The sequence below is a fragment of the Plenodomus lingam genome, assembly GCF_022343315.1.
Source record: "Plenodomus lingam strain CAN1 chromosome Unknown contig_19, whole genome shotgun sequence".
In the NCBI taxonomy this organism is placed as follows: Eukaryota; Fungi; Ascomycota; class Dothideomycetes; order Pleosporales; family Leptosphaeriaceae; genus Plenodomus; species Plenodomus lingam.
In genome coordinates, this window is record NW_027093936.1 from 1744294 (window position 1) to 2238921 (window position 494628).

The following is a 494628-nucleotide window of genomic DNA, read 5'->3' on the forward strand; positions in this document are numbered from 1 at the left end:
CTTATAAATAATTAACGCCTAGAATATATTAGGAATGTGTTAGGAATAGGTTGCAATATACCTACCACACTTCTTTATCTAGCTTAACTGTGGCTTAACTACAGAATATAAAGCAGGACTACTAGAAAGATTTAATATCTCCCTAGTTAGAAGACCTTATAGATATATAGAGTCTACCTCTAGTAGTACCTAACTAAAATAATATTTTTTCCTAGTAGCAGATATTAGGCTATAGTTCTAATAGCTAATATATAGTTAAGCCTATTCTATAATTTACTAACTTATTATTAACACGTTTTAAACATGTTTAAGTTTTGCTCCCTACCTAATTTACTATAGTCCTTATTATAGGATAACAAGACACCTAGTAGTCCTTACAAATCCTTAAAGAGAAGCGCTTAATAAGGCTATAATAATAGCTTCTTATTTATAGTTCTCTTTATAGAATTTTCTTAGGTACTGCACTTTTTAAGGTTTAGATCTAATTATATAATACGTTATTAACAACGTAATAAGAATACGTTTATAACGTGTTCTTAAGATACTTACACGCTTTTACCCTAGAGTATTAGTATTTATACTAGCTTGCTAGCTAGCTGTTAAAGAATAGTGAAGTTGTAGGCCTATTAAGATTGATAGACTAGTAGGAGTATTATACCTGCTAGAATTAGAATAATTTAAGAACGTGTTCTTAACGTGTTACCTATGTAGCCTGCATAAGCACCTCTTCTCTTGTTAGGTAAGAGCTATCTTTATATTGCTAAACTAGTATTATATACCTATACCCTTAGCTATATAATTAAGGGTATACTAGGAGAATAGCTGCATGCTTAATAATTGCTAGTGTAAGTAGTAGTCCTTAACTATTACTATAAGTAAGGTATACATTGTGCCCCTATAACGTGTTACTAACCTATTCTAAACTTGTTCTATTTACTTTTACTTACTTCCTTAACGCTACTACTACTATCCTCCTCTAGCACTTTATATAGTTACCTAAATTCATCTCTAATATTACTATCTAGTTTAGATACGTTATCTAGTACTACTATACTAAACTCTAGTATAGTATTTAGGAACGCCTATATATTATTAAGAATAGGTTTAGAACACGTTTAAAAAAGATAGTAACAAAAACTGCGTTTACTTACTTAAATTACCCTAATTTATACTTGACTATAGGCTAGTTTATATAACCATGAAAATTTGCTGCTATAACGTGGACTTGAACCTACAGGGATATTCTAACCACTTAGAGTAAAGCCTAAGTCGCCTAACGCTAAACCTATGGTTATATAACATGCCACCACACAACCCTTTACTATGTGGTGGCATGTTATATGACCATGGGTTTAGCGTTAGGCGACTTAGGCTTTACTCTAAGTGGTTAGAATATCCCTGTAGGTTTAAGTCCACGTTACAGCGGTAAATTTTTATAGTTATATAAACTAGCCTATAGTTAAGTATAAATTAGGGTAATTTAAGCAAGTAAATATAGTTTTTATTACTATCTTTTTTAAATGTGTTCTAAACCTATTCTTAATAATATATAGGTGTTCCTAAATACTATACTAGAGTTTAGTATAGTAGTACTAGATAATATATCTAAACTAGATAGTAATATTAGAGATAAATTTAGGTAACTATATAAAGTGCTAGAGGAGGATAGTAGTAGTAGTATTAAGGAAGTAAGTAAAAGTAAATAAAATAAGTTTAGAATAGGTTAGTAACACGTTATAGGGGCACAATATATACCTTACTTATAGTAATAGTTAAGGACTACTACTTATACTAGCAATTATTAAGTATATAGCTATTCTCCTAGCATACCCTTAATTATATAGCTAAGGGTATAGGTATATAATACTAGTTTAGCAATATAAAGATAGCTCTTACCTAATAAGAGAAGAGGTGCTTATATAGGCTATATAGGTAATATATTAAGAACACGTTCTTAAATTATTCTAATTCTAGTAGGTATAATACTCCTACTAGTCTATCTATCTTAATAGGCCTACAACTTTACTATTCTTTAATAGCTAGCTAGCAAGCTAGTATAAATACTAATACTCTAGGGTAAAAGTGTGTAAGTATCTTAAGAACATATTATAAATATATTCTTATTACGTTATTAATAATATATTATATAATTAGATCTAAACCTTAAAAAGTGTAGTACCTAAGAAAATTCTATAAAGAGAACTATAAATAAGAAGCTATTATTATAGCCTTATTAAGCGCTTCTCTTTAAGGATTTATAAGGACTACTAGGTGTCTTATTATCCTATAATAAGGACTATAGTAAATTAGGTAGGGAGTAAAACTTAAATATATTTAAAACGTGTTAATAATAAGTTAGTAAATTATAGAATAGGCTTACCTATATATTAGCTATTAGAACTATAGCCTAATATCTGCTACTAGGAAAAAATATTATTTTAGTTAGGTACTACTAGAGGTAGACTCTATATATCTATAAGGTCTTCTAACTAGGGAGATATTAAATCTTTCTAGTAGTCCTGCTTTATATTCTATAGTTAAGCTACAGTTAAGCTAGATAAAGAAGTGTGGTAGGTATATTGCAACCTATTCCTAACACATTCCTAATATATTCTAGGCGTTAATTATCTATAAGGGCAAGGATCTCTATTTAAAATCCTATATAAAGTTACCTTCTAAGTAATTATACTAATAGATATAGTAGTAATACCTTTTTTTACTATTATTTCTTTTACTATATATATATATATACCTCCTCCTCCCTTAATACTATCTAATAGTAATATTAAGGAAGTAGTAAAGGTATTATAGCCTATGCTTACTCTATAGCTTATATAATATAAGTTATTTGTAACCTATTATAAATATATTCCTAACTTATTATAGCCTAGTTCCTAAACTTAACCTAGCTCTAAACCTATCTCTAACTTAAAGGTTTCTATTCTATTAAAGAAATATATATTAGCTTTATAAATAAAGATAAAATCTTGCGTATTATAAAGCGTAAAAAGCTTCTATAGTTCCTATTTAAGAGTAGCCTTAGAGGAGTACACTATAAGTAGAGGATAAAGTATTAGAATCCTAAAACTATACGTAGTATAAGAGAACAGGTTTAGAACATGTTGCTAACACGTTACTATAGGCGTATATATAGCAAATCTTTATATTAAGCTTAGGTAACTTAATTATTTACCTTTTTAAAGAGTAGGTATTAATTCTATTAGATTAAGATATATTCTAGATAGATATATTATATAAGAGGTTATATAGGGTATAAGTAGAGATTCTAATAGTAATCTTCTACCTATAAGAAAAGAAGTGTACGTATTAAGAATAGGTTTATAATATGTTTCTAACACGTTATAGTTATTATACTTAGCTAAATTATTATAGATAAGGATATAACTAAGATATATTAAGTTACTATTACTAACTTCTTTTAGAAGTATAAAGTACTTATAAAAAGATAAGTGTTATAGAGGTATATTTACTTATAGGGATTCTATAGGACTACTATTAATATATATAATAAGTAGATAATAGGTAAGTTTTATAGCGCACTATAACCTATTTATAACATATTTCTAACTTGTTTCTAGGACTTAGGCGCTATCTCTAGTTAATTAATCCCTATAAGCGTAACTAGCGCTAGTAACTTTAATCTTGTATAAGATTTTATTAAGTATATCTATAAAGAAGTATTTATAAAGTATATAAAAGAGAGCTAGATAATACTACCTCTTTATATCTAAGTAAATTACTATAGGTATTAATAGTAGAGGAATACTTTTAGCTTGCTAACCTCCTCTTATATAAGTAAATATATTCTAAACCTATTCTAAACGTGTTCCTAACTTATTCTTATATAATTAGAACACAAACCCTCTAAAGATACCTAAAACTAGGTAATCTATAAGAAAAACCTAGTAATTACTACTAGGATTGTGCAATACTATAGTAAAATATTAAAAGAGGTATAGGAAAAACTAGAATCTTATTTAAATATAGCTAAGCAAGCAGGCTAGAAAGGATATAAAACTAGTAAGCATATAAGTATTCTTAAGGCCACTTAGAAGTAAGTTTATAACCTATTCTTAACCTATTAGAATTATATAAGTAATATTGTGTAGTGTACACTAGATAGATCTATAGGATATAAAAGAGTTTAAAGCCTAGAGCAAGTTTAGAATACGCTATAACTATAGAACTCCTAATAGGCTTAAGCAAAGGTACCTTAAAAAGCTTTAAAGGGGAGAAAGTAAGTCTTATACTAGTATTATATATATTTACTAATTAAAATATATTTAGAATATATTTAGAACGCGTCCTATAATAATAATAATACTCTAGATAATAATAAAGTAAGTCTTACTATATCTAACTTAACTAAATATATCTTAGTCCTAATAAGAAATAAAAGAGCACGCTTAAAAGCCTAAAGCTAGAGGGCAAGTAGTAGAGTAGTATTAGAAAGAAGTTTACTAGCCCCTTTTCTATCTTCTCTACTACTAGGCTCTTCTCCTCTACTAATAGTAACCTAAAGGTATACTTTACAAAACACGTTTATAATATATTCCTAACTTATTATTAGTCTATAACTATAAACTTTATAATAAAAGGCTCTTCTTAGTAATTAGGCTCTAAAGGAGAGAAAAGAAAAGCTAGAGGTAGATAAGGAAGAACTTATATAGAAAAAGGCACTATTTAAATTATAAAAGGCATAGTTTAAACTTAAGAAAGAGATAGCTACTTTTTATATAAGGTAGGGTTAGTCTATAAATATAGTAACTAGTTCCTAACTAGTTCTTAATATATTCTAGTCTATTATATAAGTATATATAAGTAGATAAATATATATTCTTTCTTCTTCTCTTTCTTCTTCTTTCTTCTTACACTCTATAAGAACTTTTTATATTTAAGAGTTTAATACTATTTTACTATCTATCTTTCCTAATATTATTAGATATAACTAGTTAATATAGTCTATAAAGATCTTTTAAAGTTAGTATATAATAGAATATATTAGGAATATATTATAAACTTATTCTAATACTAAGTAGGATTTATACTAGTAATATATTAAGCTTAAGTTACTTCTATCTAATACTAGGGTATTCTCTCCTATAATATCCTACCTAAATAATAAGTGTATAGTATTTCCTAGCAAGCTTTTCTACTAGGCTATTTAGGCTAGATTAGGGGTATAGGAACTTTGTAGAGTATATATACATGTAAGTTAGAACACGTTTATAATATATTAATAACTATTTTAGTATTGCTTCTCTAATAGAGGCAATCTTATCTACTACCTTAAGAGGTATTATCCTAAGGTTTAAATAGCCCTAGTAAACTATAGTAGAACTATAATATAAGGTATTATAGAAGCAAGGATCTTCTATAGGAGCTTAATAGTAAATACTTAAGAATATATTCTAAACACGTTAATAATACGTTCTCTACTAGTAGAGTAGACTATACTAAGTACCTCCTCTAAGGTTTAAGAACCCTCTAAGATAGCTAGTCTATAATAAGAAGTAGTAGCTAGAGTAGAGGCTAAAGAGGAAGTAGAGAGTAAAGAAGAGGAGTAAATAGTTACTCCCCTTTATACTATAAATAATATTTAGTAAAAGTAGTAAAAAGGAGATATAAGTCTAGTCTCTTAAAACATGTTTAGAATATATTAATAATATATTATAGCTAGACACCTATAAATACTAGATTCTTCTTTAATCTAAGGGACTACTAGAGCTTTATAATACCTATAAAAGTAAAAAGAAAAAGTTATATAGTATTAAAGGACCCTATAAAAGTAAATAGTACTTTACTTTTAGTAGATAGAAAAAAAAAGAGAAGAGTAGAGAGTTTATTTTAGTAATTACTACTACCCCTTTAGGTTATATGCTATTATATATTATTTATTAGAACTTATTCTTAATATATTCTTAATATATTCCTACTTATTACTATTATTATCTCCCTCCCCCTCTCTAGTATCTTCTCTATCCTCCCTATCCTCCCTAGGCTCTATAAAAGTATACTGCAAGTAGAACTAAGTAGTATTCTAGCAGGAATTAGCAAGGTCTATACTAGTATTAAAGTAATAGTCTTAAAATATATTAGGAATAGGTTAATAATATATTATAAATAACTTACTATAGCTAGGATAATTATAAGCATAGATAGTATAAGGAACCTAATAACCTTAAATCCTTAGTAGGGTAGATATAGTAATAAAGTTAAGCTATAACAAGTTAGTAACGTGTTTTTAATAGGTTCTTATAGGCTATACCTTATTACTATTATAGCTAGTATAAGTCTTCTTCTAAATTATATTTAGGAGGGTATTAGTATTTATAAGGGGGCCTATAGTAGCTACTAGCTAGGCTTAGAGAACTTCTATAAAATATATTAGTAATAAGTTTTAAATATATTCTAAATAACTTATAGTAAGGAGTGTTCTAGTAATTATATATAACCTTTATATAGAAGTCTATATATATTAGTATAATAAGTTAAGAATAGGTTAATAATATATTTACTCTTTGCCTTATAGACCTCTATTATAGAGGGCTAGCTAGTCTTCTTAACCTTACTAACCTTATAGTAGGCTATATTAAGCCTATAATCTTTTTTAGTATAAGTATATAAAGTGCCCCTAGTACCTAGAATAGCCTAAGAATATTAGAACCTATTCTTACTCTATATAAGGTGCCCTTATTATTAATCTTAGTATAGTAGTAGCGCTCTCTACTCTCTATCTTAACTACCCTATTAAGGCTAACTATAGGCTATGCCCTAATATTATCTAGGATATAGCTAAGGGTAAGGTACTATTAATAGTACTTCTATAACCTATTAAGAATATATTCTAAACATGTTTTAATCTACTTATATAGGATATAAGGGATATATTAGTAATAGGTATAGTAGTAGTAGCTTATAGTATTATTAGTATAGAATATATTTAGAATAGGTTTAGAACATGTTATAAAATCTTATAGCATAATATTTAGTTAACCTTGCTTAGCTAGCTAGTAGAGCTTGGCATGGCCTAACCCTATGCCAAATACGAGTTCACGCAGCGCTAATTCCATGGTCATATGAACTGCGCCCTCCCCCAGTGGCTTCTGACGGTCGATGCAAAGCGAAAGCTGCGTGACGATGCCATTCAGAAATATCTCGATGGCCAGAATTTGCGGTCTGAGGTCCGACATCGAGCCCCCGATGCGTAAGCGTAATTGACCACTGCACAGTCGGCCCATCTCAACGAGTTTGTGAAACGAAATGGCCATGTTGAGCATCTAGCAACGATCGATAGCGTGGGAGACGTCGTACAAGCCATTGCTTCGAGCGTGGTGACTGCGTCGCAGTTGCTACGCGCCTACATCCACCAGTATGCCCATCTTGGTAAAATTCAATAATCAAACCATTATCACGCCACATTTTTCAGCGCGATCGATGCTCACAAGCGGGTATGTTTTCCCTTCTACTGTACCTACCATTAAACTCCACCGATGGCCCAGGGGCTACAGATCGCTAACCCATGGATCCTAGACGAATTGACACGTACTATGCCCAATTGGATACTCGCGAAAATCCGTAGTATAGCTGAGGCTTCTATAGCTTCACAGAGATTCTCTTCGACCACGCAATCAAGCAGGCAAAAGAGCTTGACGAATATCATGCGAAAAGTGGCCGTCTAATAGGACCCTTGCATGGTGTTCCCATCACCCTGAAGGACCAATTCAATGTCAAAGGCTACGATAGCACCTTGAGCTATGTTGGACGCGCCTTTAAGCCTGCAGCACATGGTTCACTCATTGTGTCCATCCTCAAACGGATGGGTGCTATCCCTATCGCAAAATCAAATCTGCCGCAATGTATAATGGTAAGTCATTCAAGTACAGTTCAGTTAGTCTAGACTATACCTAGACCCTACAGAAATTTTAAAGATACACAAGCATTGATCGGAGCAGTGGTGTGAAACAGAGAGCCCCGTGTGGGGCCTCACCGTACATCCGAGGCGACCCGATTACACGGCTGGTGGATCAACGGGCGGAGAGGGAGCCATGTTCTCGTTAGGGGGTACCCTATGTGGTTGGGGCACCGACATTGGAGGCAGCATCCGCATACCCTCACACGTGAACGGCGTGTATGGTCTGAAACCAAGCGTACGCGTCTCACCGAGAGGAAGTTGGGGTCACGAATCCAGCTAATAGTAAGCAGAGCACACGACTCCCCTATCAAGGCGTTTCTGTCTCGACCGACGGTCAAGAGCATGTACCGTCGGTCATCGGACCCATGAGCCGAGATATCGACTCGCTCATAGTAGTTACCAAGGCGGTACTTGACGTAGAGCAGTGGTCCTTGGACCCAAAGTGTTCGCCAATACCATGGAGGGCTGAGTCATTTGAGGATGTACAATCACGGCCTCTGGTCATTGCCGTTCTGAGAGATGACGGCGTTGTCAGAGTCCATCCTCCAATCGAGCGAGTGTTAGAGGAGACACTGATACGGCTGCGTGACGCAGGCCACGAGATCATCTCCTGCAGGCCTGGTAGCCTACACTAAGAATGCATAGACATTATGGTATGCCAGGAGTGTTTTGCAGACAGTTCTCCACGCTAATAAATACAAAGGACCAGTACTACACAGCCGATGGCTGGGAGGACATTCGCAGGGACGTGGAAGCTGAGGGAGAACCCTACATCCCACATGTCGAAGCTCTCGTGAACAGAGGTAAAGCGATTTCAGTCTACCAATACTGGCAACTTAGCAAGCAAAAACTAGCGGCCCAGGAACGCTTCCTCAATCTTTGGAACTCCACAAAATCAAATCGCACTGGGAAGCAAATCGACATTCTCCTCACACCTGTGATGTCACATACTGCGGTGCCACATCGCAAATGCAGGTGGATGGGGTATACCCAAGGTCTTCAACATTGTGGACTACCCCGCCGTCGTTTTACCGGGGGGGCATGTGTCGAAAGAACTTGATAGCGAGGCTATTGAAAAGATGGGAGCGTACAAGCCGCGCAATGCACTGGACAAGTGAAACTGGGACTTGTTCGACATCGATGCCATGGATGGCTTACCGATCGGTCTGCAAGTCGTCTCTCGCAGATTGAACGAGGAGACTGCTCTGGGCGCCGCGAAATCTATTGACATGATACTGTAGAGCGTAAAAGAAAAATCTCCAAAGTAGCGTTGGGTATGACTCTACGGAAATATCTGCGAAATGGGGGGCGGTAGTTAGGATAAAGAGTAATGTGGCAGACGCCTAGGATGGAAATCCGACTAAACCTGCCAATGGTATCATGGCTATGGCTACCACATATTATCTCTAGCCTGCAACTCTCCATTTGGTATCTTACCCTGCTAGCTTGTATGTACTATCATACTTACTACTAAGTGTGTCGTATTATCTATAACACTTTTACAAGCTGGCGAGCCGTCGGCCAATGACGATCATTTAGATCCAAGCCCCCACCTTAGGTAGCTCTTATCCTGTGGCACAGCTTCAACGGATCCAACATGGGCGGGGTATCTAAGCTGTTTGCTACCGCAGTTTCAGTGCATATTACACTTCGAGGTGAGCTTTCTTGACTATCCATTCTTTGTTGGTTATTCATTCTCGTCGGACGATCTCGTGTAGCTCCCTTTTGTAGTGTAGAATAATTCCAATTGATCATCATGGGCAAGAAGAAGGTGCTGGTAAGCTATGGCGTAGTACGTTGATTAGAATTGTCCATTCCAATTCATTGATACTGAAGTCATAATCTAGGACATTGATGCTGTAGCAGGATGGCTTGGTTCATATGGCGGTGAAGACTCGACAAGTGACATTAGTAGAGGTACGCTTCACACACATATATTATAGCCTTGTCGCTAATCAAACCAAGGCCTATGGGCTGGTACGGTAGGAACGCAGCGTCTGCTGAGACTGTTTGACAAGTATAAGATTAAGGCTACATGGTTCATCCCTGGTACGCACTAGACTCACAGCCGGTGACCAGAACCTGATGGCTGATGTAGATTTTTAGGTCACTCTCTCGACACCTTTCCCGAAGACTGCGCCGCCGTTCGTGATGCAGGCCATGAAATTGGTCTACATGGATATTCGCACGAGAATCCTGTCGATATGTCCTTCGAGCAGCAACGGGACGTCCTTGACAAAACCTACAAGCAGCTCACCGAGTTCTGTGGCAAGCCTCCCCGCGGCTCCGTCGCCCCTTGGTGGGAAACCTCGAAAGAGGGATGCGATTTACTATTGAGCTATGGTATTGAGTACGACCACTCTATGTCGCATGAAGACCACAAGTGCTATTGGCTGCGAACGGGAGACGAGTGGACAAAAATTGACTACAAGAAGAAGGCGAGTGAGTGGATGAAGCCGTTAGTCAAGGGACAGATGACAGGTTTAGTCGAAATCCCTGGATCGTGGTACATTGATGGTGAGTTTCTTTGCCAGGACAGCAGCGATTACCCATAATTTGCCACTACTTACAGAATATGTGCAGACTTACCACCAATGATGTTCATTAAGAACAGCAAGAATTCGCATGGTTGGGTGAACCCAAGGGATGTGGAGCAGATATGGATGGATCACTTTGATTACTTCTACAGGGAGTATGATGAGTTTGTATTCCCTATGACGATTCACCCGGATGTCAGTGGGAGACCGCATGTGCTACTGATGCATGAGAGGTGCGTTAACTGTACACAGGCAGTAGTAGTGCCATTTGAGTTAACAAGCACAGGGTTATCGAACACATCAACAAGCACGAAGGTGTTGAGTGGGTAACGATGGAGCAGATGGCGAACGACTTTAAGAAGAATAACCCTGTACCACAAGGTGCTAAGATGCCAGCACCTCCTGGGGAGATTCTGAAATTGCAGAAGGAAGGCAAGGCGTATTCATTAGTGGATTACAATGGCCCAATACCTGCGTAGAGCTACTGGAATGACATTGTGACCTCTTCCACATATTCCATTGTCTGCAGATATAACATACAATTAATCTGAATGCCCCGCATAACGCATCTACGTGACAGAAACTCTTCTTCAGTAAAATACTTTTGGAAAGGAATCTCGGAGCTAAAGGGTGAAAGAAGTTGAACCATTCCCAGACCTCGGGGAATGATGCTGCGGGAGCTACCGGTAACTTACTAGTATGGTCTAGGTAGTAGTCAACCCCCTCATCTATGTAACACTACCACATCACACATCTCCCCCACTCTTGCATCTCAAGCACAAACAGCCTGCCAAAGCCAGCATACAGTACCATCTAGCTAACCAATCATACCGTCTCCCATTTTATCACTCGCATTCCGGGTATATCTCACTGCATAGCTAGGCGCGAAAACGCCACTGGATGCATCCGTTGCGTCAGGAGGCTGTCAATGGCTATTATGCGTCTTATGTTCAATAGGGGTTGGGGAATCTGGCAAGTGTGTATATGTGATGAGCCCATCACTGCATCTTTTCCTGTGCTTTTCTATGACCCGTATTGAGGATTATTAACTTAACACTTCTATTACTTCTGAACTTGGAAAATTGATAGTGTTGAAGGCGCAATACAGTGACATCATGGTGCCTCCTAAACCTCATATCATGCAGAAGCAGCACCGAGCTGCGTCGTGTCAGCTTGATGTAAGTCTCTTTTCTGAATCCTTTTGCTCGTTCCGCAACGAAGTCTAATAACCACAGGTTATAATAGTCGGCGCAGGTCTTGGTGGCCTAGCAGCAGCTATATCTATCCTACTTGCTGGCCATAATGTCCATATCCTAGAATCTACACCAGAGATCGGCGAGATTGGCGCTGGGATTCAATGTTTACCCAATGCCTCACGCGTACTGATATCATTGGGTCTAGAAGAACTTTTATCACAGCATGCTACGCAACCTCAACTGTGCAATATGTTGGGTTGGAAGGGTAACAAGATCAGTGACATGGATTTCCACGCTTACGAAAAAGAGTGTGGGACACCATTCTGGGACTTCCACAGGGCCAATTTGCATATGGGGCTACTCGAACGGGCAGTCGAACTAGGAGCGAAGTTGACGACAAAGGCAAAGGTGGTAGACGTGGACTACGAGAAAAGCCTGCAAATTGGCTCCACACTGGCCATAGCAGTATGCGCAGACGGAGCACGATACAAAGCAGACCTTGTTGTTGGTGCAGACGGCATCAATTCTAAATGTCGAGAGATTTTGCTGGGTCGCGACGACCCACCACTCCTCACAGGAGACCTAGCATACCGCCTATTACTCAACACCTCAGACATGCTTAAAGACCCCGACCTTCGTGGTTTCATCGAAGACCCTCAAGTCAACTATTGGATTGGTCCCGACGCACACGCCGTAAACTACGTTCTCCGCGGCGGCAAGCTCTTTAACATGGTCCTCCTAGTGCCCGACGACATGCCCGCCGGGGCCAACACTCTTGCGGGTAATGTAGAAGAAATGCGCGCCCTTTACAAAAACTGGGACCCCAGAATCTCCAAGCTCCTCGCACTCTGCCAATCTGTAGCAAAGTGGCGCCTCATGATTCGTCCAGGCCTGGATCCGACGTGGTCTCATGAAAGCGCAGCCTTCACCATCCTCGGGGACGCTGCACATGCTACACTACCGTACCTTGCATCAGGTGCTGGCATGAGTCTTGAAGATGGCCATATTCTGGGTCTTTGCCTCGCTCGCATCACGTCCAAATCCACGGCTGAGAAACGCCGCGCACTTACCGTATACGAGCGCTGTCGGCGCGAACGCACTGAGCGCGTTGTTAGTCGGGGAAATCGGCAACAGTACTTGTATCACCTTCATGACGGATCTGAGCAGCGGGAGCGCGACCGCATGCTACGTGCGTTTGGGGAATTCAATGGAAAGGGCAGGGTAAGTCCGGAGCAATATGAAGAAAAGGGGTTGAGGGTTGAAGAGGATCCGCTCGCATGGCGGTGGGGCGGGGTGGCAAATTGGCTTTTGACGTATGTTTGTGAAGAGGATGTTGAAATGAGGTGGATGGAAGTGGATGCAGAGGCACGAGCGCAGGAGCGCAAGGAAATGGCGAAGAAACCAGAGATTAGAGCTCTACTCTGAGAATATATAGGTGGTCGTCGAATGGATTGCACCGCGTGACGTAACAGATTCACAGTTCTCTTGACAGCATAGTCTGAATGTTCGGGTTACAAGATAATGGTAGGTCGCAAATATCATTTTTTCTCGAAGAGACAGGCAAGAAATTGTGGACACGCAATGTAAGCAGTCATTTTGCAATTAAAATGTCATACGCAACCTATTTCTTATGACCATAATTGGCTATCTTCGCAACTTGGCCTGAGCACATTCGATCCCTCAATTGCCTTCGCCAATGCATATTGATTATTAGAATTAGACTCCACAATAGGAGATTTACAAGTTTCCGCACAATCCAATACCCAGGCACAATGTGTAACTACGCTTGACATATAATTCATCTGTACGACTGCCTCAGTAACCATCAAGGTATCTGTTATATCTGCAGTCTTTTAAAGTGTCTAGTCTCTATACTATATCTCTACTGACATGTCTGCATAGCACCATCAATGCATCAAAGCCTACCAGGCAGTCACACAGAGCCAGTCTCCTGGTAGAAAGGGTAGTCAGTATACCCTTTCTGAGGCGGATTCGCACCGTAGAAGGTGTTGCGATCATACTGATTTAGCTCGAGACCCTCAGCCAGCCGTTTGGGTAGATCTGGATTTGCGATGAACCACCGACCAAAGACGATGAGATCCGCGTCACCAGATTCGACCTTGGGCGCAGCGTTTTCCCTGTTGAAGCCGCCTGCAGCCAAAAAACTCACACCGCCCTTCTGGAGAATCTTTCGGAAAATTGCAAGAGTGTTGCCCTCGCCTTTGACGGTCGCCTCGGCCTCGACGCCTTTGCCCCCTTTCAATGTGTACGCTGCAAGCGCGTCCATCTTAGCCTGCTCGTCTAGGACTTCGTCGAAACGTGGCTCAACCCTAGAGATTGTCAGCCCCAGTCATTTCGATAAATGAACTTGACTGACATATGTACATAGACAGGCCTCTCGTGCTCTGGTAACGACACGATCTTGTCGCAGAGGTATGCCCAATGTGCATTAGGATTACTATCCTTCGTATTCTGGAAGTAGTTGTATGGGCTCAGGCGAATACCAACACGATCACCTCCAATGGCTTTTGAGCATGCCTGGATGACCTCAAGAGGGAATCGACAACGGTTCTCGATCGAACCGCCATATTGATCCATTCTCGTATTCACATTGTCATGCAAGAACTGATCGAGAAGATAACCATTCGCTCCGTGAATTTCAATACCGTCAAAGCCAGCCTCAACTGCCTTCTTCGCTGCCTCGGCCCATGTCTTTGTCCAGTGCTGAATTTCTTCCACACTAAGAGGCTTGGGTGGGTGGTCCGCACAGGCAACGCCATCAAGCCACTTGCCTTCCATCGGAACGACGCTGGAGCTCACTGTTGGTGCACCAGCGCGGAAAGATGGTGGTGAGGCACGGCCGGTATGCCACAATTGGCAGAAAATATACCCACCTTTGGCATGGACGGCATCCGTCACCTTCTTCCAGTCCGCAATTTGCGACTTTGAGAACATGCCCGGTACTCCCGGGTAGCCGCTGGCCTGAATAAATGAGTCTTGGTTCACAGCAAGGTCCAAATAGACTCACATAATGGGCTATGTCGGTGGCTTCCGTGAGCTGCAGACCGCCCTTGGAGGCCCGCTGGCTGTAATACTCTCCGTGCAGTGCGTTCGGAACGAAGATACCATCACTTTCTTTGACCGCTCGCATCCGCGTCAAAGGTGCTTGAACAATACGATGCTCAAGATTCAGAGGTCCCAATTTAAGAGGTGAGAAGAGCGCAGTATCTTCAAGTGGCTGGAAGCCAGCATGGCTATCGGCTTTTAGCATAGTTGAGAATGTCCCTAGTATGATTGTAGGCTGGTCGTATTTAGGTGGAGGACCTCAGATCAAGACGACCTGTGCCAAAATGTCGATAAATAAAACATCTTGGGTCAGGATTTCTTGATGTATATGCACTGGTGCTAGCCCTGACCATAGTAGATTCCAAAAACTCCATGATCGTTTGTGAGAGGTGTTGTTTGTAAAGTGGGGGAGGGCCAGAACAAGGTTTGCATTAGTAACGCCTACCCTTGAACGCCCCGCCCATACCGGTAGTGCTTCTCTCTTCTCCGATCCAAAAGTGGGATGCCTGCTGCGGTAACACGATCCTGTGAGGCGAACTTGGAAATCATCATGTCTTGTGTCCAATCATCGATGGCATTACGTGAGGAAGCTCAGCATCATGACTGGTATTGAGGGGTCGGCTGTTAACCATTGCCGGTAACATCCCGAAACAAGAATATATTCAGCCTTGGAGCATTTTGTACCCGAAACTACAAAAGTTGTTGGAACCAGACAATCGTTGTCATGTCTCTTCCGATTCCTCCCAGTTCAGCGGCTTCGGGGCCACCCCGGCAGCTTTCCGCCGCCGAGGCACTTACTCCTCTTATCGAATCAACATACACGTCCCCGGACATCACATGCTATGTCAATGGGAAGAGGACAATCATCAGTAATCCGAATCCACACTGGACCTTGCTGGACTACATTCGTGCACAGCCAAATCTGAAAGGCACAAAATTAGGATGCGGAGAGGGCGGTTGCGGTGCTTGCACGGTTGTACTCCAAGTGCCAGATCTCGAGACCGAGAAGAGACGGATCAAGCATTTGTCAGTGAATGCATGCTTGTTCCCACTGGTTGGAGTCGATGGAAAGCATGTAATAACCACAGAGGGTTTGGGTAATGTGGCTCGACCGCATCCACTGCAAGAGAGGATAGCGAAACTGCATGGAAGTCAATGTGGCTTCTGCACACCAGGAATAGTCATGTCACTGTACGCAACGATACGGAATGCGTACGATCCAGATACCAGGAAGTTCCACTTGAGTGCTCGGGATATCGAAATGGAAGGCCATCTTGATGGAAACTTATGTCGTTGCACAGGTTATAAATCCATCCTCCAAGCTGCAAAGACATTTGTAACGGAAGACCTCAAAGGGCAGCTTGATGAGAAGGATGAGCCGACAACCATAGGCAATCAGCAGATTGAAAAAGAAATTATAGAATTCATTCAAGAAGGCTGTGCAGGCCCCTCCAAAGACTCTTGTGGACGGCCAGGGGGGTGCTGTCGTAATACGCCATCCGATAGTAGCTCGAGTGAGAGTCGATCGGACGCATCCTCACCACCAACAGAGCCATCGGCGGCGTTCGAGAATGAACACATTCCCACAATCATCGATGCGAAAAAGGAAAGTTACCCAGATTCGGAGTTCAGTGGGGCAGAATATTCTAAGCCACTGAAGAGTAAAGAGCATGATGCGGCGGCCGAAGTCAAGACTTCGACGTCCAACTCACAAGCACCAGCTGCATCATCAGTCAAGGGCGTACCAAAAGTCGAGTTTCAGGAGTACATTCCGGAGACAGAGTTGATTTTTCCTCCTGCGCTATGGAAATACGAGCCACAAGCATTATGCTATGGGGATGAGAAGAAAATTTGGTTCCGACCTACAAAGGTTGAGCATTTGGTAGAGCTGAAAGATGCTTATCCTTCCGCGAAACTCGTTAGCGGCGCTTCAGAAGTTCAAGTGGAAGTCCGTTTCAAAGATTCTAATTTTGCTGTCTGCGTCTATATTTCGGATATTGCAGAACTCAAGCAGACGAAGGTGCCTTCGGAGGCGGCCTTGGAAAGTGCAAAAGAATTGGTCATCGCAGCAAACACTCCCCTTACCGAGCTGGAACAGATTTGCAAGCAGGTCTATACAAAACTCGGTAAGCGAGCTATGGTTCTGGAGGCTCTCCGCAAACAGCTACGATACTTCGCCGGTCGACAAATTCGTAATGTGGCTTCTCTGGCTGGCAATATCGCAACAGCTTCACCAATATCAGATGCTAACCCCGTATTACTTGCGGCGGGGGCAATTCTGGAAGCGATAAGTAAGAAAGACGGGATCTTTCATATACCAATGTCGAAGTTCTTCGTCGCGTATCGGACAACTTCTTTACCGGTCGATGCTTCGCTATATCGTATTCGAATACCCCTCGCGCCATTTGGTTGTCGAGAGGTACTGAAAGCGTACAAACAAGCGAAACGAAAAGATGATGACATAGCTATCGTTACAGCTGCCTTCCGTGTGCGACTCACTACAGAAAATACGGCCGAAGAGGTGTCAATCGTGTTTGGAGGAATGGCGCCCATGACAAAAGAGTCTCCAAAGACCCAAAGTGCTCTGATAGGGAAGCCGTGGTTTCACTCAGAGACATTGGAGGCTGCAATCACAGCTCTCCTTGAAGACTATGACCTTTCTTATGGAGTACCTGGTGGTATGGCAGATTACCGCAAGACGCTCACACTTTCACTATTCTTCCGCTTCTGGCATGAGTCGGCCGCAGAGCTCGGTCTCGGTAATGTCGACAGACAGATAATTGATGAGATCCACCGAGAAATCTCTAATGGCGTCAGAGACGACTATAATCCTTACGAGCAGCGAGTGGTCGGAAAGCAAGTGGCGCACCTTTCAGCATTGAAGCAATGTACAGGTGAAGCGGAAGTATGCATTGTTTACTGAATTTTTGTAGAACATATACTGACCACCGAATAGTATATCGACGATATGCCAAAGTTGGATCGGGAGTTATTTGGAAGGTTGGTAATGTCCAAAAAGGCACACGCGAAGATATTGAACGTCGATTGGAAGCCCGCACTTCAAATGCCTGGAGTCGTCGGCTACATTGACAAAAACAGTATACCTGCGACCGTAAATATTTGGGGCTCTATTAAAAAAGACGAACCGTTCTTTGCCGAAGACAAGGTACTTTCGCATGGCCAAGTCATTGGCATGGTATATGCGGAGACCGCTTTGCAGGCGCAAGCAGCAGCAAGAGTAGTGAAGGTCGAATATGAAGAGCTCACTCCTATTCTCACCATCGACGAGGCCATCGCTGCCAATAGCTTCTACGCGCATGGAAAATTTCTTCGCAAAGGTCTCGCGATCGATGACAAAATGTCAGATGCTTTTGCCCAATGTGACAGAATTTTCGAGGGCGTGAGTAGGTTAGGTGGTCAAGAGCATTTTTACCTTGAGACAAATGCCGCGCTCTCGATACCCTCAGGCGAAGACGGCGCGATGGAGGTCTGGTCCTCAACGCAGAATACCATGGAAACACAAGAATTTGTCAGTGCAGTGCTCGGAGTACCCAGCAATCGCGTGAATGCTCGAGTCAAACGAATGGGTGGTGGCTTTGGCGGGAAAGAGTCTCGCAGTATACCCTTCGCAGTCTACACCGCAATCGCTGCGCGGAAGGAGAGACGACCAGTGCGGATCATGCTCAATCGCGATGAAGATATGATACTAAGTGGCCAGAGACATCCATTTCAAGCAAGATGGAAAGTCGGAGTATCAAAAGAAGGCAAGCTTATTGCTCTTGAGGCTGATGTGTATAACAATGCCGGCTTCTCTCAAGATATGAGTGGCGCGGTTATGGATCGTTGTCTTACCCACTTTGACAACTCCTACGAATGCCCGAATGTCTTCCTGCGTGGCCACGTCTGTCGAGCAAATATTCACAGTAATACTGCGTATCGAGGCTTTGGTGCACCACAGGGCATGTACTTCTCAGAAACAATCATGTACAACATCGCTGAAGGTCTGGGTATGGACGTCGACGAGCTACGATGGAAGAACCTCTATCAACCCGGAGAGCGCACACCCTTCTTCCAGCAGATTGATGATGATTGGCATATTCCCATGCTACTCCAGCAATTAAAAAAGTCTGCCGATTACGGTACGCGGAAAGCAGCGGTCGCGGAATTCAACTCACAGAACCGATGGCGTAAGCGTGGCATCTGTATCGTCCCATCGAAATTTGGACTGAGCTTCGCCACTGCATTGCATCTCAATCAAGCGGGGGCTTACATCAAGATTTATCACGATGGCAGTGTCTTATTACACCACGGAGGTACAGAAATGGGCCAAGGGCTCTACACCAAGATGTGTCAAATTGCTGCACAAGAACTAGGTACATCACTAGACGCTATATACACTCAGGACAGCCAGACGTACCAAGTCGCAAACGCATCACCAACAGCCGCATCCTCCGGCTCTGATCTCAACGGTATGGCGGTGAAGAACGCTTGCGATCAGATAAATGAACGGCTGAAGCCGTATCGTGAGAAGCTTGGACAAGATGCACCGCTCAAGGATCTCGCCCATGCAGCATACATCGATCGCGTTAATCTCGCTGCGAACGGGTTTTGGAAGATGCCCAGAATTGGGTACGTTTGGGGTAATACGAATCTGGAGACGGTAAAACCCATGTATTACTACTGGACACAAGGCGCATGCTGTTCTGAGGTAGAACTCGATCTCCTCACAGGCGACCACACTGTGTTACGCACAGACATCATGATGGTAATCAACTCCTTCTAATCTACTAATGTACACCCCTAACTGACCCAATCTTAGGACGTGGGTAACTCGATCAATCCCGCTATAGACTACGGCCAAATCGAAGGCGCCTTCATCCAAGGCCAAGGCATGTTCACAACCGAAGAATCCCTCTGGACACGCTCAGGCCAACTCTATACACGCGGCCCGGGAACCTACAAGATCCCCGGCTTCAGCGACATTCCGCAGGTCTTCAACGCCAGTCTTCTTCGCCACGACAATGAGGGTAATCCGCTGTCTTGGAACCACCTAAGAAGTGTACAGAGTAGCAAGGGTATTGGCGAGCCGCCGCTGTTCATGGGTAGTACGGTGTTCTTTGCGCTGAGGGAGGCAGTCAAAGCGGCAAGACTGATGAATGGGAAGAGTGTTACTGATGGGTGGGCATTGCATAGTCCGGCGACAAGCGAGAGGTTGAGATTGGCGGTTGGGGATGAGCTTGTGGAGCGCGCGAGAACGGTCAGGGAGGAGGGGGAGATGGGCTTCTTGATTGCTGTTGCATAAAGGGTGGAGTTGGAATCAGAGACACTGTATGAACTTTACATTGTTACAACTCTGTTACGAGGAATTTGCTCCCCCTGCGCCACTTATCTGGATTATAGCTGCAGTTTGGTTCGAATGTGTTGCGTTGCTATTAAATCTAAGTATTGTACAAGAGTGACAGTCTGTCTCATGCAGTCCTGAATTATGACTGATGATTGGGGTGTGGTGTGTCGAAACAAATGTCTGATAAGCTTCTATTCTAGATCTTACCGGTACATGCAAAACAATATGTACTCCCAACATCAAAGCATCCATACGGCACCTCTGTATACACTACAGTAAAAAATTGTTTACTGTAGAATGGTACGCTAGGGGTTTACTATACAGGTGTAAACTGCCCTTATATATACCTATAAATAGGTTTAAAGTAGTAGTTTACTTTTATTAAAGTAGTAGTTTACTTTTGTAGTAGGGGTTTAAATTAAGTATAAAAAGAAGTTTTATTTCTATTATACGCTATAATACTTAACTAAGACTAAAAGGGGTAGAGAAGATTAGCTTCACGCTATACGCACATATAACATAATAATGAGTTATAATATTTTTACTAATAGGAGGTGGTGATAGAGGTGGTGGAGGTAGTGGAGGTGGTGATAGAGGTGGTGGAGGTGGTAGAGATAGTGGTAGAGGTAGAGGTGGTGAAGAAGATTAAAGAAAGGAGGGGTAAAATACTTAAATAGTTAGTAGGAAACTAGTTAGTACTACGTAATACTAGTAGATTACTAGAAGTAGAAATAAAAGTAGAATATATAGTATAGTAAACCTAATTTAGGTTTACTTCTTCTACCTAAACCACTTCTTAGTCTACTTTAGATAAATATGGCTACTATAAACCGGTTTTGTACTGTAGTGATATGTCTACCATTTTCAATGGCCAACAAAACCCTCTGGTATTAGAATCAGGAGACGGACTTGGGCTTGGGACAAACGCTCTCAATAGCCACAAAAATAAGCTATTGTACACTGCTTGATAGCAACTCCATTCAGCTGCAGGAATATGTGTTATTCCGGATGATTTTTCTGCAGCTGATTACCGGTATGGCAAGCCGAAGGAATATCTGACCCCCACTCTTGAACTTCAACTCTAAATGCATCATTAGCGTATTCCCAACCCCGCTTCCTAGTGAAACATCTCAACGCCATACCCGGTGCGATAGTCGGATGCCTCAACTCTGATAAGCATGATTCAATCTGAAGCGGCAACCAGTGGGTCTCGATATGCCAGCCTTTGACATCCGGAAACCCCCATTTCATCGCAAGACACCCCCAACTTACCATTCTCATCGAAAACTATTGCCTGCGCTATGGCATCAAATGCAGCCCCTGATTCCGCAAGTGCAATGCCTCGACGAAGAAAGAGAAGGGATCTTAGCAGAAAGGGTGAGGCAAAGAGATTCGTTTGCTCAAATGATGGATGTGGACGGTCTTTTACGAGAGGAGAGCACTTGCAAAGGCATCTGTTGAATCATTCTACCGGTGATCATACATGTGATAGATGTCGCGCTCACTTCAAGAGGAGAGATCTTCTTGGTAAGATTGCATATTTCCTTGTCTCATGTGTATCTATCAATGCGCGTTGTGCGGAACTTCATTACAACTGAGCCGCCTGTGCTTTCACCACTCCTTTGGCTGAATATATGCAAAAAGGTGGATTGAAGCAATTAGTAAAATCGCTATTTCATGCATCAATGCATCTGTCATCGATCCCGTACGAATAACGGATTTGGTATCTGCAAGCTTCTTCTCTTAGGCAGCCAGCATGATCTTCTGCTATACATCTTCATAGGATACACATGATGTGTCTACCCCACTCATTGTATACTCTGTTTATTCTGCGAAAGCTGGAAGCAATTCCACGTGTCCATGGAATTATTATAGGGGCTTTTTAATGACTGGCTTTCTCGAACAGTGCCTAACTCGATGACCAGAAAGGCACATAATCCGTCACCGCGAAAAGGACGAAGAGGCCGGTGCTGAAGGTTTCGGCATCCTCAATACACGGAAACGAATGTGGAAGGATGCAGATGGCAAGGTCGTAACCAAGAAACCCACTCTTGTGGGCAACCGTCAGCGATCGCACTCTCTACCACAAGAGGATCACAATGATCCGCCGCAGCAGTTGCCAGATTTTGCCAACTTGTCGAGCTTTGGAAACAGTGCTCCAATATCGCCGCCCACCTCGAATAACGCCTCTTTATCGCAGTCCTGGAGCGATCATGACACTGGAATAACAGCGGGTTATCCTGCCACTACCCTGGACCCCACTGCTCTCCTTGCGCCAGAGACATATTCGTCCACAGATCACGGCTTTTGGTCGACCGATCTGACACGACCTCAACAACCTACTTTACCTGATCCTTTTGCCACGACCACAATCGCAGATACGCCTTTTGACGACATATTTCACCCTGACACGGCGAGCTCTTTCAACAACCCTTTTACGACAATGAGCAACTACAGTTGGCTCTTTGATATGGACTTGGTATGTGTAGAACTATTACACACTCTTCATGTCTATTACGGTCCATGTCTATTAAGGTCCACTTGTAACCCTCAGATGCCCTATACTCACAGAAAGTCCACAAATCTTCCCTTGGAAAGGCTATCTCAAGGACATTGCTGATCATTTGTCAGGCCCGTTCAGAGTCTATCCATCAGCCTGTAATACCCAATTCACTTGATGCCTATTCATTCAACAATAACGCGGTCCCTCAACTAGATCATGCGTCCGGGCTTCTACTTGATCATGTGGATACTGATAGCTCGATGTCGACAGTGGGAAAGCTTGGCTCATCAATGCGAAGAAACTCTCCACAGCAGCACTCTCGAACTAATACATTAGTCACGCCCCCTTTGAGTGATGGAAACTTGAATTCGACTGAATCGATTTCGACAACCCCACATGTTACAACCGAATGTGTACAGACACCTCAAATCGCACCGGCAAAGATAGTGGAAGCCAGCCTTAGCGTCGATACTCCATTCAACATTGAGCGACCCATGTCCTTGCTCCAGCCTTCGAGAAGCCTACCTATCATTGACGAGCTCGCGAGACAACAACTACTAGATTTAGTTGATATTATACAGCCGGCCGCACCGGATGGCAGCATAATCATGCGGGATGAACCTTTGCTATCTCTCACATGTATGCAGACATACTGCGACCTATTCTTCACTCGTTTCAACTCTGTCTACCCTCTCATTCATATGTCTACCTTTGATCCATCAGAAGTCGACACATTACTTCTAATATCAGTGCTGCTTCTCGGCGCCACATATGGCGAGAAGGATGCGCATCAGCTTGCAGTGAGTACTTCCTGTGGCCAGCGTGGGCCAGCTATTGACAGCAAATAGGTCTGCATACACGATGTACTTCGACCTCAGATCTTTGCGAACGCCGGATTCTCGGCACAACCGGAGCTTTGGGTACTGCAGACCATATTACTTGTTGAATGCTTTGGGAAAAGCCGAGCTGGACAGAAACAACATGACATGTCACACCTCTTTCACGGCCTGCTGATTAACTTGATTCGGCGGAGCGATTGCCAAAGCATTCGAACGCCCACCCTAGAGGAAGCTACAGATTATCTTGACGAAGACTGGCACATGTGGTGCGATGCGGAGCAGAAGAAACGGTAAACACTTTGCTTCCGCCATGAAGGTATTTACGCTGACATCTTCCAGACTGGCATTCCTGTGCTTCATGTGGGACACCCAACACGCAGTCCTCTTCTGCCAATCATTATGCATGTCCGCATTTGAGCTGCGCTCACACTTACCCTGCGATCAAGCGCTTTGGGAAGCAGAATCAGCAGAATCATGGCATCAACTACGCGAAAAGCAACCTACGCCGCCCCTCTTCCTCTCCTGTCTGAAAATGTATCTCCACCCAAACACGACTTCAGTACCCAAGCATCTAAACTTCTTCTCACGATCACTGCTACTCCACGGTCTCATGTCCATTGCATGGGATATGCAGCGCCGTGACCAGACCTCTCTCGGTACGTCGAACCCCCTTTACTGCCTCTCAAGAACCAGCACAAACACTAACTTCCACCAGGCGCCCTAACCACTCACCCCCTCACAGAATGGCCTGTCCTTCTCGCCCGCGCCTACAAAGCCTGGCACACAGATTACACCAACTTCGTCTCCACCCATCTCTCCCAGCTTTCCCAACAATCCCATATCCCCCAACAAAATCCCAAACCCACACCCACGCCCCCCAACCTGACCACAGAGTCCAAGACCTCCATCTCCGCAACCCTAGCCCTCTACCACGCCGCACACATTCTCCTCCACACCCCCTTCCTCGACCTACAAATCTACGCCGGTAGTCGGCACATCCTAGGCCGCCCCGTGGCGCGCAACGATTACGCCAGGGCGCAGCGTGTAGTGAGGGAGTGGGTTAGGCGGGACAAAGACGTAGTAAGAAGTACAATTTGGCATGCTGCAGCGCTTGTACGGGAGGGGCTGGGTGTGTTGGGATGGGAAGGTAGTGAGAAGGAAAGGCAGAAGAGCGACGATATTGGCAATGGAGCACGGTATTGGCATCTCCCTTGGACATTGTATCTAGGTACCTTGGTGGTGTGGGGTGTAAGTCATGCACGTGCGTATGCGGCGGCGAGATGTTGTTCTCTGGTTGCGTCTACGGTTGCTCATGGTTTACCGGTAACACCGGTATCAGCGGTACCATCATTGCAGGAACCATCACACGACCCAACTCATCCTCTCTCCCCCTCCTCCTCTGATGAAATCATCTGGGATCCCATCCTCACAACACAAAACCTGCTCACTACGATCCTCGCCGTCGACCTGCAGACCCACGTCCCCAACAGTGCACTTGACAGCACCGCAGTATTGGACAAAAAAGGGATTAACAGCCTAGCTGCAGTGGTGAGTCGGTGTCTGGGCCAGATTAGATGGGCGGTGGTGCATGATGGGATGGTTGTGCTAAGGGGGTTGGTGGAGTGGAGGGTTGTGGGTGGAGGGATGTGCTTGGGTGGGTGATTTGTTGAAGATGGTGGTTGTACGGGAGAAGTATTGATGTATATACATGACTGGGAGATGCGGACTATACCTGCATACATTTAAATCATGTAGACCAAGAAGTCAAGACGCTCACAATTCAATAAATATATATATCCAAGAAACGGAATCATCCGACCAATCCAACGTCGCAGACCAAACGTCCTCAATTTCGTGTATCTCGCCTTCACATCCAATTCATTCATTTCCATTGTCCACAGGTACCCTGCTCACACGATCACCGAGCGTAACCCTCCACCTTCCCTCTCCCACTTATCCATGATGGCTGCCAACCGCGCAAAACTAGCCGGCTTCATCATGTACACATCTGCGCCACTAACAAACGCCTCCTTCTGGTCTCTCACGCTCGCCAAGCCCGTTAGCGCCACGATCAAGGCGTGGATAGGTCGCGTTGGGGCATTACCATTACCATTACCATTACCATTACCGTACCCATTAACATTGAAACCGTTTCCCAATCCCGACCCCCTATTTTCCTTATAACCATCCCTATCCCCATCGCCCATGAAATCCGCCGCTCTTTTCCCAGAGTTTCCGTTTCCACTCGCCTTGAGTCTTGCGTTGTATTCGTCTTCCAGCCGCCTGATTTGCCGTGTTGCTTCGAAGCCATTGAGCACCGGCATACTAATGTCCATTAATATAATGTCTGGAGGAACAGGAGGTCGAGATTGTAGCTCGCGTCGGTATGCATCTACGGCTTGTTGGCCGTCGGGCGCAGTGAGGACGGAGGTGTAGTTTCGCTTCTTCATAAAGACTTGTAGGAGGCGGAGATTGATGGTGTTGTCATCTACGAGAAGCATGCGGGGCTGGCGAGGTTGGCGAGGCTGGTAGTATTGAGGTTTTGCTGGAGGAATGGGCGCAATTTTGGTGGTGGTGGTGGAAACATTTTTACGCTTGGGAGGAATTGGGGGAGGCTTTTTACGCGGTTTTGGTGTGTCTGAGGACTGATAGAGTGCTTTTTCCGCCGTCAGAGAGCTGCGACTGGGACTCCTTGGATCATCGTCGCTGTCTAGAAGAAAAGATCCCGATGGGACGGTGTTCAGAGTGACGGGATCTTCTGCCTGCACACTGGCCCTGTTCTTCGTAGCAATTCGACCATTGATAGAGCCATTCTGCATCGCAGCAATATGCGTCTCGATAATCTCGGATTCGGATGAAGTACAATTCTTCGGCGAGATGGAAATGTTGCCCAAAGCTGCTGACACGGCTTCGGCAAGCGTCATCGCCTTGGCTTCGCTTTGGTCACACATGACGAGATTCGCAGCTCCTCGACCATTCTTCTCGCCTTGTTCCAAATGCTCAAAGCAAGTCTTTAGAGCACGAGCAAACTTATGCGGTCCGACCGGGTAGCACAATTGCTGGAGGTTTTGGCTGCTGATGTTTGCTAGCTCCAGGTTCTGTGCTGTGACGGTATCGCAGAGCACCAAAACCATCGACTGGCTCACAGCTGTGAACAGTTGAGGAGCGGCAACCATCAAGTCTTGGACATTGGATTGTTCGGAGATGATGATATCAAAAAGGTCATGCTTGTTCCAAGGGCGAACCTTGAAACCACACCATTCACGCAGGTAAGTCTCCAAGCTTTTGCGCATCAGCACTATTGCCTCATGCTGAGATTTTGTGTTCCCTCTTCTTCCGTTCGAGTATATGGCGATAGATCGTTTCTTCACCTGCTTCTTTACCGCTTCAAGACTATCGTCCTTGACACGTTCGACAACACTGTTCGCATGATTCGTGGGCTCTCTGTGTCCGTTGCTACTGATAGCGCCCCGTGTCATGGGAAGCTCGACAGTGACCTTGGTACCCACTCCAACGCTGGACTCGACCCCGATTGTTCCATCAAGCATACGGACAATCGACTTGACAAGGGACAGTCCGAGACCGGTTCCAGGTGTCAGGCTTGATTCTTGTGCAAAAGGCGTGAAGAGTTTGTCCTTCATGTATGCTGCAGACATGCCTTGGCCTGAGTCGGTAACAGTCAATGTGACAGAATCGCCGAAAGTCGGATGTTCATAGTCTTCGTGTGCGTCAACCTTTACAAGAACAAAGCCTTGTTTTGTATACTTCAATGAATTGCCTACTAGATTCATGATGATACGCCTGAGTGCTCCGGGCTGACTCCAATAAGTCCAGTCTCTAGCAGGGATATCAATGATCAGTTCCACGTCTTTATTACCAGAGAGGTTCATCAGTAGTAGTGACGCTTTTGTGTCGTTGCACTTGCCATTTTGGGCCTGCGGAAGATCGCCATCCGGGGTATTCGGCATGCTGCTAAAGGTGTGCCCGGTAGCTACGCCGTCGACGACCTCTTCAGTTATAGCGGCAATGTCAACATGCTGGTAAACGCTCAAATCAGCCTGAAGAGTTCCTGATGGCGAATTTGTCCTTGGCGCTCCCTGCCGAGATCTTCTGGATTTCTTTTGCTTCTTCTCAAATGTATTGATATTGCTGTAATCAAGTACCATGTTGATGGTATCGAGTAAGGTTCTTGCACAACTGTCCGCTGTGCTAACCAGTGATCGCTGAAAAGTGCTGCATTCAGTTTCTCCCAGAAACTCGCAAGAAGCCAAGATTCCATGCAGAGGTGAACGCAATTCGTGCGATATTGACCCAATGAAGTCGCTCTTCTGCTGATCAGATTTGACAGCAGCAAGTCGTCCGATCTCAGTCATGACGCAATTAGTAAAAGTGATACAGTAAAGTAACTCTGCGTTTCGCGAGAAGTGCCGATACTCGGAGCAATTGTATACGAAGCAGGCAGACGACCGTGATGTTGTAGGATCCCACAAAGGTAGAAAGATAATCTGGCGAGCCATGGGGAAGTGGGCTCGCAAGGCTTTGACTTCGCTATGGCTTTTTGCTACTCGATGGCTCCTTTCGTTCGGCGAAGAGACGGTGTTCACTTTGTCGTCGTCTGTGCTGGACACGATATGACCTTCTTTGTCAAGTGTGAAAAGCTTTCCCCTCGGATATCGTTTGATTAGCTTGGAAAGAAGCTGCGGTGATAAAGCTGTGAATGGTCGGGCAATAAGTCTCGAAAAGTTTCGTTTGGGTACAGGGTAGGATGCGTGAGCCAAGACCTCAGTAAACATGTTGCTAGTACGCGAGTTTTGCGCTTGTGGGCGCCTATCAGGTGAGGATGGATGCTCCTTTGGTATGCTTCGTGAATATCGAACGCTCTCCTCTGGATCAGATTCTGGCCCACTCGACGTCTCGCTCTTATCAGTATCAGCCGCAAAGGGCTGGGATCTCCCAAGGGAAGTCACTGTATCCAGGAAGACCACACCGCCCCCACCTTCCTCCAGATCGAGAGCCTCTTTTAAGAGCTCGGCAGCTGGAGTGAAAACCTCATGGCATTCAGCTCCATCCATGGCATTATCGCTGTGATCTGATCTGAGGGTCGCCGAAGAGGCTTTAACTCCCACTGTCCGGCTAGGTGACTTCATGTGCCTCTGGCGTTGGAATTCAGGATCAACATAGGTTGATAAATATCTTTGCATATTGACCGTGCGTTGGTTGTCTCTCTTTTCTTTGTTCATTTCAAGGTGTTGAATGATATTGGTCGCCATGGTGCCGAGGAAGTGTCTCTCGTCTTTGGTGAGCGGTGGGCGAATCCTGCTATCTATTACGAATAAAGAACCAATATTGATGCCCTTCCGCGTGCGCAATGGGACTCCAACATAGTTTCTAAAGTGAGGCGTTCCTTTCACAAAATCCAGCTGATTGAAGCGCTCGTCCTTGGATAGATCAAGCACCTCAAAGCAGGCTGGTCCACCATCCGGCGGGGGCAGAGTCGCGAGAGTATGCTCGCATAGACGCCCTGCCATGGGGACGCGAACGCACTGATTGCATGGTAAGCCAACGGTGTCGAACCAGGTAGCCAGAACTTACGCCTGCCCATATCGCATCACATGGGTGATCGTGTTTGTTGTTGTCGTCGAGATGTAATGTCTTGGTACTTTCCGCAACAAAGTATTGTGTCTCCTCGTCGATCAATGTGATCATGGAGCGCTCAGCGTCGAGCCTCCAAGCCACGAGCTGTGCGTGCGCCGCAAGGACTGTATCCGGCAAACCACCGTCCACAGCCGGAGGACGAAAGTATTTGTAGAGCTCTCGTGCGCGAGCGTCATCGACGGAGGCATCGCGCTCCAGCGCCATGGCAGGCCGCCGTTCCGTCAACATGTCTCATGGAGTGAAAAGGATCGTACAATCGGAGACAGCAAATCGCAGAAAATGCCATGCTGTCAGGTACACCGTCGGCAATCCTGCTTGCATCGGATTCGGGTGGCAAATCCCTACCAGCCTTAGTGGGCCTGGCCAGGCCTGTCAGCTGCGGGCATACTCTGTTGTATTACGCCGCAACAGGCTTCAGTGAATGATGATGGGCAAGGTAAATGAGTGTAGGTATCACAGTATGGCTCCTGTTTGTGAGATTGTTCCGGCCTCTGCTGTACTTGGACGGATCGCATTATCTATGGTTGCGCTGACTAGTGGAATCCTTCACGATCTCCATGATGGTGGGGGGAACTGGGGAGGGTTCCAAGGATTGTCCTGCATAGTAGACCCACTGACTGATCTGGAATCCTGGGCATCGGCGTCGTAATGGCTGACCCATGATGGTGTATTCTTGGATGCTGTTTCAGTTGTTAACATTCACGATCACGTGCTCGTCACCAATCCCTCCCTCGAGGGCTCCAGGGATGTTGGGTGCCACTTCAGATCTTGGGCCATGTCAGGTTGGCAAAACGTTTGCACCAAGAGTTTGACAGCTACGCTACTGTGCCATAGCCCCATCATTTGCTTGTCGGGGTTAAGTCTCCATTCTGCCGTGGACAGTACCGGTAGTGGATTCAAAAGATTACTGCACGCTCAATGCAGTATCGGTACCTACCGGTAGCACCCTGGCTGTTGACTGAGGACTCTCGACTCCTGGCTTGTGAGATTGCAGATTTCATGATGTGGAGGTATGTACTTGCTTCTCGCTGTATTGTTCCCAAACATAGCCATATCCAGAGACGATGGAACTATAGTAGTTGATGATGGTTTTTGCAATGTCGGTGATCATGATCGGAAGCTTGATGACGTAAACGAGCGATCCATGAAGACGAAATTCTTTCGCCGCCTCAGCCTTTGCCTCACACCAGTGACCACATTCATCTGTCCACATAGCCTCCCCCCCGCTCAACCTCTGCAGGGAACTCGAGTCACTTCATCTTGTTTTTTTTTCAAAGCACCAGATCGAATTCATAGCCTCCCTCAATCCTATAAAAACCCACGATCATGCGGTCGATAGCGTCTCAAACCGCCCGTAGGATTCGCTCATGCCTCATATCCGAGTCGACCCCTTCACGATCACAGATAGCTCGGAGAGCAGCTCCATGCCTTCTCTGTCTTCATCGCACCTCGTCGCAGCCCTCTTACCGCCGATTTCAGTCCACACGCACGACTCCCAATGCGCGTGAAACGGCCTTGGACACGCAATCAGCGCAATCCACCTCTGCACCAAAGACACACTATGAATTCTTCCCAAAGTCATTACCACATGGCCCGCCGCCTGCGGGAACATTTGACATAGACTTGAGCGCCCTGAAGAAGGAATTTCTTCAACTCCAGGCCCGCGCCCACCCAGACATGCATGCGCAATCCGATAAGAAGCGCGCCGAAGCATTGTCCTCGACTATCAACACGGCATATAAAACCCTGCAGTCGCCGCTTCTTCGAGCGCAATACCTACTCTCACTCCGCGGCATCGAGACGGCTGAGGACGAGACGGCCAAAGTGGAGGACCCGGAGCTGTTGATGGAGGTATTGGAGGCACGGGAATTGATCGAGGAGGCTGAGAAAGAAGAGGATTTGGCAGGGTTAAGGGAGGAGAATGAGCAGAGGATAAAAGAAAGCGTAGCAAAATTAGGGGAAATGTTTAGTAAAGAGGACTGGGAGGGGGCTAGGGGAGAGGTGGTGCGGTTGAGGTATTGGAGCAATATCCAAGAGAGTATCGAGGGTTGGGAGAAGGGAAAGGGCGTCGTGTTGAATCATTGAAAAAGCAGGTTGACTAAATACGTCTGAATGTACATGTTACACTGCACTTCAGAGCCGCGCCAGTATGCTTCGCTCCATATCGAATCCGACTACCTACCTGGCTGGTCCTGTTCTGAGAGGCACGTGGAGATGTCTGACATGGATCTGCAGACGTGAGATGTGCAGTCGTTTGCCTGTCTATGTCGCAATCATCCTGAGCCACAACGTTGACCCCCTCCATTGACCGCTCATGTCTCATCGAAAAGAGTGCTCTATCTATGCCCACACGTACAGCTATCGTTGCCCTACGCTGTACGGGCCTCGAGAATTCCGCAGAAGCTGGGCAGCTGCTCGCCCAGTGATGTACAATCATACATGTTACGCGTCCTTCGTCGCATAAGCATTGAACCCTCTACGCTTCCTGAACTACCCTTCTTTCGGTCAATTGCTTAAGCTCTTAAGATTAAACGTGGGCAATATAGGCGATGAAGACAATTCATCAAGCCGTCTTCTGCATCCATCTACCCACCCCCAAAGAACACCAACATAAGCAACAAACACGGATTCGAAGACCGGCACAAGGAAATCAATCGAAGAGGCACGAAGATAGCGAACCACACCAGAATGATGTGGTAATCATTGTCATCGGAGTTGCCCGAACCTTCCTTTGAGAGTCGTAGCTCTGCCCCGCGGCGCGCCTCGGCTCATCGTCATTCACAAGCTATATGTAGATAGCCCCGCGACGCGCCGTGATTCCTCCCTTCCTCTTCCCCTCTCAACATGACCACACCTATTCCAAAATTCACCCCAGGAGAAGGTGTGAATGAAATAGATGGGCTGATCCACGGAGTCTCTGCTCAGGAGTTGCAGGCTCTGGGCGAAACATGCTTTGAGGCAAAGACGAAGGCTTATTGTACGTTCAGTCCATGTCCACGCCATTCTTCACTGTTCTCCTTACCCTAATACTCTATCTGGCATTGTTCTCTTTTCAAGCTTTTCACCTAAAACACCAAAGCTAATTCGTAACCTCCCCAGGCCCATACTCCCTTTTCCGCGTCGGCGCATCCCTCCTCATCAACCCCTCCGCCGCCCCCTCATCCACCTCCACCTCCCCCTCCCCAACCCCCCAAATCATAACCGGCGCCAATGTAGAAAACGCTTCGTACCCCGTCGGCACCTGCGCCGAACGCGTCGCCATGGCCACCGCCGTGCACGCTGGCCACCGCCTCGGCGCCTTCAAAGCCGTCGCCGTCACCACCGACATTGCCGACTTCTGCAGCCCGTGCGGCATGTGTCGCCAATTCCTGCGCGAGTTTTGCGCGCTCGAGATGCCCGTGTTCATGTTTAACAAGGAGGGCACGTTTATTGTGAGGACGATGGGCGAGCTGTTGCCCTTGAGCTTTGGGCCGGATGTTTTGCCGCCGCGGGAGAAGTTGAGGGGGAATCATGAGGGGGAGGAGGGGAAGGCGAAGACGGCATAGAGTGTATCCAGATAAGATCGGTGGCGTTGACTTTTGGCGGTGCATTTTGCAGTCGAGGGATGAGGTGAGGAGTAGTGCTATAGCGACACTTTGGCTTGCTTTGCGGCACGTGGTGTGTAGCGTGTGGTGTATAGAACGATGTACAATTCCGACACAATATAGCAAACAAAAATACCATCTACTCCACCACAAAACCATCTCCCACTCCATCTCATCTTAACACCTCCCTCTAGTACAGTCCACCCATCCCCCCACCCACGCTAAGCACAAAACCCAAAACCTCAACCTTGACATCGCCCCCACTAGCCCCATCCCGTATCTCCCTCGTCGATCCCCCCTAGCCCAAAAAACCAGGTTGCATGTACCAAAACCCGCTCTCCTTTTCCCTGTCTTAGATTTTCAAGAATATATACACTATAATTCAGAAATCTTTCCATAAGAAAATGGTTCTGTGGTCTAGTGGTATGATTCTCGCTTAGGGTTTTCCCAGAGCACATTTGCGAGAGGCCCCGCGTTCGAGTCGCGGCAGGACCCGTTCTTTTTGGGGTACCCTTTGCGAGGGAGGGGATGATAGGAGGGGTTTTTTTTGGGACGGTGGAAAGAAGATAGTGGTGTGTTGGCTGGGAGGTAGGGGGAAGAGAGAAGAGTCGTTTTTTTTTCTCTTAGGTTGGTGTATAGATAGAGTGTTAGAGTGGATGGAATGAATGTGCTTTTTGACCTGCAGTGTACGGTATGATAATAGAGAGACATTTGTTGTACGTGATGTATTTGTTAACTTTGCATCATTATTACACAAGAGACAATGTGAGCGCAACGAACAAATGTTCATGCAAACTGTAAAGTCTAGGACCAACTCCATTTATGCTCCTAGCTTGACCAAAGGTTTATTCACTGATAGTTGGTATATCCTCCCAACTCTCAAACAGTTAGCTATGATGAAGCCCCTTCCCCACCCGCCTCCTTCTCCACAACCACCCCAAACGTCGGTCCCCCGTTGTCCAGAAACTCTAGCTCCTCGGGCGTGCTCGTTCTCCCCATGGCCACATTACGATGCGGATATCGTCCAAATTTCTCCACAATGTCTCTATGCGTCATTGCCGCCTCGTGGAAGCGCTCCATAAGCGTCCTTGAGCCGTCCACATCCTGCATGCCTTCCCATTCTGCCCGGAACGACGCGACTTCTGCGGCGAGGAGGTCGTGGGCGGCGGGATCCTCACTGTGCATTAGCGGCATGAAGAACCACGACCTATGAGCAGCAGAGCGCGAGAAGAGCGGGTGTTTGTCTGGCCGGGGAAAAGGTAGAGAGGGAGTTGTAATCAGGGTTGAAGCAAGAGCATAAGACATCTTGTCGTAATGCATATACACACTTCTCAGGCCCTCGCCCGCGCGAAACAAGTTCCTGGGCATTTGGTCGAGCAGCAGGACGAGGGCTAGGGCGGTCCAGGCTACGTCTTCATCGTGCGTCGTGCACATGCCTGTTCCCTCGTTGTGTACGCGCGCCAACTCGTCGAGGAAGGGTTGGGCGGTTGGGTTGGGGAAGTGAGTGGGGCTGATGCTGGAGAGGGCCGGGGAGGCTATGACTCTGCATGCGTCGTCGAAACTGCGCTTTTCGTCTGGGCTGCCTGCGCCGAACCAGCGGTGCATCGTGTTGGTTTCGAAGGAGCGGCCGGTGGTGTCGACGCCGGAGAACCAGAAGTCGGCCATGCGTTTGTAGAAGTCGGCGTTGAAGATTGTGGGGTCGAGTTTGAAGCTTGGAGGGGTGGACATTATGGATAGGGCGCGGCGGGTTATGCGCGGTGCGGTGTGGTGGAGGATGAGGGTGGTGCTGCGTTGGAGGCGTAGGGGCGGGGGAAGGGCGAAGCGCAACAACGCCATGAATTGTTGTTCATATGATGGGAGAGGCCATGGTGACTGACTTTTCCCATGGCTTGACTAGTGGGAATCCGTCGGTTCCGGGGGTGGAATGAGTGAAGCTGCTGACAAATTACATGGGCGACGCTTTTTGTGGGCTACAAGAAGGACCCCATCAGATCAGACCAAAGAAGATCGATCTCCACAGTCTCTTCGCTTCTTGTAGGGAGGCCATGGAAGTCGATGACAAGAATCACTTTTGTGTTTGTGCTGGGGGAAATGGAAGTTTACCTCGTCGTGGAAAGCAAGGCCACTTCCGGTCTTCCCGCAATACCGGTACCGGTAGTAGACGAGCAATGGCCGGAGTCTTTGGGCAACGACGAGACGTTTTGTTGGAGAAATGGTGCATTATCTACACAGCATTACCTTTGGAGCCTGTTTGGGATGTGGCCGTGTCGTTCCCCGCAATCCCTTAGATTCAATGCGTGCGACAATGTGGGGAAGGGCAGCATCCTAGTCTTTCCCCAAAACTTTAATTACATGCCGATACTAGAACATCGATCCCCAGGGAATTAGTTATATGCAAATTCTATGCATCGTATCATACACAGCAGATAGGTCATCAGCCAAAACTTCGCACCTTTCTCTCATTGCTAGCGGTTTTCTGAAAGTTTCATTGGCATCTTCAAAAAGATAAAGGCTGGCCCACATGTACACTCTCGTCCTCGTCTTCTTCCTTCTCCTCGGCCTCCTATTCTATAACCGGTATAAGAACAAACCTCCTCCCGGCCTCAAACCCGCTCCAGGTCCCAAAGGTGTCCCAATCCTAGGCAATGCACACCAACTCGGCGCGCAGCCACACCGACAAATCACCGCATGGGCGCGGGAATACGGCGACCTGTACAAGATCCGACTCGGCTGGAACGACTGGTACATGATATGCTCGCCTGCTGCCTGCAAGGAGATTCTCGACAAGCAATCTGCACACACGTCTTCGCGGGCGCCGTTGCCAGTGGCCAGCGATGCCTTGTCGGGCGGGATGCGCTTCCTGTTTATGGAGTATGGGCCCGAGTGGAGGAAGTTGAGGGGAATCAGCCATAAGTTGTTGACGCCGGCGGTGAGCGCTACGTTCAAACCCAGCCAGGAGTATGAGGCCAAGATGCTGTGTGAGGAGATTCTCAATAATGGGGATGAGAAGGTTGGGAATGAAGTGAGTTACAAGGCGATCAGGAGGTATACTGTCAGTGTAATCATGACGAGTACGTATGGGAGGCGGATACCGGAGTGGGTGAGTTTGATCCTTTTCAGTCCCTCAATATACCTGTCAATGGTAAACTGACACGGTCATGGCAGGACTGTGAGGAAGTCCACCAAGTTTACTCCCTCATGGCCGACTTTAGCGTCATTGCGAAACCTGGGCACTATCTCGCCGATACTCTTCCTTTCCTGGGTGCCCTACCTCGACGTCTTCAATGGTGGCGCAAACCTCTTCAACCCTATTTTCAGAAGCAAGCCAACCTCTGGATGTCCTTTTTCAGCTCTCTCAAAACGCAAATGGAAACAAAATCTGCCCCCGAGTGTTTCGTCAAACAGCTCGTCGACAGCGACTATGCTTCTCAAGGTATATCCGAACTCCAAGCCGCCTTCCTCGCAGGCAGCATGATAGAAGCTGGCAGTGAAACCACCAGTGCAGCCCTCAACACCGCAATCCTCTACCTATCTGCACACCCAGACGTCCGAGCCAAAGCCCATGAGCAGCTTGACGCGGTCGTCGGAACCCAGCGCTCGCCCACATTCTCAGACGAGTCTTCACTGCCGTATATTCGCGCCATTGTCAAGGAAACTTTGCGTCTTCGCCCTGTAACCAACATCGGTACCCCACACTACACTACCGCGCCCATATCTTACAACAACATTTACATCCCTGCCCAATCCGTCGTTTGCCTCCAACAATACCCTATCCACTACAATCCGGAAATCTACCCCAACCCAGAGTCCTTCAACCCAGATCGCTTCCTCGGCTACACCTACGGCTCAGGCCACTACGCCGCAGGCCCCGCCGAGGCGCGAGATCATTGGGCCTTTGGTGCCGGCAGGCGAATTTGCAGCGGTGTCCACCTCGCAGAGAATAGCATGTTCATTGTCCTCGCGAAACTGTTATGGGCGTTTGATATTCTGCCGCCGCTTGGGGAAGACGGGAGGGAAGTAAAGGTTGATACTGGGGATGCGGCGTTTGATGCGGGGAGCACGACGATGGCGAAGACGTACAAGGTTAGGTGGGTGCCTAGAGGTGAATGGGCGAGGGAGATGGTGGCGAGCGAGGCGGAGGAGGCAAGGAGAGATGGATACGTGCTTCGCGGTGTCAAGGTGAATGAGGATGGTGTTGAGGTTTGATGTGGGTGTGGTGAGTTGGTTTGGAATGGAGTGTTGGCATCTGATGTGGAAATAGTATCTCACAGAAACACAATGGGAAATTATGTTCAAGTACACGATCCTTGCTCTTACCCTGATTCCGAGAAGTGGCGTTGTTGAGATTCGTGGTGGAGGGCGCGTGCATCCTCTTTCACCATCTTAGCATCGCACAGTGACGTCTTGCGCCTTCCCAAACAGCTTGCTGTGGCAACCAAGTCTCGATCTGACAGTTGTTTGTTCATTCGTTCTGTTCATGTACTCTTTTTACTTTGACCACGCTACAATCAGACCTACCCACTCATCCCGGCTCCAACAACAGCTGATTGCACTCCCGCAACAGGCCGTCGTTCACGATGCCTTCTACTCCAGCATCACCGAGAAAACCCTCTTCTTCTGCTGCTGCTTCGGAATCTCCAGTCTCTACACTGCTGAGCTCGTCGCGCAATGTGCGCAACGCTATAGACAGAATCTTGGGCGAATTGGATTCATCACCGTCAACTGCACCGACTACGCAGACTCTTGCACCTTCCCTCTCGCCATCACGACTGGAGGTTCGGGAAATTGTCACTCGAGGTTATGAATTGTTGGAGGGCAGTAGTGACGCTGGAAAAGAAGACGAGTGGCGATACGGTGAAGAGCAGTTTGATTATGGTGACGAGGCGAGCGATGGGTATGAGGATGAGGATAAGAGTATGACCTCAAGCGACGGGGAAGATGTGGATATCGAAGCGCAGCCAAAGGAACAAAAGGATGGGAACGAAGACCACGATAGCGGAGACTGTGAAAATCCGGACAAAACTGCAAGACCATCGAAGCCAGCGTTTAGCAAGTTATATGTGCAGCACTATCCAGCAGATATCAAGACACAGAAAACGAGTGGGAACGAAAAGATTCAAGAAGATACCATGGAAGAAGTCTTGAACACAACATACATGACCGGACGGACAGCGTCCAGCCAGTATACCAGCGGTGCCTGGCCGGGACCCGGTCTCATTCCAAAGAGTGAGCAGAATCGACGGGACAATCTTCGCACCCAGATCAACGAGGAACTCACGAAGAAATGGGAGCAAGAAAAGAGCCGCATTCCTCAAGCTGCAGCCGAAGAAGATCGGTATGATAGTGGCGATGCGGCGGAGTGGGTACTCGATGCTGAGAGCTCAGATGGTTCGGAAAAGGTATATTTTGAATATTCTACCAGTGCAGATGCACGTCGTCCACGATAGCTAATAAGAGAGCCAGGAACCTAGCATTCGTGTTGATGCGGACGACAGCATCAATCTGAGCCCCATGCCCACAACGTCTACAGTACTAAGTACACCACTACCCGGGTTCAGTAAAGCGAATGTATACTCCGAATCACCCACCAGGCGCCGCCATAAAGCCCCGGTCTCAAATGAATTTGCAAACATGGCTCGACCCGCTTACATGGACGATCTGGACGCTGAGGAGCGCGCGGAACTCCAAGAACTCGAGAAGTTCAGAGATGATGATCTTGCGCCGCTGGACGAAAGTCTGTCTTCTGACAATGAGAATGAGAGTAGTTTCGAATGTGGTACCCCTGTAAAAGACGCTTGGAAGCAGTATCTACGTGAAAGATTGCAGCCGAATAGTGAGGATGAGCAGGGAGGTGGGGAGGTTGAGGAGGAAGAAGATGATACGGTGGATATGAAACTTCCTGCAGCTATGATGTGGAGTGATGGAAAGGGGAAGCCATCGTGCAGTCCGCTTCTGTGCGATGGAGTTTTGTACAGTGATGGCGATGAAGACACCAGGTCGCAATATTCGGACTTGGGGGATGGCGCTCAGGAAGAGGCTGCGCCACATGGTGACGCTGATTTTATGTTGTTGTTTGGAGTGGGCCTGGTGTTCACGGTATTTGTGCGATTTTCATGGCGTGTTATTGTTGGAAGCTCTGGGGAAGGAGTGGTGACGTAGTTCTAAGTGTTTGCTGTGGTTGAATTGTTTTGTGATTGAAGAAGGGGTTAATGAATTCGGCAGTGAGGTACAAAGCAGAATGTTATCCCACTTCTTCATTTGGGACTTAGTATATGGATAATACAAATGCTTATACCTAGGTCGACCCTTCAAAGATACTAGGCCATCGCAACAACCGCCGTCTCCATGTCTTGCACTCAAGCTATCTCATCAAAAGGTATTCTTTCCCGCGCCGCAACCCGCATCTCATCATCCAACAAACCCATCAACACCGCATCTTCCCCCTTCTTCAACCACGACGAATCATGCGCCAGTGCAGTATGAAACCCAAAATCCCGCTCCAAGATCCGAATCTTCGCAATCGTGCTCCGAGCAGCCTCGACATCCGCATGCAGCGACAACATCTCATTCCCCGGGCCCTGAAACGACGCGATTTGGCACTGGCCGTCGAGAAGGGGTCTAATGGGGTCAGTCTTCTCTCACACGGGATGATATAATGAAACAGGTATACAGCAAACCTACCGCGAATGACAACCTATGCCCCCGCAAAAAAAAACTTCAGTCAGCATCACATCCCTCAAACCCCCCCACAAATCCCATCTTTTCCTACTTACAATCACTCCCCAACACCACCCACTCCCCACTCTGCAGCCGCGCCGCCGCCGCCAAGTTCCCGGGCATATGGCCCGGCGCCTGTAGGATCCAGAAACTGCCGTCGTGGAAGTAGTCGAGGGCTTTGGGGAAGGGGCCAAAGGGGATCCAGGGGCCGGTTAGTTCGCTGCTTTTTTCGGTTGCGTGGATGGGGTCGAAGAAACGGCCGTCGAATTGGTGGGAGGGGTTTTGGGTGTGGCCGGGGGTGCAGTGGGCGTAGGTGCCCGGGCCAAAGTGGGCGGTGGCGTGGGGGAAGAGGTCGCTGATGGGGCGGGAGTGGTCCCAGTGGGCATGGCTGGGGGGGTTAGTTGGGGTGGAGGGGTGGGTGAATGGGTGAAGGGGTAGAGCGTTGGAGGGTTGGAGGGTTGGAGGGTTGGAGTGGAGGGTTGGAGGGTTGGAGTGGAGGGTTGAAGGGGTGAAAGGTTGAAGTGTTGTAGAGTTGGAAGATTGAAGTGTTCGTGTTGAATCGTTGAGCGAACATGGAGAATGAAGACGTACCTAAATAGCACGGTGTCGATCTGATCAGCCGTCACGCCTCGTTCTGATAATTGCTGGACTATGCTTCGACGGGGACCGACGTGGTTGCAAATGTCGAGCATGTGCTTGTTGACCCATGGTGTGTAACAGCTGCGATCCTATAGATGAGTGTTTTTATAAGTATGGTAGCCAAATGGGTTGTTGATATCAGGGCGCATCAACACCACCACATACATACCTCATCTAACCCCAGATCCCAAAGGACATGTCTCCCTTTATGGGATATGTAAAATGCCCAGTTGTACATGCGGAACGTGCCAGATTCGCCCTCGTGCATGCGGCTGAGATCAGCTAGAAAGCTCCCGCCATCAAGCAGCGATAATTCCACAAACGCGTCGGTTTGCGGTACACTGCCCATTTCTGTAGTCTCGTCTTTGTTTTCATGGGTTGCCATATTTTTCGAATGTTCCTTGGTGCTGCACCAATTGACGGAATGGTAGGTACCGGTACCGTAGTGACATGAATCTGAAGCAAAACTCCAAGACACCCAGCTACTCACCCTCACAGTTACCGTAGCCACACGTGATGATTAATCTGCATGCCTAGAAAGCAGGCCTTAGACTCTAAATTTCCGGCATCCGATCATATGAAGCTGCCATACTATCCATGTTTTCCCCCACATCGCCTAAGACGGCCATCTACTCGGGGAGCACAACCTAAAGCTTCGCCCCACCACAGCTATCGACTTGGCGTGAAAGCGACGCGGGGTAAACGCCTTTCCCCACGCCTGACCTTTCCGCAACCTTCCTTACGATCTGCGGCAACAAGCCTGGATCCTTATTCGACAGGGGGGTGACGACTGTTCGGCATATACCATAGACAGGTAGGTAGACGAGTTCATAAACAAACCACAGACAACGACGAAAGTGAGAGGTAACTAAATTCCCGCAATTGCACCGAAATCTTCTTCAGAGCGAGCAAGAGACATGTCGGCCACGTTGAAGCACACGGAGCTGGGCGAGATACGGGGGAATAGTGTAGATGGTGTTGTACAGTTTCTCGGACTGCAGTATGGCGCGTTGAAGAACCGTTTTGCAAGGGCCGAGATGGTGGAGGGATATGGTCCGCAGACGAGGGATGCGACGAAATTCGGGTAAGATCTCCTTCACACCAATTCACAGTGAAGTCACTTCACGCATAACTGGAACCTACTAATATACCTACCTGCAAGACCACCGCCTATTTCTCCAATCGGCGCAATCAACAACGAGTTTGGCTATATCCAAAAGACGCTGCCGTTACCGGATGTGCCGCCACATTCCGATCTGGAAGGCTTGAACCTGAATGTCACTGTACCATCGAATGAGAATGGGGATATTGATCACAAGGCGAATTTGCCCGTTTATGTTTTTATTCATGGCGGAGGATTCGCCGTGGGATCAAGTTGGTACCCGCATTACGATCCAGCGCCGCTGATCAGGTTGTCAAAGGAGAAGAAGAAGCCCATGATTGGAATCACAATCAAGTGAGTGCCCTTGGCTTGTCATCTCAGCAAGCCTGCTAGCTAAAGACAAGCACAGTTATCGCCTAGGTGCTCCAGGGTTCCTGACCTCTGAAGAACTGCGCAAAGCGGGATATGAACCAAACAATGGCCTACGCGACCAGCGTCTTGCACTAAAGTGGGTCAAGAAGTTCGTTGGGGGATTTGGTGGAAATCCGGATGAGATTACGACGGTTGGAGAGAGTGCTGGTGGATGTAAGTGATAGTGCTCTAGAGTCGATTTCACGTGCTGATGATAATATGCAGTATCCGTAACAATGCACCTCTGCTCAAAGGAACCTCTGATGAAGCGATGTCTCAGCACCGGTGGAGCTGTGCTCCTCTTCCCTCCTATACCACAGGAGGTGACAGAGTCATCGTACAAACAAGTCGTCGAAGCACTAGAACTCGCAGACAAATCACCAGAAGAGCGTATAGAAGCCCTTCTAAAATGCCCTGTAGACGATCTCTGGCAGAAAGTCCCACCGGCTGCTCCCCTGATCCCTTCCATCGACGGAGACGTAGTCCCAGGCCTGCCCACGTTCAAAAATGTCTCCTCCAAGCAAGACAGCCCCGAATGGCCCATGCCAGGCAGAAAATGGTGCAAAGCCCTCATGATCGGCGAGTCAAAATTAGACGCCAATATCATCGCCTATATGGTACTTGACGCGCGCAAAGCAAACATTGCCCAAGCCTTCACAGACTCCATCACTAAATCTCTCTCGTCCCATCCCGAAGTCGCACAACAGCTCCTTTCTGCATACAAAATCACGCCCACCACCAGCGACGACGAAGCCGTGCTCACCATTCTTCGCTTCGCTTCCGAAATCGCCTTCTACGCCCCCGCCCGTGCCTTCGCACAGGGCTGGCCCAACACCCCCGAAAACAAATTCTTCCTGTATCACTTCAACGAGGGGATTCCCTGGGAAGGTCGCTTCCAAGGAGAGCCAGGCCACATTCTCGACGTCGCCTATCTGTTTCAAAACTTCAACGACACCCTTGGAGATGAGCAGCGCAAAGTTGCACGCGCCTACGCCGAGGACTTTATCAAGTTTGTCAATGGCGAGGATCCGTGGCCGCCGGTCAAGGACGGTGGATTTGCGGCGAGGGTGTATGGGCCGAGTAGTGAGGGAAATACGTGTAGGTGGACTGCAGAGGGGGACCCAAAGCATGTCGGGAGAGAGGAGAGGATTTTGCAGATTGGTGAGGCCGTCGGGTTTGATGCTGTCTTGACTGCTTTTCAGAATTTCTTGCAGGGGAGATGAGGGGATGTTGAGGTTAGGTAGGGGAATTTTAGTCACAATCACAAACTACTGCACACTTATAGTTTATGCAAAGAATCATTGCCATCCTATTCACCTGAAATGTCTCTTCTCATCTCACCAACTTTGTAACTTACAGCTAGGAAGCTCCAAAAAAAAACTAAATCTGTACCAGAAATTCCACCACCTATCTGAAAGCTATCACTCCCCAAACACCCACTCTCCCCCTTCCTTCCTCCCCAAATCCTCATACCCCTCCGGCAACACCCCCCCAACATGTAAATAAACACTACTCCCATCCCTCCCCCTACACCTCTCATCCACCGCCGCACGTTCCCAAACCGCCAACGCCGCCCTCGCCATCGTCGGCTCGACCCCAACCTCCGCCGCACTCCTAACCCCCAAATCCAAATCCTTGACCATCATCTCCGTCCGGAACCCCGGCCTATACCCACTGTTACTCGGCACCCAATACTGCGTCTGCACATTCGGAATCGGACACACGTGGTCGCACATCCACGACTGGCCCGTCGACGACTGAATCACGGCATACAGAGCGCGCGGATCGAGCCCGTGACGCGTACCGAGTGCCAGGGCTTCGGCGGTCGCGAGCAGGATTGTGCCGGAGAGGTAGTTGTTTGCGATTTTTGCGGTCAGGCCGGCACCGAGGGTGGATAGGTAGTGGAATTTTGAGGGGGGGCCGAGCATGTGGAGGGTTGGGGTAAGGAGATGGGGGTATGGGGTTGAGGGGGAGGGTTCGGAGGGGGGTGATGGGTAGCCGATGAGCATGGCTAGAGTGCCGGATTGGGCTGCTGGGACTCCGCCCTGTTTGTTTGTGTATGGCTTTGGTTAGAAGGGGAGGGGGTTTGACTTTGGGGGGGATTGGGAAAAGGACGTACGGATACGGGAGTGTCGATGTAGATTCCCCAACCTCCATCTCCCAATGTCTTGCCTACTTCCTTTGTCGTCTCGACATCAATCGTACTGCATTCCAGTATTAATCTATCTTTATCCTTGCGCGCGGCAATGACGCCCGTTTCGTGGTCCAGGTATACTTTCTTCACGTCGACGCCGGCTGGGACGATGGAAATCAGCACTTTGGCGTTGTCGGCTGCCTCGCGTGCAGTGGACAAGATTTCAATGGGGCCGAGAGTGCTGTACTCGTTTTGGAAGCGTGTGCAGGCTGCGGCATTGATGTCGTTGATGTAGAGGGTGGAAGACGCTGGCATCTTTCTACGGATGTTGGAGGCCATTGCGTAGCCCATGGCTCCCAGGCCTGATTTTCGTTCAGCATTGTATTGAGAATGGAAAGGTATAGTGAAAGTCTGTATACCTATAAAAGCGTAGTTTTCCGCCATATTGCTATACCCTACAACCTGCTGAAATTTGCTGAGCGATGATGGTACCGTGTATAATCAACTTGATGTATACTCAACTTGTATGTGGTTTTCCCCTCGTGACAACGCGTGTTTACTGCTCCCAATGATTCAATCAGTTAGTAACCAATGCCTAGAATTCGCTACCAGTATGTAGGTAGGTCAGCGGGGAATACGGTAGTCCCTGGCTGTGGTGTTCTGCCCCACATGCACCCCTCACCTCGACCATTTACCCCATAAATTACCCCAACCCATTCGCGCCTCGGTTGCATGGGTGCCGCTGGACCCCTTGCTGGATGCTTGTATGAAGGGTTGGAGACTGTCGCTTATGAGAAATCATGTGAATTTACATTCACCAGCATCGCCTCTGTACGCGCAACTTATCACGGCCTTTATACACTTGCTCCTCCAGCAAAGAAAAAATTGTCATCTTTGCCAAACCACCACCAAATCCTAAATCTAAACCCCCCCCCCCCCCAAAAAAAAACCATGTCCTCTGCACCCCTGCGCGTAGGTGTAATTGGCCCCGCAGGATTCGGCGGCTCCTATCTTTGTGTCGAATTGCTGAATAGAGGACACACTGTCATTGGTATCTCCCGGCACCCAGAAAACCTAGGGAAACATGAACGCTACATCCCACGATCTGTGGATATCGATGCCGTTTCTATTGAAGAATTGGCAAAGAGTTTCGAGGGGATTGATGTCTTAGTTTCGGAATATGGACCGCATACTGCGGGCGCAGGGGCACTTTTATACAGTGAGTTATACCCAGCAATTTGCGCCGTGATTCTTCCTGCGGGGGGAAGAAGAAGAAGAACCAGAAAAACAACAACTAACCAACCCAAAGTGCCCTTCCTCGAAACCGTCCGCAAGCTCATCCTAGCCTACAAACTCTCCCCAGCAACTTACTTCCTCTTCGTCGGCGGCGCCGGCTCCCTCCACGTCCCAGGCACCCAAACCCCCTGCGTCGACCACCCAGACTTCTTCCTCGCCTACCGCCGCGCAATCTCCACCTCACTCGCCCACATCGCCTACATGGAGCAACGCCTGGGCATCATGGGCACCGCACTCCGACGCTACCGCAGCGCGCGCCTCGCCGTGAGCAACGGCAGCGCCACTGACGCCGATCGCGCCGCGATACAAGAGTACGAAGACGAGATCCGGACGCAGGATATGGCGAGTGATTTTATCAAGGCGGGACGAACGGCGTTTATGTTTTTCGATGGGAATACGTCGTTTGAGTGGAGTTTTGTGTCGCCGGCGGCGCTGTACAGGCCGGGGAAGCGGACGGGGAGGTATGAGATTAGTGTGGATGATATGGTGTTGGTCGGGGAGCAGAAGGAGGGGGAGAGTGTGTTTGAGGGAAGACTGACGGGGATTAGTGTGGGGGATTTGGCGATTGCGATTGCGGATGAGGTGGAGGGGAGGAGGTTGGTGCATAAGCATTGGAGTGCGTGGGGTGATATTAGTGAGGATGTGCCTGGGGAGGCGTATGTGACGCTGGATCAGGTGGAGGGGGGGAGTAAGTAGAGTGAGGGAGGATGGGGGTGGGATTTGTGACAGTTGAGAGAAGTTTTGTCTAATTTTTTTTTGGGATGGTTGAGCAATGAATAAACACCTTTTACATGCGCCTATGCTGAAATCCCCAATATGCTATTCCTACCCTTGATCGAGACACGAACACTTCATCTGTACACATCGTACCGATTTCTCCAACATCACTTACAGACCTGTCACAACTCAAATACTCATCTCCTTCAAGTCCTCTGCAACCTTGAACGGCGCCTCCGTCTTACTCCTCACCTCTTCCACACTAACCCCCTTTGCCACCTCCTTCAGCGTCAATCCTTCCACCCGATCGACATCAAACACCGCTAGATCTGTGATAATCGTGCTGACGCACTTTTGGCCCGTGAGGGGGAAACTGCATTTGTTGAGGATCTTGGGGTTGCCCTTTTTGTCCACATGTTCCATGGTAATGACGACTTTGGTTTGCGTGGGGTTGGCGACGAGGTCCATGGCGCCGCCAATACCTTTGACTTTACCGGGGAGCATGAAGTTTGCTAGGTCTGGAGGGGTGTTAACGGGGTGAATGTTGGGTTTGGGTGGGTTGAAGAGGGATGGCGGAATGGATGGGGGAGAAGGGAGATGAACGTACCTCCGTATTGATTGACTTGCATGGCGCCGAGCATGGCGACATCGATGCGTCCTGATCTTATCATTCCGAAACTCTCATGGCTACCAAAGGTAGAGGCTCCTTTGATCAGCGTGACAGTCTCTTTGCCCGCGTTAATCAGGTCCGGGTCTGTGTAAACAACAGAGTCAGTAAAGTGTCAAGTTTGTAAACCATTGGTACATGGTTTTTGTTTCGGCATATCGTGCGTGTTCCTCACCTTCCTCGCCCGGCATGGGATACCGCCCCATCCCCAGAATCCCGTTCTCAGACTCCAACACAATCTCCGTGCCTTCTGGCAAAAATGCGGGAGCAGCGAGCGGCATCCCAATACCAAGATTGACATACATGCCATCCTTGAGTTCCTGCGCCGCACGCTTGATGATGCGTTCGCGTTTCTGCGCCGCTTCCGACGAGCCTGGCAGAGTTTCGTTAGCAAAAGAACTAAAGTTACACATACGTGCAGACAAGAAAGAACGCACCACCCTCAAGAATAGCCTTCTTCTGAGCCTCGGGATCCTTGTAATGCACTAGTCTCTCTATCGCTTTGCCCACGGTACTCTTAATCACCTTCTTGACGTAAATGCCCTGCAGATGAATATCCTCGGGTGCAATGGCGCCGTCCTCTACAATCTCGTCGGCCTCGACAATCGTCATCTTTGCATTCTTGCCCATGGCCTCGTTGAAATTGTTCTGCGCCTTGCGGAACTGGCAATTGCCCAGTCGATCTGCCTTGGCGACCTTGACGAAGGCGTAGTCGCCGTGGATGGCTTCTTCGAGGACGTATTGCTTGCCGTTGAATTCGCGGGTTTCTTTGGGCGGCGCCATGACGGCAATGGTACCGTCGGTGTTGTAGCGAACTGGCAGTTCACCCGTTTGTACTGTGAGAAATTTTGGATTAGCTTCTCGTGATTCTGGGTATATCGTGCGGAGGATTGTTACCTATAGTTCCATAAGCAGCTGGTGTGTAGAAAGCCGGCACACCCGCCGCACCCGCCGCGCACTTCTCCGCAATCGTGCCCTGGGGCGTCAATTGCAGACTCAATTGGCCCTTGAGATACATCTGCTCAAACACCTTGTTATCGCCGATATAACTTGCAATCATGGTGCCAATCTGCTTCGTCTCCAGTAACTGGCCTAGGCCCACACCCGGCATGCCCGCATTGTTACTGACGACTGTGAAATTGGTCAGGTCCTTGCGGTCTCGGAGTGCGTTGATGAGCGTGTTGGGCACGCCGGAGAAGCCGAAGCCACCGACGAGGACGGTGGTGCCGGGTTTCATGTCTTTGAGTGCTTCTTCGGCTGAGGAGACGATTTTGTTGATTGCGAGGCGGGAGGGCGTGCTGGAGAGGAAGCGGAGACCTGTTGGTGGGCCATGACGGCGGGCGCTGAAGAGGAATGATCTTTGCATCGTGGAGAATGTGGTTTTGGTTGTAATTGTGAGTTCTTTCCAAAGCCCTTGAGTGGTTACACTGCTACACCTCGACCAAGAAGTATGTGTGTAAGTAAGTACTTTCTGATCTTGCTTCTCTTCAGTAACTCGTGATGCGTTTCAATCGTGAACCACCGTAGACAACGTGAATGTGACTACCACACAAAATCTCCAAAATCTCAAATCTCAATAAACCACACAAGGTGAAAAAGAATCTCAAGAGAAACGACTTTCAGTGCGGAGTACCAGCTCCCCACACGACATAGCACATGCATCGTCACCCTAGAGGCTTGGGGGTACCTCCGACGCAAATGCCGGACCGATGCACGGCTAAGAAATGCGGGCGCGGATAAGGTCTCCACACTGTTTGTGGCGGGTGTGAACTTAGCCGGTGCAGGCCCGGAGGTGGTCGCGGAAATGCGGCCAACTTGCGCGATGATTGGCTGGGGTACGGAGGGCGAGAACACAAAGTTATTGATCGTGGACTTGTTTTCCTTGGACGCATTGCGGAGAGGATGGAGTGGTCCCTTTAGTTAGTAATCTTACGTATCTGAGTTTTTGCACCGTGTTCAATGGTGTAGAGATTCTTGAGATTGCTTCATTATGCTGTCTACCTACTACCGGTACCTGACTACTAGTTTCAATCTTAAAAATACAGTCTAGTAAAGATTGTGAACAATTTGCTTTACTACAGACACCTGTCAGTATCTGAACATGGAATGGAAAGGATCGGTGGCACTTACGGCTCTCGAAATCTTTATGGTCCTTGCTGTGGAGCGCTCGGATTGCAATCGCTTCTTCCTCGGCATTGCCCGTCGGCACATGATACTGGGCACAGCGCCGTTAGCATTCGAACCCTTTAGCAAGCGGTGGGAGGGCCTACAGCTGTCAAAGAAGTCTTGTGACCAAGTTGTTCTACCAGCCCTGCAATCGCGTCTGCAACAATGCGCGAGTCCTTTTCATCGCTGCCTGTGCTTTGCTTCCCAATGTACGGAATGATTCTGGCAATTTGCTTCGCTTCCTCAGGGTTGCTAGCTTTGAAGTGTACCGTGGGCGCTAAGCTCAAACAACTGGTTATGCCATGTGGGATACTGTAGGTTGCGCCTATCGCATGGCCAATGCTGTGACTGAGGCCAACGCCACCAGTGTACAGGAAAGGGAAGAGCGAAGAGTAACACGCAAGGAACAGTCTTGTGCGCACTTCGGCATTATCCGGCTCTGCTTTCGATTGGGGCAAGTAGGTGAAGAGGTCTTTGATGGCTTCCAGAGCCATGCGCTTTGTGGGAATCTCGGCAGCAAGTGGATGGTACATTAACTCGACTGCGTGATCTAACGATCGAATCTGCTCAATGTCAGTAATCATTATCTGTATGCCTTGGTGGTGCTTGGACATACTCCCGTACTAGTCCAAAGGTTCAATGGCGTATATAGTGCGATTTCACCATCATACACAACAGCTGAGTTACATTAATCGCGTCTCTGACGATGACGAGTTACTGTATCTCACCTTTAGGTACTAGCTCGGGATGGCTGACGGCAATCTTATGTTTCTCTTCTGTCGTGAAGCCAGCATTCTGCGTGGTCTCCGCCACGCTCAGTGTCGTAGGCACTGCGATACTAGGTATCCACTTTCCTGTCTCTTGATGTATATTGTATGCGATTGCCTTTGCGGAATCAATAGGAGATCCACCGCCTATTGCAATGAGGACATCGCATCCAGACTTTGACATCAACGCTGTGGCTTCGCGAATGTCTCCAATTGGCCTATTGTATGTCAGTTTTCGTATTCTGAGGTGCTGATTCTGTCTTACGCGTGCTGTCCGATTTTGCTGAAAGTACCACCATGTGCAGAACCCAGCGACTTCTCAATGTTCTTGATCACTGGTGTCTTCTCATACAATGATCGACCAGTAATGATAAAGGCCTTTGTTGCTCCAAGCTCAGCAATAACATCAGAGAGCTGGTTGCTTGTGCCTAAGATATTCAGTACCTAATATGATAAGAGTTGTGCAATGAATGCCTACCATTGCCATATATCATGAGCTTCACAGGTGACGCACGATATACACCCTTGACTGCCGAGTCAATGCTGCCATTCTGATACTTGTTTGGAAGCGCCATGGTGGAAAATGGTGTCCGTAGGATGATGGAATGATTCCAGTTCGTAAGTAATGGCCGAAGTAGTATGCGCATGCAGATGCTCCAGATGAATTCGGAACTCCCACGGGCGTACCTATTGAGTTGTGTTTCGTTGCGTCGTCATGGAGGGGTCCAATGGCGCCCCACACACAAGGGCTCCGCGCCCCGCCACTACACCCATCCACAGCCGTGAGGCGACAGGCCCTACCTTTTCCGGGTAACACCTGGGTGATAGTCTTGAATGATGCGTCGCCTACTGTGTATCTTCGGATCCTATCGTTACGAAACATGGCGACTTTTAGCAGAGTAGCAAAAAATGTGTTGCAAAAGAGTCCGAACGATGTTGTTCTACTCTCTGCCGTCAGGTCACCAATCAGTCGAAGCTTCAAGGGTGGATATAAAGACTGTCATCCCGAAGATATTTTGATGCCAGTAAGCTTGCCTAGTCAGTCAATGGGTGATGAATGGTATGGACTGATCTGGGCAGATCATGAAAGCAGCCGTCCAGCGTGCTCAGATTGAGGCCAAAGATGTCAACGACGCAATGATCGGGAATGTGCTGGCCGAGCTTGGATTCGCAAAGACAGGACGTATGGCGCTCAACCACGCTGGATTTCCCAATTCGACCACATTTCACACGGTCAACCGCCAGTGCTCAAGCAGTTTACAGGCCATCACTCATCTGTCACATGCCATCATGGTTGGCCAGATTGATGTAGGACTTGCCGGAGGTGTCGAAAGCATGTCGCGAAACTATGGCTCTCGAGGTGTCCCCACTGATGTGTCTCCCACGCTTTTGGGTTCAGACGTCAAAGATGCACGCGACTGTCTCATGTCCATGGGTATAACATCGGAGAATGTAGCGACGCGTTACAAGGTGGACCGCAAAGCGCAAGACGAGTATGCAGTAAGAAGTCACAGCCGTGCAAGTCGAGCCCAAACAGAAGGCCGTTTCGATTGGGAGATTGCTCCCATCACTGTCCCACGAATTGACGAGGCAACCGGACAGCTTGCAGGATTCGAAGTCACCAAAGACGACGGCATCAGACACGGCCTGACATTTGAGAAAGTATCATCGCTCAAACCCGTGTTTGGTGAAGATGGGAAAAGCACTGCCGGCAACTCGTACACGTCCCCCTTGGTGCCTTGGTCCTTAACATCAGGCTAACTATGTGATCAGATCTCAAATCTCAGATGGCGCATCGTCCACTATACTGGCGCGGAGGTCATGGGCAGAGGAACGTGGGCTGAAGCCACTTGGTCGCTTTGTGGGCACACAAGTCAAAGGTTGTGCACCTGACGAAATGGGTATCAGTCCGATCTATGCTATACCTGCGCTCCTGAAGTGGACGGGCGTGAAGTTGAAAGACGTAGACGTGATTGAGTTGAATGAGGCGTTTGCGAGCCAAACCATCGCGTGCATCCGCACATTGGGTCTGGACGAGGAAAAGGTCAATCCCAATGGAGGAGCGATTGCTCTTGGACATCCTACTGGAGCCACAGGCGCGCGCCAGACAGCAACACTGTTTGCAGAATTGCAAAGACAGGACAAGGAGATTGGCATGGTTAGCATGTGCGCGAGCACTGGACAGGGTGTTGCTTCGCTTTTCGTTCGCGAATGTTGAGCATTAGCATTGTATGCAGTAAATGTAATCTTGTTAGACACCAGATGATCATGCCAGTCTGGAATGCTAATAGAGGTGACATGTTGATGTGGTGATACAGCGATGCAGTGAATGTGTGTGATGATGGGCAAGTGGAGGAGCTTGACACGTGTGCCCCGCGCTACTGCCAAGCCCTCATCGAACACGTGAACACGTGACATCGATCCCTAACTACCGCGTCTGGGTTCAACGTCCAACAACCAACAAGGGTTCCACTGGCCGGCAATGCTCCCCACACGACACCACGCAGCCACACGAGAGGTCCCACACGTAGGCACACCGCCCGATAGCCGTGATGCGTCTTTGTATCGAATGTGGCGGCTATTTGGCCTCGCTTTCCCACTTCTTGTCTCCTGAGATTTCCTTATTCTGTTCTGTCCTGTCCTATTCTCTTACTGATAATGTTCCTCCTGCGTCGCGCCCCACTGCGTCTTGTCCCGCGTCTGGCCACTATCCGCTGTCAGCGACGTTCGTTGGGCAGTGTGAGTGCCATTGATTCTGTCATCTTCAGGACTCTTTTTGGAACAGAGGAAATTCGCAAGGTCTTCGACGACAAAGCCTACATTAATCGATGTGTTGATGCAGAAACGGCTTTGGCTAGAGCACAGTCCAAGTGCAATGTGATACCACCTCACATTGGCGATGTGGTGACCTCGAAAGCGAACGAGGTGGAACTGGACTACGACAAGCTGCGCACGGAAACCGAGATTGTCGGGTACCCCATCTTTCCCTTGGTACGACAATTATCTGCATCATGCGGCGACGAGGCTGGACGGTATGTGCATTGGGGCGCAACTACTCAAGATATCATGGATCTCGCCAGCATCTTGCAAATGAAGCAGGGCCTCGAGATTGTGGAGCGAACACTTCGCTCTGTCATCAAGAACCTCGAACACCTCTCCCGAAAGCACCGCGATACGCCAATGGCCGGACGCACCCACCTGCAACACGCCTTGCCAATTACCTTTGGGCATAAGTGTGCGATTTGGCTGTCCAGCTTCCAGCGTCATCTCGAGCGACTTGAGCAGCTCAAGCCGCGTGCGCTCATGGTGCAGTTTGGCGGAGCTGCAGGCTCCTTGGCCTCGCTGGGCTCTGGCGACGATGGCATTCGCGTGCGAAAGGAGATGGCAAAGGACCTTGGCTTGACTGATCCTCCCATCACCTGGCACGTTGCACGCGACGGAGTCGCTGAGATTACAAACTATCTTGCGCTCGTTGGCGGTACGCTCGGCAAATTGGCTCTCGACATCATCATCATGTCCTCAAATGAGCTCTCAGAAGTCTCGGAACCTTTTGTACCCCACCGTGGCGCCTCGTCTACGATGCCGCAGAAGCGAAATCCCATATCGAGCGAGGTCGTCTTAGCGGCATCAAAGATTCTGCGATCGAATGCTGGGCTCGTTTTGGACGGCATGGTATCAGATTTCGAGCGCGCATCAGGTCCTTGGCATCTTGAGTGGGTTGCGGTACCAGAGAGCTTCGTCATCGCAGTTGGTGCACTCTATCAAGCCGATTTCGCACTCTCTGGGCTGGTTGTGAATTCCAAGCAGATGTTGACGAATCTGTACTCGACACGCGGACTCATAGTGGCGGAAGCAGTAATGATGGGCCTTGCGCCGCACGTTGGTAGGTCCAAAGCACATGACATTGTGTATGCAGCATGCAAAGAGAGCATCGAGAATGACACCAGCCTTCTGGATGCTTTGCAAACCAAATCGGAGATCACAGACAAGATTTCCAGCGAACAGCTGGCTTCGTTGTGTGACGCGAAGAATTACCTTGGATCGTGTGGGCTCATGGTGGACGAGGTCCTCGCCGCGTCAAGATAAACATAACATGATCAAAATCGAAATAAGTTCCAATGCTATTTTCACATGGAAGGCATCCAAATCTACATCTTACGTACACAGTATTGAATGGCTCCAAGTTAGTCGGCCAGACTAAACTTTCGGCATGTGCAATTAAGAACCCCGCAATGAAACCCATGTGTTCGCCACTTGATGAGCCAGGAACATATGGGGTTGCAACACATTCATCACCCACGGCCCACTAACCCGGGTTAGACGTACATCCACTTGTTGTGGGCCTGTGAGAACGACCTTCGCCCACTTCCCGGCGCTGACACCCCCGCCGTACTGGGACCGGGCCCCGCCACCACATGATGCACAACCCTCACACCCTAGCAGCGGCAGATATGGCGCTAATAACTTGCAGTTGACCCTACTTTGATATAAACCTCCACTGATCACTGAACGCATGAACAAATACTGACCAGACATTCCGACCTTTTTCAAAACACCCCCATCATGCTAGACTTCAAGGAACGCCAGCTTGTCACGGACCCTCAGAAAGCATTCCATTTCACCGACCTCCAAAGACTGAAGCCGACACGTGCCAATGATCCATATAACTATCAAGCAGGATGGGGAAACCGACACCAGTCAGAAGTGATTCCGGGAACACTTCCTGTTGCCCAGAACAACCCTCAGGAAGTCCGCTTCGGTCTATACACAGAGGGCATCACATACTCAGCATTCGCTGCTCCACGTGCACACAACTATAGTACATACATGTATCGCTGCCGGCCTGCGGCTGCTCACAGTAAGTCAAGTGTGCCAAACGAAGTAGGCTCTTGACTAACCCATCTAGATGGTTATGTCCCTTTTGAATCAAAATCCAACATCCAGAACTGCTTCTTGTCTCTTAACCCCAAGGTTGCAACGCTACCAGAGCAAGCAGAATGGAGACCTTTTCCTTTGCCCAAGGAGGAAGAGAAGATTGACTTTGCGAATGGTTTACATACCCTTGCTGGTAGTGGTGACCCAAATATTCGCGAGGGTCTGGCCCTATATGTCTACATGATCAACTCGAGCATGGAGCGACGCGCATTCTGCAATGCCGATGGAGACTTCCTCATTTGCGCACAGCTCGGTACTCTGGACATTGTGACAGAGATGGGCAAGATCTTTTTGCAACCCGGCGAGATCTGTGTGATTCAGCGCGGCATTAGATTCTGCATGAACCTCGCACCAGATACCAAAGTTGCCCGAGGCTACATCACTGAAGTCTGGGGATCTATGTGGGAGCTTCCTGATCTAGGTCCTCTCGGAGGCCATGGTCTTGCAAACCCGCGCGACTTCTTGTATCCGGTCGCTGCTATAGACGACAACCTGCACGTCGACTGGCAGATTGTCAATAAGATCAATGGCGAATTGGTCGCGATACAGCAAGATCACAGTCCATTCGACCTCGTTGCATGGCACGGAAATGTGGTGCCCTACAAATACGACCTTACCAAGTTCTCTTCCCAGAACAGCACATCGATCGACCACACTGATCCTTCCATCTTCACAGTTTTGACTGCCAAGTCTCGTGACCCATTGACACCACTGGCCGATTTCCTCTGGTTTGGGCCTCGTTGGGATGTCGCAACCAACACTTTCCGATTGCCATACTTCCACCGCAACTCCGCATCCGAGTTCCTAGCCTGTTTGTATGGACAGGGTCTTGGGCGCAGTGACGATTTCCAGCCCGGTGGAGGAAGCTTCGAGGGCGGCCACACACCTCACGGTGGTTTCCACGAGGGCTACCAGCACGGCATGCGGATACACGAGAGCCAGCCTGAGAAAATTCTGACCGGTAAGTTTGCAGCTACTGTCTTTGCATATCGCGACATACTGAGACGCAACTCTAGAGCAACTCACCATCATGATTGAATCGAGTCGACTTTTCCTCTGGACCGAGTGGGCTCGCAAAGGGTGCGGCGTCATTGATGAGCACGGAACAAACTACAAAGTGTGGGAAGCTCTCCCGGTATGAAGATCCCAGGCGCTTTCTCCCTGTAGATACCTAATGGACTTTGCTAACATTTGCTCCCAGGACCGATTCTCCGCAAATAAGAGGGCACAAGAGCTTCTTGCTCGCACCAAGGAAGATGCCATTGCAGAGAAGCGACGACTTGCGCCCTACTACTTTGGCGGCTTTTCACATGGCGCCAATACGAGTGACACGTCTGGTGTTCACAGTGAGGAATTGGAACCCTACTTGCGCCACGATTCCAAGGTCAATGGTGCCAACGGTATGAAGAGCGCAGCTGCTTAGAACAGTGTCGTCGCCGGAATTTAGAGCCATTAGGTAGATTGCCGCCGTCGTTCGCTTTTTGGCTATACCATATCAAGCAAGCGTTTCATGATTTTGCCAGGACAACATGTACATACACGATAATTATCAATCCGTCGATTCTTCCAACGTCAACATAGCTCGCAATTTGCCCTATCAAAACTTGGGGAAAAAACAAAAAATTCCACAAAGAGCGTACCGGTACATCGTCTGTGCATACCGTGCCAAACAGAAGAACCCTGGACCCCACAAAGAGCATCATGTGGGGCGTCACTTCGCCAGAAACGCGACTACTGGGGGCTCTTTAATCTTTAACAATGACGTTGTTTTTTGCAATCATGGATCTAGTACCAGCGCAAATATGAATTCTCTGAGATCCCTAACACGACTGCCAACGCAATTGCAATTACGCGGCGCGGCTACATGCATACAAGCGCAGAAGAGGCCGAATAGTGTTTGCAGACGGTATCTGGCAACACAGCAGCATGTGGATAAGAAATTGGTTGAGAAGCAGCCGTTGGCTGGTATCAAGGTGTTGGATATGACAAGGGTGCTTGCAGGGGTGAGTTATATATATGGTCTTTTCTAAGGTTGGGAATCTAGTGGAAGCTGACAATTTGATAGCCATATTGTACGCAAATACTTGGGGATCTTGGGTATGTGGAAGTTCAAAGTATTACAGTGTTTAGCAGTGGAACTGACCTGCGTTTATAGTGCGGAAATTATCAAGATTGAACATCCTACGAGAGGCGACGATACGCGAGCATGGGGGCCACCAGATTTGCCTTATACTGATGGTGTTGAGCGGGCATTTCCGGGTGAGAGTGCATACTATCTCTCTGTACGTCCTTTTCACTGTCCCTTTACAATCCCCAGGAATTCGGTACTGATCAAAAGCCAGGTAAACCGCAACAAAAAGTCTGTTGGACTCGCCTTCAACACCCCGTCCGGAATCTCCCTTCTCCACTCACTCGTCCAACAATGCGACGTCCTAGTAGAAAACTATCTCCCAGGTAGCCTCGCCAAATACTCCCTCGACTATGCCACCCTCTCCGTGCTCAACCCCTCCCTCGTCTACGCCTCCGTCACGGGCTACGGCCAAACAGGCCCCTACAGCAACCGCGCCGGCTACGACGTCATGGTCGAAGCTGAAATGGGCCTCATGCACATCACCGGCGAGCGCAACGGACCGCCCGTAAAAGTCGGCGTCGCCGTAACCGACATCATGACGGGCATGTACACAGCCATTGGCATCCAAGCCGCGCTCTTCTCGCGCGCCACCACAGGACTCGGCCAACACATCGACGCCAGCCTCAGCGACGTACAAGTCGCCAGTCTCGCCAACATTGCCTCGAGCGCGCTCGTCACGGGCAAAGGCGACAGCGGCCGCTGGGGCACCGCCCACGCCACCGTCGTCCCCTACCGGGCCTACAAGACCAAAAACACAAACATTGCCGTCGGCGGCTGCAACGACCGCCTCTACCGCATCCTCTGCGAGAAACTCGGAAAACCAGAATGGGCCACCGATCCCCGCTTCCTCACAAACGCCCTGCGCGTCAAACACCGCGACACGCTCGACGCGCTCATCGAGGCGCGACTGCAGACGCAGACGACAGAGCACTGGCTCCGTGTGTTTGACGGCAGTGGAATGCCGTATGCGGCTGTCAACGATATCAAGGCGACCATGGAGCACGAACATGTGCTTGCGCGCGGCATGATTGAGGAGGTTGCGCATAAGGCGTGTGGGACGGTCAAGTTGGTGAATCACCCGGTCAAGTATTCGCGCGTGGAGCCGCGGATACGGAGTGCGCCGCCGTTGCTGGGCGAGCATACGGATGAGGTGTTGGGGGGCATGTTGGGGCTTGGGGAGGCGGAGATTGCGGGGTTGAGGGAGAAGGGGGTTGTTGCGTAGAGGGAGGGATTTTGGTGTGTTGGACAGTGTCGCATCCTCCTCCTCCTCCTCGCCATGGACTTTGTGTATTTTTATTCCAATGAGCTGGATAGATGAGAAGAAACCTACAATGCCATCCAACGCAACACCCACCACTGAAACGCGAAACACGTCCTCACGTCCTCACATGACCATCCCTTCACCCTCCCCTGCATCCACGATTCCCCCCACACTTCCACTAGCCCCACACCCCACTCCGTCCCACAAACCCAGCTGCTCGGCCACGCTAGCCCCACATCCGATGTCCGATCCTGCGCCCCACATCCATACCCTTTTTGACTCGAGCAAGCCCGAACGTGGCGCCTTCCCCCTTGCATAACCTGCATCCACGGGTCTCCGGGGTTGATGGGGGGAGGGGTGCGGTGCGGTGCCATGCGCCGATGTGAGTTGACAGGAGGGAGGGAGGGAGGGTGGCAAGGGGGTGTGGGTGAGTATGTGGTGGTGGAGAGAGGGGTGGTGTAATGCGGCAGTCGTGTATGTGGTTGTTGGGTTGTGGGTTGTGGTGGTGGATGGGAATTGGGAAATGATGAATGGCTTAGCGGGGTTCGTGTGGTTAGTATGAAGGTGGGCTTGTTGTTGATAGACGGTATTCAGTGAATTGAGCGGTTGATTCAAATCGTGTGGCCATCTATATTTTGGAAGTGTTGCGATATTTATTGTCTTGTTTGCTGTTGTTGAGTTTGGGTAGGTATGACGGATGATGGCAAGGCAAAGGCGTTGCCTTTTCGGTATCAGTTTGCTGCCGGTGCTGTTGCTGGTGTGTCGGAGATATTGTTGATGTGAGCTTATTTCAATTGTTTTTGTTTCGTTCAATGATTTAGCTGTTTGGAGACTTTGGGAGTTTTGCGTTTGGTCAAGTAACTTTGGAAGTCGATACTAAGAGTGTAGAACAGGTATCCTCTCGATGTAGTCAAGACGCGTATACAGCTTCAACATGGGACGGCTGTTGGCGGTGAGGGTTACACGGGTGTACTGGACTGTTTCCGCAAGATTATCAAGAATGAAGGGGCGTTGAGGTTATATCGTGGGATCACTGCGCCTGTACTCATGGAAGTCCCAAAAAGGTAAGATATAGATACATGAGCCGCAAAGCATCTTCACATTGCCTACACGAAATACTCCAGAACACCAATCCACCTAGGCAAGTTCAACTAACTCTCTTTCCAGAGCCATCAAATTCTCCGCCAACGACTCCTTCACCCCCTTTTACAAATCCCTCTTCTCCACCCCAACCCTCACCCAACCCCTCGCTATCCTCACCGGCGCCAGCGCAGGCGCGACCGAATCCCTCATCGTCGTCCCTTTCGAACTCCTAAAAATCCGACTACAGGACAAAACCTCCTCGTCCCGCTACACGGGGCTGCTCGACTGCCTCACCAAAGTAATCCGCCATGAAGGCCCCCTCGCCCTCTACAACGGCTTCGAAGCCACGCTCTGGCGTCACATCGTCTGGAACGCCGGCTACTTCGGCTGCATCTTCCAGGTGCGACAGCAACTGCCCTCGCCCAGCGAGACGCGGAATCCGCGGCGCCAGAAGACGGTGAATGATTTGAGCGCGGGATTTGTGGGCGGTGTGGTGGGCACGACGTTCAATACGCCGTTGGATGTGGTCAAGAGTCGGATTCAGAGTGTGGCGAGGGTGCAAGGGGTACAGGGCAAGTACGAGTGGGTGTGGCCTAGTTTGGGGGTTGTGTACAGGGAAGAAGGATTCCGGGCGCTGTATAAGGGGTATGTGGCTAAGATATTAAGGTTTGGGCCTGGAGGAGGCATACTGTTGGTTGTGTATTCTGCGGTCGTGGATTTGTTCGCTAGGGTTGCTTGAACGGTGAAGGGGGATACCTAGGAGTGGTTTTGTTGAGGACTGTTTATGAGTACAGACCATATACTTCTTACCCTTGATCGGTTTCATGAGCAGATGATGCAGATCTTTGGAGCAGAATTTTGCAAAGCTATAACCTGGGTTTTGCTCGTATTTTCAGCGTGAAAGTGCCTTTTCCTTCTTTCATCTTTTTCGAATCATCAAGTTATCAGGCGTGAATTGTAGAACATGCAGGCCAGAATCTGCAATGGAGTGAAATATGTATACGGCGTGTAGTCTGTACCATGCATGGTATCCAGAAGATCTGACTTGTCCACATCACGGAGCCGTGGCAAGTGGGTTAAACACCGTACATGACAACTGGTTCAATCCGTTCAAGGCGGATGATTCGAATCGTAACAAATTGACGAGAAGTTACTAACCCTCTGTATCATAGTCGGTCATCCTGTCGGTAGAAAGTTTCTTTTCAAGGGACGGCCTTGTTATTGCCTGGGCGCTTCTCGTAATTTTCAAATATTACGATCTGTTCGTATTCTGGGTCAGGAGATGACGAGCTGCATTACGTGCGCCCGCTGACACCTCCTGGACTGTGCTGTCGGTGCTTGCCAAGTAATACAATAACCAGTCCACATGTGCACATCTGTATGCCTGTATGCGATTGTGCATGCCTTGATGCCATTCCCAGAACCATAAATTGGTCTTGGCCACGTGAGGACTACCCGGATATCCGAGTGCACATGAAACGGCCATGGTGAAGGTACTGTACCCCGTTCCAAAGTAGGTTTGATTACAGATCTACATAGTGCGCTAGACTCAGCCAGATTGTCCTCTCTTAGATGAGACGAATGGAACACTCGATAATGAGAGCAAGGTCAGCATTCAGAACAGTGCCCCACTAGGGTAAGTCTCAACCTCCCAGCTAGCTTTCGGGGTTGGCACAGCACAAAAGTCTCGACCTTGTAGCAAAAGCGGTCACCTGGTCAGATCTTTTGGAGAGAAAAGAAAAAAAGTCTCGGCCGATTGTGCAGTCATCGAGGCTGTGTGAACAAAGATTAGCCGCGTCAGCCTGAACGACCGAGTTTGGAGCCCAGTTGTGGCTGGCTACATAGAACCATGGCCCTCATGTTGGCTGGTGGCAATGACAAGTAGGTAACGACAAGTAGAGTAGGTGGCCATCACGAACATCAATGGTCGAACAGACAAGGCCCGATATGCAGGCACCGCAATCTGAAGCGGAGCCTGACGGGTATAAATGCGTTCTCCAGATGAATGATTAAGTGTGAGAGCAAAGCAGCCTAGCCTATCACCGAGTCATGGTCGTACTCTCCCCCGCATCCGATCTTCTTGGCAACAAAGAAGCATGCCAGCAACCTCCGGTCCCGCGTCCGGTCACTCATTCACTCAACGACAATCTACGACCCTGCGACACCTGCCGAAGCACATTGGAGACGTCTTGCGCTGTGATCGCGATCCCTCCCCACCATGGCGTTGAAGCAGTGCAGCATGTGCGACCGGACCTTCACCAAGCTGGAGCACGTTCGTAACCCCCACGCGAACGCATCGCTCACAAATACTCCCACTGACACTTCTGTACTGTTTAGGTCAAGAGACACGAGAGGTCGCGTATGCTAATGATGGTATTGACGTTTGATGCCTGGACTGACGGTCATGCTAGACACACGTGAACGACCGTATGAATGCCCGACATGCAAGAAACATTTCTCTCGAAGGTAAGCAGACATCTCCCCGCTATCCTGCACCATCCGTTCCAACTTTCATCGCAGTGACGTTCTCTTTCGCCATTGCAAAGGACATGCACAAACCGCCTTGAACCGAGCGAGGAGCAACGAACAACAAAATCAAGAGCAGGACTACCACCACAACACCCTCGACGACTCTCAGGACTCTGGACCGGCACCTTCGCGCAAAGGAACAGGCCAGACCCCAGCAGGAACTCCGCAGATTCGGGAAGATACCCAGTTCTCGCCGATGGATCATAGAAGAGACTCTCAAGTCCCACAAATCAACGTTGCCGGCCAATATAATCCACACGCCTCTCCCGCTTCGCATACTCGCCAATCGTCCAAACTACAACCACCAACTCCTGGGGAAGATCGAATAGAAGCGCTCATCAACGCGGCGCAGCAACTCGAACCTTCGGACACGCCATGGCGCTCACCATCGCCTATGATCATTGGCCGTGCAGAGACACATCAGCCTGCGAACCGGCATAATCATGAGAATATGGGACCTCCCATTGATCCTACAATGGACGTATTGAATTTTTCGCCCGCTGGAATCGATCAGTGGGCATTTGAGCTGGTCCAAAGCAACAATCCTGTAGCAAATCGAACCCCAGCGGATGCCCTACAAACTTGGCTCTTCCCGCTGGAAGGCGATATGCAGACACCACATGGCGCGCAACATCTAGGAGTTGACGGTTTCTTCGACCCCAATTTCTCCCGTGCAGGACCGGAAAACGAGCCTAGCCCATCTGGAAGCAGCGTATCAATAGCAAGCAGAGTACCGCGAGAAAGGTTCCAGCGGGTACAAAGCTGCTGGCCGTCAAGGAGCCAGAAGACTTCGAAACTGATGCCGGATCTGTGGCAAAATCTGATCATGGCCGATTGCGCAAACATCCTGTCAGAGCTCCCCAGTAGGGCCTCAGAGGCACCGATGAGTGAAAAAGCACGGAAAAACTCGCGATGGGGGGTTGACGAGGAATGCAGGAGTGTGCTCCAAAGCGCAATGAACAACATACCGCAAATTCTACCAACGAGATCTGAATCTTACGGCGACACAGCTTCATCCAGTGGGGAAGCTGTGGGTAGTCCGAGCGCGGACGGAGTTCAATTCCCGCCAGCTGAAATATTAGACATTGCGCTAGAGATGTATCTCTACTACTTTCACCCTACTTTACCCATCATACACATTCCATCGTTCTCAGCGAAGAACGCTCCAAGATCACTATTGCTCTGCATGTGTCTAATCGGACTGAGCATATTGGGCACAGCCGGCGCAGCCAAATTTGTCGCACGGACATTCCCAGTAAGTAATTTTGACTTGAAATTGTGCCAATACTAATCATGAGCAGGCTGTACTCCAACTTGCGCTCACAGAGTTACAATCATTATCAGCAACAGATCATCCACCCCATCGACAAATGCGCATCATAGCTACGGGATTACTTGCTCTTAGCCTGGCATCCATCACAGGGGTAAGTCAGGACCGTAAAATTGTGCATGCTTTCGTTAATCCGTTGTAGCGCAAGAGTCGCATTGCACAGGCGGATAAGCTGTACGCAGAGCTAATGACGGTGGGTTCGCCAACGAGGCTTATTTGATGCTTCTGCTTACATATCTAGGTCGCGCAAACCCAAGGGCTACTGTCCGTCAACGAGACCACACAGATCGATACACTTCTAGATGAAATTATCGATATCGAAGCGAAATGGCGAGCCTGGTCGAAAATCGAATGTGCAAAACGGTAGGCGTTTTCCGTCGTCCGTATACACGTCGGCTGACCATTTATAGTATCATCTTCGGCATCGTCGAAGCCGACTGCTGGTGGGCGGGCTACCTGTCGACTTCCCCTATGATTCGCCCCGAAACTGTGCAGATACTACCCCCTTCGGACTACAGTCTCTATCATGTCAACTCTGCCACTAAATGGGCTCATCTCGTACACCGAGGCACACGCGTCTACTCTACCAAGATCACTCCATCATTCCATCCCACACCCGGTTTGAAGTTCGATCCGAGCAGCTTTCGCAGCCTACTAACACTCTTGTTACTACGAATCTACGAATCAAATGACAGACTCGCAAGTGCCACAGGCCCAGAAAAGCAGTTGGAGCCATGGCGAATATATGCTGAAGACGCGCGAAGCCGCGATATCCTACCACTCCTCGTCAACTTGTCGTCCTCGTCTATCGATGCACTAAGAACCGCCGATTTGAACTCGGCTGTCCTATGGCATGCATCCTGTATGTTCCTGGGAGCCAATATGCGATACTTTGAACTTGCAGCAGGCCGCGCTGGTCCTGAACCAGCTGTCAACGCTCTCGAAGATATCTCGTCATGGTCGCAAACGCCTTCTGCCCGTCGTGCCGTGCTCCACGCTGCACACATCTACAAACTACTTTTCGACCGCAAAGTCAGCGACATTGTGAACCCACATAGCGTCGTCGCTCTCTTCCATGCTGCCCTCGTCTTGGGCCTATACATCTTTACGCTCCCTCCATTATCACCTGATCTAACCAACGGTCATTCCAACGAACTCTGCCTTAACATGGCTGACACACCATGTGTCGAACTTCTCGATCTTGTCGACTGGATATCAGTTGGCCAGCAAGGTTTCACATCACATGCCGCTCCAACCTCACCCATCTACTCTTCCGCCGCCTGCTCATCTCCTGCCACTGCTGCAGTGCTTACATTCATCAATCGTGGAGGTAACTTCAGCATCACCGGCATCGCGCTTGAAGCAGGTTACCTCGCTGCTCGGCGTACCTTGTTGCACTGCGCGGACCTCATGGAGGGCATGGGACGCTGGAAGAGCAGGACTTTCAGTCAAATATTGCATATTATGAGCGATGATCTAACATATCATGACAATACAGGGGATGAGGAAGATGACAGTGGCGGGACGGGGGATGGTATGGAGGATGGAGGGTGACGGTACGAGTCCTCAGATATGAGGACGATCAGTATTACGCAGATGCGCGGACTTTGGAGAAGGGATTAAAGACTTGATGTGGTCTAGAGGGAATTTGGTGGCTTGGAGGCAGTCTGTCGGCGTTGGAAGAACGAGGAGATGACGCCGTCATGATGGATCACTGTGGTGTGGGCTTTTATTTGCTGTACAGGAATGCATTGGGCGGCGCAGAAGCGATTTGTTTGCCGTTTAACCCTCAGCGGAGATATCATTCTTAAACGAGTAATTATTGAGCCGCGAATGATAGCAAAGTGCCCTCTTCGCATCATCCAGTCTTGTTGGGCTTGAGATCTATGGCTGTTTTCCTGGTGACGTTGGCTCCTTCGATAGTGTATCAAAGGTAGTAGTGGCGAGGCTATTTTCAAACCGATACGATCAAACTACAGATAACACATCTCTCAAGGTTCTATCTAAAAACAAGCCAATTTTCCCCATGGGGATATTGAACTAGTCTTTCATTGAAGATTGTAAGCGTAATCAAGCATCGCCGCCCCGAACTTCACGCAGCTTAACACCTGAAGCACAACACTTGCCCATTCAGGCTGAACTCCCCACCAATCATACTTGATATGTCTCCACTAAACTTCCTTTACTCTCGCAGCCTGACCTCAAAAATTGGGGGTTGCGCATGCGCCTTGGGTATTGACTTGACATTCCTGTGCATTGGCTTTGCTTCAACCAAACAGCATCAAGCAACGGCTGTGGCTGGTACAACGTCCGGGATACGATGGTCGGATATAGCGTTCCTTATTGACGGGATCCCGATGTTCAACCGCATATACCACGAGATATGACGTGTAAGAAATGCAAGGCGACCCCGCGGATAGGATCTGCAGCGGGATTGACGGCTATTTAGATTGCTATAAGAGTGATTGGGAGCTGTGGAAGATTCACATGTGGCAAGAAAGTCATGTATACCTCACCGAGACTTCTACAGCCGTTGATTTGGGTGACAGGGGTGTTGGCTGTGTTTCCGGATTGCCAGAACGGGCCGTTGCAGACTGAAACGATATGCAATACATCAGCCTGTGAGTCCGCTTTTCGGGTTGAATTGAATAGAGCAAGACTGAGTTTATGTAGCACCACTTGATAGAGCAAAATCTCTCGTCGCCCTCTATACCCTGGAAGAAAAAATCAATGCGACATCCTCTGGGTCCCCGGGTGTTCCCCGTCTCGGAATCCCACCCTATCAATGGTGGTCAGAAGGACTCCACGGCATTGCAGGACCCTACACCAACTTTAGCACCTCAGGCATCGAATACAGCTATTCGACCTCCTTTCCTCAGCCTATCTTAATGGGTGCAGCTTTTGATGACCACCTCATCACCGATGTTGCGAAAGTCATTTCCACCGAAGCTCGAGCCTTCAACAATGCTAATAGAACTGGCCTCGACTTCTGGACCCCCAATATCAATCCCTTTCGAGACCCGAGATGGGGCCGGGGTCAGGAGACGCCGGGCGAAGATGCGTTTCATCTATCTTCGTATGTGAAAGCGCTGATTGCCGGGTTGCAGGGCGAGACCACAGATCCGTATAAGCGGGTTGTTGCGACTTGCAAGCACTTTGCCGGGTATGACATTGAAGACTGGAATGGGAACTTGCGGTACCAATTCGATGCGCAGATCTCGCAGCAGGATCTCGTGGAGTATTATTTACAGCCTTTCCAGGCGTGTGTGCAGGCTAACGTTGGCGCCTTCATGTGCTCGTATAGTAAGGGTTACCCCTTTTTCGCAATTGAGAAATACGATGTAGCTAATAGCGCATTGTAGATGCAGTAAATGGTGTACCAACATGTGCGGATCCTTATCTACTGCAGACAATTCTTCGCGAGCATTGGGGATGGACTAATGAAGAGCAATGGGTCACTTCTGACTGCGATGCGGTTCAGAATATCTATCTACCACACCAGTGGTCCGCGACTCGTGAGCAGGCTGTGGCTGATGCGCTGATTGCGGGTACCGATCTTGATTGTGGTACGTATATGCAGGAACATCTGCCTGGCGCTTTTGCGCAGGGTCTAGTGAATGAGAATGTGCTGGATCAGGCGTTGGTCCGACAGTACTCTTCGCTTGTTCGTCTGGGTTGGTTCGATGATGCGGCCGGTCAGCCGTATCGTCAGTTTGGGTGGGACTCGGTTGCTACGGATGCCGCACAGGCTCTGGCTCGTAGGGCTGCTGTGGAGGGTATCGTGCTGTTGAAGAACGATGGGGTATTGCCGCTTTCCATTGACTCATCCGTGAGTCTGGGTGTCTTTGGAGATTGGGCGAATGCTACTTCGCAGCTTCTCGGTATGTTTGCTATGTTTTCTTGCACTTCTATGCCCAGTCTAACCGCTCAGGTAACTACGCTGGTGTACCAACATATCTACACTCCCCATTATGGGCGCTTCAACAAGAAAACCTCACCATTAAATATGCAGGCGGTAATCCAGGTGGCCAAGGAGACCCAACCACCAACCGTTGGTCATCGCTCTCAGGTGCAATAGCCACAAGCGACATTCTGATATACATCGGCGGCATCGACAACAGCATCGAAGAAGAAGGCCACGACCGAACATCCCTAGCCTGGACAGGCGCCCAACTCGACGTCATCTTCCAACTCGCTGCCACCGGCAAACCAACCATCGTCGTCGTCATGGGCGGCGGCCAAATCGACAGCGCACCTCTCGCCAACAATGCCAACATCTCAGCCATACTATGGGCAGGCTACCCAGGCCAAGACGGCGGCCCAGCCATCGTCGACATCCTCACTGGAAAATCCCCACCAGCAGGACGTCTCCCACAAACCCAGTACCCAGCCTCTTACACCAGCCTCGTCCCCATGACAGACATGGGACTCCGACCCAGTGAAAACAACCCAGGACGTACGTATAAGTGGTACAACGGCACGGCAACCTACGAATTTGGCCATGGTTTGCACTACACCAACTTCAGCGCCACCGTCACCTCGCCCATGCAGCAAAGCTACCGCATTGCAGATCTAATGTCGACGTGCAAGAACACAACTAGTATCACGCTCGAGCGCTGCGCTTTCACCTCTGTGGATATCAGCGTTACTAATACCGGGGCCGTGGCGTCCGACTACGTTACCCTGTGCTACATATCCGGATCCCACGGTCCGGCGCCGCACCCCAAGAAGTCTCTGGTTGGGTATCAACGGCTCTTTGGAATTGCGGCTGGTGCGTCGGACACGGCGAGGATTGACTTGACGCTGGAGAGTTTGGCGAGGGTGGATGAGGTGGGGAATAAGGTGTTGTATCCTGGGGAGTATAGCTTGATGGTTGATAATGCGCCGTTGGCGGCGGTGGCGTTTCGTCTGACGGGCGAGGAAGAGGTTTTGGATTTCTGGCCGCAACCGGGGGGAAATAGGACGGGGAGCGGGGTAGAAGGGTTGGAGGGGTATTTTGAGGGTGGGTTTGGGAGTGGCCAGGTTGTTGTGTAGATTAGGGAGGTTGGGTTGTTAGACAGTGAGCTTAGGTATGGTGAATTGGCCTACTGCGGTATCGATTAGTGGGAATGAAATTAAGTGTAGACATATAGTGCATTATGTTTATACCTCCACTCTAAGAAATTCTGTTTGTGTAGATGACTGGATCTTGTCTATAGTTTACTAGCAAACCCAGCCACCTCCTTCGTAAACAACACCTTCATCGGCGCAGCGAGTAAATCCTCCTGCTTCATCGCCCGGCTAAGCGCCTTGTACGCTTCGCTCTTTCCATGCGTTTCGAGCGCGGCTTGGTTTGCATACCTTGAAACAGCGATGTCAGTTTGCACTTATCGTTTCTGCCATCCACTTTCCTCCCCAATAACCACGCCTCTAAAAACACAGCAACCAAAAACACCCAAAACCATAACAAAAACAATCAGAAGCCCAAGGCCCAAAAAAAAAGAGTGTTAAGAAAACACATACGTCTCCAACATGACAAATACCCCGTGCCCTTTGGTCTCGCGCTGTAAATGATACCTCAGCGTCCCCGGCTCATCCCTCTTCACGGCTTCCGCAGCCGTGCTCAGAAGTTCCTGGACCTTTTTGGCTTCTATTAGAACTATGCTAAAACTGTTTTGCAGGTGGTAGACTCTGCTGGCGGGGAAGACTGACTCTGTCGGCTTTACCGGGCTTGGGGGTGATGATGGCGATGACGTCGAAGGGAGAGGACATGGTGACGTAATGTGTTGGTTGAGAGGGCCAGGGAGGCAAAAGTGATTGTGCGAGGGGGTTTTTGTGGTAAATGTATGAGAGCAGGGCGCTGTGAGGTAGAAGGGATAGGGCACGATGAAGATTCCGGGAGTTGTTTTGTGGAGACGAGGTTGATACTGTGGATGTGCTGTGGTGTGGGTGAAAGTTACCGAGGCATGTTTTGGCGCGACTGGTTTGTTGGGTTAGCACTACTTTTCCTCTGCTTTTGGGGCGTTTTGCGCGCGAATTTGGGATTTTTGAGTGGATTCCGTGTGTTTTGAAGCTTGACGATTGATGGGGTTTGTGAGTATGTGCTGTTCATGATTTCTCTTTACTAGGTTAGGTGGGTACTGTAGACACGGATTGGTATCAGACGTGACTTCCTTGCATGTCTATATTCTAATTACGGTAAATTAGGTTGATTTGGGGCTCATAATTGTCCGTCCCTACTGGTTACTGTACTCACAACCACCGCCCGAAACGTTATTCCCCTTGTTCTATTTATACGTAGCGTCAGAAAATTATTGGTTTTGATGTTTTTTCACGTCCTAAATTATACGTGATAGCATTATCAACTGCCTCCTTCAAAGCTACAATAGGCATTTATGTTTAGCCGCACGGATAGTTACTATGCCTAGATTCAGATGTGCCATGTAACAGTCGAGCAAGCCAGTTTTCTGATCTAAATGATCATACTAGTTCCCTCTCTATACTCTCTATAAACCATCATTACAGGCTTGCAATTTGCAACGTTATCTCATAACACATAAGTACACAAATCGCACTTGGAAGCAGGATTGCACTCCATCCAGTTCCAACAACAACGACAGTACTTACTGACCACAGTTTCTTTCTTATGGCTCCTTGAGGGGAATCCTGTATTTGGGTCGACGATTCGTATTCCTTGCCCAATCGGTCCCACCGGTCACACGAGCCCGTGATTCCTCACACAGCCCTGAACCCTGCAGCTTCATTCAAGCAACTTCCGTGATACGCTGTAATCATACAAGTTGTCACCTAGCGGTACCAATGTAACTTCCAGGCGTTCATATGGGCCATCATTCAACGTGTCTGACACAACCCCAGGAATGGAATTATAAACGTTTCGCGCCTCATCCAAAATTTTCCTGGCTTCTCTTTTCAATCCTCGTGCCCCCGAATCTTCATCATATCCCATTTCAGCCATATGACTGCAAATCTTCCAATCCTCGGTGCAGGTTATTACGCAGTGGCCCATATGCCGTCTTGCGTCGTCGCTTAGGTCAATATCACGTCGCAGGTGAGCGGCGTTTTGGAGAAGAAATTTGTGTGCGACGACAGCTGATTCACTGTGAGAGAAGGGGAAAAAAGGAAATATGTGGTCGATGCGGGATACCAGAGGTTTCTGAGTGTGTTAGCTCCGACGCACAAGTCCCGTTTACCGGTAGATAGAGAACTTGTATCTTACCCCCCAGCAACCTTTGAAAGACTGTCTTAGCTCTTGCTTGAGTTGCTGAAGACTTACCGTCAGTTTCTCCGGCTCATCCATGTTCTTGAGATTTCCTTGATCGAATCTCTGAATAGCTTTGTCCCCTTTATTGCTTGCCAGAATCCATATTGTCCTGCTACAGTCAATGGGATTTTCATTCCTCCGGTCTCGGTGAACACCTACCATGAATCAGTGAGGACTAGATTGCAAAATTCCACTTTACTGACCTTCCGACATCAGCGTCAGCAATGCGTCGCATACCTTGGTTGAAGTTTTGTCAAATTCGTCTAAAAAGACGACAGAGAATCTTCCGTGATTCATTGCTAAGTGATTGTTCAGTAATGAGCCATCTTTGTAGCCATTATAGCCTTGATGAGGTCCTAGGATCTGAAAATCCGTTTCCATCTGTGAGCAGGGAACTACCACACTCTCCACGTTCAGTAGGTTACCTAGTTGTTGCGCTAGCTCGGTTTTGCCGTGTCCTGGAGGGCCAGCAAATACCATAACAAGAGATTGAGGGAAATCGAGATGGCCCAAAATGGTTTGCTGGAGATTTTGAATGATGGGAAGTTGGCCTATCATATAATAGGGCAACTTCAAAAGGCCTGAAGCTTTATGAATCTGTGCGAGTTGCGTTTCCCCCGCCGTCAAAGGCTTTCGGATACTTGCTTGATACAAATAGTACCTCTGGCTGACATTCAAGCCTTGCGCCAGTAATTGGTGAATCTTTTCGTCGCACCAAAGTGGCTTTATGCTTTTCTTCGTCTTGGGCCAGACTTCCTCCGGCTTCTCAACATATTTTCCCCACAGGTGTTTAGGGATAATCATGGGGTCAAAACCAGAAGCCAAAAGTATCCTTACCATCTCCGTAGTATCCAGTGACTGCAAATGTCCATGGATGACAGCAAATGCGAGCGGCGGCAGCATGCTATCTCCATCCTGCCGTTCATTCGGTCCTATTCCAGCTTCGATGAGTAATTTCAATAACTCTGGCGAGTTTCTTCCAATCGCATAGTACAATACCGGTGCCCCGAGTTGCATTATCTCTGCAAATTCTTCGGGATTTTGGCGAAAATGTTGAAGATACTTTTTAACCGAATCAATACTGCACCCACGAGAGATAGCGTGAGAGAGCGCCATCGTGTGAAAAGTGCATGCATTCGCCCTCATCATTTGTTCGATTTCGTGGTCAGGTGAACAGTCTTCGTTTATTTCAGCCGTTTCCGGCAAAAGGTGATTGTCCGTCAACGCAAATACAAAAGATACCATCCGGGGATGAAAGTTAGCCATCATTTTGTACGAAAAATTGGCTGATCTGACGAACGAACTCATGTCCTATATTCTTACTGGAACTTCGCAAGATATATTCAATCTCCCATGCAGTTTGATGGCATCGGAAAAACTAAGATATTGTTTGCACCTGGTCTCAGCAGTAGTTTGGCGACGTGAGGTAGACTAAGAGATTGTCTGTAAGGCTTCCCAATGGTAATTTGAACGCATTATCCAAACTATGAGATTGCGTGCAAGGTCTTCTAACAAGCTCCTGACCCTTTAAGGGATTGCGGACACATCTATCACATTTCTTGTGGCGTATGAGATCCCTTAAACCGCTCTAAAATCTTCTTTGACTGTACTGGTAGACTGCGGTCACAACGATGGGGAGAAGGCACCTTCTCGCATGGATTATCGATTAAGATCAACGGGCAGAAACTAACATGTGAATGGTCATCCAAATACATTCGGAGCTCAGTTGACTTCCTTGAACTACATAGTCTTGAATATACTGTAAAAACCTCCATTTCACCTCGCACTACTGCATCCAGCAAAGCCTGCAAGGTGTTTGATAACCCTCTTCGTGCTCGATGTGGCTCTTCTCTCGTTTGAAATCCCGCCAGCAATGTCGCATCCGGCGTGAAGTCATTGAACAAGGGATTGCTAGTGTTGACAGCTGAAGAGGTCACTTGAGGAGGAATCAGTTGCTGAATAGGAGACTTCTAATCAAAGTAGGCTTTTTGTTGTCTTTGGCAATATAGTTGCCCGTGGTGCGTTCGGTGATCTCAATGGACAGCAAACTAGAAATTCAGGGCAAGAAATCTCACTGTACGGCTCCTCATAGCTGAATCAGGCGGCTCGTTGGCCCACGATTGCTCTCCACACGAATCCTAAAAGGGCCAGCTGAAGGACATGGCACTTTCGATTTTGTACCTCACTCGATATGCTCCACAAAGAGAGACTTTTAAATAGAATTCTAATGGTGATGGCAATGCCAAATGAACCATCAGTCGAACCGATATTTAGATCGAACGTGGACAGCGTGTATTATGTAGATACCCAATGTTTCACACAAACAATCGAACATTGGCATTGCGTAAATATGCAATACAAAGGAAGCAGTTGTCCCAAGACATCTAATAGGGCTATTTTTAGCATCCTCGTTTTAGTAGTAGGCGATGCTGCAGATGACTCCACTTTTGCAATTGGCTTGTCGCGCAAACCCCACGCGAAGGACCCGTCATATCTGATCTCAAGGTAGTAGCTGCGAACTATCATTTGAATAAGGCGGGGGGAGACGTAGAAGGACCGCAGCGAAATATCAAAGACTCGCGAGTGCTGAACAGCTGTCAGAAGACATATCAACAGCACATTATTATAGCAAGAGCCTGTGTACTACGTCAAGTCAAGGGATAGGAAAAAATGTTTGAAATGTTGCTCTAATACCTAATCCGATGGTTGTGAAAATATGGCTTGCGCCTCTAGCTGGTTTGAGGAATGAATACCATACTTAACCAAGATAGAAAACACAAAGCTGGTTCGGAGACACAGGAATATCTTTGACCAGATGTCACACGTGAATGGCTCATGGGGATTGAAAGATTGGCAAACGGTTATGTTTACTATAACACTTTAAATTGCCTGCTCCTATCTCAAGTACTTACACTTAAGTACTGCTTTCAGTGCAAAATTCATACTTGCTCAGCAAATTTGCCTGCGTGCCCTTGCTGCTCATAGCAAGTAGTCCAATTCCCTTGCCATGCCCGAAAATTAGTCCCTTCTTGGAGATTATAGTTGCACATGCCGAAATCAAAGTTGCCGATGCCAGACATTGGCACTGCACCATCGCAGCATTGGTTTCCTACAAAAGTATCTTCGCGTACTATCATGTAATCCTTGAGTTGTTTTTCGTTATTGGAACTCCGAAAAACTCAAGTTATGTTCAGTAAGCCCCCTTAGAATATCAGAATACAAGTTTCTAGGATAAAAATAGGGAAAATTAGAGGCAAGGCTCGCGGGGAAGCAGACATGGGCCGAGTTGGCGAAGAATAGAAGGCAAACAGGGAAGAGAAGCCTCAGGGCTGACTTGAAAGATTGGGCAAGTTTCAATTGGAATGCAATGCTGGATGATATGCTTAACAAAGTAGGTTTGCGTAGATATGACAAAACTGGTGTTAGGGACGAAGACGTACCTATGGTATTCATATATGCAAGGCAAGATTTCCAAAGGGCATAATTTCGACGCCCAGTAACTCCTGGTGGTTCTGGTGACTGTCAAATCTATCAGCGGCAGTTGCTGTGTGAAATTCCCTCGAGACATCGGTCCTTCTAGTTTCAGCGTGTACTAGTAGATAATTGCGTTCGTAGCTGGATAATTCTACAATTCGCAAACGAGGTTCGCAATTATCATTGACCGATGTTTTTCTGTTGTTGATGGAGGATCAGATGGAACAATAATGCTATGCTCCCTTGATTGAGGAAATAACTACGGTAGTTGGAAGGCCTGGTTGGCACAAGCCTGCCACCACGCAAACCTGAGAGATACTTGTCTAAAACAAACACACTCTTTAATCATGCCAAGCAAGCCGCATGCAGTAATAGATGCCACTAAGAAACACTATTACTACGATTGTAGGCTATATGGTATATACCTACGTACAATCATACTATGTACATAGCATATGCCCGCCCTGTCGCTAGGGCACAGACCTTGACTCGTGCTCAAGAAAGCCTGCTACCCGCATAAATGCATAACTTATTCTCTACAATTTCTACAGTTCTCAAAGTGTAGAGGAAGGTAGAGAGACATTGTCTTACCGTAATGACGCGCAAGGGCGCATGTTGATAGTTCAGAAGACACGCATTCTTCAGCCGACAGAACCTGCCTGGTGCTACAAACTTACAGATTTTTAGCCTGGTAGCGGTGAATATTATATGTGGCACATATCAAGACAGGCAGTGATAACTGTAGAGTACAGTTGTAGATTTAGCGATAAACTTCAAATTAATGACAATGAACAATGCGTCTGCACGGAATTTGTTAGCAATGGACTTTATTTATAGGACAGATGCGCTAGTCCTTGCATAATAGGTGAGCCCTCTTACTAAAAAGGCAGTGCACAATGTACCCCTTGCTTGGTCACGTGTTTCACCCTACTTGAATAGTCTTACTTCTTTCAGCACCAACTGTATCTATCTAGGAATAATCTGTCCCTGCTTAGGTAAGGCCTTAATCAGATGCTGTAGAAACAACGTCCATTGACGGCGTTGTCCATTTCATGTTCAAATGACAAGAATTGACGCATGACCCAACCCAGTACAGTAAACGCAGACAGTAAGAACTAACTGAAGATCTGACAACTGATGGTTGATTTGATTGTCTGACGATCTGTGCGCCCACCCAGTGCAATGATTAATGCCGATGACTTCCGCCAACAACCATCGGTCCACCTTCCGCAAAAAGACTACACTTGAAAGGAGCATGTCAAACGCCCAAATAACACGACGATGGAGCGGAAGTCTTTGTGTTCATTTCAAGTACGGGAGTAGCGGTACCTATGCGTGTCGTTCCAGCATGCTGATATGCATTGAGGAACCGAATACGAAGTATTTGTCAGTCTGACGAGTTCTCCAGCACCGTCTCGGTAGTATTTTTGTCTCAGCCAAGACAGGCACCGTAAGCGCATGGCTGACACTAAGTTGATTTCCAACAAGGATGCTACCGGCCGTCTTTGATCTACATGGTGGCTTCAAGGCGCCATCAACAGCGCCAGACTGGACACGAACTCGGTGGCGGATGACACGGTAGTAGGACCAGACAAATGTTTTCGATAGTCTAGAGACATGGAGGCGCTCTGCTAGTCCATCAGCCGAGTACATAATGGTCATAGCAGGAACGAACGCCCACTGCAACCATCCAGAGACTTCTGGTAGGTACCGATAGGTATCTCCAGTGCTCACTCCCTCCTTATTCGTAACTGCGAGACCAAACTCACTTCACGCAAGGGTACTTTCGGCCCTGTACAACCTCGAGCCCCAGAGTTTTGGTACACTATGCCTTGCCGGCTCACAGTCCGCCCTTAGCGCCTATCGTATACTACGTCTGATAGGATCATCCTCCAGCGTTGCCCGTTTTTGGTCACAATGAGAGCCAGAATATGCTTACAGTGCACGCTTTGGCCGCTGCTCGAGCGGACAGATAGCTAGACAAGCCACCGTGACGCACATTCCAATTTGCCCTGATGGGCCGAAATGCTTCCCATTGCTTATACATAGACACCAGGATGCCGCACGCTCTGCGCCTGTTGTCCGTCGCGTCTTTGGCTTGTGGTCTCGTTCGTTTCGTCATACCCTCGGCCATGAGGGAGTAGGTTGATCAAACCGATCCAGTCTTCCTCCCAATAGTAGATTTCTTTGACTGCTGGCCAGCCTACCCAACGCCTGAGAGGACAACTGCATAAGTGTGTCAAGGGGAACAAAGATAGTGGATCATACAATGCCCCCAATAACGCTTTTGCCAAAGCTTGTAATTGTCACCCTCTTCCTAGCCGCCTGCTACCAAGTCTCAACCTACCAACCCGTTCCCTACATCAAGCAAGGCCTTCCTTCTGTCTTGACCGACCAAAATAACTCACAATGGTTCTCCGACGCCATCAAAGCACCCCACGGTGACTCAATAGACGACGAATATGATGACGACCCCTCGAGTCCAGCCCACTCCAAAAAACCGACAATCCCAGAACGCGATTACAGTCGAACGCACATATCTTACGGCCAAACACAATGCATGCCACACTTCAACGCGCAATGGAAACAAGCCGCACTCGACCGCAACGCTTCATGCACACAACACGCACCGTTCCCCACCCAAGAAACTCGCCGAGTAGGCTTCGCATCCATCACCACGGGCGCAAGTGTAGAGTCCTACCAGCGCGCCATCCTCACGCAAATGTTTCACGCCGCCGTACACGACACCTCAGCCCACGTGCTCTGCGAATCGCTGACGAGTGGGATGTGGAACAAAATCGCCTTTTTGCTGCACCTCGTCATGACGGAGCTGCTGAAGCCCGCGAGCCAGCGTCTTGAGTGGATGATGTGGATTGACCGCGATGCTATCGTGCTCGACGCCTGTCGCCCGCTCTCCTCGTTCTTGCCCCCGCAGGATCCGGCGTTTGATAAGATCGAACTCATTGTCAACGAAGACAATTATGGCCTCAACGCCGGCGTTTTCTTGTTTAAAGTCAGCACGTGGATGGTCGACTACCTCAGCGATGTGCTCGCGATTCGCCACTACCGGAATCCCGACACCTTGCCTTTCGCCGAGCAGTCAGGCATGGCTGCTCTGATGCAGGAGGAGAATGCCAAGGGCCGCTTTGCCAAGGTGCCCTGGTACTGGTTCAACGCGTACCCGGATGAAGAGGCCAGCGTGGAGAAGTACCGCCAGAATCTGGAGCCCGAGGATTTGGAGTTCTTCCGCGCACGCAAGGGGGATTTCATCGCGCATTTTGCAGGAGATGTGGACCGCGTGGTGAGGATGGGGCAGTGGGAGGATATGGTGGAGGAAGAGGGAAATGTGTGGGCTGGGGAGACGAAGCGCGATATCACTAGCGCTGTGGAGCAGTATTGGCAGGCGTGGAGGAGTGGGACGTTGACGATGAAACATATGACTGGCGAGGATGAGGAGGCTGCAGCGTTGAGAAAGGAAAAGGAGGCGGAGATGAGGGCGAAGAAAGAGGAAGAAGAGAAACAAGAAAAGGAGAAGGAAGAAAAAGAGAGAAAGGAAAAGGAGAAAGAGGAAGAAGAGAGAGAGAAGGAGAAGCAGAAAGAAGAAGTACGCCAAGACTTGGACCGGTGAAGAAGACGAACCGAAGTCTGCTCACGACGTCAGATCAGTCACACATACCATTCTCCCATGATACCTGTTTTTATAGATGTGTAATTTTCCGCGCATACCAATATAGATTTTTACTCGTTCATTCTTCTACAACTTTGACGCGACTTCGCCCTCATCCGCCACCTTGACCATAATCTTCCCTGTATTGCGTCCCTCAAAAAGGCCCACCAGCGCGTCGGCTGCCTTTTCAATGCCGCCCTGAACGATGGTTTCCTTGCGTTTCAGTTTGCCTTCGGAGAGCCATTGGGCGAGTTGTGCGCGCGCGGCGTGGTATTGCGAGGCGTAGTCGAAGACGATGAAACCTTGCATGCGGATGCGCATGGAGATTATCATCATGTAGTTCTATGGGGGTGGGATGTTAGCGGGGCTTGTGTGATGTCATGTAGGACAAGAGAGGAAATATAAAACATACCTTCAACCCCTGAGGCTTGCTTTTGTTATACTCACTAATCGCACCACACATGACAAACCGGGCAAACGGCTTGGCCCGACTAAGCGCCAAATCCAAAATCTCCCCACCCACATTATCGAAATAGACATCGACGAGATCCGGGGTGGCCGCACGAAATTTCTTAGCAAACTCGGGGTCTTTGTAGTTCAACGCCTCGTCAAAGCCCAACTCTTCCTTCAACCACGCAACCTTGCTGTCCTCGCCCGCAATCCCCAACACCGTTGCCCCCATGATCTTCGCAATCTGACCGACCACACTCCCCGTCGCCCCCGCCGCTCCACTGACAACCACAAAGTCACCTTTCTTGACCTTGCCGACATCCAAGATGCCAAAGTAGGCAGTCAAGCCCGTCATGCCCAACACGCCCAGCGCATCCGTGGGGACAGCGCCGGCGGGCAGATCCAAAGCCTCCACATGCTTGTCATCAAGTATGGCGTACTCGCTCCAGCCGCACATGCCCGTGGTGTAGGTGCCGACGGGGAAGCGGGGGGATGTGGAGGCGACGATGAGGCCGATGCCTGAGCCGCGCATCACGGCACCGATTTCGACGGGGGGAATATAGGAGCGTGTAGGGTTAAGCCAGCCGCGCATGGCGGGGTCGAGGGAGAGGTAGAGGGTGCGGAAGAGAACTTGGTTCGGTTTTAGGCTGGAGGCGGGCGGGATGGGGTGGTGTTGTGCGGTGAAGGTTTTGTTGGCCACAACGGCCGAGGTGGGGCGTTCTGCCAGGTGGATGGAGGTGTAAGTGGGCATGTTGAAGGTGGTTGTGAGGGTTGTGAGGGTGGCGTAAAGGGTGGTGTGTTGCAAGAAGAGGTTCGATGGTAGTTAGGTAGAGGTTAGGTGAAATGAGGGATTGGCTGCTTTCTCGTCGCTCGATACGATGACGCTGTCACAGAAACCAGAAAGATGACGTGAGAGAAGACAAAGTAAAGTCAAGGGCAAAAGTCAATTGGCAGCTTCTGGTTTTGTATCAGTTCCTTTCGTGTCGCACAGATTGCTTGTTGGCTGTGCCGTTTTCCAGGGAAGAGCTGTGGGGTTGAGGAAAGGCGGAGAGATACCTCGGTTCGGGCGGAGGTTTCCCAATCGGGCTTATTGCGACGAATCACTCGAGAAACGTCAGGGTTTGACGTTCTTGCAAAGTTATACGTTTCCCTTTGTAGAAAAGCCGAAGAGTTGGGGTCTGATCATTGGTGTGCAGTCTTCAAGTAAGAGCTATCGAGAACGTAGGTTTAGTATTGATCATAAAATATGCAGTTGATAGAATTGTCCTTGCAGCAAATATTGGACGAGGTAATATGAACGTACAATAAACAAGTGGCCGAACCCGAGCCCAGGTGTTCATCGCTCGTGCTCACACTGTAATCGAAATCGTCCACATAAGAGGTGTATTGTCATGACCCAAGAATTATCCCTCTGCGCCGTCCATTTCGACATCCCCTTCCTCGCCCTCTTCCTCCTGTTCGCCCCACCACAATGTCGGTCCCAGCCCAGCCTGGTTCATAGATCCCTGCATCGTATTAGCTTTTATTCATTCCATCGCATTACCTGAATCAACTCACAATAATCCTCCACGCCGTGCCTCTTTCCTCAATCACGTTACCATCTTCATCTTTCTGTACTATCGTCGGCCGCTGATCGATCCACTCTTCTTGTTCGACGCGAAACAGCACCGGCTCACCCTTGTCGAAGAAGAGCTCTGTACCGTCTGAGTTCCACACCCATACGCTTTCAGCCTGATCGAAGGATGAGTTCTCGAATAGGTTTTGGTAGGGAATGAAGATCTCAGAGGTGAAGTCAAGGTCGATGATGATGCCTTCTGGGGAGGATGACTTGATTCGACCGTAAATGATTTCACCGCGAAATGGGCGAAAGACTGCCATGCGAAATTCGACTGTTTTCTGGTCAGATCCTGCATGGTCTCAAGGGAAAAAGGCAGACGTACTGTTCACATTCACGAGTCCAGTACCATGGCCAATCAACCCTTCTGATGCAGACAGAAGATCCCACATGCATATACAGAGGCCAATGCCAGGGACGATTTTGTTGCTGTACTTGTCGTTGACGACATCTTTGATTGCTTGATCGCTCGGCTTCTTGAAGTCCTGAGGCGCGATCTGTATTAGGTCTTGAATCGTAGTCTAAGCTAAAGGTCAGCTGGCTACAGCAACCCATCTGTACATTTTCGCTGGCGAGAATTGCAACACTACATTTGTATCTTCTGGTGACATTGCGACGTGGTGAGTGCCCAAGTAGTAGCACAAATTTTCATTGAGACGGCATAGATGATGCCCAGAAATGGAAGACAAGTAGGGGACACTTACAAGTATGAACATGGCCGTAACTTCAGAGGCTTCATGGGTCTGGACAGTAAGAAGTGGTCACCGCGACATGATGGGTTTGGAGTGATAGTCCAATGGAGGCAGCTGAACGGAATGTATGCGACTTTAGCGTCACGCTAGCATACCTAATCGATAACGTTTTTTGTGAGCGCGTCGGACTGCGCGTCGCCTTATCCCATCGCCTTCATCATTGTGACATGCCGTATTCTATATCCTCTTCGACCTCGTGCCATAACGCTATTCGAATCGCATCCTACACGTGACCTATTGTCCAAATCAAGCGGACAACGACGCGAACATGTCGTCTTTCAAGTTTCCACCTCCACCTCCACCGCCGCCCAAGGCATCTTCAAACGATACAAAACACACATATGGCAGCCAGAGAGGCGGTTCTGGTCGAGGAGGCGGCGACAGAGGACGTGGAAGAGGGGGTAGTCAATCACGTGGCACGGGCATGCACAGCTCGGCAGGAAATAGCAGAGGTGGCTACAACCATGATCATATGCGTGGAGGCAGAGGCCGGGGAGGCCCAAGGGGAAGTTCGCAACATCAAAGGGGTGGTGGAAATCATAGAGGCAGCCAACATGCTGGACGTGCATCATCACAGAACTGGCAAGGCCCTCCAACGAATGCGCCACCAGCCCAAGCGTATATCAATCCTGCTTTTGTAAATCAATCGCAAGACCAGGGACAAGCGCAGTCCCAAGTCGACCCCAATGCGCTGGCACAAGTCATGTCGTACATGTCTACCCCAGCTGGGGTCCATTCAATGGCTGCTTTTGCCAGTCATATGACGAATGGTGGTAACACTCCGGTGCAAGGCTCGCCAACGTCACCGCCTAGAATCATACAAGTTTCGCCTCGTTACTCCCCGCAACAGCAAGCAGGCCAGAAACGGAAGCTAGGCGATTGCAACAAGAATACACAACCGCACACGCAACCTACATGGACCCAACAGAGTACGAGGCCACCGCGTGCAAAGGCTGCTGTACCCCCTCCCGTACCTAGCTTTGGCTTCTCTTTACCCATACCCTCCATCGCTCCACCCAGTGCAGCCTCGAATACCAAGAGTAAGAAGGAACAAAAAAAGCGCAAGCTCAACCTCGGACTATCAGACACTCGTCTCCCAGCCGAAGAGCCTACTAGCGACGGCGAAGCAGAAGAAGACGTCGACGAAGAAGCAGCATGTGCTCAAAAGCTCAAGGATGGTGGTTTTGCTTTCGAGTACCAAGGAGAGCAAATCACGATTCGTACAGCGGCAGAAGTGGCAGCCTGGGTAAGAGACCGACGCAAAAACTTTCCCACACAACAGCGGATTGCAGAAAAGGCACAGGAGCAAGCTAGGAAACGAGCGACCGAGATAGAATTTTTGCGTAAACTAAAGGGTCTTCCACCCAAGACGCACGACGAGACTAGACTCAACGAGAGCCCGACGAAAGCGCTGCAGCCTCCGAAACCCACAGACGACACCAGAGAGGCCGCGAAGCATGACAAGGGGCAAGAAGACCTAGCTGCCCTCCGGAAAAAACTCCATCAAAGCATGGTCGACAAGCAAAACAAGCCCCCACCTGTAAATCTAGGTCTAGGCTACGAATCCGACTCCTCCCTCGCCTCCGACGCCGAATCTTCCATCGTATCCTCCCTATCCCCATCCTCTGAAGACGAAAATGAAGAAGATGATGATGATGAAGCAGACAGCGATTCCTCCTCCAACGAACCCCCAGCCCCGACATCCTCCAAAATCCCGCCCCTACCCATCCATATCCCCCCACCAGGCCCCAAATCCAACCCAGAAAAATTGGCCGAGCAGCAAGGCAAGAAAACGTGTGAGACGTGGTTGCGGACCGGGCGCTGTAAATTCAGTAATAAATGCAGGTATGCGCATCCAGCGGCTGATAAGGGTGGGGAAGGGAGGACTGCTGGAGGGCTGGGTATGAGTTTGTATGAGAGGATGGTGGAGCAGGAGTTGGTCAAGCGGGAGGAGATGGGCTTGAGGGCGATTAAGTGGTTGGGTGCCAATGGGGTGTTGGGGTAAGGAAGTGGGCTACAGTAAGACGGCGTAACATAAGAGGGGTAGCGGATTCGAATATATTCTTTCTTAGCACTGTAGATGTTGGAAACCTTCTTCGAGTCTGATTCTTTTTGTGTTGATTTTTGACTTGTATTTTGATTTCGTTGGAAGTCTCATGCATATCAACTCTCCCCGATGACATACTCACACCCTTCTCCTCCCACCCATACTTCATGCACGCGCTCTGCATCGACATCCCACCTTGCGCCTGGCCCGATGGTTTCTTTCTTCGGCGCTGCGTCGTTGGGGTAGGTGTATGTTAGTGAGCCTTTGAGGATGAGGTGGGTTGTTGGACCGCTGTGTTGATGGGGTGCGTAGTGTGCGTTGCTGGTTGTGAAAAGGGGGGTATTGTCAGTGGCATTTGTTGTCGTGTCTTGGTGTTAGATGTAGGTGCGGCAGTGAGTGGGTGTGTGTGTGTGTGTGTGTGTGTGTGTGTAGGAGATGGTAATGTCACGTACGGATGGTCTGTCCATGTGAAGACGTGAGGATAGCCCCAGGAGCGGACGGAGGCTTCTGCTTCACGGCGTGATGGGGCCATTATGAATGGATTTTCTTGTACTGTGTGGGATTGTTTTTTTTTGGATGATGCGAATTCATACGCCCATTTCTTTTTGATGGGGGAAGCATGTAGACATTGGATGGATGGATGAATGGGTTGGACCCTGTGACGTCGATGTCTTGGCGAGGCTGTTGGAACTCGCACCTGCGCATGGATCTCACCACATGTCAGTCGCTCATTGTGTAGATTGCTCGCGCTTCCCTGCGAAGGAGAGTCGTCAATCATTGTTCATGCGTGTGTGTTTTTTTTTTTGGGAGATTCAAAGCAAGATGGCTGTTTGCGACAACATACGCGTGTGATGGATTGCGCTTGCTGGAATTGGAGGGGCGATCAAACAGTGATGCGGCAGGCAGCCAAGGCAGAGAGTGTGGGCTCGAGCGAGCTGTGTAGGTATGAGGCAGCTCCGCACCCACGTCTGACCTGCCTTTGAAGAGGACTCTGCTGCCACTTCACTGATCATACCTCAATCACATACCCTGAAACGAAAAGAACTCTGTTCTCCTGTGAGTATTACACCCTTCCCTCAGACGACGTGTTATAGTTTACACATGCACAGAGCAAATGCTTACAGCGATAGGTAAGGTAAGCAAAGCTGAGGTGTCAACCAAGCACAGCCTCAGGCATCCATCTACAAGCAACTATACGTAGGCACCGCACCGCCCACCAGCAACATCCTCGCTGCCCAGCAGGATCCTTTCCACCCTCTAATCCTTTGGTTCAGTACCCCTAGCAACATCACTGCACCCTCACCTTCATCTCCACAATGCCCGACCCCGCCAAAGACCCCAAACTGGGCACCCCCAAGCTTGACCACCCAGAACTCCAGGCCGGTGGAGGCATAGCTGCAGCCACAACCAAAGCTCGCAGCGTCGATAATCTATCTCCACAGCTGAGCCAGTACCTGAAGCTCGCCTATGATGAGATCAACGCGAAATACAACTTACAATCGAAGGAGGGCCGACTACGCTGGCTGGCACAGGAGCAATCAACGTCAGAGCGTGATGCCGAGCTGCTGCAAGATGGTTCCTTCGCCCACTTTGCCAACTACTTCATGTCCGATGTGGCGAGCGTAATGAAGCCTGCAGACCCTGTCGACGAGTCGTATCCCATCTCCAACTACTTCATCTCGTCGAGCCACAATACATATCTCACTGGCAATCAACTTTCCAGCGATTCGAGTGTTGATGCTTACAAGAACGTCCTGCTCAGAGGCTGTCGCTGTGTGGAGATTGATGTCTGGGACGGCGAGGAGCTCTCTGATTCTAGCTCTGACGAGGAGGCAGCGAAGGGTAATCCTGGGGTGATAGAGGGCAAAAAGGAGTCCAAGACAGGTCTGAGCCTTCGCAAGAGACTAGAGTTGCGGTTCAACAAGAAGGCCAAGGAGGAAGAAAAGGCCAAAGAGGAGACGGCAGCGCAACAGGACCAGGCACAAAGCGTGACACCCTGGCATTCCAATTCTTTGATTACTCGAGCCGAGCCAAGGGTCACCCATGGCTACACCTTGACCACGAACATGTCCTTCCGAGCAGTCTGCGCAACTATCAAAGAATACGCATTCAGGATTTCCAACCTACCGCTGATCGTCAGCCTTGAAGTACATGCCGGTGCCGAGCAACAGGAGATTATGGTCGAAATCATGAACGAATACTGGAAGGGCCTTCTTGTTGACCTTCCCCTCGATCCAAATCAGCCCTCTGATCAAATCAATCTCCCCACCCTCCAAGAGCTTGAAAACAAGATCCTCGTCAAAGTCAAGCGCGGGCACACCAAGACTGCTGCCGCTACGGCCAATCCAACAACTCTGCAAACCCCAGCCCCACCACTGGAGCAAACTGTTAGCCATGATTCTGTCGCTTCTAATGAGACAACATCATCTTCTGAAGCCCCCGATGGTGAGAAGCCTCCTGCTCCCAAGCCCAAGATCATCGACGCACTCTCCCGTCTGGGCGTCTACTTCGGCGGGTATTCTTTCAAGTCTCTTGATGCGCCAGAAGCCCAAATTCCCACGCATGTCTTCTCTCTTTCCGAAAAAGCTCTCATGGAAGTCCACTCGACCAATCCAGCTGGTCTCTTCACGCACAACAAGCACTTCTTCATGCGTGCCTACCCAAAGGGCCTCCGCATCACCTCATCCAACCTTAATCCCTCGGTCTTTTGGCGCGCAGGCGTACAAATTGTTGCCTTGAACTGGCAGCGATGGGATGGAGCCATGATGCAAAATGAGGCCATGTTCGCCGGTACTGGAGGCTGGGTGCTTAAACCACCGGGCTACCGCAGCGACAGTGGAGATGGTGCTGCAACACAGAAGACCGCCATTCAGCGTCATACCCTTGATCTGAGCATCGAATTCCTGGCAGGCCAAGACATCCCATTACCACCCGACGAGGATGATCCAGAGGACTTCAAGCCGTACGTCAAGGTGGAGTTGCATGTTGAGAAGCCTGAGGAGAGGGAGGGTGAGCCGGTTCCTGGAAACGGACGCAGTCAAAAGGGAGAGTACAAGGTCAAGACGAAGACGTATCGAACGACAAATCCTGATTTTGGAAGGGAAGTTGTGAGCTTCAAGGGGGTTGGGGGCGTGACTGAGGAGTTGACCTTTGTTAGGTGAGTCTTTCTCTTCTGTTTGTTTTGTCTACCTCTCTGCCCTCTCCCTTTTGCATTTCAGCTCGGCATTTTCTCGTTCGGCGCCATATCCTGGATCCACGTTTCTCATACGGATTCCCCGCGCATGCCAAGACCCACATTTTGCAAACATGGTTGGGACCATGGTACAGATCGCGATCTCCTTGCACCGAAACCCTGCGCAACGGTTCGCGGTCTGCTAGGAGCTGCCGTACCACGTTACCGAATTGGAAAGCAAGGCAGTTTTTGGCAATTATAGCCGGTCTACCGCTTGCGCAACCCGATCCTTGAAGCGCCTCATCGTTTTCTCAACTCCAAGTTCAGCTCTGCCACAACGGTCACAACAATGTACGCGCGAACCAGACTGAGACAATGCATGCTACTATGGAGTCTTGGCAGCGCGAAGATTTGGTGATACGCATGCATTTTAGTATCGAAGTGGAGCTTTGAGAGAGCAACTGCACGACGAGCAACCCGGCAAACAAAGCCAGCAGATGAGATCTTCTAAACGCGCTGTGGATACCACCACAATCGGCGTGTGTTATCGTCGCTGCTTGACCGCCGGAGGACTACCCGGTCCAGTGAGAGATGTATTCCCCGAACAGGCCTCGTTGTCGCTCCAGTACTACCCCATTCGGCCATGACGGCTCAACCGTACCGTCGTCGACTCTCACTGCATTCCCCATTTGTATTTCCTTTTTCCATCCGTTCCGAACGTCACACATCTGGCCTCACATTTTGCGCAAACTCTGCTTTTATCGCTCTCCGGCCCCCATGACACCTGCACAACCCACATCTCTCTGCTTTTACCCCCATGTCTGACTTTTCTCGGCAGGTTCAAAATCATGGACGACGAGCGTCTGAGCGACGACCTCGCGGCCTGGGCCTGTTTCCGCCTTGACCGATGCCAGCCTGGATTGCGGATAATGCATCTTTACGACGCGAATGGCGTGATTACAAAGGGGGTGTTGTTGGTGCGCATTAGCAAGACGGTTAGTGCTGAAGATGCGAAGTGAAGCCCTACACTTTTCCTTGTTGCTTTGGGAGTTTGCCTCCCCCTTTTCTTCTGGCTCCTTTGTGGTCTTGCACGGATGGAAGACGTATACCGATAGTATGTACGTGCGCGTAAAGGAGAGGTCGCCTAGCATCGTCTTTTTCCTTTGATTCATATCCCCAGACTCACACTTCTTGGCCACCACTTTGAGCGCGCTCTTGGTTGGCTTGCAGCAATATAAACATTATGGAATACCCTGACTTGCGCGGTTGATACAAGGTTGTGATTTGATGGCGCTTGGTTACGTTCCGAACCTTGCGTTTTTGTTTTGTTTTCTTTGACTGACTTGGAATTTTTTTGCCTGCGGTTTAGGTTTTTCCGGTTTGGCGTGGACGGAGGGTGGGGAGGGCAAGGCGTTTGCTTGTTTGAGGGGGTTTGGGGGAGGGGGGAGGGGGAGGGGGAGGAGGGGGTAGAGGAAGGGGGGGATGGATGGTAGGATAGGGGATGGAGGGGGATTGAGTAGCGATATATCACAACTACGCCGAAAGGAATATCAAAAGCAGGAATAGTGAAATTTGTATCTTGTGTTTCATGTACATTTGCCCGGTGGGCAGTTAAGATGGCTGATGGCTGGTGGCTGATGGCTGGGAGTAGTTTGTATGCGGGCTTGAGTGGCATTGGTGGAGGGGGGTTAGTGGTTTTTGGAGTTTGGGGGGGTTTTGGGGTTTTCGATGGTGGGATGGGAGGGGGAGGGGGGAGGGTTTTATAAAAGGGGTGGGAGTTGAAGAGGGGAGAGCGTTATCGTATACAAGTGACAATTGGTTTCTAAAAAGTTTCATACAGCGAGATCATCGTGCTTACAGCCTTCGTCAAGAGTTTACAATCAGCACATGAGAAACACAAGTAGTAAATCACTACCTCCTATACATTCACCTCTCTATTACCTTATCACGCCCAGCCATATAGACTCCTTTTGCATCTTGTCGAGTTTCCACAAAGCCCGGAATTCGGCCCATCTACCTTGATTCCTTGCCCGGCCTCCGGGCTTTGAAACCATGGGCTTTTCCTGTCCGTGTTTGGGTGGGTTGGGGGGTTTGGCGTGGTGAGATGGTGGTGGTGGCGTGGTGCACTGCGCGAGGCGGGGGGGATAGGGTGGTGGTTTGATGTGACGCCGAGTTTGAGATTGGCAGACAACTTGATATGAAATTCTTGAGAGGTTGAAGGCCTACCTACCAGGCAGATTTGATTCCTGGTGGAATGCTGGTGCCTTGCTTGTAGGTTCGCCGGGGTGCGAGGAAGGTGGGGGGTTGTTGGGTTGGGTTGGGTTACGGTGGGTAGGATGGGGTGCATGGCCTTTGCTTTGGGTATTCTTGAAACGGTTATCGGTCTGGTGATTTTCTCTGGGTTGTTGGAGAGCCGAGAGGAAGGTTGTATGATGCTGTGGGTATATGTAGGCAATCGAGTAGAGTATAGATAGGTGCGGGTTAGGTATTGATCTCTGTACTTTGTCGTAGTTTTGTGCATTTTTTTGACGGTGATTTTGACGTTACTGCTATGAGATTTGGTTGACGATTTGTCCTTCTTTGCTTGGTTGGTGTTTGCGCTGCTGACGTATGGTTATATTGTGAATGAGTTGCATGTGTATACGCTTACAAGTATAGATGGGATATTGACGCAGTCTAGATGTGAACTAGATGCCAATGGACTGTTTGGTTTTCAAAAATAGTAAGCTGATGGGCTTTGAACAGGCCCGTCTTTTACCTCATCTGTGACCCGCCATGCCATGCGCGCTAAAATCAATGCTGGACGAAATGCTGGACGATTTTGAATGAAGCCGAGAAAGACTTTGGTAACTGGTATGTATGTATACAAGACTTCATGATACGGAATTCTTGGATTTCGTGCTTTCTTCGCTGAATGCACATACTGTATCTGATGTGAGAGGAGCTTTGCGCTTACGTAATCCACATACTATACCTACCGAATAAACCAGGGAGCAACAATTGCGTCAAGATCGGACTGCCGTGAGCTTCGCTTTGCTTAGTGGCATCTAGGTACCTAAGCTTCGGCGCCTTGCTCCTTGGAGCAAAGTCCGTCAACCGCACTTTGGAGCAACTGTTGCTCGCTGCCATTACGCCATACGGGATAACCTTTGAATGATTGCATGTACCAGGATAGTTTAAAGCTTTTCACAGGCCGATTTCTAAGAAAATTAACATGGCGGTGGCGGAGCTTGTGTATAAAATGTCCACTATTTCCGCTTCCATGGGTTGAGTGCCACCACCACATCGAGTCACTGAGTCCATATCCATACACGCTCCTGCGAGATTCCTCGTCATTCGCCATTATGAAACTTCCTCTATGCCTTAAGATATGGCACTAAACTCGCATAGAGCAATACATAATATGATCATCTTCACACTCACAGACCTGGTGTATTAGGCATTTGTGCTACCCTACGGTGTATCTTCGATGTGGAATCTATTTTATATTGTTAACATTGTTAAGCTAGCAGAAGAATTTCTCCATGTCTTCGGCTTTGTTTGCTGTGAGTAGGGCTGCTATGGAGGAGCGAGATAGAGGGGAAGAAGAAGAGGTAGAAGAGAAATCTGTCTAGTCCTTGTTGGGTCCACGACTAACTCATTGCTAGGAGTAAGTAAGTGCCCATCAGCTTGTGTACCGTAGCCTTCAGAGGGCTTGATGACTAGTTTGAAAAGGACCAGGAATCAGTATGGGTATAGCGATCGTACTCATCCAAGTGACTCAGCATTACATAAAGCTTTATATGAATAGACTCCATCTTGGTAAGTTACAATATCTCAAGTTATTCCTTTGACAATCGGCTGTACCGGTATGCATGCACAAAGTCGTGGGGTGCGTAACGTTACTCAACATCACCCCATCGAATCGAAGCATGCCATGTCAGCGGATATGATCCCCGTCTGGCATATCCTCGAACTCGTATTCAAAAGGCTGGATCGTAGTGCGTCAACGGTACACATGGATACAGCCGCGTCTCCGAAGCGCACATAGCAGCGGTCAAAACGACCAACAAAACCGAACGGGCCTTTCAAGTTGGCGAATCCTTGCACCACTGTCTTTTTTCTGCTCTCCCAATCAGTGTGGAAGCTGTCTACAGCACAGCGCAGAGCACTTGGCCACGCACTCATCTTCCCACGCGCGCGTCTCGTGAAACAAGCGGACGCGGTTCCAGGGCCTCCTGTAGCCAGCGCGACAGCGGAGTCAGCTCCGGGGGATGGAGACTTGAATGTTATGGAGGTGGAGGAGTTGGGTAGGGACCGAGGGCTTGGGACGGATGATCTTGTAATCGATAGGCATGTCGATGAGTCGGTGAGCCATGATGCGTGGCTAGTTGCCTACGCCTTGGTGATGTGGTATTCGTCAATGTGGCAAACGGCTATCGTTCGAGGCGTACAAGCTCTTGTTCTCCTCGACCATTTGGTTGTCTTGTTGGTCTGCGCGACCAGAGGGAGTTGTGGAGCGCGGAGGCCTGTGTGGCCCTGTGGTGGATGTCGTACACATGCTGTGGACGGGTAAAGGTCGACTCTTTAGGGAATCTTGCGCCTCATGTGATCAGTCAGAATGGGATTCAGTGGCGGTAATATGTGATTCTTCCTGTGGCGAAACTCAAATGGACGGACGAGCTATGCTGTCTCGACAGTGCCAATCCAGCAACTGGGTAAGCTCGGAACTGCTCAAAAGATATCAGACAGCACAACGGTACCGGTACCATGCTTCCGACAGCTTCCTCCGAAGACGGACCATGTTTGCAATAATGGAAACTGTTTCACGCAAGAATAACCAGGTAATGCGTTGGACGCCGCCATGGGGTCGCAAGGCAACGTCTGTACCGGTATCCGCGATGACAATGGCTACATGTCGGCTAAATCCGTTACTCGACGCACAATGTCCAACTTTGTCGGTTGTGGGCAAGGCTCGCATCTTCTCTCCGTTATTACCTACCTACATGCCGCCAAATCGGGCTGGGGGCGGGACCGGCTGTTTCCTTCCTGCGGGAATTGGTGGGTGTGGACTGACTAGGTAGGTTGGCGACCCCCGTCACAGGGCGGAAACGATGAGGCAGATCGTGAAAGCTTGGTGTACTTGGGGGGCATCTTTCGTCTGTGCAAACTCTTGCCCCCGGTCCGGTTACATGGGCCGATCTTGGGGTCTGTTGTGCGCGCAGAAAGTTGGAGAGGCACAAATGATAACATGATAACATGCGCAGCGCTTCGTGATGGATTGCCTCACGCAAAGCCAGCGTCACTTGCTAGGCAAAAGGGGTATACGCATCCAAAGATCGTTTGTGAATTGAACAAAACCAATCGGTACCTTTGCTCATTTGAAGTTGGCGTGACGGGTACCAGTCAGTTTCCGTACCCGCACCCAGCTAGGTCCCAAAAAAGTAAAAGTGTCAAACCAAACACGATCGGCTTGCTTCCCAGATCATGGGGGACGATGCATATCCACGGCGGGGGATCACCTAAGTTAGAAAAACTACCTGGCGTTGCTAGCGTGCAGAACATTGGCGATGCGAGAAAGTGACGAGGCTCGACATCGTTTTCGTAGTGGATACTGCTCATCGTGAACCCGTCGGTTGTATGCAGGTGGTGGGACTGGGTAAAGCCGATGTAGGGTATAGTAGAGGTCCTCGATAGCATGCTATAGTAGCATGCCCTGCTGTTCCGTCCGTGCAATCACGTCCCAATGACCCTTGTGTGCACGCGATGCAGATGGGAAAAGTGATGATTTCCCCGTCTGTGAACGGTCGGGATGAAAGAGGGGCGGTATCGGTATGCGGCTCCTCGATCTGTGAAGCAAGATTGCTGTGATCCCTGTCCCTTTCGCGATCCCTCCAGTACCGGTATGCAACCTATCTAGTGAATCCACCAGGTAGTCCAAGAAGAAGAGGGGGCGAGTGTACTATACCACGTCTTTCGACACACTGCTCCATGTGCATGCCTCGAAGATCTCCCCAAGTCCGATATCTCGGATCCCAGATACTCAGCCAGCCTTCAAATTCCCCATTCCCTTTCCGTGGGATCGCAAGGATGTCGGGATTCCCTTCCGATCTGCCATGTCCAACGGTGCGGTGCGGTGCAGTGCGGGACGGGACACGGCGGCCGCATCCCCCTCGCTCCCCCCCCTTCCCCATGCTGCACAAGGGGCATGCTGCACAAGAGACATGCGAGCTGGATGGGTGTACCGTGTGTGCGAGTTTGAAAGCGAGTTCTCGAGACCGGGAGGGTGCAGTCTGGCGCTGGCGGCAGGCGCGGGCGCTACGTGAGCAAGATGTGTACGCAACAAAAAGCATACCAGTGTGAGGGATGGCCAGCTTGACAAATACAGTGTTCAAGTTGGTCGGCTCGTCCATAAAGTCTGTGGTGTTTCCCCCTTGGATGAGAGGAGGCAAAATCGAGGGACTCGTCTACTTTTCGTCTACTTTTCTTCGTTCTACTCCATACAACAGCGGCGCTGCTGTCCCGGTCGGTTCTTTAATCATATACACTCTTTGAATCGGTCTAGACTTTGGGTCTTCGCCGCTCTTTCCAGCCCTGATTTCTTCGCCGATTGCTCGTCGTTTTGCGTTCCTGTGGTTACCTGCACACGCTCCCATCCAACTTTACCCACCACCCACACTCCGCTTTCAAACACATCATGTGCCACCACTCCTCCGTCGACAAAATCGCCATTCCCTACAGCTACCTTAGCGACGTCGAGGGCATCACCACCATGCCGGTACATACCATCTTTCTCAACTGAACATAGCATGTCCACACTCGCTAACCACAGCCATTCATCTTAGGTCCCCGGCCGACGCTGCCCCGCCTGTCTCGAACGCGGCGACACCATCTGGGTCATCCCAGGCAAATGCTGTCCGCAGTGCGGCACGCCCGTGAACTGAAAAGCCAGAAAGTAAAAAGACGGGACAAGGAAAAGGGGGTGGTATGGTACGTTGTCGATCGAGTAGCATTTGCCGTCATCTCGGGTACCCGCCCACCACCTCCACACTCAAACTAACAAACAAGTATAGACACCAGACGACTTCCCAATCGACATTTCCATCAGCAGCGGTGTTTTATTTTCTTTGCCCCAAAGCGAGGGAGAAATGCGCACATCCTCCCGCGCTCAAAGGAGCCGTGTTTTTCTTTCATCTGCATTTATCGGAGTATGGCTATCGCATGTAACCATCAATCCTGCCATTCATCGCAATCTTTGGTGTATATTAGAAGGAAATTCTGGCGCAACTTGAACAACAATCGGGGTTTGCGTTTTGGTACAATTTGCTCTTTTGGTGGAAGAATAGGGAAGCGATTTTGTTAGATGGTGTTTGTGTGAGCGGAGTAGTAAAATAATTCGAATTCGAGATGTGTTTTACTCGTGCTTGTCTGCCATTCTTTTTGCTGATGTGGGTGATTGGGATAGGAGTGCATCTTTTTAGTAGTCCTTGTTTGGAGTGGGATTGCTGGGGTTGTACCGTAGTTGTTCATTCGGTAGTAGCTTGACAAAAGAGTCTACACCATTACTTTGCTGCGGACCTGGAGTGTATCTTCTAAACTAAAAGTCACAAGCAAGCAAGACGAAGTGAGAGTGAGCATAAGCTCCAATATATTACCCCTACCATTCCCATCACCCCTACCATTCCCATCACCCCTACCATTCCCATCACCCCTACCATTCCCATCACCCCTACCCCTGGCACTCCCATCCACCCACCCACGCCCGAAAACCCCCGTAGTCCCCAAGTCCATATCCATATCCCATACTCCCAAATCCTAATCAAGCATTTTATCCAACAAAGAAACAGAACACAAAAGTAAAAGCCTAATATTACAATGCCCCCAAAACCCTTGCAAGCCTGAAAAAGTTAATAAAAGAACAAGGGAGCATGGAGGTAGTTCTAAACAGTGAACTTTGCCTCGAGTTTTCTTCTCTCAGGGCTGACCCTCCCCCGTGTCCCGGCTCCGTGCTCTTCACACAACGCGTGTCGGGCATGCAATTGTTGCCAGTTTTCATGGCACGCATTTGCCCACTCATTCACGATACCAGAAGAAATGAAAAAGACCTAAACTCCGAGATGCCGTCATTGAACTTCGTTAAGCGGATAGATGATCCTCTAGGCAGACTGGCGATACAAGCGTCCCAACTAAGGAGCAGCGAGTTTCTTCTTCTGCGGTTTTGGCGTGCCTTGTTGAATTTGCGATTGCGATTGCGATTGCGATTGTGGCTGAGACTGAGACTGAGGTCTCGAACGCAGCGGCAATTGTTGTTCCTGGTCCCTCTCCTCCCCCCTCGTCTCCGTCTGGCGTTGCCGTTCAGACTGGGTGATGACCCATCTCATTTTATCCTTGAGCGCCTTGATTTCCTGCACCAGCTTCTCCGCCGCATTCTCTTTATCCGGCAAGAGGCTGCGCAGACATTCTGCCTCCTCCACCAAGCGCTGCATATCGCGCTGATGCTCCTCCTTGTAGCGCTGCATCAAATCCACCATCTTGCCTTCTGCACGTGCAGACCGCGACATCTCATGGTGTAGCTGCTCGACGACAACGGCCTGGCGTTTAATCTTATCCGCATCCTCCATCCGCTGGCGCCGCAGCTCATTCAGCTCTTCGTTGATGACTCGAACCTTCCTTTCGTACCCCTCCACCACGCGGCGGAACCCCTCGCGCGCAGTCTCGAGGTACGTCTCGGCCATGCCTTTCATCTCGTACGCCTGGCTGAGCTGGCGCTGTGTTTCAGAGCGGGTGTCGCCGAGCATTTTGAGGGCTTCCTCAGCCCGCTGTTCGGCGCTGCGGCGACGCTTGATTTCCGCATCGAGTGTCGTGCGTAGTTCTTCGAGTTTTCGGTCTTTGCGCTCGATGGCGCGGCCATTGGTGTCGGCGAGGACTTGGAGGTGTTGGAATTCGGCGCGGGAGTCTTCGGCGGCGGAGCGGGCGGCGGAGACGCGCTTGGATTCGTCTTCACGCAGCAGTTTTTCGGCGTGGAGTTCGCGGCGGAGTCGGTCGTTTTCAGAGGTGATTTTGTCAATGTATTGCGAGGTTTTGGAGTTGGGGATGCTGTGGGGGTTGGGCCGGTCCCAGGCGGTGTTTAGGGTGGATGATGAGGTCGAGGTGTCCGAGGCAGACATTGTGGGCGAGTCGACGGCAAGGGGGTGAGCGGTGCGTGGGGAGGTGTAGGGGGGCATCGTCGACGTGGATGTGGATGTCGAAGCCGTGGCAGGGTGTGAGCGCAGAGGCGTAGCGGAGGAGGGAGAGTTGGATGTCGACGTAGGGTTTGCTGTGGGCTGCTGAGGTGTCGTCGTGTGTGAAGGAGAAGGAGAAGACGGGTCTGCGGTCGAGATGGAGCCGGTCATGTCATCTTTCTCACTGTTCTGGAAGGCCGATCTGGGTATTTGCGGCGCTGATGTTGCTGCGGCTGCTGTTGTTTCTCAACCACGATCAATTAGCATCTACCGGTACTTGCTGGTCTGTGCATGCCAAAGTTTGTTCGATCGAATGGAGACTGTGTGTGTGTGTGTGTGTGTGTGTGTGTGTGTGGGGGGGGAGCTGTGGAAATAGAACCGGGTTCAAGCAATGGGTGGGTGAGTGGGGAGAGAGTGAATGGCATGTTTACACAGTACCTGAATGCAGTCAGTCTGCGCTACCGCTACCGCTACACTCCTCGCAGGCAATCGCTCATGCAGCTCGACGAGGGTCCGTGTTGGGCGTTGACCCGTGCAGGGGCCGGGTTGACTACACTTGGTTTCAACTTACCGGCTGGGGCCGCCTTCCTTCTGCCACCACCAAACAGAGCGGACCGAAGCCGGTTGTTGGCCGAGTTGTCTTTGTCTGCCATGGTCTGTTCTACTGTATGCAAGTGAGCGCCATGTTCGCATGTTGGTGAGAATGGTGGTGTTTCGAGCAACAACAGATACACGTGTACTGGTACCTCAAGGCTGAGACAGTCATTTCCATCGATATCGGCCTCCAGAGACATGTCTATGCCGTGCAAGTCTTCCTTTGTCGGTCGCAATTCAATATAGGATGACCTACCTCGTCACCGACTGGACACGTCCATCACCTTGAGAAGCGTTACCAATGCTGTTAGTAGTGTGGTCTCAGCAATCATGATCGTGTGTCTCCTCCTGCTGCTGTGCGTGTTGCAAGTCATTAAGCTTTGGACCCAAACAGTCCATCAAAAGCCTCTGCAATCGCAGGCAGAAGCTGCTCAGTCATGATCAACTGACAGTCCCTCCTCACGTTCACACAACCGCGCCTCCAATTCATCGTCCACCTGAAGACCATGCTGACCATTGCACCAATCAGCGTACTAGCTCAAATCCATTTCGGGACCTGCAGGAAAAGTGGGGCCCTTTTGCTCACTCACCACGGAACCACGGCAACCAGCTACACTATGACGTGTGAAGCATCATCACGCTTCGATCCCAAGACGATCTGGGAATCTTGTCTGTGGAGCGGATTCTTGTGCATGTCTTTTGGGTAGGAGGTGGTAGATTGTAATGGAGAGTACTGAGTCTGTTGATCTCATCACACCACTACCGGTACATCCAAAGTATCCCTCGTCTGCACGCCACACGCACACGCAAACACGTCCATGTTCCCCTCATTACGCACCCATAAAACAACATGCCTCCACCGTGTGCAACAGAGGGTGTTATCGTGATCATATTCAATCCATTCCAAGCACGTCTAGCAACCTCTCATGTCAAGGCCGCTGAGATACGACATACTTGAGTAGACTGGGGGAGGATCTAGAGCTCGATTATCCATCTCATAGAGCCCCTCGGCCAAACATCATTTCATGGTCTAGCCCGACGCTAGAGCAATGCAACTGGAGTACTAAAAAAAACTTTGAGCGTGATACAGCCTGAGATCACCAAGACAAGGCACAGTACACGTCAAGAAACCTACATCTTTGAATCCATCAATGCTCAGCTAAGCTAACAACTCTCTGATATATACACTTGCTCCAAACTTGCGCAACTCGTCTTGCCTGTCAATCGCCCTAGAACATATCCGGGGCTTTCTTCGCCCTCAACTTGCTAGCATCAAACGGCTGCTCAGACTTGATCTTGTTCTCCCTCAGCGCCTCAAGTTTGCGCTCATTGTCCTCGCGGGCAATCTTCTTGTACTTGTCAATCACTTGCTGCATGTCGACCTGGCTGCCGGCGGGGACATTGTATGGCGATCCGTTGTTCATGATCCTAAGGACTCGTTAGTCGTGTTTCCTCTGTTCAGCGTGTACATTGTCAATGCGTCCATGCATCATCACATCCCCTCTTCTTCCTCCTCTTCTCCTCCCCCTTTCTGCCTCTTAAACACAACAACAGACAAAAGAACAAACCCAACATACTCAGGAAACTTCATCTCCACATGCTGCACAGGCTGTGTGTTCTGAAACAACACCCGATCCTCACCCGCCTGCTCCAGCATCCGGACATGCAAATCGTTCTGCGCAGTCCACTGGCTATTCCAGCCCTCCGTCACCTTATTCATCATCCGCGTAAAGTACGGCTCGCCATCCTCGCTCTTGCGCGACACGCTGTAAAGCGCCCAGCCGGCGGGGACCAACGCTATCGTGCCGTAGAAACCCTTCTATTGCACCATAATCTCAAGTCAGCAACCTACTCGGCCATGTGCAAAAGTGAGGGTCAAGAAAGGGGGTGGAGCGGGCGCAATGGGCGCTGCGGGGAGGGGGGGCGGACGTACACCCATGGGTTCTTCGGCGGATGCGTGGGCGTGCCCGTGGGCGTGGTCGTCGTGCGCATGGCGGCGCGATTGGCGTGAGAGGTGGGTTCGGGGCGTGCGGGCGGCAGCCACTGCGGTTCGGCGGAGTGACTGCATGTTTGGTGGGTTGGGGCGGGGCGAGCGGGTTGGGTGGTGGTTGATGTCTATGATGGCAGGGCGATGATGGAGGTTCGAGGTGCGCGAGGGTGGATTGGGGTTAGTGGCTTGGCGATTCGATGCAAGATATCCATGTCTCGAGATAGGTTTGTCATCTACTACTCGTGAAATATAGCATCATTGTTTCTGATTAAATGCTGTTGAAATCCACGGTATCTTACTTGGCTATAGAATGCCTAGGTACGCCATGTTCACACTTAAGGGTGTGATCAAGTATCTTCTTCCCATGTCATTGAAACGTCTAGGTAAGTCCCTTCTACAACTCTTTGATTGGCCGACTGCCTACTACCGCTAGCAGCATATCAATCGATGATCTTCTCAGCATGACATTATATCGTCCGTCTTCTAAGCTGCTTGCTGTCATTCACTCTACTTACGTGTACATTCTACAACATATCAATTCTATGAGGCCATGATGCTGAACTCGATACAAGTTAGATCACATGGTCTACCTGGAATCTAGATACAACCACACTCAGTGATTCTGAAATCAAATATGAAGCGCTATCCTACGTGTGGCGCTCGTAGAATTAAGAATATCTGATCCAACGCAACGACCCTGTCTCGCACGTCCGCCATAATCTCTACTCAGCACTCCCGTATTTGGCTCGACGAGGCTCTCACAGACCTGTACTACCTATTTGGATTGATGCTATATCCATCAATCAAAAAGATGGGCAAGAGAAGAGAACACAAATCAAGCTGATGAGCGAGATCTACCATTGACGAGACGCCGCCAGAAGTAGAAACATGGCAGCTGATAGCAGAGACATATATCCATGGGATGATGGAGGGTGAGCTTGGTCTGATGGATGTCGAGGAGAGGGATATAGTGCTGGTGTAATTTACTTGTACATTGGTTATAAATGACAGACCAGAGCTCATACGACCTTGTATAAATAAGTGTCCATATGTACTACTACACTTGATCCTCACCATGCTACTTATCGTACGTATGAGGTTCTACCGTATTCACCGAGGTGCCAAGCACACAAAACGCTGTAGACTTGGGTTGACGTTAGCCCCGCTTGCACGTGATCAGAACTTCAGCAACGCCCCACCTCTGCCCTCCTCGCCCACTCACTCCATACACAATTGCAATCAGATAGAGGCATGTTATGCTACGCAACCTCGCCCGTACAATAACACGCACCATGGCCACGAACGAGCCTCCACGAGTCCCTATCCCTAAAAATGGCGCCGACTACCGTGGCAAAGTTGTTCTTGCGCCCATGGTGCGCTCCGGTGAATTGCCGTCTCGCCTTCTTGCGCTCAAGTACGGCGCAGACCTAGTATGGGGACCAGAAACCATTGATCGCGCCATCATTGGGACGACGAGACGGCTGAACCCACACACGTCGACGCTGGAGTGGTCGCGCCTGCCAACGTCGAAATTGAAGAACCCCACCCTCGACCCAGAACTGCGCGAGAGCGTCATATATCGGATACATCCAGAACTGGAAAAGGGAAAACTGATTTACCAAATGGGCACGGCAAACCCTGAGCTGGCTGTTCAGGCTGCCAAGATGGTAGCAGCCGATGTAGCTGGCATCGACGTCAACTCTGGCTGTCCCAAGCCATTCTCCACCGCCGGTGGCATGGGCGCCGCCCTCCTCAAAACGCCCGACCTTCTCTGCAGCATTCTTACCCGGCTCGTCGAAGAAGTAGGTAAACCCTTCGAAATCGGCATCAGCGTCAAGATCCGCATCCTCGAACTGCCAGAGGAAACGGAAGCCCTCGTCAAACGCCTAGTTCGAACAGGCATTACAGGCCTCACGGTTCACTGCCGCACAACCCCCATGAGGCCCAGGGAACGCGCCATTCGCGATCAACTCAAAATGGTGGGCGAAATCTGTCGCGAGGCGGGTGTTGCATGCGTCATGAACGGCGACGTGACCTCGCGCACCGAAGCCCTTCAACTCATGCAAGAATTCCATGTCGACGGCGCCATGATTGCCACGGAAGCCGAAAAGAATCCCAGTTGTTTCCGCGCCGATGCCGAAGGCGGGCCGCACGAGTGGCGTTCGCAGTGGAAGACGGTGGTCACAGAATATATGCGCTTTGCGCTCATGGTAGAGAACCGATGGGGCAACACAAAATACCTGCTTGGACAAATGATTCCGGGCAAGGAGAAGGCGTACGCGGCCATGAATAAGTCCAAGTGCTATACCGATGTTATTCAGGCGCTGGGCCTGGAGAACGTGGATGGCTTGATGGAGCATGCGAAGCAGGTGGACGCGCATTTGGGTATTCCCAATCAGGAAAGTCGCGCATCGAAACGGGCGAGGGTTAAAGAGGCGAATGCCACAGGAGAGGAGAAGATTAGGAAGAAGGAAGATGTCCCCCCATCAACTGATAAGCGGAAACATGCCGATGACGAGCCAAACGCAAAGCGCATCAAGCTTCCTGCCATGGAGACTGAGTCGCAGCATACAACTCTCGCCCAAGACATTCTATCTTCTTTGCAGGACAGCACGGCGCCTGCGACACTCAGTGTGTGAATGTTCAACTTTACTCGGCTCATGGGATTAAAAAAGACATGTAGATATACGACGGGTCGTTTTCTTCACAGGCGCTTATCAGCACTTTTAGGGTACGGTTGCATGGACGGGTGGGGATTTTTTCTTCACACACATACACACGTGGAACTTTTTTCGAGGACATGATCGCATTGGAGTGGAAAATCAAGTGTACGATGTGCATATGTGCATCCTAAGTCTTACACCGACGGTAGTCGCTGACTTTGATCGGGAATTTGAAATTCAGGAACAGCTCAAATGAAAAAGATATATGCATTGTTACTACCATTGAAAAGCAGAAATGAATGGTCTGGGCTGTGGCTGGTGGGATGGTGGATAGGCCGATTACAGTTGAGTTAATCACGTAGTCTGGTGAGTAGACCAGTAGGCAGGTCTATTGTTGTCGAAATAAGTCAGATCAGAGCATTACGGCACGTTGAGGATGAGATGGTAAGAAATCAACTGCGAACTCCCTCAGATGATGATACTTTATTCTCACGAGAAGGTGAGATCCTGTTGGTGTTCTAGATGAAGCTCCTGTGGAACCCGTACGTCCTACGGTGGGACAATGGCACTGCGAAGGGACAGGGTCGTCTGTAAACACTAATAAGATGACATTTTGCGACTTTCATGGTTGTGCATTCAATTGTCGAAGGGATGGAAATGGGAGACTCGGATCAGATGCTGGAGCAGACTCCGCCAAGCGGAGGAATGCTGGACTGATGGGGCCAATCATGCATAGTTGAATCATCTTGAACTGCACACTCCCGATATCCTCTGACACTCAGAAAGCTTTAATACAAGCCCAGACTCTATCTTGCATGTCAAACTGGCAGGACTGAGCAGATGTTCTGATACCCCCGGCTGAAAGCAAGTTATGTTACCATCGGTACCATGGTTACCGGTACGGTAGTTGGTTCTGGGTACTTCCGAGAAGCGTGGTACAACGGGTTCTCCCCCTCGCGCATTGCCCAGTTCCTGAAAGACTCAAGCTTTTCCCTTCTTCGGTGTCAAGGTTCAGGAATGACCACCGGGAGAGCGCAGTTTCGAATGGAGCGCTCTCCGTCACGCCCAACATATAATACAGCGAGTGGTGCAAGGCGGTACGGCATCGCACCGCTAATATCTGGGACATATCAGCCAACCATTTTCTCGAATTTCCTCTATTAACAATGTCAACATAGCTTAAAGTCAATCTCTTGTCCGCATTACCATTGCCCACCTGCTTTTCCTCGCTCTCATGGTTCCCCCATCCATCCACATTCGCTTCCCCCCCTCGCCAAATGTCGACTGTTAAATTCCAACCCTATATTCTGCGTCAGCAAAACAACCTATAATTTCCTTGAATAGCTTCCAGATAATCTTGGTTCATCTTACAACACATTCATCAGAACAAGATGCTGGCGCAAACCCCATTCTGGGTGCTCCTCACCGCAATAGCCTTCTGGCTCCAGGCCTCCCACGCGACAACCATATTGCTTTACACTACCACTTCCACCGCATACCTCCCGGACATCACGCTTGTCGCCCGAGCAGAAGCACAAGATGCTAACGCGTGCACTACCAACACAACAGTTACTGCTTCGCCAGTTACGACTATCGCAGGCGCCACGACGATTTCATGGCCGATCACGTCCGTTCAGGCAGAAACGGACGAACCAGAACTGTGTACCACGACTAGAACATTTCTGTGGCCACCCGTTGCCAGCATTGGGAACCCTACGACCTATTCATGGCCGACTTCATCCGTGCAAGCGGAGACACAGGATACAGGCCCTTGTACGACGAGTACAACAATCGTTTCTCCGGTGGTTATGAGTATTGGAAATCCCACGACCTATTCTTGGCCGACTTCAGCAGTGCAGGCAGAGACAGCGGGTTCAAACGCATGTACGACAACTACAACAAGTGTTGCTCCACTGGTTTTAAGTATTGGAAGCCCTACAACTTACTCGTGGCCGACTTCATCTGTGCAAGTAGAGACAGCCGGCGCAAACGCATGTACGACGAGCACAACAATCGTTTCCCCAGTAGTCATGAGCATTGGAAGCCCTACAACCTACTCATGGCCGACTTCATCCGTGCAAGCAGAAACAGAGGGCGCAGACGCATGTACTACGAGCACAACAGTCGTGGCTCCACTGGTTATGAGCATTGGAAACCCCACGACTATCTCAGGGCCATTTACATCTCCGGCAATCACACTCAGTGTACCCTCTGGCTTGACAATCATTCCAAGTTTGACCGCTAGCTTGCCCCAGGTGCGTCCCTATTTCTCATGCGTTACGTGCTCAAAAACAATGGTTCTGCAATCAATGAACAAGGTGAGTATGATCTTTGGTCAGTCTGGCAACCGTATGCGAATTCGAAGATGAATGATGGCCTTTTGTGGTGTATCTGCGGATCCCAACTTTGTCTGGAGTCCTGTCCGATGACGGTGAGTTTGACTGCATGTTAAAAGCTTAGTAAGTGCTCTGTTCCCCAGGATAGGGTTTGGAGGACTGTGATATTCCCGCCTGCATGAAAATTGCAGGTTGACATGACAGTGAGCTTACATTCTTTGCCCCATAAATCTCTCCGCGCGGTTTTATACGCAAGGCAATACGCATGTTTAGACCATGGAAGTATTGTGAGGTTATGAAGGAGATATTGATATTGCAAATTTACAAGTACTACAGGGAAAAGAGCTCTTTTCCGGTCCTTGTTTCGTCTGAGGAAGTCCTGATCTTGAACGATCCATCTTCCACAAGCGCAGCTGGTAGCAAAATGACAGCCATATGCCTACTCTATAGCTATCCATTGCACTACCGCATGATCCATGTCTGTATCTGCCCAGGTACCGAGCCTGCATACTAGTTCTTCCTTGTTCGGAGCTCTAGCAGAGCATTCAAACCGCAAATTGCGACTGGAGTTGAAGTCGGTCTCGCAGATTGCAACGAAAGTCTGCGGTTGCTTTGTGAAAGGTTGACCGTAAAATGGGCCCTTGTTCTCCATAGATCCTGGACTACGGTGGACGGTATTTCGTCCACTCTTGACTCGCTTCCCGTCCTCTTCGGCGGGGTAGGCGAGGTATTGCACTCGTACCTGTCGGTACGAACGATCCGCCCACGAGAGGACTTTCAACTTGAACCTATTAGCGGTGATCTGTTCGGCAACACAGGTGATGGACATGAATCCCTGGTTATGCCATTCGAATTCCTGGATCCAGACGGCAATCTTGGGCGGCGAGGCAAAGCTTTGGCTGAAGAATATGTCTTCTTCCCAGGCACCGCGGTTACCATTGCCGGTGTACAGCATGCCGGTTTCAAGATGGAGATCGTCTGGTAGCGTCATCCAGTTACAGTCGATTCGATAGCCATACGTGTTATTCCAAGCTGCTGCATGGACGCTGAATCCGCTGGCCGTCACCTCTGGGCCGGCCAGGGACAGGCAACGGGGCTTGCCGGACTCGCAATCTATGGCACTCAAACCGAACAGAAGCTTTGGAGGTGAAGGATAACTTTTGGAGAATGTGACGGCACAATTATGCCCAATGTTTTGGCCCCCTGGCCAACCTTTGTCCTTGGCGGAGAAAGAACCAGATTGAGCTTCCCAAACTGGTTTGCGGAGTCTCTCCAGTTCTGCAATCTTGCTGTCTCTGGTTGCGATATCTTGTCGTGTCTTGGCGAGCTGGTCTTCTGATGTGAGGATTGAGGAGCGGCTTTTCGCAAGTTGCTGATGATGTCAGTAGTAGATCTAGAGTTTCTTGAAAGGTGTGTTACCTGTTCAGTATTTTCGAGCCTTTGCTGGATCGCCTCAAGGGCCTTGTTTCCTGTCGTCTGATCCTTTTGAAGTAGCGCAAGATCATCGAGATCCACCACATCTTCAGCAGTCGTGAAATCAGCTTCAGCCTCTTCTGGTTTCAGATCGTCTAAGCGACACCAAATGACACCAAGACGGTAGATCTTGCCATCTCCGCTATCATCACTGCGACCGAAGAAACCCTTGATCGTTCCCGAGTTGAACGGCATATCCATGTACTGCACTTTGACCTCTTCGTAAATCACACCATCTCTGGTCACAAGGCCTTTATCAGTAGTGTCAGAATGCAGCGCCCGCGCAATCAAGCTGCGACCACGATTGGTGAAAAGGCGAAGCCCGAGTACTTGCTTTGGCATGTTCTCACCCTTGCGCTTACCATGCTCAATAGAGGCTGAATTGATTCTCTCGCCGGGGGCAAAAGGTCCAAATTTCTTGACGCGCGCTTTATCTTGAGACTACGCACTGTTAATTATAGGTCTTATGTCACTGGAAAAATTAATCACTTACTGCTCCCCTCTCTACAACAAGACCATTGCCATAGTGAACTGCCAAGAACACAAGTGCGCCGTTGGCCATCTCAGTACGGATAGATGTGATAACCCAGTCGGACTTGAGGAACTCAAGGTTATTGAATAACTTTCCGACAGCGTTGTCGCTCTCACCAACAGCACTGGATGCTCGGAAGTGCGCGCTGAGCGTAGGATTCTCGAGGAGAAGACTATCGAAGGATCTCACTTCATTGCCATCCACACCAGCTGTATACAATGGACCACCTTTGGCAAGTTCTGCTTCTGCTTCGAGTTGTGCCTTTTGCTCACTTTCGCTCAGGGTCTTTGTTGTGAGACTCTTGCCTGACAGAGGATTGCCTTTTACGCGCAGGCGCTCAGGCACGTCGACAGTCGGAAGACGAGCCTCGAAAGCCACGGGTGATTGGTAGGGCTCAACATGATCTTCGTCCGTCGCGAGCTTGGGGTTCTTCTCCATCAGATCGACTTCGTTGACGATACGGGCCATTTGGCGGCGTATGGCAGTTCGAGCGCTGCTCAGACCTGTGATGGAGGCTTCAAAGTATTTGTCTACATCTCTGTGTGGATAGAGTCCCGAAACCGGATCTTTGGTTCCCATCCGTGTCACGGCAGTGGAATATTCCTCGACGTTCTTCTGCTCTTCATCGGTCCAGGGTGTGATTTCTAACAGCTTGGTTTGGACTCCATAGATTTGCTCGCCCAATCGCTTATACAAAGACTTGTAGCTGACAAAGGAGTCGAGCAGTGTACTCGTATAGAGCTGAGCGTTCTCATACTGCAAGGCCGTGTATGATGCAGGCTTCCTAGCTACGAAGCTTCGTAGAGAGTCATATTTCGTCAAGATTGCGTAGGTGCGCTGAGGACAATCGGCAACAAGGTCTGGGAACCTTGCAGCAGCACTCATCAGACTGTGGATATCCCACTGCTGCTCCATGGGCTTGATATGCCCACCACCTGACCAGCTTACCTGAATCGTGGTCTCGGTATTTGTCTGGATATTGCTTCGTGCGATACCGAGATTGGCCTGTCCTGAAACGTCTACGGGACCCACGGTCAATGCGACTTTGGCCTCTGCCTGGATGTCCGACTTTTTCGCCTTGTTCAGGATTTTCATGCTGACTACGGCGTTGAATTCGCCACCTTCCACAAAGCCAGAGATGAAGGAATCCCCATAGACTTCCCGAAAGTTATCCTTGTCAATGTTTGACAACGGATTGTAAACCAGAGGATCCTTGAAGTTGATGGTCTGATTGACTACCTTCACGGAGATATAGAAGTTCAGGTCACTCTCCTTGAATTTATCGGAATCGACAAACGATCCCTTTCCAGAACCTCCAACCTTTCCGGCTTTGATGGAAAGTGATGCGGAAACACTCATATCCTCCGTAACATCACTGAGCCGATCAACAAATCGAGATGTATATGTGACATTCTGGCTAGGTCCTCGAGGCGCAGTGGGATCAAAATCGTACTTGGCCGACTGCTCCGCCATTCCGCTAAATCGTTCAACGAACTGATTTTGCGCGCGAATCTTCTCTAGATCCTGTAGACTGGTGGCTTGCAGATTGGCAGCGTTCTCAATGGCTTTACGAGCATCCTCGCGCCGTTTTGCATCCCATGCGCGTTTCTCTGCACGAATAGCGCGCTGCTCGTCGCGGTCTTCGGTGCGTCGATCCATCTCATCTTTGCGCTGCTGGAGCTGCAGTGCCTTCTGGTCCCGGCGGTGCTCTGCTAGGAGCTCTGCCTCCTCCGCCTGTCTACGAACCATCTCGGCCTCATCTTTGGCTGCCTTGGCTGCGTCTGTGAGACGCTTTCCAGTCAAGGCGGATCTGATTGCAGCACGATTGGGCGGGCCGGTAGGCAGAGCAGTTTGGCGTACACGGTCAGACGAGCTACTGCGTTGCGAGGGTTTCTTCTGGGGAGGAGGCTTTCCGGAATTCGCTTGAAGATTGGCTGCGACAAGGCCACGGTGCGCTTTGTCGGACTCGATCGCGTTGCCCTGGATGGTTTCTTCGATAGCCTTGGGATTCATTTCCATAGGATCTCCATTTGAATGAACTGGCTTACCCAAAAGCTTCTCGCTAGCAGGTTGCTCAGTCGCTGGCTTGGTAGCCTTGGTGTCCGCTACTGGCTCAGTAGAAGCTGCTCGACCGCGTGGTGTTTTAGCGACATCCGTGCTTGTTGGTATGTCCTCGGCTGCGGAATTTTCTATTTTATGTATCTTCGTAAGTTTCTCGCTGCCTGAAGCAGTTTTGTCGGAAGAGGATTGCGGTGTCATGGCTGTGCCCTCATCACTAGTAGCCAGATTTTCTTCAGGCGCTTCCTCATCCTCGGCCACATCTTTCGTAGAGCCAGATTCATCACTAGGAGCTTCGACAGATGGCTTTTCATCTTCGCCAGTGTGTTTCTGTGGTTTGGTAGCCTTTGGATTCTTTTCTGAGTTGGAAGCCTTCTGGTCGGCCTTTTGCTTGTCGACTTCTTCTTTTGATACGGAACTCTCGAGTGTTTCTATGCAAACTATTAGCTATATCGCCCGAAGCCTTCTGCAGTGATTGACATACTTTCAGCCGCTTCTTCAGCAATTTCTGCTTCAATGAATGCAACTTCCGCCTTTGCTTTCCTGGCGTTCTCCACAAGAATCGCAGTAGCAGGCTGGCCAACGATGACCTCCTTCTGCCGTGTCCAAGCACTGGGCTGAGCGCTCTTCTGTGCCATGATTCGCATAGTGGTACCATCATTGGTAACAACATTCTCGGGATGCTGCTCGTCAATCACAACGGCGTCATCAATACATATCTGTTGAGTGTAGGAATTGAAACTGGCAATCTGTTAGTTCTGCAAGGCATTCAAGACAAGAGTTAAGTACCCTTGACCAAGTCGCATAGCATGGTTGTAGGGGGCTAAGAGGAGCGACATCTTGACGAAATTATGTGGTTATCGTGACAGCTTGGACAACGAAACTCCAAGTAAAAAAATGCAGCAGCTGAAATGACAAACGAATTATGCAGGACATGTAGCATGCAAGAATGCGAGAGCTGGATGATAGTTGAATGGTATGGAACCTCGTCTTATATATACATGTTTTTTGATTTTTTTTTCTCTTCTACACGGAAGCGCCGTCTACAACATTATTGGAAACTCTTGGACGTGTTAAAGAAAGGGGGTTTGATTCACCGAAATTGAGAGGACATGTGAGCTCTCAGTCAAACATACTCAGCTGTGTCCAGACAATTGACTACCATGGTACACATTTGGGTTATTGTGGCTTATCCTAGTGGTTTCGGCGTTCCTGAAGAGGCTGAACAAGGTGGTTCGCTTATCTCGACATACTTAGACGAACGACAGAAAGAGGATGATACGTTCTCGAAAGAGGATGCTAACGATCTTGCATGCACAGTTCAGGCAAGCCTAGGTGCGAGTGTATGATCCAGACCAGCAATAGTGCGTAGCCGAGAGGAACTAGATGCGGGGAAGATCTCGTGTTGGTGAGGCTGAGCCATGCCTATCAGTACCGAAGCTGAAGGCGCTCCTGGTGGCTACCTGAAAGCTTGCAAACCACCACAATTTAGCCAATCAAAGAGACACAAGAACCACATGCGGTAAGTGTCGGGACGGGCTGGTCGGTCCGCGAATTATATCGGCACCACTGAACGATCGTGGGAGATGGTACAATGTGAACCGCGGGGCCAGTCTCAGCTGTGATGCTGGCTTAAAACTGGACCTGGGGGAAAAAGATCATGTGCGCACACATGAAATTAAAAGACACTGTCTTGGCCTTATACTTCGCTTGCGCACGCTCACAGATTACAGTACCGTACGCAGGTGGAGAAGAGAGGAGTGAAGACGATGTGAAGCCCTCATTCATTCATCATCTACCAAAACCATGACAGCTCCTGAAGACGCAGAGTATCTCGCTCGTCCAGAGGGTCCTCGCGATAGCGAAATCACTTTGCAGGCTCAACAAGGCCTGCCACTTGTTCTACCATGGGGTCATATTCCTGTTCGACTTGGAACCACTTTTCATTCCAATCGGCAATCGACAAACAATCCTTGGTCAGATGAAACACCCTTCGTACTCTCCGATCTACATATGATACCCAAGGAGCTGCACTTTGAGTATGGGACTACTTCAACGTTCAAAAAGGTCAAGACCACGACTGAGCGAGAGACGGCTGATCATCTGACATTGGGCTTTGGCGTTGGTGTTGGACTCCCCTTCCTTGCTTCAGCCAGTGTAAAGGGCACATTCGACAAGGATTTGCAAGAAAACACAGATGTGAGCATATATCTGTGTGGTTCGCTTCACATTTATAAGGCAAAACTACTGACACAACTCCCAGTCTGACAAGATATCCCTAAACGCATGCTTTAGAGCTGGAACGATCGAGTTCCAACGCCAGCCTCGATTGACCGAGGAGGCCATTATCGAGATCAAGTATGGTCAGGGTTACAAAGGACTTTGTGAGAGATACGGCGACTATTACCTCGCTGGCTACCGCCTCGGTGGCGATACAGGTATTATGATGAGTTCATCTGGCCACACGCGAAAAGAAACCGACACTTATGGAATCACTGCCAGTGTCACAGTTCTGTTCATAACAGCAAGCAAGCACTGGGACAAAGACTTCAAATCGTTCGTCGTTGGCCGCCAAATCCGCCTCTTAGGTTATGATACACTCGATGGCAAGACCTGGAAACGGGATAGCGCAGTTGGGTCAGATGTAGCTGAGGTGAAAGCTTGGGGGGCTTTTGATGAAGAGGCTGATATGAATACGCTGAGAGGAGATACGGAGGAAATTATGACAAGGTCGGAGAACGGACTAGAGCGTATTGTGAAGATATTGGATTGTCATGGCTACCGCAATGGAGAGAGTTTGACTTTTAGTCAATGTGAGGCTCTATTGACAGAAGGTGTAGTCGTAGAGTTGTTGCTAGAACCAATGTGGAGGTTACGCGACGTGGTAAGGTGGCGCATGGAGAATAATATCATCTAGCACTCTTCCGCACCTCTATCAATGGGTCGATTGTGCCTCCCCATCGTTGCATTTGAACAGCGAATTGACGTAATACCCCATGCTAGAAGACAGACGGTGTATGGTGGTAGGGTGTGATAATGTTGATAGACAACTCGCCCTGACTTGGCATTGAAACTCTCTTGCCACGGCAAAATCTTGGCAGTCTAAAGAGTCTTTAGCTTCCAACATACTGCACATTGTAGTAGGGTTCATCACATCATCAGGTGACGACGTAAACATAGAGGAGGACTGCGAGGTGCTTGCTGTGTAATGTCTTCAGCACAATCGGCTACCTCGACGCGCAAGTAACTCTGCTAATGGTGAAAAGATGCAATCACTCCGCGCGATTCGGCCCGGGTTAACAAGTACGTTACGCTAAATATTCAACCCCTCTGCAAGATGCCTCGGTCAACCTAGTCCAAACACCATGACGTTGGACAACTTCCGCGGCCCTTGAACATGGCTACTACACACACAGTTCTCTCGCGTTGCGCGAGGTACCAGAAACTATACAATCAACTTCGAGCTCTCGATAGCAATAAATGTGCATAGATTTCGCCTGACACAGCCATTCTACAATCCACACCGCAATCGCCTCACCATCAAAAAGGGAACATGACTTCGCCAGCGGAATTCCATGGTTGGATTGGCCACGACAAGACAGCTGCTGAAGGCAATATGACATGGTCGCCCTTTACGCCCAAGCCGTTCAACGATATTGATGTTGATATCAAAGTTTCCCATTGCGGCATCTGTGGCAGTGACATTCACACGCTAAGATCTGGCTGGGGCACGACACACTATCCAATCTGTGTAGGCCACGAAATTGCTGGCCATGTCGTTCGTGTTGGAGAGAAAGTGACGGGCCTGAAGCTGGGGGATAGGGTCGGGGTAGGAGCGCAAGCTTTTGCTTGTCTCAAGTGCGAGGAATGTCGCACTGGCATGGAGCCGTATTGTACAAAGATGGTGGGCACTTACAATGGGAAATATCCAGATGGCAGTTGGAGTATGGGCGGGTATGCAGACCACGTCCGTGTGCCTGGCCACTTCGCCATCAAGATCCCTGCTCGACTGAGATCGGAAGATGCTGCTCCTATGATGTGTGGTGGTATCACGGTTTATTCGCCTCTGAAGAAGAATGGTGCAGGACCAGGGAAGAGCGTTGGAGTCGTGGGACTGGGTGGATTGGGCCACTTTGGCGTGCTGTTCGCCAGCGCACTTGGCTGTGAAAAGGTTGTTGCGATTAGCAGACGGCGCAACAAAGTTGAAGACGCAAAAGCAATGGGCGCAACGGATTACATTGCTACCTCCGAGGACGAAAAGTGGGCGCGCAAGCACAGTCGAAGTCTCGACCTTATCATTAGCACGGTCAGCTCACCAGACATGCCGCTCGAATCCTACCTCCGTCTGCTCCGTACCGGCGGGCAGTTTATTCAAGTCGGTGCGCCAGAAGACAAGCTGCCACCAATTGCAGCGTTTGGTTTGATTGGCAAGGGCTGCAAGATCGGTGGTAGTCAGATTGGAAGCCCGAAGGAGATTGAAGAGATGCTGAATTTTGCAGCTGAGAAGGGTATCAAGCCTTGGGTGCAGAAAAGGAATATGAAGGATGCGAATAAGAGTGTTGTGGACATGGAGAACGGTGAGGCTAGGTATCGGTATGTGTTGGTCAATACAGATCACAGTGATAGGGCGAAGATTTAAACGGAGAATATACATGCACAACTTGATCAAATTCGTAACTATCCTCTCCTTACAATAGTTGAAGAGTACTTTGAGTACAAGGAATTCACCCTTGCATATTTTCGAATGGTGTGATATACTAATGGCACTCCACAGTACAACAATGCCCCAATCGCTAATCAATCCAAAAGTATATCAATTCAAACGTCTATGTACCCGATACGCAATACACTGCGTCTAGAGAAAAGGAACCATGATTTCTACCTGGAAAGACCTCACGCTTGGCTTCTTGATCTTTGTGAAACTCATTGCTTCCCTTCACGTCTGCTCAAGACGCGTGCTACGATTGCGCCCGCCTACTAGAATACTTTTCCAAGGTGCGCCTACGATCGTCTGTGAGAGCAACCGTGCGGTCTTTAAGTACAGGCAGACTCGGGGTAGGATCGTTTTCATCCTCGACTGCAAACTCTCGGCCGGGGATATCGCGAACGGCCACCTGCTTCGAGAACCTAGTAGTACTAGCAGTCCTGCTCGTACTCGGCGTACCCAAAGTCAAGAACCTTCGAATACTCACACGATCTGCAAGTCTCTGCGGTTGCCCATTCCACAACGACTCATCTTGCATAGCGCTCTGGAGTTCGTTATCTAGTCGCTCGAGCAAAGATATGATAGTCTCATAGTTTTCGGCAATCAACGGCCAGTACTTCTTCGCCGCTGTTTTCCAGCCCAGTGCGAACGGTCTCGACATACGGTTGCACGTCTTGACCTTGCCACTCATGGAAACCTCCGTGTCAGAAAGCTCGTCTAACCACGGGGCATTGGAATCTCGCACACGATCGATGAGATCGATGAGTTGGTGCTTGATCTGCACATGACGCTCTTGTATGCTTGTCAACAATGCAAGAGAAGTGCTGAAGTCCTCTGAACGAAGTAGATTTTGTATATCAGATATCTGGAGCCTCAGCAACTGTTTGTACGTTTTGCAAACATCGATTAGCACCTCACAGACATCGCGCGTCAGGCGCATGCCGGCGACCTCTGTGCTGGCTGGCTTCTTCTGAAAGAGGAACATGTTGAACTTGTGTATTTGTTCCAGGGTTGAAATGGAAAATTTAAGATCGCTGGTGGAGCGCAATTTGTATGTGAGGAGAGGATGGTACGAGTACGCAGTGTTTGCTCGACAACCACAAGCAGAGAGTGAACACTGTCGGTGCACAAAAGACGAGGGTGAAAGTCCATAACGGCTTCTCACCGCATAGCCCGATCATCGTAAAAACTGGGTTCTAGCCTCTTTTAGATACAAAAACGCAGTGAATGTGGTCAAAGTCATGTATTGACCATGTTACGACTCTGCGATGCTTACCAGTTTTGGAGCTACGATGTAAACGCACAGTTCAACAAGAGTAATATCTGTGGCGCACAGAGTAAGTTTATAACTATCAATTGCATCATAATTTGACTTTATAATTACGAGAGTGAATGTAAGATCAATTGTATGCACGCAGGGTTCCACATGGGTGTAAAAGATACATTAGCGCGCTGGCATGGGAGTGTTTGCGCCAGCGAAGCCCATGCAGAAAAGACGTGAAAATTGAATGAATGACACCACTCGGGAGAAGAGTCCCCAGCTCAGCTTTATAGCGACTGGTTACAAACTGTTCCGAATTTATTTAGATCGAGCAATTCTCAGGTGAAAGCAGCACTTTGGGCAAACACTCTAAGCAAAGGAGAAGTTCCTTTGTGTCTTGATTGGATTGGTGCAACCTAGGTTTGCAAACGAATCTGATGTACGGATTTCATATTGTTTTCTGCGTCTGGTTTTATACGTGTAGGGCTGCACGTGACACGCTCGATTGTGCTGTTTGAAATCTAGTTTCCTATGCAAAATCATCGTGAAACAGGTCCCATTATCAGGCAATGAAGCGAGATGATGCTTTCAACTATGACTTGTTTTTCAAAGAATATCCCACGGAAATGGGATCATCATGTACTGCCATTCGATCCAGTCGTGAATGCAGAGCAAGGAAGGGTGAGGGGCGATGTTATCTTGCAACACCGAGTATGCGGATAAAATCATCCCATCTTTTTATTCATACAAGGAGATGAAATTGAAGACTTCTTCTCTAGTAGAATATTGGTCAAGTCAAGAGCCTCCAATTGCTCAAAAAATACATTGATCTTGTTGTTGGTGTACGGCATATGGTGTGGCAAAATGATTGCACTTCTGTCCGCATGTTTTTTAGCTAGTGAGTGGGCAAATACAAGGGCTATGCACAGTAGTAGTGGGACAGGAAGGTAGTATGGTAGAAGCTTAGACAAAGCCATTGATCAAGGAGATGGAAAAGATCCACCGCTGGTACCCAACATGGTATACATGAAGGCGTCTCGGCGTTGTATCTGACAGTCTTATTATTTTCCTTCTCCTCGAGCGTAGAGAATTGACCATATAAACGGTCAGCAATATGGAACGCTTCATCGACCCAAAAGACATGCCTGCTTTATGGACAATGTCATCTATAAGAATGTACAAACTTTGAAGATCGCCATGTCCAAGCCAATGATGTCGGAAATGACTGTTCTAGATCGTATCGGGGATGTTTCGTACGAGATTGTAGTTTGTTTCACAACCCCGCGTTCCCGCTTTGTGTAATTACTGTAATTAGCGACGATGCTCCCTTTTTTAAGAAATGATAAGATAGCATTCGCAACCTACCATCACTTGCATTGTATGAAGTGTTGATCTTTACCTGACCTTCCTTAAGTGTGCTATTTCTTCACTACTAAAAGTAGTACTTACATTCGTTTACCCGCCATGTTGACCAACACTCTTTACTTCTTGGCGCTAGTCGCACCTATCCTAGCGACACCTGCGCCGCAGGGAGTTACGCTCTCAGACACTGTTAAGCAGAAACCTATTCAGATGTGCGGCAAAGCGCAAAACGTTGTCTTGACTGACACTCCGTGGATCGTGTACAACATGTTTTACAATCAAGCACAAACCAAGGGCAGCATGTGCACGGGTTACGACTCCGTTTCGACTGGCACGAACGGGAACAAGAACATCAAATGGAGTGCTGTTACCGATATTGACTATGTCAAGGCGACGTGAGTCCACACAGAAGTTGTAAATCTGTCAGTACGCTGGGCTGGGCTAACGATACTATAGGGACAACGTGCCGAAAGGCTACACATTTGTAGGACTTACCCAGGGTCTAGAGGTTAGACTTTCAGCCATCAAGTCCATCCCTGCAACGTATGACTGGAAGCGCACCAACAGCACTGCCTACAAGGGAAATATTTGCTTCGACATCATGACGTCCGACACAAAGGGTGACTCGACTTCTAGCCAAGCCCAGGAGCTTATGCTCTGGCTGGAGTACACAGGTGGCCAATTGCCCATTGGCTGGGTCGAGGGCCCGATAGCCACGATACAGAACTTGTACGGAACAAGTTGGAAGCTGTATCAGGGCAAGAACGAAGATACCGGTATCACTGTGTCGAGCCTGCTTCCTGACAAGCAATTCTCTGGAACTTTCTCTGGAGATATCAAGGAATGGCTGCAGGAGCTTGTGAAGGTGGGCGTGTTCAGCCAGGAAACGTTTGTGAATGTTGGTAATGCTGGAACGGAGCCATTTTTTGGAAAGGCAACTGTGGAGGCGACCCTGGGGCTGCAGATCAACTTGTAGAGCGGCGAATTGGTGTGTTTTCAACTTGGTTCCACAGTTTGTGCATGCATGTGCATACCTGAGCATTCGTTGTCTTGGTGGCTGCAGATTCCTACAGTTGAGAGTGGCATCCTAGCATCCCTTAGCATTGCTTCTGAGTTGTTCATTCAATCGTCACCTGAGCGGGCATCCGATCAATGATCATCTTCCATGATTTGCTTTCTTGCAATGTCTACAATTTCTACCCTCACTCTGTGAACCTTGACTCGATATTGGTAGTGGTAAGTCACCTGGGAAGTACCTGTATGTCCAGAGGCTTCCATACTAGACTACCTAGGTTGGCGGGTGGCGTTTGATGCGCGGCTGGTGATTGATGGCCAGTGTCGGTTTATTACAAGGCCTGGGCCCCTACAGACTGGTCGATTGACTAGGTATTCCAGACTCCAGAGTACCTTAGTGACTAGGCATGCACTAGGTAGGCTTTCGCTTAACGGCCCGTACACTTGCATGTTCTGCTGTCTAGCATTCGCATGCGGGGAGCGGGGTTACATGGCAACACTCGCCCTACTGGGAACTAGATTACCGCCATACGCGCACTGAAATTCGGTTACCTAATCTCGTCTCGAAATTGGATGTGAAATCCCATGTCCTATCCTTCATTTGTCTTTCTCTGCTAATCACTGAACAAAGTACAGTTCATGCTAGGTTTAAAATGACTGTTGAGATTACATAGATTGAATCCCAGCTCGTCAGTAGCTCACTTGATAATCCCCATATTCATGACGGATCGTGCCACACTCAGGAATTGAGGCCAAAGTGAACACTTCTACCCCACCGCATTTGTGGGATACATATATAGTTAGATATCGATATTGCTGCAAATCACGTACCGTCAAAAACTCGCGATGTCAAGGTCGCAGCAGATGTTACAACGCAGTCGTGTTCGAGTACATGGGCCAACAAGCGGTATACGGCACTGGGAGCTGTTCCATGGTGTACTTCTTGCAAAGATCCAGCATCTAGATTCTGCCTCTTCAAGTACTCACGTTGAGTTGTGCATCAGCTGGTTTTCCGATGCAGTCTGAGTGGTAGCTCTTGAAACTAGTCTTGGCCTGGTTACAGCAATGGACAAACTTGGAATCATACTGATTGTGTGAAGTGTCCAAGAGCATAGGTATTGATTGCAACGTGGCACAGGAGCTGCAGGGCATGAATGTTTGCACTTCAAGGGAATTGTTTTTCGATTTTGGTATCTTTCGCGAATCTACTTCTTAAACTTCTCCCACATTAGGTTCCCACGCTGACCATCACTTGCGCTCGGCACGGACGTTCTTGATGAGCTGGCGCAGTTCGTCGTCGCTCATAGGCGTTACACCTAATAGCTTGTTGTCCTCTTGTTGGTTCCAGGCTGGCTGAGGTACTTGTGTCGACCACCGGATCATATCGCCAATGACGCCCATGTCGACTTTGCCGGCCATCATGTTCTCCGTGGCGGCCTTGAGCCTCTCATCCATATTTTGATGCTCCTCTTGCCATCCATCACTTCCTAGGACCTCCTTGGCTAGGTTTGCCACATCACTCTGAGTCTTGATGATGGAAGATATGTAGAGGTTACGGTTCTTGGTCTCCTCGTGCTTGATGAGTGCGTTTGCAACAGCAGTTCCAACGTCTGCAAGCATGGTCCAGGCTAGCTTTGTGTTGCCTTCGTTCAAGTACTTGATCTTCTTCTCGAAGATGTCGATGTTGATGAAGCCTGAGCGCAGGTTCCAGTCTAAGAAAGCACCGTTTGAAATCGTGGTCCATGTGATCTTGCCTTCAGCCGCAAGCTTTTCCAGCTGCTGAAGCGCCAGGTTCTTTCCATGGAAGACCAAGGGTTTGCGAGCCTCCGTATTCCGAGGGTCAACACTGAACTCGCCGGCAATCATGCGATAGACTCCGGCAGCGGCTGCTGCCTCGACAAACCGTCCTGGAAGGCCGGGGTCGGGACCAGATGACGCGTCAACAAAGGCATCCTGACCGCGCAGAGCTTCTGTGATTGATTCGACAGAGTTTGTGTCGACAACTTTGGCGGTTACACCACTGGGAACCTCTTGACCTTCCTTACGAGTAAGGACCGTAACTTTGAACTTTCCGCAATCCACAAGAGCTTTCAGAATGGGGGCTCCGACGTTACCCGTGGGCTAGGAAGTACATGTTAGCGCCAAAACCATAACCGTTGGAGCAAACGTACACCTGAGAGAGCGACGTTGGTGATGGTGGGTGCCATGATGATATGATTTTGGGAGATGATGGTTTTGGGACTGGAACTTTTATAAATAGCAGATCAGACAAAGCGGAGAGAGGTTGTGATTAGATGAAAGAGCTTGAACTAGACATCTTTATAGACGGTCGAAACAACAGAATTGGGCCCAGATTAACAATCATCGATTTGTAAGACCAAGTCGTTAAGGTAGGGAACTTCACAGTCCGGCCGCCGCATGTGTGCATAGCAGATGAGACTGGCTAAGCATCATCATCAAGCGCCATAGGAGAAGTATGTTACCGGATGCGGTCACAGACTTACAAATGTGTGGATTGCTTGCCTCAGTGTACGGCACCTTGGTGTCCCTGGAACCTTCTTTGGCGGATCGACCCCACCATCAACAGTGCAACACCACGACGACAAGCAAGTGCACTAAGCCACCATGGGTATAAAAAGCTATACACTACAGCAGACTTGAGACTTGGAGGCCTACTTTGCATGAAAAGTCGGTCTGAGCGCCTCGTTCATGGCGTGACGGACCGGCCATTCCATGGTACCGACGTCCGGCGCCAATGGCCGAGGCCGGGGTGCATTCTGAGAGATTCGCCAATTGCAGGGAGCGGAGAGGTGACAGTGCCAAGACCAAGATGATACCTAGTGTATGGTAGGCATAGTCCAAAGTGATGAGTGAGTGGAGGCCAGGGTGAAGGACCGAACCATTCGTTGAGCCTGGGAATTGAAAGTCTGGAATGGATACGCTTGGCGAGCCCCGAAACCTTACATAAGCAGGATTACATAAGGTCAGTGGTATCTAAGAGTCGCGATTGGTTAAAATCAACTTCAGGCTTCCTCCTGGACCATCTGCCACACCACGGCAGTTGGAGAGCCTCTCAGAGGGTCGGCGGACTAACCTGACCCTAAGGGGACAGTTACCCGGCTCGGTAAGGACTAACAACCCAAGATTCTGCCACGACGCAAAATGGAGGACGAAAGTTGGTCCGACCAGCGAGGTCAGGCAGGCGACGATTCCACGCGAGTTCTATGTTAAATGAATGCGAAGGGTTCATGCTCAACATCATGGTACAGCTGAAGAACTTGCGATACTCTACTCTGAACCCCCCGAGCATCCAGTCTGTGGTAACCAAACAGATCCGCACACCAAAGTTGTCTAGCGTAAGCTTAGTTTGTTCCACGACAGTAAGTCGATTGCAGACGCATTGCCATTAAGGGCCAAACGCGGCGGTATTTAGACAAAGCACTAACATGGCGTATGTATACAGTGTGCTCAAAAACAGCTCATGACTGAACGCTAACGTCACTAGCAACGGCCACGGCGCAAACGGCACGACCAAATACTACGATTTGGGAAAATACCAAAGAACATGCCGTACAGATTCCACCGAAGCTCTAAAGTGGGTGAATCGGGGCCTGGTATGGTCATACTCATTCAACCATGAAGCCGCACTAAGGTGTTTCGAACAAGCTGCCCAAGATGATAAGAAGTGTGCAATGGCATATTGGGGGCAGGCTTATGCAATCAGCCCGAATTACAACAAACCTTGGTGGCTCTTCACGGCTGATGAACGCGAGATTGCCATTAAAAAAGCACTGGAGGTATTCGCGCTTGCGGAAGAAAATGTCACAGACTTCGAGCCTATGGAGCGTGCCCTGCTCACAGCACTTGCCACTCGATTCCCACCCGATGTCAACACGCCTGGGGAGAAGATGTCAGCATTTGATTATGCATACGCCGAAGCCATGAAAAAAGTCTACGAGGAATATGGCGATGATCCCGACGTTGCAACTCTATACGCAGACTCGGTGATGTGCACACGACCGCGCCAACTATGGAACCTCGACACCGGAGAGCCGACAGGCGACGATGTAGTAGCTGCAAGACATGCACTCGAGAAAGCAATGGCAAGTGCTAGTGGTCGAGAAAACCCTGGTACTTGTCACTTGTACATCCACATGATGGAGATGACACTGACACCCGAATTGGCACTACCCGCCGCGAATCGATTGCGACGTCTCGTGCCTGATGGCTCACACATGCAGCACATGGCGACCCACATAGATGTTGCTTGTGGTGACTATGGCCGTGCGATCGACAGTGGTCTCAACGCCATAATCTCAGATGACGTGTATTTCTCGAGGGAGAAAGTTGATTCCTTCATATACAATGCGTATCGAGCGCACAACGTGCATGCCATGTCATATGCTGCGATGATGGCTGGTAGACGCGAAGAGGCCTTGTACGGTGCGAAACGGCTCGGCGAGATCTTGACTGAGGAATACATGACCTCGAAGCCGCGCATGGCCGACTGGACTGAGTGGCAGGCTGTAACAATGCCGCATGTTCTCATCCGCTTTGGGCAATGGGAGGATATCCTCGATCTTCAACCGCCAAAAAATCCCAAGCTTTCTGTCATAGCAACGACGATCAAATACGCCAAAGGAATCGCACTTGCCGTTCTCGGAAGGATCGAGGAAGCTCAAATCGCACAGGCGGAATTTGAGGAAGCCCGCCGAGCCTTGCCAGAAGATCGACTATATGGGCCAAGCTCGAAAGCAGCACCAGTCTTTGCTATAGCGTCAGCTATGCTTGAGGGTGAACTGCAATATCGCCAAGGCAACTACACTGAAGCCTTTGCTTCTCTACGCCATGGTATTGAATTGGAGGGCCAAATTGCGTACGCCGACCCACCACTCTGGATGCAACCAGTCCGTCATGCTTTGGGCGCCCTCCTCCTTGAGCAAGGGCAAACTGTTGAATCAGAGAAGGTATACTTGGAGGACCTTGGACTTAGCAAGACCCTCTCTCGCCGAAAGGCGCGTCTTAACAATGTTTGGGCCTTGCATGGCCTGTACGAGTGCCTGATTGCTAACAACAAGCATGAGGAAGCTCAGAGGCTACGAATACATCGTGATATAGCTCTGGCGTCTGCTGATATTCCGATAGGGGCATCTTGCTTTTGTCGTCTGAAAGTGAAGGCAAAGACTTGCAAAGCTTGCTGAAAGTCGCGCAGTAGCTGTCTCTTTAAGGCACATAAAAAAAACCCTCCATGCTTTCAATCGATGAAACACTGTTGTGAAATTTGAATGCTACTTGCACAAGTGGCTTCTATGGCTTCTGGTTGAGATACTCCAACTCTTCCTTCGTCGAAACGCGACCTAGCCGCTCGTTGCGATAAGGGTAACGGCCAAAAGACCGGATCTGGTGCATGTGACTATCGCAAATACCCTGTATTGTACCCTTGAACCTCTCATAACTCTCTCGTCTCTTGTTGAACGCCGCACAATATTGCGCCAATTCTTTGTTTGCTTCACCCTCGGGACTCTCGATCAGGTTGTCAATCTCCCCCCACATGTTAGCGTGCTCATTGCTCAGCTTTTCCTGGATCTTCAGCTCTTCCGAATGCTCCAATGGCATGCAAAACCAGAACTTGTACGCGAGCCGGAAGCGAACAGCTGGATCGTTTGGTATACCGCGTTCAATTGCTTGTAACGAGATAGCCAGTGCGAGAGGATCGAAGAAGCTATACGCAATACCAACTCCAGGGCCTCTATAGCAGTTGCGAGGAAGTTGGTCCAAGAGAATGATCAAGCTCATCCAATGCAGAGCGGTGGCAGGATTTGCAGTGGCGAGAATCTCATCAGCACTCGGTTTGGTTGTTTTGATAGTATCCAGGACTGGACCAAACTTCTCGCTGGTGATGTTGTTAGGATATCTCTTTGCGACGGTGGAAAGACGCATAGTCCCAATCATACGTACATGCATTCCTTGTCGAAATCCTCAGTGGCGGAAAACCACGGCCCCGCATCTGCTACATCTGGGGCGATGATGCTGTCGGGGTCTGGCATGTGACGAAACCAGAATGAGTTAACCTCGTCGAGAAGGGCATGCGTCAACATTTCATTGAGTGGAGCCATGGTTCTGATTGATAATCGCAATAGTGGTGAGTGTCCTGATTTTGCAACTGGCAGCCCTAGGAGCTAGGAAATTGTAATATATATCGCTAGAGGTGAAAAAACTTTGGGGTTCCATGCAGGCTGCAGAACACTCTGATTAACAATCATTGCGCAAGCTTGGCTTCACCTTGGTCCGATCGGGGACGAATGGAAGTTCCAGAGGGCAACCATGCATACATACTAGGTGACGGCCAACTGCAAAGGACGTAGATATGCAGGAGCCATGGTGATAGGCGCAATGTATCGGGAAAAATTCTTGACCGATACTGCATACTACCGGGATGAACCGGCCTCCACGGGTGCCTGCACCAAACCACGTATTACTGCCAGACGAAAGCTCGAGTATTATACATTGCTGAGAAATGCGGTAATCAATCCGAGGGAGCAGGTACTGTACAAACAGACCTATGGTGAAGTGTAGGTAGATTCTAGACTGCGCTACATGCGAATGTTCAGCCTGCTCGGGTGCTGATGCTCCGAACCCCCAAGACATTACAATCTCAGACGACTACCCCTGCATGAGTTCACGCTGCTGATTGATATGAATTCTCTGCACAATGCCATGCATTGTTGATGTCCCGTACAACATCCCGCCAGCTTACACAGCAATACCTCCTATCCCGCGAATCAGGCGTAGTCATGATGCAGGATCCTCTGCCGACGCTAAACTCAGATATACGCGTAGTCTCGAGTATTGCTCATACCTGCCCCTCCTCCGCCCAAATAGACCCTCTCTCTAGGTTATAGGGAGAGTATAGAGGTAAGCAGAGATAGACAAAAAAGACTATAGTGAAGAAACGGCATGGCAGACGTGAATAAAGTGAGTGATAGGAGAGATATGGATAGAGTACAGATAATCTTGGTAACGTGTTACATCTGATTCATCACTAGCTAACAGTCGCGCCTAAATGACGCAGGCTAAGATTAATCTCTTCTTGTCTATAGTCCTTTGTCATGAGAAGATTGTTTTGTTGTGACTTATCCTGCTGTCCCTTCATGCTAGGACCTAGGGTATGTTGTGGCCAGAGACTACCGGTAAGCTTAGAGTCTCGCTTTATTCTTGAGCAATGGAGTGACTGCGCAACTCTCCCCTGACGCCACAGTATTGATCCGGGTCACAGCTCGACTAAATCATCGATGGAGGACATCTCTTCAGTACAAGCCTTGCCTTCTAAGCATTTATCCCTTCAGTCAGTGCGTAGCACAAGCCCGCCGTATGCACGTTAACAGTTATTCGAAAGCTAGAGAACCCAGCCCCGACTACTCAAATTATTTCTACACTGCCATACAGTCTCCTTGATGAAACGATAGACGAAAAAATATTCACCTCTTAAGCGAAATCGCGTAGATCGTAACAGAGGTGGGAGGACAATTGATAGAAAGTTTTTCGCGCTCTGTCAAAGCTCCGTAAAAGGTATTCCTTATTGATTTATGGCAGCTCCTGTCAAAGCCGGAATCCTGACAATTCACCAATTATCTTGGTCTTTCTTATGCCAGGCTGTGAAGTCGGCATGGCGCCCGAGTTGATAGTTTTGCACAGTACTTGAGTCTAACATCATCACACGTCAAGATTAGGGATCTGAGAGCGCCTCCGATAAGAATCATGTAAGTAAGGCGACTACTTGGGCAGCCCCTTTTTTATAAGAATTGCTTTGGAAAGACATGGATACAACAGAAAATTAGAAACATCGTCGGACTCTGTGTGATTGAGTTCATAACGGCTAAGTATTGATTCAGTGCATGTTATGCATAGTGACACAATGCGTAACGAATGAAAGCGAGATCAGGATCGTTCGCTCAATAAAAAGAACGCCAACTAACTATTCCCAAGAATTGTTCTCGCAGTAGTTCTACTCGATATTCAAGAGCTATAAGACCATAAGTTGGATTTGTCAAGAAATCGACACAAAAGGTAACACTTGTTTACGCGACTCGATGTTTCCGGTCTGATTACTTGATGAGGCCCATTTTCATGGCCAGCGTGTCCGCGATATCTTGTGCAAAGCCTTCATCGTTGATATCTCGATCATCCTCTACAATACGCACTCCACTACCCGCTAGTCCATGGATAACAGCATCACGAAGGGCTGCATCTGCATCTCCATCTGCGAACGGTTGGCCGTGTGTGGCGATTGCGCTTACGCCGCCTTTTGGTAACCACACTTCTATCGCATTGGGGTCTTTCGCGTGATTTCGAATCTTGCCAGCAATGAACAAGCCGATTTCGCGCGACTCCTCTTTCGAAGTCCTCATGAGAGTAATGACTGGGTTGTGCTCGTAGAGTTTGCGGCCTTGATATCGCTCTGGCACCGTGCTAATGGGACCGAAATTTGACATGTCAGTCGCTCCAACGGATATGATGTTGGGTATTCCCGCTTCGGCTGCAGCTTCTAATCGGTGCGGTCCGGCGCTCATGATTCCCCCAGTTAAGTGGTCACAAATTTCGGTCGTGGTCAGATCTAATACCGCATCGATAGCCCCTTCACGGACAAGTCGCTCCATAGCTTTACCGCCATGACCAGTCGCGTGAAACACGTACGCTTCGATTTTGTAGTTTGACTCAAGATGTTTGCGAATGGTATCCACAGCAGGTGTTGTGACGCCGAACATTGTCACGCCTACTCGCTTCTTGCTTGAAGATTCTGGCGGTTGTACTCTTGATGCATACGCTTGTGCCATGCCAGCAATAGCTGCCCCTGCATTACTGAGAATATTACGTAGTACTTGATTTAGTCCCGCCACATCCACAACACTATACATGAGTGTTATGTCCGTCTCTTGTATGATAGGGCCTGTGTCCCCGCTGGCGATAGTGGAGACGATTAATTTGGGGAATCCAACAGGCAATGCATCTCTCATAACCTGTGCAGCCAGGGAAGTGCCACCAGATCCACCGGCCGCGATGATTGCGTGAACACCACCTTCTTCAAACATGGAATGAACTGCGGCTGTGGCACATCTAGCCATGAATTTGATGACCTCTCCTCGTGGGAGTTGAGCCAAGTCTTCCTTGCTGCCATGCTGCTTTACCAGTTCTTCTTGGCTCAGAGATATCGCATCGCTTTTGATGGGTTTTTGACCGACATCTATCAAGGTGACATTGACGTTGTGCATTAATATCTCGTCGCGCAAGAAGAGCAACTCTTCAAGCTTGGTATCGCACGTGCCAAGTATGGCAATGTTCGGAATCATCTCAGATTCTGTTTTCATATCTGCGTCCTATGTTGATACTGTGACGAAGAAGAGCAATGTCGTTGATGGTATAGGCTGTTCTGGAGTTGATCTTGAATGTGATCTTGGTCGTGCTCCGTTCGCTTCAAGTTGGTTACGTCATCAGGCGTTCGTTCCTTCTACCGGTACCGGTACGCTTCAAAAGCTTCCGATCGTCCAATGCAACCCATACCATCGTCATCCGATCAAGTTCGATCCTGATCATGTCTCCACCAAGTGATAGGAATGTTATCCTTGAAAATCTTCGCAGGACAATTGAGGAAGGAAGGATCATTGTCGGCGCAGGCGCTGGGATTGGATTATCGGCAAAGTTCATCGAGCAAGGCGGAGGTGATCTGATCATCATCTATAACAGTGGTCGTTACCGAATGGCAGGCCGAGGTTCGTTGGCAGGCTTGATGCCTTATGGTAATGCAAATGACGTGGTGTTGGAAATGGTATAACGGTCCCAAGGTGATATTATGGACCTAATCAACTAACTAAACTAAGGCTGGAGAAGTTCTGCCAATCGTCAAGTCGACTCCAGTGCTCGCCGGTGTCTGCGCAACTGACCCTTTTCGCGACATGTCTCGATTCTTGAAACAACTCAAAGACTTGGGCTTTGCCGGCATTCAAAACTTCCCTACTGTTGGCTTGATCGACGGCACCTTTCGACAGAACCTTGAGGAAACGGGCATGAGCTACGACGCAGAGGTTGAGGTGATCCGCCAAGCTCGGGCTATGGACCTCCTTACCACACCTTACGTTTTCAGCGTGGAAGAAGCACAGAAGATGTCGCACGCAGGCGCAGACATTCTAGTGGCTCACATGGGACTCACCACTAGTGGGAGTATTGGTGCAAATAGCGGAAAGACACTGGACGAATGCGTCAAACTAATTCAGGAGATTCGAGATGCCGCTATAGCAATTAAGGAAGACATTATCGTGCTATGTCATGGCGGTCCGATTGCCAGGCCAGAAGACGCAGAGTATGTTATCAGCCGCACTAAGGGAGTTCATGGTTTCTATGGAGCGAGTAGTATGGAGCGACTTCCCGTTGAAGACGCAATCACCAACATCACGAAAACTTTCAAAAACTTGAATTTTGGTAAAAAATGACCAGGAATTCTCCTACTTCACCTCTTTCAATCATAACGCGCCCTTCATAGTATCTTGATAACATGTATGCTAGCTGAACAGTCATTAGTTAGGTTAGTGTTCAGATACTTGTCTAGAGGTAAATTAGCACTAGGGTTCATCACAGGATTCCGGTGACAATTATCTTGGCTTCCTCCCATATGTTAGTTACGTAACTGAACTTCCCAGGCAAAGATCAATAACATTTGCATATCACTGTAGATTTGTCATCAACGTTCCACCTAGCAGCTATTGAAGTACGAATACCATGCGCATTGTCAGTTGATATTTGTCTCCCGATTAATCGAGAATAGATGTCATTCAAGGCTTCACTTCCCTTTTCGCATAATAAACAACGTTGTGCAACACATTCTAACTCTAATTATATTTCCGAAAAAGAGAAAAGGGAAGGAAATTCAGCAACGAGTATAAAACATTTCGACACAAAGGCAAACCTCCAGAGCACTCAAAAGGAGCTGAAGAAACTAGAATGATTGGCTTGTCACTCCTTTCGCCCCCACTTTCCAGTTCCCATCGCACACTATGAACATGGCCGCGATGGCCTCCTAATTGTGCAGAAGTTAATTTCTACCCAACGTGCAGCTGCGCTTTACGATGATTTTGTCGTAGAAGGGAGAATTTTGTGGACTGGCCTGACCCTAAGAAGTAGATGCAGTGAGTATTAATGATCAAATAAGTGTCTCAAGGTGTCTTATGTAGTACACAGGCCTTCCTTTAACTTACATATATTGGCTACAGTGAGTCTATTAGTAGCTTATAGTAAAGATCTGACCACTGCTTGTGTTATTTTCAATTGTATTTGGCTGCTTCTTCATTTAGAATGCGTCTTTCGATCAACTTAAAGCTTAAGCTAGCTTGGGCAAAGGTCAAGCTTGTAACTTTTTAACAAGCAGTACCATTCAGTCCTTCCCCCTTTATCCTCGTATGATTCTAGTCTGGGTATCTTGTATAGCTTTGCGATGCTTCGCAACAAATTCTCGTGCACCGTAACAAACCAAGCCCCGCAAGAAGATTTTAGCGTAGTACTTTTGATAAACTAAATAACCCATAATCTAGGTTTTGGGGAACGACCCTTAGTAGGTGGTCCAGTTAACACTTAAATATCAAGTAGCAGATGCAGATTTTCACTAGGGTCAGGAACTATAACCATTAGAGACTCTGAAGCAATATTAGTGCAACTACTGCGAAGTAAAGGATCTAAAGAAAAATCTTTGTGGTTGATCTTGTTATAGAACCAGTGGTGATTAATCTTATCATGATTCTGCCCAAAGCCCAAAGCACTTGAAACACTAGGCGACTAACAAGCGCTCCATAGCTATGCCGTTACATTGTGTCATATTCACAAAAATCTTGCTTTGCTTTTAGAAGACATGTCTTTAATGTTCCTGCTTAGCTATATATTCATGTTTCTACTAAATCAGGAGCCATTCATATTTCGTAGCAGGCACTGTGCATTTGCATATGGTTCTTAGGGTGTATGGTGTTAAATTGGTACAGTTACCACCTCTATCGCTCTTTGGTAGGATAGTAAACCTTATTACTTCACTTCACTTCCCGCACCTATATAACAGCCTTACTTGCAGCGATTGGTGCCTAGAGCAGAGAATACGCTATTACCCGCACACGGAAGAGTATCCATAGATCTTTTTTATAATTAAGTATAGTATAATATGTGGAGGGTTTTGGATGATGAGTCAATACAAGGCAGAGCCTAATGCTAGAAGCGTGCACGTACTAGTAACCTACGTACATGTCTCATTCTACGTACCTTAACTCGTATTTCCATAAATTGTAAGTTCTTTTTTGGTTTTAGGCTTTTAGGGTAATGGGGGAGCGGACGTCCGTCCTAAGTTCTGGATGTCAAATTAGTAAGATGTTAAGGTAGGCACACATGTAGAGAACATTATCTCACGATCAAATTATGGCCTATTATAGACTCGCGCCACCATGATTCTGCTCTAGCAGCCGTGCTATACAATGCGGCTTATCTTGCCGCGTTGAACTTGATATGAAACTTTCCTGATATCGTCGGTGGCTCGTGGGTACTGAAAACCTGCTCTCCTATCATGTACCTACAGTCCCCTCCAGGACATGGACCACCAAGATGAAGATTCCATCATTCTTCTGTTGTGGAGACACCGCCAGTATCTGGCATTATTTGAGGCATCATTGATCTTAACGGTACGTGCAAGTAATGGTAATTGTGTCAGGTCATTTCTCACCAATGAGGCTTATGTACAGCAGGCGGCGCTGGCTTGCTAGCGATTCGCTTCCCTTGTTCCTCTTTTGAGAGCGTTTCCCATTCAGCAACGTTCTTGTCCTATATAAAGTTAGCTAAACTCTTCTGTATGGCGGTTTGGTGAATGAACTCACCCATTCAGCGACGCATTCTGGCTTCCAATTGCATTGTTCCACTTCGCCATACATTGGATGATTGTGCCTCGGATGACGAGACGGCCAACCGGAGGCATGATAGTGATGCTTGACCAAAGCTCCCCGAGAGTCATGATTGCCAGAATCGGAATGTCCCTGGCCAGCAGCAAAAGCTTCAACGTCCAATACTAATATGCCGCTCACGAGTTTCGACTCGGCGAGGTCGTGGAAGGCATCCCAAGTGACTTCCTGGCCTTGGTTTTGAGCAGTCATTTGCTCCAACACCGCTTTTGTGAAAGCCGAGGGGCCGGTCCCACTGATGACCTCGTTGAAATCCAACTCGAGCTCTGATACTGGTACACTCTTTTCGTTCGAGAGATCGTGGATCCAGTCCTGGATGTTCTCAATCAGCCTCATCATGACAGGCAGTCGAGGTTTGGCGGCGAAAGTCCATTGGCAAAATGATGAGCACTTGGATCCGAGCACAGGATGATTGATAAATGCAGGTTCATCTATCTCGACGCCGATTATCATGTCCACGTCTTCCTCCTTATATCGGTCAGGTATGAATCGGTTGATAGGACGCAGGCATTCCACGTCAATGTCCGCATATACGCCGCCTTCTGCGTACATTACGAGATACCGCAACAGATCGGCTTTGATAATCGTAATGTTGAGCTCGCGATAGAGCTCCACAATGTCAGGGCGGTTGAATCCCTGGGGCCCATAGTGCCAGTCAAGATATTCAAGGGCGTTGTCATCTGTCAAAACCTCATAGCGATATCCAGGGTTCTTCGCCAGCCAAGTCTTTGCAGAGTCAGAATCACGTTGCTCAAAGAAAACCGATCCAACTTTCCACGTTTGCCAGATTTTCCTTGGAATGACGGAAGTTGACGGCTGTAGTAGCTGTTGGTATCTGAGCTCTCGTCGGTATCTGTGGGCAGCACGAATTGGAGTCGTGAAGAAATGGGTGTTTGTGAAGAAGAGGAAGAAGAACACGATGGCAAGATATGCTGGTAGGACCCTTCTGACTTGACTTGTGAGTTTTCCTGAGAAGTGCGACGCGATTGGGGAGTGAGGAGGCATTCTGGTGTCCAAGCGAAGCTTTGGCGGAGGTGGCATTGATCGTGTGCGCATACTGATGTTATCACAGCATTGTAGCACCCGCTGCACCTTTTGCTAATCTCGCCTAAGCTCTAAATGTCCACACATACCGGTACGTAGATCCAGATGCCAAAGCCTCTTGACCCTTTTAGGTTTTCGTTCCGGTAGAGCCAATCATTTTCCCTGGACGATCCTCGGTATCTTGGTACCTAGAGGGATGACGGGGAATGATTAGGGTGCGACAGGAAATCGAGAAGCACACTGCATGCTTGTCATGAGGTCGTTGCGACACATCGATCTGCGGAGCTAAGAAGGTTAAACTAAGGCGGCTAAGTCGAAAGCTTATACGAGCACTCGCCGCCATCCCTTCGGCTGAAACAACCTTTTTGGCACCAGATCCACAATTGTCAATACACAGTGCCACTACATTGCATGAGCCTGCAAGGGCCATGGCCCTATCAAGCCAGGAACAGAGGTCAAGTACATGGATCGAGCAACCTTGTTTACCATGCATGCGCCAACCTCCCGCTCATACATACTGTAGTGTGTGTGATCCAAATCCCCGCAAGTAAGGTATTGAGTTCAGAAATTGTCCAATGATAGTAGGTAGAGCTCTTCACGGGCCTCGGTATGCATGAACTGCGTGTGAGCGCATGTGCCACTCTTCCGCTATGGAACTACCCGTCTAATAGCCCAGGCACCAACAGTAGGTTTGATTACATCTAGCCTGGAACGCTACAGTGAAAGCAGAACGTCGCGAGCAAGACAGATATTGAACATACAGTCGACAACGAAACTTGCAGGTCTCCTATGCAATGCCTTCCAAACTCAATGGACTCCTAGACCACTGTCAGATGGAAGAGGTCAGCCTACACCCCGCAACATGGAAGCCTACTCGATGTGGGAGATGGAACCTCGACATTTTACGCCCCGAATTCCTCTCACTACGACCCAGCAGCCCAAGGACCAGCTCTCTTCGCCCTACGGCTTGGCTTGACGGTTTGCGTGGCTTTTCCGCCTTTCTGGTCTATCTTCACCACAATCAACTGTGGGCCCACGGCATGAAGGGAAACATCGTATTCGAAAACTCGTTTGGCTATCAAGACAAACATTACTTTGCTGCTCTGCCTTTTGTACGAACTGCATTCTCTGGTGGCCATTTCGCCGTGACGATATTTTTCGTCATTTCTGGATATGTCCTTTCCGTCAAATCAATGGGCCTTGTTCACAAGGGACAGACAGAAAGCATTATGGATGTCATCGGGTCTGCTCTCTTTCGTCGTTGGCTGCGACTATATATTCCCATCATGGCTGTCACTTTCCTCTGGCTTTGTATGCGACATGCAACTGGCGTTTGGATGAACATCCACGACATGAGTGGCTCATTTCGCGAAGATGCCAGGCACTGGTACGAAACATTTAAGAGCTATAGCTTCATATTTTCAGCCAGCCAGCTGGAATTCTCGCAGTCTTACCATCCGCATACATGGACAATTCCACTGGAGTTCCAAGGCTCGATTGTAGTTTATACTGCCCTACCCGCGTTTGCTCGATGTACCAGAAATGCGCGACTCTGGTGTGAAGTAGCCTTGATCTTTTACTTCCTATACATCGTTGATGGCTATCATTGTGCGCTTTTTATGGCTGGTATGCTACTTTGCGATTTGGATCTCTTGGCACAGGCGGAGAAGCTGCCAAAGTTTCTATCGGTACTGGCGGGCTTCAAGGAATTCTTATTTTTCCACTTGTTCATCGTGGCGATGTATCTTGGTGGTGTGCCATCATTTGACACTACGGAATTCGATCGGTATACACTCCTAACCGAATCGCCAGGCTGGAGATGGCTATCTCACCTCAAACCACAAGCAGTGTTCGACGCAAAGTGGTTCTACCTGTTTTGGGCGGCTCTCTTCACAGTCGCGTCAGTACCACGACTACCTTGGTTGAAGCGCTCTTTCGAAAGTCGGACCTGTCAATACCTTGCACGTATTTCATTTGCTCTGTACCTTATTCATGGGCCAGTCATATGGGTGATTGCTGATCGCATATACGCGGCTGTGGGATTAAGCAGAGCAGAGCATGAAGCTGGTATTCCAGGATGGGTAAACAAGTTCCCGCTGTCAAAGAAAGGTCCAATGGGTCTCGAGCCAGCTTTCTGGTTATCTCAGATCGTCATTTTCCCGGTCACGCTCTACGCAGCTGAGGTCGTAACGAAGCTGATTGATGAGCCGAGTGTGAAAGTATCGACTTGGCTCTACAAGAAAATGTTGGCAGAACCACAATCATCGCGGCGATAGACGAGGCTCTTTGGATCGCGAATCCATGTTTACTTGGCCCAGCAGGGAAGCTCATTGCCTCTGAGCCTTGGGTAGCAAATTGGCCCACATCTATGGTATCTGTAGCAATTTCAGTGGCTTCAGCGATCCTTCCGATGGCTTCGATCCTGATCATACCAGCTCTGATCACAGAAGTAATCGAACGGATCTCAACCAAACAAGTTCGTAATAATGGAATATGTCCATGAGCGCTTTATTTCTGGAATTGGCATCCAGAGGCTACCTATCATGAACATAATTCACATGGCGTGAATTTGCTTCCAATTCATTCTGGGTTTTTTACGCGACAAGTGCTTTCCTCGATCAGAGGATGCTCTCCTCGGTATCGTGTGGACTTCACCAAGATTTTTCAATTGAATGCCACATGCATCGCTACTGCAGGTGTGTAAACTGCAAGTGAGTAAGAACATGGGGAACGTCGAGGTAGGCTTGCCGTGCATAGATCACCCAATGCGGCGTTTGCTCCGGCGCTAGGTACCGTAAGCACCCCACGGGGAACAGTCTCAGAACTCAACCGCTTGTCCTTGCTCCAACGTTGATCATTGCCAATACTTCGGCATGTATTTACCAGCCTTCAGACTTTACAGTCCAAATTACCGAACATGTGAAATGGGAACATACACAGCTCCATCATCGGGCGCAGTGCCTACCACAATCAGCAATTTCGAGCTCCAGTCTATGCCAACCCCCCCCCCCCCCCCCCCGCATTGTGCGCCCTGAGTCGCACGTGAGGTCTGGCATATCCCGAATGAATTTGGAGAAAGGGATCCCTCCGACTCCTCAATCACAAATGGACAGCGAACATGAAGAGACGACAGAACGTGGCGTTTTCAACACTATTGATCCTTGGCATCATATTGCTATGCGCACGAGACCGAGAGCTTGCGCTTGAAGTGCCTCGATCGAAAAAGGCAATAACAAAAAACGCAAAGGCAAAATCGGACTACACAGTGCTAATAAAGGTTCCTGATGGCCAAGCAAAAGGCGGACATGGAGACGGCGTGGCACTAACACCACTGGCGCCACCCGTAGTCGAAGCTTCCGTACAACCACTTGGAGAATCTGGGGTACCGGACGCAGGCCACGCATTGCCATTGGTAACAGAGAATGAGCAAGAACTCTCTTTGCAACTACCACCGCCATCAGGATCTGGAGCCTTGGAGCACAACCCTAATCTTCCATTCCAGCAAGACTTAGATTTGGAACTACCCCTTACCATCCTCCAAGACTTTGCAACGCGTGCGCCACATAACTACAACCCCAATGGACCCACAACATATGCCTACGCTACTTTTATGGCAACGAGAAATCCATCCATCCATGACCCTTACTTTCTCGCTATCCATTCGCTAATCCACCGCGTTCTCTGGTCCCCGCGTTCGCGCACCTCAAAATACCCCTTCGTCGTATTCGTAAGCGACTACGTAACGGAAGAGCAACGCACGCTGCTCTCCGGCGCAGGCGCAATAGTGCGTGAGCTTGCCCCCGTGATATGGACTCCCAATGTGCCCGGCGTGGAGAAGCGCTGGAAAGACCTGTTTGCGAAGCTCAACATGTGGCGAGAAACCGAATTCGAGCGTATCTTATTCCTAGACGCGGATGCGTTCCCACTTACGAACATCGATGGCATGTTTGACGTTGCACCCGTGCAGCAGTGCGTAGAGGGGAAGTTGCAGGCTGATGATGTGCTAGCGGATGGCACGTCTGTGTGCGAACCGTTTGTCTTTGCGGGTGTAGCGCAGGATCCGTGGAGTGGGACGAGCACAGATGTTAATGTTGGGTCTATGGTTTTTACACCCTCGTTGCGCATGCATGAGCGCTTGTTGCAAAACTATGTTAAGACGGATAAGTACGATTGTCTGATGGCTGAGCAGGCATTTCTCAATTGGCAGTTCAGCAAAGCGGGTCCGTTTCCAGCGACGACGCTGGAGCGGACGTGGGGTGGTGTTTTTCCCAAGGAAGACGAGGACGGGAGCTTGAATGTTGTTCATGAGAAGATTTGGGTGGCGGAGAGTGGGTGGCAGAAGAGGGGGTGGGTGGAGACGTGGGTGGAGATGGTTAAGTATTATGAGAGTGAAGAGTTTGCGACAATGAGGGGGTGGGATGGTCTGGCTGGATCTCAGCTTCCTTCACTGTGAAGCGTTGGAACGGACTGTGTAGATTTTGTTAGGATGTAAGTCACGATAAGAATGCGATTGTATTCATTTCATGTCACTTGTCGTACCGATACAAGTATTGAGTCGTGAATCACATGCGGCAAGTTCTACTATACGATGAAGCTCGACTGCGTTCCAATCTAGCATATCCTGACCCTCAATATGCCGAGTACTCATACCTAGCTCCGCAAACACTACACCAGAGTCCAGCTGTACACTCAATATTTCACATCACATGATCAAAATCAAACGATCACCAAACAACAACAACGTTACAACATAGCCATTCAACCATTTACATCTACACACAGACCCACCACATGCCCTCTCGCCTACCCTAACTCTGCACTCCCCCTTTCTAAAACGCAGTAGGAACCGCCATAACCTTTGCAGGCGCGGTGGCAACACACGCACACACTGCACTGCCACTAGCCTGAACCTCCAAGGCGCCAGGGATACCACAGTTGCCAATCACGCAGTTGATGGCTGAAGACTGGATGGCATCGGAGCTGGTGCAGCGGCAGCGGTAGTCGCCGTCTGTACAGCCGACGGCGGAGGCGGCGGAGGATATGCAGGGGAGCTTTGGGGTGGTTAGGTGGGTATTAGGCGGGAGTGGGAGAGTTGGAGAAGATTGGTGTGAGGGGAGGAATTGGGTTGAAGGTGTTGAGGGTTTTGAGGGATAGTTTGAACAAAGAGGTTGTTGTCAGATGGGAGGAGAAGGGGGCGGACGTACACCGCAGGTGGGAATTGCAGAGGCCGCGGGGTCACAGGCTGTTTGGGCGAGGACGCTGGTTGCGAGGAGGGTGATTGTGGTGATGGTGTTTGTGAACTTCATGGTGAGTTTCTGTGGGGGATCGAATCTGAATTTGAGATGGAAGTGATTATGGTATGAGATCGTGGACTCATTCGCTGGGGAGTTTAAACAGTGATTTCATGAGACTCTTATATGCAGATTTTTGAGGGTGATATCTTTCTCCTTGCGTATAGTGATTGCGTGCATTTCCCCTCACTCTGTATGTTAGATTTTTGCAAGGGATTCCCCTTCTTTGCAGGTGTGGGCATGTTCCATGGATCAACGCCTTGTTCTGCCAAAAGCATGTTCAATGCGAGCTACGGAGGCATATCAGCATTTGGAAGGTAGTCATTGAAAAGGTCGGACGAGTTTTCGACGAGTGGTCCCAAAGCTGGGATAAGTTGCATGAGTTTCCTCGCATCTCCAGCATTACCCCTGTATTGACGTTTATTGAGATGCGGGGAAATGAGGTTCCCCAGGATCAGCTGGGGAGGTGTTCGCTTGTGGACTAACTTGGATCAGGACCATGTAGAAATAATCCGAGGCTTGAGATCCCTTTGCTCGCGAATGCATGTGAAGTGTTCCAAGTTCAAGGGCATGCGTCGAAGTAACGGTGGAGTGTAACGGGTCATTACGGGAGGCAAAGACTGCCAATGTGTGGGTAGGGAGTCCATAACGCGACCGGGAATCGAGCTTGATAATATGGTATATCACTGGTTGAATTAGCTATGCTGTACATCTATGGTACCACATCATAGTTCGGTTCTCGAAACAAGTCGATTACTTGAAGCCTCTGCCCATAGCCATTAGGCCTGCTTCGGACATTATGGCGGCGCGACTGGAATAAATCCACACTTAGATACCGGTAATAGCTGAGGGATAGAACATCGAATTCCACAGGCACAGATGATTGGCCACGGCCTTCTCGGGTACCGGTACGAATGGACGAAGTCTTGCTGTTGCTGTTGAACAAGAACAGTTGCAATTTCGACAGCCTGAATAGCGATGTAGTTGTCAAGACAAGCACTGGCAGAATGATAGCGAGGCTGAACTGGACTGCCGGACTCGAAGTCGGCCCGCGATATCGGAGTTCGGGATTACAAACCACTCTCTGTTACAAACTACCCTATGGCGGGGCAGTGAGAACCCCGCTCCTGTTCATCCTTCGTAGTACTTACGTAGATAATCACACACGTTTCTTCGCGTCTGCTTCCCACCTGTCATGATAACGTGCTGTTTGATCCCACTGAATCTTTCTCTGCCTAGATACCAAGTCGCGCAACATCACCAGTTTTGCAAGCGGGAGCAGGAACACTGTAACCGCCTTGCTAGATAGGCAACCTTTGCCATGGCGACAACACAAATCAGTGGGCGCGGTATCCGCATTGCGATAGATGTATGTGTTCTCGTGGAGCTTTGGAGCCGAATCTGACCACTCAGCGCGGCGGAACATTCACAGACTGTGTCGGGAATCCGGGTACAGGTCGGATGGAAGATGATGTGATTATCAAACTTCTCTCTGTCGACCCCTCCAACTATGATGATGCGCCACTCGAAGGTATCAGGCGTCTGTTATCCAAGTTCACTGGCACTGAAATCCGCCGCGGCCAGCCGCTTGATACGTCCAAAATCGAGAGTATACGCATGGGCACCACGGTGGCTACCAACGCCCTACTTGAGCGCAAGGGTGAAAACATCGCCATGGTCGTGACCAAGGGATTCAAAGACTGTCTGGAGATTGGAAACCAGAGTCGACCAAACATCTTTGCGCTGGATATACGGAAGCCAGAGGTCCTGTACAAGCGCGTCGTTGAAATCGATGAGAGGGTTACACTGGAGGACTACGCCGAGGATCCAGAGAGAACATCGACAGATGCGAAGACGATTGAAGAGGCTGGCCCAGACGCTGAGTTGGTAAGAGGCCTTTCTGGAGAGACAGTCAGGATATTACAAAGACCGCAAGAGGAGGCGATAAGGAGGCAACTGCAAGACGTCTATGACAGCGGCTTAAGAAGCATCGCCGTGTGCTTGATGCATGGATACACGTACCCCAACCACGAAGCCTTGGTTGGGAAGATAGCCAGAGAAATTGGCTTCGAGCATGTCAGTTTGAGTCACGAGCTCATGCCCATGATCAAATTGGTGCCACGAGCAACATCAGCCTGCGCCGACGCATATCTCACACCCGCCATTCGCAAATACATTGATGGCTTCTCTAAAGGATTTGAAGGTGGTCTTGGATCTAAGAGTGTCAAGAAAGAGCAGGGCTCCAAGGGTGCGCGATGCGAATTCATGCAGTCGGATGGTGGGCTAGTCGACGTCGACATTTTCTCTGGACTGAAAGCCATTCTTTCGGGGCCGGCTGGAGGTGTTGTGGGATACGCACTCACATCATATGATTCAGAGACGAAGATCCCTGTCATCGGCTTCGACATGGGCGGGACCAGTACAGACGTGAGCAGATATGGTTCCGGGCGGTACGATCATGTTTTCGAGACAACCACTGCAGGTGTTACTATTCAGTCGCCTCAGCTAGATATCAACACCGTCGCAGCCGGAGGTGGATCACGGCTTTTCTGGAAGAATGGATTGTTTGTAGTTGGGCCTGAGTCTGCTAGCGCACATCCCGGACCAGCATGTTACCGTAAAGGCGGCCCTTTGACCATCACAGACGCCAACCTCTTTCTCGGTCGTCTCTTACCCGACTTCTTCCCCAAAATCTTTGGCAAGAATGAAGATGAGGGCCTGGATGCTACAGCCAGCGAAAAGCTTTTTAAGGAGCTGGCACAACAAATCAATCAGGAAGTAGCTGGCGGTAATAAAGAAAAAGAAATGTCTCTGGACGAGATCGCAAATGGTTTCATCAAGATCGCCAACGAAACGATGACTCGACCTATCCGCAGCTTGACTGAAGCGCGTGGACACGACACTTCCAAACACAGGCTTGCTACTTTCGGTGGCGCAGGAGGACAACATGCGGTTGCTATTGCGGAAGCCCTTGGAATCTCACAGATCCTGATACATCGATACTCGTCTGTGCTATCTGCATACGGCATGGCCCTAGCCGACGTTGTAGACGAACGACAAGAACCTGAGTCTAAAGTCTGGTCCGACCAGAAAGACGTGAGAGAATATCTGCAGAACAAAATGGCCGACTTAAAGAGCAAATCCACCGCCACGCTGAAAGAGCAGGGATTCCGAGAAGAGAACATTCAATTCGAAGAGTATCTCAACTTGAGGTATCGTGGCACAGAGTCTGCTCTTATGATCGTCAAGCCAACAAAGGAAGAAGCGGAGAAAGAGTATGACGGCGATGAGTGGGCGTTTGGCAAAGCTTTTGTCAAGCAGCATGATCAGGAGTTTGGTTTCACGCTACCGGATCGTGATATCATCGTTGACGACGTGCGTGCCCGTGGTATTGGAAAATCATTCCAAGGTCTTGAGAAGAGTGTTGATAAACAGCTCAAGGAAATCACACCGAAGGACCTACCCCGCGATGCAAAGCGATACGATAGTCGTAAAGTCTTCTTCGAGGGTGGTCGTCAAGACACCTCTATTTACAAACTCGAAGATCTGGATGTAGGCGACAGAGTCAGAGGCCCAGCCATCATTGCAGATGGCACACAAACGATTGTTGTAACACCTAGCGCTACTGCGCTTGTTCTTAATACACATGTTGTGATCAACATTGGGGAGAGTGATGGCATGGAGAAGCCAATCGACACAAAAGAGGTAGATCCCATCCTACTCAGCATATTCGCCCATCGCTTCATGGCAATCGCAGAGCAGATGGGTCGGGCACTGCAGAAAACTAGTGTGTCTACCAATGTAAAAGAGCGGTTAGACTATTCTTGTGCACTCTTCGATGAGAATGGCGGGCTAGTTGCAAACGGTAAGTCTTTGCAGTCGTCAAAAAAGTACATAGCTAAAGCTCTGCAGCTCCCCATTTGCCGGTTCACCTGGGCAGTATGTCTACTTGTGTTCGCAAGCAAGCCGCCATATGGAAGGGAAAGCTAAAGAAGGGCGACGTCGTCATGTCCAATCACCCCATGTTTGGCGGAACGCATCTACCTGACATCACGGTCATTACACCTGCCTTTTCTGGAGACAAAATTCTCTTTTATGTTGCTTCACGTGCTCATCATGCAGACATTGGTGGTATCCTACCTGGCTCCATGCCTCCGGCTTCCAAGGAGCTCTACCAGGAGGGCGCTGCCATCAAGTCGGAAAAACTTGTCTCAGAGGGACATTTCAACGAAAAGAGGGTAGTTGAGTTGTTGTTTGATGAACCCGGCCAGTACCCAGGATGTTCAGGAACGCGGTGCTTAAGCGACAACATCAACGATCTCAAAGCACAGGTCGCTGCAAATCAGAAAGGTATCAATTTGATCAGCACACTCATGTCAGATTACGGCGAACAAGTTGTAAAGTTTTACATGACCTCCATCCAAGCCAATGCGGAACAATCCGTGCGCTCTTTACTCAAGGACGTTTACAAACGCTTCGAGGGCCAGGACCTCTCCGCAGAAGAGTTCATGGACGATGGTAGCCCTATTCGTCTGAAAGTTACTATCGACCCAGAGAAGGGCGAGGCCGTTTTTGACTTCACTGGCACTGGGCCAGAAGTCTACGGCAACATCAATGCACCCGAAGCTGTCACGTACTCTGCAATCATCTACTGTCTCCGCTGCCTGATCAGCGAAGATATTCCACTTAACCAGGGCTGTCTCGCTCCAATCCACGTCAAGATTCCCCCACGCTCATTCCTCAGCCCGAGCGCCACTGCAGCTGTTGTGGGCGGCAACGTCATGACATCTCAGCGTGTGACGGATGTAGTACTCAAAGCCTTCAAAGCCTGCGCCGCATCTCAAGGCGACACGAATAACCTTACCTTCGGGTTTGGTGGCACTACCTTGTCCGAGCCAGGCAATGCGGGCTCAAGGAAAGAAACCAAAGGATTCGGATACTACGAAACCATTGCTGGCGGATCTGGCGCAGGGCCAACTTGGAACGGCACGAATGGCGTCCACACGCACATGACAAACACGCGCATCACAGACAGCGAGGTGTTCGAGCGCCGGTACCCCGTCATCCTCCGAGAATTCTCGTTAAGACAAGATAGTGCGGGAATCGGTATGCACAAGGGCGGTGAAGGCGTGATTCGCGACATTGAATTCCGCATCCCGGTCCAGGTCAGTATTCTTAGCGAACGCCGCGTGTACCATCCCTACGGTATGGAAGGAGGTGGAGACGCAGCTTGTGGTCTCAATATCTGGGTAAGAAAGACGAATCGCGGGGTTACGAATGGTGATGCGGCGAAGGGACAGGAAGCGAAGAAGGAAGAGGAGGAGTTTCAGCGTATCAACATGGGCGCGAAGAATACAGCAGCCATGCAGCCTGGAGAGAGAATCATTATACATACACCCGGTGGTGGTGGCTGGGGGAAGAAGGGCGAGCAGAGTCAGTTAGTAGACAAAGTGGACCCGAGGGGCGCGTGGAAGGGTGGGAGTATCGCGGGACGACAGAGTACAGCGGAGGCCAGTGTGTGAAAGAAGGTGATGTATAGTGTGTAAGCTTACATCGTAAGAAGAATTCAACATCGTTATTGTGTATGCTAGGAACAGTAAATCAGCTAGTACGTTTTTCTGAAACAGGTTGTGGGAGTTTCGTTGGAGATCGAAATCTTACTTAGCTGGCGTGATCTGCTGACCAGAAAGCAGCTATCATCCCAGCCATGCTCATTCTCCCTATTACAACCCACGCAGCAACAAGATTTTACAATACAATCACGGATAGCCCTAATGCCCTGGAGAAATTCACCGCACCCACACTTACACCCGTGGCTGACTCCTATACTCTCCAGTCTTTCTCAGATTATGATGCTTCGACAGATCCTTTGCAGCCAGATCCTTTGCAGCCGCTTGGCTTAACGCCAGGCGTTCCGAACTCTATCAACAATCCTCAATAGAGAGGCTGTACATATCGTAAATGATAGTTTCATAACACTAATAAAGACGAAACTTTCAACCGTAGCCAATCTCCAAGCCTCCATCACCTTTCAGCCCATCGCCAAGGATATAGTCTCTCACACTCTCAGAACAGAAGGAAATCCACAAGATGTCGATATATCACGGGCCCATCTTGCCTGGATATTCGAAAATAGGAATGGACCGATGTTGCAGACGATACGAGAGTTCACGCAGCAGCAGATAGCGGATATACAGGACCTTGTTCCATCGAAATTCTACGACGCTAAGTATTTGTACATGAATGATGCCGGTGAGGAATTGCTCATGTTTTACAGCTATCCTGATGCGAAATTCAGGAGGATGAAGGCTATACATAACAAATATCATCCTCCTGGGGTGTACACACACTTGTTGTCTAAAGGGTGGAAGACTGCTGATGCGTGATGGGAAATTTGGTGCACATGTGTTAAGTATCTTAGTACTTCAAGGCATGATCTTCATGAAAGCATGATCATTTCATAGCCTTAACAAGATAATCCACTCTAGCACGCTGTAAAAAGCTAGATTGAAGAGAGATTTACCAAAATTTAAGCGCCTAAGGCTGGCCTTTCGACATATTCGGTAGCCATTTCATACACCATTTCGCCTTCGAACCACGTATTTGTAATCTTTGCATTTGCAAAGTCTCCCTTTGTCAAATCCCTATCCACGGCAATAAAATTGGCCTTCTTTCCCACGCTAATGGAACCAGATACCTATACGCAAAGAGGTCAGAACACTTTACCAAGCACATGTTTTAAAGGGGTGATACAACATACCTTGTCTTTGCCCACTGACGTTGCTCCGTTGATTGTCAGCATTTCCAGTAGGCTCTCCGCGCCAATGATGTCAACGAGGTGTGCGATTGAAGGTAACAGGGGTAGGAACATGCCAAAAGCCCAATCACTGCCGATGGTCATGCGGGTATTTTTTGCTTTGAAGCCGGGGAAATCGTAGACGATTTGGTCTTTGACGTAATCGAACCCGTTGGCGAAGAACATGGCAGGAGACATTTCGGCTGTAACATTGAGGTCCTTGAATCTTCCAAGGTCGTCTGGGCGATAATTTTAGTACCAAATCTTTGTTTCGCAAGAAGCCTGAATATCCCATACCTTTGTGAACCATGCAAGAGTGCGCGACCTCATGGATCGGTCCATTGGGGTTTTGCTTCCTTGCTGCAGCAACGGCATCGAGAGCGAGCCGTGCACCTCCCTCACCCATGGCATGTACCTTACACGTCATGCCTCTCTGATCACATCGAGACAAGAGCTCTGGGAGATCAGGCTGGAGAATGTTAGCCATATCTGGTTTGCCGTCTTTATCCAACCCGGCCTGCTGCAGCACCGCGGGTCCTCCAGGCCCGCCGTCCATCATAAACTTGACAAAACGGGTGTTGACATGCTTGCTGAGGTAGCGTTCTGCGCTCTTGATCAGCTCCTCGGGATCGGCCAATATCTCGCCTGAGAGCCATTCGTTCTTATACAAGATGTGAGTGGAGTAATCCACTTTGAGCTGCCCATCGATGTCAAGTTCGTTGAGTACTTTGAGCATTACAGAGTTTGTTGCGGCTTCCTGGCATGAGGTTACACCGTTGCGATGTAATTCTTTCATCGCACGCTTGAGAGCCTTCTTGAGGTGAGGGATTGATGGTTTTGGAATGGCCATACTGGCGCGTCCCAGTGCTGCTTGACCTCCAATAGTACCAGTTAAGCTGCCGTCTGGTCTACGTTGGTATATCGAGCTCGGGGCATCTGGCTCGTTTTGTACATCGAATCCCGCCTTTTCAAGTGCGGCTGTGTTGAGATATTTCATATGGCCTCCGTATGCATGAATAAACACTGGCCTATCTGGCCATTCTTCGTCTAAGATGGAGCGGTCGTAGTTCTCGATTTCGAGCAAGACACCTATGATCCAGTCCGAAGGACCCGCGTGGTGAGAGCAGCCGCCACAGCCATTTTTCAATTTAGCCACCATCTGGTCGCCGGTGTTGGTAGTAGCAAGGTCCATGAGTATATCGCCGACGAGGTGGAGCCCTGAAACGAACGAGTGCACATGGCTGTCGTGAATTCCTGGCATAATGAATGTGCCGCCCAAGTCGCGGATCACCAAGCCCTGGGCTTGCGCGTTGGCCTTGATCTCTTCACTGCTTCCTACGGCGGCAAATACGCCTTGGGGAGACACGACAAAACCACCAGCTCTTGGTTGGGCTTTATCAACGGTATATATGTTACCATTGACGTAGGCAATGCTGCCCTCTGGATATGCGGATGCCGCCATGGTAATTAATCGATCAGAGTGGTCCGTGTGTTGCAAATGAGAGTGGTACAAAGTCGAATGTACAATTAAGACTGTCTTTGTGACTTTCTGATGGGGATATATATATACACGAGTCAAGGAGCACTGGACATGGCATCGTCCACGGTATGCAGTAGCAATGTCTCCTTCCGAAACTTCCCACCGATTTGGCCGCGATAACATAAACAGGCCGGAAGGCGGGGTAAGAAGACCACGTGTGCGATAGGGGAGGGGGCTCTTCATTGATCAAAAGGAAGAGGCCTGCGTCTTTTGCGTGTTGTTTACTCATCTACGCCATTCACGTCCCGGCGATGGGCGATGGTGTTGCCGTTCCTGGCAACCATTACCCGACCAGGCTTCACTCGCGACGTTGGTACACACCTTTGATCAGTAAACCACTTCTCACGACTGATATTAGCATCCACAACGACCCAGACTTTATGCAATGTACCTAGAGGCTCATCAGACCACATGCTGCTTCATGGCAAGATCTGGGTACGCAGAATCTCCTATCACGTAAAGAGGGGGGAGAAAGGCGGAGTGCCGCCAATCACCGTACCGTTATGTTTCGTCCATGAAGCGGGATGCTAGTCACGTCCTTGGAGCACGGTGATGGCAAGTGGATTTCAACTGTAGGGTACCATAGGTAGTTAGAAGCCACGGTTTGAATAATCACTCAACGAGACATGGACTCTTAGCTATCTACCAATGGATATACTACACCGCACGTGCTCTCCCGTATGTCGTGCATAGTTATTCACCGACTCCGCGTATGTTGCGGTGGTTGACGAGGTTACTAATGTCCGACTCCGCAAAGATCAAGCAATGGAACGGGCTGTTGATTGCCGACTCTGCCTGCCGCCATAACCTGATTCGGCCCGTTTCTGTGCGCTACAATCTCCACTGGTACAGGTTATTTGTCTCCGATTTCGAGTTGCAGACTGAGATACTCAAAAGCGAGCGGTACCGGTAAGATTCATATTTGCTGGGCCCTTGGTCAGAAAGTTATTCGAGGTAGAATCATCGTGCTCCACCATGTTCACATCTATTAATCAGCTTGTCTTGATGGATCTAGTTCTTTCATGCCGCCCGGCACGGATTTGCAACTTACCCGGCATGGACAGTGTTGTTAAGAAGTCAGATTTCCTGCAACGAAGGCTGCAAACAATCATCGAGCTTCGCATATCCCTCACTGCATTCTCAAATCTTCTATCATGGCTTCCAAAACACTCAAACTCGCAGCAGTGCAAGCGTCACCAGTCTTCATGGACCTCACAGGTTCCACTAAGAAAGCTTGCGACTTGATCCGACAGGCTGGCGCGGAGGGTGCCGATGTCATTGGATTCCCCGAGTCATTCATCCCCGGCTACCCTGGCTGGAACCCATTTCTGAGCGACCATAACCCACTCAAGACCGAGCTTTATCTCAGAATGTTCAATAATTCCATGGTGGTGCCTGGGCCGGAAGTGGAAGCGTTGCAGGCTGCCTGCAAAGAGGGCAATATCAATGCTGTTGTAGGCCTTACCGAACGCCATGCCCACTCAAACGCGACACTGTACAATACCCAACTGTTCATCGGCCGCGACGGAACCCTTCTTCAAAAGCACCAGAAATTGGTAGCTACGGTTGGAGAGCGGCTGATTCACGCACCCGGTACTACGGGAACCGCTACGGCTGCACAGACGGATTTCGGTGGACTGAGCGGGCTTATCTGTGGGGAGAATATGAATCCGCTCGCGCAATGGTCTTCCTCACTTAGCTATCCCGTTGTGCATGTGGCGTCCTGGCCTGCATTCATGACTATTGGCTACGAGCTGGATAATATCATCAATGCCGCAGGGGGCGCGCTTTCGTTCTCTATAGGTTCTTTCTTGATTGCCTCCGTCGCCATTGTGGGCGACGACGAGATTGAGGCATACGGTCAGGAACCCGAGCTCCGAGCCTGGCTCAAGGGCGAGCAGAAGAGACACAGGGCTAGGATCTTTGGCCCTGGAGCACAATTGCTTGCACAGGGGTCTGACGATGTTGATGAGGAGCTTGTGTATGCCACTGTTGACCCTGAGCATCTCAAGGCATTCAAGCAGATCTTTGATTGGGCGGGTCATTATCAACGACCTGAGCTCTTTGCGCCTTTGTTCAAGAAACACATTGATTACATGAACGGGGAAAGAAAGGGGACGTCTTGAGTTTCATACTCTTCAACATCCCAGCTGCATGTATCTCAGCCACAGTGAAACCAGAATGCAAATTACCACATTTTAGATGCCCAATCCAAGACATGTATTATGGCTTGCGACGTGCAACTTCGCTATAATCTCATCACCGTGTCGTTTAGAAGTGATGACTAGGACTATTGATGACAAGTCGCAGCGACGGAGGCTACAGGTAGGTAATGGAGCTGTGCCAAGCTGTATATCTCAGATCCCACATGTACATCAAAGGCCACACACTACGTCGTCTTCTTTTCTGCGTATGTAAAGGACGGGGAATAGTCCAAGTACTAAGTTGCAGGATGTCTCGCTTGACACTGAGTCTCAAGCAGATCTGTTTCTGCACGGGAAGTCTAATCTACTTTGCTTTGTGTTGTATGATCATAGTTATCCATCAGACGTTTGGCCCCTTTCTACCAGGACACAAAACACGATAATCCCATACCGGTAGCTGCCGGCCTCTACCAATTTTCTACCGGCTCAAGGTATGAGACGGGTATCATGATCCACTGACAGCGAGTGTCCGTTCCGCAGCCCCGGATATTTCATCGGCGCGGCCCGACTTATACAAGTGCAACAGTGATGAGAGTTGGGATGTCGTGAGGCTTCTGCCATTGGGTCGATTTGTGAATCCACATTGCTCTCTCTCAGTGCAATACGGCCGAGGGCGGCCGTTGATGACAGAGAACAATGGTACTATCCTCAAGCTCACTTCACCAACAACCAATTTAGTTTATACATGCTTCAGACTCCTTGCAAGCCGTACCGTACACTGACCTACTCAACTGCTCAACTGCACATGGCCATCAGCTCACGCCCCAGGATACGCCAAGGGTTGGCGTTGCCCCTTGTCGGCGTCCAGAGACAACGTCGAATTAGTGCCCAACCGGCAATGACGTCTACAGGCGTCGGCTAACGCGCGCTGTTCACTTGCTGAACTTGCGGTCAGCAAATGCCATGTCCGCCATGATGGCTGCGCGACATTTCAAGCAATCACCGGCCTTTTCTATCCTGCACGGCCGATCTCCAGAAACACCCTGTACCGGTACTGCTCGAAACACAGTTGCGTCATCCTCCTCTACGTCCAAGGGCCGGCGGGGCTTTTGCTGCCATGGAGCGTTCACCTTGCGTTCACCAACGGTTCTACTTTGACAGGTGAACTCTCCCAAGGAAAACTAGCAATTCTGGTCACGCTTTTCTGCCTATCCACTTCCATTGTACTTTCGCAGGCGCAAACGTGTTGCCTCCATTCCTCTTTGAAGCGTATCGAGTCTGCGATCAGTCTTTTGCAGTTGGCTTGCTGTGAGCGCGTGCTCACGTACACACCGTGAAGATGAATTACGCATCATGGATTGAGGAGAAGAAGCTCAAGGTAAAGAGCGCAACCCTCATGGTCTCCCTCTAGATACGCGACTAATCGATGGTCAAGCAAACCTTCATCATGGCCACACTAGCTTCAACCCTCGTCGGCACTTTTACGGCCTCCATGGGCCTCTGGGAACGAGTGCATGACCGACGCCAAGCGCACAAGCAGAAGATTCGCGACACAAAACAGGACAGCGAGATCAAGCAACTGCGCGACCAATTCGAGAGAGCGCAGCACGAAGCAGACGGACGTCAACAGGAGATTGACAGACTGAAGAACGGGGGCGGCCGCGATGACCCTGGGAGGAACTTTGAGAGAGACGGCATGATGATTCAACGCATGTATGACGAGGCCTATGGAAGAATGGGGAACCGATTTGCACAGGGCGATGGTATGTTGTGCCTGATTTTCTGCAGAGTGCGAGCAGCTTGTACTCGTGTACTGACTGTATCCTTCCAGCCATTGTCGAGAACCAACTCCAGGCACAGATCATTTCTCTCCAACAAACCGTCATCAACGTCCTCCAAGACGCCCTCTACAACGACCGGCAACTCACCCATGCCGACATGTCAAAACTAGTCGCCGCTTCGAATTTCGCGCGGGACGAATCCCTAGAAGCGATGAGACAAGCCCAACAACGACTCGGATCCAACCACGGCTCCATCCGCTCCTCTTCCCCCCCACACTCCCTCGCCTTACCCCCCAAGCGCACATCAACCGTCCTCGTCAACGGCCCAGACCACCTCTTCTGCCGCTACAGCCTCGAACTCCAATACCTCCCCAACAAGCCCCTCGCGTCGACCTTTGCCCCCGCCGGATCCTGCCAATGCCCCGCCTGCGGCCTCCGCCTCGACGTCACAGCCGAAGACTTCTGGATGATCGGCAAGCGCACGCCCATGACCATCCTCGACCAGGGCTACGAGACGGAAATCACAGAGACGCGCGAGTTTCGCCTCGGGCAGCGATTCGTGCTCAAGTGCCACACGCCCGAGGGCGAGTATGCGTGCACGATTTGCAATAAGCACCGCGACGTGGATGCGATTTGTCGGACGGTCGAGAGCTTGGTTAAGCATGTGGGGACGTTTCATGGGGTCGAGGAGTTGGAGGCGGAAGGGGATCTGAGGGAGGTCAAGGTAGATACAAGAAGGCTGAGTTTGCCGGCGCCCCGGGCACACAGTCCGTCGACGTTTAGGGCGAGGGAACTGGTGGACGAGTATCGGTAGAAGGGTAGGGTATACTTTGTTTCTGGCACGAGGGGGGGGTGGGATTTTGAATGTCGATTGTAATCACGGGCGGGAGTTTCATTGTAAGGCGCTAGGTGGTGCGGTGTCTTCAAGATACATGATGAAGATGTACGAATGACGAAATAACGATTCAATTCCGAATATAGTTTCCAGAGATCACTAAAGTATCATCATTAAACTCCTTGCTCCAATCTCGCAAATCATCCCCCTTCAACACAAATTCTCGCAACATACGGTAGGCATCGAGCACCACCCACCCCCAAAATCCCCACTCATCCCCCCTCTAACCCTCTTCCCTTGATAAATCCCTCCCCCCCAACACCACACAACAGTTACCCACAAACCCGCCCCCGTCCCCATCTGCACAAGCCCACCACACCCCCAAACCTCAACCAAACCCCTCTCCCACACCCCCACACCCATCCCCATTCAAATCACAGTGCCGATACCCCGGAAAAAAACATACTGCATCATGCCGGCATGGCTACAAGGGGAAAGTGGGGTGGGGGACAGAGGATTTCCGGGGTGGGGTGGGAAGATCCGATACGTCATTACCAGCTAACAAACGCCGGACATACAAGACATAAAACAGCACAGCCAAACATAAAGGACGCTGGATTTAGGAAGGGACATGTTGGTGGGGTGGGGATGTTGGTGGGGTTGTTGTGGGAGGTAGTGGTGTGGTTGGGGCCATGTTATCACATGTAGCTACCAACTTGTGTGCTTTTTGAAAGTATGCGTATGCATGTGTGTGTGTGATATTAAAGAATGGGGTTATTTCATGGATACAATGTTTTTTATTGTCATGTTCGTATTTAAGCTTCAGCTCCATCTCCATTTCCATCGTCCTCAACACATCCCTATCCGATACAAACCCCGGCATTATAAATCCCGTGTTTCCGTCTTCTCTGCTCAGAAAACCACACCACCGGTATACATCTCACATCCGTTCTCCTCGTACATTAAATCCTCATGATGTGATAAAACATAATCATTGATATACCACAAACTTCCATTTTCACCCTGCTCTGAACAAGTCTACGCCCCACCGTCCCCTCTCCCCCCCGCTCCCACCTCTCCAGTAGCATTCTCCTGCCCAGCACCGCCCTTGTGCCCAGCACGATACACCACACTGCTCTTGGGCACAACCTTCCACTCCCTCGTATCCACCGCCCGATCCAGCCCGCAACTCCTGCCCTGCCAGCCGGTCCCCCTTAGCCCCCTCGCCACGTTCCAAGCGCCCGTGATACAATCATTGACGCCGACGCCATTGACCTGGTTGCCCACGAGTCTGAGCTTGCCCTTGAATTCCTGGGATAGGGTGTGCGCGAGGTCAGCCAGGCGGTCGGCGTAGCCGAGGGTGTACTGGGGGATGCAGTCTCTTGACAGATTGGCAATGTGGGTGACGGGCTCTTCGGTGATGCCGAGGTGGCGTTGCAGCAGGGCGCGGGCATTTTCCACGCCTTCTTCTGCCGTGGGGAAGTCGGGCCAGCCGTCCCACCAGTGGCCGCCCATCATGACGGTGAGTTTGGTGCCCGGGGCGCTGTCCTGGCCTGAGACGCCGTAGCTGTCGAAGATGACGCCGAGGGCGCGCTCTGGGTTCTGCTCAAAGGGAATGGATTGCGGGATTAGGTAGCCGAAGCCTTGGACAGGGAGGAGAGAGGCGGGGGGTGTGGCGAAGTAGAGATTTACGGTTTGGACCGTGACGTAGGGAGTCAGGCCGGGATCGCGGAGGGTGGAGATGGCGAGGTCAAAATTTTGTGTTGTTTGGGAGTCAGGGGGCTATAGAATGGGTGTTAGCGGCGTGGTTTGGTTTGGGAGAGGATTTGTCGTGGGAGATGGCATGCAAAGAGGGAGGTAAACGTACACCAGAAGTCACTTGTACACCCATACCCCCTTTGACAGGTTTAAAGTCTTGAATTGGTGCTTCAGTCCTAATCTCGACATTCCCCTTGCTCGTCACCGCATCCTTCAGACTCTCCACCAACATCTGCAAGCCACCTTTGAACGTAAACATGGCTGCATTGTTCAGATTCTTTGCAAACTGCTCGTCGAGGTCAATTTCCTCCTTCAGCGCTTGCGCCACCTCATAGTCAGTAGGATGCACAATGCTCATAGTTTCAGGTGCACTATTCTGCATCTTCATGAACCCGGCAATGGCACTACCATAGCGTGCCTCGAGCGCCCAAGGTACGCCAAATAGTGTGCGCGCCGAAAGTTGATGCACGTCGCCAGCATAGATGCCATGGAGGCCAGCAGATACCAGATTGTCTGCCAGTCTCTTATCGAAGCGGCGGGCAATGAAGTGGCCAATCGTTTCGTCGGTCATACTGGAAGGACGTGGCTCCAGCATGGGATCATTGAGTAGACCCGAGATACCAGCCATGATACCTGTCCGCCACAACGAGAAGACCTCGCTGAAAGAAGGTATTCCAGTAGGAAGGCGATTGAGGCAGTCGGGATAGTATATGTAACGATTCCTTGCGCCGGGCTGATCTTTGGTCGTGTACGTGACTTGGTCAATGAGACCGAGTTCTTGAATGAGCGATGCGGTGGCTGTCGAGTTGCGTAGGGTTCGAGGACCCTGCTCGAAAACGACATCCTGGCCATTGCCCAAGTCCACCCGTTTGGTCTTGATCCATCCGCCAATCTCTTTGCCTGCTTCGAAGACGGTGATTTTGGCGTCTGGGAATTCCTTGCTGATGAAGTATGCACTGGACAGTCCTGCGATGCCACCACCAAAAACGGCTATGCTCTCAGGTGATGATGAACTTGTCTCGACAGAGCTGTAATTCCGTTGTTGGATACAGGGCGCATACAGCGCTGTTGAACGTGGTTGGAGGAGGGGTGATTGCCGTGGCTGTTGTGGCTGCAGCGGCAGTGTGGAGAGTCGTGTGTGCGGGCGGGCGGCTGCAAAGGGTCGACCACCAGCAACGAGTCGACGTGTCAATGTCGACGGCGCATGGCTGCTCTTGAGTAGCATTGCCGTAGCTGTGCGGCAATGGCTGGTGCGTGGACAATTGCGCGTCGTCGTGTCGAGCAATGGTGGGCGGGTTGGTGTCTCGACAAGTCCGAGCTCGCGCCGCTATGTGTGGCGTCATCGACTGTGAGCTCTCAGCTCTCGGCCCTGTTTCATCTTCAACCCCCAAGATCTTCATATTCCAGTGAAGCAATTTCTTCGATGCTGTACATAGTACTAGGTAGCATGCATTCGGGTGGGGATGCAAGAACATGACGCCAATCAACATCATGTCCTGTCTGCTGCAATAGACCCAGTAAGCACATGGAAAAGAGTGGCATCACAGTGGCACAAGACAATCGTGTTACAAGAGATAGCAGCCCATCAGCCGCAAAAGAGACCAAATATTCGATTTTCCGAAACAGGAAATGCCTCCTCGTCGTCAGTAGGCCATGTCGATACGCATCTTCCCTACACATCCCATGGCAACCCATATCCAGAACCTATAGTACATACGCCCTTCTTCTTTTGCTTCCCTTTTTCATCCCAGGTCCATAATATCCTCCCCTGAATGGCCTCTCCTCTATGATCCTACCGCCGCCGGCTCCCCGCCCTGGACCTGATTCTGATTCTCATTCTCAGTCTGGTTCTGGCCAGGAATGATGAGCTCCTCCTGTTGGTTCTCATCTATAAACTTCCTCTCGCTGACGTGCTCGCCCTCTTTGGGAGCGACCCATACGTTCGTACTGTTCTTCTTCTGCCCGGGCGCATGTTTATACGGACAGCGTACATTCAGACAGGGGTTAAACTTGCACATGACGGTGCTGTGGCCGAATGTGCAGCCCTCGACGGTGCAGTCGGCTCCGTTCCTGCAAGGGGCCTTGGTAGGATGCTTATAAGGGCAAGACGAAGGATCGCGGCAGTTGGGCCAAAAGGCACATTCTTGCTCCGACTGGAACTTTTGTCGCTGTGCTGGTGAAGGATGCTTTCCAACACACTTCTTGTTCTTGCACGCGGCGCCATAGTCGCACGTGTCCTTCATGTCGACAGGTGTTCCGGGAATGGCGGCAGGCGATTGGTGAACAAAGGCGCAGTCTGGGTTGGAGCATCGGAGGTTGAACTTGCACATGGTGGCTGAAGGTTCTGGCCGCGTGTGCTCAATCTCCATACCATCGCCATTCTCTGCTGCGGGCCCTTCACCCATGGTTTCATCTTGACCGTCCTTCTTGACAAAGGCCTTTGCATTTGGGTTCATGCCTCTGCCGCCCTGGGGCCGGTCCATGCGCTGATGCAGTGGCTTCTTGGATGCGTTGCGGTGGTTTCCACCATTGAAGTTGGGGTTGACAAAAGCCGTGGGGTTGCCGCCAGAGAAGATTTGCTGCATCATTTGCGCTTGCTGCTCATACATTTGCATCAGGGCCATTTGTTGTTGCGGGTTCAACATGCCAGGCACTGGCTGACCATTGGGAGGCATCCCAGGCATTGGAGGCATACCGCCCATGTTCATATTGTTCATGCCGCCCATGTTCATGTTCGCGTTAGCCATGCCTCGACCGTTGGCCATGGCCTCGATACCGCGACCAAGGTTCTGGCCACGGGGGCCCTTGGGTGGGTCGCGAGCATGTGAGTTAATCCGACCGACACCTCCGCCGGCGCCGCGCACGCGATGCAAGGCCGAGTCGTCATGGCGGTTCATGTTCTTGTTCATCTGGTTGAGCATGTTGCGCCCACCGCGCGCCGGTCGTGATGGTTGTGCGTTGCTGCCGTTGCGCATTGCTTTTGGACCAGTGGGGCTGCGGCCGTGGTTAGTCGTTGCAAGGAGCGAAAGAGCGGGCGGTGAACATACATGGTGCCCTGTGAATCGTTGCCTTCCATCTCCATGTCTCCGCCGCTCGCCTCAGCCTCTTGGGGGGCCTCCATCTGGGTCTCGACACTTTGCGCAACCGGTGCCTCACCAGCGCTCAACTGCCGCTTCAGAATCTCAATCTGCTCGAATAGCCACTGCGCAAACTGCTGCGTCTCTGTGTTCTCGGGACCCAAGTCGAGCAGATCGTTGGAGAGCTCGGCAGCGACCTGTGCCTCATTCTTGTCGTTAGCAAGCATGAGCAGGATGTACTCGAACAGCGTCGTGTCGTCGCCGCCCGTAGTCCAGCCAAACTCGGCGAGCTTGGGCTGCACCAGGTTCTGCAGCTGGACGGCCAGCGGCGACTCGTTGGAGAAGTCGACTGCCATGGTGGCGGGTGGTGACGGTGTGGTGCGGCGAGTTTTTTTGTCGCGCGAACGCGGGCTGCGGGTGTGAAGAGAGATCTGGCTGAACAAAGGGAGTCAGTCAGTCACAAGAGGTGACGCGACTTCCTGCAGCAGATGATTATCGCGCTCTTGCTATCGGACGGTTGCCTGAGATCGGAGACCTGTGGTGTTGGAAAGAAGGCGCGTTTGGGGGGTGGGTAAAGGGTGTAAGGGTGTGGTTGGTTGGTGGGTTGGTTGACTTTGGTTGTCTTTGAAGGCTTCTGCAAGTGTTTGGCGAGCGCTGGTTTCAAGCTCTGCTTGGCAATCAGCGTTCGATACTTGCGGCTCCGGCACATTTGCCTTGGGTCCGTACAGACTCTACACCCTCGGCCACCATACCGGCGGTACCAGTTCGCCATACTACTGAGTGTGTCTGACGGAGATATTGCTAGGTCTGTTTACTAAACGATGATGTTGTTACCTTGGGCATATTGTGTATCAAGTACACTGTCATCCAATCAGAGGAAATCCCCCCTTATTTTTTTTCATTCGGCTCGAGTACTGTTGGAAGGATATTTACATTTCTCAAGGCTATGCCATCTATCGTTCATGTTCATGATAATCAGCAGCCTGTATGAGCGACCTATAGAGGACGAACTACAAGGGGACTGGATCTAGTACATGGACTGGAGTATTATGTGGATGCCTCACTGGATCAACATGTTATCGCTCGCTGTGAACACAGTACCTACGAATCACAGAAAGTTGACATGTTTGTACTGGTATGGTATTGTGTGTATACATATATAGGTATAAATCCATGTATTTGTATGGCCAACCCCCCAACCTACCGCAGTCTTCCAGAAGCTTCAGCCACTCTGCCGCACTCACATTGGAGAGCGCGCAGTCGCACGACATGGCTCTGCAAGCTTGGAAAGACGACAGCTTCGAACATCGTGACATGGCTTTTGTAGACAATCAAAAGACAAATCCTTGAATCGCAGCAGCTCTTCACAACGAAGACAGCACTGTACTAGACTGTTCAAACACAGCGTTTGTACATGGCCGGGCCACGACAGTCGCCGTCGATGCGTGCGAAGATGTTGCCAAGACATGGCCCCTGCGCAATTTCTCCCATGGCTTTTTGTCCGCTTGCACTCTGCCCTCACCAAAATCAACACAAGCTCAACACCACCACCACCACCACCACCACCACCGCCATCATCTCCACCACCCCGTCGACCTGACTTGTCTCGACTAATACGCTTACTCCCGCGCTTCCCTATACCCAGCACACCTCTCCCCACTAGTATACATCATGTCTCGCGGCGGCGGCACCACGCTCTACGTCACCGGCTTTGGCCACGGCACCCGCGCGCGCGACCTTGCGTACGAGTTCGAACGGTACGTCCTATAGATCCCACGCCCATGTCCACCCCGACCTCAACCCTCCCCTCCTCCACCCGTTCCCCATAATCCGTCGCATTCTGCTGCGATGACGTTCATCAAGCACGAGATTGCTCGGCCCGCGCCTTCCCTTAGCACTCGCGCGCCTCCCGCACGCGCTCAGGCAACCGCTGCTCCCTCGTCCGATCCCTCGACACACCATCTTGAAGTAAACGACCGTATCTAATAACGTTCAAGTTATGGCCGCCTTGTCCGCTGCGACATTCCCGCCCCTCGCTCGGCGTCCAGTAGGCTGTGAGTTCGCCTTGTCCGACGTGGGGAGCCAGGCTCTAACAGACCAGCAGCTTCGCCTTCGTCGAGTACGAGTCGCGCCGTGATGCCGACGATGCGTACCACGAGATGCATAACAAGCGTATCGGCCGCGACGACTTGTTGAAGATCGAGGTCTGTCGACGTGTTTCCTGCTTCCACAGGTCTCTAGCTAACGAAGCATAGTGGGCTCGTACTCCTCCATCCGCCTCGTGGCGATTCGACTCTGGCCGCGATGCTCCCCGTGGCGGACGTGGCTCTGAGCGTGGCGGTGACCGTGGCGATCGGTCTGACCGTGGTGATCGCGGCGTCCGCTCTCCACGTCGCCGCAGCACCTCCCCTCGTCGGGAGCGTGGCGCTTCTCCCCGCAAGGACGACCGTCGTGAGCGCGACTATGACCGCCGTGACCGTGATAGGACTAGGAGCCCCGTTGATGGCGACCGCGAGATGAAGGACGTCCGCGATCGTGAGGATGACCGTGGCGACCGCGAGCGCGTCGAGCGCGAGCGTGACGACAGGCGTGACCGTGAGCGTGAGCCCGGCGCCGAAGTCGAACCCGCCCGTAAGAGTGAGATACCCATGCACGTCAAAGGCGAACTCTTCTGATCAGCGACACAGTCGACTCCCCTCCCCCACCACCTGCGCACGAGGATCTGGACGTGGCTGAGTAGAGGGAACTACTGCGTTTTGCGCAGACAGTTTCCGGACTACGGCTGCTGTTCATCTAACAGATTGGGAGCGAGAGGTGAATAAATTGGTACAGCATGGAGGCTTTGGAAGCGGAGAGTCGGGTGGTTGGGGTTGATATTTACTTCTCGAGTGGAGGCTAGAGTAACCTCTACGTCCTGCCACGGCGTTAATCAGATCAGCAGTCGAGACGCTCGATTCGAATCTTCTCTTGCGAACGACTTCGGCGAACTATATGCGATTCGGTTTCTTCCACGTACTCTTCGGTCGAACGGTCGATATCGATGCGATTCCTTTTACGTGTACAATATCCGACCGAAATTTGAGTCGTCGACCACTTTGTCTCCCCCTCCCCCCAACCTACCCCCGTCGTTGCCCTTCGGTTGCCCCCCCGTCCATCTCCCCGATGCTCCACGACGCCCTCATTCCCGATGCGATGTTCACTTGCTCCGAGGTTTGTATATTTCCCATCCTGTTCCCCTAGCTATTCGCCGTGCCCCGTGATGCCGCTTCGTCGATTGCCCCAGTTCATTTATGTAATCAGCATTTGAGCAGATATCCAATGAAAACTCGATGCATAAACATGAGGATGCGTGCCACGTCAACTTTTCTGATGTGCATTTGTATACTTTATAAATAAATGGGTCACACGGCCACGAGACAGACTGATGATTCATCTGTTGAACTGTGCTATTATTCCCCTTTCTGGCTCATTTGCAGTCTTGGGTAGACGCGCGAGCCCTCTCGCTCCCACAACGGGCATAGCCCGCATTGCGCGTCCGCCACTTGTTTTTTCGACTCAGCCACGCTGCGCTGCGACACGAACGGTACGAGAAGGTAAAGGGACGGACGCGCCTTCTGCTTGATTATTCCTGCACTCGCTCTTCCTCTCTTCCCCTCTCCCTCGACAATTGACAATTGAACAAACAAAAACTTACATTGTGATCTTTTTGCCCCCTTTTCATCAACCTGATTCCCAGCTTTTCGCAGCTTTGGCAGCTTTCACAGCTTGACCACTGTTCATCTGACCAGGGCCCTGACGCCCTCTTCGGGAAAAGCGAAAAGTGATTGGGACCTTGGCCGACGCCGACGACAACGTACGACGACCCCCCCCCCCCCCTCCCAGCGGCAAACGGCAACGGCGCAACACAGGCTATTTGAGCGAGAGCGGCGCTATTGATCGCGTCTTGTGCTAGCACGGTCTTGGGCCAACGTCAGCTGCAAACGATTGTAATTAGTTTGGACCTTGTTTGGCTTGGTTGTTGAGTTAGTGGTTTACAAGAGAGAGAGAGAGAGAGAGAGAGAGTGCGTGTCGTTCTTGCATCCATCGTCACTGTACTGCTTGCTTGCTCGCTCGTCAAAGGCCTCTTCGCTTTTCTCTTGGGTTATTTGTGTATCTGGGATATAGGAGGCAGAGAGTGTAATCATGGGACAATACGTAAGTTTGTTTTTATCCTTTTCTTCGCGCGCGTATCGTGGAGGTGGTCGCGTCAGGCAGACAACAGTCGCATTGCTTGCGCAACACTTTTCTCCTCTGCTTCCTGCTACTTCCACCATACCCACCCTCACACACTCAACCCACACTCACTAACCCCCCCTCCCACAGGACCAATCCGGCCCACCCCCCTCCTATCCCCAGCCCCCACCCCAAATCCACCAAGACGCCGGCCCAGCCCCACAAAACGGGTACTACAACAACCCCAACGGCGACCCCTCATACTACAACGGCAGCCCGAACCCCTACCAGCAACAGCAACAACAAGTCGCGCCCTATCAGCAGGGCGGCGCCGCGTACGGTCCGCCACAGGGCTACCAGGGCCAGCAGCAGGGCTACTACGGTCAGCAGCAGCCGATGCAGTATCAGCAGGGACCGCCGCCGCCGCAGGGTGGGTATTATGCGGATGGGAGGGGCAAGGGGAGCGGGAGTGGGGGATTGTTTGCAGGGTTGTGTGCTGGGTTGGCGTGTTGTTGTTGTTTGGATTGTTTGTTTTAGGGGGGTGGATGTGGATGTGCTGGTGGGAGGGTGGGAGGAGAAGAAGAGCGGATTTGGAAGACGAGGGAAATGAGGATTTGGAAACGAGGGGCGCGGAAATCTTACAAACCGATTCACCTAGCCTGGATTCCTCGTATCTAATCCTGACCTGGCCTCGTCCTCTTTCGACGTGGGACGCCAGATGTGATTCTTTTTTGTTTGTTCCTTCGGTCTGACTGCTTCTTGCGTCTGGTCCCGTTTGTTTTCCTTTTTCCCCTTGTACCCCAGTTTCCGTCGACCTTTTTCTTTTCTTCCCTTTGATCTGGTTTGCACGCGTGTTCAACCATGTACTTGTTCTCCTTCTTCTTCTTCTTTGTTGAGTTTGCAGGTTGCAGTTTGGATGCAGTTTGCAGTTTAAATAGGACTTGGAATTGGGATCGTTGATGGGTTTGCGTTTGTGTGTGTGTGTGTGTGTGTGTGAGAGAGAGAGAGAGAGAGAGAGAGAGAGAGAGACAGACATACGAATGGAAATTCAGACAGCTTGAACGCATAAAATATCCTACCAACCTTGCTCATCACCAGCACCCTACCGTGTCCACACACCATGCATGCTTTCTGTCTCGTGGAGGGTCTTTTTTTCCTTTGCTCTTTCGTGCGTTGGTATGTGAGGGGCTGGGGACGAGGCTGTCCGTGGAGTCTTGGGATTGCAGAGGTTGGTGGGTGGGATTCTTTGTTCAGGAGGGTTGGTGGGTCATACGTACCGTACTTTGGTCTGCCTGGCTTGGGGGGATTGTACGTCTGCTGATCTGACAGTAACTTCCACATGCCCGACTACACAAGTCACAACCGCTTGTCTGCATACTCTAGAGTACGCTCTTTCTTTTCTTTTCTTGCCATTAGAGTACATACACAACTGTGCATACTTTCCATGCCAGGGACGAGGTCGTACAAGGAGGTTTTTCGGCAAAAAAAAAAAAAAAAAGGTTCATCTCTTGTTTGGGGCTTGGTGGGTGGATACGTCCGTCGTTTGTGCTTGTCTGGTGGTTGGGTTGACCCCGCATCCTGCCGGCCTCTTCAGCCGCACGGGCTGGGGGGGGGGCACGGATAGAAATGACCTCAGCCTGCTCGGCTCGGCTCTGCTCTGCTCAACCCTCTGTCCTTGATGACGACGACGTCTACTTTAAAACCCAACCCAACCTCCACACAACTGGACGCGTGGTTGGACTTTGACAGGCAGTTGTATAGGAATCCAATAGCTTGCCTGCTCGCTGTACCCCGTGCCTCTAGAGTACCTCTGCCTCTACCTCTGCACAGCCCTCCCACCAACAAACCTATTCCCGCCCCACAACCTGACCACCCAACACCTCACTCTGGGGAACAAAGAAGCACAACCCGGCGCAGAATCGATAAATTGTTGCTACAGGGACAAAGTGCATCCTCTGCGTCCAATTGCCCGAACCGCAACTCTATCCTTCCGTTGGGGACTAGAGGACGGAACGTGCTTTTTCTTTGTCCGACGCTCCACCACAGCCTGCTTTCGGTCCACCGATTGGGAAAAAGTGGGATTGCAAACGTACGTCGACGTGCAGGTTCGCGGGCTATTTTTACAGACGGTGTGTTTGTTGTGCTTGGGAATATAAGCAAAGCGGTTCGGCAAGAGAAGAGCAGATTGACGGCCGACTTTACAATCACTCGACGACCCGCTCTTGTCGCATTGTTTAGCATCGACATCCAAATCCCCCCATCATCAAAATGAAGTTGGCCAGCGCATCCCTCGCTGTTTGCCTCGCAGTACTGCCTACCGCCTGGTCGTTACCGAACAATCTCTCGATCCACCAGTTCAAACTCCCAACGTGCGCAGCAGTAAGTTGGCTTCGTCCGCGGTCATCGCCAACGAGGCTAATGGATCCCAGGCCTCCTGTCTAAAGTCCACAAACGGCCTGTTCGATGGCTGCCCGCCTTCAGATCTCGCATGTCTATGCCGTCTCGAGCAAACCGAAATCGCCCGCTACGTGAGCACCGTGCAGACGTGCATTGACGGCGACGAGGGCAAAGCCGCATGCACAGAGGGTGCGCGATACCGTAAGAAGCCCGCCTGCCTTGTCACAAGGACCATGTGAAGAAGCGCCAGCACTGACACTTCCATAGAATACAAGTCCGTTCTCAAGACCGTTTGCGCCAACGAACAATTTGGCAACAAAACTGTCAACTTTGCACAAGTCACTCCCCCTGCTTGATATACCAACGGCCATGAACCCTTTATGACAGTACGGAGAATTGTTTGAATGCATTTACGAAAAGCGCATAGACGGCATAACCATAATCAATAATACACTCCTTTGGGCTTCGGCCTCTCCCCCATTCACACTTTGTTGTTGCCCTCTCCTGCTGACCTTGATTTCTCGGCTCTAGATGGTCTCGTATACTCACTTTTGGCGTCTGTGACTAGGTTGAACGTTTGATTGAATGAGATTGCTGTCAATGTGAGCTCTGGGGAGTAATCGGCACAATTCACAATTGTCTCTCTGGCACGAAATCCTGCATAGTCCTTTCCACGACCCAGGAGAAGCATCTCGCACACCAACCCCAAACATTCTCCCAGCTTCATCAACTAACCTCCTCTTAAGCATCCACCCCCGCCACAACACACACATCTCAAAACACATCGCTACCCTCAACACCACCAAACCCATGTCTACCTCCCTCATCCCTCAACACGCAACCGCATCCGCGCTGCCCTGCGAGGTACGTCCATCCCCCACCTCTCCCTCCCCCCCCCCCCCGTAAACCGCACCTTGCCAATCCTCCTCCTCTGACCCCTTTATCTAGATCTCCATGGCCTGCCAAAACGCCATGCGCAAACAACTTCCCGACGGCCAAGGGTATAGGGAGTTGGACTGCCATCACAATCTCCGGTACTTTGCTTGCCTCTGCAGCAAGACGAATAGTTTGGGCGCGAATGCTTACTTTGATGCGCATTGTTTGTTTGGCGAGTGTGCGAAGGAGGGGGAGAGATTGGGTAGGTTGGTCTTTTGTTGTGTTTTTTCTGGGGGTTTTTCAAGGGGGGTCGTGTGTTGTATGGTCATGGAGTCTTGGAGTCATGCAGACTTGGAGTCATGTTGTCCTACAGACACGTTTATACGCAAGGGGTCCGGGTGCTTTGGCTAACGCAGTGCATTCTAGCCTTCATAACGGCCTATCGAGAGGCGTGTGAGCGGTCTGGCACAAGCCTGGTAGATGTGCCGGAGGAGTGGAGGCCGTTTGGAGGGGATTTACCTTTACTGGGTGAGAGTGCGAGCCGCGTGCTTTCATCGGGCTTTGCTGCTTCGACTCTCGCCTCTCCCTCCACCAACCTCGTTGCCTCCATCATAGCAACACCTTCTACACCCACAAGGTCGACAACTATGGCCTCTTCTCCCACTACCCAGAGCCTTGTCCGCTTGTCTCGCACTGCTACTTTGACGGCGTCTGTGCGTCCTGGTGCTACGTATGATGCTGGCTTTCAGTTTCCGGTTTGTAATGTAGGTGTACATTCTGGAATGTGTATATATCTACATGTATCTGAAAAGAGAAAATCAGCTCTACTAACAGCCAACAGATTGGCCCGAAATGCATGAAAAAGGGGCCGGACAAGGCAAAGTGCAGACACCAGGATTTCCAATGTATTTGCCTGGCTAGTAATTCGTTGGCCGATAATACGCAGTTTGACCAGCAGTGCGTGCTGGATGACTGCATGGGGGATATTGCAAAGGAAGGTATGCTTGCACTCACTTTGCTCTTGCTTTTGTCACCACCCTTGATCCTTCTCCCCAACCCCCACAAATCCCAACCCACAAATTCCCCCCATCACAACTAACCCAACCCCCAGAATTCCTCGACTACCTAACCTACCAATGCTCCCTCGGCAACCGCTCCCTCCTCGACATACCCAAACAATGGCAACCCTACCTCCCCACCTCCCTCCTACCCTCCCCCATCTCCACCCCCTTCCCTTCCTCCCCCATCTCCATCTCCCCTTCCTCCCCTCTCCCACCCCCAACCCCAATCCCAATCCCAATCCCCCACCTCTCCCCCGGCGCAAAAGCAGGCATAGCACTCAGCATCCTCGCCACCCTCGCCGGCTTCACAGCCCTCGGCTTCACGTTTTTGCGCGCGAGGAGGAAGGTCCGGGTTGTGTTGAAGCGGAATGCGGAGTTGGTGGATCGGCAGAGTGGGGAGGGGGTTTCGGCGTATATTAGGGGGTTGGTTGGGGGGAGTGAGGAGGGGTTTGGGGTGGGTGAAGGGGATGGGGGGGATGGGGGGAGGGATGAGAGGGGGAGGGATAAGGAGATGGGGAGGAGGGAGGGGGGATGAGATGGGGAGAATGGGGAGGAGAGAAGGGATAGATTGGGTGTACGGGGGCTAGAGCTGGTGGGGTGGGGGAGATGGGGGTTTGATGGGGGCGGTGTTGGGTCTGGTAGTACTGGTCTTAATGTTGGTGTTGGTGTTGGTGTTGGTGTCTCGTCGGGTTGACATTCATACTAATATGATGCAGATTTCGCCCTAGGGGCTCTGATATGCGATGTCTTAGAGGCTTGAGCAATGCTTGAGCTCACCCAAACGCTCACCCATATCCTCAACTGTCATCATCATTTCCAACCACATTCTCATACTCTATAGCTAACCTACCCTTCCACCACGCATGCACACGCTGCCCACACTGCCCGCACGTACACGTGTAACTCGAGTAGTCCAAGTCTACCCAGTCCCCCCCTCCAGTCGCACAACGCAAATTACAATTATTAAACTGCGCCACTGCGTCCCATTGTATTGGTATCTGTTTGCTTGTCTGTGTGTTTGTGTCCACGTCCTTGTCTGTGCCTGTGTCTGTGCCTGTGTCTGTGCCTCTGGCTGTTTCCGTACTTGTACCGATATTTTGTGCTGGGGCTGGGGGGGTTTGGATCTGCTGGTTTGGGAAGGAGCAAACCTTTTTTTTCCGGTCAAGATGTTTTTTGGGAGCGGGTGGGGGGCGGGAGGAAGTTGGTTTGTTTTGGGTGTGAGTGAGTTGGGATTGAGGTGGTCAGTTGAGGTTGAGGGTGACGATGAGGGTGAGGTCAAGCTCGCTTGTTCAACGCCTGCGTACGACGCCTTTGGTACTGGTTCAGGAGTGAGTGGAATTTGGGTCGTGTGAGAAGGCTGGCTGGATGACGGTGAGAGTGAGTCTGCGGGGAGAGGTTACAAATACGGCGACGAGTGCGAGGACGTGTATGCGTTGGGTGGACGGTTTGATTGGATTCGAGTATCGACCAGCAACGGTCCTGGTACCGTACACCACCAACCACGATCAAGACACTGCCACTCACACTCCCCGTCCTCTTGCTATCGTGCCTCACAATCGCCCTGCGCAGTCTCTTCTGCAACGGCTGCAGGATACCTGGACTGCCCTTTTGCATCGTCAGTCCCACTCCCACTCCCACTCCCACTCCTTTCTTCTCCCCCTTCTTACCACGCCACACGAGCTCACCCCCGCCATCCAGGACACCTGTCTTGGCGGCCATATTCACGCCGCCACCTCTCCCGACTCACCCACAGAAATCGGCATACTTGGGAAAATCGGCATCTACTTTGGGGAGTTTGGCCGGTGTTTGCTTGCCATGTGCACGGAGGGTGGGACGAGGAGTCGTAAGTTGCAACGGCGGATTTTATAGTCTGGGGCATGCTGATAGTAACTCGTTGTAGGCTTCTTGGAGCTGCTGAAGAGTAATTGCAAGGCGGTGAGTTCGGATACCGCGTCCTTTGCTAGGAACATGCCCAGAGGGATCTGGGAGGCGGCCATGGTGAGGAGTTTGGCGAAGAGTGCTACTATGACGAGTACAAGGAATGAGGAGCCTATGCCGGTGTCGGGTGATGAGACAAGCGTGATTAGTACAGCCATTGCTCCATTGCCCACTAGGACTTCCTCTCGTACGGCAACTTCACCGCGTACCTCCACTACGGCATCTGACGATATGACATCTGAATTTTCGTATCCTACACCGACGGCAACGACTGCTACAGATACCACCACCTCGATCTCGTCCAACCACGGGCCACCTCAAACTACCCTCCTCTCTACTACTACCACAGTCATAAGCACCGCCCCACTCCCCTCCACCTCCACACCACTTATACCCTCGACCGCAGCCGCACCATCCCCCCCTCTCTCCACTGCCGCAATCTCTGGAACCGCAGCAGGCGGCACATGTTTCCTCCTCCTCACGCTCAGCCTCGTCTACTGGCTTCTCCGCCGCAAACGCAAGAGGGAGAAACAAGACTTTATAGCGTCGGCTGCGGATTACTGGAGTCCAGATCGGGAGTCTGGCCGGTTTGGGATGAGTCAGAGGGGGAGGGAAGTCGGGGTGAATTTGGATGAGCCGGGGAGGTATCGAGGTGTTACGACAGAAAAGGGGGGAATGGGAATGGGAACGGGGATCGGGGGAGGAGGAGAAGAAGTAGAAGGTTATCACCACGCCCACTCAAACTCAACCGCAAACCTCTCCATGGCCACAACCTCGAACGGAAACGCAGCGACAATATATCCCGCGTACGCACCTCCCCCTCACACCAACGCCATCCACCACATCTCCGAACTCGAAAACACATCCCCGATCCCCAAATCCCCACCCTCACACTCACACTCACACCCAAACTCCTACATCTCCCCCCTCCCCTCCCCCTCCCCCCAAAACTCCTACATCCCACCCCATCTCCACCCCAAATTCCCAGCCAGCCAAAATGCCAACTCCACGAACCCCCAACCCACATGCTACGAACTCGCAGCCCGTGTTGCAGGTGAACGTGCCAGTACCGGTAGCACTGGTACCAAGACTGCGGGCTATATAGCGTATACACCTCCTGCGTCTGGCGAAATGTATGGGAGTGGTGCTGGTATGGCGATGCGGTCCAGGGGTTCTGGAGGGCGGGGTGGGTATGGGTTTGGATTTGGGGACGAGCTTGCAAGGGGGGAGGGGGTGGTGCATGAGCTTGATGGTGGGGGTGGGGGTGGGCAGGGTGATGGCGAAGGAGATGTTGGGAAGTTGAGTGTTCCTGATCGTTTGGAGATTGAGACTGATGGCAAGGTTGATACCGGTACTAAAATCGACACCGGTACCGATGACAACGCTAACACTACTATCACCACCCCAAACCAAACACCTACTCCTTTCCCTCTTCCTCCTCCTCCTCCTCCTCCTCCTCCGCAGCAGCAAAGTCCAACTCCACACCCAGCCCCTCAGCACAGCGATCTCCAAATCCCCCGTTTCGGAAGACTTTGGGATCGGGCTGGAGTTGTTGGTGGGGCTGGAGCTGGGGCTGGGGAGGCGGGGGATGGAGAAGGAGGGGTACAACAAGAACAAGGACAAGGGAAAGAAAAAGACGGGCTTCGGGGGAACGGAGAGAAGGAAGAAGCCGGCGAAGATGAAGTTGATGCGGTTGAGGGGGGAGTGGAGGGAGATGGAAGTCGAGATGGGAGAGGCAGAGAAGAGGGCGACGGAGAAGATACAAAGAGCCATGGAAGACGTGGTGTTGAGTAATATAATCCTAATTTGAACCTAGGACAGTGCCACTGGTTTAAATAAGGTCGATAGTCTGCAATAATGATGACACTGCCAGGCATTGCAATACCAGGATGCCGATTTCCAACTCTTACCATTCACCCACTCATCCACCCACCACCACCCATTTAAACAATACAAATACCAAGCCGTTACCCTAATACCCCCCTATATCTTTCCTTTTCTTGCTTGTCCTCTCCTCCCCGCTCATTTCCTAAACTACACCCTCCCTCTCTAGATGCCCGCATCATCAAAATTCTACCGGTACTTACGTTGCATGCTTCCTGCGTATATTGTACATCTTATATCGCATGCTATTAGACTCGCATGATACCAAGATGCATGATACCAAGATGCATGATACCAAGATGCATGATACCAAGATGCATGATACCAAGATGCATGATACCAAGATGCAAGATACCAAGATGCAAGATCAAAACATCAAAAGACCATGCTCGCAATCCAGCAAGATCAAAGAACAAAAGATCAAGAAAAGAAAGCAGACAAGATATTCAAATGTCGAAATTGAAATGGAGACAGAGGTGGGGGGCCTGAAAAAGGGAAATACAGACAGAAAGGGGAAGAGAGATGGGGCACTGGGAAAAAACGGGCAAAAAAGAAAGAGCAGATTTCCCCTCCAATCCTTCACGTCGAGTGAAAAAGCCCGGATAGAGAGAGGAGGAAGGAGAAGAAAAGAGAAACCGCAGCACACATCAAGATAATATAGACGTTTACTTTTCTAGTCCATACACCCCTCTCTAGACAAACAAACAAACCCCACAAAAAAAAACCCCTTCCAAAACAGCACCATGCACAAACACCCAAATCACCTCCCCATCCCCCTCAAATACGCCTCCCACCCCCCCTCCACCAACCTCCCATCCTTCCCCAAAACCTCCCTCTCATTCCCCCGCATCCACGCCCCCAACCGCTCGCGGATCTGCAAATCCTCAGCCCCAAGAATTCTCACCGCCAGCAGCACAGCATTCACACTATTATTAATACCAACGGTAGCCACGGGCTCGCCGCGCGGCATCTGCGTCATACTGACCAGACTGTCCCAGCCGTCCATGTGCGAGGCCTTGATGGGCAGGCCGACGACGGGTAGTGTCGTCCACGAGGCGCACATACCGGGGAGATGGGCGGCGCCGCCGGCGGCGCCGACGATGACTTTGAGCGAGGTTGAGGCTGCGGTTTGGGAGAAGGTGCGGAGCCAGTCTGGGGTGCGGTGGGCGGAGGTGATGCGGACGGTGAAGGGGATGGAGAGGGTGGTGAGGAGTTCGAGGCCTGGGCGGAGGATTGGGAGGTCTGAGTCTGAGCCCATGATTATGGCGACGAGGGGGTCTTGTTTGGATGGGGAGGGGATGGGGGTGGGGAGGCCCTTTTGGGCGTCGACAAAGGCGATGAGGGGTTGGATTTCGTGTTCGGCGGCGGCGAGGGTGGGTGCGGTGAGGGTGATGTGGCCCATTTTGCGGCCGGGGCGGGCGTCGCCTTTGCCGTAAAGGTGGACGCTTGCGTTGGGAGATTCGAGGGCTTTGTGGGCGACTTGGACGTGGGAGTCTGGGGTGGAGCCGCCGAGGATGTTGAGCATGATAGCCGGTTCTTTGAGTCTCAGGCTGGCCTGGGTGATGGGGAGATCGAGGATGGCTCGCAGGTGAGCATCGTACTGGCTAATGGGGCATGCCTCGATGGTGTAGTGGCCTGAGTTGTGAGGGCGGGGGGCAATCTCGTTGATGAGCAGGCGGTCGTCTTTGAGGAGGAACATTTCCACGCCGAAGACGCCCTTGCCTTCAAATGCACCAATGGCCTTCTTCGCAAGATCTTGAGCCTGTCCGCAGATGTTCCGGGACACATTACGAGGAGGCGCGTATGTGAGCTTGCAGATGCTGTCCTCGTGTACCGTCTCAACAGTGGGAAAGGTTAGTACACCGTCCTTGGTCTTGACCACCATGACCGCCAGCTCCATCCTAAACTCGGCCCACCGCTCCGCATACAACGGCCTCTTCCCCAGCGCCTCAAATGCCTTTTCAATATCGCCCTCGTTCTTGACAACAAAGTTTCCCTTGCCATCATACGCCTCTGTCTTGCTCTTCAGCATATACGGATATCCATACTGCCTCCCCACCTCTTTCAAGCCCTCCACGCCCTTGCCCTCAAGATCAACCGAATCCGCAACATCCACACCATGCTCTTTCAAATACGCCTTTTGCGCAAACTTGTCCTTGATGATTCGTAGCGTCTTCCAACTCGGCTCGACTACAACCTGTCCAGCCACCTCCTCGAGCATCTGCGTGTCCACGTGCTCAATTTCTACGGTGACGACATCGCATGATTGCGCCAGTTGCTTGACAGCTCCAGCTTCTTTGAAGGATCCTTCAATGTGGCCGGAATGTGCAGAGATTTGCTTGGCTGGGGTTGCTGCTGCGTCTAGCACATTGACTTGAATGTTGAGTCGGTTGGCGGCTTCGATGAGCATGCGGCCCAGTTGGCCCCCACCAAGCACGCCCACTTTGCGACGGTCGACCATGTTGCAATGTCGTGGCAGTAATGTCACCTTTACCGTGATTGTCCAGTGGTGTAGTCACTTCTTTTGGAGGTTCGCAGGTCAAAATGGCTAGTCACTTTCTGGTTGGTCGAATGTGGGGAAGTGGCAGAAAATTCAGTCTCAAGAAAAGTTCAACCATGGAAACCGCCGATTGCGCGTCCCAAAGCGGACACTCCCACCAACGTGCATCGTTCACTGGACAGTCAAAGAGATTCATTCGTCACATGTGCATTTTTCAGAGAAGATCATTTCATGAGTTGACCTCATGAGCTCGGGAGAGCACATGGGCTTGCTTCCATTGCATAATTGCATACTGAGTATCCTTTTGCAGACCCTTGATAAGCCCGTGCCAGTCATGATGCACGCTTCGTAAGTAAATTCCCATGACCATGACCACGCCGACAACCCAAAGAAACAGCGACTGCGCCTTTTGCAGCACACGCTTACACCTTGAAACCACGCGACCTTCTGCGTCCACGAGCGCGCTCAAATTTGCGGCCCTTGCTCTCGACGTATGGCTTCTTGTTGGAGTGGGGTCCAAAGCCGAAGTGCTTGACGGCCTCACGGGCGTTCTTGGGGCCACGGAGGAGGAGGGTGTTGGATCCGGTGGGGAAGCGAGTGGCAACCTCATCGATGGTGAGGGTCTCACCGCCGGCCTTCAGGATGCGTGCGCGAGCAGAGGCAGTGAAGCGGAGAGCGGCAATGGAGAGCTTGGGGAGCTCGAGAAGACGGTTGTCGTCGGTAACGGTGCCGACCTAATCTCATGTGTTAGCAGGGCTTTCTGTAGTTCATCTTGCTCGGGATGTCGCATACAATGACGATCGTCTTGCCCTCGTGTGCCTTGGCGGATCCCTTGTTGGCAGCAGTCGCGATGATGCGGGACAGGCTGACGGCTGTAGCAGAGTTAGTCACTCGATTGGTGTTTTTGCCTAGTCGGTTGGCTTACGAGGGCGGTTGATCTTGGACATCATGAGACGTCGCAGAACGGTCTTGTTGAAGGGGGCATCGGTACGGCCTGTCGGCGGTCAGCTTTCACACAATGGCGCACTCATGAGTGGGCGTGACTTACGAGCCAAAAACTTGTACAGACGCACCAACAGCTTGACGTAGGGGTTGGTGGACTTGGCTACCTCTGTATACTTGGTCAATCCTCTCGCTCTTCAAGGTTCATGTTGCGTCTAGAAGACTGCAGTCGCCAGCGCATTGCTGCGCCGACTCGACGGGGTTTCACGTACTGCGGTGCCCGTCTCGAACATGGTGCTTGTCGAGATCGATACCCATTTTGACTGATTTTGAGCGGCGACGGGTGCTGTGGGTTAGTAACGAGTCTGGGAGGTCGAAGTTCGCAGTCTGAGAAAGGAATTTGGACGTTCGCTAAGCAAGTGTGAGCTAGCGCTCGAAGTGGTTAGGGCTGCGTTAGTCCCGTTCTGGAGCACCACCAATCCAATCCCATGTGGGGACAATATAGAATATCAATAGAATTGGTGTTTTGCGAAGCTTGGAACCAATTATGCATGAAGTTTAGGCTCTTGAACCTTGCACATAGCCACCGTTCGCATAATTGCGAGACACGAACTCTATCATCTAAATAAGATGGTGTCAAAAACTGGATGCGCTTACAGTCTACTGTTACTGGCTAAGAGGTACATAATAGATAGTATATATACCAGTGCGTGGCCTCGAGCCAACCGCGGCATCTATATATGGCTCAACGTGTACTATAATCATACCCCCGTCGTTACTCCCTAGACATGCTATCGAAACAAATCCAAGACATTCCCAAATCGCTTGGTCTTGAAGAAAACGCCCGGGCATAAAAGAGCCCACCTATCTATGCGAACAAACCCTAGTGACCATCCACCCCAAGCCGCTTGAAAAAAAATGATACAAGACAACAAAGAAGTAGAAAACACGAGACTGCCTCGTAAAAAATCACCTAGGCTGGTGCTGATTTCGCTGGCCTTTTACAGCACAAGTCTACTGCCCAGAACTCGATGCATCGCTCAGTTGCCCTTTTCACCAATAATCTTGCCAATACCGTCGTAGACCCTTCCAGTCTGCTCGGGGGCATAGCGGGGTCCAAGAGAGCCCAAAACCATGAACACGGAGATGATGACTGCGGTGAAGATCATCAACTTACGGAGCACAGGCCTGGTGTGGCCAAGCTCCTGCCACTTCATACTGCCCTGTCCAAGGTATTCCTTGAGCTTCTCTCCACCGAGCTTGTAGTAGATGAGACCACCGAGCGCGATACTGTAGCCGAATGCCTGGAGCAGCGAGACAGGGTCCTTGAAGAGGAACATGGAGGCGAAGACAAGGAGAATGTCCTTCAGTACACCAGAGAGGGTAAGGACGAGGGATGAAGTCTTGCCAATCTACGTGGCGTTAGCAAAGGTTCAACGATTGCACGGACAAAGACGTACCAGGAAAACGACCGAAACGTTGAGCAAGAAAGCGACACTAGCATTGGCAACGAGCGTAGTCATACCAACGCGATCAATGTCGACCATGGACATTCTTGGCAGCTCCGTAATCATAAGGACGCAGCCGTTGATGATGGCACAGGCCGGGGCATAGTAGTAGAGCGAAACGAGCGGGTCCATCTTAAAGTCGGAGCCGCTAAGCAGACGCTGGACCATGACGAGACGAACAGCCTCGAAGACAATACCGGCGACTTGGAACATGAAGCCGATCATTACGAATTTAATTTCACCGAGCGAAGCAATGACGACACCGATGACGATGAAAGAAACATTGCCGAGAGTCTTCATGTTGACCGGGGAGACACCGAGGCCCCACGTAGCGAGGAGAACCGCAACGGGGGTCGTAGCCTAGTAATGTTACTATCGAGTTCCACGTCTCCCAGCATTCTATGACCTACCTTGAGCATCTGAATGAAAGCGACACTGAGGTAGAGGTAGGCCTGGTTACCGCAGATCAGACTGGCGCTGAAGAACAGGCCAATGGGCACAATGGCGCGCAGGTAGACACGGCCCGTCATGGGCACCTTCTTTCTCGAGTCAAGGATCGTAGTGAAGCGGGCGAGGATCTGGGTCATGACGGTTGCGAAAACGAGATGCCATGTTGTGAGGAAGATTGGGAATTCTGTAGAGAAGCCATGTCAGAGGTGATTGTGAGCGAGGGAGGGGGAATGTTGTTTGTTGGAGTGACCACGTACGGAATTTGGCCGTGTCGAGGATGTACTTGTTGAAAACGATGGTGCTGGAACTGAGAGAGATCCATGTTCTGCGGACGTCTTAGCTACTTCATTGCTTCTCGCACAAGTTGTCGCCGTTGGCGGGGTTCTACGTACGCGATGTAGACAGCAGGGTGGAAGGAGGCTGACTCTGGCGCAGACTTCTGCGCCTCAGGGTTCACGGTTGGTAGTACGGGCTGGGCAGGGTCGCGAGCAGCGTCCACCGAGGACCTGACCTTTTCGTCGGACATGGCGACGTGCGGTAATCAACGAGCGACTCTGGCAGGGCGTGGGAAGAAGAGAAGGGCGCGCGTGGTCGTGGTGGTTGTGATGGTTGTGGTGGTGACGCAGCGGGTGGTGGGCAAAGACGGAGAAGGAGGCGAGGTGGTCAAATGGGGGGGGGGGGGGGTTTGTCGCACAAGTGGTGCCGGGTGAGGGATGATTAAGAGCGGATGAAACCGTCTCGCTTGGGCAGGGCAAAAGAGGAAGGAACACGAAGCAACAATGAAGAGCTGTGTCGGCGCACACAAGCAAGAGGTGAATCGTGTGATTCGAGATGAATGAGGGCGCAGAGAAGTTTGTTGGGAGGGCTGGTAAAAGAGCACGAGTAATTTGCGCTAGAATTGGGGTAGTAGGGGACTAGGGGAGGGGACTAGGGGGGGGGGGATGGGCTGGATGGAGAAGGGCGGAGCGGAATGGCTGAGAGGCATAAGATAGCAGTGGAGCCCACGACGCCAAACCTAGCCGTTCCCACATGAAGATGATCCGGGAAACTGTCCAGGTGAAACAAGACGGTAAGAGATTTGCGAGCGACGCGCAAGCATCCGCCCGCCATTCTTGCCTGCGCTTGTGGAAAGACAGTGTGCCTCACCTCCCTGAAATGGCGTTTGTTTCATGTGCAGCGATTCATTCCCCAGACTGCACTGGCTCATCTACTATGTGTGCGACAGGCCTACCCACCGAATCCACAGTGCCTTCATATGAGTAAAATGACGTGATAGGATGGAGAGATGGTGATGTACATTGCACATTAGCTAGAGACGGGGCAATCATTGCCACGGCAGATAGTACTCTTAGCTACCTAGATACACATTTACACACATGCATACCTACCCACATACCCACCATGTGCTGACGTGGATGTGGTATGTGGTAGTAGTATATATGCTATGCACAAGGCATCGTTGGCTATATGGGTTTATGCATCCTGCCCTGTCTGTGACTCTGTGGTGTCGAAGGAGAGTGTGTACTTGGATACTACCATAGTACCGACATGGTGTGTCCATAGCCAGAGCTAGAGTAGGATGGACCTCTCTTCAAGAGACTGCCTGCGTCATCAGGTACCGTTACCGTGAAGCGTACAATGCCATGCATGTGCTATGTAGGTACTGTCCTACCATGTGCGTGCTCACTGCTGGAGAAGAAACAATTGCGCGCCAGGGTTACGCGTGCGTAATACGTGGATTAGCCCATGACACACTGGAAGAGTCAACATTCACCCCCTCCAGTGTTGTCGTCACGGCGCAGGCAGCCAATCAGCACACCCATGCTGGCACGAGCAGCTCATCTTCCTCATACACACTACTACATTGCGCATCCTACATGCCTACCTAGTATGGGTACTGGACACGGAAGCAAAAAAATCAAAATTGGCGTCCCCACCAGTTTGTTTCTCCCCCTTGACACCGGTCTACCTGTACATGTGTATGTACTTACTACCTACCTACCCACCACCACAACAACAACACATATCGTGTGTAGCATCATCTACTCTACGCACTGCCTGATCCTCCGAAGCCTGTCACCTGTTTCTGCACCGTGCATCCAAAAAGCGCCTCTCTCTTTCTCCTTCTCTCTCCCTCTCTCTGACTTCTCTCCTTCTCTTCTGCCCTTTCTTCTCTGCCCTTTCTTCTCTGCCCCTTCTTCTCTGCCCCTTCTTCTCTGCCCCTTCTTCTCTGCCCGTCGCCAGCAAAAAGCATTGGCTGCACACCATCTCGGCTAGATAGCATACAGTAGGTGAACAAACCCTTGCCCTGCCCCGGCCCTGCCCTGATCTGTCGCTTGGCGCGCTTGCCTCTCTTGGCCTGTTCATTCGCCGCCCGCTATAATTCTACGCTGTACCGCTGCCCCCATCGACTGTCTGTTGGCCACCGGCAGCTCTCTGCTCTGCTCTGCTCTGCTCTGCTCTGCTCTGCTCTGCTCTGCTCTGCTCTGCTCTGCTCTGCTCTGCCGCAAAGTTTTCTAGCCTCTGCTCGCCTCTCGCCTTTACATGTTGAATCTTGCCCGCCAAACACTAAAGAAAGTTCCTAGTTTCCAAGAACTGCTGCAAGGAAAGATGGGATCCGCCAAGCAAGAAATGTACGCTTTCACCGCCCTGACCGCAATTCCCTCCCACCACGCTCGAGCTGACCTTGGGTGAAGCCATGTCGACGTCCTCGTCATCGGTGCTGGGCCAACTGGCCTGGGTGCTGCAAAACGCCTCAATCAGATTGTAGGACCCCTTTTTTCATTCGACCTCCCGTTACACAAGTTCTTGGTAACTAACTCGTCTCCCAGAATGGCCCCTCATGGCTCATTGTAGACTCAAACGAGATCCCCGGTGGGCTGGCCTCGACAGACAAGACTCCAGAAGGCTTTGTAAGTTTCCTCCTGGCCAATTGGCCGCTCCACCTGTCTGACCCATCTTCAGCTATACGATGTCGGTGGCCATGTCATTTTCTCCCACTACAAATACTTCGATGACTGCATCGACGAGGCCCTCCCCAGCGAGGACGACTGGTTCACCCACCAGCGCATTTCCTACGTCCGCTGCAAGCGCCAATGGGTTCCTTACCCCTTCCAGAACAACCTGTCCATGTTGGGCAAGGACGATCAGGCCAAATGCGTCGATGGCTTGATTGACGCTGCACTCGAGGCCCGCGTGGCCAACACAAAGCCAAAGGACTTTGATGAGTGGATCTTGCGACAGATGGGTGTCGGGATCGCCGACCTCTTCATGAGGCCCTACAACTTCAAGGTCTGGGCTGTGCCTACCACTAAGATGCAGTGCCAGTGGCTTGGAGAGCGTGTAGCTGCACCCAACGTCAAGGGTGTCATCAACAACATCATCTACAACAAGACCGCAGGAAACTGGGGGCCAAATGCCACCTTCCGCTTCCCCGCAAGGGACGGCACTGGTGGCATCTGGATCGCCGTCTCCAACACTCTGCCAGACTCGAGGAAGCGATATGGCGAGAGCGGCACAGTCACCAAGGTCGATGCGAGCGGACACAAGGTTCACCTCAAAGACGGCACCGTGGTCAACTACAAGAAGCTGGTCAACACCATGGCTGTCGATGCGCTCGTCGAGTCCATGGGCGACAAGGAGCTGATCAATCTCAGCAAGGATCTCTTCTACTCGAGCACACACGTCATCGGCGTTGGTATCCGAGGCGAGCGACCAGAACGCATTGGCGATAAGTGCTGGCTCTACTTCCCCGAAGATGACTGCCCATTCTACCGTGCAACCATCTTCTCCAACTACTCGCCATACAACCAGCCCCAAAAGGATGCGAAGCTTCCTACACAGCAGCTCGCAGATGGCTCCAAGCCCAGCTCGACTGAGCCAAAGGAGGGCCCTTACTGGTCCATCATGTTGGAGGTCTCCGAGTCTAGCATGAAGCCTGTCGATAATAAGAACCTGCTGAGGGACTGCATTCAAGGTCTCATCAACACAGAGATGATCAAGTCCGACGACGAGATTGTCTCAACCTACCACCGCCGCTTCGACCACGGATACCCCACTCCCTCGTTGGAGCGAGAGGGTGTCCTGACGAAGCTCCTGCCAGCTCTCCAGGCTCAGGATATTTGGTCTCGTGGTCGCTTCGGATCCTGGCGCTACGAAGTCGGCAACCAAGACCACTCGTTCATGTTGGGCGTGGAAGCTGTAGACAACATCGTCAACGGTGCCGTCGAGCTCACTCTCAATTACCCCGACTTTGTGAACGGTCGCAAGAATGAGGAGCGTCGTCTCAAAGACGGTGCTCAGATCTTTGCCGAGGCTTCCCTCGCTCTGAGAAACAAGGGCGTCGAGTAAGCGCTCGACTGTTCAGGAAGAGGATACCCGAACGGGTAGTAGATATGACTGGATACCACGGAACGATTTATATGATCTGGATTGGATGCATACGAATGGGGAGTCTTGACGGCTGCTGTACCTCGGCTGCTATGGGTAGATAGATGCATTTGTCTGGCCCTTTTGGGATGTCGATATAGTTATCGCAATATAGACATATATATTACTAGAATATGTCGTGTCCAAGTCGTCTTTGTGAATGGTCTTGGTCCCAGAGCAGGACTGTTGCTATGTTGAGATCACAGGCGACAATCTTCCGTTGTGATTGGCGTAACATGTACTACGCCAACGGATGCAGGTATCCCTTTGGAAGCGGGAGGGGAGCAGTGTTGATTCACGACTAGAGATTGTATATAGCCAATTGTGAGACGGTAATGCGTTGGCCACTGTGAAGGTGATGGCTTGGGTAGCAGAGCGAAGGGCGTACGACTAGCCGAATTCGATTAGTATGCTTTCCCTTCACGAACATTGTCAAACCCCGCGACTTCGGAGCGACAAGTCATAATAAGTTCCAACTCTATAACATCATGTCTCTAACAAATGCAACGCCGCTTGAAGTGGCACAAGCTGCCCGATTGGGATCACGAAAACTTGCCATCTTATCGACCGAAGAGCGTAATGCATCTTTGACGGCTATCCACGCAGCACTTGCTGCAGGAAAAGAGGAGGTATTGGCAGCCAATGTGAAGGATTTGGAATCTGCCAACAAAGCAGCCGCAGGGGGAACGCTGAGCGCAAGTTTGGTGAAGAGATTGGACCTGTCGAAACCTGGAAAATATGAAGACATGCTGCAAGGCATTCTGGATGTGCGAGACCTCGAGGATCCCATCAACAAGACGGTTTCACGCACGCTACTGGACGATGGCCTACTCTTGAGCAGGATCACGTGTCCGATTGGGGTACTTTTGATCATCTTCGAAGCCCGTCCAGAAGTCATTGCCAACATCAGTGCTCTTGCGATCAAATCCGGAAATGCTGCCATTCTTAAGGGAGGACGAGAGTCCAGTCACAGTTTCGCGGCCATAGCTTCCCTCATCTCAAAAGCACTGGCAGGTACAGCAGTGCCGAGTGATTGCCTGCAGCTTGTCCAGACACACGACGTTATTGCCGATTTGTTGAAACAGGATACATACATTGACCTGTGCATTCCAAGAGGAGGCAATAAACTCGTCCGTTATGTAAAAGACAGCACCACCATTCCTGTTCTCGGCCATGCGGACGGAATCTGCTCAACATATCTCTGCGCAGACTACCCTGCCGACAAAGCCACACGCATCATCCTCGACGCAAAGACAAGTTACCCAGCTGGCTGCAACGCCCTCGAGCAACTCCTCGTCGAAGAATCCGCACTCACAGCCACCCTCCCCACCATCGCAGACGCCCTCCTCAAGAAAGGCGTCTCTCTCCGCTGCGACCCCGCCTCGCTCGCGGCCCTCTCCCAAACCCTAGATGCCCACTCCGCCGTCCTCCTCCAACCCGCAGAACCAAAAGACTACAGCACCGAATTCCTCGACCTCATCCTCGCCCTCAAAACAGTCCCAGACGTCTCCCACGCAATCCAACACATCAACTCCCACGGCTCCCACCACACAGACGCCATCCTCACCCTTGACGCCCCAACCGCTGAATCCTTCCTCGCCGCCGTCGACAGCAGCAGCGTCTACTGGAACACGTCGACCCGCATGGCCGACGGCCAGCGCTACGGCTTCGGCACCGAGGTCGGCATCAGCACGAACAAAATTCATAGCAGGGGTCCTGTGGGCTTGGAGGGTTTGACGATATATAAGTGGGTGATCAAGGGTGACGGCCAGGTTAGCGCGGATTATGGGGCTGGGGCGAAGGCGTGGAAACATGAGGTGCTGCTGGATGAGGGGGTGGCGCGGAATGAGGAGGAGAGGGAGGTGTTGAGGCGGTTTAGGGCGGGGAGGTAGGGAACAGGGGATGGTGGAAGGTAGGTGTGATGGATGAAATGGAGCGTGTGGTGCTTTTATTGAAGTAGATGTTATGTTACTTTGCCTTTATGGTAAGACGTTACATCTGAAAATAATTTTAACCTGGCCCTCAACTCTCCGTGGCTTTTCTCCCTCTTTTGCCTCCTTTGCCTCCTTTCCACTCCACACCAAACAACCCCACCCACCCAACCAACAAATCAAAACATTACTCCAACGCCCAACCGAATAACAATTCATAATTTCATTACTTGTCCTGAATGGGTCTGGTGTATACATCTTGCCCTCCCCCTTTCACACCCCACTTCAACCCCCATTCCCTCACCCTCCCCTCCTCTTCCATCTCCTTCCCTCTTAAAAAACCCCTTGGTCCCACACAACACCCACACAACAGACACCCATCCTCCCAGCCCAAAATCACAATCACCAGACCAAAATCGCCTTGATCGTCTCCCCAGAATGCGTTTCCTTGAGCGCTGTCGTGTAGTCGTCGGACTGGGTTTGCGATGTTAGTTTGGGGCATAGGGAGAGAGAGGGATCAGGTAAGAGAAATAGGAAGATGAGAGGAGGAAGAGACTTCACACTCACAGAATAAATTTTCGTCAGTTTTTCAATCGGGCTATGGGATAAGCATTAGTTTATGTTTTGAATCGCGTTTAGCTGTTGTGTGGAGGGAGACGTACAATTTGCCTTGGCGGTACCATTCGATCATTTTAGGGACAAACTATGTTGAAATATGAGGTTAGTGGGGGGTTTTGAAGGGGGTGGAGAGGGATGTTGGAGTGGCGTACCTTGTTTGGTTGGGCGTTGCCTTCGACGCAGCCGCGGATGTTGTGGCCGAACTGGAGGGGTGTTGTTAGATTGGAATTGGAGATTTTTTTGGGAGCGAAGGGGACTTTGAGTATATAGTGAGTGCGACGTTGGTGCTATCCACAAAGCACATAGACATACTCCCCTGGATACAAAATCCGAACAGGGAAAAGAAAGAACAAAACTCACACTCATCAAACTCCCCAAATCTATATTCATGCCCCCCTCTACAATACCAATCAACACCATTTGCCCCTTTGCCCCCAACGCCTGACACCCAGCATCGATGATCGGCTTGACGCCCGTGGTGTCAAATGTTGCGTTTGTGCCACCCGGTGCAATGGCGCGGATGGCGGCGACGAGGTCGTTTGTGAGCGAGGGGAGGGTAGAGGTGTCGATGACGTGAGTGGCACCGAGTTCGAGGGCGAGGGAGAGGCGTGAGGGGATGCGGTCTACGGCGATGATCGTGTGGGCGTTGCGTATTTTGGCGGCGAGGAGGGCGGACATGCCTACGCCGCCTAGACCGAAGATCTGGGGGAGGGGATGTTAGTGGGTTTGTGGGGGGTTTTGCTGTTTTCTTGTTGATTCTTTTGTTTTTTTCAATGGGTGAAGTTGGCCTGGGAAATGCGTCCCTCTCTTGCCTTCTTTTCTTAAGGATGCATAGAGGACTTACAGCAACAGCATCACCACTCTTCACATCAGCCAATTCCGTCACCGCACCAGCACCGGTCTGATACCCACACCCCATTGGTGCAAACAATCTCAACTCCTCCACATCCTTAACTAACCCCTCTACATTCAACGTACTCGAGCCCTTTGCAATGGCAAGCTGCGAAAAGCTACTCTGCCCAAAAAACAACCCGCTCACAGCATCATCCCCACCCTCAGTCCGATACACATCCGGCGCACTAAAAAGATTCCGGCCGTGGAATTCGCTGCAATACCCTGGCGTTTCCTCTGCACAACCCCTGCACGAGGCCTGGCCGCAGTAGTCAAAGGACAAGAGCACCTTGTCCCCGGGTTTCGTGTGCGTGATTCCTGATCCTACTTTTTCTACTATTCCGGCGCCCTCGTGGCCGACGACTTTGGGGTATGGGGAGAAGCCTGGGGCGTCTGGGGGAGTGAGTGAGAGCACGACGTCGGTGTGGCAGATGCCGGAGGCGACGATGCGGACAAGGACTTCGTCTTCCAGCGGGTCGCGGATGTTAACCGAGGTTTTACGCCATTGGACAGAACCGTTTTGGGGGGCATGGCTGAGGATGGCGGTGGTTGGGTTGGGGTATGCCATTGTCGTGGTGGGTATCTTGACTTGGGTGGAGGGGGTCGGCGGTCGGAGAGTCAGTCGATTCGAATGATGTTCGATGGCAGTGAATGTGTGGGTTATGAGTATTTCCACTTCAGTTTATGCTGTTCTTTGTTCCAGATATTTGCACTGCCAAAGGAGGTAGGAATTAGAAACGAGAAGCTATTCAAGCGATTCAACACAGGGACAATTCTATACCAACACAGACCTCGATCCGAGGGGCAACCTGGTCATTCAGACACCACATCATGTGCAGTCCACGCCAGGTACCCCATTCTCAGCGCGTTGTAGTGGGGTTGTTTCCGCTAGCAACCGGACACATGGACCTAACTTATCTTGGTGTTGGTTTGGCTTACTTGAGTCAGCTTCTGTCAGCTTTTCACTATGGCAGATATTATAGCAACTGTAGCCTCAGTAACAGCGCGTCATGACTGAGGGCAATCACGTCAACGAAGATCTCCTCCAGTAACCCCTCTTTGACGCTCGAAGAGGGACTTCACAATTGCCACATCTTTCATACTTCCAGCAATTATTCCAAGACATTGTGGGCAGGAGGCACTCGATGAAACGGAGCTGCCACCAGTGGCTGGCTCTTATGCGGCGAGACTCCACGTTTGGACACTGTGGAGGTTTGGATGTGGGGTTTTTGCGGGGAGTTGGAGATAGATTTCTTTCGTTTGGCGTTGGTTCGGTACTTTGGTCGGCATCGGGAGATGGATTTGGCGGCTCGAGGGGTTGAGGCTGCTCACGTGCCGAGTCCGCTTTGGGGTTGGTGATGTCGGCCAACCAAGATACTTTCGCCGGCTTATCACATGGCAGTGACATCACTGAGAGTACTTCTTTTACTGTTGCAGGGCTGGATGCTGGTATATGATGGAACCCAGACTGTGCGCATGGAAGTGGACGTTGTGACTTGTTTGACTAGATCATTTGGTGGTCGGTGGTATCGCTCCGTCCGACTTAACCCAATCAACTCTCATCTGTCAGACGATCAGAGCTGGGATTGAAGGCTCCATACCTCAGTGACTGTAGCCTGATTCTACCTAGCATGTAGACATCTTTGACTTCACAAGAAACAAGTCAGCAATGGTAATGTTTCGCGTCCATGTGATGTACCAACAACAACAAAGAAATTGCGAAGCTACCGGTACACGCTCCAATTAAGCACGCCGCTCACCATCGGACGACAATATTAAACAAACCACTGGCCACTCTCTTGATTATGCACTCTACATGAGCAAGACCTCAACTGCCATGTCCCTTCCCAGTTTTCTATTTTGTCTTAGGCCATGCTCATTTCTGTCAAATCGACAGAGCATACATTGGATTTTGGTCGTCTTCCAAAAAGGATTGCACAATACAAATGAGACACGAACCAGAAAGGATCGGGGTGTCCTTGTAATCACACCAGGTTAAGAAGAGGCCAACGCTCTTGGAAAAATGCAAAGGAGAGTAAAATGAGCAAAGCGAATCAAGAAGTTCTTTGGCTTGGGCATACGAACATCAGGGCGAGAGAATATCGACCCATGTCCTCGTATCTACAGTGTTGTGGTGCAAGGAGAAGAATGGACAAGCAATTGCACGTGTGGACGAGCCTCAGGGCATGCATAAGGCTTGAATGCAGAAGTGTGATTTGGGTTTTGACGAGTATGCGGCTGGCTATATTTTAGCCCTGCCTACACATCTGACTTTAAACTTAACACAGCGGACATTCTTACGCTATGCGGCGGATCAACCGGAGACATCCATTACACATATCGTGTACCGAAAGATGCCCAAACAGTGTCTCACCTTGTCCCATGTTTAGACGCATAAATATTGGTGCTTGCTCCCAGCCAAAAAGTTACATCATACCCTTAGACGAAGGCATAATACTTCACTCAAGCGGCCTTCCTAGTATACCTTGCTCACCCAAAAGCCTTCCCTGCTTCCCCTCTTGAAAAGTAAATAACCAACATTCTTTCTCTGTCTGAGATTATTCTCAAACCCCGTCACTCGTAAACGCGGCACCAAATTCTACGCTCTCTCAACTATGTCGGTGTGCAAATAAGGTTGCAGTTTGAGACATGGATTTGCACATGTCACTTTTCGCTGCCCTAATACTTGGCTTCCAAAACATGGATATTATCTCGACAGATCACGCCCTCGTCATTATCCGACAGTGTATCTATTTACAGCAACGATCTACACACTCACAACAAAGTCCACCATAACGCGTTCCAGTTACTCCTGTGAAAACGTGACCAGAGCACACTTTCATGGCGTGTAATTATTGAAGAACCAAGATGAGAGCGGCCACATGTCCTTCCTCATCAACATCCTTTGATATCCGCAGATGAATTAGGAAGGTAAGCAGTCTGAGCCTGGTGGGCAAAGAGGTTTTTTATACACAACACATGATACATAACACAAGCTACCTCTTCCAGCGCGCAGCAAAAAGCATGCACTTTCTATTTTCTCCCTTGGAAAGGGAGAGCCGTTTCATCAAGAGGTATCTCCAAATCTTTGACATAATTCCGCTGTAGACGCGGAAGAGTGTTCGAAGGACGGTGATGAACGTGTGGAGATTGATCAAGGCGGTTTATATATATACAGTGTTCTTCTGATGAACTCTGAGACACGAATTTATCGAACCAATGTTTTGATATGTTTTGTAAAAAAGGCTTTCATCGATTGGAATTATCGTTGATTGAGATCGTCGCCTGATTAGTATACGGCTTTTAAGACTCTAGGTAAAGTGAGTGAAGGGCAATAGGATCAAAAGGATGAAGAAACAATATATATATCGTATCCAACCACCATTCTTACTAGTTATGGTGGCTGATAAAAGTTTAAATAACTGGACTTTGGGGCCACTTGCTTAGCTATGTCAGCTGTTTGTTATATCCTGTGGTTGTTTCCAAGAGCAACAGGAAAGGACATTCTGGAAGGCAGACATTTGTTGAGGAATGGCCACTTTTGAGAGGATAGTATAACTATCCTAAGGGGCAAAAGCACACATGAATATCTTAATTCTAACCTTTGATTAAAGTCTTGTGCGGCTAAGCTAAGGCCGAATACTAACGCGTCCGCTCCTTGATCTCTGGTGTATTTACTTGTTTCTCAAAAATCTTTAATTAATACCTTATAGGCGTGGTGCATGTCTGCAAAGGTATTAGACTAGCGAGAAAGGGTTGCAGGACAGTCCCACCAAGACTATCCACGTGTCTCTGCGTTGCACATCGGTGTGAATGATTTGTACCGAGACTTTGGGGTGTTTGAGTACGAGCATGAAGCAAAAAAAAACAAAAACATACAACAGCGGGGATTCGCTAGTGGTCACCCACCTAACTACTAATCCGCCGGTACACTGCTTATATATGGCTGAGCGGACGGGAAGCCTAGTTTTCAGTGTCCTATGGTCGTATGTATTCTCCTTATCAAATTCATTGAATATATTCTTCATAGCCTTTGTGCCAAGCTACGAGCGCCTATGTCAAGAGAGACATGTACTTCTTTCCAAGCATTTAAGTTTAGCAAGTTTTTTAACGCCTTGCATCGTGATGTCTTGTATACCGTGATAAAGGCAGGGATAGAACATCAAAACTGTAGTCCATGATTCTTTTATCGAAATATGGGGTGATGACTAAGCGGGATAATGCTGTGGACTAAAGTCATGGCGAGATGGTCGGGACGTCTTTTGGTCCATGAACATGGTGGTGGCCACAATACTCATAGAAGGTTCGTTGGATGCTTTTGGACTGAAGACATGGCCCAAGTCTGATGGATATTTTAATGCTGAGAGATACTTGTACAGTGGAGAGTTCGGTTCTCGACAATGGCGGAAGCAATGAGATCATGCGAAGCTTGATGCTCAGTTTGCAAGTCACGAACATCTAGGTGTTTGGGGATTTTAGGCAAATTGAAGAAAAGGTAGGCCACGCAGAGGGGCTTTATAAAGTATATGGGTACTCTAGTCTGCACAATCTGCCACGAGCACGATATTGGGACTGGCAGAGCTAGGAAACCATGATCAGTTTCACCATGTGTTGTCTTCACACATGTGTCAAGTGCAGGTTGAATTTCGAAATATTCTCATGCGCACGTGACGGACAGCTATACGACAATGCGACAGCCCTCGGCAGCACTCAGATAGTGTAGCGCGTGGCAAATTGTTTACGGCACTGAGACTATTGTATGTCTAACGATGTCTCTTTTCGGGTGGTGAGATCTCGTAACGGCCATGGACAAAGTCTTTGTGGTTAGACGGGCACTGAGTTGGGGCGTCACATTTCATTCAGGGTCCTGTGTGATTGGCGAGATGGCTGCACGATGGGCCGCCGGATGTCGTACTACAAGTACCGTACCTACTAGTAAGTTCCGGTAGGTGAGGTGTCTAAAAATAGTCCGGGTGAGATCTTTTTTCGACAACCGCCTGATCGAAACAAGGCGAAGATGGAGTCGCGTGATTGCGCCGTAAAGTATTGAGCCGAATGCTCTCGACCGGTGTGGATGTTGTCAGAATGGTGGGAACGAGGCATACAGAGACACTCCCTGGCGATTCACCCTCTGTAGAAGATAGACGCAGAGACGCGCAATGCAAGAGAATCAAGCTTTTGGCTGTAGTAATATCGAGCAATATCGAGTGATATCGGGTAATACAACAGGAAGTGCGAGTGCGTCATGTTGGAGATTGTCGCTGCCCTTGGATTCGGTGGGTAGGCTGTGAGGACTCAAAGAGGACTAGCGCGAGGCTGGGCCCAACCACCTCGGCCGCGTATCCAGACCAGCCTCTGGAATAACCATCCACTCTGCGTCTAGCAAACATCGCGCTATTGCTCCTGGGCCGTCTGGCCATGACATGGCACCGGCTACTTCACGTACGTCCCAGCGCGAGATGGCTGGAGGAGGCTACAAATACAATTGCATGGGCGGGCTGCCGGACCTGCATTACACCATCACCCACTCACGTACTCACGCACTCACTCCACATTCCACATTCCTCTCTTTGTCCTCTCAAGTGCTGAGTTGACACCCCCCCCCCCCCATTTCACTCTTCAAATCACTTGTCACACGCACACACACAGACACACAGACACACAGGCACATACCCTCCTACCTATCCACTCATACAAAAACACAAACTTGCACATTGCTCACGCGCTACTTGCCAGTATTCATTTCACTTTGCAACATCTCAACGACAGCTTATACCACCAAAAAGTACTGCACTATCGTTGACCCTCTACCGCTACGAACGCTCTTGATTCCAGTCGGTAGCACAACTCACACAAGATGCGCTCAACAATAAGAGCACTCGCCGCAATGGCCACGACTGCTCTCCTCTCTCCAGTCGCTGCACAAACCTGGTCCAACTGCAATCCGACATTGCGAACCGACTGCCCACCTGACTCTGCCCTTGGCCGTACCGTCAACATTGACTTGAAGTCTCCTTCAGACAGCTTCACGCCACAGGGCAACCCCACATACGACTCGGATGGCGTTTCCTTCACCGTCGCCAAGTCGGGCGACTCGCCTCAACTCACTTCCAAGTGGTACATCATGTTTGGCAAGGTCGACATAGAAGTCCAGGCCGCACCTGGAGCTGGCATAGTTAGCAGCTTTGTCCTGCAGTCCGACACCCTGGATGAAATCGACTGGGAATGGCTCGGTGCCGACCCTGACCAAGTACAGACCAACTACTTTGGCAAAGGTCAAACGACAACCTACAATCGCGGCGCCTTCCACGCCGACCCTGGCAGCCAGAGAGGATTCAAAAAGTACACTATCGAATGGACCCCAGAGCAGATTGTCTGGCAGATTGATGGCGTCACTGTCCGAACCCTCGAGCCCGCCAACGCCCAGAACCAATATCCTCAATCGCCTATGCAGGTCAAGTTCGGCGCCTGGAGTGGAGGGGACCCAGCCAACAGTCCCGGTACGATCCAGTGGTCCCGAGGCCCAACCGACTACTCCAACGGCCCTTACACGATGAAGGTTCGTTCCCTACAGGTCCAGGACTACTCCACAGGCACCCAATACGTCTACACTGATCAATCCGGAACCTGGGGCTCCATCAGATCCGTTGGTGGTACCATATTCTCGGGCGGCAACGCTCCAGTCCAAAACGCGCCTGAAGTCACTGCCACCGCCAGCGGCCAACCGATTCCTTTTACCCCCAGCCAAACCTCCAATGTCGATCGCCCCAGCGTCTTCCCCTGGATCCCCAACCCATCAGCCTCGCAGCCCCCACAGTCCACCTTCTCCAACTATCCCGGGCTACCAGCCGGGTGGACCGTTTCCGATACAGGCAAAGTGGTTCCACCCAGCTCAGCCACTGTCAGTAAGACTCTTTTCCTTGTTGTTCCATATCACGATAGATCCCGTTTGCTAACTCACCTTGCTCCAGCCCTTCCCTCAAGATTCTTATTCCTCACCGCCGCCGGCTTCGCCTACGGCTTCGGCTTCATCCACCGTCTCTGAACCCATCGTCTCGCCCGGATATGACGACAAAGGCTTCAGCACGGTCTTCACCCTCTCTCCCACCGCCACAGCCACCACTCCTCCCAGCCTGCAAAACGCAGCCGCTAGTGCGGTCCCCGCTGCCCCCGCAAGCAACGGTGCCATCTCGTCCGTGGCGATTCCATCTTGTCTCGCCCTTGTCCTTGGCCTCGTCTACGCCATCTTCCCAGCCCAGTGGCAACTTCTCTAGGCGGAGGTTGTGCGTTATTCCACGCAGCTGGGTGTCGCCGTCGTTCCGGCGCTGCTATTCCTGTTGAGGAATTTCGTGGGCTTCAAGGTGTCGATCAAGGTTTGGTTGTTGCCGTGGCCGCGCTGGAGTAGTAAGTGGGATTACAAGTATGGCAAGTGTGGGAAGAAGAGTTGAGCCGGTTAATAGGTGCCGGGTTTGATTTATTGCTGTTTTTTGTTTGTTTGACGTCTCCCCTCCCGTCTTGCTTTATGAGGGACCGCTTGCTCTTTTGGTAGAGTATGGCATTGCATAGCATTAGCGCGGCGTTATATTTTTTCGGGTGGGTTTCGACCCTTTTTTGGTTTTCTCGCTCATGATGGAATGGGATGGGATGGGATGTAGATATGACAGGACGAGAGAACGAGATGTGTGATTAAAGTAGACGATAATGACAACGACGTCATGGTAATAGCAACGCCAAACCCTCTATAATAACAACAACAACAAACAACAACAAAGCAGAAATTACCCTGCTCCACGTATTCACCTCTCCCCCTCCTGACCTCGTTATCCTGATCTTGAACCACAGCTCCAGTCGAGGTGGGAGGCAGGAGATGATGTTTTTGCATGAGATGGCTGGGTCAGGTCGTTGTTCGCTGTTACATTGTCTTTTATACCCTGTGTGATTATCAATCGATGTTGTGTGGGATGAAGGGGAAAGAGGGTGGAGGGATTATATAGGTGATGGTTGTGGGGTTTAGTGGAGGCTACATTGGTGGAGTATGTTGGTGGATTGGAAGGATTCATTCAGACTAGGAAGACGGGAGGATCAGAGGATTAAAAGGATGGAATAGAAGGTTCATACAAGCTCTGTGCTTCCCAACTCCAAACCCTTACTCTTACAAAAACAAGGGTAGGTATATCTCACATTCCTGCTAATACATCATAAGCCGCGTTTTATTTTTCTCCTCGTTGGTTTTAGTGGTGCCGATGTGTTGGAGTGGAGCCGTTTGTCGAGGATGATATGATATAGATTTATTGGATTTCCGTCTCTGTTGGTAATATATCGCTCACTCGCTGATTCATGCATTTGAGCAAAAAAAAAAAAAACTTGCCGAATTCACAGCGCACCTTGATCCTTTTGAGAGTTTGAACCATTTCTTCAAGGCGTCTCCCCAAGACGCACATATCGAGCCGCCTTTGTCACTCTAACCATGCACTCTTCCGGCGAGCAAATGGACATGCTGCGGATGCGAGTACTAGGATGCTCATTCCAAGTCCCACTAAACAAAATCTCCACGCGCAACCCCTTTTCCTTCAACGCAATGAGGTCCCGCACAAGCAGTAGTAGAAATGCAGCGTCCTCTGCGGAAAACTGCTCGTCGCTGCTTGCGCCGTCGAGAAGATGTCGGGCGAGATCGAATTGCACGACCACCTCTGTGCGCGCGTTTTGTATGGCTGCGAGCGCCGAGATGGCCTGGCGGCATTTTGCTTGCTCCTTTGCGTCGTGCTTGGGCGAACGCTGTGCATGTGCGAATGGGCGGAGCTGAATGTGCAGCCGTCTTGCGTAGATGACTGGTAGTCGTCCGAGGCCAAAGACGTCAGTGCCTAGGAAGGCGGTTAGGAGGTCGAGTTCACGATGGGAGAACTTGAAGACGCGTGTCCAATAGTAGGCTTCCAGCATTTCGCGCGCAGTGGCCGTCGTCATGCGTTCAGAGCTAATCAGGGAGGCGGTTGGGTCCTCGACCCAGAGATAGGAGTGCGGGCCCGAGGATTCTCGGACCAGAAAGTCAAAGGCATTGCGGCTATGGAGGGATCGCCGGATTATGACTTCGTCGTCGTAAGGGCCTTGTACGCAGTAGGTGTAGACGCGGTTGCGGAGTTCGAGGGGCAGTCGAGTGTATATTTTGGAGGCTAGGGCTCTGGCATCTGAGCGGTTGGGGCTCGAGCAGTCGTAACTTGAGGTTGGCTTGTTAGCGTCAGATCCCGTAGGTAGTTGGTAATTGGTAGTTAGTAGTTGGTAGCTGGTAGTTGGCAGTTGGTAGGTGGTAAGTGGTGGGTGGTAGGTACATGTCATCGGTCAGCATCACCAACTCACATTGATTCCCGCGTCTGCAATGCCCCATCACCTCCATGATGATCCCACGATAATACCATCTCTCTCCCACTTGTTGGCCACCTCGGAGTTAGTGCCTACTTTCCTTGCCAGACCAGCGAAACTCAAGACTATATAGCAGCCTTCACTGCCACAAAGTATTCCACGGCGTCTTGCTTGCTGTCTTACCGCCAAAGCTCTGTCGGCCTCATGGAATATGCAACGGCTCCTCCATGCACGTGAGTGACTACTCTACAAGCAAACCCCTTTCGCGAGATGTCCTTTGAAGTCTGGCCGAGTTGCTTGCGGGTTGGCTGGGCACTGTCGCACGGCTTGCCAGGCCAGGTTCCGCTTTGGGAAGGCAATGCGACACGTGACCTTAGCGGGTTGGATAGGCCCGCGCCGTCCAGCACCGCGCTCAGACTGCTGGTGGGTTCCTCTATCTTGGTACCATGAGACATTCTCGTATGTGTCCCGGGTATGTACCTGACTGACACGTTTTTGGCGGGGGGGGGCCACTTTGACATGTTTGTGTAGCCGGCCCGAAACTTACTTACATACCACCGTACATTTCCCAATGGAGCATAGGTAAGTGTACACCTGAGGCTGACGGCATGCCGCGAGGATGGGATGACGGGCGAAGATGTGTGTGTGCGTGGGCGTGCTTGGTTGTGGGCCCCTTGTCAACCCGGTATTTGGGTCATGCCGTGGTGGACCTGAGATCTTTTGGTCTTGGTCTTTCGTCTTACCCGGCTGATCTTCCGGGACCTCGATCTTTTGCGAGGCACGCCATCGAACATAGAGTACCCACAGTGAAACGAACGGTCCATCATCTTGGGATTCACACATGCCAATAGCACGGCCTCGGAGTTGATTTCATGATGTCCAGGATCTGTTTGGATCGTATGCCCCTATCTCGTTGGAAGAAACCTTGCGGCAGTCAAAAAAAGATGTAGAAATAAGGATGACAACAAACGTGCTCTTGATACACTGTCTTGCCAATCCTCAAGGATCGCCGTCGGACAAACAAGGCGAGATTTTTGCTACGATAAAGCAACTTAAAGGCATTGTTGAATCGCGCAGACTTCCCAATCAGTGCCTTGTACTGACGACCTGAATCATGATGCAGAACCCTGCTATGCTGCTCCGCGGACACCAAAGACATCACTTGACAACCTCTTTGGGCTTACGAGAACATGTCCACGCCGCAACCATGCGTTGGAATAAACATCCAGGATACCCACGCAGAAGTTCTTTCCACTCCCTGTTCAGCCTTGTCGGCCTTTTCTGGTTCTCTCCCACCAGGCCAGCCCGAATGAGAGCACCTCGATATGCCAATATGAGTGAACCGTGTTAGGCGACTGAGAGCAGCTTGATGGGGAGCTGGACTAGTGTGGCTCAGCCTACCCAAGAATTCAGGCAGCGACCGTACATCCTACGATAATCTTACAAACATGCCTGACAATGACACAAAATGTTAAGACTCAGCCCTTGGAGCTATATCTACTCCCCGCTCGTCGATCGCCTTTGTGAATCTGACATCTCTCCGGTGAACGAGTAGGGAAAATGTATCCGCGCCATGATCTATTCACGGCACTCTCGACTCAAGGCACCTAGGCTCGCTAGTGAGATCTTGGATAATCACATCTTGTGCAACGTCATGCGGCTGAAAATCCTCCCTCTCGAGTCTCGATAAAATTCGAGTTGTGCGTGGAACCCTTGGTATCGGTTGTCTAAGCAGGTACCCGTCGAGGACTTCACATCCGAACTGGAACCACAATATCCTCGTGCAAGGCCAACACGTAAACATTCGCACCAACATGATCATGACCTCGACATTTGCATTTGATGGCACTTCCTCGGCACAAGCTTTACCACACTGCTCAAGGCAGGAACTGGACCTACGCGGTACCAACACGAGCTGGAATGGCTTCCTACCGTCCAGTATAATGCGTCCTGATCATATGGTGTTATGGATGTTATGGATCCTGCTGTATGTAGATATCCTCTACTTCACACTAGTCTGCGAATGTTGGAGTGTTTGGGGCATATCGTGGCCTACTGATACTCCAAGAGCCAGCATTGGGTTGTTATCCGTTTGTCCACAATTCCGCTATTGGAAACCGCGTGCATCTTTCTTTGAACTGCCAATGCCATCCTGCGAACCACAATGATTCCTGTCTATGCATCCTCCCTTCGGACCGTTGAGCCTAGATACCTTAGCAACAACGTCTCCCCCAATAATCCTTTGGAAGTTCCATGAGCATACCGTGATTCCTTCAAGTCATTGGTCAATGAATCAAGAGGTCTGGTTGGTATGTGGCTTACGGGGCGAGCATTCTCGCTCACCGTGTTGCTTGGATTCACTTAGGCAGTGGGGGGCGAGACATCAGTCTACAGTAGCATAATGGTCTATGCATGGCGCAGCATCACACAATGCCTCGTATTTTCACCCAGCACTGTGTGTGTTCGTTCACACTGCTACGCAGGGACCTCATGTGCTTTCACTCTCCGTTTGCACTCCCTCCTTCTATATGTAGCCCGTCACCACCACCACCGCTATCGTCGCCGCTCAACCCGCATGAGCCTCACATCATTCAACCACTGCCCAACAGTTCGTGAGCTCTCTATCGATTCCCTGCACTTTTCAAGATATCAAATTGACAAGTACACTATTGTACGGTCGTGCCTTCAGTGACAACACTGAGCTACTTCCACTTTCACCGACCGCACTCTCACCGACCGACTGGTACAAACGCGAGACGCGCCCACAACGCGAGCCTCTACGCTTGAACTCTCTCAATCGCAACTCTTGCTGTCTGGTTCACGGATAAATCATAAACAGACATCATGAATTCGATCTTCATCACAGGCTTGGCCACTGCCTATCCTCCCCACACTGTCAAACAGGACGACTTTGAAGGTCTGCTCAACCGACTGTATCCCGACCGAATTACTGAGCCAGGGTAAGTATCTTGTATTCATTTTGAAAAGCTGTGCGTAGTGAAGAAGCTAACTCTTTTGACTATCAGATTGCAAAAGTTGATTCACTTCAACCGTAGGACAAAAATCAAGGCACGCCCCATAATCTTCGACCCATCGACATGGACAAAAGAGGATGCAGCCCCTCCAAGCATTCAAGAGCTATCATCCATCTATCAAGACGTTGGTGTGGCGCTCTCAGCTCAGGCGTGCAGCAAGGCTATGCTCGAAGCTCAAGTATCAGCCTCGGAAATCACACACATTGTTGCCGTCACTTGCACCACTCAGAGCAACCCCGGCTACGATCTCTTTGTGTGTCAGAAACTTAGCCTCGATCCAAGTGTGCAACGCGTTCTGCTACACGGCGTGGGTTGCGCAGGCGGCCTGTCAGCGCTACGAGCAGCTGCGAATCTGGCAGCTGCTGCCTCATCGCGAGGACAGCCAGCACGAATTCTTGTGATTGCCTGCGAGTTGTGTAGTCTATTTCTCCGAGCGGAATTGCAGGCCTGCCTCCAAGATCAAGAGCTTCATATCGCGCCCGCACTGTTCTCGGATGCTGCCGCCGCAGTGGTCGTCACGAACGGATTGGCACTTGACCGGGCATCAGGACAGCGTCCAGTCTATGAACTGCATCAATGGGGTAGTATGCTTGTGCCTGGTACGGCGGACCAAATGTCCTACAACATGGAGGAACATGGTAAGTTATCGAGTCCATATGCATTACATATATGTTTTAGCGGTGGATCACAAACTAACATTGACACTCCACTAGGTATGATCGCCAACATCACTAAACACGTGCCAAAGACCGCCGTCAGCGCCATCCTTCCCATGCTCGCACACCTACACAAATCAAACTCCCCGCCTACCTCTCACCTCACCCCTTCAGAGTTCGACTGGGCCTTGCACCCTGGCGGCGCCTCCATCCTCCAAGGTGCAACCGACAACCTCGGTCTCTCCCAAGACCACATCCGCGCCTCCCTTGCCGTCTACGAAAACTACGGAAACTCTTCGAGCCCCACCGTTCTCATCGTACTGAATGGCTTGCGCAAATTGGGGCCGGGTAGGGACCATGTCGTGGCCGCGAGCTTTGGGCCCGGTATAGCGATTGAGATGTTCCTGATGCAGCGTTGCCGCGAGATTGGAGTCAAGAATGGAATTGAGGAGATGTTGCGTGGTTCGGTTGGTGGAAAACGGGAAAAGATGGTATCGGTATTGAGGGGATGGGTTGGCAAGGTTGGAGAGAAGGGAACGGGAAAGAAGTGGGCTGCCCTTATTGAGTAGGATCTCGGTCTTACTGCTGGGAGTTTCCTTTGGCGTTACCGGTAGAGGTTCGGGATAGAGGATTTGTGCTCATCTGCCTAGTCGCGGCTCATGCCATTGATATTAGGCCATGAAGTTCTATGAGCAGGAGCGAAAACGCCGCGCACATGTTGTTCAGTATGAATAACGACGACACGCTGTTCTCTCCCTCATAGAAACTAATTATTGGCACTCTTGCTGTGCAAAATATACAAGATTTCTCAATACTTTCAAACGACTGACTCACTTGGTGCCTTTCTCTCTCTCTTGTACTTGACTCCAGATTTTCTTCTCATCGAGTCACAATAACTATCTCTGAACAGTTTCCTCGGAACATCAAATACTGCATTTAAACGCCATTCTCTCGACTACTGTATTCTACTCTATCCCATCCCCCATCACCTCCACACACTCCCTTTCACCACGATTTCACCACCACTCCCCCCTCACTACCTCGCAGCCCAAAACATAAATCCCGTCCTGGATGTCTGTGGAAAGTCCAAACATATCCAACAACGCATCCCACCCAAACGCCACCCCATCCCACAACCCAAAACCACAACCCAACACACCTACTCACACAGCCAGCCCAATTCCCATGTATAAACACCGCGTATCCAGAGCCACCAACAAAACGGCCCCCCTTCAACCCCCAAATCACGTACACCTGTCCCCGCTCTCCTCCCAGAAAAAAGCAGACTGGGTTCCTGCGTGGCACGCGCAGGTGAAGGGAGAGCAGCGTATTACATGCGTAGTACATCTTTCCCATATTTGCACACTTTGAAGTTTTTCGTGCGCGAATGGGTAGGGTAAACGGTATCGACGTATGCTGGCTGTGAGGCTTGAGCGTGGGATGTGAAGGGCGTATATTGACATAAACATCGATATCACGGCACACAGGGGTACAGAGTGGCGGTTGGAATAGTATAGATTGTGTTTTTTTTCTTGCTGGAGGTGGGGGATACAGCTACACATGGTGTATATTGAGAGCAGACTTTCTGGACACGGGCATAAGGCTGCGGTGCGGATTTTGTAGGATGTGGGGGGGAGATTGTACGGTTATTTGGGTATGGTGGGTTGATGGGTTGGTGGGTGTTGAGGAGTTTGAGGGGTTTGAGAGAGATGGCTGGACGTGTGTGTGATCATGATGGGTGGGCTTGTGGGTGTCTGTGATAGGGGTGGGGTGGGGTTTGAGCTAGGGGTGCTTGATTGCGTGAGAGTGATTGCGTGTATGGTCGTAGTGTTCTTTCAGTAGGGTGGTTTTGGGCATGGTCATGTTGTGGAGTAATTCCCCCGATATAGTTGTTTGGGGTTAAAAATTTAGAATTGAGAGTGCAATTGTCGTTTTTGTTCGAGGTAATTTGTTCAAGCGGAAATGCACCGTCGCTATCATTATATTGTCATGGATTTTTTGTTTTCGGGGGGCACAGGGGACATAGTACGGTCTATGTATCCTTTATGAGACATTGCCTTCGAGATTTTCATTCGGTAGAGTGAGAACAAAGTGCAGGGCGGGAAACTAGCACACCGTGCACGTGAGATCTTAATCACGCAGGAATCTATCATCTTCTCTCTAGCAAATCACTTTTGCTTGCAAAACAGCAGGATGAGTCAATACACCATGAGCGCTTTCACAGGGGCTTTTATTCGAGGTTCGCCAGTGCGATTATGAACATTCACTGAAATTCTCTTGGGCGGAAACATGTCAAGGATTTCTTTGCCATATCCGAGACATACCACTGCGGGAGGTATGTTTTGATAAATTGAGGTAGGTCTGGGCGGTGTGAAGTGTCATGCGGTGCTGAGTATTTTTATGCTTGATAGTTATACGAGTTTGTTGTTCAGGTCAAAGTGCTGTCCACTGCTTCAAACATCACGGAAATTATGTCTCTCACTAATACACGCAGGCATCTACAGCAAAATCCCAATCTCCAAAGACATTAAAAGAAGAATTCTGACTTTTTAACCAGTCCTTCCCACCATGAACGCAAAAGAAGCGACTCGAAGCATGGGGAAGTAAGATGCTGTATTGTATGTCAAGTGTAGAGGTATTTAAACCCGTTCCACACACACACACACACACACGTACGGTACAGAAGACGTCCGATCCCCAAACACATGATATTCCAAGCTTTAATTTTTAAACACCCGTTCTCCGCATGATCCCCAGGCCACGGAGTTCTCCAACAAACAGCCCTTGTCCCCATCTGCGCATACCACGCAGGTTTCAACAACCACGCCTTCTCATCTGTACAAAAGATTGTCGTTTTTTCACCATCTTTCGCGAACTGTTGAACGCGTGGAAGGTGCGTGTTTCTAATGATCCAGAAGGCTATATATATACGCACGCTTACTAAGACGCGGACTTGCCACGCAATCACCTTGTCGGACTGTATACAATCGTTGTATGGATGGAAGACATGGAAAGAAACTGTATAGACTCTGAATCTGTCGAAGCGGAGTTGGCTTCTCAGTTTTGGGGTGTGGATTATGGTTGTGGCATATACCTAGGAGGTAGGGATACAGGACACAAGACGTAGAAAACCACAATCACGACTACCACGGCAAAGTTAAGCAAGCGAGACGGTGTTACATTAAAGACATAGTATTTCCAGCCTTGATATTTCCAGACTCCAAGAGAGAAAGAATAAAATCCCATAAAATACAGGAGAAGAGGGGAGGAGAGCGGGGGAAAGGGGAGAAGCGGGGTGGAACAAGAGACATTAATGAAAAACTCCTCCAAAGCCATGTGTGAACGACGCATCCTTTTTCGTCCATGCATCTCCAGCCAGCTAGCCATCTCTGTTCACATCACCCATCTCCTCATCCCCGATTTCCCATCCATTCTGATCTCCATCCATATCACTTTTCTCGCCGACCATGACCCTTCATATCCACATTCCTCCACACCAAAAGCCACATACATATGACCAAAGAAAGAACTCCCCCCACAAAAATTCAGCAACTCTACACCCTAAGCACCCCTTCCGCCCCCATAAGGCTGATGTCTGTAGTTCTGACCCCTCCCACCGCCCCTATAATTCGCACCCGGCTTGCCCGCATTCTTAGGTCCTGTGGGCGCATTAATTGGCGCCTGACCGGGCGTAACAGGCGGCTGGCTACTACCCTGTCTGGAGCGACTCCCACCCTTGTTGAATCCCCCGCTGCTACCGCCGCCACCACGACCAGGTCCAGACGGGATATGCGGCTGGGGCGCATCGTCGTACATGCCCTCCCAGGCCGTGGGACCGCCGGTGGCATGGTAGCCCGAGGAACGTTGCTGGGTGCGCGCAAGTTGCTGCTCGAGTTTCTGCTGCTCAAACTTGAGTTGGTCTTGTGCATTGAATGCGGGGCCGTGTTGGGGGATTCCTACATTACCACCTCCTCCAGCGGCTCCACCATTGCCTGCGTTGTTTCCTCCGCCGCCGCCTTGCTGCATGGCTTGCATGGCTTGCATTTGCTGCATTTGTTGCATGGCCATTGGGTTCATGCCGCCTTGGCCCATCATTTGGGGATTGGGAGAGCCCGTGTTGCGGTTCATGCCGCCGCCTTGCATCATCTGTTGTTGCATTTGTTGCATGGCCATTGGGTTCATACCGCCTGGCATGCCGCCCATGGGGTTGGCCATCGGGCCTTGTTGTTGCTGGGCGAGAGATTGCTGCATGGTCTGAAAGTACTGTTGCATGCGTTGCCAGTACTGGGCCATCATGGCGGGGCTCATGCCGCTGGCGCCAGCTTGACCTTGGTTCTGCTGGTTGTCATAGCCGCCGTTGTTGTTATTGTTGTGATGGTTGTTATGACCATTGTCGCGATTGTTAAACTTGTTGCGGCCGAACTTCTTGTTGTCACCGCCATCGTCGTCGCGCATGTTGCCGCGGGGCTGGGCGCGTTTCACTTCGATGGGTTTACCAAGAATTTGAAGAGGTCCTTTAAGGGTGGCGTCAACTGCTGCGTCGCCGTCGAAGGTGACGAAACCAAAGCCACGGGGTCTTCCTGTCTCCTTGTCCATCATCAGTGTAGCATCAACGACACGACCGAACTGCTTGAAGAAAGCGGTAAAGTCTTCCTCTGTAGCCTCCTGGCTGACACCTCCAACGAAAATCTTACTCGTCCTTTCCTGCTCCTCTCTGGGAATAGCTCGCTTGGGATCAATCTGGCCATTGTCAGTGCATGATTGGTTGGATGATGAATGTAATCATACAATCTTGCCATCGAGATAGTGCTCCTTGACCATGACGATGTTGACGCACTTGGGATCCCGGAAGGTGAGGAAACCAAAGCCTCGTGAGCGGCCAGTGGCGGAATCGCGCATGACAGTGCACTCGCTGACCTCGCCGAACTGTGTAAAGTAGCCCTTGAGGGAATCTGTGTAATGGCATTATTAGGTGACTTGACTCGTGAATGTTGGTGCTATCTGTCTTTTCCCATAGTCACGTACCTTCTGTTGTCTCCCAGTTTAACCCGCCAATGAACATTTTTCTACATTGAGAATTAGCATTGACTTGATTCAGAGGCACATGGTTGTAAGCAAAGCATTTTTCAACATGGGAGCGCATCAGGTTGGCGGGGATGGAGATATTCTATGTATCTCTTAGTGGTCATAGCTGGAAGCTGGCGGTTGGGCGTGTCGCATGTCATGATTTCTTGGTAATCGCCCTGGAAGAACGATCCATGGTCCTGTATTCTCCAGGCTGAGAGGAGAAACATTGTCTTTTTTCCATAGGGCTATTGCAAATGTTGTTGGGACTGTATGCTTCTTCCAGATATATCGGCGTCTGAACAAGTCTTGGTGGTGGCCACTAGTCGCAGATGTGGTTGCCGATGCAGACTGTGATTGGCCAATGGAGTTGAAAAGCTACCAAATGAACAACAATTGTCTGATGCATTGTACGGCCGACTGTACATGCCATTGAGGTGATCGTGGTGTGGTTGTTGATGGGACTGCGAATGCCATCCTCTGTAGAGAAGCCGTGGTCCCACTCCCCGGACGTGTAAGCGAAGCTCGAGTTTCGTGCCACTTCTCTTCAAAATCGTCGACCTGGTGGCGATCGCCAAATCAGGTTTGGCAGGCGGCATCAACCCAGGTGTTCAGAAATCCACCATGTGATCCATGTTCAAGAGAGAGCAGCCTGGCAACAGGCACAGTATGTTCGGTTGAAGCGTCTGTGTTCTGCTATGAAGTCGAGCGTGGTTTGTCTACCAGACTATCCTACGACTCGAAGGCTATGCTCAGCTTGCGTTGATGGTACGCGCTATCAAGTACCTAGGTATATATCGACATATTGCGCTACCAAAGCTTGTGGAAAAGCGCGATGATCCTCGAGCGAGGTGTGTTGAAGGATGGCCTAAGATAGCAGAGCCGTTGAGTGTTCATGCCCAGCGTCTTCCCTCAGTCACTGCTTGCAGCGCACCGTCTCCTATCATGATCAATTCGCCAGTATAGCGATGCATATCCCAAGTTCTTTCGACCACATGTGCAGCCTCTGAGCTAGGTTGTGGATCTCTGTGCCAAGCATGGACCTTTGCGAATTCTTGCTCGCCGACCTTATGGGCAGACCGCACACTTGCACCACAGGGCCATCCTGCCTGCCAACTGCAACGCTTTGAGTACGTGCCAACCTAGTAGTACATCTCTTTATAGTCGATCCAGGATCAAGTATCCATTGAATACGCCTTGTTGAGTACTCACTATTTTCGTATATACTTTTACCTTATGATGCGCTCCTCTGATAGAAGTAATGAATGTACATGATGCAAAACTTACCCGTCTTCCTTGACGTTGATAGGCCCGTAGTTATCATCCTCTACGGGTGCATTGTCATAGGACTGGTTGTTATTATTATTGCCGCCTCCCTTATAGCCGGATGAGTCCATGATTTGGTCTTGGTTTGCAGCAGGCTGGTTTTGCCACGAAGGAGCCGCATCGTGAGCGTCGTTCTGAGCAGTCTCTGCTGGGGGTGCACTGGCTGGCTCAGCTTGTGTAGGCTCTGGCTCAGCTTGGGGAGCTGGTGCGGCAGCAGCCGGCGCAGAGGATTGCGCTGCTGGCTCCTCATCGTAACTGACAAAATTAGTCGGTGACCTTAGGAGCTATTGGGCAGCGCCAGGGCTGAAGCATAGCATGGCGCAGTCCGAAGCAGGCTTACAGATCGTCGAAGATGTCGTCCTCGAAGTTTTCGTCGGCCATTGTGGGCGCGGTGAGCTTGAAGAGTGGCTCAACAACTGATGAAAGTTGAATCAAGGGCGACGCGCACTGTGCGCAATGATCTGGAGCTGAGAGGTGAGCTTGGTGTGGGTGATAAGAGAGCCCCAAAAAGGACTGTTAACACGACCGGTGAGCTGGCAAAGGGGCTGTGGCAGCCAGTCGACGCAGCGATGGACGTAGAATAGGCGGTTTGATGGCTAGTAGCGAAGTGGTGAGGTGAAAAGCAAAAGCTGACAACGGGCGACGGAGAGGAGAACGGAGAAGAGAGAGAGTGTGTGTGTGTGAGGACTGAGACTGAGACCGAGAGCCCAAAATCGCGCTAGAGTTGGCTAGCGTCGGAACAGCCTTGGCGGGGCAGGCGCGACTTAGGCAAAGGTTGGTGGTAGGTTAGGTAGCTGTAGCTATTGTACCTGCCCCGTTGCCCTACTGCTGGCTGTGTAGAGTATTCTATCGTACTAGTGCTCTTACTACAAAGTCATTCTCAAACAGTGAAACTACCTACCACCACCACCACCACCACTACCGTACCATAGCGTTGTGTCGGTGCGGGCGTCGTGCTACCACAACTAGCAGTGGGGGCTCTCTTCTGGACTCTCTCGCTCTCTCTAGGTAATCTCTCATAAAGACACGACCTTCATCATGGCCTCTAAAAAGCAACAGCAGCAGGTGTGTCTCTTTCTTTCTCTCTCCCCCTCTTTATATGGTCGCCACATGCGCCAGCAGAGGGCTGCATCATGTGACTTTGCCTTTTGCTAACCACACCTGATCGCGCAGGAAATGGTCCAGGTCGGTTCGTGCCCTTTCTCTCAGCAACAGCCAAGGCGTCATGTCATGGTGAGGGGTGAATGGCAGCGCTAACATTGTCGCCTTTCCGACATACAGACCACTCTGGGTAGGTCATTGGCCTGGTCACAGGAGGAATGGATTGCTTGTTCCTTGGCTAACTTCTACTCTCTCTTTCTCTCTCACACAGCTCTGCGTCTCCCTTTTGGCGCACCTCGTCCAATCCCTCGAGTCCTCCAAGCAAAAGGGTCATTGGCGCATCCTATTCACACGCCGACATACTCAACTTCAGCTCCTTGTACAGTCCCCTCCGCGCCCTCCGCGCTCCAGACATAATAGAAGTGCGACATGCTGACGTCCCAAGGAGCGTCTCAGGATCCAATTCACGTCCACGTACCCCACCTTCAGCGACACACAGTCGCGAGTCGAGCATAGCGCCCAGCCGAACAAGCAACACCACTTCTCCCCGCCCGGCGCGAGCTACCTACAGCCACTTTCTCCGTGAAACGCATCAAGATTGGAACTATGGCGATGACGAGGATGGTGACATCATGTTCGAAGACGATGAGGACGAGTTCGGTCTCCCAAGTATTGCAAACATGCGAAGAAAAGGGCGGCGGAAACAGCCTCCACAGACCAAAGATCCAGGAGGGACGCTGAGCAGGACGAGTACAGGCTCATCGGCAGCATGGAGGGGCATAGATAGTGGCGACATTGCCGAAGAACGCGGTATACCCAATTACCCCACGGCGAAGAAGATCGAGGGGAAGATCCTACGGCCACAGTACCAAGAAATCCTGCGAGACCCTGCAAACTCACTCCACCTCATATCGCATCCTAGTCTTCCGGCGAATGCAACGGCCAAGCAAATCGAGGAATTTTCGTCGCGGACAACGAGAATCAACAAGTTCAAGCGCATATTGCAGGCAAGCACAATCTCACTCTCTGATCTACGCGACTCGGCCTGGTCAGGGGTGCCATCAGAGGTTCGCGCCATGACCTGGCAGGTCCTCCTCGGCTACCTGCCTACCAGCAGCGAGCGACGGGTCGCGACCTTGGAGAGAAAGCGAAAGGAATACTTGGAGGGCGTCCGTCAAGCTTTCGAACGCGGTACTGCGGGCAGTGCCGGCGCTGTGGCTTCTGCCATAGCAGGACCATCTTCGCAAACATCCTCGAATCGTGGCCGGGGGCGTGGCTTAGACGAAGCGATATGGCATCAAATCAGCATAGATGTACCCCGAACGAATCCACATTTGGAGCTCTACAGTTACGAAGCAACCCAAAGATCGCTCGAGCGCATCTTGTACCTCTGGGCAATCCGGCATCCCGCGTCAGGTTATGTCCAAGGCATCAATGACCTCGTCACTCCTTTCTGGCAGGTCTTCCTTGGTGCATACATCTCAGATCCCGATATCGAGTTTGGAATGGATCCTGGGCAGCTACCAAAGCAAGTATTGGATGCAGTTGAGGCCGACTCGTTTTGGTGTCTCACCAAGCTCTTGGACGGTATACAAGACAATTACATTGCACAGCAGCCAGGTATCCAACGGCAGGTTGTCCGTCTGAGGGATCTCACAACACGTATAGATGCAAGCTTGGCCAAGCACCTAGAAAATGAGGGCGTCGAGTTCATCCAGTTCAGCTTCCGGTGGATGAATTGTCTACTTATGCGTGAAATATCTGTCAAGAATACAATAAGGATGTGGGACACGTACCTGGTGCGTACATTGTCCGAGTCTGAAAACTTTACTGACTGTTCAACAGGCCGAGGAAGATGGGTTCTCGTCCTTTCATCTCTACGTCTGCGCCGCGTTTCTTGTCAAGTGGTCCGATCAGCTGAGGAAAATGGACTTTCAGGAGACCATGATGTTCCTACAATCGCTGCCCACCCGCAATTGGACTGAGAAAGACATTGAATTGCTACTTAGCGAAGCCTTCATCTGGCAGAGTCTCTTCAAAGGCAGCGGTGCCCATCTGAAGAACACAAGTTCTCGTGGAGGCGGTGTAGGCATGGGCCCCGACTTTTGAGCGCATCGCTGATGTTGTATATAGCATGAATGAAACGACGTCATGACAAACGATTACCTATATCTTGCGAAACGTTGAATTACTGACTAGATCACCGAGATGGGATCTCCCAGTTGTGTTATCTTCCAGCTTAGCGAACGGGACAATTTGTCTCAACATGATACGGCAGCCCCGCCCTTACCCCACCCTACGTCACAAAACTACCCCGACGCCCGAACACACATATACTGTGAATTGGGTTTATAAAAATCTGCAACAATCTCCTCGGCCTCACGATACCAAAACTTTCTAAAACTATCGAATTTCTCCAACATGTCTAGTCCTACCCCACGCCCACCATTCAGCGCTCTCCCTCTCGATAAAAACGGTCCTCCATTAAACGCATGGGGACTCTATGGCCCCTCAGATGAATTGGGCGCCCTCAACACGCTCACGCCCGCCACCACACTCCTCGCCACCAGTGAAATCCAAACCGGCGAACGCATTTCCCTCGACTGGACACTGAACCTACCATCCCACCCCTCCTTCAACCGGCCCCCATTCTCCCACACTATAACGCGTAAATCCCATCCAGATGGCACCAAGCGCACTGTCAACGACGATCATTTGAACATGAATACGCAGGGCAGTAGCCAATGGGACGGCTTCCGTCACTACGGATATCAAAAAGCACAACTGTACTACGGTGGGCGCACGCAACAAGATCTGGAGAGCGGGGATGTGATTGGGATCAATAGAGTTGTTGAGCGCGGGGGTATAGTGGGACGAGGCGTTGTGCTTGATTATCCGCGGTATTTGGAGAGCAAGGGGAGGGGGGAGGTGTATGCGCTGCAGGCTGTCAGTATCAAAATTGAGGAATTGGAGGAGATGTTGAGTGAGACGGGAGTGGAGGTTAGGGAAGGTGATATTCTGTTGCTTCGGACGGGGTTTACGAGAGATTATATAAAGTTGGGCGTGCAGGAGCGGAGGAAATTGGCAGAGAAGCCGCCGGCTTTTATTGGGGTGGAGGTATGTTATGGTTTCTTCCTCAACTGCTTCTTGTTCCCTTTCATGCTTATCATGCCTACCTGTTATCTCCCTTTCCCATATGCATCCCTCTATGATTCCTGAATATCCTTTCCCTCCCCAAACCCCCCAACTAATAGCGCGACCACAGTCCTCCCCCCGCACTCTGTCCTTCCTTTGGAGCCACCCCTTCGCCGCCGTCGCCTCCGACAGCCCTTCCTTCGAAATGTCCCCTCTCGTCGGCCCCCACACTGCCCCTGGTGGTCTCTGGGCAGGTGAACCCTGGGAACTAGATTTGCAAGGCGGGGGGCTACTGCATCAGGTGCTGCTTGCAGGGTGGGGGGTTATGATTGGTGAGATGTGGGATTTGGAGGCAGTCTGTGAGAGATGTGCTGGGGAGGGAGCGGGTGGTGGAAAAGGGCGGAAGAGGAGAAGTACGTGTTGGGTTGGTAGCATGCCTTTGAAGGTAAGTGTAGTTTCTTTGGTTTGGAGTCTTGCGGAATCGAAGTTGGATGGGGTGGAAGGGGGAGGGAAGAGGGCGGAGATTGCGCAAGAGAAGACATCGAGATTGAGAGGAGTAATGCTACTACGCAGACATCGCTGACAACATCTGTAGGTACCAGGCGGCGTGGCCAGCCCACCAAATGCTGTTGCTATATTCTAGCTCCGATGACTGGGGTGGGACAGGGGTAGGAATGGACAGGCAATGGAGGGGACGAGTACGTCTTCATCTGGAAGTGTGTCATTGAAGGTGATTTCTGCTTTTCTGCTTGATGACTTGCGGGGTGGAAGGGTAAGGGAGGTGGGCGGAGATTGCTGCGGTAGAGAGGGGCAACCAACACTTCAAAATCGAGAGGAACAATTTTCCCATGCTGAGATCGCTGACGACGTGTCCTAGGGACCAGGCAGCCCACCGAATTCCGTTGCTATATCTTGGCTCCGATGAGTTTGTATGGTACCACGGCCCACCCACTGCAACATTCCGCACGCCGCGAGCTCGATCACGAGCATCCATACGTACTACCGAGCTCGTATCGACAGCGACATGCCGTACCAACACCCCATATTCTATCCAAGTTTGTATCCCCCACAGTTCTGGTTGGTCAGTTGTTCAGATGTTCAGTTAGACCACTTCACCCGCGTTACACGAATATAAAGCGTTAGAGTATGCCAAGATGCACCTATATCCTGCTCATGGAAGGCGGAATGTGAACGCGGACAGCCAAACAGCCATAGGCTAAGCTCCGCTCCACTCGGAGAGGGTGTGTCTTTGGTAATGGAAAGCTTGCCAAGTGAGATTTTGGAAGAGGGAGCGAGAGGTAGATGCTGTGTCTTGGCATCCCTTGAATGCGAGGGATGAGGTGGGGAGTGGTGGTATAAAGTGTTAAGTACGTCCTGTTTCGTTTGTCTACACTACTCTCTAGTAGGATCGTGCTGTACTGGCTTCCTGTCTGAGTTGAGCTACATCATCTTACACCTTACCATACCTTAGCATATCTTACCAATATCCCTATCCCGAACCTACCTCCAATATCCCTAACACAAGAAAAAAAATAGCCACCTTTCATCATGCATTTCCCAACCACCACTAGCGTTGCACTCCTCCTCTCCCTCTCCGCCACCACTCTAGCTTCCCCCCACCCCCAATACCATACGAAGGAGTACAAGCCTGACTACAAGACCGACTACGAGGTCGACTATAAGACCGAATACAAGCAGGAATACAAGCCCGACCCTAAGCACGAATACAAGGCTGAGTACCCAGAGCACAAGGCCGAGTACAAGACCGACGAGTACAAGCATGAGGACCCGAAGCATAAGCACGAATACAAGACCAACGAGTACAAGACTGGATACAAGCGCGACTACCCTGAGTACGAGACCAAGGAGTACAAGCACGAGGACCCGAAGCACAAGCACGAGTACCACGAGGACAAGTACCCGGAGCACAAGCACGAGTACAAGACTACAGAGTACAAGACTGAATACAAGCGCGATTACCCTGCTAAGGACCCTGGGTACGAGACCAACGGCTACGAGACCCACGGTGGATACGAAACCAACGGTGGTTATGAGACCAATGGTGGTTATGAGACCCACGGTGGATACGAAACCAACGGTGACTACCCTACCGACGACTACCACCACGGGTATGAGACCAATGGTGGCTACCCTACCGACGACTACCACCACGGGTATGAACCTGAGTACCCTTGGGACTATTCAGAGTACTACCCTTATTACCGTGCGAACAACCAGGATCCTACTACCCTGACCACGCCTGAGGTTGCTCCCGAGGTCGCTCCTGAAGTCGCCCCAGAGGTCGCCCCTGAAGTCGCTCCTGAAGTTGCCCCTGAAGTCGCCCCAGAGGTCGCCCCTGAAGTTGCTCCTGAAGTCGCTCCTGAAGTTGCCCCTGAAGTCGCCCCAGAGGTTGCTCCAGAGGTCGCTCCTGAAATCCTTCCCGAGTTTCTCCCAGAAGTCAGCCCCGAGATCCTCCCAGAGGTCACTCCTGAAATCCTCCCCGAATTTCTCCCAGAAGTCAGCCCTGAGATCCTCCCAGAGATCCTCCCAGAGGTCGCCCCGGAATCTACCTCTGAGCCCGCCCCGGAATCCACCTCTGAGCCCGCCCCCGAAACAACCTCTGAGCCCGCCCCCGAAACAACCTCTGAGCCCGCCCCCGTCCCAACCCCCCAGCTGCCAGTCATGTGCGCCAGGATGTGCTCGCCTGCACCCATGACGTGCGGTGAGGGATGGAGCAACTGGAGGAGTGGAGTAAGTTTACTTTCCTTCTTAATTCCTTCATGAAGAAGGGAAGATGAACACAAATGCTAACGTCTACAACAGTCGTGCTGGATGTGCTGTAAGTAAGCGCATAACTACAGAATAAAACGATACGAGGTACATGTCAAGTAGCTGCGTGGATGATTCGGTTCGCAGTCGGCTTTTAGCTTGGTTAGTTTATGATTTGATGATGTTATGGATAGTTGGAGGGACTGAGTCGTGAGTTCGTAGATGGCAGACCCTGGCCAAGGGACAAGATTGACATTGATATTGACTATTTAATATGGTAAATTGGAAAACAAATAAAAGGGTAATGATGAGGTCACTTTAGTTATGGTAATTTAGCTTATTTTTTCTCTCAAAATATTGAACTTCTGCTGAGTGAAGTTGGAAGTTTGTCCAAGAAAGGGGGTCTTTTTGCTGCGGCAGGTATGCAGGTGGCTCTCTGTTCCTCTTATTCTTTTCCCTTCGGCAAAGACAAACAACAACAAAAATAGGCAAATATAAGCATCGTATTTCAGCTGTAATACTGTTTGATATACACATACCATGCCTGTGTAGATAATTAAGTACGCAATCCAACCGATACACTACACCACATCACCCCTCTCCTACCAAGGCGCGATAAACCCCCACACCAGAACGAGCTAGGTAAAGCCGCACAAGGTGTAGAAATACAGAATACTATGTATCCACACGCCTTGCACGTAAATGACGTTTTTCGGAAGCCATGACTCTCACCCCCCCCCCCCCCCGGCTTTGTTCTCAGCAATCCCACTCGCCGCCAAAACGACATACTGAGTGAGAATATTTACCGTTTTTTTGGAAAGCACCAGCCACCATCGATAAGATTTTCTGTGGTTTCAGAAACGCACATAACTTTGCGTTATCCCAGGTTTGAATATCTATATGAGGAGAGCTGTGGTATGGAGAAGATAAGGAAAGGCTGGGGGGAGGGCTTTATAGTTGTGGTTGTTCCACCGGGTCGTACGTCATTGTACATGTTATGTGAAAGTGCATGAAGCATTGAGCAGTATGGCAGGCCTGAAAGACATGATCGTAAAAGTGTAAAGCTTTTGGCATGCAGCATAGAGTGTATATATATTCCAGTGTCGATCGACTAGCGGGAACATGGCTTGTTTGGGGTGAGGTTTAAGCCTCCCATTACTCTCAGCCTCAACAGCACATTGTAATTGGCGAATATGGGTGATAGTTGGGAATACTTCACGATATCGACTGGAAAATGTGGGTTGAAGAGGAATTTGAGGAAAGCTCCGGGTTTGTACACACGCGCGCGCGTTGGACAGTAAAGTTGACAATTGCAAACAATATCGACGAAACATATATCTCATACTCCGTTTTCACACACATCACCCGTGCGTTCCACTCGTAGGGTTTCAGGTGCACAGCAAGTGTGTAGCAAGAGGTTGGGAAACCGGAACTTGAGGTATAATTTATCCAAGCAACGGCGTTAAACTTGTCTCGTGATACGCAAAGCTCAAGCCGCAGATAAATTGTAACTAGTACAATTATTTACGCAGTCTTGACTGCCCGGATAAGTAGTCTCATTGAAGCATAGGATCATGTGTTTCCAGGTTTTCGCTATCCTACAACGAAGAGATGGCACAAGAGAAACTGCTCCAGCTGCAGGACATGGTCGGGGTCCCAAAAGTTTCTGGAGTGAAATGTACAAAATTCTCAACAGAGCAGCAAACCCACGTTTGATAGTTGTGGCCTACGGTTGATTTTCAAAAAAAAAGACATAGATCACTAGCCCGACTGTTTTGGGAACCAACCAAAGAGGTGATTTGTAGGAAGAAGGCGCAGGCTCAAGATCAGGGAGTTTATATACCCATACGGAACGCGCTGTATCTATAAATACATGGGCGATCAGTTTTCCTTTTTTTTTCAAGTTGTCGGCGAGGAAAAAGTGCGTTGGTGCACATCAGATGATGCCTATGATTTGTAGTTCTGTTTCCCCCCCCTCGTTTTCGCGTAATTTTGTGGACTTTATCAACAGTTTACATGCGTTTTTTTAAGTGGAAGGTAGCTCGAGAGGGGGATAGGGTAATTTACGAAGATGTATGAATCCTTTTTGACCTTGTGCTCGCCGAGATACGTTACTGTGGTATGTAAGTGGGAAAAGTGCGGGCGCTTGGGACGCAACGGAATGTTATGGGAAGTCGGGTCTTGGGGGAGGAGGGTGATCATGGTGGTACGTAGGTAGGATGGGTGTAACAAGTGAATTAGATATTGATTGGACAGCCGGCTTGCGCCTCCTTGTTACCGTACCATGCCAGACATATCCACCCATCCTCTCAATCGCGCATATACATTGATGGCAGCCCGAAGTCTCCCAGGAAGATATTTACAATGCTATTGTCCGATTACTGCGAGGCGAATAAAGCGTATTTACGACCCCCTTCTATTTACTCTTCTTCGGCACCATCTGGAGTAAGGTATCCTTATCCCTAATACCAGCCAACTGACCCTGCTGCACCCTCTTAACAGTAAGTGCGGCAATCAACGCCGCACCGACGCCTGAGCCATCCTCTGCCGGCAGTACTTCAATAGGATCGCCTTTGCCCTTGCCATATTGGGCCGGCCAGTCCATAATCTCCTTGAGCGCTTGCGCTTGTCGGACTTTGAAATGCGGGTACTTTGTAAAGACACTACCGTCAGCTCCGACGTGTACTTGATCCCATTTCTTGTGCTTGCAAATGGCAGATACACCACAGGCAGTCAGACGGGCAGCACGTGTGCCGATGAGTTCGGCAAGACGCCTGATCAACTCTAGCTCAGGTTTCGTGCAGCGGATACCGAGCTTTTCGCTGAACAGGTCGCTGGTATCTTGAAGGTTCTCGAAACGATCTTCTTCGATTTGCGCGAGGAAACCGGCGTCGAGAGAGTATGGCTTGGTTAGCTTGCTGACGTTTTGGCCCTCGAAGATGGTGCATTCATTGCCCTTGTGTAAATCTAGCAAGACTAGTCGGAAGATCTCACCCAAGTATAATCCAGCAACCATCTTCTCAAAAGACTGCTGGCCCGGCCGCGGTGATTCCTTGTCAATGATGATATCGTAGGGGGTACGTGGGAGAACTTGGTGCTCATTGTCAAATGCGCCCCATTCGCAGTTGATGGCCATGGGCAGCGAGGGGTCAAGGTTCATGTGCTCCAGCTTGGGGATGGAACCACAGTCCTCCATATATGCAGCGTTGCAGCCGGTGCCGAAGATGCAGCCAATCTTGATGCTTGTGTTGGTGTACGCTGAGGCGATCATCGTGCCGGTGGTGTCGTTGACCAGGGCTGCGAGCTTGATTGGGACCCCACGCTCCTCTAGGGCCTTCTTGAATGGAGGTACAACATCCACTCCCTCGACGCCTTGTACATCAAACCCCTTTGTCCATCGTTGTAGCACACCGTGGTCGATGGCATCCTGCGACACAGGATACGAGAATGTGAAGCCCAGTGGTAGGTGGTCGAGTTCTTCATTCTCGTGATGGTAATCAATGAACTGCTGCAAGCAATCTGCGACATAACCCCAAAGTTCGTCGGCAGTGCCCGTCTTCAGCTCCTCGGGCATGCGGTACTTTGACTGTATAATCTCGAACTCGCCCTTTTCTTCCGTCAAAGTGACCTCGCAAACGCGCAAGTTGGTACCGCCCATGTCGAGCGCTAGGAAGCGGCCGGTTTCGTTGCCATCGGGAAAGGCCATGCACCAGGTTGGTATCATAGGCTACTTGGTGTCAGCTGGTGCGCGCAGAGTCTCGGATTGTCACATACGATGGAACCGCCTTCCTTGGTCAGCCCCTTCTTGAGTTCCTTGACGAAGTGATCTGAGATCTCCTTCAACTTAGGCGTAGATACGACGAACAGCTCTTCAAGCTTGTCGATTTGCTCCTTCAGATCTCCAGGCATGTCCGCCATGGAGCCTAGTATACCTTGTTAATTTACGGGCGAATACAAAGTCAATCGGAGAGCTTACCCTTCCGAGAGGGTGTTTTTCTTGCGCCCAAGACCATCCTTTCGGTATTCACCCGGTAAGCTTCTGTTTGCTGGTATGGAGTGTTTCCGATGTTTCCCCTGTTAGGAATGCAAACCTTGACAAAGCTATCGGGAGTACAGTAATGAGCAAGCTGTCGCAAAAGCAGTGAACAACGAAAGAAGAAGCGCAATCCCACAGGCAAGGTTCTGATCACGAAGGAACTGTGCCCAGACTCTTTCCGCGATTCCGGATTGCTTTTACATGGGATACCTATGGGGGGCTGAAGCTTACCAAGGCTGCTATGTGATAACACGACCCCGCCTGCAAAACTGCGCCACTATACTGGGCGATAACTGGCTCGTTGAGTAGGCGGTAGGACTCTCGGCGAGATGGGCAGAAAAGTCAAAGGATATACTATCTAATTGCTGTCATCGTGAAGGAATGTCAAGGAAATTACGAAAGGCATGCGCAAAGGAATCTCGCATCCCTGCCGTTGAAGCCCCGCATCGCATCCCACGCCGTAGGGGCGAGATCTTCGAGAACAAGCGCGATGACGCACGCCGCATCTGAAATATTAGCGCTCGGCTATAACTACCTTCCTTGGCTGCCAAACGCGTCCTTCTACGATACCACCACCTCACACGCATCAATGCTCAGTACATCAACATTACCTCCGCCATCCTCGTCTACACCAGCTTTGTCATGGATAGGGATTGCACACAGCAGCGCAAATCCCCATGTGGAAACTAAATCGCACGATGACCTGTGAGCACATCTATCGCTCGCCCCCCAACCACACTCACTACCTCAACGCTGAGTTGTTGTCCTTGAACATCAGAGATGTCGACTGGTCCCCACTATAGTCTGAGTAATCATATGCGATTTAACCATGGTGCTACAACTATTACACAGTCTACTAACTGAATATCAAGCTTCCAACATCACCTGTCGCCATGATCACTCTCAAGCCAAATCTCCACGATGACACCCTCAGGACTGGAATATCAGGCGAGCTTGCTGCAACATGAAAAATCCATGATGCTGGAGTCTCTGCAACCAAGGCGGGCCCCTCATAGGACTGTCAAGACTAAATGCGTGAACCATCTCAGTGGCTCTACGAACCTCATGTTCATGCTGCGATGCTAGTGATGCACTGTTCAGTGAATGATATTTCGACGACACTCAAAGACCTTCGATCTTGAAGCTCATTCACTGTTTTCCCTTATGAAAACCTATGGGAGTCATACCCGCTTTTCCAAGTGAAGATAGGATTTCGACTCGAAGCGCCTAGAGTTCGTTTCATTCACTGCACGGTACCCCCTACTGTGCTCACATGTCATCTGCACAATACATGGCCGCCTATATTGTCTACACATGTCCGTCATTGTGATATTAAACAATGATATAAAGCTAGCCAGCAGTCTGGTATTGCTGTGGCCTGTACGATTTGGGTCATACGATGTCTATTCACCATGGGTTGCACTCCCTCAGGACGCCAAGTCACGCTCCTTCCTCCTCAAGGCTGTTGCCTGGATATATTCGACGTGAATACCGTTTACCCTCTTGCTATTGTGACAGCATATTTTCAAGCACGCCTTGCTGGTATATATAATATAAAGCTGTCATCGTGCTCGATTTTGCACCATAACCTCAACATCAACAATCTCGACCACAACAGCTTGCAGACACGCACACACCACACTACTAGCCATCTCTTCTACCTGGTACCCTTACTGACAATACTACTATCAGACTAGTCAAGATTCCATTTGTTGCCCTTAGCCGCTTCAAATAAGCCCTGGGTGAGTTTGACGTTTTGACAGCGCAGGTATACAACACTAACAAGATATCAGACTGAAGCAAATTACTTCAAGCGTACGAAATCCACAATGAGTTTCTCCAACAACAACACTGACAACGGCTCTGATGGACGGGCCCGAAGCTATTCCATGCCCACAGGTTTGCCTGGCAGGAGCAGTGGCTCTGGCACTCAGCCACGCCGATCTGCTTTGAGCGAGGCCATCGCAGAAGAGCGAAAGCGGAGGCCAGAGGCAGGCCCATTAGGCACTGCCAGTGTCCCCAATGAATACAATACTGCTGAGGGTCGTCCCAGGTCTGGCTCGAAGCCAATTAACATTTCGAACTCTGCAGAATTCCCAGAAACCAGACTCTCTGCTGGAATGGCCCGCGGCAACGAGGACTTCCGCAACTGGACCACTGGCTACCCTCCCAAGAAGTCTTTCCTTCGCGGTGATGCAGATACCCCTGATCGCTTCAAGATGCCGCGCCGCTCCACTCTCGCTGACAAGGTCGAGCTCGACGTCCTGCTCAAGGCAGCCATGATCGACTACGAGGACCGCAGATACTTCCCTCTCACCGCCGCCACCGTCCACGATCTCTCCCCCTTCTGGAAGGGATCAAAGCCAGTTTCCGAAGTTGGCATCTTCAACCGCATCATGATTGACAAGGAAGTCAATGCCATTCACGCCGATCACGTCGTTGCCGCGCTCAAGCGCATCGGTGAGCATTGCCACCACCTCGTCATTCTGGCACCAATTCAGACTTCGGAGCTGGGCAATGTCTTTGCCCGTGAAGAAGGCAACATCTATCCCGGAAACGACTGGGACCACCTTCTCCGCTTCTTCCCCGCCCTCACACACCTCGTCTTCATCCACCCCAAGCACATCCCCTTTGGCCTCTCCATCAACTCCCTCGACTCCCTCCGAGCCGCTGTCGCTCGCCGCCAGGCTGTCCGCGCTTTCAAGGAGGTGTCCATCAGGGTACCTTCTGCTCTCCTCGCCGCGACCGCCCACAGTGGTTGAGATCTGCCCGCTGTCCTCTTCAGCAACCATGGCCTCTGAAGATCGGGGTGGATGCCTTCGGGCTGACCCATGACGGATGGGATCAGGTTGCAAAGTCCTCTGCATGAGGCAAAACGAATTTTCCTCTTATTGGGAAGGCGTTGGGGCTGGGTTTGTCCCCTGGGCGTCTGGTTTTGGGTGCGGGATTTGATTTTTGTAGGATACCCAAGATTTAGTAAAATGAAGTATGACTGCAACTTTGTGATTCACAACGTGAGAATTGTAATAGAATAATGATGCAATGTCGCCTCCCACTCCCCAACACCAGCCCTCAAACCCATACCTAGATTTAAATTTCCATAGCACCCCCCTCTTCCCTCAATACTTGGGCTTAAACGGCACCATCCCCAACTGCACCGCCGGATCACCCTCGACCCCAAGCACACCATACAACCACCTCAAGACCACAAAAAAGCTCTCCGGCTCACCCATGTGCATCCCACCCTGAACAAACCGCACCTCCTTGGGCGCCCCCCTCTGCACACACAGCAAATAATCATCAATGGGAAACACCTCATCCAGGGTCCCATTCACAAGCAGCAACCGCGCGCATGCCATCCGATCCAACGTGCCATCCTCCAGTAAACTAAACTTTGCTTGCGCCTCGCGCTTAAACGCCGCCACGGATGCGTACCCGAATTTCTGCGCCAGCGTCTCGGCAAGGTCGAATGGGTATTCGAGCTCGTTGACGCGGTCGAGCCAGCGGGGTGAAAACATGTAGTGTGCGCCACCCCCGAGGGCGGCGACGCCGGCTAGATGGTGTGCGTGCGTGTGGGCGACGCGGATGCCGTAGTAGGCGCCTGTGCTGAAGGCCCAGAGGGCGATTTTGTCCTGGGCGAGACGGGGTTGGTGGGCGGTCCAGGCGAAGAGGCTGGAGTAGAGGCGGTCTGGGGAGGTCGGGTCTGAGGGGTCGGCGGGACAGTCTGCAGTGCCTGGGATTTCGAGGACGATGGTGGCGATGCCGAGGTTGAGGAAGGAGGACATCCAGACGCAGAGTTCGGTGCGGTAGCCGTCGAGGCCGGTGAAGATGATGAGGGTGGGGCAGGGGGAGGTTGGGGAGGCGGTTGGGGGGACGAGGTGGTAGATGGGTATGTTGGGGCCTTCGTTGGGGAGGCGGTGGATGTGGGGGATGTTGATTTCTTGGACGGCGTGAGGGAGGAGGCCGAGGCCTTTTATACACATCTTCTTCCCGAGCTCCCATGCTTCCTTTTGCACGGGGCTGCGGGGCGCAGGGAAGCGCGCGATGCGGTATACGGCGCTGGAACGGAGGTAGTATTCTGAAGCCTTTTCGCGTTCACCATTGGCTTCAGCGGCAGCGGCGATGGAGGCGAGGTTCTGGGCTTGGGGGAAGAAGGTGGAGGCGTAGGCGTCCCAGTCGTATGGTTCTTTGAAGTTTTTGGCAACGAGTTGGTCGACGACGGGTTGGAAGTCGGTGGCAGTGCTGAACATGAAGGGATATACGCCCATTTCTGCCTGGTTGATGTTAGGGCTGGATCTGCAAAGACAAGAACTCACAAAGGCTGTGATGAAACATGGTCGAGCTTTTAGATTGGAGAAGAGTGGACGAGATCAACGTACAGGTTTCTTCCACTTCGTCTCCCACAACTGCTCAAACGATTCATGGTGCTTCGCCTTGATCCCCAACTTATCCTCGATAAAGAACTTGCCATCTGTTGCTGCCATATTGTCCCTGCTACACTGTGCCCTTTTCAGATGGCCAACTCTTTTACCTCTTATCACCAGTAACCTCCCTTATGCACGTTCAGAGGCCAATAATGGAACCTGATCCGTGCCCACACTTGGATACCACTAAATTGCGATTCAAAAATCCAAGTTCACTGACAACAATTCGATGTCTTGAGTATCAAGGAACCGATTAGAAAAAACAAAGTCAGCCAAACTATTGTTGCGCGTCACCACAACAACCTCCCAGTGGAATTTATATGCATGATCAGTGATCACCTTGAACGTTTCCCGGCACTTGATTGCCGATTGGTAGTACACAATGTCCGCTGTTCCAGGGCGATCGCGCAGGGTCGAGCGGGGAGCCGAACCGAGCTACTACAAGCGCGCAGGAATAGGTGCGTTATATGCATGACATTGGATATTAGGCGCAAGCGCGTACTCTATCGGCATAATGGTTCTCAAATTAGATTTGTGGAGAGGTCAGGTGGATTGTGATGTATGAAATCACTGTGGCTCTAAGGCTGCAGTTCAAGTCGTCCAAACATGGCTTGTCAAACCATCATAAAGCGTGTATAGATTTATCTTTTAGGCAATCACAGATGACGCGATGAGCTCACCTGTACCCGGATTGTTCTCGTATACCGGGAAGTGGCAGGATCATGTCTCATTAATCCCGTAATCCCATGAGCCTACATGCTACACTACGGCTATTTGTGTGCTAAACAAAGTTAGCAATGGTAGTGCAGATGACTATAAAAACTTACGGATACCCTCTACTGGCTTGGGTGTCACACCGACGACCTCAGCAGCAGTCTGCTTCTTGTCCTCGACCACATCTTTCATGAATGGGAAGGTGAGGACCTCCTTGATGCTGTAGTGGTCTGTCAAGAACATGACAAGACGGTCAATTCCCATACCCCAACCACCAGTCGGTGGTAGGCCGTACTCTAGCGCTTGACAGAAGGTCTCGTCGATAAGCTGTGCCTCGTCGTCACCCTGTGACTTCTGGTTGGCTTGCTCTTCCTGTTATCTGTTAGTGCAGTCATTCGATCGTCATCGGAAGACTCACGAATCGTAGACGCTGGTCAAATGGGTCGTTCAACTCAGTGTAGGCATTGCAAATCTCCTTCTTGCAGACGAATGCCTCGAAGCGCTCGCAAAGACCGGGGATATCGCGGTGGTACTTGGCAAGTGGCGACATGACCTCGGGATGACCGACAATAAAAGTAGGGTTAATTGCAGTCTCCTCGATGAATTCGCCGACAAGCTTGTCAATCATCCTCGCGTTTGTACGTGGTTCTGAGCAGTCCACGTTGACCTTCTTCAGCACGCGCTTGAGGAATTCATTCGTCTCGGTAGTGTGTAGCTCGTTTGCCGGGGGGAACTTCTCTCCAGTAGCCTCTTCGAGAGCTGGAATCATCTGGACTCGTCTCCATGGCCGCGCCCAGTTGACGTTGTATGTCTCGCCAGACTGTGTGTGGTATACTGTCTCGTAGCCTCCAGTGACCTCCTTGACCAAGCCACTAACGAGCTCCTCTGTCATATCCAGAACATCGTTGTAGTCGGCATACGCCATATAGAACTCGCAAGTGGTGAACTCTGGGTTGTGAGTGAGATCGATACCCTCATTTCGGAACTGGCGACCAATCTCGTAGACCTTCTCCAAACCACCGACGACCAATTGCTTGAGGTATAGCTCAGGTGCGATACGCATAAACAGTTCCATATCAAGCTCATTGTGGTATGTCTTGAATGGCCGCGCAGTTGCTCCTCCTGCAATCTTGTTCATCATGGGTGTCTGCACTTCAAGGAAATCGCGCTCGTCGAGATACTTGCGAACGTACTTGACAATCTTAGAACGGGTGATGAAAGTATCGCGGGTCGTGTCGTTCATGATGAGGTCGAGGAACCGGTTACGGTGACGCTGTTCTTGATCCTTGTAGCCGCTACATATTGTTAGTGTGAAAGAAGTGCCAGTTGGAATGAGACCTTACAAGTGCTCTGTCGGCAACATCCTCAAGCAAGGCGTGAGGAGAATGACCTCGCGCGCGAAGATACTCAGTTCTCCCTCACCACCCTTCTTCGGGTTTGTTCGCCCAGGGAAACCGATGACGCCGATAATGTCTCCACGTTGAATGTTCTCGTGCTGCTTCTCAAAGGGCACATCTGCCTTGCACTCCTGAAGTTGGCACATGACTTGGATGGTGACACCTTCTGCCTTGCCTATAGGGGGTCAGCGCATGGCAAGTACTCGAGATGTCTATACGTACAAACGTAGAAGTGCAGCGAGCTCGAGGCGGATCGCTGTGTAATGACGCGAAGACCCATGCGGATCTCCTTGTCTGGCTCTGTCTCGCCCTTCTTGAGATGCGAGTAGTCGCGGACATAGTCGGCAATTGCGTAGTTGGTGTGGAACTTGTGGGGATATGGGTTGGGTTGCTTGGAAGTGCGAAGGGCGTTGATCTTGTTGGAGCGAATCTCAAAGTATTGCTGAGATGCGTTAGCAGCATGCCAGAAAATTCATGAAATAGGAAAAAGCATACATTGGGGTTCAATTCCTCAACATCGTCCTTCTTCTCCTTCTTGGGCCTTGCAGGCAATGACGCCTCCTTCTCCTTCTTCTTCTCGTCCTTTTCGCGCTGCTTCTGGCGACGCTTGAGCTCGCTCTTGCTGATCTTCTCACCGGTCACGGGATCAGTGTGCAAGTTCTCCGAGGACTCGGCCTGAGGCTGCGCAGGCGGCTGTTCGTTTGCCATGTTTGCGATTAATTGGCGTTATTTGAGTCGTGTGGCTTCACGGCGAAATACATGGCGGGGAACTTTTTGAGTCACCCCGCCATCGACGCGTTGCGGATCAAGGTTTCTCCGGGCTCCCTTTCTTTGACTCAACCCCACGAGTTGCTGTCTTTTTGGTTGGACTGGATCTTTGTACGGTTCAAATATATTCCATATTTGATCGAACGATAGTGTTTGTATTACACTTTAAATTGTCATCAAAGTACACGTCAGGGACTATCCCTCTATAATTACAGATAATTTTCAAGGATACAATCATGTCAGCTAGCATGCCTCATAATTTTTAGAGATCTTTCGTAGATATCAGATATTGTTACTGTGGCACAGAGACCATTCTAAGTTTCGTCCATATGTCTTTCATCAAAACGCACGAAGTGAAACTCCACCATTTTGGCCATGTAGTTTACAGAATTTCACTCAGTTTTGCTCGAGTTTAAATCACTGTATTCTCTTAATATACACAACAGCCCTCAGCCGACCCCTAGTTGAAGCAAAGAAGTTCTTCCAACCTTAGATATGTCTACCTTTATAATTCCCAATAGCCCTGTAACCCCCTCCTCTGATTTAGTGCATTGTCCATTTCAATTTCCTTCAAACGAAAGCTCTCCTCATCCTTCTTCCACCGACATATAGATATCCATGACCAGTCTACTTACCCAAGGTAGAAAATCTGTTGCATACCGTATCATCACAATATCTGGCTAAAGTACAACTTGCACCAACAACCCAATAATTTCTTTACATCTGCTAAATGCCATATAATACCACTCACTCGTAATCCCCTCAAAAAAACCCTACTTAAACACAACACTACTTGAATACCACAGCCATGCAGCAGACAATACGCCCACGTGACACCAACACCATGATCACGCTACCTACAGTACAGCCCAAGACCGACCTCTTCTGCAACCACCCCCCCTCTGACCCAACCACACGCCAGATGTACTTGCTTTATGCGCCTGGACCTACAGCGTGCAGATAACAACAGCCTTGATGTAGGCAGAGGGTGCGCTAATGCAGGTACTCTGTTTGTCAAGTGTGTTCCTGCATTTCCAGGAGTTGCTGTCGCAGGCGCAGGCGCAGGCGTAGGTGTAGGCGTAGGCGTAGGCGCAGGCGTACGGTAATTAATACGCGATCACATCGAGTGTCGTCACTCTAATAAGATATTAGGGTACAAGCTTAGTGCTAGAATTAGCGCATATAACAAATTTCTCGTAGTTCAAATATTTGAATCCCAGGATTCTAAGGCCTACACATGGACTGCAGTGGCTTCTACAGACAACCCGTGCCTACAGACTCGAGGCAAGTGGCAGCATCATGCATTTCACGCGCAGCATACAAAAGCCGCCAAAATACCACTCTCGACAACGCCAAGGCCAGGATATCATAAACATGTGCGCGTCATGCTGACATGGCGTGGTCGGGTCAAGTCAAGTGCACCTTTTGATCAGGATACTCTACGCTACCGCCATGGGGGCTTGCCGCTGCCGCTGCGTGTTACCTACCGCTGCGGCTACCCACGTGAAACTGGAGCGTGACACGGCGTGTACGTTGATAGTTGACGTGTGGCATTTATTAATAGAGGGTTTGTTTACGGAGAGCGCGCATGTATGGCTGCGGGTGGAGACTTGGGCAATGTGTTACCTTGGCGGGTCCGTCTGGAGTCGCACGCAATGGGGGGGTTTAGAAGGTTGGGGCTACGTGTGTAGTGTTGGTGGTGGTGGTGGTGGTGGTGGTGGGTGAAGGACTACTGGAGGTTGGTGCGTCATGGGGTTGAGATGTGATTGGTTAGTTGGGTCACACGGGTAGGCGCAGGCGAGGGCAGATAGAAGGTACCAGTCGCGGGCTTGATGGTGCGATTACAGGAGATTTGCGGAGCTGTGATGTTTCAGTGATGAAGCGGCGATGGAATTTAATTCAATTCGGATGCGTGCGATGAGGGTGTGGAAGCGCGGGTGGATTCGAGAGGTGGAGGTGTGTGACCTAAACAAACGAAATCATCATAACAATAACAATAACAACACATCACATCACAACAAATAACAACAACAACAACAACAACAACAACAGAGACATGACGCATGTCCAGGACGGGCCGCGATGGCTAGGGACCTAGGTAGTGGTAGGCTAAGGGCAGGCCCATCCGATGCGGAATGACCCCGTAAGGCTGTTGATTAGATTGACGGGTGCCCGAATGGAGATCACAAGGGGGGTGCCGAAGGCCTACCCAAGGCCACACACACCACACACAGCGGTGGTGCATGGTTTTCAGGGCCAGTGTGGGCTCACGAGGACAGCAGCAGACCAGCAACAGGCCCTTTCACAAGAGAATGCTGCCTGTTCACGATTATCGATAGCTTGCCACATGTCCCCTCTCAGCATGGGGCAGTCGAGGGCACATTGGCCCACTTGGGCTGACTGATGGGACGGGAAGCCACATAATCGATAGCAAGTAGCGAGGGGAAGGCTTGAAGGGTCCTGGTCCTGGCCAAAGCAGAATGAGGATCAGAGGACTGTGGACTCTGTGTGGAGAGCCAAGCCACGAGCGAGAAGAGAGACCGAGCCCTAGAAAGAGAGAGAGAGAGAGGGAGGGAGAGAGCGCAGAGAGGGTTCCGAGGTTCCAATGTTCCAAGGTTCCAAGGTTCCAATTCTGCTGCCACTGCCGGGAACGAGCGGCCCGCCAGACTCTCTGGCCTGGGCGAAGGGGCGTGGGGACAGTGCAAGCCCCTTTTTCTCCCAGCGTGTTTGGAGTGATTGGCATGAATGAGGTAAGATTACCTCATTTGGGGGGGGGGGGGGTTCTGCCTAGGCGGAAGAGGCGAAAAGGAGCATCCCCGTACATGCTATGTTAGTGCACCCTTAGTGCTCTAGCGTTGGACGATAGCACGTCCCGTTTGATAGGAGCGTGGATGGGGAATACCGTAGTAGTTGGTTGGTATTTGTTATTTGCTGGGCTCGAAAGCTGGACGCTGGACGCTGGACGCTGGACGCTGGACGCTGGACGGGTGCTGGTGGCGAAACAGAGGTAAACAAACAAAGCCTTCTTTCTGGCTGTCAACAAACCAAGGTAAACAAGCCAGCCGCCACACGTAGGCAGCAGACAGGCGGCTCTGATGAATGCATGCTCCATGCATCAATGCACCGGAGAACAGAACAGCTGGAGGGCGTTGGAAAAGTGTGCGTGTAGAGCACCACAATGAGCGTGTTCAGACTCCAGTCTCGACTGCTCGACTGCTCGACTGCTCCACTGCACACGGCAGCTGCTTCATTCTGTCCCTGGTGAGGGCACATTGAGTGGCCAGGCACAGCTAACGGCCGTCGTTACATGGGGACCTTGCAGGGTGGGAGGGCGCCTCGGGAAAGGGGGGCACGGGCCAGTCCTGCGACCACCAGTAGAGTTCCAGTCCAGTCCAGTAGGTACGGTAGATGCCCGCAAAGAAACACACCCAGCACCCGTGGACAGCCCCAGCGCCAGCCCACCGTCGCGAACGCGTCGTCCAGCTCCTCGCCCAAATACACAACCCACACACACACACACACACACACACCCCCAGTTCGCTCAGCAGTATACTACTACACACCCATCCCCAACCCATCGGCCCCCCTCCCATCAAGTCCACAAAGAGGGTCTCTCGTCCATCGTTCGATCGATTGCTCTTGCACCTCGTCGCCCGCATTGCATCATCACTCACTCTATCCTGCCAACCAACCAACTCAACTCACTCACTCACTACTCGACTCTACTCTACTCTACTCTACTCCACTCTACTCCACTTCTACTTCTACTTCTCTCCCCCTTCTTCTACTCCCCCAGCCCCTCACTCTCAGAGTGCTGCGCGCCCCCTCCACGTCAAGTTGCGACTGCCTTCAGGCTCAAGTGCGCCTGCCGCGCGCCCTTGGTGTCGTGTTTACTCCCGCTGCACCCACGCGCATTCCTGCCATTCGCTTGCGCACCACCCTCCGCACCCCAGCCTATAGGTCGCGACCACGCCAACAACATCCAACTGACCCTCTCCACCTCTTCGCATCCCAACCCCCACCCTCATCGTCACCCGTCTCCATCTGCAATCATCACCACCAGGACCTGTATGGAGTTCCGACACCCGTCCGCTGTTGCTTGTTGAGGTGGAACCCACGCCACCCACGTCCCTCCACGCCACCACGTGAAGAAGACGGACTGCGGCGCGCTATCATCCACACACCCACACCACAACACATCACAACATCCCACCCCACCCCACACAGCCGCCATTCGCACAGCGACATCCCCTCGCACACTCACAGTCACAATCACAATCACACAAACACTCGCCTTTTCAGCGTGCCAGAATACAACATCAGAGCCGGATCTCTCCTCCCATGTACGCTGCATAGGTCTGACTTGCACCCTCCCCGCTGCAAGACACCCTCGCGCCCGTGCAGTCTGACCAAGAAGACGGCCCCAGCCACCGTCATCTCACATTCACTTTCACCGACGCCGCCATGGACTACGGCTTCTCCCCTGTTCGCGAGTGCGGAACACTGCACTTCCCCTCTCCCACACACCCCCACAGCTACCGTCTGGACGGCAACCACTTCTCCCATCTCCAGCAGCTGCGCCGCTCGCTCTCTCGCTCGCCTTCGAAGCCGTCGCGCTTTCAGTTGCGCAACGCCGACTCGCCTCGTTCGCCCATCTCACCACTGGCTCTTGCGCGCGCCTTCAGCCCACAGCAGCGCAAACCCACGTCGCCCACGGCCGCCTACCCAGAGTCGCCGCTTGGCGCCTCGACTGCGCCGGCGAAGAAGAAGTTCTCGCTGCGCCGCTCCCAACAGCCTTTCCGCTCCTCCCCGCGCACGCGCAACAGCAACTCCAAGAGCCCGCGCCGCCGTGCCCTGGGCGAGTCTACCGACATTGGCAACTCGGGCACTTCTACGCCCTTCATGCCGCGGCCAGCCGTCGGCCAGGAAAACGCGCCTGCGACCGCGCCTGTACGTCGGCTCAGTGCAGACTCTCCCGACACCATGGACATGGACAAGCGACTCGGAGTCAACGACAAGCCCATTAAGTTTGAGTTTGCGCGCCGTCCCGAATTGTCGCCTGCGGCCCCCGCCAAATCGAGCCCGCTCAAGCGCAACGACGGCTTCATGAATCTGGGTGGCAGCTCAGGCAGCAGCCCAATGGCGAAGCGCAGGAGTCTGCACAGCGTGGCCAGCCTAGGCAACGACTTTGAGAGCATCTTCGACCCAACTCCGGCCTCGCGCGAGGTCACGGAGGATTCGTCGCGTCAGGGTCCCGACTTCAACGCGGCCTTCTCCTTCAGCTCTCCCGTGTCAAACACCGTTTCCCCAATACGCCGCAACCCATCGTTACGCAAGTCGACCTTGTCACAGCGCACAAACACGCCCCGCGCAAAGCCTACGTATGACGGCGAGTTTGTGCTACCTGGCCCCGCCGCATCCAAGACGCGAAACCGCATGTCTTTAGATGGCTCCATCGGCTCGCATGCAGGTACAACAACCCCACAAGCCTCTACGCCGTTTCGCAAGTCGACTTTTGACGCTGGTCGCATGGGCCCTCCCCAGCCTCGCACCAGTTTTGGAGCCTCCCAACCACACCCACTCTCCTACGCACATACGCCATCTACAGCCAAGTCAAGCGTCAGCAATGATACACCCATGGCCCCGCCACGAGCTCCAGCCTGGAACGCTCCACCTTGTGTGCTTCCCCCGACACCTGTACCTGGGAACCCACTCTTCTCCCGATCTCTGCCCATTGGTATTGGTCGTCCCCACGCGTCCGATTCGGACGAGTCATCCCAGGACTCGTTTGACACTCCCTTCAAGGTCGCACCGCCCGCGCCCGTCGCATTCTCTACCGGTCTGCTGTCCAAGAAGAATCGCAATGTGGACGAACCAGTAGGTGCTGGCATCTACGTCATGCCCGATACCCCATCCAAGCGCCAGTCGTTTCCTCCGGCTGCAGCAGATCGTAGCATCAATCTTGACACACCACTCGTCAAGCGATCTGGCAGCTTATTTGGAGAGGCTGCCCGGCCTCAGCACCAGTTTGGCACCCCAAGCACCCCATTCAGTGCCAACGTGTCCAAGGTCACCACAGAGTCTTTTGGCAGTCGCCCCAGCATCTTCGGTGGCTTTGGCAACTCGCATCAGCGTCGGGGAAGCTTCATCAGCATTGATGGTGATGACGATGCCCAACCGGACAATCAATCGCCAACCGCCAACCGAATGACGGACAGCCAGTCCAGTATCGATGAAATGCCACCTACGCCTACTAAGCCTAGTGGTGGTTCAAGCCGTCGATCCAAGGAAAGCAGCCTTCGGCGCAAGACGTTCCGGTCACGCCCTTCGATCGGCAATGACACTTTTGCGGTCCCCTTGGACAACGACGGTCGCCCAACGAGTAAGTGCCTCTCCATCTCAACAGAAGCAACCCCGCGCATCGACAGCTCTTCATTCGAGTACAAAAAGTCCAATTCTACCAAAACGCGCAAATCTCCTTCTACCCAATGCACGCGGAAACGAACATGGCAGACCAGCCAAGCTGGTCGCCCATCTCCGTGTTCGCGGCGTAACATTCGTACAACTTTTCATTCCTCTGTTCCTCCGTATCTTGCTGACCAATCGACAGCTGCTGGAAGCCTATTCGGTTCCTCTTCGCCGCAAACTCCGAATGAGTCGTTTGGCGCACCAGATGCGAGTAAGCTATCGATTACTGGGAACAGGCGTGGGTCACTTCCCTTCAACAACAGCTTCGGTAGCAGCTTCGGCCCAGCGACCCCCACGACTCCCAGAGACTCTTCAGCCTTCTTCAGTAGTGTGCAGGGCGCTATTCCCATTGGTCTCACGAAGAACGATGTGGACGAGGCTCTGAGCTCCCGCTTCCACGAGATCAAGCCTCTTGATGGTGGCGAGGGTGAGTTTTCTACAGTATACCGAGTGAGCAAGCCTGTCAAGACTTCACCCGGAAGGTCGCCTGCAGGCAGCCAGGTCTGGGTCGTGAAGAAGTCAAGGAAACCGTATACTGGTGCCGGTGATCGCCAGCGAAAGATGCGCGAGGTCGAGATACTGTATGCCCTTCAAGGCAACGAACACGTGATGGGCATCAAGACTCATTGGGAGTTTGATTCCCATCTCTACATCCAGACGGAGTACTGCGAGGGTGGCAATCTGAGACGCTACCTCGACACCGTTGGCTTCAACAGTCGCCTCGACGACTTCAGGATCTGGAAGATTCTCCTGGAGCTGTTGATGGTAAGTTTTATCTTATCGTTATCACTATCGATACTGACAAATGACGTAGGGTCTCAAGTTCATCCATGAGTCAGGATACATCCACCTCGACTTGAAGCCAGCCAACATCCTCATCGACTTTGAAGGTGGTCTCAAGATTGCTGACTTTGGTCTTGCAAGCCAATGGCCAGCACCCAAGCACATTGATGGTGAAGGCGACCGTCACTATCTTGCACCCGAAGCCCTCAGCGGCCGCTTCGACAAGCCTGCTGATATTTTTGCTCTGGGCATGATGCTCGCCGAGATTGCCGGCAACTGCGTGATTCCAGAGAATGGCGTGTATTGGCAAAAGCTCCGATCTGGCGAATTCCAGAACGTTTTGCCGAGCTTGACCTGGAGTGCCGCCAGCAGCACTCTCACTCGAGACTCGCACGGTGATCCAATTACCGAGGATTCCCGACCTTCTATGGATGGCTTCCTCATGTCGGACGCGGATGAAGATCCGATGGCTTCCATTTCGGTCAACCCAGCCTCTAATCCCGCCGAGGAACTCGCGCGCGCTCCTCGTTTTATGGTGGAGCGGGATGACCCAAGCTCCATGGATACTGTTGTACACGCCATGCTCAACCAAGACCCTGATCAGCGACCAACCGCCGAGCAAATCCTTCAATGCTACGGCTGTCAGTGGGTTGACTTGCGAAGGCGTTCTGGTGCTACCGTGTACGAGGGCAACTTTGGCCCAAGTGACGAGGTTCTCGCCACCTACACCACCAAGGACCAGGATCAGGTTCACAGTGATGACATGATGGATATGAGCTAGAGGAAACTGACACTGCATCACCATCTCTTTGACCATGGACTCATGATCATCACTTCTTTTGCCCGCTCGCTTTTTTGCGCATGACGGGGCTTTCTGCTTTGTACGAATCCGGATCTGCTGTCATCTGTTCGCAGTTTTTGCAGTAGGATGCTCCGGTATTGTTCGCTTGTACATTTGGGTATCTTTTTCATTGTTTTGTCCAGGCGTTTACACGAAAGAAACGGGATTCAAAAAAAGCACTTTTGGTTGCTTCGCTTCTACGACGACTCTCATCTTGTGGGGGTTAACCCATGTCTTTACCACCACCACTTTGTTCTTTTACGATACTCTCCGAATTCTTTTGACGGCCACTTGTGTTTTTGGTTTTTGGTTTTGGTAAATGGGGTTTTGGCACTGGCTGGGTCGTCTACTTTTCCTTCGTCTTTGGTATTCGGGCGAGTTTTTCGCCTAGCTGGTGGGCGTTGTATGCGTTGCATATGCATCCCCCCACACGAGGATACCTTCGCAGCTGGAATAGCGCGAATGGGGATTGGCGTTTATGCTACTCTTTGTTTTTCTCTTTTTCTTTTCTCTTCTCCTTACTCGACGCGGTGACGAATAGGTCTCCGGCTTCCCTTGCTCTCTGCTAAGGGATCACGTTTTTGCGGCTGGATTTGTTTTGTCTAGTCGTTATTTGACGAGAGGGGTTTTTGTGCTGGAAACCGGGGTTTGGCGTTTGGATTTGCGGGCGAGAGGGGAGGGGGTTGGGTTTGATCTTGTTATGTCTCGAGAGAGAAAAGGAGGATTCAGTATCCTTGATACTCGCTCGCTCGCTCGCTTACAGGCCTCGTTTCCAGGCATGGTGTCCGTTTGGGCGTAGCATTGCATGTCGGATTATAGATGTGCGCCCCCCTCAATGCCTTGTTTTCTGTGGTGCATAGGGATGGCACAGGGCGGGTCCGGGGGGGGGGGGTTTTTTGGAGGTCGTGTTGATAGTGGCGGATCATTATCACTCTTGAATGATATGTTTCATGACCATGATGGGCGGTTTTGTGCTGTGCTGTGCTGTGCTTTGTTGTGATGGAATGGGATGGGATGTGCTCGTGTAGTGTGAGGTACTATGGTATAACTTGTCCATTTGTTATGTCTGTCTTTCTCCCTCTCCCCATCCAACTCCCCTACCATTTTAAAGTCAACACATGAAATCGGAATACAGTCTCTAATCTCTAGTCTCTACTGTCTAGACCCAACCTCAACCCCAACCCCAAACCCCAGCTGCGTAAACATCGTTTCCAAACACGCAAACACACGATCCCAGCGCTATGTGCAGGATTCTGGCTAGTTCAGGCACGTTCAAAGTAAAATATCTCTGCATACTCTAGGTACACGCTCGTTGTATAATTGGCTGCATGTCGGGAAGAGGAAGCTGGTGTGGTGGGTAAGATGATGTCGGATGGACAAGGGGGGAATGGAGGTTATGGGACGGTTTTGCGGGGCGTTTGGTGGTTTCACAAAAGCGGTATATCGGTTGTACTTGGGCGGGAGGGGATGCGTTGGGTTAGGTTGGGGTTGGTGGGGTTTGCTGTGTGTAATGAACGGTTGAAGTCACACGCATTCCTTTGAGTTGCAACGAGATACTTTGAAAGAGTCGATAGTATACAAGGGGATACCCAGCAAAACACTGCTCCACGCCTCCTTTCAATCCCAAAAAATATACCCATCTATCTCCATGTACTCTTTCCAGCAAACTCCCACTTTTTCAAACACTGGGTTCTGTTGTGCATGTCTGGAAGCTTACAGCGCCGCTTAGGGCATCAAACCCAGGGAGGGATGTGAGGGCGGTGCGTAAGTGGCAGTTTGCGTATAAATATGTATGCTATCTTTGTTACTTTTTTGTTGCGTGGAGGCTTGTGTATATTTGAATGCTTTTGCAGCTAGAATCGTGGACAGCGAGCATATATGGTTTTCCGTTTGGAAGTAAGAGAGGGTGGATGATGCTGTATGTCTTTACTCTGGGGAAGGAAGAAAGGGTGACATGCTTGTGTGACATCGGACCCAGTTCACGCACATGTTATGCCGGTTGGCAGAGGCGGCGCCATATATCATGGGTGTGGAAATTGAAGTTGGTGTGTCGATGGGGTGATGGAGTTTTGTAGGGATTGAGATTATGGTGAGGGGTTTTCGGGGGTTTAGGTGTGGAAATGGCATGTTGGGTAAGTCTTGTCGAATGACGGCGTATAGACTTACCGTATATCACATGTCCTCTATCACATGTCCTCTATCACATGTCCTCTATCACATGTCCTCTATCACATATCCTCTATCTCCCATCCTTCCCATCACCCCCATCCCTCCCCCAAACCCCCCAACCACCATATAAACCCCCACCTCCACCCCCTCCCCTACCCAAACCCTCACCCAACAAACTCCACATCCACGCATGAAAACCAAAAAGATGAAGACTTGTCGGCCATGCGACCCGCTTTTCGAATCAAATCCCCCTGTCCGTTAACTTGACTTGACTGGCTCATGTGCCTCGATCAATGTCTTTGCATAACTTGTACGCACTGGAAGAAGACATTGAGCTGGAGATGATGTTTCCGCGGATAGTGTTTCACTGCGATTACTCAATAATGTAGGGCTTGGTAAACATCTGGAAAGAGTGCGTGGGGAATAAGTCATGATGAAAATTCGTCTACGCACCTTGCTTACTTGCTCGAATCCGGGATGTCTGTGCTCTTTGTGTTTCTGTTTCCAAACGCAAATGTAAAAAAATCATGTGAAGATGCGAATGTGCGGCAGTGTTAGGGTGCGGCGCTATTGGAGCCGGGACCTGGGAAATTCATGGATATGATTGATGAATAAGACTGGAGGACGTTTTGTGGTTGATGGGGGTTTGATAGAGAAAAGGAGGAGCGACTGTGGGTTGTTTATAGGATGCATGATTATCACGAGTCCAAGTAAAGACAGCCGTTGGGGTACAATATCATAACAAGCGTGCACAAGATCTCTGTAAACAGCAGTGCACATCATGCCAAACCCCTCACTCAAACACCTTCCCTCTAACCCCCCTCTCATCCACCGCATCCCCAACCCCCTTCTTAATCCTCCCCACCGCCCCCTCCCACACCCCCTCAACCTCCAGATCCTCAACCACAAACTCCACCCATCGTACCACCCCCACTGCCTTTGCCAAATCCCTCTCCTCCACCACAACCTTGCTCAAATACTTGACCAGCGCGCCAACATCCTCGCCATACGGTCCTTCATCTGCAAACTCCTGAATCCACTCCTTGACCGCGCTTCTAAGATCTTGTTCCCGCGAGAGGCGTTGCGTGGTAAATGTCGGTTTCCTGGGTCGAGGGAGTTTAATCGTTTGGGCGGGCCGTGGAGGGGGTGGTACGGCAGCAGCCATTGTTTTTGCCTTGCGGGTGACGGAGAGGCGGAAGGCTTGGAGTTTCTTGCGTTTGTGCTCTGCGATGATTTCTTTGCGGATCTCGTCGGGGAGGGCGGCGAGGAAGTCATGGTCAAGTTCTTCTTCGTTGTGGTTGGAGCGTGGCCGTTTGGGACTGGCGGTAATAGCGGCAATAGGTACGGTGTCATGCTCTTCGTCGGTGATGACGGGTTCAAGTGATCGTTCTCTGCTGATGCTCTCACGGGCAGGGTTTTTCAGAGAGATGAAGTTTGCTTGGGTGAGCCTTTTGCCGTCATGGCTGACTGCTGTGGCTTGGGCAGCTGCGGCGAGCATGGCTGATTTTGGGGGACGACCTCGCCCGCGCTTGACGGGGACCATGGGTTTCTTTGCCGGTATGCCTATGATCCTGTTTTTGCGGGGAGATTGGGGTAGTAAGGTCTGATCAGCGTGCCTCGGACGTCGCGAGGGCGAAGAGGCTACCGAGTTGGCGGCATATTGAGCCAGAACTTCAGCCCGTACGTCCTCTGGAAGTGCGGCCAGAATTTCTGGATCGAGCTGAGACTGAGCAGGGAGTGCTGTCATTACAAAAGGTGGCGCTTTTGTTGGCGTGGCTGGGTCGTCTTGATAGCCATTTTGTGATGAAGGTGTGGGAGACTTGTTCTTGGTCTGACGCAGTAGTTTTGAACGAATGTCTTCTGGCAACTCGGCCAGGACTCCGGGGTCAACTTGGCTAGGCATGATAAATTGCGTCCCCAGAGTATTCAGCGGCCGCCGAGATGGGGTAGACTGATTGAGTTGCTGGGCACCAAAAGAAACGTGCTCGTCCTCCAAGGCTGTTTTCGATTTCCTCGGTGTCTCAGGGTCATCTTGTATTGGGTCTTGTTTTACGAACTTGGGCAGCTGGCGAGATGTTGGAGGTTTCGTGGCAGAGATGGTTGGCTTGGCATCACCGGTTTTGAACTGTAGCCTGCGTTGTGATCCCTCCAGACTGCCATCAGTAGCGCTCCTCATCGGCTCCAGCTTTGTCATCTGGATACCAATTCCTCGTAGTTCCCCGGGCGTGAAGCCAAATCCTCGCAGGATGCCCAAGGCCTCTTTAGTGAGGATTTCCTTTGAGTTCGTAGCGACCCCAAGCACTAAGCTCTTGTTGTGAGTATCGCACTTGCCATGGCCGAGGTGTTTTGGTGGATCTAAAGGAGCATCGGGCGAACGTCGCATAATTTTCATGGTGAATTGCTTGCCTTTGACCTTCTCTTTTAGCAGCCGCTTCTGCAACTCACCACACAAGCTCGCAATGAACTCATCCGCCTGTTGCTGAGTCGCAAACCGAACACCCCAGTTGACTTCTGCCGAAACAGATTTCCGCACAACCTGCTCGCCAACCTCCTGGCGATCGATTCCTCGTGCATACTCGTACAACTTCTCGCCAGTCTTAGGACCCAGCGTTTGAACAAGTCTTTCTTTAGTGAGCTCTCGAACATCCTTGACGTATTTCATACCCAGCTCTTCAAGCTTACCGCCAATCGAAGACGCGACTCCCGGAAGATCCTGAACTTGCAACTCACCAACAAAATGTAGCACCTCCTCTGGCTTTATCTGATGCTGCCCAGCAGGTTTAGCCTTTCGCAGTGCTACCTTGGCTAACAGAATGTTGCTGCCAATACCCACAGACACGTTGCAACCAGTTTTGGCGTAGACTTCCTCCCTGAGATCCCGGGCGATTTCATCCGCCTTTGACTGCTCGCGATAGGTACTGCCTTCAGACTGTCGTCGACCATCACTGCCACCAGCGGCGATACAGAGGTTCGAAACATCAATCAGCGCCTCATCCACGCTTACACTCTGAACCAGCCCGCCAGTAGCAAGAATGGCATCATAAAAAGCACGGCTGGCTTCTTCATACGCGGGAAAGTCATATGGAAGGATCTTCACATCCGGGTAAAGCTCCAGAGCCCGTTTCATCCACATGCCGTTCCTAATACCATATTTTCGTGCTGGGTAGTTGCAACTGGCGATTTCAGAGCCACTTCCTTGCCCATGTGCGACTACTGCTGGCTTGTCTCTGTATTCAGGGTTCTTCTTCAAGCTGACTGCAGCAAAAAAGCTGTCAAAGTCTACATGTAAAACGTAACGGCGGGCGCCTGGTGGCCGCTTCTGTTTGCTTTGTTGCGATGAGCTCTTTTCGCTTGCCAGCGCCTGGAGCTGAGACTTGAGATCAGCCTTCCAAGTCGACAAATGGTGCAATCTTGATTCACGATAGTATTGTTCCAAAAAGTGGGGATCGACGACGGTCGATTTGCGAATCTTAGGGTCACTGAGAAGAATAGCATTGTGTTCCTCGGCGGTCAAGGGCCTCCCTTTTGGGTCAGGTGAATTCTTTCTAGTAGTTCGTGATTCTTCATTATTGGTGGCATCAGCATCGGGGTCCCTGTGTCGTGTATGGCGTGTGGTAGGGTTAGCGTAAAGGCTATCATCAAGGCCGTCAAGTTCATTGTGATAATCTAAAGGGTTTCCAGGCTGTTGTTGTGCGGCAACGAGAGGGCTTGTCTTGGGAGGTGTGACCAGCTTTCCTACTTTGCTCGATCCACCAGCTTTGCGGTGCAGACGATCAGAGGCCGACAGACGAGAAGCTGGCTGGTCCTCGATTTCATCCTCTGGCGTGGGAAGTCGTTGCTTCGAGAAGCGAGATCGCACGTGGTTCAGGGGTGTTGGTGTACTGGAAGGCCCGGCCTGTGTACCCTGGAGCTGACCAGTATACCAACTAGCCTCTGTTTGATCGCGATATCCCCTAGTCTTGACGTTGGAGCGGCTCGTGACCTTGCCTTGGTCGAAACCTAGCACATTCTGTTTGTCGCCTTCATCCACAACGCGATATTCGTTCCACGGAAGTAACTTTCCCGCCTGGATGCTGTCCACTACCCAGGCTGGCTTGACGATACGGTACCTTTGAAATTCGACCACTTTCTTGGGAGTGAGATTACTAGCGATGATGTGAGTGACGGTGGTCTTGCCGTCCAGATACTGCATGAAGCCACCGCCATACTGCACGATGAGTGTGTGCAGATCGTTGAGTGACGGCTGGGTATAGCCATTGACATGCGCGACGACTCCTTTGAAAATGGGCGGCCTGTCACCGGCCTGCGATCGGATGTCGGCGTCCAGGTTTTGAAGTTTTATCTTCTTCCGCCGAAAGTAGTCGGTGAAACCGCCAAAGGCAGACCCTTTGTACTCCTCGCCATCTTCGCCGTCAAAGGTGTGTTTGGCGATGCGTTTACGGACCGAGTCGGAGTTCTTCTCTAGGCGCGAGCCCATGGTGGCGATGGTCGAGATTGTTCAGCCACAGCAGGTGCAGAGCGTGCATTCATGATCCGGCAGTTATGCGGGGCATGTCCTAGGTAGACTGCAGCATAAGGGTGCGATGCAAGTAAGTGTGCATGGTGGTGGTGGTTTGTTTGTAGGTGTCCGTAACTGTGGGGTACCGTATGAAAGGGCCCTTCACTGGTGGGGAGAGAGCTCATTCATGTTCCTGTTCACGCAGACACGCGTTGACGTGTTTGGCCGGAGATGGAGCGTGACAAGGACTAAGCTTCTAACGCTCTTGAAGCGGGCCTTGTGGCTTGCCGGCCGGTTGTTCTGCCGAGCGGTGAGCCAGCCGCTAGAGAAGAACGCCAACTTTTTTCGACCCATTGGTCTTTCGAACCTTTCGTCTGCTGTTCAACTTCTTTTCTTCCACAACCACCCACTTTTCTTCCTCTCTCAATCACCGTGCCCGAGCATAGACTTGCACAGAATAGTCGCCTTTGGAAGTCTAGCTACCCTATATACAGGAATCCCTCCAACAATCCCCACACAACCTCAAGATGGTCTCTGTTCCTGCAGGCGTCTATGGACGCCGGATACCTGCAGGCGGTATCCCCATTCTCGCAGCTATCGACCCTTCTGCTGCTGTAAGTCTCTGCTGTCGCATAAGCTGGCTCTATGGTCTTATGGCTCCGGTCGTCGGGTTCCTGCTACAACCCTTTTTCCTTCACCTATATCCAGACATTCATGCGCACTGCTATCTCTGGCGCATCAGCTACTGACCATGCCTGCCTAGTTCCGCATCACCATGGCTGCTATTGACCCTACCGCCGCGGCTCAGATTGACGAGGAGAACCAAACTCTTCGCGCCACTCTGAAGCTCATCCGTGTTCCCATGGACTTCGACGAGGAGTATGAGGACGATGAGGACATGGACATTGACGACAGCGACATTGAGGCTATCGCTGCTCGTCTGCGCGCAGCTGGCGCACTTCCTGAAGCCGACTCAGACATGTCTGATGACAGCGAAAGCGAGGCCAACGGCGCCGGCCCAAGTGACCCGGTCAAGTCGAAGAAGGCCAAGCAGGCTGCCATCAAGAAGAAGCTACAGGAGGAGCTTGATGACCAAATGGACCTTGACGCCAAGAAGCCAAATGGAGTCAATGGCAAGGGTAAAGCCAAGGTTACAGACGAGGACATCAGCGACGAGGACGATTCCGAAGATGACGAGGACGACGAGCCTGAAGAATTTGTCTTGTGCACCCTCAACCCCGATAGCGTAAGTCTTCTACAGGCGCTTTCCAGCAGAATAACTTGAAGTAACCTTCCTCTAGCACTACCAACAGCCGCTCGACATTACCATCCGTGAGGGTGAGGAGGTCTACCTCTCCGTCTCTGGAACCCACGACGTTTACGTCACTGGTAACTACATTGCCTTCCAAGATGAGGAAGACGACAGTGAGGATGATGAGGATGACGGCCTAGAGCAGCTTGGATACGATATTGGCTCTGACGAGGATGAGCTGGATGTTGACGAGCTCGATGAGTCTGAAGAGGACGAGCTCGACGGTCTTGAAGACCCAAGAATCACCGAGGTTGAATCCGAGGATGAGGCTCCCAAGCTTGTCGACGCCGGCAAGAAGAACAAGAAGCGCGCTGCCGAGTCCGAGGACGATGCCACTCTTGATGACTTGATGAGCAAGGCCAACGGCGATGCGAAGCTCAGCAAGAAGGCCGCCAAAAAGTTGAAGAAGAACGATGGTCAAGCTGTCGCCGGCGCTGAGCCCGTGAAAGCGGACAAGAACGAGGCGCCCAACAGCGACAAGAAGAAGGTTCAGTTCGCCAAGAACCTTGAACAGGGCCCGACTGGCTCGCCCAAGGTGGATGCGCCCAAGCCAGAGGCCAAGAAGGAGGCTACCAAGGGCCCTCGCGTCGTCAGTGGTGTTACCATCGAAGATAAGAAGGAGGGCAAGGGCAAGGCTGCAAAGAAGGGTGATCGTGTCGAGATGCGCTACATTGGCAAACTGAAGAACGGAAAGGTGTTTGACTGTAAGTTCTGACCTATCTATCCCAAACAATGTCCTATGCTAACGATGACACAGCCAATAAGAAGGGCAAGCCTTTCTCGTTCAAGCTCGGTGTCGGTCAAGTCATCAAGGGCTGGGACGTCGGCGTTGCTGGTATGACACCCGGAGCAGAGCGTCGTCTCACCATTCCCGCTGCGCTCGCCTATGGCAAGAAGGGTGCGCCCCCGGATATTCCTCCAAACTCTGACTTGATCTTCGACATCAAGTGTATTTCCGTTGGTTAGAGAGGCCATGCCTGGTATCTGTCCTATGGGACAGACCCTGGCCCCTCGGCTCCCGTACATGCTGGCATCCGTCTCCACTGGTGCAGCGTGTATGGACAGTGAACCTAATGGTCGCGCTAGTTTTCGTCCGTTGTCCGTCTGTTTTGTTGCTGCATAAAGAGGTGTACGAGATATCCGACTTGCGTTCTCTGAGGCTTCACTTTAGATTTGTGCAAGGAGGAGGGATCTCTTTTATGCGTTGCTCTGTATGTACAGCCATGTGTTTACAATGTAGCGAGGCGATGTAGTCAAGAAAAGACAGGTACTCGCTGAGGAAGCTATTTGAAAAGTTTACGGAGTCAAGGCAAGGTTTCTTTCTTTTTTTTCTTTTAAGACTATGTAGTAGCAATGCATGTGTACTTTTGATATGCTGTACTCACTGTGTAGAATGAGAAAACATTAGCCAGACATGGGAAACTTGGAGCCGCGAATCAAATGTCGTGAAAGGATTGCGGCGGAGTTGTCTCCTCTTTGCTGACGTTTGCCGAGGCGGGTGGGCGCGCTTGCAGAATGTTCTCGCGCTAGTGGATGGTCCGTGCGTGTCTTCTCCGCTTCAGGCTGGCGTAGTCATATAACTCCACTCCAACTCCTCACGGCCTGCGCCTCTCCAACGTCTATCCATCAAACGTTTGTCAGCTCAGGACCCCCTCGCCCCCCAAGTCAACAACACAACGCCCACCAAGCCCTCTTTGCTTCTAACTTCCCGTCTACTTAGACATATCCTCTCTCGATATCCGACGCAAGATAGCATCACGCAATCCGCCGGAAGTGAAATCTCCGACGGTTCGTCTTCGACTCAACATCAACAACAACAACAGCCCTACTCAAGGACAACACAACGGCGCAGTTGTAGCTATGGCGTTAAGAACCAGTAGTAGTCTTAGTAGTAGTAATAGTAGCATCCACTCCAATGCTTCTTCCCGCGCAAACATTCGCGCCAGCTGCTATGCCGTAAACGCGTCGACTGCGAGCCTTCAGGGCTTCCACTACTCCACTACGGGGGTTGCCGGGGCCGAGTGGTGTTCCTGAGGTCAGCTCGGTATGTACTTTGAAACTACGACATACAACGCTGCGACGCACTTCTAACCTGCACCAGGGAATACCATCACCCCCTTCAAGTCCGCCCCTCGCCGCCAGACACTCATCCATCATCAAGGGTGGGTTGGCGCGCAGGGGGGCGGCTGCATACACTATTACGGAAGAGTGTGAGAGACTTTTCTGCGAGACACTACGGTCTGTTTTCCTGGGTGAGGGGAACCAGTGCCGCCAGGACTCGCTTGTAATGGGTATGCATAATAGCATCATGCCAATATACGACAACGACTACGGCGTCGCCGTTCGCCGATATTCCAACGCCAGCTCCGAGTGCTCCATGGTCTCCTCCTCTCTCGAGGCGGAAGAAAAGGGGTATTTTAAGAGCAAGGGTGCCATCACAAATTGGATTGAGATGTGGGATTACGTGGGTGGAATTCGCTTCCGTGGTTTCGTGGCGGACAAGAATGGTGAAAAGGCCATGTTTGTGTTCTTTGATCAGTCTGTCATCATGGGAGACTTGAAGGCTGGGTAAGCATGCGCTTGTAAAACGTCGTTTCACATCAATCACTAAACCTGACACAGGCTCACGGCCCTCCTCGAACTTTGCGAAGTCGACTATTTCTCCTGCAGCCGCCTCGTTGTCTGTATCGACCGTCACACTGAGCCGACGGCTAGGAATACCTTAACAAAGGATCTTGGCTGGATCGGTTTCAGCCTGAATACTCTGAACGAGTTTGCAGACGGCGGTGAGCTGTTGAGTGACAAGTGGCTGTTCATGGACATGGAGACTTGATTGTCAGCCATCGCCTTGCTTAGGATGTCGAAGTGCTAGACGGCACTTGACACATACATCAGTGTCTTTGATTCGTATAGTGCATACTGTGCACAAGGTCTTTACTAGCTTGCTTGGAAATTGTTCGGCGCTTGGGATATCTTGTTTTTCTTGCACACTAGTTACTTGCCAATCAATATATCTACTTCCTTTTCTTCTCCTTCCTGTTTCGATGGCTTGCAAATCAAGTATAATGCTGACTCGCTTGGTTTGCCTATCTAAATGTGACTGTGATAATGGTAGTGGTGATGGCGGTGGTATTGCCACTGTCTCAGTACACTGTATGAGTGTACTCTAGTGTCTTGTCTGACCGGTCTTGTCAGGGAACCCTTAAGGACGTCGGGCCACAAATTGTTAGAGGTGGTATACACATTTATAAAGAGGACTGACTAAAAGATGAGAAGAAAGAAGTAAGATAGCATACACAATCCTTCCCTCTCTCAAAAGCACTGTATATATTCCTGCCAATCTACTCGCTCAATGATACATCTGCTCAACCACACCCAACAACCCTAGCGTCCCTTTTCCATTTACGCCAAATTCTAGTTCATTCACGCCAAATCCGCCATCGCAGCATCCAAATCCGCCCCGCCAAACTCATCATCCACCTCCATCCTCTCCACCTCCGCCCGCCCCTCCGCCTTCCTCATATCCGGATTCTCAGTGCCCGCAATTCCATGCAACGCCATCTTCCTCTGATGAGCCTCGAGATCCTCCAGACTCCAACTCGAGTGGCCCTCCTGCTCCGCCCGACTCCACGGCACACTCATATCGCGGAGAAAGGCCTTTGCGGTGCTGACGGCCTGGTCGATGGAGAGTTTTGTCGACTTTGCGTCGAGGCCGTGTTGGATCCATTTGGGGAGTTGAGATTGTTTCTTGTTGAAGCGTTTGTCTGCGAGGACCATGATGCCATAGTCGTCTTTGCCGCGGATGACGCGGCCGAGACACTGTGCTGCATGACGCATGGCGTCAAAGGAAAGAAAGTCTGCTTCCTTGATGCGATAGGTTTCTCGCAGGAACTCGAGGCGGGCCTTGAGGATGCGCGACTCGGTGTATTGGTATGGGACGCCCATGCAGAGCACGGTGCGGCCGTAGTGGTGGTCGAAATCGATGCCCTCGGAGACTTTGCCGCGGGCGACGCAGAGGAGGACGGCGCCGCGGCCGTTGTTGCAGGCTGTGCGGAAGGTTTCGAGCGCGAGTGCGGTTTCCTGGGCGTCGGGGGTTTCGACGAGGATGAGTTTGTATTTCCAGACTGTGTCGAGGATCTCCATGCCCTGCCATGCGCTGATGATGCTTTCCATGTAGAGGTAGGAGGGGAAGAAGACGACAACGCCGTCTGGGGTCAGTTTGCAAAATTCAATGAGGAGGTTGCCAAAGTTGCGCTGGACTTGCAAGTCGTTGCGGTGTTCGAATTGGGAAGTGATTTGGTTCTGGTCATTGCCGCGGTCGACTATCATAGGGAGGAAGGATTTGCGGGTTAGGGTCATGGTGAAGGATTCTTGGACCACGGTGTTGAAGTTGAGCATGCGGGGGTACATGTCCAGGGGTGACATGGTTCCTGAGGTGACAATTACCGAGTAGAAGCGCTCAAAGACGGGCTTGATGGCGATGGCAGCGTCGAGGCAGGTGAGATGAAGTATTGGATTTGGTACTGTTGCTGTTGCTGATTCAAACGGTTCGATAATTATTAGGAAGCCTGTCTCGTAGGTCGCAACCAGTGTGGCGAATGTGGCGACTTCTTGTAGCGGTTGGTAGTCTTCGATACTGGTAAGCTCAAGCGTGCGTACGAGTGATGTTAGTCGCTCAGCACAGAAACGTAGAGGCTTGCGCTCGATATAGGTCAGGTCCCGGAGATGGCTTAAGAATGCTGGTGGTGTGTCCGAGACAACGTTTAAAACCTTCATTCGGGTCTTGAGGTATTCAATAAATCGTTTGAGAAAGGCGACAAAATGCTCTGCTCTCCGTATGTTGCCGGGAACAGCCTCTGTGAGTAAATCGTCTGGTAGGACGGGATTGGCCATGAAGGCTTCCTCGCTTCGCGCTTCATCGGCTGATCTCAGACCATCGACGAGCTTTGCGTATTCATTCTGCAGCTTCTCGGCATCTGTTGACTTCATCTCGGTGATCTTTCGGTCCAGGTTGTTGACTCCCTTTGTCGCTTTTCGTAGTACGTCCTCTGTTAAATCGATACTGAGCGATTCGATGCATACGTTATCGATGTTGTGAGCCTCGTCAAAAACCACGATGCAGTCTTTTGAGAGTTCTTTTGAGACCCTGTCTGCAATCTTTGGGTCTAGGAGATAATGGTACGAGTAGATGATGACATTGCAGTAAGGCATCATCCGCCGCGCTGTGAAATACGGGCACTGTTTCTGTTGTTCGCCGTATTTGAGCATACCGTCAAAAGTCCAAACACCGGGCGGAATGAGATTATGGGGCTCCAAAAGGTCCAGGTTGTCGTGGTACACGCAGAGCTCGACATCCTCCCCTCGCTCCTTCTTTTCCTTGACGAAACCAGCGGTCAAGCTTCTACATCGGGCGTCTACAATGCTGCCACTCTTCTCTCTCTTTACAGATGGATGGAGGCACAGGTTCTTTCGACTGGTTAGTCCCAAACCACGGAATTCTTCCTCATAGCCCAGCTCTTGCGTTCGGTACTTCATCAACGCCTTCAATTCTGCAAGGGCCTTTTCAATCTCAGACATGGTACGCGAGCAGTAAATCAGCTTCCGCTTTTCAGGATAATGCTGCTGGTACGCGACAATGAGCGAGAGCAGCGACACAGTTTTACCCGTGCCCGAAGGCATCTCGAGGACACAGTGACCGCCCTGGTCCAGCGTGCGCTTGAGATCACACATGTAGGCATACTGCTCGGGATAGACTCTGGGATACGGAAACAGCACGGGGAGAGTGTCGATGAAGAACTTCATCTTGACTGGTCCAGCGCCCGCGCGGAGCAATTGTCGTGGCGCAACGGAGAAGTTGTCGTAGACAAAGCCAAGGTTGTTGCCTCCGGACGAACGTGACATGTAGTGATTGATTAAATGGGACGCCCAGGCATCGATGTCAGTGCACGCGACGGGATGCGCGCTAAGAGCCAGATAGAGCCTGGCGGGGGTGACAGGGGTAGGCCCCACCACCGTGTTTCCCGCCCTTTTGGTGCCGTCATCGTCAAGCAGAGCCGCAGCGAGAAGCCAATTCATTCGCGCCCACACAAACTTCTTTCTATGCACACTATTGACAATCATCATCATCATCATCATCATCATCACCACCAGGCAACCTATCTCTCTCACCCTTGACCTCACCTTCACCTCCACCTCCACCTTCACTCTCGCTTTCGGCCACTGCAGCGCATGGAGTCAGCCCGCTTTCACCCCAATTCCCCTCTTCCTTCTCCTGCCACCACACAATTCTCTTACCCCGCCCCCCCGCATACTCACTTATCACAACCATGAGCAAGCGCACAACGAAAGCGCACGCCAGTAGCGCTCGGGCTGCCTCGACCTTTGCATCTTCCACCTTTGGATCTGTTCCAGCATTTGGCGCCAGCTCCTCAGCGCTCTCGTATGTGTCGGAGCCCCCAGACCTCTCCGCCGTCTCCGACCCCAATGTCGTAGTCTACTTTAGAAACTTGTCAAAGAAGGACAGTACAACCAAGGCAAAGGCCTTGGAGGACATACAGGCATATGTTGCGTCGCTGCAAGAGCCTGTAGAGGAAGGCGTATTGGAAGCATGGGTGTGTCCTACCGACATGTACATACAAGGAGCCGATAGTAATGAATTATTCGCAGATCAAAACATATCCCCGCACCTCAATAGACAATGCAAAAGCTGTCCGCCAAAATGCTCACCTCGTGCACGGACAAATGGCACTCTCCGCAGGCAAGCGAATAGCAAAGCACATGCCCAAGAGCGTTGCCGCATGGCTCAGCGGCCTCTACGACAGTGATCGATCCGTGGTTGAAGCCACCCAGACTTCCATACGCCAAGTCTTCAACACACCTGAGAAGATCCAAAACATTCGCAAGGCATACCAGCAACCAATATTGGAATACTGCAAAGACGCAATCGACAAGGAGAGCACCACAACCCTAAGCGATGAGCGGACAGTTAGCAAAGACGACGCCGAGACCAAATACAGTAGGGTCATATCTGCGTGTATAGCGCTGTTGGGGAGTCTCTTGGCCAATCTGCAACCAGAAGAGCTCTCCAAGTACCAGGCCGACTACGACAGTCTGCTTGGCGACAAGAAGCTCTGGGAATTTGTGTCGCATGATGACGCCTCAATACGGCGCTCATTACATCGCTTTCTCAAAACCTGTCTCGCCAAACAACCCGGTATGTCGCTTCTCTAGTGCTGTGGGATAGTAGCGCTCATTCGCAATAGCTGCCATTGAAGCCAATCTGGACGCGATCAGCAAATCTTACCTCTCCGTTGGTCTGAACTCTGATCAAATGAGCTCAATCTATGACTACATCGAGGCTCTGACGCTGTTAACGTCTACACATCCTTCCGTCTGGACTAATCACTATAAAAGCAAGACTTCCGTCGACAGACGCCTACGGCAGTTTCTAAAGAAGGGGTCTCAGCTTGGGCCCAGGGAATTCTGGGTACTTTTGAAACAGCTTTTGGCCGTCCTACCAACAGAAGTCTTACCAAGCAATGCTGCTGATGCCGCTGAGCTGCTCAGCTCACTTCAAGCTGGTATCGTACGACGGGACGAGTCCAAATATAACCACGACGCAGCATTCGACACATACATAGAAGCTGTTATGCTTATCAGTCAGCGTTTGCCGGAAAGTGATATACACAAACTTCTCGAAGAAAGGGTGGTGCCGCTCATGAATCATTACTTATGTCCATCAGCCGAAACTTCGCAATGGAGCATACCCGCCCATACCGCCACTAAACTACTCCCGAAGGTCTTGCGAATACCTGGTATGATCACGATACTCACCGACCGCTGGCCACAATTCGCACAGCAACTCATCGACGACATCAGGACATCTGCTCCGGAACAATCAAAGGACTACGACAAGTCACAGAATGCCGTTGTACAGCATGCTAATCGGTTTGCTGCTCTACAGGAACACGTCTTGAAGTTGGATCTTCCTGAGACTTTGCAGGGTATTGTTGTGGAAAGATATTCTGCTATAATTTTAGAGGCCCTCAATGTTCTTCAGAATCGAAACGGTAAGCCCTACGGGGCCGCTGGCACGATTGCAGCTCTTTTACGAAGCAACCGCGAACTGATTTCATCCGGTCAGACAGAGCAAGAGCTAGAGAATTTCGTGCAAGCAAATATTGCAACTTTGATACTCTCACCATCGGGGGCTTATGTCGTTGATATTCTTTACTCCTTGACTGAGTCCGTGGTGTTTGAGTCAGCATGGAGTGCTGCACTCAAGGCTGTATTGCAAGAAGGCGACTCCCCTACCAGGACCAAAGCTCTTGAAGCACTTCTGACATCCTCAAGAATCCCAACCAATCTTGATATGGCAGCAGCTGATAATGAGCTTCAGAGCTATGTCAAGTCTAGCGTGCGCAATGCTGTCGAGGGCTCAGCCGAGTGGGACTCTTTCAACAGCATGCTCCAATCACAGGCCAAAATTCTTTCTCCAGAAACTACCGAAGATGTTCTTGCTTATTTGACACAATCTTTATCAATAGCTCAGCATGCACCGTTTTCCCTACAAGGCCTTCGCCAAATCGTCAAATCGAACCCTTCCTTACTAAGGGAATTCCTGGGTCGACCACAGGGCTCAGCTCTATTACAGGGCTTGCTTCGAGCTTCTGAGTCTCCTAGTGATGAAATTTCGCAGGGTGCTACTGCAATCAATGCGTCGATACAAACCATTCTGGCAGCTGGATCGGACAGCAAGCAATCGATATATGATTTAATCCACAGAGGCCTGAGCGAGGCAAGCCAGACATCAGTCTCAATAGAGACACTTGTATCTCTCGCGAAGCAATCTGCAATGCGGGGAAGCCAATGGGACGACATGTCAAAATTCTTCCCGACTCTAGACGACTGGAGTTCGGCTCTCAAGCCCTTCCTCTGTGTCATACCCAAGTCATCTCTAGCCATCACAAGCCCGCTTGGCGGCGCGGTGTATCTTGTGGAATCAGGGACTCCCACATCCGAAATCAAAACGATATCACGAGATGCCGACGGCTATACTCCCGCGTATCGCATAGCACAATATGTCATCAGCTTGCTCACGCAACCAGATTATTTTCCCATTGGAACCGTTCCTGAGAAGATACGGGCGGCGTACATTCACAATATCGCTACCACCGTACAGCTTGCAGATGACAATCTTGGGCTTGCAGGCGCCAATGGTCTCTGGGCAGAGTACAACCGAGATGTAGAGGCAGATGCGATCGCTTTCGTGTCTCGCGCAAAGGAGCTCGTGACACAGCAGCTCAAGGAACTGGCTGTTACCTGGGACGAAGGCGACTCGGAGTCCACTTTGCTGTTCTGGGCTATTAAGCTTTTGTCTAGAGATAAGCCGGATACGCCAGCTGAAGCCTACTATGATGCCCGAGTATACAGCCATCTTGTCTCCACTGCCATCGAGGTCGCGGGCTGGAAAGCTGCGCTGACACCTCAACTAAAGGATATTCTAGGTAGCATCCGGAAGACAAAGGCAGTCTTCTCACTGCTCGGCTTCCTGAATGCCTTCAAAGAGCCGCTGGCAGCTTCCAAAGCTTGTGAAAGGATGTGCAGCGAAATCATAGCTGATCTGACAGGCTTGGACATAACGACCAGATCTGAAGAAGGTCTCCGCCAGCTGATCCTCTTGAACACAGTACTTGAGCAGGAAGGTATCACGGCGACCATTGCAAAGCAACGACTCGTTTTCTTCGTGAAGCACGTCATCCCGTGGCTACAGACCGACATGGTCGCGAGACCTGTGAAAGCCGAGCTGTGTCGTACGCTTGGTGTGCTTATTCCTTTCATGAGTGATATGTATGGTGATCACTGGGCCGATATTTTGAAGTCCCTCGCTTCCGCTTGGGCTGCGACGCAGAACTTTGAAGAGCATGAAACGTGGATGGATAGGTATGTTGCGCATGATTAACCCCTTACATTCTAGTTCACTGACAGATTGCAGCCCAATACCATTCGTTTATGCATCATTAAAGCTGTATGCTCAGATGAGGAAGTTGACGCAAGCTGAGGGGCCTAACGACGACCTCCTTGAGGCCTGGGCAGAATCAGAGCAGCCCATCGCCAACGGACTCATCAACCTTCTCAAACGTTCACAGCACTTCCCAGATGAGTTCCATCAGCCTTTGAAGATGGTTAATGATGTGCTAGCACGACAGATTGCGCACGTGTCGTTAGACCACTTGGAAGCTACCGAGGAACTCTATCCTCTCTTATACGTGGAGTCGCAACCTGTGCAACAAGCCGCCTTCAACATCCTGCACAAGCAGATCCCAGCTGCTCAAGAGCAAATTTCTATTGATGCAGCCCTTGAGAAGACCACAGCTCGACTACCAGAAGAGCTGTTGTCGCTCATAATGGAAGCACCAACTGTTGCAGCGTTGGCTGAAGCAGACTTTGAGCGAAGCGTACCTCTACCACTACGAGGGTACCTGCTCAGCTGGCTCCTGGTATTTGACCATCTCGAGCATGCCTCCTTCAAAGTGAAGAATGACTATGTTGAACACATCAAGGAAGGTGAATACCTCCCGGGCTTACTGGACTTTACGTTCGACTTCCTGGGCCACGCCCACAACAAGCCTGTAGACGTCTCCAAGCTCGATATCACAACCTATGAGCCGGAAATTGAGCCACCCAAGAAGGACCTACAATGGCTACTCACTCACCTCTACTTCCTCTGTCTCCGACATGTCCCCTCCCTCACCAAATCCTGGTTCATAAGCTGCAAATCCCGCGCCACAGTCGTCACTCTTGAACCCTGGACCGAGAAATTCATCTCACCCCCCGTCATTACCGCAGCCCTTGACTCCGTATCCAACTGGTCTGACTCCCAAGCCAGCGCCGAGCCCGACTCCCCGTTCTCCATCCGCGTCGCTCCCCGCGCCCGCGAAATCACCGCGTCCTATCTCGTTGACGACCAAACCATGTCGATGCGCATCTCGCTTCCGCCGGCCTTCCCCCTGGCGTCCGCAAATGTCGAATCGCTCAATCGTGTTGCAGTCAATGAAACAAAGTGGCAGTCTTGGCTGCGCACTTCGTTGGGTGCGATTACCATTTTCAACGGCAGTTTAATCGATGCGCTCACGACGTTTAAGAGGAATGTAGACGGTGCGATGAAGGGGCAGAGCGAGTGTGCAATTTGTTATAGTATTGTGGGGAGCGACAGGAAGTTGCCAGATAAAAGATGTCAGACGTGCAAGAATTTGTTCCATGGGAGCTGCTTGTTCAAGTGGTTCAAGAGTAGTGGGGGGAGTGGGTGTCCGCTTTGTAGGAATCCGTTTAACTATGGGTAATTTGGGGTTGTTTGCATAAAAGGTTTGTGGTAGCATTGCAAGGTATTTGGAGTAATAGATATAGGTTGGTTGAGGGAAGATTTTGAGATGATACATTATAGTGAGAAAGATCCCCGGAGTCTTTTAAGCTCATGTATCTCAAAACTCTTTGATCTCGATTTACACAATGTCCAAGGAAACAACGACTGCCCTACCAGGCAAGATCAACAAGAAGTGTCAGTAGTACAGAGTGAACGTGGGTTTACGTGATGGGTAAGACGTTGCTGAATCATGCGCCAATGAACCTCGGCTGTGCACGGTCGTTCTCTACCCCACACTACACCACACTACCTACGAAAGTACCGAGCTACAGTACATCAGATCCACACAGATAGACACCAAACCAGACATAACTTACGACTTTTGTAGGCACATTATATCCCCAGGTCGAAATCCTCTACCAGGATTACCACTTCCAATGCCCTCTTAACCCAGCTTCTTTCCATTTTCAATTCCCCTTCCTATTCCCCTCTAACACAACCCAACCAAACCTCAATCATGGCCTCCCCAACCTTGATTTTCAATTACGACATATCCTGCCCGTACGCCTACATAGCCTCAACCCGTGTCTCCTCCCTCGCCACCCGTACAAACGCAAACCTCATCTACCGCCCCATTCTCCTAGGCGCCGTATACCGCGCCACCGCGGCCCCTCAAGGCGCTGCTGGCTCTGCTTCTGATGTCTTCAACCCCACCAAGAAAGCGGTGGGCCAGCAGTCCATGAAGCGGACTCTGAAACGGTATAATGTTGCGTATAACCCGCCGCCCCAGCATCCGCGCAAGACTGTTGATGCGTTGAGGCTTTTGTACTGTGTTGATGGGGACGAGAGGAAACTGTTAACTGAGGCGTTTTTCAAGGCGTATTGGGTTGAAGGAAGGGATGTGGCTGACCGTAACGTGCTACTCGGCATTGCAAAGGAGATTGGTATACAGTCTGCGTCGAGCCTTAGTCTCCAATCCTTTGATGATGCCGCTGCCCGAAAAGAGCTGGAGACTGCAACCGCAGAGGCGATTCAAAGGGGTGCGTTTGGCGTCCCTGGATTCTGGATCCCCGAAGCCCGCTGGGAAGATGTAAATGGACAGGAGAAGAAGGGTCGCTTCTTCTGGGGTCAAGATCGCATGCATTTCGTAGAAGCGACTTTACTTAATCTCCGCTCTGCCTCTCAGTCTCCTTCCCTGTCCCCGAAAAACTGGTCTCAATCGCCACAACTACGCTCTCTGATTCCCCGCGCCATCCCTACAAACACAACGCCCTCCCCCACACGCCTAGAGTTCTGGTTCGACTTCAGTTCTCCCTGGGCATATTTGGGCTACACGCAACTTGCGCGTTTGCAGCGCACGTTTCCCTCTCTGACAATTGAGCTCAAGCCGTTTTTGCTGGGGATTTTGTTCCGCGAGATTGGCGCGCCGAATATGCCCATGTTGGCGATTAGTAAGGCGAAGGCGGCGTGGAGTCGGCAGGACCATGCGGATTGGACAGCGTGGTGGAACGCGGTGAATGAGCAGGAGAGTGCGAATAAGGATGAGAGGATCAATTTTAAATGGGCTGATAAATTCCCCATTCGTACGCCTGAGGTGTTGAGGGTGGGAATCATAGAGCCGAGGGCTGTAAGGCTGTTGTGTAAGTCTTTGCGTTTCGTCTCGTCTCACTTGAGATTATCCTGTCCACTGTGGATATTACTTACATCCATACCGGACCCAACCCCATCCTTAAGCATATACTACGAATACAGACTGGCTCGCTAATACCCACGCCCAGACGAAGCCTGCTGGTCCCACAACCTCGACGTCTCCTCTTCCGCCGTCCTCGAATCCATACTTACAACCGCCGGCTACAATGGCGCAGATCTTCTTGCCCGCGCCAATTCCCCGGCCACAAAGCAAAAACTCCGTGACCTCACCGCGGAGGCAAAGGAAAAGGGCATTTGCGGTGTACCCACATATAGAGTGCTCCGCCAAAATGCGAGTGGCAGTTGGGATCTAGCGGGCGGGTTGGTGTGGGGACAGGATGAGATTGGCGTGGTAGAGGATTTGATTGCAGGTTGGGATCTTGAGACTGGGAAGGAGCTTGCGGAGGCGAGGAAGGTAAGATATGAGGGTGGGAAGGGGCAAGCTAGGTTGTAGGTGAGGTTGGGTCGTAGACCCGTGTATGTTTGTATATGTGTGTTTCTCCAACGATGACAATGAAGACGCCGTGGAGGTTAATGCGTAGTACTTTCTCGTGGAAGTGATTGAAGGGACCGAGAAGACTGAATGGTACTGGAAGTGCCGTCATGATAATGAAATTTGACTATGAGGCATTTGCCAGCGGAAATGTCTGGTCCTTAGTGTTTCCATCTCTACAAGGTCAATGCTGCCTTGAGGTCTTGCATATGAATGTGAATAGATAGTTAAATAATCATAGTTGAAAGGGATTCGGATCTAGGAGTACACAATGGCCTCGCAAATGGCAACGAAGAGAACACTTGGGGCGTATTTAAATGCAGTTATCGGTTGCAAGGCATAGAATTTGGGTCTGAATTCAAGACTGAGTAGCTCGTATGGTTACAACTTCCAGGCAACTGCGGATAACTGCGGGGCAGTGGCACATCACGTGCGAATCTGCATACGTCATTCTCGTCTTGCGCAACAGTTGTCGAACTTCAAGGAACGGCTCAGCCTCTCAGGAACTTTACCAGTATAACAGGCATCAACCGATTTCTCCAAATTCCCCAGTCCTCCACCTATCCACTGCCAGTCCCCAAAATGACATCTAATCACCACGACGACAACCCTTGGGGCGACCAACAAAGTCAGCAGCAAGGCCATAGCTACCAAAACAACCAAAACCACAACCCGTACCAAACCTACCAAGATCAGCCCCGTGACCCATACGTCCAGGTACCCTTCCAGACCCAACCTCAAGAAAATTCACCCTGGAGTCAAGAACCAGGCCATCCGCAACCTCAATCCCACAACCCCTTCGACCAGCCTCACCAGCAACGCTCCCCACAACAATCTTACCAACAACAACCCCAAGCATCTTACCCGCACCAGCAACCTCCTCAGCTCCAGTCATCCGATCCAGATACTCCACCAGGCCTCCCGCCCCGACGCACAGCAACCGAGATGGCACTACCTACGGGCCAAGATCGCTCGCATCAAATTGAAGTCATGCAGAGCTATGAGGCGGCGGGGCGGAGAGATGAGGACGATGCGAATGTTGAGATTCTACAGCGCGAGTTTCCGAAGATAGACGGGAGTTTGATTGCGGCGATTTATGGCGATAGTAAGAGTTTGAGTGCAACGAGGGAGATGTTGCAGGCGCTTGAGTGAAGTTGAGGAGGGGGGTTTCGGTGCTGTCATCCTCTTGTCGGTTATGGAGGAAAGTGGAGGATATTACATCCTGCCCTGCACAGGTATTAATGTGCCATGCATGAATTCTACATTGTTTATTTTATTGTTAGTAGGACTGCTTCTTGTGCTTCGAGTGAACAGTCTGTGTCTATCAACGCATAAGCTTATTAGTAGCTTTAGAAGCAAGCTGGAACACGCAGAGTGGGTCTCGTAGCATTATCGATTTCTTTAAATTCAAGAGGATGCTGTATACAGTGTTGATCCGTAGGCGTAATTTCAAGGTGTATGAGATAAGAAATGAAAATTTCTAGGAAAGAATCATTGCTGGAAATCACCGTAGAAAACTTTACGATGTCTTGGACACAAAGCTAGGGCGAACTAGACAGAAGGGATATTCGAAACTCAAGAGAAAGATGATAATGCCCTATTGAACAAGACGTATAGTACATAATCATCATTCTACTTATGCACTCATCAAGACTTCATGAACGAAAGTCAGCCTAGCCCTCCGACCTCACAACCCCAATATTACTCCTGATATCAAACTCCACCCACCTCGCCCGGCCCTCTCTCTTCCCCCGTCCCCCACTCCCATCGATACTCCCGGGGTTCATGACAGTGCAGCCAAAATACTTGACCACGAAAGGTGGGGCCTCTGAATCCGCCAACACCAAGCTCGTCGGCAGTGGATACAGATTCAGAGTATGCGCAAAGTCCCAGTGCAATGGGCGAGCAGATAGCGGGAATGGAGAAAGGTGTGATTGCGAGAGGATGGTCCGGGTTAGGGCGCGGGCGACCTGGGTGTCGGCATCGATTTCACTGTTGGGTTTCTTGTGGACGGGTGGTAGGACAAGGCCACCGTCGAGATCCATGGGGTCTTGGAGATCTACGGCGGAGGGTTGGGCAGATGGTGCGAATGGCATTGAGTCGTCGACTTCTGGTTCAGGCTTGGGGAAGCGAATGCTATTCCTCTGAAGCCGGCCAACGATATCATCCCGTAGAATGGCCATTTCACCTTTGACGCCAAACCAGCTTAGTCGGGAAGGGTTGCTTGTCCATATCACTTCGCCTTCTTTCCCTTTTGCCTTGCCTGGGCCCCAGACTTCGCGATTTGCTTCGGCTACGACACGGCGGATGCGGTTTGTGAAGAGATGTGGGACTTGCTTGCGTGGGAGGGGTGTTGCGGCGCCGGCAGAGAAAGCGCTGGGCCAGGCGTCGTTATCTCCAGGGACGAAAATGAGGGTAGTGTGAGCGATAAGTTGTTGAAAGTCGGTTAAGACAGAGGCCAGAGCGTCGAAGTGCTCCTTGTACTCAATGCTGCCAGCGCCCGGTACGCCTGCTAAACTTGCTTTGGAACTGAAGTTGCCCATCAAGATGATAGCATGAGGATACACGGGCTGAACGTCTGTTGGGTCGGGAGTGTATGTGCGCAAGAGTGTCCGTAGCGCTGAGAGTGTTGACGGTATATCAAGATGTAGGTCTGATGCCATCACGATGTGATGTGACTGTTCGGCATTAAGTAGCTTCGAAGCGATTTTATTCATGCGAGAACCGGTCGCACGCTGCGAACCAACGCCAAGGAAATCCGTCCAGCCAAAAGCTGGACCTGCCAGACTGTTTTTGTCCACCTCTTCTACACCACCGAGTGTCGCTGTTCGCCTTTCACAAGGTGGATGGCCGACAGAGAAGCCGAGGAACTTACCACCAATGGTCCCCCCAATACCACCACTCCCACCGAGCGTTGATCCAGTACCAGCGTCTTCCTCATAGCTGCCCTCTACGAGCACGATCATGCCAGGAGCGAAGTAGGCTCCATTCTCGGGAATTGGCCTTGCGTGCTGGATGTCCAGTGCAATCGTTCCAGTGAGATCAGATAAAGAAAGTTGCCCAGTGGCTGAAACAGTCAGCATCCCCAAGAGCAGATGGGTGGTTCCAGTTCGACCAAGTAAATTTGCAACTGGCGTGATTGTGTTCATTTGTGATGTTGCAGCCGATCCAGTTCGACTCAACGTTGCTGATCGAGCAGTGGAGAATGTGGGAGCTTGAAATGTCTCATTGCGAAGTATGCGCTGATGTACTATGTGATATCGTTGGCGGAAGAGCTCAGTCTTGTGTGAAGGGTCTGGGAAAAGGGATGGTTTTGAGGCAGATCTTGGTCTATTAGCATGTGTGACGGGATTTCGGAAAAGTACATACTTTTCGAAATGCTTCTGAGTGACATTGTAGATCAATTTCGGTTGCTCAAAGGCCCCGATAACCTTCATCCACTCTCGTGTATCCTTCAGTAGATCTTCCTCTTCCTCTTCATCTTCCACTTCAAGACTTGACATCCCAAAACTGTTGTTGCTGTCCAGTGCTGGTCGCGATGCAAGTCCGTTCATCTCAGACCCGAAGTTGAAGCTACTTTGTCGGCCCACGACTGAACCATGAACCACTTTTCCACCCAGCATGGAACCTTCCAATGTCTTTAATATTCCTTTGAGAATCTCACTGTCCCCCTCGACAATCACTTGGCCGCCACATTTCTTCCAACTCTTTGCTATTTCCTCGAGCACCTTCTCCGCTAGACCTTCTTCCCGCCATCCTGAGCCACAATGCTTCCCTATGAACGTGGCAAAAGCCTGCAGAGCAGACGAGGTGAGAGTCAAATTATACTTCTTAGTAAAGGTACGAAAAGCAAGCGGACGTAGGGTCGCTGGAGGAAGTAATATAGGTAGAACGGTAGACTTTGTAGGTGGTTTGAGAGCTGGGGGAGCGCGGATGGGTGCTGTTCTGCGGGGGTTGATGGGATGAGCAGGTGTGCCAAAGGCGGGCGATGAAGAGGGAATGGGATTCGATGGGACCGCAGAAGGCTTTTCTGGTCGTCTTGCTGTTGCCATTGCTGATTTGAGCTGTTTATACTGGCGTTGAGACAGTTTGTCACTCTGGTATGCATATGCACTTTACGGCGCGTTGACGCGGTACACGATATCGCGGTGGTCCGAGCACCGCCGCTACTTTTCCCGCAACTCGCGCAACACTGCAACTACCACCACCCACGTCCAAGGCACGTTCGAATAACTTCACCGAAACCACATATTCTGGAATCGCTGCACAGTTCCTTGATCGAATCGCTACAAGGATGTCGGGAGCGAACATCCAACCGTTAAGCACCGTCGCTGAAAGCGAGGACATACCACGAACGAAGGAGAAGCTGGAGGAGCTCTCTAAAGCTGGTTCCATTCACTACTCCACCAAGAACTTTGCGGCTGCTGCTGAGAACTACGCCAATGCTGTCGAGATCCAAGCGGAGCTGAATGGCGAGATGGCGCCCGAAAACGCAGAGCTACTTTTCTATTATGGACGCGCACTCTACAAAGTCGCAGTCGCCAAAAGCGACGTACTAGGCAACAAGGTCGCACAAGAAGAGAAGAAGAACCCAAAGTCCAAAAAGGCCAAGAAAGCAGCCAATGGAGAAGGTTCGAGCAGAGTTATTGCTGAGCAAAAGGAAGAGTCTGTGGAGACGAAGCCATATTTTCAGCTGCAAGGAGACGAGAACTGGACGGACTCGGAAGAGGAAGACATGGAAGAAGCAGATGGTGAGCAGGAAGAAGAGGAGGATGACTTTGGGAATGCATACGAAGTCTTTGAGCTGTCTCGCGTGCTCTACTCGAGACAATTGGAAGCTTTGGAAGGTGACGCTGCGGATAAGGGCAAGGGGAAGGCGGAATTGAGCCCACAAGCGCGCAAGCTCAAGGAAAGGATAGCTGATTGCCATGGCTTCCTTGTCGAAATCTCATTAGAGAATGAACGTTTCCATGATGCCATCTCAGACGCACGTGCTTCTCTTGCACTACAAGAAGAACTGTATCCCTTCGAACACGAGAATGTCACAGAGGCGCACTACTCGCTATCGCTGGCACTCGAATTCGCGTCCGTCTCGAAAGTACGCGAAGATCAGACTGGCAAACAACCCGAAATCCCAGACACCTCGCAGCCACCTGAAGATGACAAAGACGGCATAAATTGGGAGCTGAGAAAAGAAGCGGCCGAGCAGACGGAGCTCGCCGTAAAGAGCCTTGAAGCACGGTTGAAGAAAGAAGAAGCAGCCTTGGATTCTGATAAACTCACGCCCGAGCAGAAGAAAGAGAAGCAGGCTATCATTGAAGACAAGAAAGGCATGTTGGAGGACCTCAAGGCACGCCACATGGATCTACAGTCAGATCCTACCAAGCAGGAATTCGATAGCATAGATCCTTCTGTCATGCAAGGTCTTCTCGGCGGCTTACTGGGTGCCGATGCTGCTACACAAAAGGCAAAGATTGCAGAGGCGACCAAGTCAGCGAATGATGTGACAGGTTTGGTAAAAACTAAGAAAAAGGCAAAAGCACCTGCACCACCAGCTTCGAATTCCGCAGCGGGAAGCAGTGGCAAGAGGAAGTTGGAAGTTGATGAAGCTGGGCAAGAAGGGAAGAGATCCAAGACTGAGGAGCCTGCATGATTACGAGTCTTTGACGGCCGTTACTTGAAAATTATTTCCAATGTTGTACTGGATGCTCTGGTCTGGCGAGGCCCGATTTTCATCTGCTTTTCTCTTCTCCCGGGGAAAGGGATAGGGACGATAGCATAATGATTCATCAAATTTCGATGCAAGATCGGCTGCTGCCGTTGTCCAACCCACCACGTTCTCCATACACCGACATCTTAATGTGACCATGTGGCATTTTAAACACGATTCTCTCGCCAAGATCGTGTTCAAGATGATCGGAACTCGTGTGCCGCCCTCATCTCTGTCTCTACGAGGCAATTTCCAACCAGGCTCACTGTCTGTTTGTGGTCGCAAATCAGTACGAGTATTAGGCTTGTAGTAGCGTACCATGCAATTTGGCAGATTGCCAGCAGGTATCTCTTCCTGGCCGGCTCACGTGCAAGTCTGGACATCGGTATTGAGTAAAACAGCCTGTGGAGTGACGATTTACCTAAGTTCGAAGATATAACAACGTATATTTACTCGTCCCCCTGATTTATGTAGCAAAAGCTATGGGGCTGTCAAGGGCGGGGGGAAATACGGTAGTTCGTATGGTCTGCATAAGCAGACACTCCCGATGAATATGACAATCCAACACTGAATTGTCATTGCGATGCATTCACGCGGCTGATTTATAAAAATTCACTGAATTGGTGCTATATGCGTTGCGATGGAAGACAGTTCAATGTTGAAGAAAAACCCTTTAATTGACTACGAACAGGGCACACAAAGCACAAGCAAATCCACAAACAACAGGAAAGCAGCATTCATAACAGCATCCTCTCAAGCACTACGAGCCACCACACTAGCCCTCGCCACCTCCTGCCTCGCCACCCCAACCTTATCCTCCAAATCCGGCAATGAAAACCTCGGCCTGCGATAGGTATATCCAACAAACGCGCCCTTCTTCCTGAGCTCCAACACGGCCCGTCCCACCTGCGGATCACGCAACAACTTATCCCTCGGCCTCTTCTTCTCCTTCTTCCGGCGGCGAATCTTCTGGAAGCCTTTGTAGACTTGCTCGTACGCTGGGATGGGCACCTGGCTCTTTGCAAGCGCAGACTCGGGTGTTGGTGTTTGTGCTTCGTCGCCCAGGATATCAGCGACGCATACGGTGGGTATGCCGTCAAAGTCTGCGACTTCGTAGCTGGAGGAGTCAAGGTGGTCGGATGCGCTCATGATCTCGGCTTCGTCGTCAAAGTACTTTGTAATGGGCTGGCCGCCGTGGACGCGTGGGACAAAGGGAGGTCGGGTCATGTGCAGCGTGGACCACTGGATGTTGCGGAAGAAGGGGTGGGCTTTGATGTCTTCGGCGTCGTTGGGGAATACGATACGGCCTGTGGTGTTGAGGTTGCGGGTACGGCGGGCACCGACTGATTTGTCGCGGAGGATCCAGTCGTTCTCACGGTAGCGTTTGGCTGAGAGGCGGTCTTGTCGTTCTTCTAGGAGGCGCATCATGAGGTCCATGGCGTTGCGGGTGACGGCCATGAGAGGTACTCGATCAATATTTGGGCGGGCGTATCGCTGGTCTGGAGGGAAACGAAGCCAGCGTCGATGATCCTAGTTTGCATCAATACAAGTTTTATTTCAGGCCCGGACAACTCACAAGTATACGTGCCTTGGTCGCCTGGCGGTTCTCGCAGAAGAAGGGAGTGCAGCCGTAGAGGCACTATGTGATTGTCAGATGGCCGAAATCAGCATGCATGCCTCAAACGTACCTCATAGAGTATGATGCCAATACTCCACCAGTCGCACCTACCATCGTAGTTTTCGCCGCGAACAACCTCTGGAGCCATGTACTGGCTAGTACCAACCACACTCTTGGCGAATTGACGCCTCTGAGTGCGGTTCAGCCAATCGATAATGGGCCCATTAGCAATGTCCTGTCTTGTGTCATGGCCACGTCCAGACTGGCCACCGTTGATCAGATCAAAGGTGTAATAAGCATCTTGGTGAACCTTTTCTTCCTCGATATCCTGGGCGTCACCTTGGACATGCAAGTCCAAGTCACGAATGAGACCATACCGCTGCTCGTTGTAGTATGTCTGATTATGAGTCCAGTGCCCATCAAACGCGAGGCCAAAGTCAGAGATTTTGAGATGGCCAGACGCCGTAATGAGGAAGTTGTCGGGTTTGACGTCGCGGTGAATCCAATTCATCCGATGGGCTTCCTCGATGCAAAGAATCATCTCAGCGAGGTACCATTTCGCCACGTTCTCGTCCAGAATATCCTCGCGCAGAAGCAGGCCGAGAAAGTCGCCGCCCATCATGTATTCCATGACCAGGTATAAATTGTTGTTGTCCTGGAAGGCAGATACCAGTGGTACTACCCATCTCGAGTTCTCAGATGCAACGAGAAAGTCGCGCTCTGCACGCAAGTGGCCTTCTTGGCTGTTTCTCAGCATATCTGATTTTCGGATGACCTTCATGGCAAATACTTGCTTTACCTTGCGGATCGGTGATATGGGCTGGCCCTCCGCGTCTGCGACCTTGTCGATAGGTGTGAGCAGACTGTTGTCACCCCTGAGATTGCCACTGTGCTCGCTTTTCTCCCGCACAAGACGAACAACGCCAAAACTACCCTTGCCCAGAACACGAACAATGTCGTAGTTGGAGACGTGCACGCCCTTCATTGTCTGTCTCGCGAGCGTGTTCGACTTCATGACACGTGTCTGACGAAGATGGTAGCTCTCAGAGAGATACTATTCTCGCCTCATCTGATGACGTTGCTCGTTGGCAATGGTCATGGCGAAAAGCTTGCGCTCCATTTTTCGGAGACGCAGAGACCGTGGCGATGCCTTGGGCGTCAGCAGCTGGTCAAAGTGTGATTCAAAGAAGGCCTTCGCGGCAGCGGCATTTTCGATGGTGGCAACGGATGGCTCGGAGAGACGGGGAGCGTCTTGACGGGGAAAGACTAGAAATGGAGAAAGCAATGGGTCGGGACCTGATTCGCAAATGGGAGGAGAGCCGCCAGTAGAAATCTTTCGATTGGCGTTCTGACCCCGCTGTGTGGTTTCGGCGGACATTGGCCCCGTTGATGAAACGAATGAAGTCGGCGCAGTGGACAGGCTCAGCAATGCATTGCTTGTACTGATGACACTGGATGGTAGAGATGAAATTTCTGTCATCGCTAGTCGTGGTGATTTTGCGGTGGAGTGAGTACTAGGGTGTTGATTGAACGCCGCCGTCTGGATAGTAGGTCTTGAAATCAGCTTCGGTCTATGAATGACAGTGTCATTGTGGAGAAGGACCGCCGAGATCTTGGACGTCAGCTGGCTAGATAGACCTGGTGTCGATCTGCTTGTGTGTAGAGCAAGAAGATGCAAAGGACGCTCAGAAGGGACCGGTTCTGATTCGCCATCAAGTGCTGTGGCTTTTGAAAAGTGCAGGAGGGAGGAACTTCGTCGATGTAGGGTCAGTGTAGGTAGAGTTCTAGGATTGTCGGGAGAACTAGAGCTTCGTAGTAGTGAATGCTTTACATAGGTATTGTTGTCGTCCGCACGGCGAGTACTGTCGGTTGCATCGGAAGTTGCACCTTCGCCTGAAGTGGTCGCTTGCTCCCCACTGCCTGGGGTAGGTGTGGAGCCTGACATGAAGATTAGCGTTTGGATCACTTGTAGAATATAAAGGCCTCGCTATCCATACTCTTGCCATTGCGAAATATGGAGAAGATCCTGATGCTTCCCCTTCGAAGATTCGTCAGAGTCCGGCTCGCTGGAGTGCCATTCCGACTGTGAGATGGCTTGGCACCATCTGCAGAGCGCTCCACGACGCGTATCTTACCCTTGTCCCGGGAAGTTAGTAATGGATTATGGATGTCTTTTCTTTTTCGAGCTGGAACTAGAGACATCATCTCAGAGACGGGCGGAAAGTCGATGATGGGCAGGTATTGCCGCTGGAAAAGATAACAATATTCGCACCCCGTTCACAACCGAGTGTTGTCGGTGAAGGAAGGTTGTCTGATCATGGCACAATATTTGCGAAGCCCTCACCCGGAGACATCATGGAAAGACCCATCGTGAACAGGGGGGCAAGAGTGTAGGCTGAGCAGCAGGCATGAGTTTAGTACAAGAAGCACCTTCTTCCTACTCTTCGAGGTAAGTGAGGTCAAGGTAAGTGAAGATGCAGAGAATCATGTCTGACGCGATGATGCAACCAACAAACCATGTCTGTTTTGATATCAAGATCCGTCTTCTGTCTTCTTGGGTCGTGATGGTAGGAATTTGGGACTTTGCCATCCAACACGGCAATATCTTGCCGATGAAGTTGATGTCAGTAAGTGAACATTCTGACTCTGGGAATAACAGGGAAGGGCGTCAAACAATCACAGTCTTCGGAATGACACCGGCGAGCGCCAGCACACCTCGTGATGCGATCGATCGCTGAGTTTCGAGACACCGCATGATCCAGCCCTTTCACCAATGAGGTTGCAAGACGTGGACGGCTAATGGCACGCATATCCTTCCATGTAACTTACAATAACTGCAGCGTAAGCCTTCTCTGTCCTTTGAGACTACACTCACAAGTGACTACATTCACACCGCATATAAGAGAGAGTCATTCTTCCGGCTGCTGCTGTTGTTGTTCTTGTTGTTCTTGTTGTTGCTGTTGTTGCTGTTGTTGCTGTTGTTGCTGTTGTTGCTGTTGTTGCTGTTGTTGCTGTTGTTGCTGTTGTTGCTGTTGTTGCTGTTGTTGCTGTTGGTGCTGTTGTTGCTGTTGTTGCTGTTGTTGCTGTTGTTGCTGTTGTTGCTGTTGTTGCTGTTGTTGCTGTTGTTGCTGTTGTTGCTGTTGTTGCTGTTGTTGCTGTTGTTGCTGTTGTTGCTGTTGTTGCTGTTGTTGCTGTTGTTGTTGTTGTTCACTTGTCAGACGTCCTTTCACGGCGCCCCCGCATTGCACCCCCGGCTGTGGCGTTCCTGTTCGCCTTATCCGTTATCGGGATCGCGCGACATCATAGCGTTGTCCATCTCACGTCACCTGCTCCTCTCCTCGGACCTCAACCACCTCGTCGTTGTTCAACGGAGGTTGGGCGTCCCCACGGCGTACGCGCTCGAGTCGCGAAAGAGACCGAGGATTGTCTCTGGTAACTACTCTTTGTGGATTCTTGGCTCATGGTTTGGCCCTTGACCTCTTGACAACACTCGCAGCCTGGTGTCTGCACCAACACTGGGAACTAGGTAAACTTCATTCCGGAAACGGGCATCTACCAGCGACTTTGTCACGTCACGGGGCTTGTTGCCATGCGAACGACGCAACTGGACTAAGGCTGCATACTCTTGAACGTGATTTCCGGTAATACTTTGGCAGACCAACGGAGGCGACTACCTCACCTGACCATCTCATCTGAACTCATAATTTTGCAAGCACGTTGACGCCTGGCTTGCATCGACCCCAGCGAACTGTTGGTGATACTCTACTGAACCACAGAGCGATCTATATTTTACCTTGACAAGAATACTTGGTGCTTCAAAGCCTGTACAGGAAGATCGGAAACCATGCCCAACGTTCCCACGACGCCCTTCCCCCTATATCTCCTTCCCAGCAATCCATTCCGACGGCGACGAAGTTCCGCTTACTCAACTTCTACCGCTTCAACTGGATCCCCATCTTCTTCACCGCCACAACCTACCTCATTTCTCTCCCGTAATCCGACGTCGCACCTTCGCTGCTACAAGTGTCTCTCTGATCTCGTGCCGGTGTCGGCGATCATCAGCAAGGGCTTCACTGGCCGACATGGCAAAGCTTATCTTGTCGCGCCGCCATCATCTGCCAATGTGCTGAGCGGGGGAGATACTCCCATCGATTGGAAAAAGGATGACCTGCCAAACACACTCACACACAAGGCTGTACCCCGACAACTAGTGACCGGCGCTCATACCGTCTCTGATATCAGCTGTCGCAGCTGCGGCTGCGTCCTGGGTTGGAAGTATGTCGATGCTGTGGAAGAAGCACAGAAGTACAAGATTGGCAAGTTCATTCTCGAGACGAAGCGAGTGGTGAAAAGCACGGGCTGGGAAGACACGGGGATCGATGAGGATGGTGGCCTGGAAGTCAAGGACGACGATATAGAGTTCGACTCGCAGGACGAGGACGAATGCGAAGATTTATTCAGCGGCATCTGGACCCCGAAATTGGCCAAGAGCAGGCGCAAGAATCGCGTCTTCAGTCGTAGTGGCTAGCCCACTCTCGGGCATCAAACCACATGTTATACGCACCCGTTTTTTGGTGCGAGACACTCTTTTTCTACTGGGATCGGTGTTTCTGGGACGGTTTTGGACGGACGGCATCGGTGCATGTTATCCAACTCAGACGCTTTACGAACTCGATTTATTATAGATACCCCCCTCCCTACGTTTTTCCTTATACTCAAATACGAAACCACCACCATCTCCAACCCATCCCATATCCCATAGTAAAACATCTAATAACAAAACTTAACTTCACTCTCCTTCATACACATCCTATATCTCCCCTCCCTTTTCCACCGCCCTCGGACAGTCTTCCCCGCCTCTCCCAACCAGCCTCCTCAAGCTCCAGGACTCATATCCCCCGCCCGCCGTACCATCGGCCACTCATTCCGACGAGCCCTCTTTTTCCGCTGACGCATCTTATACCACACTGCATAGCAGATACAGCCTGCTATAATCAGGACTAGCAAGCCCAGTACCGCACCAAGGACGACGCCGAATTCAGTTTGCGGAGAGGGCGGTGTGCTTGTGTGTGGTGTGGATGCAGAGGGTGTGGGCATGGGCATGGGCGCGAGGGGGGGAGGGATCATGGGTGAAATGGTGTAATACTGTTGCTGAAGAAGATTGATTGTGGAAAATCCACGGCCCTTGGATGGTTTGGGAGTGCTTTCTGCGGGAAATGTGGAGTGCTTGGTTTAGATGGCGGGAAAAATATTGCTATCTACCATGGTAAGTAAGTAGATTCTGTCTGAATCCCAGTTTGGACCTGCATCATCGTATCATCCATCCACTTGACATCTCACCCCCAGCTAGCCAACGCCGTGACTGTGAACCAGACTTGCTATGGACACACATATCCACTGGACTGTAACCTGAGCGTTGGAATCGGTACTGCAGTTTGTTTGACTCGCAGGCTGAGATGAAAACTGTGTATTAGACGCTAGGTAGGCTGGATGCACTGCGGTTGTCAGCAGGTCAAGCGACGTGCTCTGACCCATGTCAAATACAATGCGAACGACTCATTGCAGTACCGCACGGGAGGGGAGGAGATGCTTACTTGCTCACTCGTTACAAACAGTACCTGACCCAGCCGCTTACCATCAAAATCCAATCTACTCGCATGCCCAAACATCAATACACCTACACACCTCCACCTCCACCTCCACACCCAGCCACAAACCCACAAAGCCTACACTGTACCTACATATACCAACCGCCCCCCCCCATGACCTATCGCCATATCTGCCCCTTGAAGCTGTAAACACTCCGCCGGAACAAGTAAACCCGCACTCGATTCGCAGTCATACAAGACTCATTCTCCATTAGCATACCGTATGCAACACGCGCTTTGCGCACGGGTACGGGTATGGTATTTTGCGAGATGGGAGTAAAGGATATTGGCCACGCTGGGCGGTTCAAGTGCAACGTCATGGCTAGAGCGTAGCAAAAGGTAGGTAGACAGGTAGATAAAACGCAGGTGATTGACAAGCGCAAGCCCATCGTTTGTACGGGTATAGGTAGCATCTTGAGACGCAAACGACACACGGCAACAGGACAGCGGTACCGGTACCGTACGGCCAAGTCCGAGATTTTGCGCAGCGCGTAGCTTGACACGACACGACACGACACGACACGACACGACACGACACGACACGACACCAACCATCTGGTGCACCAGACTCCAAACTCTTTCGGCAGGAGGAAGTTTTTTCAAATTAGGCAAACGCGTTTTAGCTCGACGCCTTCACGTGGCTTTACACTATGACACTGCTTGTCTATCTACACTATACTTGCCCTAACACTAACCTAACCTAACCTAACCCTAACCTCAACCCTAACCTCAACCCTAACCCAACCCTAACCTCAACCTACCAATCCCCACCCAACCCAACCCAAGCCCTAACCCCACGCCCCCGTCCGCCCTCGTAGTCCACCCGCCCGCGCGCCGCGGCACCCGGCGCCCTCGCGTACCGTACGGGAGAGAGGTTTCCGGGGGGGATTGGGTTACTGGTGGCGATTTATGGTGGAGGGTGGGAAGGGGTGTGTTGTGGAGTAGACTTGAATGGGTTAGGGTATTGTGCTAGGCAGGTAGGTACGAGGTGGGTAGGTAGGTAGGCTTGTATATTGCCAAGGGGGAGTTTTGATGCTTTGTTGTGGTCTACCTGCTGTGCTGTACGGGATGGTACAGTAGGTACTGTAGCTAGGTGACTAGGTAGGCTGGCTAGGTAGGTGGGATACCCACAACAGCCACCACTTCACCCACCTCGCTGGCGAATTCACATCACATCACAATCACACAAACCCTCCATCCATCCATCCATCCATCCACCCACCCACCCACACAAGTCACCCCAGGAACGAACGCAGACACCATATCGATACGCTACCGGTACAACATTTCCAAACCCTCCCTTGGTGGAATTCATTATCTTCATACCCATACCGACGGCCGAGGGATTTGCTACAAGAGTTTGGTACCGGTATCCACCCCCCATGGCTTAGTCAGTTCGTTCTTGTGCTAGCTGGAAAGGTATAAAGTATATACAGACCCTACATACCCCCCTCCGCGCCCCCTAGAGACTTGTACCGGTGCCTACCTAGCCAAAGCAACACCAAGCCGCAATTAAGCCCCCAGCCTTCCCAGCACCCAGCACCCAGCTACCACGCAAACCTAGCTCCAACACGGCGGCATGCACACACAGCAGATCGGCGCAGACAAACGCATGTATATGTCCATTAGTGTGGCGTGCAAGCAGCCAAGCCAGAGCAATGACGTGAGGATCTATAAATTTCCCTCCGATTTGGTCGAGACGGCGTCATGGCTAGTGTTGTATTGGGTGGGGAGTTGTGGTGATTGAGTTTGCGCTATCTAGGCGAGCCAAAGGACTCGAGCTTGGTTGGGCAGCATGGCGCGCTTCGCTGGGTTGGGGGCTGGATGAAAGAGTTTCGGGATGATGATGGTGGTGGTGGGTTTGTAGATCTTGCATGTTGGGCGTGGTGTTGTGATAAGGAGAGGTAGTAGCCAAATATAGGATACCTGCCCTACCTACGCTGCCCACACCCCCCCCCCCCCGCCCCCTTCTCAACGACGTTTTTTGCGAGACACGGGTAGTGGTTTTTCCTCACATGTGCTGTCGAAGATGAGATTGCAACTGCATCTGTCCATTGTGGCTCTCCTTGTACATGTGGCTACTCTTGTTGCTGCTCAGACACACAATGCGGATTCCCTGGCAGCTATCCTGAGTTTACCAGCGTGTCCGGTACGTCCATCCATGTATATATTCCCAGAACTTTCAGACGGACAAGGCATCTTTTTCGTTTTCTCCTCTTTCTTTCTGCAACTGCTGACGGCCTCTCCACAACAGTTGAGCTGCATATTGAAGTCGCGGGCCAACTCGACATGTGCCCGAACCGACGTGAAATGCTCTTGCACTGATGAACCCTCGAAGAGTATCGCAAGTGCCTGCATTATCAACAATTGCACAATCCAGGAAGGCCTGAGTACGAAGTTTCCCCTCCGCGCGTCTCACACAAGCCGTCACAGAACTGACTTTTGATTGCGCTTGCAGCCGCACAAAACACGACGGCAACCGTCTGTGGACTCCCTGTGCGCAACGTCCAAGAATCCTTTCGCAGAGCCGACCGCACGCTCATCTCCGTTTCGGCCTTGTTCATCGTCTGCCGCTTCTCGTACAAAATCTTCTTTATGCCTCAGGATCTCTGGTGGGACGACCTCTCCCTCTTGATGACCTTTTGCTTCAGCCTTGCCGGCACCGTCATCAGCGACCTAGGGGCCTTGAAGAGCGGCATGGGTCGCGACGTCTGGACCCTGAAGTTGACTGACGTCGTTGCTTTTATAAGATTCCACTGGATCGCTGGGATCATGTACTTCCTCGACCTCATGTTCCTGCGCCTCTCGCTGCTGTTCTTCTTCGTACGCATTTTCAGCGTGGGCAAGACACCGGCTGTCATCTACGCGACCATGATATTCAATGTTCTTTTTGGAGTGACGACGACAATCGCCATGTTGTTCACTTGTCTGCCCGTAAGCTACATCTGGGAAAAGTACATGAAGGACGACGCGATAGGTACATGCTCGAACAACACCGCGTTAATCTGGGCGCAAGCCATCATCGGCATCGCGCTGGATTTCTGGATGCTGTCGATCCCGCTCTACAATATTCGCAAACTTCAGATGCCGCTGAGCAAGAAGATCGCAACGGTGCCCATGTTTCTGGTTGGTTTTGCGGCCACGATTGTCGGAATATTACGCCTCATGGCCATTCAACAGGTTGGGGTAACAACTGCTGCCAATCCTACCATGACGAGAATGAAAATCACCCTATGGTCGTAAGTCCAACCACCTCTACCCTTTCCTCCTCTCGTAAAGTTGTCAAGCTGAACCAAAGAATGATCCCAGCATCCTCGAACTCAACGTAGGCATCGTATGCGTCTGCATGCCCACCTTGCGCCTCATCTTCGTCCGCCTATCTCCCTGCCTCGGCCGGGCCGCCAGAAAATCGATACTCTATAGCGGCAGCCAGAAGCTAGGCTCTCGCTCCAACCAGGGTTCTGGTTCCAGCACGCGTCATGACCAGGAGTACGCAATTAAGCGGCAGGTTTCCATCAACCAGCGGTATTCATGGAAGGAGGAGACGGAGAATACGAAGAAACCGGACATTGAGGCCTTTGACGAGGTGATTGTGGAGGCGGATGGGAGGATAGTGGCGAGGCCGAGGGTGGTGGCGAGCGTGAATGGGATGCATTCGGATGATGAAGTGGAATTGTTGGAGTTGGATCAGCGGGCAGGCTTCAGGTTCAATGTTTAGGGTCATGTATAGGATGAATGAATGGTGACACAGTTCAACTGGATTCATGTTGTCTGTGTTGATGATAGTCTCGTTGTTTGGTATCGTGATGTTTCACGCGTCCCTTGTAGGCACGTGACGTATTGCAGGCAAGTGAGCAAGCAGCTTGGATAGATGATCTTCAAAGACAGGTCTGACTGACAGGACAGAGACTCCTAAACGGGCCCAGACATTGCGATTCCGTCCGTCTACAGCTGGGTGAAGAGCTGCATTCGAGTTGTTCCACGGGGAAACCAGATGCTGGCCGTGAGTCTTGCCGGTCTGTCGAAAACACGTAGGTAGTGCGTGATCGAGATGGATAGGTCGCACAGGTGCATGAGCCAAGAGGATCTACCCATCTTGGCAAAGCATAATGCGTGTGGTTTTGAACCTTGTGCATGCTATGTGGAAATATGGTGATGGGATTTATCCCGCTCGCGGAAAACATGTTAGGATCTTTTGTCCCGGCTCTAGACACCGGAAGCAGCCTTTTCCTGTACTGGTGCCTGACGAATGGGGCTGAAGTCGGTAGACCTCGTCGTACATTCGTCTCTCCAAATGCCCTGTAAATTGGCCCGAAACCTGTCCTATTGGGCGGGAAAATCTGTTGGCGTGCTTACGCTGCGGCAGTTGCTGGAGCAGTGGAGAATGGAGATCTCCCAAGACATTCATCAACAGCCCCATCTACATTCCATTCTGGATTGTCAGCCAGGATAGTAAGAGGCGTTCCCTGAGCCAAGGGTGGAGGGTATCGAATCTCGATAGATGACGCCCAGCCTTCCTCCGGTCTGCCAAGGGCGGTACAGGGGGGGAATATTGATCACCGTGATCTTCAAACCTATCGCCAAGGCTCGCTGTACGACTGTGAAATGTGGAACGCCTGCCATCGATAGACCTACTCGAGCGAATTGAACATGGCCAGAATATTGTGTCTGATGAGCTGCAAGACCAAGTGGCCGGTGTGTTGCGTCAAGCGCCCATTGGCCGTGCCTGGGCAATGCGGCGTGGCCTGCGCTTCCGAAGAAGGGAGGCAAGAAGGTGTTGTCCAGTATGCTGGCTGTTTGATTGTCTGTCGGTGTCGGCTGGAACTTGGGCGGCCATTGTGGAGAGAAAAGACGAGGGCGAGGGCGAGGATTCGGGAAAGAGGTGTTGTGGCCCTACTTCCCCATTCGGCCATGCCTCTCACAAGGAACGTCTGCACGAGCCGCAAGGCACGAGGGAGGAGGTGGAGGCCCGCGCATAGGCATTGTAGTACAACCAGACTGGCAGACGGGAGTCACTGGACTGAACTGGACTGGACTGGACTGGACTGGGGGAAATCCGAGATTCCGATGCAAGACGTGTCAAGCGCTCGACCGGTGAAAAGAAGCTCTGACTACTGCAGGTGCAAATGTGCGTGACAGAGTGGGGGGGGGAATAGGTAAAAAGCGGGTTGGAGAGAACCCGTGCCAGCAGCCAGCAGCCAACAGTCTTGTACATACCAGCAACAAGGTATGTTTGGCAAAACGCAGGAGACTCACCGCTTGGCCCGCATCCGCGGCTGACTTGATATGTATAGTAGGATATGATATGGTAAGTAGAGTAGAGTAGGAAGGCAATGGGGCCAGCAAAGTCTTCGCTCATGGGTATGACGTCGGATGAACTGGGGCGCTCGACGTGTTCAGCCGGGACAGACAGGAACGAGAGCTCGGGGACGGGCGGAGGCAGATCAATAGGCAGACGGCTGAGAAGTCGAGAGTGGTGGCATGTAGTCGTGTTGTAGGTGGATAGGTAGAGTAGGTAGGTGGTGGGTACATGGGATCCCAATACCGACCCCGCAAATCCCTCTGGCGATCTGGGACCGTCTGACCGTGACCGCACAAGGACAGCAGAAGCTGCTCGCGCCCCTGCCTGGGACGGCGGAGTTGCAAAGTAGGGTTCTCTGGGCGGGTTGCAGATGATGATCTATAGTCACTGGCAAAAGAGGGAGAGTGGACAAAGTGGTCATCTGCAGTTAGTTACTCGACCTCCCCTACCAACCAACAACCATGCGTGGGCCAGGCAAGGCAAGGCAAGGCAAGGCGGCGGCCAGTGACAATGGCGGGGAAGGGGCTTACCGTGGGCCGGGGAACGACCAGACCGAACCCCCACGCACGGCCTGTTCCCCCCCTTCACGACTCCAGTACTCTAATACCTACACTGTATACATGTCGCTTGCGGCGGTTAACCGGCCGTCCAGGCTTCGGCGGAGACGCCGTCAGTCAAGCCCCAAGGAAAGCCAGGGATGGCTTCTGATCTGCTGGTCGCAATCCACGCCTTCTCCATCGCCAGACTATTGTCAGCCGAGGGCGAGGGCGAGGGCGAGGGCGAGGGCGAATAGAAGGTTGGTGTACCTTGTACCTAGGTAGGTGGGTAGTCCTGAGCTGTTGTTGGTGTTGGTGTTGCCAGTGAAAGGCTTTTACGAGATGGTCCCAAGTGTAGGTAAGATGCCGAGGCAGAGGAAGATAGCCATGGCCTTTTGCCTTCCTTCACCCTGAAAGTACAGTACAGTACCTCGATAGTCGGGCTGTACCGTGTACGTACGGGGCACACCTATCCGATCTCACAACTGTGTGCACATTCAAGCATTCCAGCATGCAAGCATCCCCTAACAGGGTGCAATCGACGACGCACATCATCTACCATACGTGCCATGTCTGGCAAGGTCCGGGTTGCGGGGCTCTCCAAGTCGTAAACGATGCAATCATCAATGCAGCAGCAACTCGCCGCTGTGGGGGTTTGCGCAGGGGGGAGGGAGAGACGACCCAGGACAGGCTGCACATCTGGACAAGGGCGGTCGGCGTCGGGAATGAAGAGGAGAGCTGCTAGAGTACTAGAGCAGGGTTGGATGGAGAGAGAGAGAGAGAGTCTAGCCATTCTCCTAAACAGCCTTCTCAGCCACCAGATCTCCTCGTAGTCGCAAATCCCGAAAACCGACCGGCACTGTGCACGGCGTCCTGAACCCACCCTCTCTTTCTCTCCCCACTGGGTGGAAAGCCCAGCGGGCTGCTCTCTTTGTTCGCCCATCCCCCGTCCGTCGTGCCTCGAATCCGCACCGCAACCGAAGGCCAACGTCACTTCTCTGCCAATCCCCGCCTGCTTGTACCCGTCCGCCCGTCACCTCACCACCTGCACCCTTTCACCCAACTCCCCAGTCTTGGACTTGTCACTCTGCCCTGCGGCCACCACAACCACCACCACCACCACCACCACCACCAGAATCATTCCGTGCATTGTTCTTCAATTGTTCCCACATCCGAAACCCCTTCAACCTTGAAATTGTGTGAATGGCTCTGTGGCATTCGCACCCCCTTCACCTGTCCCCATCTCTCCTTCCCACCCTGCATCTGCATTCGTGCAGCTCGCTCAAGCGCTCCTATCATTGCCCCAGCCCACTCCAGCGAGCCTAGCCACGATAGCCCTTTCTGGCTTTTGCTTGTTCTTCTTGCACTCTTGACCTTTTTGGCAACACACTCTCCGCCTTTGCCCAAAGCCCTACTCCTCTGGCTTGTCTCCTCGTGTACCACCGAATTTCAAGTCGCATGGAAACATCGCCTACCGTATCCTCAGGTACCACTATGCCCGTAGTTGGCTCTACGAGTCGACAATTGGCCCTGTCCTTTGAAGAGCCCACGCTATCCGATCGCCTGCGTCACCGAGACTCACGGTTGGTCGACTATCCCATATCCATTGAAGAGGAGGATGAGAGCAATGGTTCTGCAAGCGAGCCAGCGGAGCCCCTCACACCCACTAGCCACAACAGCGACACTGGCGCGCCCTTCTCTCACCCATTTCGCCATGGTCACCACGTTGAGGAGCAGACAGACGAACACGTAGACGACGTTTTCGCAACACCACGTCCAGCCACGCGCGACATGTTGCCCAAGAGTCCTCTGCAACATGTCCCTCAGCCTGCAAAACCTGCGGCAACCTCTCCCCTTTCCACGCAAACGGCTACAAACCAGGAGACACACGAACTCTCGCCCGAGAAATCGAGACTGGGAAAGCGGGTAGGCCTGTTTGTGCGCAGCAAATTACACAGGGGGTTGTCGAGCAAGGAGAGTCAGCAGCAAGCTGGATCCGCGAGCGAATCAAATGGATCGCCGAATCCAAAGGCTGAAAGGGAGACGTACATTGTCAAGACGGGTGTAGATGGACCGGCAAATGTCTCAACCCCAGCAGTGGACATACCGAAACAAAGCCGAAGACTGAGCTCATTCTCCTTCACCCGCCGCTCAGACCGATCCTCACGTGCCGGCTCGCCGCCTCTTGCAGCATCACCCCCGAACACAATGTCGCCAGAGACGCGGCCGAGTTTCGACAAGAAGCCTGCGTCTACCACGGCACTCTCTCGTATGAGCCGTCCCCGTCATGGTATCACATGGGCAGGCAGCGAAAGCGCAAGCACAGTGAAGAAGCCACTACGGCCACGAAGGCGTTCTGCCAGTACCGAACAGGTTCCCCGAATCGGCGAGACCGAGGAGAAGCCAACGGCTGGAATGCTCAACACGTTCTCCAAACCGGCCGTCGCAGGCGTAGGCATGAAGGCCCGCCGACTCAGCGTCAACCTGCCAGACGAATTCATTATTGACTGGTGTGATTTGGATAAAGAGTTCAAGAGCTCGAGCCTCATGCCAGGCAAGCGAGGCAAGATCCTGGGCAAGGGGGCGACTTCTGAAGTGAGAATCATGGCGCGAAGGACAGCAGTTGCAAAGGACGAGGAGCTAGTCGCCGTCAAGGAGTTTAGGGAACGTGACAAGGACGAAACAGAGGAGGACTATGTCCTCAAGATCAAGTCAGAGTACAGCATCGCGAAGAGCCTGCATCATCCCAACATTGTCGAGACGGTGCGACTGTGCACAGATCGTGATCGATGGAACCACGTCATGGAGTTTTGCACCTATGGCGAAGTGTACACATTGGTCGAGCGCAAGCTATTTGCAGGTGGTGTCGAGGGTTTCTACAGCCGCGACGATCGACTCTGCTTCTTCAAGCAATTGCTACGCGGCGTCGACTACCTGCACAGCCACGGCATTGCCCACCGAGACATCAAGCTGGAAAACCTCCTCCTCAGCAAGGACGGCCACCTCAAGATTTCGGATTTCGGCGTGGCCGAAGTCTTCAGCGGCGAGCATCCCGGCCTTCGCGCTTCGGGAGGCGAGTGCGGCAAGAACATGGGCAAGATTCGTCTCTCCGAGCCCGGCATCTGCGGCAGTCTACCCTACATTGCGCCCGAAGTGCTAGAAAAAGACCGGGCATACGATCCGCGTCCACTGGACATTTGGTCCTGCGCCATTGTCTACCTGACCATGACATTCGGCGGCTGTCCCTGGCAGGCCGCAAAACCGGAATTCGAATACTACGCCCGCTTCAAAAAGGGCTGGGACGCCTTCCTCGAACACCACCCCGACGGCGCCATTTTCGACGGCGAAGACGGCCACCCGCGCTGCGGTAAGCTCTTCAGCCTCATCGAGCCCCCCGCCATCAAACGCCTGGTCTTGAAAATGCTACACCCGCTCCCGGCTAAACGCATCTCCATTCACGACGTCGTCACCTCCACCTGCATCCGGAATATCGCCTGCTGCTGCCCGGAAACGTACGACGACCCTAAAATCGTGTTTGATGCTTCCAAGGCGGCGAGTGTGCGCCATGCCGCTACCAAGAAGTTTCTTCATCACCATATTCCGCCCAAGCCGGAGAATAAGGTGGGCAAGGCATTGACGCATCGTTTTGACATGGGTGAGCGGTGATGCGGGGGGGTATACGTGAAATGAATTGAAATGGATGCATGGCCGGCTGCCGCTTTAGATGGTGGAATATGGCTTGAACGTGAGCATGAGCATGAGCATGAGCGAGGCGTTTCTGTCTTGTCACTTGATTTACTCTAGTAGTCTAGCTTTTTTTTTTCAAGCGTGGCATGCATTGCATCTCATCGCCATGTTTAGCGGTATCGACCAGTTGCTTTGGCACATTTTACTCGTATTCATGCATTTAGCTTTCCACAGCGTTTGCGAAAATACACACGTGTTCTATCTATACAATCATCCGCATCTACATCTGGCATCCTCCCTCCCTCCCTCCCTCCCAACCCCAATCCATGCCCACACACTACAACAGGTACCAACCTCCCCTCCCCCGCACATCCATATCACCACATCTCCCACACCCCCTTTGGCAACACAGACCTCATGATCCGCCAATGGCTCACAGCCCCACCCCTCTGATACCGCTCCAACGCGCCCTCCCCCGCCAACACCTCCTCCCCCCTCACATACTCGCCCGTAATCTCGAGCGCAGCCTGGGGCTCCAAGAAATTCCGCCTCGCGATACTGCCCAGCAGATCCGCGGGGGTGGGCGGGCGAAAGGAAAAAGACGGGGCCTGGGCCGCGGTCTCGCGTTTTACGCAGAAGATGACCATGTTGACGAAGTCGGGGCCGGGGGAGGGGGAGGGGGCGGGGGCGTCGCGGAAGATGCGGCAGGAGGGGAAGATGGAGGTTATTGTGTTGAGGACTAGTTTGGTGCTACCGAGGGAGAGGTCGCCTGCGTAGTTTATTGCGATTGTGCCGTCGGGGGTGAGGAGGGTGTGTAGGCCGCGGATGAAGTGTGTTGTGAAGAGGGCGACTGGTTCGGCGCCGCCGGTGAAGACGTCGTGGATGATGTGGTCAAAGGAAGCGGGGTTTGAAACGGCTGTGTCTGCGACGTAGGAGACGGCGTTTGTGATGACGGCGGTGTGGTTTGGTGAGAGGGAGAAGTAGCGTGTGGCGTAGTAGTGAACGACGGGGTCGAGTTCGACAATGGTGGTGTTTATGCCGTGGGCGATGAGGGCGTTTGGGGCTGTGCCGATGCCGAGACCGATTACCAGGGCGGACTTTTGGGAGTCGGGTTTGGGGGGGAGGGGCGAGGTAGCGGCTGGTTCGATGAGGCGGACGGCTTCGAGGAGGACGAAGACGGCGAAGATGGTTTCGGGTTTGCGTTGGCCTTTGCGGTGGGCTTCGGGTGTTACGAGCCATTCGCCGCCGAGGAGGGAGTGGTCGCAGCGGAGGAGGCGGAAGGCATTGTCGACGTGGTTTTCAATTACAGACAGGTAGCCGGTGAGGGATTCGTGGCGGGCGAGGAGGGTGTATTGCTCTGTTGCCATGAGGGTTGAGTTTGCGAGTTGGAAGCCATGGGTGGAGGGGTGGTGAGGGTTTGCCCAGAGGGTGTGGAGGATGGCGGGAAAGGCGAGGAGGATGACTCGGGAAGGGCTTAAGAAGGCAGAGGCGGATCCAACGAGCATTTGCAGACCGATTCGTGTGAAATAGATCGAGGTTCCGATGAAGCTGGGGATCAAAGCGCTGCTCAGCTTGGCCACGTTTGAGACTGCAAAGTACGACACCACTGGGACCACTTCTTTGATGGGCGATGTAGATCCAAACCGGGAGATGAAGACGTAGTCCATCAGGTCAGCAGCCGCATATACCGACAAGAAAAGTAGGGGAAAGTATGTCAAGCCCTCGATGATCATCGGGCCCCAGACGATTCCCAAGTCGGCGCTGTACTGGAAGAGAAGATATTGCACAACGGGTGCCCAATACGCAATGACAGCAATGTAGTCGGCGACAGAGGAAGACACATATTTTCGAAGCTGGTATCGTGACAGCAAAGCCAGACCAGTGAAAATCTGCATACACCGTTGATGATGGGCTGATGCTGGAATGGACCCGTAAACCGGTGACAAGTTGAGTTGCGAGACGGGTGAAGCAAAGCCTGCAATAAGGAGAAGTGCGGCTGCTCGACCGAGGTGCTTAAGTTTGGTGGATGTTGCGAGTGTTGACGCTGGTTGTCCTTGCTGCTGAGCTGCCTTTTCAGCCTTGGACTTTTTCTGTGTCTTGTTCTTCGAAGACATTGTGGCGATGTCAGACAGAAATTTCCCCCTTTTCTTATACTAAAGTATCGAACCCACTCGCTTCCAAGGATTGAGAAATTCGCAATTGAAAAGCGCGAGAATGCGAAAAGACAGTTGCCAGAGATCCAAGTATTCCAAGCTCTTGTCACCTACCACTCTGTTCGGGCCGTGCTTCCGATGATTGAACTCAATCTATCCGATTTCATTCGTCCTGCGAACTATGTCCAACCACCACAAGTACAAGAACAAGACAAGGAAGGAACAGGAAAGCAAACGACGAAGAAAATAAATGCGCAACTGTTCCTGGCGGATGTTTGATGCACGGATGAAACGGGCGATCATTACCGTAGGGTGGAGCGGTTCGGAACTGCGCGCGTTTCAGGCAAGGCGTGTGGCGTCGGGCGTGTGGCGTCGTCATCCGTCAACACCACACCATGATGGGCGTGTTCTCGGATTCAGCCTCGCTCTTCCTATCCGAACCTGGATCACAAAGTCTACGGTTACGAGAGAATGCCCTACATGACTAGCTCGCCGCCTGCACTGGGCACTCTGGCATTCCGCCCCGCCAGCGCGCCCGAAGCCGTAGAGCGGATAGACAGCCAGACCAGTCGACATGGCGAAAGCACACCAGAGATATGCATGGAAGACGAAGTAGACGAATCCCTCCTACAAGCCCAGCTGCTCCACCAAGAGGAAGAAAAAGCGCAGCGACTCATTGCCAAGAATCGTAGGAAACGTTATCTAGAAGTCCACCCCGAATACTTCCACGACACCTCGCTCGAACTCGCGCACCCCCTCCTCTACGACCGTCTCATCCGCCGCTTCCAAACTGCCGCCGAGCGCGAAGCCGAAGGCCGCAGAAAGGGCTTTTCAGGCCAAATGGCAACGGACCTCTGGCGCGCGGAAGCGAAAAAGGACGCCCTCGGACAACCAGATCCATACTCGTTATTCGTGTACTCGCGCGATCCGCAGGGGCATATTATGGAGGAAGACAAGGACGATGTGCCCATGAGCAAGGAAGAAGGGCGGGCGTGGTGGGTGGATGAGATGACGCAGCGGTTTCTGCGGGGCGGGGACGACGACTTTGAATATCACAAGGTGGATAATAATCACGAGTATGATGACCCCGAGGCGGAGAGGGATTTGCAAGATGCCTGGTTTGAGAGTATGGAGAGTGACTTTGACTCGGATGGGGAGGGCAAGGAAAAGGTGCTCACGGGGGAGACGGGCATACACGATTATTGACTTGACATACTTGACGGCGTTTGATGTGGAGGTGAGGTGAGATGATATCGTGACTTGGTGTACTGTGTAAGTGCGTAACTACATTGATTATTGATGGTGTTACCACGACTAACAGTATTAGGCTCCAACAACGATTACAAAGAGTCCTTGTCCATCACTACACAATCACCAAGTTTTCCCAACTCCTCCAGCATCATATATCCATCACGGCCACCCTCCACCAGCCATCGCTCCCTCTCCACGAGGAAACCCCACCTCCAGAGCATATCCAAAACGCGCTTCCCCGAACCAACCAGATCGTTCACAAGCCAAGTGCCGTTTCCCCAAAACGCGAGATGCAGCGCACACACAGCATACATCACAGCAACAAGCCCACCCGCACATACCCCCGAGTCCAGGAATCAATCTCCACCGCCAACGCACATCATCGAATTACAACTGCCATGATATACACGATGCACCCTCAAGAGCCGGGCTACCGGGAATGTGCATCCCGAGTCCGCACTACCCTGCAGGTCTCGACGGTGGATATTCTGCCGGGTATCGAGATTCTGGGCAGGAGGGGTGTGGGCTGGGAGGTGGGGATGAGTTATGGTAGGATGTGTGGTGTGGTGGTGTGGTGTGGTGGTGTGGTGTTGGAGGTTGCGTGGGGTGAGGGGAAGGATGGAGGAGGGAAGAAGGAAGAGTATGTAGGAGTGTATAAGAGTGTGTATAAACCAAGAGAATAGGATGATAGGATGGTTCTAGACGAACACATATGTAACAAGGGCATGTTTACATTGTTGAACCGCAGTCAAGCGGGGTGAGACAAACAATTCCATTCCCACGGCCCGCGTTTTGGCATGGCTGGATTCACATTACATCACATCACAGTCATGCACCTATTACAAGATCAGATGACAACGGAACCCAGAATAACTTGGATATTCCCAACCACGCCACCCGAGACACCACGTTGCCTCCCTCCCCTCCATCGTAGCTACACCAAATCGTAATTCATATACAGTCACAACCTCCAAAAAAAGATAAATATTGCGCTATGCTCAAGGGGGATCATGATGAAAATAACCAAAAAAAAACAGCAAAAGTAGAGGAACAGGGCGAGTGGGTGGTCTACAAGAGCCAAGAGATGAACGTCTTGTAGAACCAGCTCGCATCCTTGCCATTGCTGTTTGCTTTCTTCATCGCCGCATGAGCCAGGAAAGCCTCTTCCTCGCGGTCAATCTCGCCCTTGCCTGTGTAAAAGTCTGCCTCGTGGGGCTGAACCATCTTGGACTTCATGAAGAATTTGTAGCCGAAGATGCAGCCGAGGTAGATGGGGATGCCCTGAAGGTTCTTGGTTAGTATAGAAAAAAAAATCGGCGAAGATGAGCAGGGATTGGAAACTTACAAGGTAGCCAGTGATGAAATTCTTGTAGTCAAAGTTGCCATACGAACCCCTTGTGAAGACGGAGAAGTTCTTGGTCAAGGCAATGAGGATGCAGAAGAAGAGGGCAATGTACGACCCTGTCAGGCCGAGTGGTGCCGTATACGCCAGCTGGTCCTTGGTGATGCCCTGAGCATTGCGTGCGCGGACGAAGAAAATGTGCGATACCAGGAGGGAGATCCAGGAGAGAAGTCCGAAGATGGTGGTGAGGTTGACAAAGTAGCCGAACACGACTCTGGCGTCGTCGGCAGCGTTCATAAAGGCGGTGCAGCAGAAAAAGGCGGAAATCAGCAAGGCAGGCACAGGTACACCGCGCTTGTCGGTCCAGCGGAAGATCTTGGGAGCGTGGCCTTGCTCTGCAAGTCCGTAAATGGTTCGGGATGCAATGTAGAGATCCGAATTGGAGGCACTGAAGGTGAAGAGCAGAATACAGGCGTTGAGGATACCGGGCAAGTGCTTGATACCCGCCAGTCTGATGGCCAGGACAAAGGGAGAGGCCGAGGCACCGGTCCTGGCACCATTGGCAAAGGCCAGATCTGGGGAGTCGTAGGGAACAATCATGCCCAGGAAGAAGACGGACAGACAGTAGAAGAACAGAATGCGGTAAAAGGTGAGCCTGATGGCGCGGGGAATCGTCTTGCGCGGGTTCTGTGCTTCACCGACCGTCACACCAATCAGCTCAGTACCCAGGTAGGCGAATACGGCATTGACCAAGGAAGCCCAGAATCCGTAGAACTTGCCCGCGTCTCCTTTGCCAAACGCTGGCGCAAAGGCACCTGGGTTGTTGTAGTACTTGAAACCAGTTGCTGGGCTTGGACCGGCACCGACTGCTAGCAGAAATGACAGGAGGATGACGCCGACCTGGGAAGATATGGTTAACACAACTGATTTGTGAGAAAGGATGGTTGGGTTCTTACAATGGTGATGACTTTTGTGGTACTCAGCCAGAACTCGAGTTCACCGAAGAACTTGATACCAAAGTAATTGATGGCGATGATGGTAACCAAAAAGACTGCAATCCACACACCAGGATTGACTTCCTCGGCAGTTTTCCATTCCTGAATAATCAAGGCAGTGGCAGTGAGTTGGTTAGGTGTCGTGATGATGTACTTGCACCAGTAGGTCCAGCCGAGAGCAAAACCGAGAGCAGGGTCACAGAATCGAGTAGCATAACCGGCAAAACCAGACGAGTGAGGGATCCAAGCCGCCATTTCACCGAGGGCAGTCATGACCACGTAGACGAGAAGACCGACGGCAGTATAGGCAATGAGGATGGAGGCAGGGCTATTGCCATTAGCAGGGGAGTCAAGAAGATGCCGTGTGTCTTGTATTCGTGACTTACCCAGACTGAGCCAGCGCTTTACCAGTACCAATAATAAGACCCGTTCCAATAGCACCACCAATGGCAATCATAGTAATGTGGCGCGACTTGAGACCACGGTGCAAGTGGGCATTGTCGGCATGGACAACGACACCGCTGGCGTCCGTGGCAGGAATCTCTCCAGAGTCATGTGTGTAACCAGACTTGGGTTCTGCGTGCTTCTCTGCATCATAGGATGGACGGCCCTCGCCACTGGAAGAGCCGGAACTTCTCTTCCAAATCGCCATTATGGGGGGATTGAGGGTTGTGTGTGCAACAACACGTGCTTGGTAAGGTGAGTGTTCCAATGGGCACCTCGAAAGCCACAACCAGGAGAGGACGAGGAAGAAGTGAGGGGCTGGTGGGCTCAAGGCCAAACAAAGTCTACACAAAGGAAAAGACTTGTCGGGGAGGGGGGGAGGGATGTGCCTTCAAGTAGGCAGGGAAGAGAGAGAGAGAGAGAGAGACAGCGAAGAAGGTTTGGACACAGTGGACAGGCCGAAAAGATCGCGTGTTTGACCGGTTCTTATTCAAAGGAAGGCAATGTACGGGGAGGGCGAAGTAGTCGGTCCACAAACGGCGCAGATAACGCAAGAGGACCAAGCAGGCCTAGTGTTGGTCGGGCGGCGTAACCTAAGACGGCCAAGAGCAGAATTTTGTAAGTAAAAGGATGGGGTGGAGTACGTGGAGGCGCTGGCTTCTGTGAGATAGCATCGTCGTGAGCGTTTTGGCGCGGCAAGAGAGGGCCTGGTGTGCCATGCCAATGTGCCAATCGCCCGGTCCAGCGATGGATCGAGCTGGCCAATGCGACTACCCACGAGCATGTCCTTCTTGAACAGGTTTGGCCGAGAGCCACAGGCCCTGTCTCCAGCCCTTGGCGATGGTCATGGCCCGGTGAGCCAAGCATTTACCCGACTCTTTATTCCATGGCGCCTGTGCACTTTGATAAGAACAAGCTCCACAGGCTGAGGGGGGTAGTGGGAGCGGGAGCGGTGACCAGAAAATACAAGCAGTGGTGGAAGGCGAACTTGTGCTCAGAACATCTGACCAAGCTTCTTTCGCGAGGCAGAGTTTGGGAGGCTCCGCCACCAACTTTCACGCCTCATCGCCCCCAGCCGCAAAGCGAAGCATGCGAAGCCGTATGACAGGTGCGACAAGCAACCGCTGCCCGCAAGTTGCCGCATCAGCAACCCCGCTCGCTCGCTTGCTTGGGGATAAGTGGGCTCGTGCTTGTGGAGGTGGGGGAGGCACCAGCCGCCTTCGTGTTGTAGGAGCAGATAGCAGTAAACATACTATACCGGTACTATACCTGGTAGTGCCCAGTAACAGGAGGAATGGCATGGCAGGTTGTGACGACGGGGGGCGGTCCAGCCGCGGTAGTTGACTTCGGGTACGGTAATGAATGGGTCAGGCCCAACTTGTACTCTACACCTAACGTTAGCACTCGACCGAATCAGCAACCACCGGCCATTGGTGCCACTTTCCAACCACAATCTGGACTGGACAGCATCGTGCCCTGTCCTGTCTGCAACCCCATGGCGGCGGACTTGCAACCGTAGCACCCTTCCTAGACGCGACCCGGAATATTGGCACGACGGGGATGCGAGAGAAATCAGAGAAATGGCTAGAAGGTGCAGGTGCAGGTGCCAGGTACTACCGGTACCGGACATACAGGACTTACCATACAAACCTGAACCTATCCCGATAACTCCTCTGTACGTACTATAGGTATACAGTAAACACTTACTGTATCTCTTCGCCCGTCCACTGTCCACGACTCCACGGTGGCAAGGTATTGTACACAGTACAGTACAGTGTCATCGTCAGCATCAACATCCGAACCAAGACTGCAACGCTTGCAGATGGATGGCATGAACCCGGCCCAATAGCTGGTTCCCCCAATCTTCTAGAACCATTCCCGAAAAGCTGACACAGTCAATCACCCTGTCATTGGGCGCCCACTCGTTTCCCCCCTCTTGCTTCCAAGTCCAGGCGGCTCTTACTGTGCTTGCCCCCCCCCCCCCCCCCAAGAACAACACCTCATGGCATTTTCCGTCATGTCTTGGTAGGGCCGAACCGAAGGGCGCTTGCGACACCCCTCAGGCTTGTAGGCAGATAGGTACCTGTAATACCTGTGGACACAGTAGTCGTCCTTGGTTTCGTTTCGTATACCGATGCTTCCCTTGGGGCGGCCCTATTCTGCGAAAACCGTGACAGCATGTTTTGCGCTTAGCGAGCCCCAAGTGCAGATTCTGTTACCTACACGATTTCTGTGTCCCTCACGGTTTAGAACGCGTCCCCTCCCTAGGGCGCGGATCTGACATGTCGTTTGTGCATGGCGGAGAATCCGGGGGTGGGGGCGCCAGAATAGTTTTCGGAACGAGTTTGTGGAGAGGGCTGAGGTCTTTGCGTATCCTGGGGTCATGGCTGGAAGGATTCTACCGGCATCCTGGCTGCTGTGAGGTAATAGCTACCTATAGCTGGCCTGGCATTCTCGGTCGGCCGTGGAGGAATTAGAATTTCAAAAGGTCGAGCCCTATTGTACCTATGCACACTTGTATTCCTCCGAGGCCATCGGGGGAGCGCTGCACAGCTGGTCGGTCCTTCGTGCCGTTGCGAAATCAAAATAAGAATCGACCGAGTATTCGACTCTCATGCCGTGAATAAACTATGAGAAAGAAGACAAGAAGGGAAAAAACGTTGAAAAAGTCAGCGAGCGGAGGCCCCGAGGTTATAGAAGTGACTCGGTTCGGAAAACAGCCGAAGAAGTCATCAAATGGGGCTAGCATTGCGGAAAAGCAAGCCAGAAGGAAGCTGCCAGCACCGGCAAACACCTCTAAATCTTCCCATCTACGGTATTGACCAACATGCCCAATAGGAGCTCGGTAAACTCAAAATGCCGCTCAATTCATTCATGGTCATGGCATAACTCCAACTACAACCATCATCTTCTTCTTGTCATATCATCCTTTAACCACATATCCATCCCCCAACCTCATCCCCCCCAAAATCTCAATCAACCGCTCATCATACTCTGGCTGCACATCCCTCCCCCCCTCATCCAAACACCCCAAGTAATTCGTAATATCTCTCCCATCGCTCTCCCTAGCCTCAAACCCATTCCCTAAAAACGCAAACATATTCTCTTCGTCATACTCAATCTCAAAGTCCTCATACCTAGGCGCGTCCAACATCTTCAAGAAATGCAGCCGAGATCCCGGCCAAATGGCAGCCTGCCCGTCCACTTTGCCCTGCTTGAACCAGCTGCGACAGGGCGATGTCCACGCCGTGCGTTGCAGGAACAGGTCTGCGTGTTGGCGGAATGCGAGTGAGGGCGCAAGTTTTGGTGTGAGAGATTTGATGTTTTCGATTTGCACCTTGGTAATCGCTTGGAAGATGTAGCGTGTCCATTGTTCGATGAGCGGCATAAAAGAGCCATGGCCCAACGGACCGTATGGACCGCAAAAGGAAAAGGTGTTGGGAAAGTTGGGGATCCCCACGCTGAGGTAGGACGTCACGCTTTCTTTCCACATGTCGCGGACGTCAACGCCCTGGGCTATAAAGGGGAAGCGCGGGAGCCAGGTGGTGTTGAAGCCTGTGGCGCAGATTATGACGTCGACAGAGTGGGATTTGCCCTCGTGGTCAATGAAGCCGCTGGGCGTGATGGAGCCGATGGAATCGGTGAAGATGGTGGTGTTGGGTGCCACGAGGGCTTCCAAGTAGCCTGGGGCAGGCGTTGGGCGACGACATCCCGGGTTGAAGTCCTTGGGAATCATTTTCTCGACGAGAACAGGATCATGGTTCAGTTTTGTGCGCATCTCGCTATCGGCGTAGCTTCGTGCTGCGCGGGCTTCCTCGCTGCCCTTGAGGATGAATTTGAAGCGCTGGTTCAACTCATTTTCAATTTGTTTGCGGTACTCGAGGTACTTTTTAGGGTTCTCCTCTAGGAACTTGAGTTGCTCGTCACTGTCTGTTCGAGGTCAGCATTGTGGGAGAGAGGAATTTGCACGGTGTACTTGCACCGAAAGTTGGCACCATTCTTGGCTGCCCATTTTTGTGCAAAGCCTGCCGTTATCCAGATTGGCGAGCGGATCCAGTGATACAAATGTTCAATTTTCTTTTGTATTGCTGCGACGATTTGGACGCCTGAGCTGCCTGCGCCTATTACGGCCACACGCTTATTGGTCAGATCATAGCCTTCCTCATAGTTGGCACTGTGCATCAGCTTTCCCTTGAACTCATGCAGACCAGGTATATCAGGCCATTTCCAGTTGTTCAGCACTCCACCAGCATTGATGAAGAATTCAGCGCTGTCTTCAAGGACCTCGTCCGTTGCCAAGTTTCGCACTGCACAACGCCATAGTCCAGCCTTGCTGTCCCATTCCAATCGCTCGATACGGTGTCGTAGCTTGATGTACTTTTCAATAAACGTATTCTCGCGTTCAATCGATTTCAAATACTCCCAGATCTCGGGAGAATACGAGTAATAATGTGACCAGAGCTTGATCTTCCACGTGAATTGATAGTTGACAGAGGGAATGTCGCAAGCACAGCCAGGATATCGATTTTCTAGCCATGTTCCTCCAACATCACCATTCTTCTCGTAACAAACCATTTCCATATTTTCCATCTCTTCCTCGGCCTTCTTGAAGAAGTTCAACGATGAGGCACCAGCACCCATGAGTATCACCTTGACCTTTTTCTTTGTACCCATTGGCTGCTCTTTGATTCGGTAGCCATGTTCGTCTGTCTCTGGTGGGGCTTGGTCACGGATTCTGCTGCTCTCTTCTGCGCCGCCGTTGCCTGATGTCGCGTATCGTGGCCTGGGATCTGATTGGATGCCCATGTTGAGCGGTTTGGGATATGGGTATGTGAGAAGTTGGAGGTGATGGCTAGCAATTTCAAACTACACAGATGGACTTGATGACACGATGGTCATGGTTGAAATACAGCATGGCATACCTACTGGACCTCGGAAATGGGATTTGAAGTGCGGTGATAACGATGACATGAATGTGGAGGATCATACCGGTAGACAACGGCCTCGGATGCGGGGTAGAGTACAAACAGCATATAGCCTACACCATTTTACATACAGACGAGGCCACTCTGTACTTAGTATCTGGGTATTTGGGACTGATAGCCATACAAGATGAACGAGAGGCATGGTGAAGTATGCTGGTCGGTGGTCTAAGCTGCCGTCGTACACCTACCGTACCATGACAGCGTCAGTGCCAGCGACTAGGTAGGTACCGGTACCCCGGTGACACGACTGCACAGCTGAGGCGAAGTTGTCGTGAGTCAAGGAGGTGTCAGTATTGTACAACGGTGTTTGGGGGCCGAGCGAAGATGCCTGGACAAAGGCGGATGGGAGTTGCGCTACCATACTCCTGAAATCCAGCCCTTGGAAGTTGGGGGGCAGTAGCAGCTGGTACGGTAATTGGCGATACCTATTAGCTAGGTAGTCTCATCAAACGGGCTGATCTTGGCTCGCCCATCGTGCCCAAGCTCGACTGCTGGGTGACTGACAGCAGTCCACAAACAAGCCATACATAGCCATATATCACCATTGCTCCATGCACCACCCACTTTGCTCCCATATTGCGGCCCAGCCCTTTTAGCTAGAGAGCAGTAGTTCGCAGTGAGGCGGATTGTCGCAGTGTCTTTTCCACTCCCAACGGCCCGTTCCCCGCGTCAAGTGGCCCGACAGCCAGAACCCTTTTGACGACGAGAGCTGCGCCGAGATCCTGCCAGGGCACGCAGCGGCTACGCTAAGCTAGAGAGACTCTCTCCTACGGCCTGACGCACTACATCGACAACTTTTGCTTCACCACGGCGCATCCTGTCGCATCCCCGTCCAGCAGAGAAGAAGACATTGCAAAGCCGTGACGCAGAAGTCGGTGCCTTGCCTTGCCTTGCCTTGCCTTGCCTTGCCCTCCCCATTCCAGTTTGTGCAAGTCGGCCGACTCAACCCAGGACCGACTGCAACAGAACAGTGTGCAGCAGCGACTGTCATGCTACCCGCGCACGCTCGTGTCGTAGCCTTGTGAATGACGACGACCACGCCGACGTCGACAAGGTTGACCGTCCCTACCTCCACCGTCGCGCCCTTCCCAGGCCCTCGCTGCATGTCCCATCCATCGCCATGTCGTACTACGGAAACGGCCAGAGCTACTACAACCCCAACATCCCTCACTCGAGTGGCAGCCCCCAGGGCCAATATCAGGACTCATACACCCGCCCCACTCCCAGTGTTGACAACGGAGATCAGACGAACGGGGGCGCCGCGGGCTATGGCTATGCCCAACCTGCCCGGCGCAACAGCATGGCCGCCCGCCAGAACGACGAGCTGTTCATCGGTGACAGCAGCTCCCCGCCGCTGAGCCAGGGTCCAACGTCGCCCACAGTGGGCACGTACAACGCGAGCTACGGCTACTCTTCGCAACCACAGTCGCAGCAGCAGTACAATCCACAAACCTACAACGCCCAGCCCATTGCTCTGCCGAACCCCTCGCAGTACGGCGGTGTCAACAGGGTCTTTGCGCCTACCGTCTCGCCCTCGCACCAGCCCTATGTGCCCGCTGCGTATGCCGACAACAACCTGGGCCGGAGTGGCACTGTCAGCCATCCCTATGGCTTCTCGCCCACCTCGCCCACCGTCTCTTATCCCTCGCCCAGCACATACCAGAACCCGCAGTTTGGGCGCGCAGGCCCCATGCAGGGACGGCCGTCGGCATATTCGACCCCAGCAGCCCCATCCCTGCCCGCGATAACAGCAGGCAGTACCCAACTACCGTCCGAAGACTGGGGCAACTATCCAGCCCGACACGCCTCCAACGCCTCATCGGGCTACTACTCGTCAACCACTTCGCACGCCCCGCTACCCTCTCCGCCAGGCTACGATACGTGCTATGCCTCGCAGCCCCGCAACGACCGACTCACCTCTCTCTCCAGCCTCCATACAAGTCCTCTACCGCCTACGCCAGAGAACCCCGCCCAGACTTCTCCACAGCGCTCGAGCACCGTGTCCTCCCGCCCCCTCCCTCCTCCTCCGCAGGACTCGGACAGTGACGAGTACTTCGTAACATCCAACGGGCATACCTACCAGGATGATCTCTTTGACGATGTCATGAACATGACGGCAGGCGATCAGCCGCTTCCGGGTCGTCAAGCCAATGGTGGACAATACTACAACAACGAACACCACTCTACCGGCAGGAACGGAGAGCATGTAAATGGCAATCGGCCAGCCCCTTACCCCATGGACGAGACCTATACGAGCGACGAGAGTGATGCAGAAGCAGCTGCTGGAGTGGCTGCACTAAAAATGGCCGAAGACCAGGATAGGGCCGACGAAGCCCATAGACGCAGTGGAGGAATGGGCTCGTTCGGCACACACTCGTCCTACATATCAGCACAGCCTCCAGTAGATACTAGCCAGCAAGCCTCTGGAAGCGCAAGTGATAGTGATTACGTTGGTGTTGACGTGAGCATGTTTGGAGGTGGCTTCATGCCCTCTTTCAACTATGGCGGAAATCCCAGCCAGCTGGCGGGCGGTAGCCAAGGAGTATCGACATCAGGATCGCAACACCGTTCCGAAGCAGCAAGCGACGACTATGACCCCATCCACCCATTTCCGTCATTTTCCACGAATGCACGGGTCGACACATTTGGAACTGGGGGCTTAGAAGAGCCCAGTGCAAGACGGCGCAGCTACGACGAAGGCGACGAGGTCACCCTCATGGACACTGCATCTGCATTATCCGGCTCTACTCTCTCTGGCCCCATGTCTGCGATGCCTGGTGAGCCTCCAGACATGTTCTATCACCCAGGCATATCGAATCGGCCACTTCCACCACCACCGATGAACACCCACCATATTAGTCACCAAAGTACAGGCTCCACAGGCTCCTATGAATATTGGCGCAACGCACCTTCGGCACGCGGCTCATATCCGGTCGATGCCAATGATGTTCACATGGCCTCACCTAGTGGCACACAGGTGCCTCGATCGACATCATTGCTTCAGCATAGCAACGCTCCCACTGCGATACCACTTCCTAGATCAAAGACGGACGCCGAACAAGGGCACAGGATACGGCAGAATGCGAACCGAAATACGTTCTACGGAGGTGCGTTGGATAGCGATGGCAACACAATGACTCCCAACAGCGCAGAAGCAGTAGCGATTGATTTGCCTACTCTTCCAGTCGGCAAGCGGTTCAATCCAGCCAAATTGTCGACAAACGACTTCAAAAAGTGTACAGAGCCATGGGCCCTCAGTTCCATCATTGCCTGGCTCAAAACAATGACCGAGGGAGAGAACGATCTCAAAGAAGGCCCTATACAAGATGGGCTCATCGCTCTCTTCACCCACAAGGTGCCCACCATGAATATAGCTGATGCTGAAACACTAAGTGCTCGCGTGGTATCAGAAATGTACAAAGCAGGTACCCTGGTCCATGAAGAAGAATGGTTGAGATTTTCCACTGCAAGCATGACTGGTGTCATCTTTCAGCTCACTGGTGCAGGTTGTTATGCGCCGATGCTACATACACATGTGAGCCCTGGTCGCTGTTACTCGCATCATTGCCAGAGGACGTTGAAGAAGATTGATCTGAGTTCGCAATCCGCTGCTCACAAGCAAGAAGACTGGGTAACATTCCACAAGCTGAAGAAGGAAGACCTCGAGGGTGCAAACAAGAAGGAAATTGAGCGCCAGAATATCCTTCACGAAATTGTGCAGGGTGAGGACAATTATATGGAGCGTATTGATGTATGGCGACGCCTGTATCGAGATCGGCTCATCTCTGCGCAACCGCCTGTCATTCCTCCCAAGAAGCTCAATCGATTCATCAACGATATCTTTGGAAAGCTGGAGGCAGTTCGAAAGGCAAATGAAGATCATTTGCTGCCTCAGATCAAGTATCGACAACAAGAGCAGGGCCCCTGGATCGTTGGATTCAGCGACATTTTCCGAGAATGGATCAGAAAAGCAAAGCATGCTTACATTGAGTATGCTGCAGCATTTCCGTTTGCGAGTTTCTTAGTACGACAAGAAGCCGACAGAAACATATTATTCCGATCATTCCTGGACGAGGCTCAAAAGAACAAGCTATCAAACAAGCTGGGTTGGGATACCTATCTGAAGGGACCCATTGATAGGCTACAGCGTTACGGTCTACTCATCGACACCGTGCTTAAGAACTCAACTGTCGATAACGAGGAAAAGCGCAACCTGCAAATCGCAAAGGAGGAGATCAAGGCTGTGACCCTGGAGTGCGACAGTCGAGTCGCAGAGATGGGACGAAAAGTCAGTTTGACAGATTTGCAAGCCAAACTCATTCTGCGGCCTGGCATGCAACGGGTGGAACTCAATCTCGATCATCTTGGGCGTGAGCTGATCTTCCGTGGTGATTTGCACCGAATGGGAGGCAGCCGGTTCAACTGGCTCGAAACACATGCTCTGCTTTTCGACCATTACCTGGTACTGGCCAAGACCGTATCGTTTCGTGAAGCAGATGGAGTGACCAAGTCAGAGAAGTATGATGTGTCGAGACTTCCCATACCTATGGATCTGCTTGTGCTAGAAAGCGAAGACGACGACCCAGTTGTGCGCTCCTCTATGAAAGGTATTTCGACAGTCACAACAGTCGCAGGACGAGTCTCTGGTGCAAATCCAAGTCGAGGCAGCAACAGTCCAGGGCCTGGATCGCTTCAACATACAAACACCGCGAATTCTCTAGGGTCCACCAATACTGGGTCGTCCGGTAAGACAATGGTCAACACGACAAGCATTGATTCCAGCCGAGATGAAAAAATATTGTACCCGTTCAGAGTGAAGCATCTTGGCAAGGAGACCTACACGCTGTATGCATCATCTGCGCAGAACCGTGCAGAGTGGTGTGACAAGCTCATCATCGCGAAGACACGACATGCGACAGCATTGTTTGCGCAAAATGCCGAGCCCTTCCGTCTACGCGTCATGGCAGATGCGGCATTTGCCTATGATAGTGCAATGCCATCGCAACGTGCCATCACAATCAAGGGTACCCCACTGGACCGAGCTGTAGAGGAGGTGGAGAAGCTCTTCGTAAACGTGGGCCGTCCCGTTCCCATCTGTCGAGCTCGCGTGAATTGTGCGACTGCATTCAACCAGCCATACGGAAAGCACATGGTCGCTGTTGGTACAGACATTGGTGTATACGTCTCTGAGTTTGATAACCCCAGAGGCTGGTCAAAGGTAGGCGCAGCATATTACTCAACACTACAAACTCATGCTGACCAAGTTAGGCTATACAAGTCCCAAGAGTAACGCAAATTGCTGTCCTCGAGCAGTTTAGCTTGATGCTGCTTATATCAGACAAGTCGTTGATTGCCTACCACCTGGATGCCGTATGCCCTGTGGGTGGTGTTGCACCCAGCAGTGACTCGTCACGCAGAGCACCCCAGAAGCTCTCGGGAGCTCGTGACATTGGCTTCTTCGCCACCGGTGTTATGAAGGATCGAACGCTGGTCTTTTACAAGAAGCGCGATGGCATATCATCGACCTTTAAAGTTCTTGAACCCGTGTACCAAAAGTCTACTGAGAAGAGGTCGCGCATGTGGAAATCGGGGCGCACCGAGTTCTTCCGCGAGTTTGACGAGTTCTACATTCCAGCGGATTGCTTTACCATCAACCTTTTCAACACTACGCTTGCCATCTCTACCGCAAAGGGCTTCGAGGTCATGACTCTCGACAAGAAACAACCATGGTCGGTTCCGGATTTGAAGCAGCCACACGTCGCTACCATTGCGTCGCGACTTCAGAACCAAGATCCACTTGGCATGTTCCGTCTCTCGGATCAAGAGTACCTCCTCTGCTACGAAGAGTGCGCCGTGTACATCAACAAGACGGGCGAAATCTCGCGGTCCGTCATCATGGAGTTTGTGGGCAAAGCAAAACACGCAGCCATGTATGGACCGTACGTCTTGCTCTTCGACCCAGACTTTGTCGAGATCCGCAATGCGCAGAATGGGCGCTTGAGGCAGGTGATTGCGGGACGCGATGTCAAGTGTCTGGATGACGGGCTGAGCGGTGGCTCCACCCATAATCGCACAATCAAGTTGAGCCTGCAGCATCCGCATCAGGAGAGATGCCAGGTCGTGGTCGAGCTGGTCTTGAACGAAGGACAGAAGGAGTAAGGGGGAGTGGGGAAAGATATACCTTTCTTGTGGCTTTGGCTCTTGGGGAAAACGTACTTTTTTTTTCTTTGAAGGGGGATAGCCGCGAAGCGAGCATACAAAAACCGACAGGTATAGAAGGTGGGGAGTCGTGGAGTCGAGGTGTTTGATCGGGTTGACGCAGAAAACGGCCGTTTTGCCTTGGAGTAGACTTTAACGGCCTTTTGTACTTACCCGGATATGGGGTGAGAGGACACTGTCATGTGCACCTCATCATCTGGTGTTGGTGAGCGGCGCTTTTTGGTTGCAGCATTGTTAACACAGAGGGGATGGTTTGGGTCGTCGTGCATGCACGCGTGCTTTTGGTGGAGTGTTGACAGTTGTACTCTAGTAAATACTCGAGACTATCTTGGCATCCAGTCCGCAGTGCGGGCTTTTTTATGCTTGGAGATATTGCGCCAAAATACCACTTTTTTTTTGTATTGTTTATTTAGTTATCTAGTTCTGTCGCGTGGGAATTACAACACACATGCCGCCTTATCTCACCCCCTCTCCATTCTTCCAGCGTAATACTCTTGCGTAGAAGTAACATGGCCTCGCCATCGCAAGATAAACTCCCACATTCCGGCAGACCAAGGTTAGCAGCGGCGAGACTTGCCCACCGTACCGTACGCAGAGCTCGGACTCGCAACGATGTCCTGTCTAGATCACGGCAACGCTCTAGCACACGGCGCCGGTGCTATCTGTGACGGGCGCGCGGGCGGGCACGGGGCGCGCGATGGGAGGGTAGGTTAGATGCGGTTGGGGTGAGTGGGCATTCCGAGAAACGCTCCGGGTGCTGGGTGGGTGTGCAAGCTAATGTGGTGGCGCTGGCAATGTCATGGAGCTCTGGATGGCTGGGGATGGAGTGTGTACAGTAGTTTTAGAAGGGGAGGAAAGATGGCTAGAAGGGCGCTAGAAGGGTGTTGTTGGGGTGGGGTTTGTTGTGATGTGTGGTTGTGGTGTAGCTGCAGGGTGTGGTTTACATACTGTTGCTGTGTACTTGGTGCAGACATGTACTGTGTAGAGGGATTGAACGAGAGGAGTATGATGGGGGTGTGGGATCTGCGGTGGCGAAGAAGCCTTGTGGTCTTGTGGTGTCGCGAGATTGACAGGATGGGATAACTATACCTAACTTACTCTACCTAGGGTGAGAGACTTCCTCTACTCTGGCGGTCATGATAACATCAAACATTCCAAGAGTAGCCACCAAAGACCCTATCAGCTTCAAGACTCTTGCTTTGCCTGCAGAGAAAGTCAATGAAGCGATAATCGAATAGGAATGAATTTCCTCACGATGAGAAACGCATGTGCGCCTTCATCAGACTGGCATTTCAGATTCTCATCCAGGCGCATCCAGTGTCTATTCCACAACGCTCACATCCCCAGATCCGAGGCCGTGTGAAGTACCAGTCCAGTGCTCTGACGGATAGAGCCTCAACATTCCTGCGGTGCAGTGTCGCGTGCACGATCCGAGCGCTGGGGTGGCTGTACTGTGTGTACACATATGTACAGTACGCTGAACACCATGCTCGCCACTGGCGCTAAGCAGGATCATGGACTACTTGACATGGACTCAAGAACGCGTCCAGAAGCTTGAAGATGCTGCTTGGCATGCGCACACCAGTCAGGCTGACAAGTCTCTCTCTTTTGCTGGGAAGCCGCGTGCATGGCAATAAGGCTTGGGAGTTTGCCTCTTTCAGAGATCAACAGCCGGGTACCGTACCGGTACTTGGAGCGATGTCGGATGAAGATAGATCTGGGGTGAGCAGTCCCTCCCACATGTTGATCCCATCGTGAACCAGATGTATCAAAGTCTCCCCATAGTCCAGGCTATCGGAGCAGAGTAAGCCAATAAACTGTACACTCTCCATGGGGTTGGCTTTGCAAGGCGGGAAGGGGGAGAGGAACATTCAACAAGCTGCCCTCGTGTTGCTTTTGCACTTGAGGCTCAACAGCCCAAGTGGAGAATGTCTGCGAGGGCTGCATACACGCCATTCATCCCCTGCATGGAAGCCCTATCCCGTCTTGATTGGCTGTACCGGTGTAGATCCATCAGACGATGGCTCCCGGCCGCTCTTTCGGTGGGAATCTGGCATCCAGAATCAGACTGAACTTCCGAACTTCAACCCCACCACTCACAACACGATAGTCACTACTGTGTTACACCCGCATTCCTGCTAAGAAAATTCTGCGGAGAGCCGGGGTCTAGTGTGCGGGTGAGGTGCGGTACTAAGATGGGATAAGCACGCCAGCCCAGCGCCAGCCCAGCCGTGTCTAACCTGAGTAGGGAGAACAACCCTCTGGTTGAAGCAGCGCTACCATCATCAATGTCGTCCTACCGACGCACTATCGACCATTGCACTGAGTGTGGATGGTGCCAGCCAGTTGCACAGCGGTCATCACATCTCCATCGCCTGGAATGCTGGGGGTCGATATGCATATAGCCATGGGGTCGTCCCCTTAGATTCACTTCCACTCATCAGCTCTCCGCTTCTCCAGCTTCGAGACTCTCATTTTGGGATCTACTCACTTTTGCTTCGCCTTCATCATGAAGTTCTTTGGGACGAATGGCTCGCAGGAGCCGACTATTGAGCAGGTTCACGAGCAACAAGATCGTCGTCCTTCGCTCGTAGAAGTTCAAGAGAACTCAGCTCGCCGCAAGAGTGTGGACAACCACGTTCTTACCGGTGCAAGTGCTTTGACTACTCGTCAATCCATTGTACCTGTCGTCCTGGTCACTAGCCTCTTCTTCATGTAAGCCCATCCAATGGAGTTTTGAAAATCATAGCAGACGCTGACTGCTTCCAGGTGGGGATTTGCCTACGGTCTTCTCGATGTCCTGAATTCCCGTTTCCAGGTCGCCCTTCACATCACCCAGGGTGAATCTTCCGGTCTCCAAGCTGCCTACTTCGGCGCCTACTTTGTCGGTCCCCTCACATACTCTGGTTGGTTCCTGCGCAAGTTTGGATACCGCTACACCTTCATCCTGGGTTTGTCCATCTACTGTGTCGGCGCACTCATGTTCTGGCCTTCAGCCGTCAAACGAAGCTTCGGTGGTTTCTGTGGTGCCATGTTCCTTGCTGGTTCTGGTCTCTCCACCCTCGAAACATCTGCCAACCCCTATATTGCTGTCTGCGGTCCTCCCAAGTGGTCCGAGTTCCGTCTTGAGTTGTCCCAGTCCGTCCAGGCTGTCGGCTCTGTCATCGCCCCCGTGCTCGCCGGCCAAGTCATTTTCAAGAATGTTGGTGAGGATGGTCGTTCCCTCGAGGCTGTCCAGTGGGTTTATCTTGGTATCGCCGGCTTTGTCGCTATCCTGGCTGTCATTTTCTACTTCGTGCCAACTCTACCAGAGATTACCGACTTCGATATGGCTGCTCAGGCTGAGGTTATGACAAGCGCAACAAACTATGTTGACAAGCCCCTGCGCAAGCAATACACTCTCTTCTGGGGAACTGCAGCGCAATTCTCCTACGTCGCTGGCCAGGTCGGTGTTGCCGCCTATTTCATCAACTACTTCGCCGAGGCACGTCCCGATCTCAACGTCACAGAGGGTCATCGTCAGGGTGCCAACTTCTACGCCATTGCCCAAGGTCTCTTTGCAGCTGGTCGTTTTGCAGCAGCTGGCATCATGTACTGGGGTGGCAAGCCTCGCTACGTGCTTCTAGTGTTCCAGACCCTCATCATGATCTTCATCTCCGCCGCAATCGGCGTCAACACAGGTGGTGCCAACAACCCCAACTGGGGCGGTCTCTCCATGCTCATGATTGTGCTCTTCTTCGAGTCCTGTGTCTTCCCCATCATCTTCGCACTGACCCTCCGAGGACTCGGAAGGCACACAAAGCGCGGAGCGTCCTTCCTTGTCTCCTCAGTCTGTGGTGGTGCGGTGGGACCCGTCATCTTAGGCAATGTCGCCGACAGCATCGGCACGAGGAAGGCCATGTGCATTCCTCTCATCTTCTTCTTCATCGCATGGTCCTACCCCATCTACCTCAATCTCTACAAGGGCACGGAGCTCGATGCTTACACTGAGTCTCACGTTGGCCTTGCGGAGGATCAAGTCGACAGTGACTCCATCATGGCTAGCAAGGAGATTGAGTCTGTTCGCTTCGAGTCCAAGGCTTAAGAGATTTGAGATGGTCGTGGGCAATATGGGGTTTGGCTAGGAGTTGATGCAGCGCACATGAGTTCGGATGATACCTGATTACGGCGTTTTTTGGGCGGGGGGGCAAAAGGGGACGAAGGACTTCCTCATGGCTGAGGGAAGTCTTGTATATATTATGGCTTTTGCATTATACATATAACAACTGTACAGAGATAGAAATTTCTTTGGCTTACGAATGTTACGATATGACTTTTTTCAAACGTCGCATGTTTCGACGACTGTTCGAACACTTTGGTCGCTTGAGTCTTCACGGTGATGTCCACTAGAGGCAGTGTTTTGCGTTGTGAATAGGATCACAATTTTAGTTCGTTCGCCGCAAGCTGCTCTGTTATGTTGAAGTGGATGGGTTTACTTCTTGTGTGACTGGTGATGCTGAGAAGGGTAGGTAACGGGAGATGGGACTGTGTAGCTCTTGTTACTTCTTGTCGGGCTCGTAGGGAGGCATGGCGTGTGTTTGTCATGTATCTCTCAAATCAAGTCGAGATCGTTTACAATGCATCGTGATGGTGCTGCGTTCCTGGAGGACTTTGTGGAAGCAAGGGAGCTTGGGAGTGATAAGTTATGGGGGGTGGTTTGTGCATGCTTGGTCGCGCATCTACCTAGATTGAAAGGTGGTAACGAGGCCTTTCAGTGCGCAACCAGTCGGTACCTAGCAGTGGACAGTGAGGTACCGGTACTGCAGAACATCTGGGGAACACGTGAGCGACCCAGGGTGCTCCTGCCCCGAGCCGAATCTTCTACACACCGACCACCAGTTCTCTACTCCACTCTATGGGACTACCCACAACAAGATCCGCATGCTTTGTGTTGAGTACCGCATCACATACATCACGTACAATATGAGATACTCTGCAGGAGATGTGAATGATGGAGAGAGTATTTTCGTCAAAACTCGTCAAAAAATGTATTCATCTATCATTATCATTCCCGCTCAATCACTGGCTCAAGCTAACGTTTACAGAGTATACCGGAAACCCTCTAGACCCTCAATAATCTTGCCACCGGCATTTGCCCGCTTGTTTGCCAGCCAAAATTTCAGGTTCAACAAGCACGTAACCAGGATGATCATGGCCCCAGCAATCATGCACGCAATGATTCCAGGCTTGTAATGAGGGGCATCCTCTGTGCGGAAAACAGTACCCCCTATCACTCCTCCTACCCCACCCATTCCCACTAAAGTGGCTGAACAAAGTGCTCGTTTCCATTGGCCTCTGATGTTGTTTGCTTGCCAAGTCAATATGCACGGAACGTTTGCATTGGCAGCAGCAGTTGCCAGAAAGACACCGAAATATCTGGCGCCCACCGATGAACAGAATCCCATCATAGGAAGGCCAATCAAGGCAAGGACACCGTTGCAGATGACCCATGGAGACCTCACACGGTACTTGTCTCCTAGCCAAGCCATGACCATCATGACCATGCCAGCGAAGACATATGGGGGAGCAATAAGACAATTCGCAGCTGCTGGACTGAACCCCATACCGTCTTTGAGGATGATGGGCAAGAAATAAGCGATGGCGTAGGTTACCGTGGTGGTCATCATGAAGATCAAGGCAAAGCCCCACACCTTGAGATCGAGCGCACCCTTGCAGTACTTGGCCAAATTAAACTCCTCAGCAACGACATCGTGGCGGTCCTCCTCGATTCGAGCGACGATGAAGTCAACCTCGTCTTGGTCGAGGAACTTCTTCTGTAGGGTGCTCGACTTGGCGGCCAACTCCGGGAAGTCAACTATAAAGTACCAACCAACCAGACCGATGGCGATGGTGAGGACACCCTGAAGGATGAAGATATATCGCCAACCCGCAAGACCGGGACCGAAGCTGACGGGTGTAAGTGGTGCCTTCTTGGTGGGCCCGTGATGTACACCAAGCCAGTAGGCAGCCTGATAACCCTTGCCACTGAGAAGCGAGAAGAGATATCCGAGGATTCCAGAGAAAGCTGACGACATCATGCCAATGAGGAAGAAGACTGTGTTGCGCTTTTGTAGCTCGAAGCGTTTGTACCAGCATGAAAGTAAGTATGCAGAGCCTAATTGAGGTCAACAATGTTCGAAAACATACGACGAAAGGTACAGAATAGCTTTTTAGTGATCATCAGGAATGGTGTGAAACGTACCTGGGAAAAAACCAGCCTCGAAGATACCAAGAAGCAGACGAAGTGGAAGGAGAGTGTGCCATTCTTTGACAAATCCGACACCCACGGTTACGGCTCCCCAGAGAATAACAATCGAGGGGAGGAAATTACGGGGACCAAGCTTGCGAAGCACAACAGTGGCTGGTGGCTGAAGTGCGACATATGTGATGAAGAACAGTAGGACAATAATACTGTATCGCTGTCCAGTGAGCTTGAGGTCGACGCCCATGCCGGCAACCATTGCAACACCCAGGTTGGTACGGTCCATCAAAGAGACGCAGTACATGAATCCCAATGTTGGAATAAGTCGAAGGTCGACCTTTCTAATGATCTTCTTCTGCTGCTCAGTCGTGAACTGGTTGATAGCTGCAGCATTGCCGGAGGAATCTGAGTCGATGCGTTCGATAGCAGTTGTGTTACCCTTCTCGAGGGAAGTGGAAGACATGACAAAAGTATTTGCACACCCAATACTAAAAGAGATAGAAGAAGAGCAATTGATGAGGCTCCAATGCTTGGAGGTGATAGACAAGACGAATCTCAGAGGGAAGGACAGTGCTCATATACAACTCCACACATCCACTTGTGGAAACCTGACTTCCCCAGATCACTCCTGCAGTTGCCTCCACAATACCCCAGGTTCAGCACTTGCTCACACTTATCCAGCCCCTTCAAGAACATTAGTAGACTGGAATTCATCGAAATGTGAGCCAGGCCCATCACCAAACCTCCAGAAGGGAGGGCTCCGATGCCATAGCTTCGGGGACGCAAGCCCAACCCGGTAAGTGTTACACAGCCGCCATAATACCAAGCAACATAGCAGATATCCGGACCCATTACAATGGCGGTGCCAACTCCGGGGCCAGTGATAGCTCATAGTGGCGCACGATGGTGCACTTTTCGACACGCTGTGGACCGTCAATCTGGGGCGCCCCGAGTCCAACCCCGCGTTTCAACACCAAAGTCACGATGCAGATCTAGAGTTTACTCAATCGGGCTTGGAATTCCCTTTGGAAACTGGATTTGCCAATGCTGAGCTGTGCCTAGGCATGTGACTAAGCCAGTAGTAGGCCTCTCTGGCGCTAACATGCACGCCACTCATAGCCCAGGCCCTCCACACCTCCCAGAAGCTTGACTACCCTTGCCTGCTTAGTCTGCCATCCGACGACGAATGGATGGTTTTCCGCAGAATACCATGGTGTATGCGACTATGAGAGTGTAGGCTTCACGATGGCGGAATCTTTCCACGCAAGTAGCCGGTCACGAAGCCAGGGCCAAGAGTGTGGCCAGCTCGTATTTGCTGGTTACCTTGGAAATATCACTGCAAGAAGCCACATTCAACAGCCTCACGGTCCCTCCTGGCAGTATATAGGTTTCTTAATACGCCGCGCTGGGATACCAGACTACATGACTGAAACTGTTAGACTTCGTTACCCACGTGTCTCAGAAGCTTCCTCATGGTCTTAGCAGATCAAGTGACAGTCACAATGCACCCAACCTGATGGTAACCAGTCCCTTCAAAGCGCTGGTTCTTCTGTCCTACACCAAAAAATGTTGTGGTACCTCTAATGGACGCTAAATCGTCGCTTGCAATTGCAGTCCTCCACATGGACTTTGATCCTTTGGCATCCGGAACAGCTCCGCAGTCTGCAGAGCTCGTCAGTTACCCCTCTACTATGAAGTGGTGCAGCATCCCGGTAACCTTCCCTATCATGCCGCAATACTGTAGAATCCAATGAGAGTTCTTTTTCGCCTTGACGGTTCGATAGTCCAGAACATGGCCCTTGAAACACAGCGATCGATGATGTGATATGCAAAATCATGCGTGTACTGAGCACAACGAGATTCAGCCACTTCTTGCCATCATTCTCTGCGGTGTAGAATGTATCTCCACATAGCAGAAGTATGGTGCCGGGCTCATAACTTGTTGGGATTGGTGCGGTGTAGCATGTTGAACCAAAGTCTCTGGGAGATATGATTGGCGGGTTGAAGTGACTATCCAACCTTCTAGGTATTACCTATACCGGTAGAGGCAGGAGATGGAATCGCTACGTTGGTCGCGCCAGCTAATCAAGTTAGTGCAGCATCGATCATAGCAACTACATATAAGGGTAAAGTACGCTCGAGAGTGGGTTTCAGAGAAAAGAAGCAAGTGCACAAGCATCTCTGGCAAGTAGGAAAATAACGGCGTCTTTTGAAACTTTTCCCGTGATACCGGTAGGTAGTGATTGTTGGATGCGAGTTCTGTTCGCTTGTGGTTGTGGTCGATTTAATCTTGAAGTAGACTTGAACCAGGATCCTGAAAAAGAAACAAGACTTTGTGGCTATGCTTTGCTAGATTGTGGGATCATTAGTCAAAAGAACCAAGGTTAACTTGATAGATGTCACAGCTGCTTTGTTCTTCCGCATCGATGTTGATTTTTTCGGCAGATATGTTTACAAGACACGGACACATCGTAGTAATCTAACCACTGTTCACAATCTCAGCATGCACACAACACAACCTCATGTCTCTGCCCAGCGCCTCACAAAGGTGCATTGCAACCTGGCATCTGCGGCGATTCTTCCATTGTCGATTTGCCCTGGGCATACGATTTTGGCTGCGAAGTTTGAGTCGTGCAGTCCGAGATGTGCAAGCGGATATCTATATGTCTTGAAGTCGCCAATGATTAGTATGTGGATGCAGTACTAAAGGCAGCTGGCTTTGCAGTGGCTTGTATGGGCAATTTAGGGTTGGGGTCAGTGCCACTGTGCAAGGATGCCGTTGGAGATGCTGGGATGAGTATGAGTAGTATAACTTCGGCGCACACGATATAATCTTGTCTTTATCATCCTTTCAGAGCTTCGCGCTAGGTACAATCAGTGCATTAGTCTTGGCCAACACATCAATCACATCCCTCTCCATCGTCTTGACCAAGTCCTCACACGTCGGAATATCGTGAATAAGGCCGGCACACATGCCTAAACTCCACACTCCGGCGTCCACATCGCCCGTCTCATAGACACCCTGGCCCCGCTTGCCACTCATCAAGTGGGCAACATCCTTGAACTCGACATCCTTCTTCTCGTTCTCAATCTTGACAACCTCGAGAGACACCTTGTTCTTGTGCAGACGCGAGGTATTGCGGAACTTGCGCAGACACAGGACGGTGTCGTTTTCTGTGGCGTTGACAATGGCCTCTTTGACTTTGTGGTGGATGGGCGATTCGACGGTGCACATCCACCGCGTGCCCATGTTAACACCGGAGGCGCCCAGCGCAAGGGCCGCGGCTACTTGTCTGCCATTCGCAAAGCCGCCAGAGGCAAGGTACGGGATCTTGAGCTGCTCGGCGCAAAGGGAGAGGAGCATGAGTGACGTCGTGTCGTACTCGCCGCCATGACCCGCGCATTCAATACCATCAATCGAAATACAATCTACGCCCAGCTTCTCCGCCCTCAACGCATGCTTCAACGTCACGCACTTGTGAAACACCGTGACATTATTATCTTTGAGATAGCGGAGAACCGGGCTTGGGTCCCCTGCCGTCTCCACGATCCTGATGCCCTCCTCTACAACCACTCTTGCGTACGCGGCGTAGTCTGGAGAGTTCATCGATGGGAGCAGTGTGATGTTGACGCCGAATTGCACGGCATTTGGTTTTAGGAGTGATTTTGTTTTTCGGATTTCTTGGCGCAGGGCCTCGGGTGTTGGTTGGGTGAGTGCAGTGAGCATGCCGAGGGCACCAGCGTTGGCGACGGCGCTGATGAGTTCTGCTCGGCCCACCCACATCATGCCTCCTTGAACCAGAGGAACTCTGATTCCGAGTTTCTCGGTGAGCCAGGTTTTGATGGGCATTTTGGCGTGTTTTGGTTGCACCGAGAGGTTGTTCTTAGGTTGTTTGGGTTGATGTGGATGTTTGTGCTTTCGAGGAAGGCTGTAGAAGAAGTCTTTGGAAGAAAAGATTGGACGAGTTTGGAGGATTTGGGAGAGAGGAAGTTACTCGGAAAGTTACTTGATGTTGCCAATCGTACCTAGGCTCGATTGTGGAAACGAGTCGGTCGGTCAGTCGGTCGAGCCGAGGCAATTACCCCACACGGTCATTCCCACGTGATGGTTTTGACCACACGCCTACGCCTTTGAATGTCAACATGTATACAGAGTTAACACATAATCTTACAATCTACTTTTATAAGCCCTCGACAATACTAGGAGCCATTTAGTTATGATACTACAACCACCAGACCTTTTCGTAGCATGGACAGGGTTGGAAGAGCTCGGGATACTTGGTTGAGATTGCTACGACGATGTTCAATGTCAGAGTAGAGATCACAAACCATAGCGATGAGAGGAAGAGATGATGTCAAAGAGTCAAAGGGAATTTCGTGTCATTCTATCTACTCCCTGGTGCGTCAGTACCGGCCTGACCACCACCTACCACCCAACTATCATACACCGCCCACCACCCGTACAGACCCGAACAGAACATGAGAAGCCCCCCACAGACAAAAAGAAAACCACCCCCCGTTATTCAAACTTTCCGCCAAAGTAATCCTCCGCCTTTATCAAGGCGTCGCTCAGCCTGTCGAGCCCCTCCGCCGGCATCTGTTGTGCCATCGCCACACCATGCACGTCCACCAGCTGTGCCTTCGCATACCTCACCGCCCTCGCCCAACTCCTGACTCCGCCATGGTGGTAGTCATCCCAGGTCTTCTGACCCGCATACCCGACGAACCCCTCCACCACTTCGCTGACCTTGTCCAACGCGTCAACAAGGCAAGACAACGCCGGAGACCCGCCAGCGGGTTGCGACATGTCAGAGCCGAGTTGCCAGCGAAGGACGTTGACAAGGTCGCGCAAGTCGTTCTTGCGCACACCAAGCAGGTCAGAGAAGGAGGCGAGGGGCCAGCCAGGTACGTAGCGAGTCATCGACAGGGATTCGGCGTTGTTGAAGGCAAACAACGAGGCGATGTCAGTGATGGGGATATCGAGGTCGGCGGGCGTCTCGGCCAGCGATCTGGCGTCGACTTGCTCGGCAGTGAGCATGGGTTTCGCGGCGGTGGCGGCGGCGGCGGGGCGGGGAGCAACTGGGCGGCGACCAGCGCGCGCACCAGTGCGGGGAGGAGGTCGAGGAATGGTGGTGGTGAGGACGGCCCGGCGGCCGGAGGGGTCGTAGAGAGGGGCCTCAGCCCCTGCTGAGGGATCGGCCGGCGGAGGGAAGGCGGTCGAGGGGAAGGACGGGCCCGGGGCAAACACCAGAGGCTGACCAGTAGCCACTGGTGCCGCATCTTCCAGGGAAGGAGGAGGAGGGGCCACGACCGCCGGAGCCGAAGAGGGAGGGGGAGGGAGAGAATGTGGTGCTGCTGCCACCGGAGGATGAGGAGGAGGAGAAGGAGGGGAGGGGGGAGGAGCCGTCGAAGGCGCTTGCCCCAGAGAACCCGGTGCCAAAGCGTTCCCAATGGAAGAGGCCGCCAGCGGCATTCCAACGGTAGGCAGTGGCTGGTAAACGGGAACTGCTGGGACAAACGACAACGACGGGATGCCGGCGAGCATGTCCAGAACGGAGCGAGTCGGAGGCGGAGAAAGAGAAACTGGGGCAGCAGCAACCACAGGAGGAGGTCGAGAGAGGACAGGAGCCGGAACAGGAGCCGGAACAGGAGTGGGAGTCTTAGGGATTGGGCCACGCCCAGCAGCGGGATCGACAACCGGAACAGCGCCTGCACGCCTCCGTGGATCACACAACGGCCCCATGCCCTTCTCCGCCAACGCCCTCATTTCAGTCAGCTTCTCTGGTGCCAATGCCTTCCACACCCACCCATTGTGGGGGTCAAACACACGCCTCATGGTACCGAAACGCTCCTCCCACTCGACATCCACAAACGTGTCGAACTTGTCCTTGGCCAACACGACTGGCGTGTCGACCGCAAACGCAGAAACGGCAGGAGATAGGAAGGTGGGAGGCAGCGGAGGTGCAGGGGAGGCGGGAACACGGGAGCGGGAGCGAGACAATTGACGCCGGAGTCGCCGATTGAGACGAGGTGGAGACGGATTGGGGACATGGGGTGGCGAGAGAGGGTAATGGCCGGGGGGATGAGGAAAGGCATGCGGACTTGCCGCCAAGTCGACGTCGAAGTCGACGGGGATCGTGAAGGCGTCCTGTTCCACCAGGAGCCACCCCAGGAGGATGAAGACGAGAAAGAGGAAGAGGAGGTCGGTCATCTTTGGTATTTGCTTTGGAAAGTCTTCGCAATAGGTAAATGTGATGGATCTAAAGAGCAAAGGAGGATCGGAGGGCGGCAGGCTTTTTATGTGCAGGCTTGCTGCTTTGCAAGGCACATTAGCTGCAATTGCTATTGTCTTCACCGTGAATAGTAAGATTACAGATTAGCAGGTGACAATAGTACGCGACGAGGTGAAGGTGGGTATAATAAGTCTTGGCGGCGACAGCACCTACAGAATACTATTGCGAGAATCTATAATGGTACCACGGTGACCTCAGCGACTATACTGGAGCATACAGAGTAATAATGTATTATGGGTATAATCTACTAACCTATTCCTTACTCTTGAATACGCGGTGACGGGCAAGCAGTTGCGAGATCATGAAGTGAGAGACGTCTTCATCAGCCCAATACGTCATGTGGCTCGCGAGACTTGCAAGCAGCGATATGTCAAATGCCTGTACGCTCGTCAGTATCGGTGTCAAATTGTGGGAGGGATGGGCTTACGCCTTCTTGTATACTATAGTCAACACGACCGTTCGAGTTCAAGCCCCTGACCTTTGCCTCTTCCTTCTTGAGCTGACGGCTTCGTTCCTCCAGCTCCTGCCACTCGAGATCTTTGACTACGTCTCTTATGCCATCTTCACTTTGTTGACTCGCCCTGCGCTTTTGGAATCCTGCAAACAGTGTCTCGATCTCCGACTCAATCAGCGTGGGGGGATGTTCGCCGTCTTCACCTTCAGCAATCTTCTCTTGGCCCAATCGCCTTCGCCGCTCTTCACTGATGAACGCACTAGTAGGCTCATTGAGACCTGGCACTATACCGAGACCAGAGCTTGGACCTGTGGACAGTGGTCGTGAGGTGCGTTGACCGGGCGTACCGGTATTTGCGCCAGCCATGTCAGCCCCGGAGATTCCCAGACTTCGGTTCAGTAGACCACTAGCAATGCCGGAGCCGAGAGAGCTCCAGAAGTCGGTAACACCTTGCCCGACTCGTGCGCCGATACCGGTGAGGCCCTGTGATGCTGGCGCGCCAAAGATGCCCTTTTTCGTGTAGGGTAGAGGCTGTGCTTTGAGTGAAGACATGGCAGGTGAGATGAGTGGTTCCATACGGTAGCTTATAGGATCGGTGGGGTGGAAGATGTTGAACACCTGTTTACACAGAGGTGAAGAAGTAGTAATATTGAATGCATTATCTTGCTCATCCGGGGTCGAGAATGGATCGTCGATTGCGCAGCCGGGCGTCTTGGCTGGGTTGAAGGTGGTGGATGGCCTCGCAGCAATGGTGCGACCCTTTAGCATCTGGAATAGACCGATTGGCGAACCCAGGGCATAGAAGTCTTCTACCTCAAAGTCGAGCTTCAGGCCTTCTTCGGTGTGACGGCGGTGCCTGGTGGAATGTACATTGGGCTTGGCCTTGCTGTCTTTTTGCATACAAAGAATGTCGAACATGATGGCTGAGCCTAACGAGTGGCCTACCAAACTGACTTTACCCTTGAAGGAAGGATTGCGATCTTTGAAGAGGCGATAGGTACGATTCAATTCATTCACCACAATGCGCGAGATGTGGCCCTTGTATGCGGGGCTCTGATACAGTAGAATATCAAGAGCCAGGTCTGTGAGGAAGTTGCGCACGGCTGGGACTCCTTCAACAGTAATGTCTTCCAAATTGGGGTACTCGTGGTCATCGTGATCAAGGTCGCCGAGGTCATGCTCCTTTCGGTTGTGCTTGAGACTCTGTTTGGGAAAGTCAAGCAAGTGTCGCCAGACGATGGGTATCACCTGAATGCGGTTGTTTTTCGTCTCAGATTCAGTCTCCGAGTTCAAGGCTTGCAGATCAGGTGAAGCTGCATATACGGATTTCAATGACTTGCGGAAAGTGTTGACATCTCGAATGAAATTAATAGACTCCATGCGCATGCCAAGTCGCTGTCCTATGCCATGAGTAATGAGCAGCAGATGCTCGATCTCTCTTCCTTGATCGCCCTTGTCTTCTGCCTTATAGTCGTCACGCATCTCCTTCTCTTCGCGCTTGCGCAACTCCTCCTCTTGTTTTTTTTCATACTCGGGTTTCGAGGAAGTCATCAATTGAGAGACCTGCCGTTCTAGGTTCCGCCGCCGTGCCTGGGATGGCGATTCATCCCTGTTTTCAGCGTCGGTGCCTTCAGCATCCGATGTACCATCTGAGCTGGTAGATTTGCCATGATCAGATCCGTATGCTAAAGATGGCGTTACTGGCCGTTCGGTTTGCTTTGTGGAATCCTTGGACGCATTCGGTTGCTTTGGCTTCGCCTTGGGATCGGTATAACCTCGTATATATCTGTACCCTGCATAGTGGGCGCCTCCCGCGAATCTTTCGTATAGCGTACTTCCCATGCGCGTCCAAGCATCGTCGGTTAGCAGCCAGGCCGTCTTCTCATCCTGATAGGTTACAGTCGAGTTCATGTAGGCACCGAACAGGCGATATGTGCGGGGCGACTGTGCAGGCGCATTAGCAGTCTCTTGCGCTTCGTCTTTTGGAGTGCTTGCGCTGGGCTGCTTCATCGCTTCCTTCTTTAGACTGTCGAATGAAGATTTTGGCGTGACGGGGTTGGAAGTTGAATCTCTATTCAAGCGAGCCAGTTCTTTGCGATGATCATCGGCTCCACTGGGCCCCATAGACAACGGTCGTCCACGAGGCTGTGATGCTGAGCGTTTCTCGTCTTTCTTTTCTGCCTTGCCAAACCTCCAAGGCTTGACTTTCAAGTATCCCTCTTCCAGCTGTATGGCCAGACTCTCGTCTACCGCCTCGCCATCGGGTGTGAACCAGGTTCCTCGCTTGACATCATACACAGGACCCAACCAATATGAAGGTGCAAGCTCGCGGGTTTCAATGTCGACATCGAAAAGGTAGTCTTCATTGACAGGCACCTTGACAGCCTTTTTCTCTTCCGTTTTAGGCTCGTTTGGGGTTGCGGGAGTAGCAGCGCCCCTCTGCAGCTCGGCCGCATCCTCTTCCTCGGTCTGCGCCTGGAAGGCTGCCTCGATGGCGCGTGAGTCGCTCTCGCTAAAGGGAATCCACTTCTTGGGTTTGGGCAGGGCCTTGTCAGGCGTGATGGCTTGCGAGCTCAGAGGTTTTCGTTTCGGTAGCTATGTATGGAGACGGTCAGCAGCTGGGGCGGGGCAAGAGGCGTGATGCATCGAAGACTCGTACAGTAGGGACTATTGGCTACTTACGTCTATAGCATGATACCAGCGCACCACGAGTGGAGGGCAGTCCTTGGGGTAGCGCTTTGCGCTCAACGTGTTCCTCCGACGAACAAAGTGGTCCGTCCCTTGCTGTGCAGCCAACGCCCGTTCGACCTCCTTCTCTCTCATTCTCTCCCTATCAGATTCCTCTTGTATGCTTTTGGGCGTAGGTGGAGGCTTTGGTGTCACAGCACGAGAGGCCCACGGGGTCAGGTTCGACAAGAAGCCTTGCCTGTTATCGGGCGCAGACATTCTGTCAACCTTTGGGGCGTTGCCGCCGACCCGTACTTGGCTTAGCCAGGACTGTGAAGAAGATCGGGGCGCTGGTGCGACGGGTCTGGAGGTTAGCCTGCGATGACGACGGCAGGCGCGAAGTGTGGACCTGGAGAGCAACGTGGTGGGCGGTTGGGGGAGAATGAATGGTGAATTGGCTGCGCTGCAATGAACAGATCATGTACTCTACTAGGTATTGGATCCACCAGCAGTACCTAGACCGTTAGAAGGGTCGAGAGTCAGGTCCCCAAGACATGTGACGGATGGGGAGCAGGGATCAGGATCAAGTCAGTGTTTCCAAAGTTCTGGCATGTGCGCATGCATCATCACCATTGTTATCATCATCATCATCATCATCATCATCATCATCGTCGTCGTCGTCGTCATCCATACCGGTACGTACCGTGCGACAAAGCCTAGAAAGTACCAGCAAGCATCCAGCCATCAGCCACCATCAAGTCACCAGCCACCGGTCACATGTCACCAAGTCACCAGCCACCAGTCGTCCGACGTCCTTGACTTACTGTACACAGTACCTAGAGTACTTATACATCACCTCCGACCCCCACCTCCACCCCCACCCCCACCCCCACCCCGCGTGGGGTCTCTGGTCTCTGTTGTACCTACCTACTTGCCTTAGCGCGCGGGGCAGCCCGGTGCTTATTCCACCGCCACTACCTACTTCCTGTCATCTTCCTTCGAGACCAGACAAAAAAGACTCACGCTGTTGTAGTGCGTGTCGATCCAAGGAAAAGTCCGTTCATTGATGCCATGACGCCTTCCGGTGCACGTTCATCTTCCATCCCTCGCCATTATCATCGTCTGGCCCGGCTGGAGCGCTTCACCGTCACAGATGCAGTCCATGTCAAGCTCAAGCTGCAGGCCTTAGACGCGGCCCTGTCTAATCTCAATCTTGATCGAAATGGCCAAGTTGACATGAAGAGCGCTATCAATGCGTGCCAGTCGCGTCCCTTCCATGAAGCCGTTTACGTGGACGGCTCGGAAGAGTTCTATCTGCTTGTAAAGAGCTTGTCACGGCCAGACCTCATCCCCAATGTCTATGTCAATGCATACAGCTCTGTGCTTCATGGCAGGCCATATCTGAACGAGTACAAAGTCTCGGACTTTAGAAAGGGCGTGGATCCAACCTTTTCCGAAATACGCCCTTTGCTTGCCCAGATAGATGCCTTATGCGAGACACATCTAGACAGCGCCTTCAATGAGCTCGAGACAAGAGGCAAGTACCTGAATCGTCCAAGCGACGTCAATCTGGTTAACTTCGCACAGTCAAGCCTTTCCCTTTCCTACAACTACCTGCTGAGCTCCGCCTCCTGACATATTCTCACTTGTTACCACGCGAGGCTCACCTTGCGCTGATATACCAGCCACATCGTGAACACAAAACACCGCGCATTCGTCTGGATGTGTTGCGCACGAACAAGCAGATACACGACGAAGTGGTCGAGTATTTCTACGAGAAACGCACCCTCTTCCTCGTAGCAGCGCGAGACAAAGCAAGCCAGACTCTCAGCAACAATTACCTCTCTCGCTTCTATGACATGGTCGCTATGATGAACCCGAGGACGCGTCAACTTTTTGGAAAGCTTGAAATACAAGTGTCCTACCTGTCAGGACAAACAACCACCATGAAACGTTACCCGTCTATATCCTTTGTAGCCGACCCAATGCGAGATCTCTTTGCACTCCTTCCTAAAGTGCAGACCCTCGTCATTGCCTTTGGACCAACGCCTTTCATTGCTGGTGAGAATTGGGGCATCATCCGAGAGAAACTCGAGACTGTCTACTGGTTGATCGACTGCGTTCCTGTATCCATCGATGTGCGCTGGGATCTCAGCCGAGCTTTTACGAGTCGTTTCAAGGTCGACGAGGGGCCGCTTAGACGCATTGTTGCAAAGAGAGGGACAGTCCATATGGGCGAGAGTGTAAGCTCCAAGCTTGCATCTCAACGTAGAAGTCTTCTACATGAACGGCCTTGACAAAAAACGGCCCACGGTATTTCATCTATGCAGGTCAGGGTTCAAGGTCCTGTCCAGAGAGCAGCACATTCTCGTGAATGCGCAACCATATCTACACACCACTGAGTCCTGCACTTCGACATCATTACGGTATGTCTCTGCTAACCTTAATGATCTACCAATCAACCATGCTCCGTCGATCCCCTATCATCATGGTAATCTCACTGCAGATGATAGGCGTTGTTACAATCATACGCAATTAACCGGCAACCAAGTGTGTAGTATATGGAATGGAATTACCCCAAGGCGTCGCATACTGTCGGTAGCGGATCCAGTATTTCGCAGCACTCGTGTATTCATAAAGATGGAAAAAGGAAAGCCATTACAAAATATGTATACGCCTGAATCAGGGACCGCAGAATCTACATGAGCTTCGATGGAGTTCTCTTCCCTTTTAAAGCAAACCGGAATTGACTAGCACGATTTCTCCAGAGTGTCTAAGTGATCATGCCGTTGCATGAGAAGAGTTCGGGGTGTTTTCCCCAGAGGTAGAGGCGATGAGTACCAAAGATTTGGGCTTGGTGGAGATAGTCGTGGCACCGACCGATACCAGTCACCCTTTCATGATCGATACCAGTCACCCTTTCATGATCGATACCAAAGTTGCCGACCTGAAAGAACCCCAGATGATCCTGTCGAAACCTCACTCTGACTGTCATTATCTTACCTGCCGAGTTGATTACTGGGAAGAATGATCATGACATAACGGTAACCAGACGGCATGATCATTCGATTCATGAGGATCTCTCCAACCATTCGAAACACTACGCCAAGACTTTGTCAATGCTGGTGGTGAACTTCCAATTGTCTAAATGGCCGATGTCGGTTGTCAACTTGCGTCCGCGTCTGCTCTTGTGTATGATGATGAATTGCTCGTCATTCATATTCAGGTTTGCATGTTCGCAATGTGACGCACGGCATCAATACCATCTATCTTTGGTGCATCACTGTCAAATCTCAGAAGATTGACTGCAATAGGTGCCTTTTCATATTATTATATTAGACCTAGATGTGGTGTTTAGCAGGTAGTGAAGTAAAATGCAACGTGCAGCGAACACTTCTACTCTTCCTTGGGGGTATTCTCATCTCCACCTTCGTGCTTCCTCTTGCTTCCCTTGACTTCCCCATCCATACCCTCATCATCCTCGCGGTTCCTTTTCTCCCTAGCATTCCCATCTACCTCCACCTCACCCCCGGCCGACCTCCTCTCCGTAACAAAACAACCCACTTGCCGTCTCCAACCCCTCTCTTGACAAAGTCGTCTCCCCCTCACTCCCTGTTCCAAGTCCCACGGACTCAAATGTATTCCTCTCCGGATCCTCCAACGCAGCAACTACCTCATCCAGACCCATTTCGTCCCCCTCCAGCGTCTCGGCAAGCTCAGGATCCACCCAACCCTCGGTATAGCTGCCTCCAAAATCAATAATCCACAGCTCGTCTTGTGCATCCACGATGACGTGATCTGCTTTGGCATCACCCCAGACGATGTCGTGGGCGTGGAGGGTTTAGACATAGGCCTTGCTTTTGAGCGCCCAGGCCTCGCGTAACGCAGCGGGAACACTTGCTTTCAAGAGTGTGGTGAGCGGTGGTGGCGCCTCGATGTGGGAGAGAAGAAAACCCATGATTTCCGTCTTACTGGTCTCGTGCGCGACAAAGCCGAGCAGACGGGGTGCTCTGATATCCAACTCGAGGCCTTGGATTTTCCAAAGGATGTCGATTTCGCGTTTTGTGCTGGCGGGCTTGTCCGAGACGACGGGTTTGAAAACGTACACGTCTCCGCTGTCTCAGTGCGTGAGTTTGCCCAGGTGTGCGGGTTCGGGCAGGCTGATTTCAGAGTTTACGAGGAGGCTGCTGGGGTTGAAAAGGGGGGATGTTGTCGTTTTGCAAGCATTTTGGTATTTTCCATTTCGATATCAGGTTGGCAATGCGTTGGCTGAGGTCGTCGGTTGTTTGGAGTAGTGCGGGAGTCAGGGCGCCAGAGGAAATGCTCATGTTGTAGAAGTAGGCTGGGCCGTGGTACCAACCATATAGTGTTGCTTCTTCTGGTTCGCGGTGGGGAGGCGCGTATTGCTCTGTGATGTCGCCAAAGGCGGATAATATCCAATTTTGCGGTTCTACGCCTGCACTAACAGAGACTTGGTCTTGGTCGTCTGCGGTGTCATCTTCTTCAACGGCGGTTACATCGATGCCGCTGTCGCCTGAGCCGCCGTTGTGAACGTTTTTGCCATTGGGACTTTTCGATTGCGCGTCTTCTGTGGCTTGCTCTCCTCGTTCTTCAGCTTTACACAACGCAGAGACTTTGTCCGGGCATTCGTAATATATGGGTTTTTCGTGCGACTTTTGAAGGTCTTTGGGGTTGATAATGATGTGAAAGCGGACGTCATTAACAAGGACTGTCAATGCACTACTATCTTCGTCATCGTAAAAGAAGTTGAGAACATGGGTTCTATTTGGATTCTTGCTGGTCTTTGTCATAATTACACTGTAGTAGAAGACCAAAAAACGGTCTATATGATGACATTTGTTTTTAGAAAAGGAAACAGCCTAGTTGAAGAAACTGAAACCTGGCGGTCAACTCTGTGGTTTTAACTGCCCATTTTACCCTCATGTCAAAACCTTCCAACCATCTCCCAGACCATGATATGTCATATTACGCCTAGATCATACATTAGACATTGTGGCTTTGTCTTCTCCACAGCAACGATGTCATAAATCTCCTACAGATCTTCAGGTGCGATCGCGGATGGCTACATGGGAAAGTGCTGATTGGGCACCCGATCAAATGCAGTATCTCATCAGGAAAGTGCACAGAACAAATCGAAACTAAATATAGGCTTATCGCGCGCGCATGGACCGAGTACAAGAGGTTAGGGAATTTGTGGTGATGGAAAAGGAGTAGATTGCCATCATAGGCGATCGCGCTAGCGCTAGCTGTGGGGATCTGCCATGACATCACGACAGGGACGCGTAAAGTGCAACTTCGACGCGACTCTAGATAACTTGTTAGTGCACGTGTTGGAAAGACGTGTTCTAGTCTCCCACTACAGTACAAAACTGGTTTACAGTAGCTATATTTATCTAAAGTAGACTATAAAGTAGTTTAAGTATAAGAAGTAAACCTAAATAGGGTTTACTATACTATATATTCTATAAAGGTAAACTACTTTTTAGTTTATATATTATTAGTATTATATATATTAACTTTAGCGTCTATTTAAACACAGTTTATATAATATACCTAATTACAGGTTATATAGTAGATAGATATATAGCACCTAGGGGGAAAATTTAGTATAGATAAAGGGTATATAGTAGGCATAATTTAGTAGGGTTACTATATAGGAAGTAGTACTAGTAGATACCTAGGTAGTATAGGCATGTAGCATACTGCTGCCTAGGTACGCTATAATAATAACTAAGAGACTAGGTAGTATACCTAGTATATAAAATTACAATCTAAAATATCCTATAATAATAGGTTAGTAAGTTCTATAAAGGCGCCTATTATAATAATACTCCTATATTATAATATAGTAGTATTACTAAAGATTATACTCTACGTTATAAATATTCTAGGGCAAGTTAGTTGCTTACACTATATATATTATATGTTTCTTTAGTAGTATATTAGTTTAAAGTTAGGTATATATATATATTATTATATATACTATATTATATATAGTAGTAAAGGGGTAGTATAATATAGTAAGCTTGTGTAGTGTAGGATATATAGTAATATTATATTATATTATTTATATATACTAATATTATATATATATTATTTAACTTATATAGTTAGGACCCTCTTATATTATAATTATCTATAAACCTAGACGCTATTATTACTATTACTATTATTTAGCTCTCCTATACTACTACTATCTATATAAGGGGCATCTATAATAGATGCTCTAGTTTATATTAGAGACTACTATAATTTTAGGCCTTATACTCTAGAAGTATTTCTCTTATTACTATTACCTTTAGCCTTAGCTTTAGTTATATAGTTACGCCTAGCCTTTATATTCCTAACGCGTGTATTCTTGCAAGTCTATATTAGTAGAGTAGAATCTAAAGTCTCTATTAAAAAGTCTATAATAGTATAAGGTTAGCGTTGTTATATATCTAGTAGTGTATTATAGTTATCTTCTATAGGCGTGTTTTTATAAGTATCTAGAGTAGAATTATTTAGTTAGGCTAGTATACTATATAAATAGGTTTGCTTTTATAGTCTTATATCTAGCTATACTAGTACTTATTATAATCTAATACTACTAGCTAGGGGCACACTAACTATTAGGTTAGGATACTAACCCCTAAAAACGCTACTATTACTATCCTAGGCACCCTAGTCTTTAAAGCTAGTAATACTACTAGTATATTTAGTTTAGAGTAGATATTATCTTTATATATATTTAATAGGATAGGGTAATACTAGCTTACTTATAGCCTATAATAAGTCTTAGTTTAAATATTAGGGAGCATTACTATAGAATCCTAACTAGGCTACTATGCAGTTATAGTATATACCTAAACTACTATAAATAAAGTTAGATATTAGCTACTAGTATCTATATAGACCTCTATATATAATAGACCTCCCTAGGCTAGGGCCTTATAGGATAGTAAATATTTAAGTAATTAGGGTAGTAATACTATTGCCTAGTATAGCATAATTATATATAATAGTGTGCCGTGGTGAGGGATGTATGGGAGAAAAACAAGGCTTAGCCTAAAAGGTTGGGCGGATTGAATGGTATAAAGGCATGAAGGATCAGAGGATAGGAGAACGGCAACTCTTAGAGACTTCACTTCAACCTTACAATATCATCTTTTCACTCATGTTCCCGCATTGAACCATATCCTCCACCATAGCACCACTACTATTGAACCTTGCCCCTCCCACTTCTCCTCGTTTGAATAGGTTACTCTCCCTGACGGTTCAATAGCTCCTTTATAATAGTAAGATTAGTATATTTAAAGAGGTAGACAATATACTTGCGTTTTAGTTTAAAGTGTTAGTTCTTATTCCTATATATCTAGGTCTGCTATATAAGCTATTTTAATACCTATACTCTATTAAAATATCTAAAAAATAAATACTTAGTAAGGATAGTATCCTATATATTAGTCTACTTAGAGTTAGAAATATAGCTAAATAGTTAGTCTTAGATTATATTAAAGTATATATCTATAGCCTTGCAGATATACTTGTTAAGGTTATTAATACCCTTCTTACTAACTATAAACGTGTGAATCTATAGGGTAAACACTTTAGGCGTATATATTGCTACCTACACCGCAATTAGATTATTGCTTACTAATTTTAGCTATAGGCAGATACTATGCAGTTCTAGTATTTTGTGTAAATAGGATCTTAAATCCTAAATTAACTATAGGATAGTGTTAGGAATAGAGGCAGCATTTATAGTAGATAAGGTTATAAGTAAAGCTAATATATTATAAATATATTATTATAGATAGAAAGGGTATATTATTATATATAACTTATACACTTGTTATATTATTACACGCACTAGTATTATTACTATTACTTATAATATATTATCTTTAGCTATATCTTTATACTAATATACTTCTATAATATAGTTATTAAATAATAAGTTATTATACTATAGTTATACTATATTAGTATAATAGAAGTATAGAGAGGGTGTGCTAACGTGTTGCATTACGTACGTGTGCAAGGGGTTAAGAATTAATTTAGAGTACACTAGATTATTATTATATAGATTTATATATATTACTATAATTATAGTATTATTACTTATTATAACTAACGCTAATAAGTTATATTAGCTTACGTAGATTTATACTATATCCTTTTATTTACCTACTTCTCTATATACTAGAGTATAATAGTTGTATTAATAGAGTAAGATATAAATATCTAGGAATACACTCTTGCTAACCTATATTAGCTACACGTAGTTTATATTTACTAAAACGCAGTTATTATATAACCTAGATTAGCATTTAAGTTATACTAGACTAGGAATTAATATAGATTAATATAGTAACTATAACACTATTTAAGAGGATAATATCGCAAGTTACTAAATTTAGGGGTAATAACCTGTCTGCTATACTATAGTATTCTAAAAGTAGGGTAATCTATCCTTTAGATACCCTATTAACTATACGTTACACGTTAATATATTTTCCTAGGCTAGGCATAGAACTAATACGCATTAGCTTAGGATAGAAAATAGGGCAGTTATGTATATTAGTTAACTACTACAAGATATAGTAGTCCCTACTATAGAAAGCCTAGTTATAGAAGAAGAGGCTCTTTATCTTTAATAGTACACTATTAAAGTTAAGATTATCTTTATAAAAGCTTTTATTTAATTTAGTATTAATAAACTTATAATAGATATATTATATATAAGCGTAATATAATAGAATATATTAAATAAGTATATTATATAATTAAAGAATTACTCCTTCCTATATAGATAAATCTAGTAGTAACTAGATAACCTATATAAGGAGAAATAGATTACCCTTCTATATAGTATCCTATAGAGAACTACGTATCTATTATAATATAGCAAGTTTATATCTTAGATAGTATATCTTATAGTATAAACCCCTTTAATAGCAGATAGTAATAAGCTAACTATACTATTAATAGGCTATCTTACCTAGACTACACTAGTTAGACTAGCTTTCTTTTATATAGAATAGTAGCAATACAGTCTTATAGTAGCCTAGAAACCTTTCTTAGAATATTCTTAGTCTATAAGGCTAACTAAGGCACAAGGAGGAGAAACTAATACTAAGCAAGGATTTAAGTAGAGCAGATTATCTAGGAGTAGCCTAAGCTAGTCCTACCTCTATTAGAAAGAGGTTAAAAGAGTCTTTATAACGCTTAAAAAGGCTACTATAAATAGTGTCTAATACCCCTAATTTACTAGCTTATACTTATCTATAGTAAGAAACCCCTTTAATTATATCTCTATTATAAAGTCTTAAGAGATAGCTAGGTAAAGAGAACCTCTACTACTAGTAAGTAAATATTACTAAATACTCTAAAGGAAAGAAAGACTACAAGTAATTAAGAATATAAGGTTATCCCCTAATACTATATAGAGATTAAGTTTAGGTAGTCTAGGCCCTACTACGCCTATAATAGTCTAATCTACACTAAGTAATACTAAAGATAGATAGATAACCTATAGTTAGTAGACCTAAATAATTAGTCCTATAGTCTAGGACTGCTACTAAAGAGAGGCTACTCTACTTTAACTCTAACTAACTTTGCCTACTAGTTATAAGTGTAACTAGCGTACTAGTATAATTAACTATTCTTTAATATACCTACCTATATACTTATAATTATAAACTACCACGCCCTTAATAAACTAAAAGACTATATACTACTACTACTAACACTACCTATTAGCCTTATTAAGGACAGGTATAACTCCTTAGCTCCTATAAGGGCATAACACTAGCGCTAGTTATGCTATTATTTAGAAGCCTAAAGGTTACAATCCTTAGCCTTACTATAGTAGTAACTACTAACTACTAGTCCTAATTCTAGCTAAGATTACTAATTTAAAATCTATTAAATAACTAGTTAAGTAAAGTGTTAAGTTTAGCTTAGGTCTAACTATCCTCTATAGAGACTATAGATCCTTAGGAAGTGTAGGTATATACTAACCTACTACTTATCTATTATATAAACTATAGGCTCTAGGAGCTTATTAGATAGTACTAAGTGTAACTGCTACTAACTATAACAACTCTTATTATAGTGTTTATTAACTTAGAGGTGCTACCTATCTTAATAATATTAATAGAATAATAATATAGAGAAGGTACTACCTTATTACCTTAAGTGTAAGTACTTAATAGGGACGTCTTCCTAAGCAACATAAAGATAGAGAGACGCGTGTATTACTATAACTACTTATTAGGTAGACCTAAGCTAGTTTTAATAACTAGTACTACACCTAGTATAGTATCCTTATACTACTATAACCTAGCTAGTGTCTAGTATATCTTAATCCCTTTAACACTAACTAACTTAATAAAATAACGTTAAGGGAATGCTATAAGGATAAGAATAGCTAGTACAAAACTATAGATACGTTATTAGATAGGTAACTATCTATCTACTAAAGATAAAGTTAATAGTATTAGGAGCACTAGGTAGACTTATAAGTTATTAATATATTAAAGTCTATAGTAGGATTAATTACTTATCTAAAGATATAACTACTATAGCCTTTAATAGAGTTGCACTAATTAATAACGCAGTTAGACTATAAGTTTATCTAAACTAGGTATTTTAGTACTCTATTAAGTAGCTTTTATAGCACTCTAGTAAGCGGCTCTAGATTTGCGCCTGCGTAGGCAATATACCTAATATATAAATTAGCAATCTATCTACTTATATTTAAATAAGGTAAGACTTAGTTCTACTAAGATAAGCAAAAACTATAAGACTACGCAGACAACAAGTAGCTTAATTTAGCGTAGTTAAGGAGTAGCTTTAGATTTGCGCCTACGCAGGTAACATACCTAACTATAACTTAGTAAATTATCTATTTACTTTTAAATAAGGGAGACTTAGTTTTAGTAATATAGATAGCGTGTATAGTTCTATATAGTTAATAAGTAACTTAATTTAGCGTAATTAAGAAGTGGCTTTATATATACGCCTATATAGGCGACGTACCTATATATAAGTAAGCAAACTATCTATTTATATTTAAATAAGGGAGACTTAGTTCTATTAAGGATTTAGAGACTTTAGGACTATATAGCTAATAAGCAACTTTAATTAGCGTAGTTAATAAGTGGTTTTAACGCAAGAGGGGAAGATAAAGCTATATAAAGAAGTGTTGCAGGAGGGATATCAACCGGATCACGGAGTATCTTGATCTGATTAATCCCGATTAATACCCCTGTATAACCCACTATCTAATTAACTGCTAGCTTACTGCTAAGTGCCTAATAAAAAGCAGGAGCTCTAGTAAGGAAGGTTTACTAATTATTTACCTTCTAGTAAAGGTAGCTAAAGCTCTATATATATAAGTCTAATTATAGTAGATATAATCTAATAATCTATCTCCTAAATTATTCCTAACCTTAGTAATCTAATTTTCTATAGTTATAAGCCTAGTTCGCGCTTTACCTTATTAAAGATCGTCCTATCTATTTAAGCGTATTGTTTAACTTAGACACTAAGCTAGCAAGCTTTACTTTTTATACTATTTCTTAAGTAGAAGCTTACTTATTACTCTTCTACTATAAGTAACTAAATCTTAAAGGGGGATATCCTACTTACTAGATTAACTAACTGGCCCACCTAGTATATTTAATTTAGATACTATACCCTAACTAAAGGGATCTAGGTAGAGGTAGACCCTAAGGCTCTAGATACTAAAAACCACTTTAAGAATAAACCTATTAAGCCTAACATGCTAATAGATATCGCGCTATCTAATATAACAAGCGAGCAGTACAAACTCTAAATAGCTTAGTACTAAGCCTGCTTATTAGATTAAGTATTAAAGTTATTAGCAATCTAAAACCTATTTATATAGGTTAATAATATAATAGATTAAGGGATCCTTACCCTAGCCTATATAGAGCTTATTAATTAAGGAAGAGTAACCCTCTAAGCACTTATCTAAGTGCTCTGCAATAACCTAGCGCTAACTAATTTAAGCGCTACAACACTAGCAAGATTATAGTATAAAGCTTATCTTGCTAAGGCAAAAATAAGTAGCTAAGATACTAATTACTAGTAGAAGGAGTAGACAATCCTATATACGCAAGCTAAGGTATATAACGTTCCTAATATTAAAGGATAGCTTGTAGTATAGGATTATCTTAAAGCTCTATCTACTAGGATCTTACTAGATTAGGGTTAAACCATGTTTTAAAGGATTATTAAAAAGTTAGTAATAGGAGAGCTAACTTATAACCTCCTACAGGTTACTAAGATCTATTTATTACTTCTCTAAGAGAATAATATAAGATTAAGCTCTAAAGGTCCTAGAGTGTTTGTAATAATAGGAGCTCCACCTTCTAATTAACTAAAGAAGGAGTCTTTATACCTATATAGTAGATCTTACCTATAGAAACCTCCTAAATGCAAAAATGTTATTAAAGCTTAGACTAATATAGGTAATAAGCTTACTACTACTTAATAATTAGAGATTAAGAAAAAGATTAATAGGAATTAAAAATTTAAAGAGTTAAGAAAAGCTCTAATTAAGTCCTATCCTATTAATCAAGATTATAGTAGTAAGGTAAGCCTAATTACCTATCTAGGTAGTATCTAGGCGGCACTAATTAACCCTATATTAATAGCAGAGAAAACAAACAGGATCTATTTAACTATAGACTTTAAAGCTTACGCTCTATTAAAGAGCACTATCTTTAACAATAGGGGTGTAGTGCACCTAGTTAATAATATAAGCTACCTAGAAGAAAGCTTATTTAGATTAGTTAAATATAAGATAGTTAAAGCAGGAACTTAAGCTTTTCTAATCTTAGGCAGAGGGACTAGAGTAATCCCTAATGCTCTTAATAGACTAAGAGGTCCAAAAATAGAAGATTTAGTGCTTACTAACGTAGTGTTAGTAGAAGGTTTTTATATAAATATTATATTAGAAGCTTAATTACTTAAAGTAGGAGTTTAGTTCCTTAGGCTAGATACTACCTTGTAGTTTAGATTATTAGGAAAGAGCGTTGTATTAGCTAAGTTACTGCGCAAGTTTAACTTAACTTTCCTAGAATACAAGCCCTCTACCCCTTATTAAATAATCTAAAGCATAGTGCCTAAATAACCCTAATAGTCCTAGATAACTCACCTAAGACACGATAGTAAGGAGCTTTAGTACTAATAATTAGGCTATTTAGGACCTAAGGCGCTTAAAGCTCTAGTTAAGTTAGTAATAAATATTAGGATTAAAGGAACTCCTAGGAGCAAATGCGAGCACTACGCTATTACACATGCCTAATAGGTTATATTAAGATAACTAAGGGAAAGATTACTACGTCTATACTACTAGGTATTATAGGATCTATTTAACATGCTAATAGGTATAGCTTACAAGCAATAGATCTTAGTATTAAAGTGTAACTACTTAGGAAAGCTTTATACCTATCTACTATAAGCTAAAAACCTTAATAAGATTATATAGGTGTTTAAAAATTTTAAGAGCTTAATACTTAACTAATATAAGCTTAGCATAGTTAAGATTATGCAAGATAACAACGTTGCAACGCTCCCTTAGTGTAGTAAATCTTACTTTTAGATCTAGGTAGCTAATAATAGTATTAAGATTAAGAGCTTACCTGTATATACCTATAAACCTAATAGAGGAGTAGAAAGAGTAGGGCAGGAGATTATAATAAAATTAATTAAAATAAGGATTAGTGCTAACCTACTAATAAAGCTCTAGCCTAAAATTATTAAAGCAGCGACTTAGCTCTATAATATAAGCCTGTCCTATACTTATAATATAATATTACCTAACAAAGTGCTAGATTGTTAGTTTACTAGATACTTTAGGTAGTAGCAACTAGAATAGATAAGGGAGGTAACTACTAATCTCTGCCCTAATTAGAGCGGAATATACGCCTATAGCTATTAAGCTTACCCCCTTAACTAAGATTAAGTAGCTAGGCGTTACAAGAGGGTTTTTAAGGTAAACCCTTAGGGTTATATTAGATATCTAGTAGGATATAGAGTATCTAATATATATAGGATATAGATCCCCTTGCTTAATTAGATTATTATAACGCAGAACGTTACCTTTAATAAGGATCTTTTCTATAAAGAGAAAGATCTAGAGTAGCTTTAATAGTTAGAGGCTTAAAAGATAGTTAATATTATTAGCAAAGATAAAATCTATAATATAGGAGAAGTATATAAAGAGCTTAATATCTTTAATTAGCTTTATATTGTAGTAGAGCAATATAAGGAGTCTAGTAAGTAAGGAGGACTAAACCTAGTGTAGGAGCTAGGGGGTAGGGTAGAGCTAGAGGAGGTAGATAATTAGGCTAGCTAGCCTAGTAATTTATAACCCCCTAAGCAGACACCTCTAGCGTAGGTACTAAGCATAGCTAGCTTAGTACAAAGGATCTATATAAAGTCCCCTAAGTTAATAGGGCTCTAAATTCCTAAACTAATACTAGAACTAAACTTTAGTATAAGAGATAAAGGATCTATATAGGTTATAGATTAGGGTCTTACTACCTAAGATAGTAGTAATCTAACTTACTTTAACGCTATAATAGGTAGCTCCTAGGAAAGACCTAGAGGGGAGAGTGCTATTAGTAGGTCACTTTATAAGAGCACAGAGATAGGTAAGGGCACCCTATCTAGCTCTTATAGGGGTGGTAAGCAGAGCTCCTACCTACCTGCTTTAGGACTAGATTCTATATCTCCTGCAGATCCCTTATAAGCGGCACCTAGAGCTCCTAGAAGAAGTAGAAAACTATAAGTTAAAGGACTACTACTAACGTGTGTTAGTAAGCAAGCTTAGGGATAGGACCCTAATAAACTACTAGAAGGCTCTATAAGTGTAGGGATATACATAGTAATAGATCTATTAGATATAGATCTAATTAGAAATCCCTTATATAATCTTTTAGTATATCCTAAACTAAATATTATAATCTATGCTATAATTATAGTAGTAATAGGGAGCAAATCCCCTAAAAACCCTAAAAGAAATACGCACTAGGACGCTCTACAAAAGGAGCTAAAATAATAGAAGGATCTCTATAACTACTAAATAGAATAGTAATTTAGAGACGTAGTATATAAAGAAATTAATACTCTACTAAAAGCTAGTACCTAGGAGGAGATTAATAGGCTAACTAAAGGAGAGTATCTACTCCTACTTAAATAGGTGTTTATATATAAGCTTAATTAGGATAGTTACCTAATTAAGTGTAAAGTAAGGATAGTAGTAAGAGGAGATCTATAGCTTACTAACTTAATTTATTTAACCTACGTAGCTACCCTAGTAGCTTAAACCTTTAGGACTATAATAGCTATTAGAGCTAAGTTTAACCTTAAGATATATTAATATAATATTATTAGAGCTTTCCTTAACGCCTTAAGGGATTAACACCCTATAGTTATCTATAAGCTACCTAAAGAATATTAAATACCTAGGAAGTGCGTTAAGCTTAAATAAGCTCTATATAGACTAAAAGACTTACTATTATTATAGTATAATAAGCTCTTAACTATACTCTAAGAAAATAAGCTTATTACTTCTAAAGAGGAGCTATGCCTATTCTTTAATAGAGATTGTAGTATCTTGTTAATATTCTATATAGATAATATCCTATTACTCTATTACTAAAACTACGCAAGCTAAGCTTACAAAGTTATCTAAGCTCTAAAGCAAAGATATACTATAGAAGAAAAGGGACCTATAAGCTAGTTTCTAGGGGTAAGAGTAATCTAGGATAGAAAGAGACAGATAATAACACTTATTTATAATAAATATATTAACAAGATTATAAAGAAATTTAATCTAGTAGAGATAGGAAAATTCCCTACTACACTACTATTAAGTAAAGATATTAAAAAGAGTATAGGAGAAGCTACTAAAAAAGAGATTAAGGACTATTAGGAGCGCGTTAGATTAATCCTTTATACCTTAATTATAGTGCGCCCTAATATTACCTATATAGCCTCCTAGCTCTCCTAATACCTTACTAACCTATCTAAACAACACTTTAATATAGTTAATTAAGTAATTGTCTATCTATACTAAACTTAATACTAATTAATCTAATATAAGAATAGGGATCTTAATAAGCTTATAATATATAGTAATATATTATTTACTAATAATATTAATACTTAGCAATTATTATATAAATACCTAATTACGCTCTTTAGAGGACCTATTATTTAGAAGGTAGCTTAATAAGCAACTATTACTACTTTAACTACTAAGGTAGAGCTCCTTACGCTTAAGCAAGTAAGTAAAGAAGTAATAGCGTTAAAACACTTTTTAACTAAAATACACCTTACTTTAGATACTACCTAGATAATTAATTATAATAATTAATAAACTATTAGGTTAGTAGTAGGTAATAATAAAAGGATTACTACTAAGCTACGCTATATAGATATTTAAAATATATAGTTAAAATAAGAGTATATAAAGGGATCTTTCTATATTACCTACCTACCTACTAGTAAGATACTAGCTAATAGGCTTACTAAAAACCTAACTATATAATAATTTATAAGATTTAGGGAGTACCTAAAGTTATATAATAGTAGAGTATATATTATATAGTATTAATTAAAGTAAGGTAGTATATAAGATCTATTAATATATAATATAAGAATAACTAACTATAGCCTACCTCTCTATTATTAACTAGGTAGCTTCCCTAAGGAGCTCTATTACGTGTGTAAAGCGTGCCTTAGAGTCTATAGGGAGCTACCTAGGTTACCTTAACCTAGGATCTATAGGGGGAACCTTAGAGGAGCTAGAGTCCTTATCTTCTAATAAGGAGCTCTAGGCGCCCTTAGCTATAGTAGTAGCCTTGCGCGCAAGCTTAGTAGTAGTAGTAGTAGCTTTTACTAGCTCCTGCTATTTAGCCTTACTCTCCTTAAGGAGTACTAAGACCCTCTACTTCTTATCCTTAAGAAGGTCTTAGCTCTTACCTGCCTGCTTCCTTATTAGGAAGGACAGCGTAGAATATTAGGTAAGCTTAGGGCTATTAGTTTATTAGTATAGATCTTACTAAGCGTTATAAAGGAAAAATTCTTATATAGATTATATATATAGGGACATAGCTATACCTAGAGAAGCACTACTAGTACTAAGTCCCCCTACTAGAAGAGTTATAGCACTTGCTATTAGACTTATTAAAGAGCGCTAAGCGTAGATAATTTAGATAAGTTTTAGCATAATAAATACTAGGCTCTCTATAATAGGAGGATCTTAGGGTCTCCTTAGGAGCTAGAGAGGGAGTAGGAGTAGGAGTAGGGATAGGGGGTAAGGTCTAGGGAGGAGCAGGAGCTAGAGTTAGAGCTAGAGTAGTAGGAGCTAGAGTAGGAGCACCCTTCCTTAGCTTTATAATCTTAGCTATAGTAGTAGCAGCTACGCGCTTAGCTACTATATACTCTATAATAGCCTTACACTTAGTAGTAGCGCGCTTTTCTTTAGTAGTAGTAGCTTTAGTAACTATAGCTTTAGCTGCGTAAGAGGTAATAAGGGTAGTATAGGTAAAGCAAGCATAAGTAGTAGGTTTTAACTTTAACTAAGATATAAGTTAGTAGGGATATAGGTATAGTTTAATCTTTAGGGTTATATAATCTTATAACTTAAGCTATAGTAAAGATTATAGTTAGGTAGATAGAGTTATAGAGCTTTGTCTAGATAATATCTACGTACGCGAGCATAGGCTAAATAAGGAAGGCGCGCTAGTTAGTATCTAAAGAGTAAGCTAATTTAACCCTTTAGATATATAACGCTCTAATTAGCTATACTACCTACTAACTATAAGTATAACTATAATAATAAAAGATCTACCTATACCTAGGGGGTGTATTATAGGAGGGATATTAACTAGATTATAGAGTATCTTAATCTAATTAATCCTAATTAATACCCCTATATAACCCACTATCTAATTAACTGCTAGCTTACTACTAAGTGCCTAACAAAAAGCAGGAGCTCTAGTAAGGAAGGTTTACTAATTATTTACCTTCTAGTAAGGGTAGCTAAAGCTCTATATATATAAGTCCGATCGTAGTAGATACAATCTAATAATCTATCTCCCAAATCATTCCTAACCTTAGTAATCCAATTTTCCACAAGAAGGTAATAGGAGGGATTAATAAAGTAGATAAGGGGATAGGGGTATTAAGGTTATAGAGGGATACGCTAAGTCGCTGCTTAATAGTAGAGTTCTATAAGGTAGATTATATAGTAAAGGTAAAGTAAGCTCCCTAACTACTATAATATTTCTATAGCACGTAGGATTAGACTTAGAGGTTTTTAAATTAGATATATATTAGTCTTAATATTATAGTACTATTTATATAAATAATATACTATCTAAGTTACTCTAGCCTATCCTTATAAATGCAATCTTAGTAAATATAACTCTAGGATCTAATTAGGTTAAGGAAAGAGCTATTCTAAACTAATTAATTTAATATTATAGGTTCTATAATATAGCTATAACACTCTTTGCAATCTAATAGGATACGTAATAAATATAGACTAGTATGCTTCTCTATACTATTTTTAAGGTAATAGTCCTAAGTATTTAAGTTAATAATCTATTGAAGTTAATTATCTATCCTAGAACTAATATATTTTAATGCAAAATCTCCTAAGTAGAATAGAATATAGGCGCGGAGTATAGTGTTACGCTATACTCTAGAATAGTTATTAGTCTTCTAAGTAATTGTATATCTATACACTTAAATATCCTATTATAGAAGTCTAATAGCAATAATAAGGTTAGAGGTTTAGTTATTGCAAGATAGTTATAGAAAGTTGCTATAGCATAGTTTATCTTATTAGAAGAGTTAGCTTATAAGCTTAGCAAGTTTCCTTAATTAGGTGTAGTTTAGATAGTTATTCTAGTAGTCTTAACTATTATAATTGTAGTTATATACTATATCTTTAATAGTATTATTTTAAGTGGTAGGTAAGATTAGGTCTAACTTATAGCAAGATAAACTATATCTAGTACGTCTGCTTATAGTAGAATATATAGATATATAAAGTAGAATACCTATATAGTATAAAAGAAGATAATATAAAGTCTACTTTTTATACTAATATATTTATTATAGTAACTATAATAAATATAAAACTTTATAACTCTACTAATATGTATATAGCTTACTAATATTTATATTATCTAGTATAGCAAAATAGTAAGTTTACACTACTAAGCTATTATACTAGAAGACTGGTATAATTATATTATAGCTTATTAAAGGAACACACTATAGTTTAGATTAGACACTACTATCTATATTTACATATCTACTATCTATGTCCCTAAGTGCTATATTAACGTAGAAACTATTATAGATAGTACGTAGTAGGTAATTACTACCCCTTGCCTATAAATATCTAGTTAATAGAACAAGTTCTAGTATTATTATTATCTTACTCTATACTAAGGTGCATGCTATAAGGTGAATTAAAAGTAGTATATATAACACTAGCAAAGGTGCTATAAATAAAATATTCCCTTTACTACTACTAAAGATGCTACTATACTATAGACTACTAGCTACCCTGCTAGTTAACTATTACACCTTAATAACATACAAGGAGTACTTAATATTAATTCTTCCCGTAATTCTACTAGCAATTCTACTAGTAATAGTGTAGACCTAATAGATAACTATAATAATAATATATAACTTGCGGACAAGGATAAAGAGGTTCTATACCTAGAGGACTTTTTAAGGGATATATAATAGTAAATAGGATATATACTATATTATAAGTAAATAGAGCGTGTTTAATAACTTTATACTACCTCTCTTAATATATACGCTGTATTTATAGGTACTCTATATAAGAAGTTCTAAAAGATATAATAAACTTTAAAGAAATGCTATAATATTAATATTAGTAATACTATCTACTAGGGCTAGCATATACTATATACCTTATTCTAGGATACTATAACTCCTCTATCTATTAATTATTATGCTAATAGGTGCGTAGCCTTTACTAGTAACCTTAACACTACTTATACGTGCCTATCCTATAGCAGAGCTTAGTATAATAAGAAAGGTAAATTAAAATATTAATAGTAATATATCCCTATACTTCTATAACTATATATCTAGTATAATAATAGTTATTAATTATAATAATTAAAAGCGTATTAGGTAACTTTTAACCCTACTAGCGAACGTACTTTATACTAAGACGTGTATAATAGGGACTAGTTTTAAGAATATAGTAGGAAAGGATACTTCTAAGACCCTAGGGATCTAGCTTTACAACTTACATTAGACGTAGTAGGTATAGTAAAGAACCCTAAGAAATAATAAAGTATTACACTAGTAGTGCTATATATCTTAAACCTTTACCTATCTATTTAGGATTAAGACTATAATACACTTGTTACTACTATTATACCTAGTACTTTTAACAAAAAATTTATAGATACTTAGCTATACTTAATAGTAGAGGAATTACGCTAACTTGTAGTTAGAGTTTACATATACAACGTAGACGCTTAGAAAGAATTTATCCTTTACACCTACCTTATACTAATAACTAGAGATAGGCTAGCTATAGTAGAGATTATAGGAATAAAACAGCCTAGTATATTAAAAAGGAGTTGCTACCTATACCTATATAAAGGAACTAAGGGGAGAACTAGTAAATACTCTTTCCTAAATAGAGATACCCTTTACCTAGTTATATATAATAATTTAGCTACTACTATTAAAGATATATATAAATAACAGACTAATATGCTAGCCTCTAGATATACTACCTTACGCTAAGATACTAGTATTAACTACTACTCTATCCTATTAGACCTCCCTACTATACACTTTCCTTGTAGCTTTCCTATTAACGTTATGCACGTAATATCCTATAACATACCTAAAGCCTTATTCTAACTCTAGAAAGGGGATAAATTTAATAATAAGACTATACTATAGCTTGTTACTAATGCTAATTAGGCTTTAATTAATAAAGGTCTTTATAAGTCCTATTCCTTAGTACTAACCTAAGTTAGTACTGCCCTATAAAGCACTATAATATATAAGATATAGACTTTATTTAAATAGTAGACTTTTATACTTACTTATAGAGCACTAGCTATATAGGTCTATCTTTAGAAGGAATATACTAATAACTTCCTACGCTACTATAAACTACTCTTCTATATAAGCTAGAGGGAGTTTACTATTAACTAGATTAATAAGTTAGAACTATTAGTAGAGAATTTTATTTACTAGTACAAGTTACTCTACTACTATAGTAAAGTAGACTAGTTACTATCTTGCTATATTTAGATCTATTACCTACTCTACCTTATATCTAATACTAGGGATTTTAGACTACCTATATACTATACCTAATAGTCTTTAGAGAGACTTATTAGTCGTATTAAGAAGATAGCAACTTCTCTTTCCTAGAAGTATATTAGTTTAGAGTAGAATATACTAGTATATAAGTATATTATCTATATATAATAGCTTAGGCTTAGTATAGAGTATAATATTAATAAAAATATAATTATAACTTAGCTATAAGAGCACTATCTAAAATCTAAGTCTTATAGTAGTATAGATACGCACTAGGGATGTATCCTAGACAATACTTATACTACAATTATAACTATAGTGCATGCTATATAGACACGCGCCTAGGATATAGTTATATATAACTATTATATACTTCTAAATAGGTATACTATTAGGGTTTTAGGGAATTATAAAGATAGTAACTACCTCTAGAGCACCACGTTTATTATATATTACGCTGCTAGAAACAATTATAATAACTATATTTAGCTCTCCTTTAGGACAGTAATATACCTATTTTAAGATCTAGCTAATAACTCTAAATAGGCAGGAGTACTTTAATAGCAATAGATATAACCCGCTGCTGCTATAGGCTAACTAGCCTAACCTTAAAGGACAATAGAAGATAATAATAGTATTAAATAGATTTAAACAACAATAATTGTTAACCTTATAGGAGTAGCTATAGTTTACTATAGATATAGCGCTTAACTTTAACCTAGTAATAAGCTATATATTATTAATAAACGCGGATAGTCTAAGACTAACTACCTATAGTTAAGTAAGATAATAGGTGTTGCAGGAGGGATATTAACCGGATCACGGAGCATCTTGATCCAATTAACCCTGATTAATACCCCTGTATAACCCACTATCTAATCAACTGCTAGCTTACTGCTAAGTGCCTAACAAAAAGCAGGAGCTCTAGTAAGGAAGGTTTACTAATTATTTACCTTCTAGTAAAGGTAGCTAAAGCTCTATATATATAAGTACAATTGTAGTAGATATAATCTAATAATCTATCTCCTAAATTATTCCTAACCTTAGTAATCTAAATTTCTATAGTTATAAGCCTAGCTTGCGCTTTACCTTATTAAAGATTATCCTATCTATTTAAGCGTATTGTTTAACTTAGACACTAAGCTAGCAAGCTTTACTCTTTCTTTATACTATTTCTTAAGCAGAAGCTTACTTATTACTCTTCTACTATAAGCAACTAAATCCTAAAGGGGGATATCCTACTTACTAGATTAACTAACTAGCCTACCTAGTACATTTAATTTAGATACTATGCCCTAACTAAAGGGATCTAGGTAGAGGTAGACCCTAAGGCTTAGGATACTAAAAACCACTTTAAGAATAGACCTATTAAGCCTAATATACTAATAGATATTGCGCTATCTAATAAAACAAGCAAGCAGTATAAACTTAAAATAGCTTAGTACTAAGCTTACTTATTAGATTAGGTATTAAAGTTATTAGTAATCTAGAACCTTTTTATATAGGTTAATAATATAGTAGATTAAGGGATCCTTACCCTAGCCTATATAGAGCTTGTTAATTAAGGAAGAGTAACCCTCTAAGCACTTATCTAAGTGCTCCGCAATAACCTAGCGCTAACTAATTCAAGCGCTATAACACTAGCAAGATTACAGTATAAAGCTTATCTTACTAAGGCAAAGATAAGTAGATAAGACGCTAATTACTAGCAGAAGGAATAGATAATCCTATATACGCAAGCTAAGGTATACAACGTTCCTAATATTAAAGGATAGCTTGCAGTATAGGATTATCTTAAAGCTCTATCTACTAGGATCTTACTAGATTAGGGTTAAACTATATTTTAAAGGATTATTAAAAAGTTAGTAATAGGAGAGCTAACTTATAACCTCCTACAGGTTACTAAGATCTATTTATTACTTCTCTAAGAGAATAATATAAGATTAAGCTCTAAAGGTCCTAGAGTGTTTGTAATAATAGGAGCTCCACCTTCTAATTAACTAAAGAAGGAGTCTTTATACCTATATAGTAGATCTTACCTATAGAAACCTCCTAAATGCAAAAATGTTATTAAAGCTTAGACTAATATAGGTAATAAGCTTACTACTACTTAATAATTAGAGATTAAGAAAAAGATTAATAGGAATTAAAAATTTAAAGAGTTAAGAAAAGCTCTAATTAAGTCCTATCCTATTAATTAAGATTATAGTAGTAAGGTAAGCGTAATTACCTATCTAGGTAGTATCTAGGCAGCACTAATTAACCCTATATTAATAGCGGAGAAAACAAACAGGATCTATTTAACTATAGACTTTAAAGCTTACGCTCTATTAAAGAGCACTATCTTTAATAACAGGGGTGTAGTGCACCTAGTTAATAATATAAGCTACCTAGAAGAAAGCTTATTTAGATTAGTTAAATATAAGATAGTTAAAGCAGGAACTTAAGCTTTTCTAATCTTAGGCAGAGGGACTAGAGTAATCCTTAATACTCTTAATAGACTAAGAGGTCTAAAAATAGAAGATTTAGTGCTCACTAACGTAGTGTTAGTAGAAGGTTTTTATATAAATATTATATTAGAAGCTTAATTACTTAAAGCAGGAGTTTAGTTCCTTAGGCTAGATACTACCTTATAGTTTAGATTATTAGGAAAGAGCGTTGTATTAGCTAAGTTACTACGCAAGTTTAACTTAACTTTCCTAGAATATAAGCCCTCTACCCCTTATTAAATAATCTAAAGCATAGTGCCTAAATAACCCTAATAATCCTAGACAACTTACCTAAGACATAATAGTAAGGAGCTTTAGCACTAATAATTAGGCTATTTAGGACCTAAGGCGCTTAAAGCTCTAGTTAAGTTAGTAATAAATATTGTGAAGGGCTTGGGCTTATGCCCAAGCCTAGGTCTAACACAAGACAGACCAAGTCTAACACCACTACTAAGCGAACACATTACACACCTATAAAAAGGCGCTAAGGGCTTACCTCTCCTTTAAGATACTAAATACTATTATTAACGCTTATTATATTCTCCCTTAAGGCTAGTCTATAATATTTTAGTATCTTCTTCTAAATATACTATAATAGTAATAAGAGATAGACGCGCTAGATATTTAGAATAACTAGGTGCAACCTAATATAGTAGAAAGGCTAATATAATAGGTTTATAGATTAATAGAATAATAGGCTTAAGACTCTGCTATAATAGCTATACTACGTTAATAGAATAAGGAAATACGCAATTAGATTCTATCCTAACCCTCCTCTAAGCCCGCTAGGTTTAATAACATGCTACCTCTACCCTCTCCTGCCTTATATTGCAAACCCTTTCTAGTTAGCTTACTATATAATAGCACTAAGGTAAACTTCTCCTCCTAGTAAATAACTATAGAGTTTAAACTACGTGCAGATAAGGTCTTTATTAGGGATAAGGAGGCAAGGTTTATATATATTTAGTCCTAGTTATTACCTATAGTTTAGTACGCTATAGCACTATACTTTAAGGATAGTATACGCAAGCGTTAGGATATAAGCAGGTTTCTTAACTACCTAGCATTTTATTATAGTAACTATTATAGGTAGGAGCATACCTAAGTTGCGTTAGAATACTTATATTAGGGCTAAAATTAGCCTTTTATAGAGTTCTTTATAAATTTTATGTAGCTCCTTATATAGTTAGGAGGTTTATACTAGGATAATAAATAGAAGCTTTTATAACTTTAGTAATCTCTTAATAGTTATATACGCTTAGTTTCCTTTAATAGGGGAGTCTCTAGAATAAACTATAATATAGCTATAGAGGAATATAAGATAATTATAGTAGATATTAAAATAGCCTCTCTAGAACTAGGTTTTCTTTAGGCTAGTAAGTCTAAGGAACCCTAGTAGAAGTCTAACTTAGATTAGGATAGCAATATAAATATAGTAGAAGTGGCAGCCTTATTAAGTGCACCTACTAAACTACTAATATTACGTCTTAACTAGATCCTACAGGACCTGTTTAATATATAGAAACTAGCAAAGGTCTACACCTAGTGTAGATAGGGTGGTTATTTTATACATGCATGCCCTAATACCCTATTACTATAACTAGTAGGTATTAAGATAGTTGCAGCATTAGCAAGCAGCTCTAATTTAGGAAACTAGCTGCCCCTAACTTTAGGCCAAGTTAGGGGTATAAGGAGGACACTATAATAGAGGAATTATTAATAGTAGAGGCTATTAAGTGTCCCCTAGATATTAAGGCTAGGTTAAATAATCCTCCTTTCTTTATTCCCCTCCTCTTAGGTAGAGTAGAGAACGTGCAAGCAATAGTTAATTTAGGGTGCTAGTGTTTTAGTATAGTTAAGGAAAAGTTAGTAAGATAGATTAGTAGGAACTTTATAGATATTCCCCTGCAACCCTTATAATATACCTAGGGAATTACTAAGGGTATAAGAATTTTATAGTTAGTAGTATTAGACTATAATTTAGATAGTTAGTAGTCTTAGCTTTTAGCCTATATAGTACCTAGTCTCTCCTATTAACTAATACTAGGCAGACTATAGCTATGCAGAGAGGGCGTTATTATAGACATTCTATAAGGCAAATTAATAATTAGGAAGGCAGGAAATATAGTAGTATAGGAGGGCAGGACACGCCTATATCCTACCTATATCTCTATTATCTTAGGTTTAGTTATAGCAGGGTTACTAAATTAAGGACCCTAATAGGAAGATATATAGGTATAAATATTTATAATAAATATACTAGATATTTTATAAGTAATATATAACTTACGCCTAATAAAATATCTAGGAAGTGTTAATAAGGGAAGTCCTATTAATATACACACTATCTATATTACTAATAGTATAGTTCCCTATAAGCCTAAGTATAAAACTAGAAAGATAAAGTTACTACTAGAACTATAAGAGTTTAGGGACCTGTTTAATAAAGAGTTAGTAAGTAGTTTGCCGCCCTATTAGGGCAGTATAGATTACTATATTTAGTTAATAACTCTCCTAGATAGAACCTAGCCTAACCCCCTATAGGGTCCCTTATACCCTATATCTTATAATTAATTACTAGAACTAAGAATATAACTTACTAGATTAATAGATAAGGGCTAGATCTAAGTAAGCTCTTCTATAGCTAGAGCTCTAGTATTACTAGTAAAGAAGCTATTAGGTAGTTAGCGCCTTTATATAGATTACTAGATACTTAATAGCATAATAATATTAGACTAATACCTACTACTACTTATTAAGGAAGCTTTATACACACTATCTAGCGCAAATTAGTTTATAAAAGTAGATATTTGCGCTGCCTTTTATAAAGTTAGAATAGTAGAAGGTTATAAGTCCTTAATAGCTTTCTATACCTAGTTTAGGTTATATAAATAGTTAGTATATCTATTTAGTCTTAGTAGTATACTATCTACTTTCTAATAATATATTAATACTACGCTTATAGAGTTACTTAGATTATATATAATAGCCTACCTTAATAATATCCTAATTTATTTAGGAGGAGACTAGTTTAACTATATAGAAAAAGTAAAGTATATACTTACACTATTAAAAGAAGCAGGACTATACCTAGACTTAGAGAAGTGTGCGTTTAGTATTAAGGAGGTACGCTACCTAGACTATATTATTAAGGTAGGCAAATTACTTAGACCTAACCCTAAAAAGCTTAGGGCAGTATAGGAATAGGAACCCCCTAGGAATATAAGAGAGGTAAGGAGTTTTCTAGGTTTTGCTAACTTCTACTATAATTTTATCGCGAAGTTTTCTAAAGTAGCAGCACCTTTAAACTAACTAACTAGAAAGAACACCCTATTCTAATAGGGAGAGGAAGAATAGAGTACATTTAATACACTAAAAAAGGTTTTTATATCTAGACTAGTACTAATATAATAGGACCTAGCTAAAGAAACGTTATTAAAAGTAGACTATTTAGGATACACTCTTAGGGGTTACTTATTGCAAAAAGTTAGGGGCGTCTAGTGCCTACTTACTTACTACTCTATAGCACTAACACTAGAGAGACAAAACTACACTATATATAATAAGGAATTACTAGCTATTATTAAGTATATTAAAAGCTAGTTAGTAGAGTTATAGAGCGTTTATAAACTATTTATAATATTTATAGACTATAAAAATATAGAGTACTTTACTAACCTTTAAAGCTTAAGTAAGTAATAGTGCTACTAGGTAGAGGAACTTTTAAAATATTAGTATATCCTATAGTATAGACCTAGCTATCTTATAGGATAACCTAATACCTTAAGTAGGTAACTATAAGACTTAAACTCCTCTAAAGTAATACTATAGTTAGTAATACGCCCTAAATTAATTTAGGTTGCAGTGTTAGAAGTAGAGGAGGCGTCTAAGTTACTAAAGGGCGCTAGCCTTTTTACTAACCTACACATATAGATACTATAGGACAAAGCAGTATTAGAAAATAAGATATACTAAGTGCGTCTTAATGTGGTTTAGAAAGGCGCTAGGTCTTTCCTAGTTTCTACTAACATAAAGCAATAGATTAGGGACTATATAATTAGCGCACACAGCACTTTGCTTTAGAGGGGCGTTATTTAGTTACTAATATAGGAACCCCTTATAACTACTATTATATAGCAAGTATATAAATTAGGTTTAGTAGGATATCTAGGAAAGAATATAATATTTTAAATACTACACTATAACTATTATTAGAATAGAATATTAGGAGATATTACGTAGTATATTTAGAACTACTATTATTATAGTACTTATATCTCCTAGAAGCGCTAATAGGGTCTATTATAACCTATACTAGTTACGTTATAATACTAGTCCTAAATATCTATAGATTTTATAGTTAACCTACTTATAAAAGATAATAGTAAACCTTAGTTTCTATTAGTTATTATTAATAGATTATCTAAATATATTTAGCTTAAAGTAACAGTCTCTATAGTAGCTAATTATTGTGCAAGGATCTTCTAGGATAACTAGTAGTAGTTCTAGGGCTTCCTATCCTCTATTATTACTAACTAAGGCTCTAACTAGTTAGGATCCTTCTAGATAATATTATACTAGATAATAAAGATAAACTAGTTACTATCCACTATATATCACCCCTAGATAGATAGCAGGACAGAGCAGGCAAACTAAGAGGTGTAGGTGGTGCTGCGCATAATAGTATGCTTTAAGTAGACTAACTAGCCTAACTACCTACTAGCCTACTAACTTGTACTTAATAATAGGGACTCTAGTATAACTAGTATTAGCCTAAATCTACTTTTAAATAGGTATACTATAGACACGCTATAAAAGATAATATTACTACTAGTAAAGCCTATAAATCCTTATAAAGAGGCTATAGCGTTCTTGTCGCACCTATAGAGGGGTGTAGAGCTAGCGCAAGCTGCTATTATATTCTAATAGTAATAATAATAAGAAGTAATAAACTAGTTCTAATACCTAGCTAAAAAGTTCCTAAAAGGTAATATAGTTTAGTTTATAATATATAATATAAAGATAAACTAACTAAGTAAAAAGTTTAACTAGCTATAGGTAAAGTATAGAGTAATAGAAGTCCCTACTCTACTTATAGTAATATTAGATTTACTAGGGAACTTGCATAAGACTATACATATAGATCTACTAGAGAGAGCTACTAATAACTTGCTACTAAGCTAGAGGCTTTAGGACTTATAACTAGGTCTAATAGTTACTCTAGAAAATAAAGATATAATACTAGATAAATAGGAAGTAGAAGAGATCCTTTATATAAAGAATATAAGAAGAAAAGGAAAGTATTAAGTCCTAGTAAAATAGAAGGGGTATATTAATCTAATATAGCACCTACTAGAGGTAGTATAGGATACTAAGGCTCTAAATAGGTTTAAGGAATAGTATAGGGATACTGCGTATAATAATAGCCTAATATATATAAAAGCTAGAAGGTAAGGGTAAAAGGAAACTAGAATAATAACTTAGACCTTTATTATAATTAAGAAGTAGAAAGGTATTAGAGATATCTTTTTATTTATCCTAATAATACTCTAAGTAAGTGCCCTACTACTAAAGTTTTATAATATAGCTAATAATTAGGTAGTAGTATCTATACTATTACTATCTATAACTAACCCTCCTTTAGCCCCCCCTAAACTATTATTTATATTATTCTAACGCCTCTATATCTCTTAGTAATAGTAGTGACGCTTACGCGTATTACAGGTAGGGAAAGACTTAGTTAATAAGTATAAGTAGTAGTAGTAGTAGTAGTAGGAGGAGGGTAGTGCTTTAATAGCTTGCTAACGCATAGCACCCTAGGCCTAAAGAAAATAAACGTTAGAATAGATATAAAGGAAATAAGGGAAATTTAATACTAATAATAAGAGTCTTAATACCTTAGGTAGTGCGCTTAGTAGCGCTCTTAAGCCTATTAATATAAAGGTTAGTTTAGGCCTAGGTCTTATTTATACGCTAGTTAATACGCTAGAAGGTAACACTAGTAGTAGTAGCAAGCTATATAATATTATTGTTGCTATAACTACTATATAAGGGCGTAATAGTAGACTAAAGTAGAAATACTAGAGCACTAGTAGTAGATAGAATAATAGCACTAAGCTAATACTAATTATAGGCGCGTAAGTAGGTAGTAGAGGCAAGTAGAGTAATAGTATTATTAGTTTAAGCCCTTAATATAAGATCCTTAAAATAATAGTAAAGCTAGTAGAACTATAGTATAAACTAGTAATAGGTGCCTTTAGTAGGTTTCCTTATAAAGGTGCTAAGGGTCCCCTTCTTTATAATATAGAGGTAATCCTCCTAGTAACTATAATAAAACTAAAGCTAGTTGCAGAGGGCTTAGCAAACGTTAGGATTATTAGTAAGGATAGCTTCTAATTAAGTACAGGTCTTATAGCCACGATAATAGGACTTGTATAAGCGCCCTAGATATAGTTAGAACTTACTATAAAGAAAATAAAAATTAAGGGGAACTTACTACTACCCTCCTAATAGTTATACTTACTAAAAAGATAAAGCTAGTTAATATACTAATTATAGGGAAGTAGCTTTACAAAGCTACTATTATACTCCTTATTATCTAAGTTACTAGAAATAATAAAGCTACTAAGTAGCTGTGTTTAGGGAGACGTGTGCTAAGTAGAAGTTAGTGTAGGGAATATAGGGAGAACATTAGAAGTACGCACCTTATCTTAGTAGGCCTAGCGTAGGGTCTAACTACCTTATAGTAGATCCCTACTACTAGCACTAGTAGTAGTAGATAGAGATATAATAGAGGCTATATAGGTAGGATTAATAAAAAAAGAGTAGAGATAAGACTAATTAGTTAGGAAAATCTGCTATATAATAAAGTAAGTTTAGGAAATTTATAGTAGGGTAGGATAGCTATGTTAGAACTTTTATAGTAGGGTGCTAAAACAAGCGTATAGACGCTACACGCGCGTACTACTTAATATATAGGCCTGTTATAAATTAGGAAGGAATACAAAGATATAATAACAAAACTAAAAAATATAGTAATAAAGCCTAATATGGATTATAGAGGATAAAGACACGACCCTAGACCCCTAGAAAGACGATTTTACAATAGTTTGTGGGGGAGGGTTAGGGGTATGTAAAGGACTTAGGCTTATGCCTAAGCCTAGGTCTAACACAAGATAGACTAAGTCTAACACCACTACTAAGCGAACACACTAGACACCTATAAAAAGGCGTAGAGGGCTTATCTCTCCTTTAAGATACTAAATACTATTATTAACGCTTATTGCATTCTCCCTTAAGGCTAGTCTATAACAGCGCGTAGCGTCTATATACTTATTTTAGCACCCTACTATAAAAGTTCTAATATAGCTGTCCTACCCTACTATAAATTTCCTAAACTTACTTTGTTATACAACAGATTTTCCCTACTAATTAGCCCTTTCTCTAATCTTTTTCTATTAATCCTGCCTATCTAGTTCCTATTATATCTTTATCTATAGCTACTAGTGCTAGTAGTAGGGATCTACTATAAGGTAGTTAGACCCTACGCTAGGCCTACTAAGATAAGGTGCGTACTTCTAGTGTTCTCCCTATATTTCCTGCACTAACTTTTGCTTAGCACACGCCTCCCTAAATATAGCTACTTAGTAGCTTTATTATTTCTAGTAACTTAGATAATAAGGAGTATAATAGTAGCTTTGTAAAGCTACTTCCCTATAATTAGTATATTAACTAGCTTTATCTCTTTAGCAAGTATAACTATTAGGAAGGTAGTAGTAAGTTCCCCTTAATTTTTATTTTCTCTATAGCAAGTTCTAACTATATCTAGGGCGCTTATATAAGTCCTACTATTATAGCTATAAGACCTATACTTAATTAGAAGCTATCCTTACTAATAATCCTAATATTTGCTAAGCCCTTTATAACTAGCTTTAGTTTTATTATAGTTACTAGGAGGATTACCTCTATATTATAAAGAAGGGGACCCTTAGCACCTTTATAAGGAAACCTACTAAAGGCACCTATTACTAGTTTATACTATAGTTCTACTAGCTCTACTATTATTTTAAGGATCTTATATTAAGGGCTTAAACTAATAATAATATTACTCTACTTGCCCCTACTACCTACTTACGCGCCTATAATTAGTATTAGCTTAGTGCTATTATTCTATCTACTACTAGTACTCTAGTATTTCTACTTTAGTCTACTATTACACCTTTATATAGTAGTTATAGTAATAATAACGTTATATAGCTTGCTACTACTACTAGTATTACCTTCTAGTGTATTAACTAGCGTATAAATAAGACCTAGGCCTAAACTAACCTTTATATTAATAAGCTTAAGAGCGCTACTAAGCGCACTACTTATAGTATTAAGACCCTTATTATTAGTATTAATTTTCCCTTATTCCCTTTATATCTATTCTAATATTTACTTCCTTTAGGCCTAGGGTGCTATGCGTTAGCAAGCTATTAAAGCACTACCCTCCTCCTACTACTACTACTACTACTACTTATACTTATTAACTAAGTCTTTCCCTACCTGTAATACGCGTAAGCGTCACTACTATTACTAAGAGATATAGAGGCGTTAGAATAATATAAATAATAGTTTAGGGGGGGCTAAAGGAGGGTTAGTTATAGATAGTAATAGTATAGATACTACTACCTAATTATTAGCTATATTATAAAACTTTAGTAGTAGGGCACTTACTTAGAGTATTATTAGGATAAATAAAAAGATATCTCTAATACCTTTCTACTTCTTAATTATAATAAAGGTCTAAGTTATTATTCTAGTTTCCTTTTACCCTTACCTTCTAGCTTTTATATATATTAGGCTATTATTATACGCAGTATCCCTATACTATTCCTTAAACCTATTTAGAGCCTTAGTATCCTATACTACCTCTAGTAGGTGCTATATTAGATTAATATACCCCTTCTATTTTACTAGGACTTAATACTTTCCTTTTCTTCTTATATTCTTTATATAAAGGATCTCTTCTACTTCCTATTTATCTAGTATTATATCTTTATTTTCTAGAGTAACTATTAGACCTAGTTATAAGTCCTAAAGCCTCTAGCTTAGTAGCAAGTTATTAGTAGCTCTCTCTAGTAGATCTATATGTATAGTCTTATGCAAGTTCCCTAGTAAATCTAATATTACTATAAGTAGAGTAGGGACTTCTATTACTCTATACTTTACCTATAGCTAGTTAAACTTTTTACTTAGTTAGTTTATCTTTATATTATATATTATAAACTAAACTATATTACCTTTTAGGAACTTTTTAGCTAGGTATTAGAACTAGTTTATTACTTCTTATTATTATTACTATTAGAATATAATAGCAGCTTGCGCTAGCTCTACACCCCTCTATAGGTGCGACAAGAACGCTATAGCCTCTTTATAAGGATTTATAGGCTTTACTAGTAGTAATATTATCTTTTATAGCGTGTCTATAGTATACCTATTTAAAAGTAGATTTAGGCTAATACTAGTTATACTAGAGTCCCTATTATTAAGTACAAGTTAGTAGGCTAGTAGGTAGTTAGGCTAGTTAGTCTACTTAAAGCATACTATTATGCGCAGCACCACCTACACCTCTTAGTTTGCCTGCTCTGTCCTGCTATCTATCTAGGGGTGATATATAGTGGATAGTAACTAGTTTATCTTTATTATCTAGTATAATATTATCTAGAAGGATCCTAACTAGTTAGAGCCTTAGTTAGTAATAATAGAGGATAGGAAGCCCTAGAACTACTACTAGTTATCCTAGAAGATCCTTGCACAATAATTAGCTACTATAGAGACTGTTACTTTAAGCTAAATATATTTAGATAATCTATTAATAATAACTAATAGAAACTAAGGTTTACTATTATCTTTTATAAGTAGGTTAACTATAAAATCTATAGATATTTAGGACTAGTATTATAACGTAACTAGTATAGGTTATAATAGACCCTATTAGCGCTTCTAGGAGATATAAGTACTATAATAATAGTAGTTCTAAATATACTACGTAATATCTCCTAATATTCTATTCTAATAATAGTTATAGTGTAGTATTTAAAATATTATATTCTTTCCTAGATATCCTACTAAACCTAATTTATATACTTGCTATATAATAGTAGTTATAAGGGGTTCCTATATTAGTAACTAAATAACGCCCCTCTAAAGCAAAGTGCTGTGTGCGCTAATTATATAGTCCCTAATCTATTGCTTTATATTAGTAGAAACTAGGAAAGACCTAGCGCCTTTCTAAACTACATTAAGACGCACTTAGTATATCTTATTTTCTAATACTGCTTTGTCCTATAGTATCTATATGTGTAGGTTAGCAAAAAGGCTAGCGCCCTTTAGTAACTTAGACGCCTCCTCTACTTCTAACACTATAACCTAAATTAATTTAGGGCGTATTACTAACTATAGTATTACTTTAGAGGAGTTTAAGTCTTATAGTTACCTACTTAAGGTATTAGGTTATCCTATAAGATAGCTAGGTCTATACTATAGGATATACTAATATTTTAAAAGTTCCTCTACCTAGTAGCACTATTACTTACTTAAGCTTTAAAGGCTAGTAAAGTACTCTATATTTTTATAGTCTATAAATATTATAAATAGTTTATAAACGCTCTATAACTCTACTAACTAGCTTTTAATATACTTAATAATAGCTAGTAATTCCTTATTATATATAGTGTAGTTTTGTCTCTCTAGTGTTAGTGCTATAGAGTAGTAAGTAAGTAGGCACTAGACGCCCCTAACTTTTTGCAATAAGTAACCCCTAAGAGTGTATCCTAAATAGTCTACTTTTAATAACGTTTCTTTAGCTAGGTCCTATTATATTAGTACTAGTCTAGATATAAAAACCTTTTTTAGTGTATTAAATATACTCTATTCTTCCTCTCCCTATTAGAATAGGGTGTTCTTTCTAGTTAGTTAGTTTAAAGGTGCTGCTACTTTAGAAAACTTCGCAATAAAATTATAGTAGAAGTTAGCAAAACCTAGAAAACTCCTTACCTCTCTTATATTCCTAGGGGGTTCCTATTCCTATACTGCCCTAAGCTTTTTAGGGTTAGGTCTAAGTAATTTGCCTACCTTAATAATATAGCCTAGGTAGCGTACCTCCTTAATACTAAAAGCACATTTCTCTAAGTCTAGGTATAGTCCTGCTTCTTTTAATAGCATAAGTATACGCTTTACTTTTTCTATATAGTTAAACTAGTTTCCTCCTAAATAAATTAGGATATTATTAAGGTAGGCTATTATATATAATCTAAGTAACTCTATAAGCGTAGTATTAATATATTGTTAGAAAGTAGATAGCGCACTACTAAGACTAAATAGATATACTAACTATTTATATAACCTAAACTAGGTGCAGAAAGTAGTTAAGGACTTATAACCTTCTACTATTCTAACTTTATAAAAGGCGGCGTAAATATCTACTTTTATAAACTAATTTACGCTAGATAGTGTGCGCAAAGTTTCCTTAATAAGTAGTAGTAGGTATTAGTCTAAGGTTATTATACTATTAAGCATCTAGTAGTCTACATATAGACGCTAACTACCTAATAGCTTCTTTACTAGTAATACTAGAGCTCTAGCTATAGAAGAGCTTGCTTAGATCTAGCCCTTATCTATTAATCTAGTAAGTTATATTCTTAGTTCTAGTAATTAATTACGTAATATAGGGTATAAGGGACCCTATAAGGGGTTAGGCTAGGTTCTATCTAGGAGAGTTATTAACTAAATATAGTAATCTATACTACCTTAATAAGGCGGTAAACCGCTTGCTAACTCTTTATTAAACAGGTCCTTAAACTCTTAAAGTTCTAGTAGCAACTTTATCTTTCTAGTTTTATACTTAGGTTTATAGGAAACTATATTACTAGCAATATAGAAGGTGTGTATATTAATAGGACTTCCCTTATTAACACTTCCTAGATATTTTATTAGGTGCAAGTTATATATTACCTATAATATATCTAGTATATTTATTATAAATATTTATACCTATATATCTTCCTATTAGGGTTCTTAATTTAGCAACCCTACTATAACTAAACCTAAGATAATAGAGATACAGGTAGGATATAGGTATCTCCTACTCTCTTGTACTACTATATTTCCTGCCTTCCTAATTATTAATTCGCCTTATAGAATATCTATAACAACACCCTCTCTGCAAAGCTATAGTCTGCCTAGTATTAGTTAATAGGAAAGGCAAGGTACTATATAAGCTAAAAGCTAAGACTGCTAACTATCTAAATTATAGTCTAATACTACTAACTATGTAATTCTTATACCCTTAGTAATTCCCTAGGCATGTTATAAGGGTTACGGGGGAATGTTAATAAAGGTCCTACTAATCTATCTTGCTAACTTTTCCTTAACTACACTAAAATACTAGCACCCTAAATTAACTATTACTTATATATTCTCTACTCTACCTAGGAGGAGGGGAATAAAGAAGGGAGGATTATTTAACCCTGCCTTAATATCTAGGGGACACTTAATAGCCTCTACTATTAATAATTCCTCTATTATAGTGTCCTCCTTATACCCCTAACTTAGCCTAGGGTTAGGGGTAGCTAGTTTCCTAAATTAGGGCCGCTTGCTAATGCTATAACTATCTTAATACCTACTAGTTATAGTAATAGGGTATTAGGGCATGCATGTATAAAATAACCACCCTATCTACACTAGGTATAGACCTTTACTAGTTTCTATATATTAAACAGGTCCTGTAGGATCTAGTTAGGATATAATATTAGTAGTTTAGTAGGTACACTTAATAAGGCTGCCACTTCTACTATATTTATATCGCTATCCTAATCTAAGGCAGACTTCTACTAGGGTTCCTTAGACTTACTAGCCTAAAGAAAACCTAGTTCTAGAGAGGCTATTTTAATATCTACTATAATTATCTTATATTCCTCTATAGCTATATTATAGTTTATCCTAGAGACTCCCCTATTAAGGGAAACTAAGCGTATATAGCTATTAAGAGATTACTAAAGTTATAAAAGCTTCTATTTATTATCCTAGTATAAACCTCCTAACTATATAAAAAGCTATATAAAATTTACAAAGAACTCTATAAAAGGCTAATTTTAGCCCTAATATAAGTGTTCTAACGCAACTTAGGCGCGCTCCTGCCTATAATAGTTACTATAATAGAATACTAGGTAGTTAAGAAACCTGCTTATATCCTAACGCTTATATACACTATCCTTAAAGTATAGTGCTATAGCGCGCTAGACTGTAGGTAATAACTAGGACTAAATATATATAAACCTTGCCTCCTTATCCCTAATAAAGACCTTATCTGCACGTAGTTTAAACTCTATAGTTATTTACTAGGAGGAGAAGTTTGCCTTAGTGCTATTATATAGTAAGCTAACTAGGAAGGGTTTGCAATATAAGGTAGGAGAGGGCAGAGGCAGTATATTATTAAACCTAGCGGGCTTAGAGGAGGGTTAGGATAGAATCTAATTACGTATTTCCTTATTCTATTAATATAGTATAGCTATTATAGTAGAGTCTTAAGCCTATTATTCTATTAAACTATAGACCTATTATATTAGCCTTTCTACTATATTAGGTTGCACCTAGTTATTCTAAATATCTAGCGCGTCTATCTCTTATTACTATTATAGTATATTTAGAAGAAGATACTAAAATATTATAGACTAGCCTTAAGGGAGAATACAATAAGCGTTAATAATAGTATTTAGTATCTTAAAGGAGAGATAAGCCCTCCACGCCTTTTTATAGGTGTCTAGTGTGTTCGCTTAGTAGTAGTGTTAGACTTGGTCCGTCTTGTGTTAGACCTAGGCTTAGGCATAAGCCTAAGTCCTTTACACGCGCGCGTACTGCTTAATATACAGGCCTATTATAAATTAGGAAGGAACATAAAGATATAATAATAAAACCTAAGAATATATAGAAATAAAGCCTAAAATAGATTATAGGGTACAAAGACATAACCCTAGACCCCTAGAAAGATAATTTTATAATAGTTTATAGGGAAGGTTAGGGGTATATAAAGGGCTTAGGCTTATACCTAAGCCTAGGTCTAACACAAGATAGACTAAGTCTAACACCACTACTAAGCGAACACATTACACACCTATAAAAAGGCGCTAAGGGCTTACCTCTCCTTTAAGATACTAAATACTATTATTAACGCTTATTGCATTCTCCCTTAAGGCCAGTCTATAACAAATATTAGGATTAAAGGAACTCCTAGGAGCAAATACGAGCACTGCGCTATTATATATACCTAATAGGTTATATTAAGATAACTAAGGGAAAGATTACCACGTCTATACTACTAGGTATTATAGGATCTATTTAATATGCTAATAGGTATAGCTTATAAGCAATAGATCTTAGTATTAAAGTGCAACTACTTAGGAAAGCTTTATACCTATCTACTATAAGCTAAAAACCTTAATAAGATTATATAGGTATTTAAAAAATTTAAGAGCTTAATACTTAACTAATATAAGCTTAGTATAGTTAAGATTATATAAGATAATAATATTATAATGCTCCCTTAGCGTGGCGAATCTTGTTTTTAGATCTAGGTAGCTAATAATAGTATTAAAATTAAGAGCTTACCTGTATATACCTATAAACCTAATAGAGGAGTAGAAAGAGTAGGGTAGGAGATTATAATAAAATTAATTAAAATAAGGATTAGTGCTAACCTACTAATAAAGCTCTAGCCTAAAATTATTAAAGTAGCAACTTAGCTCTATAATATAAGCCTGTCCTATACTTATAATATAATATTACCTAACAAAGTACTAGATTGTTAGTTTACTAGATACTTTAGGTAGTAGCAACTAGAGTAGATAAGGGAGGCAACTACTAATCTCCGCCCTAATTAGAGCGGAATATACGCCTATAGCTGTTAAGCTTACCCCCTTAATAGAGATTAAGTAGCTAGGCGTTACAAGAGGGTTTTTAAGGTAAACCCTTAGGGTTATATTAGATATCTAGTAGGATATAGAGTATCTAATATATATAGGATATAGATCCCCTTGCTTAATTAGATTATTATAACGCAGAACGTTACCTTTAATAAGGATCTTTTCTATAAAGAGAAAGATCTAGAGTAGCTTTAATAGTTAGAGGCTTAAAAGATAGTTAATATTATTAGCAAAGATAAAATCTATAATATAGGAGAAGTATATAAAGAGCTTAATATCTTTAATTAGCTTTATATTATAGTAGAGCAATATAAGGAGTCTAGTAAGTAAGGAGGACTAAACCTAGTGTAGGAGCTAGGGGGTAGGGTAGAGCTAGAGGAGGTAGATAATTAGGCTAGCTAGCCTAGTAATTTATAACCCCCTAAGCAGACACCTCTAGCGTAGGTACTAAGCATAGCTAGCTTAGCACAAAGGATCTATATAAAGTCCCCTAAGCTAATAGGGCTCTAAACTCCTAAACTAACACTAGAACTAAACTTTAGTATAAGAGATAAAGGATCTATATAGGTTATAGATTAGGGTCTTACTACCTAAGATAGTAGTAATCTAACTTACTTTAATGCTACAATAGGTAGCTCCTAGGAAAGACCTAGAGAGGAGAGTGCTATTAGTAGGTTACTCTATAAGAGCACAGAGATAGGTAAGGGCACCCTATCTAGCTCTTATAGGGGTAGTAAGTAGAGCTCCTACCTACCTACTTTAGGACTAGATTCTATATCTCCTATAGATCCCTTACAAGCAGCACCTAGAGCTCCTAGAAGAAGTAGAAAACTATAAGTTAAAGGACTACTACTAACGTGTGTTAGTAAGCAAGCTTAGGGATAGGACCCTAATAAACTACTAGAAGGCTCTATAAGTATAGGGATATACATAGTAATAGATCTATTAGATATAGATCTAATTAGAAATCCCTTATATAATCTTTTAGTATATCCTAAACTAAATATTATAATCTATGCTATAATTATAGTAGTAATAGGGAGCAAATCCCCTAAAAACCCTAAAAGAAATACGCACTAGGACGCTCTACAAAAGGAGCTAAAATAATAGAAGGATCTCTATAACTACTAAATAGAATAGTAATTTAGAGACGTAGTATATAAAGAAATTAATACTCTACTAAAAGCTAGTACCTAGGAGGAGATTAATAGGCTAACTAAAGGAGAGTATCTACTCCTACTTAAATAGGTGTTTATATATAAGCTTAATTAGGATAGTTACCTAATTAAGTGTAAAGTAAGGATAGTAGTAAGAGGAGATCTATAGCTTACTAACTTAATTTATTTAACCTACGTAGCTACCCTAGTAGCTTAAACCTTTAGGACTATAATAGCTATTAGAGCTAAGTTTAACCTTAAGATATATTAATATAATATTATTAGAGCTTTCCTTAACGCCTTAAGGGATTAACACCCTATAGTTATCTATAAGCTACCTAAAGAATATTAAATACCTAGGAAGTGCGTTAAGCTTAAATAAGCTCTATATAGACTAAAAGACTTACTATTATTATAGTATAATAAGCTCTTAACTATACTCTAAGAAAATAAGCTTATTACTTCTAAAGAGGAGCTATACCTATTCTTTAATAGAGATTGTAGTATCTTGTTAATATTCTATATAGATAATATCCTATTACTCTATTACTAAAACTACGCAAGCTAAGCTTACAAAGTTATCTAAGCTCTAAAGCAAAGATATACTATAGAAGAAAAGGGACCTATAAGCTAGTTTCTAGGGGTAAGAGTAATCTAGGATAGAAAGAGATAGATAATAACACTTATTTATAATAAATATATTAACAAGATTATAAAGAAATTTAATCTAGTAGAGATAGGAAAATTCCCTACTACACTACTATTAAGTAAAGATATTAAAAAGAGTATAGGAGAAGCTAATAAAAAAGAGATTAAGGACTATTAGGAGCGCGTTAGATTAATCCTTTACACCTTAATTATAGTGCGCCCTAATATTACCTATATAGCCTCCTAGCTCTCCTAATACCTTACTAACCTATCTAAACAACACTTTAATATAGTTAATTAAGTAATTGTCTATCTATACTAAACTTAATACTAATTAATCTAATATAAGAATAGGGATCTTAATAAGCTTATAATATATAGTAATATATTATTTACTAATAATATTAATACTTAGCAATTATTATATAAATACCTAATTACGCTCTTTAGAGGACCTATTATTTAGAAGGTAGCTTAATAAGCAACTATTACTACTTTAACTACTAAGGTAGAGCTCCTTGCGCTTAAGCAAGTAAGTAAAGAAGTAATAGCGTTAAAACACTTTTTAACTAAAATACACCTTACTTTAGATACTACCTAGATAATTAATTATAATAATTAATAAACTATTAGGTTAGTAGTAGGTAATAATAAAAGGATTACTACTAAGCTACGCTATATAGATATTTAAAATATATAGTTAAAATAAGAGTATATAAAGGGATCTTTCTATATTACCTACCTACCTACTAGTAAGATACTAGCTAATAGGCTTACTAAAAACCTAACTATATAATAATTTATAAGATTTAGGGAGTACCTAAAGTTATATAATAGTAGAGTATATATTATATAGTATTAATTAAAGTAAGGTAGTATATAAGATCTATTAATATATAATATAAGAATAACTAACTATAGCCTACCTCTCTATTATTAACTAGGTAGCTTCCCTAAGGAGCTCTATTACGTGTGTAAAGCGTGCCTTAGAGTCTATAGGGAGCTACCTAGGTTACCTTAACCTAGGATCTATAGGGGGAACCTTAGAGGAGCTAGAGTCCTTATCTTCTAATAAGGAGCTCTAGGCGCCCTTAGCTATAGTAGTAGCCTTGCGCGCAAGCTTAGTAGTAGTAGTAGTAGCTTTTACTAGCTCCTGCTATTTAGCCTTGCTCTCCTTAAGGAGTACTAAGACCCTCTACTTCTTATTCTTAAGAAGGTCTTAGCTCTTACCTGCCTGCTTCCTTATTAGGAAGGATAGCGTAGAATATTAGGTAAGCTTAGGGCTATTAGTTTATTAGTATAAGATTTTACTAAAGTATTATAAAGGAAAAATTCTTATATAGATTATATATATTAGGATATAGCTATACTTAAAGGAGTACTACTAGTACTAAGTCCCCTTACTAGAAGAGTTATAGCACTTACTATTAGACTTATTAAAGAGCGCTAAATATAGATAATTTAGATAAGTTTTAGTATAATAAATACTAGACTCTCTATAATAGGAGGATCTTAGGGTCTCCTTAGGAGCTAGAGAGGGAGTAGGAGTAGGGGCAGGGGTATAGGGCAGGGTCTAGGGAGGAGCAGGAGCTAGAGTTAGAGCTAGAGTAGTAGGAGCTAGAGTAGGAGCGCCCTTCCTTAGCTTTATAATCTTAACTATAGTAGTAGTAGCTATATACTTAGCTACTATACACTCTATAATAGCCTTACGCTTAGTAGTAGTATACTCTTCTTTAGTAGTAGTAGCTTTAGTAACTATAGCTTTAGCTATATAGGAGCTAATAAAGGTAGTATAAGTAGAGTAAGTATAAGTAGTAGTTTTTAACTTTAACTAAGATATAGGTTAGTAAGGATATAAATATAGTTTAGATCTTTAAGGTTATATAATCTTATAATTTAAGCTATAATAAAAATTATAGTTAGGTAGATAGAGTTATAGAGCTTAGTCTAGATAATATTTATATATATAAGCATAGGCTAAATAAGGAAGGCGTGCTAGTTAGTATCTAAAGGGTAAGCTAATTTAACCCTTTAGATATATAACACTCTAATTAGCTACACTACCTACTAACTATAAGTATAACTATAATAATAAAAGATCTACCTATACCTAGGGGGTATATTATAGGAGGGATATTAATTAGATTATAGAGTATCTTAATCTAATTAACCCTAATTAATACCCCTATATAACCTACTATCTAATTAACTACTAGCTTACTACTAAGTGCCTAATAAAAAGCAGGAGCTCTAGTAAGGAAGGTTTACTAATTATTTACCTTCTAGTAAGGGTAGCTAAAGCTCTATATATATAAGTACGATCGTAGTAGATATAATCTAATAATCTATCTTCTAAATTATTCCTAACCTTAGTAATCTAAATTTCCACAATAGGTCTATATCTAGCTTTATAGTACTAGGCTCTTTATACTAACACTATTACTATATAACATACTAGTATTTATTAGGTAAGTATATTATCTATATATTGCGCTAGACTATTATTAGATATACTAACTTACACTAATTACTACGTAGTTATACTACTTGTATACCTATTTAATTTACATTATACCACGGTTTTCTAAAAATAAGTAAGGTACGTAGTAGATAGCCTTATAATTACGCAGGTATAGGCTAATTATTACGCAGGTATAGGCTAATAATTAGGTAGTTTTAGGCCTATTAATTAGGCGGGTATAGGCTATTAATTAGGCAGGTTAGGCCTAGGTATAGGATAGGCAATAACGTACTAGTAGTTTATATAAGGATACTAAAAAAAATCTAATACTATTATTACTATACCTAATACTTATATTTTATCTTTTATAAACTACTTTATATACTCTACTAATAGGTCTATTATAAACTACCTTATTTACTCTACTAATAGGTCTATAGTAAACCACACTATGTTTATACTATAAAAAAGTAAACCACTACTTTAAACCTATTTATAGGTATACATAAGGTTAGTTTACACCTATATAGTAAACCCCTAGCGTACCATTCTACAGTAAACAATTTTTTACCGTAGTGTCCAAGTACCAATGTTTTTACAGGCAATAGTGCTACAGGTTATATAAGTCTGACAAAGATGCTCTACCACGTCAATACATCACGAAACGCTCTTGCTTCAACGCAGAGGAGCACATATATATGGAACTCAACGAATATAGCATAAGTATGGATTGTCAACACAAGCTATAGCACTAGAATCTCCATCCCTCACATGTTATATCCTGGTGCATGATCAACGTGCATTGGGACTGAACTGAGTGTACTGTCACAATCTCCAGGTTGCTTGGGTCCAAGACTAGGTAACTACTCCTCCTCGCGATCAATCGCCAAAGAGTCATTCATAATTTTCAAGGCCTTTGCTTTGTCCGCAGACGTAGCGGCCGGCCGACCCCACTCTTTCATTGTAGATCTCGCATCAGTACGCATCGCATAGGGGTTTCCGTCAAAATCTTGGAAGCGTGGTGGCATAGGCGACTCGCCCAACAATCCACTTCGGTGTATATCGGCGGGCGTTGGCGGAGGCAGCATGGACTCAGAGCGCATGCCTCGCGGAAGCAGTGGTGTAGGCGGGATGGCCATCTCCTCTTCGTCTTGGCTTTCAGACGGAGACGGTGAGGGCGAATACATAGATCCTTGCGGACTGGCTGGTTGAAAAGCAGCAACCGGTTCTTTGCTCAGTTCGTCCAGCTCCTCTTCTGACTCCTGAACCTCCTCTTCTAAGTCCTGTACCCCCTTCTCTGACTCCTGCACTTCCTCTGCTTCTACCGATTCCACAACATCCTCCTCACGGGGTGCTTCGCACAAGACTCCAAACTCGGTATCCTGCATGGAAGACGTGCTCATACTGAACTCGCTGTCTGTGAGATTGGAAGCCCAGAACCAGCGTTCCCATGGCCATACCCAGCCTGGTTCGTCCCAGGGCCAGACTGCGTTCTCATACCAGTCTGTCAGTGCGATGATGGCGAAAACAAAGAGCACAGCAAGAGAACAGATTATGATGGAATTTATGAGTCCATAGAAATTAGGGAGGAAGCCTGGCTGCTCATACTCGGCAATGACGAACAGGATGGGGATGGTGATGGCGAGCATGCGTTGGGTCGTAGACATGAGAACAAATAGCGCTTTGCATTTTTGGAAAATCTGGAGAGGAGATATGCGCAGAATAGGCCGGATGATCACATCGAGGAGCGCGTGGCCGAGGTGACGTTTAACAGGCTGGATCTTGGTAGCCGTTTCATTGTCCATGATTGAGTGTGATGTTCGAGATAGAGACTATGTGATGGACAAAGGAAGGATAGAGCCAGGCAACAAAAGCAGCCGCAGCCGAGTAGTGATTCATGTAAAATATAAGTCCGTTGAGTCAGAAGAGATCCTGTAGGTGTGCCACCGGGCCCTGGTGAAAGGCAAACGGAAATGTGGTCTGAGCTCAGCATGACTAGAGGGGGATCCGTTTGCACCTTCTCCATGATGCTAGTAGGTGAGAGGAGCTTAGAAAGGATAGGAACAATACATCCTTCGCGATATCTAGGACCCCCCCATACACGGCAGTAGGAGCAGGAAGACTCTACAAGACGCACATCTGTCTGCACGCGAGCATAGGATGGTCATTGAATTTCCCTCGGGCCAACCAAGACTGTGCACAGAGGTCAGACAGCACATCACAGCATATTGTAAATGTATGGAAATAAAGATGGACCGTTGACCCACTTGGATTTCTACTGAGTGCGCGATATGAAGCACGCTTTCATAGAAGCGTCGCCAATGACCGCTAACCAATTGATGCACCACAAACGCCGTGAATCAAACCAACATCCCAAAAAGGAGCGTGATCCCACGTCTGCATCCCAAGAAGCGAAACTTGTTCTGTTCGTCAAGTCTAGTCTCGTCGAAAAAACTTGGTACCTGTACCGGGCCAAACAAAGTCAAAGGCGATGCGTCCGTTATCTACCAGAGATGAAGCCGACGCCAATCATTACGCCGAAAATAGCACGTGATTATCATACAATGGTCCCATCCATGTGCTCGTCTTATCGTGCCAATCTCCAAGTCCTACGTCTACACGGTGAAGTCCAAAAGGTCGTATGAGGAATTGTCAAGGGAGGTGAAATCGCCCATGGCCTTCATCTCTAAATCAAACTGTGAATATGAATTGTCCGGAAGGATGTCAAAAAGCTCATTCAAGTCGTCTTTTGGTTCCATTGGCGATGTGGGAGGTGTCGTGAATTGGTTAGACTGTATTGACGATCTAGATGGGGACGACGACCCTTTTAATGGACTTGATTCGGCTGGGGCATTCGCCTCCTTGGTCGATCCAGATGAATGAGGACGCAGCTCCGCAGGCGACATAGGCGGTGTGTGTGAACTCTGAGAGAGTTGCTGGAGGATGTTCATGGATGCAACGTCGCTCACGTACGAAGATGTTGTCATGAAATTTGACTGCGCGATTTCTGTATCTTCTACGCAACGACTTGATGAAGTGTCAAAGCTACATAGCTGTTAGTAAAGCGGACAGTGTTTGAACATAATCAACGTACCTGAATGGGTCATTTGAGGCATTCATAGACTCATTGTAGCTCTGCGCATCAGCCATCATCTGAGGCAGGTTGTGCGACTGAGCTGCCTTGTAGCCGTCAAGTGGCGATGGTGATCGGACCTCAGAATATGGCGAACCTGCTGATGACGGCGCTGCGGATGCCAGAGCTCTTCGTGTGCGAGTAGCTTTGTCCACGCGGTCTTCCATGTCTGGTCGATTCTTCTTTGGCCTGCCACGTTTTGCTTGTCTTCGGACGGCATCAGCAAAGCCACCGACACACATACCGCGCTGTCGATGGCGGGTGAGCGCATCTTGTCTCGCAAAGCCGGCGCCGCAGGGGCATTTGTAAGGCTTGTTGCCAGAATGAATCTTTGCATGTCGCTTCAAGTCGTGCTGGCGAACGAAGCATTTGCCGCATCCGTTGCACTTAAATTGACGGTCTCCAAGATGTGTTTGGACGTGGGATCGAATGTTTTCTCGTCGGCCGAAAACCTTACCACAGTCAAGATAAAGACAAGTCCATTTACTAGTAACAGGATCTTGTTCACTGATATATCGCTGGACTTCTTCCGGGGCAATACCAGTGTACTCGAGGCTTGCGTCAACATCGAGATCGTTGAACATTGGTGACTGCTCATACGATTCCATATCAAGCGGCAGACCTGTGAGTGCCATTGAAGACTGTGGGCTAGGTAACAGTGTAGGTGGTTGCGAGAAACTCATCTCCTTGTGCTCCTCAATACCTTCTAGGAAAGTGTTTCTTGTTTCCCGTGTTGGCGAGGAGATTGGTGATGGTGATAGTGCATCTGAGGTGTAATATGATGATGACTCGTAGCCCATGTCGGCCTCTGGGTTCTCGAAGTCGAAGGTCATGGCACTTGACGTAGGCTCAAAATTGAGATCGCCCATATCAGTGAAGTTTGGCGGCTGTGTGATCGCAGTAAGCGGCTCGTGGCTTGGCAAATGCACCGGCTTCTGTGGTGTTGCAGTTGGGGTTGGAAGGATGTTAATAAAGACTTGCCCACATGAGCCATACACTGATTGTATATGCTCACGGAGCTCTTTCAGTTGCTGTTCTGTAGGAGCTTTAGATGGGGAATGAGGAGGCTGTTGGGGAGACTGCGCGCGAAGAGATTGGTGGGGAGTGCGCGGTGATGGGAGAGAGGTCTGTACTGGGGATCGCAAAAAGGCGTCCTGTGGGCCCGGCTGGGGCTGGCTGTGCGGTTGCGCTACTTGCATAGAGTGCTGTGGTGTTTGTCCTAGGTTAGTAATACTTACCGTACTATCCTCCTGCTGGAAGGATCGGGTGTCGATGGGTCCTGGTGTGGTGTAATCCGGGTAATGGCCGTGTTGCGCGGCATGAGTGGTACTCAGGGTCATACCCCGAAGGTCCAGGCTCATGCCGGATCGGTTATGTCGTCGTTGTGGTGAGTTAGCAGGTTGTGGGCGTACTGGTTGCGCGTCGAAGGCAGCAGGTGTGGAAAGTTGTCGTCGGTGCTGGGTTCGTCGGCGTTGAATGCCGGTTGGCATATTTGTGGACAGCATATCGTATGCAGGTGGAGTCCGGGTGTGATTTTCGAGGATGGGGGAAGTCCTGTATGGTCCGATACTGTGATGTGTTAGATGTTGCGTCCTCTTGCTCAATACATTGTGAAATGCATCCAGTGTATCGACAACATACCTCACGCAAGGCAAGCGGCGCTCCGCCGGGCGGTCGTTGTCCTTATGGTCTCCTCAGTACAGATGCAGTCTCCCAGTAGCCTATCTCAAGTAAGTCTCTGGCCGAAGCCTGTGTCAATAGTACGTGTGGTTAGGTTTTTGTTCAAGTTTGCTAGTCGCAAGGAGGAAGTATAAAAGTATCAACAGAGTGTGGGGAGGGATGCGAGGGAGGAATATCTAAATGTAAAGATAGTCGCAGATGACGATGTATATGGGCCGGCATAAACAGAGCACCCGGGATCTCGTTGCCGCGCAACGCGTGCGGCCGATAAGCGCCAACGCTAACCTCACACCACGTATTGCATCACCACATGTCAATCTTGGAACCTGGGTCTTGCGCGAGAATTGTACCCGTGTTACTCGGTTGTTTCGATACTGGATCATTTCTCCAGAAAGCGGTGGTTGCGAGGCGCATTGGACTTGTCGCGGTACAAGTGTTGATCTACTAGCGTCTGAGCGTATCGTGTAGTCTTGTGTATCTAGGCGACGTGCTTTGATGCTGCATCGGTGCATCTATGAATGTCACGAGTAAGGGGCGCAATAAGCTGAGGCTGTTCCATCGTCAATTTTTGGTGATCCCTTTTAACAAAGATATCTCAATTTGACCAAGGCCAATAATACTCTACGAATATCTCGTCCAGAACAATTTTCTTCCCCAGCTTGAGCGCAGAGCGCGAACGGGCATCGCAAGATTGATAACGTAAAGTGGCAAGCTCGTGCGGCTGAAGATGTGGACGGGAGAGAGAGAAAGAAAGGATGAAACAACTGAAACCATGGTTGGTCAAAGTTCTGTTCTGAGATGTGGCAGGGACGGGACTCGTTGGAGGCCCCGATCTAGCGTGTGGTTGGTGGCGGTGCAAGCGCAAGTGTGGCGATCCGATTAGCAGCGGCTAGTGCCCGCTTACTAACCCCGCCCACACTCATTTTCCACGTTGGCCATTTTTTCGGACCTCTCCTCCAACAAACTTCGCATCGACGACTGAAGGATAACAAGGCAACTTGTTTACGGTCGCCATCATGCAGGTATGCGAGTTCCAGCGCATTCTATAACACAATACTGACGAACTCCCAAGATCTTCGTCAAGACCCTTACGGGTAAGACGATCACCCTCGAGGTTGAGTCCTCGGACACCATCGACAATGTGAAGTCCAAGATCCAGGGTATGTTCTTCGGCGCATCTCAGTACGCGCATAATCTAATACCTAGCAGACAAGGAGGGCATTCCCCCGGACCAGCAGCGCCTGATCTTCGCCGGCAAGCAGCTCGAGGATGGCCGTACCCTTTCGGACTACAACATCCAGAAGGAGTCGACCCTCCACTTGGTCCTCCGCCTCCGTGGTGGAGCCAAGAAGCGCAAGAAGAAGGTGTACACCACCCCCAAGAAGATTAAGCACAAGCGCAAGAAGACCAAGCTAGCTGTTCTCAAGTACTACAAGGTTGACGGCGATGGCAAGATCGAGCGCCTTCGTCGCGAGTGCCCTCAGCCCGAGTGCGGCGCTGGTGTCTTCATGGCTGCCATGCACAACCGCCAGTACTGTGGTCGTTGTCACTTGACCTATGTCTTTGACGAGGCCAAATAAGCGCATCACCATGAGGAAACACGACTCGATCGATACGATATCACGACAGAAGGGAAAATAGGGAGAGCTGAATAGGTTCGCCACATGTCGTATGAAGAATCAATTGAATCTTTGACAATGCAACGACTTTGTCGCCTTTGCCATCGTGATGCATGCCTTGTGAAACAACGTGCGATGTTTCTCATTTGCTAGTTCTCAATTTTGTGATACGTAAATTGCTCTGTATACAGCTCCGCCAATACTTCAAGAACGCCGATAGAAAGTATACTACATGGTTCAACGAGATCCGGTAATATACCACAAGACCGTGAAAACTACCCAACTCTCTGCTCCTCTATAGATACTTCTTTGGCGCTGCAGCCCTTCTCTTTTTGTACAACATGTATGCGCCAGTGACCATGATCTGTACCGCGACCGCCATAAATAAGAACTTTATCATATTCGGGCGTTGTGCTTCGACAGCTGCATGACATGTTAGCATCCATCAATTTTGCGCGAGTAAAGGTGATAACATACCAGCGCCTAAATGCAATGGCAAAGATCTTCTCAGACCATCGTGGCTGTTCTCGATCGCGGTATGAACGGAATTGAGCACATCCTTGAAATCCTTGCTTTCAAGATCGCGTAGAATCTGCATACTGTTGCGCTCCACCTTCTCCAAATCGCGTATCGTTGCCGCACCTCGATCATCAATGGACCCCACTCGTGCCATGACTTCCGTGAATCTTTGTTCCATCTTATGCTCAAATTCATCCATCAAATCAAGCATATCCAACATGTAATTGTTCAAAATTTGAACCCTATTGTGCAGATCGGCGAACTGCTCTTGCTGATTGTGGATGCTTGCTGCGGGCATGTCCTCGAGCACTTTGGGGATATCGTTGTTAGATGACCCATGGTGCGGAGGAAGTTTTGAATAGTCGTGTTTTTCCGGCTCGCGTAATGGCTTATGCTGTACTCGATTAATTAGGTGGTGTGATAAGATGACCGGGTCTTCCTGTTTGTGCTGTTTGTTAGGTTCGTCGCGTGTGGAGACAATCAATTTGTGGATTTCGAAGGAATCAGGATTCTCGGCGCTGGAGGCGCTGATGCCGAAATAGTAGCCCTCGGGAAGATGGACCTGGAATGGCATGTTAATGGTGGACGTAATGCAATGTAAGGGGAGTGGGCGACGTACCTTGTCGGTCTTGAAGCATGATGCACCGTCTACGATGACCTCGAAGAAACCGTCGGCGTGGTGGAGTTTAATGGGAGTGAGCTCGCCACGATTGCGGTATGCGTAATCGCACTTTCCGAAAGCTAGCGTGTCAGGATCAGGATGAGCTTTGATGTCAATTTTCCCGTCGTTCAGGAAACCTCGCACGGAACCCCCATGACCTTCATACTGGTCTATCACGAGCACCAGTCCGTCAAACTTGTGCGCAGTGTACAAGCTTGTCGGTGTTTCATGTGCCTGCGAGTCCTTGACATACCAGATCTGGAGATTGCCAGCACCACGCTCCATGCCCGTCGCTCGAAAATCAATCTCGGCAGTCCAATCGCCAGAGTGGTGTAGGGGTTGCTGCGCCCATATTGATCCACGCATGTTCCCTGGGTATGGAGGTGTGAGGAGTATGCGGTCGGACAAGACCTGAGGAACGTAGTCTCCGCTGCCCTGGATGACGAAGTTCGGTACTGTCATAAGGTCGGAAGAGATGTAAGCGCCATCCTTGTGGCCAAAACTGAGGTTCTCAATTATGTATTGAGCATGTGCGGTCGTGAATGCCAGGGTCGACCAAGCAATGGTACGCAGCGAATGCGAATTAAGATGCATGGCGCGCGGTGGGGTCAAGAGTGACGTCCAGGTTGACAAGAATTGGACGAGAGAAATGAGGCAATCTACAAGTGTCTTTGAAGCCCTGTTCACAGCTTTTTGTCCATTGTCAGTTTTGCTGAAGGTCTGGAGCCTTGGACTCTGGCCATACCTTCAGAAGATTGATGATGGGATGCGCCGGCGTCGCAAAGCTTCAAAGACGGCTACAAAGGAATTGAGGCAGACAACAAAGAAACAATTGGGTATCTTGAAATGGATAGGTATGGCGAAAAGAAAAATAACCTCCAGATGGGCCGAACTGACGTTTATGGGATGCTCCAAAGCTTGGGGACAGCTGTGCTTTAGAGGACACACATGACACTGATTGGGTGGCCAATGCACATGACAGCGACTAGGTGCTCTAACGTCATCATCATCATTCGCCTACAATTGAGACGAAACAGCGGGTTATCAAAAGCAGATCCGACATATAGTTAGGGGACAGAGCAGAATCAAGCATTTCGGTCCAACTACCATAGAGTAGAACTCGTAGACATGAGCCCTATGAAAGCAATTGGTTGTGGTTGTGCCTAGGGACCTAGATGCGCCGCCCGCAGATGTGAGGGTAAGGTCTTGGCACAGACCTTGCGTCGGCGGTCCTGATTCGCCGTTACCATTTTCTCATCGTCGTCGACCTCACCATCGCGCTCCACCGGCTGCCGCCCATACGCTTCTCCCACCCCGCGCCGAACCACACATCCGCAAAATCACCATGTCCGCACCCGATCCCAAGGAAGCGTGGAGGCGCCTTCAGAGCGAGCTCACCCAGCGAGCCAGGTTCGGAGGAAGCGGAGGTGGCGCGCCCAAGGGTCTCTTCAGTGGCATTGGAGGGTTGGTCTTGGTGGGCGGAGGCATATGGCTGGCGAATAATGCGCTGTTCAACGGTGCGTATACACCCACGTCGGACATGCTGAGGCATTGCTTAGACCCTGTGAAGATGCACTGGCACTAACAAGGCAACAGTGGACGGTGGTCACCGAGCAATCAAGTACACCCGTGTCGGTGGTGTGCAGAAGGAAATTTACAGTGAAGGAACGCACTTTCGGGTACCATGGTTCGAGACGCCCATCATGTACGATGTCCGTGCCAAACCACGAAATGTCGCTTCCCTTACCGGAACCAAGGACTTGCAGATGGTCAACATAACCTGTCGTGTGCTCTCAAGACCGCGCGTCGACGCTCTTCCCCAAATCTACAGGACCCTTGGCACAGACTACGACGAGCGTGTCTTGCCCTCGATTGTCAACGAGGTGCTCAAGAGTGTGGTGGCGCAGTTCAATGCCAGTCAACTCATTACCCAGCGTGAAAACGTCAGCAGACTGGTGCGGGACAACTTGGTGCGAAGAGCAGCGCGATTCAACATCATGCTTGATGATGTTTCACTTACTGTACATTACCCCTCTCTGCTCCTCATCTCCCCACCTTACTAACAATGATCAGCACCTCGCCTTCTCCCCTGAGTTCACCGCCGCTGTCGAAGCCAAGCAAGTCGCTCAACAAGAAGCCCAACGCGCCGCTTTCGTCGTCGACAAGGCCCGCCAGGAGAAGCAAGCCACCGTCGTCCGCGCCCAGGGTGAGGCTCGTTCCGCTGAATTGATTGGTGACGCTATCAAGAAGTCGAGGTCGTACGTGGACCTGAGGGAGTTTGAGAACGCCAGAAACATTGCACAAATCTTGCAGCAGTCCAACAACAAGGTCTACCTGGACAGCAAGGGTCTGGGTCTCGACATTAGCCAGACAACTGCAGACAAAGAGCAGAGGGCGAGCAGAAAGTAAAAGTAAAATGGGGCAGTGGGGAGTGGTGCCTAGTTACGGGGATACCATCGTGAACAGTACAATATGTAGCTTTCCACTCATGTTTAAATAACAGGCACTTCCAGATGACTTACATCCCAATATGAACATTGGAAATGTACAATCAGATTATATTATTGTGTGCCACGACACGCGAATGTATCGGAACCATACATAATCATGCATGTCTTCCGCTCATGACACTACGATGCAATACGATCAAAACTCCATAGTGTCCACCCCCTCCTCCCTCTCCCTCTTCAGCACAGGTTTTTCATCCTCGACCAATCCGGCAATGAACCGCCTAAAGTGGTCAACGTACGGCTTCAAACTTGTCTTCTCCCAGTCCTGCAACTTCTTCTCGCCTTCTTCTCCTTCCCAGTCATCAATCTCCTGTAACAACTGCGTGACCGTCGGGACCTCCAAGGGGTCAAACTCTTCTACTTTCCTTGTGTCAATTGGCACACACACGCGTCCTGTGCCGGGATGCACGACGAATGGGCTCTTGAGCAAATGGTTTAATTTCTTCGAGACCTCAGCGTCGAGACGCGGATAGGTGTATTCGAGAACGATGTCTTGCTTTGCTTCGAGGAGTTCTTTGGGCGTCTTGGATAAATTGCCGCTTTCGGCAAGACTGTCGATATCTGCCCATTTTGAGGCACTGGAGCGGTTGGGGCTGGAACTCCATTTCTTCTGCAGGGCAGCGCGGAGAGTGGTGTCGGGCAGTAGGTTCAGCAAATGCTGTGCTTTCTCTTCGGTCGCCCAGGGATCTTGTTCAGCGAGGATGGTGGTTTGAAAATACTCCTTCAATATCTGGCGACTGCGTTCAATGTGTGGGTGTAATGGGCGGCGGGCATTGACTTTCTTGCCGCCTTGATCGCCGCCCTTGAGAAGCTCAAAGTATCCTGCAATGGCGCGACGTTTCTGGTCGTCTAACTCGCGGGCGCGCTTGTCGCAGACCCAGGCGTGGGCACCACGACGACCAGAGTAGACCCAGAGAATGTGTTTGAAGCCAAAGTCCTCACGCAGCGCAATGTCAAGTGTCTTTATCGCCATGGTAATAAAGGACCAACATTTGTGACAGATGTTGGCACCATTGCAACATGTCCTTATGTCATCATAGTCCGTCATGTCGATATCGAATACCAGTTCTTTCATGAGGGGGCGAAAGGCACTGGCTTTTCGCAGGGTCTTGCGGTCGCGTGGGTTGGTGCTGTACATGGGACCGATTTCGAAACGCGTGGGCAGCATCGCAATGCACTGTTTTCGCAGGAGATCGGCGGTGCCAAAGGACTGGTATCGTAGATATGACTCGTTGGGGAGGGTAAATGCAAATTCTCGATGATCAAAATCGTGCGAGGGTATGGGGCCGTGGTTGAGCCATTGGAAGAGTTGGCGAAAAGGGAAGATGCGCTGGTAAAATGCGCGCATGATGTCTGGGTCGGAGAACGAGGATGTGGAGGTTATCTTGCTGTAGGCTGTCAGTGCGCATACAGAGAGGGTCGATCTGCTGTACAGCGGCATTACATTGGAGCGGACTGCGATAGTTCTTCCTGAGAAGTCGCTACTGGTGCACTCGATGCAAACTCCTCGTCTGAATCTTCCTCGTCGAACAGCTCCTCCAGATTCACTTTGGGCTTGTCCGCTACTGGCTGTGGTGTTGATGCGTCTTCCATAGCAACATCTTGCGATTCTGGCTCGGCTTTTATGTTCTCCTTGTGCGACATCTCTTGTGATGGGACGTCTTCAGACGTAGAATCGGGTGTTATAGAATGTGGCATGTCGAAAAATATGGTCGTGTTGCTGCTTCTGCAGTTTGGGGACAATATCGCAGGCGCGACCAGTGTCACCGCGTAGAGTGGCTCGTTAGCGTGACATTCTCGCGGCAGGAGCATCGTACCCCTGTTCCCCCTCCCTCTTACCCAATGTAGTAACCAGTTGTCGTCATACCCTCCATCAACAGCGTAGCAGTATTTCATTGCACGTCAGTTCGTTTCAAGAACTCCCACATTGCTACCCCTATGACATAAAAACTGCAGACTCTCGTGGGAAATGGCAGCGGAGCATTTGGTGGCAGGCGATGGTTGGGTGTCAGATGATTCAAGCTTCTATGGTGAGTACTGCTGTAGACCTTGTTTGAGAAGTTACATCATATTGCCCTCAAGTAAAGAATCACACGTTGTCGTGCATTGAGCTCACTTCGTGCTGTAGGAAGCGTTGATGAGCAAGAACATCAGCAGGCGCTTTGCGAGAACATCAACTTGCGATTTTTGTGGTCAACACGCGATAAAGAACCAAACGCCCTGAGAATGGCTGCAAAGAAATAAAAACTCGGGGAAGCTATCACAACTCAGCCTTCACCTTGTGCCTCCACCTCAGCGCAAACATCTGGCGTACCGCCATCGAATGCAAGCACGCCATTCAACATGTCTGGGATCGATCGATATGGCATGGAACGAGAACGTCTGGCAAGACAGTCCAAGCTAGAGCGTAAAGCACAACCAGAACCACAGCCAAAGTTTGACCTTTTCAATCCTCGTGAAGGATCATATGATTCTTGGCAGCTAGGTGAGACCCCGGACGAATTCATCAATCGTGTTCCGCCAGAAACAACGACAGTCTCAACTTGTCCATGGATATGGGTCGAGAATCCTCATCGCAAGCCGTGGGATAAGTCTCCATCCCCGCAGGTTGAACACTTCACAGACACTGGTATGGAGCTACTCCAGCAATCTCTATCGAATCGACAGAAGATGCAGGCCAGTGGATCTGGGATCTCTAAAAGCATACTCACACAGGAGGGCAAGGACCACCAACAGCGCATAGCAGACCTCGCCGTTGAAGACCACATACTCACTGGAAAGGTAAGGACGAGTAGCGAGTTCTAGTTTGAGAACTAGGTCTCAACCCAGGACTTTTGTCAACCAAAGCTGACCTGTAGTTGTAGTGGATGTTGTTTCCTAAATCAACAGAAGCTAATCATGTGTGGGAACAAGTCGTGCAAGGCGTAATCGATAATCGCCTAGGATGTACAGCCAAAGTCGCGGCTGATGATGGGAACGACGAACGGTTAACATGTATATACACAAAGGTATAGTTCCAGGTTCGCAACTTCGAAACCTACTGACAGAAGTATTTAGGATTTTCGCGATGTCCAGGATATATCGCGGGTACTTGCGGAGCTGGAGATAATGGGTCTTCTGCATCCAGGGCGGGCCATCTACTACAAGCATGACGCTTATACATACCTGAATATTAGAAGCGCCACGGCACCTAAATACGGCCTCCAGGCAAGCCTGTACAACTCCCGTACGCTGAAGCTGACAGGAAAGTTGCCGAAGTCGTCAGCATTGCCTCGGAAGCAGTCAATGCTCAAGCAGTATCTTTGAGCGCATCCACAAGACGAATGTCTTCGCATGTTCTGCATAGGTACGGGTTACAACGTGCGCTCTTTAAGACAAGAGACACCCTCATGCCCCATAAGCACGTAAGGAAGCTGTCAATGGCCAAAGTCGTTATACTGGCTTCCCACGGAAATTCGAACTTCTCTTTCCTGCTTCCTCTTCCATGATCTACTTGCGAATTCCGAAGCGGATTCTAACTGTGCAGCGTATTGGTTTGTCAACGACGGCATGTCAGTCGTAGCACCTTTGGTTCGGCATTAAAGACTGCAGAACACCTGCAACAGTGATTGAGCTGAGACCGCTCGGCACTTCGTGTCGTAATCAGTTCTTTGGTCAGCTTTATTGTCGATACTTTTCGCTGAGATACTGTATTGTATGGCTATGCGAAGGACGTAACCACAGTAATGGTGCCACGACGCAGTGCTTCCTCCATCATTCGGAACATGTGCGGGGAACGTGTTCCGCGCAGCAGCTTTCCGAACACAAGGCTCAAATGACTTGTGCACCATGCTTGACGTGCGTTCCCGGACTCGATGGGCCCATTCACACAGTCACGACATTGTCCAACTCATCTCCAGCCAATGTGCAGGCTCCACGGCGCACTGTGTGCTTGGATAGTTTGTTGGCGATGATGCACGAACGAGCTTGATGCAACTTTGTCCGGTCCGTATACGATAATTCGGTGCGCTACTGATTTTTCAACTTCAGACTTGTTATTCTCATTACTCGATAATAATGATCTTGCCTGCCGTGATCTGCCGCTGACGAGAATCAAGTCCACGCGGCCATTTCCAAACGCAGCGCTTGTTATCATGTTCGCATAAGTCGTCGTACAAGAGATGGAGGGACTCAGACTCTTGATGTTCCATTCAGAGTCGATTTGCATCGTCGTGCTGAAAACTTTTCAAAGCACCACCCACGTAGTCGTACATCCAGCAGGTGTCAGTGTTGAAATCTCGTACACAGGCGACCTCGTGCGTCGGCGGTCTCCGATATAGCTTTGGTCGTTGGTGGTCGGGCTAGCTTGGCGGTAAGGCAGGGCTGAGATTGGCAGGTCAATTTCTTTTACTCGATGAGTATCGAGTAATTGTCAAGGCATGTTCAGACGTACGCTGGCTAACCACTTCTAGCGTCTTCCATAGATCTGGTGTTCACTCCGGACATCCAGATCTCGCATCCAGATCATTGAAAATCCGAGCAAAGTGACGTCCAGTATACCGGGTAAAGTCGTGTAAGCACTCGGAAAATAAAGAGGTATCATCAGGCAACAAGATCCTGAAGGGAATGTAGCCTTTTTAGGCATGCATACTCGTTGTACCTGCGCTGATTTTGGTAGTCTGATCGGGCCGATCACCAATCTTTGTTACAGCGGCCAGACCCTTGCATGTGCTTATCAGCACCACGTGCACGTCCCTCGATATTCACACAACGGTTAATTTGGGTACCGTTTTGGACGTCTGGGAGAGCTGTCTGGTCTGGCTCTGTTTGAGACACCTTACAGTTCATGATCGAAACCAGCAAAGGAATGAGACTAGATTCATGTCTAAAAGGAAGATTTCATGGAGCACGCCTGGATCAACGCCGTCAACTACCACGACCCGGTTCGTGATGAATAGACAGGTCTAGACAAGCTCGATTGGCTCATGTAACCCTATGGAGGACTAGTAAGATCTTCGAATTACTATCGAGTAACACTTTCCAGGCTTGCTGACTACTTACATACACAGCCCCTGATAGTGTGCTAGCCTAGGTTCGGCGAGGGGGATCTCGGATGGTTTAAATAGGCGGGTAGATAAGGGACTATACCCCAAATTCTGAAGTTCTAGTATTCGCAAGCTGATTGTAGCAACTCATTGCTACCCACGAGATTCCACTCTGGTATAACCCACTTGTATTCTTTGACAAGTCCATCTACGTCTTTGCACCTGGGCAATACCACCGCACCTTATCAACGCTTATCTACAGCTCAACAGAGACACTCTCACCACCTTTCCCCCATTTACTGAGAACAGAGCTGTATTGTATAGCTCCTATTCCTTCAGCGCGGAGCTAAGCACTTCCACAAAATTCTGGGCAGTTGCTCTGCTTGATTCTCCTTATCCAACTTGGTATCTCAGTTGTTAATATGTCTCCTCATGCAACGACACCGCCTCGTATGCCACACAGCCAACCGGCTCATCCCATCACAGTCTTTGCATCCTCGAGGGCGGTAATCGCTGGTCGATTGACTGAGGCTACTATCGTTGTTTCAACTGTTACAGGGAAGATCACATCCATCTTTCATTCCGTAGTTCCGGCGTCAGACTTCCCCGAGGGTACAGCATATACAGATTACTCCCCAAACATCCTACTTCCTGGTTTGGTAGATGCTCATGTACACCTCAACGAGCCTGGTCGTACGGAATGGGAAGGTTTTTGGACTGGTACCCGAGCTGCTGCATTCGGAGGTGTTACTACAGTCATTGACATGCCACTCAATGCCATACCGCCAACCACAACTGTGGAGAACCTTAACATCAAAGTCGAAGCTGCCAAAGGAAAATGCTGGGTCGACGTTGGCTTCTACGGCGGCATCATTCCCGGTAATGACAAAGACCTCAAAGACTTGGTTAGTGCGGGTGTACGGGGCTTCAAAGGCTTCTTGTGCGACAGTGGTGTGAGTTCTACCTACCTGCAACTACTGACCTTACCACGGGACACTGACATTCCCCCAGGTCGAAGAGTTCCCGGCCGTATCATCGCTAGACATCCAGAAGGCTCTAATCGAGCTCAAAGACTCGAAAACAACGCTCATGTTCCACGCTGAAATGATCCCACCAATCACCGATTCCGTAGGCGATGATATTCAGTGCTCCCTGCCTCCTCTCGCCCCAAAAGGTCCCCTAACCTCTTACTTCACCTTCCTTGAAAGCCGACCCCCAGTGTTCGAAACCTGCGCCGTAGCAGAGATTCTTTCTCTAGCCCACCTAGCCCCCGAGCTCCAACTCCACATTGTGCACCTCTCCGCCATCGAAGCTATCCCCATGATCCGCGAAGCACGTGCCAAAGGTGTCAAAATCACGGCGGAGACATGTTTCCACTACCTCGCCCTTGCGGCCGAAGGCATCCAAGAAGGCGACACAAGACACAAGTGCTGTCCCCCCATCCGCTCGCAATCAAACCAAGACGGCCTCTGGGAGGAGCTCCTTCAGGACCTGGCTGATGGTGTCATCAAGACTGTAGTCTCTGATCATTCACCCTGCACACCGGAAATCAAACTTCTACCTCCCCACCTGGTGCCCGAGAACTGCGACTCCAGCGCCAGCTCAGAGGGCAAGACGGAAGATGAAAAGGAAAAAGGAGACTTCTTTAGCGCCTGGGGTGGTATTTCCAGCGTCGGTCTCGGCCTACCCATCCTATGGACCGAGGGAACAAAACGCGATGCAAACTTCAGCATCGAAGAAGTCGTGCGCTGGTGTTGCAAGAATACCGCACTGCAGGTTGGATTGGAGAAGAGCAAAGGGGACCTCGGGGTAGGATTTGATGCCGACATTGTTGTTTTCGACGATTCTGCAACCTTCCTGGTGAGTCACGGCCAATTTTTTCAGTATCATGGTGGCGTGTATGAATGTGTGTGCTTGCTAACCGTGTCAAAAGGTCGAGCCGAGCACAATGCTCTTCCGCAATAAAGTCTCGCCGTATGAGAATAAGACGCTCAAGGGTGTTGTCCGTGAGACTTGGTTGAGAGGTCGGCGTATCTTTTCAAGGGAAGATGGGTTTATGGAGAAGATGGGGCCGATGGGTAAACAGCTACTTGAACCAAGGGTATAAGTGAGATGGTTATGATGGCGTTGCTCTTACGATTGTTCTTTACATATGTTTGCATGCTATCTGTGGAGCGTCTCATTTGCATACATGGCGTTGGGGTATATAGGGGTACGTAGAGGGATAGTAGGGACTGCATGAATGATGGTTGTTTTGTGAATTACTGTAGCTTGAGCCTTGTTTCGTCCATATTGAGATCTTGCGATATTCCACAGCAATGTGGAAGTTCCACAGTGCGGCTTACCAAGTGGTGCGAACCTTTGGAGATGCAAAACCCATATTATGCTCAAACGGGAATCTATACAAGGTCATCGTAAAGCACAAACAATCGTCGTCTGGACATTGTTTTTCATAAAAAAGAACATGACTTTGATTCCACAGTGCCCTAATGAAAAACAACTTTAATCTCCTTGGCAGGCTGCAAGACGATATCCGCATGCATGCCCGGCTCCACATCTCCCATGCGATTCTCCACGCTCTGAAACCTTTGAAACAATCGAACGAGCGTATACCCCATCTCCGTCAGCGCAAACTGCTGGCCGATGCAGATTCTCGGACCGCCGTTGAAGGGCACATAGGTCCAACTCTTGGGCGTCCAATTTTCCCAGCGCTCGGGCACGTACTTGTCCACGGCGGGGAAGCCGGTTTCAGGACCCGGGTAGAGGTCGGCGCGGCGCTGTAGGACGAGCGTCGAGTAGCCAATGGGTGTTCCGGCAAGGATGCCAATGGGATCTGTGCCCGAGGGGCCGCCGCCGGTGGGCAGTGTGGTGTCTTTTAGGGAGATGCGGACGTTGAAAGGGACGACGGGGTAGAGTCGCAGGGTTTCGTTCAAGATGTGCTGTAGGTATTTCATGTTCTTCAGATTCTCGTACGTAGGCTTTTCGGTCAAGCCCACCGTGTCGATGATTTCTTGGCGTAGTTTTGCGAGGATGGCTGGATCCTTGGAGAGGTGGTAGATGGTCCATGTAAGGGTACAGGCGGTGGTGTCGCGGCCTGCGAGCAGGATGGAAACTAGCTGGTCGCGCAGTATGGAGCGGTTACGGGTGTAGCCTGCAATGGCATGCAGAAAAGTGTATCCGGAGTCGTGGTTGGACTTTGCTTCGAGCTCAGCGGGGCTGAGCTCTAGGGCTTTGTCGATATACGTGCTGACGAAGTCGTTGATTGTGTTGATGGAGTCGTAGAAACCCAATCGTTTGCGGGGTACTAGGCCGTTGAAGGGTCTGAAATACAGTCAGTATATAATTATAATAACAAAGTGTGTGGTAAACATACCCAGCCCTGGCGATGATGCTCTGGATGCGCTGCGCGTTGCCAAATGCATCTGCGAATTTCGTCTGGGGATCATGCAGACTGTCCACACTTTGGCCAAGCAAGAAGTGGGTAGCAGCATCGAGCGTGAATCGGAACATCATATCCATTGTATCGAATTCCTGGCCATTCTCAATCTTGGATATGAGGACTTGGACATGCTCTTCGAAGATGTCGATGTCGCTCAAACGGTCCTTGACAAACTGAGGGCGGATGAGCTGCCTTGAATTGTGCCACAGCTCTCCGTCCGTAGTGAAGATGCCGTTGCCCAGAAACTGATGCCAGTCTTTTCTGAACTGCTCGCCCTTGCCATAGTCCTTGAATTGTGTGGCCAGTATCGCCTTGATGTTCTCTGCATCTGCAGTCATGATGAGACGCTCCCCACCTAGAGTTGCCTCGACGGTATAACGACCGGGACCGCCGCCCCACTTGTCGAACATGGCTGTCCACATTTGATACGCTGTATTGTTGAGGGCATGGCTGACGGCAGTGTACGCAATGTCGATTCCCCATGGGGCATATGCTCTACGAACAGGCGCTCGTGCGCCAAGCTTGCGAATTCGAGCATCGATGTAGAGATATCTGGTTATCTGGTAGCCTACGAGGAGAACTGCAGCGACACCAAAGAGGTAGGACGTGGATGGGTGCGTGGGTATGATTTGGAACATGTTGGGCCAGGCTTCGGTCTTTCAGGGTCAGCTCAAAGGAGGATCAGCCCTCCCTATGTACCATGGTGGATGGGCAGCATGCACATGCATACCTAGGATATTAATTGTCCTGGCTCAGCATCTGGAGAGCAGCCGTGGGGAAACAGTCGCGTTTCAACCGACTGGTCGCACTCGGGATGACAAGGAAGCCGAAGGTGTCGATGAGAAAAGCTCAAAAGGAGGGCGGTTCAGTGTCCAATGCCGATGCCGCGAGCTTGCCTGAATGCTTGCCCATATGTAAGCAGACTACCTAGTTTGGTAGACAACCCAACTATGGGCCTTGCCGCGTGGGATACCGGTACGCTCATAGCGGCGTGAACGTCCCATCGTTGCGTTGCACATGCAAACTCGAGTCATACCTCGGTCCCCAACGGCAGATCCCCCTCGTTGTAAGGATTCAGGACTCGATGCGCTTGAAACGGACAGGCCAGAGTAAGCGGGGAACGCCTTTCCCCTCAGGTGGAGAGACAAGTAGTCGGTTCCGTGGACATCTTGGTCTCCGAGCGCCGAACCAGATTACCAGAGTATTGCATACCGGTATAGGGTAGCGTCCGCATCGACATGCTGAAAGAGTGATGCTTCCATGATCCATCTACGGAGCCATGGTCAGCGACTACAGGCTTCAATTGATTGCTTGCACTGGGCTATTCTGAGGCTCCGAGCGGCCCGACGGACAATACCCATATCCAAGGAACCCCATATACATTACCTGCTCCCTACCTATAAGCGGTTGTATTTGGCCGCCTTGCGTACGAAAGGTTTGACTCGACTCTGGACTTGACAGAAACAATGGTGTTGGAGATACTTGGGCAGCCAGGCAATCAAGGCTTTCTCTTGATTTCTATGCTTTTTACATGCGAGGCTGATCGCCCAGACGCCATCGCAGCCTCAAATCATGTCCATCATGTTACCCCACTGTCCCACGGATCCGGTATGGACTATAAACGGTTAACCTCACGCGATACGGTGTGCGACCCCTACAGCCTGTCCTTGAATGCAACACTCCTGTTCGCCGCACGGTATTCACAAACGGCACACCTCCTCGTTATCCAAGCTCTGTTGGCCTCTCCTGAGATTATAATAGTCGTGCAGATCGTTTCATCAGTGATGAATAGTATTTCCCTTCCTTGCGCCAGTCTCATTCCAGCACGGGTATTCATGGGCCATCAGTCATTCCAGGAGACGTAAAGAAAGACGCCTGCTCCCTTGGATTCTTATATACATCGCATGCTACAGGCGCTTTCCTTATCTTCATCGTTTCTGTATTCTTATCTAAAATGAGATCATTACTTCTATCCCTCTCCTTCTTTACGTCGCTAGCGGCTGCCATTTGGCCAGCGCCTGTATCGTATGAGCATGGCGACACGGTGTTATGGATTAGCGGAAATGTCGAGTTCTTTGTACATGAGGGGGGCGCATCGAATGTAGGCTCAATTGCAGATCAGGCTCCCTTGATATTCGCTTCAAACTCTAATATCGGGCCCGAACCCCAGGATACACTCAAGCTGCGCAAGCACAAGCGCGACCTCCCATCCTTCAGCAATGCTGGCGTTGATGACGATACAGGGCAAGTGACGGGCCACGACATCATCGACTACGCCATTGATTCCGCCTACAAGACGATTCTCAGGCGCAACTTTTACCCTTGGAAATTCCACCCGCGAAACTGGACGGAGCCAAGTCGCAGCAGTGATTCAGTCCACGTATCTCGCGTGGACATTACACTGCTAACCAGTGACCCCGTCAACATTGGCAAACCCCTCGCCGGCGATGTCGATGAATCTTACTCCCTGGCCCTCTCCACCTCGGGCCATGCCTCCATATCTGCAAACTCCAGTATAGGCATTGCCCGTGGTCTAACCACCTTCACCCAGCTCTTCTATCTCCACTCCTCACTTTCCTCCACCTACACGCCCTTTGTCCCCGTCAAAATCTACGACGCCCCGAAATTCTCGCACCGCGGCGTCAACCTCGATGTCAGCCGAAACTTTTTCCCCGTCCAGGATATCCTCCGGCAAATTTCCACCTGCGCTTACAACAAGATGAATCGTTTCCACCTCCATGTCACGGACGCGCAGTCCTGGCCGCTGGAAATCCCCAGTATGCCAGATCTATCGGCAAAGGGTGCATATCGTCCCGATCTCGTGTACACTGCCGCCGACTTTGCCACCATCCAACGTCACGGCGCCCTCCAGGGCGTGCAAGTGATTACTGAAATCGACATGCCAGGGCACACCTCTGTCATCCATTACTCGTACCCCGACCTCATCGCCGCCTGGAACATGCAACCAAATTGGGACACGTACGCCGCTGAGCCGCCATCCGGGACCCTCAAGCTGAACTCGCCAGCCGTGGATGCATTCCTGGAGAAGCTGCTCGACGACGTCCTACCCCGCGTCTACCCATACTCCTCCTACTTCCACACGGGCGGCGACGAAGTCAACAAAATGGCCTACACGCTCGACGAGACGGTCAACAGCAGCGACACGGCCACTCTGCAACCCCTGATGCAGAAATTCGTCACGCGCAACCACGACCAGGTGCGGAAACGGGGACTCACGCCCGTGGTGTGGGAGGAAATGCTGCTGGATTGGAATCTGACGATGGGTTCCGATGTCATTGTGCAGAGTTGGCAGAGCGATGAGGCGGTTGCGCAGATTGTGGCAAGGGGCCACAAGGCTTTGGTAGGAAACTATAAATATTGGGTAAGTCTTGAAAGTATTTCCAATTCCCACACGGGGGGACACTCGTCTGCCCAACCATCTTACCCCTGTTATTTTTGTGATTTTATTTTCTTGCTTTTTGTCAACTCCACAGTAGCAGCAGTAGTAGCTATAACAAGAAACAAACTCGCAAGCTACACTCCACTGACCAAACGCACCCAGTACCTCGACTGCGGCAAAGGCCAATGGCTCAACTTCGCCCCCTCGGCCGCCGCCGACGCATGGCCCTACGAAGACTACTGCGGCCCCTTCCACAACTGGCGTCTAATCTACTCCTACGACCCCTTATCCGGCATCCCCCCGGAAAACCAGCACCTCGTCATCGGCGGCGAAGCACACATGTGAGCGACCCCCTCCCTTGCCCTTCCCTCCACCCACATGAAACCCCCTACACCTAACCAACCACCTAACCCACACAGGTGGACCGAACAAACCGACCCCATAAACCTCGACCGCATGATCTGGCCGCGCGCGTCCGCCGCCGCCGAGATCCTCTGGTCTGGAGCCAAAGACGCGCTCACGGGCGGTAATCGGAGTCAGATTGAGGCTGCGCCGCGACTGAGTGAGATGAGAGAGCGTATGGTGGCGTTGGGGGTGGGTGCGGAGTCGCTCCAGATGCCGTTTTGCAGCATGGAGGGGGGCTGTTCGTTGGGGGGTTGAGTGAATGGATGGATGATTGTATGCATGGATGTATGTATGCTGTAGGAGGGGTCGGGACGGTGTGACGGTGGATGTGATTCGTAGAGTACAATGCTTATGTAGGGCCAAATGTAGAGTAAACTACCCAATAGTCAAGTATAGGGGAGTCAAGGCTCAGTTTGGTTGCATGTGATGGCCTTGAGAATTGCAATGAGGGCGCAAAGTGAATCCGATTTTCCGCCGAAGCGTCCGGTTGGAGGGCGAGAGAAAGCCGAACATGTTTGTATGGAGGAGCGGGACATGCGTCTTCTTGAGCCCATGCAATCATGACAATCATGCAACCAAAGTATACGCGTGGAGGTGGAGGTGGAAAAGGGTCGTGTTGGACCATTCAAATGTGCGTATCATGCTGAGTAGCGAGGGTATCCAAAAACGCCATCCAAAACGCCAAATCTCCACCGATCTGATGACCCCCTATTCCGCGCCCATGGGTCATGAACCCATACGTCCAAATCTTCATGCCAAAATATCTATACAAAAATGTAAGTTATAAGTGTTGTAAGCCCTCCTTCATATCCATCTTAAACCCAGTGTGAAATCATCTTCTATAAAGACGTCAACTACTATTCGTGACAACAAGACCCCCCCCTGACTCTCAAGAAACCAAACGTCTAAACCTCACCAGCCACACTCCCCACACTCCCCCCCAAATCCCAGTAGTTTCTCGACGAACTGCCACTCCTCTTACTCTTCTTGGTGCTCTGGCTCGCACAGCTTGAATTGCTTCGCAGCTTCTGGGAAGCATGCCGCGCCGTGGAATGACTTGGTCCTGCAGCGAAATAGGTACGATAGGCCTTGTGCTCCCTTGATGACGCAGAGGACGACGTCGGGAGCGGTGCATCCGTCGTCCTGCTAACCAAAGGGTGGTGTTTTCGAATGATGGCTGCCCGCCGTGCGGACGTTGGTTCGCCTGGCAGCGATACAGAGCCAGGTGGTGCATCTCTCGCATGTTGTACTTGTGGAGCCGAAATCCCAGAGCGATGTGAGGTGAAGCGTTGCAGCAAAAAGTTGAAGATCATCTTCACATCCAATTCGCGCTCCCAATACTCTCTTTCTCGGGCTAGATCTTCTGCAATGTTCGTTGCTGCAGGGGGAAGGACCTCCCCACGACCCGAAGCATGGTTCGCATCGACTGCCTCGGGCTCTTCTTCAATGCCCCACAACGATGCTTCGCTGTACATGTGCGATGTTTGGATCGGAAATGTGGGTGCAAAATGAGCCGAGGCAGGAGAAGAAGTAGAGTTTCGGGCGCTAGCAGGCAGACGGGAGGAAGGGAGATGAGTTGATGGAGCTGTAGCAGTGCTTGAGGCTGCTATGCTGTTTGTCAAGCGAGCATAGTCGGGGGTTGGCACACTGTGTTGGTATGTGGAGAACGCGCCTGGATGTTCGGAAAGCTGGTGCACTAGGCTACCAAGCTCTCGAGCTACTCGCTCCAGGAGCTTGGTTTGCCAGGTGTTCGAGAGGGTAGAGGCGTTTGTGCGGGCATCTTCGAGGGCTTGATTCGCCGAGTTTTCGAGTGAGGATACTGGTTCTGATGTCATTGCCTCTTCCGGCAAGGTTTCGCCAAAGATGACGGAAAGTGTGTCTTCGTCTAGCCCGATGAGGTCGCGGATCACTCTTCGTGTTATGCGCTGCCAAAAGGACAAGTTCTCGGTCCCCTCGTCAGACGAGTCACTGTGGGTGCTCGTAAGTGACGGAGCCGCCTTGGATGTGGTGGTTGTAGTCTCTTGTGATGTGGTGCTGATTTGGCTGGGTGCAGTACTGACTGTGCTCATGCGCCGTCTTCTTCGCGTCTCCTTTCCAATCTCTTCCAACAGTGCCTTGCTCTGCTCTAGCCTCCATGTCTCAATACGCTGCCGCCGATCTAGCTCGGTGTTGCTCTGTTCCGAGTCATCGAGAAGGTTGAAATGGCGCTGTACGCTTGACCGACGTCGAGCAGCACGGCGCCGTGGTCTCTCAAACTGCCACATGTGCTCTTGCATGGTAGCATTGGGTTGGAACTCGCCCAGCCCATCATGGGTTGGGAGTACGGGATCAGCGCCCTGTTGTAACCTGCCTGCAGGTGCATGATAGTCTGACGGTTCGTGAAAGGCATGCAGTCCATCGTCGAGGCTGTCCAGCTCCTCCTCTGTGCCTAGACACGTGCCTTGGTCGTCGTCTTGGTCTGAACGGGCAGCCGTGTCGAGGGAGCCAAACTCGCTGAAGCGTGACAGGCCAGCTGTGCGCGGCGTTCGCTCCGTCGACGTCGTCTGTGTCTGGGCGGTAGTGGAGGGTGCGCCAGGAGAGAAGAGAACCCATTCTTCGGACTGTTCTAGCGGTCGCTTGAGGTGTTGCGAGCTAGTCGTGACTTTGGGGGCGGGCTCTGGTGCATGATAGGAGATTTGTCGAGTGCTCTGAGGTCGGTGTTGCTGTGCAAAGGCCATGGTTGCCCACCAAACTAGCGTGTTTCTGTGTAGCTATGTTTTGGTGGTGAGGTGGCGAGTCGACTAGGAAAGTAGGAGGTTGCGACAGAAGATAGGGCACGAGGGTCGGCTCTCGAGCAGCGAGTAGCGTACTTGGAATGAGAGAAAGCCAGATAGGAGGAATGGGTGTATAGGTATCAAGGAGAGGGCCACGGAGATGACTCGGACGAATTGTCGAGTCGGAAGAAAGCGTCGCAAAACAAGGCGGCGTGTTTCTATCGTGTCATGAATGGCATGCTTCGACTATGCGGCCTGTGAATGAGCTGGGTGGCGGTGTGAGAGGGGGGTGGGTGGATGTGATGGGCAGGTGTATGAATGATGTACAGAATGTGGCTAGGGTGCGCTAACACGTATCCAGCGTCCCGTCTCAGTTGGCGGGTGATCAGACTTTAGAGGCCCTGGCAAAGCAAAGACGAGTTTGCTGGCGAGCAAAGCTATCAAGAGACGCAGGCAGGCGGGCGCAGGGTGGAAGCAGGAATTAGAAGAGCCAGGGTGGGTGGCGGCAAGGGGGGTTACGTGTTGCGGGTTGCGGTGTGTATGTAGTACAGCAAGCAACAAGCAACAAGCAACAAGCAACAAGCAAAGCAGACCCTTACTACAGCTTACACCCTTCAACTGCAGCTTAGCATGACCACCGGTTGACAAGGTTGTGTATGGGGAGAAGATCACGTTTGCGATAAGATAACGGTACAATACAGAGGTACACATGCATAGAGTACTAAGTACTACATACCAAGTAAGTTAGTAGTAGGTAGCTGATAGCGAGATTGCCCACTAACTGGATTAGGTTCCATTACGCCACTTTACCCCACCAATGGCCAAGACTAAGACTGTCGAGGGGTACTGAGTGTATAGTACTGAGTACTCTAGAGTACTATACTCTAGGTACTCTGCTCTATTTTACCGCCTTGTGCTTACTACTCACTCACTCACTCACTCACTGCACAGTCATGTCATGGCATGAGAAAGCGAAGAACAGCAACCACCTTCTGCCCAAGACCTGCCCTGCCCCTGCGTCCATGTCTCGCAGCCCGAAAGAAAAAACCTCGGGGCTTCTTTTTCCATCATCGCCACGTCTTCCCATCTATCGGCTTACTCATTACTCACCATCCACCCTGTCTTGCCCGTCACAAACGTCATTCTTCCTCCCCTTCCCTCTTTCCCCCGCCCATTTGGCGCCTCACCCGCCTAACTTGCCATTCCGGGGAGACACGCCACCTGGTCATGGAACAACTCAACTGGCGTAATACTTGCGTGGCATCTGAACCATCTGAAAATTTCCGAATCCTGCATAACTGCACACAGACATGATTCGTAGGTACCTGACAGGATCCATGATGATCAAATTTCAACCACTACCTCCTACGCACCGCGAAATGACCCACCACTCATCACACAGTACTACTAGGTATACTCTACAGTGCATACTACACTACAACATATCGTCATACATCATCATCAATGGCCCCCAACGCCCAACCAACGCCAAACATGTGTGCGACGCCAAACGCCGCTCCGACAAAAAAAATATCCCATCGTAGGCTGCTTGCCTAGGTACACCTACTCCTCATTTCATCTCCGACTCACAAGGCAGAGTCATAGTCTGCGCCCCACAGCCGTCTGCCATCTTCCTCGCTCATCTCTTCCGCTTCCCCGAAATCGGCCCATCGCTTCACTTTCATGCTCTTGTCCCCAATCCTCTTCTTGAGCATACACTCACCATTGCCTTGACAGATTTCCTGTCGTCCAAGGTTCTTAAATCGGGGTCCAAGTGGGCCATTGACGTAGTGATATTGGCCCAAGAAGCGGTATTGTCGTGGGTCGCTGAGCTGATAGAACTTGTCGCCCCAGTGGCCGCCAAAGTAGAACCAGCTGACGGGTGCAGCCGGGTTGAGTTGGGAGGAGAGGAGCGTGTCGTTTTGATAGTCATACGTGTAAGAGTACATGTTCTGCACGGGATCCCAGAGGGGTCCGCGGTCCGTCACGTCGTGCAAAATGCCGCCGGGAAGAACATAGGGGTGAAGACCGGCTGTGGCATACATGGCATGCGTCCCTGAGGCTGAGAAACCGATGGGCTGTTCCTATTAGCACGTGACCTGGCCAACTCCATACCTGCCTCTTTGTCTACTTACTCGCTTGCCACTCTTCTCTACCGCCTCCCACGTGTACGCTTCACCGAAGCTGTGTTCACTGAAGAAAACAGCCTTGGGCTTTCCGTGGTGGAAACGAATAGTCGTGTGTTCCCAGTCGCCAATGTGATTGCCGAACCGCACGTTGAAGACCGCGTTTCCGAGGTTGTAGCTGTAGAAGAACATCCAGAAAGCGTCCACGACACCATCCCCTTTAGGCACTACAATCAGCACTACAGGTGCCTCACTTCTGCCACCCACCACCTTCTTGCCCGTCACCTTGCGATTGCGCTTGCGCACTCGTAGCTCTGGCTGCCAGACTTCGGGAGCCATGGTAGGTTTGGGAAGAAGGGTGGAAGAGATGGTTCGTATGCCGCCCTTTTCGTCCGTGTCTCCAATACCAACATGCCACCAATCAGACTTCTCGCCCTCGGCGTCCTCGTCAAAGTCGACAGGCCGCTCCCTAGACTCTCCCTCTTCACCCTCGTCAGTTCCCTCTTGAGGCACGTTGGGAATGTTGCTCTCGCCCCGTAGCCAATCTGGGTAATCTTCCACATTGTCGTCACTCTGGAGATATACGGATCGCCCCCACTTATTGAGCTGGCCTAGATTGGAAATAGTTGGGTGATCATCCGTCGCCTGTAACGGCGTATAGTTGAGGTGTGGGGTAGTGTGAATCAGATGCTCTGCCATGTCGCCTGGCCAGTATTGCTCGCCCGAGAACAGATGAATCAGAGGCGCATGGTCTAGTACATATTGTGGGATCTCCCGCTCCTTCTGATCCTCCCAGCCCTTGGGTATATTCCGTACATCGTTCCAGAAGTCTGTCAAATTCACCCTGTCGGTTTCGTCGTCAAGCCTCTTCTGGGCTCCCGATTGTGAGGTCCAATCCGCCTGGTTCAAGTGAGCCAGCCCACACATGCCAAACCAGCTACAGGTCTTCCGGTCCAACCAAGAATGTGATGACGCGACCCATGACTTCTCGTCGAGGCGCTCACCCCAAGGCGTCAGCTTCTCGAAGAGCGCGTGCTGATATATTTGCGAAAATGAGAACAGTCCAAAGAAAGTCCCCGCAGCGGCGATGGCGGGTCTCCTGCCCTTCATTTGTATTTCCACACTGTTGGACGACTCGTCGTCCGTGGCGTCGGTCGTATGTATGTTCTGGAACGGCAGCCGATGCGCTGAGGGTTCGGTGGGTACATGGATGGTGGGAACGAAGTGCCGGTCAGAGGCGTCCTGCGCAGCATCTGACTCTTCTTGGGAGGGTGGAGAGGTGTGGACTACAGCCGAAGGGAACTCGGGCAGATTGACTGGAGTTATGGACGAGGATGGGAGCGATGACGGAGGCAGGACACGGAGCGGGGCCTGCACTGGCCCATGTTGAAAGTATGGAACGATTGGCACTGCTCAGTTAGCATGGGCCCAAGATGCTCACGGCAGAAACTTGATGGGCCATGGTGCAAGATCCAGTCTGTGCATGCCGCATGTGCCGGTGCTGACAAAGTCGAAGAGAGGCCAGTACGAGGCCCAAGTGGGAACATCTTCCCAGCTTACATGAATAAACAAGGGGAGGAAGCACCGGAAGGCCAGCGAGTTGGGAATCCAGGGTCCGGCCAGACAGATGGAGTAGGAGGGCGGAAGTTGCGGAGACACTTGTGATGACATGAAGTGGCCATGAGGTGGCCGGACATGCGCGGAACTCGACTTACTCATGAACAGCTACACGGCCTTGAAGGTGCCGAAAACCCGGCTTGGGAGGGAATCGGTGCGAGATATAATGCTGAGGATAATGCGACGTACTGCGGTGTACCCTACGTAGAGAGAGTGTGTGTGTATGTGTATCACTGCGTGGAACATGCATGGGCTGCGTTGGCGCTAGAGGACTAAGCACGCTGGACGGTGGACGTTGCGGGCTGGGCCTACGTCGCCTCCCGTTTAACCTGGGGGAACTGCACGGGACGACGGCCCATCGAGTACAAGTATTGTATAACTGTGGATTGACCTCTTTCATGCACGAGCGTCGCAGCCCTTTTGATACCTACATTGTGTGATTCATGTTTCAACTATAACCCACCATTGATACTATCTATGTACATACTTGTACTCCCATGGGTCAGACTTGATTGATTTGCCACGGTCTGCCCGTAGATCCAACGACATAGCACAGACAGACTTGTTGCTGTTAGGGAAGACTAGCACTAGCTATTCACACAGCCCTACCTAGGGCTCATCTCTTATCTAGAAGAGGGCCGAATTAGTAGTAAAAGTCAAAAATATTATCTATGGCTAGTAGGAATTAGGTTCAGAACTTCATATCAACCTGGCCCTACCGGGCGCATAGTGCGGTCAGATATATCGCAGCGGGTTGGTGGACGATGGATGCGCAAAAAAGATGTTTCAATTTGAGACATGCAAAAAGACACGTTCTCCGCTCCCAGAATCGAACTAGGGACCATTCGATGGTCTGAATTTAACTATTACAGTCGAATGTGATAAACCAACTACACCAAGCGGAGTGATGCAACCAAAGTTGCGCTTGCTATTGGCGATGGAAGATTTTGTGGGAGATGCTTATATATATTTATGGAGAATCAGCCTTTTAGTGCGCCACTAGCCCGCTTAGCGCTAAACGCTCGCCTCATCACTTCGCTTCCTTGCTCCTGCCTCCACACCTCCCTTATCAACACAACATGACTCGGCCGGACGACGACGAATGGGAGTACGAGTATGACGAAACTGAAACTGAGGATATCTATATTCCTCTCGATCTGTCCAATGTTCCAGGTGTGCAAGTACCCTTGGTGTCGCAGGGCAAATTTGGCCATCCGACATTGCTCAAAAGCAGGCTCCGTGCCTTGACTGCAGCTCGCGGTCAACCAACAGAATTCTCTATCGATATCCCAGAAGGACAGGAAAACGCGACCATGGGCGAGGTTCAAATCACTGGCTTACACACAACCAATCCCTTGGTTATGTACAATGGCCAACTATTAAGCTGCCATTGGACCGCCACAATCGGCACCGATATGTTCTTTGTGAAGCCTGGCACGGGTGTTGGTGAGCCTCTGCGCTCTTTACCATCTGTAGACCTTATATCGCTTGGCTCTGCCAAATTAATCGCCAAAGCTGCCCGCCTGCGTCCACGAGATGACCTCTTCGAGGATGCCAGCAATAGTCCACAGACTTCGGAAGAGGCTGTCGCTGTCAATCACACCTACCTACCTCAGGGTTTGACTTCCAAGGCTATGCCAAAGGAAACACCAATTACCCACCAACCCTCAGAGTCAGCTTCAACAAGCTTTCTTGCAAAATTGAATCTAGCAAAAGAGAAGAGAGGGGAGAAAACCCGCCTGACCATCTCAAACACCTCAGAAGGCAAAAGATTGGTACCGAAGCTAGTGAGTGATGAACCTCGCGCCGCGAGTGACGGATCAAAAGGGTCGGGCAATACCACGATGGGCGGAACATAGAAGATAAGACCTTTTCACGATATCATTGAGAACCACTTCCTCTCTGGATACCATTGAAGAAAGCAGAACCCCAACTGGGCTATCACGGCCAAAGGGGACGAGGAAAGAGCATGTCCTCGAACCCGATAGCATCTCATTCTTTCCCTTTCGGATCAACGCTGATTACATCTTCCCCGGTGATGCACACGCATCTGCACCTACCACCCTTCTTCCTCGGATAACACAGACTACTTTATCAGTTCGACCTAGGATAAATCGCCCACGATCGTCTATCACTACACATGTTATCACGCTTGCATTGTTCCAGAGATACTACCACCTATTTCCTGGAAAACAAGCCAAAGAAAGATAGGGGAGTCGAGCATCCTTTGATTGTACGCATACAACTCTGGTCTCAGGTCGAATGCGCGAGGAAGGTAGTACACGCTGCGATACATCGTGCGCCACCAAAGAGCATGAGTCAATGACGGAATATGTGCAATCTAACGCCCCCCTTGTCTTTGAAACCGGAGACTGGGTTCGTTTTCTAGCTCAGGATCACTTCTGTACTCCAAAGATGAATAGGGATCTGGAAGTGAGAGATTATCTAGACAGATCACTATGCATGGCTCTGACAAGGATAGGATCTCCCTACCGCCCCTCAACTATTCGCAGAACTACACTATTCCAATATGAGTATCGTATCAAAATTTCTCTATCTTGCGATGCTTGTCACGCTGGTCATAGTGATCTCACTCCGGTTGCTTGCATCTTGCTCCACCTTCCTGGCACCCTCCAGCGCCGAATACCTAGGCTTGTATCAACAGCCCACTGAGAGGCAGTTCGTCTTGATTCTGCCATTACATTCACAACATCGTTTCACCCCTGTCGCTAGCCTTTATGTTAAAGGCCCTTTAAAGGCCGCACCATCGCCCGACTTCTGCGCCTTTCCGTCACCGAGACAGACAACATTGGAGCGCCGCGTACCCCGGAGGAGACGAATCAGCAGCAGCGAACATATTTTGAGCTTCTCAAGATATGGTTGGACCGATGGAGCCACGACTGAGATATTGCCTGATGAGATTGCACGCAAGCAGCCACAAGATGAGAGTAGTCCACCTGTCAATTCGCATGCCACCAATTTCGCAACACAGAGATCGCAATCTCCTGATAATAATGGGCGTATTACACGATGGCACGATATCTCGAGGAGCTCGAGTTCAGTGGATAAAACGGGATTTCTCTCAAAATTGACATGTCAACCCTCCACGTCAAAGCATGCAAAGCAAAATCCAAGAATTCGAGTTTTAAAGCTCCTGAGAAAGGATCCAATACGGTCAGACCAAGTACCCACCACCATCCGACCCCTACCGCAGTGTATCAAGTCAAGTAAACTACAACAACTCACTTCAAAGGCTGTCCAACGCATGCCTTCTGCCATTCGGATCCGCCGAACCCAATCTGCACCACGAAACGTAGCAGAGAAAGCCACACAGACGGCAAAAGCCTTACAACCGCGACGCCATTCATCGGATCCCTCCACCAGAAGGTCCTTGACCCCTCATTGCGCAATTCCCCAGATCCGCCGGATCTCTGCCACACCAGCTGCCAGCAACTGCCAGTACGCTTCCACGACTGGTTCGGTACGTGGCTCCGGCCGCAGTGAACTTTCACCCACTCATGAGCCCTTTGAAGAAGCTCGACGTAACCAGATTGAACTCTGGCAATCCAAAGCATTGTTTCCGCCGCAGCAAATGAAGAACACACCGCCCCCATCTATTCGATCGTTCACTAGTTCCTTCAAGACAAGGCGGCATACTTTACCGGTGGGCTATCTCAACCGCGTCAATTCTCACGATCACGCTTCTGACAAGACTGAGGACCTGGGCGTTGCAGGGAAGGGGGTTTGCGCGCAAGATTCGCTAGTGAATAATTGTCCTCAATTGCCCATGGCTTCGAGTACTATGCCGTATGGTGACGAAGAAGACTCCAGCGACAGTGAATTGGGGCTACTGAAGAAGCGGAAGAGTATATTGATTCCAGATAGATCAGAAAGCAGTGCCATAGCAAAATTGTTTGGCGCCCAGGGTGGAGGGTCACCTCGTCCATAGAAGTTGTACGCACTACCATTAGAAAATATCCATCCATCCTCCCAGCGTAGAATCGTTGTAAAGATGAATCACCTACGTCTTCCTACGGACCTTGCATTTAAACAGGCCGTCAACTTATATTCGCCTGCAAAAACAATATCCGACATTTTACAAAGCTGCAACCCAGCTGTGCTACCGAAGATAACTCTACCACCACTATTCTCGTCCACCCCCCTTTTTAGAATAAAATCAATCCTCTAGGCAAAAAACAGGCCGCACGGAATAACCTACCCACGACATATGTCATCTCCGCTGCTCTCTCCTCTATCGCAGAATCTTGCGGTCGTAAACCCGCACCCCAAGTCCCCTTCCTACCCAGCATCACCTCAATACACACACCCCCTGCATCCCCAATCACCGACCGCCGCTGTGAGCGATATATCGTGTATTTCGTACATGGAATGCTATCTACCTACCACAGCACCCTACGCACACACAATCCACACCACAACACAACACACCCGGCCCGACACGCTTACCCATCCCGGCCCGACACACGCCGCAGGGACCAGCAACTACAATACCTGGTACCCAACTAAGTATGCACCTACCACAACACCAACACCACCTACTCAGGTACTATACTATGCCATGTACACGCACAGACAAACAGGCGCGCCACCGTGTCCCCCGCGAAAAGCAGGGAGGTGGGCCGATGTGGTTGGGTCGTGAGCTTATGTGCCGTGGTGCATGTGTATGGTGGGTTGGGAGCGGTGTGTGTAGCATACATACATTAGAAGTACATTGTGTTGGGGGAAAATGGGGACAGGGCTGAGGGTGGGGTGGGTTTTGTGGGTGATGACGCGGAGGTGGGTTGGCTGTTCTTACTGGGTTTCCTTGGGGGGGAGGGAAGTGGGATGGGTGGTATGGTGTAGTGGCATTGCTGGATTCCTAGGTTGGCAATGTCTTGGTATGTGGACATGGTACGCGGTATGCGCGATGATGACAAGTGGCCTACATGGGCCTGAGTGACGCGAGGCCGATTAAAAAAACCATGGCGCTATTTGTGATTCCAGTGTGCGTGGGGGGACAAACAGGGGAAGTTCTGTCAAAAAGAACCGGTATGATTCTATCTAGGATACCCAATATCTCTCCAACTCCAAGCCCCGTCGCAAACGCTACACATCCCCTATCCGTCTAACCCCCAGCCAAACCCCACAAAAGCAAGAAGAAAGCCAAAAAAAAGCGCAGGCGAGTGAGATACCGACTCGCTGGTGTGTATCGTCTAGAGAAAAGGAAAGGACGTGTGGGGGAATCACAAGGAAAAGCAAACAAGATCCAAGACAAGAAATATAGAAAAAGAAAAAAGCAGTGAAAGCTAAACCCGTGCGCGCGATCCGCGCGTAGAGCTAAAAATGTAGTAAATCAGATATTCTGGCGGCCGCGAAGGCGTCTCCTATCTGCCTGGTCTCGCTGCGAGAAAAGAGGAGGCAGAGAGGAGAAACTAAGCGGTCAAAAGGGATGTAGTAGAAGGTAACCCGCTCGCTTAATGCACACCCATGAGAAGAAGAAGGGAGAAGATAAGAAAGCCCAGTCGTAAGAATCATCGAACCATGCAAGCCTTTCAAACCGCTTAGTTCGACCGCTCACTCCCCGTTGGCGACCGGCCCTCCGCAGGCGTCGAGGGAAAGGAGAAGTCGACGGGTGATGGGGGTGGCGCTGGGGTCTCGTAGATGTTTGAGGAGCGCGATGGCAGGGTGGCAGCGGCTTTGAAGGCTGCGCTGACGTCGCGGCCGAGGGTGGAGTTTGTGAGGATGGAGAGGCGTTGGCGGGGGTTGAAGGCTGAGGCGGTGGCGGCGGGCATGGTTGCGGTGGAGGATTGGTCTTGATTGTTTGTAGGTGTGGTTGAACGAAAAGGGACGTCGCTTGTTGATGGGTGTTGACGACGGAGTTGGCTGCCTTGTAAAGTTGTATTATTCAGGACTGGATTTGAATGACTTTCGACAAGGCAACAGGCGACGATGCGTGATGTGGTTCCAAGTATAGTGGAGATGGAATGTAGGGGTAGGGCGCAAGCAAGTTATGGTGGCTCAAGACTCCGCTGGCAATATCAAAGGATTCGGGACTCAAGTCTTCCAAGAGACAAGGAGAGAGAGGTTGATGATTATGTATCCAAATCTCGATATACGGGCCTACGGCGCAAAAGATGAGTCAGATTTAATATCAAGAGTTGCGACAGAGCTGATACCGTGTCGTCGTCCGGCGGTGCGTTGGCAAATGCCGGATTGCCCGATGAGCAATTGGCGGAGCCCCGGACCAACGTGCAAGTATAGACAGGGCTGGAATCGGGGCTGACTTACTCGTGCTAGGCTCGCGAGATAATGTGAGCGTGGTAGCGTGGTGTGGTTGGTTGAAAGCAGGGCGAGTGTAACCGTGCAAATGGAAGCGAGGTGTATTTGTGTTATGAGCCGGAGCGCAAAGAGTCGGACTGGGGGGGGGGGAGGGGGAATGACGGCGATGGATGAGCAGAGGCTGACACGAGGCTTGACGAGCAATGGAGACAAGGATATACCGGTAAAGCAGGAATAGGATGGGTGTGGATGCCGAGGGAGAAGTAATTGTTTGAAGGAAACCGTCGACAGGGTGGCCCAAAGGGTGAAGCCTTCTTATAGCGAGAGAGGCTGCTTCGCGATTCACCGCCGGATGCTGACTCGCAGCGTTTAGGCTTCTTGGGCGCCGAAAGGGAATCACGCATTGGGCAAAAGCAAAAAAGGGTAGACTACCGTGGCGATTAGCAAGTAGATGCCAGCGGAGCAATTCACGGGGAAGCGGACGCGGACGGTTGCGCTCCTTGCATCACTCCGTCGTTGCACTTGGGATAAGCAAAGTCCACCCCACGCCCCAACCTTGCGAGTACCAAGGCTTCACGGGCGACTGGGGGGTTCTCTTTCTTTCTTTCTTTCTTTCTTTGCTTGCTTCGATGCAAACATGCAGAGAGACGATGCCGCATGTTGGACAAACACTGGCGCATTGTTTGGGGGCCTATCCGTCGGCGGCCTCTTACGCATTCCTGTCATGGCCATGCAACGCAAGCTACAGAAGCAAGATTGTGGTGCTGTGGTCGACCCGGGCAGAAAGCAAACCAAGTGGTGGCCGCCGTCCGCGGACAGGATGTACAAGTATGGTAGAGTAGCGTAGCCAGCCGTGGTGGTTTCATGGTAGCTGCTGGTAGGTCCACGGTGACTGACGTGGGAGACACAGCAGCGAGTTGGCAGCAAGTGACATGCTCTCGTTCTGGCCTTCTTCTGGCAAAGGCAAAGCAAGGCGCCAACCATGAACTGATCGGGAGCCTGCTCTACCTACCGTCCTCTCCGAGTAGACTACCAGAGTACCAAGGTTGACGGGCAAGAAGCGAGGCCAGGGCACAGCAGTGGTAGCGTCTGACCGCTCCTTGAAGTCGTGTCCAGTGAAAAGTAGAGGATTGTACGAGCGGTTGTCGCAGTCGCCTCCCTCCCACGCGAGGCGTGCAAAGAGGATGGGGTAAGTGGAGCCCCCGGGATGCCGTCCCCGGATCCCATCCCGAGCCGCCGGATTCATCCACCCCCCAAGCCGGCTGGAACGCGTCTGGAATTGTGAGAGAGACGAGCATGGACCGCAGGATCAGCGACACACACACACACACACACACACACACACACATCCATGCCCTATCACCAATTCCGCCCTCGATCGATGTCTGTCGTGCTTTTGCGAGCGAGTCAATGCCCCTGGGTTATCTGCCTGATACAAAGCATAACTGTCCATGTGTGGCTGTCGGTCTACCTACGGCTGCGTCTTTTTTTCGCTCTGTCCACCCTCGATCTTATTGTATTTGGAATCCTAGGGCGTGTCGCAGCCAGAGTCAATCCGGCCGAAATCCTCCTCCCCAAGAGCGCAAGAGGCGTGGGCTTCGAGAAGATGAAAAGGAAAGAAAACGCTCGAGCCGACGTCTGTCCCGCCCCAAGACCTTCTGCCGTTCCACGTCTCCATTTGACCCTTTTCATTTGCTCTAATCAGCCTCTGGGCGTCCTTTATTCCCGTCAATCTGCCTGTAATCCCTATTCTGGGTTAGGAGTGTCGAATAAGTGACAATCCCAGACCCCCTTCCGCTCTGTGTTTGCACCAATCCCCCCCCCATTGCGCTCGCCCACGAACATGGCCAGCAGTCCGAAAGCGCTCACATCGGAAACACAAGCAATGTCTCTACAGATTCTGCCAACAACAAAGATGCAAAGGCCATTCTTGTCGTGTCCCAAGGTTTCAGCCACGTTTTCACTTGTCCCCCGTTGTTCCCCTCAGGACACCGAATCGGATCCCCAGGACATGGATGCTGTCGCTCTATCAAGCCTCATTTGTTGTTGCACTCTCACGTCACACAAATCGCCCCTTTCCCGACCATGCCTTCCCGGGTCTGCTGTGTACCCAGGTAGGTAGACTTTTACCCGAATTTTTCCCTGTTGCTTTGCATCCTACGACATCATATGTATGTAGGTACCTATGTGCATACATACGGTCCTCTCTGCTGTACATCGTACGCGCTCCGCTTTCCCCAGATCAGACCGTGTGCCAGAAAAGCCTGATCTGGGGAAATTGACTACCCTTGCATAGAGTAGTAGGGCTGGCTGCTAGTAGGTAATCCCCCCGTCCCAAAAGTGCAACGTCGCCTACCGTCGCGGACTCAACTTACTTACCTATCCTAGTGATAGGTATGACAGTACGGCGACTAGTCACAAAGCTTGACTTGCCTGTTCTAGGCATCACCAGTGCGGTCCTATTGACACGGCTTTAAGCCCAAGGTTCCTTGCGCTTGAGATCGAAAAGCGTCGTGTCTCCGTGTCAAACCCGCACCCCATCATCATCGGCATCATCACAACATTTTTTTTTCATCCTATCCTACACTACACATGCAATGCATGCATGCATGTACGCGCTTCACCATACCCAATCGCTCTCTTCACCGCAAGTCCCGACTTCTACTTCCCCTTCTCCCCTTCTCCCCTTCCCCAGACTGATCGTGATCGTGATCGACAGCGCTCACCGCAAGTTCCGCTGCAGACGCACACACGCAAACAACGGCAAAAGCATGCGCGGTAGATCATATGTATCATTGCTCGGCCCGCGCGGAAACGGCGTTGACCGGGGGGGGGGTTCGAGAGACTCCTTCTGGGCCTTTGTGCGTCTTTGTTTGTCCAAGGCGGGCACGGAGTTATCATGACAAGGTAGGTACATTGACACCACCACAAGTACATCCTACCTAGAGTAGTGGTGCTCTCCAAGACTACCTAGGCATCTACGCTTGGCTTGCATCGAGGTCTAGCCCATGCAAGTCTACCGTAGATGATGAAAATCTGCTTGTTAAAACATGTGCTATAGGTCCGTCGTCTCTACTTCGGCAAGGTAAGCTCCCTACCTAACCTCGCCGTTGCTATCTTTTTGGTCATTTCATTCCACCAATGTTGCGACATGCCGCTAGACCAACGTGCAGGATTGAAGATTTCTTCCTATTCGCCCAATACATATCGAGAACAGGGGAGGAGAACTGGCTGAAGAGGGTATATTTCGCAACATGTATTTCGGATCCATTGTTCTCAAAGTGTGTATGCATATTCACAAGGTAGGATACCCGATCACGCCGAACTGCCAAACCATGCTATGTCGTTCCATCCTTCACAGTCATCACCCCGCATTTACTTCTAGCTTACAAACAAATACTCCAAAGCTAGGATGTAGCAGGTCGGAGAGGAAGGCCAAAGCCTTCTGGCGTGTCGACACTCTCCCCCTTTTCCGCGGAATCTGTCTCCTTCGCGGCCTTGTCGTCTTCTTTCACCGGTGCCGAGTCGCTGGCCTCTGGATTTGCTGTGCTGACCGCGCCAAAGCGAACCTTCCTGTCTCCGCTTTCCGATATCCTTCTAAGTTCGGTGACAAACGACTCACCCCACCAAGCACTGTCGCGTGTCAACTCGAAGCACAGGCTGCTGGAGGTAAGGATACTAACCTTGTATACTTGCGCACGTATTTGCTCAGCTTTTGGTAATTCAAACTGCGCTGTTCATCTCCCATGGTAACGGCGTCATGAATGGCATCGGCCAACTCCTCTGTGTTCCAGGGGTTGACAATCAAACTGCCATTGAGACTCTGTGCAGCACCGGTGAATTCTGATAGAATCATGACACCATGGCGCTTCTCCTGTGTTGCAATGTACTCGTAGGACACCAAGTTCATCCCGTCACGTGTCGAGGACACGAGGCAAACATCAGAAACCGAGTAGAGGGCAATCAGCTCGTCAAAGGAAACAGATTTGTGCATGAAGTGAATAGGCATGAACTCAATGGTACCAAATTTACCATTGATGCGTCCGACGAGCTCGTTGACGACGGCGCGGAGGTTCTGGTATTCCTCGACGTCCTGACGAGAAGGGACAGCGACCTGAACGAGGACGACTTTGCCAATCCATTCGGGGTGTTCTGTGAGGAAGACTTCGAGTGCATGGAGCTTCTGAGGCACACCCTTGATGTAGTCGAGACGGTCCACACCAACAATAAGCTTGACGCCCTGGAATTTCTTCTCGAGGGCTGCTATGCGCTCCTGGACCTTGGGTTTCTGGAGGCCTTCGTCGAACTTCTCGGGGTCGATACCAATGGGGAAGGCACCCACTGTGACGACCTTGCCTTGGAACTCGACACCGTTGGGAGTGGTCGCCAGGCCCAGTATACGTGAGCAACTGCTCAGGAAGTGACGGGCATAGTCGTATGTGTGGAAACCAATCAAGTCGCAATGTAGCACGCCAAGAAGGATTTCGTTTCGGACAGGTAGAATGCGGTAGATTTCGGAGCTGGGGAAAGGGGTGTGCAAGAAGAAGCCAATCTTGACGTTCTTCTTGGTCTTGCCAATCTCTTCTCGCAACATGGCTGGCATGAGCATAAGGTGGTAGTCGTGCACCCAGACCATGTCGTTGTCTTGCACGTCCTTGGCGACTGCTTTGGCGAAGAGACGGTTTGCCTTGGTGTACCCATCCCAGGCAGACTCGTCAAATGTGATCTCACCTGGGTGGTAGTGAAAGAGGGGCCACATGATGGCGTCTGTAGACCAAGATTAGTGGCTTGGAATGTCAGGGAGTGGGCATGAGGCTCTCACTGGAAAAGCCGTTGTAATGTCGGTCTGCCAGCTCGTCGTCAAGCATGATGGGTACGGCATTGTACTCCTTCTTCAGTTGGTCTTTGAGGTCGGACGCCTCGTCATCTGGAACTTCCAGACCGGGCCAGCCGTACCATTGGAAGGTGGTCGTCTTTGACAGTCCACTCAAGCCACTGACGAGGCCCCCTGAGGACATGGACATTTCGTACTTGCCCTCATCGGAGCGCTTGATGGTGATGGGCAGACGGTTGGAGACGAGCAGTAGGCGGCCCTCGTTTATGGCGTGGCGCACAAGCTTTGTTGGCGCCGTCGCCATGGTGTGCAAACTATCGGACGACGGAGTCTGTTGTGTGGCGCGTTGTGTTGTGGCTGGCTATGTCAGTTGCGACCAGGTGCTGCTGTAGGGCGGTCTGGTGGGGAGGTTGCAGGCAGCAAGGTGTGCACTGTATATAGTGAAGCGAGGGTGTGGTGCGGGCGGATGACAATATAATTACAAGCAATGCAATAAAACTGGGAGGAGGGGCCGAGGAGAGTGGGAAGCAGGCTCTTTTGTGGAGGGCAAAGGTGACGACAGAAGGATATTGTAATTCGGTGAGGGCCCGCCGAGTGCAGGAGTGGGGAGTGGGTTCTCGTAGATTCTGGGGTTCGACGACGAGCGATGGCCAGAGAGAGAAGTCGAGCACGGGGCAGGAGTAGAGCGTACAGCGTAGACGGTAAAAGCCGACCGACTAGCTAGTACACAGGACACACGGTACTCTAGGTGCGGCTGAGCGTCAGAGGAGGGGGATTGAGATGGTGTGGGTGTGGGTATGGGTGTGGGTATGAGCTGTGGGTTGTGTGTTTGTATATGCAGCGTGGACACTGACAGGTTGTGTGGCTGACCGGCAGGCTTATAACAACTTCTCTTCAACGGGTAAAGGAAGGCTCGTCCTCTGTCCTCTAGACACCATGCGACCACAGACCACAGCGATGATGAGTTATGACGTCGGCGAGGGGTTTGTCTGGGCGGGTGAAAGCCGCCTGCAGTACAGTAGAGTAGGTACTTGACAACAGCACCAACATCAGCAGCACCAAGGTTGATGCTGTTGGACGAGGCTACCCATGTTGGCACCTCTCACAAGTACTACCTAGGTAACAAAAGCAACTTTGGGTCTGATATCATCATCATGTGATCCACCTGCTACACAAGTAGCTACCCATTCATCATCATCATGTGATCCACCTGCTACACAAGTAGCTACCCATTCATCATCATCATGTGATCCACCTGCTACACAAGTAGCTACCCATTCATCATCATCATGTGATCCATCTACTACACAAGTAGCTATTCATCATCATCATCATCATGTGATCCATCTCCTACACTAGTACCTACCCATTCCTTCACCGTAGACAGAGCTTAGCTACCTACTACCTAGGTACACACCACCATGTATCCAATAACACGGTAGTATGTTAGTACAACCTTCTGCACTCTACAGGAGCTACTCAAGGCACCAGCCACTCCCCCCGCAGAAGCACGTGGTTTGGGTTCTACTTTTTCGTTCCCGCACCTGGGTGGGCACACCACGCTAAAAGATTGCGCCGCGTCCGTCGCGTCCTCAAGCCTATCCACGTCCAGAGGACCCCTTCAATTCGACCTTGGCTCAACAGAACCGCATTCTAGTACCAACAAACACCCTCGCTCGCGTCAACAAGACCATGTCCGACTCGGACCAAAACTTGCCCTCCGAGGCCGCCATCGCCACCAAATTACGCGACATCGTCATTGCCATCCACAAGTCAGGCAACACGGATGATTTGACCGTCAAGCGCGTACGGGCGCGCGCCGAAAAGGAGCTGGGCTTGGACGACGGCTTTTTCAAAACGAATCCAGTCTGGAAGCAGAAGAGCCAGGAGCAAATCGTCGAAGCTGTCGTACGTATACAAGTTTATGATGCCCTTCGATGCTTTCCAACATGAATCACTAAGTATTGCACAGGAAAAGTACTGCGACGCCGACCCTTCACCACAACCGACACCCAAGAAAGCCGCTTCGAACCCCAAAACGAAGCCCGCCGAGAAGAAAACCAAGGCGGCTACTGCGAGCGCTCGCGGCGTGAAGCGCAAGGCGGCTCCTGCAAAGAAACCAGCCAAACGACAAAAGCCCTCTTCAGACGATGATTCCGAGCCCGAGCTGTCAGAGCCTCCTGCTGAAATATCGGCGGAAGAGAGCGATTCGCCGAAGAAGCCTGTGCGACGTGGAAAGCAGATTGTGACAGAAGACTCAGATGAGGATAATGATGATGTGTCCAAGGCTGCGCCCGATCCAAGCGTACCTGCTACCGACGAGGAAAGCGGCGTAGAGCGCGTAGCCCCAGAAAAGAAAGCAAAGACCGAGGCTGTGGACTCGGACAGCGACCTCTCCAGCGTCATCGACGAAGAGCCCGTGAAGAAGCAGCGCAAGAAGAAGGACTCGGCCCCTGCAGCGAAAAAAGCGTCGAAACCCAAGGCCACCCAAGCCAAAACGGCCGACGATCCCGACCAAGCCAAGATCAAAGAGCTACAAGGCTGGCTCGTAAAGTGCGGCATTCGCAAGGTCTGGTCTAGAGACCCAGAGCTCTCAAAATGCAACACGGCCAAGGAGAAGATTGTTGTGCTGAGGAACATGCTCAAGGACGTGGGCATGGAAGGCAAGTTCTCGGTGGAAAAAGCTGCCAAGATCAAGGAGCAGCGCGAGTTTGCAAAGGATCTCGAGGCCATTCAGGAAGGCGAGATGGCCTGGGGGAAGACGTCCGAGGTCACGAGTACGGGGCGGCCGAGTCGAAGGGCTGCTGCAAGGCCAGTACCCGTACAGAAGATTGTGCTGGAGGAGGATAGCGAGGAGGATACAGAGGGAGGAGGTGGGGCTGACGAGTCGAGTGAGGATGACGATGTCCATCCCGATTCGGACGAGGAGAGCGAGGGCAAAGACGATGATAGCGGAGCAGATGATTCGGACTAGGGGTTCCTTGTTCTCATTTTCCAGCCCGTGTATATATAATTGCCCTTCATCTGTTACGCAGTCTTTGATACCCCCAAAAGTAAAGCACGTAGGTGTAAAGGCGCGATACTTTTCAGCTCGCCCACTTGATATCCTACTCCCAACGTGAAAGAGCCCATTTACTCCCATCGAATCGGCCGCCATGGGTATCCTGATCCCTTTTGACTCCATTGCATCGTCCTCATCAGTTGTCATTCCAAACGCCCGTAAATGCATGAATAGATAGACTAACACCATCCTTAACGCCCGACATGTATTGCCAACCACCCCATTCTGCTTATTCCTCAGCACCAAAGTCCTTGGGCTCCTTGGGCTCTTGGGCTTCATGGAACTGAATGGCATCGTCAATGTAGCTGAGTATGAAGCCCAGACTATCCTCGTCCTGGACATCCAGTTTGAGGAAAGAGACCATGCTGAAGCCGTCAATGAGCTCCGCAACGGCCTTGTTCAACTTGTGGAAGGCCGAACCATTCATTAGATTCTCCGTCGCCGCAGGATCTTTGTACTTGTTTTCCTCGTCTTCGGACGTCCTCTTGCGTGCTGGGTCGTCTTCGATGAGATCGGCGTCGACGTCTACGAAGCGCTTCAAGTCACGCTTGGCTACCTGACCCTTGACCAGGTCCACCTTGCTGAGGATATTGATATGCGGCATCTCCAGCATCATCATAGCGCTCATGGCAGACAGCGTGCCGGCGAAGAACTTGGGGCGATCGATGACAAAGGTGGCTTCGAGCAAGTAGGCAGCGCACATGCGCATGTTGAGCGAGCCCTGCATCAGCACCTTGACGAGATTCGGGAGTATAGGCACGTGTGTGTACAGCTCAATCTGACCGGGCATGTCGAAGACAATCAGGTAGTCTTCGGTGACCTCTTCGAGCGGGTCGGTTAAGAAGTCGAGGTTCTCCATGAGGAACTCGAAACAGTAGATGAGTCCACCATTGGGGCCGAGGCCCATCTCGTCCATGACATCTTCGAGCGAGATGAGGTCTTTGATGTCGAGGTCGGGCTCAAAGGCAAAGTCTTCGGCGGCGGGGTCGAGGTTGACGTAGAAGCATGGACGCTTGTTGTTTTGGAGGTGCTGGATGAGGGCGGTGCAAAAGGTAGATTTGCCTGAGGCTGCTGGGCCCTGAAGGATGTGTCAGTGAGAAGGAGCGAGGTATAGATGTGAGATACAGTGTAGTAGACAAGAGTGGGGCCAAGGTAAGAGGGAGCAATGACAACGGCTGCAGTAACAAAGAGAACGACATACCATGACCAGAGTTCCATATTTACTCATACTTTCTCGCGGTAGCCCTCTACAACAGGAACAGGAACAAATAGCACAGGCAATCCGAGGGGAAGTTGAGACAACAGTGGGTGGGCACGTCACTCTGGTCTCCTAGAAGCATGCGACGCGGGGACAATTTTCTGCCATGACAGGACGAGGGCGGTCAGGGCGATGTGGAGAGGGCACGGGATTGGCTGTCTGGGTCCGAGATGGGGGAAAACAGTGTTGTCGGTCAAAACGAGTCAAACGGACAGAATGGCGTGCCCTGAGCCCTTGCCGTCGTCGGTTGTGCATGGAAACCCCCCTTTTTGTTCCTTTGAGAAAGGCTAGGACGGCTATGTACAAGTAGAGTATTGTTTAGGAAGCGTAGGCAGCCGGCAAGTACTCTACATGTGTTTTGCGTTCCTAAGAGCAACAGTGCCGGGGCGCCCAGGCGGCCCCTGTTGCACGTTTTTTCTTCGGCAGATTTAATGAGACGACGCCAGAGCAACCCCGTCTCCATAAATCTTACGCTGCCCCTCCATTCCTTTCTCCCCTCACTCCCGCTCCCTCTCCTGCCATATATACATATACATCAGTACGCCCGGTCGCAAGTCCTACACTAGCATTCGCTGCTTGACTATAACTCTTCTCCCCCCTGAACCCTCAACCCGCCATCATGACTGTCCCCAACGGATCCAACGGCACTGCGCCTTCAAACAAGGTACCCCAGAGAACCCTTGTCCAATGCACCCCCGCCATGTCCTTACCATTCTCCAGAGCACATTCCTCTTCACCTCCGAGTCTGTTGGTGAAGGCCACCCCGACAAGATCTGGTGAGCAGCCCTTCTCTGTTTTCTATCGCTCCTTTCCCTTCCACCGCTTTTGGTTGGGCTGCAGCTGGACATGGGCCGGGCATACGATAAGAAAAAGCCGCACTCGCCCACGATGCGCGCCCATTACGCAAGTCCCATCTCGGGCTCCGAATGGCCAGCTAACACCCTTCCAGTGATCAGGTCTCAGACGCCGTGCTCGATGCCTGCCTGAAGGAGGACCCACTCTCCAAGGTCGCATGCGAGACTGCCGCCAAGACCGGTATGATTATGGTCTTCGGTGAGATCACCACCAAAGCCCGCCTCGACTACCAAAAGGTCATCCGCAATGCCATCAAGGAGATTGGGTACGACTCGTCCGAGAAGGGGTTCGACTACAAGACCTGCAACGTCCTCGTCGCCATTGAGGAGCAGTCGCCCGACATCGCCCAGGGTCTGCACTACGAGGAGGCCCTCGAGAACCTTGGTGCTGGTGACCAGGGTATCATGTTCGGCTATGCCACCGATGAGACCCCAGAGCTCCTACCCTTGACCGTCCTTCTTTCCCACAAGCTCAACTCTGCCATGACCGAGGCCCGCAAGAACGGTTCCCTTCCCTGGCTGCGACCCGACACCAAGACCCAGGTCACCATTGAGTACGCACACGACGGCGGCGCTGTCGTCCCTCTCCGTGTCGACACCGTTGTCGTATCTGCCCAACACAGCGAGGCCATTACCACCGAAGAGCTCCGCAAGGAGATCAAGGAAAAGATCATCAAGAAGGTCATCCCCGCCAACCTCCTCGATGACAAGACGGTCTACCACGTATGTCCACACTCCCATGTATGCCTTCCGCAAAGTATACGCTGACTTGTCCAGATTCAACCCTCAGGTCTCTTCATCATCGGAGGTCCCCAGGGTGATGCCGGTCTCACTGGCCGCAAGATCATCGTCGACACATACGGTGGATGGGGAGCCCACGGTGGTGGTGCCTTCTCCGGAAAGGACTACTCCAAGGTCGACCGCTCTGCTGCCTACCTTGCCCGCTGGATCGCCAAGTCCCTTGTAAAGGCCAAGCTCGCTCGCCGCGCGCTTGTGCAGCTTTCCTACGCCATTGGTGTCGCCGAACCTCTCTCCATGTTCGTCGAGACCTATGGCACCTCCGACAAGTCCTCAGAAGAGCTTGTCCAGATCATCCGCAACAACTTTGACCTACGACCCGGTGTCATCGTCAAGGAGCTCAACCTCACCAACCCCATCTACAACCAGACCGCCAAGAACGGTCACTTCACCAACCAGAGCTTCACCTGGGAGCAGCCCAAGGAGCTCAAGCTCTAATTTTGCCTTTGGCTCTTTTTACATTTTGCATGCGAGGGATTGAATCAACTTCATCCTACGAGGTCAAGATTTTTACAACGAATATCGCGACGACGACATGATATGCATACTACTGTGGGAGGCGGGCAAACGAATTATCCAGCTTTTCAACAAGTGCTTCACGGCGTCAGGGCAGCTAATACCCTTTTGATACCAGCCCGTTTTCTTTTTTTCCAAAAAGTTTCTCTCACATGCAAACATTTCATTGCACCATAGATTAGCGCAGGTCTCGGGGCGGACTTGTCGCATGGCGTTCGCATCTTGGACATTTCAACATTCAGGCCACAGTGCGTTGTCAACGCGCACGCTGGGGCTCGGGCGCGGATCATGCGTCGCAAAGGAGGATACAAAGTAGAGAGAATTGAACCTAGTTGAAGCTGTCTTGTCGTTTGGCAATGACGGCCAGGGTTGTCACCATAGTTGACTTTTCTGCACCTTGTCGATGATGGCGTGATGGAGGCAATGAGAAGCAGTGGTATCATGTGAATGTGAAAGGTTAACCTGGCAAGGCTCTACAGTGTATGCTACAGTCTTGGAGTACAGATCGATGCAACAGTATAGTGGGACTTCGCTTTCAAGGTCGCATGTCTGTATTCCCTTTCGTGACGTCCCCTCGGTGCACCCGCCAGACGATGGTATCCCGCCACCCCAAGACTGGATTCTCAAAGTCTTTGAATCGCGTCTCATACACCTCAAACCCAGCCTTGCGCAATACATTGTGGCTGGTGACATGTTCGGTGTCGGTATGTGCTTCAGCGTAGTCGAACCTTTCGACTGGCTCTGTTGGAATCGTCCTGTCCTCTGGACGGGAGTCGGTGGGGTCGTCAGGGTTCGGTGGAATAGAAGCCGTTTGCGAGGCATCGAAATGAGCAAAGAACAGCGGCAAAAAGGCACGCAGGGCTTCAGTGGCGTAGCCATAGCCCCAATATGAGGGGTGGAACATGTAGCCTATCTCTGGGGCGCGGACTGCGCCTATAAGTCCGATGACTCGGGGTGTGTACTGAAGCGTCGTCGTCGCCGTCGTGTCTAAAGGAGGGAATGCTGGGAAGGTGGATGTTAAAGGCGTCTTGGGAGGACTGTTGGGTGGATCGGTAGAAGGGTTCGAAGCAAGAGCCGAGGGCAGAAGTTCGATTGCGAAGTTCCAGTTTATGGGGGATGCGTGACAGCCGTGTATCCAGGCGCGTGTTTTGGCGAGGTCAGCCGAGGGGAGGAGGGAGCTGTCATTCTGTCAGTCAGGGCCTACGATGATTGCGTTCCGCATGAATATTGCATTGTCATAGGAGAGATATAGCAGAGTCCAGAGCAAAAAGAGTGACTTACGTGTGCTTCATAACCTCTGCATCTTGGTGCATCAAGAGCACATCCTCCGCATCCTCCATCGCAAGCGGCCGCAACAGCAACCTCGCTGTCCTAGCCACAATCTTGGAGTCGACAACTACCATCTTCTTTTACTGCCACAGCGGAAGTTCGAAAGCAAACCATCTTTGCGCCGTTTCCAAGTTTTGTGCACCGATGATGCGCCAGATCAAACCATGGAGCTCGAGCGTCGCATCGAGAAGACGCGTTAATGAGGTAATGCGCTAGCCGGCTGGAGCCACGACTTTGTTGACCGACTATTAACCTCATCTGTTGTCCTGCTGTCCAACACACCGCATCCACACGCCGGCCACCAATCACCATGGCGTCCTGAAGCCAAATTCAACGACTTTTCCAAACCTTCTCGAGACTTGCTTGGTTGTCTTCAGACTCGAACCCACGAACCAATCATGTCGAATGCCATTCTTTCCGCTTCCGCGAAGGGCGCTACCTTTCTCATCCTGCTGCAGGTGGCATCGCGAGCGCTGACTTTTGCCGTCAATCAAGTTTTGCTGCGGTTCCTCGAGCCAAAGCTCCTCGGTGTATCTGCACAGCTGGAACTCTTCTCCATTTCCGTCTTGTATTTTGCACGGGAGAGTCTACGTGTGGCATTGCAACGCCAGGCGCACGGTACGCAGGCCGTGGTCAATCTTTCTTATCTCGCCGTGGGGCTTGGAACGCCGTTGGCATATGGACTGGCGATAGCGTGGATGAGATCTGATTACCCCAATGTTCCTTACTTTACGGAGGCGCTGATTCTCTATTGCCTTGCCACATTTCTTGAGTTACTCTCGGAGCCGGCGTTCTCGGCTGTGCAGCAGAAGCTATTGTATAAGACTCGAGCATCCGCGGAGAGTTCTGCTACGCTGGTGCGATGTTTGGGTACCTGTGGTTCTGCCATCTTGGCCAGCTGGGCTGGACTTGATATCGGGGTGTTACCATTTGCGGTCGGGCAGTTGGCATACGCTCTGACACTTGTTGTTGTGTACTCGTACCAAACATGGCCGGTTGCAAGGACGGATGGCTTCTCCTTGTTCCCTGTGAAGGTTGCATCTACAGAGGAAGATCCGGCCCTACTCGATTACTTTTCGGCCCCGCTACTTCAGCTCACGGGATCACTCACTCTGCAGTCGAGCTTGAAGTATGTCTTGACACAGGGCGATTCGCTCCTCATTGCCGCGCTGGCATCTCTCGCTGATCAAGGTGCATATGCATTGGCTTCCAACTACGGCGGACTCATCGCACGCATGTTATTCCAGCCTATTGAAGAAAGTAGCCGGAACATGTTTGCGAAACTCTGCGCTGACACGGAGTCACCACGAAGCACCAAAGAGACGAAGAAGTCAATGCAAAAGGAAGAGCAAAAACAGAATCTCGGCCAAGCCTCACGGGTCCTGACGACCATCCTACGTCTTTACTTGATCATTTCACTCTTCGCAGTTACCCTTGGTCCCGTTCTTGCTCCCACGCTCCTATCCATTGTCGCCGGCAGGAAGTGGTCTGCAACGTCAGCATCCCAGGTCCTATCAACGTACTGCTTCTATATCCCCTTTCTGGCCATCAACGGCGTGACCGAAGGCTTTGTTGCCGCTGTCGCTACCAACAAGGAACTGTATGCCCAATCTGTGTCGATGGGCATCTTCTTCTTCCTCTTTGCAGGCAGCGCATGGTTCTTCATCGGACAGCTGGAACTCGGTGGCAGCGGCGTGGTGCTCGCAAATATTGTGAATATGGGTCTACGTTCGATTTGGAATATCTGGTTCATCAAGAGCTTCTTCGGGCGGAGAGAGTCGGGGTTCAGTGTGTTGGGCACACTACCGTCACTGACGGCTGCTGCGCCTGCAGCTGTGGTCCCTGCCCTGATGCGGACGAAACCTGGCATTCGATTTCTTTCGAGATTTGGTGTGGTGGGGGAGCTGGTTAGCATGGGGGTGATTGGGGGGGTCTATGTCCTCCATGTGCTTTGGTTTGAGCGGCGGTTCTTGCGGGATTGCTATCTTATGCTGAGGCCGTCTGGAACTGCTCCAGCGCGTCAAAAGCCCGAGACAGTAGCGAGCCAATAGGGAGATATCTTCATGACCAGGCTGAAGCATTTCGTCTCGTACACACAATGAGACAAGAGTAGATCTCCAGAAGGGCAGCAAAGTCTAAAGCCTTGTTTAACCGCTCTGGCGACATCAGAATCATGCAAATTCCCATCTGGAGTCATCTGGAAGGTCCCACTCGTGGACAGATGCCATGTTCGAGGACCAATGTCCAAACCCGACTGAGGGGCACTAGCGATTGAATTTTTTACCTGCATCATCCTGCAAGCCGCTTAGATGAACCAACATCAACCGTCGTCGCTTCCAACCAGTGACCAACCCTCTCGAACTTGCTGCAGAAAGTTTTTTTCTTTTTTTTCTCTTAGCACATCACACGACCGTACTATCGAGTTTCCTGGGGGTAATCGAGGGGTAACAGAAACTCCATTCTCCGGATTCGCAATTCCAGTCGTCTCCACTCTGCAAAAAGCTGGGGGTAATAGCAACCGTTTAAAGCCTTGGCAACATCACCCAACACGGTACCAGCCCTGGCGCATGAACAAGCTGCCGAAGCGAACGAACCCCCGCAGGTAGTTACGAAACACGCCGAGAGGTTCTGCGGCTCGCACCGTCTGTGCGCTTTACAATACCACTGTACAGTACACACCAAGTACGCGTCAGGATTCCCACGACTGCAGAAGAGCCGAGTGGGACGTAGCAAGTGTGCCATGGACGGGGACGAGTCAAGATACTACCATGGCTTGGTGGACATGGGCAGCAATGGCATACGTTTCTCGATAACGAATCTGACGCCCGCAACGCAACGGATACTGCCCCCTGTGTATCTCGATCGTGCGGCGATATCACTCTACGATGCTCAGTATGCAAATGGCAGTGTTGTGCCCATTCCCGAAGCCACGATCCAACAAGTGCTCAAGGGTTTTCGGCGATTCAAATCAACATGTAAAGATTTTGGCGTGCCCGAGCATCAAATCAGAGTCGTAGCTACAGAGGCCACTCGCAAAGCATCCAATTCTGAAGAGTTTCGGGCCAAGATCAAGCAGGCTACGGGATGGACTGTGGAACTGTTACCAAAGGAGATGGAAGGCAGGATCGGAGCATTTGGTGTCGCCAGCTCGTATGAAAATGTCACGGGGCTCATGATGGATCTCGGGGGTGGAAGTACACAACTGACGTGGATCACCACACAAGATGGCGAGGTCACCATGAGCGAGAAGGGAAGTGTCAGTCTGCCCTATGGTGCTGCTGCCCTTTCCCGACGACTAGAAGCCGCAGGACGTCCTAGCAGCCAGAGCTTCAAAGCCTTCGAGTCAGAAGTCGTTGCAGACTTGCAGAACGCTGTGCAGGCTATCCAGATCCCACAGAGTCTCCTAGAGCGGTCCAATTCGCCCGAGGGCCTCTCCCTCTTCCTTTCTGGCGGCGGGTTCAGAGGTTGGGGCTTCATTCTCATGTCCAAGCACGCTATCAGGCCTTACCCTATTCCCATCATCAACGGCTTCCGCACCACGCACGATCTATTTCACGACACGGAGGCTGTGCAAGCGGCCGTCCAAAAGGAGGATACACCAGACATCTTTCGTGTATCGGCAAGACGTGCCAGCCAAGTTGTAGCAGTTGGGTTTCTGGTCACCTGTCTATCACGAGCACTACCCAGTATCATGGATGTCCACTTCTGTCAAGGCGGTGTGAGAGAAGGTGTGTACTTTGCGGACATGGACCCGGTCGTCAGGAAAGATCCGCCGCTGGTAACAGCCACGAGACCGTATGCTCCTCAATCGGCGCCCTTACTGGCCAATCTGATGATGGAAGCCATTGTCCCCCCGCCTCGGGCACCGCAGCAATTGATATTCAGCCGTAGTCTGGTGGAGGCTTTTGTACAAGGCATGTTTGCACACATGGCAAACACCAAGGATCTGCGCAGTGGATCAGCACTGCGCAGCACAACGACGGGTATCTTCTCTGCTGCGCATGGACTGAGTCACGAGCAACGTGCGATGCTGGCCATTCTTCTCTGCGAGCGCTATGGAGGATATGGCTCGCTGAGTCCTACGGAGCAAGACTTTTACAGACGCATGCTACAACTCGTTCCTGATGGAATGGAGTGGTGGTGCATGTATCTTGGCCGCATTGCTGCTGTCATTGCCAGCGTGTATCCAGCTGGGCTAGTCAGGGAAGAGAGGCTGGGCTTGAAGGTGCAGTGGGTGATGACGAAGAAGGACAAGGAGAAGCTGTGTATTGATTTTGGCTTCGTCAAGGAGTTGGACGAGTTGGACGAGGGCTTGTTTGGATCGCTGGAAAAGGTCTCCAAGGCGGGTAAGAAGAAGAACTGGATGGGGGGAGGTGGATACAAGGTGATGGTCATTGTCAATGGCCATGAGCTGGCGGAGGAGTAGAGGTTTGGATGAATCTGTTTGTTAGAGGGCGTCGTGGGAACCCTGTAGGGGTTCGTGAAGTGTACACACACACACACACAAAAGGAGTCACGATGTGTTAGCATGGTGCAGGGGTAAGTGGGGCGGATATGGTGAAGTCTAGAATGGAGATGGTAGGCTGTACAAGGTAAAAGTACCGATCTAGATGTGTAAGTGTGCACATCAGGTGGCCGCGAAAAAGAATAGACGGGGATGGCCTGCGGGCGGTGTGTGGTCCATGTGTTGTTGTTTGTCGTTTGGTGGACGAGTGAGAGCGGAAGCCACGGGCGGGCTACGTAGAGTAGGTACCTCACAAAGGTAGCCAAGGTAATCTGACCTCTTCAACGGACTGGTACGACTCAGCCGCAGCAGCCAGACTGGCCATGCTCGTCCCTTCTCGCACGAGAGACTGGTCCACGTGCAGCTCAGATGCAACAATGGACTTGCTGTGGAGCCACCACGTACCCGTTGAACCCGTCACAAGTACTGGGGACCGCCATGGACAGGGCTGGAGTGCGCTGGAGTGAGTAATCGGTAGCAGGATGGGGTTGCCAAGGATCGTGAAGCTGGCCGACCGGAACGGCCGTTGTCGCACGTGCGTGTATGTGTGAGTAAGAGAGAGAGAGAGAGAGAGAGTGTGTGTGTGTGTGTGCGTGTGAGAGAGTGTGTATGGGAAAACTCTGCAGATGCATCATCGTCCTATTGCCCGCAACGTTGCGTGGTTTTTGGACGCGTGGACGTCAGGGCCTTTGGAGCGATTACGTGAAGTTTCGATGCGGTGGACTAGTTAGCGGTTAAGTGGCGCCTGCCAATCCATGCACCCCTCCGGATTCCTGGGGAAGCTGCCGACTAATTCGGGGAGGAGGGGCGAGGGAAGGCGCACTCGGCCTTCCACAACGGCACAGGACCAGAGCTTACTACTGCCACTTGCCACTGTCACTGACTGCCATTGTTACGGCTAACTGGTACGGGCTACTACGGCTACTACGCTACTACTACTACTACTACTACTACTACTACTACTACTACTAACAAGTACAGTACTGCGACCGGTATTGCCTGCTCCCCCCAGTACCTGTCATACAATACTATACTCGGTCCCCTGACGACGATTACCTTACCTAGCCCTTCCCCCCCCCCCCTCCCCCCTCCCCCTGGCTGTCTACGATACCTACCCTGGTCTGGGTCCCCACAGGAGGTTACCACCCACACAAAGTAGGTACACTCGATTAGCTATCGTGGTAGCCCGTACGAACCTGGAAGCACGCAATCTTTCATCCTCACATCAGCCCTCAGTAACCACCAGGCTTCAGCTTATAAGCATGGCCGCCCCCCGCCCCCGCTACACAATGACAACCCCATCCCCCACCCCCATCCAGCTTCGGCTACCACCGTCTACTATATCACACATCATTCCACATCCTCTAGAAGAGTACTGTTACTCCAATTCAATCTTCTCTTTCATTCTTCCTGCTTGGCTCAACGTCCACCATCATCTAAGAGTACCTACCTGACCACTACTCTCTTAACCAATACCGTCATCTGCTCTTGGTTTTCGGTGACACGGCTCCGTGCCATTCCGTATCCCTTGACACCCGTCAAACCGTCCCGACACCTGACGTATTCCCTCGTCTCGTGATTAGTCGGTGCCTGTGCTAGCCAGCCAAACTAGGCGGACGCGGTAAGTTTGCTCTTTCTGTAGTAGCCGCTTAAGCACGGCTTAGAAGCGTCGTGAAGGAGGGCTGCATATGCCAAATAGACAACGAATCCCCCACATTGGGCCCATGTTGGCTATCCACCGAAGCAATTGAGCCATTTTCTCTACCTATAGATGTACTAATCCTAGGCCTCAGAACATACCATCGTGGCATCGCTTGTTCCCCTCTGATTTGCAGGCTCGGACCCTTGCCCCTCCATACGCTCCCCCGCCATCACACACAGACCAACCTCACCACTCGAATCGGACCCCACGAGACAAAGGCAACGTCCCGCTCCCAAGCCAACACAGTCCTCCTTCTTTTCTCCTTCTCTCTCTCCTTCTTCAGATTCTTCCACAATGGCTTCGACACCCCTCAACGGCGCCAATGGGCCCCAACAGCCTCACCACAAACAGCTCGAGCAGGTGCTCAACACGCCCGACAGACGTCCTTCTCCGCTACCCACCCACCTCAGTACCCCTGCCTCGGGATCCGGCCACTCGACCCCACGTATTATCCCACAAGAAGGCTCCGGTGGCTCAGGCTATGTTGCCCCTGTCTTCACGGGCAAGGAGAAGCAAATGGAGGCCGTCATGGACGGCGTCGAGGAGAAGGGTTTCATGCCTCCAGAGCTGGTGGAATCAGAAACCAAGTGGTTCTACAACGAGCTGGGCATCGATGACATGTACTTTGCCACCGAGACGGTAGATGCGTGCGTATACCCTTGCATGACCACAGGTAGCCATCACAAATCCAAAGCTGACAGTTGCCTAGAATCGTGAGCCATGTTCATTCCCTTTACGCCGCCAAGGTCGCCGCTTACGCTCGGGACGACAAACGCCTCGAAATCCGCCTCGACAAGGAAGCTGCCGACCACGCGGTGTACATTGATACCAGCCGGCCTGGTGTGTCAGTCATTGCTGGCCCACAGTACGAACAGCGCATCGGTAAAAAGTACTTGGCCGTCTCAAAACCAGGTCTTGCCTATCGCGTCGAGAGTTTCCGCTCCGAGAGCCCGCTCCCAGGTAGTGATGATCAGCAATTGCGCTGCTACTTCGTCTACCAGTGCGACTTTGTGGACCCCAACCCGAAAGAAACCGAGACAGACATTGAGAAGATTGGTGACAAGCGCTTCTTGCAAAAGGCGACTGATAATACCAAGGCTATTTACCAACAGATTCTAAAAGTCGCCGTCGAGAGAACCGGCCCCGTCATCGAGTACTTCGACATTGAGGGCTCAAGGGACAAGCGCCTGGTCGTCGGCTTCAAACGGGGCAGTGCGTTGGGTCTCTTCAGCGCCTTGAGCGACTTGTACCACTACTACGGTTTGACAACATCACGAAAATATGTCGAGCAATTCTCCAATGGCTACACGTGCATGTCTCTCTACCTGCGCCCTCTACTAGGTGCTGCAGGCGCAAAGCACCCTCCCATCGAGGCTTCGATTCATCAAATCACAAAGGAAGTCTCTTTGCTGTACTGTCTGCCTCAGAACCGATTCCAGACGCTCTTCGCCACTGGACGGCTCAGTCTGCAAGAAACAATCTACGCGCATTGCGTATGGGTCTTCATCACCCACTTCCTAAACCGTCTGGGAAACGAGTACACTGCCCTTGCAGCTATTCTGGACCCCGAGAACAGCGCACACGCCGAGCTTCTCTCCAAGCTCAAGCGGAGGCTACGTGCGGAGACGTTTACCGCAGACTACATCTCCGAGATCATCTTCACATACCCTGAGCTCGTCCACACCCTTTACCTGCCATTTGCCAAGACACACTATGTGCAGACGAGGGGCCAGGCAGACGACTTCTTGCCTACTCTGAGTTATCTGCGACTACAAGTCGATAGGGTCCAGACTGACAGCGAGCTGACGGAAACTATCAACAAAGCCGTCGCCAATGACCACCATGTCATGGTCATGAACTCATTCCGCATCTTCAACAACTCGGTGCTCAAGACCAACTTCTACACCCCGACCAAGGTAGCCGTCAGCTTCCGCTTGAACCCTAACTTCTTGCCTCCTTCAGAGTACCCTCAGCCTCTATATGGCATGTTCCTTGTCATTGGCTCCGAATTCCGCGGTTTCCATCTCCGCTTCCGCGACATTGCTCGTGGTGGGATTCGTATCGTCAAGTCCAGAAGCCAGGAAGCATACTCAATCAATGCGCGGTCCATGTTTGATGAGAATTACAACCTTGCAAACACGCAACAGCGCAAGAACAAGGACATCCCAGAAGGAGGCTCCAAGGGAGTTGTACTTCTTGACTACAAGCACCAGGATAAGGCCCGCGGCGCTTTTGAGAAGTACATTGACAGTATTCTCGATCTTCTCCTACCACCAAGCAGTCCTGGTATCAAGGACCCTATTGTTGATCTTCATGGCAAGGAGGAGATTCTCTTCATGGGCCCGGACGAGAACACGGCTGACCTAGTCGACTGGGCAACGGAACACGCTCGTGTTCGAGGAGCCCCATGGTGGAAGTCATTCTTTACCGGAAAGAGCCCGAAGCTGGGAGGAATTCCCCACGATCGTTACGGCATGACCACACTGTCTGTTCGTGAATACGTGCTTGGTATCTACCGCAAGCTCAACCTTGACCCAAGCAAAGTTCGCAAACTGCAGACGGGTGGCCCAGATGGCGATCTCGGATCCAACGAAATCCTTCTCAGCAATGAAAAATACATCTCGATTGTGGATGGCTCCGGTGTTCTTGTCGACCCCAAGGGTATCAATCATGAAGAGTTGCTGCGTCTGGCCAAGAGCCGCAAGATGATTGGAGAGTTTGACATTTCTAAGCTTTCGCCGGAGGGTTACCGTGTCCTGGTCGATGACTCGAACGTTCGACTGCCGAATGGAGATCTCGTGTACAATGGCACAACCTTCCGGAATACTTTCCACCTTCGTAGCGACATCCATTACGACACTTTTGTACCCTGCGGTGGTCGCCCAGAGTCGATTGATTTGACTTCTGCCAATAAACTCATTGTTGACGGCAAGTCGGTAATCCCATACATTGTCGAAGGCGCCAACCTGTTTATTACCCAAGATGCCAAGCTTAAGCTTGAGAAGGCGGGCTGCATTCTCTACAAGGATGCTTCAGCTAACAAGGGTGGTGTGACTTCATCGTCTCTCGAGGTCCTTGCGTCACTCTCCTTTGACGACGAGAGCTTCATCAAGCACATGTGTGTCGGCGAAGATGGCCAAGCACCAGAATTCTACAACGCCTATGTACGCGAAGTACAAAAGACCATTCAGAACAATGCGCGCCTCGAGTTTGAGGCCATTTGGCGCGAACACCAAAACACGGGTCAGCCTCGCAGCATCTTGAGTGATGTTCTCAGTAACGCGATTACCAAGCTGGACGAGGAGCTACAGAACACAGATCTGTGGAAGGACATCGAGTTCAGGAAGTCTGTTCTCAAGGAGGCGCTGCCCAACATTTTGCTCCAGCAAATTGGGTTGGAAAAGATCATGGAAAGGGTAAGTGAAGCGATGTGGCGGTTGCAAGTGATTTGTTATTAACACACTCAAAAGGTGCCTGACAACTATCTCCGCGCGATTTTCGGAAGCTACCTTGCCAGCCGTTTTGTGTACGAGTACGGTGTTTCGACTAGCCAGTTTGCTTTCTTCGACTTCATGAGCAGGCGCAAGAACTCGGGCAGCAATGGTGCGACGAATAACGCGAAATAAGGGGATTCTCCACTTCACATGATAAAACTTGATTTTTTTCGGCGTTGTGAGCGGCCTGGGAACAAGGCTTAAAAGTTATGAATGGGGATCCATTCAAGGTCTCTTGACGATTGTGGCGTGCATTGGCATGGCATAGCATAGACGGCGCTTAGATATTCTGGAACCTCGAACGTGGCAGCGTGCCTGTCGTGGTTCCAACCAACAATAATGGAGGAATACAAGTGCTTTTTACATGCGACTCTGTTAGATTTCCATTGTGCATCATCACCGTCATCATCATCAATGTTGACTCGTATTTGCACCGGCCATCACAGCAGATGGATGAACAGCCTCGGCACGTATGCCAATGAATAGACTGCACCTACCTCGTCCACACACACACACACACACACACACAACGCGTAGCGTAGAGCAGGCATTCCCACATCCACCCACTCCAGTGCCCTACAGCCCCCCCCCCCCTCCACAATCCCCAAATCCACACCACGTGCACACCGTACCTCCCTCTCTTCTGCGCCACGCATCCCCGCCGCCACGCTTCTGCCTTCATTGGCCCACAGCCCACAGACATCCTAGGTATGTATGTATGCATGTAGGTATGTATGTATGCAGGTATGTATGTAGGTATGCAGGTATGTATGTAGGTATGTATGTAGGTATGTATGTAGGTACCATGTGCCATGTGCCATGTGCCATGTAACCATATAACCATGTAACCATGTGCTGGTCCTTGGCCCTTATCATAGCGAGTGAGACACGTCGCGCGCGTAGAATCCGGGGGAGGCAACAAAGTCTTCCCCTCTCTTCCGACTCTCACTCCCGCCCTCGCTCTCACTTTCACTTTCGCCGTTTTCTTGCCTGTGTGCGTGACATTGACGTCCCTTGCCTCTCTCACCCCGTACTATTCTTTTCTTTCTACAACGCACGACGCACGACGCACGACACACAACGTACAAGTTCGACACCTACCCACCAACACCAAGGAGACAGGCGAACTGGGTCTACCGCACTCACGCACGAACACATACACGTCATTCTTCTCGCCAAGACAAATACGACGCGTGGTAGATTTTGAGAATTCGCTCGCTGGTTTGCGGGGGTTTTTTTCTTTTTTACTGAAACGAAAAGGTTTGGGGCTGGAGTAGGTTTGGGACGGAGTCGGTGGGTTATTTGGGCGAGCTGTGAGTGTTTTTTTTTTATGGTTTCCTTTGGGGAGGGGGGTTTTCTGTGTGTTGCGTATGCCTCGTGTCATGGCTTGTTTTTCCGTTGCGTCGGTTTTGGTTCTGGCTCTGGTTCTGGCTCCGTCTGGCTCGGGTGCAAGTAATGCTTATGCGCCGCGGTGTTGCATCTTGCACCGCCTGTGTGGGGACGACTGAGGCGTGGTCATGGGGCTCATGGGGGTTCCAAGCGTTTCTTTTGCGTTTCTCCATGGATGGCGAGGACGGGTGTGTGGAAAGGTGCTTGTGCGTGGTGTACATACATGGTCCTGCGTGCACTTTCTACCGTTGCTGTAGCATGGGCATACGCATTCTAACACACACGACGCAGCTTCGACGCAACACAACGTGGCTCGACTCGATTCGAACGCTTCCCTTGAAAAAAAAACTTCTGGACTCAGACTATATCTTACAAGATGGCTGCTTCAACCCGCGCAAGCACTGGTCCGTCCTTCCCTTCTCCAGACTCTCCCACCCCTCATCCCTCCAAACATCCACCCCCGCTCACACCCCCCAGGCAACAGCAAACCCCGCATCATCACACAAATCGCCACCGCCGTGGCCCCCAAAAAGCGCACCACCACCTCCGCCCCCAAAGCAAACACCTCAAAGCCGCGTCTCTCCAAGGCGACGACGGGCCGCGTCGCGAAGCCCAAACGCAGTAGTGCTGGCACGACGGCCACTACGCCGACAGGCACGCGGAAGAAGAAGGTAGTGACGGGCGCAAATGTCAAGACGGTGAAGAAGCCGCGGACAAAGACGGAAAAGGTTGCGGATGCGGTCGTGGGTGGGTTGGAGAAGGTGGTTGGAGAGGTGACGGGACGGCCGGGGAAGAAGGTATGAGATGATTTGATTACTCCAGGTTTTTTGGACTTGTTTGTTTCTTCCTTCATTGCTGATGTTTTGCAATTATAGGCTGCCGGGACTGCAAAGGCACGAGGCACAGATCACACGACGAAGCGCGCTGCTCCCAGGACAGGCAAGGTTCAGGGCTGATGGTCTTCGTACGTGCTTTGCCTCAATGTCCCGTGTATATCACAGAGGCATGGTCCTTGCTTCTCGCACGGCTTCGCCGTTCCTTCTTGTGGGGTTTGCGCGCGTTGGGTAGAAGAAACACGAGGCCTCGCTGGTGTTCGTGAGATGGGTGGATTGGTAGGTGGGCTGTGTACCCTGGTATCTCCGATACAATGACTGCACTTTGTTGGATCCATAGCCGCGCCCTTTTGCTCTTTACCATACTATCCCCCCGCTTTTGTTGTCTGTTTGCTTGATCTTCTCTCGGCGTGCTAGGGTAGGGTGGGATGGAGATACCCAAAGTTCACAGTGTGCTGTGTCGAGGTGCTCCTCGGGCCGTGTCGATTCGGTCGGTCATCAGTATTTTTGATAGAAGATCATGTCGTGGTCCCGCGATTGTGTGTTTCTGTCCATTGAATGATGTACATGAATATCCTACACGACGAGCGAGTAATCCAACATCTCCCTCGTCAGGCGCACAGGACGTCCGGCAACCCGATTTGCGCTGTCCCATTTCCACAATCCAATAGCCCATCATTCATTCATGATGGCGAGGTGTGCGTAGCAGCAGCAGCACCTCCACTAGTATTTTGCTCATCTGACGATCTAGCAGGTGCTTGGTCCTCCACCCCCTGCTTATTCAAATTAACCTTTCGAAACTGCGAAACAGATCTTGGCTTCCCCGTCGAGCGTTCATGACTCGATTCCATCCCCAGATAGTATGACAGCTTCGGTACCTTGAGCGCGCCCTCTTGCACAGGTTGCAGGCGCTCTTCCGCCGGTGGATGTGTGTACTTGACCAGCCTCCCACTTCTTATGCGCCACTTGTTCCGGCTCGGATCGTACGCCATGGGCGCATCAATGCTATTCTTGGGTGAATCGCTCACGGTGTAGCGGAATCGGGGTACGTCGACAGGTTGCGACGCACGGAGCGTTGCTATGCGCGTACGTAGCCCGATGATCGTGGTGTACTGTACCTCTGGGCCCTGGCGTAGGCGTAGAATTTCCGGGTATCCTGTGAGCGGCTTGCCTGCTTTGATGGCTGCATTGATGGTAGATTGAAGGTCGAGATCGTAGGCTTCGGCGTCGGACATCATGTTCAAGATGGTGACCCAGTTCTGGAACCGTAACTCGTCGAGTGGAATGCCTGTGGGACTTTTTGGTACACTGGTTCCAGATGCTTCATCTAAAGTTGCGGGCGGTGGCTGATGTGGATCAGTGGAGTATTGATCGTACACGGTCCGCATGTTCTCGGTTGAGGCCAGGGAAACGTGCTCTGGATTGAGGTGCATATAGAAAGGAGTCTTCAGAAGATCCAGTGGCTGTCCAGACATGAGAACGGCTTCGATGTTTACCATTTGACTTTTGAGCGCATCGAGCTCGGATGAAAATTGCTCTACAGTCATGTAGTCAAATGAAACTGTATCAGTGACAGTGTTTTCTTGATCGATTTGCTGCTTGATGTGATTCTCAACGCCTTGCTCAATCGCATGTGGCAACCGAGCGAGTTGTGCCCAAAAGTACTCTTTGTGGTTGGCACGTCGACATGCTTTGGTCAAAGTGATCCAGTCTCCAAAACCAATTCCCGAGCTGTCAGTTTCTGCCTTTGTCACAATGCGTTCCCAGAGTTCCTCAATCACTTCGGTGTTGCCAAGCAAGCCGGCTGCGCTGATGGCATCGCGTGTGGCAACAGGACCTAGCTCCATATTGGCTGCTTTGAGATCTTGTAGAGTACTTGTCAAAAGGCTTGGGACGCGCAATTTCCCAGAGAGCGTGATCAGAGCATCGAAAGGATGAATCTGAGGAGTCATACCCGCGGACATGAGACCTGACATGATGTCGTGCACAGCAGCAACAATGGAGTCGCGTAATGGGGCCTCTTTGTCAGTCAGGCCTCGCTCTATGGTATCAGGCAACAGCTGCGTCATGGCCTGAATGAGTATTCCGACATGGATGCTCTGAAGCTGGCCACCAGCCTCTATGGAGGCATACAAGGCGTTGGCGGTGGCGCGAACAAGCATCATGCGATCAGCCATAGATCGCGAGGCCTCGATTGCAGCTCGCATCTTGGCGAGCAGTGCTGTGACATGGGTTGGTGAAATGACGATGCCAGCACGGCAGGCTAGCATGTATGCTGAATACGCTTCCGAAAGGGGTCTTTCTGCCATGAATAGCTCAAAGTAGCGCGGAGGCACCTGCGAAGGATATAGGCGAAGGGCTGTATCCAGAGCCAGATAGGCATTCCTCCAATCGCGTGCTAGGATACGTGCAGTAAGGATACCCTGTAGCAAGATCATGGGAATGCCAGCAATGGTCGTGGGCTGGGTGCGATCTGGCACGATAGCATCAGGAGCGAGATGATACTGGGCAAAAGTACCAGGAAAGCGCTTGAGGCCATCGAGATACAGGCTTTCAAGTTCGGGCAACAGCATCAAACGACCGTAAGCTAAGAGCTCGATCGCAGCGCCGTATGCACCGGCCGACACATGGCGTTCATCCTGATCGACGAGCCATTGCCAAAGCTCGTGGCCCTCTTCGAAGCGTTTGCAGTCTTTGAAAATACCGAAGAAATGGACGTAGGCGGAGTGGTGGGGTTTGAGGGCGCCGGAACGTAGGTCGGCGACGACTTTTTGGGCGAACGTGAAGAGCTCGGCTCGTATCTTATTGTCAGTTGCCATCCGTGTGCGCACATGTAGTGTCTGCGCGATGCGTCGAGTATCGTATGCGTTCAGCACGCCCGCTTCGAGCAGCATCGGGTACAGGTCCATGACCTGCTGGACATTGCGTACTTCGCAGGCTTCCCGCAACTGCGCCAGCAAATGGTCAAAGGATTGCGCCAATGTCTTTTTCTTGCTACGTTCCGCTGTTCTCGAGTACATGCCAAGGGAATTGCCCTTGCGAGAGATCGACTTGCCATCTGCTCGATTTCCCCTGGCGATGGTTGCATACGATGCTCGTGGTGATGTCTGCAGCAAGGGTGCAGTCGCTGTGGCTACAGGCACCGTGGTCTGAAGTAGACGAGGGGCGAGAAATGGAGCTGACGGACATATCAGCGAGGCCAGCGGCGTTCGCGATAGTTTGTGCATGTCCAGGTGATTGTGTCTTTGTTTCAACAGCGCCGCCACTATCCTGCACTGTCGATACTGTATCCTGCGCACGAGACGATGTCGATGTTTTTTTCATACGGCCTGTGCCAAGACTACACGCTAGCGGCACCCCCGTGATTGGCCACAACTCCGCCATGAAACGAACACCTATGGTATCGAATCCTCGGAAACGCCCACAGAGAGCAGCATACACATACACATACACATCGACACCCTCCCGCCCTCCCGCACCTTGCTCACCATGTCCCGCCCTCTGTCTCTCTTCAGTGTCCAGGCGATCCTGGTCCTTGCCATTGACGATGGCTCCCGCATCCTCACCAAATACTACTCCAACCCGCACCCGCCCGCAGGCCAACAAAATGACTACCCTGGCCAGATTGCCTACAAGACGGTCAAGGACCAGAAAGCCTTCGAGAAGGGCCTGTTGGGTGTGTAGAATTGTCTGATTGGCATCCTCCTCCGCGGCTGACAAAATGGTTCAGAGAAAACAGCCAAGCAGACTTCGGATATAATACTGTACGATGGGAAAGTCATTGTTTTTAAGATGGAATCGGATGTAATGCTCTACGTCGTCGGAAGCGCAGACGAGAACGAAGTGTTGTTGTACAGGTATGCGGCGTGGCCCAGCCCACTCTAAGACGTCAGCTAACAGGAGTACCAGTGTCGTCCTTGCCCTTAGAGACTCGCTCAACATCCTCTTGAAGTAAGCACGTGTACATGTTCGCCGAGTATTTTTCTCTAACGACCGCTAGGAATTCGGTTGACAAGCGGACTGTCATTGAAAATTACGATCTGGTGGTATGTTATCATAATGGGGAATATACGTGACGCTAACACGCGTACAGTCGCTCGCTGTCGACGAGCTCGTAGATGATGGAATCATCCTGGAGACCGACCCCGTAATCGTTGCGTCGCGCGTTAGCAAGCCGCCGGCGCAAGACATGACCTCGATGAAGAACATTGATCTGTCGGAGCAAGGCTTCCTCAATGCTTGGGAATTTGGAAAGCGACAGCTGGCTGAGAGGATACGGCAGGGCCTATAAGCGTGATTGACAAGCAGGCATGGCGTTGATGGAGTTCGGGCAGGCATTCAAGCGCCACAGTGGGCATCATTCTTTGCTTTAGGGTATATCTAGGAGGACCGAGGTCCCGAAACAGTGTACAACGATACTCTGACCTGTTGACTACTCTCAACGTTAGAATCCATGTGATTGCGCCTGTGATGCATGGTTGAGTGTGATTGTCGTTACTAAGCACCCAGGAACCATTTTCATGGACCCTTGCAGAAGACGTGCGCTACTACTCCTAGTTACCACCTCGACATTCGTCATACTCATAGCCGGAGCATCCCCCACTACGACCCCGCCACCACAGTCTCCGCACCAGGCCACAACACGATGAAGCAGAGGTTCTCCAGCCTAGACGTCAAAGTCTGCAATTCCCAATATGCTTTGAAGATGTCAAACTAAATTGGACAGGTCATTGCCCACGAGCTCTCTGCGAAACTCACTTCGCTGAGAGTGACAAATGTCTACGACCTCTCTTCCGTACGGAGCAATTTGTGAAACGTGTGATTCGCCCACTGACAAGTGCAAAGCGCATCTTCCTGATTAAATTCCACAAGCCCGACCACCGCGAACAGCTTCTCATCGACTCAGGGTTTCGCTGCCATCTTACCGAATATGCGCGCACCACTGCTGCCGCTCCGTCTGCCTTCGTCGCCAAACTGCGCAAATATCTCAAGACGCGGAGAGTGACATCAGTTGCTCAGATCGGTACAGACCGTATCCTGGAGTTCCAGTTTTCCGATGGACTATACAGGCTCTACCTGGAATTTTACGCCGGGGGCAACATCGTACTGACCGACGCCAACCTCCACATCCTGTCTCTTCTGCGGAATGTGGATGAGGGCGCAGAACACGAAAAGCTTAGAGTGGGTCTGCAATACAATCTCTCACTAAGGCAGAACTATGGAGGTGCACCAGAACTCACCAGCGAACGAGTTCGCCAGGGTCTTCAGAAGGCGGTGGACAGGCAGCAGGAGCAACCTGCAGCTACTGGTAAAAAGTCGAAGAAGTCCGGCAAGGACGCGCTACGAAAAGCACTGGCAACTTCGATAACTGAATGCCCCCCGCTACTTGTGGACCATGCTCTGCACAACGCAGACTTCGACTCTTGCTTGAAGCCCGAACAAGTCCTCGCGGATGAGTCGCTTCTCGAGAAGCTAGTAGTCGTTCTCAAGGACGCGCGGAAAATCGCAGAAGAGATCACCCAGCCCGAGCAGATCAAGGGCTACATTCTAGCAAAACCCAATCCGGCAGTAGCGAGCACAGAAGACGCATCATCCGGAAAGGCTAAATTTCTCTATGAAGACTTTCATCCCTTCAAATCACAACAGTTTGAAAATCTAGATTACCAATTTCTAGAATTTGATGGGTTCAACAAGGCTGTTGATGAGTTCTTCTCTTCAATCGAAGGCCAGAAGCTGGAGTCGAAGCTCACTGAGCGGGAGCAACAAGCCAAGAAGAAGCTGGAAAAGGCGCGCAAGGAGCATGAGGAACGAATTGGAGGACTGCAGCAAGTCCAAGAGATGAACTTTCGCAAGGCTGAAGCAATCTTGGCCAATGTTCATCGTGTCACCGAAGCCACAGAAGCTGTCAATGGGCTGATCAGGCAAGGGATGGACTGGGTCGACATTTCACGACTGATTGAACGAGAGCAGGCCCAGGGAAATGCTGTCGCACAATCCATTCGCCTTCCTCTCAAGCTTCACCAGAACACCATCACGCTACTACTTAACGAGACTGATTGGGATCACGAGGAAGAGGAAGAAGACGAAGGCAATGAGACAAGTTCGGTCAGCGAAGACAGCGAGGAGGAGGAAGAAGGTTCAAAGAAGAAGGCTGCGCCCACTAAGGTGACGCAGCAGCCACAATTGGCAATCGATATCGACCTCGGTTTATCTGCATGGGCAAATTCTACAGAGTACTACGACCAGAAAAAGACGGCCGCTAGTAAAGAAGACCGTACTGCTGCAGCATCGAGCAAAGCATTGAAGAGCCACGAGAAAAAGGTCACAGAGGACTTGAAGAAGGGATTGAAACAGGAGAAGGAAGTGCTTCGTCCCGTGAGAAAGCAGCAATGGTTTGAGAAATACATCTACTTTATCTCGTCAGACGGTTACCTCGTGCTTGGCGGAAAAGATGCGCAGCAAAACGAGATCATCTATAAGCGCTTTCTGAGGAAAGGAGACGTGTACGTACACGCGGATCTCAAAGGAGCAGTTCCGATGATCATCAAGAACAAACCAGATACACCGGACGCCCCGATTCCACCTTCAACACTATCCCAAGCGGGCCATCTATCTGTTTGTACCTCAGAGGCGTGGGAATCAAAGGCTGTTATGTCTGCGTGGTGGGTTCGTAGTACTCAGGTTAGCAAGACTGGCCAGACAGGTGAATTTCTTCCAGCTGGTATGTTCAACATCACTGGCAAGAAGGAGTTTTTACCGCCGGCTCAGCTCGTGGTTGGCCTTGCAGTCATGTTTGAAATCAGCGAATCGAGCATATCGAACCATCAAAAGCATCGCATTCAAGCAACAGCCGTTTCCGCGGCAGAAATGACGGAGGATTCCACAAATGCCGAGGAAGAAAGGAACGAAGCCGATAGTGAACATGACGATGAATTTCCAGACGCCAAACTGGATTCAGGTTCCGACGACGATGAATTCCCGGATGCAAAAATCGATGATGCTGAGGACAGTGACGCAGAATCTGAGGCTGGTGCGTTGCGAACGAACCCCCTTCAGTCACACAAGATGGTGGACAAACACGACTCGGAGACAGAAGACGACACATCCCCCAATAACAAGCCCGCAGGCACTGAATCCCACGATATTCGTGAGGCGCCAGCTAAAGAAAGCACTGTTGATGACGGCGCAGAATCGGTTGGAAAGACTGACCCGACATCTCGACGCCATCTCTCAGCACGAGAGCGACGACTGTTGAGAAAGGGTCAGCAGCTGGATGGTGCGGATATCGCAACGGGTCCCGGTTCAGCGGATGAATCTGTCCATGGCGACCCATCAGCGTTCACGAAACCACCCGCTACTGTGACATCCCAAAGCAGCAAAGCATCAGCACTACCTCGCGGTAAGCGTGGAAAAGCTAAGAAGCTCGCTACCAAGTACGCCGCGCAAGACGAGGAAGATCGCGCGTTGGCTATGCGTCTACTGGGCTCTCAATCCGGCCAACAGGCCGCCGAAGCCGCAGCGCAAGAGAAACGTAAAAAAGAAGAACAAGCTCAAGCGGACAAGCAACGTCGTCGTGACCAGCACTTCCGCGCTCAAGCAACTGGTAAAGCTGCCGAAGAAGCCCGTCGCGTTGCCCTCGAAAACGCCCAAGAGGAAGATGATGAGGGCGATGAAGTCCTACGGACCAATCTCACGAAACTCAACGCTTTCACCGGCCGTCCCCTACCTGGTGATGAACTCCTCTCAGCCATCCCAGTATGCGCACCCTGGTCTGCACTCAGTACTTACAAGTACAAAGCCAAGATCCAGCCCGGTTCGACAAAGCGCGGCAAAGCTGTCAAAGAGATCCTCACCATCTGGGACCATGCTGGTAAAGACGCAAAGGTAATAGACAAGCTCAGCCAAGACGTCGAGCGTATCTGGCCAAAGGAAATTGAGCTCATTCGGGGATGGAAGGATATCGAGGTCGTGGGTATCATGCCAGTGAGTAAAGTTAGGGTTATGATTGCGGGCGGACGGCGAGGAGTAGAGATTGCCAAGGGGAAGGGAAAGAAGAGTGCGAGAGGGGGGAGAGGAAGTAAAAAGAAGTAAAGCATAGTTGTAGAGAAATAAGACCGGAAAGTCTTTCCTGAAAAGTTTGCCAGTCGCCTAGCAGTCAATGACGGTAGCGTGTTTAATCTTATAGTCGCCTCTGTGTTATATGTTCTTCTTTCGTTTTTGATTTCTCCACCTCGAATTCACAATCATCTCAACTCCTTGAAAACTAACTTTCGCAACGTCTTCTGTACCTCCCAACTTCTGTCACAACATTTTATTTTGTCCTAGAAAGATTTTTCCACAAATTATACATTTGGTTGGCTGTCGGGTTTATAACATGTCAGGGATCATTATGATATGTTTGCACCATGCACTATCTCACCCATATCTTCCTTTGATCGTGCACGTCTTTCTCTTTCTACGTACACAACTAACAACCATAAACGCTGCACATGGTGCATGTCTTGGTTCGAAAATACCAATTAGACTGTAAACTCTCCGCTTTCTGAATGTAGTCAATAATCTCCCCGATGCACAAAAGATACGCTACAGTACATAAACATATCCGCGCCTACTCTTAAACTCCAATCTCACGACACCTCGACTCCACCACCTACCCCACCCCCTTCACAAAACCAGCATCCAGCCATCCCCAGCCATCTAGAACCTGACAGCCAGGCCGTCCCCAGCCACCCAAAATAGTCAGCTTCCAGTACTGCCATACGATTTCAGTAACCGATGCAACCCGCTTCGATTCGGTCACTAAGCCCATTCGGACCCCCGACCTCCATCCCGCCCCCATTTTACCCGCTCAATTCACGCGACGCCCATGTACATGCGGGGTACATGCGGGATGAGAACGAGCCGTAGTATCGGTAGCCAGCCCTCTTCTCCCTTCCCCCTTTTTTATGATACGATGCAAGAGGGAAAGAAAAGAGAGAAAAGGGGATGAAGGGGATTGCGGTGTATGGATTGATAATAGGGAAAAGGTGTAGGGATTGCGTGAAGAGTTTTAGTGTGGGATTCCGCTTGGTGCTGAGAGTTGTCCGAATGGGGATATTACTTTGCTCTTCATTTTTGCTTTTAGTTTCTGTTTTGGTTATTCGCGCAGGGAAGTCAGGTGTGTTGTTGCCGTAGTGGATGCCGTTGCTCAATGCCGTACTAGATGCCGCGTGAGTTATGGGTAGTACTGCGGTGCTTCTCCATTGTAGCAGACGATATAGCTCGTATTATCCCAGCCACGAGTCCCATCACCTTGGTTCGCTATGCCCTAGTCAGACAATCACCCTACAATGGCACATATGTACATAGACCTGAGCAAACCGATCAATGCCAGATCAGGTCATGCACGGCTGTGCAGATCCTAGATAATGCACACATATACTCATTGCTTTTTTTTTGGTGATGAGTTGGTTACTCCACGCTTTGGGAGATGGTGCGGGATGGCTTACGTGGGTTCTGCGTCTGGTGCACAGGGGGTGGGAGATAGTTTTCGTGGGGGAATTTTTTGGTTTTAGGAAGGGATTGCCGGTAATGACAGTAGTGTTTATGGCGAGTTGGAGTATGTATGTGGGACTTGAAGAGTGTGTCAAGTCGATAACGTAGAATACATGTAACAAGACAAAGACGCGGCTAAAACGAATATCGTACTTAATTCTTACCATGTTCGAGGAGACCATTCACGTAGCATTTTCCTGTCAAGGCAAGGACATAACAGCACATTCCTAGTCCATGGGAGGATACAATGGCACCCAGGCGAGCATAGCAAGTTCACCTGCTCCAACGAAATCTCTCATTGTACTATAATAATATAGGGTATCAGTTAAAACGTCAAAGGATCGTACATTTCGGTCTATGTTTCTTCCTCTCCCTGTCCCTATCTCTCGGCCGTCCCGGTCTGGCCCCCCGCGACGGTCTTGGCGAATCGGGAGGCGCATTCCGCCTTTCGTCCTGATCTTTGCGCATAATCTGCCTGCACAAATCGACAAAGGCTTCGTCGACGTTTGCTCTTCGCCGCGCACTCGTCTCAAAGTATGGGATGTTCCACTCGCGGGATACTGCAAAGGCGCGGGGCCGGGAAATGGCGCGGTCATCTTCTAGGTCGGATTTGTTGCCGATGAGGACCATGGGAACGTTATCGTCTTCTTTTATGCGGCTGATTTGTTCGCGGAGCTCGGCAAGCTCGTAGAAGGAGGATTGTGAAGTTATGCTAAAGACCAAGAGGAAGCCTTGGCCGGTTTTCATGTAGAGTTCTCTGTTGTTTGTAAGTAATAGGATCATCATGTTTTGGTGAGTTGGGGATTATGGACCTCATGGCAGCTATATTGATGTTAGCGTTGTGTACTATGCGTATTCCAGGAGAACACTATCACTTACTAAATTGTTCTGTTCCCGCCGTATCGAGAATCTCCAAGATAACGTGACGACCCTAAGTGGGTCAGCAAGCCTCAAGGTTGGCTGAACCTGTCAGCAAACTTACGTCGACATCGAGTACTTTTCTGTATGAGTCTTCAATGGTCGGGTCGTAGCTCTCTATCCAGACATTTTGTACAAATTGCGCTACGCAAAAGTCAGTGATTCAACAGCTTCGACATGTTGGGGCTTGGGTGACATACCAGTTAAGCAACTTTTCCCGACTCCACCTGTCGCGCCGTCCTGATTAGCTGTGCCATGGAATGCAAATCACGTTTCTCAGACTTACCAGACCCCAAGACAACTATATGATACTCTCTTTGCGACATGCCTCACCTGGGTTGAAATGTTCGCGGGAGGTAGGATGTAATCTATGCGAAAGATGCTCCTTGCCTCCCGTGGCGGTGTGGGCCACAGAAGTATGAGCGGCTCAAATGCCCGGTCGCGTGTCTGATCACGAAAGTGGTCCTGCCGAAGAATCGATAGAGGCACAAATTTATTATTGACTTGTGAAGAGGTCCGAGTTGGACCTATAGCCGCGGTTCAAGAGCGAATGGTGCGAGTGGTACCGTGTTCTCAGCCAACCATGCAGCTACGGCAACAAGTCAGCCGTCCGTACTTAGATCAGGCGACATCCAATCAAGAGCATAGGAGGTCAAGTATTCCAGTCAACAGGGCATTGTGGCAATGTAATGTCGTGGTACTCAAGTAGTCCAGCCGCACATGTTTACTGTGTACGTACCTAAGGGGTGCGGCGAGGTTGGGCGTCTGTCGGGAGAAATTTTCCAGGGGTTATCGATAAGGCGAGGACGAGCAATTGGGAACTTGACACACGACACGAGACTTCGAGGGGCAGTGTGATATGTACACCGTAGCCAGCAGGACACCTTGTGCATGCGGAGCGTGGGCGGCACGGCGATTAATACTTGTCTCCAACCCTGGACTTGGCAGGGCTCAGCAGAATGGGTGTAGCGACAAGCTTGCGGTGCGATGAGCTGTTCGCTAGGACATTGAACCTACTTCCATCCGTCTGCCTCCGGGGGTAACACACTCCGTGTCCGCGCGCACAAACACTGCTCCGAATGCACTGCCGCTGGGGGATCAGGGCCTCAAGGATACGGAAAGCGGTTGGCTGACAGTGAGGACGAGTCGAGCAACATCAGTGACCACGAGCGCGCCTGCAGGAGCCAAGTCGCGAAGCTGGCCATTCCGGCTCGCTGGGAACATCCCGGGCCCCCATTCCATGGTAAGCGAGTCGAACGGTCGACACGCTATCATCAAGCCTCAGATCTGGAGTCAGTGCGACTCAGTGCGACATGCACCTACAGGACCGCACCTCTGCCGCCTCTTGAGCATGAGCCTTTCTTGTGGAAGCAACGATAGCAATCCTCGATCTTTTCAGCCGCCGAAACCAGAGAGCCATCAGCGAGCCTGGACAGAAGACAGTGTTCTGCACCTCTGCGTCCATGAGCTTTTCACGGCCAACGGTGGGTGGTTCGCAAGGCTGCCACTTCTGAACATGTTTGCGTGGAGCATGCACTACCACGTACATACACAGTAGGTACTACTTACCTGTGGAGACGGCGGCCTCCATGCGGGCTTCGGCAGAATATCGACTTGACCCTTTTAGACCCGGATCTAGCGAAAAAGGACAAAAACAAGAGCCGCGTGCCGCGCTATGACGCCAGATTGACATGTCCACAGCCACATGGATCATGGATGTCGAGGTGGGCGGTCTGGGTGCGACTGCTAACACAGTAGGTAACGTACTCTATGGTAGAGTGGTGGCCACCAGGAGATATCGACAGGCTACAGGTAGCGATAGACACACTATCGTTTGCTGGACATAGATAGGGCTGTTTGGAGGAGCCTGTATGCACGCTGCCTGCCAGGACGCCTCGATGTTGCTTCTGTGCAGCGTTGTTCCAGGTAGATTTGTGAGGCTCGCCATGCATACCATACATAGCATATACTACTATATGGTATCATCTCTGTCAGCCAGGATATAATGCCGAGGCCATACATAGTATGCACTATGATATGCAGCTCGAGCCTCATCCGCGACGCGCGTGGACAGCTCAGTGGACACTGTACCAAGTAACCACTCGGGGGACTGGCGTAGGATGATGCGGGTATGCACCACGTCCGTGGCCGTTGTCGACGTAATAGTACCACACATGGTGCTGTCTAGCAACAATGCCCGTCGGTAGTCTCCCGCTTCCCCCAGGCTCAAAAAAATCTTGTGCACATAAGCAAGACAAGCAAGGAACACCTTATCTCAGCTTACATGTCGGGGACGTCCGACGCACATTCACTCCCATGGAAGATGGAAACTTGTTTGGTGATTGAATCTGCAAGGGCGACGCCATACTCATAGTGAGGCGTCGCAGAGGATGCTGGCGGCTGGTGCATTTTGCCACAATGGTACCTGCGTAGGTAGGTGGCAGTGTGCAATGTGCAATGTGCAGTGTGCAGTGTGACTGTAGTACACAGTACAGCGTTGAACCTGGCCTGGCCTGGAAAGTGAAAGACTGGCTGGTGTTCCAACTTCCACTATCGAAGGTAAGGTTGGCGGCTTTACGTCGGCCCATGGCTTGGCACTGAGCTCGTCGGAAGGCGGACAACACCAACACATGTAACATGTGCGAGCCGCGCGTTGACCAGAAAGCTACTGTGTAGCAACCAGCCCCTCCTTCTCCCTTTCCTCCTCTCTACAATGCTTTTGCAGGCTGCACTAGCCCTTGCAACATGTCTCGTCCCAGCAGCCGCAGTCTATCAGGATGAGGCCTACCACATCGACTTTCACTACGCTCTTCTAGGCTTGCCCGAACCCGAGGCTACCTTTTTCCAGAAGCCCTATGCCGGCTCCAAGGCATCCCTCTTATACTCGCTCTCGCAAAATCAGACGATCGGCGCCGTCAATCCCAAGGATGGTGCTTTAGTCTGGCGGCAGCACTTCTCGTTAGAGCCCCACAGCAAAGGCCACCTGCGCTCAGGGATTGAGCAGGATACAGTCATCAGTGCCGTGGGGGATCGCATCACAGCATGGAGCGCCTCGGATGGACGGCTGGTGTGGGAAACTGTCGTGGATGGGGCTGTGGTGGAAGACTTGGAGATCCTGGAGCAGGAAGATGGCATGACCATCAATGAAGCCAAGGACGCGATTGTCCTACTTTCAGATACAACACATGGCGTCAAGAGACTCGATGGAAAAACTGGCCGAGTGAAGTGGACATATGAGGATCCGAGGTTGGCTCAGGCTGCCACTCGATCAAAGTCACTGCTGACCATACTACAGCGGAGATACCCCATTCCAGATCTCGACTTCTCCAACGACCGTCTACTACATCTCCCTCCACTCGCCATTGCTTGGAGGCTCCAAGCTGAGGGTCACTTCTCTCAGTCCGACCACCGGCAAGAAACTTGACCAGTATACACTGAGCTCGGATACCGAAATTTCGACAAAAGACAACATTCTCTTTGCTGGAGCGAACACTGCGGCGCCCCTCATTGCATGGACTGATAAGGCGAATCAACTCCTCAAAGTGAACATCATTGGATCCAAGAGTATATCGAGCTTTGACACACCGGCCGATGAGGCAGTCGAGAAGATCCTCCTACATGCGCCCAACCACGTCAACTCTCTTGCCCACTTTCTGGTCGAGTACCAGACAGCGCACGGCCAATCCGCAGAAGTCTTTCATGTCGATCTCAAGAAGAATACCATCTATAAGGCTTATAGCCTTCCCAAGCTGAAGAGCAAGGGCACTTTCGCGACCAGCACCTCGGATGCGAATGTCTACTTCACAAGGATCACCGAGGACGAAATTGCTGTCTATGGATCAGTTTCTCATGCAGTACTGGGCCGATGGAACATCAGGAGCTCGCTTGCTCTAGCGGGAGCATACCCTGTCCACGGTCAATCCGAGGTCGTTGTGAAGGCAGGCACTGCAAGTGCGGTACGCTCCGCAGTCCTGTACTCCAATGGACAATGGGCACTTTTTCGCAATGGCGAGCTAGCCTGGACCAGGCCAGAGTTTCTATCCCGGACGGCATCAGCTGTATGGGCAGGTCTACCTGCAGGTGAGGCACTTGCCGAAGTATTGGCAGAGGAGAGTCATCGCAACGCCATTTCTGCCTATGTTCACCGTGTCCAGAGGCATATTCAGGACCTGAAGTACTTCCCAGCCTGGGTGCAGAGCATTCCCCCGCGTCTAGTGGGCAGTGTACTTGGAAAGAGCAAGGAGACTACCGTCGATGACATCCAACATGACACCTTCGGCTTCCACAAACTTGTTGTTGTCGCAACTGAAACGGGACGTCTTGCTGCGCTTGATGTGGGCTCGCGGGGCAAAATACTATGGAACGTCGACCTGACCCAGTTTTCACCCAATACAATCTTCCAGCACCCAATCCTGAAGGCTCACAGTGGCTATGTTGAAATAAAAGATCCTGGATTGGAGGGATCAATCTACGTTAACTCAACTACTGGTAGCCGGATCACTTCTCAGAGCATCAAAACTCGTACGACTCTGGTGTCCGAGGGACAGACTCTTGTTGCCTTTGAGCTCGCAGAGGGAACTTTAAGAGGTTTCCTGGAAAATCAACCCACTTCTGAGCCTGTCTGGAGTTTTGCGCCTGTCTTTGGAGAGCAAATCGTCAGCTATACCGCCCGACCCATGCAGGACCCAGTTGCCTCCATTGGCAGGGTACTGGGAGATAGAAAGGTACTTTACAAGTACTTAAACCCCAATCTAGTTTTGGTTACTGCCGTTGCAAAGCGCACTGCATCCATCTACCTACTCGATTCTGCATCTGGACAATTGCTCCACACCATGTCACATGACAATGTAGACACTTCCCGTCCCATCCCAGCTACGATATCAGAGAATTGGTTCGCCTATGCGTTGACCATCGATGGTACTTCTGGGGCTGCTTCCAGGGGCTATCAATTGGTCGTCTCGGATCTTTACGAATCTCCTCTCCCAGACGACAGAGGTCCACTTGGAGCTGCCAATAACGCCTCCCTTGTTCAGCCATCAGATGCTGCGGGTGACGCTGTGAAGCCTCATGTATTGTCACAAAGTTGCCAGGTCCCTGCAGAGATTTCTCGCATGGCTGTCACCAAAACAAGGCAGGGTATTACAAGCCGTGAGCTTCTTGTCGCACTTCCATCGATCAATTCAATCATTGGCATTCCGCGATCTTTCATCGACCCACGCCGGCCAGTCGGTCGTGATCCTAGTCCTCAAGAGCAAATGGAAGGTTTGATCCGGTACACGCCTCTAATCAGCTTCGACCCGAAGTGGCATCTCACTCACAGCTACGAAGTTGTCGGTGTAAAGGACATTATTGCCAGTGAGAGCGGGATTGAGAGTACGAGCTTAGTGTTCGCATATGGCCTGGATATTTTTGGAACCCGTGTCGCACCAAGTTTCGCATTCGATATCTTGGGCAAGGGCTTCAACAAGATCTCTATGATCATGACTGTTGTGGGACTCTTCATTGGAGTTCTGTTCGTGGCGCCACTTGTAAGTAACGAGAGCACGACAAGACATCATCAAGCTAACCACTTTGCAGGTCAGGAGAAAGCAGATCAACGCCATGTGGACGATGTGATGAGTTGTTGAATTAATGTAAGTTATCGATTGGATCCAAGTCTTCGTGTTGCGTAAATGCAAGTTGATTGGATGGAGAATCGTAGGTGGAAGATAAACATAAGGATGAAAAAGGAGTACACACACACCACGTAGATAAAAAACTTCACCCCTTGACCTAAAACCAAACACACCATTTTCCAGGCGTGCTAATTTGTAGCTCAACTCTGCATAGATCGCCTTTTGGCCAGGCCCCATGCCGTAGACATCGACGCGTGTATCATGTCCATGCAAGCTGCTCTAAAGTTTCGTCCCAGGCATGACAATGGAGACTCACTGCTGGAATGGATGATGCATTCTATGACGATGTTTACCGGCACCAATGACAAGTCTCTTAGCTCCACCATCTTATACCCGAATCAAATACTGTAGGTACAGTTAGTTCCGTAAACTCCAGCACACAAGCATCATTGCACGCAAACTCAGACTCGGGAATACTGTCGAATCCGCAGCAACTGATGCTGCCCGCGATTGTAAACTGTTAGATGGTAATATCTCCATGGCGTGATGTTGATGCATATTGCGCCATCTCGTGACACTCTCAGCGGTTAGTCACGATTATTGAGCTGAATACCCGGCTTGCTTACAACCCACTGCACCTTCGGAGCAGCTGCATATGCAATATCTAGGTAGTGAGGATGAAGCTATTTAGTAGCGTTGACATCACTTCTCCCTCCATTTGAACATGTACTAAATCCACTTCCCACCCAACTACCCACTCAACCTCGGCACAGAAACAGAACAAAGGACACAGACAAATAAACAAAAAATGTCTTCTCATCCAAAATACAGCTCCAAACTCCAAAATGCCCGCATCCTCATCATCGGCGGATCCTCCGGCCTGGGCTTCTGCGTCGCAGAAGCATGTCTCGAATTCGGCGCCATTGTCACTATTTCCTCGTCCAACGAAGAGCGCGTGGCGGCTGCTGTGCAGCGGCTGGTGAGTGGGTGTTCGAGCACCGAGGCTAGGGTGTTTGGCGTGCGTGTTGATTTGGGGGATGCGGAGACGGTGGAGGAGGAGGTGAGGGGCCTGTTGGAGACGACAAGGGAGAGGAATGGAGGGGAGATGTTGGATCATGTTGTTTTTACGGCGGGGGATAAATTGGAGATTGGGGGGTTGGGAGATCTGGTATGGTCGTGCCTTTTCTGTTGTCTGTGGTTTTGCTACATGTATACCTACTCTAGCAAAGTGGTCAAAGGGTCCAGTCTGCTTGTTACCCCTGACACAAGCAGAACAACCAAAGAAAAAGGAAACCACTGACATCCTAGGTCTAGACAATGTCCAAAATCCTAGCCGCGGGCCAAATCCGCTTTTTCGCACCACTGATCCTGGCGAAGTACCTGCCCTCGTACTTGAACTCGTCTTACAAGTCTTCCTACACCATTACCACGGGCGTGGTCGCTGAGAGGCCCATTCCGGATTGGAGTGTGATTGCCTCGTATGCTGGTGGTCACCATAGCATGGTGCGTAATCTGGCGCTCGACATGAAACCCATCAGAGTCAACGGGGTGAGTCCCGGGGCCGTGCGGACAGAGCTCTGGGGCGATGATGGAGAAGAGATGATGCGAGCGTTGGAGGAGAAGATGACGACGGGGAGAGTCGGGGAGGCAGAGGATGTTGCGGAGAGTTTTTTGGCGTGTTTGCGGGATGCGAATATGAGTGGGGCAGTGGTGAGGACGGATGGGGGACAGTCGTTGACGTAGTACGTGTGGAGATGATTGCTTGTGAAATATAGTGCGTTGATGGTTACACGAATGTTGTGCGTCAAAGCGTCACAGTGCGAAGGAGATGTAGTTGACATGCCTAGTAGAAATCGCTATGCTAATTGAAATCACTGAACATGATAGCCGTGAACTGTTTTACAAGGAAATGGCCGTCTAGAGTAGCAGGATGGTATTCGAACACTTTTACTTGCGGCGGCGGAATGCAGCAAAGGGAGGGAACCAGTAAGCTGGGTGAAACAGTGTGAGGGCAACACAGGCAATTGCAAGCATCCTGTACAAGTCAGCAAAGCACGCAACTCAAAAAAGTTGGGTTACACTCACATTCCGTCCAGAAGAAGGAACTCCTTCTCGTTTCGCATGAGTGCATTGCCCCAACCGCCAGCCATCTCAGGTAGACGATAGATACAACGAATGAGGATAGTGGTGTAGGCAAGGGTGATCATGGCACCGAAGAGCTTAATCTTTCCGAGTGATACACCACCCTGCTCTTTGTCGACCTGGTATGAGCTCTTCTCGTTCAGGGAGGCCTGGTTGGAGCGAGCCTTTCGGTATCTGAAGATGTATATGATGACCAGGATGCCGCAGACGGCCATGGTCAGAACCTGAAAGGCAATACCGGCGACGATAAGGTTGTTACCAGCATTGATCAATTTAACGTTCTTGGTGCCAGCCGCCGCAGCCATACCACCGCCTACTGCCTGCAGAACGATGGAGCCGAAGTCGCACCCGATGAAAATCCAGGGGTACAGGTTCGCCTTGAGCAGAGAGTGTTCCGGTCCACAGTACAACACAAAGTGTTTCAGGGTCAAATAGACGGCTGCAGCGACAAAACTTGGGCCCAGGACAAGACAGCAAATTTGTAGTTTGAAGCCGGATTCGTTCCATGGGTTGCCATTCATGATGACTCGGCCGACGTAGCCAGCTGTTTCGAGGAAGGTTCCTACACCAAGTGCTGCAGTGTACGTCCAAGTCTTAGTCATGATACCGATAACGACGCTCGAGATGAAGCAAACTCCGAAAAGGGCACAGAGGAAGGCGTTGGCGCCCATGTTAGGAGTGTATCCATAGAGCGTAGCATAGACGGGACATTCTGGTGAAACTTCCAGACATTTTCTAAAATCTCCTTGCGGTCTATCTTCAGCGGCTTGAACAACGACTGCTTGTACTGCAAGGGCGACGGTGGCCAACAAGGCTGTTCGGGTATAGGAGTGCATGGCGATCATTCCAGTATCCTGTGGTGATGGACAAAGTGGGAAATGTCAAAAAGAAAATATAGATCAGGAAGAGAGACGGCGGAAGCGTCTATGTCTAAAGCGACGAAACAGTGGCGCGATTCTTGCCACATAACGGTCTGCGGCTATGTCTTTGTACTCTACCTACCCACCTGTCCGTATACACCGTATTCATATGACTGCATCATTGAACGCCGACCCTAGAACATCGGTTCGAGGGCTTTCCGCTTCGCGAATCTCTAAGCGACATCATATGCCGTGCTGTGTGCAGTCTGATTGGTTTCGCTAGTGTCTCTGAGGCGCCCAGGCGTAAGCGATGCGACTCAGCCGCAGCCATTCTGTGAAATATTCACCGGTTCCCGATGCGAAGTAGTAAATAGAGATGCAGTACCATGCCCCCTCTGAGGGTCTTTGGAGCGAGTGATGTTGTACAGAGGAATATTGAGCCGATGTTGATAGACTCATGTAAGACTCACTAGTCCCGTTCCGGAATAGCGTAGTCTGAACGCACGGCCGTGTACTTGACGACTGCAATCTTCCTCCAATGCTTTTCGACCCCAAATTTTTGCTCACACACCACAGATGCTATACCGTTTCAGGTTCCCTTTGAAGCTGACAGGATCTTCAATTGATTGTATAAATATTGGTCGACACAGAGTACCATGCCAATCAAGTGCAGTGTGGACTTGATCTTGAGCTGGTCCTCATCAAAACATTCAGAGGGACATTGATCAGTCAAGATATCGATTCTAAATGCGAGGTGAGAATGGCGTTTACTGTTTACGGAACCATTGTATGTAAAAATGCAGGCCGGCTACGTTTTATATCAAATCTAACATCACCAGATGCACTACCATTGACCACATCATTGCATTGCCCAACTCATCCCATACCCTCAGTCATGCTTCATGGCAAATGAGCCATCAAGAAAACAAAAAACACAATGCCCGCTCATCCATCACATGCAAAATGAAGGTCATGTCATCAACGCCTGAACCATAATCACACGTGATCAACAACCAAGAAAGAGTCCGGACCTTTTTCAATTAAGGTTAGTGGGCCGCGCCCAGTGGCTTCCGCCCGTGCACAAAGTAGAATCGTATGTACATGTGGACGGCGCGGTTGCGCACATCACCTACCACTTTTGCGATGAGGACGCGGCATTCGGCTTCGCTCCACCCTAGGACCTTGCCGATGAAACCCAAAGTGTAGGGCTCAATACCCATGGCCACGTGTTCGCGCTGGTAGCGCCCGATTTCCTTCATCTTGGGGTCTTTGGGCCAAGGACCGATTGGAATCTAAGAAAGTAACTTTTGTCAGCATGTGATGGCTGAGACCAGGCAAAAGGAAGCTGGGGGCACGTGACTGACCTTGACTACCTTTTCGTGTACGTCTACAAAGCCGGCTTCAATGATACGCTCCTTAAGCGTCGAGCCGGCTCGGATATCCTTTTTAAACTTGACAGCCGCTTCGTTACACAGATCTTGCCAATGGCACATGCTTTCTGCCTTTTCCAACGTGCCGTCGTCACTTTCGCACAACGCAATCGGCTCTTGAAACTCGACCCAGCCGCCAGGCTGCGTGTGTGTATAGCACTGCCGTATGAGCTTGTCCCAGTCTGTGATGCTGCCGCTCAGCGTTCGGATGTGGATGAAATCAAACGCCTCATCAGGACTGTATATCCATTCGGATTCGGCGTCATCGATGTAGAATTTGGCATTAGGGGGGACCCATGTCGGCTGAATGGGAGAGAGATCGGTGCCGAGGACTTCGCTGCCGGGATTCTCGTCGGCAAAGTCAATGGCCCATATGCCTGTGCCTGTGCCTATGTCCAGGACGCGCTTGGGAGGGGAGGGCATGGGTGCATCGTACAGTTTGCCGCCGAGGATGAGGAGGAAGATGTGGTGGAGCAGGTCGAGGCGGTCTTGCTCTTGCTCGTCGTTCGGCAAGACGTAGGCGCCGGAGCGAAAGCCATGGTAGCGGCGGCCGTTGGAGTATTCGTAGTGGAGAATCGAGGAAGCTAGTGAGGTTGAGGCGGACGAGTTGGCGTCGAAGGCACTGTCGTTGTCGCTGTTGTTGTTGGTGTCCGGTTCGAGATGCAGGACAGACTGCAGATTGCCATGGTCTGTTGCCTCGGGATCCACCGCCGACTCTGGATCGGGATTGTGGTCTGCTTCGCCTTGCGGTGCATCTTGCCGAGTCTCGCTCGGTTGGTGGGTTGTTGATGTTGTTGTGGGATGCGGCGGCGGCTGTGGGTCAGACGCCGTTGCCAGCGGGCCGATGGTGTTGGCGGGGACAGCCGACATAGGTGTGTGGACGAGGAACTACCCTATGCACCGGTGTACTGGCCTACCTACTTTGACACGAGGGCAAGGACAGAGCCAGTGGCCACTTGAGGCAACGGACGGCTGGCTTTGCTCGTTATCGGCTGTCGCAATCCGTCCTCTGCGCAAAGCAGCTCTGGTCGTGAGTACATATAGTTAGGGCGACGCTTCCCTTGGGATCGCGGGGTTTGGGGCCCTCTTTAACTTATAGCGTGCTGTCTCTGCCTCTTGGGGGGAAGGGAGAGGGGAGGGGAGGGGGGGGGGGGCCCGAAGCGTGCCATGGCATTGCCCTCATCCAACTCGACGGGTCGGACTCGCAAACTCACCACGATTGCCCGCCTGTGTCTGTGTCTGTGTCTGTGTCTGTGCCTGTGCCTCGCTGACGCACTCTGCCTATGCGCGCTATATCGCTCGAACGGCTCCAAAGACGCTCAGGGGGCGTTGGCCAGCGCCAGTTCCCTGCCCCTTGCCATGTCGCGTCATGTACATGGCCTTGTTGTAATTTATCCTCGTCAGATGGAGTAGGAGTAGAAAACAGACACACACGTGACTCTGCCAGAAATGGCACCGACTAAGCCAAGCAGAGCGTGCCTACTACCGGTACCCGCGTGAAACAAGGGAAAAAGCGTACCTCGTTAGTAAGCAGGACATGGCCGTGACTTGGCATCGTCTTGACCTTTTGTCAAGAATTCACGGCTGTAGGCTATGCACGCTCAACGCACTATTTTTTATCATGGGTAAGTTCATGAGAACAGCCAACAGAATCAGCGGTTGTCATGAATTGTCGTTAGTTACTGGTAGAGTATACCGGTAGATACGGCAACGCCTAGGCGACATGCCTATCCCCATGCCTGTCCATTGTCTGCCTCATGCCTGGAGCAACGTGCCATCCATCCATCCATTCATCCATCGCCTCCCCAGGCCCACCAGCTCTGTCAAATCGTTTGCCGCCAAGCGACGGCCAATTCACCCAAGTTGAGACTTGCATCCAAATAGCCTAAGAACGAACGGTCTTGCCGCGCCCCGAACCCACATGCCGCCCGTCGCAAGCGTGCCATGGAACGCGTACTCTGCCTAGGACTGTACCGGTATACTCTACTCGTACGGTCAAGAGGGGCAGGTTCCTCGAACGGGCAAGCAACGAGTGCTGATGAATTCCCCTACCTAACTTTCTACTACTGTCCACTTTCACCCACGCCTGATTTCCTTTGGTGTTTGCATGTGCAGATAGGTAGCAGCGTAGCGCCCTCGAGGATAAAAGCGACCGAGGCCCCGGCACTCTCTTCAACATTACGTGAACACATGTTTCAGCTCTGTGACCACCGCACCCCCGCCCATTTGTCGCTTTAGGTCTCACCGACAGTGAGCGGACCCATGGATTCGGGAGACAACCTCACGGGCGCCCTGCCCTCGCCGCCCGTCCTACTCGCCCTCGCTGGCGCAGTGTATTGGTGCGCACTTTGTTTTTATCGACTGTACTTGCACCCCCTGGCCAAGTTCCCTGGTCCAAGGATAGCGGCGGCTACCAGTTGGTACGAAGCTTATTACGAGATCGTGCTCAAGGGCCAGTACTCGCGGCAAATCTCCAAGCTCCACGATCAATATGGTAGGTCGACAATCATCAAGTCCACGAACCTTTCTTTGTTTGCACAGGGAGGATTTCAATCGCATCGTCATCTTTATCGCATTGTATCCGAATGCAAACTAACTAGGTTGCAAAGGCCCCATCATCAGAGTCACACCCGATGAGCTGCATATTCGGGATCCCCGTTTCTTCGACCAGGTATATGGCAAGAATCAGCACCTCGACAAGCAGGGATGGGACAAGAGATTTGGCTGCGCAGGAGGCCTGCTCACCACGGTGAAAGCGGGAGACCACAAGCGCCGTCGTGCAGCTGTTGCCCCAATGTAAGTTATACAAACCAGCCTCGAGCATCCTGAACCATGCAAATGTTTGCTGGCTGCCGCAAGTCAAGGTCCAAACATCTTACATATCCGTTGGCTCTATCATGGGATTTCTAACCATGTCAGGTTTTCTCGTCGGTCGATACTTGACTTCATCCACATCATCTACCGTCACATCGACACCCTCTCCATTCGCATGCAAGAATTCGAAGCCCGCAAGGAACCACTCAATCTCTCTCATGCCTTCCCCGCTCTTACGGGCGATATCATCATGGACTACTTCTTCGGCTTCAACTACAACCAACTCAAGCACCCAGAATTCGAATCCTTTCACGACGCCTTCCTCAAGATTGCCGGGACTGGACACGTGGCTACGCAGTTTCCCTGGATCCTCCCTGTACGTACTACCCAAGATTACCTCAATTCCAATCCCACAGCCACAAAAACAGAGATGAAGTGTAATGATGAGCTAACAAGCGATCAATCTTGCCTACAGTTGATGAACAGCATCCCCGACAGTATCACCGGGTGGTTGCAGCCTGCAGCAAAGTCATTACTCAAATTTAAGCGAGTAAGTGGGATAGCCATTGTCTAAAGCACAGCATTGTTCCGATTAGCACTAGTATCGCGAAGCCACGCCACGTTCCCCCCTTGTTCCGTTATGCCAGTGCTTTACACCTACCCGAATCTTTCCCGCTGCATCAAATTTACTCCTTTTGCATAAAGAATCCAGGCGGTACACACCATCGGCAGAGTAATGGGCTAACCAACGTCTACAGGATCAATGGGATCTCATCGGCCGCACCCTCCGGGGAGAGACCATCAAGTCCAACGATGCCAAACGTACCATCTTCCAAGAAATTCTCTCTTCCTCCCTTCCTGCCCAGGACAAGACACATCAAAGACTTGCTGATGAGGCTCAAATCATCATTGGTGGTGGTGTCGAGACGACTGCTTTTTCCCTAGCCATCGCCTCGTTCCACATCATCAACACACCACGTATCTATGAGCGCCTGCACAGGGAGTTGGTGGAGAAGTTTCCGAATCGTGCGCAGTTGGACTTGTTTACTTTGGAAAGTATGCCATATCTCCGAGGGATTATCATGGAGGCGGTACGAATGGGTTATGGGTTGAGTGCTAGGAATCCAAGGACGCATGCGGAGCCAATTCAATATGGGGAGTGGATTATTCCGGCAAGGACGTGTATTGTAAGCATTCTTATAAGATTCCCTGGATTTTAGGAGGAGAAGAGCTAATAGAAGACAGAGTATGACTATCCCTGAAGTCTCTCACGACGAACAGCTCTTTCCGAATTCCCGCGAGTTTATCCCAGAGCGCTGGCTCGACTCCCCCAAGACATCTGATGGCATTCCACTAGATCGATTCATGGTGTCATTCGGCCGAGGAACGAGGAGTTGCATGGGTATCAAGTACGTTGTGCTGACCCTTGCTTTGTCACTGTGCTTTCCGATTCACGCCTTTGGAGCACAATCCCAGTCCTATTTCAAGTTATCGCCAGCCCTAAACACCCCTTTCACAGTCCTGCGTCTATAATACCACGGTCTATGTACTAACGCACAACAGTCTCGCATACACAGAAATGTACCTCACCCTGGGCATGATGTTCCGCCGCTACGCCTTTGAAATTCACGAAGCAGATGTCACCGACGTTGAGATTGGGCACGACTTCTTCATCCCTGTTACTAAGCTAGACAGTAAGGGTGTGAGGGTATTTATTTCGTCTACGAGGGACTAGGGTCTCTTGATGCATCGAGTCGTAGTGTGTAATAGGGAGTGGGTGATGGCGGATAAAGATGAATAGGCATAGAGGAGAAAGTTGGTGGTGGCCATGCGAGGAGAGAAGTTTTGGAGCGTACGAAGCCCGCTAGTAAGCAAAGTATCTCAAATTATTCTGAGAATGAAGTTTGTATAGTTCTTCATATGGCCCAAACTCCGCGAATGATACAGGGTACAGGAACCAAATTACGTTTCTTTTGTTGAACACGTTTCCGTCTATCGTCATATTTTCATCTCCCAGCTCAATTACCCGGTCTCCAATTTCCCCACTCTTATACTTTTGGATACGTCATAAATGAATCCTTTCTCCTCAAAACGCCAAACCTCGCATGAGTATCCACATCGCCGTCCCCATCTGCATACCCCTTTTTGTTTCTTCCTCGATTTCGAGGACCTACACCTGTACTCGTACACCCTCTCCTTCCCCAATATTATTTTTCCCATCACCGACACTCACATCCGCAATCTCATACCCCGCATTCCCTCCCTCTTCACCCAAGCCCTCCCACACACAAGCCCGACCCCGTGGTCTTGAACCCCATGAGGAAATATAGCGCAGCCTCGCGGTTCGAACAGGGTATTGTTTGGCCTTGGAGGTGGAGGGAGGGCCTGCGGTGGCGGGATGATGTTGTGGGGTAGCTTGATGGTGTGGATGTGGATGTGGATGTTGATATCGGTGGTGGTGTATATGAGGAGGAGGAGGAGGAGGATGAGGATGAGGATGATGGTGTTAGGGACGAGGACGAGGATGAGGATGGGGATGAGGACGAGATTGTCGACTTTTGATAAAAGGATGAATACGAAGCCGATGATGAAGAATCCGAACTCTTGTGTCCAAAATCCCGTATTTGCGCCATCTTGATGTTGTGCCGATATCCTTCTTTCTTCTCCTACACATCAGACGCTCTCTTATACTTATATATAGTCATACATGCACACATGCATCCCTGAACATACACACCCCATCACGGTACCAACCCCACACACGCCACACCAATCCCCACCCCATCTACCCCTCACCATCCAGATTCAAAGTAAATCCCTCACGTCGCACATTTCCCACCTCATTACGCATTGCTGATCCCGCGCCCTCGCCTCCCTCCCCCTGCCTCACCGCCACACGCAGCAACTACTGTACGATGTACATCCAGAGCGCCAGCGTCCTGGGTACGGCACGACGTCAGGTCACATCACATCACGTCACATCACGTCAAAGCCGTCGTTGAAGATGAAAAGGCAAAAAAAGCACGAGCACGTCCATGGAGCTGGATAGGGTAGCATTCGGTGGGAAAAACCACTCAGATCATCGAGGGTAGCTTGAACTTTGCTTCTGGGTACCTGGGTACTGGTACCTACCTAGGCATGGTGACTAACCTGACGTTACGGGTTTATTCCCGACGCTGCTGCAGCTCAAAGGCCGCAGGGTAGCTGGAAGTTTGGAAAGGAACAAGGGCAAAAGTAAAGGATGTCAAAGTTGTTACGGTAGGGTAGGTTTCTACTGCAGTTGAGCCATTTATCCATGTAGTGGGAACAATGTGGGATTGTACCACGTGCTCTACCATCGAAGCCGCGGAGGGAGGGGAGGAGGGGGAGGAGGGGGCCAAGAGGGCAGAAAAAAAATCAAAGCTTTCTGCCTTAATTTTCGCCGTGTATGGGAGATTGGGCTGAATGTGTGTGTACAATTTGTCTATACAATGCAGCACAATCACGATAGTACAGTACGATGTCATGATACAATACAACAGCACTTGAAAGCATTCAACCAATTCCAACACTACGGTAAACCAAGGCAACCAGCTAACCAAACAAGCCACACCTACCCTATCCAATCACAGCATACCTACCTACCTACCACAGCAAACGACAAAGCACGTCTTGCGCCCTACAAGCACGTACCTACCGTACCTCGCCAAGCGTAACCAGACAAAAACCACAATCAACGTATATTCGCGAGGGGAACCTGTCTGGCGAGATGGGGCACCTAAATGGCGAGCTGAGCTCAGCGGCGAAATCCACAGCTAAATGGCAGAATGGTGGTGGACCTTGATGGCGAGCTTAAAGGGTGGCATTTTTACCTTGATGGTGGCATGTTTACCTTGATGGTGGCATGTTTACCTTGATGGTGGCATGTTTACCTTGATGGTGAAATGCATACCTTGATGGTGAAATTCATACCTTGATGGCGAAATTTTATAGCTTAATGGCCAAAGTACCTCCATGGCCAAAGCACGTCCCAAAATACCCACAGCGTACCACGCCCTACTCTCAGCCTTGCCCATCCCATCCCATCTTCCCTCCAGGGGAAATAGGAAACCAGGACCTTGAAAGAGGGAATGTGGAGTGTAGCAGAATGATTAGATTTGAAAGTACCAACCGTAACTTTCTGTGGTAGAGGAAACGGGGGATGGGGGGGGGGGGTATCTTCATACACACACGCGCAACACCGCTACATGCATAGACAAGCAACCATAGAAAACTACTATCCTCGACAAAAAGAAGGAAAAAAAAAGGTAAAAGGAATCGCTAAACGACAGGAGCGCCAAAGAACACACACATATAATAAAACATGGTATACGCAATCCACGCTCTTCCCAAAACAACCCACCACATGCCCCAGCCACAACAATCACAACCACAACCCTCCCTTAAACAAAACAATGCACCCGCACACTCCCATCCTCACTCCCACTCACAACCCTCTCATCGCTCAACCCCACACATGTCACAGGTCCCGTGTGCCCCGTCAACGTACGCTCGTGTTTTCCCGTCCTAGGATCCCAAATCTTAATCGTCTTGTCCTCGGCCCCACTCACCAGTCGCAGCGAATCCGCGGCAAGCGACCAGATGCCCTCGACGTGGCCGAAGAAGCGGTGCACGCAGCGGCCGCTGGGCACGTGCCAGAGGCGGATGGTGCCGTCGAGGGAGCCAGTGAGCATGTAGGAAGGGGGGTTGGGGCGAGTAAGATCGTGGGGGAAGAAGGAGGAGGAGGATGTTTCGTGCTTGTTTGTTGAGGCTTTTCTGGAGAAAGACAGAGAGGGATAGCGGTGGGTTTCGTCGGGGTGGTGGTGTTGTGGAGTGTCGGATGAGAGGGATGCCGTGTCCGAGTTGTCGTTGTTGGCATTGGGTGCAAAGTCATCCTCGTCGATTTCAAACTCGTGGGGTAGCGGAAGCACCTGTTGAACCTGGCCGACGTGGCCTTCGTAGGTACGGATGCAGCGTTGGCTATCGAGGTCCCACAGCTTGACGGTCATGTCGTCCGAGGCGGAGAAGAGGGTGCGTGATGGAAGGTCAATCTTTACTGCGTTGACCCAGTCTGTGTGGCCGCGGAGCTTGGTGCGTTGATAGTTTTCAAAATCGTGGATGACAATGGTATAATCAGAGGACCCAGATGCGAGTAGCTTATCCACCATATGAAGGCCGATGATGCCCTGTGAGTGCCCACCCAGCGTCTTGAGACACTCGCCCGTTCGCCAATTCCAAATCTTCATGCTGCCGTCCAAGCTTCCAGTAATCAATTTATGGTCGTCGAACTGTAGACACCGGACGCCCTGGGAGTGGCCAGTGAGGGTCCGAATTTCCTTACCACTCGTGATATCCCAGACCTTGACTGTGGTGTCGTAGGAGCCAGTGATGAGTATTTTATCGTCAAACTGGAGGCACATGACCCCGTTAGCATGACCTTTGAGAATCCTAGTCGAGTAACGTCCATATTTCCAGTTGGTGCCGACTTTGTAACGGTCCTTGTAGACGTCTTTCCACGGGCGTTTCTTCTGCAATTCGAAATAGGGTGCTAGCTCATCCGAAGTGACACCCGTCGCACACTGTCGTTTACTGAGTGTCCCTGATGAGGCCGCCTCATCCGAGGCGGCGCGCTTGGCGCCACTTGTCGAATCGGATGCATTCGATATACTGTGAGCGAGCGGGGCGGGCGGCGAGGAGATGTCGGGTACGGGTGACACGTCGGGCGACCACTGATTTGAATCACGTCCAGACGCTCGTAGTTGAATCTTCCTTTTCTCGTGTCGCAGACGACGCTGGTCCAGCAATGGCAGGCCCCAACCACACTTTGTGCACTTTCTGTCAATGTGTTGCTCGCACATCTTGTGCCAGACCACATCGTCGTCGGCCAGTTGTCGCCATCTCCGACTCACTTGGGCGGCCTTGCAGAGCGATGTGGTGTCGAGATGGCAGAGGATCTTGAAGCCGAGTTCCGTGGGCAGGGCGCTGAGGAAGTCGATTTTGATGAGATTGCGAACGGATGAGGAGATGAAGGAGAGTTGGGGGAAGCAGCATTGGGCGAGGATGCCCTGGAGCATGAGATTGCGGTGTCGCGAGGGAGCGGCGGAGAAGAGCGACCAGACGGTAGCGATGCTCTGTTGGTCTGCTTGCGATTCTCGGCCTAGTTCCTACAGTCCTTGTTAGCATTCGCGAAAGACGATGAGAGGTGAGTGGGGTGTTGACTGTACCTGTTGCAACTGTTCCATGCTGGGCTCGTCTGCTTGTCGTCGACACAGCAGGTCTGGACGGTGGCGGTAGCAGAACTTTGTGTTCGCCGTGGCATGGGTCTCGTCATGGCCATGGGCAGGATGGTGGTTGTGGGCGCTGGTGCCATTTGCGCCAACTGGGTTGTACTGTTGCGGAATGTGCTGGGCGAGATATGGCGTGATCATTTTCTCAATCTTCTTCGATTTGGTCGTGGCAGCCTCCTCGATTGCCTCTACTGTGTCGAGGTGTCGTGTCCGCTCCGAGAGACCTTGGTGGTCGTGGCCGCGCATCAGGGCCGTGTGTGGATCATGGGAAGTGTGCGTTGTGAAGTCGTCTGGGGCGGCGGGGGTATGGGTGCGCCATGACAAGCGCCGTCGCTTGGGCGCAGGGAGGTGGGCGTGATGGTCGTTTGCGACTGTGTCGAGCAACTGGGCAGTGGGTGACACCATCTTTGGCCTTGGTCACCCAGACCAGAGAGTGGTGAGCGTGAGCTGAGGCCAGGCGTACTGGTGTGCGGCGTGGGCGCCGGGATTCCGTCAGAGACTCAGAGGTTCCGGCCCGCACAGCGCACGATCCTATAACGTTACTCCTAGTCAACCGTCCGTTTATGGTGGGCACAGTCAGTAGGTCTGCGCTGCCGTGCGTGTCATTTGGCGGCGAGATGGCGTGCGAGTGGTCCCAGTGCTCGGGTGTGCTGTAGGACTCGATTGGACTCGAGACGGCTGTAGCGTTTCACGGTTACGGAAACGGTGGTGGGGAGATGTTCAAGTTGTGGTTGTGGTTGTGGTTGTGGTTGTGGTTGTGGTTGTGGCGATAGAAAAGCTTGGAGGGTTGCAGCAGGCGTGCAGGCTATTTGGCCCTGTTCGCCTCGATGGCGCAATGTTGGACCTCAATCGCATCTTGCCCAAAAGCACGCAATCCGCCATCCGCCATTCTGGTCCGAGTCAGTCGGCCATTGGACTCACTCTCGCCACCGCGCAAAGGCATGACCGGTCTGTGGCTTGTACTACAATGGATTTGCATCCTCTACCGTATTATTCCTAGAGTAGTAGCATTGGCAGTTGAGTACTAGGCCTAGGCAGTAGTGAACACACTTTTCAATATACAATCGTGGCCCCCCGTCTGGAATTGGAATCCCAGCTACAGGACTGCAAGTAGGTAGTGGCCATGACCTTGACTCCGCTTCCGAAGCCCTCACCCTGCCACTCCTCCTCTACTCGTAGAGTCCAGTCTGCACAAGATAAGCTTCCTCCTCCGCCGCATGTACTACTCTAAGCCTTGGGACCCCGACTTTTTGCCTTGACACATCAATCATGAAGACCAAGATTTCCAGCCTTTGCCCGCTTGTCTCTAGCGCGTCCCTGGTCGACCACCTTTGAGGCTGGGAGGCTGCGGAACCTGAACCCAACAAACCCTCCCCTCTCTCTCTCTCCCCCACCCCCACCATCACATCATCCATCCCAACTCACATGCAGCTGCACTGCCAGTACTCTACCACAATCCTGCTGTGCATCTATCCGCTACAGGAGACTTGTCGCTGCTCCAGTTCGTCTGCCATCTCCGTCATCGAGTCTCCCTCCCACGGCGGTGATGATGCATTGCCACATGCCCTTGACCGTTGAGTTGACTGTGGATGGATGATGACTGTGGAACCCTACGGCCTGGATGACCCACTACTCTATAGCCCTTGAGACTGCTCCTATCCATCCCATTTGCTCTGTCCATCACGCAACAGCGCGTCAGTCTGGCCTTGGCTATGGCCTCGCCGTCTCCAGCCTCGTCCACCAGCAGTGTGGCTTCGCGACAATCCGTCGAACAAGACATGAGTCGCCCCCATACGCTGGAAGATCTCGTCAACTACCTTGTCGCATCCAAGCGCTCACTAAACACCCAAACAGTACTCTGGCGGGCCACAGAAATAGTCAGCACCGCACGCGACCTGCTCGAAGAAAACGCGGTCCTGGCAGCAAAGAACGCGGCCATTCGTGCCATTGTCGAGCAGCAAGTCGACGCCCTCGAAGCCATCCGCCGAGGGGTACACGTTGTCGAATCTGAAGTCGAGGTCGAATACAAGCAGCTCCTCCACGATGTCGACACAGCCTTCTCAGGCCTGACCGCCACCCTCACCATCCTCCGCGAAACCCCCATTGAAGCCGTCCTTCAGCCCCCTGGCACCCCGCAAAAACACCTCTACGACTTCATCGACAGTGCCACCGTCTCCAACCTCGAAGCCGACCTCCGCGCTTGTATAGACCGCCACAACGAAGCCCACGCTGCCCTCGACGACAGCACCGACGCCTTCGACACCTCCCTTGACAACCTCCACTCCTCCCTTGACAATGTCCCTATCACGCCATCCTCTCCAGACAACCCCAGCCCAATACCAGCTCTCTACCACGAACTGGAAACCCATGCCAAAGAGGTAGCCCAAGCCTTCCAATCTCTAGTCTCCCACTATGACCTCTGCATCACAGCCCTCCGCCACACAGAAGGCGGTTCCGCTGCGGCAACCCAAGCTGTTGCCGATACACCCATGCCCTCGCACTCGTCGCCCACCTTTGCCGACCCAATCTCGCCGGACCCCATCAGCGAAGAAGAGCGCAACCACATGCTCACCATCCTCCACAAAGACGCCCTCCAAGTTGACGCCGTCATCTCGGAAATCCGTCTCCGCGGTACAGAAATGGACTACCTCGTCAACCACCTCACAAACCATATCTCCCACCTTCGCTCTGAATCCACCGCCCTCTCCTCCATCCTCCACATTCTCTCCCGCACCTCCATCGCTGCAAAATCCCACATCGCCGCCTCCCACACCTTTCACACACATTACACTTCTCACACCCGCCCCGCCCTTCTCACCGGCATAGACGAGGCCTCGACCCAACGCGAATTCTACACGCGCTTCGATCTCGCCTACGCCGAACTGCTGGTTGAAATCGCAGCACGCAGGCGTCGCTACGAGAAGATGGCAAAGAAGGCGGCCGAGGCGCAGAGGGAGCTGGACCGCTTGGGCAAGGAGGATGAAAGGGCGAGAGAGGCGTTCACGAGGGCGCAGGGAGATTATTTGCCGTTGGATATCTGGAGGGGGTTGGGCAGTCGGGCCGGGAGGTGGGTAGTCAGGGAGGTCAGGGGTGGCAAGAGTGGCGATGATGGTGATGGTGGTGCTGGCGGGGAAGGCGGAGAAGAAGAAGGTGGTGCGGAAGAGGGTGGGGATGAGGATGGAGTACACAGTATACCCGTGTTGGGGAGGGCGGTTGTCGAGAGGGCGCTGACGAGGGTCAAGAGACGCATGTAACCCTTCTACCCATCTATCTACCTTTGAGGAGTATTTCCAGAACTAGGACTGCGCATGCATAGCTTGGGCGCATTGGAATCTATACACACTTGATCTGACTTGTCATTCCTTGCACACAGGCAGCACAGAACAACGGGGAACCACAAGATGAAGAAGCATTTCCATAATAAAGCCAGTTGTACCCATTGATCTGTACACCAGGCATTTACATTCATCTCAGTCATGTACCCAATTCTTCGAGTGCAAGAATCCATGTAAAGGCAAACCCCCACAATGGCTCGAGTCTCTGATCAAACCGACGAAGCGGTGATCATCCATCTAGGCCGCAAAGAAAAGAAGAGCAAAGAAAAGGAAAATGTGCCATTGGCATTCGCCACTCCATCACCCACTCACCCACTTCTCAACCAAGACAGAAACAAAGTTCATCATATCCTTGGCCACAGAAACCCACGCCCCAAACACCATGCTAGCACCCAGACCAGAGTCCCATATTCAAAGAGAAAAGATGCCCACCCACGCTAAGCAAGCTAGGAACACACGGTCAGATCAATGCCAATTTACTTTAGTTCAATCGAATCCAATCCCATCATCGAGACAAGACAAGACAAGACAGGCCTAAACCTCGCTGTGCTCACGGAACACAGCCCGAGGCCCCCTCGGGTTCTTGTGCTTGCTCTCGAGCGACGAGGTGTCACCCTCGTTTGTCAGGTGCGGAATCCACTTCTTAGAGTTGCGTGGCGTAGTCTCCTCGAGCATACGATCAACCTGCTCGAGCGAGAGGCCCTTGGTCTCCGGAACGAGGAAGTAGGCAAAGACGACGCAGGCAGTGCAGGTAGCGCCCCAAAGGAAGAAGACCTTGGACTTGAGGTTGCCCTTGTCCTCGTCGAGCATGTAGGGTGTGATGTAGCCAATGACGAAGTTCCAAAGCCCTGCAATGTTATTAGTATGCTATCTTTTCATCAAAGCATCGACAGAGTGGGAGACGTACAGTTTGAAGCGGTGGATAGCGCGACACCTTTTGCACGAATGGGCAGAGGGAAGATCTCGCCAATGACGACCCATGCAGCAGGACCCCAGGTTGAGGCGAAGAAGAAGATGTAGAAACACGTGAAGACAATCAAGCAGGTAGATGCGGCCTTGCTTCCTTCGTGGGCAGTAGTACCGACAATGGCGATGAGAAACTCGCAGACGAGCATACCAACGGCGCCGTAGATGAGGAGCATGCGTCGACCGAATTTCTCAATGGTCCAGAAGGAGATGGGTGTGGAGCCCACATTGACGGCGCTGGTAATCATGGAGATGACGAAGGCATTCTTGATGCCGACCGATTGAAAGAAGGTGGAACCATAGTAGAAGATGAAGTTCACTCCAGTCCACTATGATTTGTGAGTCACGCTGTATTGTGAGAATGAAAGCAAATCCCAACTTACCTGCTGCATCATCTGAAGCGCCATACCGAGACATACCCGGCGGAGATTGCTAGATGGACGCTTGAATCCACCGCGGAAGCAGTCCATCCAACCAGTTCTCATATGACGCATCTCATAGTCATGGTTCGCAATGAGTTCCTTGAGCTCATCCCTCACAAAGGTCGAGTTGAGGGGCTGACCACGAAGAATACCAAGTGCCTTTGCAGCATCTTCAGTACGGCCCTTCTTGACATACCAGCGAGGAGACTCGGGTAGCATAAAGAGTCCGATACCGAGGATCAGGGCAAACGGCCACTGCATGGCCATGGCAATGCGGTATGAGCCAGTGTCCATGCGGTCCTTGAGAGCATTGTCGACGATCGCAGCCAAGAGGAGGCCGATGGTGATGCAGAACTGGTATCCAGAGACAATAGCACCGCGGACTGCCTTGGGCGCAACCTCACTCATGTAGAGAATGATAATAGCTGAGATGAAGCCAACACCAAGACCTGCAATGAGACGACCGGCGACGAGCAGAGCGACCGTGGTTGACGCAACTTGGAGGGCGACACCGAGAGAGAAGATACCACAGCCAGAAATGATGGTAGCACGACGGCCAATCCAGTCAGCGAACGCTCCGGCTACGAGCGCACCAACAAAGGTACCCGCTGACAGGATCGACACAATGAGTGATTTCTCCCAAGTGCGGTAGAGGAGACCATCAGAAGCAGTCGAGTCCGTCGAAGGGCCTGAGGACTTTGTTAGTATAGAGTCATACCCCAAAGTCACGCGTCACTGTAGCTAGGTAAACACTCACTTCCGAACTCCTGTTTGAAGTAGTTCATCGCCAGCACGCCACTGATGTAGCCCGAGTCATAGCCGAACAGGATACCACCAAAGGCCGCAAAGACGCAGAGAGCATAGCCACGCATGGTGACCGGCGCCTCGGCGCGATCACGCGTGACACGAACCATTTCGAAAGCGTATGGCTGTTACGTGTTGATGGTGTGTAGGCTCGGTGTAAGCAAGGGGTAGCAAGTGTAGTATGGAATGAGGCTGAGAAACGTGGGTTGAAGCAAGGGAGGAGGAGGAGCGAAAGTATGCAAGAAAAAAAGAAAAAAAAAGAAGGGCGTTGAGGAGGACGCGGGCTTATATTGTGGGTGGGACGCAGAGCGTTTGCACAGTGACGTACCGCACGTCCAGGGACGGAAGCAGCGGCGTGGTCAGTGCCCATGCGCGTGAGCAACATCGTGAGATTTCTTTGCGGCTACAGTCACGGTGAAAGACAGTATCTTGGTGTTTGTCGGCCGCCGCATTGGGAAGGAGGAATGGGAAAACTGGTGCTGATCTGGCAGGTTACACAAGCTGTGGGAATGCCAGGTGTGGCGTTTCACCTATAAACCTGGATGTTGGGAAGATGCGGGTCCCATCTCTCCTGGTAACGGGTGGCCTTGGGACCATTCGAGATTGGGTTGATATTGGCCTTGTTGGTGGTCAATGGCCGAACCATGCGCCTGTACGTCGAGAAGTTGCATATCACAGATGAAGTTGAGACTCGAGGCAGGTCTAGACGACAAGGGCCGACTCGCATGACCTCGACCCAATGCGGCTCCAAGTCTTTGTTTAGTACTTATCAAGTGTAGTGGCTCTCGCAATCACGAGGCAGCTGACCTCTCCGATCTTTTCCAGACGTTCGCGTAGGCAGTCCAACGCCGTTCTGGGAATATTCAAGCCGTATATCCGGACAAAACACTGAACTATGACAACGAGTTCAATGGCTGTACAATCCCATAGTAGAGTGCAAGCAAAGCCTACCCATAACAGAAAATACTCTGGATCAAACGATGAAACAAATCTGTTCATACTGTCTTCTTCCTCTTATTGCGCTCATTTCACAGCCTGAGTTACAAGTCCCGTTTCAGTCTTGCGCCTTGTTGGACAACATCTTCGTACCTCGGTGGCGGTGCTTCCTCACTAAATCTACATTCACCTACACTATGCCGCCAACTGACATGTTCAGGTACTTCCTGGACATCCTGTCGTGCTGCTCGAAGTTCACGCTGTGCTTCCTCCTGTTTCTTCTCAACGCGGCTTTGCTTTTCTCGTGTAGCGTAGGCGGAGGATGATGATGACGACTCGACCACTCCATAACGTGCCTCATATTCCTGTTTCGAGTTATCAACACACAAGACCTCTGCCCATGGCAAGACAGCATACAGCAATGTTCTTCTTCTCTTTCCTCTCAAGTCTTTTGTCTGAAATCTTCTGACCAAGCTTTTCTGCGCCAAGCCCGATACCGACAGCAAGAAGAGCAGCCATGGTAGGACACTGATGTTGTGCAACGGATTGGTGAAGCCTCGTAACAAGTTGGGACTGCCACTACTTCAAGTCGGCGTCTTACGGGGCGTGAGCTGCAGTAGTCTTGCTAACGTGACTGAGTAGTCTGTGTAAGAAGGCGTTCTCGTCTGTGTCTGCAATACATGTGAGCAATGGGTTGAGTGGCGATGTAGGGCATGGCAGATGGGGCTTGTAGCAATTTGCAACAGCTGATGTATCGTTGGACGATGTCCGTGCGATTAACCGCTTACTTACCTTTGTACCTATTGCAAGTACTCCAGTGAAGTCAGTGGCGATCATGCAGCAGTGCTCAAGTGAGATGCTGTTCAAGGACTTCCGGTTCAAGTGGCCTTTATCTTGTTTTTTGGTGCTCTTGTTATACACGAGTATATTGTTTGGTATTCTTTCTAAGTTGTTCTAATGCACCGTATATATCTGTCGATGGTAAGTCGTGACGTACGCCACAGACCTGACGTGCGGCCAGTTTCTTCTCAAATCCGATTGGGTGTAACGACCCCCATCCTAAGCCAATACGAGGAGAAAATGTGGGCCATGACTTAAACTGCTATAACTACACACTAGTTAAGTGGTTGTGGACATGCTTTGAGCTTGTGTCGCGCAGACTTGGACGTCTCGCAAAACACCTGACATACCTCTCTAGTGTCACCTAACACATACGAACGATATCAATGGCCCAGACAAATTTTTGAATTGCTCAATAAATTGATTAATTGAAGTTCAGCCATGTGTCCTGGTCCCATTCCATGCTCTCTAGCCATTTCACGAAATCTCCGTCACTGCCAGCCTGCAATAACGGAGCACCAAGTGTAGGATCGTTCAAATCATCGAAACCCGAAGGCGAAATGATAGCAGTATTAGCAGCAGGTCCAGGCCCCAGTATCATGTCGAGGATCTTCTTAAGAAACCTGTGGCCTCTACCACAATTTTGTGAGCCGTAGGCTTCGGTTCTTATAGAGCCAAGACAGGATACGAAGACGGAAAGACGTTGAATTGTTTCGGACCGATGTAGTGGGTAGGAAAGTGTAGAAAGTGCGGTAGGATTGCGCTCCTGATGTAGGAGCTCGACTGCAAGGACTGCAGCTGTGGGCACACCGTGCACTGCGAGCATCTGGATATAGTCCGTTTGGTAGTCTCGAAAGTAATCTTTATTCTCCGCCATTAGAAGAACAAAGCGGAAGATTTCATCGCAGACAGGTAGCAGATTGACATTCGGATTAGCTGGTCCAAACCCTGCTGTTTTGCTGATGGTCCGCTGCAGCAGAAAATGATGCTCCAAATGACCTAAACGGATAATTACCAGAAAAATGAGCTCAAGAGGCGATCTTTTGGAGTTCCAAGGATCCTCTATGTTGATTCTGAGGAATTCTGGCAACTCTGCCCAGCATTTGTTAGTCTTGGCCTCAATCTCCCCTGCCCGTCGCATAATCTCTTCCTGTGACAAGTGCCCTAGCGAGATTTCTAAGATTTCTTCCGCAATGAGAGCGTTGGTTGCATTGAGTCGAGCGTAGGTACATCTATGTATTTTGTTGCGTCGGTTCCAACCTTCTTCGTCGAGATCCTGGACTGCGGTCTGAAGGTCAAGTCCCTCTGACATCATCTGGGCGTCTGTAAGATCCAGAGGAACCTGAAGCTGACAATAATGTCTCGTCATAGTAGGAGGTTTTCCTGCGGAAATGGCGACGCGTTTATCGTTTGCGTAACCGCAAATGACTGTAATCATCGTCAGCGTTAGTCCTGACATATGGGACAGGACATACAAAGGCGCTTCCGAAGCTCGGTGATGAAGAATGGTGTATCATCGTCGACTTTGATATCACGATGTAAATTGCAGCAAATGGCCGCAGCACTCAGGGCTGCTATCTTCTTACTGTTCTCGTAGCCTGTCTCTTATTAGCCATAATGTTCGCCATGTAGATTTAACTCAAGCAATTTAGTGAACCAGATTGCAAGATACGATAATAAATACCGAGGCCCTACTTACTCGCTCTTGTTCGCATAGTATAATACGCGATCGAGTTTTCATACAAAAGAGCCAGGTACAGATCGTTGAGAATCTTGAAATCATCGCAGAAGCTGACACACATCTCTGATCCATTGAGCATACGAAGGGCAAGAGTAGCGCGATCTACCGGGACATCTTCAGGACTGCAAAAGATCGGGTCTCCGTCTATATCCTATGTCAGCAAGGTTGCATTTTACTGAGTGCAATTCTCACCTTTAAGGGATTGTGCGAGAAGAGATACTAGTGTTATGATGATACCAATGATCTCCCATCTCACTAGTTCCCCTGTGACGTTTGCACAAAAGCCTCGGGTCGTAGTATGTCGATTTAAGAGCCGGGAGACCGGCTTCAATGTGTTTTCCCAGATCTTTTCAGACATACGTTTAAGGTCTGCAGGCTTTTGGACCTCCAAGGTCTTGTGCCACGATGACCATATGCCATCCATGTAAATCTTGACCATGGGACCGAGCACAACGAAGCCACCAGCGAATGCGAACCACTTGTCAATATACCTCTGTATACCCTGAAAGTCTTTGAACAGAGTGAGGACGGCTGCACCCCGATCAATGTGCGACTGCGTGACTTGAGACACCAGTACAGTGTTGAGCGTTGGCGGCTGAATGCCTATACTTAATTCATTCTCGGCCAACACTGCAAAATCATTGATAAACGCCGCCTTGTTGTCGAAATGATGTACGTCTTCCCAACTGGCTTGGTCTGCCGACGATCGTTGCTGTTGTAGTCTTGATTGCTGGGGTTGATCCTCAGCTGAAATGGATAGACTATTCGCTCCGGAATCAGAGGAGTCTGACGCACCAACGACTCCAATTGCTGTAACTGAGTTTTCTTCAATCAGATTGGAAATAGATGGCAGAGGCTGTGATAGCGTCCGGCGCATTGTGTGTGCCTCGTCGATGTCTGGCATCCTATCCTGGATTTCATATTCAGTATAGTCCATGATGAGGGTATCTGGCCCAAGAGATTCTGAACTGCTGCTCTCGAGACTCGTGTGTCGTGGACCTGAGGCTGAGCCAGTCTTCGTCAGAGGTGCAGGATGATAGACACACTTGTCTATCTTATTGCGCCGAGCACATCGTCCACATGTTGGCATCATGTGGTCGCATCGAAGCTTTGCTTTTCGACATGGCTCGCACGCCTGCAATTTTCCATTGCGTCGGAAGCTTGTATTTTGACGTCGGTCCTGATGCGAAGCCCGTAGCCTTGCTGGGCAGAGATTGCCGGTCATCTTGAGGGTACGAGTTTGGGGTAAAATACCTCCGACAAGCCGTCCATTTCTATGCGCACATTGTGTGTTATAAGTCACAGTATATGCGCCGCAGAGTAAGCTTGTCTGATGTTCAATCGTGTGAGTTTATACGTAGTCTTGGAGATGATATGGGTCAGCAATGAATGGCGTCAGACGTCAGCCCTACCTACCTAACTTACCGGTAATGTACCTAACTCGAATTAGCGCAGCCCCAAGAATCTACAAATGTCGTGTCTACTCCATACATAGAACCAGCATAACTCTGGGTGTTTTGGCCATGGCGATTATTTGTGTAGTAACAGTTGCGAAAACTATGATAACAACACTGGATGCCTGTTCTGGACAGGTACTTTTGCCAGGATCCGAACTTAGGGATCCGGTACATACGCACAGAATCCATACACATTGAAATCAAGATTCTGTAACCTCGCAAATAAACCTATCTCCATCTATGCTTTGCCGCGATCCGGCTTTAGATTCGAGGCGAGGCGCGGCTCGAGTCGTACTTGCCGCTTCTCGTGATAGTCGCGACTTCCTTCGTGACAGGACTCACCTCGCCAATGTGCCTGCCAAATTTCTTCCCCACTCTTCTCGCACTTTACTCCAAAACAACAAAATCATTTCAAGGTCTCGGCCATACACTATCAGCATTCGACAACTTTATCATCATGATTGAAGATGGCGGCGACAGCAGCGAGGTCCGCGTTGCGTCGCAATTGCAAGTGTGCACCGATCTCAGAGTCCTGCCTCAGTCAAACGACTGCACTCTTGGTATCGAATCTCCTGAAAATTGCAGGAACGAAAATATTGAGATACACGTCCCCGCCACCAAGGGTCCGGCGGATGTCGCCGTTCTTTCAATAGCATCGATTGTGTTTGGAAATTTCAGCCCTTTGGAGCGAGGGAACCTGAACAAAAATATACAAAAGTGAGCTCTGTGAAGATGTGAAGAACAAGAGTACTTATTATGTGCTCAGCTTCCTCTCCGGTGGTACCTTTCGAAATAATATTGCAGATACTGTCACCCTATCGCCTCCCTCTCGCGATCGTGGTAGCAGGCCTGCCACTTCATCTCTCTTCTATCATTGTCTTCATAAGCGAGGGCCGTTCCGCTTCATGGAACTTCCCATTGAAGTCCGTCTCATGATTTCCAAGCACGCTCTACATGTACCAGAAGGATTGTCCTTCATCTGGAGAAATTATCGAAGCGGACACCGGGTAGGGACAATGAAAGGCTATCAGGATCAGGATCTCCCAATAGCAATGCTTGAGAGCATCAATGCTTTACCAAGGACTTGCCGCGCACTTTATAATGAGACTAGCGGGCTAGTATTCCGCGTCAACTTAATCAAGTTTAACGTGTTCTCAATGTACCAATACTCGATTCCCAAGCGATGCCGGGCTCCTGAGTCGGACCTGCAGCTTCGGGCTGGTGTTGAGGCACTTGGCTTCCTGCGCCGTTTCGCACCAGCCTTGCTCTGGCCAGCAGTCAATCGTATTGAGATGAATTGCATCAACATGGATGCATTGATATCAGAGTGGATTGGGCAGCTCGATAGCGTTAGCTATGTTACGCACAGATGCATAGTCTCGGTTCATGTCAGCGACTGGTCCATGAAGTCTCTTGACGCATGGGAGTTTGCGGATCTAGAAGAGAATATGAAGGAGCTGGAGATTGCGGTTCACGTCCAAAATCATATGCAAGCACAAGCCACCAGATTCATAGAGACAGCACTGCTCGCATCAAATGTCATGAGGTGTTCAGACGATGCCCATAGGCGATGGCGTATCTTCCCAGCTATTCGTGGCTATAAGAACATTGGGAGCTTCACCGACTTCTTCAGCCGGGAAACCCTGAGAGCAGTCGAGGACTGGTACGCGAACGGGATTGGGACTGAGCTTTGATGTCGGGGAGACATCATGTGGTGTATACATTAAAAAATAATGTACTTCGTCCATCCTGAGTTTATGGACAAGAGGGCTCTAATGCGACGATTTGAGATATGTATTATGGAGCGCTGCTACAAGATGGCATGCGTACAATGTAATATATCGAGTCCTTTCTGTAGCAGACGCCTAGTTCGATCAGTTACACGTCGAAAGTGTTGTGGTCCCGCCGACGTGCGGGTCGGTGAGACTGCGCATCTGGTGTTCATGCACACAACATCTGGGCCATCCATGGCCCTCAATTGTATGTCCCGAGATCATAATTATCGGTGGGCACCAGTGAAGCTGGAAATTTATCAGTCATCGTGAACAGCACCAGCCTCCTCTGAGGTGAAGTACCCGCCTTACGCTGAGGTTGTGTCGCCACTTGACAAGTCACAAGCCTACCATGCGTCACTCGAGTCATGGTAGGTTTGGCAATGAAGAACCTAATCTATCTCATCCAATAGGCGGCCTAGCCTCTTGTTGTTGTTGAGTCTCAAGATCCAGCCCAGCAAAGCCCGGACCCTGTGCACATCCCCTATGTATACCGACGACATGACTTGAATTCTTCCACAAAAGGTATTCTTTTTACCGTCGTCGACGACTGCACTAATTCGGAGAATAGAAAGCAGGGCGTCTCCGGCAGAACCCACTTCGAGGGTACGTGCATGCCAGGGGCGGTATGAATCGGATCCGATTTCACGCAGGAATCGTACCGTAGTATATCAACCAAAGTGCCGTCTGTGATTGTTACACTTGATCTACAATTAGAGCCCTGCCCTATCATAGTATACAAACTCTCGTTGTCCTAGCTATGGTTTGGGGCGTCTGGTGAGTAGCGACATAGCCATCGGAACACACGCATAGTACCGGTATGTTACAGCCGATCCGGCGGATTGATACCACCTAGGCAATTTAGGCGAGGTGCGCGGGTGGATGGAAACCTTATCTGCATATGCAAGCCGGGAGACCATTGATGTTTTTCCGTGATTTCGTGGATGAGCACAAGTTAGAGTGCACTCGCAAATCTTATTTGTGGTGACGGCCCTGTTTTTTGAGCTGGTGCGATTTTGCATGATGTTAGTACGGTATTGGTTGTGCTTCTTCTCGGCCCGCCAAACATCCTTGAGAAAATTGTGTAGATTTTATATCCCAACGGCACGTGACAAGCAATGAGTTCTACGATCATTATTAGAAGTAGACGCTGGCCGGGCTGTGGGATTGGTGTATAGATGGAAGTGTTGCATCCTTCGTGCAATCCTCAGGCCTATGTCAAAACTCTAGAAATCTGGTGGAAACATCAAAATTCCAAGATACGGATGATGGACCTATAAGGGCCATTCACTGGCGTACATTTCTTAGTCGATTGAGTAATTGATGCTCGATTTGTGTACCATTCAGCAGGTCTAAGGTCGTGAGAGGAAGGATTAGGTAATATATAGAATACATCAACGATGAAAACATGAGTGCCCTTTTAAGCTATGATTCACATCAAAACAATTGTAGCAAGTGGTTGTAATCTCGTCTCACAACAACAGCTTTGCAAGGCTGAGCAAGGCTTACCAGTAGCTAGCGCCGAGCTTGACATCATCGTTTTTCAAAGAACGCGCACACTCCCCAGCATATACAACATAGTCCTCGACGTATAGCTACGCACATTCGTATCTTGCCAGTCACCATGAACAGATGCTGGGGGTCCTTTCATGAACGCTTATCTCGGTATTGATGGGTGCTGAGTTCGCTCCGTGACTTCACCTGCTTCAGAGCCTCGTCTAAGTCGCTTTGGGCCAACAAGCTATGGTATTGCTATCACTTGCAAGAATACCGAAATCAAAATGTCGGTTAAGTTTTCCTTATACTGAGCACTATCAATGCACTTGTGTTGGCTGGTAGGGAAGATATTAGGCACTAATCAAGACGCACGGCTGGATACTCATAGATTCTAATACAAAATGAGAGCTATTCAACCTTTTCAAGAGACGGGATTTGCGTTTGAAGAGGGTCACCTTGTTGTCGCCATGGCTTCACATCCAGGGGTGGAACACAATCGTTCCTTCCATTTTCGATTTCACGCTAGCATCTATACGCATCTTACTGTTGACATGCGAGCGTCTCTCACCACCTCCCCAGCAACACGACAATGACAGTTACAATGGACGAGGATTTTCTTCGGGCGACGGCACATCTCGACAACGAAACGGCTCAAGTAAAGCCAGAACCTGATGCTGATCACCAGCCCGACACGGCACCGAGTCCTCAACCAACACCTACAGAACTGTTTACAGTGCTTCGCGACATTACAGATTCACCAAAACCCACCGAATCTACACCAACATCACATCCAAAATCCTCCAATCTCTCAAGTAGGCGTAGTCAGGATGCGTCTTCTCGCCGAACGCTCTCGAGGCTCGCTAGTTCTGATGCGACAACGCCATGTCTCATGTGCCCGAGTGCAAGCAAGCTTGTCTGCCATGTATGCGACTCTATCTCCTACTGCACGTCTGCTTGTAGCAACGCAGATTCCAAGGCCCATCAGACACTCTGCAACACTCGAGCAGAGTATGTCCAGCGTCCAAATGAGGCGATGAGGCGCGCCATCTACTTCCCAGAATCACCAAGTGAGTCAATTCGATTTACTTGGGTCAAGTTCCAGGAAGCGTGGACCGAAGACAACGAACGACACGAAATTGCGCTCGTAGGTGGCTTCTTTAACGTCCCGCAAAATCAGCGATCATCTTATTATATCACACGAAACGAGGTCCTCTGCAGGCGTTTGTCACATACAATCCGGGTCATTGCGGCCAACGACGAGTGTCCATTCAATCAGATCAATTCTTCAGTGGCCAAACACATCGATCAGCATCATGCGCACCGTTGGAAGGGTCCATTACTTGCAATCGCTTTACAAAACACTGCATCCAATCCCGAATTGCCCCTGGGTGATGATATTGCAATCGAAGACCTTCGCCATGTCTTGGACTTTCTGAATACGCACAATAGCACAGCTTTGAGCACTGACTTAGAACGCTACTTCGGACGAACTGTGCGTGGCGTCAGGATCAATTCTTCTGGCGATCGAGCGTCGGCCGAAATACCTGATGAGTTCGAAGCTGTACGTGTGCCGACAACACACTCTGTCTTTCACCAAACAGGTTCGTGTACCCTTCCCATTTCCGAACAGGTCGAAATACCAATCATCTACGCGAAAAGTCCTCGGAGGGCCGATCGTGAGGCATTACAAGAGACTGAAAAGTCGGGCAAGCGAAAGAGTGACTGGAATTCGGCATTCCGAGACCTTAGACAGTCTTGGCTACTTAGTTCTCAAGAGGACTTCGCTGAGGCTGCCTTTATTCGTGTCAGTGAAGATGAGATGGTCGCAGAATACTACCTTGGCTCCGCGATTTTAGTGCGTCAGGACGAGAAGCCTCTGTGTGTCAAGCATGTGGAGGCGCTTTGGAGGTACAACAAATATCTACTAGAGCCCAAGATGACAATCGCGTCCAGGACAGTTGTGGCACCTGGCTCGGCCGGTCAGGCGAACGGTGATGAGCAGATGGTGGAGACATATCTGTGCAAGGCAAGGTTCGCGCAATTCTACTCTGATGGTCAATGCTTCCAGAGGACTGCGGCGGAGCGCGCCGTACCTTCACCTTATGAAGTGAAGAAGCAGAAAGGAACTCTCAAACGCAAGAGCTCGGCCAATTTCTTTACCCGCATCACAAGAAAGTCGAAGTGGGAGTGGACTTCGGACTGCGACCGGGATTCTGGAGCCGAAGAGTAGACTGCTGAAGCGGGTGAGCACAAATGATGTAAGAGCGAATAATTTGGTGTGTGATTGCTTAGGTGCTGTATGTTACGGTCAATCATTTATACTAAAGCTACACGAATGTAGCGTATCACGATATGAAATCGTGTAAATTGTGTTCATCGCTTCCTTTATCGATAGAACTATTTGGAGGTGTGCAGAAATTTGAATTTTGGCCACCATCCATTCTTGTTGCCGTACAGACCTAGAGTATCATTCTCCAGATCAATACGAGTAACAATCGCAGTGCGCAGTTTCGAGCGTGCCATGTCGGCGTCATCCACCCCCGTGGTCTCCACTTTGTCAATCTACCTGGCTGATATCACCAATGTCCCCGCAGTGCACTCAGCCTATTCTACTTGGCAGTCCCTACCTGACAAAATATTTCACCTCTGGGCCTTTGAATATTGGGCTGAGAATGCTGAGCCTGTCCATTCCAAAAATCTTATTTACATTTAAAGAATCTTATCAGAGTGACGAAAAAGTATAAGCTATTGATAGAATCCTTTGACTACCACGCGTAGCTCAAATATCTACACTTTTGTAGTCTCTTGGGTACTTTGGCGAACCTTTGTCATTGCAAAATTAACAGTATACCATAGTTAGCTTGTGGCAAATAGAGCAACTCCGCACTACCCGGGCGCATGAGTAAACACTTCACTAGGCTCTAGGTGACGAAAGCTGACCTCAACCTCTTCCCACTTCCCCGCATTTCGTACACTCCCTTCACTTCACATAAACTTATCATACTTCATCACAATGTCACACCTCCAATACTTTTCCTACAAAGGAGTCGGCGAGCGCAACTTGAGAGGACACGGATATCAACAAGCCGTCCGCGTTGGTGACCGTATTGAAGCTTCAGGACAAGGTAACATGTCCATTGAACCCCTCCTTTGTCGTGATGACAAGTACTCATTTGTCTCAACAGGTGGTTGGCACCCAGAGACTGGTGCCTACAGCGACTCTGTCAAGGACCAGATCGAGCAAGCTTTTGCCAATGTAGATTTGTGTCTTAAAGACGCTGGCGGCAAGGGTTGGTCGCAGGTCTATCGCGTCAATAGCTATCACCCGATTCTCGACGATGACGTTTTGAAGATCATGGCGGACAATTTCAAGAAGTGGATGCCGGATCATTCGCCAATCTGGACATGTGTGGGCGTGATGAAGCTGGCAGAGGATAAGATGAAGGTGGAAATCGAGGTTGTTGCGCATGATCCCAAATGATTTGGGAACATGTGGGCACAGCGATGGCGTGGGTAGTGTTGCGTCGTGGTCATCGGCAAGGAGACTGCCTGTGCACATAGCTGCTAGTTCTATATGGACAATTCATCTATCACATCTCATGTGAGTTGCACATTGTAGCATTATCAAGCACATTGACACAATGTCCTCGAGACCTTGGGCTTCCTTTGTAGAGACCATTATGGTGTTGCGCGCGGAATTGCTGCGCTTCGGCGAGTCGTTGATTAGTAACCTCCCGGGTTGCAAATCGATCGGCATTCCCGTCTCCGGACCCGCGCCTCATAGCAACGACGGATGAACACGTTACGAATCTAGCATTGGAGAATTGTCCGCTATGGCAACGGTTTGACAACCTTACTCTCGCCATCGTTCCTTGGAGTTTTCTATTGTCTGTTCTAGAATACAGCGGGGACATCTTGTCATGGTCTTTGCCCTGCGTTCTCTGGTAACAGGACTGATAACTGGTCTCGTTCTCGCTATTTTATTGCAGCATTTTGTCCCCACAATCGAATCACAAATTGGAAACAGCCAAGTGGATCAGATTCCATCGCAATCCATCTCCGATTCGATGGCGCAATTGCTGAAACTGAAAAATAGCTTGCAAGCAGCTAAGAGGCGTGCCTGGGCTGTTGGTGCATACAAAAGCCCATCAGCCCTGCGCTCTTCAACTTCATCCTTCTTCCACTCCTCTTCACCGACAGCTACCTCCTTGCAAACAACCAAATCCTTTTCTACTACAATACCCAACATGTCTGCTTCCAAGTCTTTCGCCGACGCCGTAAAGGAACGCCGCACCATCTACCAGCTCAACAAGAGCTCACCCATTTCCGACAAAGCAATCGCCGACATTGCTGAAAAGGCTCTCCTCCATACTCCCTCATCATTCAACTCCCAATCCACCCGTCTGGTCGTGTTGTTAAATAAGGACCACGACAAGTTCTGGGACTATGTGCTCGAGGTCCTCAAGCCCTTGACCCCCGCGGAAACCTTTGGCGCGACCGAGCAGAGGATCAGTGGATTCAAGGCTGCTAAAGGAACCGTGAGTACTACCATCTCTTACTCTACACATCACAACCATTGTGGAGGGCTGCGGTGAGCGAAGCTTCGAGAAATCTGAGGGTGGGTGAAAGCCAGGGGACCCCATCATGGAGCTTCCTCCAGCCTCGTCCTCCACGTGCAACCCCACATTCCGACCCCCACCTCCCCACCTTGTCTCGGTTCACGTGATGGCTGACTTCTGCTTAGATCCTCTTCTACGAAGACCCCGAACCTGTTGAGAACCTCCGCAAGACCTACCCCATCTACGCAAACTCATTCGGCGACTGGTCCGAGCACACCAACGCCATGCACCAGTACAACCTCTGGGTCGCGCTCGAGGCCGAAGGCTTGGGCGCCAACCTTCAGCACTACAACCCCGTCATCGACCAGCGCGCCGCTGAGGAGTGGAACATTCCTCTTCAGTGGAAGCTCAGGGCTCAACTCGTCTTTGGTGGACGTGCTGGCGAGGCTGGGGAGAAGCATTTTGAGCCGACTCATGGCAAGAGGTTGTTTGTTCACGGCGCTCAATAGGTAGATGTCGGTGGCAACGAAAGAAGACAATGATGTGCATAGCGATTGAATGTAAGCATATTGGTACAACGAAACTTGCTCGCTGCAGAACTGTCGTGACGTCATTCCATGGGATGTGTGACGGTCTTTCAAGAAACAGTGTGCAGACTCGTACTGCTTTCTTGAATGTACGTTTGATGACAAGGCGCTCTCGCATCACTCAAAGTCGACATTGATAGAACTCGCAGGGCGTAAGGCAGACTTTCGCCCTCCATTTATCTTTCCTCCTCCAACTCTCAGTCCATCAATCCAACATTTCTATTGTCACACCAAGAGAGTACCTAGATCGAAGTAGGTGCCGGGGGTTCAAGCCACGAACAAGCAGCAACCCCGAAACGCAAGGCTGTACAGCCCCGTCACGTGCTTAGGCGTCCCTTCTTTTCGCGCGCTGATTGGGTGTTTTTCCAAAAACAGCCGCCCGTTATTTACAGCAACACGCAACGGGCCGTTTACTCAGCGGGCCTGAATCCTTCGACCTTTTCTATGTGTGTTCAATGTGCATGTCATGTGTCGTGCAGTTGCATTTCTCAGCGCAGAGCATACCGTATACTCTCTAGCCTTGGGGCTGAAGAAATGCTGACGGCGGCTTCATGGCGATCCTCATGGATATCCCCTTGAGCTAATGAACTTGGGCCTGGCTGTGATTGGCCTAGGCATGGAACTGTGCGGGCATGACGGGAGGCTTAAGCCTTGGAGAGCTTGAGGGAAGGGAGAGGTGAGGTCACTGTCTTCAGGAATCGTCTCGTGAAAGTGCCACTGGCGAGCGCACAACAAGACCATTGCGATGCCTGTCTTGGAGAATATGGACCTGTACGTTCGGTCTTGATAGTTTATGTGGTGCTTGCATCTTGAGCCAGCGTCGATTATTCATTAGGCATCCTTTTTGCATCACCAACGACGTCACCAGAGAGGGTAAGACGTGAAACACATTTCATCTCTTAAGTTTTGAGGCTATGGTTCAGCCTCATGGTCAGAAAAGCATGATACGAGGATCTAAGATTGACTCCCTTGCAGTATTTATTGCCCGTTGTGGAGCAAAATGGAGGAGCCCCGGCCGCCTGAGTGAACAGCGTGCGAGATGTATACTCCGCCAGGCTTGGGCTTGGACGCCTGAACATATGGGCAAGTCATGAATATGAAGATGCGCAGTAGTAACACAAGCTGCAGAAAGTATAAGAAGAGTAGTAACCTCGTGGACGTAAAAGACATCACAGCTCAACAGTTCTCATCCTCTCATACATCCACTCACCATCTTCTCTCAGCATCTCCACCACTCTTCTCTTCATCACTCCCCCAAACTTCACAAACTTGAATTCTACATATTTCAAAATGCATTACAGCACCCTCATCTCCTCCACCCTTCTGGCCACCGCCGCCGCAACCGCCATCCCAGGCCTCACCCGCCGCGACCCCCTTACCAAACGCGCAGAAAAGACCTGGGACCCGAACGGCAACCTCAAACTGACTTGTACACCTCCCTCTCCCTCTCCCGCTCTTCCCACCAAACTAACCCTTCCCCAACAGTCTCCTCTGAAACCGTCAAGATCGGCAGCCTCTCCATCGACGACATCATCGCCAAAATCTACGAAGTCTGCCACGAAACCGGCCAATGCGAAACCAGCACAATCGACATGAAATCCATGCTCCTCTCCAGCGAAACAGCAACAGCCCTAAAAGTCTCAATCGACCCAGCCGGCTCCTACCCAACCTGGATCCGCAACGGCCTCGTCGACGCCCTAGCCGCGGCCACAAAAGCCGTAGCAAAGTGCACACAAGGCACGCATACAAACACCTGCGCCGGATCGACGGCCATGGCGTACTGCCCGCGTCGCAAGACAAAGTATACGAATTGCGAGGTGCCCAAGTATTGGGGCGTCAACTTTCAGGATCCAAAGGAGGCGAATGCTGCACCGCCTTCCATGGGCTTGGATGTTGCGGTGGAGGAGGCTGGGGATGCGGCTGCGTGTGAGGATGCGATGGCTGGGTTGGGGGCTGTGGCCGGTGCGGTGCATGGTGTTGGCGGTGGCATCTTTACGCTTTTGACGTTTGCTTGCACTTAGGGGAGAGGGGGAGTGTGTGTGCGATTGTGAGTCAGTTGGGTACATGGATGGGAGAGAGAGGGACTGGCAGAGAGGGTTGTTTTTGATTCGACTTCTTTGTTTACAAAATTGGCGCTTGTAATCATGGAATGAATAGCATCTTACCTGTACACTTCACTACGGTAAAAAATTGTTTACTGTAGAATGGTACGCTAGGGGTTTACTATATAGGTGTAAACTGACCTCGTGTATACCTGTAAATAGGTTTAAAGTGGTGGTTTACTTTTTTATAGTATAAATATAGTGTGGTTTACTATAGACCTATTAGTAGAGTAAATAAAGTAGTTTATAATAGACCTATTAGTAGAGTATATAAAGTAGTTTACAAAAGATAAAATATAAGTGTTAGGTATAGTAATAATAGTATTAGATTTTTTTTAGTATCCTTATATAAACTACTAGTACGTTATTGCCTGTCCTGTCCCTAGGCCTAACCCGCCTAATTAACAGCCTATACCCGCCTAATTAATAGCCTATACCCGCCTAATTAACAGCCTATACCCGCCTAATTAACAGCCTATACCCGCCTAATTAACAGGCCTAAAACCGCCTAATTATCAGCCTATACCCGCGTAATAATCAGCCTATACCTGCGTAATTGTAAGGCTGTCCACTACGTACCTTACTTATTTTTAGAAAACCGCGGTATAATATAAATTAAATAGGTATACAAGTAGTATAACTGCGTGGTAATTAGTGTAAGTTAGTACGTCTAATAATAGTCTAGCATAATATATAGATAATATACTTACCTAATAAATGCTAGTATATTATATAGTAATAGTATTAGTATAAAGAGCCTAGTACTATAAAGCTAGATATAGACCTATTATCTTACTTAACTATAGGTAGTTAGTCTTAGACTATCCACGTTTATTAATAATATATAGCTTATTACTAGGTTAAAGTTAAGCGCTATATCTATAGTAAACTATAGCTACTCCTATAAGGTTAATAATTGTTGTTATTTAAATCTATTTAATACTATTATTATCTTCTATTATCCTCTAAGGTTAGGCTAGTTAGCCTATAGCAGCAGCGGGTTGTGTCTATCGCTATTAAAGTACTCCTACCTATTTAGAGTTATTAGCTAGATCTTAAAATAGGTATATTACTATCCTAAAGGAGAGCTAAATATAGTTATTATAATTATTTCTAGCAGCGTAATATATAATAAACGTAGTACTCTAGGGGTAGTTACTATCTTTATAATTCCCTAAAACCCTAATAGTATACCTATTTAGAAGTATGTAATAGTTATATATAACTATATCCTAGGCGCGTGTCTATATAGCATGCACTATAGTTATAATTATAGTATAAGTGTTGTCTAGGATATGTCCCTAGTGCGCATCTATACTACTATAAGACTTAGATTTTAGATAGTGCTCTTATAGCTAAGTTATAATTATATTTTTATTAATATTATACTCTATACTAAGCCTAAGCTATTGCGCGTGGATAATACACTTATATGCTAGTATATTCTACTCTAAACTAATATACTTCTAGGAAGGAGAAGTTGCTATCTTCTTAATATAACTAATAAGTCTCTCTAAAGACTATTAGGTATAGTATATAGGTAGTCTAAAATCCCTAGTATTAGATATAAGGTAGAGTAGGTAATAGATCTAAATAGAGTAAGATAGTAACTAGTCTACTTTACTATAGTAGTAGAGTAACTTATACTAGTAAATAAAATTCTCTGCTAATAGTTCTAACTTATTAATCTAGTTAATAGTAAACTCCCTCTAGCTTATATAGAAGAGTAGTTTATAGTAGCGTAGGAAGTTATTAGTATATTCCTTCTAAAGATAGACCTATATAGCTAGCGCTCTATAAGTAAGTATAAAAGTCTACTATTTAAACAAAGTCTATATCTTATATATTATAGTACTTTATAGGGTAGTACTAACTTAGGTTAGTACTAAGGAATAGGACTTATAAAGACCTTTATTAATTAAAGCCTAATTAGCGTTAGTAACAAGCTATAGTATAGTCTTGTTATTAAATTTATCCCCTTTCTAGAGTTAGAACAAGGCTTTAGGTATATTATAGGATATTACGTGTATAATATTAATAGGAAAGCTATAAGGAAAGTGTATAGTAGGGAGGTCTAATAGGATAGAGTAGTAGTTAATACTAGCATCTTAGCGTAAGGTAGTGTATCTAGAGGCTAGTATATTAGTCTATTATTTATATATATCTTTAATAGTAGTAGCTAAATTATTATGCATAACTAGGTAAAGGGTATCTCTATTTAGGAAAGAGTATTTGCTAGTTCTCCCCTTAGTTCCTTTGTATAGGTATAGGCGGTAACTTCTTTTTAATATACTAGGCTATTTTGTTCCTATAATCTCTACTATAGCTAGCCTATCTCTAGTTATTAGTATAAGGTAGGCGTAAAGGATAAATTCTTCCTAAGCGTCTATGTTGTATATATAAACTCTAACTGCAAGTTAGTATAATTCCTCTACTATTAGGTATAGCTAAGTGTCTATAAATTTTTTATTAAAAGTACTAGGTATAATAGTAGTAACAAGTACATTATAGTCTTAATCCTAAATAGATAAGTAAAGGTTTAAGATATATAGCACTACTAGTATAATACTTTATTATTTCTTAGGGTTCTTTACTATACCTACCACGTCTAATATAAGTTATAAAGCTAGATCCCTAGGGTCTTAGAAGTATTCTTTCCTACTATATTCTTAAAACTAGTCCCTATTATACACGTCTTAGTGCAAAGTATATTTGCTAGTAGGGTTAAAAGTTACCTAATACGCTTTTAATTGTTATAACTAATAACTATTATTATACTAGATACGTAGTTGTGGAAGTATAGGGATATATTACTATTAATATTTAGATTTGCCTTTCTTATTATACTAAGCTCTGCTATAGGATAGGCACGTATAAGCAGTGTTAAGGTTGCTAGTAAAGGCTACGCACCTATTAGCATAATAATTAATAGATAGAGGAGTTATAGTATCCTAGAATAAGGTATATAGTGTATACTGCCCCTAGTAGATAGTATTACTAATATTAATATTATAGCATTTCTTTAAAGTTTATTATATCTTTTAGAACTTCTTGCGTAGAGTACTTATAAATATAGCGTATATATTAAGAGAGATAGTGTAAAGTTATTAAACACGCTCTATTTACTTATAATATAGTGTGTGTCCTATTTGCTATTATATATCCCCTAAAAAGTCCTCTAGGTATAGAACCTCTTTGTCCTTGTCCGCGAGTTACATATTATTGTTATGGTCGTCTATTAGGTCTACACTATTGCTAGTAGAATTGCTAGCAGAATTGCTAGCAGAATTATAGGAAGAATTAATATTAAGTACTCCTTATATATTATTAAGGTGTAATAGTTAACTAGTAGGGTAGCTAGTAGTCTATAGTATAGCAGCATCTTTAGTAGTAGTAAAGGGAATATTTTATTTATAGCACCTTCGCTAGTGTTATATATACTGCTTTTAATTTACCTTATAGCGTGTACCTTAGTGTAGAGTAAGATAATAATAATACTAGAACTTGTTCTATTAACTAGATATTTGTGGGCAAGGGGTAGCAATTACCTACTGCGTACTATCTATAATAGTTTCTACATTAACATAGCACTTAGGGACATAGATAGTAGATATATAAATATAGATAGTAGTGTCTAATCTAAACTATAGTGTGTTCCTTTAATAAGCTATAATGCAATTATGCTAGTCTTCTAGTATAATAGCTTAGTAGCGTGAACTTACTATTTTGCTATACTAGATAATATAAATATTAGTAAGCTATATACGTATTAGTAGAGTTATAAAGTTTTATATTTATTATAGTTACTATAACAAACGTATTAGTATAGAAAGTAGACTTTGTATTATCTTCTTTTATACTATATAGGTATTCTACTTTATATATCTATATATTCTACCATAAGTAGATATACTAGATATAGTTTATCTTGCTATAAGTTAGACCTAATCTTACCTACTACTTAAAATAATACTATTAAAGATGTAGTATACAACTACAATCGCGATAGTTAAGACTACTAGAATAACTATCTAAACTACACCTAATTAAGGAAACTTGCTAAGCTTATAAGCTAACTCTTCTAACAAGATAAACTATGCTATAGCGACTTTCTACAACTATCTTGCAATAACTAAACCTCTAACCTTGTTATTGCTATTAGACTTCTACAACAGGATATTTAAGTATATGGACATATAATTGCTTAGAAGACTAATAACTATTCTAGAGTATAGCGTAACACTATACTCCGCGCCTATATTCTATTCTACTTAGGAGATTTTACGTTAAAATATATTAGTTCTAGGATAGACAATTAACTTTAATAGATTATTAACTTAAATACTTAGGACTATTACCTTAAAAATAGTGTAGAGAAGCACACTAGTCTACGTCTATTATATATCCTATTAGATTGCAAAGAGTGTTATAGCTATATTATAGAACCTACAATATTAAATTAATTAGTTTAGAATAGCTCTTTCCTTAACCTAATTAGATCCTAGAGTTATATTTACTAAGATTATATTTATAAGGATAGGCTAGAGTAACTTAGATAGTATATTATCTATATAAATAGTACTATAATATTAATACTAATATATATCTAATTTAAAAACCTCTAAGTCTAATCCTACGTGCTATAGCGATATTATAGTAGTTAGGGAGCTTACTTTACCTTTACTATATAATCTACTTTATAGAACTCTACTATTAAGCAGCGACTTAGTGTATCCCTCTATAACCTTAACACCCCTATCCCCTTATCTACTTTATTAATCCCTCCTATTACCTTCTTTATATAGCTTCTTCTTCCCCTCTTGCGTTAAAGCTGCTTATTAACTATACTAATTAAAGTTGCTTATTAGCTACACGGTCTTAAAGTTACTAAAACTCTAATAGAACTAAGTCTCCCTCTTTTAAAAGTAAATAGATAGTTTGCTAAATTATAGTTAGGTACGCTGCCTGCGCAGGCGCACATATAAAGCTACTTATTAACTACGCTAATTAAAGTTACTTATTAGCTACGTAGTCCTAAAGTCTCTAAATCCTTAATAGAACTAAGTCTCCCTTATTTAAATATAAATAGATAGTTTACTTACTTATATATAGGTACGTCGCCCGCGTAGGCGTATATATAAAGCTACTCCTTAATTACGCTAAATTAAGTTGCTTATTAACTGCGTAGAACTACACATACTATCTATATTACTAAAACTAAGTCTCTCTTATTTAAAAGTAAATAGATAATTTACTAAGTTATAGTTAGGTACATTACCCGCGTAGGCGTAAATCTAAAGCCGCTCCTTAACTGCGCTAAATTAAGCCGCTTGTTATCTGCGTAGTCCTATAGTTTTTGCTTATCTTAGTAGAACTAAGTCTTACCTTATTTAAACATAAGTAGATAGATTACTAATTTATATGTTAGGTACGTCGCCTATATAGGCGTAAATCTAGAGCTGCTTACTAGAGTGCTATAAAAGCTACTTAATAGAGTACTAAAATACCTAGTTTAGATAAACTTGTAGTCTAACTGCGTTATTAATTAGTATAACTCTATTAAAGGCTATAGTAGTTATATCTTTAGATAAGTAATTAATCCTACTATAGACTTTAATATATTAATAACTTACAAGTCTACCTAGCACTTCTAATACTATTAACTTTATCTTTAGTAGATAGATAGTTACCTATCTAACAACGTATCTATAGTTTTGTACTAGCTATTCTTATTCCTATAGCATTCCCTTAACGTTATTTTATTAAGTTAGTTAGTATTAAAGGGATTAAGATATACTAGACACTAGCTAGGTTATAGTAGCGTAAGGACACTATACTAGGCATAGTACTAGTTATTAAAACTAGCTTAGGTCTACCTAATAAGTAGTTATAGCAATACACGCGTCTCTCTATCTTTATGTTGCTTAGGGAGACGTCCCTATTAAGTGCTTACGCTTAAGGCAATAAGGTAGTACCTTCTTTATATTATTATTCTATTAATATTATTAAGATAGGTAGCACCTCTAAGTTAATAAACACTGTAATAAGAGTTGTTACAGTTAGTAGTAGTTATACTTAGCACTATCTAATAAGCTCCTAGAGCCTATAGTTTATATAATAGATAAGTAGTAGGTTAGTACACACCTATACTTCCTAAGGATCTATAGTCTCTATAGAGGATAGTTAGACCTAAGCTAAACTTAATACTTTACTTAACTAGTTATTTAATAGATTTTAAATTAGTAATCTTAGCTAGAATTAGGACTAGTAGTTAGCAGTTGCTACTATAGTAAGGCTAAGGATCGCAACCTTTAGGCTTCTAAATAATAGCATAACTAGCGCTAGTATTATACCCCTATAGGAGCTAAGGAGTTATACCTATCCTTAATAAGGCTAATAGGTAGTGTTAGTAGTAGTAGTATGTAGTCTTTTAGTTTATTAAGGGCGTAGTAGTTTATAATTATAAGTATATAGGTAGGTATATTAATAAATAGTTAATTATACTAGTGCGCTAGTTACACTTATAACTAGCAGGCGGAGTTAGTTAGAGTTAAAGTAGAGCAGCCTCTCTTTAGTAGCAGTCCTAGACTATAGGACTAATTATTTAGGTCTGCTAACTATAGGTTATCTACCTATCTTTAGTATTACTTAGTGCGGATTAGACTATTATAGGCGTAGTAGGGCCTAGACTACCTAAACTTAATCTCTATATAGTATTAGGGGACAACCTTATATTCTTAATTACTTGTAGTCTTTCTTTCCTTTAGAGTATTTAGCAATATTTACTTACTAGTAGTAAAGGTTCTCTTTACCTAGCTATCTCTTAAGACTTTATAATAGAGATATAATTAAAGGGGTTTCTTACTATAGATAAGCATAAGCTAGTAAATTAGGGGCGTTAGACACTATTTACAGTAGCCTTTTTAAGCGTTATAGAGACTCTTTTAACCTCTTTCTAATAGAGGTAGGACTAGCTTAGGCTACTCCTAGATAATCTACTCTACTTAAATCCTTACTTAGTATTAGTTTCTCCTCCTTATACCTTAGTTAGCCTTGCAGACTAAAGATATTCTAAGAAAGGTTTCTAGGCTACTATAAGACTGTATCGCTACTATTCTATATAAAAGAAAGCTAGTCTAACTAGTGTAGTCTAGGTAAGACAGCCTATTAATAGTATAGTTAGCTTATTACTATCTAATATTAAAGGGCTTTATACTATAAGATATACTATCTAAGACACAAACTTGCTATATTATAATAGATACGTAGTTCTCTATAGGATACTATATAGGAGGGTAATCTATTTCTCCTTATATAGGTTATCTAGTTACTACTAGATTTATCTATATAAGAAGGAGTAATTCTTTAATTATATAATATACTTATTTAACACATTCTATTGCGTTGCGCTTATATATAACGCATCTATTATAAGTTTATTAACACTAAATTAAATAAAAGCTTCTATAAAGATAATCTTAACCTTAATAGCATACTATTAAAGATAAAGAGCCTCTTCTTCTATAACTAGGCTTTCTATAGTAGGGACTACTATATCTCGCAGTAGTTAACTAATATATATAATAGCCCTATTTTCTATCCTAAGCTAATACGTATTAGTTCTATACCTAGCCTAGGAAAATATATTAACGTGTGACGTATAGTTAATAGGGTATCTAAAGGATAGATTACCCTACTTTTAGAATACTATAGTATAGTAGATAGGTTATTACCCCTAAATTTAGTAACTTATAATATTATCCTCTTAAATAGTGTTATAGTTGCTATATTAATCTATATTAATTCCTAGTCTAGCATAACTTATATACTAATCTAGGTTGTATAACAACTGCGTTTTAGTAAACATAAACTACGTGTAGCTAATATAGGTTAGCAAGAGTGTATTCTTAGATATTTATATCTTACTCTATTAATACAACTATTATACTCTAGTATATAGAGGAGTAGGTAAATAAAAGGATATAGTATAAATCTGCGTAAGCTAATATAACTTATTAGCGTTAGTTATAACAAGTAATAATACTATAATTATAGTAATATATATAAATCTATATAATAATAATCTAGTGTACTCTAAATTAATTCTTAACCCCTTGCACATGTACGTAATACAACACGTTAGCACACCCTCTCTACACTTCTATTATACTAATATAGCATAACTATAGTATAACAACTTATTATTTAATAACTATATTATAGAAGCATATTAGCATAAAGATGCAGCTAAAGATAATATATTATAAGCAATAGTAATAACACTAGTACGCGTTATAATATAACAAGTGCACAAGTTATATATAATAATATACCCTTTCTATCTATAATAATATATTTATAATATATTAGCTTTACTTATAACCTTATCTACTATAAACGCTGCCTTTATTCCTAATACTATCCTATAGTTAATTTAGGATTTAAGATCCTATTTATATAAAATACTAGAACTGCATAGTGTCCGCCTATGGCCAAAATTAGCAAGCAATAATCTAATTATAGTGTAGGTAGTAATATATACGCCTAAAGTGTTTGCCCTATAGATCTACACGTTTATAGTTAGTAAGAAGGGTATTAATAACCTTAATAAGTGTATCTATAAGGCTATAGATATATACTTTAATATAATCTAAGACTAACTATTTAGCTATATTTCTAACTCTAAGTAGACTAATATATAGGATACTATCCTTACTAAGTATCTATTTTTTAGATATTTTAATAGAGTATAGGTATTAAAATAGCTTATATAGCAGACCTAGATATATAGGAATAAGAACTAATACTCTAAACTAAAACGCAAGTATATTATCTACCTCTTTAAATATACTAATCTTACTATTATAAAGGAGCTATTATGCATAATTGTGCTATACTAGGTAATAGTATTGCTACCCTAATTACTTAAACATTCGCTATCCTATAAGGCCCTAGCCTAGGGAGGTCTATTATATGTAGAGGTCTATATAGATACTAGTAGCTAATATCTAACTTTATTTATAGTAGTTTAGGTATATACTATAACTACGTAGTAGCCTAGTTAGGATTCTATAGTAACGCTCCCTAATATTTAAACTAAGACTTATTACAGGCTATAAGTAAGCTAGTATTACCCTATCCTATTAAATATATATAAAGATAATATCTACCCTAAACTAAATATACTAGTAGTATTACTAGCTTTAAAGACTAGGGTGCCTAGGATAGTAATAGTAGCGTTTTTAGGGGTTAGTATCCTAACCTAATAGTTAGTGTGCCCCTAGCTAGCGGTGTTAGATTATAACAAGTACTAGTATAGCTAGATATAAGACTATAAAAGTAAACCTATTTATATAGTATACTAGCCTAACTAAATAATTCTACTCTAGATACTTATAAAAACATACCTATAGAAGATAACTATAATACACTACTAGACATGTAATAACACTAACCTTATACTATTATAGACTCTCTAATAGAGACTTTAGATTCTACTCTACTAATATAGACTTGCAAGAATACACGCGTTAAGAACGCAAAGGCTAGGCGTAACTATACAACTAAAGCTAAGGCTAAAGATAATAGTAATAAGAGAAATACTTCTAGAGTGTAAGGCCTAAAATCACGGCAGTCTCTAATATAAACTAGAGCATCTATTATAGATGCCCCTTATATAGATAGTAGTAGTATAAGAGAGCTAAATAATAGTAATAGTAATAATAGCGTCTAGGTTTATAGATAATTATAATATAAGAGGGTCCTAACTATATAAGTTAAATAATATATATATATAATATTAGTATATATAAATAATATAATATAATATTACTATATATTCTACACTATACAAGCTTACTATATTATACTACCCCTTTACTACTATATATAATATAGTATATATAATAATATATATATATACCTAACTTTAAACTAATATACTACTAAAGAAACCTATAATATATATAGTGTAAGTAACTAACTTACCCTAGAATATTTATAACGTGGAGCATAATCTTTAGTAATACTACTACACTATAATATAGGAGTGTTGTCGCAATAGGCGCCTTTATAGAACTTACTAACCTATTATTATAGGATATTTTAGATTATAATTTTATATACTAGGTATACTACCTAGTCTCTTAGTTATTATTGCAGCGTACCTAGGCAGCAGTATGCTACACGCCTATACTACCTAGGTATCTACTAGTACTGCTTCCTGTATAGTAACCCTACTAAATTATGCCTACTACGTGCCCTCTATCTACACTAAATTTTCCCCCTAGGTGCTATATATCTATCTACTATATAACCTATAATTAGGTATATTATATAAACTATATTTAAATAGACGCTAAAGTTAATATATATAATACTAATAATGCATAAACTAAAAAGTAGTTTACCTTTATAGAATACATAGTATAGTAAACCCTATTTAGGTTTACTTCTTATACTTAAACTACTTCGTGGTCTACTTTAGATAAATATGGCTACTGTAAACCGGTTTTGTACCGTAGTGCTTGTTGACATACCATCATGCGCTGAGAAGGGGCTTGAGCCTTTGCATCCCCTAAGCACAGTAGTACATTTACATACAAAAATCCCGGGAAACTTGAATCATGTCCTATTCAATCAAGGCTTCATCCACAGTGTTGAGCACATATCCTACCTTCTTAACTGTCAACTTCATAGTCATACTAATCTCGCTGTACATATGATGTTGGCCAGCCGCTCATGTGCTAAACAACGCGCACATGGTCCACAAAAGGCAAGGCGTCTGCATCCGCAGAGCGTGTACAACAAACAATACTGGAAAGACAAGCGCGGCTGTAGTCCTCAATGACGAAGACGGCCATGCACTATCATGAATCATGGGAGTTAAAGTGCGACGAAGAGAAATGGAGTAACTCCCACAGAAAATCCCATTACTTCCATCTACCATCTAGGTACTCCCAAAGAACAAAGGACAAACTTATCCAGCACATATTCATTAGAAATTATCTACATGGACGGGGTACCCTCGATTCCCATCCCAGCCCATCTCATTCCACCGTCGTCCATGAAACATACTCAAACATATACAATCAGTAGCAAAAGAGAGAAAAAAGAGGTCGTAAGCAATGCAACAAACGCAGCGGCGATGCACAAGAGCCGATCGTCGTTTGACTCATCTCCCACACTGCCCATCCACTACCAAATAATACAGAAATAAAATAAGACACATGGTATCACTTTCTTCCTCTCTCGTGGGAAGTCCCCGGTCGAATACATCCAAGCGACTAAGAACTGAACTGGGAAAGAAATAGGAGGAATTGCGGATAAGGAGATGAGAAGGAGAAAGCCTGGCTGAGGCTGTCTATCGCATGGATCGAAGCTGCAGGGGAATAGCAATGACATTTTCTCACAGGGAGTTTGTCTCAAAGCGGCCCCGTCGACGAATTATGGTATGAATGGAGACGCGCGACCGGTCGGAAAGAGAGGATGTAAGCGAATGCCGCTGCGATCGTGCACGTTCCCGATGCATGGCATAGCTCTCACGACGTACTCTAATCCGGAATCTACAGTGTATATCAGCCATCGGGAAATACACGCTCAGTCGTTGAGGCCGAAGACCCGCCTCAGGCCCTGAAACTTCTTCTTCTTGCCAGTCCGGCCATATGACACCGAATGGCCCTGTGCACCGACAACAGGCGCGGTGACATTGGAGACTTGGCTCATTTGTCGGCTCGCAAAGCGTGGACGACGTGTTGCGATTCCATCTGAGCTCATTGGACGTTCTACATCCCCAATGACTGGCGGGGAAGGGAGAGGCCACTCTGGTGTCGATCGCCGATGCAGCTTGGGTGATTTTTTGCTCTGTGGCGAGGACGCAACAAGGGTATCAAAGTCCTGATCTTCGTTGATGGGTGTCAGAACATGACCTGGCTCGCGATTGCGATGCGAAGGTGCCAAGGGGATATCCGCGGTTCTGACAGTAGATTCGGCTGCATCCGCGGGGCTGACTAAGGGCTGTTTCTTCTTCCCTAGCCCAAAGAAGCCGCGCTTCTGCTTTGTCGGAGTGCCAGCATCAGAAGATGGCGCTCCAGGTGCATACTTGCTGTCGCGTAGTGAGCCACTGGCCAAAGCTATACCCTGTCTCTGCGAGCTTTCATTGGCCTGGCCATTGTTAACGCCGCTTGTAGCAGCTTCAGTTTTCGCTGCCGTTGCAGAAGCAACCGTCGGACTCTCTTCTGCCTCTTCCTCCAGCTCGGTCGATTCGCCGTCATCCTCACGCGTACGCGGAATGCCACGTACCGGAGCGAGTCCAGGAGGGAGCTTATAGTCGATCGGCTCGTCATCGTCCGAATCTGCGAAGCGGCTTTGGAAGCGTCGTGGATGAGCATCATCTTCCTCATCACTGGAGTCGGCGAATCGACTAGTAAAGGCCTTTGCACGACTAGCAATTGGCGCCGTTTGCTTCTGGGGCTTTGGAGGTTTTGGCTGTTTGTTGAAGGTTGGCATCGGTTTGGATGACGTAGGTGAGGACGGTCTGGCCTCAGGACCTTTACGGAACCTGCCCATGGGCGACAGTGACCTGATACTGAATCTTGACGACTTCACCGGTTCAGACGCAGGTGAGGAGGAACGCATTGACTTTCGAATGACTTGTGCTGGTGAAGCTGGTGGTGAAATCGCGTGGACCTGCTTGGGTGCTGGAGCAGCTCCGCGCATTGTAGGCGCAGGCTCTTGTCTCATAGATCCCCTCATTGTCATTCGACCAGGCTGGTTGCGACCCCGTGCTCTAGTACGCTGAAAGCTACTTGCGGAAGCATCTGAATCGCTATCATATGTTGGTACTGTAGCAGGCATCTGTTTGACGGCTGGCATGCTCTGCCGTCGGGCCTTGGGCACAATGGGTGCTGTCTGGATGTGCTTCTTTTGAAGGGCTGCTCGAGGTGGCTTGGTTTCCAGTGGGACCATGCTATGTCTCGATGCAGCCAGACCCATAGAAGCGGATGGGGATGGAGATGGTTCAGATCCACGCATGCTTTGTCGCATTTGGGGTTGTGCCCTTGGACTAGTGTCTGATGAGCCTCGCATGCTGGCTCGCATTGATGGCGTGGCGTCTGTTCCTCCACCACGCATTGTCTTCTTCATGTGAACGTCTGGGGCACCTTCCCTGGGAGGTGGTCCTCTCATTGATTGTCGCATCTTAGGCTCGGGTGCAGCAATAGTCTGCGGCACAGTCGTCTTCTTCAATGCCGACTTGAGGGGTTTCGATGCTACTTGGGAGGCTTGGGCTGTCAGCTGTGTCCAATTTTTGTCGGATGCAATCGATGCTGTTGGAGGCTCTTGGCCGACAACCGGAGCTTGCATTACGCGATTGACCGCAGCCTCAGCACGGGTTCCTTCATCAGGAACTGGTTTGTCACCTTGCGTTTGCCTTTGAGCCGCACTGACACTACTCCAGTGCTTTTCAGCAGCACCCCAGTCCTGTGTAGTGGTCACATCTGAATCTACGTCTGAGTCATAATCTTTGGTTTGTTTTGCAGCTGCACTCTCTGTAACATTGTCCGCGTACTTGGAGGACATCAGGCCTGATGAAGACGGACCAGCCGGACTCTGCATCAAGGCGTCAATGCTGGCGAAGCCACCCTCCGTGTCTGTAAGGTCCTCATAAGCATCGCTATAGATACTGCTGTCGTCTTCTGTGGTTTCGCCATCTTCCGCAAAAGTGATCTGCTGAGCTTTGGGAGGCAATGGTTGCTCATCCCGCTTCGAATGGCCCTCTCTGTCCGTAGGAGTGCTCGCGTTGGGCGTGATTTCATTGCCGTCTGCATCCCAACCTCCAGGTATGGTCATGGCCTGGAATTCTGGCTCTGGTCGCTCGTAAGGACTTGGGGTCGCAGGTTGGAGCGCGAGTTGGGGGACTTCAACCACTTGTTCCGTGATCGGAGCTGGCGAAGACGACTCCCTATCATACTGCGAAGTCAATGACTTTGGCTCGGGCACAGATGACTGCTCCGTGGCATCTCCATGCTTTAGCGCACTGGACTCTTCGCTGGAGTCGGACACGTAACCACTACCTTCGACAGTCGTAACTTGTGGAGGGACAGGATCTGAAGAAGCCTTGGCCTGGTCGGCAAAATCCTGGGCAACAATGTTTCCCAGCGCGTGGTCATTGGACGTGGTGGTGTTCTCAATGATCGAGCCAATTGACGCGGACAGAGGCGTTGTCGTTACCGTTTCGGTAACCTTTTCAGCCAAGTTTTCAGAGGTGGGGCGACGTTCTTTTTCACGGATGCTTCCAAACACGGGGAGTGGTGCACGGGGCTTCATGAAGTCCTCGAACTCGTCGTCTTTCTCGGCTACAGGACTCCATTTCGATGCGCCTAGGCCTGAGTGAGGAGGGGGGGATTCAACATCGCCGCCGGTTGCAACAGCAACTACAACTGGCGTTTGCTCAAAGCTAACGCGAACACTCTTCTTCCGTTTCTGTGACTCAGCGTCAGATGTGGCATCAGACGCCTCGCTTGAGGCACTCTTGCTAGTGAGTCGTCCGTTTGATGCGACTGGAGAGTGGCTTCGTCTCGAGACCGAAGGGGATGACTTCAGCGCAGATTTGGCAGGTGAAATCGAACGGGGCAGGGGTTCGTGCTTTGTTCCAGCAAGCTCCACAACACCTGGGGCAAAGTGTGCATTGCGGTGAGGACTCAGTGAGACTGGTCGGTCTGGTCCAGAGAGCGTATTTGCGCGCTTTAGCCCAGTTTCAGTATTTACAGGCGTTGACCTGCCTGGAGCTGCGAGGCGAGGATACGAGCTATCTTGATTGACTCTCAAGTTGGACACTGCTATGTTCTCTGTACGCTCAGGTTCCATTGGCACAGCCTGCTCCAAACTGCGTCCTACATTGGCCTCTTCAGATGGCTGGATTTCAGCATCAGCAAAGTCTTCCGAGTTGCGTCCCTGCATCACAGGTTCCATTGGTGGCTCTGGAGTACGCGGTTGCACGACTGGCTGGGCTTGTTTCGCGGCTGTGGCTGGCCGAGGGGATTCTACCCTCCTGACGTACTGCTGCCCAGGACTTGGAGACCCTCGACCACTTTGTGGTGGTGAGAGAGGTTGGCCGTGATAGTCCTGCACATGTTGGGCGACGTATTGCCGAGATGGCTGCTCTGGCTCTTCATATAGCTCTCGATGGATAGCCATGGCATCCTGCTTGCGAATAAAAGTTCGTGTCGAGGGATCGTAAACAGCATCTGGAGAGTTTGGATCAACAGGCCCTGCCGGCTGTCTTGCTGCTGCTTGTAAGAAGGACCTTGACTGCACTGCCGCTCCCGTTGGCTTCACACGCATACTGCCGCTATTTAATCGAGTGCCCTCTGCGCCCTGCGCAAGTTGGTGAGTCTTCACTGGGCGCTCCGCAGCGTGTTGGACCGATCGCTGGGCGTTCTGGAGGTCGTATGCTGAGACGCCGCTCGAAGTCTGCGGTCGCGATGTCGATGCCATGCGCTGGACGGCCTCCTTGTTCACGACCGGGCCTCCGAACCAGCCCTGGCCTTTCGGTGGGGATGGCTTTCTCCCCGCGGATGCGCCGGGCGACATTGGGCGCGAAAAGTTGACCGAGTTCCTCACTGCATCCTCCTCTTCCGAGACCTGCGCGAGATGGCTGGTCTGTCGCTCATGACCCCTCGCAGCCGCATTGCTCGCGGCTCTGTCCAGACTGACGCCTCTGCCTCCGCCTCTCGGGCCGGGCGATCCTCCACGGTTGGTCGGCTCGAGGCTGGATGCGCGCCGATGCACAGCATTGGCCTGTTGGAGATGGCTCTGGGGCACGGGCGGTACGGGCGGCGGGTGTTGCTCAGCGGGGAGGCTCCTGGCTGGGGATGCTGCGCGAAATGAGCGCTCTGTCATACTACCTGAACTGAGTTGCCTATGCAGCCCAACGGGCGGAGGGCGCGCATTGCTGCCGTTTGACGACACCGAACCGCGCCTCACCATGCGCTTTGTCACGGTGTGGCCCACAGGGGTCGGAGTCGTGACATGCGTACGGAGGGCGGCGGCGGCGGCGGCTGAAGAGAGATCTGTGTTAGACTCACGATGCTGGACAAAGGCCTTGGTCGCGGCCAGAGACGCCGATGCGCTCGGGGGCGCTCGCTGGGGCTATATCACAACGTCGTTAGCATCGCGTCGGCGGGCTCAGGTCGTGATGAAGGGTGCTGGGTGGTGGGGAGAGGAGGGGGACGTGGATGCGGCGCATGATGCAGGTGCGCGCAGCCGTGGGTGAATGAGGACACCTACCGGATTCGAAGCAGCGCGACGCCGTTTGCTAAACATGGTTGTGTGAATTAAAAATTACTCAGAGCAGAGGTAGCTGTATTCACTCTGTCGACACCGTGTTGACAAGTGTTGGCATCGTCCGGGCGGGGGGGGGAGGGGGCCTTTGGATTCGCAGGGTGGCCGCGTCGAACGTGTTGGCGTGTTGTTGGCCTGGAAAAGCTGTTGCAGGGGGGGGGGGGAATGATGTCACTTGGGCAAGCGATTGGTGCGGAGTGAGCGGGAGAGAGAAGTGAATCAAGGGCAGATCCGCGGCAGAACCGATGGGTCAGTCGAGGCTCCACGATCTGCCCGTGTACTCTATGCCCCGGCGCCCGGGAATGGAGCTGGAGCACAAGGGAACAGCACTTTGTCGGAAAAAGGATGGGAAAGGAGATGCGTCCCAAGGGGTATCGGAGGGTTTTCGAGGGTAGATCAGGCTGCCTTTGACGAGACAGAGGAGAGGAGGAGGAGGAGGAGGAGGAGGAGAGATATCGCCCTTTACTCCTGCGCCCGGCGAAAGGAAATGGGAAGCTTTGGCCTCGCCAGCTAACCAGCTACCGGTACCTACCTAGCGCCGTCTCTGGCTTGTTTGTCTGTCCAGTCTCAAGCCCTGATGGAGCCAACAGACAATCCTAGCCCTATTGGCCGTCTTCTCTCGAGGTACCTGGTAGCCTCATGAACTGTCGCTGCGATGCGACGTCTGGCATCGGCAGTGGAGGGGGGGGGGGGGGGAGTTGCGCGTGCAGGTAGAGTACCTCAAGGCAAGGGTGGGCCTGCTGGACGGTGTGGAGAAGGCTGCAGTCCCGCCTCTCCACCCATATATGTTCTACCATGTACATGTCTAGGAGTACATAACCTACTTTCCACATGTCACATCTGCCTTGTGTGCTTTGTACTTGCATCAGCCAGAGCACATGTGAACCTTGCCGCCATGCAATGATTTCAGCCGAGCAAGTACAGAGGATAGATGTCGCACAAAGCCCCCTGATTCGCCTTGCGCCAAATGCAGCATTTCCATGCTTGTCTCCAGCCTAGCACCACCTACTAGCCATTCCCCAATCAACCAAGGCTACAGGCGCCATCGACGTCATCATCTCATCCTATTCCTTTTATGTCATGCTTGTTCGGCTCAGGAGAAAGGAAAGAAAAAGGCATCTACTCTATTCGTCGGAGATATCACCCATGGATCTTCGACAGGCATGGCATGGCATGCCACTGGCACCAGTCCTCCGCTACATGTACCTATGTAGGTACATGGCCAACCCCATGTCCATTGCTTTTCCAATCGTGTAGGAAATAGATCCGTTTCCCCGCTCATACACAGGCATCGTAGAGCGCGTTAACAATGGCTTGCTTCGAAAAGGTGATGTGAACTGCATGGGTACGCTTTCTCTAGGATCAAACATCGGACCCAACATCCATTTCCTTACTCTATTCCTTCACATTCCTGCAAGTTTTCTCTTTTCGTCTGATTCCTCTCCAACATGCCTTCCCCTCCACAGGGGATACCATCTCGTCTTCCATTGCCACCAGGAATTGCAGACAACTACGTTTCCTGCCCCACAAACGGCCTCACCTTTCACATCCTGGAAGCTGGATATACGCCGCAGCACGACAAACCTTTGATCCTCTTGTGCCATGGCTATCCGGAACTGGCATTTTCCTGGAGAAAGATCATGGTCCCCATAGCCAAGGCTGGCTATTATGTGGTTGCTTTTGACCAACGAGGCTATGGTCGTACAACGGGATGGGACAATTCCTCCTTTGTCAACACCAACCTCGCCCAGTTCGCCCTGACCAATGTGGTACGCGATGTCGTCACCCTGGTCAACGCTCTAGGCTACGCACAAGTCAAATGCATCGTTGGCCATGACTTTGGTGCAGTAACAGCGAGCATGAGTGCCTTGATACGACCAGATCTATTCCGGGGCGTTGTTATGATGAGCCATCCCTTCAAGGCCCCTGCAGTCCTTCCTTTCAATGTCGCCCATGGGGAAGGTCGGCCAGTTCCACCGATGGTTGACATTCAAGCCGAGCTTGCGAGATTACCGGAGCCGAGAAAACATTACAAATGGTATAATAGCACCGTCGACGCCGCAGGCCATTGGGCGAATCCTCCTCAAGGGCTGTCCTCTTTTCTGAGAGGTTATCTTCATGTCAAGTCTGCTGACTGGCAAGGCAACATGCCCCATGCACTTGAAGGATGGAACGCCGATGAATTGGCTAAAATGCCAAATTACTACATTCTTCCGCTTGAGAAGACAATGCCAGAAACCATTGCAGACATGATGGCGACAGAAGATCCTTTGACAACAAAACAGTGGATGCCTGATGAAGATCTCGAAGTTTACGTGCAAGAATGGTCGAGGACCGGCTTCCAAGGTGCGCTCAACTTCTACCGTACTACTACCGCTCCAGGTGCAATGAGAGACCTGGAGCTGTTTGCAGGGAAGAAGATCGAGTGTCCGAGTATTTTTATCTCGGGTAAGCAAGATTGGGGTAATCACCAGGAACCAGGCGCCATTGAAGCATATCCCACATCGTGTTCCGATTTTCGAGGCATCAGACTTGTCAAGGGTGCTGGCCATTGGCCTCAGCAAGAGCAACCTGAGAAGGTTGTCAATGAGATCTTGAGTTTCCTGGATGCACTTTGATTGTACTATTGACAATCCATCATCACATCTCAGTCGTCTTTCAATCAACTTAAGATCGGACCTCGAAGGTTTGCTCATCACACGTCAGACGGCAGGCTAAACAACAGTTCATCATCGCCTAGACCGAGAATAATATCGACGCTTATCGAATATATGATTGGACCTCGATTAATCCAACATGCTAAATCTTGACGCGAACTCGCCAACCGCAGCTGTCCATAGTAGCCAGTGGCACCCGCTCACCCTTAGCCAGCGTTTCCACCGCACTGTTTGACCACTCTCCCATCCACACAATTCTGCTGAACATTCCCAACGCCTCACTTTTTTTTTTCTGTGGACCTTGCAGATGCCAGGGGCGACCAGCAGGAACCAACATGGGTAGCAGGCCACTTTCAACGTCTTTGGGATCAAATCTGAATACAGCAGGGATGTTCCCAAACATTCACGGGAATGTCATTGCTAGAGAACGTGCAGCAGGTCTTATAGAGCTGCACGCACTATTTGGCAAGGATGCCCTGCAGCGGGCTGCTAATCATAGGACCGAGATTGGTCTCCATTCTCAACTATACTATCAGTAATATACCGAGCACACCGTTTCAACTATGTGTCCGGCACAACACAGCAACCAACGTACCCTAGAAACCTTTTTTTGTTCCAGATACACTAGCTTCATGGCCTCAATTAGGAAGTTCTTTTCCAAGCCAGTCTATTCGGTCACTCATTGTATAAGATTGTCGCTTTCACCTCCATCCCACTCGCGTCCCAATGAGGCTTAGCCGAGTCTTCACAATGTCCTATTTTCAAAGTGGTGTCGGACGCTGCTATTTTCGAGAACGCTCATGGGCAGATGAACATTCACTTGGATGTGAATCTACCTTAAGACTGCTCAATGAGTCTGACATTGTGTACCTATAGCGGCTGGGCGTTGCTGAGGCCTGCCAGCATTGTACTTTCACTGTTACCTTACTGCTACCTCACCGCTCCTATAACTTTGTTTGCAAGGCCCTCACAATTCTCTACCCACTGGTCACGTACAGGAAACAACTCACGCTTACTCAACTGGACTGGAGTGACGTAAACGGCCTTCTCACAAACACTCTAGCGTCGTACTGCTCCGTTCCTATTTGCAAATTTACACACCAATTCAATGGAGACTCCTCAACCAAGCACCGCGGACTCTGCGTATCAACATCAAACTCATCCTTCCATTGAGCTCGTCCATTTGTGTCTGTCTGAGCACGCCACATCTCAAACACTGGATGAGGAGGTTCCCATGCATCCTCTACGCGCAGACACCACTGGACCATCAGACGACTTGTTGCATCGCTCACGTAGTTCTACGTTGCAGAAGTCTTCTGGGCTCTCACGTGGATTAACCTCACAAAATACTACACGCCCACTGAATCCTCCAGCATCGCATATCCCGTCAGGAACACAGCGAGTTCAAGGCTCGAACTCGATCCGGGTCGGAATCACTGAGGCCCCATCGAGTCATGGCGAGTCCCAGTCCAGGCTCGCACAAAAGCTGACGCTGGCCCGACGTGTCGAAAAGTTCTGGCTCCATTGGTCCACAGCATATCGTCTGATAATCGCTTATACCGTGCTCGTCAATGGGTGCCTCATCGTCTACATCATGAATCGCCACCGCACTCCTTCGAACCTCCTCATCGCGACATCTACCAATCTGCTTGTTGCAGTCGCCATCCGGCAAGAAGACCTTATCAATGCCATCTTCACATTCTTCGCCAAGACGCCGTCTACCTGGCCACTGGGACTTCGCAAAGTCATAGCAGACGTGCACCACTACGGCGGCTTGCACATTGGCTGTGCGGTATCCGCCTTGTTCTGGTACATTGCCTTTGTCGCCGATAGCACGGTCAAAATTGTCCATCACCAACACTCATCTACCATGACGCCATGGCTTTGGGGATCCATCGTCACCTCGTACGCCTTCATGGTCTGCTTGGTAGCGGTATGTATAACGGCGCATCCACGGCTCCGGGCGAAATTCCACAACACCTTCGAACACACGCACCGCTTCGGCGGATGGCTCGCCCTCGTCGTCCTCTGGATCAACTCGGGCGTTGCCTCCCACGACCCAGCCAACACGACCCGCCTCTACAAGACGGCACCCCTCTGGCTCCTCCTCACCACCACATGCCTCGTCATCCTCCCCTGGCTCCGCATCCGACGCGTCCCCATCACCACCCAACTCGTCAGCGCACGCGAAGTCAAAATCACCTTTCCCTATGCAAACATGCCCTACACCTCGACCGTCAAGTTCTCCCGCTCCCCCCTCGACGAATGGCACGCCTTTGCCACCACTCCCTCCCCAGACACCACCTCAGCCACCATCATCGTCTCCCAGGCCGGCGACTGGACCCGCACCATCATCAACGCACCCCCACCCACCCTCTGGATGCGCAACCCCCCAACCCAAAACTTCCTCGCCCTCACCCCTCTCTTCTCCTCCCTCCTCCTCGTCGCAACAGGCGCTGGCATCGGCCCCGTCCTCTCCCTCCTCACCTCCCCGACCATCCGCCGTATGCGCGACGCAGGCCGACTCGTCAAGGTGCTGTGGACCGTGTACGCGCCCGAGGCCGAGCACTGGCGCTTCGTACAGGATATTATCCGCGCCGTGGACCCGGAACCAGTCATCTATGACTCTCGTCAGGCGCGGCCCGATGTTGCGTTTGAAGCAAAGTATCTGGCTAGCACGCGGGAGATTGAAGCGGTCATGGTGGTGAGCAATCCGGGGGTGACGGCGGCGGTGGTGCGTGGGGTCAAGGCACAGGGTGGGTGTGCTTATGGTGCCGTTTTTGATTCTTGATCGTTCTTGGACATGGTTGTTGAATCCTGGTCGAGGGTGAGAGAGCGGCAGGGACAGGGAGATCTGTCTCTCACTTGGAACACGTTGGAAGGAATTGGACACACGACTACACTTCAACACTTCCCACTACACGTACTCGAGTCCCGTACACATGGCATCAGACTCCAACTACACGGCTAGACTTCAACACGGCCAACTACGTACCGTACACACATTACCACACTACACACCAGCATCATCAGCTTCCCCAACCCACCAAACCCACTTTGCCCCCACACAATGGCGTATCTATTCCCGGCATACCAGGAGCAAACAGGATCTTTTTTTTTTCTTTTTTCTTTTGTATCCTTTTTCTCTCAGGCATTAAATCGGCGCACATGCATAGCGGGCATGAGACGGGATATTCTTTGTATTTCTCGGGGAATTTTCTTTTTATCCTGGGAGCGATGGGAGAGATGGGATAGACAGGATAGGATGGGTAGATTATGATGAACAACGTATACCATGGGCATTGGAACGAATTTCTCTCTTCTTTCTTCTTTCTTCTTTTTTTCATGGACTATGTATACATCTGTGGCTATATCTACATTTACATCTCCACATCCCCGTCTAAGCCAGACCGCATGTCAAAGTCCGCCTGTGCAGCAACGTCCGGTGTCGTTCTATGTAGTTGGTTGGTTACGCTCGTTGAGTACCGATTACATAAACTCTGATCGAATTTCGTCGTAGCTAATGGATGGTATATTATATGATTCACCGATTTACACCCCCGCCGTCTCTATTCATTTTCTCAGTCCCGCTCAGTCCCGCTCAGCTCGGCTCAGCTCAGCAGAACCCATTACATCCCATGACAGGATATTTCATCACTGCAATTATCCCACATTGGGAATGAATAGTGTTTTCGAGCAAGAAAATTCAGAAGAGGTCAAGAGAGGGTGGATGGACTTAGTATAGCCGACGAAAGGGAGTGAGGTACTTTGCATGTGATGAAGTTCTGTGCACAATGATACTAAAAACCCACCAAAATTCGTAAGTGCATGCATATTATTTCTCTTCAAAGGGCATAGCTACCTTTATGACTGTTACATTCACCTCTCCACCCCCCGATTTCACTCTCCACGAACTTCTAACCGCCTTCCAACCGCCTCCCAAGTCTAAGTCTCCAACACACACACCAACAAGCAGCAAATCCCACCTAAAAGCAAAATACCTGGTCCTGCAGTTTACTGACGGGGCCTGCCTTGTCGAAGCCCAAAGCCTCGGTAGCGCCCTTCATCGCCTTGACCATGGGCGGAGGTCCACAGATGAGAATCTTGACGTCTGGGGCCGGGGCCGGAAGCTTCTCCTCGATCAAGTCCTGGGTGACGAAGCCGGTTGCGCCCGTCCAACCTGGGGGCGGGTTGTTGAGCACGTAGTGCACTCTAAACTTGTCGTCCTGGGCGGCGAGGGCGTCGAGTTCGTCCTTTAGCAGAATGTCCTCGGCGTTGACGTTGGCAAAGAGGAGGTCGACTTCTGTGCGGTCGCCAGAGGCGCGGCCGCGCAGAATGGCCTTGATCACTTGGAGCATGGGGGTGATGCCGGTGCCGCCTGCAATCATGCCAAAGCGGCGGACCATGTTGGGGGTGTAGACCATGGCGCCCTTGGGTCCCCGGACTCGCATCTTGTCGCCAATCTTGAGGTTCGCGACATACTTGGAAATGTTACCGGTTGGGTAGGACTTGATGAGGAGGTCGAAATGGCCCTTGTCGTTGTCAGAGGTGGTGGGTGTGTATGATCGGACGGTCGGCTTCTCGTTGCCCTCGATGTGGGCTTCGAGGGAAATGTGTTGGCCGATGGGGAGGCCGAGGACGTCGGTGGGACGGGGGAGTCCGAAGCGGTAGCTGGCTGATGTCAGTGGAAAGGCATGCAGGAGCGTCGAAGAAGACCTACACGGCGGTGTTGTGTGTGAGGACGATCTTCTCCTTGAGAGGGAATTCCCGGAACTCAGTCTTGGAAAGGACGATATTAGCGTCGCCCGACTTCGAGGCAGACTTCTGTGGTACGGCGGCCTTTGACTTTGCTGTTCCTAAGATGTTAGGAGTAGATCCACGTGGGCAGAGCAATGAAGACTTACCATTGCCGCCGCCAAAGAAGATGTATCCGCCCACAATTGCCGCAATAGCAAGAGCCAGAGGCAGCAGACCCCTGCGCCCAATTAGTGTGAATTCTTACATGCTGTTGTACCGTAGGGTGTGAACCTACGATGCTGAAGCCATATTGTCCGCCGTCTCTTTCCCGCGATCAAAAAGCCTCGAGTATGTCAGGAAGCCCGTCAATGGCAGTCTCAAGAGCACAAGAGCACAATGGAACGAAAGAGCGTCAAATCGTGAGGGGTATCAGAACTCTATGGGCTCTCTCTTCGCGGATTTCTCGGGACTCAAGAGCTACAGGCGGTCGGCAGCGATGCGTGGAAAGTGGAAAGTGTTGGACGATTGGCCGGTGATGCGAGGCTTGGCAGGGTCGAGGGGGTCCCCGGGGACTTCGCCGCAATCCACGTGCAAGGTGTGTGCGGAGCCGAGGCTAGCAATGGCAATTCAAGACGAGGTCAAGAGAATGTAGTAGAGGTGATTTTGCATATTGATGTTTTGTCGTTACTTCTACATATGGCATATTCTCTAGGGAGTTATGATTACCATATGAATCTTTGAGCAACAGGTGGTGTTGGAGAAGGATGCATGTAAAAGTAGATGCCATGTCGGGTGTGCACGGACCGGGAGCGCGGCTCTGAAAAGCGCGTCTTGGGGTTCTTTGCGGGGCTGTTTCGCGCTGCATCTCTCTTGATTTTTGCCTAGACTTCCCATCCTCCACCTCACACCTCACACCGCATAGATCACGTTGCTTCCTGTCTGTATGGGTACGCCACGAGGCGTGCTACAGATTGAATAGGCCCCGTGATGAATAGCGACCCGCAACTAAATATTGTCCAGACGATGTCTCCATGTCTAGCCAACATTGTACTTGCGGAAGATGAAGCATTTTGCCGTCATTTCTATGCTCCTCTTGGTGATTAGTTACAATGCCATTGGAGTGGTAGACTGAGTTGGTACATTTGAAATTCCCTGTTGAACCAATGCCTTCTTATCGATACTTTTTGCGTGTCTTGTTGGACTCTGCCGATGGTCATGTGACATGTCGTCTTGTTGCATGTCTCGTGCAAAGTTGCCCGACTTGGCTGGCTCGAAGCGACCATGCAGGTAACATGAGCTGGCAGTGTAATGACAATCACATACAATACGATATTAGACCGATTCAAGGCCAATGGCTCACAGTGTAACATGAACGTTGACTGGCACTGCAATATACACGGCTTACCACACGACATTTGACCGACTGACTGCCAGTGCTTCACAACAGTGCGGTCGGTCATCTTGCGACATGGACTCCAAGTCTGGACTCTGCAGCCAAACTTGTCCACAATGTAGGGCATGTAATTATCGCAACCTGTCATCGGTCGGCTAAGTAGTGTACCTATGTACCACAAACGTCTAGTCCTTTGGCCGAGGGTGTTTCAAGGAGAGTGTCAGGGTGATATGAAGAGGATCGTGTTGACCCCAGTAGGTTGAGTAAGCGCCGAGACGGTAGGCCAGGGATGTCGAGTACGTACTGTAAGTACACACCTACCGGCACCCTACCTTGCCCATCACCAAGCTTTGGATGAACAAGAAGACCAAAAGAGTAATGTGGGGTTTCGAGGGTTGGACGAACAGGGCAGGGCTCCTCTTTATCGCAAGGTATGAGAAACTAGGCCTGCTTGATTGGAAGCGTGTAAACACAGGCAGGGCAGATCTATCGTGTTGCGCGGGCACTGCGTGTCTCAACGGCTGCAGTTGGACCGTGAGATCGGTGGTGTCGTGTTTCACCACTGCGGCGAGATCGAAACAAGGGCAAGAGCGAGCCGAGGCCAATGTGGGGCATGGGGGAAAGACAATGCCATTGACACAGGAGCCGACTGATGCAAAAGGCAGAGTATGCTGCTATGTACCGTACAACAGCTACCGAACGTACAGTACCTATGTCAGACCGTCAGAGGCTGTGTTGTTTATCGCCACTCGTACAATGCACGTACTAACAAAGTAGGGGCGAGGTGGGTGATCACGTGCAGTGGGACCAGCCACTAGGGCGGCGCTGTTTGCGTAGGCCTTGGACAGGCTAGGAATAGAAACACGAGCGGGCAGCAAAAGGGCCGAAGGAAAGCAGGAAAGCGTGGGACGAGCTACACTTGTTGGACTGACAGCGACAGGCTGACAGACGGACAGTGTGGACAGTCAAACAAAGCCTTCCGGGTGGGCCTGGACATGAGAGCTTGAGAATGGTATGAGGAAGAGGACGGGAGTGGAAAAAAAGAATGCGTGTGGGAGGATGAAGGGTCACAGAATGGGAAGGGAGGGCAAAGGCAATAGAGTAGACTAGACGACTAGGTACTAGGTACGGCAGGCTGCTGGGACGGATAAGGTACCGTACTCTATAGTACTCTTACAGTCGACGGGTACTGTATCCTAGGCCTTGGCTGCATTCGCATGTTTGGCAGTCGAGGGGAAAGACCAGGTTTTGCCGTGGGGCCAGTCTGCCAGAGAAGGAGGAAGGCGCCGAACTGCGTCGTATTGTATTGTATTGTATTGTCGCTGCTGTTTTCGATCCAAGGGCAGGCGCAGCGGCAGGCCTACGACGCTGACTACTACTGTTTTGGGTTGGTTGCAGCAACCACCAACACCACCACCACCACAACAACAACAACAACAACAACAACAACAACCATCTCGCATCATGTACATCCCAGCCTTTCTGACGCGCAGAATCACAGAGAGGAGAGCGAGAGCAACAGTTCCCAATAAAGGGGCAAAGACGCAAGGCTGGTAAGATCAAAGACGTGGGAAGCTTTCCTATGCTTGTTGCCCCCGCTCAGGCTGACTGTGGTGTGGGTGGCCGTGGGTGGCCCATGCCCGTGCTGTGTCGCAAAAAAAAACCTGCAAGAGAGGCCGGCCGTTGAGGTGCAATAGGGTTGGACGATGGTCATCATCCGAATATGGGCTATTGTACCTAGGGCCATGTGCACAGGATTGTATCAACATGGAAATGCACATGTGTACAGTACATGCACAGTACATGGCGGTAGGTACTAGGTAAGGGTATGGTAGGTCAGTTCGCTAGGTGGTAGAGAGGAGGCATCGCATTGCACCCGTACCTTGCCTTGTTGAGGCTAAGAAGTGGGCGGCGGACGTCATCAATAGCTGCCAGCCCCCAGCAGTCCGTTGCCCCTAGAGACTTTTCGTGCCGGCCTACGACTGTTAGTTGGCTGAGTAGAGTTGCAGTGAGCAGTCCTGGTCCAGTTTCCAGTTTGCAGTTTGCAGTTTGCAGTTTGCAGCCGTTGGACCCCCTCTTCACTCGTGTTACCACTGTCTCTAGCTACAGGTACCTTGTTTGTCCTGTCCTAACTACCCTGTTGCTTTACTCTGGTCCTCCAATTCCTCCCTCCCTCCCTCCTCCCTCCCTCTCTCCCTCTCTCCCTCTCTCCCTCTCTCCCACGCAGCCTGCAGCAGTCGCAGCCTGTCAGCCATCCATCCATCCATCCAACCCCCCACCCCCAGCCTATCCTGTCGCACCAGCCGTCCTACCCGGCCCATTCACACGCCCTTCATCCTTCAACCAGCCTGCACGCCTGCTGACTTCCTTTCCCTCCACACCCCGTCTCCTCTCCACGCCTCTTGCACTGCACCCGTCCTCGTTTCCTCCATCCCCTTGGGAATTTGCTGGTCCCGCCTGCTGCCTGCCCGTCTCTCGCTTTTGTTTTCCATCGCAGAGAACCGAGTTGCATTGGCCTGCGTGCGTCCCACTTTCGCTCCGTCGCCGCATCCCACCACAGCCCTATCAATCGCTTTCCGCAATCGCTTAGCTGCAACACCCACCATTGCCATTGTCGGCCTCAACACTCCCCCCAACAGCCCGGCGCGCCGCCAGACCACCCCAGCTGCCTTTTGCACACGCTTGTCTGCCCTTCGCTCTTTCCCCGTCTGCAGCCTGCTCTGCGACTGCGACAGCTGATTGACCCACACACCCTCGTCGCAATTCGCAATGGCCTACCAGCAGCCACATGCACAGTGGGATCCCACTGGCAATGGCTCGCACATGGACCCTACCACCGACGACTTCCCACCACCGCCTCCAGCGCATCGTCTGCCCGTGAACATGCAAAGCCAACGCCAGCACCCAGACCCAAACAACTATTCTGACTACTCCACCCCCGGTCTCCCACCTGTCTCAGACCATGCAGCCGACGGCATCGCCAGTCCAGACCGTCGACCCATAGGCGTACCAGAGCGCAGCCAAAACTCGACGCCTTTCAGTGACCACAATGCCTACGACCAGCCCATGTTGCCACGAACACTGCACTCGCAGCAGTCTAACGGATCAGGCGCACCGCTCGCAGCAGGTACCGCGGGCTTGTACTCGAGTAGCAGCTCCATGCACAGCATGCCAGTATCGCCGCCGCACCGCATACCCTACTCCGACACGCCCTACACGCGCTACTCGTCGTCTGCACAGAACCTCGCCCCGCAAATGGGCATGATCAACCCCAACGACGTAGCCGATGACGACGACTGGGGCATGGGCCCTGAACCGCTTCACTCGACATCGAACAAACGCCGCTCCTTTGCACCCTTTGCTGCCCCGAGAGGGGCTTCGCGAGGAACTTCGCAAGACGGCAGCAGTGGATCCCCAGGCTCGTCGATCAACAGCGGCGTCGTGGGCGCAGGCGCAGCGGGAGCGGCTGCTGGCACGGCTGCCTACGCGGCAACGAGAGATGGCAATGCCAAGTACGACGTTGTGCCCATGGTCAATGGAAGCCAAGAACTCATGGCGGAGAAGTCGAGTTGGAAAGTAGAAGATGACAAGAGAAAACGCAAGAAGCGAATGTGGATCGCCATTGCCATCATCACCGTCATTCTGCTGGCCGCCATTCTCGGTGGTGTGCTGGGTGCGATGCTCAAGAACAATGGCGGTGGTCACAGCGATCGCAACTCAAGTGGTGTATCGGCTGGAGACATTGTCAAGGACAACAAGGACGATCTCGGCAAGAACTCTGCCGAGATCCAGGCGCTGATGAACAACCCAGACCTGCACAAGGTCTTCCCTGGCATGGACTACACACCACTCAACGTACAGTACCCCGATTGCCTCAAGGTTGGGCCGTCGCAAAACAACATTACGCGAGACATGGCCGTCATGTCGCAACTAACCAACGCCGTCCGCCTGTACGGAACCGACTGCAACCAGACGCAGATGGTCATTCACGCCATCGATCGGCTGGAGATCAAGGACACGATGAAGATCTGGCTGGGCGTTTGGCTCGACAGCAACGACACCACCACAGAGCGACAAATTTCCCAGACCTGGACCATTCTCGATGACTATGGCTGCGACTACTTCAAGGGCATCATCATCGGTAATGAGGTGCTCTACCGCAAGGATCTTACCCCGACCGAGCTCATCGGCCACATTACCGATTTCCGCCAAAACATTACAGACCACAAATGCAAGCTTCCCGTCGCCATGGCCGATCTCGGTGACAACTGGACGGCCGACATGGCCACCAAGGTCGACTACGTCATGTCCAACGTACATCCCTTTTTCGCGGGTGTCGATGTGAGCCAAGCAGCGGGCTGGACTTGGAGTTTCTGGCAAAACAACGATGTCGCTCTCACAGCAAGCAACCAAAACATCAAGCAGGTCATTGCCGAAGTTGGCTGGCCGTCTGAAGGGGGAACCAACTGTGGTGGTGCCGAGACGTGTACTGGGGGCTCTGTCGCCGGAATCGATGAGATGAACCGATTTATGGAGGACTGGATCTGTCCTAGCATGAAGAACGAGACCGAGTACTTTTGGTAAGCCGAGTCCTGTCTAGCCGAGTCCCGTCTCCCCTTGCCACCAAGTTTCCATGCTGACCAAGCCACAGGTTCTCTGCTTTTGACGAGCCTTGGAAGATCAGATACAATACAGCAGGCAAGAATTGGGAAGACAAATGGGGCCTCATGGACATTGACCGCAACCTCAAGCCTGGTCTCAAGATCCCGAAATGTGAAGGACAGACGCTGAAGAATTTCTAATTGCTTCAATTTTTTTGGCACGTCCGTTGGAGGCATGACGGGGCCCCTTTTCTCTCCCAGCATTTGATTCGGAACAGCAACGATACACTGCATGGCGGCACGGCGTTATCCTACCTTCCTTATTTCTTTTTGTCTTCTTTTTCGGCATCTTGGCGCGCTTCTCCATGCGCAACATTTCGATCTTTGGAAGCCATGTGTGTGTGTTTGTGTGGGGAAGGGGTTCTTTTCTGGGACTTGTTCCTCTTGTTCATTTGGCGTGGACACGGGATTTTCTTTCTTTCGGCAGGCCATTTCTGGCCTCGTATTTGGGGCGGGAGGATGGAGTGGAATGTGTGGGGTCTGGGCTCTGTGTGCGTATACATGTGTGTGCGCGCATAAGTGATTTGTCTTGAGGCCGTCTACACGACTCGGCTCGGCGCGTATGGTGCGGAACGATACGGGCACGGTATAGGGCGATTTTGTATATATATCTATCTATGTATACTCTGGGGCCATGGACGACGAGGGGGGAGGGCATGGAACATCGATCTGGATCCTCGCTCAAGTCGTTGTTTTTTCCATCTGGGCCTGCCAGCTTCCTCGCTGCTGTATAGTTTGATTGGACGGAGGGATTTTTTTCTGGCTTTGTACATAGGCGAAGATGGGGGGACTGGGATATGGGGTATGGGGGAAGGACGGCCAAATGGCAGTATGGAATATGTATATGAAATGGCAGATATTCTTGTTTCTTTTTGGATTGTTTTTTTATAGGGGTTTGGGTGGGGTGGAGGTGGACATGGATGTGGAGATTGGGATGGAGATTGGAATGGAGATTGGAATGGAGCGTGTTGGTGATGGAAAGGGTGGTATATGTATATTCAGGAAGAAGGAAGATTAAAGGACTGGTGACTGGTGTGTTGAGGTAGAAATGAGTGAGATATATTTTGCATCTTCAAGATAATCCCTGGTGTCATAGTTTCACAACATCACTCGACGCGATTGTATAGTCACAGGGGACGGTTGAAAGATGGTGGCTAGTGGCTGGTGGCATGGTACTGATGGTGCGGGGAGTTGTACAGAGAAGGATGGTGGGTATTTATGATATATACAGTGGATAATAGAAATGTATTGTTTGATTATACAAGTTGTTGTATTAAAATAAGCTAGTTTAACTTCCACTAACATTACCGGTATGAGTAGTCTGATTAACCACTCACAAACAATCAATCCCTTTATACCCATTTTTCTCTCTCACCGTTCAATCAAGCAGATCCCTTAGGGAGTCGTAACCAACCCTCCAACCCCATCACCCTCTCTCCTCCCCATCAGCCCACCCCAAACCAAGGAGATTTCTTTCTCACGCTCACCTCGGCTGCGGATGCACACCCCCCTATCCTCCCCCATCACGCCAACATCTCCCCTTCGCTCCCAGACCAAGAGGCCCAACTCGGAGTAAGCATCCTATTTGCGATCGCGCCTATGGGGAGGCGGAGCGGGACCGTGTGCGTCTGCCCTGCTGACGTAGCTAGAAAAGGCAAAGTTGGGAATTTTACCTACTTGGGCTGGGAGATGGTTAGTGCTGATGGTTGAGCCGAGGAAGATTTCCGGTTCGAGAGGGTTTGGGCGGGTTTGGTTGGGTGGTTGGGGAGGGGGGTTGGGAAGTTGTGGTAGGTATTGTATGTTGGCATCTAGGGTGGATGTTGCGGATTTGGGAGTATTTGGTCCCCTTGGGGTACCAGTACGGTACCGTACCTGCCTACCTCGACGCTTGTCAAGACGCGCCGGCGGAAGTGAGTCGGAGGACGGATTGCAACGGCCCGAAACACAACTCATGACATGGAATTCTCGGGCGTTGGATTTTGCATTGGCGGTGAAAAAGACGGTCGGTATCTACGTAACCTAGATCCACTTTGCAGTCTACAAGTATCGTGGTAATTCCGGCACGTTCTCTTCACCACGCCAGCTACGCATTGTACAATAGGTGTGGGACCCTCCTCTAGAAACAGGCCGAAATTCCTGGTTGACATGATAATTATAGCATCCAGTAGCCTCATTGGCCATTGCTATATTCTTCTGGTTAGGGAGGACGGTGAGTTGGAGAGTCTCCATGTGTACTAGAAGAGGGTGCATTGGTGTAACTAAGGGGTGGGTAAGATCACTTGTTGCCTTGTTATATTGGATGTATCCAAGGCGCCCATGCCGGTAGCGGATGTGGCAGAATCCAGTATACCCAGATCCTGTATAGACTTGCAAACGGGATCAAGGTGCTACAGTATGGTAGTTGTAGATATTAAAGCCTCTTGAGATCCTCAACCTCAAATCAATCAATCAATCATTACAACCAATACTCGCATTCTCCATCCATCTTCACAGTCCCTTACAACCACACATCCTCTCCTTTCCAACCCACCCTAATCCTCAACCCAGCCCCTCTTACAAGTAAGTGATCCCCTGGCATTCCGCCGCCACGTCGTCTCCCCGCCGGCAATCCCCCTGCATGCTATTGTAGGACGGGATGATTGGTGGGTTTTTCCATTCGTAATCCGGCTAACGCAAGCTTTGTATAGGGAAGCGAACTGCGATATTACTAGTTATCTCGGCTAGTTTGAGGATCACGTTACTTGTCTTGTGCTATGAAAATAGCCAGGATGTAGCAGTGGCAAATCACATGATACTCAAACTACCCGAGCGCATGAGTAGCAGTGATGCGGATAATGCGGGATGGTACAACTTGAAGAGGGTGATTGTCGAGGGAAAGAACTCTAACGGAGGACCAAAGACTAAGAACTTTGGCACCAGGCTCAGTAGCTTCACCTGCAAGATTAAGAAGCCTGGCAAGAAAGAGGGTGCTGCGGATGCGGGAGCGGCGCGTGGTTAGTCGTTGTGATGGGTGAGATGGTGTTTGTGGATTGATACATCGCATTCTTTGCGCAGTTAATATGTAATGTTAATGTCTGCTCTAAACGATGTCTTGGTTGCGTGATATCGTGAGACCGTGACGGGGCAGCTTGAACATTGTAAAGATGATGATTGTCTTAGCTTGAAGTTTACGAGAGGAGGAGAAATAACTTAAGGAGAATGCGATGTCATGCAAGCACAAACCCTACCACGACGATAAGTCCTGTACAGGACAACCATCGGCAAATCACATCACCATCTCACCAGCGGTAGAACCGATCCAGGCCGATTGGAATCGCCCTCCGTCTGACAACACCGAGGCTGCTTACCCCTATGCCATGATCGAAAGCCCACCAGTCAGATTCTTGGCTCCACCACCCTTCAAAACCGGCAAGTGGTAGCGCCAGGTACGGCAAGGCTGTGTGAACCAATCGAAGAAAAATAAGCAGTTGCTGAAAGGCGGAGCAATGCTTGATATCGAAATGAGGAGCGTCTAGCAGGCCCAGAGATAGCAACAGATCTCTACCGTCAAAGAAATTTAAAGAAATTTAAAGAAATTTCTAGACGGACACTGGGCAGCATTTCGCGGTGAGATATCGCTACGTTATTGGGGGATGATCATGTCATCGGGGAGTGATCATGGCTGCGACGAGATAGGATTTGAGATTTTGCCGCGTCGGAGCGAAATGAGGTGGTGAGCTGCTTGCTTACTTCTCGGATTGGTCTGGTGTCTGGGCATACCTAACTCCCGATGGTGTAAATTAGGTTGGCAAATAGGTTCGGGGTTACCCAGCGATGGGTTTGGGTTGTTAGGGGTAGCGTTATAATTTTGTACAATAACCTCGGTACTAAACCATCGCTAGCGCCAAATTCTTGGGTTGAGTGCAGGTTGGGTATGGGTTGTCACGTGACATGTCCCAACCCGTACCCATCTCTAGCGTCGGCGAAAAATTGGGATATTTGCAATCTCTACTCTCAATTACTTCGATGTTCAGCGTGGTGGCATGTTATATGACCATGGGTTTAGCGTCAGGCGACTTAGGCTTTACTCCAAGTGGTTAGAATATCCCTGTAGGTTTAAGTCCACGTTATAGTAGTAAATTTTTATAGTTATATAAACTAGCCTATAGTTAAGTATAAATTAGGGTAATTTAAGTAAGTAAACGTAGTTTTTATTACTATCTTTTTTAAACGTGTTCTAAACCTATTCTTAATAATATATAGGCGTTCCTAAATACTATACTAGAGTTTAGTATAGTAGTACTAGATAATATATCTAAACTAGATAGTAATATTAGAGATAAATTTAGGTAACTATATAAAGTGCTAGAGGAGGATAGTAGTAGTAGTATTAAGGAAGTAAGTAAAAGTAAATAGAACAAGTTTAGAATAGGTTAGTAACATATTATAGGGGCATAATATATACCTTACTTGTAGTAATAGTTAAAGACTACTACTTACACTAGTAATTATTAAGTATATAGCTATTCTCCTAGTATACCCTTAATTATATAGCTAAGGGTATAGGTATATAATACTAGTTTAGTAATATAAAGATAGCTCTTACCTAATAAGAGAAGAGGTGCTTATATAGGCTATATAGGTAACACGTTAAGAATATATTCTTAAATTATTCTAATTCTAGCAGGTATAATACTCCTGCTAGTCTATCTATCTTAATAGGCCTATAACTTTACTATTCTTTAATAGCTAGCTAGCAAGCTAGTATAAATACTAATACTCTAGGGTAAAAGCGTGTAAGTATCTTAAGAACATGTTATAAACGTGTTCTTATTATATTATTAATAACGTATTATATAATTAGATCTAAACCTTAAAAAGTATAGTACCTAAGAAAATTCTATAAAGAGAACTACAAATAAGAAGCTATTATTATAGCCTTATTAAGCGCTTCTCTTTAAGGATTTATAAGGACTACTAGGTATCTTATTATCCTATAATAAGGACTATAGTAAATTAGGTAGGGAGTAAAACTTAAATATATTTAAAATATATTAATAATAAGTTAGTAAATTGTAGAATAGGCTTAACTATATATTAGCTATTAGAACTATAGCCTAATATCTACTACTAGGAAAAAATATTATTTTAGTTAGGTACTACTAGAGGTAGACTCTATATATCTATAAGGTCTTCTAACTAGGGAGATATTAAATCTTTCTAGTAGTCCTGCTTTATATTCTATAGTTAAGCTATAGTTAAGCTAGATAAAGAAGTGTGGTAGGCATATTGCAACCTATTCCTAACACGTTCCTAACATGTTCTAGGCGTTAATTATCTATAAGGGCAAGGATCTCTATTTAAAATCCTATATAAAGTTACCTTCTAAGTAATTATACTAATAGATATAGTAGTAATACCTTTTTTTGCTATTATTTCTTTTAGTATATATATATATATACCTCCTCCTCCCTTAACACTATTTAATAGTAATATTAAGGAAGTAGTAAAGGTGTTATAGCCTATACTTACTCTATAGCTTATATAATATAAGTTATTTGCAACCTGTTATAAATATATTCCTAACTTATTATAGCCTAGTTCCTAAACTTAACCTAGCTCTAAACCTATCTCTAACTTAAAGGTTTCTATTCTATTAAAGAAATATATATTAGCTTTATAAATAAAGATAAAATCTTACGTATTATAAAGTGTAAAAAGCTTCTATAGTTCCTATTTAAGAGTAGCCTTAGAGGAGTACACTATAAGTAAAGGATAAAGCATTAGGATCCTAAAACTATACGTGGTGTAAGAGAATAGGTTTAGAACATATTACTAACACGTTACTATAGGCGTATATATAGCAAATCTTTATATTAAGCTTAGGTAACTTAATTATTTACCTTTTTAAAGAGTAGGTATTAATTCTATTAGATTAAGATATATTCTAGATAGATATGTTATATAAGAGGTTATATAGGGTATAAGTAGAGATTCTAATAGTAATCTTCTACCTATAAGAAAAGAAGTATATATATTAAGAATAGGTTTATAACACGTTTCTAATATATTATAGTTATTATACTTAGCTAAATTATTATAGATAAGGATATAACTAAGATATATTAAGTTACTATTACTAACTTCTTTTAGAAGTGTAAAGCACTTATAAAAAGATAAGTGTTATAAAGGTATATTTACTTATAGGGATTCTATAGGACTACTATTAATATATATAACAAGTAGATAATAGGCAAGTTTTATAGCACACTATAATATATTTATAACATGTTTCTAACTTATTTCTAGGACTTAGGCGCTATCTCTAGTTAATTAATCCCTATAAGCGTAACTAGCGCTAGCAACTTTAATCTTGTATAAGATTTTGTTAAGTATATCTATAAAGAAGTATTTATAAAGTATATAAAAGAGAGCTAGATAATACTACCTCTTTACGTCTAAGTGAATTACTATAGGCATTAATAGTAAAGGAATACTTTTAGCTTACTAACCTCCTCTTACGTAAGTAAACATATTCTAAACCTATTCTAAACGTGTTCCTAACTTATTCTTATATAATTAGAACACAAACCCTCTAAAGATACCTAAAACTAGGTAATCTATAAGAAAAACCTAGTAATTGCTACTAGGATTATGTAATACTATAGTAAAATATTAAAAGAGGTATAGGAAAAACTAGAATCTTATTTAAATATAGCTAAGCAAGCAGGCTAGAAAGGATATAAAACTAGTAAGTATATAAGTATTCTTAAGGCTACTTAGAAGTAAGTTTATAACCTATTCTTAACCTATTAGAATTATATAAGTAATATTATATAGTGTATACTAGATAGATCTATAGGATATAAAAGAGTTTAAAGCCTAGAGTAAGTTTAGAATACGCTATAACTATAGAACTCCTAATAGGCTTAAGTAAAGGTACCTTAAAAAGCTTTAGAGGGGAGAAAGTAAGTCTTACGCTAGTATTATATATATTTGCTAATTAAAATATATTTAGAATATATTTAGAACACGTCCTATAATAATAATAATACTTTAGATAATAATAAAGTAAGTCTTGCTATATTTAACTTAACTAGATATATCTTAGTCCTAATAAGAAATAAAAGAGCACACTTAAAAGCCTAAAGCTAGAGGGCAAGTAGTAGAGCGGTATTAGAAAGAAGTTTACTAGCCCCTTTTCTATCTTCTCTACTACTAGGCTCTTCTCCTCTACTAATAGCAACCTAAAGGTATGCTTTGCAAAACATGTTTATAACATATTCCTAACTTATTATTAGTTTATAATTATAAACTTTATAATAAAAGGCTCTTCTTAGTAATTAGGCTCTAAAGGAGAGAAAAGAAAAGCTAGAGGTAGATAAGGAAGAACTTATATAGAAAAAGGCACTATTTAAATTATAAAAGGCATAGTTTAAACTTAAGAAAGAGATAGCTACTTTTTATATAAGGTAGGGTTAGTCTATAAATATAGTAACTAGTTCCTAACTAGTTCCTAATATATTCTAGTCTATTATATAAGCATATATAAGTAGATAAATATATATTCTTTCTTTTTCTCTTTCTTCTTCTTTCTTCTTACACTCTATAAGAACTTTTTATATTTAAGAGTTTAATACTATTTTACTATCTATCTTTTTTAATATTATTAGATATAACTAGTTAATATAGTCTATAAAGATCTTTTAAAGTTAGTATATAATAGAACGCGTTAGGAATATGTTATAAACTTATTCTAATACTAAGTAGGATTTATACTAGTAATATATTAAGCTTAAGTTACTTCTATCTAATACTAGGGCATTCTCTCCTGTAATATCCTACCTAAATAATAGGTGTATAGTATTTCCTAGCAAGCTTTTCTACTAGGCTATTTAGGCTAGATTAGGGGTATAGGAACTTTATAGAGTATATATATATATAAGTTAGAACACGTTTATAATATATTAATAACTATTTTAGTATTACTTCTTTAATAGAGGTAATCTTATCTACTACCTTAAGAGGTATTATCCTAAGGTTTAAATAGCCCTAGTAAACTATAGTAGAACTATAATACAAGGTATTATAGAAGCAAGGATCTTCTATAGGAGCTTAATAGTAAATACTTAAGAATGTATTCTAAACACGTTAATAATATATTCTCTACTAGTAGAGTAGACTACACTAAGTGCCTCCTCTAAGGTTTAAGAACCCTCTAAGATAGCTAGTCTATAATAAGAAGTAGTAGCTAGAGTAGAGGCTAAAGAGGAAGTAGAGAATAAAGAAGAGAAGCAAATAGTTACTCCTCTTTATACTATAAATAATATTTAGCAAAAGTAGTAAAAAGGAGATATAAGTCTAGTCTCTTAAAATATATTTAGAATATATTAATAATATATTATAGCTAGACACCTATAAATACTAGATTCTTCTTTAATCTAAGGGACTACTAGAGCTTTATAATACCTATAAAAGTTAAAAGAAAAAGTTATATACTATTAAAGGACCCTATAAAAGTAAATAGTACTTTACTTTTAGTAGATAGAAAAAAAAAGAGAAGAGTAGAGAGTTTATTTTAGTAATTACTACTACCCCTTTAGGTTATATACTATTATATATTATTTATTAGAACCTATTCTTAATATATTCTTAACGTGTTCCTACTTATTACTATTATTATCTCCCTCCCCCTCTCTAGTATCTTCTCTATCCTCCCTATCCTCCCTAGGCTCTATAAAAGCATACTATAAGTAGAACTAGGTAGTATTCTAGCAGGAATTAGTAAGGTCTACACTAGTATTAAAGTAATAGTCTTAAAATATATTAGGAATAGGTTAATAATATATTATAAATAACTTACTATAGCTAGGATAATTATAAGTGTAGATAGTATAAGGAACCTAATAACCTTAAATCCTTAGTAGGGTAGATATAGTAACAAAGTTAAGCTATAACAAGTTAGTAACATGTTTTTAATAGGTTCTTATAGGCTATACCTTATTACTATTATAGCTACTATAAGTCTTCTTCTAAATTATATTTAGGAGGGTATTAGTATTTATAGGGGGGCCTATAGTAGCTACTAGCTAGGCTTAGAGAACTTCTATAAAATATATTAGTAATAAGTTTTAAATATATTCTAAATAACTTATAGCAAGGAGTGTTCTAGTAATTATATATAACCTTTATATAAAAGTCTATATATATTAGTATAATAAGTTAAGAATAGGTTAATAATATATTTACTCTTTACCTTATAGACCTCTATTATAGAGGGCTAGCTAGTCTTCTTAACCCTACTAACCTTATAGTAGGCTATATTAAGCCTATAATCTTTTTTAGCATAGGTATATAGAGTGCCCCTAGTACCTAGAATAGCCTAAGAATATTAGAACCTGTTTAGAATATATTTAGAACCTATTCTTACTCTATATAAGGTGCCCTTATTATTAATCTTAGTATAGTAGTAGCGCTCTCTACTCTCTATCTTAACTGCCCTATTAGGGCTAACTATAGGCTATGCCCTAATATTATCTAGGATATAGCTAAGGGTAAGGTACTATTAATAGTGCTTTTATAACCTATTAAGAATATATTCTAAATATATTTTAATCTACTTATATAGGATAAGAGGGATACGTTAGTAATAGGTATAGTAGTAGTAGCTTATAGTATTACTAGTATAGAATATATTTAGAATAGGTTTAGAATATGTTATAAAATCTTATAGTATAATATTTAGTTAACCTTACTTAGCTAGCTAGTAGAGCTTGGCATAGCCTAACCCTATACTAAATACAAGTTTACGCAGCGCTAATTCTATGGTTATATAAACTGCGCCCTTATGTTTAGCTACGCTACTACCACCAGCAAATATCCTATTTATTCGCCGACGCTAGAGCTATACCTATTTACCACCCTACTCTACAGAGGTAGCTTTTAAAAGTTCTTGCTAATAGGGGTGTCTATATTACCGCCGTGATACCACTAAAGCTTAGACTATTCTATCGCGCCACCCCTCCTTATACTTATTATTACCTTCTAGTCTAATAATCTCCTAAATATAATACTATATACGCTCTATCTAAGCCTAGATTTAATATTAAGGTAGCTTATTTTAAGCCTTTAACTATACTTTTAAGTTTATAGTGCGTAATAAAATACTTATAATAGTACTAATTTAAGTAGTAGATTTACTACTAAAAGGTAACTTTAGAGTTATAATAGCGTATAGGTATAGGGATTAGTATTAGCCTATTAGGAGCTATAGTAGAGTAAAAATACTAAAAGATTAAGTATATAGACTATTACTACTACTATCTATATCTTTAAAAATAAGTGTGTAGGCTAAGAAAGTCGGGCCGATAGATTAACCGCTAACAATACGCTAGCAAGAACTTTTGAAAGTCACCTCCGTAGTGTAAATCCTGTCTTACCGGGAGAATCTCCACGTGTGCTTACCTCCTTAGTACGATCTTCGGGCATATCCTAAAATAGTCGCACTAGGGTGTAAAATACAAGTACGTCACTGTCAAGCTATTGTATCAAGCCATGCAGATCTCAATGTGAACTGCATATGCTTCTAAGCTGCGTATCACACGAGCAGCCATTTCATGTTGGCGTTGATTGTGATATAAAGCGACAATTGACAATAACAGCTATTTTGCTAGTTGTTTATGTAGATTTGCCTCTCCTTGCAATCGTCTGCGAGAATGATGAGATCATGCTTAGTAAGATCTAGCATTCTAGTACGTCACCTGCGGCGTTACGTGCACCTACACTTTGACATGTAACATGTTGTTAGGCTTGGCATATCACGTGTGTTGATATGTGCGTATTCACATGGATCGTTACCTGTGTCTAAACTAAGATTGACGAAGACGTCACCAATCAGGTATAACAGCGTCATTGCTTACTGTGTTACATACCACGATTTGGCTGCACAAAGGGCTTCGAGGGCATGAAATATAAGCCTTGAACCTTGTTTCGGAATGCAAGCAGAGCTGGCCACTAAGTGCTCCATTCTGCAGAGACATGTGCAGACCATACACTATGTTTACTTGGGAGATTGGCCACGGCTCATGACTAGGTCTCGAGGGATTGAAGATTATTACTCAATCAGGAATCTAGAAACCTCACTGCGTACAAGCACAGACAAGCACAATCTATTCAAGAACAAGTAAACCACCATCGACGATACGCATTACACTATTCCAGCTTGCCATCTATTATTGTCCAAACAAGACAAAGCGGTGAGCTGTCAAGATCTCCATAGTATGTATGGTAAGCACCATTGACCACAACCGCTGCTGCGCCGATCGATCTTATATAACGCGCACATACAGCGGTGCAAAGTTAACATACCATATTCGCCGTTCGCAATG

At 48.9% G+C, this 494628-nt stretch overlaps 182 protein-coding genes across 182 annotated transcripts; 100 read left to right on the plus strand and 82 right to left on the minus strand.

Annotated features, from left to right (window-relative positions):
- Positions 1-7190: 7190 nt before the first annotated feature.
- IAQ61_004621 (uncharacterized protein) lies at positions 7191-9164 on the plus strand (the record flags this gene model as incomplete). Its single annotated transcript, XM_066096433.1, has 8 exons — positions 7191-7228; positions 7319-7393; positions 7624-7888; positions 7977-8171; positions 8227-8557; positions 8582-8589; positions 8640-8979; positions 9016-9164. Coding segments are annotated over 8 exons (1401 nt in total), but the record flags the coding sequence as incomplete, so codon positions are not given.
- A 436-nt stretch (positions 9165-9600) lies between these two features.
- IAQ61_004622 (uncharacterized protein) lies at positions 9601-10975 on the plus strand. Its single transcript, XM_003839220.2, has 6 exons — positions 9601-9728; positions 9784-9853; positions 9902-9985; positions 10043-10453; positions 10520-10706; positions 10760-10975. The coding sequence occupies exons 1-6, from the start codon at positions 9693-9695 to the stop codon at positions 10950-10952; spliced, it is 981 nt and encodes a 326-aa protein (XP_003839268.2). The 5' UTR covers positions 9601-9692; the 3' UTR covers positions 10953-10975.
- A 613-nt stretch (positions 10976-11588) lies between these two features.
- On the plus strand, positions 11589-13094 carry IAQ61_004623 (uncharacterized protein; the record flags this gene model as incomplete). Its single annotated transcript, XM_003839221.1, has 2 exons — positions 11589-11651; positions 11709-13094. The coding sequence occupies 2 exons, from the start codon at positions 11589-11591 to the stop codon at positions 13092-13094; spliced, it is 1449 nt and encodes a 482-aa protein (XP_003839269.1).
- A 437-nt stretch (positions 13095-13531) lies between these two features.
- Positions 13532-15100, minus strand: IAQ61_004624 (uncharacterized protein). Its single transcript, XM_003839222.2, has 3 exons — positions 14698-15100; positions 14047-14651; positions 13532-13999 (listed from the first exon to the last, which is right to left on the minus strand). The coding sequence occupies exons 1-3, from the start codon at positions 14938-14940 to the stop codon at positions 13603-13605; spliced, it is 1245 nt and encodes a 414-aa protein (XP_003839270.2). The 5' UTR covers positions 14941-15100; the 3' UTR covers positions 13532-13602.
- Positions 15101-15434: 334 nt separating this feature from the next.
- On the plus strand, positions 15435-20037 carry IAQ61_004625 (uncharacterized protein; the record flags this gene model as incomplete). Its single annotated transcript, XM_003839223.2, has 3 exons — positions 15435-17640; positions 17692-19500; positions 19555-20037. The coding sequence occupies exons 1-3, from the start codon at positions 15460-15462 to the stop codon at positions 20035-20037; spliced, it is 4473 nt and encodes a 1490-aa protein (XP_003839271.1). The 5' UTR covers positions 15435-15459.
- Positions 20038-21283: 1246 nt separating this feature from the next.
- Positions 21284-25083, plus strand: IAQ61_004626 (uncharacterized protein; the record flags this gene model as incomplete). Its single annotated transcript, XM_066096434.1, is given in 7 exon segments — positions 21284-21456; positions 21468-21606; positions 22005-22558; positions 22711-23382; positions 23431-23711; positions 23761-24077; positions 24137-25083. The coding sequence occupies 7 exon segments, from the start codon at positions 21295-21297 to the stop codon at positions 25081-25083; spliced, it is 3072 nt and encodes a 1023-aa protein (XP_065953752.1). The 5' UTR covers positions 21284-21294.
- Positions 25084-25331: 248 nt separating this feature from the next.
- On the minus strand, positions 25332-29304 carry IAQ61_004627 (uncharacterized protein; the record flags this gene model as incomplete). Its single annotated transcript, XM_066096435.1, has 2 exons — positions 25332-28964; positions 29014-29304. 2 exons carry the CDS (start codon positions 29302-29304, stop codon positions 25332-25334), a joined length of 3924 nt encoding a protein of 1307 aa, XP_065953753.1.
- Positions 29305-29622: 318 nt separating this feature from the next.
- Positions 29623-30129, minus strand: IAQ61_004628 (uncharacterized protein; the record flags this gene model as incomplete). The annotated part of the gene is made up of 3 exons (XM_066096436.1): positions 29623-29756; positions 29901-29983; positions 30095-30129. The coding sequence occupies 3 exons, from the start codon at positions 30127-30129 to the stop codon at positions 29623-29625; spliced, it is 252 nt and encodes an 83-aa protein (XP_065953754.1).
- A 273-nt stretch (positions 30130-30402) lies between these two features.
- On the plus strand, positions 30403-31161 carry IAQ61_004629 (uncharacterized protein; the record flags this gene model as incomplete). The annotated part of the gene is made up of 1 exon (XM_003839228.1): positions 30403-31161. The coding sequence occupies one exon, from the start codon at positions 30403-30405 to the stop codon at positions 31159-31161; it is 759 nt and encodes a 252-aa protein (XP_003839276.1).
- Positions 31162-31920: 759 nt separating this feature from the next.
- Positions 31921-32851, plus strand: IAQ61_004630 (uncharacterized protein; the record flags this gene model as incomplete). Its single annotated transcript, XM_003839229.2, has 2 exons — positions 31921-32053; positions 32176-32851. 2 exons carry the CDS (start codon positions 31921-31923, stop codon positions 32619-32621), a joined length of 579 nt encoding a protein of 192 aa, XP_003839277.1. The 3' UTR covers positions 32622-32851.
- A 700-nt stretch (positions 32852-33551) lies between these two features.
- Positions 33552-34388, minus strand: IAQ61_004632 (uncharacterized protein; the record flags this gene model as incomplete). The annotated part of the gene is made up of 1 exon (XM_003839230.1): positions 33552-34388. The coding sequence occupies one exon, from the start codon at positions 34386-34388 to the stop codon at positions 33552-33554; it is 837 nt and encodes a 278-aa protein (XP_003839278.1).
- A 221-nt stretch (positions 34389-34609) lies between these two features.
- Positions 34610-34948, plus strand: IAQ61_004633 (uncharacterized protein; the record flags this gene model as incomplete). The annotated part of the gene is made up of 1 exon (XM_066096437.1): positions 34610-34948. The coding sequence occupies one exon, from the start codon at positions 34610-34612 to the stop codon at positions 34946-34948; it is 339 nt and encodes a 112-aa protein (XP_065953755.1).
- A 233-nt stretch (positions 34949-35181) lies between these two features.
- Positions 35182-36866, plus strand: IAQ61_004634 (uncharacterized protein; the record flags this gene model as incomplete). The annotated part of the gene is made up of 2 exons (XM_003839231.1): positions 35182-35760; positions 35826-36866. The coding sequence occupies 2 exons, from the start codon at positions 35182-35184 to the stop codon at positions 36864-36866; spliced, it is 1620 nt and encodes a 539-aa protein (XP_003839279.1).
- A 371-nt stretch (positions 36867-37237) lies between these two features.
- Positions 37238-38107, plus strand: IAQ61_004635 (uncharacterized protein; the record flags this gene model as incomplete). Its single annotated transcript, XM_003839232.2, has 1 exon — positions 37238-38107. One exon carries the CDS (start codon positions 37238-37240, stop codon positions 38105-38107), a length of 870 nt encoding a protein of 289 aa, XP_003839280.2.
- Positions 38108-38171: 64 nt separating this feature from the next.
- IAQ61_004636 (uncharacterized protein) lies at positions 38172-38819 on the plus strand (the record flags this gene model as incomplete). Its single annotated transcript, XM_066096438.1, has 1 exon — positions 38172-38819. The coding sequence occupies one exon, from the start codon at positions 38172-38174 to the stop codon at positions 38817-38819; it is 648 nt and encodes a 215-aa protein (XP_065953756.1).
- Positions 38820-39016: 197 nt separating this feature from the next.
- Positions 39017-40401, minus strand: IAQ61_004637 (uncharacterized protein; the record flags this gene model as incomplete). Its single annotated transcript, XM_066096439.1, has 4 exons — positions 39017-39278; positions 39430-39765; positions 39969-40105; positions 40186-40401. 4 exons carry the CDS (start codon positions 40399-40401, stop codon positions 39017-39019), a joined length of 951 nt encoding a protein of 316 aa, XP_065953757.1.
- Positions 40402-40933: 532 nt separating this feature from the next.
- IAQ61_004638 (uncharacterized protein) lies at positions 40934-42752 on the plus strand (the record flags this gene model as incomplete). The annotated part of the gene is made up of 4 exons (XM_003839234.1): positions 40934-41100; positions 41179-41472; positions 41528-41703; positions 41755-42752. The coding sequence occupies 4 exons, from the start codon at positions 40934-40936 to the stop codon at positions 42750-42752; spliced, it is 1635 nt and encodes a 544-aa protein (XP_003839282.1).
- A 198-nt stretch (positions 42753-42950) lies between these two features.
- Positions 42951-44107, minus strand: IAQ61_004639 (uncharacterized protein; the record flags this gene model as incomplete). The annotated part of the gene is made up of 2 exons (XM_003839235.2): positions 42951-43574; positions 43649-44107. 2 exons carry the CDS (start codon positions 44105-44107, stop codon positions 42951-42953), a joined length of 1083 nt encoding a protein of 360 aa, XP_003839283.2.
- A 507-nt stretch (positions 44108-44614) lies between these two features.
- Positions 44615-45655, plus strand: IAQ61_004640 (uncharacterized protein; the record flags this gene model as incomplete). The annotated part of the gene is made up of 1 exon (XM_066096440.1): positions 44615-45655. One exon carries the CDS (start codon positions 44615-44617, stop codon positions 45653-45655), a length of 1041 nt encoding a protein of 346 aa, XP_065953758.1.
- A 210-nt stretch (positions 45656-45865) lies between these two features.
- Positions 45866-47709, minus strand: IAQ61_004641 (uncharacterized protein; the record flags this gene model as incomplete). The annotated part of the gene is made up of 5 exons (XM_066096441.1): positions 45866-46194; positions 46284-46430; positions 46519-46716; positions 46781-47179; positions 47241-47709. 5 exons carry the CDS (start codon positions 47707-47709, stop codon positions 45866-45868), a joined length of 1542 nt encoding a protein of 513 aa, XP_065953759.1.
- Positions 47710-48389: 680 nt separating this feature from the next.
- IAQ61_004642 (uncharacterized protein) lies at positions 48390-49851 on the minus strand (the record flags this gene model as incomplete). Its single annotated transcript, XM_003839237.2, has 7 exons — positions 48390-48418; positions 48474-48558; positions 48614-49072; positions 49126-49187; positions 49238-49494; positions 49542-49704; positions 49755-49851. The coding sequence occupies 7 exons, from the start codon at positions 49849-49851 to the stop codon at positions 48390-48392; spliced, it is 1152 nt and encodes a 383-aa protein (XP_003839285.2).
- Positions 49852-50157: 306 nt separating this feature from the next.
- On the plus strand, positions 50158-51494 carry IAQ61_004643 (uncharacterized protein; the record flags this gene model as incomplete). Its single annotated transcript, XM_003839238.1, has 3 exons — positions 50158-50301; positions 50357-50994; positions 51050-51494. The coding sequence occupies 3 exons, from the start codon at positions 50158-50160 to the stop codon at positions 51492-51494; spliced, it is 1227 nt and encodes a 408-aa protein (XP_003839286.1).
- Positions 51495-51934: 440 nt separating this feature from the next.
- On the plus strand, positions 51935-53362 carry IAQ61_004644 (uncharacterized protein; the record flags this gene model as incomplete). Its single annotated transcript, XM_003839239.2, has 1 exon — positions 51935-53362. One exon carries the CDS (start codon positions 51935-51937, stop codon positions 53360-53362), a length of 1428 nt encoding a protein of 475 aa, XP_003839287.1.
- Positions 53363-53839: 477 nt separating this feature from the next.
- IAQ61_004645 (uncharacterized protein) lies at positions 53840-55634 on the plus strand (the record flags this gene model as incomplete). Its single annotated transcript, XM_003839240.2, has 4 exons — positions 53840-54134; positions 54183-55172; positions 55228-55346; positions 55413-55634. The coding sequence occupies 4 exons, from the start codon at positions 53840-53842 to the stop codon at positions 55632-55634; spliced, it is 1626 nt and encodes a 541-aa protein (XP_003839288.2).
- Positions 55635-56013: 379 nt separating this feature from the next.
- Positions 56014-57564, plus strand: IAQ61_004646 (uncharacterized protein; the record flags this gene model as incomplete). Its single annotated transcript, XM_003839241.1, has 4 exons — positions 56014-56214; positions 56277-56308; positions 56367-56493; positions 56554-57564. The coding sequence occupies 4 exons, from the start codon at positions 56014-56016 to the stop codon at positions 57562-57564; spliced, it is 1371 nt and encodes a 456-aa protein (XP_003839289.1).
- A 729-nt stretch (positions 57565-58293) lies between these two features.
- Positions 58294-59425, plus strand: IAQ61_004647 (uncharacterized protein; the record flags this gene model as incomplete). The annotated part of the gene is made up of 3 exons (XM_003839242.2): positions 58294-58382; positions 58497-58667; positions 58771-59425. The coding sequence occupies 3 exons, from the start codon at positions 58294-58296 to the stop codon at positions 59423-59425; spliced, it is 915 nt and encodes a 304-aa protein (XP_003839290.1).
- Positions 59426-59938: 513 nt separating this feature from the next.
- IAQ61_004648 (uncharacterized protein) lies at positions 59939-60172 on the minus strand (the record flags this gene model as incomplete). Its single annotated transcript, XM_066096442.1, has 1 exon — positions 59939-60172. The coding sequence occupies one exon, from the start codon at positions 60170-60172 to the stop codon at positions 59939-59941; it is 234 nt and encodes a 77-aa protein (XP_065953760.1).
- Positions 60173-60904: 732 nt separating this feature from the next.
- Positions 60905-64099, plus strand: IAQ61_004649 (uncharacterized protein; the record flags this gene model as incomplete). Its single annotated transcript, XM_003839244.2, has 8 exons — positions 60905-60958; positions 61024-61045; positions 61098-61152; positions 61207-62470; positions 62517-62639; positions 62688-62738; positions 62787-62908; positions 62956-64099. The coding sequence occupies 8 exons, from the start codon at positions 60905-60907 to the stop codon at positions 64097-64099; spliced, it is 2835 nt and encodes a 944-aa protein (XP_003839292.2).
- A 608-nt stretch (positions 64100-64707) lies between these two features.
- IAQ61_004650 (uncharacterized protein) lies at positions 64708-67579 on the plus strand (the record flags this gene model as incomplete). Its single annotated transcript, XM_066096443.1, has 4 exons — positions 64708-64846; positions 65210-65848; positions 65914-66347; positions 66464-67579. The coding sequence occupies 4 exons, from the start codon at positions 64708-64710 to the stop codon at positions 67577-67579; spliced, it is 2328 nt and encodes a 775-aa protein (XP_065953761.1).
- A 158-nt stretch (positions 67580-67737) lies between these two features.
- IAQ61_004651 (uncharacterized protein) lies at positions 67738-68296 on the minus strand (the record flags this gene model as incomplete). Its single annotated transcript, XM_003839246.1, has 3 exons — positions 67738-67885; positions 68048-68163; positions 68237-68296. The coding sequence occupies 3 exons, from the start codon at positions 68294-68296 to the stop codon at positions 67738-67740; spliced, it is 324 nt and encodes a 107-aa protein (XP_003839294.1).
- A 988-nt stretch (positions 68297-69284) lies between these two features.
- On the minus strand, positions 69285-70922 carry IAQ61_004652 (uncharacterized protein; the record flags this gene model as incomplete). Its single annotated transcript, XM_003839247.2, has 3 exons — positions 69285-69698; positions 69819-69961; positions 70010-70922. The coding sequence occupies 3 exons, from the start codon at positions 70920-70922 to the stop codon at positions 69285-69287; spliced, it is 1470 nt and encodes a 489-aa protein (XP_003839295.2).
- A 4627-nt stretch (positions 70923-75549) lies between these two features.
- IAQ61_004653 (uncharacterized protein) lies at positions 75550-76908 on the plus strand (the record flags this gene model as incomplete). Its single annotated transcript, XM_003839249.2, has 1 exon — positions 75550-76908. One exon carries the CDS (start codon positions 75550-75552, stop codon positions 76906-76908), a length of 1359 nt encoding a protein of 452 aa, XP_003839297.1.
- Positions 76909-77031: 123 nt separating this feature from the next.
- IAQ61_004654 (uncharacterized protein) lies at positions 77032-78421 on the minus strand. Its single transcript, XM_003839250.2, has 2 exons — positions 77360-78421; positions 77032-77289 (listed from the first exon to the last, which is right to left on the minus strand). Exons 1-2 carry the CDS (start codon positions 78146-78148, stop codon positions 77035-77037), a joined length of 1044 nt encoding a protein of 347 aa, XP_003839298.1. The 5' UTR covers positions 78149-78421; the 3' UTR covers positions 77032-77034.
- Positions 78422-78607: 186 nt separating this feature from the next.
- On the minus strand, positions 78608-79795 carry IAQ61_004655 (uncharacterized protein). The gene is made up of 4 exons (XM_003839251.2): positions 79717-79795; positions 79338-79533; positions 78955-79286; positions 78608-78902 (listed from the first exon to the last, which is right to left on the minus strand). The coding sequence occupies exons 1-4, from the start codon at positions 79726-79728 to the stop codon at positions 78801-78803; spliced, it is 642 nt and encodes a 213-aa protein (XP_003839299.1). The 5' UTR covers positions 79729-79795; the 3' UTR covers positions 78608-78800.
- A 237-nt stretch (positions 79796-80032) lies between these two features.
- On the plus strand, positions 80033-81769 carry IAQ61_004656 (uncharacterized protein; the record flags this gene model as incomplete). The annotated part of the gene is made up of 1 exon (XM_003839252.2): positions 80033-81769. One exon carries the CDS (start codon positions 80033-80035, stop codon positions 81767-81769), a length of 1737 nt encoding a protein of 578 aa, XP_003839300.2.
- A 158-nt stretch (positions 81770-81927) lies between these two features.
- Positions 81928-82343, minus strand: IAQ61_004657 (uncharacterized protein; the record flags this gene model as incomplete). The annotated part of the gene is made up of 2 exons (XM_003839253.1): positions 81928-82132; positions 82264-82343. The coding sequence occupies 2 exons, from the start codon at positions 82341-82343 to the stop codon at positions 81928-81930; spliced, it is 285 nt and encodes a 94-aa protein (XP_003839301.1).
- Positions 82344-83127: 784 nt separating this feature from the next.
- IAQ61_004658 (uncharacterized protein) lies at positions 83128-86002 on the plus strand (the record flags this gene model as incomplete). Its single annotated transcript, XM_066096444.1, has 2 exons — positions 83128-84968; positions 85822-86002. 2 exons carry the CDS (start codon positions 83128-83130, stop codon positions 86000-86002), a joined length of 2022 nt encoding a protein of 673 aa, XP_065953762.1.
- Positions 86003-88893: 2891 nt separating this feature from the next.
- Positions 88894-92368, plus strand: IAQ61_004659 (uncharacterized protein; the record flags this gene model as incomplete). Its single annotated transcript, XM_066096445.1, has 9 exons — positions 88894-88974; positions 89014-89454; positions 89579-90023; positions 90047-90367; positions 90670-90794; positions 90899-91284; positions 91704-91740; positions 91808-91952; positions 92036-92368. Coding segments are annotated over 8 exons (1935 nt in total), but the record flags the coding sequence as incomplete, so codon positions are not given.
- A 780-nt stretch (positions 92369-93148) lies between these two features.
- On the minus strand, positions 93149-94354 carry IAQ61_004660 (uncharacterized protein; the record flags this gene model as incomplete). Its single annotated transcript, XM_003839259.2, has 1 exon — positions 93149-94354. The coding sequence occupies one exon, from the start codon at positions 94352-94354 to the stop codon at positions 93149-93151; it is 1206 nt and encodes a 401-aa protein (XP_003839307.2).
- A 1652-nt stretch (positions 94355-96006) lies between these two features.
- On the minus strand, positions 96007-96716 carry IAQ61_004661 (uncharacterized protein; the record flags this gene model as incomplete). The annotated part of the gene is made up of 3 exons (XM_003839261.2): positions 96007-96205; positions 96355-96596; positions 96711-96716. The coding sequence occupies 3 exons, from the start codon at positions 96714-96716 to the stop codon at positions 96007-96009; spliced, it is 447 nt and encodes a 148-aa protein (XP_003839309.2).
- Positions 96717-98059: 1343 nt separating this feature from the next.
- On the plus strand, positions 98060-99406 carry IAQ61_004662 (uncharacterized protein; the record flags this gene model as incomplete). Its single annotated transcript, XM_003839263.1, has 1 exon — positions 98060-99406. One exon carries the CDS (start codon positions 98060-98062, stop codon positions 99404-99406), a length of 1347 nt encoding a protein of 448 aa, XP_003839311.1.
- Positions 99407-100821: 1415 nt separating this feature from the next.
- Positions 100822-101675, plus strand: IAQ61_004663 (uncharacterized protein; the record flags this gene model as incomplete). The annotated part of the gene is made up of 3 exons (XM_066096446.1): positions 100822-100979; positions 101030-101057; positions 101106-101675. 3 exons carry the CDS (start codon positions 100822-100824, stop codon positions 101673-101675), a joined length of 756 nt encoding a protein of 251 aa, XP_065953764.1.
- A 530-nt stretch (positions 101676-102205) lies between these two features.
- On the minus strand, positions 102206-107003 carry IAQ61_004664 (uncharacterized protein; the record flags this gene model as incomplete). Its single annotated transcript, XM_066096447.1, has 5 exons — positions 102206-103093; positions 103186-103680; positions 103748-106227; positions 106314-106548; positions 106992-107003. The coding sequence occupies 5 exons, from the start codon at positions 107001-107003 to the stop codon at positions 102206-102208; spliced, it is 4110 nt and encodes a 1369-aa protein (XP_065953765.1).
- Positions 106993-107178, plus strand: IAQ61_004665 (uncharacterized protein; the record flags this gene model as incomplete). The annotated part of the gene is made up of 1 exon (XM_066096448.1): positions 106993-107178. One exon carries the CDS (start codon positions 106993-106995, stop codon positions 107176-107178), a length of 186 nt encoding a protein of 61 aa, XP_065953766.1.
- Positions 107179-107455: 277 nt separating this feature from the next.
- Positions 107456-108925, plus strand: IAQ61_004666 (uncharacterized protein). The gene is made up of 2 exons (XM_003839266.2): positions 107456-108028; positions 108093-108925. The coding sequence occupies exons 1-2, from the start codon at positions 107636-107638 to the stop codon at positions 108744-108746; spliced, it is 1047 nt and encodes a 348-aa protein (XP_003839314.2). The 5' UTR covers positions 107456-107635; the 3' UTR covers positions 108747-108925.
- A 457-nt stretch (positions 108926-109382) lies between these two features.
- IAQ61_004667 (uncharacterized protein) lies at positions 109383-110468 on the plus strand (the record flags this gene model as incomplete). The annotated part of the gene is made up of 1 exon (XM_003839267.1): positions 109383-110468. The coding sequence occupies one exon, from the start codon at positions 109383-109385 to the stop codon at positions 110466-110468; it is 1086 nt and encodes a 361-aa protein (XP_003839315.1).
- Positions 110469-110787: 319 nt separating this feature from the next.
- IAQ61_004668 (uncharacterized protein) lies at positions 110788-111519 on the minus strand (the record flags this gene model as incomplete). The annotated part of the gene is made up of 1 exon (XM_003839268.1): positions 110788-111519. One exon carries the CDS (start codon positions 111517-111519, stop codon positions 110788-110790), a length of 732 nt encoding a protein of 243 aa, XP_003839316.1.
- A 1625-nt stretch (positions 111520-113144) lies between these two features.
- Positions 113145-114354, plus strand: IAQ61_004669 (uncharacterized protein). The gene is made up of 2 exons (XM_003839269.2): positions 113145-113552; positions 113614-114354. Exons 1-2 carry the CDS (start codon positions 113260-113262, stop codon positions 114131-114133), a joined length of 813 nt encoding a protein of 270 aa, XP_003839317.1. The 5' UTR covers positions 113145-113259; the 3' UTR covers positions 114134-114354.
- Positions 114355-115090: 736 nt separating this feature from the next.
- IAQ61_004670 (uncharacterized protein) lies at positions 115091-117042 on the minus strand. Its single transcript, XM_003839271.2, has 3 exons — positions 116676-117042; positions 116343-116412; positions 115091-116292 (listed from the first exon to the last, which is right to left on the minus strand). The coding sequence occupies exons 2-3, from the start codon at positions 116376-116378 to the stop codon at positions 115420-115422; spliced, it is 909 nt and encodes a 302-aa protein (XP_003839319.2). The 5' UTR covers positions 116379-116412; positions 116676-117042; the 3' UTR covers positions 115091-115419.
- Positions 117043-117617: 575 nt separating this feature from the next.
- On the plus strand, positions 117618-119372 carry IAQ61_004671 (uncharacterized protein; the record flags this gene model as incomplete). Its single annotated transcript, XM_066096449.1, has 2 exons — positions 117618-117622; positions 117677-119372. 2 exons carry the CDS (start codon positions 117618-117620, stop codon positions 119370-119372), a joined length of 1701 nt encoding a protein of 566 aa, XP_065953767.1.
- Positions 119373-119478: 106 nt separating this feature from the next.
- Positions 119479-120989, minus strand: IAQ61_004672 (uncharacterized protein; the record flags this gene model as incomplete). The annotated part of the gene is made up of 4 exons (XM_003839273.2): positions 120929-120989; positions 120508-120834; positions 120130-120350; positions 119479-120064 (listed from the first exon to the last, which is right to left on the minus strand). Exons 1-4 carry the CDS (start codon positions 120965-120967, stop codon positions 119479-119481), a joined length of 1173 nt encoding a protein of 390 aa, XP_003839321.1. The 5' UTR covers positions 120968-120989.
- Positions 120990-122276: 1287 nt separating this feature from the next.
- IAQ61_004673 (uncharacterized protein) lies at positions 122277-123536 on the minus strand (the record flags this gene model as incomplete). Its single annotated transcript, XM_003839274.2, has 1 exon — positions 122277-123536. The coding sequence occupies one exon, from the start codon at positions 123534-123536 to the stop codon at positions 122277-122279; it is 1260 nt and encodes a 419-aa protein (XP_003839322.1).
- A 201-nt stretch (positions 123537-123737) lies between these two features.
- IAQ61_004674 (uncharacterized protein) lies at positions 123738-124794 on the plus strand. The gene is made up of 2 exons (XM_066096450.1): positions 123738-123994; positions 124047-124794. Exons 1-2 carry the CDS (start codon positions 123761-123763, stop codon positions 124653-124655), a joined length of 843 nt encoding a protein of 280 aa, XP_065953768.1. The 5' UTR covers positions 123738-123760; the 3' UTR covers positions 124656-124794.
- A 2234-nt stretch (positions 124795-127028) lies between these two features.
- Positions 127029-128189, minus strand: IAQ61_004675 (uncharacterized protein; the record flags this gene model as incomplete). Its single annotated transcript, XM_003839276.2, has 1 exon — positions 127029-128189. The coding sequence occupies one exon, from the start codon at positions 128187-128189 to the stop codon at positions 127029-127031; it is 1161 nt and encodes a 386-aa protein (XP_003839324.2).
- A 797-nt stretch (positions 128190-128986) lies between these two features.
- Positions 128987-130468, plus strand: IAQ61_004676 (uncharacterized protein; the record flags this gene model as incomplete). The annotated part of the gene is made up of 1 exon (XM_003839277.1): positions 128987-130468. The coding sequence occupies one exon, from the start codon at positions 128987-128989 to the stop codon at positions 130466-130468; it is 1482 nt and encodes a 493-aa protein (XP_003839325.1).
- Positions 130469-131310: 842 nt separating this feature from the next.
- IAQ61_004677 (uncharacterized protein) lies at positions 131311-132645 on the plus strand (the record flags this gene model as incomplete). Its single annotated transcript, XM_003839278.1, has 1 exon — positions 131311-132645. The coding sequence occupies one exon, from the start codon at positions 131311-131313 to the stop codon at positions 132643-132645; it is 1335 nt and encodes a 444-aa protein (XP_003839326.1).
- Positions 132646-132978: 333 nt separating this feature from the next.
- On the minus strand, positions 132979-134461 carry IAQ61_004678 (uncharacterized protein). The gene is made up of 2 exons (XM_003839279.2): positions 133397-134461; positions 132979-133243 (listed from the first exon to the last, which is right to left on the minus strand). The coding sequence occupies exons 1-2, from the start codon at positions 133496-133498 to the stop codon at positions 133022-133024; spliced, it is 324 nt and encodes a 107-aa protein (XP_003839327.1). The 5' UTR covers positions 133499-134461; the 3' UTR covers positions 132979-133021.
- Positions 134462-134804: 343 nt separating this feature from the next.
- IAQ61_004679 (uncharacterized protein) lies at positions 134805-139005 on the plus strand (the record flags this gene model as incomplete). The annotated part of the gene is made up of 3 exons (XM_066096451.1): positions 134805-134852; positions 134897-137348; positions 137396-139005. The coding sequence occupies 3 exons, from the start codon at positions 134805-134807 to the stop codon at positions 139003-139005; spliced, it is 4110 nt and encodes a 1369-aa protein (XP_065953769.1).
- Positions 139006-140012: 1007 nt separating this feature from the next.
- IAQ61_004680 (uncharacterized protein) lies at positions 140013-141741 on the minus strand (the record flags this gene model as incomplete). The annotated part of the gene is made up of 3 exons (XM_003839283.1): positions 140013-140180; positions 140244-140518; positions 140577-141741. 3 exons carry the CDS (start codon positions 141739-141741, stop codon positions 140013-140015), a joined length of 1608 nt encoding a protein of 535 aa, XP_003839331.1.
- Positions 141742-142973: 1232 nt separating this feature from the next.
- Positions 142974-143945, plus strand: IAQ61_004681 (uncharacterized protein; the record flags this gene model as incomplete). The annotated part of the gene is made up of 1 exon (XM_003839284.1): positions 142974-143945. The coding sequence occupies one exon, from the start codon at positions 142974-142976 to the stop codon at positions 143943-143945; it is 972 nt and encodes a 323-aa protein (XP_003839332.1).
- Positions 143946-145302: 1357 nt separating this feature from the next.
- IAQ61_004682 (uncharacterized protein) lies at positions 145303-146558 on the plus strand (the record flags this gene model as incomplete). Its single annotated transcript, XM_003839285.2, has 3 exons — positions 145303-145341; positions 145399-145726; positions 145795-146558. 3 exons carry the CDS (start codon positions 145303-145305, stop codon positions 146556-146558), a joined length of 1131 nt encoding a protein of 376 aa, XP_003839333.2.
- A 796-nt stretch (positions 146559-147354) lies between these two features.
- IAQ61_004683 (uncharacterized protein) lies at positions 147355-149562 on the minus strand (the record flags this gene model as incomplete). Its single annotated transcript, XM_003839286.2, has 2 exons — positions 147355-148361; positions 148447-149562. The coding sequence occupies 2 exons, from the start codon at positions 149560-149562 to the stop codon at positions 147618-147620; spliced, it is 1860 nt and encodes a 619-aa protein (XP_003839334.2). The 3' UTR covers positions 147355-147617.
- Positions 149563-150121: 559 nt separating this feature from the next.
- Positions 150122-152538, minus strand: IAQ61_004684 (uncharacterized protein; the record flags this gene model as incomplete). The annotated part of the gene is made up of 2 exons (XM_003839287.2): positions 151385-152538; positions 150122-151331 (listed from the first exon to the last, which is right to left on the minus strand). The coding sequence occupies exons 1-2, from the start codon at positions 151768-151770 to the stop codon at positions 150122-150124; spliced, it is 1596 nt and encodes a 531-aa protein (XP_003839335.1). The 5' UTR covers positions 151771-152538.
- On the plus strand, positions 152539-154089 carry IAQ61_004685 (uncharacterized protein; the record flags this gene model as incomplete). The annotated part of the gene is made up of 4 exons (XM_066096452.1): positions 152539-153171; positions 153412-153468; positions 153519-153618; positions 153670-154089. The coding sequence occupies exons 1-4, from the start codon at positions 153086-153088 to the stop codon at positions 154087-154089; spliced, it is 663 nt and encodes a 220-aa protein (XP_065953770.1). The 5' UTR covers positions 152539-153085.
- A 1019-nt stretch (positions 154090-155108) lies between these two features.
- On the minus strand, positions 155109-155494 carry IAQ61_004686 (uncharacterized protein; the record flags this gene model as incomplete). The annotated part of the gene is made up of 2 exons (XM_003839288.2): positions 155109-155372; positions 155450-155494. Coding segments are annotated over 2 exons (309 nt in total), but the record flags the coding sequence as incomplete, so codon positions are not given.
- A 102-nt stretch (positions 155495-155596) lies between these two features.
- IAQ61_004687 (uncharacterized protein) lies at positions 155597-156304 on the plus strand (the record flags this gene model as incomplete). Its single annotated transcript, XM_066096453.1, has 3 exons — positions 155597-155608; positions 155777-156056; positions 156285-156304. The coding sequence occupies 3 exons, from the start codon at positions 155597-155599 to the stop codon at positions 156302-156304; spliced, it is 312 nt and encodes a 103-aa protein (XP_065953771.1).
- A 1590-nt stretch (positions 156305-157894) lies between these two features.
- On the plus strand, positions 157895-158379 carry IAQ61_004688 (uncharacterized protein; the record flags this gene model as incomplete). The annotated part of the gene is made up of 3 exons (XM_003839290.2): positions 157895-158005; positions 158056-158224; positions 158291-158379. 3 exons carry the CDS (start codon positions 157895-157897, stop codon positions 158377-158379), a joined length of 369 nt encoding a protein of 122 aa, XP_003839338.2.
- Positions 158380-158833: 454 nt separating this feature from the next.
- Positions 158834-160720, plus strand: IAQ61_004689 (uncharacterized protein; the record flags this gene model as incomplete). The annotated part of the gene is made up of 6 exons (XM_066096454.1): positions 158834-158887; positions 158972-159161; positions 159326-159663; positions 159741-159897; positions 160011-160352; positions 160677-160720. The coding sequence occupies 6 exons, from the start codon at positions 158834-158836 to the stop codon at positions 160718-160720; spliced, it is 1125 nt and encodes a 374-aa protein (XP_065953772.1).
- Positions 160721-161126: 406 nt separating this feature from the next.
- On the plus strand, positions 161127-163692 carry IAQ61_004690 (uncharacterized protein; the record flags this gene model as incomplete). The annotated part of the gene is made up of 3 exons (XM_066096455.1): positions 161127-161274; positions 161861-162542; positions 162891-163692. 3 exons carry the CDS (start codon positions 161127-161129, stop codon positions 163690-163692), a joined length of 1632 nt encoding a protein of 543 aa, XP_065953773.1.
- A 332-nt stretch (positions 163693-164024) lies between these two features.
- On the plus strand, positions 164025-164438 carry IAQ61_004691 (uncharacterized protein; the record flags this gene model as incomplete). The annotated part of the gene is made up of 1 exon (XM_066096456.1): positions 164025-164438. One exon carries the CDS (start codon positions 164025-164027, stop codon positions 164436-164438), a length of 414 nt encoding a protein of 137 aa, XP_065953774.1.
- Positions 164439-164542: 104 nt separating this feature from the next.
- Positions 164543-166243, minus strand: IAQ61_004692 (uncharacterized protein; the record flags this gene model as incomplete). Its single annotated transcript, XM_003839293.2, has 1 exon — positions 164543-166243. One exon carries the CDS (start codon positions 166241-166243, stop codon positions 164543-164545), a length of 1701 nt encoding a protein of 566 aa, XP_003839341.2.
- A 461-nt stretch (positions 166244-166704) lies between these two features.
- Positions 166705-167542, minus strand: IAQ61_004693 (60S ribosomal protein eL18; the record flags this gene model as incomplete). Its single annotated transcript, XM_003839294.1, has 5 exons — positions 166705-167016; positions 167075-167154; positions 167208-167276; positions 167331-167393; positions 167497-167542. The coding sequence occupies 5 exons, from the start codon at positions 167540-167542 to the stop codon at positions 166705-166707; spliced, it is 570 nt and encodes a 189-aa protein (XP_003839342.1).
- Positions 167543-167861: 319 nt separating this feature from the next.
- Positions 167862-170110, minus strand: IAQ61_004694 (uncharacterized protein). Its single transcript, XM_066096457.1, has 5 exons — positions 169575-170110; positions 169440-169507; positions 169143-169366; positions 168685-169092; positions 167862-168636 (listed from the first exon to the last, which is right to left on the minus strand). Exons 1-5 carry the CDS (start codon positions 169706-169708, stop codon positions 168265-168267), a joined length of 1206 nt encoding a protein of 401 aa, XP_065953775.1. The 5' UTR covers positions 169709-170110; the 3' UTR covers positions 167862-168264.
- Positions 170111-171157: 1047 nt separating this feature from the next.
- Positions 171158-173532, plus strand: IAQ61_004695 (uncharacterized protein; the record flags this gene model as incomplete). Its single annotated transcript, XM_003839298.2, has 6 exons — positions 171158-171161; positions 171460-171469; positions 171768-171815; positions 171879-171948; positions 172014-172094; positions 172147-173532. 6 exons carry the CDS (start codon positions 171158-171160, stop codon positions 173530-173532), a joined length of 1599 nt encoding a protein of 532 aa, XP_003839346.2.
- A 566-nt stretch (positions 173533-174098) lies between these two features.
- Positions 174099-175502, plus strand: IAQ61_004696 (uncharacterized protein; the record flags this gene model as incomplete). The annotated part of the gene is made up of 1 exon (XM_003839299.2): positions 174099-175502. The coding sequence occupies one exon, from the start codon at positions 174099-174101 to the stop codon at positions 175500-175502; it is 1404 nt and encodes a 467-aa protein (XP_003839347.2).
- Positions 175503-175693: 191 nt separating this feature from the next.
- Positions 175694-178661, minus strand: IAQ61_004697 (uncharacterized protein). The gene is made up of 7 exons (XM_066096458.1): positions 177832-178661; positions 177004-177762; positions 176520-176861; positions 176312-176362; positions 176204-176244; positions 176109-176139; positions 175694-176015 (listed from the first exon to the last, which is right to left on the minus strand). Exons 2-7 carry the CDS (start codon positions 177616-177618, stop codon positions 175944-175946), a joined length of 1152 nt encoding a protein of 383 aa, XP_065953776.1. The 5' UTR covers positions 177619-177762; positions 177832-178661; the 3' UTR covers positions 175694-175943.
- A 4246-nt stretch (positions 178662-182907) lies between these two features.
- IAQ61_004698 (uncharacterized protein) lies at positions 182908-184324 on the plus strand (the record flags this gene model as incomplete). Its single annotated transcript, XM_003839304.2, has 2 exons — positions 182908-183951; positions 184022-184324. The coding sequence occupies 2 exons, from the start codon at positions 182908-182910 to the stop codon at positions 184322-184324; spliced, it is 1347 nt and encodes a 448-aa protein (XP_003839352.2).
- Positions 184325-185465: 1141 nt separating this feature from the next.
- On the minus strand, positions 185466-186460 carry IAQ61_004699 (uncharacterized protein; the record flags this gene model as incomplete). The annotated part of the gene is made up of 2 exons (XM_066096459.1): positions 185466-186261; positions 186402-186460. The coding sequence occupies 2 exons, from the start codon at positions 186458-186460 to the stop codon at positions 185466-185468; spliced, it is 855 nt and encodes a 284-aa protein (XP_065953777.1).
- Positions 186461-188218: 1758 nt separating this feature from the next.
- Positions 188219-188572, plus strand: IAQ61_004700 (uncharacterized protein; the record flags this gene model as incomplete). Its single annotated transcript, XM_066096460.1, has 1 exon — positions 188219-188572. One exon carries the CDS (start codon positions 188219-188221, stop codon positions 188570-188572), a length of 354 nt encoding a protein of 117 aa, XP_065953778.1.
- Positions 188573-189248: 676 nt separating this feature from the next.
- On the plus strand, positions 189249-190664 carry IAQ61_004701 (uncharacterized protein; the record flags this gene model as incomplete). Its single annotated transcript, XM_066096461.1, has 2 exons — positions 189249-189364; positions 189461-190664. The coding sequence occupies 2 exons, from the start codon at positions 189249-189251 to the stop codon at positions 190662-190664; spliced, it is 1320 nt and encodes a 439-aa protein (XP_065953779.1).
- Positions 190665-193266: 2602 nt separating this feature from the next.
- Positions 193267-197171, minus strand: IAQ61_004702 (uncharacterized protein). The gene is made up of 5 exons (XM_066096462.1): positions 196826-197171; positions 196447-196740; positions 195121-195161; positions 194884-195047; positions 193267-194835 (listed from the first exon to the last, which is right to left on the minus strand). The coding sequence occupies exons 1-5, from the start codon at positions 196864-196866 to the stop codon at positions 193657-193659; spliced, it is 1719 nt and encodes a 572-aa protein (XP_065953780.1). The 5' UTR covers positions 196867-197171; the 3' UTR covers positions 193267-193656.
- A 352-nt stretch (positions 197172-197523) lies between these two features.
- IAQ61_004703 (uncharacterized protein) lies at positions 197524-199728 on the plus strand (the record flags this gene model as incomplete). The annotated part of the gene is made up of 7 exons (XM_066096463.1): positions 197524-197550; positions 197659-197674; positions 197767-197776; positions 197858-197965; positions 198032-199385; positions 199432-199671; positions 199720-199728. The coding sequence occupies 7 exons, from the start codon at positions 197524-197526 to the stop codon at positions 199726-199728; spliced, it is 1764 nt and encodes a 587-aa protein (XP_065953781.1).
- Positions 199729-200007: 279 nt separating this feature from the next.
- IAQ61_004704 (uncharacterized protein) lies at positions 200008-201827 on the plus strand (the record flags this gene model as incomplete). The annotated part of the gene is made up of 6 exons (XM_003839310.2): positions 200008-200703; positions 200852-201166; positions 201317-201349; positions 201394-201451; positions 201599-201776; positions 201824-201827. 6 exons carry the CDS (start codon positions 200008-200010, stop codon positions 201825-201827), a joined length of 1284 nt encoding a protein of 427 aa, XP_003839358.2.
- A 442-nt stretch (positions 201828-202269) lies between these two features.
- On the plus strand, positions 202270-203800 carry IAQ61_004705 (uncharacterized protein; the record flags this gene model as incomplete). Its single annotated transcript, XM_066096464.1, has 2 exons — positions 202270-203443; positions 203545-203800. 2 exons carry the CDS (start codon positions 202270-202272, stop codon positions 203562-203564), a joined length of 1194 nt encoding a protein of 397 aa, XP_065953782.1. The 3' UTR covers positions 203565-203800.
- Positions 203801-205692: 1892 nt separating this feature from the next.
- On the minus strand, positions 205693-207987 carry IAQ61_004706 (uncharacterized protein). Its single transcript, XM_066096465.1, has 4 exons — positions 207758-207987; positions 207467-207591; positions 207265-207413; positions 205693-207217 (listed from the first exon to the last, which is right to left on the minus strand). Exons 2-4 carry the CDS (start codon positions 207501-207503, stop codon positions 205907-205909), a joined length of 1497 nt encoding a protein of 498 aa, XP_065953783.1. The 5' UTR covers positions 207504-207591; positions 207758-207987; the 3' UTR covers positions 205693-205906.
- An 853-nt stretch (positions 207988-208840) lies between these two features.
- Positions 208841-210288, plus strand: IAQ61_004707 (uncharacterized protein; the record flags this gene model as incomplete). The annotated part of the gene is made up of 2 exons (XM_003839313.2): positions 208841-208891; positions 209320-210288. The coding sequence occupies 2 exons, from the start codon at positions 208841-208843 to the stop codon at positions 210286-210288; spliced, it is 1020 nt and encodes a 339-aa protein (XP_003839361.2).
- A 357-nt stretch (positions 210289-210645) lies between these two features.
- IAQ61_004708 (uncharacterized protein) lies at positions 210646-212010 on the minus strand (the record flags this gene model as incomplete). The annotated part of the gene is made up of 2 exons (XM_003839314.1): positions 210646-211800; positions 211906-212010. 2 exons carry the CDS (start codon positions 212008-212010, stop codon positions 210646-210648), a joined length of 1260 nt encoding a protein of 419 aa, XP_003839362.1.
- Positions 212011-212228: 218 nt separating this feature from the next.
- Positions 212229-214804, minus strand: CLA4 (Protein kinase). Its single transcript, XM_066096466.1, has 6 exons — positions 214557-214804; positions 214284-214503; positions 214008-214236; positions 213083-213959; positions 212778-213036; positions 212229-212731 (listed from the first exon to the last, which is right to left on the minus strand). The coding sequence occupies exons 1-6, from the start codon at positions 214767-214769 to the stop codon at positions 212721-212723; spliced, it is 1809 nt and encodes a 602-aa protein (XP_065953784.1). The 5' UTR covers positions 214770-214804; the 3' UTR covers positions 212229-212720.
- A 3535-nt stretch (positions 214805-218339) lies between these two features.
- IAQ61_004710 (uncharacterized protein) lies at positions 218340-223804 on the plus strand. Its single transcript, XM_066096467.1, has 3 exons — positions 218340-221388; positions 221440-222062; positions 222112-223804. The coding sequence occupies exons 1-3, from the start codon at positions 219294-219296 to the stop codon at positions 222859-222861; spliced, it is 3468 nt and encodes a 1155-aa protein (XP_065953785.1). The 5' UTR covers positions 218340-219293; the 3' UTR covers positions 222862-223804.
- A 2079-nt stretch (positions 223805-225883) lies between these two features.
- On the minus strand, positions 225884-229567 carry IAQ61_004711 (uncharacterized protein; the record flags this gene model as incomplete). Its single annotated transcript, XM_003839320.2, has 1 exon — positions 225884-229567. The coding sequence occupies one exon, from the start codon at positions 229565-229567 to the stop codon at positions 225884-225886; it is 3684 nt and encodes a 1227-aa protein (XP_003839368.2).
- A 336-nt stretch (positions 229568-229903) lies between these two features.
- On the plus strand, positions 229904-232319 carry IAQ61_004712 (uncharacterized protein). The gene is made up of 4 exons (XM_003839321.2): positions 229904-230202; positions 230352-230834; positions 230890-231604; positions 231658-232319. The coding sequence occupies exons 1-4, from the start codon at positions 230116-230118 to the stop codon at positions 231864-231866; spliced, it is 1494 nt and encodes a 497-aa protein (XP_003839369.2). The 5' UTR covers positions 229904-230115; the 3' UTR covers positions 231867-232319.
- A 441-nt stretch (positions 232320-232760) lies between these two features.
- Positions 232761-233733, plus strand: IAQ61_004713 (uncharacterized protein; the record flags this gene model as incomplete). The annotated part of the gene is made up of 4 exons (XM_066096468.1): positions 232761-232765; positions 232884-232944; positions 233002-233468; positions 233523-233733. The coding sequence occupies 4 exons, from the start codon at positions 232761-232763 to the stop codon at positions 233731-233733; spliced, it is 744 nt and encodes a 247-aa protein (XP_065953786.1).
- Positions 233734-234323: 590 nt separating this feature from the next.
- On the minus strand, positions 234324-236801 carry RAD15 (DNA-dependent ATPase of the nucleotide excision repair factor 4 complex; the record flags this gene model as incomplete). Its single annotated transcript, XM_003839323.2, has 1 exon — positions 234324-236801. One exon carries the CDS (start codon positions 236799-236801, stop codon positions 234324-234326), a length of 2478 nt encoding a protein of 825 aa, XP_003839371.2.
- Positions 236802-237015: 214 nt separating this feature from the next.
- On the plus strand, positions 237016-242242 carry IAQ61_004715 (uncharacterized protein; the record flags this gene model as incomplete). Its single annotated transcript, XM_003839324.2, has 4 exons — positions 237016-237511; positions 237567-238113; positions 238163-240842; positions 240895-242242. The coding sequence occupies exons 1-4, from the start codon at positions 237227-237229 to the stop codon at positions 242240-242242; spliced, it is 4860 nt and encodes a 1619-aa protein (XP_003839372.2). The 5' UTR covers positions 237016-237226.
- Positions 242243-242779: 537 nt separating this feature from the next.
- IAQ61_004716 (uncharacterized protein) lies at positions 242780-244405 on the plus strand (the record flags this gene model as incomplete). Its single annotated transcript, XM_003839325.2, has 2 exons — positions 242780-243902; positions 244041-244405. 2 exons carry the CDS (start codon positions 242780-242782, stop codon positions 244403-244405), a joined length of 1488 nt encoding a protein of 495 aa, XP_003839373.2.
- A 322-nt stretch (positions 244406-244727) lies between these two features.
- On the plus strand, positions 244728-245596 carry IAQ61_004717 (uncharacterized protein; the record flags this gene model as incomplete). The annotated part of the gene is made up of 2 exons (XM_066096469.1): positions 244728-244773; positions 244914-245596. The coding sequence occupies 2 exons, from the start codon at positions 244728-244730 to the stop codon at positions 245594-245596; spliced, it is 729 nt and encodes a 242-aa protein (XP_065953787.1).
- Positions 245597-245875: 279 nt separating this feature from the next.
- Positions 245876-248555, minus strand: IAQ61_004718 (uncharacterized protein). The gene is made up of 2 exons (XM_003839326.2): positions 247814-248555; positions 245876-247768 (listed from the first exon to the last, which is right to left on the minus strand). Exons 1-2 carry the CDS (start codon positions 248494-248496, stop codon positions 246118-246120), a joined length of 2334 nt encoding a protein of 777 aa, XP_003839374.2. The 5' UTR covers positions 248497-248555; the 3' UTR covers positions 245876-246117.
- A 183-nt stretch (positions 248556-248738) lies between these two features.
- Positions 248739-250097, plus strand: IAQ61_004719 (uncharacterized protein; the record flags this gene model as incomplete). Its single annotated transcript, XM_003839327.1, has 1 exon — positions 248739-250097. One exon carries the CDS (start codon positions 248739-248741, stop codon positions 250095-250097), a length of 1359 nt encoding a protein of 452 aa, XP_003839375.1.
- Positions 250098-250656: 559 nt separating this feature from the next.
- IAQ61_004720 (uncharacterized protein) lies at positions 250657-252787 on the minus strand (the record flags this gene model as incomplete). The annotated part of the gene is made up of 3 exons (XM_003839328.2): positions 250657-251684; positions 251731-251793; positions 251843-252787. 3 exons carry the CDS (start codon positions 252785-252787, stop codon positions 250908-250910), a joined length of 1785 nt encoding a protein of 594 aa, XP_003839376.2. The 3' UTR covers positions 250657-250907.
- Positions 252788-252826: 39 nt separating this feature from the next.
- Positions 252827-253977, minus strand: IAQ61_004721 (uncharacterized protein; the record flags this gene model as incomplete). The annotated part of the gene is made up of 2 exons (XM_003839329.2): positions 252827-253710; positions 253770-253977. The coding sequence occupies 2 exons, from the start codon at positions 253975-253977 to the stop codon at positions 252827-252829; spliced, it is 1092 nt and encodes a 363-aa protein (XP_003839377.2).
- Positions 253978-254681: 704 nt separating this feature from the next.
- Positions 254682-255618, minus strand: IAQ61_004722 (uncharacterized protein; the record flags this gene model as incomplete). Its single annotated transcript, XM_066096470.1, has 2 exons — positions 254682-254927; positions 255580-255618. The coding sequence occupies 2 exons, from the start codon at positions 255616-255618 to the stop codon at positions 254682-254684; spliced, it is 285 nt and encodes a 94-aa protein (XP_065953788.1).
- On the plus strand, positions 255617-256300 carry IAQ61_004723 (uncharacterized protein; the record flags this gene model as incomplete). The annotated part of the gene is made up of 1 exon (XM_003839330.2): positions 255617-256300. The coding sequence occupies one exon, from the start codon at positions 255617-255619 to the stop codon at positions 256298-256300; it is 684 nt and encodes a 227-aa protein (XP_003839378.2).
- A 2285-nt stretch (positions 256301-258585) lies between these two features.
- Positions 258586-258804, minus strand: IAQ61_004724 (uncharacterized protein; the record flags this gene model as incomplete). The annotated part of the gene is made up of 1 exon (XM_066096471.1): positions 258586-258804. One exon carries the CDS (start codon positions 258802-258804, stop codon positions 258586-258588), a length of 219 nt encoding a protein of 72 aa, XP_065953789.1.
- Positions 258805-259581: 777 nt separating this feature from the next.
- IAQ61_004725 (uncharacterized protein) lies at positions 259582-261138 on the plus strand (the record flags this gene model as incomplete). Its single annotated transcript, XM_003839331.2, has 3 exons — positions 259582-259810; positions 259879-260659; positions 260730-261138. 3 exons carry the CDS (start codon positions 259582-259584, stop codon positions 261136-261138), a joined length of 1419 nt encoding a protein of 472 aa, XP_003839379.2.
- A 3578-nt stretch (positions 261139-264716) lies between these two features.
- Positions 264717-266924, plus strand: IAQ61_004726 (uncharacterized protein; the record flags this gene model as incomplete). The annotated part of the gene is made up of 1 exon (XM_003839333.2): positions 264717-266924. The coding sequence occupies one exon, from the start codon at positions 264717-264719 to the stop codon at positions 266922-266924; it is 2208 nt and encodes a 735-aa protein (XP_003839381.2).
- A 398-nt stretch (positions 266925-267322) lies between these two features.
- On the minus strand, positions 267323-269059 carry IAQ61_004727 (uncharacterized protein; the record flags this gene model as incomplete). Its single annotated transcript, XM_066096472.1, has 1 exon — positions 267323-269059. One exon carries the CDS (start codon positions 269057-269059, stop codon positions 267323-267325), a length of 1737 nt encoding a protein of 578 aa, XP_065953790.1.
- Positions 269060-269569: 510 nt separating this feature from the next.
- Positions 269570-270304, plus strand: IAQ61_004728 (uncharacterized protein; the record flags this gene model as incomplete). The annotated part of the gene is made up of 1 exon (XM_003839337.2): positions 269570-270304. The coding sequence occupies one exon, from the start codon at positions 269570-269572 to the stop codon at positions 270302-270304; it is 735 nt and encodes a 244-aa protein (XP_003839385.2).
- A 1113-nt stretch (positions 270305-271417) lies between these two features.
- Positions 271418-273338, minus strand: IAQ61_004729 (uncharacterized protein; the record flags this gene model as incomplete). Its single annotated transcript, XM_066096473.1, has 4 exons — positions 271418-271630; positions 271695-272591; positions 272648-273014; positions 273073-273338. 4 exons carry the CDS (start codon positions 273336-273338, stop codon positions 271418-271420), a joined length of 1743 nt encoding a protein of 580 aa, XP_065953791.1.
- A 1086-nt stretch (positions 273339-274424) lies between these two features.
- On the plus strand, positions 274425-274649 carry IAQ61_004730 (uncharacterized protein; the record flags this gene model as incomplete). Its single annotated transcript, XM_066096474.1, has 1 exon — positions 274425-274649. One exon carries the CDS (start codon positions 274425-274427, stop codon positions 274647-274649), a length of 225 nt encoding a protein of 74 aa, XP_065953792.1.
- A 1404-nt stretch (positions 274650-276053) lies between these two features.
- Positions 276054-276908, minus strand: IAQ61_004731 (uncharacterized protein; the record flags this gene model as incomplete). Its single annotated transcript, XM_003839341.2, has 1 exon — positions 276054-276908. One exon carries the CDS (start codon positions 276906-276908, stop codon positions 276054-276056), a length of 855 nt encoding a protein of 284 aa, XP_003839389.2.
- Positions 276909-277033: 125 nt separating this feature from the next.
- IAQ61_004732 (uncharacterized protein) lies at positions 277034-277936 on the minus strand (the record flags this gene model as incomplete). The annotated part of the gene is made up of 1 exon (XM_066096475.1): positions 277034-277936. One exon carries the CDS (start codon positions 277934-277936, stop codon positions 277034-277036), a length of 903 nt encoding a protein of 300 aa, XP_065953793.1.
- Positions 277937-278917: 981 nt separating this feature from the next.
- IAQ61_004733 (uncharacterized protein) lies at positions 278918-279220 on the minus strand (the record flags this gene model as incomplete). The annotated part of the gene is made up of 1 exon (XM_066096476.1): positions 278918-279220. The coding sequence occupies one exon, from the start codon at positions 279218-279220 to the stop codon at positions 278918-278920; it is 303 nt and encodes a 100-aa protein (XP_065953794.1).
- Positions 279221-279235: 15 nt separating this feature from the next.
- Positions 279236-284274, plus strand: IAQ61_004734 (uncharacterized protein; the record flags this gene model as incomplete). Its single annotated transcript, XM_003839342.1, has 2 exons — positions 279236-283333; positions 283384-284274. The coding sequence occupies 2 exons, from the start codon at positions 279236-279238 to the stop codon at positions 284272-284274; spliced, it is 4989 nt and encodes a 1662-aa protein (XP_003839390.1).
- A 2232-nt stretch (positions 284275-286506) lies between these two features.
- IAQ61_004735 (uncharacterized protein) lies at positions 286507-288504 on the plus strand. Its single transcript, XM_003839343.2, has 2 exons — positions 286507-287049; positions 287104-288504. The coding sequence occupies exons 1-2, from the start codon at positions 286844-286846 to the stop codon at positions 288416-288418; spliced, it is 1521 nt and encodes a 506-aa protein (XP_003839391.1). The 5' UTR covers positions 286507-286843; the 3' UTR covers positions 288419-288504.
- A 446-nt stretch (positions 288505-288950) lies between these two features.
- IAQ61_004736 (uncharacterized protein) lies at positions 288951-289268 on the plus strand (the record flags this gene model as incomplete). Its single annotated transcript, XM_066096477.1, has 1 exon — positions 288951-289268. One exon carries the CDS (start codon positions 288951-288953, stop codon positions 289266-289268), a length of 318 nt encoding a protein of 105 aa, XP_065953795.1.
- Positions 289269-289412: 144 nt separating this feature from the next.
- Positions 289413-290411, minus strand: IAQ61_004737 (uncharacterized protein; the record flags this gene model as incomplete). Its single annotated transcript, XM_066096478.1, has 1 exon — positions 289413-290411. One exon carries the CDS (start codon positions 290409-290411, stop codon positions 289413-289415), a length of 999 nt encoding a protein of 332 aa, XP_065953796.1.
- Positions 290412-290543: 132 nt separating this feature from the next.
- On the minus strand, positions 290544-291038 carry IAQ61_004738 (uncharacterized protein; the record flags this gene model as incomplete). The annotated part of the gene is made up of 1 exon (XM_003839344.2): positions 290544-291038. One exon carries the CDS (start codon positions 291036-291038, stop codon positions 290544-290546), a length of 495 nt encoding a protein of 164 aa, XP_003839392.2.
- A 2388-nt stretch (positions 291039-293426) lies between these two features.
- IAQ61_004739 (uncharacterized protein) lies at positions 293427-294425 on the minus strand (the record flags this gene model as incomplete). Its single annotated transcript, XM_003839346.2, has 1 exon — positions 293427-294425. One exon carries the CDS (start codon positions 294423-294425, stop codon positions 293427-293429), a length of 999 nt encoding a protein of 332 aa, XP_003839394.2.
- Positions 294426-295094: 669 nt separating this feature from the next.
- Positions 295095-296786, minus strand: IAQ61_004740 (uncharacterized protein; the record flags this gene model as incomplete). The annotated part of the gene is made up of 1 exon (XM_003839347.1): positions 295095-296786. One exon carries the CDS (start codon positions 296784-296786, stop codon positions 295095-295097), a length of 1692 nt encoding a protein of 563 aa, XP_003839395.1.
- A 334-nt stretch (positions 296787-297120) lies between these two features.
- IAQ61_004741 (uncharacterized protein) lies at positions 297121-300990 on the minus strand (the record flags this gene model as incomplete). The annotated part of the gene is made up of 3 exons (XM_003839348.2): positions 300005-300990; positions 297296-299917; positions 297121-297246 (listed from the first exon to the last, which is right to left on the minus strand). The coding sequence occupies exons 1-3, from the start codon at positions 300266-300268 to the stop codon at positions 297121-297123; spliced, it is 3012 nt and encodes a 1003-aa protein (XP_003839396.1). The 5' UTR covers positions 300269-300990.
- Positions 300991-301060: 70 nt separating this feature from the next.
- Positions 301061-302286, plus strand: IAQ61_004742 (uncharacterized protein; the record flags this gene model as incomplete). The annotated part of the gene is made up of 2 exons (XM_066096479.1): positions 301061-301526; positions 301577-302286. The coding sequence occupies 2 exons, from the start codon at positions 301061-301063 to the stop codon at positions 302284-302286; spliced, it is 1176 nt and encodes a 391-aa protein (XP_065953797.1).
- Positions 302287-302762: 476 nt separating this feature from the next.
- IAQ61_004743 (uncharacterized protein) lies at positions 302763-304832 on the minus strand (the record flags this gene model as incomplete). Its single annotated transcript, XM_066096480.1, has 6 exons — positions 304167-304832; positions 303837-304108; positions 303599-303758; positions 303390-303552; positions 302993-303100; positions 302763-302907 (listed from the first exon to the last, which is right to left on the minus strand). Exons 1-6 carry the CDS (start codon positions 304798-304800, stop codon positions 302763-302765), a joined length of 1482 nt encoding a protein of 493 aa, XP_065953798.1. The 5' UTR covers positions 304801-304832.
- Positions 304833-343963: 39131 nt separating this feature from the next.
- On the minus strand, positions 343964-344905 carry IAQ61_004744 (uncharacterized protein; the record flags this gene model as incomplete). The annotated part of the gene is made up of 1 exon (XM_066096481.1): positions 343964-344905. The coding sequence occupies one exon, from the start codon at positions 344903-344905 to the stop codon at positions 343964-343966; it is 942 nt and encodes a 313-aa protein (XP_065953799.1).
- A 516-nt stretch (positions 344906-345421) lies between these two features.
- On the plus strand, positions 345422-345745 carry IAQ61_004745 (uncharacterized protein; the record flags this gene model as incomplete). The annotated part of the gene is made up of 1 exon (XM_066096482.1): positions 345422-345745. The coding sequence occupies one exon, from the start codon at positions 345422-345424 to the stop codon at positions 345743-345745; it is 324 nt and encodes a 107-aa protein (XP_065953800.1).
- On the minus strand, positions 345716-348327 carry IAQ61_004746 (uncharacterized protein; the record flags this gene model as incomplete). Its single annotated transcript, XM_066096483.1, has 3 exons — positions 345716-346127; positions 346195-347923; positions 348264-348327. The coding sequence occupies 3 exons, from the start codon at positions 348325-348327 to the stop codon at positions 345716-345718; spliced, it is 2205 nt and encodes a 734-aa protein (XP_065953801.1).
- Positions 348328-348985: 658 nt separating this feature from the next.
- On the plus strand, positions 348986-349493 carry UBI::CRP6 (Ubiquitin-40S ribosomal protein S27a; the record flags this gene model as incomplete). The annotated part of the gene is made up of 2 exons (XM_003839353.2): positions 348986-349073; positions 349123-349493. Coding segments are annotated over 2 exons (459 nt in total), but the record flags the coding sequence as incomplete, so codon positions are not given.
- A 132-nt stretch (positions 349494-349625) lies between these two features.
- IAQ61_004748 (uncharacterized protein) lies at positions 349626-351633 on the minus strand. The gene is made up of 4 exons (XM_003839354.2): positions 351458-351633; positions 350671-351401; positions 350010-350613; positions 349626-349955 (listed from the first exon to the last, which is right to left on the minus strand). The coding sequence occupies exons 2-4, from the start codon at positions 351304-351306 to the stop codon at positions 349828-349830; spliced, it is 1368 nt and encodes a 455-aa protein (XP_003839402.2). The 5' UTR covers positions 351307-351401; positions 351458-351633; the 3' UTR covers positions 349626-349827.
- A 352-nt stretch (positions 351634-351985) lies between these two features.
- PHB2 (Prohibitin-2, subunit of the prohibitin complex (Phb1p-Phb2p)) lies at positions 351986-353344 on the plus strand. The gene is made up of 3 exons (XM_003839356.2): positions 351986-352229; positions 352309-352733; positions 352786-353344. Exons 1-3 carry the CDS (start codon positions 352058-352060, stop codon positions 353119-353121), a joined length of 933 nt encoding a protein of 310 aa, XP_003839404.1. The 5' UTR covers positions 351986-352057; the 3' UTR covers positions 353122-353344.
- IAQ61_004750 (uncharacterized protein) lies at positions 353345-354966 on the minus strand. Its single transcript, XM_066096484.1, has 2 exons — positions 354667-354966; positions 353345-354610 (listed from the first exon to the last, which is right to left on the minus strand). Exons 1-2 carry the CDS (start codon positions 354918-354920, stop codon positions 353359-353361), a joined length of 1506 nt encoding a protein of 501 aa, XP_065953802.1. The 5' UTR covers positions 354921-354966; the 3' UTR covers positions 353345-353358.
- A 476-nt stretch (positions 354967-355442) lies between these two features.
- On the plus strand, positions 355443-356528 carry IAQ61_004751 (uncharacterized protein; the record flags this gene model as incomplete). The annotated part of the gene is made up of 3 exons (XM_003839358.2): positions 355443-356003; positions 356087-356230; positions 356280-356528. Exons 1-3 carry the CDS (start codon positions 355566-355568, stop codon positions 356526-356528), a joined length of 831 nt encoding a protein of 276 aa, XP_003839406.1. The 5' UTR covers positions 355443-355565.
- Positions 356529-358668: 2140 nt separating this feature from the next.
- Positions 358669-360353, plus strand: IAQ61_004752 (uncharacterized protein; the record flags this gene model as incomplete). The annotated part of the gene is made up of 3 exons (XM_003839360.1): positions 358669-359199; positions 359258-360106; positions 360180-360353. 3 exons carry the CDS (start codon positions 358669-358671, stop codon positions 360351-360353), a joined length of 1554 nt encoding a protein of 517 aa, XP_003839408.1.
- A 379-nt stretch (positions 360354-360732) lies between these two features.
- Positions 360733-362387, minus strand: IAQ61_004753 (uncharacterized protein; the record flags this gene model as incomplete). Its single annotated transcript, XM_003839361.2, has 3 exons — positions 360733-361567; positions 361620-362341; positions 362385-362387. The coding sequence occupies 3 exons, from the start codon at positions 362385-362387 to the stop codon at positions 360733-360735; spliced, it is 1560 nt and encodes a 519-aa protein (XP_003839409.2).
- Positions 362388-362441: 54 nt separating this feature from the next.
- On the plus strand, positions 362442-365751 carry IAQ61_004754 (uncharacterized protein). The gene is given in 5 exon segments (XM_003839363.2): positions 362442-362599; positions 363090-363466; positions 363478-365067; positions 365248-365426; positions 365505-365751. 5 exon segments carry the CDS (start codon positions 362500-362502, stop codon positions 365743-365745), a joined length of 2487 nt encoding a protein of 828 aa, XP_003839411.2. The 5' UTR covers positions 362442-362499; the 3' UTR covers positions 365746-365751.
- A 644-nt stretch (positions 365752-366395) lies between these two features.
- IAQ61_004755 (uncharacterized protein) lies at positions 366396-368207 on the minus strand (the record flags this gene model as incomplete). Its single annotated transcript, XM_003839364.2, has 1 exon — positions 366396-368207. One exon carries the CDS (start codon positions 368205-368207, stop codon positions 366396-366398), a length of 1812 nt encoding a protein of 603 aa, XP_003839412.2.
- Positions 368208-369177: 970 nt separating this feature from the next.
- Positions 369178-372237, minus strand: IAQ61_004756 (uncharacterized protein). The gene is made up of 3 exons (XM_066096485.1): positions 372085-372237; positions 370379-371778; positions 369178-370321 (listed from the first exon to the last, which is right to left on the minus strand). Exons 1-3 carry the CDS (start codon positions 372086-372088, stop codon positions 369830-369832), a joined length of 1896 nt encoding a protein of 631 aa, XP_065953803.1. The 5' UTR covers positions 372089-372237; the 3' UTR covers positions 369178-369829.
- An 828-nt stretch (positions 372238-373065) lies between these two features.
- IAQ61_004758 (uncharacterized protein) lies at positions 373066-373845 on the plus strand (the record flags this gene model as incomplete). The annotated part of the gene is made up of 1 exon (XM_003839366.1): positions 373066-373845. One exon carries the CDS (start codon positions 373066-373068, stop codon positions 373843-373845), a length of 780 nt encoding a protein of 259 aa, XP_003839414.1.
- Positions 373846-374401: 556 nt separating this feature from the next.
- IAQ61_004759 (uncharacterized protein) lies at positions 374402-375935 on the plus strand (the record flags this gene model as incomplete). The annotated part of the gene is made up of 2 exons (XM_066096486.1): positions 374402-374419; positions 374469-375935. 2 exons carry the CDS (start codon positions 374402-374404, stop codon positions 375933-375935), a joined length of 1485 nt encoding a protein of 494 aa, XP_065953804.1.
- Positions 375936-377547: 1612 nt separating this feature from the next.
- On the minus strand, positions 377548-377778 carry IAQ61_004760 (uncharacterized protein; the record flags this gene model as incomplete). The annotated part of the gene is made up of 1 exon (XM_003839369.1): positions 377548-377778. The coding sequence occupies one exon, from the start codon at positions 377776-377778 to the stop codon at positions 377548-377550; it is 231 nt and encodes a 76-aa protein (XP_003839417.1).
- A 300-nt stretch (positions 377779-378078) lies between these two features.
- Positions 378079-378669, minus strand: IAQ61_004761 (uncharacterized protein; the record flags this gene model as incomplete). The annotated part of the gene is made up of 3 exons (XM_066096487.1): positions 378079-378106; positions 378275-378279; positions 378487-378669. 3 exons carry the CDS (start codon positions 378667-378669, stop codon positions 378079-378081), a joined length of 216 nt encoding a protein of 71 aa, XP_065953805.1.
- Positions 378670-378902: 233 nt separating this feature from the next.
- Positions 378903-379112, plus strand: IAQ61_004762 (uncharacterized protein; the record flags this gene model as incomplete). The annotated part of the gene is made up of 1 exon (XM_066096488.1): positions 378903-379112. The coding sequence occupies one exon, from the start codon at positions 378903-378905 to the stop codon at positions 379110-379112; it is 210 nt and encodes a 69-aa protein (XP_065953806.1).
- Positions 379113-381672: 2560 nt separating this feature from the next.
- Positions 381673-383403, minus strand: IAQ61_004763 (uncharacterized protein; the record flags this gene model as incomplete). The annotated part of the gene is made up of 3 exons (XM_003839372.2): positions 381673-381898; positions 381949-383032; positions 383088-383403. The coding sequence occupies 3 exons, from the start codon at positions 383401-383403 to the stop codon at positions 381673-381675; spliced, it is 1626 nt and encodes a 541-aa protein (XP_003839420.1).
- Positions 383404-384166: 763 nt separating this feature from the next.
- Positions 384167-386073, plus strand: IAQ61_004764 (uncharacterized protein; the record flags this gene model as incomplete). The annotated part of the gene is made up of 3 exons (XM_066096489.1): positions 384167-384218; positions 384697-385007; positions 385072-386073. 3 exons carry the CDS (start codon positions 384167-384169, stop codon positions 386071-386073), a joined length of 1365 nt encoding a protein of 454 aa, XP_065953807.1.
- Positions 386074-386389: 316 nt separating this feature from the next.
- IAQ61_004765 (uncharacterized protein) lies at positions 386390-387388 on the minus strand (the record flags this gene model as incomplete). The annotated part of the gene is made up of 2 exons (XM_003839374.1): positions 386390-387238; positions 387362-387388. 2 exons carry the CDS (start codon positions 387386-387388, stop codon positions 386390-386392), a joined length of 876 nt encoding a protein of 291 aa, XP_003839422.1.
- A 490-nt stretch (positions 387389-387878) lies between these two features.
- On the plus strand, positions 387879-389508 carry ETH1 (S-adenosylmethionine synthase; the record flags this gene model as incomplete). The annotated part of the gene is made up of 4 exons (XM_003839375.2): positions 387879-388082; positions 388139-388194; positions 388368-388995; positions 389050-389508. The coding sequence occupies exons 1-4, from the start codon at positions 388038-388040 to the stop codon at positions 389506-389508; spliced, it is 1188 nt and encodes a 395-aa protein (XP_003839423.1). The 5' UTR covers positions 387879-388037.
- A 613-nt stretch (positions 389509-390121) lies between these two features.
- IAQ61_004767 (uncharacterized protein) lies at positions 390122-390989 on the minus strand (the record flags this gene model as incomplete). Its single annotated transcript, XM_003839376.1, has 2 exons — positions 390122-390764; positions 390868-390989. The coding sequence occupies 2 exons, from the start codon at positions 390987-390989 to the stop codon at positions 390122-390124; spliced, it is 765 nt and encodes a 254-aa protein (XP_003839424.1).
- A 324-nt stretch (positions 390990-391313) lies between these two features.
- IAQ61_004768 (uncharacterized protein) lies at positions 391314-392966 on the plus strand (the record flags this gene model as incomplete). Its single annotated transcript, XM_003839377.2, has 1 exon — positions 391314-392966. One exon carries the CDS (start codon positions 391314-391316, stop codon positions 392964-392966), a length of 1653 nt encoding a protein of 550 aa, XP_003839425.2.
- Positions 392967-393655: 689 nt separating this feature from the next.
- On the plus strand, positions 393656-395341 carry IAQ61_004769 (uncharacterized protein; the record flags this gene model as incomplete). Its single annotated transcript, XM_066096490.1, has 1 exon — positions 393656-395341. One exon carries the CDS (start codon positions 393656-393658, stop codon positions 395339-395341), a length of 1686 nt encoding a protein of 561 aa, XP_065953808.1.
- A 201-nt stretch (positions 395342-395542) lies between these two features.
- IAQ61_004770 (uncharacterized protein) lies at positions 395543-395877 on the minus strand (the record flags this gene model as incomplete). Its single annotated transcript, XM_003839378.2, has 2 exons — positions 395543-395768; positions 395825-395877. Coding segments are annotated over 2 exons (279 nt in total), but the record flags the coding sequence as incomplete, so codon positions are not given.
- Positions 395878-396708: 831 nt separating this feature from the next.
- Positions 396709-397247, plus strand: IAQ61_004771 (uncharacterized protein; the record flags this gene model as incomplete). The annotated part of the gene is made up of 3 exons (XM_066096491.1): positions 396709-396861; positions 397019-397040; positions 397213-397247. 3 exons carry the CDS (start codon positions 396709-396711, stop codon positions 397245-397247), a joined length of 210 nt encoding a protein of 69 aa, XP_065953809.1.
- Positions 397248-397415: 168 nt separating this feature from the next.
- On the plus strand, positions 397416-400747 carry GDH1 (glutamate dehydrogenase (NADP(+)) gdh1; the record flags this gene model as incomplete). The annotated part of the gene is made up of 3 exons (XM_003839379.1): positions 397416-397768; positions 397831-400537; positions 400592-400747. 3 exons carry the CDS (start codon positions 397416-397418, stop codon positions 400745-400747), a joined length of 3216 nt encoding a protein of 1071 aa, XP_003839427.1.
- A 1633-nt stretch (positions 400748-402380) lies between these two features.
- Positions 402381-402960, plus strand: IAQ61_004773 (uncharacterized protein; the record flags this gene model as incomplete). The annotated part of the gene is made up of 3 exons (XM_066096492.1): positions 402381-402408; positions 402482-402801; positions 402880-402960. The coding sequence occupies 3 exons, from the start codon at positions 402381-402383 to the stop codon at positions 402958-402960; spliced, it is 429 nt and encodes a 142-aa protein (XP_065953810.1).
- Positions 402961-403520: 560 nt separating this feature from the next.
- Positions 403521-406064, minus strand: IAQ61_004774 (uncharacterized protein; the record flags this gene model as incomplete). Its single annotated transcript, XM_003839380.1, has 1 exon — positions 403521-406064. One exon carries the CDS (start codon positions 406062-406064, stop codon positions 403521-403523), a length of 2544 nt encoding a protein of 847 aa, XP_003839428.1.
- Positions 406065-406326: 262 nt separating this feature from the next.
- On the plus strand, positions 406327-407128 carry IAQ61_004775 (uncharacterized protein; the record flags this gene model as incomplete). Its single annotated transcript, XM_003839381.1, has 5 exons — positions 406327-406513; positions 406568-406694; positions 406747-406788; positions 406838-406883; positions 406931-407128. The coding sequence occupies 5 exons, from the start codon at positions 406327-406329 to the stop codon at positions 407126-407128; spliced, it is 600 nt and encodes a 199-aa protein (XP_003839429.1).
- Positions 407129-407482: 354 nt separating this feature from the next.
- Positions 407483-410928, plus strand: IAQ61_004776 (uncharacterized protein; the record flags this gene model as incomplete). Its single annotated transcript, XM_003839382.1, has 3 exons — positions 407483-407515; positions 407564-407632; positions 407683-410928. The coding sequence occupies 3 exons, from the start codon at positions 407483-407485 to the stop codon at positions 410926-410928; spliced, it is 3348 nt and encodes a 1115-aa protein (XP_003839430.1).
- Positions 410929-412704: 1776 nt separating this feature from the next.
- On the minus strand, positions 412705-413157 carry IAQ61_004777 (uncharacterized protein; the record flags this gene model as incomplete). The annotated part of the gene is made up of 1 exon (XM_003839383.2): positions 412705-413157. The coding sequence occupies one exon, from the start codon at positions 413155-413157 to the stop codon at positions 412705-412707; it is 453 nt and encodes a 150-aa protein (XP_003839431.2).
- A 659-nt stretch (positions 413158-413816) lies between these two features.
- On the minus strand, positions 413817-414182 carry IAQ61_004778 (uncharacterized protein; the record flags this gene model as incomplete). The annotated part of the gene is made up of 2 exons (XM_066096493.1): positions 413817-413878; positions 414029-414182. 2 exons carry the CDS (start codon positions 414180-414182, stop codon positions 413817-413819), a joined length of 216 nt encoding a protein of 71 aa, XP_065953811.1.
- A 780-nt stretch (positions 414183-414962) lies between these two features.
- IAQ61_004779 (uncharacterized protein) lies at positions 414963-415250 on the minus strand (the record flags this gene model as incomplete). Its single annotated transcript, XM_066096494.1, has 1 exon — positions 414963-415250. One exon carries the CDS (start codon positions 415248-415250, stop codon positions 414963-414965), a length of 288 nt encoding a protein of 95 aa, XP_065953812.1.
- Positions 415251-416002: 752 nt separating this feature from the next.
- Positions 416003-418905, plus strand: IAQ61_004780 (uncharacterized protein; the record flags this gene model as incomplete). The annotated part of the gene is made up of 3 exons (XM_003839384.2): positions 416003-416535; positions 416585-418817; positions 418867-418905. The coding sequence occupies 3 exons, from the start codon at positions 416003-416005 to the stop codon at positions 418903-418905; spliced, it is 2805 nt and encodes a 934-aa protein (XP_003839432.2).
- Positions 418906-419712: 807 nt separating this feature from the next.
- Positions 419713-420647, plus strand: IAQ61_004781 (uncharacterized protein; the record flags this gene model as incomplete). The annotated part of the gene is made up of 2 exons (XM_003839385.2): positions 419713-420072; positions 420219-420647. The coding sequence occupies 2 exons, from the start codon at positions 419713-419715 to the stop codon at positions 420645-420647; spliced, it is 789 nt and encodes a 262-aa protein (XP_003839433.2).
- Positions 420648-420851: 204 nt separating this feature from the next.
- Positions 420852-421891, minus strand: IAQ61_004782 (uncharacterized protein; the record flags this gene model as incomplete). The annotated part of the gene is made up of 2 exons (XM_003839386.2): positions 420852-420939; positions 420990-421891. 2 exons carry the CDS (start codon positions 421889-421891, stop codon positions 420852-420854), a joined length of 990 nt encoding a protein of 329 aa, XP_003839434.2.
- A 787-nt stretch (positions 421892-422678) lies between these two features.
- IAQ61_004783 (uncharacterized protein) lies at positions 422679-424782 on the minus strand. The gene is made up of 2 exons (XM_003839387.2): positions 423271-424782; positions 422679-423198 (listed from the first exon to the last, which is right to left on the minus strand). The coding sequence occupies exons 1-2, from the start codon at positions 424204-424206 to the stop codon at positions 422953-422955; spliced, it is 1182 nt and encodes a 393-aa protein (XP_003839435.1). The 5' UTR covers positions 424207-424782; the 3' UTR covers positions 422679-422952.
- An 816-nt stretch (positions 424783-425598) lies between these two features.
- On the plus strand, positions 425599-427885 carry IAQ61_004784 (uncharacterized protein; the record flags this gene model as incomplete). Its single annotated transcript, XM_066096495.1, has 7 exons — positions 425599-425830; positions 425946-426132; positions 426256-426526; positions 426626-426700; positions 426909-427337; positions 427396-427559; positions 427714-427885. 7 exons carry the CDS (start codon positions 425599-425601, stop codon positions 427883-427885), a joined length of 1530 nt encoding a protein of 509 aa, XP_065953813.1.
- Positions 427886-429988: 2103 nt separating this feature from the next.
- IAQ61_004785 (uncharacterized protein) lies at positions 429989-433222 on the minus strand. The gene is made up of 2 exons (XM_003839389.2): positions 432393-433222; positions 429989-432332 (listed from the first exon to the last, which is right to left on the minus strand). The coding sequence occupies exons 1-2, from the start codon at positions 432858-432860 to the stop codon at positions 430572-430574; spliced, it is 2229 nt and encodes a 742-aa protein (XP_003839437.1). The 5' UTR covers positions 432861-433222; the 3' UTR covers positions 429989-430571.
- Positions 433223-434167: 945 nt separating this feature from the next.
- On the plus strand, positions 434168-435709 carry IAQ61_004786 (uncharacterized protein; the record flags this gene model as incomplete). The annotated part of the gene is made up of 1 exon (XM_003839390.1): positions 434168-435709. One exon carries the CDS (start codon positions 434168-434170, stop codon positions 435707-435709), a length of 1542 nt encoding a protein of 513 aa, XP_003839438.1.
- A 615-nt stretch (positions 435710-436324) lies between these two features.
- On the minus strand, positions 436325-438092 carry IAQ61_004787 (uncharacterized protein; the record flags this gene model as incomplete). Its single annotated transcript, XM_003839391.1, has 4 exons — positions 436325-436638; positions 436698-437085; positions 437140-437867; positions 437936-438092. 4 exons carry the CDS (start codon positions 438090-438092, stop codon positions 436325-436327), a joined length of 1587 nt encoding a protein of 528 aa, XP_003839439.1.
- Positions 438093-438512: 420 nt separating this feature from the next.
- On the minus strand, positions 438513-439633 carry IAQ61_004788 (uncharacterized protein; the record flags this gene model as incomplete). Its single annotated transcript, XM_066096496.1, has 3 exons — positions 438513-438702; positions 439027-439491; positions 439599-439633. 3 exons carry the CDS (start codon positions 439631-439633, stop codon positions 438513-438515), a joined length of 690 nt encoding a protein of 229 aa, XP_065953814.1.
- Positions 439634-440099: 466 nt separating this feature from the next.
- On the minus strand, positions 440100-442839 carry IAQ61_004789 (uncharacterized protein). The gene is made up of 4 exons (XM_003839393.2): positions 441692-442839; positions 441458-441643; positions 441234-441356; positions 440100-441186 (listed from the first exon to the last, which is right to left on the minus strand). Exons 1-4 carry the CDS (start codon positions 442722-442724, stop codon positions 440183-440185), a joined length of 2346 nt encoding a protein of 781 aa, XP_003839441.1. The 5' UTR covers positions 442725-442839; the 3' UTR covers positions 440100-440182.
- A 155-nt stretch (positions 442840-442994) lies between these two features.
- IAQ61_004790 (uncharacterized protein) lies at positions 442995-444650 on the plus strand (the record flags this gene model as incomplete). The annotated part of the gene is made up of 3 exons (XM_003839394.2): positions 442995-443091; positions 443222-443673; positions 443723-444650. Exons 1-3 carry the CDS (start codon positions 443023-443025, stop codon positions 444648-444650), a joined length of 1449 nt encoding a protein of 482 aa, XP_003839442.1. The 5' UTR covers positions 442995-443022.
- Positions 444651-446814: 2164 nt separating this feature from the next.
- On the plus strand, positions 446815-448455 carry IAQ61_004791 (uncharacterized protein; the record flags this gene model as incomplete). The annotated part of the gene is made up of 1 exon (XM_003839396.1): positions 446815-448455. The coding sequence occupies one exon, from the start codon at positions 446815-446817 to the stop codon at positions 448453-448455; it is 1641 nt and encodes a 546-aa protein (XP_003839444.1).
- Positions 448456-449238: 783 nt separating this feature from the next.
- Positions 449239-449706, plus strand: IAQ61_004792 (uncharacterized protein; the record flags this gene model as incomplete). The annotated part of the gene is made up of 1 exon (XM_066096497.1): positions 449239-449706. One exon carries the CDS (start codon positions 449239-449241, stop codon positions 449704-449706), a length of 468 nt encoding a protein of 155 aa, XP_065953815.1.
- A 439-nt stretch (positions 449707-450145) lies between these two features.
- Positions 450146-450820, plus strand: IAQ61_004793 (uncharacterized protein; the record flags this gene model as incomplete). Its single annotated transcript, XM_066096498.1, has 1 exon — positions 450146-450820. The coding sequence occupies one exon, from the start codon at positions 450146-450148 to the stop codon at positions 450818-450820; it is 675 nt and encodes a 224-aa protein (XP_065953816.1).
- Positions 450821-451035: 215 nt separating this feature from the next.
- On the minus strand, positions 451036-451398 carry IAQ61_004794 (uncharacterized protein; the record flags this gene model as incomplete). The annotated part of the gene is made up of 1 exon (XM_066096499.1): positions 451036-451398. The coding sequence occupies one exon, from the start codon at positions 451396-451398 to the stop codon at positions 451036-451038; it is 363 nt and encodes a 120-aa protein (XP_065953817.1).
- An 830-nt stretch (positions 451399-452228) lies between these two features.
- IAQ61_004795 (uncharacterized protein) lies at positions 452229-453602 on the plus strand. Its single transcript, XM_003839400.2, has 3 exons — positions 452229-452244; positions 452347-452800; positions 452857-453602. The coding sequence occupies exons 2-3, from the start codon at positions 452662-452664 to the stop codon at positions 453390-453392; spliced, it is 675 nt and encodes a 224-aa protein (XP_003839448.1). The 5' UTR covers positions 452229-452244; positions 452347-452661; the 3' UTR covers positions 453393-453602.
- Positions 453603-464386: 10784 nt separating this feature from the next.
- On the minus strand, positions 464387-469897 carry IAQ61_004796 (uncharacterized protein). The gene is made up of 2 exons (XM_003839401.2): positions 469761-469897; positions 464387-469622 (listed from the first exon to the last, which is right to left on the minus strand). The coding sequence occupies exons 1-2, from the start codon at positions 469794-469796 to the stop codon at positions 465072-465074; spliced, it is 4587 nt and encodes a 1528-aa protein (XP_003839449.2). The 5' UTR covers positions 469797-469897; the 3' UTR covers positions 464387-465071.
- A 1365-nt stretch (positions 469898-471262) lies between these two features.
- IAQ61_004797 (uncharacterized protein) lies at positions 471263-472432 on the plus strand (the record flags this gene model as incomplete). Its single annotated transcript, XM_066096500.1, has 1 exon — positions 471263-472432. One exon carries the CDS (start codon positions 471263-471265, stop codon positions 472430-472432), a length of 1170 nt encoding a protein of 389 aa, XP_065953818.1.
- Positions 472433-473579: 1147 nt separating this feature from the next.
- On the plus strand, positions 473580-475262 carry IAQ61_004798 (uncharacterized protein; the record flags this gene model as incomplete). Its single annotated transcript, XM_003839403.1, has 1 exon — positions 473580-475262. One exon carries the CDS (start codon positions 473580-473582, stop codon positions 475260-475262), a length of 1683 nt encoding a protein of 560 aa, XP_003839451.1.
- Positions 475263-476187: 925 nt separating this feature from the next.
- CBR1 (NADH-cytochrome b5 reductase) lies at positions 476188-477517 on the minus strand (the record flags this gene model as incomplete). The annotated part of the gene is made up of 6 exons (XM_066096501.1): positions 476188-476271; positions 476334-476341; positions 476490-477142; positions 477192-477321; positions 477376-477446; positions 477504-477517. The coding sequence occupies 6 exons, from the start codon at positions 477515-477517 to the stop codon at positions 476188-476190; spliced, it is 960 nt and encodes a 319-aa protein (XP_065953819.1).
- A 1570-nt stretch (positions 477518-479087) lies between these two features.
- On the minus strand, positions 479088-479598 carry IAQ61_004800 (uncharacterized protein; the record flags this gene model as incomplete). Its single annotated transcript, XM_066096502.1, has 3 exons — positions 479088-479311; positions 479368-479450; positions 479534-479598. 3 exons carry the CDS (start codon positions 479596-479598, stop codon positions 479088-479090), a joined length of 372 nt encoding a protein of 123 aa, XP_065953820.1.
- A 1342-nt stretch (positions 479599-480940) lies between these two features.
- IAQ61_004801 (uncharacterized protein) lies at positions 480941-481213 on the minus strand (the record flags this gene model as incomplete). Its single annotated transcript, XM_066096503.1, has 1 exon — positions 480941-481213. The coding sequence occupies one exon, from the start codon at positions 481211-481213 to the stop codon at positions 480941-480943; it is 273 nt and encodes a 90-aa protein (XP_065953821.1).
- A 157-nt stretch (positions 481214-481370) lies between these two features.
- IAQ61_004802 (uncharacterized protein) lies at positions 481371-483403 on the plus strand (the record flags this gene model as incomplete). The annotated part of the gene is made up of 2 exons (XM_003839407.2): positions 481371-483181; positions 483253-483403. 2 exons carry the CDS (start codon positions 481371-481373, stop codon positions 483401-483403), a joined length of 1962 nt encoding a protein of 653 aa, XP_003839455.2.
- A 2647-nt stretch (positions 483404-486050) lies between these two features.
- Positions 486051-486260, plus strand: IAQ61_004803 (uncharacterized protein; the record flags this gene model as incomplete). Its single annotated transcript, XM_066096504.1, has 1 exon — positions 486051-486260. The coding sequence occupies one exon, from the start codon at positions 486051-486053 to the stop codon at positions 486258-486260; it is 210 nt and encodes a 69-aa protein (XP_065953822.1).
- A 205-nt stretch (positions 486261-486465) lies between these two features.
- Positions 486466-486681, plus strand: IAQ61_004804 (uncharacterized protein; the record flags this gene model as incomplete). The annotated part of the gene is made up of 1 exon (XM_003839411.2): positions 486466-486681. One exon carries the CDS (start codon positions 486466-486468, stop codon positions 486679-486681), a length of 216 nt encoding a protein of 71 aa, XP_003839459.2.
- Between the last annotated feature and the right edge of the window lie 7947 nt (positions 486682-494628).

Coding starts and splice junctions, on each gene's coding strand:
- IAQ61_004654 (XM_003839250.2), bottom strand. CDS start 78,148: ATGCCCACTTACACCTCCATCCACCTGGCAGAACGCCCCACCTCGGCC. Junction 77,290..77,359: donor GCAAGCCTCAGGGGTTGAAG/GTATGTTTTATA, acceptor CCACCCCCATAG/AACTACATGATGATAATCTC.
- IAQ61_004750 (XM_066096484.1), bottom strand. CDS start 354,920: ATGCCACATTCTATAACACCCGATTCTACGTCTGAAGACGTCCCATCA. Junction 354,611..354,666: donor CTATCGCAGTCCGCTCCAAT/GTAATGCCGCTG, acceptor GACAGCCTACAG/CAAGATAACCTCCACATCCT.
- IAQ61_004694 (XM_066096457.1), bottom strand. CDS start 169,708: ATGTCCGACGAAAAGGTCAGGTCCTCGGTGGACGCTGCTCGCGACCCT. Junction 169,508..169,574: donor CACCCTGCTGTCTACATCGC/GTACGTAGAACC, acceptor AGACGTCCGCAG/AACATGGATCTCTCTCAGTT. Junction 169,093..169,142: donor CTTTCATTCAGATGCTCAAG/GTAGGTCATAGA, acceptor TAACATTACTAG/GCTACGACCCCCGTTGCGGT.
- IAQ61_004735 (XM_003839343.2), top strand. CDS start 286,844: ATGAAGTTCTTTGGGACGAATGGCTCGCAGGAGCCGACTATTGAGCAG. Junction 287,050..287,103: donor GTCACTAGCCTCTTCTTCAT/GTAAGCCCATCC, acceptor GACTGCTTCCAG/GTGGGGATTTGCCTACGGTC.
- IAQ61_004678 (XM_003839279.2), bottom strand. CDS start 133,498: ATGAAGTTCACAAACACCATCACCACAATCACCCTCCTCGCAACCAGC. Junction 133,244..133,396: donor CTGCAATTCCCACCTGCGGT/GTACGTCCGCCC, acceptor ACCACCCCAAAG/CTCCCCTGCATATCCTCCGC.
- IAQ61_004655 (XM_003839251.2), bottom strand. Junction 79,287..79,337: donor TGGACTCGTGAATGTGAACA/GTACGTCTGCCT, acceptor ACCAGAAAACAG/TCGAATTTCGCATGGCAGTC. Junction 78,903..78,954: donor GCACGGCGTGGAGGATTATT/GTGAGTTGATTC, acceptor AATACGATGCAG/GGATCTATGAACCAGGCTGG.
- IAQ61_004622 (XM_003839220.2), top strand. CDS start 9,693: ATGGGCAAGAAGAAGGTGCTGGTAAGCTATGGCGTA. Junction 9,854..9,901: donor GACAAGTGACATTAGTAGAG/GTACGCTTCACA, acceptor AATCAAACCAAG/GCCTATGGGCTGGTACGGTA. Junction 10,707..10,759: donor GTGCTACTGATGCATGAGAG/GTGCGTTAACTG, acceptor TAACAAGCACAG/GGTTATCGAACACATCAACA.
- IAQ61_004666 (XM_003839266.2), top strand. CDS start 107,636: ATGACAGCTCCTGAAGACGCAGAGTATCTCGCTCGTCCAGAGGGTCCT. Junction 108,029..108,092: donor ATTTGCAAGAAAACACAGAT/GTGAGCATATAT, acceptor CACAACTCCCAG/TCTGACAAGATATCCCTAAA.
- CLA4 (XM_066096466.1), bottom strand. CDS start 214,769: ATGGCAAACGAACAGCCGCCTGCGCAGCCTCAGGCCGAGTCCTCGGAG. Junction 214,504..214,556: donor TTGAGGAATTGAACCCCAAT/GTATGCTTTTTC, acceptor AACGCATCTCAG/CAATACTTTGAGATTCGCTC. Junction 214,237..214,283: donor CTCGCTGCACTTCTACGTTT/GTACGTATAGAC, acceptor GACCCCCTATAG/GCAAGGCAGAAGGTGTCACC.
- IAQ61_004670 (XM_003839271.2), bottom strand. CDS start 116,378: ATGGCACCCACCATCACCAACGTCGCTCTCTCAGGT. Junction 116,293..116,342: donor CCAACGTCGCTCTCTCAGGT/GTACGTTTGCTC, acceptor TGTACTTCCTAG/CCCACGGGTAACGTCGGAGC.
- IAQ61_004669 (XM_003839269.2), top strand. CDS start 113,260: ATGTTGACCAACACTCTTTACTTCTTGGCGCTAGTCGCACCTATCCTA. Junction 113,553..113,613: donor ATTGACTATGTCAAGGCGAC/GTGAGTCCACAC, acceptor ACGATACTATAG/GGACAACGTGCCGAAAGGCT.
- IAQ61_004783 (XM_003839387.2), bottom strand. CDS start 424,206: ATGTCGGCTGTCCCCGCCAACACCATCGGCCCGCTGGCAACGGCGTCT. Junction 423,199..423,270: donor TACACGAAAAGGTAGTCAAG/GTCAGTCACGTG, acceptor TTACTTTCTTAG/ATTCCAATCGGTCCTTGGCC.
- IAQ61_004789 (XM_003839393.2), bottom strand. CDS start 442,724: ATGACCGGCAATCTCTGCCCAGCAAGGCTACGGGCTTCGCATCAGGAC. Junction 441,644..441,691: donor TCTCGCACAATCCCTTAAAG/GTGAGAATTGCA, acceptor CATAGGATATAG/ACGGAGACCCGATCTTTTGC. Junction 441,357..441,457: donor TACTATGCGAACAAGAGCGA/GTAAGTAGGGCC, acceptor AATAAGAGACAG/GCTACGAGAACAGTAAGAAG.
- IAQ61_004697 (XM_066096458.1), bottom strand. CDS start 177,618: ATGGCATACCCCAACCCAACCACCGCCATCCTCAGCCATGCCCCCCAA. Junction 176,245..176,311: donor GCAACGCCCAACCAAACAAG/GTACGCCACTCC, acceptor ATTTCAACATAG/TTTGTCCCTAAAATGATCGA. Junction 176,140..176,203: donor TGGTACCGCCAAGGCAAATT/GTACGTCTCCCT, acceptor CTTATCCCATAG/CCCGATTGAAAAACTGACGA.
- IAQ61_004756 (XM_066096485.1), bottom strand. Junction 370,322..370,378: donor TAGAGAAGAGTGGCAAGCGA/GTAAGTAGACAA, acceptor TAATAGGAACAG/CCCATCGGTTTCTCAGCCTC.
- IAQ61_004748 (XM_003839354.2), bottom strand. CDS start 351,306: ATGCATCTTAATTCGCATTCGCTGCGTACCATTGCTTGGTCGACCCTG. Junction 350,614..350,670: donor CATGCTTCAAGACCGACAAG/GTACGTCGCCCA, acceptor ATGCCATTCCAG/GTCCATCTTCCCGAGGGCTA. Junction 349,956..350,009: donor GCCATTGCATTTAGGCGCTG/GTATGTTATCAC, acceptor CATGTCATGCAG/CTGTCGAAGCACAACGCCCG.
- IAQ61_004706 (XM_066096465.1), bottom strand. CDS start 207,503: ATGGTCTTGGGCGCAAGAAAAACACCCTCTCGGAAGG. Junction 207,414..207,466: donor AAAAACACCCTCTCGGAAGG/GTAAGCTCTCCG, acceptor AAGGTATACTAG/GCTCCATGGCGGACATGCCT. Junction 207,218..207,264: donor CCAAGGAAGGCGGTTCCATC/GTATGTGACAAT, acceptor GACACCAAGTAG/CCTATGATACCAACCTGGTG.
- IAQ61_004674 (XM_066096450.1), top strand. CDS start 123,761: ATGTCTCCACCAAGTGATAGGAATGTTATCCTTGAAAATCTTCGCAGG. Junction 123,995..124,046: donor ATGACGTGGTGTTGGAAATG/GTATAACGGTCC, acceptor AACTAAACTAAG/GCTGGAGAAGTTCTGCCAAT.
- IAQ61_004795 (XM_003839400.2), top strand. CDS start 452,662: ATGCATTACAGCACCCTCATCTCCTCCACCCTTCTGGCCACCGCCGCC. Junction 452,801..452,856: donor CGGCAACCTCAAACTGACTT/GTACACCTCCCT, acceptor CTTCCCCAACAG/TCTCCTCTGAAACCGTCAAG.
- IAQ61_004710 (XM_066096467.1), top strand. CDS start 219,294: ATGGACTACGGCTTCTCCCCTGTTCGCGAGTGCGGAACACTGCACTTC. Junction 221,389..221,439: donor GTGTTCGCGGCGTAACATTC/GTACAACTTTTC, acceptor ACCAATCGACAG/CTGCTGGAAGCCTATTCGGT. Junction 222,063..222,111: donor TTCTCCTGGAGCTGTTGATG/GTAAGTTTTATC, acceptor CAAATGACGTAG/GGTCTCAAGTTCATCCATGA.
- PHB2 (XM_003839356.2), top strand. CDS start 352,058: ATGTCCGCACCCGATCCCAAGGAAGCGTGGAGGCGCCTTCAGAGCGAG. Junction 352,230..352,308: donor GAATAATGCGCTGTTCAACG/GTGCGTATACAC, acceptor ACAAGGCAACAG/TGGACGGTGGTCACCGAGCA. Junction 352,734..352,785: donor TTGATGATGTTTCACTTACT/GTACATTACCCC, acceptor AACAATGATCAG/CACCTCGCCTTCTCCCCTGA.
- IAQ61_004624 (XM_003839222.2), bottom strand. CDS start 14,940: ATGCTAAAAGCCGATAGCCATGCTGGCTTCCAGCCACTTGAAGATACT. Junction 14,652..14,697: donor CCACCGACATAGCCCATTAT/GTGAGTCTATTT, acceptor TCATTTATTCAG/GCCAGCGGCTACCCGGGAGT. Junction 14,000..14,046: donor AGGCCTGTCTATGTACATAT/GTCAGTCAAGTT, acceptor GACAATCTCTAG/GGTTGAGCCACGTTTCGACG.
- IAQ61_004718 (XM_003839326.2), bottom strand. CDS start 248,496: ATGGCAACAGCAAGACGACCAGAAAAGCCTTCTGCGGTCCCATCGAAT. Junction 247,769..247,813: donor ACTCAGAAGCATTTCGAAAA/GTATGTACTTTT, acceptor TAATAGACCAAG/ATCTGCCTCAAAACCATCCC.
- IAQ61_004712 (XM_003839321.2), top strand. CDS start 230,116: ATGGTCTCTGTTCCTGCAGGCGTCTATGGACGCCGGATACCTGCAGGC. Junction 230,203..230,351: donor CTATCGACCCTTCTGCTGCT/GTAAGTCTCTGC, acceptor ATGCCTGCCTAG/TTCCGCATCACCATGGCTGC. Junction 230,835..230,889: donor GCACCCTCAACCCCGATAGC/GTAAGTCTTCTA, acceptor ACCTTCCTCTAG/CACTACCAACAGCCGCTCGA.
- IAQ61_004796 (XM_003839401.2), bottom strand. CDS start 469,796: ATGTTTAGCAAACGGCGTCGCGCTGCTTCGAATCCG. Junction 469,623..469,760: donor GTCGCGCTGCTTCGAATCCG/GTAGGTGTCCTC, acceptor GTTGTGATATAG/CCCCAGCGAGCGCCCCCGAG.
- IAQ61_004754 (XM_003839363.2), top strand. CDS start 362,500: ATGACAAGGAAGCCGAAGGTGTCGATGAGAAAAGCTCAAAAGGAGGGC. Junction 365,068..365,247: donor TAGGAAACTATAAATATTGG/GTAAGTCTTGAA, acceptor AAACGCACCCAG/TACCTCGACTGCGGCAAAGG. Junction 365,427..365,504: donor ATCGGCGGCGAAGCACACAT/GTGAGCGACCCC, acceptor TAACCCACACAG/GTGGACCGAACAAACCGACC.
- IAQ61_004785 (XM_003839389.2), bottom strand. CDS start 432,860: ATGGTGTCACCCACTGCCCAGTTGCTCGACACAGTCGCAAACGACCAT. Junction 432,333..432,392: donor GCATGGAACAGTTGCAACAG/GTACAGTCAACA, acceptor CAAGGACTGTAG/GAACTAGGCCGAGAATCGCA.
- IAQ61_004702 (XM_066096462.1), bottom strand. CDS start 196,866: ATGGCCGACGAAAACTTCGAGGACGACATCTTCGACGATCT. Junction 195,048..195,120: donor AAACTGGGAGACAACAGAAG/GTACGTGACTAT, acceptor GCCATTACACAG/ATTCCCTCAAGGGCTACTTT. Junction 194,836..194,883: donor ACTATCTCGATGGCAAGATT/GTATGATTACAT, acceptor GACAATGGCCAG/ATTGATCCCAAGCGAGCTAT.